The sequence below is a fragment of the Pongo pygmaeus genome, chromosome 18 (genome assembly GCF_028885625.2).
Source record: "Pongo pygmaeus isolate AG05252 chromosome 18, NHGRI_mPonPyg2-v2.0_pri, whole genome shotgun sequence".
Taxonomy (NCBI): domain Eukaryota; kingdom Metazoa; phylum Chordata; class Mammalia; order Primates; family Hominidae; genus Pongo; species Pongo pygmaeus.
This window is the reverse complement of record NC_072391.2, coordinates 9,484,973-10,061,688: the sequence shown is the minus strand read 5'-3', so window position 1 is coordinate 10,061,688 and position 576,716 is coordinate 9,484,973. Positions and strand designations below refer to the sequence as shown.

The 576,716-nt window shown below is 40.6% G+C and overlaps 1 long non-coding RNA gene across 1 annotated transcript; it reads left to right on the top strand.

Annotated features, from left to right (window-relative positions):
• Positions 1-212,681: 212,681 nt before the first annotated feature.
• On the top strand, positions 212,682-479,180 carry LOC134738504 (uncharacterized). Its single transcript, XR_010124225.1, has 3 exons — positions 212,682-212,991; positions 316,280-316,363; positions 479,029-479,180. It is a non-coding gene; the product is annotated as an uncharacterized LOC134738504 (long non-coding RNA).
• The last annotated feature ends 97,536 nt before the right edge of the window (positions 479,181-576,716 follow it).

Here is a 576,716-nt window from a genome sequence, read left to right as displayed (position 1 = left end):
AAGCGGACCTAATAGACATCTACAGAACTCTCCACCCCAAATCAACAGAATATACATTTTTTTCAGCACCACACCACACCTATTCCAAAATTGACCATATACTTGGAAGTAAAGCTCTCCTCAATAAATGTAAAAGAACAGAAATTATAACAAACTATCTCTCAGATCACAGTGCAATCAAGCTAGAACTCAGGATTAAGAATCTCACTCAAAACCACTCAACTACATGGAAACTGAACAACCTGCTCCTGAATGACTACTGGGTACATAACGAAATGACGGCAGAAATAAAGATGTTCTTTGAAACCAACGAGAACCAAGACACAACATACCAGAATCTCTGGGATGCATTCAAAGCAGTGTGTAGAGGGAAATTTATAGCACTAAATGCCCACAAGAGAAAGCAGGAAAGGTCCAAAATTGACACCCTAACATCACAATTAAAAGAACTAGAAAAGCAAGAGCAAACACATTCAAAAGCTAGCAGAAGGCAAGAAATAACTAAAATCAGAGCAGAACTGAAGGAAATAGAGACACAAAAAACCCTTCAAAAAATTAATGAATCCAGGAGCTGGTTTTTTGAAAGGATCAACAAAATTGATAGATTGCTAGCAAGATTAATAAAGAAAAAAAGAGAGAAGAATCAAATAGATGCAATAAAAAATGATAAAGGGGGTATCACCACCGATCCCACAGAAATACAAACTACCATCAGAGAATACTACAAACACCTCTATGCAAATAAACTAGAAAATCTGGAAGAAATGGATAAATTCCTCAACACATACACCCTCCCAAGACTAAACCAGGAAGAAGCTGAATCTCTGAATAGACCAATAACAGGAGCTGAAATTGTGGCAATAATCAATAGCTTACCAACCAAAAAAAGTCCAGGACCAGATGGGTTCACAGCCGAATTCTACCAGAGGTAAAAGGAGGAACTGGTACCATTCCTTCTGAAACTATTCCAATCAATAGAAAAAGAGGGAATCCTCCCTAACTCATTTTATGAGGCCAGCATCATCCTGATACCAAAGCCTGGCAGAGGCACAACAAAAAAAGAGAATTTTAGACCAATATCCTTGATGAACATTGATGCAAAAATCCTCAATAAAATACCGGCAAACCGAATACAGCAGCACATCAAAAAGCTTATCCACCATGATCAAGTGGGCTTCATCCCTGGGATGCAAGGCTGGTTCGATATACACAAATCAATAAATGTAATCCAGCATATAAACAGAACCAAAGACAAAAACCACATGATTATCTCAATAGATGCAGAAAAGGCCTTTGACAAAATTCAACAACCCTTCATGCTAAAAACTCTCAATAAATTAGGTATTGATGGGACGTATCTCAAAATAATAAGAGCTATCTATGACAAACCCGCAGCCAATATCATACTGAATGGGCAAAAACTGGAAGCATTCCCTTTGAAAACTGGCACAAGACAGGGATGCCCTCTCTCACCACTTCTATTCAACATAGTGTTGGAAGTTCTGGCCAGGGCAATTAGGCAGGAGAAGGAAATAAAGGGTATTCAATTAGGAAAAGAGGAAGTCAAATTGTCCCTGTTTGCAGATGACATGATTGTATATCTAGAAAACCCCATTGTCTCAGCCCAAAATCTCCTTAAGCTGATAAGCAACTTCAGCAAAGTCTCAGGATACAAAATCAATGTACAAAAATCACAAGCATTCTTATACATCAATAACAGACAAACAGAGAGCCAAATCATGAGTGAACTCCCATTCACAATTGCTTCAAAGAGAATAAAATACCTAGGAATCCAACTTACAAGGGATGTGAAGGACCTCTTCAAGGAGAACTACAAACCACTGCTCAAGGAAATAAAAGAGGATACAAACAAATGGAAGAACATTTCATGCTCATGGGTAGGAAGAATCAATATCATGAAAATGGCCATCCTTCCCAAGGTAATTTACAGATTCAATGCCATCCCCATCAAGCTACCAATGACTTTCTTCACAGAATTGGAAAAAACTACTTTAAAGTTCATATGGAACCAAAAAAGAGCCCGCATCGCCAAGTCAATCCTAAGCCAAAAGAACAAAGCTGGAGGCATCACACTACCTGACTTCAAACTATACTACAAGGCTACAGTAACCAAAACAGTATGGTACTGGTACCAAAACAGAGATATAGATCAATGGAACAGAATAGAGCCGTCAGAAATAATGCCACATATCTACAAGTATCTGATCTTTGACAAACCTGAGAAAAACAAGAAATGGGGAAAGGATTCCCTATTTAATAAATGGTGCTGGGAAAACTGGCTAGCCATATGTAGAAAGCTGAAACTGGATCCCTTCCTTACACCTTATACAAAAATCAATTCAAGATGGATTAAAGACTTAAATGTTAGACCTAAAACCATAAAAACCCTAGAAGAAAACCTAGGCATTACCATTCAGGACATAGGCATGGGCAAGGACTTCATGTCTAAAACACCAAAAGCAATGGCAACAAAAGCCAAAATTGACAAATGGGATCTAATTAAACTCAAAAGCTTCTGCACAGCAAAAGAAACTACCATCAGAGTGAACAGGCAACCTACAAAATGGGAGAAAATTTTTGCAACCTACTCATCTGACAAAGGGCTAATATCCAGAATCTACAATGAACTCAAACAAATTTACAAGAAAAAAACAAATAACCCCATCAAAAAGTGGGCGAAGGACATGAACAGACACTTCTCAAAAGAAGACATTTATGCAGCCAAAAAACACATGAAAAAATGCTCACCATCACTGGCCATCAGAGAAATGCAAATCAAAACCACAATGAGATACCATCTCACACCAGTTAGAATGGCAATCATTAAAAAGTCAGGAAACAACAGGTGCTGGAGAGGATGTGGAGAAATAGGAACACTTTTACAGTGTTGGTGGGACTGTAAACTAGTTCAACCCTTGTGGAAGTCAGTGTGGCAATTCCTCAGGGATCTAGAACTAGAAATTCCATTCGACCCAGCCATCCCATTACTGGGTATATACCCAAAGGATTATAAATCATGCTGCTATAAAGACACATGCACACGTATGTTTATTGCGGCATTATTCACAATAGCAAAGACTTGGAACCAACCCAAATGTCCAACAATGATAAGACTGGATTAAGAAAATGTGGCACATATACACCATGGAATACTATGCAGCCATAAAAAATGATGAGTTCACGTCCTTTGTAGGGACATGGATGAAATTGGAAATCATCATTCTCAGTAAACTATCGCAAGAACAAAAAACCAAACACTGCATATTCTCACTCATAGGTGGGAATTGAACAATGAGAACACATGGACACAGGAAGGGGAATATCACACTTCGGGGACTGTTGTGGGGAGGGGGGAGGGGGGAGGGATAGCAATGGGAGATATACCTAATGCTAGATGACGAGTTGGTGGGTGCAGTGCACCAGCATGGCACATGTATACATATGTAACTTACCTGCACATTGCGCACATGTACCATAAAACCTAAAGTATAATAATAATAATAATAATAATAAAATACTTGAATGATGAAATAATCTGTACAACACATCCTGTGACACAAGTTCACCTATGTAACAAACCTTCACATGTACCCCTAAACCTAAAATAAAAGTTTTTTAAAAAAAACTAACAATGACGCCAGGCACTGTGGCTCACACCTGTAATCCCAGCACTTTGGGAGGCCAAGGTGGGCAGTTCACTTGAGGTCAGGAGTTCAAGACCAGCTTGGCCAGTATAGTGAAACCCCCTCTGTACTAAAAATATAAAAAATTAGCTGGGCCTGGTGGCGGTTGCCTGTAATCCCAGCTACCTGAGAGGCTGAGGCAGGAGAATCGCCTAAACCCGGGAGGCAGAGGTTGCAGTGAGCTGACATCATGCCATGCACTGCAGTCTAGGCAACAAGAGTCAAACTCTGTCTCAAAAACAAACAAACGAACAAAAATGAACAATGACTCAAAACTTGCATCGGTTTTCTGTCTAATTCCTTCACATGGGATGATCTGAGATGGTTTTATCTTCCTCTCCTTTATATTGCGGTGGACATGAAGGAGGTTCTCAGAAATGTCTACGTAACTGACAGAAATCTCTTTGTTCAATGTGGCTGGCAAATAAGAAACAAAGAGCCCCAGAGACTCTAGAAGACAAAGGAGGAGGGGAGGATGGCCGGGGTGGGTTTTCTACCTTCATGCTTTGGGGCTTTTATTTCTGGGCAAAGAATGAGTTAAGACCTAATGATGCCCTTCTGTCTTTCAGACCGGTAAAATCTGGAATGGTACCCAGAGGTAGCGCAAACTCCAACTCATTCAGTTTTTGGATAAGAAAACATGGGCCAGGTGCGGTGGCTCACGCCTGTAGTCCCAGAACTTTGGGAGGCTGAGGCGGGCGGATCACGAGGTCAGGAGATCAAGACCATTCTGGCTAACACGGTGAAACACCGTCTCTACTAAAAATACAAAAAAATTAGCCGGGTGTGGTGGCACATGCCTGTAATCCCAGCTACTTGGGAGGCTGAGGCAGGAGAATCGCTTGAACCCGGGAGGTGGAGGTTGTGGTGAGCTGAGATCGTGCCATTGCGCTCTAGCCTGGGCAACAAGAGTGAAAGTCCATCTCAAAAAAAAAAAAAAGAAAAGAAAACATGGCCGGGCACGGTGGCTCACGCCTGTAATCCCAGCACTTTGGGAGGTTGAGGCAGGCAGATCATGAGGTCAGGAGATCGAGACCATCCTGGCTAACACAGTGAAACCCCATCTCTACTAAAAATACAAAAAATTAGCCAGGCGTGGTGGTGGGTGCCTGTAGTCCCAGCTACTCAGGAGGCTGAGGCAGGAGAATAGCTGGGGAAACAGAGTGAGACCCTGTCTCAAAAAAAAAAAAACAAAAAAAACAAAAAAAACATGAAAGATCAAGGGAAATGAAATATTTGAGAAACATATCAAAATTATTAAATATTTATGTTACAGGTTATTTTCTTATACATTGTACCATTTAATCCTCAGAGCGTGTCAGCAAGGCTGTTGTTATTATTCCCATTTCACAGATGCAATAACTGAGGCTCAGAGCAACTGGCTAATAACATGTAGCTAGGAAGAAGCATCACTAGGACTTGGATCCTGCTCTTGTATGCCTTTTTGTCTACCACATTTAGGGCTTTAGAATAAAGATCCACTTTCGTCAATGAGGTCTCTATCTCTCAAGCCTGAATCTCTAATAACCCACCTAGATATGGTTGTTGGTGGAGGCAATATCTTTTTAGTTTTTCCGGGCTGGGTGCTAAAATTCAGAGGAAGCACCTCAACTTCTCTCAGAGCTCTCTGGCAAAATCTGTCATTATGAGCTTAGTTAAATTAATATTCTTGTGTGATGGGCTACTGGGAGCAGGACTTTGTGAGGTTCAGGAGATCGAGACCATCCTGGCTAACACAGTGAAACCCCGTCTCTACTAAAAATACAAAATAATTAGCCAGGCGTGGTGGCTGGTGCCTGCAGTCCCGGCTACTCGGGAGGCTGAGGCAGGAGAATGGCGTGAACCCGGGAGGAGGAGCTTGCAGTGAGCCGAGATTGTGCCACTGCACTCCAGCCTGGGTGACAGAGCAAGACTCCATCTCAAGAAAAAAAAAAAGTACAAGCATTAGCTGGGCATGGTGGTGGGTGCCTGAATCCCAGCTACTCAGAAGGCTAAGGCAGGAGAATCGCTTGAACCTGGGAGGCAGAGGTTGCAGTGAGCCGAGATTACGGCACTGCACTCTGGTCTGGGTGACAGCGCAAGACTTCCCAAAATAAAAATAAATAAAATGAGATGAGCAGAGTTTTAACTCACCCCTACCTGGCTGCCAAAGCCTCCTGGAGATGATATTAAGTGCACCCCTCCCAAAAGCTGTGCCTGAGAAGCCTGGTGACTGTATTCAAGGAAGGGCAATGCCTGAGTGACAGACAGATGATCAAAGACAACAGGAGAAAGCATGGTGCAGCAGAACTGCTCTGAGAGGTGCTCTTTCTTTTTCTTCCTTTTTTCTTTTTTTTTTTGACAGTCTCACTCTGTCGCCAGGCTGTAGTGCAGTGGCGTGATCTCGGCTCACTGCAAACTCTGCCTCCCACGTTCAAGCGATTCTCCTGCCTCAGCCTCCCGAGTAGCTGGGATTACAGGCATCCAATACCACGTCCAGCTAATTTTTGTATTTTCAGTAGAGACGGGGTTTCACTGTATTAGCCAGGATGTCTCGCTCTCCTAACCCCGTGTTCTGCCCATCTTAGCCTCCCAAAGTGCTGGGATTACAGGTGTGAGCCACTGCTCCCGGCCGAGAGGTGCTCTTTCTATAAGATGGAGCTATGGCACCCCATTCCATGAGGTTATCATGAACATTCATGAAAGAAGGCATGCAAAATGACCAGTGCTGGGCTGGTACATAGTAAATGCTCAATAAATGATTTTATTTATGATACTTAGTGTTATTGATTGCTTCAAATATGCAGGACACTGTGCCGAGCCAAATGAACTAATAGAATCCTTGTATCAGCCCTCTAAGGTGTATATAATTATTGCAGTGCATTGAGTGGTGGCCCTGAAGATAAAACCACCCAGTACCGGGGAATGTGACTTTATTTGAAAAAAAGGGTCTTTGCAGATGTAAGTAAGCTAAAGATCTGCAGGCCAGGCACGTTGTCTCATGCCTGTAATCCCAGCACTTTGGGAGGCCAAGGTGGGTGGATCCCTTGAGGTCAGGAGTTTGAGACCAGCCTGGCCAACATGGTGAACCCCTGCCTCTACTAAAAATACAAAAATTAGCCAGGCATGGAGCAGGCCCCTGTAATCCCAGTTACTAGGGAGGCTGAGGCAAAAGAGTCACTTGAACCCACGAGGTAGAGGTTGCAGTGAGCCGAGATGGTGCCACTGTACTCCAGCCTGGGCAACCGAGCAAGACTCTGTCTCAAAAAAAAAAAAAAAAAAAAATGAGATCGTCCTGGATTCTGGCTGGGCCCTAAATCCAATGACAGGTGTCCTTACAGAAGAGGTGAAGACATAGATGGAAAAGACACACAGAAAAGGCCAGATGGAGTGAAGATGGAGGCAGAGGGTGCAACCATGAAGCCCCTAGAGCCAAGGGATGCCTTGAGCCACCAGAAGCTGGAAGAGGCAAGGAAGGATTCTCTCCAAGAGCTTTTGAAGGGAATACCACCCTGCCAAAATCATGCTTTCAGATTTCTGGCCTCCAGAACTGTAAAAGAATTAGTTTCTGTTGTTTTAAGCCACCCAGTTTGTGATAATTTGTTAGGGCTGTCCTTGGAAATGAATACAATTATCATCATCCCCATTTTACTGGTGGACAGATAATGAATACAATTATCATCATCCCCATTTTACTGGTGGACAGATTAAGGCAAAGAGAGGATATGTAATTTTCACAGTCACACATCTGAAAAGCAGTAAAATGGGTGATTGAAACAAGGCAGCCTGAGTCACACAGATAATAGGATTATTAGGAGCCAGGGAAACTAAAGGTGCAAACATGAGGTGACACTTTATCCAGGTCCCTTACCCACTCTGGCATCTGGTTATATCATGTATACATGGTGATTGATTGATTAACTACTGGATGTAGGACTCTAAAGCTGGGGTTGTATAAAACTATGGCCTATGGACGAAGAATGGTTTTTATATTTTTAATTGGTTGTATTTAATAGTATTTATTTTGCTTTTTGCTCCACAAAGTTTACATTGTGTACTACCTGACCCTTTGTAAAAAGTTTGCTAACCCCTGCTGTAAAGAATGAGAGATAATTGTACTTTCCATTTAAAAAATGGAGTTCAATGCACTTTCACTCACCAATTCATCAAATATCTATTGGGTGCCTACTAAAATATCAAGAACTCTTGAAGGAGATGGCAAAACCGAGATGGCAGTCCAGTAGGGGAGACCATCATGTAAACAAGTCTACCATAATGTGGCAATGCAGCATCAACATGGGTACAGAATACTGTGATGGGGAAAAAGAAGAGAAGGCTGAGAGTGGGAGCTTTCAAGGAAAGAGATTGCACTCACTTTTTTAAAAAACCATCACTGTAACCCTTGCTCCAAGATAACACAGGCTTCTATCCATGACAGGAGTGCTACAAACTTGTTGAATAAACAAAGAAGGAACTTTACCTTCAGGACTCAGAGAAGCCTTCCCCTGAAGAGTCAAGTTCTGAACTGAGTCTTAAAGGATGAGAGAGATAGTTAGAAGACAAGGGTGAGAGCATGCTCCTACCCCCAAGGAACATCGTTTTCAAAGGCTGAAATGCAAAAGAGAACATGAAGCATTTGAGGACCTTTATATAACTTGGTTTGGCTCTATGGGATACCAGTAGGACGAGATGAAAGGGTAATGGACTGAAGCCAGATCCTAAAAGACCTTCTAAGCTATGTCAAAGACTTATAACAAAATTCTAGAGGAAGTGTGGAGCCACCAGGGAATTTGGCCTCTGCATTCACCTTCACAACCCCTTGTGCCACCCCCTACCCCGTCTCCTTACTCTTTCCACACAACAGTTCTCAGGTGGGCTTTTGCTAATGACCTTGCTCCTTCCAATCCTGGGTACTTTTCATATGCTTTTCTCTACTTGAAATCTCTGCCCCATATCTATTTTTAGGTGACCTACATTTTCCTTTATTTTGCCTCTATTGTGGTTTTTTCAGGGAAGCCATTTCTGACTTCATCTCTGGACCAGAGCTGGTCTTCCTGATATACCTGTCTATATCCCCATCTTAATTTCTGTCCATATCTATATCATATATATATATAGAGAGAGAGAGAGAGAGAGAGAGAGAGAGAGACAGTCTCGCTCTGTCCCCCAGGCTGGAGTGCAGTGGTGCAATCTCAGCTCACTGCAACTTCTGCCTTCCAGGTTCAAGCGATTTTCCTGCCTCAGCCTCCCAAGTAGCTGGGACTACAGGCGCGTGCCACCATGTCCAGCTAATTTTTTGTATTTTTAGTGGAGATTGGGTTTCACCATGTTAGCCAGGATGGTCTCGATCTCCTGACCTCACAATCCACCTGCCGCGGCCTCCCAAAGCGTTGGGATTACAGGCGTGAGCCACTGCACCGGGCCTATATCCATATTTTTATATTGCTATCACTGTCTATATCTGTATCCATATCTAGATGCATATCTCAACCTGTATGCAAATTTCTAATCAATGTCACTATATCTGTATCCATATCTATATGTATATCTATAGCTCACCATTTACAGTCTTCCATAGCACTCAGCACCCTTGTATTTACTTTTACACTTAGATTTTATTTATTTATTTCTGAGACAGGGTCTTTCTCTGTCACCCAGGCTGGAGTGCAGTGGCGCTGTCTCGGCTCACTGCAACCTCCATCTCCTGGGCTCAAACGATCCACCTACCTCAGCCTCCCGCTTAGCTGGAACTATGGGTGTGTGCCACCACACTTGGCTAATTTCTGTATTTTTATTGTAGAGATAGGGTTTCACCATATTGTCCAGATTGGTCTCAAACTCCTAGGTTCAAGTGATGCACCTGCCTTGGCTTCTCAAAGTGCTGGGATTACAGGAATGAGCCACTGTCCCCAGCCTTGCATTTAGGCTTATAGTAAATTTGACTAATTCCTATCTCCCACACTAAACCTTAAGCTTTGTGAGACCGTGTACTAGTTTACTATGGCTGCCATAACAAAGTACCATGGACTTGTCAGCTTAAACAACAGAATTCTGTTTTCTAGCAGTTCTAGAGGCTGGAGGTCCAAGATCAAGGGTTGGTTTCTTCTGAGGCCTCCCTCCTTGATTTGTTGATAGCCGTCCCCTCCTGCATCTTCACACCACCTTCCATAGGGCTCACTCCTATGCCCTCATTTTACTGTAATTACCTAAGGACCCTTTCTCTAAACACGGTTATATTCTGAGGCACTGGGGGTTTGGCCCTCAACATACGAATTTGTTGCTTTGGGAGGGGCATAATGCAGCCCACAATAGATAGTGTCTGTCTTTTATTTCCATTTCTTCTTCCAATGCCAAGCACAGGGCCTGACACATAGTAGGTGCTCAATAAATATTTGAGGAAGACGAGATTCTATTGCAGTAGCTCTGGAGAAATGGCCTTGAATTGTGTCGTAGGGGAGGACAGATGCAGGGAGACAGTGGGAAAGAATTCCAGTTCTTGGGTTGAGAGGCGACAGTGGAACTTCTTGAGGCAATGGCAGTGGGGAGGATGGAACTAATGTGGGTTTCAGAGAGAATATGGGGGCAGAGTGAATTGAGTTTGGAGATTGGATTGCCGAGGGTGAGAGAAATGGGGACTCAGAATCGATTCAGCTCAATTGTCACCATATGTAATCAACTGTGAGTGCTTGCTGCACCCATACCTATAGAAAGGAGAAGCTGAGATGCATGCTCTGCCTATTAGGTTTGAATTCATAAGCAGTGCCCTGCTTTCACCTTTTACAATTCCAGCAAGGCAGGATTCTCCTGCTCAACTATTCCCCTCCTTCCCCTTCTTCCAGCCTCTCTTTCTTAAAAGGATAGACTATTACCAGCTGGTAGTTCATCTCAAGCCACTAAGGGTGAAGCTGTTGGGCTCCAGAGCATTTTATTCCAGGAGAACAGGAGGAGAAGAGATGAATGCCGGGGAACAGGAGTTCATGGGATTTCAGTAAGAATGAATTAGACCCTAAAACTTACAGCACAGAGGCAGGGAATCTGAACTTGAGGCTGTCACAGCCAATCTAAGACTTTCAGTCATATCTTGTTAGGCCTAATCTGACTTTTGCTGATCACATTGGTATCTACATACGCTGACTCAGAAATGTGGGTACTGCAAGCTGAAGATTAGGAGTAGCGCTGAATGGTATATTCACCTTTCACAAGCTTTGCTGCTCCAGACGCTTATAAAATAATTTTCCGCTTTATCTAGAGGCAGAAGGGCTTTTCTCCCCCCAGCTAGTGTTCTGCTTTTTTTTCCTTCTCTTTTCCTCCTAATAAAACCCTCCGTGTGGTGCTTGCCTGTGTAATCAGAACTGTGCAGACTGATCTCAGAGCTCGTTTCCCAGGCTGCAGTGCGGAAGCACAGAAAAGGAAGGGATAAACTTTGGGAAGTAATGATGTCTCAGACGCCAGCTGGCTCCCGGAGGTCATACCCTGACTGAGCTCCTTCTGCCCTTCATGCACCCCCAGAAAAGAAATCTGGCTTATTTACCATTTTAGAAAGTTAGACCTTTTCAAAGAGATGCCCCAGGCAAACATCCTTCCTCTCCTATCTCTCTGAAACTAATGACTCTTCTCGGAAAGTTTTGACAGTGAGAGTTGTTCCGACAGCTGAGGGAGTTTGCTGGGAGCCAGGCTGGCTCACAGCCCACAGAAATAGCTGGTCTGTGTGCAGCTGACTCGGGGATGCCTGATTCTACAATGCAACAAGTTTGACTTTTTGGAATGAAAATGGGATTGTAGGAAAAGTGCTCTGAGCTGGGAAGTCTCTGGGCTGGGGCTGTGCTCCAGGAGTCAGATGATGGTTGGGGGGTTTCATTTTTAAGCTCCTGAAATATTTGAATTATTGCAACAATAATAGCAGAGGTGATTAAAGTCTGAGATTTAAAAGAAGATGAAAGACATGACTTCCGCAGACAATATTTCATTGAATTACTAAAGTGATGACAATAAGGAAATTATTTAGTATTTATTTTTAACGTTGAGGATAAAGGAAGCCCAGAGAGAACAATGTGAACAAGACCATGTAGCGTGTGTCTCACCTGGGAGTCAAACTCTGGTCTTTATAACTCTAGCTGCATCATGATGACTATCATGACTTGTGAGGACACTGGGTGGTGGTAATATGTACCATGCTTTGTGCATATCAATGGCAGAAGCTGCACTGCCAGGGTGGGGGTGAATGGAGGAGGTCAATGAGAGGGAAGAGACACGAAGGCATATAGAATTTCTAACTCGAGTGGCTAAAGGAAGTTCAACTTTGTTCATTTTTAATGTGAGGCATGTGCCTGATAAACAAGTAGTTAGAAATATAAGTTTGGGTGTCATATTAGGGCAAGAATTTAGAAATAAAGATTGGGGAGTCCTAAGCATGGTATTGCAGCCGTGGAAGTGAATGTGAATCCTAAGGGGTGAGGGAGAGAAGGGCTATTGATGAAGCCTTGTGGAAAATGGGATGACATTAAGTGGGAAAGTGGGACAAGATAAGACTCAGAAGAACAACCAAAGAAGGAGGAGAAGAAATATGAAAGATAGCTTTATAAAGCCAGTGAAAAAAAGCTTCAAGTAGAATAAAATACTGAATAGAGGTCAAACATATGGAAGGGTAAATTAGAACTGGAGACAGCCTGAGAACCTATTACGATCTTACCTGAGTTACATTGCGATCTTACTTGAGTTTCAACAGCTCTCCCACACTTCAGACCCCTCATCTTCAAAAATGAGAATCACTGCCCGTGATAACTCGTGGAATTCTTGTGCAATCTAGGGAAATGATGAATGTGGAATAGGTTACTAGGGTTGGAATTGTAATTGTAATTTCGTTATTGTCTCTGTCCTAAGAGGACTGCGTAGGCATTGCTTTGCCCAGAGGAGAGGGTCACAGACTTTGCTGGCATCACATGCTCCACTGGGTAAAGAGGTGAGTAAGATATAGTTTTTGCCCTGGGCCATGCACCAGACAAGCAACATAGGTGAGTTTCTCAAGGGCAGAACAGTATTTAACCATGCACATCCTTAGTGCATGACTCAAAGCCTGGGCCCTGGAGGTGCTCAGGAAATATTTGTTGTATGAAAAACTAGAAATAATAGCATTTGTTGCATAGATTGAATTATTTAATTGTATAAATGTCTTACCTCCCACCACCCAAGACGGTGACCTCTTCCAAATAAAGATAGCTTTTCATTTACTTCTCTTGGTACCTACCAGGGTACCTGATACCTCAGATGTGCTTTGTCAATCTTGTTATACTTGAGTGAATAAAAAATATTCCCCCATTAGCACAGACTGTGACTATTGAAAGATAAACTCAAGCTTTCTGATTCTTGCAGGGAATGAAAGACTTTAATGATAAGGAGACCACAATTTGCAACTGTGAACATTAATATATTATTGCAGTAAGAGGATTCATCTCCTATAGAGAAATATTCTCATTGACCATCAATGTCCCTAGGCCTAGGCTGTTTCCCAGAGGGAAAGACTGTTATCAGTTTCATGAATACCATTTCAGAATTTGTCTTTTCATTTAAATATAGGATATATGTGTGTACACATGTTTTTATACATATATAAAATCAAAAGCATATACTAGTTTATAACTTGCTTTTTCCCTCAACAATATATCTGAGGCATGTTTTCATGTCAGTTCATGAAAATTGAAATATTGAAAATATTGGTGTTTATTTAACTACCCAACATTTAGGTTTTAGGTTGTTTCCATTTTTTTGCGGGGCGGGGGAGGGGTGGGGGCAATTGATTATTCTTAAAAGTGCTTCTTTTTTTTGCACTTACTTGAGTTTCTTTCTAGGTAAAATCTAGAAGCGAATTTGCTGGGTCACAGGTATCTATGTATTAAGGTATTTGTACATAACCTGAAATCTCTCCCTATGTTTGTGCTTCCCAAACACCTGAGGAGCTCAACACCAACAATAACAACAAAAACTTTCTATTTACAGGAACTGATCCAGACAAAGAGAATCAAAATCTCAGAGATGAGTCAAAGGAATCTGGGCTTTTTAAAGCTTCCCATGTGATTCTGATGCAGCTAGTTTGTGAACTGCAAATTCCAGACCTCCTGATATATGCGAAAGTGCTATGCTGGTTACAGCACATTATATGCAATGCATAAAGCAGGCAAACTTTGCAGCCAGGAATACCTGAGTTCAATTCCTTGGTTAACCTCTGCCCTTGTTGGTGACCCTGAGCAAGACTTTTTACCTCTCTGAATCTCTATTGTTTGTCTCAATAGTGGTGGGATGTCAACTGGGAAACTCTTCTTTATATCCAGTCATCCAAATTAAAATAGAGTCAAAACAGGACACACCTTGCAGCTTTCACCTGTTTCCATGGTATCTCCACTCCAAACAGAGGCTCTGGTAAGTTTCCTTCACTGTCATTGCACAATCTGAGAATCTGGACCAGAATGCAAAAGCATTCAGGTGTCCAAGTAGCAGACGTTGATTCAGGTCTGCTAAGTTGAGAGGTGAGCAGCAGTTGGAGACAGGAAAGAGCAGGTGAAGGTGGGGATGCAACCCCACGTGCAGCCTGGTGGTTAATAGACAGGACTTGGTGTCTGACAGGCCAAGGATCAAAGTCCTTATCAATGCTGACTTGACATTTCTGAGCCTTAATTTCTCCATTTTCTTAAAATTAATTTCTTAATTAAAATTAAAATTAATTTCTTAATTTTCTGTTAGATGAGGTGGTAATGAATGCCCCAGAGTGTGGTCATTAGGATTCAAGTAGATAATTCATATAAAGCACAGTATCTGGCATGCACTTATTTTTTAAATGTGTTGTAATTATTATGACAACATGGGAATTGAGTCTTGACAACTTCCTGGGAATAAATTGAAAGAGAAAAGGAAACTGGCACATTAAGGTGGGCTGGCCAAGTTTTGGGGAGAGGGTCATAACTACATTGACAGCAAATTTGGAAAAAAGGCTGTATTCGTTTCTTGTTGCTGCTGTAACAAGTTGTCACAAACTCAGGGACTTAACACAAACCTTTTATCTTACAGTTCTGGATGTCAGATGTTCAAAATGGCTTTACTAGGCTAAAATAAAGATATTGGGAAGGCTGTTTCTTCTGGAGGCTCTAGGGAAGAATCTGTTTTCCTGTCTTTTCCAGCGTCTAGGGGGCACCTGCGTTATTTGAGCAACGGTGAGAAATGACCCCTTTTTCCATGCTCAAAGCCAGCAGTGTAATAAATATCACATCCAAAAGTTTCCTCTTGCTCTATTTTTAATCCTGATTGTGGTTATGATTTCACGAGTGTATGCATTTGTCTAAATTCATCAAAATGTACACTCATCAAAATGTACACTGCATTAAATATATGCAGTTTTTTTGTGTATCATACTCAATAAAACTGTAATATCATAAAAATGTCACAAGCAGAGCATGTTCGCATCTCTTTTTGATTATGACTCTTCTACATGCCCCTCTTTCACAAATAAAGATGCTTGGAATTATATTAGGTGTACCTGGCTAATCCAGGATAATATTCCCATCTTAATAGTCTTTTTTTTTTTGAAACAGAGCCTGGCCCTGTCACTCAGGCTGGAGTGCAATGGTGCGATCTCAGCTCACTGCAACCTCCACCTCCTGGGTTCAAGTGATTCGCCTGCCTCAGCCTCCCGAGTAGCTGGGATTACAGCTGCATGCCACCATGCCCAGCTAATTTTTTATATTTAGTAGAGACGAGGTTTCACCATGTTGGCCAGACTGGTCTCGAACTCCTGACCTCGTGATCTGCCCACCTCGGCCTCTCAAAGTTCTGGGGTTACAGGCATAAACCACTGCACCCGGCCTGTCTTAGTATTCTTAACTTGGTCACATTGACAAAGTCCTCTTTGCCATATAAGGTAATATAGTCACAAGTTATAGGGGTTAGAATGTGGACACGTTTTGGGGGCCATTATTCAGCTTACCATAAGAACTAAGAATGGAAACTTGAATTCTAGGAATGCCAAAAACATGTACAAGAGTATGTGAAAAAAGATTTTTTTTTTAATTTGAACATTTATACGTTTATTGACATCCTCAAATCAAAGCATGGTTATAAAAGTTGAATAGAACTAGATATTTTCTCATTTGCTTATCTGTTTTTATTTTATTCATTTATTCAACAAATATTTATTAAGTTCCTACTATGGTCTGGACATGGAACTGTGCACCAGGAACCTCACAGGTCAGCAGGAACAATAGGTGGGACTAATGTTGGCACAATATTGGGAACTGTTATAAGGACGTTGTATACACACCGTGAGAACAGGATTGTTTATTTGGAGTGAGTAGGGGTTTGACAAAGCCTTTCCAGCAGAGATAAAATTTTTGCTAAGGCTTAACAGATCACAAGGTCAAGGAAAACAAACAAACAAAAATATAACCTTCAACCTCCCAGAAAGCCACCAAGTCTATCTATTCACCCCATTACTGCCTGCACACGTGCTCATCAGGCAGAGAAGGTGTACACAGCTCCCAAAGAGTAAAATCAAGCCTTCTGCTGTCTCAGAAACCTTTTCTCCTGCTACCGAACTTGATCCAACAAATATCTGTTGAGCCCTAGGCTTGGAGATTTGCCAGGGTTCTCCAGAAAGAACCATAGGATATAGATACAGAATGAATAGGATATAGATATCTATAGCCTATTATTAGATAGTGCATCTATGTATCTATGTATCTATGTATCTATCTATTTATCTATCTATCTATCATCTTACATAGATGATATATAGATGATATGTAGATAATACATATCTATAAAGATGATAGATGGATAGATAGACAAATAGATAGACAAATGGATGAGAACATTAGGGGAATTGGCTCACATGGCAATGAAGACTCAGAAGTCCCACAGTAGGCTGGTCTGCAAACTGGAGAACTAGGGAGGCCAGTAGTAGGGTTCAGTCCAAGTCCAGGGGCCTCAGAACTAGGGAAGCTGACGGTGTAACTCTTAGTCCCAGGCTGAATGCCTGAGAACCTAGGAGAGAGGGGTGAGGAAAGGGTGTTCTGGAAAGTCCTGGAGTCCACAGGCTGGAGTACCTGCAGCTCTGATGCCCAAGGGCAGGAAAAGAAGGGTGCCCCAGCTCCAGGAGGGTGAGAGACAGAGGGAGGGAGGGAGAGAGGGAGGGAGGGAGAGAGAGAGAATGAATTCACCTTTCTTCTGCCTTTTTCTTCTATCTGGGCCCCCAGTGGACTGGATGGTGCCTATGCATATTAAGGGTGGATCTTTCCCATTCAATCCACCAGCTCACATGCCAATCTCCTCTGGGAACACCCTCACAGATACAGCTGGAAATAATGCTTTACCTGCCATCTAGGTATCCCTTCATCCAGTAAAGTTGATGCCTAAAATTAACCAACACAGAGAACCACCTCAAAAGAATCCACTGCAATCTCCCATCAGAGATGGAAAAATAGACACAATGAGTATGGTTCGCAAGCCTTTCTGCTTCTTAGATGACAGAAGCTCAAAGGCAGAAGCTATGTAGCTGTGTTTTATTTTTCTATAACCCTAGTCAAGAGACATTTCGGCATTTATAATTACGGGCTCTGGAACCATGCAATCTATGTTTAAATCCCCAGTCTGCTGCTTCATAGTTGTGTTATTGTGGGCACCTTGCTTTATGACTGCTTCCATTTTCTTTCCTGTAAAATGAGAACTAGGGCAACATGCTCACGACTGGGTTGTTGATGGGGATTCGATGCATTCAACCATGTAAATCAGTTAGAATCATGTGCCTGAAATGTAATAAGAGAATACTTGCTGGCCATCATTGCTATCCACCATTTCTGGCAGAAAGTAGGTGTTCAGTAAATTTTTAATGATGGAAGGCTGCATGCAGTGTTTGATCATAGAGAAGCCCCTAAATGACATGGAATTATTCTTCTTCTGCATTTTACAGATATAGAAATAGACTCAAAGAGGTTAAGAGTCTCATCCAAGATCACAGAATAAATGAATCCTGTTCAACCCCACAGTTAGAATCTACATGTCTGGATTTTTGTCCAAAATGATCTGGACTAGAAGAGAATAAAGGGAAGATATTGGGGTTGTTGTTGAGGGGTTGGGGGTGGGATTCTGGGGTGCATGCAGTCCTCTCTCTGCCCATCTCCACATGCACATTATAGCGTGCACCAGGATAATCCACTGAATTTTTACTATTGAAGACACAGGAACCTAGAATCTCAACCTCCTGTGACCTCGAGAAGCCAGACAAAGTTCTTACCCAGGGCACTCATCCTTTGCCTTAAGGAAAAACACTTGAAACTGAGTAAGTCTCCTTTTTTTGTGCCCCAGATGGCTTGAAGGAAAAAAAAAAAAAAGAAAATTTATAAAAGTGACAAGCAGCCCTTGGAATTTGGCCACGTGGCAGGGTAGAGCATAAATGTCTTTTCTTCTCTTGGCAAAGGGGAGAAGGAAAGCTTGTGATTTACTGAGGATAGGACGCAGGTTAAAGTGACCTACCCGTCCTTTCCCAACTTTGAGAGTGATTTGAATCAAAACACAGTCTCCTAATATCTGGGGTTTAGAGAAGAGTGTACCCCCTCTCCCCGTTTCCTAAGTCATAGCAACAGAAAACCTCTTAGAAGCTGGATTTTCTAAGGTCAGAGAGCCAGCCTTGAATCCCCCAAGGTAAGGGCCTTCAAAAGAGTAAATGAAAAATCATAGCTCAGGCATGTTTTCGTTTTAGATTCCAGACAGGCCCTGAGCTGTGTATTGTTTTTCCTGTATTTTGTTTCTTGCCTGATTCAACCATGGTATCTTGAGCTGTCACAGACTTTAAAAGTTTTATTCTGCCACCAAATACTTACTGTACTCCTTAATGTGGTTTGGTGGCTCTGTGTGCTACTCCAATCTTACCTGCACAGCGGTGAGTGCATGACCTGGACTTGGCCAGTCAGATATCTCGTGGACTCCAGGCCACAAAAAAAGCGCTGGAATGACGAGGCTTATCACCCAAGTGGAGCCAAACAGAGTCCTGCCCTGGATAAGATATATAGACACTGAAAACATATATATTTTTCTTCTGGGATTGATAAACTGAGAGAATAAGGATTTGGAGAGCCTGGAGGACTCTCCCCTCCCACATGGACACAGGTCTTTTGAAGAATGAAGTAAGAAAAGATGGATGGGGATAAAGTGCCTTGGTAACTTTGAGTCATCATTTAGGTCTTTGGGGCCATGGTTCTGAAGCTATTTCTTCTAGTTTTGTAGCTACCTTACTATTGTTGCAAGCTAGGTAAACACATTACTTCCCTGGTTTGCCTTAGTCAGAGTTTAGTTTTTGTCATAGGAACCAAAATACTCCTGGCCAATAATAGTGGTTTATAAGGCCTACCGTAATTAGGCTTCTGCTAATCTTTGCATTCTCATATCCTCCAGTTTTTTAAAGCTCCCTAAACATGCCTCGGCTCTTCCCTTGATCTGACAAAGTCCAGCTCAACCTTCAATTGTCACTTTGCTCTTATGTTTTCTGAGGTGCTTTCTCTGAACTTCCAATGTGGAAGGAGTCTTATCTCTGTGCGTCCACAGCATGGTAGCCTGTCTCTAATGCTAACAATGACCTATCTGTCTCCTTTGTTCTGTCCTGCACTAAACTGCAAGGATCTTGAAGACAGGAAGTGTACCAGCTTCACCATTGCATCCCTAGTACTCAGTGTGACTCATGGCATAGAAGGGGGTTCAATAAATGGAGTGGAATGAATGGAGGATGGAGGATTTCCGAAGTACAGGAGGGAGTGAGTGAGCACTGGGCAAAGATAGGAAGGAATGAACCTTGACAGAGCACCTGCTGTGTGTCTGCAATAACGGTAGATACTCAGCAATGGCTCATTTCTTTTTTTTCTCTTATTATGTGTGTCTATTAAACAAAACAACATCGGATTAATGCCTCCATTTTTTTTTTTTCTTTTAACAGAGTCTTGCTCTGTCGCCCAGGCTGGAGTAAAGTGGTGTAGTCTCAGCTCACTGCAACCTCTGCCTCCAAGGTTGAAGCGATTCTCATGCTTCAGCCTCCTAAGTAGCTGGGATTATAGGTGCCTGCCATCCTGCCTGGCTAATTTTTGTATTTTTAGTAGAGACGGGGTTTCGCCACGTTGGCCAGACTGGTCTCGAACTCCTGACCTCAGGCGATCCACCCGCCTCGGCCTCACAAAGTGCTGGGACTACAGGTGTGAGCCACCGCACCCCTCCCAATGCCTCCATTTTATACACACAAAAGGAGGCGCAAAGAAATAAAGTCCTTTTTTCTGAGAGGTATAGCTACCATGTTTGAGCTCATACCTGTGAATTCATTTGTGTGAGGTTCCACAGCTCAAGGTTTTTTTTTTTTTTTTTTTTTTTTTTTAAACCACTTATAGGACAACAGATTAAGACACGGAGCTCAAAGTTTGCTAGAAGAAGCATGCATGACAACATAAACAAGGTAGCATAATATGAGATGACACAAGGCATCTAAATCAACGAGGCTTAAACCCAGTGAGAGAGACACGAAGTCGAGCGGCATTTGATCTCACTCTAAGATCTCTTCTGTTGCCTCAGTGAGAAGCAATTTTTTTTTTCTTTTGAGACAGAGTCTTGCTCTGTTACCCAGGCTGGAGTGTGGTGGCACGATCTCGGCTCACTGCAGCCTCTGCCTGGGATTATAGGTGCCCACCACCACGCCTGGCTAATTTTGTATTTTTAGTAGAGATGAGGTTTCACTATGTTGGCCATGCTGGTCTTAAACTTCTGACCTCAGATGTTTCACCCACCTTGGCCTACCAAAGTGCTGGGATTACAGGCATGAGCCACCATTCCTGGACAAGAAGCAAATTTTAGGTATTGTCAAGAATGGCCTACAGCAACATATGAAGACCTTGTCTCTACAGAAATTTTAAAAATTAGCAGGGTGTGGTGGCATGCACCTATGGTCCCAGCTACTAAGGAAGCTGAGGTGGTAGGATCACTTGAGCTCAAGAAGTAATCACTTCTTGACTGTAGCACTGCACTCTAACCTGGGCAGGAGAGCAAGACCCTGTCTCAAACAAACAAACAAACAAACCCCAAAAACCTAAACCCCCAAAACCCATTACCTAATGGATAGAAATGCCTAAAGCTGGAATGAGTACTCTGAACGTGAGGGCTTTTGTCTTCAAGAATTGACTGAACTTCACATTTGGTAGAGAAGTTGAAGAAAGAATTTAAGAGCTCTCCCAACCCGAAGATCAGTGATTGATTAACTGTGCTTGTTTGAGGCACTTCCTGGACCCTGAGCCAAAAAATCGGGGATTCAGGTTCCAGATATAGGCAAAGAGGTGCATGAACCTTTTTTTGTGGTCACTCTGGGCAACTCAGACAGCCCTGGTTTAGTATCCTGGAGGATACGGTGGGGCCAGCAGGTGAGCAGTGTGTGGCCTTGTGCTGGCTGCTAGGGGTACCTGGTGGGAGAAGGCGCTGGTACTCCAAGTAGAAGTCTTGTTAAGGAGACACATCCTGGAACGTTGTGGGAGGTGGTGGCCTGTTAATATGCACTGCAGATCTGTGCAAGGGGCATCCATTTGCTGCTGATGGCTTGGTGCTTAGGGTACACTTAAGTCTCCTGGAGCTAATCTAGCATGCCTGGCTATTAGTGTGTGTGTGTGCGTGCGTGTGTGTGTGTAAGCATGAATGGCAGAGACAGGGAGAAACAAGTTGGCCAAGAGCCCCATTTGAGTGGAGGAGAGGGTGCCCATCTATGGAAAACAAAGCCCATTTGCTGGCTAAAGAGCTGCTTTTTGAAAATCCCCCAGCCTAAGGGGGGAAGTTTAGCTCCATGCAATATGCTCTGTGTTTTATCCTATTTAATCTGCTATCAGCATTAGCCAGCATTATTTTTTATTTTACAGACGAGGAAATTGCAACTTAAAGAGACCAAGAAGTGCCCCCTAGAAGAATAGCAAGAGACAACATTGGGTGAGACCATTCAAGAATGTTTGGGCCAATTAAAGATTTTTGATTTCCTGTTAAATGCAAGGGGACACTGTTGAAGGGTTATTAGCAGTGGGTTGACAAAGTGTGGCTGTGGCTGCTGCTGCGTAGTGAATCGTAGTAGGGGAAACAGAAGCAGAGACCAGTTAAAGAGCTATTTAGCACTGCACATGAGGCAAGAGAGTGCCTAGGATTAGCACAGTGGTGATGAAGCAGTTTGGGATGTATTTCGGAGGTAGACTGCTAATGGAAGTTCCCCCCAGTTGAAGAATACTCCGTAATTATTCACTGGGCAAATAAAGTTGAGCACATGAGAAGGGCCAGCCTTCAAGTGGTGAGCGAGAGTCATGGCTATACTGTGGACACACCCTGAGTCTCCTGTGCAGATGACACATGGTCTTCCAAACTCGCTGGAATGCCTCTCTACAAGGAATCCTCCCAACTTACAAAGAGCGTAAACCTTCAAGGTTGGTAATTGGTCACATTTGAATGTCAGACCTCTTCTTGAGCACCCTACTGACCCCAAACACTTTCTAGAGCAGGAGGAATAAGCTGAGAAGAGGCCAGGAGGGCCTGGGAGACTAGGGGTGGAAAATCAACATTGACTGGCCTCCTACTGCATGCTACATACTGAGCTGGACATGTTCATACAACTTCTCATTTAATTTGCCACACTCTGGGATTGTGTGGACCAGGAAGGTGAGGCTCAGGGATTCTGAGACACTGCCATAATCATACGGCAGGTAAGTGGCAGAGCTGAGATTTAAATCTGCATCTGTGTCCAAAGTGCAGATTGTTATTATCACAGCATATAGTGATATACCTGAGGCTAAGGGCTCTAACATGCTGATGTATGTGGGTGCTGGTGGAGCGAGGCCTTGGGGATCATTAGGAACCACGCCAGCTCACATCCCCACTTCAAGTGGCCCAGGTTTAGGTGACATTTACTAAGACCCAATGGTAGACCAGAGCATCAACACGAATGTGCATTAATATGGACAGAACAACTTTGAAGTCCTACTGGGGGGTATATTAAAAAAAAGAAGAGGCCAGGCACGGTGGCTCACGCCTGTAATCCCAGCACTTTGGGAGGCCGAGGCGGGTGGATCATGAGCTCAGGAGTTCGAGACCAGCCTGGTCAATATGGTGAAACGTCGTCTCTACTAAAAATACAAAAATTGGCCAGGTGTGGTGGTGGACGCCTGTAATCCCAGCTACTCAGGAGGCTGAGGCAAGAAAATTGCTTGAACCCAGGAGGCAGAGGTTGCAGTGAGCCGAGGTCGTGCCACTGCACTCCAGCCTGGGCAAAAGAGAAAGACTCCTTCTGAAAAAAAAAAAAAAAAAAAAAAAAAGAGTTCTCTTGATCTTGATTTCAGAATTTCTTAGCGATAGCACTTGCTGATGTTTGAGGTCTTCTCTGGGCCAACGGCAGCATTGGGGTTCCACTGGGCCCCAGAAGGGGGTGAGAGAATGATGCTCAGAGCAGGTGTCACAAGAGGAGAGACCTGGGCTGGCCTGGGAGCAGAGCTCTTGCCAATCTCCAGCTAGATGTCCCCTGGGCACTGCTTGCAACCCATCTCTCAAGAATTACAGGTAATAAGGTAGGGCTGATGTTAACAGTTTATGACACGAATTCATTTTGAGAACTATATGCTTCACCCATCGCTTTTATTTTTCAATTTAGATCTGTTGGGTATTAATAGCTTTGAGGCTGTGTTTTCCATTTTAATCTGACTTTTTCTCATTTCCAAGTAGATTCCTTCTTTCAATTTACACAAACATTAAACCTCCATTTCCTGCAGCCCCGCACTCCCCTGCAAAATTCTCTCTGCTGACCTTGTGAGAAAACTTTTCTTTAAAGTATGAACTTTGCTTATACCCAGCCTAACCCCACCAGCCACAACCACCTTAGTTTTTAGCTACCCTCTGCTGGTTGTAGTTTCTCACTGACATGGCACTTTTGGCCGCAAGGAAGCGATGACTCAGACTAACAGAGGCTTCAAATACACAGGTCTTTAATATCTCACATAATGAAATGTCCAGAGGTAAACAGTTCTAGGTGTGTTAATTGGGAGGCACTATAATTTCAACAAGGATACAGATGCTTTACATCTTTCTGGTCTACCATTCTTAGGGTATATTTCCCCTTTCCCCCACCCTGCCCAGTGTGTCTCTCCATCATAAGAAGCCTGGACAGTTTCAGGCAACCTGCCGTTCATAGCCATGTCTACAGGGAGGAAGGGGACGTTTTTCCTGGCTTGTTTCTTTTTACGGGCACAAGACTTTCCCAGAATCCCCCCATTGATCAAAATGGAAATGCTTCCTTTCCCTTGATCCCAACTGGCCCACATGCCGAAATCCATCGCTGTATGGTATGACTTCGATTGGTCTGCACAAATCATAATTCGTTTCCTAGGGCTGGGACTGTCTTGTCAGATCACCTTGTTGGCTGATACTGGAATAAAATCTAAGAGGAATACAGGTATTGTAGCAGCAGAAGCTGTTGCAGGTGATAGCTGTTTTTCATCTATGTGGCTTTGCTCGTGCTGTGTGCTTTTCTGTTCCATCTTCTCCTGTTGCCCCTTGACCTCAAACACAGGGAACACCTGGATTACCTGGTCAGACTTTAAGAGGCAGCACAGCTGCTACCTTCTCCGGATTGTCCTCTTTTCATTGCTTCTCACCTACAGTCTCATAGTGTCCCAGGCATATGTCAAGCACTGCATTTGTAATGCTATCTTTATAATAATTTAGTTTTCCCACTAGATTGTGAACTCTTTGAGGGTAGAGGTTGAGTCTCACTTACCTATCTTACCTCAGAGCCTGGCATCCTAGAACAAATGCTGAGTAAAACTGCTAAAGGGATGAAGGATGAGTGCCCCTGAGGAAGGGGAGGTTGGGATATGCCCTCAGCTTGTTCCTGCCTTGAAATGTGTCCTCTAGAACATCAGGCATCAGCAACATACAGGTACTTGTAGTTCCCCAAATAAGTCATGCTGTTTTGTGCCCGTGTGTCTTAGAATATTTTGTTTCTAACACCTGCATACTCTTACCTGGGCTCCCACTCCACTGCTCAACCATTGCCTTGGGAACTCCCTTCCATTATTTAAAAAAAGCCATCTCCAACATGAAGAGGCCTTTTCTGGAAATCTCCCTAAAATCTGAACACTCTTTTCTTCATACCCCTATTGCACTTAGCATGTACTTCCATTGTCTAGGGAAAATTTAAAAGTCTTTCTATGCATTGGTTTCCTCATCTGATAAAAGAAATGATGTCTTACTCAGTTTGGGTTGCTATCACAGAATACCATAGACTGGGGCACTTAAACAGTGAACATCTATTTCTTACAGTTCTGGAGGCTGGAAAGTCTGAGATCAGGGCACCAATATGGCTGGATTCTGATAAAGTCTGTCTTTCTGGTTGCCACACAGCCGCTTTCTTGCTGTGTGCTCATATGGCGGAGGGAGAGAGAGAGAGAGTAACAGAGACAGAGAGAGAGAGAGAGAGAAACTGCATGCTCCAGTCCCTTTATACCTTTCTAAGGGCACCAATCCCAGTATGAGGTTTTCACCCTCATGACCTCATCCTACCCCAATTATGTCCCAAGGCCCCACCTTCAAATATCAACACATTGGGGATTAAGACTTCTATATATACATTTTAGGGGGACACAAATTTTCAGTCCATAGCAAATTATAAACTGCTTGTTTCTAGTCTTGAGGAGTAAATGGGGTTAATGCATTCATATCTCTTAGGAGAGAGAGTACTTGATACACATGAAACATTCAATGCATGTTGTTGTTGATGGTGGTGGTTGCAGCATGCATCCTCCTGTAGTGCACATACCTGATTGCTGTTTTTTCTTCTCCAATGTGCCATGGGAATTTTGCAAGTAAAGACCATATCTTGCCTATCACTGACTCCCCAGCTCCCAGATGAGGCACAAAAATAGTGCTCAGATAGTTTGCTGAGGACTGAGTGAGTGAAGATGACCGCTTTCTTTTTGGAAGAATGGCACCAGCCACCCTTTATATCTCTGGAAAAGGCAAAAAGGAAGAGGAAGATGCAGTGGGAAGCTTGCAGATTACAAAGTAAGAAGTGATTCCAAGACCTTCCAACCCCCTCCCCCAAACAACAGCACCAACATACACCAATAAACATCTTTGCTAAGGTCACCTCTCTGCATGTTTGGAGTGGATTGAAAATTAGGAGAAGAAAAACCTGTAAATCACTGAATCCAGGGTCTAGTCCTTCTTTTTCCATAGACTCTATAAATGGCCTTGGGTGAGTTTTCGCTTCTTAGTTCATTAAATTCAGGAAGATGAGATGAGTGATATCTCAGGTTCTCAGCATCTCAGACATTTAAAAATAAATAAAATACGGAATAAAAATGAGACACATTGTGGTTCTAAGGACTTCATAATCTTCCTTGAAACCCGTAGATGGGGTCGGACAATCATGAAAGGTTGCAATTAATCTCCAGAATGACAGGACTTACCTTGGGACTGGGGGCTTCATAGACCCAAGACAAGTGGGGAGAGTAGGGCATGGATCCACGGATCCCTGGTGTCCGGCCCCATCCTGTTACCAGAGAACGATGAGCCCTTTGGCAAGCTATTGAAACACCCTAGGCCTCAATGTTCTCATCTGTAAAATGAGGAGATAGAACCTACTTCATAGGGTAGTTATGAGTGATGTATCGACCTGGTACATGGTAGGTCCCCACTCCTCCACTATGGCTATTAATGGAGAGAAGAGTCCCTGTTGATTACAGTCATCAGGGGGTGGAATTTGAGATGGAGCTTGAAAGATGAATACTAATCAACTAGACACAGAGAGGTGAGGAACGAGATGTATCCAAGCCTAGGAAATGACGATGATGTGAGGATAGTGGTGGTTTAAATGTGCATCATGCATCATTTGATTCTCAAATCAACTGTATGAAGCCAGTGCTATGATTTGTCCCTTTTTAAACATGAGACACCATGGTTCAAAGAAGTTAAGTAACTTGCCCAACATCACACAGCTAGTATGTGGCTGAGCTGAGATTGGAATCCATGTAATCCTGCTGCAGAGCTCACATTGTTAACCGCTATGTTCTTCTATGTTTGTAAGAGTCTGGGAAGAGCTTTGACTATCAGGCTAACATCTTTGCACAGTTAGCTGGCGTGATTTGGTGGCCTTTGAGGAAGAGCAGAGGTCGGGTATGGTGCCTCACACCTGTAATCCCAGCACTTTGGGAGGCGAGGCGGCCGAATCACTTGAGGTCAGGAGTTTGAGACCAGCCTGACCAACATGTTGAAACACTGTCTCCATTGAAAATGCAATATTAGCTAGGTGTGGTGGCACACTCCTGTAATCCCAGCTGCTTGGGAGGCTGAGGCAGGAAAATCACTTGAACCCATGAGGCAGAGGTTGCAGTGAGCCAAGATCGCACCACTACGCTCCAGCCTGGGCAACAAGAGTGAAACTCCATGCAAAAAAACAAACAAACAAACAAACAAAAAAAACAGCAGAGATCGTCTAGAGCCGGGCTCCAGTCCCCTTGCTGCGGAGGAGGAAGGGCATCAGCCCTCTCTACTCTGAGAAGCCTCCACAATGCCCAGGTTGCCTGATGGCTGAGTCACAGCTCTCATGATCCTGGCTGGCAAATAGGAGACACCCTTAATTGGATACTGAAAAAACTCTGCCTGCTGCACAATGGCTCCAACAGAAGAGTTATAGCTGTTTACTGTAACACACAGACAGTCCTATTAACAAGAATGATGGGAGGCTGCTCCGTGGCATTACTCTTAGCAAAAGACTTGACAAATATGCTTTGTAAATGAAGGCACTCCAACAGAGAAAACATCTAACACTCCCTCTCCCCACCCCCACCCACCCCACCCCTTCCTGGGGAGACTTTGCATGTGGAATCCTTTATACATTATTCAAGGCTCCATATTCTGACGACGTTCATCAATAGTGGTGCCTATGGCAGGGAGAAGCTTGTATCAACTGACAAATGTAGACAAGGCAAGCTGCTTAACCCAGGAACAGTGGGTCAGAGCACAAACAGGGAAATTGATGGTGCCAGCCATATTTCTGAGGGAATGGAGGCGTAAATGAACACCATACGTCACAGCTTACCACATACAGTAGGAGGGAATTGTGAATGGCGCAGTGTGGCCTACTTAGGAATGCTGATGGATCATTCTCAGCCAGCTTTTGTTCCAGACTGGGGTTTGTCTTGTCTACAGAGTCTGGGGCATCTTCAGGGTGACAGCCATAGGGTGTGTGCCTCCCCTGCTCCAGACATTGGCAGTGGGCTCTGCTGAGTGGAGAGTGACAGAGCTGTCCAAGTCATGACCAGTGGTTACAGGGCTGCACCGGCTAGGCTCATAGAGCCTCGTAGGAATACAGATTATGCAATTCCTAAGAGGAAAGAGGATGCCACGGCTTTGGCATCAGTTATAGTAGGTACCGGTCTCTCATTTATTAGCTTGTGGGGACAAAGTAGTGACCTGAGTCTCTAATACCTCACCTGGGAAGTGGGAACGTAACAGTACCTCCCTCACAAGATCAAAATCAGGATTGATTGAGTTAATATGCAGGGAGCATTTCAAAGAAAGTATGGCAGCCAGCACACACCCAGTAAATGCTAACTGGAGTGCAGTGGCATGATATTGGCTCACTGCAACCTTTGCCTCCTGGGTTCGGGGTTCTCGTGCCTCAGCCTCCTAAGTAGCTGCAATTACAGGCATGCACCACCACGACTGGCAAATTTTTGTAGTGTGGGGTTTTGCCACGTTGGCCAGGCTGGTCTTGAACTCCTGGCCTCAAGCAATCTGCCCACCTCGGCCTCCTAAAATGCTGAGATTACAGGCATGAGCTACTGCACCCAGCTCAAGAATGGAATATTTAAAATGCTTCCTTTGGAGTCCCAGTTCTGGTAACAAGTTTGTTATTCATGGGATCTTGGCAAGTTGCGTGATCCCTGAGACTTAGGTTCCCCTTCTGTCAAATGGAGAAATTAATAGATAATATCTATAAAGAGCAGGATAGAGTATCCTCACCATAGAAAGCCATTGGAGACAGGTGGTCTTTGATATTTTCTGAATGAAGAGTGACAGCCTGGGGCAGAGACCTCCACGTTGTCTGCAGCTCTGAACGTCCATGATGCCATGGGGAGGAATAATATTAATTTTCTGGGGAATTATGTTAGCTCTCTCTGGATTGGTCAGAGATGAGTCTAACCTTCCTCTCAGAGAGAGGAAATGGAGAAGATAATGCTAAAATAAAATAAAAATAAAGTGTATTGAGTATTTCCTGTGCATTAGGCACCTTTGAGCATCTCATTTAAAACTCACAACAACCCTGTTAGTTGTATTATTATCCCCATTTTGCTGACTGCCATAGACACCAAAAGCTCTTGAGCACAAAAAGGAGAGGAGACTTGGCAGGGGATTCTGAATCCATGGCAAAGTCGCCATGGAGGGCCCACGTCGCCCATCCCCACTTCCACCCTTGTTGGAGAGGCATCAAGAAGCCTCTCTGGGAAACTTTTTCCTCTTATATCAGCTAGTTCAGAATGGCCATTCTTTTATTTATTTTGATTTTTGATTCTTGTGGATACATAGTAGGTGTATATATTTATGGGCTATGTGAGATGCTCTGATACAGGCATGCAATGTGTAATACTCGCATCATGGAAAATGTGGTACTATCCTCCCAAGCATTCGTCCCTCCTGTTAACAATACAGTTATACTCTTTTAGTTATGTTAGAATGTACAATTAAGTTATGATTTACTATAGTCCCCCTATTGTGCTATCAAGTACTAAGTCTTAATTCATTCTTTCTAACTATCTATTTTGTACCCATTAACCATCCCCACCTCCTCCCCACCCCCTCACTACCCTTCCCAGCTTCCGGTACCCATCCTTCTACCCTCTATCTCCATGACAGAAGGCCATTTTCAAGCAAGGCTGGACAAGTTCATTCTGTTCCCAGCCAGCCACCCATGCAGCAATAAAACCGACCAAGTTTCTGATGAGGAAAATTGGCCTTTGTCTTTTTCAATGAGCTCACATCTAGAAAGAGCTACAGCAGCCGAGAAAGGCTGTAACAGCATCAGGGGTGGGGCTGGGTGAATCAGCTCAGGGGTTTTCCTGGCAGGAGCCTGTGCTGGGGAAGACGGAGGGAACGGACTCACACACCTGTGGACTGAGGGAGAGATGGCGTGGCAGCCAGGGAAGACCAGCAAATGACTTCAGACAAGCCTCGGAGTCTCCAGAAGCGAGGGGTGCATCACAGCCGTGAGGGCCAGCACCACCTCCACTCTTTATTTCAGTATGACACTGTAGGTGACATGGAGTCCTTAATGCAAACACATTTTCTCATGCATTCCTTTATTTATTTTTTTAAATAGGTCAAAATTTATTAGGTCAAAATTGTCTATATTTACAGTGTAAACTGATGTTTTGGTATATGTCTACACTGGGGAGTGGCTAAATCATATTATTTAACATATGCATGATCCCACTTACCAGTTTTTTTGTGATGAGAACACTTAGGAATTTTCAAGGATACAGTATATTGTTATGAACTATAGTGTCCACGATGCACCACAGATCTCTTGAACTTATTCCACCTGTCTAACTAATTGTTTTTTTTTTTTTGCATCCTATGACCAACATCACCCCAATTCCCCCCACCCCCCAGCTTCTGGTAATCACCATTTTACTCTGTTTCTATTGGTTCAACTTTTAAAAATTCTACATATGAATGAGATCAGGAAGTACCTGTTTTTCTGTGTCTGGCTTGTTTTACTTAACATAATCTCCAGGCTCATCTGTGCTGTTGTAAATGACAGAATTTTCTTCTTTTTTAAGGCTGCATAGTATTCCATTGTGTAATATATATTACATTTTCTTTATCTATTCATCTGTTCATGGACACTTAGATTTGCTTCCATGTCTTGGTTATTGTGAATAACAGTGCAGAGAACACAGAGTGCAGATATCTCTTCGATATACTGATTTCATTTCCTTTGGATATATACCCAGTAGTGGGATTGCAGGATCATATGGTAGTTCTATTTTTAATTTTTTGAGGAACCTCCGTACTGTTTCGCATAATGGCTGTACTAAGTTACATTCCCACCAACAGTGTGCAAGGATTCCCCTTTCTGTACACCCTCGCCAACGCTTGTTATCATTTGTCTTTTTGGTAAAAGCCATTCTAACAGGTGTCTCACACATTCCTTCCCTGCTTTTCACTGCCAAAGCTTGCTCACTCTGAACCTCCCAAGTTCACACAGCCAATAAGTGGCAGAGCCAGAATGAACACTTTCTGTTTCTCTAAGACGTCAAGCTTTTGCACTTGCTTTTTTTTTTTTTTCTTCTGACTGGAGCAACACCATCTGGTGAAAGTATAACACATCCATCCCACCAATGCGTGCCACAGAGGCAATCTTAAATTTCGGAGTAGCCATATTTAAAAAAATGAATTTTCACAATATATTTTATTTAACCCAGTTATTCAAAATATTGTCATCTCAACATTGGATCAGTATTCAACATTATTCATGAGATATTTTACATTATTTCCTTCATATTAGGTTTTAAAATTCAGCATGGGTTCTACACTGTTGGCAACCCCAATTCAGATCGGCCGTATTTGAAGTGCCCAGTGGCCACATGTGGCTCGTGGTGGATGCGTTAGACAGGGCAGGTCTGGAGGGCAACCTCCCAGCTCACAAGTCACCCCCTAGAAAGCTTTCCCTGGCACCCTAACCAGAGCAGCAAACCCATTCCCCTCTATATCTTCTATATCACGTCATATATGATCATGTGCATATCGCTGCCTGTTCCTCTTGTTACTACTGTTGTTTATTTTTATTTTTATCTGTCTCTCCTAACAAAATGTAAGTTCCCAAAGGAATTTATTGCTCTTTCCTTTGCATGTAGAACAGTGGCTGGTGCACAGAAGGAGCTCAGTAAACATAACTATGTTTTAAACAGATGAATGAATGGATTTCTGCATAAAGGGATGTCTGAATGCACAGCTAATAATAAGGCTTATGTAAAGGACATAGGGGTACAGGAAATCTCTTACTGAGGATTTCTTTGGCCTCCCCAGGCATCATCTCCCCACTGCAGTAATTTGTAAGCTGGAAGATTCCCCCTCCAGCCACCTTTCTATGTATTCCAGGAGTTGGTGGTGTGCCTTCTTTTCTAAGTTCTTACAGAGCAGGTACTTAAAGAAAAAAGAAAGATCCAGGGTCTGTGTGTATCTATTGGTCATCTATGCTAATTTGCATTTAGTTCTTACGTAATTTGTAAGGTGGCAAAGCCCTGACATACTATTGCAGCCTGGGAAGCCAGGGCTGTTTATCAGCTCCTGCCCGCTGCAGCCATTGAAAAAGTCTTGGTCACCTGTAAACAACAATCTATCTGATTCATTAAATTTGTTGTTTACAGCCATTCTCCATACAGATTACTTTGGTACAGCATTCTGAGATGCAGGATCTCACACATCTGGAACTCCTGGAGCTGTTCTTTGCCCCTCGGCCCATGACAAAGGGATGGATCAACTTCCTTAGGGGAATGATAACCTTTGCTAGTCAAAGCTTGACTTAGAGAATCACTGAGCAATATCCTGTTGTTCTTCCAAGCAGACCAGCGTGTTGATGTTTATGCAATATGTACACCCCTCTGGGCTTTCCTGTAGCCTAGAGGCTTGTATTGGATTTGTCTGTCTTCTACATTGGACACTGAGCTCCTTGTGGGATGGAAACCTGTCTTGTTCATCTTTGTAACTCCAGCTCCTAGTCCAGGGCCTAACACATAATATATGTTTTTGTTGAAAAAATAAATGAACCAGGAGAGCCTACAAAGCATTCATTCAAAGTTCTTTATTGAGCGTCTACTATGTACTGAACCAAGTTCTAGCACCTGAGACAAGTCAGTGAACAAAACAGGCAAAAATCTATGCCCTCATGGTGCTTACCTACTAGCAGAGAGTTGAATTAATTTTTTGAATATTTTCTTTTTCCAAATAATGCCAAAAACTTATTATTTTTCTGTTATTATTGCAAATTCACTTGTAACAGTGTTAAGAACCTTTGGGGTTCTTTCTCTGCCAATTACCATCTTGTGTGTTTTCCTATATGTAAAGGAAGATAACGAGTCTCCAAAGAGTAGTTGGGGGAATTGAATTAGGCAGTGCTTGTAACTGTAGAGTGCAGTGCCTATCCCAGACATGATAAGCATGTGGTGAGTGTTTTTGGTACTAGGGAGTCCTGTGTTCAGTAGGGAAGGAGGCTGAAGAGTGAGTTTGGGTCTGAGCCAAAGAAATAATGGGCTGGTCCAGGTGGGATATTTCCAGAGAAGAGAATCTCTGTGTAGGTCTGCAAGGCAGTGGGAAGGGGTCAGGGAAGCCTGTGAGGTGCCATGGCAATGACCACAGGGTTTCTGGTGTTAGGCAATTAAAACTTGGATGCTGTGAAGATGCAGAATTGCCAAGAACCAGGCAGCAGGTCCCTGTGAGCAAAGAAAGCCACAGGAAGAGCCACTGTCTCCATTCTGCCCAGGACGGTTGCCAGATGCTGGTGGAAAAGGAGGAGGGTGGGACACTCTACCCCATAGCTTGGTGCCTCCCCAAAAGTGTGGATTTCTGGAACTCTGATGGGGCCTGGAGGGCTCCCTGGGATGACAGGAAGAACAAGGGTCTCTGAGTGAGGATGCAACACGGCTTGGAATGTTTCAGAGCATTCTGGATCCTTCAGAGCCTGTGTACTGGAGTCAGATGATCCAGGTTTGATTCCTGGCTCTGTCACTGATGGCTGGGTGACCTTGGCGCATCACTTAACTTCAATCAACCTCAGTTTCCCCATCTGTAAAATGGAAGTGTACTCATTTGTTCTCATCTCATGGTGTTTTTGAGAGGTTAAAATGCGATAATTTGTGTAAAGCACTTAGGACACTGTATGTTACATAAAAATTCCCAATAATTCCTCTACAGAAGTCCCTTTCCCCCAATCTCTCACCTCTTTTTCTTTCTCTCCACCCCTCCAGGGTCCCCTTACTTTAACCTGTTGCCACACCTTGAATTCATGCCAATGCTGTCAGATCTTCAGAGTTTCTTCAGTGAGGTGCAAACATAAGATGAATAACCATCTCACTAATATTGATAATTGTTCATAGCTTCACCTCACTGTGTTATTGGGCTGTAAGCTCCCTCTTCTCCACCACCCTCCTCCAGATGGAAAAGGGAGCCCAAGGAGATGAAAGAAAAATCAAGAAAAAAATTAGAAAAATGGATCCCCTATCTCAAATACACATAAGTATGTATAAGTGAAAGGTTTCCAGGAAGGAAGTTCAACTGAAGGGAGTAAACTGATGATTTATTTTAATTAAGTGAAAACAGTAAAGAAATATTTGAAAAGTTAACCTGGCATCTTAAAATAAAACAGGATGATAAGCTCTTTGCTGGCAAAGTTGCAGTTTCTCTGTTGGATTTTGGATCTGGCTTTTATTATTAAGACTGGTGCTGAAAGCTGGCATTTTGACAGGAACATGGAGCGTTTGTCACTATCTGGGAAAGAGATAGATGTTGAATGACATTTTGGAAGAAATGTACACATTTTGGGCCTAAGTGCTGTTTCTCCTTACCAGGAAAATTCCACTAGCAAATAACTGATTGGTTATCTTGAGTTCCCAATTCTCCTGGCTATTTAAATGAAAGCAGAATTAGATTTTTTTTTTTTCTTTAACCTTTGGGGAAAATGGAAAGAGGTTTTCTCCATGGGCTGCGTCTTCTCCAGATAAGGGCGACATTCTTGGCTAGAAAAACCTAATGGGGCCTTCTTTGTCCCTGGAGGAGAGGTAACTGGAGGAACACAGAATACACCCTTGCAGAGTTGCAGAAGTCCAACAGGAGGGAGAAGATCACTTCTGCCCCTGGGCCTCACTTATTAATGCAAGTAACTCAAGGGAGGAATGTGGGAAAGATGCAGAAGGAGCTCAGGAATGCCTCCCAGGAGATCTGGGAGTTTCTGTCTCCCTCTGGCTCTGCCACTCACCAACTGTGTGACCCAGAGCAAGTCACCCTGTGACTTGGTTTCTTCAATAAGAATAGGTATCAGGAGGTAGACATTCCCCCTGTTGCTATGAGAATCATGTGTAATGAAATGCTGAGAAAACCCTCGAATGTGCCTCAATTATATGCTACTGTAATCACAAAACTGAGTTTATGGCTCTAAAGGAGCAGGGGAAAGAGGCTGCAATTAGTGGGAGAGAGAAACAATAGGATAAAGAAGGCCAACCTGGAGATGCAGGTTGATTGATACCCACTTTCTGGCAAGCGAGGGGTGGCTAGTGCCTGTTGATATGGTTTGGCTGTGTCTTCACCCAAATCTCACCTTGAATTGCAATAATCCCCATGTGTTGAGGGCAGCGCCAGGTAGAGATAATTGAATCATGGGGGCAGTTTCCCCCATACTGTTCCTGTGGTAGTGAATAACTCTCACAAGATCTGATGGTTCTATAAATGGGACTTCCCCCGCACAAGCTCTCTTGCCTGCCACTGTGTAAGACATGACTTTGCTTCTCCTTCACCTTCTGCCATGATTGTGAGGCCTCCCTGGCTATGTGAAACTGTGAGTCAATTAAACCTCTTTCCTTTATAAATTACCCAGTCTTGGATATGTCTTTATTAACAGCATGAGAATGGATGAATACACCTGTTATGCCAAGTTAGGTTGGGGTTTAGTTTCTTTCCTTGGATTTTACTCTGCCAATTGCTCAGACACTGTCCTCCTTGTCTAGGTTGTTAAATAGTGATAAGGGGCTACTGACCTGCTATAAACAAGAGGTCAAGCTCTCAACTTAGTCAGAGTCCAAGCTGTTAGTTCAAACTGCACCAGCCATTTCGCAGACCCTGGTAAAAGAGCAACATTCCATGGGGGTTCAGACTGTAAGAAACCTCCTGCCCATCTGCCTGACTTTCTTATCATACCCTACCAGGCAAAGGCCCACCTGAAGGAGCATCCTTATCATATCCTGCTGGGCAAAGGTCCAAAAAACAGCCGATCATATCCCACCAAAAGCAGGGCCAAACTGCCTCATCACGGGACTGTCTTATCAATATCCAGCTGGGTAGCAAGCCAGACTGCCGAGACCCCTTTCACCCATACCTGTAAGTACCCCAGCCTGTAAGCAGCGGTAGGCATTGGCATTAAGCTGGTCCCTCACCTCTGCAGGTTTATGCTGGACATAAATGCTGCATTTGCTGTTGAGCCACCCTCTCTCTGTGTGTCTTTCCTTAACCCTCACCTTCCCTTCAAAACCCAACACACACCTGTGGCAGGCCAACTTCTGAAGGTGTTTTGCACTGTGGGCACTCTTGGCTCTTCATAGGTGGTTTGTCTTTCATGACCCTGCGTTTCTTTCCCTTGGTCTTCTACAGCTCCCAGTTAGACTTCAGAGCTATTGCAACTTGGGGAGCTTTTGTTATCCTTTCCAAGACAAGAGTTTGCAGGGGAAGAAATCAAGTGATAATCTGAACTCTTCTCAAAGGGGAGAGTTTTGGCTCAGGTCTGTCTGGATCACAGGAACCGCTTCTCCTCAATGGGCAATAGGGCTTTTGATGTTGATATGACAGTATTTTCTGGGCTGAATATACATGGCAAAATTCTCCTGAATATTCTTTGTTACCGTATCTAACTTTGTGGGGCTAATTCCTGCATCCTGTTTGTGAAGATCCTGACAGTGCTGAATTTTACCTGAGCCCTGTATTCTCTGGAAAACAGTTATTGTTTAAAAAAATACCCCCACCATTTCATTTTCCAGGGAAATGACTAACCACAAAGAAACACTTGCACTTGCATATTCCAGGATAAGACCACCTCCACTTTTCCTCAATAATTCCCATAAGACTGTCTATCCCTTTTCATGATTCCCTTAAGACTTATGAATGACTTCCTTGCCTCTGTAAAACTCCAGGCCCCCTTCCCTTCCACTAAGACACTCCCATTCACGAATGTTCTCCCTATTGCAAAAGCTGAATAAAATCATCTCCTGAATCGTCTGGTGCATTTCGTCCTTGATAATCCCAAATTGAATAATTTTTTTTCCAGACCAGAAAGAAATTCAGGTCCTCGTCAAGGCCATAAAGAACTGAAAGCAAGAAGATTACCAGGGAATCAGCAAGAATGTCCTAAATTAGCTAGAGCTAGACAAAGGAAGGAACAAAAGGAAAATTTGTATGCAAATGAATGGGCATTCAAAGCATTCTGCTTTAAGGAAAGCATCACATTTGTGGTAAAGAGGAATGGTGTGGGAGTAATACAAGATGTCCTTGTTGGCCCATAAGTTTTTTCTATTTTATTATCTTCTTGAATCTGATAATATATGTCAACATTCTGGGGACCCTGAACTCCAATATGGACACATGCAAAGGCTAGGACAAGAGCACCAGATTGGGAATTGGGGAATATCTCTAATTTTTTTTACTTTCAGAAGAATGCCCTTGAGTGCTGGAGTTTCCAGGATTCCATTCTGAAAGCTGGAAGTGTCTGGCAGTTTCACTCCTCACTTCAACTGCTGCTGCCAATGAATGACTGGTGGGAGGGTACAAAAGTCTAGTCCCTTGTTTCACGGCCTGACAAACCAGGGATAATTTCTGGTCCATGGGATCATGTTGAGTTTGGAACTTCACCTGCAACTGCCCCTTGGTTAGCTTCTTGTCCTTCCCTATTCTAATTTTTCCACCCCCTCATTGACTTCTCCTGGACCTCTTCTTTAGTGAATTACTTGCACCTGAATCCTTGGTTCGGGGTCTGCTTCTGAGAGACCAGATTTGAGACACTCTGTTGACCTTTTCTGACAAAGGAAGGAAAAAAGAGAGGGAGGATGGAATGAAGGAAAGAAGGAAGAAAAAAAGGAAGGAAGAGAGGAAGGAAGGAACGAAGGAAGGAAGGAAGGAAAGGAGGGAGGGAGGGAGGGAGGCTGAAAGGGAGGGAGGGAGGCTGAAAGGAAGGAAGGAAGGAAGGAAGGAAGGGTAAATGCTTTCCCTGTAGAAATTCAACTGAGGGACAATGGAAACATACTTGATCTGTGATCAATAGCTCTGCATTTGAATTCCAGCTCTGCCCTCTTCGAGCTCTTTAATCATGAACACTGCTACTTGCACAAATTGAGTCTCAACTTCTTCCTCAGTAAAGACTGTCACTGACTCAAGATTGTTGCAATAATTAAGTAAGGTAATGCTTTTGAGTGCACCCAGCACACTGCCAGCTCATTCAGACACATCATGATTTTTCAAGTGAAGAAAACCTTGAAAAGTGAAGAAAACCTGTTTTCTCTAGTGTGAGTTGATCCCAGCATTTCCTACCTTGTTCTGAAAAGAAGTATTTTCCTACATCCTCTTCCTTCCTCAACTATTGTCTGCAGGTTCAGGTGGTGTATAATAAAGTAGGGAGAAATAGTGTGGTCTCAGTTCAGTAGATTTCAAATCCTCAAGGGCACAACAATCACCTGGGGACTTTGTTTAAAATATAGATTTTCAGATTCTCCCAAGAGATTCTGGTTCAGTGGATGTGGAATAGCCCTAGAAATCATAGTTTAAAAAATTATTTATTTGTAACAAACTCTGTGAACCTAAGGCTGGTAATCCACAGACCTTATTTTTGGAGGCCTTGCCCTAGGTTCAGAGGCTAACCCTGGTTGCCAGTGGTGTTCTCGCTCTTTGATGCTTTGCCCTTTGTTTTTCTCTGTGCATTATAGGACGCCTAGCACCATTTTCCCTAAATGCCACTGCTTAGCTGAGCTCTCATATCTAACGGCCTCTTGGTCTAACTCGCACCATTGGATTGACATTTAGCCCCACACATCGATGAATTCATTCATGGATGTCAATGAGCACCTGCCCATTTAGTGCAAAACAAATGTGCTGATGTTGCTGTGAAATCCTAAGATGACACTGACCATCAATCACAGCACTCTGAGGGTCCACCTAGCCCTGGAAGGCAACAGATCCATTATGGCCATTTAAGACCCAGAATGACAAGGTGCCAAGGCCCTGCCTCATCTGCAGCTCCTGAAATGAGACAGTGTTCAGCCTGTGACTTTGACAGAGGGTGTTGTCACTGCTGGTCATCACTTTCATGTTTCTAGTCACTTATGCCTCAATCAATGTATTGGCTCATAAATATCATTCAATACTAACTGCAGCTTGGTCCATGATGCCTCCACAGACCTGTCCAGCAGCTCCCCCTACCCCCTGACACCTTAAGTTTCTGAAGTATCCAAAACATAGTCCTCTTTCTTCCCTATATTATCCTGGGAGACACAGGATGCAGTTTTGGTTATAAGACTTTCCTATTTTCATGTTATCTCTTTTACCTCTTGAGAAACACTGACATCTAGCCCAGGCATCAGCAAACCTTTTGTCTCAAGGGCCAGATAATAAATATTTAAGCCATTGCTGTTCAGATGTTCTTGGTAGCAATGAGTCATGTCCACCAATGTAGCAAGAAAGCAAACATAGACAATAGGTAAAAAAAAGTGGGTGTGACCATGTTCTAACAAACTTTGTTCACATAAACAGATTTGGTCCATGGGCTATAATTTGCAACACCTGGTCTACTCCATCTTTATCCATGCATTAATTTAATACATATTTATTGAGCATCTCCATGTGCCAGTACCTGCTCTCATGGAGCCTATAGGACTTATTATTAGTTTAGTTGAATAATGGGGAATAGATAGTAAAGAACTAACGATGCAATTAAATGCCTAGTTGCTACTGTTAGAAGTGCTCTGAAGGAGAAGGGCAAGGTGTGATGGAAGCAAGTAACAGGGAAATGGGAGCTTAGAGAAGTGAAGGTGGAGAGATGGAAGAAGAGTATGGGCCTTTGAGCAGAAGGGGCAACATGGGGGTGTGGTATTGAATGGAAAGGAACTTGGCAACTCAAGTCTCAGGTACTGTCTTCCAGAGAGGAAGAGTGAGAGAGATGTCAGATCCAGAGACTGATGCTTCTAGGGATGTTAAACTTCCCGTGAGAGGTAGTGGAAACTCTCTGCAGTTTTAAAGCAGGAGAGCAACACTAGTAGATTTAGGTTTCAAAACAATCTCCCTGGCTACAGTTTGGAGAAGAGACGGGAGGGCAGTAATAAATCCAAGTAGACTAGATAGAAGTTTCCTGCAGATCTTTATCAATTTTGTTGTAACACAAACTCTCACTCTATCTCTCTTTTTTGCCAGCCTCACCCATAAAGTCAGGGATTTGGTTAAATGTTCATAGCTGAGGTCACCATGTTGAGGCCAAGGCTGCTCACTTGAGTGAATCCACATCTTCGGGAATGTTTCTGTTTTCAGGAAACAGTATTCCAATGTGCTGGAGCACAGAGTTCCCATGGGGAAAGATGAGTGGGGAAGCTGGAAAGCTGGGTTGGTGTCAGATTGTGTGCAGAGCCAGTTAATGATAAAGGCATATTGCACTCCAGCCTAGGCAACAGAGCAAGACCCTGTCTCAAAAAATAAATAAATAAGGGGCATAGATGTCTGGAAACCATAGCCCTTCCCTTCTGCCACTGTGAGGCTCTGCATTTCAAGGCCACCTGGACCTTCTGAAGCTTTGCTTATAGCCGATTCAAGTAGTGATAATTTTGCTGATACATTTTGAAGATGCTATAACATTGCGGAATGTCTGCATATTCTAAGGCACTTAATATCTCCACTTGGAATGCACTGATATGTAGGTCATTAAGCAGAACAGACCTTCTCGGTGAAAGGAGTAATAATTGCGGTTTTCAAATGCCATTTGCATTGCTATTTGGCAGGAATACCATAGTCATGATCTTCCTGTTTCCATTAACCACGAGGGCTGGGACAAAGTCATCCTACCTTTCTGCAGGCAAGCCTTCATTTCAGACTGTCAGCAAAGTGGTAATTTAGGCAATAAGGAGAAATACACAACCAGTCCTTGAGATGGTCTGCAGGGATTGCACCTCAGGTATTCATACCCTTGTGAAATCCCCTCCCACATTAAGCCGGGGTTGATCTGTGTGACCAATAGCATAGGGCAGAAGGGATGGCATGTCATTTCCAAGATCAGGTTATAAAAGATACTGCAGCTTCCGTCTTGGTCACCTCTCCCTCAGGGATCACTAAAGAAGAAACTGGCTTCTGTGTTGTGAGCAACTCTACGGAGAGGCCCATATGACAAGGAACTGGAGCCTCTTGCCAACAGCCATGTGAGTGGGGCTTGGACGTGGGTTCCAACCTCAGTCAAGCCTTCAGATATTTGCAACCCCGTTCAGGAGCTTAAGGGCAAATGCATGAGAAATCGTAAACTAGAGGCAGCCAGACAAGCTACAACTGGATCCCTGACCGTCAGAAACTGTGAGATAATAAATATTTGTTGGTGACATAGTTTAGATATTGTCCCCTCTAAAGCTCATGTCGAATTGCAATTCCTAGTGTTGGAGGTGGGGTCTGGTGGGAGATGACTGAATCATGGAGACAGATTTCTCATGAATGGCTTAGCTCCATCCTCTTGGTGCTGTCCTTACAATAGTGAGTGAGTTCTTGAAAGATCTGGTTGTTTAAAAGTGTGTGGCATCTCCCTGCCACTCACTCTCTCTTGCTCTGCCTCTGGCCATGTGAGATGCCAGCTCGTTGCAGCCATACCAGACGCAGATATTGGCACCATGCTTCCTGTACAGCCTGCAGAACTGTGAGCCAATTAAACCTATTTTCTTTATAAATTACCTTGTCTCAGGTATTTCTTTATAGCATTGCAAGAATGATCTAACCCAGTTGACTTCAGTTCTAAGTATTGGGGTAACTTATTACACAGCAATAGATAACAGATACAGGAGAGGAAAAGTGTTAAGTCATTCAAATAGTTTAGCCTTGTATGAATGTCCATAACAAGTATGACAAGAAGGGCTCATTATCTGGAGGGTAGAGACTGAGGCAGGATGTGTCTAGGACTTGAAACTCCTTATTGTGGTCACCAACAAGTTTGTGGACTAGGGAAAGTCACTTTCCCTTTTGGACTTTATTTTCCCTTGCTATAAAAGCACAAGGTTGGCCTAAAGAAACTTAAGGACCCAGAATCCCTTCCTTGTTGCTTGGGTGTTCATTGGTGGATATGTGAAAGGAAAATAAATCTTGGGGCCCCCAAATCACTAAGCTAACGGGAAAAGTCAAGCTGGGAACTGCTTACGGTCAACCTGCCTCCCATTCTATTCAAGGCCATCCCTCTGCTCACTGAGATAAATGCGTATCTGATTGCCTCATTTGCAGAGGCTAATCACAAACTCAAAAGAATGCTACCGTTTGTCTCTTATCTACCTATGATCTGGAAACCCCCTCACCACTTGAAGTTGTCCTGTCTTCGCCTCAAGTTGCCCCACCTTTCCGGACTGAACCAACGTCCATCTTACACGTATTGATTGATGTCTCATGTCTCATTAAAATGTATAAAACAAAGCTATGTCCCTACCACACTGGGCACATGTCATCAGGACCTCCTGAGGCTCTGTCATGGGCATGCATCTGCAACCCTGGCAGAATAAGCTTTTTTTTTTTTTTTTTTTTTTTTTTTTTGAGACCAAGTCTCACTCTGTCACCCAGGCTGGAGTGCAGTGGCACGATCTCGCCTCACTGCAAGCTCCACCTCCTGGGTTCATGCCATTCTCCTGCCTCAGCCTCCTGAGTAGCTGGGACTACAGGCGCATGCTGCCACATCTGACTAATTTTTTGTATTTTTAGTAGAGATGGGGTTTCACCGTGTTAGCCAGGATGGTCTCGATCTCCTGACCTCGTGATCCACCCGCCTCGGCCTCCCAAAGTGCTGGGATTACAGGGGTGAGCCACCACGCCCAGCCGGCAGAATGAACTTTCTAAATTAACTGAGACCTGTCTCAGATATTCAGGGCTCACAGATGTAACAAATACCTACTATCCCACATAGGCACACATACATGTGTGTGCACACGTAGCCACCTACACTTAAAATGTGGAGTCCAGCTAGCAATGAAAGGGTGTTGAACTATAGGCCAGTCACTGAATCACACAAGAATTATCAATTAATCCTCACAGAAGCCAATATAAGTAGGTGGTTCTACTACCACTATTTACTAGACGAGAAAATGCAGGCTCAAAAAACGTTATATTGCTCAGGGATATCCTATTAGTTTTCTGTTGCTCTATAAAAAATTACCACATGTTTAGTGGCTTAAAACAACTCACATTTTTTATTTCACAGTACCTGTGGATCAGGAGTCCAGGAGAAACTTGGCCGGGTCTTTTGCAGAGGGTTTTGCAAGGTTATGATCAAAATATTGTCCCAGCTGCATTCTCCCCTGTGACTCAGGGGTGTCTTCTAAGCTCCTTCAAGTTGTTGGTAAAATCTGGTTCTTTGCAGTTGTAGGACTGAGGCCCTCAATTCTTAAAGGTAGCCCCTCCCCATCGGTAGTTTACATAATGGTTCTTGGATTCTTCATAGCCAGCAAAAGAGCCCCTCTCTCTCTTGAAAAGTCTCCATCCCTCTCTTAAGAGCTTTCATTAGATTAGGTCAAGCTGGTCCAGATAATATCTCTTTTGATTAGTTCAAAATCAACTAATTTAGGACCTGAATTGCATGTTCAAAATCCCTTCACCATTGCCATATAAGGTAACCTAATCATGGAGGTGACATCCCATCATATTCACAGGTACTGCCTCCACTTCAGGGATGGGGACAATACTCAGTAGTGCGCATGTGGAGGGGGATTTGGGGTCATTTTAGAATTCTATCTACCAGAGACACACAGTAGGAAACAGTGAAACTGGAGTTGAAATTCAGGTCTGTTTGACTCCAGTGGGCTTTAAACCACTCACCATAAATCCTCTACCAAGAGATCTTTGAGGGCAAGGATCATGCTACTTGTCTTCGCCTCCCCAATGCGTAACACTTAATAATTGCTCTAATATTTCTCATAGTATTGATCAAGTTGCCTTGATTGTTGGCTGGAGAAATCTAACTCCAACTGATTTAAGAAAGCAAGAGAACTTGACTCTTAACTGCGGCATCTGGGGCTGGATACGGGGATTTAAGTAATATTCTGTTTGTCTCATTACAGTGCCCTGGGCTTTATTCCTAGGCCTCTCCTCATATGGTGATAAGAAAGGCCACTGGAAACTGTAAGCTTACTTCCTCATGGCTCAAGACCCAAAAGGAAAGGAAAACCCTTCTCTCCCAGTATCTATATATTAAAATTTAAAAAAGACTCTGTCCTGAGCCGTGTCTTTTCTGGATCCAAACTCTCTCTGGATTTGATTGGTCAGCCTAGGTCACATGACCACATTACAGTGGGGGAGTGGGGGTGGGTAGCGAAGGTCACCATGATGAACTGCTTCTGTAGGATAACATGGAATACTCAAAATGTGGCTCCTGAAAGAATTGGGCACTGTTACCAAAAGGAGAAAGTGATGTTGAATTGAAAACAAAAATTGACTAAACACAAAGTCCAAAGATAAAGCTCTTAAAGCCTCTACATTGGGCAACATAGTTGTATAAATACCTTTGAGCATGTAAGGAGACATACCTTTCAATTGCGCAGAACTGAGAAAGTCTGTACACATTCCTCATTCTGTCTTTCCGTTCTCAAGCATCTAAGTTACTGCAGTGGGGAGGGGCTAGAGTCAACACATTGAATGAACGAATGATGTCCTTCCCAGAACTAATTATTTCTGAAACTTAGGAGGTGAGTTCATTGCTGAGATTTAGATTCGTTAACCTTATCTTAGCCCAGGGAACTTTCTCCATGGTATTTCAGATTTTAAATGAGCTTAACTTCAGGCGAGCCACATTAGCATACATTCTTCCTGCTATGGTGGCCTAACCCCAAGGAGCTAATACAACTTAATGGTATGGTTTGGAAAAGGTAGAAGATATCCTTAGGATGGGACTAACCTTTATTTTATGAGCATTTCAGTAAAGCAATGGAGAAATCCACTGAAGAGGGCTGATGGCAGGGTCAGCGTACTAAATTCTCTCCTCACTGGGGGAGACTTCCCTCTGGAAAGTATCTGCCCCTAATTTCTGGAAAACATTTAATTTCTGTCTCTTCCTTTATGTGTCTCTGTGTGTGTCTTTATTTCCACTTTGTACAGATCTCTTGGATATTTTATCACTTTACCCTACAAAGCTTTTAACCTCGTTTCAGCTGCTTTTAAGGCCTTGCATTTTGGAACATCTCTAAAGAAAGGACTCAGGCTCCTCTAAAACCTTGTTTAAAAATGATTCAACAGTTGTGATATGTTGGGGATCTTTCCATCTTTTGCTACCATAAGGAGAGGGAAGTGGAACAATGGCCAGCTTTCTATTAAATTTAATTTTCCAAGGTGGTGACTCTATCTTGCAGCTATGCATGGAGAAGGTGTGCAATGTGAAATGCCAAGGTGATGATGTAAGAGACTCACTTGCTCACTGCTCTCCCTTACTTCTTGCTATGCACATCCTCCCAATCCTATCTCACCCACCTCACCTGAAAATCATAGGAAATGAGCATAGGTGGTTAAAAAAAATCAAATACCCATTTAAAATGGGAAGATGTAGAAGAATGAACTGCCTCCTGTTAATAGATTACTTGATGGGTTTGATGAAGTAACAAACGCTTTTACGTATTTCCTGGAATAGTGGCAGGCAACCTGCCACTATTAGGTTATTCCCTGGTGATCTCCCACCTCCTGATATTCATGTCTTTATGTAATTTCCTCCCATATGTGTTGACACAGCCTAGTGTCTTGTCTCTAACGAGTAAAATACTGGTTCTACAGCGATGGAAAGTTATTTGTAAGAATAGATTACAGACAGACTGCTCCTCCCCTCTTGTGTGCCCTTTCTTGGCCTCTTACTTGTCCATGTTGATAGAGGTAACCATTGCAACCAGGTGATGAGCTGCCCTATAGAGAGACCCACATGACTAGCAACTGAAGACAGGCTCTGCTAACAGCCAGTGGGGGGCCTGACAGCCTCAGGTCCAGCAAGCTGTTAAGGCCTGAATCCTGGCAACAGTCATTTTAGAGACCCTGGAAGTGGATCCTCCCTCTGTTGAGCCTTCAGATGAGACCATAGCCCAGGCCAATACATTGAAACTTTATGAGAAGTCTGGAGGCAGAAGCACCCAGCAAAATGGCATTGAGAAACAGATTGCAAATGTTTGTTGTTTTAAGCCACTACCTTTTGGGATAACTTGCTATGTGAAAATTGATTGCATCTATCTATCTGTTTATCTAGTTTCCTATCATCTATCAAGTGATATCTTTTTCAGATAGAGATGCTTCCTATCTCACAAAAACTGAGGCTCAGAGAAGCTAAGCAACTTGCTCAATATTATATAGCAGGCAGGACTATTGTTGGCCAAGATGCTATTATTTGCCTGATACTCTATTTTGTGCCTCTATTTTGTGCCCTTGTTAAATCTTCATCTCATCCCCATGAAGTAGACATTTTTGTCCTCCATTTAAAATTGAGGAAACTGGAGATAATAGAGGTTAAGGAGCCTTCATATGGCTACACAATTAGTAAATAGAAGAGCTAAGATCTGCCATCTTTATTTATTTACTTATTTTTTTGGTGGAGGGAAAGGTGTTGTCCCAATTTTAATGCTTTGTACATAAGGACACTGACTCATTGACCATTTCTTTTCAGTGTTTTCTCCACTTCATGCTGTAGCCAGAATTGGGAAGCATATAAATCTCTCATTTCAGAAAGTGACACTTAGTGTCTCAAATCAGGAGTCCCTAATCCCTGGAACGCAGACAGGTACCGGTCCGTGGCCTGTTAGGAACCAGGCCACACAGCAGGAGGTAAGTAGGGGGTGAGTGAGCATTACCACCTGAGCTCCACCTCCTGTCATATCAGCAGTGGCGTTACAATTCTGATAGGAGTGTGAACCTTATTGTGAACTGCACATGTGAGGGATCTGGGTTGCACACTCCTTATGAGAATCTAATGCCTGATGATCTGAGGTAGAACAATTTCACCTTGAAACCATCTCCTTCCCACCTCATTCATGGAAAAATTGTCTTTCATGAAATCGGTTCTTGGTGGCAAAAAGACTGGGGACCACTGTGTTAAATTACAACTGGCATCCTCTCTGCTAAGAAATGAAACTAGAATCTGAACACTTACTGTATGCTGGGTACTATGGTTATGAGAAAACTGAGGCTCAGAAATTCACTTGTTCCATATCCTATAGTTAGTAAGTGGCAAACTCAGAATCCAAGCGAAGCTCCAGAACCACTGTGCTAGGCGGCCTCTTTTCTCCTTCTCCTCCCTTCTCCCAGCATGCTGCTCCAGGTGTCCAAAGATGAGTGTCACTCTCAAGGAAGTTGCTCAGCATTTACCTTATCCCCTTGATATAAATAAAAACTTGACCTGTGGCAGATATCTTTGTTCAGGCAAGGACTTTGAGGCATATCATTTAAAGAGTTCCTGTGAAGAATAATCCCCTGATAGAGTATGGTTTCTTATGAAGACCTTTATCTTATGAAGAGGAACTTGCAAGAGGAATTCTGGGCTGAAATGTCACAGATAGAAGCCAAATAATAACTACCAAAAGCCAAACCTTTAGCAGGCCAACCCAGAACCAATTACAGTTGACTAGACATGTGTGAACATGGCACCTCTAACTAATTGGTAAGATTTGGCTCTGTGTCCCCCCCGCCAAATCTCATCTTGAATTGTAATCCCCATGTGTCAAGGGAGGGATCTGGTGGGAGGTGGCTGGATCATGGGGGCAGTTTCCCCCAGGCTGTTCTCATGATGGTGAGTGAGTTCTCAGCAGAGTTGATCGTTTTAAAGTGTGGCACTTCCTTGCATTCTCTCTCTCTCTCTCTCCTGCCGCCTTGTGAAGAGGTTGCTTGCTTCTCCTTCACCTTCTGCCATGATCGTAAGTTTCCTGAGGTCTCTCCAGCCATGTGGAACCGTGAGTCAATTAAACCTCCTTCCTCTATAAATTAGCCAGTCTTGGATATTTATTTATAGCAGTGTGAAAACAAACTAATACACTAGTTTATTTCCAAATCTCAATATACATTGGGTGGGTGCCTGTTCTGTACATATCACTGGGGTGGATATGTGGGTATGGACTGTGAGTTGAGCTCTCCTTTCTGGTAGAGGCCAGCCGGCAGTGGCATATATTAGCAATTGAACACAACACATTTACTAAATTGATAAACCGGAGCAATAAAGTTACATATATAGAGAATAATTCTCTTTCTCAAACACATCTCCTGTCTTGATTTCTCCATATGGGTAACTGGAACAATGTCTACCTCGTTGCTGTCAATGGGAACCTAGAAGATTCTTGTTTAATGGTTGTTCACCTAGGAACTTGAGTTGCTTTCTCTTTTTCTCCTGGTTTTCATTTTTTCTGGTTTCCCTAGGTGGGGCCAAAACTTGCAGGTGGTAGCCTGCATCACAGCTACAGTGTGGCAGTAATAAGTGCTAAGTCTCTTTATAGGTTTGACCACACCGAATTATGGAAAGAGCCTCACTGCTAGTAGGGTCTCCTAACAAAAAGAGAAACCTTGGGTGGAATGAAGAAGAAATAGGAGGTGTAAAAAATTCTAAAATAAATCTGTATTTTCCAGGTTTTTAAAGTGACCAGCTCATGGCTCTTTAGCAAAGATTCTGCGTATATATCAGCTGGCTTGAAAAGAGCCATTCCTAGGGCTGAATCTGAGGAATAAATGTCGGTGTGATAAATGCTATCCTAGAAGTAAGCAGAAGGTTCAGTGGAAAGATGGACTAGGGACACGTAAGCCAGCTGAGGGGTTAGCTATGCTACTGGAGGGGCAGGTGATGCTGAGTCAGGTCTGGAAGTATAGACTTCTATAAGTCATGGAGACATGGAGGGGTGTTTGAGGAAGATGGAGCAGTGTTTATGGAAGCTCAAGAGTTGTGTCTTTAGACAGGCAAGGGGAAGCCATCTGCTGGTTTAAAGGAGTGACCTTCTATGATCAGGTCTCGCGTTGCAGAAAGATCATTGCGTTAGTTATTCAGGGACTAGTGTGGGGGAAGACTGGACAGGGTGGGGAAAGGAGTCCCAAGAGAATCTATTATAGGTGAGAGATGTATCAGCAAGAGTAAAGACCGTGGGGATAGGAAAGATGAGGGGACTTGAGACAGATTTTGCTGCTTAAAATTAACAAGACTTGGCTGGGCGCGGTGACTCACGCCTGTAATCCCAGCACTTTGGGAGGCTGAGGCAGGTGGATCACTTGAGGTCAGGAGTTCGAGACCAGCCTGGCCTATGTGGTGAAACCACATCTCTACTAAAAATACAAAAAATAGCCGGGTGTGGTGGTGCACGCCTCTCTTCCCAGCCATTCAGGAGGCGGAGGCAGGAGAATCACTTGAACCCAGGAGGCGGAGGTTGCAGTGAGCCGAGATCATGGCATTGCACTCCAGCCTGGGCAACAGTGAGACTGTCTTACAAGAAAAAAAAAATAACAAAACTTGATGGACATCATAAGGCAAGGGGCTATGGCTGTCTTGCTAATGACTATATTTATTTTCTGCATCTTGTAAGAGTGCAACACATATGTAGTAAATCCATGAATGAATAAATGTTGAGGCCACGAGTAGGCAGATTTTAGATTGGAGGTGAAAGTGTCAAGCTGTCATAGTTCAGTAACACAAAGAATTAAGATGACTTTTAAAAATCTGCCCCTCTTTAACTCAGTATTTATTAAATAGATTTCTGATTTGTAATTTTACTTATTAATAAGCATTTAGTGCTGGGGTATGGAAAGTTTTACTCCTCATTACACGCGAACATACTGACGTCTGGTTTCTACATCAAACCCCAAAGAGTCTGGTTATTTGCAGATGAGGCATCTTTGGGTCTCACAGATGAGTTTTTGGACCTAAAAATATTAGGTTGGTGCAAAAGTAGTTGTGGTTCTTGCCATTGAAAAGTAACAGATACAGGTTACAATGAAGAGACTGCCTAACTAGTCAGTTAGATACCAGGTGCTATCTAATTGACTAGTTAGGTGGTCTCTGCACTGTAACCTATATCTGTTACTACTGTAAGATTCAAATGGAACCAGCGATAATAGACACACTTTGCAGCTCTGAAGCAAAGATTACATCAACCAACCAGCCCACTGGGGACCCATGAAAGACAGAGTTAAGAAATGGCAGTAATAACATGGAGGGAAACAACACACACTGGGGCCCAATGGAGGGTGGAGGGGGAAGTGGGGAGAGGAACAGGAAAAATAAAAATAACTAATGGGCACTAGGCTTAATATTTGGGTGATGAAATAATCTGTACAACAAACTCCCATGACATAAGTTTACCTACATAAGAAGCCTGCACATGTACCCTTGAACTTAAAATAAATGTTAAAAAATTATAAGCAACCCAAATTTCCATTAACAAAGAATAAAGTAGCCTTTCAAAAGAAAGAAAGAAAGAGAAAGAGAGAGAAAGAAAGAAAAAGAAAGAAAAAAGAAAAAGAAGAAAAAAGAAAGAAAGGAAAGAAAGAAAGGGAGGGAGGGAAAGAAAGAAAAAGAAAGAAAGAAAGGAAAGAAAGAAAAGAAAGAGAAAGAGAAACAATGGTCACAGTAAAGGGATGCAGATACCCTAGGGGTGCTCTGATCTGTCCCAGTGGTTTTCAACTGGAGGCTATTTTGCCTTCCCTAAGGAACATTTGGCAAATTCTGCAGGCATTTTTGGTTGTCACAGCTGGGGTGACAGTCCTTCTGGCATCTATTGGGTAGAGATAAGGAATGCTGTTAAACATTCTACAATGCGCAGGGCAGCCCCCGACAACACAGTATTTCTGGCCCCAAATGTCAGCAGTGCTAAGTTTGAGAAACCCTGGTCTAAAGATACATCTGAGAAAGAAGGGGTGGTATATTAAAGAAGTATGTCTCAAGACAGGATTCTAGTCCAGCTCTGACATTTCCTTGCAGTGTGATTTTTGTCTAAGTCACTGAACTTCCGTGGACCTTGCGGTTCTCACCCATCACGAGACTGGAGATAGAAGATCTCCAATGCTCTTTCCATTCAAAATGTTATGAATTTGTAACTGCCCCCAAGGTCTTCTCATCATCTTCTTCTCATCATCTCTAGAAATCTGTTTTCAGTCTAGCTTGTAGATTGTTTGAGAGAGAGATTGTGACAGGTACCTCACTTACAGATGACTTGATCCTAAAAAATTATTTTGAAAAGTTTTTTACCCTGCAGAAGAACTTTGAGTGCACGGGTTATAAGTTCTTTCTTTGGAGAAAACGTTGTTTCACATTTTTTTCTTCTAAAATTCAAAAGCCTGAACTCAACCTCACTACCCAGGAGAAAATGAGGAAGAGAAAGTAGAAGCTGGAATTAAAATCTGAAAATCAAGATTCAGGAATCGAAGGACTCTTCAATTCCTGTTTTTATGTAAAATGGGGAATTTAACATCTACTCTATCTACCATCACTCCAACTTGCTATTAAGATAAAATGAGATGTCACTCACATAGTTTAATTCAAGTCATTTTAACAAATATTTATTGATTGAGTGTCATGTCTCAGGCATGAACTCACTGAGAAACATTTTGATTAGTTCAAAATATTGTATAAATATAGGAATCTTTATGAATGGCTCTTGATATAATGTGCAAGGTGAAGAGGAAATGCCAGCTTATGAGCAAATTAGTTAGAGTGCAATTTACAAAGTCTTTTCTTGTTCTCCTGGGGTCACCTCACACTGGGATGTATGATCATTAAGTATGACCCTCAGAGGCACTGCATCTAGAGCAGGGGAAATCACTCAATTTTAAGACAAGATTTTAAACAAGGGCCCAACTGTTTTATCTACTTGAAATAGGGTCACTAATTATACCCACTGATCTTCAAGTAATGAATCTAACCATGACCTCATAAATTGTACAATGACAATGAATATCCTTTCTGTCCTTTTTTGTCATAAAATGAGCTTGATACTTCTCTTAATCAGCGGTAGCAATTAGGTGTCTATCAAAGAAATGAGACAAAGAAGTAGAAAGCAATGGTGTGCTATGAGGCAGACTTGAATGAGTTTCTGTTATGCTGATGCTGTGTGTCCTTAAGCCTGTGTTTCTCCCTCTCTGATCCTGTATCCTCATTTGAAAAAAGTATGATGCATCAGAAATTTTTTTTCAAGTATTTTCCTACTTTCAAATTCCAGGATACTAAGTAAAATTCATTTGTGACACTGAAGAAAAGACTATTAAATGATCAAACCTTACATTTCTCGCAGGGCAGATTATTTTTTATATGTTCTGAAATAAGGTGATACATTTGAATTTCCTCTAATCTATAATCATAATAAATAATAAAACAGGTTTAAATAACGGCATGGGAAATTTGAGCTGGAGAAGAAAGATAGTCTTATTGGCAATTTTAAGGGGGATTAAGCCATTGAATACCTTCCCAAAATATGCTGTGTGGTTTTTATTACTTGAGGTTATTAAAGGGAAGCTAGGAAAAGGAAGCTTTTATTTTCCTTTTTTTCTTGAGACAGAGTCTCGCTCTGTCACCTGGGCAGGAGTGCAGTGTTATGATCATGGTTCACTGCTGCCTTGACCTCCAGGCTCAAGTGATCCTCCTACCTCAGCCTCTGAGTAGCTGATACTATAGGTGCACATGATCATGCCTGGCTGATTTTTTATTTTTTTAGTTTTTGTAAAGATGAGGCTTCACTATGATGCCAGGATGGTCTTGAACTCCTGGCCTCAAGTCATCCTTTTACATCGGCCTCCCAAAGTGCGGGGGTTAAAGGATCTGAGCCACCATGCATGGTTAGAAACATTTTATTATATATTTAGCTAAGTGCATTCCTTTCTAGAATGAAGCAGGTTGACCATAGACTAGAATGTGAAATGTTTTCAGTGGTGCAATTCAGCCTGAGAACTGTTAAAATGGCTCATAAGAAAGTTTATTGCACTCAACACCTACATGAAAAAGTCTGAAAGATCACAAATTGACAACCAAAGAGCATACCTCAAGGAACTAGAGAAACAAGAACAAACCAAACCCAAGGCTAGAAGAAAAAAAGAAGTAACTAAGATCAGAGCAGAACTAACCAAAACTGAAACAAACAAGCAAACAAATACAAAAGATCAATGAAACAAACAACTGGTTTTTTGAAAAGACAAACAAAATTGATAGCTCACTAGCTAGAGTAACCAAAAAAAGAAGAGAGAAGGTTTAAATAAGTTCACTTAGAAATGAAATAAAGACATTAAAACTGACACCACAGAAATACAAAAGATCATTTAAGACTTCTACAAACACCTCTATGCACACAAACTAGAAAATCTAGAGGAAATGGATAAATTCCTGGAAACATACAATGCCTCTAGCACGAATCAGGAAGAAATAGAAATCCTGAACAGACCAATAACAAGTTATGAGATTGAATCAGTAATAATAATAATAAAACCCTGCTAACAAAAAAGTTTAGGGCCAGACAGATTCACAGATGAATTTTATCAAACATTCAAAGAAGAATTAGTACCAATTCTACTGAAACTATTCCAAAAAAGATGAGAAAGAGGGAATCCTCTCTAACTCATTCTACGAAGCCAGTATCAGTCTGATAACAAAGCCAGGAAAGCACATAACAAAATAAAAGAAAACTACAGAACAGTATCCCTGATGAATATAGATGCAAAAATCCTCCACAAAATACTAGTGGACTGAATCCAACAGCACATGAAAAATAATAACAATTCACTATTATCAAGTGTGTTTCCTTTCAGGGATTCATGGATGGTTCAACATACACAAGTCAATAAATTTGACTAATCACATAAACAGAATTAAAAACAAAATCCTCTCAATAGAGGGCAGAAAAAGCATTTGATAAAATCCAGCATCCTTTTATGATTAAAAAAAAGCTAGGCAACAAGCTAGGCATAAAAAGAATATACCTAAAAATAATAAAAGCCATATATGACAAATGCACAGCCAACATCCTACTGAACAGGGAAAAGTTGAAAATATTGCCTCCGAGAACTGGAATAAAACAAGGATGCCCACTTTCACCACTTCTATTCACCATAGTGTTGGGAGTCCTAGCCAGAGTAATCAGAAAAGAGAAAGAAATAAAGGGCATCCAAATTGGTAAAGGGAAAGTCAAACTGTTTCTGTTTGCTGATGATATAATGGTGATATGGTTTGGCTGTGTCCATACCCAAATCTCATCTTGAATTGTAGCTCCCGTAATTCCCACATGTCATGGTAAGGACCCAGTGGGAGGTAATTGAATCATGAGGGTGGGTCTTTCCCATGCTGTTCTGGTGATAGTGAATAAGTCTTACAAGATCTGATAGTTTTATAAAGGAGAGTTCCCCTGCAGATGTTCTCTTGCCTGCCACCATGTAAGATGTGACTTTGCTCCTCCTTTACCTTCTTCCATGATTGTGAGGCCTCCCCAGCCATGTGGGACTGTGAGTCAGCTAAATCTCTTTCCTTTGTAAATTATCCAGTCTCGAGAATGTCTTTATTAGCAGCATGAGAACAGACTGGTATACCTAGAAAACTCTAAAGACTCCTCCCAAAGACTTCTATCTATTTATAGATTTGATAAATGAATTCAGCAAAGTCTCAGGTTACAAAATCAATATACACAAACCAGGGCCAGGCACAGTGGCTCATGTCTGTAATCCCAGCACTTTTAGATGCTGAGGCGAGCAGATTACCTGAGGTCAGGAGTTTGAGGCCAGCCTGGCCAAAATGGTGAAACTCCTTCTCTACTAAAAAATACAAAAATTAGCTGGACATGGTGGTGGACACCTGTAATCCCAGCTATTTGGGAGGCTGAGGCAGGGAGAATTGCTTGAACCCAGTTGGTGGAGGTTGCAGTGAGATGAGATCCCACACTCCAGCCTGGGGAACAGAGTGAGACTCTGTCTGAAACAAAACAAAACAAAACAAAACAAAACATCAGTAACACAGCTATCCACCAACAATGACCAAACTGAGAATCGAATCAATAACCTGATTCCTTTTACAATAGCTCCAAAAATAATAAAATACCTAGGAATATACTTAACTAAGGAAGTAAAGATCTCTGTAAAAACAACTACAGAACACTGCTAAAAGAAATCATAGATGACACAAACAAATGGAAGTACATCCCATGCTCATGGATTAGAAGAATCAATATGAAAATGACCATATTGCCTAAAGCAATCTACAGATTCAGTCCGATTCCTATCAAAATACCAATGATATTTTTCCACAGAATTAGAAAAAAACAATTCATATGGAACCAAAAGCCCGAATAGCCAAAGCAATTATAAGCAAAAAGAATAAATCTGAAGGGTTTACATTACCTGACTTCAAATTATACTACAAGGCTATAGTAATTAAAATGGCATGGTACTGGTATAAAAGTAGATACATAGACCAATGGAACAAAATAGGGAATCTGGAAATAAAGCCAAATACTTACAACAAACTGATATTTGACAAAGCATACAAAAACATAAATTAGGGAAAAGACACCATATTCAGTAAGTGGTACTGGGAAAACTAGATAATCACATGTAGAAGAATGAAATTGGATTCCTATCACCAACCATATACAAAACTTAAGGTGGATTAAAGACCTAAATCTAAGATGTGAGAAACTGTAAAAATTCTTTGAGAAAACCTGGGAAAAACTCTTCTGGGTATTGGCCTACACAAAGAATTTATGACTAAGACCTCAAAAGCAAATGCAACAAAAAATAAAAATAAATAATGTGATATCACCTTCCCCCTACAAGAATGGCCATAATTTAAAAATAAAAAAATAATAAATATTGGCATAGATGTGGTGAAAAGGGAACATTGTTACACTGCTTGTGGGAATGTAAAGTAGTACAATCACTGTGGAAAGCAGTATGGCAATTCCTTGAAGAACTAAAAGTTGATCCACCATTTGATCCAGCAATCCCACTACTGGGCATCAATGTAGAGGAAAAGAAGTCATTATATGAAAAAAGACACTTGCATATGCATGTTTACAGCAGAACAATTTGCAATTGCAAAGATGTGGAAACAGCCCAAGTGCGCATCAATCAATGAGTGGATAAAGAAAATGTGATACATATATACCATGGAATACTACTCAGCCATAAAACAGAACAAAATAATGGCATTTGCAGCAACCTGGATGGAATTGGAGTCCATTATTCTAAGTGAAGTAAGTCAGAAATGGAAAACCAAACATCGTATGTTCTCACTTGTAAGTGGGAGCTGAGCTATGAGGATGCAAAGGCATAAGATTGGACTTGGGGGACTCTGGGGGAAGAGTGGGAGGGGGTGCGGGATAAGAGACTACACATTTAGTACAGTGTACACTGTCCAGGTGATGGGGCCACCAAAATCTCAGAAATCACTACTAAATAATTCATCCATGTAACCAAACACTAGCTATTCCCCAAAAACTATTGAAATGGTAATAATTTTAAAAAGTGGTCAAAACCAGTACAGAGAACTTCACTTTCATTTTTGATAGAAAATAAAATAAATAAAACAAAACAAATACATGGGATATAATTAAACTAAAACGCTTATGCTTAACAAAAGAAATAACCATCAGAGTAAACAGACAACCTACAGAATGGTAGAAAATATTTGCGAACTATGCAGCTGACAAACGACTAATATCCAGAATCTACAAGGAACTCAAACAAATCAAATCTGTAAGAAAAAACAAATAATCCCATTAAAAAGTGGGCAAAGGCTATGAATAGACCTTTCTCCAAAGAAGATATACAAGTGGCAAACAAATATATGAAAAAAATTGTCTGTTACTGTATTAGTCCATTCTCACACTGCTATAAGGAATTAATTAAGACTGGGTAACTTATAATGAAAAGAGGTTTAATTGACTTACAATTTTGCAGGCTGTACAGGAGGCATGGCTGGGAGGCCTCAGGAAACTTACAATCATGGCAGCAGGTGAAGGGGAAGCAAGCACATCTTTACACGGTGGAGCAGGAGAGAGGGAGAGAGCAAAGGGGAAGTGCTTCCCACTTTCAAACAACCAGATCCGCTGAGAACTCACTATCATGAGAACAGCAAGGAGGAAACCCATCCGCATGATCCAATCACCTCCCACCAGGACCCTCCTCCAACACTGGGAATTACAATTCAATACGAGATTTGAGTGAGGGCACAGAGCCAAACCATATCAGTCACTAATCATCAGGGAAATGCAAATTAAAACTACAATAAGATACCACCTTACCCCAGCCAGAACGGCCATTATTAAAAAGTCAAAGAACAATCGATATTGACACGGATGTTGTGAAAAGGAAACAATTATACACAGCTGGTAGCAATGTAAATTAGTACAAGCTCTGTGGAAAACAGTATGGAGATTTCCCAAAGAACTAAAAGTAGGTTTATCATTTGATCCAGCAATCCCACTACTTGGTATCTACCTCCCCTCCAAAAGAAGTCACTATATAAAAAAGACACTTGGACGCATATGTTTACTGCAGCACAATCCACAGTTGCAAAGATACAGAATCAACCTAAGGGCCTATTAACCAATTAGTGGATAAAGAAAATGTTAAATACATATAATGGAATACTACTCAGCCATTAAAATAAAGAACAAGATAATGTCTTTTGCAGCAACTTGGATGGAACAGAAAGCCATTATTTTAAGTGAAGTAACTCAGGAATGAAAAACCAGATACTGCATGTTCTCACTCATAAATAGTAGCTAAGCTATGGGTACCCAAAGGCACACAGAGTGGTATAACGGACATTGGAGACTCAGAAGGGGGAAGGGTGGGAAGGGGGTGAGGGATGAAAATCTACCTATTTGGTGTGATGTACATGACACAGGTGACAGGTACACTAAAATCTCAGACTTCACCACTGTACAATTCATTTACATAAACAAAAGCTACTTGTATCCCTAAAGCTATGGAAACTAAAAATATTTTTTGAAAAAGAGTAAAAAAATTAAAAATAAATTGGCTGATAAGCGAAGCCAAGTTGTATTTGAGAACCAGACCCTGTTTGATCCCACCATGATTTTATTTTCTCCAAAAACTTGATCTGTAAAGTCAACATCTATTCCTAGCTTCTGAATTCTCTAGACTTGTTCTTTGTGGAATTGAGAGCTTACGTTTCCATAACTTATGAATCCTAGTTCTTTTTATGTCTTTAATCTCTGGCATAGCAAGTGGGATTTCTGAGCCCGCCACAGTTTCCGGACTCCCCTCTATGAGGCCACAGAGGAGAGAGAAGTGCCCGTACACAGCTCAGAACCATTCTGGAGTAAAGGAAGGAGCTCCGTGCCACAGAGTTGTCCATTATTAGAAACCCCTCTTTTATAAAAGTTTTCAATTTTGTCTTTTGAAGATTTCTCCATCTCCATTTAGGAATTCCTCTTCAATTTCTTAGTGGAAGTTGATGAGAGAATGGATTTACCCAAAGATAATTTTCTGGGAGCACATCATTTCTGAAGAACAAGACAAAAAAATTCCACAGTTGGATGTTTTTAGTCAGTAAAAATACTTAAAATTGTTATGGTAGGTTATACTAGTTATTTATTGAAAGGTAAGCATGAAACTGAACTTCCCCACATAGTGGTGTGTTGCTTTGTGGATAACATGGCTAAATAGGGTACATGGAGTTAAACAGGGTTAACTAATAGTTAATAAACCATATATCCTATTTAACTTAACCCTTAATAGGGTTAAGTTAACTTAAGGGTTAACTTAAGGGTTAATAGGGTTAAGTTAACTTAAGGGTTAACTTAAGGGTTAAGATAAATAGGGTTCATGAAGAAGGAACAAAAAATGCAGGTGAGAAGCTACATTTTATTTTATTTTATTTTAATTTTTTAAAAATTAAGTTATTTTTATGGATATAGGGGTACAATTCAGTTGTGTTACACGGATATACTGCACACTGGTGAAGTCTGGCTTTTGGTGTGTCCATGATCTGAATAGTGTACTTTGTACCCAATAGGTAACAGATGCATTTTAAAATTATTTTGCTAACTCCAGGGTTTCTCACCTCTCCTCCTCTCCTCTGCTCTTCCCTCCCCTCCACTCCTCTCCCACCTCTTCTTCTCTTCTCTCAGTTTATTCTGACGCCATGATGAGGAAGTAACTGGAGGGGCAAGTGGGGAAGCAGGGAGACCAATTAAGAGCCTATGAAAGACATTCAGGTGACAGATGATGGCAGCTTGGACGGGGGAGGTAGCAGTGGAGTTGAAGAGAAGTGCATGGATTTGAGCCATTTTAAGATTACATCGAGAGCACTTGGTGACGGATTAGATATGGAAGGAGGGAAGTAAGAGAGAGAAAGGGTGTCAAAGTCAAACAACTGCTGTTACCCATCCCAGAGGCCAAGGTGAGCTTTCACTGCTGGGACCGAGGACCTTTGAGGAGACTCAGGAGTCCCCTCCACTTCCACCTGTATGCTGGCCACTCTGTGGAATCCAGTCCCTGCTGAGGGATCCTCTGTAGCATGGGGCTACCTTGGGAACTACCTTCTGGTTCTCCCCGCTTTTGAGAATGGTTACCTCATTTCAAGAGGTCAGACAACTAGTTCTTTAAGGCAGAGGGGGAGAAAAGTAAGGGAAAGGCAGAAAGGAAAAGAAGGGAGGAAATAATTCAATCAATTATGAAACAAATATACACACACACACAGGAATTATCTCAGAGAACAACCTGCTTAAAACTTTTTAATGGCTTCTTATAGGGATCTTTTCTATTGCCTACGAGACTGTGCATTGGAAACTTAGAATTTGGTAGCTCTTCCAATAATTCCCTAACAGCATTTTGATTGCATATGACACCTATTATGTATCAGACATTTGGATTACATAGATAAACAAGGTGCAACACATCTTCCCTGTAAGAGTTCATGGCCCAATAGTGTGGATAGATGTGTAAGTGACTAATTTATTCTGGAGAACAAGGCTTCTACATAAAGACTTATAAGATATTAAGATAGCTAAATAGTAGTAGTAGTTAATTCTGCCAATGGCATAGCGGTGGAGAAATCAAGGGGGGCTTTGTAGAGGCGGTGACATCTGAGTGGGCATCAGAATTTAATAGAAGTTATTGTGTCAATCAATATTGATGCATAGTATGCCCTTTAAAAAATGTTATTTTAAAAAGAAGTTTCACCCCTTGACTCTGAAACGTATTTAGGGGTTTTCCTGAATGAAATAAAAACGCACAAGTATGCAAACCGTTGTGCAAAGATGTTCTTTGCGGTGTTGTTTATAATGAGAAATTAGAAAAAATGTAGAGTGTCCATAATAAGTGACAGGAATATGTATACATTACAGTACGCACATACATCAAATACCTACATTAAAATAAATATATCTCTATTGTGATGAAAAGGTACCCCTGATAAATTTTTGGCTGAAAAATAAGCAAATCAACAACAACAACAGCAACAACAAAGCCCAGCTAACCGAAGAGCATGAGTGGCATGAATGAGGCCTTTATATAATGTTTTGGGCATTTCTTGAATGTTTTCTAGTACTAAGGGTGATGTCTGAGGAGACGATGGCGTTCTCTGAAGTACTGCTGGCTTTCCAAGGGCTCCTGAATTCCTCAAGGTAGAGGATTAATGCCCACTGCACAATGCAGAAATTTAAGATAAAAGGATAACAAATAGATTGCAAAACTGCATGCAATCGAAAACAATTAACTAATTTTGCTTGATTTTCAAGCCTGGAGCTGCCCCAGAATTTCAGCTTGAGAAAATACAACCTGGGCTGTCTCAGCACTTAGGACTCAGATGAAGTCCTTCAAAGTGGAAAATTTCACTGTGATTTATTTTTTTTCCAGATGTAAATATATAGCAATAATGCAGTTATAAAACTGGCATTGTATTAAACCATAAATTATATTTGACACATAATAATGTTGAATTACTATGGAAGTCCATCAGTGTGCAGTGGCATTACCAACAAACAGGTCATTGCTGCTTGCACCAGCCCCGTGACTTGAATTGCAATGAATAAACTTGTGGGGATCTTTGCTGTCAGGGTCAAAATGAATAAACTCTATCTGAGAAGAGAGACATCAGAGTCAAGCTAAGATGGCGGGGACCCCAGAACACACTGATTCATTCCTTTGCTTAGTCATTCAGTAAATATTTACTGAAGACTTACTTTGTGCAGTGCTAGGCTACGATGGTGGATAAGAGAGACTTGGTGTCTGCCCTCAAGCAGATAACACAAGAATTTAAGAATTTCATGTAAAAATTGCTATTTAATTACAGCGAATTCATATATTGATTTCTTGAAGATTTGGTCTCTTCTCACTGTTTATCAAGGTCAATGGTAAAGTCAGATTTCAAAGGCTAGCCCATATGAAGTGGGGAAATTAATTCCCCAGAGTAGATTGACCTAGGATTCAAGCACTAGAAACTTGTCTACAGAGTCCCACATAGGGTCAGGTTAAAGAATCTGAATTGGTCAATAGGTTCAAAGGGTCAAGATGAGACTAGTTAAGAGATGCTTCTAGACCAAGGACTTTAAACCAACTCATAACAGCAGGGGAGTCCATGCATCAACACTTTTGCTTTTTGTAAAGTTGCTGCTTCCCTATCATCAATGTCAGTGTCTTGCTTGGGGTAAGCACTCCGTAAGTAATAAACAGCTATTGAAAGGATGAATGAACTAAAAGTGTAATAACATGGAAGTGTGGAGTATTACTATCATTATCATGAGAATCACTGTGGGGGCTTAATCTGCATGGTGAGATTATCTGGACAAGTCATTCAGAGTCCTGTTTATGTAGGACTCTCACAGGGCCTCCTGGAGAAAGGGGTACAGAAATTTTGGAGCCAACATCTAGATTTCCTAAATGGCTAATTAACACCAGTCTGAAAAAGAGAACCAAAGGCCCCCAAACTCCTGGGGATGAGTTAAGTGAAGGGATGGACATTCATGCTGGGGTTGAAGAAGAATGGAAGAAGTCTGACACCATTTCTGGTCAGTGCAGAGGTAGAGTTTGCATTTATTTTATTTATTTTATTTTTTGAGATGGAGTCTCACTCTGTCACTCAGGCTGGAGTATAATGGCACAATCTCAGCTCACTGCAACCTCTGCCTCCCAGGTTCAAGCTATTCTCCTGCCTCAGCCTCCTGAGTGGCTGGGATTACAGATGCGTGCCACCACGCCCAGCTAATTTTTGTATTTTTAAGAGACAGGGTTTCACCATGTTGGTCAGGCTGGTCTCGAACTCTTGACCTCGTGATCCGCCCACCTTGGCCTCCCAAAGTGTTGGGATTACAGGCGTGAGCCACTGCGCCCGGCTGAGGGTGCATTTTTAAGAGTTTTTCCTTCCTAGGGAACAAAGTCCATGTTTCTTCTGAGAAAGAAAACTGTGACACAGCAGAAACCAGGCTGCCTTTTGGAGGAGAAAGTAAATACAAGTAATTTGAGAGGAGACTTTCTTCTCCTTGGCCATCTCTTTAAAAGTTGAGGACTGTTCCTGCATTAACTTGCTAAGGATAATGTGCTCACTTTTAAGTGGGAGCTAAATGATGAGAACACATGAACACACATTGAGGGGAACAAAACACACTGCGGCCTATTGGAGGGTGGAGGGTGGGATGAAGGAGAGGATCAGAAAAAATAACTAATGGGTATTAGGCTTAGTGCCTGGGTGATGAAATAATCTGTTCAACACACCACCATGACACAAGTTTACCTATATAACAAACTTGCACATGCACCTCTGAAGTTAAAAGTTAGATAAATAAATAAATAAAAACACATAGTCAGCTAGAGCACCCTACAGAGCCATTTCACCATCCTGTGCACTGTGTTTTCACAATCTCCCAGCTAATTTCATTCCATGAGTTTGGAAATCTTGTCTCCCTCCCTACATTTCAAACAGCTCCTTGTCATGCCAACTTATTTTAAAAAGAAGAAAATTAAAGCACACCATCCATAAGAACATAGTTCTATGAAAGAAAGAAAATGGTGTTGTTTGTATTTGAAAAGAAAGTGGAAAACTGAAGTAGCAACTAAGGAACATTAGTCCCAAAGTCCTTGAGAGAAGTACTGCAGAGGCACGGGTGGACCTGAAGGCTTTGGTGGAAACTCTGCACATCAGCACTGTACAAAGTCCTGGGGAAACAGAACTGGATGAGGCACAGTGGTCCTTGCTCTCTGCCGTGGCCCTGATATTGAGAGAGGAGAGTTCCCTTGACCCCTTCATGGCACTTGTGACAGGGACGTGGCTTGCTTACTCAGCTGCCGCCACTGCCATGCTCAAACTTCTTGCAGAAACGGAGGCATGCAACTGAGCAGGTGCCAGGGCCAGGGTGAGTGCTTTTGGGCTCCAGCCCCACGGCAGCATCTAGGGGTGTGTTGCAATTAATGCTGTTTTAGCAGTTGCTGTCCCTGCACAGCTAAGTGTTAACCAGCTCAGTGGAAAGTCAGGGTGACAGCCTTCTACACCCTGCCTTCTTCTTGTTTGGCATCCAGGAAGAATCAGGTCACACAAATGTTTGAAAGGTGATGAATGCAAAGATTTTATTAAGCAGTGGAAGTGGCTCTCAGCAGAAGGGGAGCTGGAAAGGGAATGGTGTGGGAGGAAGGTGATCTTTCCCTGAAGCCCAGCCTTCTCCTCTCTGAAGTCACGCTGTCTGAACTTAAGCCGTATCTATCTGTAGTCTCCAATGTTCAGTTGCTCTTTCTTCTCTTGATGTTCAGCCGCTTGCTAGCTGAGGTCTGGGGTTTATATGGGCACAGGATAGGTGGGTGGGGTGGGCCATAAAAGGCAACATTTGGGTAGGAAAAGACGGATAACTGTTGTTATTTAGGGCTGTGGTTTCCAGGCTTGAGAGTGGGGCTTTTGCCAGGGAACCACCTTTTTCTACTTAGTATTTTCCTGCCTCCCGTCCATGTCAGTATCATCAGGTTGTGCTCACAGTGTTGTGGAATAAGAGGTCCCTAGTTCAATATGGTGGGTGGGCGGCAGGAGGAACCTTCTGAAAGAGGTGATGACCAGGAATGAAATGATAAGAAGGTGCTATCTGAAGAGGAGACACTTCAAGCAGGAAGTTTTGATTTTTTTTTAAAAGAGGGTTGTCATAGCAGCACCATTCATGATAGCTAAAATGTGGGATCAATCTAAGTGTCCACTGACAGATGCATGGATTAGCAATATGTTGTTTATCCCATCGATGGAGTGCAATTCAGCTTTAAAAAGGAAGGAAATTCTGACATGTTACAACACAGATGAACCTTGAGGTCATTACGCTAAGGGAAATAAGTGACACGTACTGTATGATTCCACCTACACGGGGCTACTTAGAATAGTCACATTCATAGAGGCAGAGAGTAGAATGAAGGTTGCCAGGAGCTGGAGGGAGTGGGGAAAGGGAAGTTACTGCTTAGTAGATATAGAGTTTCAGTGTTACAAGATGAAAAGAGTTCAGAGTTCTGGAAATTGGTTGCCCAACAATGTGAATGTATTTAATACCACTGAACCGCATCCTTGCCAATGGCTAAGACGGTGCATTTTATATTATGTGTATTTTAACACAATAAAAATTTGGAAAAAAATATGAAAAAGGAGGAGTGGGTGAGAATCAGTATGGTTTGTGGGAGGAATGGTAAGCAGGTGGTGTTGCTGAGAATAAAATGAGAAGTAGAAAGAGAGAGAGGTGAGGAGAGAACAGAGACCAGTTTTATTCAGTCTGGAGATGTTCTTTCGGGCCATGCGCTGTTCTAAGAAATGGAGATATTGTGGAGCTTAGAATCCAAAGAGGCTTGACCCCAGTGTTTAGGTGTTTGGGTCTTCTCATCCAGGCAAGAATGAGTCATTGATGGTTTAAGCAGGAAAGCAGCAAGATCCGATTTGCATTTAAAATTATTCCTCAGGCTGCTGAATGCAAATGAGTTTGGAGGGGGCGGCATGGAGGAGGGAGGCAGAGTCACTAGTAACCAAAAAACAGATGATATGGGCTTGAACCAGGAGTAAGGTCTCTGCACGCCCCAGATTTCCCAAAGTGAGCTGGATCTGGGATGCAGGGCAGTTGGGGGCACCGTGGGTGGAGGGCCGAAGTCCCATCCTTTGGTTCTGTAGGAGCAATAATCAGGTATGCTGTGGAAAAGGGAAAACATTTATCTGCCCCATCTCCTCGGTGGTGCTTTCTTGCAGCGAAAATTGTGAAGTCAATAAGTGGGAGGTGTGATTGATTTCATCTGGTACTCCCCAAACCGAGGGTGGTCAAGGCAGCTCTGCAGACCACAAGCTGGCTACAGAAGATGAGAACACCAACCCAAATTTGGGAGGCAGGCCATTCCTAATTGAACTGTTGAGAGAATTTTGATAAATGACCCCGCCAAAGCACTGAAATTAATAAATCATGCTTGAGGCTGAAAGACTGTTTCCTGAGGGACAGCAGCAGTACTCAAATCCTGGTGGTCTGGAAGGGGCTGGAGCAGGAGGCAGAAAATTCACGGTGTTTCTGGGCTTTCTGGGAGGGCTGGAGGAGCCATAACCCCAATTAGTGTGGTCACCATTCCATTCTTTTCAAAAGCAGAATAAACTTGTATTCCATGTGGGAGGATGGAGCACCAAGTTGCTTCTTAAAACTGAAGGTTAAAGACATCTTTTTCAGACTTAGCAATGGGTGAATGGGTTCTGATAGAGAAGATGGCAGCCTGCATCGTTGCTCAAATCATACGCCGGAGGGGAGATGAGAGGCAGGGCACTTTGCTGTCTGCAATGGTTTCTTTTTCTTTTAAGGGTTAGCACAATGAAGATCATTGTCTTTTCAACTATCTTCCCCCCATGTTCCTGGGCTCTGAGTTGGTGCACCCTGTCCCATTGAGTCAAAGCCATTTGCAAAGAAAAATTCAGGTTAATCTTGGCACATGGCCTTTCATAGCACTTAGGGACCATTTCCATCCTCACACTCTTACCATCTGTCTTTGTGTAGAGAATAAAATGAGGTCTCTGGGAAAAGGAAATGGAATGTAATCCTCATAAGGCTGGCATCATCATTCCCTTTTGACAAATGAGGAAACTGAGGCCAAGAGAGGTTAGTTAACTTGCCCCATGTGGATTTGAAATGTTGGGTAGGGTAGGGGATAGTAGCTTCCGGCACTTTCAAATTGATGTAGGACTTGGAAGGCCAGGAGTCTTCCACAGACCTCTTGCCAATCACTCTGGAGAGAAAACTGTCTCTTTCACAAACAAGTAGGAACATCTTTACCCATCACTTTTTGGCAAAACCATTAAAACCAGAGCAGGCCAAGCATAGTGACTCACGCCTGTAATCCTAGCACTTTTGGAGGCCGAGGCAGGCCAATTACTTGAGGTCAGGAGTTTGAGACCAGCCTGGCCAACATGTGAAACCCTATCTCTACAAAAAAGACAAAAATTAGTTGGGTGTGGTGACAGACACCTGTAATCCCAGCTACTTGGGAGGCTGAAGCATGAGAATCGCTTGAACCTGGGTGGCAAAGGTTTCAGTGAGCTGAGATCGGGCCACTGCACCCCAGCCTGGGTGACAGAGTGAGAGCAAGACTATGTCTTGAGAAAAAAAAAAAAAATCCCAGAACAAAGCAAACTCTGAAAGGAGTTTTGGGCTTTAAAAAAAATGAATATTATATGTACTTAAAAAAACTTGATGACTCCGGTTTGAAGGCAGGAATCACCTAGGAGTTGGATTAACTGCCCTTTCCATAAGAAAAGAATTTCTGTTTATGCCAAGATGAGAGGGGGGTGGATAGGGGAGGTTGGTGGGGGGACACAATGAGATAATGGAGGGTCTGCTTATTATCACAAACAGAAATGGTGATTAACAGACCTTCCTTGTGTGTCTCCCAAGCCTTCCATAACGTATACTAGTAACTAGCATGGGCTGCTGGTAGTGTATTGGCCTCTTGTGTTAGCCACAAGAGAGGCTGACATTTGTGCAGGATGAGTGCAGAGTACATTAGTTTGCGGTTCTTCAAGTTCATGCATGACAGAAACAGAGAAAAGCACCAAGAAATGAGTTCTGGGACTCTCAGAAATCCAGGAGAGAGAACTTTGGACCATCATAGGTTATGATGTTGGAAATCCATTCAAATATATTCCTTTCCTGAGGGATTGTTGAAGAGAAACTCCAACAGAGGCTGGAATGTTGAAGTTACAGAAATTATTAAGTTCATTATTATTTTAAAGCATGATAGGGAGGTGTCATCATTAGTTTTTTGTGTCAACTTGACTTGGCTAAGGGATACCCAGATATCTAGTAAAACATTATTTCTGGGCATGGCTATGAGGTATTTCCAGAAGAGATTAGCATTTGAATCAGTAGACTGAGTAAAGAAGGTCATCTTCACCAATGTGATTGAGCATCATTCAATCTGTTGAGGGTCCAAATAGAACAAAAAGGTGGAGGCAGGGTGAATTTGCTCTTTTTGTGAGCTGGGACATCCATCTTCTCCTGCCCTTGGATACTGGACTTCTGGATTCAGATTGAATTACACTATCAGCTTTCCTGGTTCTCCAGTTGGCAGACAGCATATTCTGGGACTTCTCAACCTCCATAATTGCATGAGCCAATTCCTGTAATCAATCTCCTCTTCCATATATCCTATTGCTTATGTTTTTACTGGAGAACTGTGATTAAAACAAGTGACAAATTATGTATAATGAAGGTTCTAATAGTTAGAAAGAATGAATAAGACTTACTGCTTGATAGCAGAACAGGATGACTATAGTCAATAATAACATAACTGCAATGACTTTAAAAGTGTAATCAGATTATTTGTCACACAAAGGATCAATGTTTGAGGGGGTGGATGTGGATACCCCATTCTCCATAATGTGCTTATTTCACATTGCATGCCTGTACCAAAGCATCTCATGTATCCCATAAATACAGACACCTACTATGTATCCACAAAAATTAAAAGTTAAAAAATTAAAAAAAAAAAAAATGAGGAGTCTGACCCCACCTGGGAGTAAAGGTCAGAAGGGGCTTTCTGATGACTGGGCTGTTAACCAAAATGAAGTGAATGAGTAAGAATTAGGTGAGGGGAAACAGGGCTGGGAAGAGGTGATACAAGCAAAAGAAGCCCAGATGTAGTATGCAGAGGAGAAATGGCCATTCTAGGAAATTTGAACACAAACAAAGAAACATATAGCTTGCCTTTCAGCCCACATTCAACTCCTCCCATTCTACAAATCAGATTCTATGTAAGGACAGATACACTGGTGTTCAAGATAGGGGAGTATGTCTTCCATCCATTAGCTCCTCCATGCTTAAGGGTTACAAGAGGTAAGATAATTTAGTGTAACTGTGAAGACTAAAGCCAGTGTGTGTGTGTGTGTGTGTGTGCGTGCACACATGTGTATTAAGCCTATTAATATATATTCATGACTTACACTTTCAGAAATCTCTGTAGCCTTGGAAAGGAATAAATATAGTACATGAACCATGTATTTTCATATTTAAGATCTAGTGAGTATTTTGGTTCCAATTTCTTTTGCTTGGGTAGGAATATTTAATTCTCAAATGGGCACTGGGATGAAATAATAATTTGTTGGTTATATCCACGTAACAGCTCACAAAGCACTCTCTTGTAAGATGTTCCTGACAGTTTAGTGAGATAAGTAATTCATTAATGCACACCTTCATTCACTTACTCATTTGACAAGTACTCTTTGAGTGCTTACCACATGCCAGGCATATTTTTAAGTTCTGATATTAGGGTACATATAACACAAAGGTCCTTGTCCTTGTGGAACTAACATTCTAGGTGGGGCAGACAATGAAAACAAACAAGCAAGTAAATGAGGTAACTCTCAACAGGTAATAACATGGATGGTATGAGGTGATCACTGGCCAGTGGAGAAGTAGATGATTGCGGGGAGGCAGTGAGGGCCTCTCTGAGGAGGTAAAATTTGAGCTGATACTTGAAAGTGAGGAAGACCCAGCCATGGGAGGCTAGAAAGACTTGGATTGATCCAGCTATCCTGTTCCAGGCAGAGACAACACAGATGGGAACTCTGAGAGAGATTGAGTGACTCATCCAAGGTCACACAGTGGAGCGAAGAGTCTGCCAGAGATTCTACACTGAGCCTTTGACTCTAAGTCAAGGACTCTTTCCATATCTTATCTTCCCAGTGCTTGTTTCCTAATGCTGTCTGGATAAATCCTGATATTGTAGGATTATAGGGTACTATCACATGTATTCTGTCTTTTACTATTGAAACTTCAGTGGTTGTTACTTCATGTAGAGCAATGAATAGACCACAGAGAGTTTCTTGAATGGTAAAGTTATGGGAACTCATGGAGATGAGGCGTTGAGAAGAAGATAACAATTTCTCTTCAGAGGGTGTTACGGATTCCCAAGACCCTCAAGAATTTTCTTCAGGGGACTCTGGCAGCATGAAAACCCCACTTTTCCATTCTCAGAAAGGTTACTTTTCTTCTTCTTCTTCCCCCTCCATACAAGTTTTTGGATATTCTGGATACCTTTCTGTTGTAAATATCTAATGCAACAAGGTCCCCACACATTCTGGAGCATTTGCTGGGAGATCAGGGGATGCAAAGGCAATTTTTCTCGTAGCACCTTTCATCACTGCTCAGTAAACTTTCTGCAAAGGGCTAAATCTAAAATATTTCCAGCTTCGCATGCCACTTGGTCTTTGTAGCAACTACTCAACCTTGATATTGTAGTGGGAAAGCAGCCATAGACAACTTATAAGTGGATGGGCGTGGCTGCGTTCCAATAAAATTTCATTTACGAAACAGGTGGCAGGCTGGATTTGGCCTTTGGGCTACAGCTTTTGTTTTGACCTCTGCCCTTAGTAATAATCATAGCAACCCCATGGGACAGGCATGGATGAGGACACTGAGTAGTTAGTATCCTGAAACACACATGTAAGATTTGATCATTTGTGATAATACTACAAAGAGTGTTGAATTAGGAATCAGGAGACTGGCTTCCAGACTCTTCTCTGGAAGAGAGAGTCTCTCTTATTTCATGGTCTTCACATCTCTGGTTCAGTCTGCTCCAATGGCACCAGGGGAGTTGTATTAGCTGAATTCTAGTGATTGCAGTTAACAAAACTTTATTGCATGCTTGAAATTTGCAAAAAGGGTAGATCTTAAGAGTGTGTGCATGTGTGTGTTTGCGTGTGTGTGAGACATTCACATGGAAATAATAACTATTTGAGGTGACAAACAAGTTATTTAGCTTGTATATGCATATCAAATCATCAAATTGTACACGTTAAATATATACAATTTTTAATTGCCAAATATGCCTTAATAAAGTTTAAAAAGTCTATCCCTGGCTGCAGTATCCTTTTGCCCATTTGAAGCTGAATGCTTTGGCATCATGGAAACATTTCCCTGAATTCATCTGCAGCCATTACAGTGATGATTTGGCTCCAGTAAACATGCCACATGGATAGGTGTATACAGATGTTGCTATGATTAGCAAAATGCAAAGTCATTTACACATGTTCAGAATTCATAGTAGCTTTCTGGGACTGTGCATCTTCTGAACTGACAGACACTAAAAGTGCAACTACTACTACATGACAGTCTGCTTAGTTTTTAAGGTGAAAGAGGGTGCTCCCACTCCAGGCATTGTAAGAGAGCTAGTGCACTGGAAGTCAGGCAAACCTGGATTGGAAATCCAGCACTTTCTTAGCTCTGTGACCTGTGGTCAAGTTATCCACCTTCTTTCACCATCCATTTTCCATCAGAGAAATAGGAGCAGTTCCTAATTTTATTTTGAGAACTCAACAAGAGAATATGGACAAAGCAATCAATGCAGTGCTTGACATGTAGGAAGCACATGTTAATGTTCACTATTATTTTTGAGATTACTAATATTAATAGTTATTACTATGGTAGCAGCAATAATAGTAGGAATGGTAATAAACACTGACAATAGTGACAGCTAGTCAAAGTAATGAGAGTAGCAATGTGTCATTGGTGACTTTCCTGACAATTGGTGACTTGAATGAAACACCACCAATCTACTGTAACTTTTCTAAATATCCTCTTCTCTTGAACATTTGAACACAGAACCCTAGTGTCATGAGATGTTTCTCAAAGTCCTTAACTATTATTCTGAACTCTGTGCTTTAGAGAAGAGCAGTCAAGTATAATTCCACTCCTTCTGCAGCACTGCATTACTAGAAGAACACCACAAGCACGATGAGTTTTAAATCAAATATGAATATATTGATTCATAGCACAACATGGAGATCAGGAAGGGATCCCAAAGACTGCCGGTTGACTTCCTGGGAGTACAAAGAAAACAAATCATGAACTATGGTCCTGAGTGAGTAACAGAGAGGACATGCAGTCTGCCTGTATGACATGGATGGGTCTATGTGTGGATATTCTGGGAGAGGACATGGCTCAGAGCAACTCACATGTCAACTAGAAGAGTGGACTCTGGTCTTGGAAAATTCCACTCATGAGGTTTTCTTTTTTTGGCCTGTATAAAATGAAGGCCATATAATTTTTTAAAAATTGTTTTCTTTTTTCAGCATTTACATGAGGGCACAAAAAGGTCATATGATTTTATTATATGTTTTGAATAAAATGTCTGATTGAACAAGGGTTGTAGTGGGCAGGTGCATTAATTTATTAGAATTTTAGAGTGTCTTGTATTTACTGTATCTCTGTGTGCTAAGCACCTTGTTTTACTCAGTTTTATACAATCATTTCAACAGTCCTTTGAGCCACATCCACATCCCCACGGTGCAGATAAGGAACTGAGCAGGAGTCATTGAATTACAGGGATGATGACTGTCAGAGTCAAAGTCTGACCAATCCCCAAGCTCTCAGCCTTTCCAGCATTCCTATATTTATTTTTGTTTAATTTTATTTTACTGTGGTAAGAACACTTAACAGGACATCTACCCTCTTACATTTTTAAGTATTCATTGTTAAGTATTAAGGTTTATAGGTAGAATGTTGTTCAACAGATTTCTAGAGCTTTTTCCTCTGGCTTGACTGAATCTTTGTGCCTGTTGATTAATAATCCCCCATTTATTCTTCTTGTCAGCCCTGTAACTACCATTTCACTCTTGGTTCTATGAATTTTACTATTTTAGATACCTCATATAAGTGAAATCATGACACCTTTGTCATTCTGTCACTGACTATTTCACTCAGTAATAATATTTTCTGGGTGCGTCCATGTTGTCACATATGGCAGGATTTCCTTTTCTAAGGCTGCATAATATTCTATTATAAGTATATATTACATTTTATCTATCCATTCATCCCTCAATGGGCATTTAGATTGTTCCTTCAACTTAGCTACAGTGAACAGTGCTGCAATGAATATGAGAGGTTTGATTTCACTTCCTTTGGAGAAATACTAGAAGTGGAATTGCTGGATCATATGACAGTCCTGCTTTTAATTTTTTAAGGAAGCTTTATGCTGTTTTCCATAGCTGTTGTACCATTTTGAATTCCAACCAACAGTGTGCAAGAACTCCAACTTCTCTATATTATTGCCAACACTTATCTTTTTCTTTATAATAGTCATCCTAATAGGTGTGAGGTTTCTCACTGTGGTTTTGATTTGCATTTTCCTAATGATTAGTCACATTGAACCTCCTTCCATATACCTACTGGCTATTTGTATGTCTGTCTTCTTTGGATAAATGTCTATTCAAGTCCTTAATTCTAAAATCTGGTTATTAGTTTTTGGGTTTTTTTTTTCCTATTGAGTTGTAGGAGGTTCTTATATATTCTTTAGATTAACACTTTATGAAACATATAGTTTGCAATTTTTAAAAAAATTTGTAGGTTCCCTTTTTATTCTGTTTATCTTGTGTTTCTCAACGTTTTATTTGGTGACCACTTGCGCAAATACCCTGGGTTGCTAGTAAAAATGCAGAATAACTCACACTACAGTAGATTTATTCATTAAGGATGTCTAACAGCAAACTACATTTCTAGTAAACTCCTCAGGAGATTCTTGTACACATAAATGTTTAATAATTACTGCATGACACTTTCTTATCTGTTGAGGTGTCTTCTACCCAGCATTCCAAATTTGTGCTTACATGTCTAGGAAGTGGAAGAATTCCTTAGGTTTTTCAGTTATTGTTCTTCTTCCTCTAACTCTAGAAAATGGAAAACAGGAACAGATTTTCTTTTTTTCTACACTGGAGGCTTATTAATAATATAATATTAGTGGCTCTATTACACACTGTCTGAAAAATCTCTAAATATTCATTGTGTGTGGTGCTACAGGAAATCTCCTATAAATCTCTGAAAATATTATAACTCGAAGGTAAATTTCAAAAGAATAGGGAGTTCTTTAGGACTGGTTTGAAGCAAAATTGTTTCACACTGTGAAATCTGTTGCTTAAGCAGACAAAAGAGTGGGATCCCAACTAAGAGTGACTTCAAAATTTATTCAAGGATTCTCCTTTCAGTTCTGCCTCTCCTCCTCTCTTTCCCTCTTTGAGTAGTCTTATCTCAATCCCTTAGTTTGGTCTATCTTTTCTTCTGTTTCTTGGTGTCTGTTATGGAATAAATTTTGCTCTCCAAAATTCATATGCTAACGTTCTAACCCTCAGTACCACAGAATGTGACTGTATTTGGAGACACGGTTTTTAGAGTTAATGGAAATTAAAATGAGGTCACTGGGATGGGCTCTAATCCAGTACTGAGGTAGTACTATAGGGTCTGGAGGCAGAGAACCTAAGGCCTTATGTTATTCTTTGTAATAGTCTACATTGACTTCCTAGAACTGAATAAAATATAATCATGCCCAAGTAACAAGAGGACAGAGGTTTACCCCATTGCACCACCCCCCTCCACCGTCTGCATTGCAGATGAGAAATGGAAAGTACCTCTGATTGGTCCCCTCCTGCAACCAATTGCTGGTGACAGGCCTAGTTTTCATTTGCAAAGAGGCGTAACTTTGTAACTTCACTTGTGCCTCTGATTGGTTGCCTTTTACTACTTGTTTTGTGGGCCACCTCTTCATCTACATAGGGTATAAAGCAAGTAACCAATGGGAAACTTCTAGCGGGTATTTCAACCCCAGGAAATTCTGTAACCACTGCTCGCTCAAGCCTGCTCCCACTCTGTAGACTGTACTTTCATTTCAATAAATGTGTGCTTTCATTGCTTTGTTTGTGTGTTTTGTCCAATTCTTTGCTCAAAATGCCAAGAACCTGAATGACATGAAGTCAAGACCCTCCATGGATAATATATAACTGATGTCCTGATGAGGAGAAAATTTGGACACACACATATACAGGGGGAAGAACATGTGAGACACAAGGGGAATATGGCTATTTGCAAATCAAGGAGATGGGCCTCAGAAGAAACCAACCCTGCCAACACCTTCTAGCTCCCAGAACTATGAGGAAATGAATTTCTGTTGTTTAAGCCACCAGTTTGTGAATCTTTATTATGGCAGACCTAGCAAAAGAACTCAGTATTTAACTTTTTCTCTGTGTCTCTGTGGTTCTCATTTTCTCTCTGTATCTCTCTGGGTATCTCTGTGCATTTTTCTCTGACTCTGTAACTTTGTTTTTCTCTCTCTGTCTGTCCCTTTCTTTGTGTATATCTGTTTGTCATATACTATCTTTCTTCTCCATTTTTCCTCATTTCTGTTTCTCTCTTTCTCATCCTTGGATAAAACTTGATAATCTATATAAAATGTTTAGAACAATGCCTGTAATTTCTATTGCATAAAAATTATTCAAAAAAGCTAATTCCCCTGTTCTTTTTCTCTCCTTTTTTTCTTTCCTTCTTCACTGTTTCCCTTTTTCTTTTACTCACTCCCTAAATGAACATAAAATAAAACTGGAATTTATTTTTCAGGATTTATTGTCGTTACCGAATAAAGTTTTATGGCCCCCAATCCTAATTTTAAAGCAACTCAGTTGACTGTTTTACATTCCTTAAAGGGGGAGAGAAGGAGAGACTAAATTGAATTGCCTTTTGTAAGTGACCTCTCTTAGATTTTTGTTTATTTCTTTCTTTTGGGTAAAAATGTTTTGATCAGTTGACCTTAAACTTTACAAGGTCTAGAATCACCCAGGGGGCTGGTTAAAAATGCACATTTTTGCTCTCCCACCCCAAGTTTTGAATCAGTGCATCTGTGTCAAGACTGGGAATTATATAATTTTAAAGATTTTCAGGTAATTGTGATGCAGGGAAATCTTCCAACGTGCCCTGAGAATCACAGTCTTGTAGGAAATAAAAATGGACTTCTTCTGTGAGCCCGGCCTAACATTTGTTCATTCTAAACAAAAAACAGAATAAAACCAAGCTTTGTTTCTAAAAGAAGTTTTAAAATATTTTCTCTGAGCATCACGGTTGGGGTGGTGGGGGTCATCCTCCCCCTTTTTTCCTGAAGCCTCTAATAGGCTGAGCAGGCAGCTGACATTCATTTTCAAACAATTTAGGTAAGCGGGAAGGAAGAGCAGGACTTGCAAAATTAACAGTCATAGATTTACTTCTTTGGCACCTGTTTTGATTATTGAATTAAGAAAGTTCTGGCAGCTACAACGGGCTCTGCCAGATGTTGAAGAGCACATTTCAGGGAGAATGTAAAAGGATGTCAGAAGATGTAAGGATCATTCATTTAAAGAATAAACTGTCCGGATCATGTTCTGTTTAGGCTGTCAGAACTGATGGCAAGTGTAATGAAACCTCAAGAACAAAGGGTGAGCAGACATTGATAAAGCTCAAACACATCGTGAAATATAAAAATCTGCTGATTTTTAAGTCAACACTCCTGAGTGCCAGCTTATCAGTTTGTGGAAACCACCGTATGTGAAGAGGAGCCCATTTTTCCCGCAGTTTGGTGCAGATTCGTCCATTGCTTTCACAGAGGCTGTGAAAAATGTTCTCGGAGGACTTATCTATCAGCATCAGGACAAAGAGACGGCCACAGCCCCTGAGAGAGTGATGGGAAGAAAGGCAGGCACCCTGTTAGTGATGGGACCACTCAGCATTGATCTGGAATAACTGGACATCTGCTGAGTCTGTGCACCTGTTACAAACACACACTTGTGCACCTACACAAACAGGAAAACCACATGCATACACATGAATACACATATGCATAAACCATGTTCATACATGCACCGACATAAATGCACATGCATATACACCACGTGCCACACACTCCTCCATTGTACATGGAAAACGAAATCACACATTTGCACACCCAGCCACATTCATGAACAATACCAGATACAGCATTGATCAAACACCTTTCCCAGCACTGGCCCAGCCTGCTAATGAGATGTGGAAGGCTGGCATGCCCAATGTGGGTTTCATGCTGGTGACAGTCAATGGGCACCTCTTCCTGCAGAATTCTAGAGGAACAGTCCGTTTTAAAAAATCACCTTGCTAATATAGAGTGTGGCATCAACATCCATTTATTGGATTCATCAGGACAAACAGGAGCATGACTCCACTCTGTTTGCGTGTCCTGCAGAGGTGAATTCACATGCCTGGCATCCATATTTTGCAGTGTGAAGACCAGGATGCCTGTCCAGGAAACTTAGTGAGGACTTAGCAAGGCTTGAGGGGCTGAAAGTCCCCAATGTCTTCTATACGTCATGACAATCATGCTGGGTCTTCACGTTCACGGAGGAAAATTGGTGGTTTGCTGAGGCTATGCAGGACTCCAGAATAACTTCAATACATCTTCCTAAAGCATGAGTAATTGTATAGAAATTAAATAGCTTAAAAGATCATTTTACATCTAATCAGACTGTTTAATCAGCTGTTTCTATTATGAAGCAGAATGTGAAATTTATGTGCATTTTTGAAGGGAAAAGAATAGTGACCTGAATACTGACAGGGCCTTATGTTTTTTTGTTGTTATTGCTTTGTTTGTTTGTTTGTTTGTTTTTAAGGAGTAGGTCTTTGACAGCTACTTAAATTTTGTGCTGTTAATTTTTTTTTCCTTCTAGGGCAATCTTGATCATTTATAATTTTAAAGCAAATTCTTTTATATATTTAAAATTTGTTTATGTATAGTTATTCACAGTATTCTCTTAATATTGTTTCCCTTTAAATGCATGTAGGGTTTCTTTTTTTGTTTTTCATGATTACTTTTGCAATCTCTCCCTCTATTCCTGAGTCAGGGTCCAAATACTTGCCTAGCTTGTGGCCTTTTTAGAAAACCAACATCTTTACTTTTTTGATCAAAAAATTTTTTTGTTTTCAATTTTATTAATTTTTAATTTAAAACATTTTATTCTTATATTTCCTAAAAGATTTCTCTTTTTTGCTTCTTTTTCTAGCTTCCTGAATTAGAAATTGTTCCATCTATTTTCAATCTTCTTTGTTATTCTAATAAATTCATTTAAGTTTATATATTTTCTCTTTAGTGATTTGATTCAGTTCCATGGATTTTCATGTGCCCTTCTTTAATCCAATCACCATTTTAAAAGTTTTTTTCTAAAAAATTAAGTAAGTGAGTTTCTTTTGTCTTATTTTGGATTATCATTTTTGGTTTTTCATTTAGTTTTCCCTTTTAAAATTCTTTTTTTAAAAAAATTTTTAATTTTTTAATTTTTTATTTATTCATTTTTTATTTATTTATTTATTTATTATTATTATACTTTAGGTTTTAGGGTACATGTGCGCAATGTGCAGGTTAGTTACATATGTATACATGTGACATGCTGCTGCGCTGCACCCACTAACTCGTCATCTAGCATTAGGTATATCTCCCAATGCTATCCCTCCCCGCTCCCCCCACCCCACAACAGTCCCCAGAGTGTGATGTTCCCCTTCCTGTGTCCATGTGTTCTCATTGTTCAATTCCCACCTATGAGTGAGAATATGCGGTGTTTGGATTTTTGTTCTTGCGATAGTTTACTGAGAATGACGATCTCCAATTTCATCCATGTCCCTACAAAGGACATGAACTCATCATTTTTTATGGCTGCATAGTATTCCGTGGTGTATATGTGCCACATTTTCTTAATCCAGTCTATCATTGTTGGACATTTGGGTTGGTTCCAAGTCTTTGCTATTGTGAATAATGCCGCAATAAACATACGTGTGCATGTGTCTTTATAGCAGAGCAGCGTGATTTATAGTCCTTTTAATATTGATAATTTGTGTTTTCTTTTTATGCTTGATCGATCTTCCTAGAGGATTATCCATTTTTATTATCTCTTTCAAAGCTCAATTTTGGGTTGTGTTGATTTTCTTTTTTTTTAATGTTTTCTATTTTACTGATTGCTTACTTTTTTTCTTTTTTTAAAATTTCTTCTGCTTCTTTTGTATTTAATTTCCTCTCACTTTTCTGGCTTCTTAATGTAGAAGTATAGGCCATTGATTTTCTGCCTTTCTTCTACTGTGCTGAAAGAAAGCCCGCTACAGTTGACCCAGCGCTCCCTCCAGAAGTGATCCCGTATGACTCTTGCCCTCAGCTTATTCTTTGCAGGTGGAGGTGAGAGCCAGTCTGTGCGCCTCTGGCCCTGGCTTGGTAGCCTTAATCCACTTTGCCTTCTGGTCTAGGAAGAGTATCAGAGAGTCCCCGGATGGCCCATTGTAAGCATTTGTTTTGTGTTACCACATTTTGTCTTTACAAATCCACATGATAGCATATTATTGTCATTTTCTTTTTTTAGGTTTAGAAAAGGAACTGTGATTCTAAGTTATTTGTCTTAGTCCCGCGGCATAGCTGAGATTCAGAGTCAGCCCTGCTTGGCTCCAAAGCCTAATGTAAATTATTACACGCCTTTCCTTCACCTGTTAGTAGTAACCATTCATTGAGACTACCAGGTGCTACAGTAGGCTGGGAGAATTATAGATATTACATCATGTAGTTCACATAGTAGTCTATGAGACACCTACTATTTATAGCCGTTTAAAAATGGACAAATGGAACTAAGAAGTTGAGGTGTCTTTGCCATACTGTAGTAAACCTAGGATTCAATATTAGGTATTCTTTTTAAAACTGCATATCCCATTATCTTGACCACTACTTAAGTTTTTCTGCTCTACACGCAAAGCAGACATCTTTGATGTTAAGGCCTTGTGAATTCATTGAGTGATTCATCTTCTTTAAAGAGCTTCTTTAAAGGCAGAAAGAGATGAAATTCCACGACTCATAGTGTGGAGAGCTTGCATTTTACATAAATTCAAGGAGCTTAATTTAAACTTGATGCCCTAGGTCTGGGAGTCTTAAGAAGTCCATATCTTTTTTATCATAGAACACATTCAACCTCAGAGGGCTTAAGTGACTTACCCAGTTTCATCAGCTAGTGAGTGGCAGAGCTAGAATTTGAACCCAGGTTCATCTGACTCCCACACAATAAAGACAGAAAACCAAATAATTAAAGAACACCAAGGGACGCATTTTCCCCTCACACAGGAGACTGTTGGGGCATCTTTGAGACACAGCGATTTATTTCTAATGTTCTAAAAGTACTGACCACACATTCTCAGGAGAGGGAGGAGAGATGACAAGGGTAGCTGATCATCAGAATAGTTTCCTAAAGAAATCTATGCCATCACTGTGTCAGAGCAAATCAAATGTGGAGGAAATGTGAAGTCATCTAGTTTAGCTTCTTCTTTATACATGTAGGTAAAGAAACTGAGGCTTCAGACAGAGGCCCTCCTCTCTTGCCTTGGGGGTATCCGATGTGGAGGCTAATAATGTTAAAAATCATGGGCCGGGCGCAGTGGCTCACGCCTGTAATCCCAGCACTTTAGGAGGCCGAGGCAACGGATCACGACGTCAGGAGATCGAGACCATCCTGGCTGACATGGTGAAAAACCTTCTCCACCAAAAATACAAAAAATTAGCTGGGTGTGGTGGCGGGTGCCTATAGTCCCAGCTACTCAGGAGGCTGAGGCAGGAGAATGGTGTGAACTCGGGGGGAGGAGGTTGCAGTGAGCCGAGATCACTCCAGCCTGGGAAACAGAGTGACTCCTTCTAAAAAAAAAAAAAAAAGCCTGGTGGTCCCTTACATTCAAGTGGACGCTCTTGAAACCACCTTTGCACAATTATAACTGAGACAATGAAAAGGATCTAACTTAATTGACTCCATCTTGCTTCTAACCTCGGGCTGTCTTGTTCTTTCTGGGGCGTAGGCTGAACTAACTTTGGGAGAAACTCAGCTTATGGTTTAAAACAAAGATGATAACAGCCCTTTCCCAAAGCCGACCTCCTTCTTGCCTGGGGACTAGATTGCCTTTGTAGGACTAACATTAGCCACTAGATTAGAAACCATGGCTTAGGAGTCACGCAGCTGGAGGTTACAAGATTCTGACCCTCCCTAAACTGCTCCTAAGATCAGTGCTTGAGATATTTTGCAGACGCTGCACTTGATGGATCAGCTGGCACCAACCAGATCGATAAACTGGCTCATCTGATCTTGTGGACTCCACCCAGGAAGAGACTCAGCGCAAGAAGACAGTTTTGACTTCCTATGACTTCATCCCTGACCAATCAGCACCCCTGGCTCACTGGCTTCCCCTCACCCACCGAGTTGTCCTTAAAAACTCTGATCCCTGAATGCTCAGGGAGACAGATTTGAGTAATAATAAAACTCTGGTCTCCCACACTCCCTGCTCTGCTTGAATTTGGGCTAGGAGTTTGAGACCAGCCTGTGCAACATAGTGAGAGAACTCATCTCTACTAAAAACTGTTTTAATTTGCCCAGCATGGTGGTGGTACATACCTGTATTGTCAGCTGCTGGGGAGGCTGAGGTGGGAGGATCACTTGAGCCCAGGGGTTTAAGGCTCTACTGAGCTATGATCATGCCATTTTGCTCTAACCTGGGTGACAGAACCAGACCCCATCTCCATAAAATAAATAAATAAAATTAGAAGGCCCTAGGTTATTTTTGTATACAATCAAGTTTGGGAAGCACTTCTAGCCTTTTTGTTTAGTATTAGAGATATTGATGTAATTAGACATTTCAATCTGTTTCCTTAACTACTCACCAAAATTTTATTATTTCATTAAAAATATAATGGAACAAAAAAGAATTACTGTTTCTCTATTGCAATTCCCCTGTCTTGATGAATCGGCTCTGTCTAGGCAGCAGGTAAGGTGAACGCATTAGGTGGTTACATTCTTAGTTGCATATGTGCATATTCTGTTTCTCACAAGAACCATGTGGAATGAGTATGGCTGACATCATTACCCTTAGTTTATGATGCGGGCACTAAGACCCTGAGAAAAGAAATGACAAGCTCATGTCCTCATAAATGGTGGTGTCTGGGCTCGAACTCAGGACTTCTAAATCCACATTCATAGAGACTTCAGAACAGAACCCAATTTGTTAAATGGAGGCAGGGGAAGGAGATAATTTCATTACAAAGATCTCCAAAACCTTGACAAGGAGCAAACTAGACAAGTTCAACCCTAACCCACCCTGTTCCTGGATTATTTTCCACTTGAGAAAAGCAGGCAAGACCATAGAACATCCTCACAGCTGTTTATGTCTTCCAGTAACTTTTTCTAACCTTTTCCCCATCTGCTTTTGCAGTGGGAAAAATCATTTTCTCCATGTGATGGGTCCTCAGTATTCCCGTTCCTACCTCCTTGATACTGTACTTCAAGATACTATACTAAATTACAGTGATTCATTATTCCTATTAAAACAAACAATATCCTCAAATTACCAGGCAAACTAAACAATTGTGAACAGTAAATTCCAACAGTGAAACATGGGCACATATTGGGTAAATGTTATTTTCCTGAACAAGAAAAGCTTTCGGCAAAGTGCTTAACTTGAATACAACAAAAGGCAATTTAATTTAGTCATACAGCTGGGTGAAAAATGGAGACCTCGGGTTTAATAAGAAGGGGGAAAAGACACACATATATCATCCAAAAGGATAATTATGAGAAACTATTTTGTACGATCCAGTGAAATCAAAGCTTCTAATGCTTTCTTACTCCTGTCAAAATAGGGAGATTTAAGGCCCTAAAAATGGGAATTTTGCAGACTTCACTGCCAAGAAAAAATGATTTGTTTCTTGATAAATTACTATTGGGCTTTATTCGTGGGGAAAAAAGTACACTTACATTGAAATAAATGCCAAGGAATGGGTGGAGAATTTATACTGTTCGTTCATATCTGTCTCTGGATTGGGGGAAAGACAGCAGCCCCATTTAAAACACATCCTGACGTGCTGAACACATGTCACAGAGGCAGGATGAAAATCCCTAGTGAACAGGGGCAGGTGTGGGTCCCCGTGAGGCTGCACAAATCTGACAACGTATTGCTCTGATATTTCTTTCCTGGGACACAAATTTTCTATCCTCTCTGGATCCCACAATTCGAGAAACATCCCCAAATATGGACACGAGTCTTTTGCCGATTCTGAATATTTCCATGAGGCTTTGTAAATATCCTAGGCAAATTTGCCTTTCCACACAGAAGGGGAGTTGCCACAGGAAAGAAAAACTTTGGCAACCACAAAGCCACCAGTTTGTTTGTTAGTTGTATTGGACCAGGCAGTGACCGTGAAAACATGACTCTTTGTCGTCTCCATCAGGAGTTTGCAGAGCAGGAAAATGATAACGGCTTTGGGGAGAAGACTGGACAAGAGTTAAGGATCCAGACTCCAGCTTCACATCTTTAAAACCTGTGTAATCTTTGGCAAAACAGGTAAGAACCCTGAGCTTCACTTCCCTCATCTGTAAAATGGTTTCTTTGGACCAGCAACATTTTCCTTCCAATTATTTCTGCCAAATAGTTCATTTCAGGCAAATTTTGTACACAATTGCATTATACAGGAAAAGTCAAAGAGGAACTTGTCTAGTGAAAACAGAGTGCTTCTTCTACTTTAGTTTTCCCCCACCTTCTGGGGACCCTCAGTTCACTCGATAGAACTGTCGGGCCTCAGGGAACATACTTTGGAAATTACTAGACTGAGTTCTTTGTAAGGTTCCTTCCAGTTTGAATACCCATGGTGCTATGGCTGACCTGCTCCTAAAACAATTAACTGAGGCTATGAGAATACTCTGCCAGCCTTGCCTGGTGCTCTTTGCCTCTGTGATAGTGGTGTGTGGCTCCTTCTGATAAATGCCAGGTTCCAAAGGCATAATGGCTGAATCTCAACAGGTACATGCCCCTGCTTGGCTAAGACAGAAAAATGAAAAGGACAATAGAGTGCTGGGAGCAGCTTCAAAAATTCAGATGAGAGTTATCATCCAAATATTTATCTCCAGAAATTTGGAATGAGAAGAAGCATGCACCACTTGCTAAGGGACTATTGATTAGTGTTTATCAATCCCACATTCTAGAAAGGCCTATAGGGTCGGTCCTTTTCCAGATGAAACAATGCAAAAACATAATATCTGAATCGTCCAATAACTGCGTATGACTGATATGACTCATCTACTACAAAAATAAAAGAACTAAGTAAATGTTTTGTGGAAAGAACTTTCTGGCTAATTAAATTTTGTTTTTTGCTGTTTCTTGGTGCTATAAAAAAGAAGGGTGCCTTTATTTCTAAGTTGAAAATCATTCTAAAATGCCTGCATTCATTTTCCATCTGAGTGACACCAATTTGAAGTGCTCCATCTTAGTCTTTTTTGTAATTTACAAAGTACTTTCCATTTCACAAAGCACTTTATAGTTTATAAGCAGAGTTTACAATATACCTTATTATATTAGTTTAGAAGATGCTGTCCTCTTTCCAAGGTACTTAACAGTTTACACAGCCTTTTATGGCTTACCCATTTCTTTGAATAAGCCACTTTATCATCTTAAAAGTATTTGACATTTTATAACACCCTCTTATTATTACAAAGAGCTTTGTAGCTTACCAAATGCCTTGCAATGTGTAAAATAATTCCAAGCCCATAACCATATTTAGTTAGGTTCGAGTGACATAATGCATCTTTCTTTGATGATTATAAGGATCATAATACAAGTAAAATTTGTGACTGGCCTTTACTAAGCACAGGTTGAGTGTCCTACAGATGCTTGTTGGTGCCTGGTTGATTAAAAACATTATCTCTTTAAAATTATCTAACTAATGAAGGACTGAAAGTTTGGTTTTCATCAGTGGCTCTTCTTGGGGGACAATTTTATCCTTCAGGGACACTTAGCAACATATGGAGACATATTTGGTTATCACAACTAGGGCAGAGGGTGTCACCGGCATCTAGGGGATACAAGTCAGGGATGCAATTGAACATCTTACAATGCATATCACAGCACCGCCCCCCCCCCAACAAAGATCTATCTAGCCCATAATGCCAATAGTGCGAAGATTGAGAAGCTCTGGTTTTGATAAAGGTGAAACTATCCTGTTAATTTCACACCTTTTATCTATTGCATTAGAAGAATGCTTTCAGCTGCAAGTAACAGAAAATGACCTCAAACTGGCTTACATGTTACATACATTTATCATCTCACTTAACTGGAAATCAAAAGAAAGGCCAGGATAGAGGGCTGGTTGATTAAGACACTGACCCGTGGCATGGAGACCCCTGATTCTCTTCCTCTCCACTTTGCTCAGCCTTCACTCATCCCAAAGCTGGTTCATAGCCACAGAAGGCTGTCAGCAGCAACCGGCACAACCCGCCCTTGTTCCTGTCCAAAGCAGGGAAGCTGGCTTGTCTTTCTCAGAATCCCAGAAACAGACTTTGTTTGTGAATAAACACCCACATCATGAGGTGATTTACTTAATTAAAGGATGTATGCAAAATACCAAGGACAGAGCCTTTTATAGAGCTGATGCTCATTATATGTTCTCTCTTTACCTCCATCCTTTACTGGACACTAACTTTTGGCTGATGACTAGGGCTTCTGAAAGAACAAAAGCATAATAAAATCACCTGTTGATCCCCCAGGAAACAACTCCTGTGAAACAGCTGGTAGATTTATGCATAGAAATTCACACTGTTTCCCAGCCTGGAATTCTGAACTGTAAGTCCTTCCCCCAACATATTACATATGCACACATACACAGACTTTACCTCTTGCAAATGAAAGGTCATATATATCTTACCAAAGCATTTCTGACAAGCAGCTCTAGCATTCAGAGCCTTAGGCAAGGTTTGTGTCTCCCATAGTGATGTATAACTGGCCAGGGACGTTGCAGAGCCCAGTATTCATGACTAATCAACACCTCTTCAGATATTCTGTGCAAAGCTCCCTTTCCCTTGCCTGCAAAACCTCACCAGCAGGAGGTACTTTATTTAGGAACGAATGGCTGAGTTCTGTACCCCGTTTGAAAGGCGAAAAATAATTTTTATTTTATTTTAGAATGCCCATAATCCAACCATATGCTCTCAGTTTCTTATTTAATTGGTTCCATGTTTACTATGGGGATAAAGCTAAGTTCTAGGGGTTAGTCATCAGGGTATCTCTGCAATACTTTTGTGACGTGGAATGGGGGTTATCGGATACTCATCTTCAAAAACCTTTAATGATTCCCACCCAGTTACATGTAGAAAAACTTAAACCCCTTAGCCTGGCTTTCACAGTATGACGCCAAGCATTGCATTCCCCATTATTGTTACTATTTCCTATAAATATCATCTACTCCATTCAGACTGATCTCCTAGTTATTTTTCAGGTAAGTTTTATTGTGTTTCTGAACTGCAGAAAGTGGAATACAGCAGGCATTAAAAAAACAACAGACTTGGATCCAAATTGTGATTCTACCACATACAGGACTTATGACTATAGAAAAAAAATGCTTATTGGGTGAGCCTCAGTTTACTCATCTGGAAGATGATGATAATATCACCCTATGGGATAGAGGTGAGGGTTAAATAAGATACTTTTTCAATATGCTTAGCTCAGAGCCTGCCTTGTAGAAGGCGTCTAATAAAGTTCTTATTTTCCCTTCACTTTCCTACCTGCCCATATTGATGTCTCTTACATGTATGTACTTCTGCAGTATCTTAGGGACGGTGCACTTTATTTCTCCTGTCAATCTCTCCAAGTCCATCATATATCCAACTCTACATTCTCCTAGCTGATTGTATTTTTCTTTTGTCACCTAGCAGAATTTTAATTTATACTATTTTGTGCAGTTAATTATGTGGTATTTTTTCCCTTCAGTAGATTATAAGTTGCTGAGTAGAGTTATGACTGTCTTGCTCACCTCTGTTTTCCTCATATCTAGAACAGTTTTTGATACACAGTAAGTGGTAGATAAATATTGAATGAATGAGTGATTGGACAATAAAGATGAATTGAGTAGTTCATAGCACCCTACACTGTGCTAAGTTCTTTATTCCTGTCATCTCACAGCAACCTCATACCCTACAACTATTGTCATCATCCCTATTTCCTAATTAAGAAATTGGTGCATAGGGAGGTAAAGTAACCCAAGGAAGTTACATCTCTAGGAAGAATATAGTCAGGATTGGGACTCAGTCATTTGACTCCAAGCCCCACCTCTTCACCATTAGGGTGACGCCTTCACTCCAAAGATGGCAGACAGTGGAAGTGACCATGCCTTCAGGGCTTGGATAATTTGTGTATTTTTTATTTATTTTATTTTTTTGAGACAGAGTCTTGCTCTGTCACCCAGGCTCGAGTGCAGTGGCACAATCTTGGTTCATTACAACCTTTGCCTCCCAGGTTCAAGTGATTCTCTTGCCTCAGCCTCCTGAGTAGGTGGGATTACAGGCACCTGCCACCATGCCCAGCTAATTTTTGTATTTTTAGTAGAGACAGGGTTTCACCATGTTGACCAGGCTGGTCCTGAACTCCTGACTTCAGGTGATCTGCTCCCCTCCGCCTCACAAAGTGCTGGGATTACAGGCAAGAGCCACTGCGCCCAGCTTAATTTGCCTATTGTATAACCTTGTTTAAATCAGTGGGAGCTGCCCAGGTGGATTCAGAAAGCATGAATCCCTTTCACTCTTTTCAGTAGATTTTCCAGTCATGACATCCTTTGATCTTCACATGAGACTTTGCTCTGTTGATGAAACAACAGGGCACAGCAGGGGTAAGTGATTTGCTCAAGGTCACTCATGGAGTCACTGATGTGGAAACACACAGTGGGAGATGTTTAGAACAATCAGAGGAGTAATCACATAAGGTCACTGCAGCCAGCGAGGCCTCCCTGAACCTCCCACCACTGTTTTGGAGGGAGCAGAGTGTTGGTCTGGTCCTTGGTGATAAGGATGAGCCTTGCGTTACGGAGAAACCTATGGATTTGTTCAGGTGGCCTGGATTCTGGAGGCAGCCACAGCACATACATCTGAGCTTCCTATTTGCTGAGCTTCTGATTTTCCTTCTGGACAATGAGGTTACACTGGACATTTTCTAAAAAAGAAAAAAATAAAGTGGGACCCAACAAGTAATTATTGAGGGTCTACTAAGTCTGTGTCTATCTTACTTCTATATTCCTTAGACCTAGAATGGGGTTCTGGCATAGTAAGTGCTAAATAATTATTGTGCAAATACATGATCGTGAATGAATGCAGTAAGACAAAACGCTGAGCGACACCTGGTTCCTGCCCTTTAGTTGGCGGAGACATGAGTCAACTACTAATGATGTTGCACTTTGCTGAATAGTTTAACTGAAATAAATGCAGAGTGCCTTGGGAGCTCCCAGGAGGTGCAATTCATCCAGGTTTAGGGCTGGATGGGAATTTAGGGAGTCCTCTTCGAAGGAGGTGACATTTAATTGCTGATACCATAAGGGTGAGTAGGAGTCAGCAGGGAAATGAGATTTGTAAGTGTGTGGGCTAAGTTTGGGGGCGGAGAGGGAATCAGAGGGTTTGGTTGATTGTTCCAAAAAGACGGAAAAGTTAGGGGAACTAAACAAGGTTAGGTTGGACCTAGGGTTTAAATTTCAGGAGGGAAAGAGGGAAGAGATGAGTCTGGAGAGGTAGGTAGAGGATTATGAAGGATAAGGCTGTGGTAAAGGGCCAGGGGTTACCCAGAGGTCCATGGGGAGCCAGGAAGGATTCTAAATAGGGAAGGTGTATAGTCTGGGTCTGTGACCCCACCCAGATCTCATCTTGAATTGTAGCTCCCAAAATTCCCACCTGTCATGAGAGGGACCCAGTGGACGATAATTGAATCACGGGGGCGGGAGTTCTCCTGCACAAGCTCTGTCTTCCCTGTCACTGTGTAAGATGTGACTTGGTCCTCCTTGTCTTCTATCATCATTATGAAGCCTCCTCAGCCACGTGGAACTGTGAATCCATTAAAATAAATTACCCAATCTCGGGTATGTCTTTATTAACAGTATGAAAATGGACTAGTATAGTCTGGTTCTGCGTCCCCTCTCACATCTCATCTTGAATTGTAATCCCTACATGTTGTGGGAGGGATCTGTTGGAAAGTAATTGGATCATGAAGTCAGTTTCCCCCATGCTGTTCTCATGATGGTGAGTGAGTCTAATGAGATCTGGTTGTTTGATAAGCGTCTGGCGCTTCCTCCTTCACTCTCTTGCTTGCCTGCCTGTCGCCATATAAGAAGATGCCTGCTTCCCCTTCACCTTCTGCCATGTTTGTAAGTTTCCTGAGGCCGCCTAGCCATGCTTCCTGTTAAGCCTGCAGAACTGTGAGTCAATTAAACCTCTTTCCTTTATAATTACACAGTCTCAGGTAGTATTATTTACAGCAGTGTGAAAACAGACTAATACAGAGGGTTTTAAAAAGATGATTCTGGAAAAAGTTTCTCCATGTGAAGTTCTTTGTGGAAGTGTAGATGTAGGAGCAGGAAGACCAGTTTGGATGCTGTTGATGTGGTCCCAGAGAATGATATCTGTGTTTATGGATACTATGAGGAGTGGTGGGTATCCAGTAGGGGACTGAATGGAATAAAGAAAAAGAGTGGGCCTTTGGCCTTTTGGGGTCACTTGCTCTATTCAGTACTTACAAGACACCAGGGAGAGGGGCAGAGAGGATGGGTTTGAGGCTGAGAGGAGAGTCAATACTCTGAATTCCTGGCCACTCTATTCCTACCTGCAGCAGCAGGAAAAAGTGCCTGGGAGAGGCAGGTGGATTCTGCACAGCTGCGAGTCCCTCTTCTCTTCCACCTTGCATGCCTTAGGCTTTGGCTGGCCTGGTGTTCCCCACTGCTGCTAGAAAGGCCTCCTCCTGTGCTGTTATCTGCAGATTTCAAGGCCCCTCTTGCTCTCACAGTGCTCAACTGACACCACTCATCATATCACTGCTGCTCTGATCAGCCTGGCTGATCTCACCATTTTCTTAAGTGGTGTCTTTGCTTTTTAATTTATTTTCTTGACTCCTCTGGTTATAAGGCGAACTCTCTGTCAATAGAAATTGTTCCCTGGGATTAGCGTGGGCTCTTCTTTATCATCAATTTGGAAGCAAAAGGCCCTAAAGCTTTTTCAAGACTGGGAAGACAGAGTGATAAACACAGGAAAGAGCCCCAGGGTGGTGGGAGAGGCACTCACTACACCTGTGACCTTGTGCAAGTCATTCAAGCCTTATTCATTCAATGGGGAGGCGGGAGGGAGAAAAGAGAACAGCATTTACTGATCCCGGCTATATGGTCAGTGCTATACTCCTTTCTCTTTGCTCTCAGTGCACCTCCAACACACTCCTATCATAGAATTTACTCATCCATTCCTTCTTTATTCAGTAGACTTTATTTATTTATTTATTTACTTATTGAGACAGAGTTTTACTCTTGTTGCCCAGGCCTGAGTGCAATGGCGCCATCACAGCTCATTACAAGCTCCGCCTCTGGGGTTCAAGCGATTCTCCTGCCTCAGCCTCCCGAGTAGCTGAGATTACTGGCATGCACCACCACGCCCCGCTAAATTTGTATTTTTTAGTAGAGATGGGGTTTCACCATGTTGGTGAGGCTGGTCTCGAACCCCTGACCTCAGGTGATCCACCCACCTCAGCCTCCCAAAGTTCTGGGATTACAGGGATGAGCCACTGCGCCCTGCCCATTCAATAGACTTTTAAGATCAATTGTTCTGTGGTTACTCTAGCCTTCTATTCATCTGCAGGCACTTTGAGAATTAGGACCATTTAAAAACTGTCCATTGGGCCGGGCGCAGTAACTTATGCCTGTAATCTCACCACTTTGGGAGGCCGAGGCAGGCAGATCACAAGGTCAAGAGATCGAGACCATCTGGCCAACGTGGTGAAACCCCACGTCTACTAAAAATACAAAAATTAGCTGGGCGTGGTGGCGCGTGCCTGTAGTCCCAGCTACTCAGGAGGCTGAGGCAGGAGAATTGCTAGAACCAGGGAGATGGAGGTTGCAGTGAGTTGAGATTGCGCCATTGCACTCCAGCGGCAACAGAGCGAGACTCTGTCTAAAAAAAACAGAAAACAAACACAAACTATCCATTGTATCCCAGACACAAAGGACAGTAGATAGTAGGTACTTACTGTGTGCGAAATAAATGAATACGTTGCTAGGTGCTGTACTTTGGAGTCTAATAGCCTGGGGGACAACTCCTCTAACCTCTCTGAGCTGCAGTTTCCTCCTCTGCAAAAAAGGGGGATACAAATCGCACCTATTCATATATAAACACAAAATTGCTGTATTTCTGACAAATTGGTGGGGAGGAGGAAAGATCTTTTAGCATTATAATGCATGAAGCCAAGTTATGAGAGGTGGTCAGCTCTAAAAAGATGAAACTTTGTTTGCTAATAGCATCTCCCCTGTGAAGAATCTGAAAGACCCAACCATACTCCCACGGATGACTTTGAGAAGCTCCATTTTTAACAAGAACCACCTCCTTGGAATAAAGCCCTCCCCAGCTTTGATCTCTTGGGATATGGTAGTGAAGTATTCAGTATCGTGGCCTGGAGATAGAAGAAGAGGGAAAAAGAAAGGGGCAAATGGGATACCCCTTGTAGGTTGATTTCCTAAGGACTCAAAGGAGCTGTGAGAGAAAAGTAGAGACACGGCATTTATCAGCCACTAGATTGAATGTCCATTCATGATTGGCTTATTGGCTTCAGTGTTTCTTCCAGGACAGAGATGATTCCCACACCCTGGTGAAGAGGTTCTAATTGAGAAGCTATAGATGTAAAACATCCAGGACTGTGTCCGGCCCATAGAGTTATTATTGTTGTTATTTGTTGAGTATTAAGCTACAGGGAGTATCTCAATGCATTCCCTTTGTGCAAGCAAATGCAAACACCCTTAAAGACATCCTCCACCCTGGCATAACTTCAGATACCTAAACCCTTCCTAAGGAATACCATTAGGAATGTTTGTAGAAAAATAGATAAGGCCAAGTATTTTCAGAAACACACATTCTGTAAAGTGAATCCCATTGGCAAATTTGGATAGGGTTCAGGGCAGGGCAGGAGAGTGATCAAGCAGTGAAAAAATAGGAAACAGTTCTTCCTCACTTTGCATTAGTCCCTTGGAAGAACACCCAACCTCCGCCTCCTGGAGCCTTTTTCATTGTTATCTTAAATGACATACATAAAGCAACGTCAAAGCAGAGAGATAATTCTCTGTGGCTGACACATTTCACAGGGAGAAATGGATTTTCAAACTGTTTTCAACTAACACATTGACAGTCTTAGCCTTCCCTCACCCAGGACGCACTACCTGGAGTGAAGCATGGGGAGGGGCAGATGAGGGCTGATAGGATCTAATCCACTGCTTACAGAATTTGAGGGAGAGTTTTTCTAATCACTCACTAGAGGGCTCCCCCCTCCTGACTCAATTTTCTCCTAAATCACATACCAAGAGGTCAGAAAAAGGGGTGATAAGCTGTCCACCACCAGGTGGGTTGAAAAGGCCTCTTTCCATTCCATCAGAGCTCCGTCAGAGTTTATAAATTGTCGTGTCTGTCTTCACAAAAAGGGATAAAGTCTACAGTCTCACAAAAAAATGCATGTTTTCAACTTAGATTTATCATCTTTAATATTCTTGAAGAGTGGGAGAGAGACAGAGGCAGAGGAAGGTGGGTGGCAGAGGGTAGAGGGGTGCATCGGGTGAGGCAACTGACAGGTATAAAATAAGGACTAAGGACTACCTTTTCTTCTGCACAGCAGAGACCAGGGAGAAGGGCAAATGGCAGGTAGGGAGAAGTACGGGGTTTAAGGCACAGGCTTTGGTGCCTCTCTCCTTGGGTTCAAATTTAGGCTTTGCCACACTATCACTTTAGGTGAGTTACTTTATCTATCTGAACTTCCTCATCTTGGAAATGGGGACAATGACAATATACACCTTTGTAGGGTTCCTGGGGGTTACATGAACTAATGCCATCAAGTACAGTGCCATCAAGCACAGTGCCTGGTACATAGCAAGAACTTAGGCTTGATTTGATTGTACAAAACCCACTGAGTGAGCTCCAGTAAACAAACACTGTCACAAATAATGAGGATTAAGGGTCTTCTGTGCACAGAATTAAAGGACAGGAAGTGCTGCCATGTTTTAGTAAGAACTTGCTGACTCTGGGAAAAGCTATGCTGGAACCAAGGTGCTGAATCGCAATCTCTTTCTACTATCATCATTTTTTATTGATTTCATCTACTTTATTCTCCCTTCCTGGATGATTAACCATCTCTATTTCTGCTCCATTAACATGACCCATTGTGATTGTCTCAAAGTGGCACCCACTGCAAACTACCTAGGGGAAGGTGTCCTACTTCAAATCCCCAGAAGAAATAATCTGATTTCCAGGTTGATCTGTCTCCCTGTAACTCAATCTCAAATCCCAGAAAAAAAAAATCAATGATCGAGGTTCATGGTTAAATGATGAGCTCTGCTGAGAGCTCAGAACCCTAACACCTTAATAATCCAGATGGAAGAGCAACATGGTGGTTAAGATCACAAGCTCTAGAGTCAGACTGTCTGGGTTCCGGTCCCAGTTTTACCATTTCCTAAATCTGTGTGCTTGAGAAAGTAACTTAATTTCTCTGTTCCTCAGTTTCCTCATGTAGAAGAGGTGTATGATAGAAATTGCCACCTCAGAATGTAAATTAGTTCAACCATTGTGGAAGACAGCATGGTGATTCCTCAAGGATCTAGAACCAGAAATACCATTTGACCCAGCAATCCCATTACTGGGTATATACCCAAAGGACTATAAATCATTCCACTATAAAGACACATGCATATGTATGTTTATTGCAGCACTATTTACCATAGCAAAGACATGGAACCAACCCAAATGCCCATCAATGATAGGCTGGATAAAGAAAATGTGGTACATATACAGCAGGGAATACCATGCAGCCATAACAAGCAATGAGATCATGTTCTTTGCAGGAACATGGATGAAGCCAGAAGCCATCATCCTCAGCAAAGTAACACAGGAACAGAAAACCAAACACCACTTGTTCTCACTCATAAGTGGGAGTTGAACAATAAGAACATATGGTCAAAGGGAGGGGAACAACACACACTGGGGCCAGTCAGGGGATGGGGGAGTGAGGAGAAGGACAGCATAAGACAAATAGCTAATGTATGTGGGTCTCAAAACCTAGATGACGGGTTAATAGGTGCAGCAAACCACCATGGCACACGTATACCTATGTAACAAACCTACGCGTCCTGCCCTTGTATCCTGGAACTTAGTGTAAAATAAAATAAAGAAATTCCCATCGCATTGGGGTTATTCTTCTGGTTGAATGGGATACATGTGGCACACAAGCAATCAGCAATTGCTTATGTGCCACATGTACCCCAATCGGTAAGCATTTACCGATTACACTTATTTTTCTTGTTATGATTAAAATGATGTAGGTGGGAAAGGCAATTCCATAGCATAAGCTAGGACACATTTTGGACTTGTACTGCAAATAGATTCTACATCAGCCTCAGAAACCATCTTGTCCATTCTCCTGGGCAAGGTTTAGATTTATGTCTGCACTAAATCTGAATTTCCCATTGAGGTACACCCAGAGAGCCTTTCCCCTCTGGGGACACGTGCAGAGCTAGAATGCATCCTTAATCTGTCCTAACCACATGCAGCCTGGTGCCATCCCCTCCTCCTTTCCCCTGCTGTGGCGTGTATGACAGTGGTGGGTGGTGATGGAAAATCAGGAGAGACAGAGCCCATTAGACAGAACTGCAGGCGGATAAGGTTTGCCAATTATGTTTTTGTTTCTTTCTGCTTTCCCCGTGACTTTTAGGAGATGCAGAGTCTTCCTGGTGCTCCCCCTGGTTCTGTGCCTATAAAATAAGTTTAATGGCTGAATTTACTTTAAGATAATCAGAGGCGGTATAATTTATGCATATGAATAGTATTGTAGCCAGATGTAATTTTGCTCGAAGTTGTGGCATTACAGTTAGAAATGGCTCTGCTGGCTGTGTTTTGTAGAATTTGCAATTTATTTAACAGTTGACTGAGCACTGACCCCAGATAAAATAACCATACTCAAAGAGTATTTTTTTTAAAGAGGTATATATAAAAAACAAAGGTGGGGAGCGGGCTTTGGAGAAAGACTTGGATCCGGTGCCCGATTGGAGAGAAAAGCAGGTGGTGAGCATCCAAGGCAGGTGGATCCTGTTTAGTTGGTGTAAATGACAGAAGAATCTTCAGTGGAGGGAGGGAGGGGGATGTATATATATTTGAAAATTCCTCCCCAACCCCAGGGCTTTTTTGTTTGTTTGTTTGGAGGTTCATTCTCCCTTGACTGAAAAGCAGGTTAATTTTGTATTGCTTGTGGAAGCTGTGATGTCTCTCTTTTCAGGTGCTTCCTGGATTGTACAGGAAAAGTCTGGAAGACATTTGGCGGGGAAAGATGGGATGGTGCATACCAAGGCGAATCTGGCTTCTGTAAGGAGCAATGCTAACCTTTCCAAAAGCCCATTACTTCTATAGTCAGCTTCATTCCATAGGAGGAGAAACAGACTCCCTTCTCCACACTCCAAGCCTGTCTCTGCCTACCACTCCATCTCTGCTCCCACCTCCAAGCCCTTTAAACATGGAAGAATGTTTTGTTTGTCAATGTGTTGCCTTTATGCAAGCAAATGCAAACACACTTAAAGACATCCTCCGCCCTGGCATAACTTTAGATACCTAAATACTTCCTAAGGAATACCATCAGGATTCTTTGTAGAAAAATAGATAAGGCCAAGTATTTTCAGAAACACACATTCTGCAAAGTGATTTCCCTTGGCAAATTGGGATGGGGTTCAGGGCAGGGCAGGAGAGTGATCACACAGTAAAAAGATAAGAAACAATTAGATCTCCCTCACTTTGCATTAGCCCCTTGGAAGGACACCCAACCTCCGCATCCAAGATAGACAATGGGCCTCACTCCACTAGGGGATGGGGTTGGCGTCTCTGTATCCAGGCTGCGTCCTCTTTTATTTGCATCCTGCCAAAGTTCAGCCCATGGGAATGGGTTGGACAATGTATGACACTTCCTTCTTCTTGAACCTACAGAGCCAGGGAGAGTCATAGGACTCACTAACACCTGGAGTGGTGGACTCATGCTCTAAACCTGTCTTTATCATGGGGATTTGGGCCCCTGTGCTGCTACTGATAAAGTATTGATAACCTGAGATCCATTGTCCCACTGTTCCTCACGTGTTCTGCCTCCTCAGGAGACTCGTGGGAGTGGTGGAGTGAAAGGGTATGAAGTAAAGAAAAATGTTCCACTCTTTTGTTTCTGGCTGTGAGTCTATCAGTATAACCACCAATCTTCCAATTCACAGCCTTAATATATTCCACGCTCTTTTCCCCAGTCTGGTCAAGTCACTTCTTCACTTGAATCCTTCAGAGCTTCCCCATGCCCTCAGGATTAAGTTTAAAAATATTGCAGCCTGGCATTCAGGATCTTTTGTGATCTAGCTCTGGCTTATAATCCACTTTTATTTCCTGATCCCTGTACTCCTGTCCCCCCATGCTCTCCAACTGTGTTCTACATTTCAGGGATCCCAAAGATTGTGGTCTTTGGTTTGCACTAAAAAATCTCACTTTTTTTCACTTAGATAATTTCTACTCCTTGCTCAAGACTTGGCTCAGCTATTTCTGCACTAGGAAAGCATGCCTTTCTCCTCAAGGTTGAGTGGAATTACCCCACTCTGTGATTCAATTACCCTCCGCATTCCCTCATTCCTGATAGGCATATTTCTATTATTTGCAAATTTGGTCTGTTATCTGTGTATCATCCAAACCCAGGATGTTGCCTTGCAAACAGAAGAAGCTCACATATTTGTTAAAGAAATATATATATTATAAAATATAATATAATTTATATATAATGAAATATATATATAAAATGAAAAATACACACACACATAAAATGAAGGCATAAATAAATATCCCCTAAAAACAGCAATTGAGACTAATATGGTAGGGAGAGACAAGTCAGGGCATAACATTAGGAAAAGTAAGAGATAAAATCTAGTTCCCAGAGTCAAAATACTTCAAGATTTAAGGGCACCAAAAATAAGTATGCCAGCTAGTATGTACTGTGTGTGCTGACTGTGCAAGTCATTATGCTAAGAACTTTTCTTATATCATCTCATTGAATCCACATAGCGATAGCAATATGGCAACTGTTATCACCCATTCAATGGATGAGGACACTGAGCCTTAGAAAGGTTATATAGCAACTACATAACAGGCTCACGATTCACACCAGTCCATCTGATTCTGGAGTTTCCCTTTTCCTCCCCCTTTTGGCTTTATAAATATTTATTTATAAATTATGGGAAGCTTTATGTATTCAGGAAAGTATAGAGAATAGTAAATACTCATAAACTTATCAAACCCATTTTGACAGCTCTTAGCATATTTTTAAAAATTGGCAGTTTTACACCCCAGTCAAATGCCCTCCTTTTCTCCAGAGATGACCAGTCTCCTGAAGCTAGTTTGTATTACCCCTTTTATGCTTTTATTTCATTTTTCTGTTTTTATATTTTCACTATTTGACTATATACCCCTTAACAAAAAATAGTATTTTTGAGTGTTTTAGATATTTACAAAAAAAATGGAATAATACTGTGTGCCTTTGTTTTTAGCTTATTCAGTTTATTTTAAACATCAAAAACTTTGTGATTTGGCAATTACATTTACAGAAAAGTCGAGCAGACAGTACAAAGAGTTGCCATCAACGCTTCACTCAGTTTTCTCATTCATAACATTGTATATTAACACAGTTTATGGTCAAAACGAAGACACAACAAAACCAACTTTGGTAAATTATTATTAATTAAACTCCAGACTTCATTGGAATTTTTCTAGTTTTTCTGTCAGTGTCTTCTTTCTGTTCCAGGGTCCAATGAGAGCACCTTGTTGCATTTACTTCCCTACCAGTCTCTTCTTGGTTGTTTCTCGGTCTTTTTCCTTTGCTTTTCATGACCTGGGACAGGGTTGAGGAAGTATTGTCCAGGTATCTGCCAGAATGTTCCCTAATCTGGATGTGTCTAATATTTGCTCCTGATGACACTGGGGTGATGGGTTTTTGGAAAGAATACCGTAGAGATTAATTGTCCTTCTCATCTCATCCTATCAGGGCAGACACGATGCCCACAAGACTTCCCTGATGATGTTAACCTTCATCACTTGGTTAAGGTGAATCTGCCAGATTTCTCCATTGTAAAGTTATTCTTTTCCACCTTTCCATTCTCTATTGCTTGGAAGCAAGTAATTAAATCTAGCCCATACTTAAGGGGTGGGACTTTTAAACTTCACCTCCTGGAGGGGGGAGTATCAATGTGTATTAAATAAAATTCTTCTATAAGGCAGATTTGTCTATTTTCCCCCACTTATTTATTTACTCAATCATTTATTTATATCAGCGTAGTCTCATGGATATTTATTTATACTTTGAGTTATAATCCAGTACTATGATGTTTGTCTCATTGCCTGAATTATTTCAGCTTTTGCAACCAGGAACTGTTTCAAGTTAACTCCTGTCTCTTTGACAGTACCTCATCTTTTTACTTTTTTTAGTGCTTCCTTACTTTCTGGTACTACAAGATACTCCACCTCATCTTGTATTTTCCTTGCCTCAGATCTCGAATCAGCCATTTATTCAAGGATCATTTAAAAATTTTTTTTATTGTTGTAAAGTATGTATAACATAAAATTTATAATTTAAACTTTTTTTATTATTATACTTTAAGTTTTAGGGTACATGTGCACAATGTGCAGGTTAGTTACTTATGTATACATGTGCCATGCTGGTGTGAATTTTAACTATTTTTAAGTGTACAGATCAGTGACATTTTAAGGACATTCATATTATTGTGCAACCTTCAGCACTGTATACATTTACCCATTCCTTTTGACAGTTATGTAGTATTCCATTGTTAGAATGTACTATAATATATTTATTCATTCTTCAGTTGACAGTTGATTCCAAAATTTTCAGTTTCAAACAATGCCAAAATTAGACATCTTTTTATCTCAATCCAAATGTGCATGGTCAAGAGCTTCTCTAGAGTATATTTCTCGAAGCACTGGATGTTGGGATGTAGGATGAACATCTTCAAATATTTCAAGCATTATCAAATTCATCTCCAAAGTGGTCATGTAGTTTCTACTCCCATAAGCTTTAGAGCTTGTGTTTGTACACATTCTTGCCAACACTTGATATTATTTTGCTCCCCTGGTGGGTCTATATCTTATTGTTTTAATCTGCATTTTTCTGCTTACAGAGCAGGATGTGCTCTTTTTCACACATTTACTGGCCATGCAGGATTCCTCCTCTGTGAATTGCCCCTTCTCATGTTAGCTTGTTTGTCTTTTCTTATTGATCTGTAGATCTCCTTTATATTCTGGGAATGAATCCACTTTTCATTTTATGTGTTGCAAATATCTTCTCCCAGCTGTGGCTTCTCTTTTAACTTTCCTTTTGGTATTTTTTTAATTTTTTTTTTGTCATGCAAAATATTTTAAAGATTTTTTTTCACAGATAGGACCTTAATCCATTCAGAATATAATTTTTATATGGTGGGAGTGAGGGATCTAATTTTATTTGTTTTCCACACTGTGTGTACTATATATCATTGATTCTAAGATGTACTTTTACTCCCCCACACTTTGCCATGTCTGAAATTGTGATGCATCTTACTATCAATGCAACTCACGACACTGTTTTTCTCTTGTTACTGTGAGTAAGATACTATGTGTCTTAATTTATTGAGAATGTTTGGCATGATGGGCTGATGGATTTTGTCAAAGGTCTTTTCTGCATTTATTGAGATAATCATGTGGTTCTTGTCTTTGGTTCTCTTCATACACTGGATTACATTTATTGATTTGCATATGTTGAACCAGCCTTGCATCCCAGGGATGAAGCCCACTTGATCATGGTGGATAAGCTTTTTGATGTGCTGCTGGATTCTGTTTGCCAGTATTTTATTGAGTGTTTTTGCATCGATGTTCATCCGGGATATTGCTCTAAAATTCTCTTTTTTTGTTGTTTTTCTGCCAGACTTTGGTATCAGGATGATGCTGGCCTCATAAAATGAGTTAGGGAGGATTCCCTCTTCTTCTATTGATTGGAATAGTTTCAGAAGGAATGGTACCAGCTCCTCCTTTGGACGTACCTCAAAATAATAAGAGGTATTTATGACAAACCCACAGCCAATATCATACTGAATGAGCAAAATCTGGAAGCATTCCCTTTGAAAACTGGCACAAGACAGGGATGCCCTCTCTCACCACTCCTATTCAACATAGCGTTGGAAGTTCTGGCCAGGGCAATCAGAAAGGAGAAAGAAATAAAGGGTATTCAATTAGGAAAAGAGGAAGTCAAATTGTCCCTGTTTGCAGATGACATGATTGTATATTTAGAAAACCCCATCGTCTCAGCTCCAAATCTCCTTAAGCTAATAAGCAACTTCAGCAAAGTCTCAGGATACAAAACAAGTGTGCAAAAATCACGAGCATTTTTATATTACCAATAACAGACAAACAGAGAGCCAAATCATGAGTGAACTCCCATTCACAATTGCTTCAAAGAGAATAAAATACCTAGGAATCCAACTTACAAGGGATGTGAAGGACCTCTTCAAGGATAACTACAAAGCACTGCTCAACGAAATAAAAGAGGACACAAACAAATGGAAGAACATTCCATGCTCATGGGTAGGAAGAATCAATATCATGAAAATGGCCATACCGCCCAAGGTAATTTATAGATTTGATGCCATTCCCATCAAGCTACCAATGACTTTCTTCACAGAATTGGAAAAAACTACTTTAAAGTTCATATGGAACCAAAAAAGAGCCCACATTGCCAAGTCAATCCTAAGCCAAAAGAACAAAGCTGGAGGCATCACGCTACCTGACTTCAAACTATGCGACAAGACTACAGTAACCAAAACAGCATGGCACTGGTGCCAAAACAGAGATATAGACCAATGGAACAGAATAGAGCCCTCAGAAATAATACCACATATCTACAACCATCTGATCTTTGACAAACCTGACAAAAACAAGAAATGGGGAAACAATTCCCTATTTAATAAATGGTGCTGGGAAAACTGGCTAGCCATATGGAGAAAGCTGGAACTGGATCCCTTCCTTACACCTTATACAAAAGTTAATTCAAGATGGATTAAAGACTTAAATGTTAGACCTAAAACTGTAAAAACTCTAGAAGAAAACCTAGGCAATACCATTCAGGACATGGGCATGGGCAAGGACTTCATGTCTAAAACACCAAAAGCAATGGCAACAAAAGCCAAAATTGACAAACGGAATCTAATTAAACTAAAGAGCTTCTGCACAGCAAAAAAAACTACCATCAGAGTGAATAGGCAACCTACAGAATGGGAGAAAATTTTTCCAATCTACTCATCTGACAAAGGGCTAATATCCAGAATCTACAAAGAACTCAAACAAATTTACAAGAAACAAACAAACAACACCATCAAAAAGTGGGTGAAGGATATGAACAGAGACTTCTCAAAAGAAGACATTTATGCAGCCAAAAGACAAATGAAAAAATGCTCATCATCACTGGCCATCAGAGAAATGCAAATCAAAACCACAATGGGATACCATCTTACACCAGTTAGAATGGCAATCTTTAAAAAGTAGGGAAACAACAGGTGCTGGGGAGGATGTGGAGAAATAGGAACACTTTTACACTGTTGGTGGGACTGTAAACTAGTTTAACCATTGTGGAAAACAGTGTGGCAATTCCTCAAGGATCTAACCAGAAATACCGTTTGACCCAGCCATCCCATTACTGGGTATGTACCCAAAGGATTATAAATCATGCTGCTATAAAGACACATGCACACATATGTTTATTGTGGCACTATTCACAATAGCAAAGACTTGGAACCAACCCAAATGTCCATCAATGATAGACTGGATTAAGAAAAATGTGGCACATATACACCACGGAATGCTATGCAGCCATAAAAAAGGATGAGTTCATGTCCTTTGTAGTGACATGGATGAAGCTGGAAACCATCATTCTCAGCAAACTATATCAAGGACAAAAAACCAAACTCCGCATGTTCTCACTCATAGGTGGGAATTGAACAATGAGAACACCTGGACACAGGAAGGGGTTGGGGGAGGGGGGAGGGATAGCATTAGGAGATATACCTAATGTAAATGATGAGTTAATGGGTGCAGCACACCAACATGGCACATGTATACATATGCAACAAACCTGCCTGTCGTGCACATGTACCCTAGAACTTAAAGTATAATAATAAAAAAAAATGAAAAACAAAGATAGTATGTGTCTTACAATCAGTGGCATCTTAAGATTTGATGAAAGGTAGACATGTTCTAGGTTTATCCTAATTCTTGATACCCTAGTAGGATGAACCTCCTTCCTCCCTTATCCTGATAATTATTCGTCATAAAAGTTTTAGAATCATATTGTCAAGCTCCAAGCTCTGAGAATAACTCATACTTTTTTTTTCCCTGTTGGTGTTTTTTAAAATTGGAACTCCATCTAGTCCATACAGACTAAATATTTGGGGAGAATAACCATGGTTAAGACATTTTGTCAGGGCTTCATTGATACAAAGTTTAAGGTCCCAGGTTAAAGGCGTGGGTCAGGTGACAAGGTGGACAGTTATAGACTCAGAATTCTGGGTTTTTTGTTTGTTTCGTTGGTTGGTTTTTTTCTTCAAAGATCCATTTTTTTTTTCCTACCACATCATATTTCACCTGCTGGAATCAGCCAGCTTCTGGAGAAATGAGATCCCCATGACTTGAGATGTTCATGCTGTGGCTCAGTGGCCACCTGTTCAGAATGACCAAAGGAGGGTTCTTCACATCAAGGGTGGAAATGAGCTCTTAGGCACCTCCTGACTGTAAGGCTCCATGAACACGAGGGTGCATAGTGTGATGTGGAAGGCTGAAAGCACGGGCAGAACTGAGGTGCTCCAGTTTCATCATTTTGCTTGGGGCCAGCCCTGAGCTAGGAGGAAAAGAATGAAAATTTCCCAAATTTTTAGTCACTTATTTGGCTCCTGGGGAGGCCAACAAATGTTCCAGTTCCTTTTCAGCCTGGGTCTCCTCCTCTCTCCCACTCTGTGTTCATTTTTGCTTTCTTCTCTTTTCACCCTAAGTGTTGCAAAAGTTTAAAGCAGGAGTTGGCGAACCATAACGTGCAGGCCAAATTCGTATGCTGCCTGTTTTTCGTAAACAGTTTTATTGGAACACAGCCATGCCCATTCATGTACATGTTGTCTACAGCTGCTTTTAGACTACAAAGGCAGCGTTGAGTAGCTGTGATAGAGACCATATGATCCACAGAGTCTAAAGGATTAGACTGACTCTCAGGCATTCTAAAAGATTATTTGATTCTTTATGGAAAAAAAAATTGGTAAACCCTGGTTGAAATGAATAACCCACTGACATAGAGGCCATTTTTTCCCTGGGTTCCAAAACTGAAGGTTGCCTTTATGGTTTAATTCTATTCATGTTTTAGCGTTTTTTTCTTTGTAAAAGGGTTCGATGGTCCACGTGCAGCTCTGAACAGAAGTATGAAAATACGGGTGAGAGTACAAATCCACTCAGAAAAACATGGACCCCAGCAAAAATGCAATTATTTCTTTCGGGTTTGAGCCTGCCCTCGGGAAATTATCTTTGGAGGAGGCAACTGGTGCAAGGGCTCAAAACAGAATAAGGAGAGAGGATTTCAGGGACACTTTCTGGCAGAGCTAATTTTCTCTTCCCCAAGTTTACTGTGGAGAGGATGGCAGAGAGGTGTTATTATAATCCTTCACTAAAAACTTCTTTGTGCCAACTAAGCAGTCAGGTGAAATGTGGCATTTCAATTTTTTTGTGACCGAATTACTGGTTTTTGACAAAACCTCTCCCTTGGATCTGAGCTTCCTGGCTTCCTTTCTCCGCAGCTTTTTCTGCCTCCATCTTCTTCTTCTTCTTCTTCTTCTTCTTCTTCTTTTTTTTTTTTTTTTTTTTTTTTGAGATGGAGTCTTGCTCTATTGTCCATGCTGGAGTGCAGTGGCAGGATCTCAGTTCACTGCAACCTCCGCCTCCTAGGTTCAAGCAATTCTCCTGCCTCAGCCTCCTGAATAGCTGGGATTACAGGCATACACCACCACGCCCGGCTAATTTTTGTATTTTTAATAGAGAGGAGGTTTTGCCATGTTGGCCTGGCTGATTTCAAACTCCTGGCCTCAAGTGATCTACCCACCTCCACCTCCCAAAGTGCTGGGATTACAGGAGCGAGCCACCATGCTTAGACATGCCTCCGTCTTCTTTACTTCCATCTCTTTACAACTACTGCTTTATATATCACCGACCCCTCTTTCCTAATTTGAAGTGACTGAGAACCAAAAACTATGGACTTTGAATATTTTCCTCCATTATGAAGAACAACAGCTGGTATCGCTAGTCTCCCAAAATGTTGCATGGGGACCACTTGTGGAACAGAGGTCTATTTTAGGTGACACATCAATAGACTGAAAGAAAAATGAAAAACTAAACGTCAACATTTAAAAACAACATAAATTTGAAAAAATAATCTCAGCACATTGAATCCAGATTTTTTGAGTGGTATTGCTTGAAAAGTTACCAACCCAATTGTATTAGTTTGTTTTCATCCTGCTGTGAAGAAATACCTGAGACTGGGTAATTTATAAAGGAAGGAAGTTTAATTGACTCACAGTTCCACTTTTCTGGGGAGGCCTCAGGAGACTTACAATCATGGTGGAAAGCAAAGGAGAAGCAGGCACCTTCTTCACAGGGCGGCACGATGGAGCGAGCGCAAGCAGGGGAACTGTCAGACGCTTATAAAACCATCAGATCTTGTGAGACTCACTCACTATCACAATCACAGCATGGGGGAAACCACACCTGTGATCCACTTACCTCCACGTGGTCCTGCCCTTTACACGTGGGGATTATGGGGATAACAATTCAAGGTGAGATTTGGTTGAAGACACAGAGTCAAGCCATATCACCAATAAAAGCAATAACAGTTGTGAGAGGCTGAATAATGTCCCCCTCAGATACATTCATGTCTTCATCCCCGGAACCTGTGAATATATTATTGTTTCATGGGGGAAAGGGAACTTAGCAGGTGTGATTAAGTTAAAGATCTTGAGATGGGGACATTATCGTGGATTAACTGGGATCCAATGTGATCACAGGGTCTTTATCAGAAGGAGGGATGGGGTGGATCATAATTAGAGGAAAGGAGATGTGATAATGGAAAGAACGTGTGTGTGTGTGTATGTGTAAGCATGACTAAAAGAGATTTGGGGGAGAGAGAGAGAGAGAGAGAAATTTGAGGATGCCACATTGATGCTTTGAAGACAGAGGAAGAGGCCATGAGCCAAGGAGTACAGGAACCTCCAGAAACTGGAAGGAAAAAAGCGAAGAAATGAATTTTTTCTTAGTGCTTCCAGAAGGAACACAGCCCTGCCAACACTGAGTTTAGCCACTGCATACTTCTGACCACCAGAAATGTCAGATGATAAATTTCTGCAGTTTTAAGCCACTAAACTGGTCATAATTTTTCACAGCAACCATAGGAAACTCATACCGCTGATGGCAAATCCAAGTATCTCCTGTTTCTGGCTCTGTGCTAAGTGCTCTGCCCATGTTATCTGATTTACATGCATAATCACCTGGCAAGTAAGGAATTATCATTTCCATTTTACGAATGAGACGCAGAGAGAAAAGTTACAGAGATTCAGTCCGAGTCTGTCTGACTCCAGAGTTTATGTTCTTACCATACGGCTCCACCATAGTAAGAAATCTCCATCCTGAGTGGTTTGCTCAAGAACTGACATTTACCAAGGGGTGATCTCTCAATATTTCCTTTGCTGTTGACTCATGGCATGGTGGAACGATTACAGAAATGGATGATGGATAATCAGGTATTGTCCCCAGTGGAGTGACCTTTCACGAGTCCCTTTTTTCTTGGCCTGTCTCTTTATCTATGTGGGCAGAAGGTGTGGGCAAAGTGACATTTACTCATTGGTTCATCTCTGTGAGACCTTGGTATGATATTTCCAGTTCATCCAGATCTGCGGACACAACAGAGACCGAATTGCCACCTGTGTTCTGTCCCTTGGATTTTGAACGTAGAACACAGACCTTTCCATTGGAGAAAAATACCTTTAAATTTTCAGTCACAAGGTGTTCAATTTAGAAGCAAAAAGAGTGGATAGAAATCTTCCCAAATAAACCTGTGACTGAGAAAACTTGGTATCTTGCAGAAATATATTTATCTTGTTAGTGTTTCTGGAGAGTATTTGCATAGCAGGAAAAAGAGCTTTTAACTCATTTCCTTATCTGGCCTTCTTACTGTAGAGGATTTTTCCCCCTGAAGGTATATCTCGCTATTGAATCTGGCGTTTAAAGGAAATGTCATCAGGACCTGTGATGAAAATTGAATTTTCCCAATGCCTAAGGATGACTTTCTTTAACTAACTTTGCAGACTCCCAAACTTAAATGGATGCAGACATTCTGGTCTGCTTTGAATCTTGTAGTCTCTTCTGGCTTTCAACCTTTTTTGACAAGCCTCGCCTTCTTCCGCTGTCTCCTCCTCTGCTCCCAGTACTGTTTGGAAGTCCTGCCTTTATTCTGTGTTCATCTCGCTGTTTCTTGAATTGAAAAGTCCCTAATCTCTTTCCTCTTGTGGCCGCTTAGGTGCAGAGGTTTCAGAGTCTAGGAAATTGGCAATTCCTTTTCTCTTATTGATAGTGTGGGTCTCAATTTCATTCCAATACCTGAATTTCCCTGAACCTTTAGGGAGAATGGCGCCTGCCTTCTGCATAGGGTAAGAGAATACAGTTAGCTGTAAAAATGGAAGGGGTGGCATTTCTTAACCTTCAAGTGAACTAAGCATTGGCTGAAACCCATTGTTATTCCTGTTTCAATAGTTGCCTGGGATATCGATCTTGGAGATGTGAGGTCATTCCATATATGACTAGTAGGTGACATTTTAGATATATTCAGTCCAGATACAGGACCCTGGCAGTGATCTACTCTCAGATGCTGAGCCCTGCACGCCCTTGGAACCTTGCAGTAGTCAAGGAAATATTAGGAGAACAAGACCATGAGATAGGAGGTGACATCACCGACACTTTGCCCTAAAGAAGAGAACTAAAAACCCTTTCTGCAAGTTTTTGGTCAAGCCGTAGGTCCCACACACAAAACCTGAACGCAAAATCAGGGAATGCCCCAGCGATAAGTAAGCCTGAAGTCGCTGTATGTAAGTCCTGGAAGCACTGTACAGCCCATTTTATAGGAAAAACTCCACCCTCTGAGCTAAAGAAACAGCTGGCAAGCATAAAAACCCACTCAAGTTTTCGGCTGAAAGGAGACTCTGTTAAATAAAGTGGCCATATAATTTATTGTCTAAACCAGGACACTTTTTATTCAGGTGAAATTTCTACAAAGTAACTGTATAAATCTTATCTGTATATCTTGATACATTTTTGCATATATATTAACCCATGTAACCACCACCCAGAGCAATATAGAAAACAATTCTCATCAGCCCAGAAAGCTCCAACAAGACCCTTCGTAGTCACTGGACATCTTCCCTACTTACCTAAAGGTCACCATTTTTCTCATTTCTGTCATCATAAATTAACATTGCCTGCTCATGGTCTTCATCTAAATGAAATCAAGCAGTATGTATTTTTTTTATATGTACTCAGCAATAGCAAAGAAAGAACTACTTTCAACAAAAAGGTTGAATCTCAGAAACATCATATTGAGCGAAACAAACTGGAATCCATTTGAGACTGAATGGCTCACTATTGACATGAGTGGGACAGCAGGCATAAAAGGGGGGCTGTTCTGGGGAATCAAGATGAATGTTCACCTTATCTTTAGAACATAAAAACCTCAAGCCTGTACCACACAAAGGTGCAGTGTCTGGAAAACCCTCTCATGCAATAAGGCTTTGTTCTTTAATAGACAACTTGAGCTCTATTCCTGCTGAGGGTCACCTGCCTTTTCAGTGATTCTGTTTTCTCTTTGGAGATTCACCTATTTGGCCAGGGAGCAACAGAGATGAGAGCAGGTATGAATACAAGGCCCTTCCCATGCCTTTGAAATATCTCAGGGGGCCCACCCCTCACATTCAAGCTCCCTTCTCTCCTTGCAACGCCTGCAGAATTAATCTTGTGCAAGAAGTGTCTCAGCTCCTGCACACCCTTCTGATAGCCACTGTTTCTCTCCTGCTTCCACGCCCCTAGCAGAATTCAGGAATCATTAGCTTTTGATGATCTTGTGTTTCGAAACTTCAATCTCTTGTACTTTGAAATTGAAATTCCTGAGCCTGCAAGGGAACCTACGCTGACAGCTGACTTATTGAACTTTCTCCAGCTTCAACAGACCAGAGAGTCAATCTGTCCAGTTCGCTTCTTGCAGTGTACGATCTGTCAGGAAGCTCAAATCCAGGCTTGTGAAACTGAGAGCCACGTCCATTTCCCCTGTCTTTTCCCTGTGTCAGGAAATAAGTTGAAATTAACTTGCAGAGTAATTAACAAATGTCAGGCTAGTGAAATGCCATGCAGGACTACGCATTCTAGACTTTGCTCCTGAGAGTGGCGGCAGCAGTACAATTGTCCTTCCTGATAGCCAGTTTATTTTATTTTATTTAGACTGATTCTCGCTCTATCACCCAGGCTGGAGTGCAGTGGCGTGATCTCGGCTCATTGCAACCTCTGCCTCCCAGGTTCAAGTGATTCTCCAGCCTCAGCCTCCCGAGTAGCCTCCCTGGGACTACAGGCACGCGCCACCATGCCCAGCTAATTTTTGTATTTTTAGTAGAGATGGGGTTTCACCATGTTGGCAAGGCTGGTCTCGAACTCCTGACCTCAAGTGATCTGCCCACCTCGGCCTCCCAAAGTGCTGGGATTACAGGTGTGAGCCACAGCACCCAGCCTCAAAATCCAGTTTTAAATTCCAAATATTTCCTGCTCTCGTCAAATAACCCATCTTGCATTTAGGAATTACTCTGGCTTTCTTACCTCTTACAGAATACATATTTGTCTCTGCATGGCAGTTTCTCAGTCTATAAAGTGGATTTAGGCAAATAACTCAGGAACGAATATTAAATAAAATAAGTGCTTAGCCTAATACCTGCCCTGCAGTGTGATTGGAATAAACTTTAGCAGTTACCTTTATGAAATGCGAACATTGAGATCCTTTGCAGTCTGTCTACAGCCTGATTTTCATCTCTTTTCCTGTCTCTCCTGTTTTATGATCGTGTGTATTCAAATTTGCACTCCCATCCGCCACAGATATACCATGTCAGCTCCTCCCACCTGGCCGATTCCTACTTTTCCCATGAGACCCCTTCGGTAGAAAGATTCTAGTTCTTCAGGGAGGGTGGATGGACCACGCTTCCAGACAACGATTTTATATGCTGCTACTTCTGTCCTTGTCAAACCATGGCCTCGCATTTCTGTTTATGGGTCCACCCATGACATTTGAGCTGTTTGTGGACAGGGAATTTTGGTATTCAGGGGAAAATTGTTAGCTTTCACCATATAAATGAATCCCTGCTGTTATTCACCCAGGGACAGGTAGATTTGCCCTTGTGGGAAGTAGCACAGTCATACATCAATTCCTGTAATTGAATCATCTTTCCTGCTCCTTTTTATTTGGGATCCATGTTAGAGGTTCGTTTATTTTCTTTCTTTTCTTCCATGGCTTATGTCTCTTGTCAGGCAGTTACATCTCTCATTGTGGATCAGTTGCAGCTGATACCTTCCTCTTGGTCTTCAAAGCAATATTTATGCTAATCTTAGAGTTTGTATTTTTATTCAAAATCTTTAAAATTGGGTGGAAACCCATTTAGATGTTTTCCTCTGGTGAGGGAACAATAACTTAATAATAACATAAATAATAGCAATTTTGTAATAGTAAACATACAATAATTATATTCCATATAATATGATAATTAAAGTATGTCATTTCAGTGATTAGCATAATGTCTGACACATACTGCAACTGATAGGTGAAGCATAAACACTTCTACCCAATGCTTATACCCAGACACACAAAAACAGTCCATTAACAGCCTTCTTCCTCTGTTTGATCTCTAGCCTGGGCACAGCTACCTTCTCTTATCTGTTTTCTTCTTTAGTCCTGTGTTGGGTCTTTTGTGTACTGGATCTTGTATATTTATCTTTCTTGATTTACTACTCCACCGTGTTAAAGCTCATCTTCTGGGAGTTTCCTGAATAAGGGTGCATGAACAGAAGGTTTTTTTGTACTTACATATTGGAAAATTTTCTATTTTACCTTTTCACTGGATTGATAATTTGGCTAGGTATAGAAATTTAAGTTGAAAATCATTTTTTATTTAAAATTTTGATGACATTGATCCACTGTCTTCTAGCCTGTGATGTTTCCATTGAGATTTCTAATGCCATTCTGATTCTCATTCTCTTTCTCCCCACTTCTATCCCATTCCTAAAATATTTTAATGACCATCCTGTGTCTTGAATGTTCTGAAATTCCATAATAATACATCGTAGTGTGGGGTGTGGAATTCTTCTTCTCTCTCTCCCTTACTCCTTTTGTCTCTGTTTTTTTCCTTCCTTCCTTAGCTGAAGATGGACACACTTGACATGAAAACACACATCTTTCAGTTCTAGAAAGTATGTTTTGTTGTTTTTTGATAATCCACTCCCATTTTTATTTTCTGTTCTTTATTTCTGAAACATCTATTATTTGAATATAAGACTTCCTTCTGATTATTTAAACATACACTTAACTCAAATTGTCTATTTTCTGTCTTTTTATTTTATATTCTGGAAATTTATTTGAATTTGTTCTCTAAACACTCTTGACTTCTAAACATTTTTCTACAATATTAAAAAAATTTTCACCTTATTTGTGTTCTTTGATTCTGCTCCCTGCACTCACCTATTTTTTTTTCTTGCTTTACAAATGTGATGTCTTGCTCTTATCTTTTGGAGATAACTTATTTGTAAATTTCTTTTTCTCTCTGGATTATTTGGTCCTTTTTCTCTCTGGATCTTTTTATTAGGGCCTCACTCTTTCATCCCAAAGGCTTCCTTCTAATGTCTGTTGGTCCTTGGAAGACTGTTTATATATTTAGGAATGCATTAAAAAACCTCTGGCCACACTCAGTGGCTCACGCCTGTAATCCCAGCACTTTGGGAGGCTGAGGTGGGTGGATCACCTGAGGTCAGGAGTTCGAGACCAGCGTGACAAACATGAAGAAATCCATCTCTACTAAAAATTTAAAAATTAGCCAAGCGTGGTGGTGGGTGCCTGTAATCCCAGCTACGCAGGAGGCTGAGGCAGGAGAATTGCTTGAACCCAGGAGACAGAGGTTGCAGTGAGCTGACACGGTGCCCCTGCACTCCAGCTTGGGTGACAGAGTAAGAGTCCATCTCAAACAAACAAACAAACAAACAAAAACCTCTGCATGAACAATGGCGAGAGGATGGTGGCTATCTGGTATGTCTCACTTTAACCATTCAGCGTTGCATACTTTTTATTAAAGCACCCAAAATGTCAATAATAGAGATAAGGGATTTGCTTCCCTGGGATTCTCCTGAAATAAGGCTTCCATTTTTCTGCCCTGGAAGGTGAGTGCCTGATGGCTGGTATTCTGGAGGTAGAGAAACTCAGCTCTCAACTGTGCCCTATGTCCCTGCATCTAGAGGCTCTCTGTAAAATTTCTTCAGTAAATCAATCTTCAAGCTGTAATAGCGGCTATGAAGGTCTATAGCATAAACAGACTGTCTCATCATGGTCTATAAAAGCTATCTCCTTTCAGCCTCAGTCCTCAGGTTGGTTTGTTTGTTTGTTTGTTTGTTTGTCAGAGTTTCACCCTTGTTGCCAAGGCTGGAATGCGATGGTGCGATCTCGGCTCATTGCAACCTCCACCTCCTGGGTTCAAGCGATTCCCCTGCCTCAGCCTCCCAAGTAGCTGGGACTACAGGCATGTGCCGCCATGCCTGGCTAATTTTTGTATTTTTAAGTAGAGATGGGGTTTCACCATGTTGGTCAGGCTAGTCTCGAGCTCCTGACCTAAGGTGGTACACGCGCCTCAGCCTCCCAAAGTGCTGGGATTACAAGTGCGAGCCACTGCGCCTGGCTCTCAGGGGTTTTGTAGGAGGAATTAGCTGCTCAGATATCCCGTCTTCAAACAGTTAGGTTGTAACTTCCTTCATTTTTATTTCCCATCTTCTACTTTCTTCTAGCCCACATTCTCTGTCCTTTTTGTTAACACCTTGTCAGTCTTTACTGTCACTTTATTATGTCTTCTGAGTAGAAAGGAGAGGTGTGCATGGTCAATGGCATTTCCCCCACAAATAACATTTAAATACTCAGCTTTCATCTGAGAAACCCTAATTGGTGTCTCCATGTGACTGGCAGGAGTTGATGTTGCAAATACCAGGCTTAGACCAGTGTGGGGTCATCTCTGGGTGTGGGATCACTTTTATGGGGACACAGAATCTTCTTCTACAATGTATTTTTTTCTCTTCAAAAGAACATAAACCCAGAAGCTCAAGTGTAGGAGCAAGGCAGGAGATTTCATTGTGCTGTCTTTATTGTTCTTTTCTTGTTGTTCCTGAATAGCATGATAAATGTCTGTTGGATGGATGAATGAATCCTTGAATAAAGGTGTTGCCTGCTTGAAACGGTAGAAAAAGCATGTAAAGAAATAAGAATCTTGCTCTGTAAAAGTGACATTGAGAGTTGATCTGTTAAAAATAATGGAGCTGCTGTCTCTTTGACTCAGCAATAATAGACATTTTCTGGGTAATCTGCTAAGTTCCAGCACTATATTACATGCTCCAGTTATCAATAAATCATCAATGAATAATAATCTTATCAATTAATAAATACGTAAGCTGATAATTTCAATATGACTAATTATAATATGATAATTATACTAATATAATAATAATATTTCCAATGAATAAGATAAATAAACTGGTAAGTTCAATATAGTTTTGTATGTAATGTAATAGTATATATAGGCAGATATTTTATTTGGTATATGTACATAATAATATATTCATTATTAAAATACACAGAGACATATTATATATAAGGTTAAAAACAAAACTCTATAAACTTTCCACTTAAGTAATGCCCATTACCATTTTTTTTTAACAAGTTACTACTACACATAAAAAATTTAAAAAGTAAACACCACCTTCAGCTCCTTCTCACAGTTCCTCTTAAGAAAGAAATTACTGTCCATAGGTTTTGTGCATGTGTGTGTGTGTGAGAGAGATCTTCTTACTACAAATAGAAACATCCTATACATAGTGTTTTGAATATTTTTTCTTTATCTTTTTTTTAAAAAATTATTTATCTTTTTTTGAGACACAATCTTGCTCTGTCTTGCAAGCTGGAGTGCAGTGGCACAATCGTAGTTCTCTGCAGCCTCAAACTCCTGGGCTCAAGTAATCCTCCAACCTCGGCCTGGGACTGCAGGCACACACCACCACATCTTTGAACTCCTGACCTCAAGTGATCCTCCCACCCCAGCCTCCCAAAGTGCTGGGATTACAGGTGTGAGCCACCACACCCAGCCAATCTTTTTTTTTTTTTCAGTTAGTAAACCTTAGAGATCTCATTATTTTTAAACAGTTGCGTGCATTTATTTCACTCTCTATATGTAGCAGATATTAATAAATCTGCTTTAGATAGCTTCCTCCCAAATTTTTACTGTTACAAAGTCATTGCAGTAAGCACCCTTGTACTTGACGCTTGGCCTCAGGTGGAAACCCAACATGGGTTAAAAAAATGACTTCTTAGCCGGGCGTGGTGGTGCATGCCTGTAATCCTAGCTACTCAGGAGGTTGAGGCAGGAGAATCGCTTGAACCCAGGAGGCAGAGGTTGCAGTAAGTTGAGATTGTGTCACTGCACTCCAGCCTGGGTGACAGAGCAAGACTCTGTCTCAAAAAATAAATAAATAAATAAATAAATAAATAAACAAATAAATAAATAAATAAATAAAAAAGACTTCAGTGACCTCTCCAGTTTGGTTCCTGCCTTGATATCTGGACAGCACCCCCACCACTCCTCCTCCCTGGGCTCAGCTCCTACATGGCATCTAAGCACCGGGCAACAATTTTTAAAAGTTGCAAAGAGCCTTATTTTTGAGAATGTTGAATGCCTAGACAGAAATCCACTTGGTTCCAAAGAAAAATGTCAACCTCATCTCCCAAATTATCCTACAGCTTGGATAAAACAAAGCCTCTTTTTAGTTAACAAAATGGACCATCATCACTGTTCCCTCTCTATTTCCTGGGTATGATTGTTTTCATGTCCATAATCCTCTTAGTGTTGAGTGAGGGATAGTGGCTTTCTCTACATCTGGGTAAGAGGGAATGAGCCAACGCCTTTCGTGTGCTTCCATGCCATTTATTCCTACCTGTTTTAGGGCTCAAGTGTATCTTGGGGTTTCCTCTCTGCACAGAAGTGGAATGGGAAGCACGGTGGTAGAACACTCCTCTGTATTGATTGGGACTGACCAGAATGTCTGTCCCAGTCAGCCGGAGTGAGATTGTAGAGTGAGAATTTCCAAATTACCATTGGAGTGAGAAGCCATGGTCAGAACCGTGGAATCAGGTGTGAAGGATAAGGCAAAGCAGTGAAGAGGAAAGTATTTAATGAAAATGAAAGGTGAGTTGGGGAGTGTGTGGGAGAAACAGACCACCAATGGGCTCTTTTTGTGCAGCTGGGGTGTCTTGTTGGTGTAATAAACCTAGGTAAGCTCCGATGATGCCTTTTCACTATATACCCATGTATTGGTCTTGCCAACTGATCTATGAGATCCTTGAGGTCAGAGGCTGTGTTTAATTCATCTCTGTCTAAGCATTCAACAGGAGGGTCTGACTCACAACAGATTTTCAGGCCGTGTTTGTTAAATGAAAACTGGATTTTATTAGTGGTCTCCAAACCTGGCTCTGCATCAGAACATCAGAATCACTGGGTGAAAATAAAACCCCACATTTCTGGGCTTGACTCCAGATCTCCTAAATGAGAATGTCTAGGGACAAATCCGGAGAATCAGTTTTACAGACAAGATCACTGGTTGTTTTTTATGCAACCAGCCCTCTGCTGCTCTGTGGTCCAGGAGATGGAAGCCATCGCTTTATTTTATGACAATTTTTTTATCCTGCCAGTGTCCTGGAGTGGCAAATATGACATATTCCTTAAGGAAAGACCCTATCTTCAGATGGTTCCAACCACTTCCCCCTTGTCAGAGACTGCAGGGGGATTTTGTAACATTTTGCCATGTAAAGCCCGAAAGGGCTTATATATTTTTTTTCTTTCCCGGACATCCATGCTATGGACAGGCTGCAGCCTGGGTGTGCTTGGGTATTCTTCCCCGAAAGTCACATTCTTTCCGAGATATTTACAATGGCAGAGATAATGGGTTATTGATGAACCAATCAGCTGGGATGGCCCCTGGTGAATTAGATCTTGGCCACTGGCCTGCCTGGGATAAGAAACTATTGCTGAGCTCAGCAGCATCTGGCAAAGGTCTAAATCACACCCATCGCTTCCTGCAAAGCCAGTAATCTCTGTTAAAGGCACTACTGCGGCCAATTCCTCATACAGGGAAGCAACTTATTTAATTTATAGTTAATTGAAGACTTGGAGCTGTGGAATCAGATGGATGAGTGTTTCACCCTGGCTCCTCCTCTTTTTCCTCACTGTGGAACGAAATACAGGTTATTTAACAACCCCAAGTTTCAGCTTCCTCATCTATGAAATGTTAACCTCATTTTGCAGAATTGCTATAAACAGTATATGAAATGATAAGCACAGAGCATTTCACAGTTTACATAGCACTTTCACTTTCATAATCTTATTTAAATCTCACAATAATCATATATATTTTATATATATGATTAGTTCTTTTTTTATACATAAATATTACAAGGTTCAAAGAATTTGAGTATCTTACTTGAGAATCAACCCCTCCCTCATCCCCAATACACACACATCTTATAGATGAGGAGACAAATATTCAAGAGCACCGAGGATTTGTCCAAGGTCACAAGGTCAATGGATGACCAGCTTTATATCCTCCCACAGTACTTAGAATAAAATCCAACTTCATACATTGGCCTTCAAAGACTTGATTGGAATAGTTTCTATCTTCCTGTTTCTCTAATTGTGGAAGGTGCAACAATGGCCCCAGTTCTCCACCCTTCCTGGTGTTCAGATCCCTTGCCATGTAAATATACCACATCTGCCTATGCTGGCTCAGAGATCAGGCTTGTGATGTGCATTACTAATAAAATATAATGGTATGCTGGTTCCAAGCCTAAGCCTGCAAGTGGCATTGCATGCTTTTTTTGCATGCTTGTGCCTCTGCCATTTCTGGAGAACATGTCTGGACTACACCGCCAGAAGATAAGAGACCTGTGAAACAGAACTTAGAGCTGATCCCAAGCTGACCCCAGATACATGAACAATAAAGATATTGTTAAAAAACACTGGAAATTGTAGTTGTTTGTTATGCGGCATTGTTCTATCAACAATAGCTGAAACACAAAGTTCATCTTCTGGCACTCTCTCTCTCACTAAGTTTATTACATCCATACTGGGTTTCTTTCACTCCCTCAGACAAGCCAATCTCTTTCTCTCCTTATTTCATTTGCAAATGTGCTGCTTCACCTTGAATGCACTCCTCCCCACTCTTTCTGCACAGCTGCATAGCTCTTCCTTTGTCATCCTTGAAGTTTCAGCTTCAGTGCCACCTCCTCAGAGAGAACTTCCTTGACCATTCTGTCTGCATTAGGATATTCTACATACTCCCTATCACTAAATCCTATTATTTACCATCATAGCTTTATTACAAGTTTATGGTCATACAATAATTATTTAGCTTGGTAAAGCCTACCATGACAGGGTTGGTGGCAGGATGTTTTGTTCACCACTCTAAGCACCCAACATAGAACCCAACCAGGGTACAGAGCTTGTTTTCAGTACGTATTTAGTGAATAAATGCACACAGAAGAAATAAATTGGCAGAACCAGGATTTAACTTATCACTGTTTTCCTCTCTTTCTTCTGTGCCACAATTATGGCTTTATGGGATGTTTAGGGCTTATCTGTCTTGGAGTACCCTATCTAATATGATTCTCTGATAATGTTGAGCCTGTTTAGCTAGCATCTTTTCTTTTAAATCAGTTTACACTAAAGCAAACAGCTTAATATTTTTAGGGATTAGTTGACAGTCAGCTGAGAGGAGATACAGGAAAACAACTCAGGGTGGATCAGAATATAGGGAGATGAAAGCCTCAGGAGAAAAAAGGGAATCTGAGGCTAGGGCAGGAATATTTATTGGGTTCAGCCATGGACCCGTTCTACAACGGGCAATTCTGGTTTCTGCTGTCGGCTATTGTTGAAGCAACTGGCTGACATTTTGGAGTCTCCAGGTTTATTCTGGAGGAAAGACACTTAGCTGGAGGAATAATCTCCTTCTTCATGAAGAAATGCATGCATTTCATTCCGGGCCACTAGTCCCTGCTCTATAAGGACCAGAACTTGACATACCTGGAATCTTGCTGCTGAAGGTGTTCAATCAGAGTGACACTCTGGATCAATGTCTAGGAGGACCAAAGTTTTGGGGACTCAACTGTTTCAAGTTTTATTGTACCACACAAGGACAGAGACCAGGAAAGTGGATGCCTTCTATCCTCAAGTCAGAACCCTGAGCAAACTGCCCACTTAGCACTGACAGCCCTGTTAAGGGAGAGGGGAGAGGGTGGCAGGGAGATTTGATGCAGTAAATGCAAAAATCAAAGTGGAAATTCAGACTTTCTGCTGCAGGGCCAGGAGAACAGTTAACAAAAACAGGCTATCTGGTGGTCCAAAAATTTAGATGGCTTTTACAGGACTGAAAGTATAGAAAGAGAATAAAGCAAATCACAGAATAGATTCTATTTACTGCTCTGGAGGAACATTGCTACAAATGACCAGAAATTTCTAATGGAGAATGTATGATCAGGCTGTGATAATCCCACAGCAATGGCTTCTAAAGTATGTACCCTAAAACAGGTTTCTGTAATATGTTAATATGAATTCTAGGGAGAAAAAAAGAGTTTCTGTGTTGAAATAAATTATAAAAACATCACACACTTTATTGTTCTCTTGAAGAGTCACAGGCAAATTTGCAAAGTTTCTGAAAAATCCTGCAATAAATAAAACCTTTCCTAAAAATTTTTTCTTCTGAATGTTCATGTTTTTCTAAACTTATTTTACTATGAAACCATAGTAAATAAGAATAAAAAAATAAAATAGAAACAACTTCCTTCCTCTTTCATTTCTTCTTTTCTTCCTCCTTCCTCCTTTTCTTCTATCATTTCTAATTTTGCTCAATGCCAGTTAACATTATTCTGCAAATCACAGACTGCAAACACACTGACCTTGAGAATTTTTTAATGTGTTGCATTTTGTTTTCATGCTTACAATAAAACAAACAAAATGAAGCAGAACCCTTATTCATTGGCCTCCCTCCCATATGCCAATTATTGCATTAAGTAGCTTTTGCACACCAAAACTCATTTTATTATCAAAACCACAGTGAAGTTAGGGAATGTTAGCACTTTTTTGTCAGATGAGATAACTGAGATTCAGAGAGGTAGAGTTGCTTTTCCAGGGATACACTGGTGGTAAAATTATGTGGCCATGTTTAAACCCAGACAGTCTACTCTTAAGTTTGCTTTCTTAGCCACCAAGATATTATAATCTGGGAACTAAGATCCCATCCCTATCTAATCAGAAAAAATATAATTTCTGTTTTGTAAAAAAAGTTATTTCTGACTATTATTTTAACCGAGATCTGCTGATCAAGGGCTCTCAATATTTTTCATAGATGCGTAAGTTAAACTGTCAGCCAGTGGCATTAAAAGAGATGCACTAAGTTCACACGCAAGCTTGGTGGGCTGAGAAGGTTGTGCCAAAACAAGTTCCATTTTCTCTGTGATGTGTGGATGAGTGCAGTCCATAATTATATCCTGTGGTTACACGGTATGTATAATGATATCTTTTTACCAGTTAGTTTTATTTTTCTAAGGAAAAGTACACAGCCTGCTGAGATTTTTATGGAGAATAAATGGTGCAGTCCTTACCTGCATTGTAGACATTATCTATCCCAACATCTCCCAATGTCTTGACACATTGTAGGATCTTTTCAAGGGCCTATGCCTTAAGTACAAACACAACTCACTCATTTCTGTCATGCTCATGAAAATAAGAAATCCCTCCTAGTTCCTCTCACCTCATATCTGCCTTACCTCTTATTTTCCATTCTGTTTATACACTACTTCAAGGATTTGAGGCCAGAAATTGGTTTCCAGTCATATTTTAGATGCTTTTGATTTGTATACTAAGAACTTTCTTTGTATTACCTCATTCCATTTCCCAACAACCCTTTACCTGTATAGCAGGTTCTGTTGTGACACCCCCTACCCCCAATTTTAAAGAAGAAAATAAGAGTTTTAGTGTAGCTAAGTAACTTTGTCACCCAAGTTATCCTATTTGAATGTTTAACTCTAGATAGACTATTTTTATATTAGTTATCTATTGCTAACAAATTACCTCAATATATAGCAGCTTAAATAACAGCACTGATTATTTCAGTTTTAGTGGGTCAGGAATCCTGGCACAAATTAGATGGTACCTTTGTCTTGGGGGTTTCTTGAAAGGCTGTAATCCAGGCATTGGGTGATGTTGCAGCCTCATCTGAAGGTTTGACTGGTTGAGAATCTACTTCCAAGCTCATAAATGTGGTTGTTGGCAGTTAAGAACCTTACAGGCTATTGGACTAAGCTCCCAGTTCCCCAAGAGCTATTGGCCAGATGTCTTTCTCAGTTCCTTGCCAAGTGGGCCACTACATAGAATATCTTACAACATGGTGGTTAGCTTCATCAGAGTAAGCAATAGAGAAGACAGAAGAGAGAATAAAGGTGGCCCTATGTATCTGTGGGCACTGCATCTATAGATTCAATCAACTGTGAATCAAAAATACTAAAAAAAAGTAATACAAATAAAAACAATACAGTATAACAACATTTACATAACATTTACCTTCTATTCAGTATTACACATAAGTACTCTAGAGATGATTAAAGTGTGTGAGAGAATGTGCATAAGTTATGTGCACATACCAGGTCATTTTATATGAGAGACTTGAGCACCTGCGGATTTTGGTGTCCATGGAGGTCCTAAAAGGAATCCCCTGTGGATGCTAAGGAATGACTGTACCAGCAAGATGGAAGTCACAGTCTTTTGTAGCTAATCATAGAAATAACATCTCATTGCCTTTGCTGTATTCTGCCTATTAGAAGCAGGTCACTCGATCCAGTCTACCCTCAAAAGAAGGGAATTGCGCAAGACCACAAATACCAGGTGGTGGAAATTATTGGAGTCATGTCAGAAGCCGCCTAAGGCAAGTAGTTAAGAGCCTGCATCTTGAAGTATGATTTTTATAGCTCCACCACTTGGTCACCCTCCGACCTCAGGAAAGCTATGTGACTTCCCTAAGCCTTTGTTTTCTTATCTGTCAAATAGGTATAACGATAGTACCTATGTCATAGAGTCGTTAGGCTTAAATAAATAAAGAGATATTAAGATATCTGGCAACTGTGCTAGATCCTTCTCTGAACCACTGTTGGCCACGTGGTTGTAGAATCTTCCTACCTCCCCATGCAGCCTCTGGAAAGGTGTCACACAGAGAAAAGAAACTGCATGCTGGAAACTGGAGTTTTAGCTCCCTGATTTGCTGTGTGATTTTTGAACATTTTCTTTATCTTCTCTGGAACTTTATTTATCTGTAAAATTAGATAATTAAAAGACATAGCAAAATGTTTTCAGTTTTCTGTGGCAATTCTGAATGGTTGGATGTGGAGCTCTGGAACTTTGTATTGAAAAAGACTTCAATGACGTGGAGAAGTCAGTTCACACAGGCTCATGAGAGGTGATTGAGCATGTCACTTACCAACTGCATTTGGCAATGCTACATTGGTAGCTTGATGTCAGCCATGATGGGAAAATTTACACCGTGGGTGTCTGCCAGCTATGAACCAGGCTTCACCCCAGCCTCACCAAAAGTGGGTTGTTAAACACTCTTCATCGCACCACTCATTTCAAAACTCCATGGGAAAAAGAACAATTATTTTCTGTAATACTTGCCAGAGCCTCAGGAAGAGGACATAAAGCAATGAGTGATGAATGTACATTTGCCATCTCTGGTTAGTTGATTTCTGTCATGTTCCCTTCACTGATAATCTTGGCATTTCTGCATTTTTAGAAGAAAAATTGCTTCGTCAGGGAAAGGGTTGTTAGCACAGGCTTCCACTCTGAAATAAAAGACGTCCTGAGGTCCAGTTTGTCATCTGCTGACCATAGTCTCTTGTCTCTGTTTTTTGTAATTATCCAAGAAACTAATAGCTGAGTAATGTCCAGGTAGGCACATTATAAACATTGGGCTATCTTTCTCTCTCTATGAACAGGTAGAATGCAAGCATTGTAAATACTATGAATTCTATGATGTTACTAATGTGCACAGTGGCATACCTGGATTTTCTCAATCACCATATGTAGTAGGGAGGGAATGGACTATTGTCATCTCTCCCAATCCCCAACCTTGAGAGTTGAAGATCAGAGATCTCAGAGTTGAAAATTTTTACCAGGAACCACATGGTAATAAATGGTCAAGCTGGAACTGGTACCCAGGTCTTCTTACTATAGCCCTTACTTTTTAAACATTTCACTAGTATGATAAAACTTGCGGTTTAATGGGGAAGAGTGGTGAAGGCAGTTTTCCACCATACTGGTCATCCCTTCATGCAATTTTCATGGTTTCCAAAGCAGAGAAATATGGCCACAATCATAATACATTAACCAGAGAGGAGCTAATGACATAATCATGGACTCTCTACAGTCAATTATTACAATTACTGGAAGCCACTCTCTTGTCATATTTCATTTAGCAAAAAACAGCACAAGGAAGGTGAGGGGCACTGAGGGTCCTGGGCCCATTGTTGCTGCCCTCGCTGGAGCACGCTTCTACAAAGGAGAATGCCAACCCCAATAAACTGTTCCTGCAGAAGCCATTAAGCTGGGTGACATGTTCACTTAGGGTGACATATATTGATCATGTAAAACACGCACACTGTGTAATATGATTAAACAAACTCAACCAGTTCCAGAGAGAGACAGCTGAACCTTGTGTGAAGGCTGGCTCTGCAGCCAGAGCTTCTGAGGCCTTTGTTGGAACGTCCTAGCTCAGGATTGGAACTGCAGCATATTTATGTTAGTAATTACTCATGTATCTATTTATTAATTCAGTCATTCATTTATTCAACAGTTATTTATTGTGTCCCACTATGTGAAAGGCACAGTAGTGAGTATTAGGGATAAAATAATGAGTAGAGCGAGATCCACAATTGTCCCACTCTCATAAAGCTTGTGAATTAAAAGAAAGGATCGTGGTTCAATGAAAGTGTATAATGAAGGAATCTGTCTAGACGAGGGGATCATAGAAAAATCATAGCAGTTACTACTTATTGTGTATTTGTCTAGTGCCCTCAGAATTCATGTCCACCTGGAACCTCATAATGTAACCTTATCTGGAAACAGGTTCTTAAATATCTCAAGATGATATTGTACTGGATTTAGGGTTGGCCCTTAATTCAATAACTGCAATGGCTGCTGTCCTTGTAAGAAGAGGAGAGATTACAGAGACACACACACAGAGGAAAAAAAAACCATGTGAAGACAAAGACGGAGACTGGAGTGATGCAGCTACAAGACAAGGAATGCCAGGAGCCACCAGGAGTGGGGAGAGACAAGGAAGCATTCTTCCCAATAGCACTTGGAGGAAGCAGGGCCTTGATAACATCTTGACTTCTGATAACTGGGGTCCAGAACCATGGGAAAATAAATTTCTGTGGTCTTGAACCTCCCAGTGTGTGGTCACTTCTTATGGCAGACACAAGAAAGTAATACACTCACTAAATGACTAAGTGTTGCCAACTGTACCAGGACTTATTGATGTGAGAGACATTAGACACAACTCTTGCATTCAAGTTGCTCAAGTTTAGATAAGGAGACAGACAAGTAAATGGATACCTAAAATCCTCTCTATTGAGGCTCTGATCAGGGTAAGCCCACTGGGTGTGGTAGCACAAGGAGAGAGCCCAAGTTCAAGTTACACCATTGTCAATGCCTAGAGAAGAGGATGACAGCCACAGTATTCACTATACCTGCTATGTCACCTGAGCTGTGGCTTACAACCCCAGTGATACAATGGAACACTGGAGTTAATCTCTGTCATTGTTAATTAGTGCCCAGCATGTAACAACTGCAAACGAGTTCTCAGCTTTTTGGTGTTTGAAATATTTGTTTCTGTTGCTCCATTTCTAACTAAGCTTTTTATTTAGCATCCTAGAACTTCCATGTCCATAGCAAAGAAATGCTGCTGGACTCTTAACCCATACGCTCCAGGACACATCACTCTGGGTCTTAACAATTAGGAAGATGAAATTGATCAGGCTCATATTTGGGATGTTAAAACAGGGGAGAAGACTAGGATGCTTTCCAGGCTTCTGCTGTGCAGGACAGGGTGGATAGTACTGACTGTTGATGGAGGAGGCAATGCAGGAGGCTGGTTAGATGTACTTGGGGAGATGGGGAAATCAGACTAGGGCTTGCTAAATTTGAATTATCTGTGGAATATCCAGCTGGTGATACACAATAAGCTGTTAATAATATGAGTCTGGAGTTAAGGGAGAGTTCTTCCGATTTTGAGATCTCCTGTGGTCCTCTTAGATAAGTCACCTCTGTTTCAAACCCAAATTAGCTATTAAAATCCAATTGTACTTTGGATAGTGTAATGGTGGGACTCAAACTCAAATAGTATGTCACATATTCCATAGTCTCTACAAGAAGTAGAAAAAAAAGTGGTTGGCCGGGCACAGTGGTTCACACCTCTAATCCCAGTAGTTTGGGAGGCCAAGGCAGGAGATCACCTGAGGTCGGGAGTTTGAAACCAGCCTGGCCAACATGGTGAAACACCATCTCTACTAATAATACAAAAATTAGCTGGGTGTGGTAGCAGGCACCTGTAATCCTAGCTACTCAGGAGGCTGAGGCAGGAGAATCACTTGAACCTTGGAGGTGGAGATTGCAGGGAGCCAAGATCATGCCACTGCACTCCAGCCTGGGTGACAGAATGAGAGTCTGACTCAAAAAAATAAAAATAAAAATTACAAAAAAGAAGTGGTCTTGACAAACAATTGTATTCATCCACCCCACTCCTGGTAGATATTCCATTACAGTGAATGTCACCAGGGACCTATAGTACTTGGAAATTTGCAATAGAATAACCACTACAGGAAGCAGGAAAGTTTAATCCTTTAGAGATTTAATGTACCTTCTTCAGGTGGTAATAGTTCAAAATTATTAGCTGGAATATAGATACTCTGTATTTTGCAGTAGAGGATTGCTATTCTTCCAAAGATAGAAATGCTTCCTTCAAGAAAATGCTCAAAATTTTGACCTTCCCTTTTCCTGGGGGAGAACCATCCCTAAGAAATGTAATGTGAACATATAATTAGCAAGGAATTTCTAGAATTTTACCATTTAACATTATGATGATTTCACATTTTTGGTTCACAGGGAAAAAAAGGAAGTAGATATTGTACATATTCATAGATAACACAGAGATGTATTTGGAAGGGAAGGGGGGACTGTACCTCTTAAATACAAAAGATTACTTAAAATTCATAGTAGGAGGGGAGAAAACACAAACGTTTGAAGCAATTGAACTGTCAGTGGTGGATCTTTCCACCCCTTAGCACAAAGAAAAATGTACAGCCTCAAGCTACTAGTTTAACCACTTTTTTCTCAGTTTCCTTATCAGTAAAATGAGGACAATACTAAAATTCTACCTCACTCTGTTGCTTTGAGGGTTAAACAAAACACCACTCCTAATCCCCTCTCACACAGACTGGCAGATAGTAGTTGCTCCATAAATGGCAGCTTTTCCTTAAATTTTAAATTATGGAGAGCCTGCGCCCCCCAAAAAGAGAGTACTATTGGTTAGAGTTTCATATGTTCTCATCATGGGCATTTTCCTGTAACGTCAGGTTTAGATCCTGAGCTCCATGTGGGCTGGGGGCACAGCTTAATAATAACAATTATCAGGACAATGGTAAACATGTATTGAACACCTACTCTTTGTCAGGGAACACTCAGCTGCATGCTATGCTTGCACTGCCTCATCTAATCCTGATAGCAACCCACTGGGGTTGGCTATATATATATATACACACATATATATACATATATACATATATACACATGCGTATATATACATATATATACATATATACACATATATATACATATATACATATATACACACATATATACACACACACATATATATACACATATATATATATTCATTTTCAGGTGTGAAAAGAGAGGGAGGGAGGAAGGAGGGAGAAAGAGATAAACCAATAAAATCCAACTAGACAGTGTCAGAGCCAGGATTTGAATCTGAGTCTAACTCCAGAAACTTCATATTTAATGAAGACTCCTTAGTGAGACAGGGAGAGATATATCAACACTGTCTCATTTATCTTGGTATCTCCAAAGCCTAGAAAAATCACCAGTTAAGTGGAAGTCCATGAAGCTTGTTGAATTACTGACTGAATTCATAAATGGAAAGATTGAGTGGATGAAGATAAAGAAATAACTCATCAGCACCTAAAACCGTGTTAGGCTGGACTCCTCACTTACTGTGGACCTCCAGTTTTAGCCAGTAGGGACCTGGGCATTTCTAGGACATTCTGTGGTTTTTCTCTCCTTCAAGAGCTGAGCCAGGAAGTCACTGCACCATCTTCTTTCTTTGTGTCTCCAATTACCTGCTCATTGGCATGCAAAGACCTCCCCAGCCCTGCTTCTGAGAGGGAGTAGAAATTCCGGGAGAATCATACCCATTAAGGTCTTTTATGATCACCATTATGTAATAAAGAGCATCTGGAGCCTGAGAAATTATTGCAAGCTTTTATTTTGTTTTAAGTATAACTATCTCCTCACACCCTTCTTCCCTTCGGTGACGGCAATAATAGTTATCACTGTGCACTCTCTCTCAGGACAGAGCTTGGGGCAGACAGCATTCACCCCATTCCCCTTTCTTAACAGGAACCAATCTTGTTCCAGTCTCGACCCTTCTCTGCCTTGCAGCATGTGCTGCCCAAGAAGCAGACGCGCTCCCAGCTCAGATGGGCCCGAGAGGTCTAAGGGCCTCCTCCCTGACTCTTTATGAATGGTTGGCTTAGAGACAACCAGGTAGTTGAATTCTAGCTGATCAATGCCTGCGAAATATGTTGGGGGTCCTTTGGGTATATCTTCATGTCTCCTAAGATAGAACCAAAGGAAGAATAGGCTGTTCCTTCCCCTGGGCACTGTCCTGTGTGGACGTGATGCCTGGACATGTCCAGCCATCTTCTTATACCTCCCGCTGGGGCTGAAGTAAATGCTGAGAATGGTAAAGTGGAGATGTGAACAGATCCTGGGTCTCCGATGACGTTGGTGAGCTGCTGATTCATGGCCCATTCCACCTCTGATGTGAGATAACATACTTCTGTGTTGTCTAAGTTAGTTGCATCTGAGATTCCAATATCTGCAGCTGAAAGCACCTTAACTGTTAAAGAGCTCCAAGAACGCATAAATTCCAGACAGAGAGGAGCAGCCCCCAACGATAAACTCATTTTCCTGATTGTTAACAGAGTGGAGGTGGCCTTCCTCGAACAGGTAGGTTCTTTCAAAATGTCTGTTGGCCTTTTATCTTATGGAAATTTTGAATCCTAGAGTCTCTGGCTGAGAAAGGACTTCAGAGATAACTTAGTAGAGTGCCTCCCAAACTCAAATTGTTGAGTGGCATCAGTATCCCCGGGAGGAGGTTTGAAAAATAAAGATTCCCTGGACAGTGCTCTAGAGATTCTAATTTCAGAGATTTGGGTGCAGGCTGGGCGTTGATATTTTTAAAAGGTTACCTGGGTGATTCTGATGATAACTCAAGAATCATTGATCTACATCTATATTTTCCACCTCCACCCCCCTCCCCAACCACAGAACCCTTATTTTCCTATAGAAAATTTAAAATAGAATATCCGTATATAAAGCAGGCAAAATAGGACTGCCTTGGTTAAAGGGGACTCAGATAACTTCTGCTTTGCTTCACATTGCCAATGACAAATGGGGTCTCAGTAGACTGCATGGCCAAGGAAGGCCTCTATGAGCAGGTGACATTGCAGCTGGGATTTGGAGGATGTGGAGCTAGGAGGGAAAGAACATTCCAGGAATTGTGGATGCAAAAGCATTTTGACCAGAAAGAGCTACTGGGTTTGAAAAAAGAAAGAAGAGCAATGGTATGGACTTAATTGTGTTTGGATTCATGTTTTGAAGCCCTAACCCCCAATGTGACTATATTTGGAGATAGGGTGTTTAGGAGGTAATTAAGGTTAAATTAGGTTATAAAGGTGGGGCCCTAATCCAATAGGATTGGTGGCCTTAGAAGAAGAGAAAGGAAGAGAGAAATCTCAACCTCTCTCTCTCCATGCACACACTGAGGAAAGGCCACGTGAGAACACAGTGAGAAGGCACCATCTGCAAGCCAGGAAGACAGGTGATAAGGGTTGGCTGTGTCCCCACCCAAATCTCATCTTGAATTGTAGCTCCCATAATTCCCACATGTTGTGGGAGGGACCCTTTTATAAAGGGCAGTTCCCCTGCACATGCTCTCTTGTCTGCTGCCATGTAAGGCATGACTTTGTTCCTCTTTGCCTGCTGCCATGTAAGACATGACTTTGTTCCTCTTTGCCTTCTGTCATGATTGAGAGGCCTCCCCAGCTATGTGGAACTGTGAGTCAATTAAACCTCTTTCCTTTATAAATTACCCAGTCTTGGGTATGTCTTTATGGGAGATAATTGAATCATGGGGGCAGTATCCCCCATACTGTTCTTGTGGTGGTGAATAAGTCTCACAAGATCTGATGGTTTTATAAGGGGAAATCCCTTTCACTTGGCTTTCATTCCCTCTCTTGTCTGCCACCATGTAAGATGTGCCTTTCACCTTCTGCCATGATTGTGAGGTCTCCTCAGCCACGTGGAACTATGAGTCCATTAAACCTCTTTTTCTTTATAAATTACCCAATCTCAGGTATGTCTTTACCAGCAGTGTGAAAAGGGACTACTACAACAGCCCTCGCCAGAACCAACCATGCTGCCACCCTGATCTTGAATGTCCAGCCTCCAAAACTGGGGGAAAATAAATTCTTGTTGTTGAACAATGCCCAATCTGTGGTATTTTGTTATGGCCAACTGAACTGACTGAGGCAAGCAATTGACTGAAATGTCGTGAAAGAGGCAGCGAGTGGTGTGAGATGAATTTAGACAGGTGTGAAGGGACCATGTTGGGTTTAAACATCATGGTAAGGGGCTCATAGTTTATTTGAATCCCATGGACAGACACTAAAGAGTTTTAGGCAGAAGAGGGATCTGTTTTAAATGTTAAGATAATCCTTCTGGCTCTTTAAAATGTCTTCCCTCCTTCTCCACTACTTAATCCTTCAGGTATGCCATCCTTTAAAGGATAAATCCTCCAAGGCTTGACCCCCTCAGTCTGCAGAAGTCTCTCCCTTCTCTCTGCCCTTTTATAATATACATGGAATTGCGATCTGCTGGTTCTCAATTTCAACGCTCTCCAGTGATTTTCTTTGTGAGTTTTTGTTCCCTGTATTAGACTGTTCTCATGCTGCTAATAAAGACATAGCTAAGACTGGGTAATTTATAAAGGAAAGAGGTTTGATTGACTTACAGTTCCACATGGCTGAGGAGGCCTCGCAAAAAGGAACAAAGTCATGTCTTACATGGCAGCAGGCAAGAGTGCATTTTCAGGGGAACAGCCCTTTATAAAACCATCAGATCTTTTGAGACTTATTCACTACCACGAGAACAGTATGGTGGAATCCATCCCCATGATTTAATTATCTCCACCCGGCCCCACCCTTGATATGTGGGGATTATTACAAATCACGGTGAGATTTGGGTAGGGACACAGAAAAACCATATCATTTCCCAAGGAGATTGTAAACTCCGTGAGGACAGAGACATTTGCTACCACCATACACAACATAGTAAATACTCATATGAGCATCCTGACCCTGTAGATGATAGAGGAGTTGACCTTATCTTCAGGCGGTGAGAGATCAACTGGAACTCACTGTCAGGAGTTACCTCTGATAAGGAAGCTCAATACTACAGTATAAAATCAAGAAAGAGCCAAGGTGGCAGGATGTGGCTATTGTGCACCCATCATTTCTTGTTTCCTCCTGGGCACACAGCTGGAGTACATTTCCTAGTCTCCTTGCAGTTAGATGGAACCAGGCTACTGAGTTCTGGCCAGTAAAATATGGGCAGAAGTGATGTTATTTATTTCAATGGCAGGTCTATAAACCCCTCTATCGGTACTTCCATTTTATTTCTCCATTTGAAAGCTGAATGGAGAGAACTCCAATGACCTAGAGGACAGTGGAACAAAAAGATAGAAGAGGTCTGGGTGCCTGAGTCGCCAACTGGAGGAGAGCCACCCAATTAGAAGCACTGTTGGCGGATCAGAAACACAGTTCCACAGTTGTGTGAAGAGGCATTAGACTTTTATTATGCCAAGCCAATGACATTTTGGGAAGGATTTATAACAGCAGTTGGCCTACCCTGCGTAATTTAGCTACCAATTATTGATGGAGCATAATTCTAGACATTTTATAACATCTAGGTCTTCCTGTTCACAACACTGAAGTTTATTCCAGTTTTAGAGATAAATTGAAAATTGTTCAACTTGCCCAAGGAATCATAGCTTGTAAGACACAGCTGAATTTTGAATTTGATCTTCTAACAAAATAAAGAAATGAACAAAATCCAAGCCATTTCTACAGTATCAAGCTATCTTTTTTCTCATGATTGAAGGAGTCAAAACGTTTTTAGAGTGGGAAAAAAAAAGGCTAACAAATGGGGCATGATTGATATCTTCCCTCTATTTGAAAGAGAATTGTGTCAAAGATAGAGTAAATGCTTTTTTTATTTGTTTTTTTGTTTGTTTGTTTGTTTGTTTGTTTCCAGTGGCCCCATAGGATACACATGGAAACAAGAATTAAACACTCTGGAGTGATTTCTCCTTCTTTTTTTTTCTTCTTCTCCTCCTCTTCCTTTGCCTTCTCCTTTGTTCCCACACTCAGTATAGCAGGAGATGGAACAATGTTTAAAGGTTTCGAGCATATCTAGTTCAAGGAAATGGAATGATTGGCCTAGGTAGGAAGTCCCCAACCTTTTTGTGTGGGCCTTGTAGGGAATAATCAAGCAAATAAATATCTGCTTCTCCTGACAGAGACAGGCTTGAATGCAACTTAAGCAGTCCAGAGATAGGCTATTTCTAAGAATATCTTTCTATAAACAAACAAAATGAGCCAACAATCAAATATATACCTAACAGTCCTTTCAGGCCAGGTGACATGCCTTTTGACAACGTTTTTTGAAGTGTTTTGACTTTGAATCCCTATGCCGTCTTTCATGGCTGAAAACCTGGTACCACATTTGAAAGCAACTGAAGACAGGACTAACAGGCCCTGTGATTTTCTCTTTAATTTTCTTTTTTTTTCCTGTTTGTTTTTTTTGTTGTTGTTGTTGTTTTTTGTTTTTTTGTTTTTTGGTTTTTTTTTTTGAGACGGAGTCTCATTCTGTCGCCTGTCACCCAGCCTGAAGTGCAGTGGTGCGATCTCGGCTCACTGCAACCTCTGCCTCCGGGGTTCAAGTGATTCTTCTGCCTCAGCATTCCAAGAATCTGGGAGTACAGGTGGGCATCACCACGCCTGGCTAATTTTTGTATTTTTAGCAGAGATAGGGTTTCACCATGTTAGCCAGGCTGGTCTCAAACTCCTGAAATCAGGTGATCGGTCTCGACCTCCTAAAGTGCTGGGATTACAGATATAAGACACCGTGCCCAGCCTCTCTTTAATTTTCTAGGTGGTTTCTATATTAGAATGTTCACAGCTGGGTGCATTGGCTCACACCTGTAATTGCAGGATTTTGAGAGGCTGATGTGGGAGGATCCCTTGAGGCCGGGAGATTGAGACCAGCCTGTGCAACATAGCAAGATCCTGTCTCTACAAAAATAAAATAAAATAATTTTTAACAAAGTCTACAATGAGAAAAATGTCCCAAATGAAGAATATACTGGAACATGCATGGAAGGAGACCATGCTGGTGAGTCTACAGATCATCCAACAGGGCAGCCTATAAAAAGCTACAGTATCTTAAGATCCTGCAAGAACATCCAAAACACCTCTGGTGCACAAACCAGGCGCACTAAATCAGCTATTCATCGTTGCTCACATCTCCTATTATAATATCGAGACAGGAAATGTCAAAGCAACATTTCTGAATATTAAAGGCTGGAGCTGGACACGCTAACACTGGAACCAAAAATTGGCTGACCTCTGGAGTGCCCTGAGGTGCCCAATAGCGATGCCCCCAATTGCTCTTCGCTCAACAAGTATTGGCCAAGTCTCTGTCCCAAGGATGTTCTTTTGGCAAATGCTGAAGATAGGATTCAAACTCATTTTTTCTGATTCTGAGTTTTGCATATTTTCCCATTTCATTTCCCTTATCCTTTCCAACACCAACTCCTTGACACTTGGCAGAAATTGGTCAAAGGATCCATGCCCATAGAACACACCACTTTTTAACTACTTTGAATGCAAATATTGCTTTTAATGTAGTAAGTATAGTTGTTTTAGGATCTGCCGTAGTTAGAGATGCTTCCCAATTTGGGGAGTTACTTGTATTTTTTTAAAATTATAATGATAATAATTGTAGAAAACCAAGAGAGAGGCTCCAATCTTTCCTTATTCTCAACCAGAGACAAGGCTGAGCATTAACGACCAGCCCCACATTTGGCTGTCCGAGGACAGGAGTAGTCTTTAATAGTCCAAGACACCTGAAATACCAGCACTTTAGGAGGCCTAGGCAGGTGGATCGCTTGAGTCCAGGAGTTCAAGACCAGCCTGGACAACATGGCAAAACCTCATTTCTGGCTGGACATGGTGGGTCACGCCTGTAATCCCAGCACTTTGGGAGGCCTAGTCGGGCAGATCACCTGAGGTTGAGAGTTCGAGACCAGCCTGGCCGACATGGTGAAACCCTATCTCTACTAAAAATACACACACACATACACAAAATACTCCAAAAAATTGCAATCCCTGGATCTGGTGTAGCTTACTTGGCACTGGGAATATATCAAGAGTGAAACCCTTATTTAAATACCTAGCAACTGTTCGGTAAATGTGTGAGTGTTTTTATTCTGTTTACTCCCTTTCCTGGGATAGACATTGTGAGCTCATGCAGACCCGCAATCACGACTTCTCTTGACATTATTTGGGAAGCAAAGGGTGAGTCCCTTCCTCCTCTGAAACAAAGAGACAGACGTTTAAACATAAAAGGGCAAGCAGGCATGATTTCTAAACACAACGTTCTTAATCAGAGGATTTACGGGTTTTTCCCTTAACTTTATTTTTTTGTGTGATATCTTCTTTATGTGCAAATGTGAAGCTTAACTTTCTGGAAGGAATAGAGTGTTTTAGGCTGCTCTGTGTTAGAACAATAGACCTTTTACAGTTGGTAATCCTATTTCCAATAAAAGGAAAAAAGGTTATTATGCTTCTGGAGCCACAAGATTTCAGATCCTGTTTAAATTAGTCCCCAGGTCTTCTGTAACTATGGGTTAAGAGACTAAGTTTTGGTATAAAAGAGCTAGTTTGAATCTGAGCACTGCAAGGTTTTAAAAGCATGAAATTGGATAACTTGTTTATCTCCTTTAGACTACCATGTTTTTGTCTATAAAATGGAACAATCATTGTACCTTACGGGCTTGTTGGGAGGCCTATGTGAGGTCAGGTATGTGTCATTTTTATCACTTTTATAAAAAGACCAATAAATGTTAGCTTTTATTGATTTTATTCATCACCTTTGCCCAGGATCCAGGGCATAGAGGCCAGGCCTATCTACCTGCCATGGTCCTCTACCATTCCCCAAGTCCTCATCTTGAATTCATTACCACTGACACCAGGTTCACTTGGGAGCTCTTTTCTCCCCAGGGTAAGATGTTAAAACTTAAAGGGTTAAAACAAGAGCTGTGTTTTGGAGGAAGCCTGTAGTACCAGCTAGTGCCAGAGAGGGGCAGCATCCAGCCACCAGCTCAGGGCTGCCATTGCTGACCAGAGCACTTTTAAGTAGGGCTCTGGAGTCCAGACAGCAGGCTGGAACCTCAAGAAGGTTGATTAAGGAATCATGGTAAAATGGAAAGCTAAGCTGGAAGTAACAAAAGAACTAGGACAGAAGCAAACATGCCAGGAAATGAAGCTGAAATGTTAGTGGAGTTTTGAACCTGGTGTGTCTGCGCCACTGCTTATTGACTCCTGTGCACGGACTCACGCTCTCCTACCTAAGCTCTCCCTCCATCACTCCTACTCATACTGACATTCATTCTTTAAGCCATTCATTCATTCCCTGACAAGGGCAGAGTAACTGCCCATTAGGGACTTTGAATCTGACAAGAGGTCAAGGCTGTCAGGAGAAACACCACAGGCTAACTGGGTTTGAAGTCAACATCTTGCACTGGAAGGCGAATCAGATCGCAGAGAGTGGGTTATCTGATGGATTACAGCACACGCTGGTTGTCTTATGGAGTAATGGGGAATACAGTTTCCTTTTGATAGTGCAACCAGAGACCACCATTTCTGTCCCACCAGAAGGAGATTCAGGTGGACCTCAGGATTCTGTGCTTCTGGTTGGGCAGACTAAGCATAGCTCAACTCCAGGAGTCCCATCTACCCCATGGTGGTTATAGGTTTGTATAGTTATAACAACCATTTTCCAGGACATGGCAGTAAAGAGTGTTATTGATGAGGCGCCATTTTGGAATTTGCAGCATGGCAAGGACAGTCCCTAAGGACTCTGCCAAGACTTAGTGTGAAATCCTATAGAAAGCGGCTAGGCTCTGACAGGAAGCAGTGTCTGCCTTGAGGTCCGCAATGAGGTGTTTTACTAGTAACATCACTCTGTGGTTTCTGACAGTAATGGGACCTGATGGGGAGAAGTGAGGACCCTTACAGGACACTTTAACTAACAGAAGGAAAACTTGACATGTGTCCATTTCCAATGCACCTCTTAGCTGCTTGCCACCAATGGCCTGCACAGAGGTATTGCAATGTTGTTTAGGATTTGGAATGTTATTTCTAAATTTAATTTCAGTATTTAAATATTATATAATTATAAAGGTTAGGGCAAATTGGTTTTATTTGCTATTAAAACTTGTTAGGTAGTTGGAGATAATAATCTTCAAAGTGAATTTTCCATTCCCCATTTGGACTGCATTTGATTGGATAAAAAGGGACAGACACTGCTTGAATTTCAATAGTTTTGCAGTGAAAGGAGAGCAGGAATTTTCCAAAACAAGTCATATGTCAAATAATTTTTGCTTTTCTTTTCTCTTTTTCTTTTTTCAAATTGTGGTAAGTAGTTTTGGTTTTTAAGGGAAGAGAAATAGGCTGCTGTTGTTGTTGCTATTATTATTATCATTTTAGAGAGGAAATTTTTTTCTACTTAATTGCTTCTTCATAATGAAGCATCTTGTATCTCTGAAATAAAGGATGTCAGAAAGTTCTAATAATTTCTATGGTGTCAATAAATTCATACTGTCAGCATGAATACAACTGAAATAAAAGACAGAATTATCTCAATGAGGAATGGTTCCAATCACATGATCTTGAATATGTGGGCTTATCATAATGTCTGTCTCTCTCTCCCACACACACACACATAAACATACGTGCAGACACACCATAATTATTTTCAGAAATATGATGCTTGTATTGATATATCGCTTTACCAGTTGTCTTCTTGCAATGGACATATGCTGTTGTTATTTGCCTGTTAGTTTTGGTGCTGTCCATCAAAATATTTTCAGTGTTCTTTCATTCCAGACGCATAATAGGATAAACTTTCCTACCCCATGAAGTTAAGTGTAGCTGTGTGACTTGCTTTGGAAAGAAAATTAAAATGGGAGTGATGTGTGTGACTCTCAAGTAGGAGCTTTACCATACTCATTTTTCCTACCTCAGCAATCTTGGAACTTTGGGAATGCATTCTCTTTCAGCTTGAGTGAAGATGAGTAAAGCAGACTGCCTCACCTCTAACAACCATCAATATATAGTGTGATGAGAAGTAAACCTGTATTGTTTCAAGCCATGTAGATTTTGGGATTATTTGTTACAACAGTATACCCCATCTCATCTGACGGATACATTTTCATTTGATTTCATAGGTTTTGGGAGTATTTGTTACAGCAGCATAACCCATCTTATCTGACAAATACCCTTTCATTTGTTTCTCTTTTATAGAAGCAAGCTGCTCCCTCCACACCTTTTCTATGTGGTTGGGTGAACAATGAATGGCTGGCTACCTCTTCCTCTCCATTTCAGAGGTGATTATCTGGTTCCATATTGGCCAAACAAAATGTTTCATCCTCTTGCCCTTTGTTACATGTTCAAAAATAGGTAAATGACTCAAGCCCAGGAATGAAAATCAATACCTGATTAAGAAAGAAACTCGCTCTTTACACAGGGAAATTAACTAACCAGGTAGCATGTAACCCTACAAGTGCTGGTGGTCATTTTTACCACCACTTGGGAAGAACCTTTAGGAGAATAAAGCCTACCCAATGAAACAAGAGCTGAACTATGGACAGGGACAAGCTCATAATGATATTATTTAAGAATTCAGAATGCTCTTGCTTTCCACTTCCCAGTGATAGTAGTCAATAACTTTTTTCTTTTTCTGCTAAATCTCTTATCATTTGCAGTAGCAACATCTTGACTAATAGACTCCCTAAACACAGTGCATGAAACATCTCACTTTTCAACCGCATTCATCTACAGAATAAAGTTATGACCTTTCAGCATGACCTTCAATGCCTTTTAGGTTTTAGGCTCAACGTGTATTTTGAACTTGACATCTGAGTCACATTCTCCACCACAGTCCCCTCGTCTGTCCTCCAGTGTTACCTTGGATTGCATGCTCACCATTCATGAAGAACAACTGGGGCTCTTTCTCTGCCATGGCCATGCTGCCTTCTGCTGTGATGACTCACACATGTGTCCGTCCTCTGCCCTTGAATGTGAGCTCAATTAAATGGGGAAGGGGCAATATCTCATTTCACATTTGTTTTTCTCATTGTGCCAAACATCAATTCTTGCATAATGGTAGGTACTAAGCTAATAAGTTGCAGAACTAAGCCAAATTCTCCGTTTCAAGAAGTCTTCTCATTACACATTGAACATGCTCAGATGCCTGGTAAATAATCCCCATAAGTGATTGAACTGAGAAAGCTACTTTTGCCTGTTTTCATTCACTCAGACGTCATATTGCAGGGCTCTGTTGGAAACTCATTTTTGTTGTTCTTTAGGCTGGACCCTCAAATGCTAGTCCCTTTCCAGAAGTCAAAAGACTTGATTTTGCTTGTTTGTTGTTGAGACGGAGTCTTGCTCAGGCTGCAGTGCCCTGAGTGAAACTTGCTCAGGCTCACTCGCCCAGGCTGGAGTGCAAAGCCCAGCTAAGGCTGCAGTGCCCTGGAGTCTCACTCAGACTCACTTGCCCAGGCTGAAGTGCAGTGATGCGATCTTGCCTCACTGCAACCTCCACCTCCCGGGTTCAAGCGATTCTCCTGCATCAGCCTTCCGAGTAGCTGGGACTACTGGCACCTGCAACCGTGCCTGGCTAATTTTTGTATTTTTAGTAGATGCAGGGTTTCGCCATGTTGGCCAGGCTGATCTCAAAGTCCTGACCCCAAGAAGTGATCTACCTGCCTCGGCCTCCCATAGTGTTGGAATTACAGGCATAAGCCACCACACCTGGCCAAAAGACGTAATTATGATTTGTAGCTTTTTAGAGAAAAAATAACTTACTACAATATTTTAATACACGGTTCTATGTCAAAAATGTGCATTTAACACACACAACAGTCCTCATTGGATACCTTTGTTAACTCCACTTGACAAACAGGAAATAAAATTCAGAGAAGTTAAGTAACTTGCCTCATGTCACACAACAGGACTCAAATTGGAATCCAGACCATTCGATGCCAGAACCTTTGCTATCTTTTCTTCATGTGTCTTTAACATTGAAGAATTTATAGCAACTGATTTTAGCTCTTCCCATAAAGAGATATTGTTTTTACAGTGTTTTGACACTTTAAGATCCATTCGAATCAAAACTGAAACTTCACATGCCAAGAGAAGACAATGATGTAATGTGGTGCAGGAGGGAGATCCCCGCTGGGATGTTGAGCCTCGTACTGAGCCTCGTATTGAGCCCTTTCTTGCTCTGTGACCTTGCTCAAGCCACCTAAGTGACCTGAGTCCTAGTTTCGTCATTTGCAAAAGGAAGATAAGAACCACCGCACGGAGTTGTGAGGATTGAGAGTGAAAATGGATCAAAAGTTCCCAATATAGTACCAGGCACAAAGTAGTGCTGTGTAAATAGTAACTATAAATAACAGTGCATGTATATCTAATTTTAGTGACGCTTACCTCTTGGATCATCATAATCATTGTGCTTCAGGGAGCCTGTCTCCTCTGTATCTGCAGCCTTATTGCCTCATGCACCACCTGGCACAAAGTAGATGCTCAGCAATCTGTAGTTACTAAGGCTTTTAACGTCTTAACCTTTATTTTCCTGGTTTTTAAAGTGGAGTAGTCCTGGCCAGGTTCGGTGGCTCATGCCTGTAATCCCAACAATTTGGGAGGCCGAGGCAGGCAGATTATCTGAGGTCAAGAGCTCAAGACCAGCCTGGCCAACATGGTGAAACCCCGTCTCTTCTAAAAATACAAAAATTAGCCGGGTATGGTGGTGCGCACCTGTAATCCCAGCTACTCAGGAGGTTGAGTCAGAGGAATCGCTTGAACCAAGGAGGCGGAGGTTGCAATGAGCTGAGATGGTCCCAGTGCACTCGAGCCTGGGTGAGAGGGTGAGACTGTGTCTCAAACAAATAAATAAATAATGAATAATAGATAAAATAAAGTTGGGCAGTCCTATTACCATATGGGGTGCTTGGGATAAAATGAGGTCTTACATACACAATGAAAAGTGTAGGGATTGGCACTCGGCAAGTCAATTCTAACAAGTTGAATTTAGGATTCTAACTGTCAATAGACACTTAGAACATCCTCAAATGCTTTCCAAAAGCCTCACTCCTCACCACCCCTTCTTGTGTCCTCCTCAAGCCTGAATCTACCAAGGAGATTTCTAGGACGAGCTTGGAACTGTGCCTGCCCCGCTCTGTGGACATGGACAGCTGGACAGTGCCAGACACAGGCACGTGCTCATCAATAAGGCACAAGCAGAACTCAGGGAGGAGGATGTGGAGAGGGATGGAGGGTGGGAGGAAGCCTTTCTTATTAAATGCCAACTCCCATTCTGCAAAGCGGTGGTGAGATGTTTAATTTCCTACACCCTTACCAAAGGCGAGATCCAGGTTGTCACTGTTTGTAGCATATGCACAGAAACTCTGGTCATAAAGAGGACGTTTTATGAGGACATATGCTGCTCGCCTAGAAGCACTGCCAGGCCTGAATGCTATTCCTTGGCGATACCATGATTATATCTCCATTGAGTCCGGGGAAGCCTCTCAGGCCTGCAAGGCTACAATTTTGAAATGGATTTCACAGCTGCAAACTATAAGATGACCCAATTTGTCTTTTCCATTTCTGCCTCCTCTCCTATAACTATGGAAATCTGCATCCACATCTCCGTGATGGGTTGCATAAAATATGCAACAGGACGTAGTGCTCAGATTTGAGAGCTGCAAAATTTAAGGACAGCTGCCGAAGTGATCTTGGGATAGGTGAGGGATGTGAGCAAGCTCATGGAGGGGCGTCTGGAGATTGCTGCTCCCTCAGACACAAAGGCCTTCTTTTTCTAAAATGCTTGTCCCAAAGGTAAGAGAGGGAGAGGATACATATTCCCCCTTATCTTTTCCAAGGAACCCGGGGCTACTCATCCTCCAAAGAATATCCCAGATGGTAAACGGAACTGAAGTTTGCACATAAATTCTCCCCGGGGAATTGGTGGTTGGTGATAGCAGGCCTAATGAAATTTTTTATTGTGGTTATTACATACAATTTGTACAGTATATCATGCACGGAAATTTCTTCTATTCCTATAAATCTGGAATTGCCAGCGTAAATGCCCAGACTTACGAACTGCTGCAGAACACAATTACCTCTAGATACAAACTCTCTTTAGGACATAAAAATCGTTGCTACCGAGAAGGCTGAATTGCACCGGCAATTTTGTAAATATTTGAGTGATATATTTCCTTTTGGATAAGTTTTCATAGCCCTGGAAAGCTGTCTCGTTTCTTAATGCTTTTGTTGTTGTATTTTTTTTTCCCCTGAATATCACTTGTGGCCTGATTGTGGTTTTCAATCATGCTTAGTAAATCAGACTATTGGACAAATGTCATTTATAAAAGGCTCAGAACTGTACGGCCTTCTGCTGGCATTAAGAAGACTGTCTTTATAGCATGTTTCTTAAAGACGCGAGAGGAAAGAAAAACAAAATTCAGGCACATCCTGTGCTTTCCCCCCAACAGGGTCAGTTTTTCAAGTTAGAAGTTGTAGACAAGTCTTCCATTTTTAATGAGGGCTGATACAAAGCACCTTCCTCTTTATATGCTTCAATCAATGAAGGGAATCACTCCGGATATACTGGGCTGCTTTCCACAACCAGCAAAACGTACCAGATGCAGAAAGTTTCTGCACATTTTCTAATTAGGCTTTATTACCAAGTATGATGGTGAAGGATGTTATACCCTGTATCGATTTTCTACAAGTTCTAATATTGGAGATAAGGAGAGTTCTTCCATCAGCTTCCAGCAAACAGAACGGAGACTGTTTAAATTCCTCATAACAGCTTCCAAAGGAAGACAACAGTGATGGATTATAGACTGCCCTGGAAGTGAGGAAACACCCTCATGGAGCAAACAGAAAGTGTTCAAATACAAGCCACACTTATGAAATGCGAAATAGGCTTTTTTCCCTGTCTTGTTCTTCCTCCCTCCTCCTTTCCTTTTCCTTTTTCTTCCCCCTTCCTTTACTTCCCCCATCCTTCTTTCTTCCTTCCTTCCCTCCTTTCTTTTCTTCCTTCCTTCCTTTCCCTCCCTTCCTTTCTTCTTTTTTTCCTTCCCTTCCTTCTTTCCTTTTCTTCGTTCCTTCTTCCTTTCTTCCTCCTTCATTCATTTTCTTCCTTCCTTCCTTCCCTCCCTCCTTCCCTCCCTCCCTCTCTCCCTCCCTCCCTCTCTTCCTTCCTTCTGTCCTTCCTCTTTCTTTCTCTTCTTTATTTCTTTCTCAGTTTCTATCTTACCTCAGTTAATTCTCATAATAACCTATGCATTGCCTATTACCAGTCTGCATTCTACAAATGAAAAAAAAATGAAGTCTAGGGACGCTAGGTTTCTTGCTTCAGTCATGTACCTTGTGAGTGGAGTAGTTGAGATTTAAGCCCAGGTCAAATTGGAGTCTGATACACAACAACCAAATACTGTCAATTAGCCTGCTTCTCCCAGCCATCTTTCCCCATGTTCACCCTAAGAATCCGACACTCACAGGATTGTACAACACTGCCTGAATGTGTTCCTTGAGGTGCTCCAGCACCATGACATAGATATTTGAGAAATGAAAAGAAGATGGATATACTTTCACCATGTCAACAGCATGAGGAATTATGTTTGCACCCTATGCATGTGCACCTAAAGAAATAATCTTATTAAAGGCACAAAAATGTGCCAGGGAGAGCTTGGGGCCCAGTAGAGAAATATTCAATAAATGTGGACCAAGTAAACCGGGCAAGAAACAAAATAAGTTAGGCAAAGAACATGAATTAGTATATGAATTAGTATTTAACAAAGGAGAAGTAACTAATCAGTGCAAATATTAAACAGAAGAGAATTTCTTTTTTTTTGAGACAGAGTCTTGCTCTGTTGCCCAGGCTGGAGTGCAGGGGCACCATCTCAGCTCACTGTAAACTTCGCCTCCCAGATTCAAGTAATTCTCGTGGCTCAGCCTCCCAGGTAGCTGTAGCTGGTACTACAGGTGTGCACCACCACACCCGGTTAATTTTTTCTATTTTAGTAGAGACATGGTTTCACCATGTTGGCCAGACTGGTCTGGAACTCCTGAGCTCAGGTAATCCATACGCCTTGGCCTCCCAAACTGCTGGGATTATAGGTGTGAGCCACTGTGCCCAGCCAAGAAGAGAAAAAATTTTAATGTTTCTAGTAATCAATGTAATGCAAAATAAAATAACAGGATCCCAATTTTCATTGATCAGAATGACAAGTTTATTTTTCTAATCATAATACCTGCAACATTGAAAATCCTGGCGGAGATGAGGTGAGTGAAGGGTTGGTAAACACGCATCTTCATGCACCACTAGTGGAAGTGAAAATTGATCAAAACTCAGTGGAGAGATTTACCCATTCATGCCTCTAGCGTTGTCTGGGCACTGACTGTGTACCAACCCTACTGAGTGCTGGATCCATAGAAATAAATGGGTCCAGTGCCGACCCTTTAGGAGCTTACATTCCAGTGCGGGAAAAGAGACATTGATCCAATAATTTCACTGTGAATGTATTAGGTTGGCCCAAAAGTAATTGCATTTTTTTGCCATTATTTTTAAATGCTGTTATTCTGAAATATCAAAAACCGTAATTACTTTTGCGCCAACCTAACAGAATGGCAAACTAAGAAAATGTTGTGAGAAAAAAATATGTACTAAATGTAAGCATAGCAAAGCCTGGTTTCGGCTGGGTAAAATAAAGTAAAAGCATTTAGATAAATTAAAAAAAAAAAAAAACACAGCAAAACGCCCAAAAAGCAGGAAAATAACTTCCCTGAGGAACTAGTTCTATGTAAAATAGTGTTAAAAAGACAAACCTTTGATTAAGCAATTTCGTGTAAATCAAATTTGTGGAAATAATCATTAATGCATGTAAATACTCATGTACGAGGCTTTTAGTTATTGTGTTGTTAATAATAACAGAAATTTGGAGACAATAACCAGCAATGGGAGAATATTTAAGGTATGGTATAAACACACAATGAAACCCCACGCGGTATTTAAAAATCAGGATTTCACAGACTCTTTAGGGACATGGCTACATGTTAATATAGTGTTAAGTGAAAAATACAGCTACAAAACTGCACACATCATAAGACTTTTTTTTTAATTTTTGTTTTTTTTTTTTGAGACCGAGTCTCACTGTCGCTCAGGCTGGAGTGCAATGGTGCCATCTCGGCTCACCGCAACCTCTGCCTCCCAGGCTCAAGAGATTCTTCTGCCTCAGCCTCCTGAGTAGCTGGGATTACAGGCGAGTGCCACCATGCCCAGCTAATTTTTGTATTTTTAGTAGAGACAGGGTTTCACCATGTTGGCCAGGCTGGTCTCGAACTACTGACCTCAAGTGATACACTTGCCTTGGCCTCCCAAAGTGCTGGGATTACAGGTGTGAGCCACTGTACCTGGCCACACATCATATGAGTTTAATTGCTTTAAACAAAGAAAGGAAATGCAATACAAAAGCAACACTTCAAGATTACAAGTGAGTCACAATATTTTTGTTATGCTTGTCTGTGATTCCCCAAATTTCCGCAATGAATCTGTATGAGTTCATTATAAAGAAAGTAATTGTAAAACACACAATAAATTCAGTTCTTGAGTATACATTGAGTGGGTGGCACCAGGTGGATATGGGTAAACGTAAAAACAAATGAAGCATCCCCCTCTGGTTGAATGTAGTTTTTGCTCTGAAACACTTACCATTTTCTGTTTTGAATTAGACTTACTAGTGCACCCACACTTTCTGACTGTGAGGTACTCTCTCCTGTAAGTGGGAAAGAATTGAGATTGGCAGCGAACACTGGCAGTGTTACCTATTTAATTAATTTAATTAACATTAAGTAACTATTTGCCAGGTCCTGTTGTAATTTCCCACAAATACTAACTTCTTTATCTGTCATAAAAATTCCGTGAGGTTGTAAAATGGTGCAACTGCTGTGGTGAACAGTTGGGCTGTTCTTTAGAAAGTTAGACATTGAATTACCACCTGACTCAGCAATTGCACACCTAGGTGCCATTGATCCTCCTCATGCACAGATTCTGTATTTGTAAATTTGCCTTTTTGCTGAAATGTATGTGTAACCTTCAAATCAGTTCTTGTGGCTCTGTTAGGGTCATTTGTGCAGAAGTGCATATAGTAACCCCAAATTTGAGTTGCCTGATGCACACATTCCCAGGGAAGGTTGCTCTACCTTCTAATTTCAGCTCTCATGCGGAGATGCCCACTGGGTGGAGCTGGTAATGGGTAGTGCAGAACAGTGCAAGAAGCTCTGGCTTTGGGGCCAATTATACATGGAGTTTGAAGCACAACTAAAGCATCTGTCGGTGCAGTGTCCTCAAGCAAGTCACTCAAACACTTCGTTTTTATTTTATTTTTATTTTTGGAGATGGAGTCTTGCTCTGTTGCCCAGGCTGGAGTGCAGTGGCCCGATCTCAGCTCACTGAAACCTCTGCCTCCTGGGTTCAAGCAATTCCCCTGCCTTAGTTTCCCAAGTAGCTGAGACTGTAGGTGCGTGCCACCACGCTGGCTAATTTTTTTTTTTTTTGTATTGTATTTGTAGTAGAGACAGGGTTTTGCTATATTGGTCTTGAACTTCTGACCTCAGGGATCCACCTGCCTGGGACTTCCAAAGTGCTGGGTTTACTGGCGTAAGCCACTGCACCCGGCCACTCAAGCACTTCTGAATTTTATTTTCTCTTTTGTAAAATAAAATAGAATCTACCAGGATCAGTTACCACACACAGACACACAGACACACACACATACACGCTAAATAGATGATACCTAGCTAGCTAGATAGATAATAGATAGGGAAACAGATATATTTCTCTTAGCTAGGATTTAGTATTTGATAATTCAGTGTTTGCTATGTCTTAAAAGAACATAACTACTGGGAATAATGAGAGTAACTGTATATACTCAAAAGAATTTAAAAGAAGTATTCAAATACCTGTGCATGAATGTTCATGGAAACATTATTTACAATAGCTGAAAGGTGAAATAACTCAAATATCCATCAATGGTTGAATAGAAAGATAAAATGTACAATCCACATAATGGAATATTACTCAGCCATAAAAAAGGGATGAAGTACTGATATACATTACAATGTAAATGAATCCCAAAAGCATTATGCTAAGTGAAAGAAGCTAGATACAAAAGGTCACATATAGCATCATTCTACTTATAGGAAACATCCAGAAGAAACAAATCCATATAGATAGAAAGTAGATGAGTGGCTGGCAGGGGCTGGGATGGAGGAAATGGGGAGTGACTGTTTAATGGGTACGAGATTTATTTTAGGGGTGATTAAAATGCTTTGGAACAAGATAGAGGTGACAACATTCTGAATGCACTAAATGCCGCTTATTTATACTTTTAAACATGCTTAATTTTGTGTTGTGTTTAACTTAATCTAAATTTTAAAATGTCCGGTGAGGTAGGGATTAGTATTATGCCCATTTTACAGGTGAAGACATCAAGTCATTTGCTCAAGGCACCCAGCTGCAAGAGGAGGAGCTGGGATTTGAACCCAGGGACCTTGACTTGCAGTATAGATGCGTTTGACCACAATGACATGCTCTCTCTGCAGACTAGTGTAGATTTTGATAAATAGCATGGTCTTAAAAGATGTAAGTTTCTTTCCCTTTTGTTCCCTTTGCAAGCGGGAACTATATCTGACTCCACCAGACTTTCACATTGCCATTCGCAAGAGAACAAAGAGAGCAAACACGTGTATTTGTCTCTTTCTCTTGTCTCCTGCTTAAGGTTTCTGTTCTCTCGTCTTCTGTTGAGCCAGGTTTTAAAAATACACTCCATTGTGAAAATTGAACATGCAGAAGGAAATGTGGCATGGAGCTGAAGAAAACATTCATGATCAAAAAAAAAAATAAAAAATAAAAAAAATAAAAGGTCCAGACCTGCACTTTTCTAAATGATGTAGGAGAAAAATAATGGGCCAGAGGAGAGAAGCCTGATGTGTTCCCTACGGTCCCTAAGATTTATCACCTACACATGCAGGATGCTACAGCAAGGAGATCTTGTGACCACAGCAATAACTCACAAGCCAGCCATGCAGCCTGCTACTTGCTGATAGCACCTGCATCGAGTGGCCCCCAGATCATCTGGAAGTGTCGCGCTGGGTGGGGCCTTATTTCTAACGACCCCCTCCCGCTTCACTTCAGACTCACTGTTTGTCTGCAGCAGTGGTGCAGTGCATTGGGAATTGGAGAAGACAGTGTTTCCGTTGTCAATTTTACCATGGGTAGAAAAAATGTGCATTCTCTCTCACAATAGTGATGGGGCAGGGTCAGGGGGAGACAAAGCAAAACTGACAAAAACAACCCCAACTGTTAACTTTCTATTTGGGGAAATATTTCACTCTCCTCTGAGGGGGAAACAACAAGGCACAAATAATTAGAGAGTTTTAGGGATAGAATATTCCTTAAAGAACTGGCACTGTATTTGCAGGCATTTTAATGCATTTTTTAAAACGCCTAGAATAGGCCAGGCGTGGTGGCCCACACCTGTAATCCCAGCACTTTGGGAGGCCGAATTGGGTGGATCACTGGAGGTCAGGAGTTCGAGACCAGCCTGGCCAACATGGTGAAACCCTGTCTCTACTAAAAATACAAAAACTTAGCTGGACGTGGTGGCTCACACATGTAGTCCCAGCTACTAGGGAGTCTGAGGCAGCAGAGTGGCTTGAACTCAGGAGGTAGAGGCTGCAGTGAGCCAAGATCATGCCAGTGCACTCCAGCCTGGATGATGGAGTGAGACTCTGTCAAAAAAAAAAAAAAAAAACCAAAACCCTAAAGTACTCTTCATCTAAGATGCCCAAATAATAAATGGATTACAGAGAATCAAACAGATATAAAATAATAATTTGGTTTTCAGTGGTGCAAAAGAATTTGTATCATTTCAGTATAAACATACTTGTATGAGCATAAACAAAAACTGTCATTATAAACGCAATTGAAAATAATTCTGAACACATGGATGATGAAATCTATTCTGGTTCTCCTTACTTCCTTCCCAAAATGTCCTTGTAAAATGAGAGTAATTTCTTGTATACCTCTGATTCCTGCATATCAGAAAATACAGTAGTTTGATATCTGAGCTGTTTCTTGTCTCCTCTTTATGACGTTTTCTGCAATCATTCATTCATTCAGTATTTACCATGTATTAAAGAGGTTGTGGGAGCTTGAGCTTATGACTTAATGAGGGAGACACATAACCATGGGGAACAAGTTTTAATATCTGCTGGGCTCACCTGCGTGGGTTTTTCTCTTCCTCTCATTAGCAGCTTCTGCTCCCTGGGCACAGAGGAGCTCATGAGTTGAGAGTGGGCTGTGCCTGTATCCTAGAATCTCAGCCTTCTGGGAGCAGTGACTATTATATGCTCTGGTGGGCTCTCTGGAGTTTTCAGGAAGAAGATGAGATATTTTACCAAGAAAGTCTGTTGAAAATACTCTTTGCCTTCCAACAGCCTTCACCTGAAGCAACTTTGAAGATTCTAAATAACTTCTACAGCCTAAAGCAGATAATTTTTAACCTAAGGGGCAGGCGAAGTCTCACTGCCATCACCTCTGTGGTGTGATTTCAGGAACCCAGTCAGGCTGCTTCCCCGAATACGATGACCAGTGTCTGAGATGACACCAATAGAGATGGATTTCTTCGGGATATGGATTGCTTTTGTTTTTGATTTTCTCCACGCTTCAAGGGAAAACAAAGATGTGAGAAATACTCATTCCAGCTTTTTCATTTGTTATTGGCTGGCCTAGGGCCTCTGCTGTGAGCTCAGACAGGCCAGGCCTGAATCTGGTCCCATCACAGGTGTGTGATGCTGGGCAGCTCTTTTGTTTAACTCCTGAAAGTCAGAGGTCTCTTGTAATGCCTGCTACATGGATTTGTTAGGTGGATTAAATAGCTGATGGGTTTATAGACTTAGAGCAGTATACCAAGTTCTTGAGCAGATATCTCAGTTCTGTCCCTTAATGGTTGGGTGATCTTGGACAAACCTTCTGTACCTGAGTTTCAGTGATGTGCTAGAACCAGCTTGCGCTGGTTCACAAAGGCTGATTGTTGGATACTCACAAATTTTGTGAGCAGGTTGTTACATTGTTGGCAGCTTAAAATTGGACATCGTGGGAGCATTTACACCAGAGAAATCAGCAAACACTACACAGGAGGGCTCCGCCCCCACCTCCCCACCAGAGAACTGGTTCACCAGCACACCATTCTTCAGTTCCTTTGTGAATTTCTTGCAATAATTATAATCAGATAATTTGTGTAAACGTCTCAGCACAGTGCCTGGCCTTTAAGAAGGCTCTCATTAAGAGATAGTTGCTACAATTACTACTATACTACTACCAACAATAATTAAACAATAATTATGTCATTATAAGATCTTAAACCCAGTAGGTCCTTGAAAAAATCTCAAACCCTTCCCTATTTATTCATTATTACCCCTTCTCTATGTATTAATTATTACCCCTTCCCTAAATATTCATTATTACCCCTTCTCTAAATATTCATTATTACCCCTTCCCTACATATTCATTATTACCCCTTCTCTACATATTCATTATCACCCCTTTCCTATATATTCATTATTACCCCTTCCCTATATGTTCATTATTACCCCTTCTCTATATATTCATTATTACCCTTTCTCTATATATTCTTTATTACCCCTTCCCTATATATTCATTATTACCCCTTTCCTATATATTCATTATTACCCCTTCCCTATATATTCATTATTACCCCATTCTCTATATATTCATTATTACCCCTTTCCTATATATTCATTATTACCCCTTCCCTATATATTCATTATTACCCCGTTCTCTATATATTCATTATTACCCCTTCTCTATATATTCATTATTACCCCTTCCCTATATATTCATTATTACAATTTCTACAAAAGGTCTAAGGGAATCTGTGCAAACGTCAAGACTCCGAGGGAACAAGTTGTCTCCAATCTCACTTTTGACTCTGAAACACAGTGGAACTTTACTCCTTCTCATTAAGCATAATTCGGGGTAGACATTTGGACATATGTATAGCACGTGAACAGAAGCCAAATATCGTCTCCAGCCTCACTTTCTCGACCCATTAAGTGTTTCTCTTTGGCTGCCACTCCAGCTGGATGACTGGGGGTTCTCTTCTTACCATCATGAAGCTGTCAACACCCATGGTGGGCCCTGCAAAGTATAAAGGACAGTTTATCCACAGAGCAGTGGCAGCATCATTGTTTATGAAATGATAACTGCTTCAGGTAGCAGCAAGTTCCAACATTAGCACAACAAAAGCTTGGAGCTGGACCATCTGTTGCCACGTGGACAATCTGGTGGGCTTGCCAGAGCCATTTATCCGTGTCGAGTACATATCCACACTGGCCAGTCCTCATGCAGAGCAGAAAGGAAATTTAAAGAAAGGCCCATCATTTATCACTGTAGACAGCTGGGCTGGAGTGTGGGAAGAGAATGCTTTTTTTTTTTCTATCCTTGAGAAAAACAAAGACCCTGAAGATGGGCAATGCTTGCTCAGCTCCCAGCTTCTTTCTAACCACAGTCCCTCCAGCTTCCTCCTTTCTTCTTGTTTTTCCAGATTGTAGAAGAAGGGTGTAACCATGGATGCCTGCTTCCCTACCCCAAAATATCATGACCAGGTGGCACCTGGGGTTCTTTGGCTTCGAGCTGGAGTGAGCATGTTTATTCGTGCCTCCTGAAAGGGAACTCTAAAATAGAACCTTTCTGCCATTGTCCATGAAAGCATCTGCTGCAAAGATTGCTGACTTTGGAGCTCACAGACCACAGCGTGTGTGCAGGTCCTGTCTGCTGGGTCCTGAGTTAACTGGGACATGTGAACTCGCTTCTCGGAACCTCAGCTTCGTGTTCTGCAACATGGGGATAATAGTGCCATTTGTACAAGCAAGGTCATATTCCAATGCCATAGTCTCCCTCTCCAAAGGAAATATTGAACAGCATATTTCATTCGGTATAAAGGCAAGGATGTTGAGATTATATATCAGGACATTTTCTTTAACCTAAAGTTGGTTCTTTTTTTTCTGTTTTTAAAAGAAATGAAAACATTTTAATAGACTCTGAAAATTATTGTGAGCTGTAGGCACTGTGCCTATTGTACCTAATGGATAAGTTGGCTCCGTGTGTGTGTGTGTGTGGTGTGTGTGTGTGTGTTTGAAATGAAATACCGTGGATGAAAGCATCCAGCATAACTGTTAGCAATAGCACAGCAAGGTGGTTAAACTCACAGTCTAGAAACTGGGATTTCTTTCTTTTTTTTTTTTGAAATAGAGTCTCTCTCTATTGCCCAGGCTGGAGTGCAGTGGCACAATCTTGGCTCACTACAACCTCTACCTCCTGGGGTCAAGTGATTCTCCTGCCTCAGCCTCCCAAGTAGCTGAGATCACAGGCATGTGCCACCACGCCTGGCTAATTTTTGTATTTTTAGTAGAGACAGGGTTTCACCACATTGGCCAGGCTGGTTTCGAACTCCTGACCTCAGGGGATCTGCCCACCTTGGCCTCCTAACGTACTGGGATTATAGGCGTGAGCCACTGCACCCCGCCAAAACTGGGATTTCTGACTTCAAATTCTGTCTTTTTTGCTTATAAGCTATGTGAGACAAGCTACCTTATATGAATATATAATATAGAGATAATTAAATAATTAGACATGAGATATATGTATATACACACACATATATATTTATACGCACACACACACATACACACAAATGTTCCTTGACTTAACGATGGCATTACATCCCAATAAACCCATCATAAGTTGAAAATATCGAAGTCAAAAATACATTTTATATATCTAACCTTATAACCAAACATCATAGCTTAGCCTAACCTACTTTAAACATGCACAGAACACTTAGATTAGCCTATCATTAGGCACAATTATGTAGCATAAAGCCTATTTTATAATGAAGGGTTGAATGTCTCATGTAATTTGTTGAATATTGTAGTGATGGTAAAAAACAGAAGTGTTGTATGGATATTTGAAGTATGGGTTTCTACTGAATGTGTATTACTTTTGCACCATCATAAAGTTGAAAAACCATAGCTGAACCATCATAAGTTGCATCATGGTAAGTTGGGGACCATCTGTATAATATGAATATATATACAGACGGTCCCCGATTTATAATCTATATAATTTATATGTATCTCTCTATATATGAATACAGATATATTTCTCATAGCTATTTATATATATGAATATATATATATTTCTGAAATATGAATATATATGAAATGGTTAAAATACTACTACTATGAGTACTACCACCTACCTACCTCAAAGGGTGATTGGGAGCATTTTATGAATTAATTAATATAAATATTTTAAGGCAGTTGCCTGGAATCTAATAATTCTTTGCTAAATGTTAGCTCCTCTTCAGCTCACTTTGCTAACTATGTCATTTATAGGACAGTGAGCACATTGAGAAGAAGCAGACATCGTGCTCAAGAGCAGAACCTCTGGAGTCAGAAGAACTTCATGAATAAGGAATAAATTACCTGAGACAACATTACTGCTGCATGCAGTTCTCAACTCAAGCCATTCTGTGCTTCGGCATTTTTTGTAACCAAATCCCATTTAAATGACCCGTGTTGCACATATACAAAATTGGATAGGTGGCTAATGATGCATGAGCACATTTTATAGGAATCCACTTGACCTGCAAGGGATCAATTCCATGATTTGATTAAAGGCTTAACCTTTCAGAGTCCAACTTTGACTCTATGTTCACAGATAAATCTCCAAAGCTGATAGATTCTGACATTTAAGACTTAGATTTAAGGAAAGGTGATATCCCGTTTTCCATTTTTCTAGTAGAAATTAGATAGACCCAGCTGCGCCATTAATTAGCTGCATCATTTTGTATAACTCTCATATGGTCTCTTGGCCTCAGTCTCTCCCTTGGTAAAATACTAGAGTTAGGCTTAGGAAGCATGTTTACAACTTGGCTTCTCAGATTCTTGGGGTTTTATAAAGGACTTTCAGTGGCTTCTGGGGAAGTCCAGTGGGCAACACCCTGTCCCCACTTCTCTCAGAAATCTCCATTGTCATTGCTGTAACTTCTTGGATTTCACACAAGATATGAGTTGAACAAAGAGTTTTATGGAAAAAAATAGGGTGCACCAAACCCTAGACTAGATGACATCTCTATTTAATACTAATGATGATATTTGGAAGCAGTGGGCCAAGTGTGCGATAAAACTGAACAGGAATACACGTAAGATTCTGCATCCAATTCCCCAAAGGAAGTCCAAGTAGAGGATAAAGGATGTGCTTAGAGAGACAGAAATGAGAGCTACTTAGGTGTTTTGGCTGGGGAAAAGGTCAGTATGAACTAAGATTATGATGTTATCACAAGAAAACAAGCCAAAGTGGCTAACAGCAAAAGCAATGACCAGCACTGCCATAGTAAACTGATGTGTTTGAGGGCTAAATTAACAGGAAGAACACCTTCAGAACCAGAAAGGTAAATTTCCCTTCCTACTTCCTGGTGGTTAGACTGTACTCTATGTATTCTGACTTCATGTCATTGCAATGGTATTTCATGGTCTTTGATTAGAAGTTCCAGGAATATTCACACGCCTTCCAATCAAACCCCTCTTCTCAAAGTTCCCTGGGAAGTTAAAAGACAATAGTCATGTGTTAAAAATCAAAATCATCCTAAGCATTTGCTTCCAAGGTTTGGTGATTTGTTCTAAGTGTGTTGCATGGATTATTTGGTTAAATGTCATTTAACCTTCATAGCCACCATATGAAGTAAATTCTATTATATCCACTTTTTTTCACAGGAGGAAATTAAGGCACAAGAATGTTTAGTAATTGGATCAACATTTTACATCAAAAGGCAGAGCAAGTGAAAACACAAGTATGAATTTGCAACTACCTAGGTCCAGGCCAAAGAACCTCTTTGAAGGAGCCATCTTGAAGCTTTTGGCTTTACCTTGAAGCCTAGGCAAGTTCTTTACCTGCTCCTTGAAACATTAATATGAATTGATGTATCTTTCCATGTATAGCCAGCCACATGATACAGGAACTTAAAGCAATGGCCTTTTAGATTATGCAAGAAAAAAGAGTAACCATCCTGAATGCTCCTATGAAATCAGGCAGCCATGAACATTTTACTTTCTGTCAAATGATGGCAGAAATGCAAAGGAGACAATGACTCCTGGGTGCATGATCTTGAACTCCACACAGTGACCTAGCCTACCGTGAACAGGGTCAAATAGTATCTGTATCCTGAACCATAAGATCACTCTTCTCTCCTCTTTTGAATAAGTCAGAAATTAGGTGACAGAGAACCAAGACAATGGGGTGGAAGCTTCCGTTATTGCCTCCAGCTGCATTTATTCCTGAAAGCCACTTTAAGTGGGCTATTGCAAACTCAAGTACGTAGAAGGAGGATAGAAGTCAGAACTTGATCCTGAGGCAGTTATCCTGTATCTGAAAAGCTGTGACTGGGGAATGAGAGATAAGTCTTGTTGAGGATGGATGAGAGGTAAAGTCACAGCCAACGAATACAGAAGAGCAGATTTAGGTTGCGGTCATCAAACGAGTCCAGCAATGGAATGGGCTGCCTTGTGAGGTAGTAGTCTTGGGCATGGAAGTTATTCCGTGACTAGATGATGCCAGGCAAGGATCCTATAGATCAGCTCTACTCAAAATGTGGTCTGAATATTGACTCCAGTCTACACATTGTTACTGGTCTGCAGCGAAGTAAATTCAGAAATTGAGAGCAAGAATTTGTAAGGTTTTCCAGCAATTTGATACAATAATTTTCTATTTGTTGAATCAAATAATAAAAATTGAAATAACTTAGGCTTGTATATTGCACATTTAATTTCATTCTTCAAATAACTTATTTTTTTTTTTAAATAATGAGCCAGGTGAGGTGGCTCACACCTGTAATCCCAGAACTTTGGGAGGCCGAGGCAGGCAGATCACTTGAGGTCAGGAGTTTGAGACCAGCCTGGCCAACACAGTGAAACCCCATCTCTACTAAAAATATAAAAATTAGCCAGATGTGGTGGCAGGTGCCTGCAATCTCAGCTACTTGGGAGGCTGAAGCAGGAGAATCACTTGAACCAGGGAGGCAGAGGTTGCAGCGAGCCAAGGTTAAGCCACTGCACTCCAGCCTGGGCAACAGAGCAAGACTCAGTCTCAAAAAAATAAAAAATAAATAAATAAATAAAAGCATTGGCCTGTGCTTCCTCATACATATTTGAGAGGCACCAATGTGGAGGGTTTTCTGTTATTGGGTAGAAAGTCTGGGATGCACCCACATTAAGGCCCCTTCCTAGTAAGATTGAATTATATACATTTTAATGAATAACATATGAAAATTGCCTAGCACAGTTCCAGGCACATAACTGGTACTCAGTACAATCTTTCTTATCTTAATTGCATAATTGTTATACCTTGAAAGTCAGCCATTTGTGCACAAAATGAAAATATTATATTTACATGGGAGGAAAGTTGGAAACTTTCAATTGCAAAATCTTTGCATCTGCAACTTCTGATACACGCCTGCAAAAATACACATGTATACGTATGCCTGCTTATGCTTTCTTTACATTGTGGGCCTCCGAAAATAGCCTTTTCTTTTTTCTTTCCTTTTCTGCCGTGGGGTTTTGCTTTTTGTCTGTATAGCACGCATCAAATGGGATGAGGTCAAGAGATCGCCACTTAGAGATATCCTAGGGTTGTTTTTTTTTTTTTAACATTTCTATTTGAACTGAACTTTAGAGGCAAACATTGATATTTGAGTCCCATTATGACAATGACTCATGAATGATCTGCAAACTGACCCCCGGTTCCGGGACAAAATGGGAGCGTGATTAGCAGTCTTGCTGACCACTAGGTGGCGACCTCAAACTCTCCCAGCTTTTACTGCAAGCGCTGTTCAAAGGCACTGGCTGGAACGAGCACGGCACACACAAAAGATCATCAACGGGAAGTGAAGGACGGACTGGAGCAAGTTGGAGTGAATTATCCTGACCACACCTGGCCAAGGACTTTATCATACACTCAGTGCAGAAGGCTAGAAACGATGCTTACGCTAACTCCATAGTCAATTATTTCCGCTTTCCCTTGCAGTGTGGGTTTCATTATGCTCAGCTAAGCCTGTTTTTCACAATGTTATACAAAATCCCAAATTAAAGAGCCCTGTCAGATATTCCTACCTACCTATGTATCTCACTAATGAGTTTCGCTATTATTCAGGTGACCACTGTCAGGCCACCTTATAGAATTGCTGCTTTAATTGACAAGGTTTTTTTTTTTTTTTCTGCTCAGGTGTATGCGATATTGCATATGCAGGCAGCGAATTGGACACAGCTGAAATCAAAATGAATGTGTGTGCTACATTTGGACAGATGAGACCCCAACCTGCCACGCTTTGCAGAGTGATGGTTTTTACATTTGAAGGGAGCCGTCCTCCACCATAATGTTGGAAGGCGGCCGTGAGCCTATCCACTTTTGGCAGGTTTGAGGAGTCCAGATGTCCATCATGAAATGGGTTATTTAATGTATCTGTGGGCTGTTTGCAAAATGGGAATGCCTCCATCTTTGTAAACATCAAGTGGGCAAATGCCAAATGTGTTTGCCCTCAACAGCAACGTGTACATGAGTATTAAGTGCACATAAAGCATTCTTTCTATTCAATTCAATGCAAATCAAATATTTGCATTTCAATTAATATCTACTTAATTCTATTTCCTACACAGAAGGAGAGCTATTAGGTCACTCTGCCAGACTGTGGTGTCTCGTGTACTTTTTCCCTATGGGGCAATTATCAGACTTATCTGTCTGTGTATCCCTCGAATGTGGCGCAATTCTGACCTTCCCTTCATCCTAACTCATCATCAAATCCAACTTAACCAAGAGTAACTGAAAAAAAAAAAAAACAACAATGCCTGGCTTACATAAGGTGCCTTCAGTATGTGATTCTGGAGAAAATAATTCATTTTGGACAGAAATCAAAATATAAACCTTGTCAGGCTTCCAACATTCAATGCTTTACTCAAGCTCATCGCCCTAAATCCACGGTTTTTAACCTTTTGTGTGAGTGTGAATGTATGTGCATGGGTGTGTGAGCCTTACCTCTTTGAAAATGTTAAAACAAAGGATTTATTCCCCAGAAAAAAAATGTATGTATGTACATGTACTCAAAAGACTATAAAGAATTTTAGGGGGTTCAGAGATCTTTTTGGTGTGTATGGATTAAGACCTGTGCTTTATGGATTAAGAACCTGTGTTTTATCTTCTGCGTATGGCTCAAATTGCGTTGAGAACTCCATTTTTTTTCTTTTCTAAAAAATTATTTGTAGAGACAAGGTCTTGCTATGTTGCGTAGGGCCGTTCTCTAACTCATGGGCTCAATCCTCCTGCCTCCGCCTCCCAAAGTGCTGAGATTACAGGTATGAGCCACCACACGTGGTGAGAACTCTGTTAAAATGAAAACAATGGCTGGGTGTGGTGGCTCACTCTTGTAAGCCCAGCACTTTGGGAGGCCAAGGTGGGAGGATCACGAGGTCAGCAGATCGAGACCATCCTGGCTAACATGGTGAAACCCCATCTCTACTAAAAATACAAAAAAATTAGCCGGGCATGGTGGCCGGCACCTGTAGTCCCAGCTACTCGGGAGGCTGAGGCAGGGGAATGGCTTGAACCTGGGAGGTGGAGCTTGCAATGAGCTGAGATCGCGCCACTGCACACCAGCCTGGGAGACAGAGTGAGACTCTGTCTCAAAAAAATAATAATAAAATTTAAAAAATAAAAATAACGGCAGACATCTGACTACCCATCTTCTGTTCTCATTCAACATGGTAAACTGGATTTCATCAATCTCACTCGTAGAATTTAGACCAAATACTGTCAATGAACGACACCTTCCCTAAAGGTTCCGATGGAATAGACAAATAAATTGAATGTGTTCAACAGTTACATTGGAACAGAAAGGTTATTTTGATTAAATGCCACAAGTCAGCATGCAATCCTTCTGTAGTGTCCCCTGCACTCAAACAAACCCTCAGCACATAGGAAACCACTCCTCGGGGGACTCAGAAGGATTATTTGAGATGTGCTATTTCTCTATGCGTAATAAATACTAACCCATCCTCAAAACAACCCCATCCAGAGAGCCCAAGTCTGAGGAGACAGTGGGAACAGCATACCCAGGACTACACTGACTACTACAATCTAACTATTTAACACGTTCAATTTACCTGTCTATTCCAACCTCACCAATATAAAACCAGCCCCTCACACAAGTTCCACCTGATTCATATTTGCTCACCATTATGGCCTGCCACTACCCTCTTCTGAACCCACAGAAGGTGCCATTCATACCACTTAGGGGCCGTTATGATTGCAGTGTTTGAATTACTGCTTTCCCAATTTCTTCTCACCACATGGGTCCAGGAAGAGTCATTCCTCTTCTTGCCCTCTATACCCCCAATTCCTGGTGGGAGTAACACCAGGAATACCAAATTCTTGGTCTCAGTTTCATCTCAGTAACTAAGCCAATTTTGGATGAGGATAGAAATTTATAAAAGTCTCAGCCAAACGCGGTGGCTCGTGCCTGTAATCCCAGTACTTCGGGAGGCCAAGGAGGGCAGATCACTTGAGGTCAGGCCCAACATGGTGAAACCCCTTCTCTACTCAAAATACAGAAAAATTACCCAGGTGTGGTGGCCGGCGCCTGTAATCCCAGCTACTCATGAGGCTGAGGCATGAGAATCACTTGATCCCAGTAGGCAGAGGTTGCTGTGAGCCGAGATTGCACCACTGCACTCCAGTCTGGGTAATAGAGGAAGACTCTGTCTCAAAAATAAATAAAAAATAAAAATTATAAAAGCCTAGTTTGTACCCATCTTGTGGGAGCTTTGAATCTGTCCCCCTTTTTTCCTCCCAGCCTAATTCTAATCTACCCAGAGTCTGCTGAGACATCATCACCTCCAGGCAGCCTTGCTTGATTTACCTTCCCTAACTTAGCACAGCCCTCCCTGTATGTTCTCATGGTCCTCTTGCCTCTGTTTGTAGTGCAGTACTATTACACCATGTTATGGTTGTCTGTTTATAATTCTGTCCCTCCACCAGGCTGTGACAGTTGAATCATACTGTATCTGGACAGAGGTTGTGTTTTCTTTTCTCTGAGACCCTAGCACATAGCACAGTGCCTGGTACGTAGTAGTTGCTTTTGTAGTGATTGTGAAAGTCATAGACGAAAGCTTCTCGTTGGGTTTTCTGCACTGCAGTGTCAATCATTGCCAGCTCCTTCCTCGTATCTCCATCTTTCAGGGACACATCTTCTCCCTGTTTTTCTGCCTCCCAGATGGAAGCCTGAAATGAATCAGCCTCTGCTAGCTACTCCCCTGCCTAGGTTGACTGGAAGAACTGCTTTCTCCTGAACCATTTCCATAACTGCGATATTTTCTCAAGTCCCTCCCTCTCCCCAAATAAGCAAGTTTTCTTCTAATTCCGTCATCCCCCCTTTCTCCACTCTATGAGTTCAAAATCTAACATGCTGCTATTTTAACTCAAGAGACTTTTCCTTGTGAGTCTGACAAATTCATATCTTCTTGTGCCACTTATCTTTGTTTTCATAATTCAGCACTGGGCACCTTTTGGAACAGACTAATTCATCTGCTCACGGACTGGGGAGTTTCTCTCCCTTCACCGTGATGTTGACTTTTCTAGGAGGAGGTGTTGAGAAGGGAGCCTTCCATTTTTTGCAGAGGATCTGCAGGGCTTATCCACAGCCAAGCCCTAAAGAATCTCTGCAAACCAGCTTAGACATAGGATAGTGGTCAACAAGCATCACTGTGGACAAGCACCACCAGGAGATGCTCAATGATGCGAGGTGTCCGTGGCCCCCTTCAGAGATTCAAATTCAATACTTCTTAGGAGGGTTCAGGAATCTGTATATTCGATAAACACTCTCAGATAATTCTGATGACAGTGTTGTGTGGCTCACAAGTTTAGAAATGTCACTGTAGAATAGCGATTGGCTTTATCTCTGGTGAAGGGTAGGCAATAGAAGAAGTCCCCATGGCAGCTCCATCTAAGTAGGTTAGAGAATGGTCCATGTTGGAAATTTGCATTTCATCTAGGAGATGGCATGCATACTGGCATGAACACCGATTTTGGAGACAGATAGGTGAGAATCCTGCCCAGGCTACTTACTGGCTGTGTTAGTTTGAGGCTACCGCTTAACCCTTTCTTAACATCAATTTGCTGATATGTAAGCTGAGATTTACTTTTCAGTGTTTTTTATTTTTTTTTAATTTTATTTATTTATTTTTTTTTTTGAGATGGAGTCTCGCTCTTTCCCAGGCTGGAGTGCAATGGCACGATCTTGGCTCACTGCAAGCTCCGCCTCCCGGGTTCACGCCATTCTTCTGCCTTAGCCTCCCGAGTAGCTGAGACTACAGGCACCCACCACCATGCCCGGCTAATGTTTTTGTATTTCGTTTAGTAGAGACAGAGTTTCACCGCTTTAGCCAGGATGGTCTCGATCTCCCGACCTCGCGATCTGCCCACCTCAGCCTCCCAAAGTGCTGGGACCACAGGCGTGAGCCACGGCGCCCGGCCACTTTTCAGTGTTTTTGAGAGACTGAGATAAGAAAATTGAGTAGTTACCAGAGTTCCTAGCATGTAGCAGGCATTTGATAAGTGATGACTTATTTTCGTAATATTATCGTTAATATCCCTTTAAATTCCAATGATCAGATTCTAGTAAAAAGTGAATTGGAACAAGGAAGATCTTCCAGAATCCTACCCCCTCCTCCCCACTCCACTTTCTGCTTCTCCCTCCTGGTTTTGGTTTCTCTTTAAGTGGTAATGCCGGTTTCAGATGAGATGTTCCCTGTCTTGTATTTTAAATACCGTAGGAAGTCAGATTTTGACAGCTCTCGTCTGCACAAATGTGATGCCGGGAGAAGGGATGTGGAGGAAAGCAGAGGTTCTTTCTCTGCCCGCGTGGAAGTGTGCAAAGTGGCTGATTAGCCAGATATTTTTAAAGTTTCATAGGTGTGAGGCAGCCTCCACTAATGAGAGTTTTAGGGGATTTCTCAAATCTAAAGTGAAGGGTGCCAAGAGTGGAACATGACCTTGGGGCTTTCCTGTACATGTTAACTAATATTACAAAGAAGACTCGGAAAATGCTCTGAAGTCAATTTCTGCAGGAGAGGGGGGAACAGGTGAGGCTCTGTGGACCAGGAAGGGAGAGTTAATGATGGCTGCTATTAATAGGTTCCTTCCGAAGACTGGGGCAGAATATCATGGGTAGTTTGCTAAGAGCAGAAAATGGAGGACTCTGAGCCAGAAATCAGCTCAAGGGTCCTTATGACACTGTTTTATTTGGGGACAAAAGCTAAGGACAATTATGCATAGTCACCAAGGCACAAGGCTGATGGAGCTCCAGCCCCACTGCCCCCTCCCTGCAGTAGCCCCCACTGACAACTCTTTCAAGGAACCAAATCTGTCATAAATGAAGAGCTGCTGGGACATCAACTCACACCTAGTGGGTGCCAACCCTCGCACTTGACAGTTCATTTTGACTAATTCCATCCTCCCTTTGAGACTTTGGTGGAGGCATCCTGTTTCTATTTTATAGACTGTGTAACTTTTGCCTTACAGAGCCCAAGAAATGTTCCAAAGCTCACACCAATATGATTATGTTGGTGCAAGAGTAATTCCAGTTTTGTCGTTACTTTTAGAGGCAAAAAATGCATTACTTTTGCACCAACCTAATAAGTGGCAGGTAGGATTTGGACTCAGGACTCCCTGTACTCCTAGCAGCTGACTTATTACGACATAGATATAAACTCTGAGACCTACTGTGTCTGCGGAATGTGCCATCCACACCACTTAGGTACAATGATAATTGCAGTGTTTGAATTACTGTTTCCCCAATTTCTTCTCACATGGATTTAGGGAAAGGCATTCCCCTTCCTGCTTTCTTTTCCCCAAATACCCGGTGTTAGTCTCAACTCAGTAACCAGGCCAATTCTGGATGAGGCTAGAAATTTATAAAAGCCTCATTTCTAACATCTTATGGGGGTTTTGAATGTGCAGGTGAGTAACCAACTCTATCATCAGGCAACAGGCAATGATTGACATTGTAGTGCAGAAAAACCAACAAGAAGTCTTCATCCATGGATTCTGTGATCACTACAAAGCGGCCTCCATGTGCCAGGCGTTGTGCTATGTGCTAAGGTTTCAGAGGAAATAAGGCACAATCTCTGTCTTGACACAGTATGTGTCAACTGCACAGTCTGGTGGAGTTACGGTAGCAGAAACACGGGTGGATGAGACTGGCTCTTTGGAAAAATAAAAAGAGGGATGCCACAGAATCCAAGGTGATTAAAAAGGCAAAACTAGGATTCTGACAGGGCTCAGATTCCTCTCAATGGGGTGGGGAGAAACGAAGATACAGGCTGGACATGGTGGCTCATGCCTATAATCCCAGCAGTTTGGGAGGCCAAGGCGGGTGTATAGCCCGAGGTCAGAAGTTCAATACCAGCCTGGCCAACATGGTGAGACTCCGTCTCTACTAAAAGTACAAAAATTAGCCAGGTATGGTGGTGCACACCTATAATCCCAGCTACTCGGGAGGCTGAGGCAGGAGAATGGCTCGAACCATGGAGGCAGAGGTTGCAGTGAGCCGAGATGGTACCACTGCCTTCCAGCTTGGGTGACAGAGCAAGACTCTGTCTCAAAAAAAAAGAAAAGTAAGGAAAAGAGAAGAAATGCAGATACAGACACACTGTGCATTGCAGTTGAAGATCCAGGTAGCAGGTGATACAAGGGAGGATTCATGGAATATATGGCCATCGCAGTAGGATCTTTCCTGGTAGGAAAAGAGTCATGCCTGAGCAAGCAAGCATTAACGGCAGAGCTCAAAGTTGAGTGGAAAGTTTTGTTGCCGTGTCAGGAAACTGAGGCCAAAACTAAGGTGAATGGACTGAATCCTGATGGAATTGGGGAAAAGAGTGTTGATAAAAGGTGTGATTCAATGTTCCTTGGGGATGCAGCAGGCTGAATGCCAGGTGCTTTTTCAGGCCAATCAGCTGTTGAACTTGAGGGTTTCTATATCTTTTTGGACCCAGTCTTTTTTTTTTTTTTTTTTTTTTTTGAGACTGAGTATCTCTCTATTACCCAGACTGGAGTGCAGTGGCATGATCTCAGCTCACTGCAACCTCTCCCTCTCAGGTTCAAGCGATTCTCTTGCCTCATCCTCCTGAGTAACTGGGACTACAGGGTGCACCACCACGCAGGGATAATTTTTGTATTTTTTTAGTAGGGATTGACTTTCACCATGTTGGCTAGGCTGGTCTTGAACTCCTGACCTCAAGTGATCTGCCCTTCTCAGACTCTCAAAGTGCCAGGATTACATACGTGAGCCACCGTCCCTGGCCTCTGGACCCAGTCTTAATCCCCGTTGTATACCCTCAGTACTTAGCACAGTGGCTGAAACGTAGTGTTACTCAGGCTCCTGCCTCACTGTGAATCTCCTTCACCAGTGTGCATAGGGAGGAAATAGGAGCCAGGAATCCTAGGTTTAAGAGCTCATTCTAAATAATGGCATTTGCAGCAACCTAGATGGAACTGAAGACCATTATTTCTAACTGAAGTGACTCAGGAATGGAAAACAAAACACCATATGTTCTCCACTCACAAGTGGTGGCTAAGCTATGAGGATGCAAAAGCAAAGAATGATACAACGGAAAGGGTGGGAGGGGGGTGAGGGACAAAAGACTACCCATTAGGTACAGTGTACACTGCTCAGGAGATGGGTGCACCAAAATCTTAGAAGTCACCACCAAATAACTTATCCATGCAACAAAACACCACCTGTTTCCCAAAAACCTATTGAAATAATAATAATAATAAAATAGGCTGGGTGTGGTGGCTCACGCCTGTACTCCCAGCACTTCGGGAGGCTGAGGCTGGTTGGATCACTTGAGGTCAGCAGTTCAAGACCACCCTGGCCAACATGATGAAACCACACCTCTTCTAAAAATACAAAAAATAGTTGGGTGTGGTGGTGCGTGCCTGTAATCCCAGTTACTCGGGAGGCTGAGGCACGAGAATCACTGGAACCCAGGAGGCAGAGGTTGAAGTGAGCTGAGATTGTGCCACTGCACTCCAGCCTGGGCAACAGAGGGAGACTCCAACTCAAAAACAAAAACAAAAACCAAACAAACAAACAAATAAATAAATAATAAAAATGGAAATGAAAAAAGAAACAATAAAGGGGAAAAATCTCACTTTCTAAGAAGTCAGGGGAAGTAAGAGAGCACTCTAGATGGACTGGAAGATCATAAAGAAATTAGTCTTTGAGTCAGGTTACCTTTGTGTATATTGCGTGTCTATCAAGATTTCTCCCACACATGTCACAATAGCTTTGTGCCTTAATTGCTTGGCTGAGTATTATATGATAGGGAAGTAAACAAGTATGGACCAAGGATGATGAAGCAAAGACTGACAATACTGACTCAAAAAAGAAAAAAAAAAGAGTGACAATAGTGACCACCAACAATAAAAAAGAGCGTTGAGGAGCCCTACGCAGCCTTCATGTAACGGATACCCTGATCCAGTTTCATCAAACATCCATGGATCCAATTGACTAGTACCTTTCCCTTCCTCACTTTGTGTTATCCAGGCCTGAATTACATATCATATAAAAACCCCTAGAACCAGGCAAATCTCTAAAATCCAGCAGACATTATTCAAACACATCAGATAAAATAAATACTATTTGGACATGGAAAAAAAAAAAAACTCTTTCTGCCACTGAGTTCTGAGTAGACCTTGAGCAAGCCCACCAACTTCTCTGCAGAGTTTCTTCATCTGCAGAATTTGTAAAAATTCCTTCTGGGGCTGTGCAGAAAAGACATAAGAACGTTCCTTATCTCTCAGCCGTCTGGGGCACAGCCCAAAGTGGTGAATCTTAAAACTTGAAATATCTTTGAAGTCTCATACTTTATCTTAAAAAAAATCACATACATTCTGTATTCTGCACCATAATATATTCCTATTCTGCACCATAATATATTCCAGTTTGCTTTAACATAAAATAATGTTGTTTCCCCCCAAATTGAGTACGGTTGATAATCTAGAAACATTCCTTTCTTCCCCTATTTTCCTATGCCTCCCGGTACACTGTGTGCCCCAGTTTAAAAGCCTTTTGAAAAGAATAAAGCAAAAATAAAAGAAAACTATAAAGCACTGAACAAGTGCAGGGCATTCTTAGGTTCTTATTTATTAATAAATAATTGTTTTAAATAATTAATGCCAATCACATCCACTTAAATGGCCCAAGTCCTGCAAGAATTAGAGACTGCCTCAGCCACAGCTAAAGAAAAACACAACTGGAAAGAGAATATTTTCCCTTTGGACATAGCTCTGGTGATCGTTTTTCTCTCCAGTACTGCTGGCTTCTAGGTTGGGCTCCATTTTCAATCACACCTGATAGGACCAGGACAATCAACAGCAGCAGCAATAGAAAAACAAAATCTCGACTCACTCCATGGCACACCACCGTGTGAAGCATTGTGCTAAATATCTTACAAGGATTATTGCATTTCTTCCTCATCACAGAACTACATCATAGGTATTATGTGCAATTTGCAGAAAAGGACACTGAAGCTCAGGGAGTTAAGGAGTTCTTCCAAGGGCACACAGGTAGGTAGAGGTGGAAACAGCACCATTTCCAAAGCAGAAGTCTGCAAACTAACAACTACATCCTATCCCGTGGGTCAAATCTAGCTGCCACCCCTGAAGTTTTATTAGAACACAACCACACCTCTCTATGTATGCATTGTTCTATGTCTACTTTTGTGCTGTAATCGCATACATGAGTTGTTGCAAAAGAGACCCTTTGGCCCTCAGAATATAAAATATTTAGTAAGTGGCCCCTTACAGAAAAAGATGGCGAACCCTCATCTAGAGCTCTCACTATTCGTCACAGTTATTATTTGTCTCAGAGGTTCTGTCTTCCGGGAGCCTGATGCCGACGTCTTACAGAACACAGAACCATCCAAGATCCAAGAGCACCATTTGGTTCAGAAGAGGAAAGGCCCGGATGGGAGGGCATCATCCCTGTCTGCTTTGCTTCCAAACTGTGCATCCGCAAGGCTCTGCCATTACATCACCTGCCGGTTCTCAGGACTAGTGCTCCAGTGGCCTATTGATGACTCACCTCTGATTCCTACCATTTGCTGAAACTCCTTCCACGGCTTGGGTGGCTGTAGCCTGGTGATCACATCCCAATTCCTTGCCATGGCATCGGAAGGTTTTTCATGACCAAGTGAGTTTACGGTTTTCTACTTTCTTTTTTTTTGAGATGGAGTCTTTCTCTGTCACCCAGGCTGGAGTGCAGTGGCGTGATCTCAGCTCACTGCAACCTCCACCTCCCAGGTTCCAGAGATTCTCCTGCCTCAGCCTCCCGAGTAGCTGGGACTACAACCACGCGCCACCACGCCCGGCTAATTTTTGTATTTTTTTAGTAGAGACGGGGTTTCATCATATTGGCCAGGGTGATCTCGAACTCCTGACCTCGTGATCTGCCCACCTCGGCCTCCCAAAGTGCTGGGATTACAGGTGTGAGCCACTACGCCTGGCTGGTTTTTCTACTTTCAGTCTTTGACTTTTTTATTTATTTATTTATTTTGGCGAGGCGGGGGAAATTTTTGTCTTCCTCTAACATTGCCATATCTCTCAGCACCCTCCTAAAATATTTCTCTTTCGCATAAGAGGTGGGTTGCTGATAGGTTCAGTCAGAGCTCAGGTTCATGCGCACTGGTCAGTGGAGCTCCTGAGCCTTTGGAGACCCTGTGTGGTCCACCTCTGCAATGACTGCTTCCAGGCGATAGAAACACATACTTGCTTCCTCTTCCCTCTGCCCCCCTTTCCCTGCTTTTCACCAGTAGGTAAGTTAGGGCAGGTTCTCTTCTGTACTTCCACATTCCATAGATTCAAAGGAGAATGAAGTTTGTTGTCCCGTCAACTCAGCTCTCACTGGAGGTATGCAAAGGTCGAATTTGGCATGCTGGCTAAGCCATGGAAAAACGAATGAGGCTGCTGTGTGTAGAGATTGCTGTTGGGAAATGAAGACATGAGAAGGATGGGTGGCAGGATTTGACCATTACTCTGTCCCTGGATGAAAAGCACCATAATGGCCCCCACACTTACTTGGAAGTTCAATAGCCTTCATCTTCGTGCCAGACACATAGAGGCTCATTCCATTCCCTAAGACTTTGTGGCTCTCTTCTCATTGCTCCCCTTTTAAATGAAATGTGCCCTCCTCTTTCCTCTAATTGCTAACTCCTACTCATCTTAAAACCTCAATGCCAAGGCTGGGTGCGGTGGCTCATGCCTGCAATCCCAGAACTTTGGGAGGCCGAAGAGGGCGGATCATTTGAAGTCAGGAGTTCCAGACCAGCCTAGCCAAAATGGCGAAACCCCGTCTCTGCTAAAAATACAAAAATTAGCTGGGCATGGTGGCAGGTGCCTGTAATCCCAGCTACTCAGGAGGCTGGGGCAGGAGAATCACTTGAACTCGGGAAGCGGAGGTTGCAATGAGCCAATGTTGTGCCACTGCACTCCAGCCTGGGTGACAGAGCAGGACTCTGTCTCAAGAAAAATAACAACAACAATAAAAAACTCAAGGCCAGATTTGTGTTTTTTTGGGGGATGTCTTCTATGACGCCCCAGTAAAATTTGTATGTTTCTCCCCCAGTTTCCAAAAACTTCCTGTACCTGCTCCAGTTCTGGCCTTGACCCCATCTTTTTGCAGCTGTGAATTTACTTCTCGGTACTCCCATTAGCCAGGGAACTGTTGGAGGGTGGCTATTCTGTTTTATTCATCTCCCACTCCCCCAGATTAGCACAACGGCTGGCACACAGTGTGCATAACACTTAGAATACACGTGGCTACAAATAACAGACTTCTTAACTAATGGTGGCTTAGAACAAAAGAACATCTCCTGTGTACTTAAAGGGAAGTGCAGCCGTAGGTCGTCCCAGGGTTGGGTTGGACTCTCCAAAATGTCATTTCAGATGCAGATTTCTCCACTTTTTCCATGTTAGACCGTCTGTACTGGAGAGGTTTCCCTTCACAGTCACAAGGTGGATGTCTCAGTCTAGGCATCACATCCTCCCATGACAGCGTTCCAAAGAGGTAGCAAGGGGGCTTCAGGGGTGCCACAGAACTTCTGATTTTTTTTATTGTAAGTTCAAGGGCACCTGTGCAGGATGTGAAGGTTTGTTACATAGGTAAATGTGTATGATGGTGGTTTGCCACACAGATCATCCCATCTCCCAGGTATGAAGCCCAGCATCTATTAGCTATTCTTCCTGATGCTCTCCCTCCTCCCCCTCCCAACCTCCAACAGGCCCCAGTGTGTGTTGCAGAATATTTTTCACATGTGTGGTTTTTCTTATTTTTCTGGGAGGTAGTTACTGGATGCCATCACCCCCTTAAGCTGATTTTTCTGCATAGTTATTTTTGTTTTACTTTTTATTTTTTGAGATGAAGTTTTGCTCTTGTTGCCCAAGCCGGAGTGCAATGGTGTGATCTTGGCTCGCTGCAAACTCCACCTCCCTGGTTCAAGTGATTCTCCTGCCTCAGCCTCCCAAGTATCTGGGATTACAGGTCCCTGCCACCATGCTGGACCAATTTTTTTGTATTTTTAGTAGAGATGGTCTTTCACCATGTTGGCCAGGCTGGTCTGGAACTCCTGACCTTAAGTGATCCACCTGCCTCGGCCTCCCAAAGTGCTGAGGTTTCAGGCGTGAGCCACTGCACCCAGCCTTCTGCATGTCTTATTGACCACAGTTGGGTTACATGCTCTCTGTTAAACCAGGATCTGGCTAAGGGGAACCTCTCAATGGTGATTGGTTTATAATAGTTTATAAATGTTTATCGGGGAGGCAAGGGGAGTGGATGCTCTTATTGGACATTTTCAAATAATAACAACCTTAACCCCAACTATCTGTTCACTCCCTAAATTCTGTATGCAGGGGGCAACTTATATTCCAAGAGTCATTGTCATTAATAAAGGATGGGGGCTTCCCTGGCCCAGTTTTACAAAGGGGTAATTTTCTAGTCAGAGGAAGCGGGGGAAAGCCTCACTCTTCAAAACTCCATTCTCTCCCAGATGGAGTATAAAAGAAATACAATGGCAAAAACACTGCTAGAGCCACCCCGGACCACACAGATCCCCTGATACTTCTGGAACAGATTTTATTTCTCTTCAGTTTAATCATGCTTATTGAGGACCTACTAAGTGCCATTCCCAGTTTCAGCCATAAACAGGCAGAGCCCTGCCCTTCATGAAATTTACATCAAGGAGAGATTCACAGTGGACAAAGAAGATGAAGGAGCCTGTTGGTCATTGATGGCTGTGTTGTGGGATTTTTCTGATTCATTCACCTATCCATAGATTAAATATTTATTGCAAACCTGCTGCATGCCGACTACTGTTGTCTATGTATTGGAGATCCAGTGATGAAAAAATTGGATAGGATTTTTGCTCCCATGAAGTTTATGGTCTAGAGCAGCAGTCCCCAACCTTTTTGGCGCCAGGGACTGGTTTCATGGAAGACAATTTTTCCATGAACGGGGGATAGGGGGTTGGTTTCAGGATAATTCAAGCATATTACGTTGACTATCAGATTCTCATAAGGAGGCCAGGTGTAGTGGCTCACGCCTGTAATCCCAGCACTTTGGGAGGCTGAGGTGGGCAGATCACTTGAGGTCAGGAGTTCTAGATCAGCTTGGCCAACATGGTGAAACCCCATCTCTACTAAAAATACAAAAAAAAAAAAAAATACCCAGGCACCGTGGCAGGCACCTTTAATCCCAGCTACTTGGGAAGCTGAGACAGAAGAATCGCTTGAAACCGGGAGGCAGAGGTTGCAGTCAGCCAAGACCCACCATTGAACTCCAGCCTCGGCAACAAGAGCAAAACTCCATCTCAAAAATAATAATAATAATAATAAAAAAGATTCTCGTAAGGAGCATGCAACCTAGATCCCTCTCATGCACGGTTCACAATAGGATTTGTGCTGCTGTGAGAATCTAGAGAATCTAACACCGCTGCTGATCTGACAGGAGGTGGAGCTCAGGTGGTGATGCTCACTGCCTTCCTGCTGTGCAGCGGTTTCCTAACAGGTCACGGACCAGTACTGGTTTGCGGCCCTGGGGTTGGGGACCCCTGTTCTAGAGGGAGACACAGATAATAAACATATGAAAAGATAGATTAGAAAATGACATCCAAAAATAAATGCTTCTAGTAAACAGGGTAAATGATGGAAATGAACAGGAGTTTCTGCTTTTGACTGGGTAACGAAAGAAAGGCTCTCAGAAGAGATTGGACTTGACCTGAGACCAGAAGGCTGTGAGAGATCCAGTGACATAGGAAGGTGTGTGAACACCTGTGTGTGCGTGTGTGTGTGTGTGTATGCGTGTGAGAGAGAACACTCACTCTGGGCAGAGAAAACTGCCAGGGTAAAGGACTGGAGATAGGAAATAATTTTCACTGTTCAAGGGATGTGCAGTTTGTCTGATGCAGAGTGAGTGAAGGGAGAGCCGGGTGCAAGGTGAGGTTGCCGAGGAAGGCAGGGCCCTTTATGTAGGACTCAGTAGGCTGTACTAAGATACTTCTTTAAAATACATTTTCCCTGCCTACTTTTGTGCTAGCATGAACAACATGGATAAGAAATGCATAAAATACTTTAAATAGCAGCTGTGGGGCTTGCTTGAGCACATTATTTGTTATTATGTTATTTGAATTGTAGGATGCAGCTCCCATGAATACTGCTGTTTGCACAGCCTTATTTGCTTGGTCTATCGTGGTCCTGGTTAATGCCGGCGTCTGTGAAATCTTCCTATGTTCTGTCGCTTCCCGAGAGAAGCCCCATCGTGGATTCAATAAAGCTAGCAATAAAGCCCATATTAATAATGTATGCAGAGCTATATATGTCTATTTATAAGGTGCAGAATTGCAGTCCAAATGCATCCCTTCTCTCTCTTCAGATGAATGTAAGTGGCCTGAACTATGTTAGATGAGGTTTCTCTCCCAACCTGACACCCCTTTTCACTACACTGCATATTAAAAGCTGAGCTAAGTGCCGTGCCAGCCCTGGGACCATTGCATATACATTGCCCCTTGGATCTGGGATGATTATTTATGCAGGAAATAGGAGATAAAGCATGCCTGGAAACATGCTATGATTCACAACTGAAAAAAGGAAGAAGTAACTGGGAAACCACATGAATACAGAGATAGATGAGCTTTCTTGGAAGACATTCTTTATATGAGAAGAGTTCAGTGAGGCAGCAGCACATAAGAAAAGAAGGCACCAGGCCAGGCACAGTGGCTCACGCCTGTAACCCCAGCGCTTTGGGAAGCCGAGGCGGGTGGATCACACGAGGTCAGGAGTTTAAGATCAGCCTGGCCAATACGGTGAAACCCCGTTTCTACTAAAAATACTAAAAAATTAGGTGGGCGTGGTGATGTGCACCTGTAATCCCAGCTTCTCAGGAGGCTGAGGCAGGAGAGTCTCTTGAACCTGGGAGGTGGAGGTTACAGTGAGCTGAGATTGTGCCATGCACTCCAGCCTGGTGACAGAGTGAGACTCCGCTTAAAAAAAAAAAAAAAAGAAAGAAAAGAAAAGAAGTCATCTACTACTGTATGATGTGTACCTACTATGCATCAGAGAATATTCTAGGAGACATAAATATGTGTGTATATATATATGTGTGTGTGTGTATATATATGTATGTGTATATATGTGTGTGTGTGTGTATATATATACATATATATATATATACACACATACACATATACAGGCACACCTTGAAGATATTACAGTTTCAATTCCAGACCACTGCAATAAATAAAATATCATAATAAAGTGAGTCACACAGATTTTTTTTTTTTGGTTTCCCAGTGCATATAAAAGTTACAGTGAAACTATCCTGTGGACTATGAAGTATGCAACAGCATCATGTCTAAAAAAATGCACATACCTTAATTTAAAATACTTTTGCTAAACATGCTAATGATCATCTGAGCCTTCAGCAAATTGTCGTTTCTTTGCTGGTGGAGGGTCTTGCTTCGATGGGGATGGCAACGGGAGTTGACTGATCAGGGGAGCACTGGGCTAAACATTGGGGTGGCTGTGACAATTTCTTACAATAAGACAGCAATGAAGTTTGCCACACCGATGGACACTTTCTTTCATTGAAGATTTCTCTGTAGCATGTGATGCTGTTTGATAGCATTTCACCCAAGGTAGAACTTCTTTCTTTTTTGTTGTTTGTTTGTTTGTTTGGTGGGTTTTTTGTTCTTGAAATCCAGTCTTGCTTGGTTGCGCAGGTTGGAGAGTAGTAGCACGATCTTGGCTCACTGCAACCTTTCTGTCCTGGGTTCAAGAGATTCTCATGCCTCAGCCTCCCAAGTAGCTGGGATTACAGGAGTGCATCACAATGGCTGGATAATTTTTGTATTTTTAGTAGAGACAGGGTTTCGCCAGGTTGGCCAGGCTGGTCTCAAACTCCTGGCCTCAAGTGATCCACCAGCCTAGGCCTCCCAAAGTGCCGGGGTTACAGGCATGAGCCATGGTGCCCAGCCAGTAGAACTTCTTTCAAAATTTGTCAATCCTCTCAAACCCTACCACTGCTTTATCAATTAAGTTATGTAATATTCTAGATCCTTTGTTGTCATTTCAACAATGTCCACAGCATCTTTCCCAGGAGTAGATTCTAGCTTAAGAAACCACTTTACTTGCTCACCCATAAAAAACAAGTCCTCCTTCATTAAAGTTTGATCATGAGATTGCAGCATTTCAGTCACATCTTCAGACTCCACTTCTAATTCTAGTTCTCTTGCTGTTTCCACCACATCTGCAGTTACATCCTCCAGTGAACTCTTGGTCCCTCAAACTTATCCATGACAGTTGGCCTCAACTTCTTCCAAACTCCTGCTACATGTTGAAATCTTGACCTTCTCCCATGAATCATAAACATTCTTAATGGCATCTAGAAAGGTGAATTTTTTCCAAAAGATTTTCAATTTTACTTTGCTCATATCCATCAGAGGACAATATCTATGGCAACCATGGCCTTACAAAACGTATTTCTTAAATAATAAGACTTGGAAGTCAAAATTACTCCTTGAGCCATGGACTGGAGAATGAATATTGCATTAGCAGGCATGAAAACAGTGTTAATTGCCTTGTACATATCCACCAGAACTCTTGGGTGATTGGGTGCATTTTTAATGAGCAGTAATATTTTGAAAGGAATCTTTTTTTCTGAGCAGTAGATCTCTACAGTGGTCTTTAAAAATTCAGCAGACCATGCTATAAACAGATGTGCTGTCATGCAGGCTTTCTTGTTTCATTTATAGAGCACAAGCAGAGTAGATTCAGCTTATTTCTTAAGAGCCCTAGGATTTTCAGAATGGTAAATAAACATTTACTTTAACATAAAGTCATCAGCTGCATTAGTCCCTAACAAGAGAGTCAGCCTCTTTTTTGAAGCTTGAAGCTGGACTCTGACTTCTCTCTAGCTATGAAAGTCCTAGGTGGAAAGTCCTAGATGTATCAGTCAGGAGAGTCTAAATGATGCCACAGTAACAAACAAGCCCAAAAATCTTATTAGGCTGAAACAACAAAGTGAGTTATTTCTCAGTCACATTAAATGTTCACATTTGATGGAGATGGGTGTGAGGAGGGCTCAACTAATTGTGGTCAATGAGGAGCAAAGGCTGAGTTGAAGAAAACTCCAACTCTCTGCTCCTCACTGTCAGCGGCGGGAGGAAGGGGCACACCACAAGCCACACATTTGCCTTTACGGCTTCTGTCTAGAAGGGACCCATGCCATTAACCAAATGGACTCACATAACCATTCACAATTTCAAATCCATGAAGTACAAGCCTACCATGTGTGCAAAGTGAGAAGAGAGCAAGAATACTTGTACAGAGCCTCTAAAGCCTACCAGTGAGGTACTAAGTGTTACCCTATGTTCTGATTGTATCAAAGGAAGTAGCTTGGAGCTTGGAGGGAGTCCTTGGGTTTTAGGTAAAACCCAAGTACTTATGAAAGGAGGAAAAACAACAATAGTGAGAAATCTTGGGCCCTTGGGCATTCAGAGTATGCCTGGCAGCAGCAGCTCTGAGAGAGGGGAATTAAATTCTCCCTGTGTGAATGACTACTGAGGATCCAGAGATGTCCCTGAGGAGAGGCAGTTCTGAGAAGGCTGTTGGTTAAAACTGAGGAGCTCCAGCACCAAAAGAACTGAACCTTCCTTGTGTGCATGTCTGTGTGCCAGAATGACCAGACCTTGCGGACCACACCAGCCATATAGGAGTAGTGAGGCATCCTAGACACATTTTCCCTCTTCTTGACCCAGTTTTCTACATGGATTCTCTTCCCAGTGAACGGCACCAAGGTTCACACAAGCTGGAAACCTGGGAGTCCTTATTATACCTCCGGTCTCTCTCTCACCTCTTACATCTTCTCTATGGCCATGTCTGGGAATGTCGTTTGAATTCTTTGCCTCCTCTCCACATTTTGTTCTGGGGGTGTCTCCTCACTATGTCCCATCCCAATAATCCCAACAGTCTCCTTACAGGTACCCTGCCTTAGGCCAGAGTAATGACCTTTCCAAAGTCTAAATCTAGCTGTGCTTTTTCCCAGATTAAAATCCTTCTTTTCTTCTCCCATTCAATGATCCCATTCAAACACTACTTACAGAACACATAGTATGTACAAACACTTAGTTGGCTTTGGGATTATGGTAGTGTCAAAGTTAGCACCCTCACTATCTTTGTAGAATTTAAAGTCTAGGCCGGGCGCGGTGGCTCACGCCTGTAATCCCAGCACTTTGGGAGGCCGAGGCGGGTGGATCACGAGGTCAGGAGATCGAGACCATCCTGGCTAACACGGTGAAACCCCGTCTCTACTAAAAATACAAAAAATTAGCCGGGCATAGTGGCGGGCGCCTGTAGTCCCAGCTACTTGGGAGGCTGAGGCAGGAGAATGGCGCGAACCTGGGAGGCGGAGCTTGCAGTGAGCCCAGATCGCGCCACTGCACTCCAGCCCGGGCGACAGAGAAAGACTCCGTCGCAAAAAAAAAAAAAAAAAAAAAAAGAATTTTAAGTCTAGATAAGAAGACTAAACTAGTTAATCACACAAGCATGTGTAAAGGGGTAATTGTGACAAATTCTACAAATTATTTGAAGAAAATAAGGTGTAGGTAATTAATTATTTTTAAAAAGGCATCCAGATTGGAAAGAAAGAAGAAAAACTATCCCTATATACAGATGACATGATTTTCTACAAAGAAAATATTAAGGAATCCACGCCTAAAAAAACCAAAACCTATTAGAGGTAATAAATAAGCTCAGCAAGTTTGTGGGATACAATATGAATAATCAATTGTATTTTGATATGCCAGCAATGCAAAATCTGAAATTTAAGATAAACATCTCATTGCCCATAGCATCAAAAAGAATATAATACTTAGGAATGTATGAACAAAAAAATCGTAAGATTTTTACCCTCTGAAACTACAAATGATGGTTAAAGAAAATTAAACATGTCTTGAATGGAAAGACATCCTGTGTTCATGGACTGGAAGACTTAGTGATGTTGGAATGATAATACTCCTTAAAGTTACTTATATCATCAATTCAAGTCTTATTAAGATTCTGGACTTTTTTTTTAGTAGAAATTGGTAAGCTGATTCTAAAACTCACATAGAAATGTAAGCACCTTGGGCCAGCAAAAACAATCTTGAAAAAGAACAAAGTTGGTGGACTCACATTTCTCATTCCAAAACTTACTACAATGCTATAGTAATCAAGATTGGGTGGTACTAGCATAAGAATAGACATATAGATCAATGAATATAACAGAGCACCTAGAAATAAACTCTCACATTTATGGCCAATTGATTTTCAACAACAATGACAAAAACTTTTTTTTCTGAGACAGAGTCTTGTTCTGTCGCCCGGGCTGGATTGCACTGGAGCTGCTATCCTGGTTCACTGCAACTTCCATCTCCTAGGTTCAAGTGATCCTCCTGCCTCAGCTTCCTGAGTAGCTGGAATTATAGGCGCATGCCACCATGCCCTGCTAACTTTTGCATTTTTAGTAGAGACAGGGTTTTGCCATGTTGCCCAGGCTGGTCTCAAACTCCCCAGTTCACATAATCCATCCACCTCGGCCTCCCAAAGTGCTGAGATTACAAGCGTGAGCCACTGCGCCTGGCTGACAAAACCATTTAATGGGGAAAAATAGTATTTTCAACAACTGAATATCCATAAGCAAAAGAATGAAGTCAAACCCTTACTTCACATCATATATAAAAATTAACTCAAAATTGGTCAAAGACCTAAATTGAGAGTTAAAACTACAAACTCTTAGAAGAAACATTGGTATAAATATTTGTGACCTTGAATTAGGCAATGGTTTCTAAGATAAGACACTTAAACCACAAGCTACAGAAGAAAAAAATAGATAAATATAACCTCATCAAAACTAAAAACTTGTCCTTCACAAAGGACACAAGAAAGTGAAAAAAATGACCCACAAAATGGAAGAAAATATTTGCAAAGCATGTGTCTGATAAGATTCTAGTAGCCAAAATATATAAATGATTCTTATAATTCAACAATTAAAAGAGAAATACACCATCAAAAATTGTGTATTTTTAATCTTAATCTGTGGGGAAATTTTCAATAGACATTTTTTTCAAATAAAATGTACAAACAGTCAATAAGTACATGAAAAAAATGTTCAATGTTAGTGAAATGCAATTCAAAACCACAATATTACTTCACACTCAGAAGGATAGCTATTACATAATACATAATTTATATGTAAATAATATATAAAATATATAATATATAAATAATATTAAAATAATATAATATATTTATAATGATAATAATAAGTTTTGGCAGAGATGTGGGGAAATTAGGACCCTTGTATACTGCTCGCCTCGTGGAAATAGTAAAATAGTGCAGTTGCTTTGGAAAGCAGAGTGGCAGTTTCTCAAAATGTTAGACATGAAATTGTCATATGTCCCAGCAATTTCAATTTTAAGGATTTATACCCAAGAGAACTGACAACCCAGGTCCACACAAAAACATGCGTAGGAGTGTTTGTAAAAGCATATTCAGGGTAGCTTCAAAATGGAAGCTGCCCAAATATCTATCAACTGATGAGCGAATAAAGCAATTGGAGCATATACATGAGATGGAATATTATTCAGCCACCAAAAGGAATGGAGCACTGATACTTGCTACAACAGAGATGACCCTTGAAAACATGTGGGTGCTCTTCACAATGGCAAACACACGGGATCAACCTAAGTGCCCATCAGTGATAGACTGGATAAAGAAAATGTGGTACACCATGGAATACCATGCAGCCATTAAAAGGAATGAGTTCATGTCCTTGCAGGGACAGGGATAGAGCTGGAAGCCATTATCCTCAGCAAACTAACATGAGAACATAAAACCAAATATTGCATGTTCTCACTTATAAGTGAGAGCTGAATGATGAGAACTTGTGGCCTCATGGAGGGGGACAACACATACTGGGGCCTGTTGGATGGTGGGGGGTGGGAGGAGGGAGAGCATATGAAGAATAGCTAATGGATGCTGGGCTTAATACTTGGGTGATGGGATGATCTGTGCAGTAAACCACCATGGCACACATTTACCTATGCAACAAACCTGCACATCCTGCACATGTACCCCCGAACTTAAAGTTGGAAAAAGAAAACAAAAAAACCTTTATTTGACATATATTAAGCATTCAATAAATATTTGTTGAATGAATGAATGAAAAAAAAGAGAATGTGCTAGGTAAAAGAAGCCAGATACAAAGGTATACAGGTCATGTGATTCCACTCATATGAAACATCTGAAACAGACAAATTAATACAGGCAATAAGTAGATAAGTGGCTGCTAGATGCTGTGAGCAGTGAGAAATGGGAAGTTTCTTTTGGGGATACTGAAACTATTCTGGCATTATATAGCGGTGATTATTGTTTATAACTTTTTGACTATGCTAAAAAAACCACTGAATTCTGTGGTATGTGGATTATATGTGAATTAAAAAACTATATAGCTAGTCATGACCCAAAATGTCTAAAGTGGATTGCCTCTGTGTTTGTTGTTTGTTTATTTAAGTTAGGGTCTTGCTCTGTTGTCCAGGCTGGAGTGCAGTAGCACCATCATGGTTCACTGCAGCCTTGAACTCCTGGGCTCAAGTGATCCTTCCACCTCAGCCTCTTGAGTAGCTGGGACCACAGGTACACATCATTGCGCCTGGCTTTAAAAAAAGAATTTGTTTTTTGTAGAGACCCAGGGAGTGGGGTCTCACCATGTTGCCAAGGCTGGTCTTGAACTCCTGTTGGACTCAAACAATCCTCTAACCATGGTCTCCCAAAACGCAGGGATATTGATGAGCCATTGCTTCCAGCCATGCTTTTGTGTTTAGATCTCAGCTCTGACATCGGCCATGAGATCTTGTACCCCATACCCATCTTTTTTTTTTTTTTGAAATGGAAGCTCGCTCTGTCACCAAGCTGGAGTGCAGTGGCATAATCTCGGCTCACTGCAACCTCCACCTCCCAGGTTCAAGTGATTCTCCTGCCTCAGCCTCCTGAGTAGCTGGGACTACAGGCACCCGCCACCACGCCCAGCTAATTTTTGTATTTTTAGTAGAAACGGGGTTTCACCATGTTGGCCAGGATAGTCTCGACCTCTTGACCTTGTCATCCACCCACCTCGGCTTCCCAAAGTGCTGGATTACAGGCGTGAGCTACCATGCCTGGCCCTATACCTATCTTTTAAATGCATCAGTGCCCTAATCTCTGTAAGAGATAACAAAACAACATGTCAGCTTCCTGGAAGGACTGTATGAGTTTCTGCATATGAAGAGCCTAGAACAGTCCCTGATATGCATTAGAGCTCAATACATTGCTGTTCCTGGCCTGTAAGAGTTATAGTCTAGAGAAAGGGTTGACACGCAAACAGAAAATGACAATTCAGCATATCAAGTGCTGTGTTGGGGAGACACACCAAATATTTCTGGAACAGTTGGGCTGTTCGATCCAGCCTGGGGCAGCAGAGGAACCTTCCTGAAGGAGGTGATATCTTGGATGGGCTTAAGGACAAGAAGGAACCAAACAGGCAAAGAAGATACAAGTAATTCAGATAAAAGAAGCAGTATATTCAAACACTCTAATTCGAGAGAAAGCGCATGGTGCCTTCCCGGAAGATAGAACGGGAGACAGGAAAGAAGTGAGATTTGGGGGCTGGGGCATCAGGCAGGGATCAGACCACAAAAGCATTATACAATTTTGTTTTAAAGAAGTGGACTTTATCTTGGGGACCACAGGGAGCCACTCAGGAATTTTAAATAGAAATGATAGAATTAGACTTGCACTTTATAAAGCTCCCTGTGCCCATGGGGTGGTAAATATTTTAGGGATATGGAAAAATAAAAAAGGAAAGATATAGAAAGATCACTTGAGAGGCTGACCTGCTTTTACAGGCTGTGAAGATATACAGCCAGCAAGTAGAAAGAAGTCAACAACAGGGGAAAAAGGTGGGAAGTGAGGCATTGTGCTGACCTGGGAGACTTCTAGATCCCTGGCTTGGCTGAGAGCGGGTGGTGGTGCCACCTCTGAGATGAAGATCTAAGAGAAACAGGCAAGGAAGAGGAAAGAAAATGGTTTCCAACTTGGGTAGAATGAGAATCAGCTGTCCATGGGATTCCAGGTGCTGCGGCCAAGTCTGCAAAGCCATGGTCAACCACCCCATCTCTAAATTCAGGCATTTATTTTGTCTAAAAAGCCAGAGTCTCATGAGTTCTAATATTTAAGCCATTATCACTCACAGACACCTTTGTGTGAGCTTGTACAAGACACTCAGTTCTCAGAACTTCAGTTGTATCGCCAGTAAATTTGGGTAAATGGCGATTCCTCCCCCCATCCTGATCACAGGGAGAGTCATGGGGACGAAGTGAGATCCGTGTATAAAAATGATTTATGGGTTGTAAAGTGTGGTATACGTGAAAGGTGCTATCAGTATAACAAATAATATAAATTATAGTTGTATGAATAATGAAGCATTTTTGAATCAGTTTTTTTTAAAGAATACAGTACCTGGATAAGTCATAATAATGTTAATTAATCTCCAGCATCTATTTGACACTTTATTGTTTGGCACACTGCTTCCATGTTCCTTATCTGAGCAGATACTTACCTGTGTACTGAATAGGCTGAGATAATCATTTTGCAGGTGAGGAAACAGAGATATAGAGAAGTTAAATATATCTCCTAAGGTCACCCAGTGAGTAAGCATCAGAGATGGTCTCACTCCTAATCCAAGCACTTCCGTCTATACCACACGGTCTGTTAAAAAGTAATTTGGGCTGGATGCGGTGGCTCACACCTGTAATCCCAGCACTTTGGGAGGCTGAGGCGGGTGGATCACTTGAGGCCAGGAGTTCAAGACCAGCCTGGGCAACATGGCAAAACCCCAATTATACTAAAAATAACAATATTACCTAGGCGTGGTGGCCCACGCCTGTAATCCCAGCTACTGGGGAGGCTGAGGCATGAGAATCACTTGAACCTGGAAGGCGGATGTTGCAGTGAGCTGAGCTCACGCTACTGCACTCCAGCCTGGGCAACAGAGTGAAACTCTGTCTAAAAAAAAAAAAAAAGCAATTTGAAGATCTGGTTCTCTAGATTCTAGATAACAGGTGTTAGGTTTATGGCAATGCAGAGACTGCTATTGCCTACCTAACATCTATTCTTTGCTTGTTACTTAGAAAAAACACTCTCATTATATTTGGTGCAGCAAAGTGCTCTGCTACAATACTGTGTTACTACAATAACACATTACTACAACACCACATTGCTACAACACTACATTAGTACAATCACTACAACACTACAACCTTCCTAGTGGCAAGGAGTGGCTATGCAACTCAGTTCTCTTCAATTATATGTAAATGAAAATGTACAGGATTTATGACAAAATGTTTTAGAAGAAGCTCACTTTGCTGGGAAGTGGATCCTTTTTGCTCTTCCTACTTCCTGCTGCCTGGGATGGGACCATGATGGCTGGAGTTCCAGCAGCCGTTTTGGGACCACGAAGTGACCCTGAGGATGAAAGCCTGAGTTCCTAAGCCATTCTGTGAGCCCCGAGCTGCCTGTCTCTAAACTTTATATATATATATATATATTTATTTATTTATTTTGAGATGGAGTCTCGCTCTGTCGCCCAGGCTGGAGTCCGGTAGCACAATCTCTGCTTACTGCAAGCTCCGCCTCCAGGTTCACACCATTCTCCTGCCTCAGCCTCCCGAGTAGCTGGGACTACAGGCATCTGCCACCATGCCTGGCTAATTTTTTTTTGTATTTTTAGTAGAGACGGGGTTTCACCATGTTAGCCAGGATGGTTTTGATCTCCTGACCTCGTGATCCACCTGCCTTGGCCTCCCAAAGTGCTGAGATTACAGGCATGAACCACTGCGCCTAGCCTCTAAATTTTATTTTTAATGTGAGGGTGGAACAAAGCTCTCCCTCATTTAAGCCCCCATCCTTTCCGTTTTTCTGTTAAATGCAGCCAAGCACAATCATAATTGATCTAAGAGTATCACATAGCATCTCTTTATGCAGGGTCTATAGTCAAGACCCCCAACTTCTGGATATAGGAGAGAAGAGATACTTTTCCACCAATCTCTTATATTGTTGTCTCACTCTGTCACCCAGGCTGGAGTGCAGTGGCGCAGTCTTGGCTCACTGTAACCTCTGCCTCCTGGGTTCAAGTGATTCTCTTGCCTCAGCCTCCCTGAGTAGCTGGGACTACAGGCATGAGCCACCATGCCCGGCTAACTTTTTTTGTATTTTTAGGAGAGACAGGGTTTCACCATGTTGGTCAGGCTGGTCTCCAACTCCTGATCTCAAATGATCTGCCCGCCTCAGCCTCCCAAAATGCTGGGATTACACGCGCCTGGCCCCAATTACTTATATTCAGATCTCAACTTGAAGTCAATTTTGCTGCTAGAGATGGTTTCACAGGGTGCTAAGGGTTGGACGGTAAGCATCTCTCAATCCCCTCAATCCAAGGTCTTCCCTTGCAATATCCCCAGGCCATAGAATCACTATGCACATTTTGTCTGTGCTGTTGGCGCCCTTGCCTGGAGGAATAGCATTTCTTTCTTATCTTGCTCTTTCTAATGCCAGCCCAGCAGATTGCTGGCTGCATCTAAATACACTCAATTATCATGAAGGCAAAAGTCTGGCTAGAATCCCCTGGCCAGGCAAGTCAACTGGAGCAAATCACTGTTGCATCAGAGCAAACCGAGGACCTAACGAGTGATCCGGGAAAGTTTAGGGGCAGCGGATGCTGCTCCACAGCTCGCATTTCCAGAGGCAGTTTAATGTCAACGTCAGTGGGATCCACACTGGCAGTCTCCTACCTCAACTTCAACTCCACGCTTGCTGACATTTTCCTTTCTTTCAAATTGGCAGCGGGAGCCAGGGAAAACCTAAATTTAACCTTCAGAGAATATACCACATGACATTTGTGGGCCTTACATGTTCAGTTTAAGACTTTGAAAGCTAATTTAGCCATGTGATGCCTCCACAAGTGATGAGGGTTGATACACCTGAACTTCTGTCATTGTTAGCCACTGTGGTATCATTCTGTCTCTTGAGACTTCATTCTTTAATAACTGCTATCTTAAGCCCCCAGAGAATAGCACTAATGAGTATTTGAAAATGCCAGGTTCTTGGCACCATGTACTGATTTAAAAAAAAAAAAAAAAACCTAAATAACAGCCATCAGTGTAATGGTCACTCAGCGAGGGGTGTGGGGGATGCATTATGCATGACTTGCCTTGTCATTTCCATCTCTCCCCTGAATCCCCATATTCTAAGTACAAGCAATTAAGCAGCTCTTGGACCAAATCTTAATTAATTCGAGGCTCTGTGAAAAAGGCCCTCAAATAAAATGCCATATAAGCAATACACACAAAAAAATCACTAAACCATAAGAGGAACAATAATACAAGGATTAGCTTTGAAGAGATCAATGATGGCTGCTTAGTCACAAATTTCTCTTCTTAGTCTGTGCTTCCCTGCATATAACATTGCTGTTTGAGTTTGAAATCTTAGGTGTGAGTTCCCAGAATCTACCATAACATATCTGAGACTAAGCAAATCCATCAGATAGCAGTTCCTTGGGGGAAAGGAAACTATCTTATCGTTCTTTGTATTTTCATCTAGGACATCATAGGTATTCACAAAGTACTGATGAAACTAAATACCATTTAATCAACTCTCCACATTCTTTTTTTATTTTTAAAAATTTTATTGTATATATTTAAGGTGTACGATGTGTTTTGATATACATATAGATAGTGAAGTGTTTACAGTAGTAAAGCAAAAGAACATATCCATCATCTCACATACCCTTTTTTTTTTATGTGGCAAGAGCACCTAAAATCTATTCTTATCACAAAAATCTCAAGTACAATACAGTATTATTAAGTACAGTGCTCATGTCGCACATGACATCTTTAGACTTCTTCATCCTACTTATCTGTTACTTTGTATTCTTTGGCCTATATTTCCCCATTTCCTTCTGTCCCCTTTCCCCCATCCCTGGTAACCACTGTTTAACTCTCTGTGTATGTGACTTTTTTTTTTTTAGATTCCACATATAAGTGAGATCATGCAGTATTTTACTTTCTGTGTCTGGATCATTTCACTCATCTTAATGGTCACCAGATTCATCCATATTATGGAAAATGGCAGGGTATCCTTTTTCTTTTTTTTTTTTTCTTTTTTTTTTTTTTTAGAGACAGGGTCTCACCGTGTTGCCCAGGCTTGATCTTGAACTCCTGTGCTCAAGCAATCCTGCCTTGGCCCCCTAAAGTGCTGTGATCACAGAGGATATCCTTTTCTAAAGCAGAATAATATTTCATTGCGTGTCTGTATCACAGTTTTTAAATCCATTTATCCATCAATGGGCACTTTTGTTATTTCCATATCTTGGTTATTCTGAATAAACATAAGAGTGCAGATATTTTTATGAGGTAGTGATTTCATTTTCTGTGAGAGGGATTGATAAACCCAGAAGAGGGATTGATAACTCTCCATACTCTTGAAATTTGCATCACTGATCCACATTGCCAGGTCAATCTTGACTTTGGCCTGCCAATTATATATGATGTACAATCCAACTGACATGTATGAAACGGAAGGCAATTGGTTGGTTTGGGGATTTTTACACCTAGAAAATTCTACCTTTTTTGAACTCTTAAACTAAAACTTTTTCTAAATTTGACTTAATCTTCATACATTGCTCTGAAAAAAACACATTTACATTACTCTTTTATCCACAGTATTGAAAATCTTTGAAGTGATAAAATAATCTCAGGCACAAATAGTAGGATTTCCACCTGGTGTGCATCTGATCATGGCCAACTATGTACACCTTTGCTAGTCATGTAGATTTTTATTTTTCAAAATTGCCTAGTTGGTGTCAATATTAGCCAGTGTCAGAAACTAACCAGAAGAAACCCACAGAACAAGCCTAACCAGCTCACTCACAGGTTACAGGGCAAAGCTTGAGTCATTATACATTCTGTTAGTAAAGCAAGGTACCTCTTTACTCTGTGTTGATTTATTTTTGTTATAAGTATGGTTGCCTTGTGCCGACCTAAGATTTTGGAAGCCTTACCAAGTCTCCTCTTCCATTTTTATAGATGCAAATCTCCATAGTTACAAAGAGAGAGTTGCAAGAAAAAAGGTGGAAAAAAAAAATCTCTCAACACGATAACCTGTAAAAGGGCATTAAAAACAATGAATAACAGTTTATTTCCAGTATATACAGTGCTGAATCCAGGCAGGGGTCCTCCAATCCAATAAGGGGGAGCAGAAATGCAGGATCCATTTGACAAAGCATCCTTACTTCAGAGAAATGCCTGTTCATGGGGAAGGACACTAGCTTTGGCTTTAGCATTTCAAACAGCCTGTGCTTCATAAATAAAACAGGGTGGGGTCTACAGAAGTTGTTGCAAAAGTGCAATCGAGGTAAAATAAAATAAATGCAGGTCAGGCACGGTGGCTCATGCCTGTAATCGCAGCACTTCGGGAGGCCGAGGCAGGTGGATCACTGGAGGTCAGGGGTTTGAGACCAGCCTGGCCAACATGGTGAAACACCATCTCTACTAAAAATACAAAAATTAGCCAGGCCTGGTGGTGTGCGCCTGTAATCCCACCTACTTGGGAGGCTGAGGCAAGAGAATCGCTTGAATCCGGGAAGCAGAAGTTGCTGAGGTCAAGCCTAGGTCAAGCCACTGCACTCCAGCCTGGGCAACAGAGCAACACTCTGTCTCAAAAAAAAAAAAAAAAAAAAAAAAAGAAAGAAAGAAAAGAAAATGAAAGAAAACAAATGCAGAGGAAGAACAGTTCTGAAACTTAAATCCTGCTTTGAGGAAATTGGTTCCCTGAACTGCTAGGACACCTAATATGAATTTGAGCTGATAGGCTGAATATGTAGGCAGTTTTCAAAGCAGCAATCCCTAAGAAGTAGCCACCTCAAGAACAGAGATGTCTTTAATCCACTCCTCATTAATGTGTGTTTGTTCTGGATGGCTAAGTGATTCCTGAAACTCACAGCCACTATCCACAAATAAACCTTCTGAGGGCGGCCGGGTGCAGTGGCTCATGCCTGTAATCCCAGCACTTTGGGAGACCAAGGCGGGCTGATCACTTGAGGTCAGGAGTTCGAGAACAGTCTGGCCAACATAGTGAAACCCTATCTCTACTAAAAATACAAAAAATTAGCCAGGCATGGCAGGCACATGCCTGTAATCCCAGCTACTTGGGAGGCTGAGGCAGGAGAATTGCTTGAACCCAGGAGGCGGAGGTTACAGTGAGCCAAGAACGTGCTACTGCACTCCAGCCTGGGCAACAGAGTGAGGCTCTGTCTCAAAAAAATAAAACTTTCTGTGGGAACAATATTGTGTCTCTGAAAGTTTCAGATGCAGTAGACTTCTTTCTTTTTTTTCCCCTACTTTATTGGCAAGGACCCAGTTCGCATAGCTTTATTTTGAGCTCAATCCATCAACAATTCAAGAGAATTAATAATGTATTTATATCACATGCTAGTAGTAGCATAAAATTATCTATAAATGTTTAATAAATATTCTGTAATGCTTTTGGAACACATGTTATAAGTGATAAATAAATAATAATGGATTCTTTATGAAACATTTATCCCTAGCATGGTTATTGTTATGGTATAACTGCTTGGGAAACCATTACTAACAAAGTGAATTGAGTTATCAAAGTTATAGATACGTTTAGCCCGCCATTCATAATGAAACGGCAAGACTTAAAATGAAGTAAAGACACTGGAAGCAGCTGTTGACAAATTGTAACTGTCAGAGTCACCAGTCATATTTAGCCGTTCAAGAACATAAACGACTGGCAACCATTTAATAAACTATGCCTCATGAAATATTGAGTCCTGGTATCTTGTAATTGTTGTAGACTCTGCGGATTCTTTTCTGTGGATAGTAACACTGAATCATGGAGTCTTCCCCAAATTTCCACAGGTTCAGAAGGGCTTGGAGCAAAAGTTCAACCAAGGACTATGCATTTGATACAAAAAGGACACTGCCTAGCTGGAAACAATATACACAGGCTAGCCAGGGGTGAGCATCTGAGTTCCATATTTTGAACACTTACTATTTAAAAGTCGACAAGATTTTGACTGGGCATGATGGCTCATGCCTATATAATCACAGCACTTTGGGAGGCCAAGGCAGGCAGATCACTTGAGGTCAGGAGTTCGAGACCAGCCTGGCCGACATGGTGAAACCCCGACTCTACCAAAAATACAAAAAAAAAAAAAAAAAAAACTGCTGGGTGTGGTGGCACGCACCTGTAATCCTGGCTACTTGGGAGGCTGAGGCAGGAGAATCACTTGAGCCCAGGAGGCAGAGGTTGCAGTGAGCTGAGATTGCACCACCACACTGCAGCCTGGGTGACAGAAATAAATGATAGATAAATAAATACGAAAGTCAACAAGATTTTTTTTCATTTTTTTAAAATCGAGGCATCATTTATATACAGTAAAATTCATCTTTTGTGTACAGTTCTGTGAATTATGAAAAATGCCCACCATTATGTAGCCACCAACAAAATTAAGTACCCCTTTGTTTTTTTCTACAACCCTTGTAGTCTGCCCCTCCCCCATCGTCAGCTCTTGGAAACCAGTGATTTGTTCTCTGTTCCTACATATCCGCCTTTTCCAGAATAGCATTATAAATGAAACCCTAAGTTTGTAGCTTTTTAAGGCTGGCTGCTTTCCCTCAGAATAATGCATTTGAAATGTTTCCATGCTGTTGCATATATCAGTAGTTTATTTTTTTTTATTGTTGAGTACCATTCCATCGTATGGATATAATATACCGTAGCTTATTTATTCACCAGTTGAAGGACATTTTAGTTGTTTTAAGCTTTTGGTAATTATGGCCGGGTGCGGTGGCTCATGCCTGTAATCCCAGCACTTTGAGAGACTGAAGCAGGTAGGTCGCTTGAGGTCAGGAGTTTGAGACCAGCCTGGGCAACATGGTTAAACCCTGTCTCTACTAAAAATACAAAAATTAGCCGGCGTGGTGGCTTGTACCTGTACTCCCAGCTATTCAGGAGGTGAGGCAAGAGAATCATTTGAACCCAGGAGGTGAAGGTTGCAATGAGCTGAGATCACACCACTACACTCCAGCCTGGGCAATGGAGCAAGACTCTTTCTCAAAAAAAAAAAAAAAAAGTTTTTGGTAATTGTGAATAAATCTGCCATTAACAGTAGATACATGGTTTTTGTACGAATATAAGTTTTCTCTAGGATAGATACCAGGAATAGGGCTGGTGGTCACAAGAGATATATGTATTTAATTTTATGAAAATGTCATACTAATTTCCAAAGTGGCAGCACCATTTTGATTTCTGTCAGTAACGTATGAGAGAGCCATGCATTATTGCTAGGACACGGTATTGCCACTTGTTTTTATTTCATTTTTATTTTTTGAGACAGGGTCTCACTGTCACTCAGGTTGGAGTGCAGTGGTGCAATCTCAGTTCACTGCAACCTCTGCCTCCCAGACTCAAGCGAGCTTGACACCTCAGTCTCTTGAGTAGCTGCGACTACAGGAGCATGCGACTACACCTGGGTAATTGTTTGCATGTTTGGTAGAGATGAGGTTTCGCCATGTTGCCCAAGCTGGTCTCAAACTCCTGAGCTCAGGCAATCCACCTGCCTTGGCCCCCCAAAGTGCTGGGATTACAGGCATGAGCCACTGTGCCTAGTCATCTATTTGTTTTCTTAATTAACAAAAGATTTTGGTTACGCCAGTCAATGCAAACACTTGTTAGATAGACATATCAAAATTGGAAAAAAAAAATTTGTTACATGTAGTATGGACAAAGCCACCTCTGAATTTTAATTTTTTCAGTTGGATATGGAAAAAGTCAGGTGGGAAAAGTGTTAGAGTAAATCTCAGGGATGAAATGCAGTTGTCAGCTATGTGTGATGTTTATCAATAAAAGAGCAGATAATCTTAAAAGTTGTTATTAAGCTATGTAAAAAGATTCACATTTAAATTAGCCATATCAAAAGTTCAAATATTATTCCATTTGGCATTTTCCAGATGTTTTTATTTTCCCTCTTTTCTCATCTTCACTAACCCATGCACTATGTTTTACGTAGGAATTGTTAATTTTCTTATTATGCAGACAGAAAACGAAAGCTTAGAGAGGTTTTAAATTGAGCAATCATTTAATGAACATTTACCATGTGCTCAATATTTTATTCATATAATCTTTACAGTAGCTCCAAGAGGCAGGTGTTACCCTACCCATTTGACAGATAAGAAAATTAATCTCAGGGAGATTAAATACTTTAACCAAAATTATACAACAATTGACTCAAAATGAATTAAATACTTAAATGTAAGAGCTAAAACTATAAACGTCTTAGAAGACAAGATAGAGGAAAATCTTTATGACACTGGATTTAGCAATAGTTTCTTGGATATGACACTAAAAGTCCAGGTAAGAAAAGAAAAAATATAGATAAACTAGACTTCATCAAAATTCAACTTTCATGCTTTAAAGGACACTATCAACAGTCAAAACAAGACCCACAGAACGGAAAAAAATAGATGTATATCACCTATCTGATAAAAGATTACTATCCAGAATATATAAAGAACTCTTACAACTCAACAACAACAACAAAACTCAATTTAAAAGTGAACAGGTGGCCAGGCATGGTGGTTCACACCTGTAACCCCAGCACTTTGGGAGGCCAATGCAGGCGAATTGCAGAGCTTAGGAATTTGAGACTAGCCTGGGCAACAGGGTGAAACCTCTTCTCTACAAAAAATACAATAATGAGCTGGGTGTGCTGGCATGCTCCTGTAGTCTCAGCTACTCGGGGGTACTGAGGGGGGAGGATTGCTTGAGCATAGGAGGTTGAGGCTGCACTGAGCCATGTTTTTGCACCCCTGCACTCCAGCCTGGGTGACAGAGCAATACCCCATCTCTTAAAAAAAAAAATGAAAGGACAGAGAATTTGAATAGATATTTCTCCAAAACAGATATACAACTGGCCAATAAGCACATGAGTAGATATTTATATCATGAATCATGGCTGAAATGCAAATTGAAGCTGCAATAAAATGCCACATTACACCTAGTAGGATGGCTACTATTAAAAACAGAAAACAAATTTTGGTGAGGATTTGGAGAAACTGAGGCCCATGTGCATTGCTGGAGGGAAGGTAAAATGGTGCAACAGCTATGGAAAACAGTATGACGGTTCCCAAAAAAATTAAACATAGAATTGCCAAATAATCCAACCATTCCACTTCCAGGTATATATACACACAAACGCTGAGGACTGCATCTCAAAGAGGTATCTGTACACCAAATCCATAGCAGTATTTGTAGACCAAATCCATAGCAGTAGGATTCACATTAGCCAAAGTGTGGAATTATCACAAATGTCCACTGAGAGATGAATGGATAGACAAAATGTGGTACACACATACAGACACAGATAAATAGTGGAATATTATTTAACCTTAAAAAGGAGTGAAACTTGGATACGTGCTACAACCTGAATGGACCTGGAAGACATTATTATGTTAAGTGAAATAAGCCAGACACAAAAGGACAAATATCGTATATTCCCTTCCTATGAGGTACCTATGATAGTCAAATTCCTAGAGACAAAAAGTGGAATGTGGTTATCAAGGATTCGGGTTAGGAGAAAATGGAGAGTTATTTTTTAATGGGTTTGAGTCTCATTTTTGGATGATGAAAAAGTTCTAGCGATAGATAGTGGTGGCTGGATGTGGTGGCTCATGCCTGCAATCCCAGCACTTTGGGGGGCTGAGGTGGGTGGATCGCCTGAGGTCAAGAGTTTGAGACCAGCCTGGCCAACATGGTGAAAACTTGTCTCTACTAAAAATAGAAAAAAAAAAATTATCTGGGCATGGTGGCAGGCACCTGTAATCCCAGCTACTCAGGAAGCTGAGGCAGCAGAATCGCTTGAACCCAGGAGGCGGAGGTTACAGTGAGCCGAATTCATGCCATTGCACTGTAGCCTGGGCAACAGAGCAAAACTCCGTCTCAAAAAAAAAAGATAGTGGTGATGGTTGCACAACAACATGAAGACACGTAATGAGCTAAACTGTACACACTTAAAAATGGTTACAATGGCAGCCTTTATGTTATGTATATTTTACTACAATTTTGAAAGCCTTGAAAATGAAAGAGATTAGCATAGAAGGCTCAAAAATGGTTCAAATTGGATCCCATGAAAAAGCAACAAAAATATGAGTCCTGAAGTTGCTAAATAGAAAGTCTCTAAGAAGCCAGAGATCAGAGCAGCAGAGTAGACGCAGCAGATATCCCATGGGGCTCACAGCACTTGCAAACAACTTGTTGGATTCTTACGATTTTCTTTCCTTTTTTTTTTCTTTTTAAGATGGAGTCTTGCTCTGTTGCCCAGGCTGGAGGGCAGTGGTGTGATCTTGGCTCACTGCAACCTCCGTGTCCCAGATTCAAGCAGTTCTCAGTCTCAGCCTCCCGAGTAGCTGGGATTACAGGCGCCCACCACCATGCCCGACTAATTTTTTGTATTTTTAGTAGAGATGGGGTTTCACCATCTTGGCCAGGCTGGTCTTGAACTCTTGACCTCGTGATCCACCCACCTCGGTCTCCCAAAGTGCTAGGATTACAGGCAAGAACCACCACCCCCGGCCAAGGATTCTTACAATTTTCTAAGGGGAAAATAATTCTCACCCTGAAACGTGCCCAGAGTTAGTATTTTCCTTCTACTCTTTGAACCATCAGCTACCCCTTAGCTCTAATATTCACCAGCTTTTATGATTAAATGGGGACAGGTTGAAAAGACGGCACGTTAATTAATGATGAATTACCCTGGATTACTACAGAGTTCTTTCTATAAGAGTCACATTAATAGCAGAAATCAGTTCTTCATTATTAAGGAGGAAAAGGAGAAGTAAGAATGAGGCCCTCATTTTCTGCTAGATATTATTGCCGAACCGATTTAACATCTCGGATCTTAAGCTCCACTCAAGTTCACTGAAGCTTCACAACTATTAAAACGCTCAGGATTCAACAGAAACACAGAAAATAAAATGGAAACTCATCTACATAACAAAGGCCGAGAGAAAGCAGGCATCTCATCAGCCATCACCAGATCTTTGCTTTTGAAGAAGCACTGAAGTCTCACAGGGTGAACACAATACAATAGGCTGCGTCATTAGAAGGTAAGTGCCTGCTTTGGGCAATCAGGACAAAGTGGTGTACATAAAAATGTAAACATTCTAGGAGTGAGTATGTGTGTGTGTGTTAGTGGGGCACATGGAAAGCAGTGGACTAGATGGTTTCTTTTAAAACCTTAGTGTGTCTCTGTATCATAGTGTCAGCTCTCTATTCCACACATGTTCCTTTAAGCCTAAAAAGATGCATTCTCCAGAATCCTTCCTGCCCGTGTAACCAAATATCAAATGTAATCTGACCTCTAGGCCAGGAGCTTAAAATTCCAATACTTTTAGGAGCCAGGGATGTCGCATAAATAGGAGAAGTGAGTCAGTTATTATAAAATAGAGAGTGGTGGTATGTCTGGTACATATTAAGAATCCAATAAATTTTTACAGTTTTTTTAGGGTTGTGATTTGGGCATCATAATTTGATAGAAAGAGAACTCCTTTGGTAATAATGTAGTTCGTATTTAATCTAAATTTAATCTATCTCTAGTTTTTTTTTTTTTTTTTAATACAGGGTCTACCTCTATGGCCCAGGCTGGAGTTCAGTGACATGATCTCAGCTCACTGCACCCTCCACCTCCTGGACTCAAGTCATCCTTCCACCTGAACCTCCCTAATAGCTGACACTACAGGCACATGCCATCACACCTGACGAATTTTTTGTATTTTTAGTAGAGACGGGGTTTTGCCATGTTGCCCAGGCTGGTCTTGAACCCCTGGACTCAAGCAATCCACCCACCTGGACCACCCAACGTGCTGGGTATACCCACTTTTTAAACTTTTTTAAAAAGCACTGAGTTTATTGTGAAACCACACAGGCCCATAGAATAAAGGAACCTAAGAAAAGAGCAATGAAAGGGGTGAACTAATGATTGAATTGGACAACGCACCTAGCTCTGAGCTTCCTGGTAGACAATAAAAAGTAGAAAAGTGATGCATTAAAGGCTTTCATTGTCTGATTACCTACTTATTTTATCAGGTCTTCAGGAACATCATACCTCTTAACTGAGGTTTGGATATTAAGAAGGGACTAGCTGTGTCCCAGAAAAGAGTACCATGGAGAGGGAACAGCAGAATAGAGGTCCATAGGAAGTTACAGTCTTTGAGTACTGATGATAATGTAGATGTTGATATGTACTTCATAGACAAATTAGTATTTATTCACTCAGCAAAGATTTATTGAGTGCCTATTGTGTGCTAGGAATTATTCTAGATATTAGGGATTAATGAGTGAAGTAAGTAAAAATTTCTGCTCTCATTCTAGCAGAAGTGAGAAAATATGCAGCCTATATAATGAACAAGCACTTTAAGTGTTATGTGAGAAGTGATGTATGCATTAGAAAAAAATAAAATGTAAAGTGGAGTAAGGGAATCATGGATGATATGGAAATAGTAATGGATGGTCTTCCCTTGATCTCAGGATATCTCTGAGAATCAAATGAAATCAGGCAGTGAAAGAGTTCCAGAAACTATTTTGTAAAAGTAAATTAGTTATAATAATTGAGAAGGCTGTTTTCAAAAGCTTCAACCACCCATGCATGCACACACATACACATTAATGTTTATCTCTTGGAATACCCTGAAAGGACACATCTATCTCACTCTTTCTCCTGGTAAAAGATTATCTATTAGTGGTGAAATATCCTTGGTTCTTGGCCAACAGCAATTAGGAGATGGCATTTCAGAAGACAAGGAACAGAAGTGTGACCTCTGTACCTTGGTTGGTACCTCTCCAGTCCCCATGCTACTGGTAATATCACCACAGGCACAACACCAGTAAGCCAATCAAAGCCTCTCTGCAGTTCACTGGGGAATTTCACATCTTCTTCCTTTTCCACTTGTTGATGATTGAGAGAGAAACAATCACACCATTTCTTTCCTCCACTGAAACAGACACACAATAGTTAAACCCTCAAACTGGCTAATGTAGTGTTCATTACAACTGAAACCAGTGAGCAAAAACAAGTTTTAGGATTGAGTATTGCTAACAGAGTTAACCCAACAACTAAATACATCATGTAAAGTTTCTTTTGAATTCGTTGTTTCCTTACAGAGCTACACGGTCCTCATTCCATCAAGTTCTGGGTTGGCAAGATGGCAGAACCCATAGGATGTTTTGGTGGATGGGATGTGGGATTCTTAAAATAGAAAGGAATTAGGATGCCTTTATGGTTTTTTTGTTCTGGGCAGTTAAAAGGATAGGGTTGTTCTCAATGGAGATGGGGAAGGCTGTGGATGGAGCAGGATTTGAAGGGCGGATGAAGAGTTTAATTTTAGATATTTTGAGTTTGAGATGTCAATTGGTCATCCAAATAGAGATGTTAAAAAGAGAAGTATATGTAAGAGTCTGGCATTTGGGAGAGAGTTCTGGGCTGGGAATGTAAATTTGAGTTATCAGCAAATATATCATGTTGTTTGAGAGCAGACGGCCAATGCTTACTAGGTCACATCATTGTGTGTCTACCAGTGTCAGTCAAGTGGTGGAGGACTAGAAAAGGGAGAAGAAAAACTAGAGACAACTCTTTCAAGACATTGTACTGCAAAGGGTAGTTAAGAAATGGAACAATAGCTGTAGCATTAAAACCTATAATTTGCTAAGTGCTTACAGTAAATCTGATTCTGGAGTAGACTTCACAGCTTAACCCCAATTATCCTGAGAACTTGTAAGGAGGACTTGTCATTCCAATCTTACTGAAGAAGAAAGGAGTTCAGAGAGATTGGGTGCTGCTCAATGTCACATTGCCTTAAGCGGCTGAGCTTGGGATCCAAACCCAAGGCTCTCTAACTCTATGCCCAAGTCCTTGCACTGTGAAACTATACATGGGTCTTCTCAACGTTGCCCCCCTTCGCTAACTTTTGGGAAGCGTGGGAGGAAAGGAAAACAGAGATTTGGGGATTTTTCTTATTCATTTTGTGTTTAACAAATTAATTCAGTGTGAAAAGCAAAATGAGCTCAATGCCATATTGTGTCTGAATTATTGACAACCATTCTTATTCTAACCAGGAAAAAGCATCACTTGGTAAAAACAAAGCCCCTCATTTTCACTCTACCTTTTTTATTATTTAAAAAAAGCCTCACAATTTGGTACCTATTATTTTACATTGTAAAGTGACGAAGAATTAGAAAATTGTTAGATAGCAGGTGACAAATTGCAATCTGATGGGCCAACATGAACCTATAAAAATTATCAAGATGATATTAAACAATCTATTCCTTACTTAGCATCCAGGCAGGAAATTGGAGCTATTCTTGCTGGGATATCTCATACTTGGATATTTTTCATTTAGATAATGCTGTTTAAAATTTAACTGGATTACTGGTAATTTGTCTCTCAAAGTGACGTACCTGAGCCCCTGGCTGAGAATATCCTTTACCTAGTTTTTAGTGAAAGGCCTTTGGAATTTCTGAAACTTTTGTGTGTGTTTTTGGCAAGGATGTTTTGTTTGTTTGTTTCATCTCCTTCAAGGCTCCTTTTCTTTAAAGGAAAGAAAACCATATTTTCTTTCTTATTCCAATATTTTGTTATGTATCAATTAGACAGGAGGTACGATTGGGTTCATAAGTACTGTATGGCATAAAGCGTGTCTATGCAGTTCATCATTAAATCCCAAGAGCTCAGTACAGTCCCTGCTGCGTAGTAGGGACTCAATTCACATTTACTGAATGAACACGTGTTTTATTCATCTATATTAAACCAGTACTTTACGTGGTATCCAGCACAGAATAGGTGCTAAATTAATATCCATTACATTGCACTACTCAGGAATTAGGTGGTTAACACCTCCCTGCTGCACAGAATCATCTCAACCCAGTTTCACCTCATATCTCTTTCCTCACAGTCATCTTATGGAGGCTGAGGCAGCTCTGTCTCATGAGACTAGGCTTTTTTCTGCATAAAGGAGAACACCTGTTATTGCCTAAAAGTAGAATTAGAGGTAGTGAAATTTAGGGTAGCGTTTGGTAAGTGGGAGGAGGATCATTGTAGGCATGATCACAAAGTTGTACCTGAAGGCCAAAAATAATTCTCAAAAGAAAAAAAGCTGTATCTTAAGAAAATAATAACATAGAAACCATCTGGGTTTGACTCTCAGATTGTATTTTCAGTCTGAGAAGAAAGGAAGAAGGGATGAAGAAATTCCTTCCTTTAATCAAAAAAGTTACTGAGCCTGTGTTGGGTGCCATGCTTTTTGCTTGGTGCCGGAGCTGCAGTGGGGACAAGGAAAAGTACCTAACCTCATGAGTCAGGTATACAAAAGTGTACCTATGGGGTAAGTAATCAAACAAAAGTCATACACTCTATGGGAAAGATAGATTATAAAGATATTAAAATGGCTGGGTGTGGTGACTCACGCCTGTAATCCCAGCACTTTGGGAGGCCGAGGCGGGTGGATCGCGAGGTCAGGAGTTCAAGACCTGACCAACATGGTGAAACCCTGTCTCTACTAAAAATACAAAAAAATTAGTCGGTTGTGGTGGCAGGCGCTTGTAATCCCAGCTACTCGGGAGGCTGAGGCAGAGAATTGCTTGAACCTGGGAGGCAGAGGTTGCAATGAGCCAAGATTGTGCCACTGCACTCTAGTGTGGGCACAGAACAATACTCCGTCTCAAAAAAAAAAAAAAAAAAAAAAAAAGAAGAAGAAAAAATGAGTCACACATGACCATATAGTTTAAATGATGCTGACTTGAGAAAATTAATATTAGCCAATAATAGAGTAAAGAATAAGATGTATGCTCTTTACATCATTGGAAAGGCACATGGTAACCAGAACACATTCCTAGGGAAAAAGTCAGAAGAGGAAGCCCTGGCCAGGCATGGTGGCTCGTGCCTGTAATCCCAGCACTTTGGGAGGCCGAGGGAGGTAGACTGCATGAGCTCAGGATTTCAAGACCAGCCTGGACAACATGGCAAAACCTCGTGTCTACTAAAATACAAAAATTAGTCAGGTGTGGTGGCACATGCCTGTGGCCTCAGCTACTCAGGAGGCTAAGGTGGGAGGATCACTTGAGCCCAGGAGGTCAAGGCTTCAGTGAGCTAAGGTTGCACCACTGGGTATCAGAGCAAGGCCCTGTCTCAAAACAATAAATAAATAAATAAATAAAAAAGAGAAAGAAAGGGAAGCCCCTAAAAGCAAAACAACAACAAACAGAACAGACAGAAGACAGAAGATAAAATGAGTAGATTTTCAGAATAAGTAAAAAAATAAAAATCAAATGCAACTATTTGGAAAGGGAAATGACATAGTTAAAAATCAATGAGAGAAGCAAAGTTTTATCTGAAGAAAACAAGCAAAAAGAAGAGCTGGAAATTCTACTTTTTGCTAAGGTAAGATACAAAGCAAAGCTCATGAAGCGCAACAAGGATCACTTTACACTGGTAAAACATGCAATCTGCAACAAAAATATAGGCCAGGTGCAGTGGCTCACGTCTGTAACCCCAGCACTTTGGGAGGCCAAGGTAGGTGAATCACCTGAGGTCAGGAGTTCAAGACCAGCCTGGCCAACATAGTGAAACCTCGTCTCTACTAAAAATACAAAAATTAGCTGGGCATGTTCGCGCGCCTGTAGTCCCAGCTACTCAGGAGGGTGAGGCACGAGAATCGCTTGAACCCGGGAGGTAGAGATTGAAGTGAGCCAAGATCATGCCACTGCACTCGAGCCAGGCAGACAGAGCAAGATTCCATCTCAAAATAATAATAATGGTAATAAGGGTCATGATCATTTATGTATCAATAACATAGCTTCATTATATAAATCAATCAAGGAAGTTTTAAAAATTTGTTTGTTTTGCATTTAGTGCTTTTATTTGTGTTTTTGGCACCTGGAACGATGGCATTACCATCACTTGAAACAGGGAGAGCTGTGGGTAGACAGAGTTTTGGAGGGAGAGTCAAAGGGTTCAGTTTGGTTCTGTTTCCGTTTGAGATATCTGTCCAACTCTAAGAAAAATATGTCCAATTGATTTATAGAGTTTGAAAGACTAAGTCCAGAGTGGCATTTTTAAAGACACAAATGAGAGGCTAAAGATGGCAGAAAAAGAAATGGCTATTTATGAGGTGCTGTATTAGTCCATTCTTACACTGCTATAAAGAACTACCTGAGACTGGGTAATTTATAGAGAAAAGAGGTTAGTGGGCTCACGGTTCTGCAGGCTGTATAGGCTTCTGCTTCTGGGGAGGCCTCAGGAAACTTACAATCATGGCAGAAGGCAAAAGGGAAGCAAGCATGGTTTTACACGGCTGGAGCAGGAAGAAGAGAGACAACAGAGGGGGAAGTGCTACACACTTTCATACAACCAGATTTTGTGAGAACTCTCTCACTATCATGAGAAGAGCAAGAGGGAAGTCCGCTCCCATGATCCCATCACCTCCCACCAGCTCCCTTCTCTAACATTGGGGATTACAATTCAACGTGATATTTGGCTGGGGACATAAAGCCAAAGCATACCAGGTGCCTAGTATTATCAGGAATTCAGTCAACCCTTTTACAAAATAAGTTATTTTTTAAATACTCACCAGAACCCTGATAATTTACAATCCATTAACTGAACACCCACTATATCTACTTGCTGAATTTAGCGAGATAAATGAGACATATTTGGTGCCATAAAGGGTCTCATTGTAGGAAATACGACCCCCGTTTAACAGAAGTAGTTGAGTCTAGGGGTGAAGTAATTTGTTCAATGTCACACAACTGGTAAATGTCACAATTGATTGATTGATTATCAATGCTATGTGCGTGTGATGTCAAAACTATGACTGTTTTTACTCTTCTTACTTCTATTATCCCTTCCATCTGAAAAGCAGAAGATGAAAATGCTACCCATATTACAGAAAAATATGAAAGACAACCAACATACATGTTTTAAGCACACTTGCAACTTTTCATCTATATGAGCAAATGCTGACCCTTTTATTACAAATCAATCTGATTATTTAAAGCAGGAGTTCTACAGGACTCATATTTAGTCACACATTGTGTTATTCTCTTAATAAATCTTTGTTTTTTGATACTGGTGGGCTAGAGGAGGTACCCAAATGCTGGTAGGACCTCGACCCCATCTGGTGTCCAAGCTCTTGATGCCATTACAAGAAAGAATTCAAGAATGAGTCAGAAAATAGTCAAGTACAGAGATGTATATTGCAAAGGGAAAAGCACACACTCAAGAAAGGCGAGTGTAGGTGCACTCAAGAGAGAGAGTGGCATCCAACATTGGGTCTAGGGCTTCTATCTTTATGGATTTCTTTAATCAAGGGGTAGAATATTCATGAGGATTCCTGGAAAAAGGTGAAGATTTCTGGGAACTGTGGTGTCACCCATTGTTATACCAAATATGGGTGTTCCCGGAACTGTCACGGTGCTGGTGAGTGTGTGGTTTAGTATGTGAATGAGTGTATCATGAGGTCCTAGGTGAGACCTAGGTCAAATCCAGTGCCATGTTGAGTCCAGTTGGTCTTAGCCAGCTTGGCCCACACCCTGGTTTTCAGGGTCTTTTTGGCCCCTAGCTTCTGCAGCTATTTCAACGGTTTCCTTTTTGCTGGCCATGGGCAACTCCTGCCTGGAATTTTCTATTCTCTTGTGACAACCATGTATTTTTCCTGTCTCATTTCTACTAAAAAGTTCAAACCCTAATTCCTCATGTCTTTGAATACCATGAAAGGAAAATAAATCTCAGAACCCCAAAATCACTAAGCCAACAGAAAAACTCAAGCTGGGAACTGTGTCAGGCAAACCTGCTTCCCATTTTATTCCTAAATTAGATAGCTACAAAGGTAGAAAAGCTACATACCTCCCTCATAATCTTCCCACAAAGAAATTTTTTTGTGGACAAATAATGGACAGGACTTAAAGTCATCCCTCTGCTCACCTGAGACAAATGCACATCTGATTTCTTCCTCTGCCCTATTTCACTAAGCCAGGTGAAGGTATAAGTGACTGTTCCTCTGCCCTCCTCTCACATGTAAATTGTGTATTCAGTGAAAGGCTCATCCAGAGACTCAAAAGAATGCAATCCATTGTCTCTTACGTACCTGTGGGATATGATGAAGTTTCTCTTCAAATAACCTGATCAATCTTTTATTCTTTAATTCATAGTACCCCCCCCTTTTCTCCTTTTACTTTTGTTAGATGCCCAGGCATGCCACAGTACCAGGTGTTGTCAGTACCAGCTCACATTCCTTTCCTTATTTGGAAAGAGGACTAACTTTGTAGCTAATTACAGATACCCCTTCCCCTTTCCTCTCTGCTTTCTTTTACATGCCAACCTTATCTAAAAAAATCATATGTTTAGCCAACCAGGATTAGTTTAGATTGTACGACCCGACCCCAGCCAATGGGGAAAGGTCACAGGGGCAGGACTTGTGTCAGGAATAAAGGCTCCCGGGCCCCTTTGTTCAGGTGTGCTTTCATGGCCACTGGCCAAGGAGGCACCCCTCTGTGTGCAAGTAAAATTGCTTTGCTAAGAATCCTTTGTTCAAGTGTTCAATTTCCTTAGGATTTTGAGCGTTATTCCTAACATACCTATGACCTGGAAGCCCCCTCCTCCACTTCGAGATGTTCTGCCTTTCTGGATCAAACCAATGTATGTCGTTCACAGATTGATTGATGTCTCATGTCTCCCTAAAATGTATACATCCAAGCTGTGCGCCAACCACCTTGGGCACATATTGTCAAGATCTCCTGAGCCTGTGTCTTGGGCATATCCTTAACTTTGACTAAGTGAACTGTCTATGTGGATTGAGCTCTGTTTTAGATACTTTTGGTTTCACAATGCCCTTTATTGCTTTTGAGTGGTGGGCTAAGAAGAGCAGAAAGGTTAAAGCCACACACGCATCCCAGGAACCCACCGAAGGAACCCTGTGTCCCATGGCAAGCAATGAACAAGAGGAAGCACTTTTTCTCCTTTGTCTTTGTTTCCTAGAAGACAGCCAAGAAATCCTAAGGTCCCAGGAAGCAAGTATCCGTTGCATAATTTCCTCATGGAAAAGATTATAGCACTTTTTGAGAACGGAGACCAGAGAAGCTTGGCCTTTAGAAACGAGGGCTTCCAGGTAATTTAACCTCTTAAAGTGAATGTTAATATTTACATTATCTTGTTAACATCTTTGTGCTTTTCTCTTTCTCTGAGATATGAGCCCGAAGGTTCAAATATTTTAAATGTGTGTTCCTTGGAGGGAGTCTGGTCTATTACAGCATTTTATAGAGGAAAGAGTGTAGCCCCTGTTATCCACTCATCTCGGTTTGAATCCCACCAGGGTCATCTATTTATTTATTTAGAGACAGGGTCTCACTCTGTCATGCAGGCTGCAGTGCAGAAGCACAATCTTGGCTTACTGTAACCTCCACCTCCTGGGTTCAAGTGATTCTCGTGCCTCAACTTCTCAAGTAGCTGGGACTACAGCTGTGTGCCACCAGGCCCAGCTAATTTTTGTATTTTTAGTAAAGACAGGATTTCACTATGTTGGCGAGGCTGGTCTCGAATGCCTGACCTCAAGCGATCCACCCACCTTGACCTCCCAAAATGCTGGCATGAGCCACTGCACCCATCCGTGGTCGTTTTTGCTGGATAATCTTGGGAATGTAAGATACCCTGGGCTTGAAGTCTTTCCTCTATAAAATGGGAAAAGTGTAGTCTTATTTGCTCATTTCCTGAGTGGATAAACTGGAATCTTTTATTGAAAGTACCTACTGTCTGGCACATAGTGGGAACCATTATAGTTATTTTTGCTGTTGTTTTCATAGCTTATTCAAAACTGTTGCAGTTAGAAGCAGATCTGCTGTGATTTTCTTCACACTCTCTTTTAAAGATGTCCCAACATTGATAATATGAACACATGATATATTTTACTAGCACTTTGTACTTTTCACAATGACATAGTACCCATTGTGACAGGTAAATCATGTGATGATCATGAATTCAGACGCCAGGTCAGACTGTCGGTACTCAAATCTTGGTGTCACCACATTCTAATGACCTTGAAAAGATGTTTAGCCTCTCTGTGACTCAATATCCTCATCCTCTAAGTAGTGATAATTGGGGTGTCCACTTTATCGGGGTTCTTACTTGACTAAAGTCAGTTATACATGAATAGTGCTTAGTGCCTGGCAAGTAGTAGGTGCTTAATAAATGTTAATGATTATTATTAGTTCATTGAAATGTGGTTGCCTCATGCATGTGACGCTCTCATTTGAAAGGTGGAGAAACTGAATCATGGAGCAGTTTATAGGACTGGCCAAAGTCACACAGCGTATTTGTAGCCAGCAGTCCCATCACCCAGAATAAGGCCCAGGTGCTGGAGCTCCAGGCAGGATTTGTTTCAAAGGCAGCTTTCCTGCACAACCTCCCTTCCCCCGCAACTCCCCACCACTGTTGCGGGAAATTAAGCTTCGAGCCATGTATCTTCTTTGACACGCTCTGCTCTTGAAGAAACACTCCCAATTACTGTGGCTGTGTTCTCCATGATTGCAATGTGTCATGACATTTCCAAGATGTAAGTTTCTTTGAAAAAGGCATTAGCACCAGGCGAGTGAAGCGGCTCATTTTTCAAACTTGGAAACTGTCGTTGGCCCCGCTCAGAGCCAGTGAAGCCTGAACACACTGTTTAGTGGGCCCCATCAGGCGACCAGGGTTCACCCCGTGGGCATATTTAGTTGCGTTCCCTTGGGAGGGTTGCTGAGAATGTGCAAATGTGTGTGCACATCCACCCACACCCACACCCACACCAACCCTCACACATCCACCCCTGCCTTACACTACACACACTCAGTCTATGTCAGGCTCTCCCGAATCCCAAACTCCCTCCTGGATCCTTATCCTCTCCTCCAGCCTAGAGCCACTTGACACTCCACTTACAGACTCCTTTACCCCTGTCCACCACCACAGGGAAGCATTACACTCCTTCATGGTTCTCCATTTGTATCAGCCAGGGTTATTCATTACAAGCAAAAGAAACTATCATTTGCTGATTTAAGCAGCAGTGGAATTTACCAGAAGGCTTTCAGTTGGCCCATAGAATTGCCCACCTCAGGAAACAGGCAGGAACAAAGGAAGGCAACACAGACAGAACCTTGGGCAAATTCATGCCACAGCACTGGTCCAGTGAGGGCACCACCGACCACTCACTGCCCCATTGATGCGCCTCTCCCATTGTAAAGGATGCTGGTGCTGTGCCCCTTTTCTGGTTCAAGTCCTGGTATATGCATCTGATTGGCTAACCTTGGTCACATGACACTAGTATAGCTGCAAGGGAGGCTGAGGAAGTGAGGAATGGCCATATTGGTTTCCTACGATAGTTATAACAAAGTACCCCAAAATGGGTTGCTTAGAACAATAGAAATGCATTGTCTCACAGTTTCGGCCATACTCCCTTTGAAGGCACTAGGGAAGGGTTGGCTCCAGACCTTTCTCCTAGTTTCTGGTAGCTTCGGACATTCTTTGGCTAGTAAATGGATGTCTTCTCCCTGTGTCTCTTCACATCATCTTTCCTCTATGCCTGTCTGTCTTTGTCTAAATTTCCCCTTTTGATAACGACACCATCATTCTGGATTAGAGACCACCTTAGTGACCTCATCTTAACTTGACTATATCTGCCAAGATCCTACTTCCAAATAAGGTCAGGTTCTGAGGTTACTGCTCCTAGGACTTCAATGTTTCTTTCTTGGGGGACATAACTCAACCCATGCCACTGGCCTTTCAGTTTATTTGATACAAGTCAGGCTATAGTGGCTATCAAGGCTTATGCACGGTAGTTAATCTCTTTTACGCACACAAAGAGCTTCAGATGCAGAAAGCCAAACCCTGCTAACAAAAAGTCTGAAAAGTATCCATTATACCCTCACCCTAAGAATTCAGTACTCTAGGATTAGATATTCCCTGGTGTGTTATAATGAACCACATACCATTTCATGAATATTTTGTAGCAGATGAATTACTAAGAAAAAAACTTTACCAGCTGGGCACAGTGGCTCATGCCCTAATCTCAGCACTTTGGGAGGCCAAGGTGGGCACATCACCTGAGGTCAGAGGTTCAAGACCAGCCTGGCCAACATGGTGAAACCCCATCTCTACAAAAATACAAAAATTAGCTGGGCATGGTGGCAGATGCCTATAATCCCAGCTATTTGACAGGCTGAGGTGGGAAAATCTCTTGAACCCCAGAGGTGGAGGTTGCAGTGAGCTGAGATCGCGCCATTGCATTCTAGCCTGGGCAACAGAATGAGACTCTGTCTTGAAAAAAAAAGAAAGAAAAAATCTTTACTCGCTTGAGCATTTATCCACCCATTCCTAGGACTAACATTGGCTATTTAAGGACCTGCTGTTAAGAGATAATGTATATTATTCATGACCAAAAACTGATAGAAGAAAGCAATGACTCCTAAAGAAGATGAGAATGTTTCTCAAAAGCAGGTGCAGTGATGGAGATTCAGATAGGTGCACCACAAGTGAGGGAATATGACATTATTGCCTTTGCAGCCTCAGGGGAAAGTGGACCCCAGAAGAAGTCTGCAAAGAAGGACAACTGCAAGGGAAGTTAGACTCTGGGTCTAACAGAGGAAGTGGCAGGGTAAATAAGCATATTGATGATAACCAGGATAACACGTGGATTGAGGGGCCTTTGTCAAAGATTCTGTTAATAGGTAGAAGAAAAAAGCATTACTTGAAAAGAATGTTGTATTCTTCTTGCTAAATCTAGATATTTCTCAATACAATTCTTCATCTCCCCCGGACTGGTGGGAAATGTAATTTCTGCTATTATCATACCTGCTCTTTCAGGGTTACCCAAGGTTAAACAAAGTCCTGGAGGTTCTTATGTGGCCTATTCCAGAACTTTTGATAAAGGTCCCTCAATCCATGTGTTATCCTGGTTACCATTAATATATACCCTGTAACTTTGTTAGAACCAGGGTCTAACTTCCCTTACAGTTGTCCTTCTTTGCAGAATATATGTGTTGGTTGAACATGGAAATTGGGTACAAGGCCACATCTTCTTAGGTCACCATTGTTTGCATGGGCCTAGCCTTTTTTGTTTTTTATTTTTTCTGAGGCAGGGTCTCACTCTGTCACCCAGGTTGGAGTGCAATGGTGCAATCTCAGCTCACTACAACCTCTGCCTCCCAGGTTCAAGTGAATCTCGTGCCTCAGCCACCTGAATAGCTGGAACTATAGGCGTGCACTATCACGCCTGGCTAATTTTTGTATTTTTTGTAGATATGGGGTTTTGCCATGTTGGCCAGGCTGGTCTCAAACCTCTGACCTGAAGTGATCTGTCTGTCTCACTTCCCAAAGTGCTGGGATTACAAGTGTGAGCCTCTGTGCTCAGCTGGGCCCAGCCTTTTTCGTAGAATCACTTCCTCTTTTCTTGGCTAATTATTCCCATCCTCCTTGTCCCAGTAGTCTATGCTCACTTCCCCTTCCTGGGATGAGTGACTTCTTTCCCAGAACCGGGTACTCTGTATTTATCATGGAATCCTGGGTTATGCTTGCCTCTTTTCTAGTCTGTCTTCTCCACTGTGATCTTCTGAGGCCATCACCACTGTATTTGATTTCTCAATGTCTAGCACAAGGCTAGGTGCCTAACAGATGCTCACTCACTGAAAAATGAAGGAAATGATAAAAAACAATGAGATGTTTGCCGCAGCCTCCATGACCTTGGGAATAAGTTGACAATAACTTGTACAAGGATGTGACAAGGCCCATCTGTAGCATAACAACTCTCTGAGGGTCTCAGTTCCAGGCTGGGATTAAAATAGTGTGGTATTGTCCAATACTCTAGATACTAGCCACATATGGCTATTTACTTATTTAAAGAGGAGGTCTTGCTCTGTTGTCCAAGTTGGAGTGCAGTGGCATGATCACAGCTCACTGCAGCCTTGAACTCCTGGCCTCAAGTGATACACTCTTACCTCAGTCTCCTGAGTGGCTGGGATTACAGGTACATGCCACCATGCCCAGCTAAAGCTTTTTGTTTTGTAGAAATGGGGACTTGCTATGTTGCCTAGGCTATTCTTGAATTCCTGGCCTCAAGGGATTTTGCCTTGGCCTCCCAAATTGCTGGGATTATAGGCGTGAGCCACTGCACCTGGCCCACATACAGCTATTTAAAGCTAAATTTAAATTACTTAATATTAAATAAATTAAAAAATTCAGTTCCTCTGTTGCACTAGCCAAATGCCAATTACTCCATGTGTGAGTAGCTACCATGTTGGATGGCACAGGTATAAAATATTTTTATTGTCTCGGAAAGTTCTATCGCACAGTGCTGACATAGGGTTCCTACATCTCTGTAAAGGGACTATATTGTAATCTTAGTAACTGGTCCATTCCCTCCACTCCACATTTATTTTTAACTCATATAAAATCGTGCACACACTCACACACACAACTACTCAAACCACTAATCACTTTGATTTTATAAAAAGAACATTTATTGATTTTAACTAAAAAGACACTTGTTGCAAGAGGAATTTTATATATCATAGTAAAAATGTCCTGTTTGAGGGAAACTTTAAGACAATTGGATTTTAACTGGGCCATTTATTTTGTGCCATTGCCACAAGGATGCTACACATTTAGCATCTGTTCCCTGGTACGTAACTTTAAAAGGGAGCTGGTTGGATCCTCTGACCATGAGGTGGCAGGTAGCTTGAGTCTCTGGCTCCAGAAACTATGGCAATTTTTAAGAATGGATCAGCTTTATAGTTTCTGCAGAACTGGAAGGCTGACACTCAAAATGGCCTCTTGAAATGGTATTCATTTGTTGGGCCAAGCATGAGATGTGACAGCTTCTCCAATTGTTTTTAAGCCAGGAGTGGATGATGAAGTTAACCACTAATCAGGCTTTGCACAGAAAGGGAGGCCTGAGGTAGTTGCCATTGGCTCATATCATAATAATGTGTGTGTGTGTGTGTGTGTGTGTGTGTGTGTGTGTGTGTATCGCATGAGAGAGACAAAGAGACAGACTGCATGCATAGGCAACTGCAATTTCTTTTTTTTTCTTTTGAGACAAAAAGTTTCACTCTTGTCACCCAGGCTGGAGTGCAATGGTGCAATCTTGGCTCACTGCAACCTCTGCCTCCCGGGTTCAAGCAATTCTCCTGCCTCAGCCTCCTGAGTAGCTGGGATTATGGGCATCTGCTACTACACCCAGCTAACTTTTGTGTTGTTACTTTTAGTAGAGACAGGGTTTCACCATGTTGGCCAGGGTGGTATCGAACTCCTTGACCTCAAGTGATCCACCTATCTCGGCCTCCCAAAGTGCTGGGATTACAGGCGTGAGCCACTGCGCCTGGCTGGCACCTACAATTTCTGGCTCTCCTGCAGCTACTTAAATTCCCTTGGATGTAGATTCATGAACCCAAAGCCATAGATCCTGGGCTAGGGATTGATGTCTAGGAAGTAGAGATACCATTTGTTACCTACTAGGAAACAGTGCTCTCAATGCCATTCATCCCCCTTCTCAGGGTTTCTCAGATTCCAGCCTTAGAAACTTCTTCCTTTATGTGTTCGGAGGCAGCTTTAGGAATGAGCATTTGAAGGCTTTCCTCATATTTTTCCTATTGTTATATTTTCCTCACTTGTACCAAGTTTTAGTCTTTTCTAAAATGTTCTCATGTAATTCTCAGAACTGCCTCCCATGAAGTAGATGTTTTAATCAACACTTTAGCAACAACGACATGAGGCCAAAAGAGTTAAAGTGCTTGTACAAGGTTGCAAAGCATACAAGTTGCCAAGTAGGGACTCAAACTCCATTCTGGATAATCCCACGTTGTGCCACTGCACTTTGTGACACCCAATGGCAGCAGCTACAGTTTTTTGAGCAGCAACTACTTTAAGCACATTGCATTATGTAATCCATGTATGCTACCAGGCGCAGTGGCTCACACCTATAATCCCAGCACTTTGGGAGGCCAAGGCAGGCGGACTGCATGAGCTCAGGAGTTCAAGACTAGCCTGGCCAACATGGCGAAACCCCATCTCTGCTAAAACTACAAAAATTAGCTGGGTGTGGTGGCGCATGCCTGTAATCCCAGCTACTCGAGAGGCTGATGCAGGAGAATCGCTTGAACCTGGGAACCCAGGAGGTGGAGGGAACCCAGGAGGCGAAGGTGGTGGTGAACCAAGATCACGCTACTGCACTACAGCCTGAGTAATAGAGCGAGACTCTGTCAAAAAAAAAAAAAAAAAAAAAGAACAACAACAATAAAAGAAGAACAAAAAACCGTATTTCATATACTAACTCAACAAACACCTTTGGAAGACAGATGCTAAGAAAACACTGAATAAGACAGAATAAGATGCAACAATGAGGCTTGAACAAACGGCTACAGTTATTATTTCACGTAATCTGGAACAACAAACACCAAGGAGGGAATGACTTACTTTGAACAAGACCAAAAAATGTGTTCTTTTTATGGCTAAATAATATTCCATTGTATGAATGATACCACCCTTTACTTCAGTTAATAGCCATTCAGAGTATTTCTACCTTTTGGCTATCATGAATAATACTGCTATGAACATTTTTGTTTGTTTGTTGGTTTCTGACATGGAGTCTCACTCTGTTGCCCAGGCTGAAGTACAGTGGCATGATCTCAGCAAATGGACTCCTAGAAGGATTTTAAGAAGAGTGTAATATGATCAGGTGTGAAGCAGTATTAGTGTGAGAACAATGTCCCCTTACATAGGCCCATGATGCCATTTTGGGAGTCACTCCAAATCTCCTGGTTTTGCTTCCACTTTTTGGGTTCAGCTCTTTCTCCAAGACACCTTCACCCCATCAGTCTAAGGAAACCATGCTTTGTATCTTTGTCTGTCTAGGTAGTAAGAAAAAGGGTAAGGTTTACTCAAGAACAATCTGAATTTCAAGAGAAGTTAACCCTCAAAAGTATAGAGAGTAGACACTATCGGTAGAATAGATATTAAGATGCCTTTTGATTTATAAGTTTTTTTTTATTATCAATGGCTCAAATCATAGAATGTGTATAGTTTCCTTAGCATTAAATATGGAGATGATTGGACCAGGACAAAGCACTTCAGCAATGTTAGCAAGGAACCCAGGCCACTTCAAAAATTTTGTTCTGCTATCCTCTTAGCGATATGTTGCTTCATTATTACAAAATAGCTGCCAGTCCTCCAGACATCACATCCTCTTGCCACAGTGTTCAAAGCACAAGCAAGGACTGTGGTACAAACATTGAAGGACCCAGAAGAGTTTCTCTTATGTATCCCTGGCCAGAATTGAGTCTCATGTGCTCCCCAGTATAATCCACGACACTGGCAAATGTGGTGGTTTCTATGTTTGCCTGAGACCAATCAGGATTCATCCCTTAGTGATATAAACGAGGGGTTTTAACAAACCCCCAGAATGGCGATGACCTCTGAATTCCTTTCCACTTTTGTTCTCCTTATAACACAAAAGAGTAATTGCTCACATGAAAGAATGAAGAAGCTATTGGAGAAGGCCTTGGGACCTGCCATTTGTCCTCCTTCATATTCCTAAGAGATTAGGTTCCTCCTTTCACTAACCACACACACATGCCAAGCTCCAAAAATCCTAGATTCTAGATTTCATATATCAGACAGGGAGAAATAGAGCCTTCATTTTTTTTTTTTTTTTTTTTTGCTTTATCCTTGTTTATAGCTTGCTGTAACAAGGCCAAGGCCTGGAGGCAGGGCTGTTTAATACAGTTATTCTATCTCCAATACTGATCCTGAAAAAAACCAAGGGAAATCTTTACCTAGCTCTGAGTCATTCAGAGTTAGCTTTCTTAAAAAGGTTGAGCAGACGCTGGGCGCGGTGGCTCATGCCTGTAATCCCAGCAATTTGGGAAGCCGAGGTGGGTGGATCACTTGAGGCCAGGAATTTGAAACCAGCCTGGCCAACATGGTGAAACCCCATCTATACTAAAAATACAAAAACTAGCCGGGTGTGATGGTGCACACCTATAATCCCAGCTACTTGGGAGGCCGAGGCACAAGAATTGCTTGAACCCAGGAGGTGCAGGTTGCAGTGAGCTGAGATCGCAGCACTGCACTCCTGCCTGGGTGACAGAGTGAGACTCTGTCTCCAAAAAGAAAAAATAGAGAAAAGATTGGGCAGAGATTGTTTGTAGGAAGAGCAGCAGATTGAAAACTATCTTTCTGTATTCATATTTACATTTTTAGATATCAATCTTCTACATGGATATTAATGTTATAACTTGCTACTTTTAGACTTCAAAGATCTGTACTTCTTATAGCCATTTTCACTGGTTATCAGTTGTAAAATGCAACTTGATTGGTGGAGTGGAAATGAAGAGGGATATGTCCCAATTCCAGCCCCAGTTGAAGGCCTATACCCACCTCAATCCTGGCTATCATTTACTTTCTCACAATATTACCATCTTTGGCCTTGCTTTTCTATTTTACCACAGGAAAACGGAATCCCAGGTAAAGAGGAAGGCATTTGCCCCAAATTATTTAGAGTAACTCCTTGTCAGGACTAAAGCTGAGATTTTTTTTTTTTTTTTTTGACAGAGTTTCACTCTTGTTGCTCAGGCTGGTGTGCAGTGGCACGATCTTGGCTCACTGCAACCTCTGCCTTCCAGGTTCAAGCGATTCTCCTACCTCAGCCTCCCACCTAGCTGGGATTACAAGCATGCACCACCACGCCTGGCTAATTTTATATCTGACTTCCTAAATCCACAGAGAGACCTTAACCCTGATATGGTAAAAAATCACCTTTTCCCATGATTGAATACCTGCTGTCTGCCAGAATTCATGCTAGGCCTTTATGTACATGTTTGATGACATTTAAAACTCATGATCAATATCTTGATCCACCTTGTGTTGGTAAATATTGAGTGTCAACTTGATTGGATTAAAGGATACAAAGTATTGTTTCTGGGTGTGTCTGTGAAGGTGTTGCCAAAGGAGATCAACATTTGAGTCAGAGGACTGGGAGAGGCAGACCCACCCTCAATCTGAGTGGGCACCATCAATCAGCTGTCAGCGTGGCTAGGATAAAAGCTGGCAGAAGAACGTGGAAGGACTAGACTGGCTGAGTCTTCCAGCCTCCATCTTTCTCCTGTGCTGGAGGCTTCCTGCCCTCAAACATCAGACTCCAAGTTCTTCAGCTTTTGGACTCTTGGACTTACACAGTGATTTGCCTGGGGCTCTTGGGTCTTCGGCCACAGACTGAAGGCTGCACTATCGGCTTGCATACTTCTGAGGTTTTGGGACTCCGCTTGGCTGCCTGGCTCTTCACCTTGCAGACGGCCTATCGTGGGACTTCACCCTGTGATCGCATGAGTCAATTCTCCTAACAAACTCCCCTTCATATGTTCACTTATCCGGTTACTTCTGTCCCTTTAGAAAACCCTGATTAATACATATCACTTTTTTTACATTTTAGGAAACTGAGACTCAGAGAGGATAAGTAATTTTGCCCATGGTGAGATAGCCAGTAAAAGATCTGAGCTGGGACCCTCTGGCTGTGATGTCAAATGCCATGATTAATTTACAACACAGCACCTTTCACACTCTCTAAAACTCCATTGGAGGGCCAGGAGAAATGCCTGTTGTAACTAACCCATTGGGCAGTGGGGATTGCCTTGGCTATCCTCTCAGTGTCTCTGATTCTGGCTTCACATCCCCATCTCCCACCAGCGTGATGCAGAGAAGCAGCAAACGGGGGTAGCCACCTCTTTTTTTTTTTTTTTTTTTTTTTTTTTTTTGTGATGGAGTTTTGCTCTTGTTGCCTAGGCTGGAGTGCAATGGCATGATCTCAGCTCACTGCAACCTCCGCCTCCCAGGTTGAAGCAATTCTCCTGCCTCAGCCTCCCGAGTAGCTGGGATTACAGGCACCCGCCACCAGGCCCAGCTAATTTTTGTAATTTTAGTAGAGACAGGGTTTCACTATGTTGACCAGGCTGGTCTCGAACTCCTGACTTCAGGTGATCCACCTGCCTCGGCCTCCCAAAGTGCTGGGATTACAGGAGTGACTCACCATGGCCAGCAGCCACCTCTTATTGCATTAGAGCTTATCTCCCGGAGCCCAGAGGAAGCTACCTTTGGTGTTTACACCCCAGCAATGTACTCCCTTAAATGTGATCTGATCTGCAGGCCATGCCTTTGGTTCCCCAGGTTGGGATGAAGACCTTATCTGACTCCTCTGTGATGAGCTTAGCGGATAAACCCAACACCTACATAGACATCCCAACTCTGTCCACCCCTTGAAAATCTTTCTCCTCTCTGTGAGCTAAGAACACGTTGCCTTATCTTTTCAGAAACTTACAGAGAGTGTAGGTGAATGCAAAATAATGACTCACAAATTCCAAGCTGTGGCTACAGATTCGATGGAGGAGAAGGAGAAAAAAAGAAGGGCTCTGTGAACAGAGAGGAACTTCAAATGTAGATTGATAAAGAACGGGATGAGGAAGGAAAACGGAGGGGGCACATTTGGGGTTCACAGGGGCCTCCGTCTCAGGTATGCTCACACACCGTATGTTTAACATTAATAATTGCTAAATGATATAAAGTGATATATCAATCAAATTAATAAAGCTTACAATTTTTAGGGCATTTAGTTTGCTAAAATCACTGGCATCTGTGCCTATTAAAAATGACAGATGATTAGGATATCCAAAGTTTGGTAGAATCTGCTAGCTAACAAGGTAGAATTAAAATTTACATCTTGTTCTGGCATAATGAAGATAATTAAAAAGAGTGATAAAACCCTTGGATTAACCCTCATCTCCTCTTACATAGCATTTTATTATGCAAATGAAACCTCCAGCACTGTAAACTTAATACCAGTTAAGAATATGAAGATGTTCTCATTTCCAAACTACAAAGATATATGTATACATATAAAATATTTGATTGAAATGGGGTCTGTTTTGCAATAAAATACAACGCAGGAGTGTGCAGCTCACGGAACAAAGTTATGTCTCTCTTTGCTGCAGGCTTGAGTTCTTGTCCACTGTGCCATCCATGCTGTTCCCCGATAGTTTCTGCTTTGTTATTTAATTACCTGCCCTGACACGTGATAGCACTAAGAGTGCCCAGAACGCAAACACAAGAATGTCTATGTCATCCCATGAAGGACTCATTCATAGTCCTGATTTTGCTTTCTTGAGTTAAAGGGCACATCACAGTAACTCTAAAAAGCAGAAAGTCCCTTGTCTGCCCATCTCTGAGGTTTGAGAAGATGTAACCGCCCAATGGGTTCACCTTGTCTGCTGCGTAGACACAGCCCATTTATCAAGACAGAGGAATTGCAATGGAGAAAGAGTAATTCATGCAGAGCTGGCTGTGTGGGAGAACAGGGTTTTATTATTACTCAAATCAGTCCCCCAAAGCATTTGGGGATCAGAGTTTTTAAGGATAATTCGGTGGGTGGGGGGCATCCAGTGAGTTGGGAGTGCTGATTGGTCACGTCAGAGATGAGATCATAGGAAGTCAAAGCTGTCTTCTTGCACCGAGTCAGTTCCTTTGTGGTGGCCACAAGATCAGATAAACCAGTTTATTAATGGTGCTAGCTGATGCATCAAGTGCAGGGTCTGCAAAATATCTCAAGCACTGGTCAGGTTGTACAGTAGTGATTTTTGTTTTGAGAAAACAAAACAAAAATAGTTTGTTTTGAGACAGGGCTGTTATCATCTTTGTTTTATACTATAGACTAAGTTCCTCCCAAAGCTAGTTCAGCCTTCACCCAGGAATGAGCAAGGACAGCTTGAAGGTTAGAAATAAGATGGAGTTGGTTAGGTCAGGTCTCTGTCACTGTCTCAGTCATAATTTTGTAAAGGTGGTTTCAAAAAGAGGGATTAGAAAATCAGAGGGATGAGATTTTTTTTAAAAGGATTGACTCTCTCAACAAGTAATTTCTCTTCTCCCTGAGAAATATTTCTTCTTCAGTTGTGCTAAAGAGAAGTCCAGGATGGCTAAAAGTGGTGCCGAGCTGATTTAATAAATTTTTCCTTGGCCAAGTGAGTTAATTGGCAGGGAAATAACAAAAGTCACTGTGAAAGAAGGAAATCAAATTCCTCTGCCTCTCTTTGCACTCTTCAGCCATTGTTCTCCACCCTCTCTCTTCACAGGGAATGAGCCTTGAGTTATGCTGTGAGAAGCAGCCACCGTTAGCAAGAGAAATCTGAATTTCCTTCCAAGAACCATGCCTTGAATCAGAGCCAAACAGAGACATGAGGTGGAGTGCAGGGGTGGACACATGAAATGAGATTTACAGCCTAGAGGACTTGGGACAAGACGAAGCTGAGAAGCTGGGGGGAGACTAGAAATGCAAGAAGGAATAAAGGTGGAGGGAGAGAAGTTTTGGAGGAACCCGCAGAGGAGAATGCAATCTGAAGATGTAGTAGAGATAGATGGGGCCATAAACCACAGAATGCTGACAGCTCCTAGAAACTGGAACAGACGAAAGATAAATTCTCCCTTAGAGCTTTTGGGGGAGCATAGCCCTGGTGGCACAGCGATACTGACTTCTGACCTCCAACACTTGAGAGAATAAATTTCTGTTGTTTTAAGCCATGGGGTGCGTGGTCAATTTATTACAGCAGCCAGGGAAACTAATACAGCTTTTAGTATCAGGAAGTGAGAAGTTATACAAAAAGTGTAACCACCCAAGGGGTTCACCTTGCCCGCTGCCTAGACACAGCTAATTTATCAAAACAGGGGAATTGCCATAGGGAAAGAGTTTAATTCATGCAGAGCTGGCTGTTTGGTAGATCTGGGTTTTATTGTGACTCAAATCAGTCTTCCTGAGCACTCTGGGATAGGAGTCGTTAAGGATAATCTTGTGGATGGGGGACAGCCAGTGAGTTGGGAGTGCTGATCGGTTGGGTAGAAGATGAAATCATAGGGAGTCGAAGCTGTCTTCTGCTCAGTCAGTTCCTGGTTTGGGGGCCATAAGACCAGATGAGCCAGTTTATCCACCTAGGTGGTACCAGCTGATCCATCAAGTGCAAAGTCTGCAAAATATCTCAAGCAAGGATCTTTGGTTTTACAACAGTGTTGCTCTCCCCAGGAGCAATTTGGGGAGGGTCAGAACCTTGTAGCCTCCAGCTACATGACTCCTAAACCAGAATTTGTAATCTTGTGGCTAATTTGTTAGTCCTACAAAGGAAGTCTAGTCCCCAGGCAGGAAGGGGGTTTTGTTTTGGAAAAGGGCTGTTGTCCTCTTTGTTTCAAAGTTAAATTATGAGCTAAATTCCTTCCAAAGTTAGTTTGGCCTACACCCGAGAATGAACCAGGACAGGTTAGACTCTAATCTGGAAGCAAGATGGAGTTGGTTAGGGCAGATCTCTCTTTTTTTTTTTTTTCCAGGCAGAGTTTCGCTCTGTCATCCAGGCTGGAGTGCAGCGGCGCGATCTCTGGCTCACTGCAAGCTCCGCCTCCCAGGTTCGCGCCATTTTCCTGCCTCAGCCTCCTGAGTAGCTGCGTCTACAGGCGCCCGCCATCACGCCCGGCTAATTTTTTGTGCTTTTAGTAGAGACGGGGTTTCACCGTGTTAGCCAGGATGGTCTTATCTCCTGACCTCATGATCCGCCCTCCTCGGCCTCCCAAAGTGCTGGGATTACAGGCGTGAGTCACCGCGCCCGGCCAGGGCAAATCTCTTTAACTATTATAATTTTCTCAGTTATAATCTTGCAATGGTGGTTTCAAAAGGTGACTGGAAGAAAGCGGAAGGAATGCTTACCTCATCTTGCAGACATCAGGTGCATTCCTGAGAAGCTACAGGTAAGCTTGGTCCTTTCCAATATGGTCTATGTTGTATCAGTGTTCTCATCTTGAAAATGGGAACTATAATAACACCCACCTCGCAGAGCTGTTGAGAGGATTAATTCCTAAATGTAAATGGATTAGAAGAGCATCTGGCATAGAAGCTGTACTACAGAAATGTTAGCTTGCAGTTCTGCTACTGTTGCTACTGTTATTTATTATGTTTATTATATTTGCTGCAATTTGCATGCCTTCCTGATTATTGCAGGGCCTTTTTGAATAATTTCATTTACCTATTTATTTAAAAAAAAACCACTTGAAGTTTGTTTTCCAAAATATGATAAACACTTATTTCTGGGTGAAGGGTTGGCCATATAATTTTATTTGCCTCTCTTTGCTTCTATTTCCTAAATTTTTAGCAATGAACACATTACTTTGGTAATAAAAACATTAAAGTTTTTTTCATTTTCATTTCTAAAGACTGCTTTGTTTTAATTCTTAACAAAAGTGAAGAAGCTCAAAGTCAGAAATTTTATTGTCAGTGAGTTGATAGAGAACACTATATATATATACACATATATACGTATATATGTGTATATATGTAAGTATATATATATACATATGTAACTATATATGTATACTTACATATTTATATATGTGTATATATAAGTATATATATACTTATATATGTATATACTATATACATATATACTTATATATGTGTGTATATATAGACACATATATACATATATGTAAGTATATATATACACACATATATACTTATTTATATTTTCTTAATTACTATATATATTATATATTTTCTTATTTAATTTTCTTAACTACTATATTTTGCAAGAATCGATATTATCTTTAAAGCAAAATTAGGAATGTTTTTGTTCTCCAGATACTGGGATATCTGGACACTCCTAAGTCTGGGTCTGTTTAGTAAACCTTATTAATTTGTTCCCTTAACCGTACACATCTAGAGGCTCGGAACGCGTAACTTTCTGGGAAAGCAGCCCAGCAAGTCCCCACCTCATTTTCCAGCCCTCACTCAAAATGGAGTCGCTCTGGTTCAAAGGCCTCTGACAATAACAGAAAGCGTTTCCAGACATTGTCAAGTATCTCCTGGGAGTGGGGTAGGGACAAAAATCACACCACCACTGCCTCTCCTTTCTGTTGAGAGCCACTGCATGGACCAAAGTCCAGCATTGCTTCCTTCAGATTCTGTTCAGGGAAAATCTGTTGATGGGAAGTCCTGGCTCAGATTCTGATCAAGCTTGTTCAGCCGGCAGCCTGTGGGCCACATGCAGTCCAGGACAGTTTTGAATGTGAGACAGGGTTCTTGCTTTGTCACCCAGGCTGCAGTGCAGTGGTGCAATCATAGCTCCCTGCAGCCTCAGTCTTCTGGGCTCAAGAGATCATCCCACCTCAACCTCCTGAGTAGCTTGGACCACCTGCGTGCACCACCATACCCAGCTAAGTTTTTATTTTCTGTAGAGTTGGAGTCTCACTATGTTCCCCAGGCTGGTCTTAAATTCCTGTGTTCAAGCAATCCTCTGCTTCAGGCTCCTAAAGTGCTGGGATTACAGGCCTGAGCCACTGCGCCTGGCTGCTTTATCAGTTCTTTCACTCACTAGCCTTATTACCTTGGGCAAGGCATTAAACTCCTCCAGTGTGCAGTTTCCTCACCATAAAATAGGGGTTAATAACATCAAACTTTACATCATTTTCGTGTGAATAAGAGGTAACATATAGGCCACATTGCGCTATGCCTGGCACACAGTAGGGCTTAATAAATACTTGGTCCGTTCCCTGCAAGTTGGTTGGTGTGTCTCAAAAATAAGAGAGATTAATTAACAATAGTGTATAATTGACTCCCCCCATCAAAAAGTCATCAAACAAATTAGGTACCTGCTTCTTTTATCAAATCCAATTTTCCAAGCCTGCTTTGTCTCCACCCCAAAACCTCAGTAAAAATAAAATATAGAACCCAACTTGATGCAAAATTATGATTTTTTTTTTTCTTTTTGTATTTGAGGAGGGTCTGAACAGAAAGCCCTTATCAGATTCCTTCCTTATCAGAAGGAATCCTTTAATCATGACCATCGTCCTGGAAGAATAATACAGATTTAGGGCCAGAGGTCGGTTACTGAGCAAAGAGGAAATAACTACTAGCAGCAACCCTGCCCCTTCCTGTTGGCTGGGATTGGCTTTAATCTGCTTCCATTGTCGTTTTGAAGCCTGGAGATATTTGAGTATAGCCTAATTAAGTAGTTGTAGGCCCAGAGAGGATTTATTTTTGTCAAACACATGTCATGGAGGGGAATGTGTCAAGGATGCTTGTAAAACAAGCTGGCTCTCTTGAGACCTATATTTCCCCGAGCTGTCCTGGGTCTTGATCGTGGTGATTCTCCCGTAGATTCCTTTCTGAGGTGATATATGAGTTAAGAAGAAATCACTCAAACAGTAAGGGTACGGGAGTCCTCGGTAAGGCTTTTCTCTTTAATGAAAAGCAGCCTCAAATCATTTTCTCACAAAGAGCAGCCTGTAAAGTTGAGCTGGAGACATAGACAAGCAACTTGGGGGAGTTTGCACGGGTGAATGCCGGCAGGTACTAGCTACTAGACATGTTCAAGATGGTGGCACCATCTTCCCTTCTCTTTGTCAGCCACTTGTACAGTAAAGAGCAGACAAGATGGCACCGATCATCAGGAAAGCCCTTTTGCATAATAAGATTACGGTGAGGCGAACAGCCTTCCTCACACGCTATGTAAACGTCATACCTGTTCGAACCAATCGGTGAACGGTATGCAAATCAGACACTCTTCTCCAGCCTGCCTATAAAATCAGCTGTGGTCAGAAGCCTCCCTCCTTTTTTAGACCTCTCCTCTCTCTTCTCTCTCTGTCTCAGAGCTGCTCTCCTCTCTCCTTTCTTCTGTCTATTAAACTTTCCACTCCTTAACCCACCCACATGTGTCCGTGTCCTGAATTCTTTCTTGGTACCGGACAACGAACCCCAGTGTATGTACCCCAGCCGTTTCAGAGGGATACTTGAAATGTCTGAGGGCATTTCCCTCCCTGGGCCCCCTTTCTGCGTTTGTGGCAATGTAGAATTTAGGTATTAGCTGGGTAGCCTTCCGAGGCCGGAGAATAGGGTCTGGAGGCAGGAAGCCTAAGGCCGTGTCACGCCGACTTCCTTTTCTGCGAGGTAGATGGGAAATTGAAAGTACCTCTGATTGATTTTTACAACCAAGCAGAGATATTTTGCTTCAGCCTCTGGTTGGTTGCTTTTCACAACCAATCAGACTGGTGGCTGGCCCCCTCTTAATTTACATGAGCTGAGCTCCAAGTGGCCAATGGGAAACCTCTAGCGGGTTTGGACCAGAGAAGATTCTGTATCTGGGCTCTTGAGCCTCTATGCTTGGGCCTGCTCCGACCCTGTGGAGTATACTTTCGTTTTCAATACATCTCTGCTTTTATTGCTTCATTCTTTCCTTGCTTTGTTTGTGTGTTTTTGTCCAATTCTTTGTTCAAAATGCCAAGAACCTGGACCCCCTCCACCGGTAACACTTCAGCAAGTGACAACATCTCTGAGCCTCAGTTTTCTGAGTTAAAAATGAGGATATTAAGCTAACCTAATTAATGAATTTAACATTTATGAAACATCTGTTTTGTGCAAGTCACTGTGGAGAATTGTTTGAGCACAGGAGGTTTTTTTTGTTTTTTTTTTTGTTTTTTTTTTTGAGAGGGAGTCTCGCTCTGTCGCCCAGGCTGGAGTGCAGTGGCGCGATCTCGGCTCACTGCAAGCTCCTCCTCCCGGGTTCACGCCATTCTCCTGCCTCAGCCTCCCGAGTAGCTGGGACTACAAGCGCCTGCCACTGCGCCCGGCTAATTTTTTTTTGTATTTTTAGTAGAGACGGGTTTCACCTTGGTCTCGATCTCCTGACCTCGTGATCTGCCTGCCTCGGCCTCCCAAAGTGCTGGGAGCACAGGAATTTTTTAACCCCATTTGCGAGGGTTAAAAAAAAAGAACAAAAAAACCCACAAATGGTGTCACTGTCTTCATGGAACTTACGTTTAGCGGTGTGCTGCTAAGGTTTAATACATGGATTTCAAAAAAAAAAAAAAAAAAAAGGACCTAGTTTGTAATATTTGCCAATTTCAGTGGTATAAATATTCCCACCATGGCTGACTTTCTTTTTCTGAGATGGAATCTCACTCTGTTGTCAGGCTTGAGTGCAGTGGCATGATCTCAGCTCACTGCAACCTCCACCTCCTGGCTTCAAGCGATTCTCCTGCCTCAGCCTCCTGAGGGTCTTGGATTACAGGCGCCTGCCACCATGCCCCACTAATTTTTGTATTTTTAGTAGAGGTGGGGTTTCACCATGTTGGCCAGGCTGGTCTTGAACTTTTGACTTCAGGTGGTCCACCTTCTTCAGCCTCCCAAATTGCTGGGATTACAGATATGAGTCACCGCACCCAACCATCATGGTTGACTTTAAGCTACCAGTGTAACATTGGTGAATGCAAAGGTAGGAGGCACTGTACAAGGTCAGCTCCAATGACCTGATTCACACTGGCTCCAACTCATCATTTCTATTAAAACACTAAAAACCTCAGGAAGGTATCATGAGGATTCAGTGAGGTGATAGCAAGCAGGTATTTTGCACACACTAAGGAATGAATACGTGAGAGCCATCATTATCATTTGAGCAGCAGGAGCCTTAAATGCCCCATAGCAGGGACTGCAGAGCTGACCTTCCTCTTTCTCACTCTTACAAGCAGGTCTTTGCCAAGTTCTGTGAGTTCTTCCTCTGTCAAATCATTTTGTGGCTTCCTCCTGCCGTTGGCCTCCTCCTGTTGTTGTTACTATAGGTACAACTCTGATTTTAGTTTTCTCAGAGTGTCTCAGAATCAACCAGCCTAATGGTGCATGCAGATTCTAGCATCCCATCCAGAGAAGGTAATTCAGAAGATGTGGAGCAGGTCTCAGAGACCCTGCATTTTCACATGTAACCCTGGTGATTCTCCTCTAAGGGGCCCATGGAACTCACTTTAACAAACACTACTGAGAGTTTTCTTTTCCCTTTAAAGTCTCATGACTTTCTGGCCCATATTTGTACTTTAATAAGCTTATTCTGTCAGACAAATTTAGATTGTTTCTGCCTTTCTGTTTTATGGTGGCAAGGGAGTCTAATGGGATGAGAAACCCAAGAGATAAAATTTTTACAAATCTGAGAAGGTAAAAGTATCTCATAATAGATGGATAGCAGTTACAATTTATTGAAGCTTAGTTTATATGTCAACCAGTGATCCAGCCCTTTGATGTGAAACAACTCATTTTAATTTAACACCACACTAGAAGATAGGTAACATGGTATAATAATCATCACCTGTATTTTATCTTATCTTATTTTATTTTTTTAAGACAGCATCTTGTACTGTTGGACAGGCTGGAGTGCACTGGTGCAATCTTGGCTCACTGCAACCTTCACCTCCTGGGTTCAAGTGATTCTCCTGCTCAGCCTCCTGAGTAGCTGGAATTACAGGCGTGAGTCACCATGCCCGCCTAATATTTTTGTATTTTTAGTAGAGGCGGGGTCCCCCCATGTTGGCGAGGCTGGTCTTGAACTCCTGGCCTCAAGCGATCCACCTGCCTCAGCTTCCCAAAGTGCTGAGATTACACGCATGGACCATTGTGCCCAACCTATCATCTGTATTTTATAGGTGAGGAAACTGAGGTGCAGAGAAGATAAGTACCCTGTCTAAGATCACTTAGTTAATAAGTGATAAACTCCTGACATCAATCCAGCTAGTCTGGACCTAGAACCCTTCACCCTTAACCACTGTGCTAGGTGCTATCGTGCTATCACCAGTGTACTTCGAGTTGATGGGTGAGTTTTCATAATCCACACAAACTAAACATTCAGCTTCTCATTTAACTTTTACAAGTTGGAGAAATGATTGGAGGAGAGTGCTTGTAGTAGTAACTAACAGTAACAATAGCTGACTTTCACTGAGCACTTAACTATGTCCTGGGGACTGTTCTATGCAGTATCATGTAATGATGAGAAAGAGGAGACATCACAAGCTCTAGGACTGAGAAAGAATTGAGACTGGGAAGAAGGAAGACTAGGTAAACAGAGCAATCTAGGAAACAGAGTTGATGGATCGATGAGAAGAAAACAGATATATGGCTAATAGTAGAGCGTAATTAAGGCAGTTTAAAGAACAAAGACTCATCGTTAGCACAAGGGACCCTAGCCTCTAACCCAAGGAAGAGAATGGCTGTGTTCTTTCACTCCCCTGCTCCAAGCTCAAGATTGTGTATTCTATTTAATTTAATTAACTTATTTATTGTTTTTTGAGACAGGTTCTGGCTCTGTCACCTAGACTGGAGTGCAGTGGCACGATCTCTGCTCACTGCAACTTCTGCCTACTGGGTTCAAGCAATTCTCCTGCCTTAGCCTCCCAAGTAGTTGGGATTACAGGTGTGTGCCACCACATTCGGCTAATTTTTGTATTTTTAGTAGAGATGGGGTTTCAGCATGTTGGCCAGGATGGTCTCAAACTCCTGGCCTCATGTGATCCACCTGCCTTGGCCTCCCAAAGTGCTGGGATCACAAGCGTGAGCTACTGCGCCTGGCCTCAGAATTGTGTATTCTGAGCCTTTGCTGGTCAGTCAAAACCCCAGATTTTGAGCTGGGGTGGAGAAGGCAGGACAGGAACCCAAGTAAAGTGAATCTCTTAGATTCTTAGGATTGTCCACAGTTAACACAGCCTCAGAGATGAGCCAGGCCAGCCAGCTCACTTTACAGATGGTGAAATCAAAGATATGAGAAGTGATTTTTCTTGAGGTCAACTTGTAGGGATATAGGCACTGCTATATTGGCAACTTATTAGTCTCTTCACTTCCAGAATGGTGCCCCCTCTATCTGGCTGTGTGTGTGTGTGTGTGTGTGCGTGTGTGTGTTTGTGTGTGTGATATGAACTACAAATACAGTTCATATAAGATATTAGGAAAGTCTTTGGTTTGAAACCAGAAACTTTGCCTCCTCTCAACGGTTCCTTTGTGGGGGATGGGGAAAAAGCAGAAAATATTTTGAGAACTTATGAAATATTGAACACTTTGACAATACATACATGCATACCTACACATACATATACATATATGTGCATAGGCATATATGCATTTGCACAGTGATCTGGCCACCGTTCATACGTCAAACTTTTCCTTAGCTACAGAACCAGCTTCTCCTTGTAACTGGAATGAGAAGATACTGAAGGAGATGTAAATTTTTTTAGTAGGATCAGGAGTTGGTCCTGGAGAAATAGCATATACCACCCCAACATGGGAATCAATAAACACCCTGGTCTAAGCCTTTTTCAGAATGAAAGGCTTTAATACAGAAGTTCTAAATCTAAATAAATTTTCAAGTCCCATACTACCAACTTTCAACACTTCCCAATACAACAGTGTTGCCCACCTACAGCACTCAGGGAAGATTGAGGGATGGAATCTAGGGAGAGTCATACAGAGACTGTGTAATTTTTAAGTAAAGCAGATTATCCTTCATAACTTAGGTGGAACTCATCAAATCTGTCGAAGGCCTTAAAGGCAATAACTCTCTGTTCAGTTTAGTGATGTCGTCAGGTTTATAATGTGCATCTTTAACATTACCGTCTATCTTTATTTATTTATTTATTTATTTTTGAGTTGGAGTCTTGCTTTGTTGCCCAGGTTGGAGTGCAGTGGCGCAATCTCGGCTCACTGCAGCCTCCGCCTCCCGGGTTCAAGCAATTCTCCTGCCTCAGCCTCCTGAGTAGCTGGGACTACAGATGCCCGCCTCCACGCCCGGCTAATAGTGAAACCTTATCTCTAGTAAAAATACTGTCTACCTTTAAATGCTATAATGCCAGTACACAAACACTGAAAGGACTTTCCAATCATGCTGTTAGCGGTGGTAGCAGTTATCCACAAGGGTCTGCAGCAACCTCAATTCGATTCTTGTCTTCTTGGAAGAAATAATTCGACTGAGGGTCAAAAGGCAGAAGGAGAGACCCAAGGCAAGTTTTAGAGCAGGAGTGAAAGTTTATTTAAAAGCTTTAGAGCAGGAATGAAAGGAAGGAAAGTACACTTGAAAGAGGGCCAAGCAGGCCACTTGAGCGACCAAGTGCACGGCTTGATCTCTTGCCTTGGGGTTTTCTACGTTGGCATACTTCCAGGATGTTACCCGGAAGGATGTGTTACTTGTGTTACTTCTTCCCACTCGTGAGATCTTATCAGGAAACTGCTGATCACCAGTTTCAGATATTTTCTATCAATTAGGAGCACACCTCCTGACGCCAGCTGTGACCAATTATTACTTTAGAGAGACAGTGTAACAACCGCCTGACCATCATCTGATGGTCGCCTGACAGTCCTGGTATATGTAGGAGGGAGCCCTCTCCTGCAGTGCTCCTACCTGACCAGCTACCTACTGTAGCAATACTACTCCATCTGTGCCTTGCTCTTGCATGATTGTTTTCATACCTGCTTTTTCTAAATGGGTTGTCAACCCACAAGGCCTTTGAATCATGCTTCCTTTAGGTAGTCAATAGCTATGTGTTAATTCAATATTTTAAAATAAAAATTCACTTGAGCATTAAAAAATAAAAGTATAAGAATAAAAATAAATCATTGTTTATATTTACCAACATATTTACTTGTTTGCACTCCTACCCGTGGATATATATGAGCTTCCACCATTCAGCCGTCACCCTTTTCTTCTGCTGTGGATCTGCTGAAGCCAGAATTTCTTAGCTCTTATTAATGGAAGATATTCTCAATTTTCTTTCATTTTTAAAGACATTTTCACAGTGTAGAAAATTTGAGGTTGATAGATGTGTTAATTAATTAATTAATTAAATTCTACAACTTCAAAGATGTTATTTGAATGTCTTTTGACTTGCCTTGTCTCTGATTAAGTATCTATAAGCCAACTCTCATTGGTTGTTCTCTTGCTGTAAGATGTATTTTTTTTCCTGGATTCTTTTAAGATTTTTCACTACGTCTTTTGTGTTCTGGAATCGAATGACAATGTATCTAGGTGTAATTTGCTTTGTATTTATCTTGCTTAATGTTTATTAAGCTTCTGGGTTTTGTGGATTGATACTGTATATTAAATTGGATAATTCTCCTCTTTTATCTTCCAATATTTCTTCTGTACTATTTTTCTTCCATTTTCTATGGGGATTCCATATATATATATATGTAAAATTTTGTTTTTCGAGACAGAGTCACACTGTGTCTCCCAGGCTGGAGTGGAGTGGCACAATCTTGGCTCACTGCAACCTCCACCTCTTGGGTTCAAGCAATTCTCTTGCCTCAGTCTCTCGAGTAGCTGAGACTACAGGCACACACCACCACTTCGGGTTGGTCTCAAACTCCTGACCTCAAACGATCTGCCTGCCTAGGCCTCCCAAAGTGCTGGAATTACAGGCGTGAGCCACCACACCTGCCCCAATTATACATATAGTATACTGTTTGATTCTCTCCTGCAGGTCTCTGATGCTCCTTTTTTTTTTTTCCTGATGAATCAGTATAGATAATTTTATTGACTTTCACTTTTTATTATATTTTTATGCTATGTTGAGGCTACAGTTAAGCTCATTTGATGGATTTTTTTGTTTTAAGTTCTGGAATACATGTGCAGAACGTGCAGGTTTGTTACACAGGTATACGTGTGCCATGGTGATTTGCTACACCTATCAACCCATCATCTAGGTTTTAAGCCCCACATACATTAGGTATTTGTCCTAATGCTCTCCCTCCCTTTGCCCCCCACCCCCCAACAGACCCCAGTGTGTGATGGGCCCCTCCCTGTGACTATGTGTTATCATTGTTGAACTCCCAATTATGAGTGAAAACATGTGGTGTCTGGTTTTCCATTCCTGTGTTAGTTTACTGAGGATGATGGTTTCCAGCTTCATCCATGTCCCTGCAAAGGACATGAACTCATTCTTTTTAATGGCTGCATAGTATTCCATGGTGTATATGTGCCACATTTTATTTATCCAGTCTATCATTGATGGGCATTGGGTTTGGATTCTTTCTTAGAGCTATTATATTTTTCAGTTCTAACATTTCCACTTGTTTCTTTTGTAGTGTTTTAATGTTTCTGTTTTAATTCCCCTTCTATTTATGCATGTTGTTCACTTTTCCCACTAGATGCTTTAACATATTGACAGTAGTTATCTTAAAGTGTTTTATGCTAATTCTAACATTTGGGTCATCTGTGGGTTTATCAATCAGTTTTTTTCCCTAGCTAATTTGAGCATATTTGCCTACTTTTTAAATACCTTAGAACTGTATCTGAAAAGCACTGTGGGCTGGATGTTGTGGTTCTTGCTTGTAATCCCAGCATTTTGGAAGGCCAAGGCGGGCAGATTACTTGAGGTCAGGAGTTGGAGACCATCTGGCCAATGTGGTGAAACACTGTCTCTACCTAAAATACAAAAATTAGCCAGAGGTAATGGTGGACACCTGCAATCCCAGCTACTTGAGACGCTGAGGCAGGAGGATTGCTTGAACCTGGGAGGCACAAATTGCAGTGAGCTGAGATTGTGCCACTGTACTCCAGCCTGGGTGACAGAGTGAGACTCCATCTCAAAAAAAAAAAAAAAAAGAAAAAAGAAAAATAAAGACATTGTGTATACAAGATGAACAGAGCCTGAGTCAAGAAATACCACTGGAGAAAAGGGTTTACTCTGTCCCCTCTCAGACTTCCACGTTAGAGTGGAAGGGTTCATCCCCTTTAATCTCATCCTAATTTTACTGGGTTTGGGTTGGGTTGCAGCTTCAGTGTGCTTCAGTTCACCATTGGTTTTAAATGTTTTGAAAGTAAGATCAAGATTCTCCCTTCAGCAGGGCTTGGGATCTGAGTCCCAGCATGACTTCTTCGATCTCTTGCTCTCCTTCGCTACCAAGGCTCCTGCTCTTTGGACCTTGGAGAGCTCTTTCTGCTCTACAGCCCACCTGCATATGTTCACTTTTTTCTTTTTTTCTTGAGTCAGAGTCTCACTCTGTTGTCCAGGCTGGAATGCAATGGCTAGATCTCAGCTCACTACAACCTCCACCTCCCTAGTTCAAGTGATTCTTGTGCCTCAGCCTCCTGAGTAGCTGGGATTACATGCATATGCCATCATGCCTGGCTAATTTTTGCATTTTTAGTAGACATGGGGTTTCACCATGTTGGCCAGGCTGGTCTTGAACTCCTGACCTCAGGTGATCCACCTGCCTCATCCTCCCAAAGTGCTGGGATTACAGGTGTGAGCTACCGAGCCCAGCCATTTTCACATTTTTTGAAGATGTCTCTTAGTCCTTATGCCCCCTAGCCCTCAGTGAGCTGCACCATGTACTCACGGAGGTTCAGGTGCAAAGAATTAGCAGGTGAATGTGCCTCTGGGGACTCCCTGCTCTTCCACCCTGCCCCTAGCCTTCTGTGTGCAGTTCTGCAGCTCACAAATCAATGGGAATGCTGGAAAGGAAAGTCTCTGAAAGTGAATCAAGGAGCAGTTGTTAACATAGGGGAGAAACAGTTGCTAAAAAGTCAGTGATTTTTCACTACAGTATTGCACACATGCTCACAACGTGACTTCGATTAATCTGGCCAGGTTTACTTCTCCAACTTCTTCTTTTTGGTGGATGCTCCCTGGTTCCCATCCTGTACTACAATTGCACCAAATCACATGCCATTCTCAGATTTTTTTCTTTTAAATTTGCTCTAAAAGAAACATCTTTAACATTTCCCTTTCTGCACTCCATTCATGAGTCCTATTTATCTTGCAAAATTCCATTTCAAGTTTGCCTCTCCAAGCAAACCTTCCCTCAGTCTGATTCAAACACCACCCGTAAGTTTGTATGTGCTCTCCTTTCTTCTAGCCCTTATTCTATTTTATTTTGATTACTTGTCTACTAATACCATGTCTCCCACACTAGGATTTGTGTTCCTTATGGAATGAAGCAATGCCCAATTTCAGTTAGCATCCCCAGAATCTAACAGAGCAACAGGAACTCAATGATTTGTGTCAAGGAATGTTGAGCACCCAGGTCCCCCTTTTTAACAGCTTCTTTTTAGTTCCTGCTTCTTTCATAGTAAACATAATCACAATTCTCATCTCTTCACATAGACCCCACTACTTTAAGTGATTATGCTATTGTTTATGAGTACTTACTGCTTCCCAAAGCTTTCCAATTATTATTGCATGCAATCCCCCACAACTCTGCTGTTTTGGTGTGTATTAGCCTATTCTCACACTGCCATAAAGAACTACCTGAGACTGGGTAGTTTACATAAAGAAAAAGAGGTTTAATGGACTCACAGTTCTACATGGCTGGGGAGGCCTCAGGGAACTTATAATCATGGCTGAAGGCAAAGGGGTAGCAAGGCACATCTTACTGAAGAGAGAGAGAGAGAAGGGGGAACAGCCACACACTTATCAAACAACCAGATCTCGTGAGAACTCTATCACGAGAACAGCATAGGGGAAACCACTCCCATGATCCAATCACCTCCCACCAGGCCCCTCCCCCAGCATGTGGGGATTACAGTTTGAGATGAGATTTGGGTGGGGACACAGAGCCAAACCATATCATAGTGCTATTACCATACTTTTCATTTACAGATGAGGAAACTGAGGCTTAGGGTGTTTCAGCAATTTTCCAGAAAGAGCTGGGGTTCCAACCCATGCCCATGTCAATCTAGAGCCCACGCTGCTGTGACTACAGCTAAGCCTTTTAGGTCTTCTCCGCTCCCTTTTATTTCTCTATTCTCCTCCCTTTCTGCATCTGGCTCCACACTCCATGATCGGTTGATCACCAGAGCTAATCCGTCTGGTGGTTGACACGCGATGCCTCGGAGCTCTGGTTTTCCCTTTTCTGTTTCTGTATCATCCAGCAACTTCTGTTTTCCTCTGAGGTCACCCTTAAAGGCTTATGTGTCATGTTTCTCATTTCTGCCTTGTCGAGGAAATCTTGCCAGTGCATCTATCAAAGTAATCATCACAAGCCTGATGTAAGAGTATGGTTCCTCTCACATTTTTCATTACTAGATAATTTATTAATATCCTTCCAGAGCAGCACTAGATTTATCTTGATAAAACTGCTATCAGCGGCGACATAAGAGATGCCCCTGGGATGCACAAGGAAGGGCCGTGCACTCACCTCTTTCACCCCTTAATACCTCAGGAAGCCCAACCCACAGTCAGCCCAGGGGGCTGCCAAGACCCAAAACATTTTATCATTTTGATAAAGTTGACCCGGGGTAGCCTCGAAGGGATTGCAACCTATCTTGCCTTTTTTTTCTGCTTGTGGCAAACACAGGACTGTCTGTGTATCTGGGAAGGCAGGTAGTGAGGGGTGGATAAATTACCTTCAAAGAGTTCACTATTTATCTCATTTTCACGTGAGCATCTGCAGGGAACAACTTCACCTCTCAGCTCAAGTGGGCTTTCTGTGAGGCCTTGCGTCTGTGATTGGTGACAGACCTTTGCATTATTTTTGTGGCAGCTTCTGCTCATGGAATTCTTAGAAATGTGAGTGGAATGTATTGTCCTTGCCTTCTGTCTTCCTTCATGTCCTCTTCTCTCCAGGAAGAAAGTGGAGACAGCAGACGCAGTCCCCTCCATCCCTGCTGAATATGTGCAAAAATAAAAATGCAAGAGGCCTTCTGGGTGAGGCAGCTGTCTCCATAGGCTCCTGACAGATGTCACTGCAGGGGTGCATTTGAGATGGGAGTATCCCTGCATTTGCTGCAATTCAGGGTAGCTCTTTTATAAACTGGGTTTCATGGTTCATGTTGTAGGTGTGCATTTGAGATGGGAGTATCCGTGTATTTGTTGCAATTCAGGGTGGCTCTTTTATAAATTGGGTTTCATGGTTCATTTATCTTGACATCATTTCCGCCCCCAACCCTTCAACAAAATCAAAAGACAAAACATAAATAAATAAAAATATACATAGATACTATGAGAAAATGCTCTGGAAGGGGAAAGTAAAATCTCTTGGTGCTGCTATATGTAAACAGATACCTGGATACATTGTTGCTGGAAGGGCTGATTGGTTTGTCAAACTGGGAATAAATGTGTCTGTCTCATTACTCAGCAAGGCTTTTATCCCAGCATTTACTATATGTGAGCAAAGAATGATTTTTGTAATATGTTTGTTTTGCTGCATTGTTTATAATAACAAAATACTTGTTACGGAGGAAGAAACTGGTAAAATAAATAATGGTACATTCATAAGATGGAATACTGCACAGTCAGGCAAAGGAGGAGACAGATACACATGTTAAGATAAGGAGCAAGAGATACTTAGTGATAAAAAGCAAGGTAAAAGTGTCTTTTATAGAACGCTCCTCTTGTCCACACATTGTTACTTGACCATACACAGGAAACTAGCAACAGTGGTTTCATGGGAGAGGGAGACCTGGTCAAGCCTGAGGAAGGGAGAGGGACTATTTATTTATTATTATGGCTTTATTTTTATATTTATTTATTTATTTATTTTTAGATGAAGCCTTGCTCTGTCGCCCAGGCTGGAGTGCGGTGGCGCGATCTCAGCTCACTGCAACCTCCACCTCATGGGTTCAAGCAATTCTCCTGCCTCAGCCTCCTGAGTAGCTGGGACTACAGGGGCAGGCCGCAATGCCCAGCTAATTGTTTGTATTTTAGTAGAGACGGGATTTCACTGTGTTGCCCAGGCTGGTCGCGAACTCCTGAGCTCAGGCAATCCACCCGCCTCGGACTCCCAAAGTGCTGGGATTGTAGGCGCTACTTAAATTTTCCCTGATTATGTGCCACACTTTCAATTAAAAGTAAAGGATCATTGGGAGGCCGAGGCAGGTGGATCACCTGAGGTCAGGAGTTTGAGACCAGCCTGGCCAACATGGTGAAATTTTGTCTCTACTAAAAATACAAAAATTAGCCGGGTGTGGTGGTGGGTGCCTATAATCCCAGCTACTCTGGAGGCTGAGGCATGAGAATTGCTTGAACCCAGGAGGTGGACGTTGCAGTGAGTCAAAATTACGCCACTGCATTCCAGCCTGGGTGACAGAAAGAGACTCCGTCTGAAATAAATAAATAAATAAATAAATAAATAAAAGTAAAGGATCTTTATTTGGCTCTTTTTTCATCAACATTTCTGAGGCTCATAATTTTTTTTTTTTTTTTTGCTTTTTTCCTAAAATGAGCTGGAGCCACACCATCTGGTTCTCCCCCAGTCATTTCCCTCCATAAATAATAAAATCTATGTTGTGTAGGTGGGCCATAGCTGACCACACCGAGGAAACAGTGCTAACCACAGTACATTGTTCTCTAATGGACAAAGCCAGTTTTCACGTCAGTAATTCCCACAATGGTCTGAGTAGCAGGAAAAAAAGGAGTCTATTGCTATTTTCCAGTTGAAGAAATTGTTCAACTGGAAAATAGTGTGATATGTTCAAGGTCGCACATCCTGCAGGGAGTAGAGCAAATACTCACATCCAAATTTGACTGAAGCCACGAAGCACACCCTCCGCCTTTTGCCCCACTCACTCGGGGAATCATTTCTCTTGGGCGCTTTCAGAGGTAATGGCTGTGCACTCCCATTTATTTTGCACAACCCCCTTCTTCTACCTGCTGCTGAACTGGGGAACTTCCCAGCCCCATTCAGTTGCTGGTGAGGCTGTGCCCGCAAGCTTTTGGCTCCAGGTGCCTGCTGGAGGAGAGCTGGCTCTTTCAATTGCTGGTTCAATGCTGAGGATGACTCCAGCCTCCTGGACAGATGGCCAATTGCACTTGAACTCTCAGAGAGCACATACGTCAACAGTGATAGAGAGCTTCAGCTGTGACCAGAGCTGGGACAGCCATCCAAATGCGGAGCCATTCGTCACTGTGGTTGATTCCATAAAATCAGCAATGAGGGGACAGATAAGGGGGGAGGATGCAGCCTCCGCTCTCTGTAGCTTGGCAATGCTGGGAAGACCCAGTGCGCACCTGGCTTCACCAGAGTTAAGATCGTCTATCTCTTAGAGGCTCAAAATCCTCAAGGAAGTGCCTTTCTTAACATTACCGCACCCGATGATTGTTTTAAAAATATACTACTGTGACCGCCAGATGCACAAAATAATAGTATACTTCTTTTTTTTTTTTTTTTTTTTTTGATGACTTACCCAAACAGAACTCTTGGAGAAGGAAGTTCTCTATCTTTTATTCTATCCCAATCCCTATCTCCTCTGATGGTTTATCTTTTTCTTTCTTTGGGATGCCACTTCATCTTCTAATACTGGCTTCTCTGGTGTCTAAAAGAGAAGTCCCAGCAGAGTGAAGAGAAATGCAGTATATTCAAATCCCCTATTCACTGTTTCTTAGCGGGGTAGCCTGCTGGAAGTTGCTGGCTATGCCTAAACCTCAATTTCCTTTCTCCCATACTTGGGCTGAGCTGCATTTTAAAAACCCTGATTAGCTTTGAGGAAGACCTTCAGCATCAAATGTGTAGGATTCAGAGGTTCCATAGAAAAGGCAGAAAGAAAAGAGCCAGATGACAGGAGGATCCTGGAGCAGGTGCAGAGAGGCTGGTTGGAGAACCCTAGGAACACTGGGTCCTAATGCTTTGTGTGAGTGACTACAAAGTGCAGATAAGATTTTTAAGTCCTGTGCTCCTATTACCAGAGGAAACTCTCTGGAGGAAGGCAGGAGCAACCAATATGGCCTGAGAAACACAAAGGTGGAGGAAAGATGTGTTTGTTTGTAGAGGAGGAGTTAATGGGGCCCAGCTTGCAGAAGTTCACTTATTCAGTGTGATGGTTGAGTTTATGTGTCCACTTGATTGGGCCATGGGGTGCCCAGATGTTTGGTGAAACATTATTCTGAGCATTCTTGTGAGGGTGCTTTTGGGTGAGGTTAACATTTAAGTCATAAGTCGAGAAGATGGCACTCCATAATGGGAGGGGACTTCATCCAATCTGTTGAAGGCCTGAATAGCACACAAAGGCTGACCCTCCCCCAAATTTCTCCTGCCTGACTGCCTTTGAACTGGGAAATTGGCTTTTTTTTTTTTTTGCCTGCAAACTGAAGCTTAGACATTGGCTGCTTTTTTGGGGTTTCAGGCCTGATGGCCTTTTGACTGAAATGACACCCTTGTCTCTCGTGGGTCTCCAGCTTTCTGACTCACTCTGCAGATCTCGGGACTTGTCAGCCCCCAAAATTGCATCAACCAATACCTTATAATAAATCTGTTTATATATCTCTATCTAACTATCTATCTACCTATATATCTGTCTGTCTCTCTCTCTATCTATTTATCAACATAGCTATCCGACTATCTATCTATCTATCTATCTATCTATCTATCTATCTATCTATCATCATCTGTAGATATATCCTATTGGTTTTGTTTCTGTGGTGAAACCTGAGTAATAGATTCAGTGATGAATTCCTGTTCCCACTGTTTGTAGCACTAGGCTTAGTTTTGTGCATAATGCAAGTAGAAGTTGCCAGGTTCTCTAAGATAGGGATGGATGAACATCTGTGGAAGTTCAGAGGGTGATGGGCGAGACAGTTTGCTATACTAGAAACAATGAACATTTGACACTAATCTGTGAGAAGGAGAGACCAACAATTATTGAGCATCTATTCAAAAATAGTAGTTCACTTACTTCCCAACAAATCTCCAGAAACTAAACACTAGACTTCTCATTTTCCAGACTAGAAAAGACAAGCTACAAATCCAGACTCATTGGCATCAGGGTCTATTTACTTTAGGCTCCGAATGCTTCCTGGGCTCAAGATCATTAGGCAAACTCAACAGCAGAATCATCATTCAAATTAATCTCAACAAGCTTGAACCCTAATCTCTTTTTTTTTTTTCTTTTTGAGACAAACTCTCGCTGTGTTGCCCAGGCTGGAGTGCAGTTGCCAATCTTGCCTCACTGCAACCGCCGCCTCCCGGATTCAAGCAATTCTCCTGCCTCAGCCTCCCAAGTAGCTGGGATTACAGGCATGTGCCACCATGCCCAGCTAATTTTTGTATTTTTAGTAGAGACGGGGTTTCGCCATGTTGGCCAGGCTGGTCTCAAACTCCTGACCTCAAGTGATCCACCTGTGTCAGCCTCCCAAAGTGCTGGAATTACAGGCATGAACCACCACACCCAGCCTAACTTGAATCCTAATCTCAAGTTCACCTCCTGGCACGTAGAAAGTAAAAAGTCAAGCCTCACACTCAGGATCTAAAAAAACAAAGACATATGCAACTGTATGAGATTCAGTTTCAGCATCTGTAGAATGGGTAGAAGATATTTATTCATGGAGAAATTGCAAGAAATAATTGTAGCATGATTTTTACAAGTACAAAATGCTTATTACAGTAAATATTAGAGTAAATATCCATTTACTTATGGTCACATCTCTGTTCCATGCCAGCATAATCTTGCTGAATGCAACATACTTTTGTCCTGCTTCACGGACTTCCCTGATGCCTTGCAGCTGCTTCTTGTACACCCAGCTCACTCTCAACTCTGACACTTCTGTGTGGAAATGGTGGGTTGATGGTCAAATGTCCTGTCATTCACAGGTTCCAATGTGATCCCTAGGTGAACGAAGACATAGTTTCCCCTCCAGTCTCACCTGTAGAATAACACAAAGCCTGAAAAAGTCTTTAAATCCATACTTTTATCAATCTACTTTTTTAAGGCATGGTGTTCTTAAACCATAGTGATTCACAGAGTAATCTCAAGGAGCTTAATGGATGATGAGGGATTTAACAGCTAGAGCCTGGAACCATTATCTGTTTTCCAGACTCTGAAAGAGGGCAAACGAAATGTCATCTATGTGCATGTAAAGGTGGAGGGGGCAAGCACATACTGGGTAAATTGGGAGCATGCACTCCAGACTTGAACAGATTTAAATGACAAGGACATAACAAGGTCAATCAGAAACTCCAATTTATTCTGTCATTACATGAATGCTTTATGTCAACCATAGAGTGAAACTCTCAAGTTATAGTTGATGTCAGAAACATAAAATCCCACCCCAGAGATTGGCTGGGAAGGTGGAGAGATGAGTCAGGGAGTCAGTAACGAAACTCTTTTCTCAAGGTTATTTAGCAGATGGAAAAGTTTCCATAAAGCTCCAATGGTCCCCTCTGGAACCCTCTAACAGGGCTGATACTTACAATAAGTCTTAAGCTCCAGGGGAGGCCATAAAAGAAACCAATAATGATGACAGAAGAGGCTCAACACAGTTAGCCAAAGATTGATCCCCACAAGGGAGGTGGAAGTCTTCTGCCTATGAGTGTCAACGGGACTTTACTGCCCACGCTGGGGAAAAGCAATTGGCTGAGAGAGGTAGAAGGGCTTAGAGAATTTCCAGGTTGACAGTTAAGTTTCTAACTACTCCACTGCCTTCTTGGGTAGTGAGGGAATCTTGTTAGGGGTTGGGACTGGACTAGGCATTATAGAACTTGATTTGGTGCCTCCAAATGGTGATGGGGACTTTGTTTGTCCTAGGTCCTTCTCCTATGAGGTAGAGGCTGATACCACTGGGGCAATACCTATATGAGACCAGGTATGGCCTAGATCCCTGGTTTCAAAAGGCGAGATGACCTAGTAGACTAAAAAGAGCATCTTTACAGTCAGACATACTGAAATTGAACTCACATTTTGGTTCTCAAAGACCTTCTCTGAGCTTTGGTGCCCTTTTCTGAACGGCGTGGTTAATAATACATCCTTCACAGGGTCACTTGGTGATTAAATGAAATACTGTCGTCAAATTACCTAACACTGTGCTGGGCATAGATTAAACACTCACACAATGGTAATTTTCTGAACCATCACTTTATAGAACTGGAAACAATATATCGCTGAACAGACTTGGATCTTGACTCAAACCTTAGAAACTCTACAGATGGATCTCGGCTTGTTCACCTCTCTCACCTTCAATTTAATTTCCTGTCTTTCCATCTTCCTTCCTGCCTCCTTTATTTCCACTTAAAGTGTGCCTATCTCCTGATACTGCTTTCTCTACACTCTGACATTCCCAAACCAGGCTTTGCTTTATCATAAACCCTCACCCTGCTATTCCTGTGATAGAATCCATCCTTTCCTCTCTCTGCACTCCTTAGCATACATCTCTGTAGACAACAATAAGCAGTTGCTTTTTCTCAGAATGACTTAAGACAGTGCTTATGAAAGTGTGTTTGGTGGGACGTCAAGAATGCCTGTCCTACCTTAACCCCAGCTCCATGCAGGCTAGAAACCTAAAGTCAGAATAGAAAGTTTCAACCACCGTCTTTTGATGGAGGAGAAAAAAGCGTATCTCATTTATTAGAGCTTCCTAGAGCACAAGAAACAAAGAACAGACTCACATCTCAATAGATTATTTCAGGGCATGAAAAAAGTCCTCTGAGTCATCAGGCATTACGGTGAAGGGAAATTTTTTTCTGATTTCTGAGGACGAGTTTTCCTGGTGCAAAAAGAGAGAAAGGTCATCCCATTTGGAAAGGATGGGATATGCAGACATACAGAGACAGGTTCAAAATAGTTATCTGTGGTTCAAGCACAAAATATGTTGAAGGAGATGAGCCTGGGGAAGACAGTGGTGCCAGATGTTGAACAGAATAGGTTGGAAGAATAGAGGCAAAAGTAAAATATACATATACCCAGTAGGAAACTGCAGTGAATATTCACTGTGCCCTTTTGCAGGAATTCAAAAGGGATACCAATAACATTTCCGTAATTATTCCAGGTTCAGGGACTAGAGCTCCTCCTAGGATAAACCTATTACAGATCCCATTGCTGCAGAGCAGGACTCCCTCAGGTTACTCTGAATCAGGGGGAGAAAAACATTCTTGGGACAAGTATTTTTGACTAAGGGTAAAACGAGCTGAACTACTCCCATTGTTACAGTCCTATTTAAAAGGCACAATTCACCATGAGTTCAAAGCATATCTTCATTCAAGGTGACAACTCAGTGGTGAATTCTGAGAGACGTTAACAGGAGGAGTTGTGAGGAACATAGCGAAGGAGTTAAAATTTGAAGGAAAAAAGGATTGGGGATTATATGGTCTTGAACTATGGAAAAGGTTGAAATGCATTCAAGAAAGCAATAAAGACTAGTGAACCAGAAACTCCCTGCTCATTTATGATAAAATATCTAGTTAATACCAAATAAAAGATTCAAATAGACTTGTTATGGTTCTTTAGAAAGTCTCTCTAAAATAATGCCCATATCCCCCACACTTTTTTTCTTTTTTTAAAAAAAGCACTTTCACAAATAAAGTGTTGCCTTTAGGAAGGAAGATTGGCTATGGGAAGTAAGCCGCTTAGCTAGAATGAAAAAGATATGAGAGGAACATAATTTCTGAATTTGGAATTGTTCTTAGACACTGCACCAAGCATCCTGCCTTGCAAACAACACCCGCTGTTTATTTTACATAGGAATTCATGGGCCACCCTGAACACAAAAAAATGCACATTGGTTTAGTGGAAGAGATGAAAAATCATATTTACATTTGCAGTAAAGGGTGAATAGTGCTCTAAAAAGACAGGTACTTCAAGAGCACAGAGGAGGGAGTGAGTGCTCAATGACTGGGAAAAATCAGGAAGGCATCTTAGTAGAGATGACATTTGGGCTAGTTCTTGAAGGGTCAATTGGAGCTCACCAGATTGGAGAAAGGCTTCTGCTTGGGAAGTATCTCAGTCCACTGCAGAGGGCAGGTGATGAGAAAGCATCCATGAAGTAGGTCTTAGAATAAATGAGGGTTTATAGGCTGGGAAAAATACCAGGGCTCTACCAAACTGAACACCAAAGAGCATTTATCTTCTTTCTTTGTCTATGATCTAACCACTGCTGCTTGCAAGAAATACATATCTGAAAGGGGATTCGAAGAATGTGGATAGTTTCCAAATCATAAACACAAGCATGAATCAAGTCAAGCCCAGTTCCTCTCTTATTAGAAAAGAAAAAAAGAAAGAAAGAAAGAAAGAAAGAAAGAAAGAAAACCTGCAACTGTTCATCCTCTCTGGATTTGTTTCCAGGGCTGCCATAACAGATCACCATACACTAGGCAGCTTAAGGCAACAGAAGCATCTTCTTTCACAGTTCTAGAATCTAGGAGTCTGAAATCACGGTGTCACCAGGTTGGTTCCTTCTGAAGGCTCTGTGGGAGAATCTGTCTCATGCCTCTCTCCTACTTCGTGGTGGCTGCTGCAGTTCTTAGAGTTCCTCTGCCTGTGGCTGCACAGGCCCCTTGCTCTCTGTGTCTGTCTCTGTGTTTTCTCCTTTTCTCTTTCATAAGGACACCCATCATTGGATTTAGGGCTCATCCTAAACCCAGCATTATCAGGTCCTGAGATCCTTAATTCCACCTGCAGAGTCTCTATTTCAGATATGGCCATATTCACAGGTACTGAGGATCAGCACATACCTTTCTTTAGGGCCACCATTCAACTTACTACACTCCGTTTTATTTTTTCCCAAAGTTGTCTCTTCTGGAGAGAAGTTGTCCCTACCACTTAAAAGAGTGAAAAAGGGACAGTACCAATAATTATGATGCCCAAAGTAGAAGAGTGCATTTCTAGAAAGCAGGGATTGAGGCAAGGATTACAGTAATGATACTCTGAGAGTTGAAAGCCCAGGACAATGAGGGTTGTGGGGGGAAATGGAGGGAAGGCAGGGAAAGATATGAGGTAATGCTATGCATTGCAATTCAGTGCTGAGCACTACTTTATAAGTGCTGCACAGAGGCAAATCAGGTATGCGGGGCAAGCCTGGTGGCCCAGCAGAAGGGATGTTCACAGAGAGTGTTGCAAGAAAGATCTACACTTAGGAGAAGGGTCTATAAAAGAGAAACGAGGAGGAATCCATTACTCTAGCTCCTTCTATCTCCTATTTCCCTTTGGTCAAGTTTCACTCCATGGAGGACCGATCTTCCACACTTCAAGGTTATACCATCTGCCCTTGAACTTCCCTCAGGTAGCCGGATCCCATACCTCACAGTGTTGTAGTCCATTCAAGATCAGAAGTGGAGGGCTGACTCAACATGGCTCAGCGTACTGGAAGTGAGGATCATCCAGGCCCAGGGCTTCAACCTTGACCCCAGCCAACTCAGGGAAACTAGCAAGGGCACCAGCAAAGATGGCAGCCAAGTGATCCAGAATGTGGATGGTAATTTTCCGGGGAAGGAGGCTGTAGAGAGAAATCCAAGAAGGCTCATGTTTTGTGCCAGGTACTAGTATCAAGGCTGGGAAATATACCAGGGGTCTACCAAACTGAACACCAAAGAGCATTTATCTTCTTTCTTTGTCTATAATCTAACCACTTGGCTTCAACTGTTGGTGAGTTCACACAGACAGCTTTTATGTCAAGAATTTGCTGTAAATACTCAATATTTTTTACTTTTAAAGGTTGTGTGAAAGCTGTAATGATATGGAGGAAAAAGGGAGTTAGAGACTTCATTAACTGACAGTTTCCTTTCTAGCATAGGTGCTAATCTAAAAAAAGAAAGATAAATACCATAATTGGTTTGAGGAAATGCATAATAATTTGTTTTGTAAAGCAAAAAGTAAGCAATGAAATGATATGTATATGTATATTGTTCACCTGAATTATTTATTTTTTTATTTTTTTGCTTAACAAGCAGAGAGGGAAGAAAGAAAAATAGCATCTGCCCAACCCAAGCTTTTTATTATATTTTTTAATGGTGAATCTTGCTAGAACCATAATGCAGCTCTGGAAGAAATAAAAACTTATGATCAGAACAAGCATTATAGACATTTATGTAAAACTGGAAGTGAATAGTATTTTCCCATCTGTTACTAATTCATAACCGGATTCTCTCTGGTATTGTGACTGAAGTACATTTTTATAATTCATTTCTTGGCTTCAACTGTTGGGGAGTTCTCGACTTTGTTAATTTCACAACATCAGATGTTCATGAGGAAGTTACCATTATGACTCACAGTCAACATGTTATCAATTCCAAGAGGGAAGGAAGTTAGCCAGATAAAGTGGTGAATCGGAGGTTTTAAAATAGAGCTTTATTTCTAAACACCCTATGTTCCAGGAAACTATTGGGGAAACTAGGAAATGGCTCTGGGGCTGGATTTGAGGATCCCATATGCACAATGACAGCACACCAGGCCATCCCGTGATCCAACGGCCCTCTCAATCCCTGTGCATCGCATGATGCCAAAACCCATTAGCTACTCATTAGCAAAGGTGAATGAACATTTGACAGAATAGAAGCAATCTGCCTGGGAAGTGGGGACACAGGAAAGGAGGAAAAGAGAGAGAGATACAGGAGAGAGAAAGGGAGAAGGTGGAGGGGGAAGAGAGACAGGGAGAGAGAGACTGAAAGGATGGTGGAGGGAATTCTAAGCTTAGGCAGTCCCACACTTTGGCATTCTAATCTAGAACAACTTCATAACTAAGAGTAAAGGAAAATCACTATTTCTTAATAACAACAACCACAAGCAAAGATTTCCATAAGCCCAAAAGTTTAAAAGCAGAATGTTATTTTAAGCAATCTGCTGTTTGGCTAACATTTGTGAGACATGTAAAGGAAGACAAAATTAGACTGAACCTAATCAAGATTTATTGTATTTTTGCTCAGTCCATTGAGTTTTTAGTACAGTAAATGTTCTTTTTGTTTTTTTCCCATCATAATTTCACTTTCCAGATTAATTTCTGAATCTTTGTTTATATGTTGCTAAGTAGAAGCTACAATATTTTTACCATGGAAACATTTGTTTGGTTATTTGATATACAAACATAGTCTGAAACAACAAATATAATAGAACACATATGCACGTATGACATTTCCCAGAACATGAATCTTGTCTTGTTGAAATGAACTGAATTCATTATTTTTGGATGCTCTATCCTCTTTCCTCTAGTTATTACTGAACCAAAAAGGGTTTAGCTGGTGTAAGAAAATTGGTACAACACTTCAGAAAAGCATAGTTTTTCCCAATGCAGAAACTTTAGAAAAGGATAATTTCAAAATGAGTCAAGTTTAAATTGTCTGACATACTTATTCCAAACGCAAAAACTCATCCTAAGGAAATAATCCTCCTGTGAAGGAAATATTTTTCCCTCAAAATTATTGACCACAAAGTTATTAACAATGGTGAAAACTTCAAAACCATCTCAGTGAATCACCATAATTATGAAAAATGAGGGAAACTCATTCATTAGGCCAAACTGTTGCCATTTATTTTTAAATTTATTTATTTATTTATTATTTTTTGAGATGGAGTCTCGCTCTGTCACCCAGGCTGGAGTGTAGTGGTGCGATCTCGGTTCACTGCAACCTCCACCTCCCGGGTTCAAGCGATTCTCCTGCCTCAGCCTCCCAAGTAGCTGGGACTACAGGTGCCCACCACCATGTCCAGCTAATTTTTTGTATTTTTAGTAGAGACAGGGTTTCACCATGTTAGCCAGGATGGTCTCAATCTCCTGACCACATGATCTGCCCGCGAGGCCTTGTGCTGGGATTATAGGTGTGAGCCACCAAGCCTGGCCTTAAAATTTATTTTTATGAATATTGTGTAGTATCAGGGGAAGATATCTCAGAGAAAGATTAGTATGGCTAGTCAGATGAGGATACCCTAAAATAGGTCTTTTGCCAGCAGAGTGCTCTCTGGTTATGAAAATGGAAATCGGAAAGAAAACAAGCAAACAAATAAACCAAACCAAAAAAAGAAAAAAAAAATTCTCCATTACAGTTTTCAGACCTGGTCCTATTTTTTCTGAGCTCAACTTTTCCACGCTATTCAAACAAAATACAGTAATAATAAAAATATTAAGAGTAGCAACATAAGATTTCTTAAAGTACTCTATAATAAACCTATCACGTCTGTACTATTCTCATTTTGCAGGTGAGAACACTGAAGCCTAGAAATATTCAATCACACTTCTGAGTTCTCACAGTTATTAAGTGGTTGCATAAAGCATTTGAATTCAGGTTGGTTTGACACCAGATGTGTGTGCTTGTGCCAGCAGTATTTAATATGCTCCTTAAGGTTAAAGTTAGAGAAGGGACGATTACAAAATATTAAGAAAGACGCTCCACAAGTGTGAAAACCGTGAGAAAATGAAAATAGAAATTAAGGACACTATGAGTTCTGAGATAATCAAATACTCTTTGGAAACGGAAAAATTGATGAAAAACTTTAATAAGATCTTCTATATTCAGCATCCTTTATTAGGGTTTGCAACATTATCTCCAATGACAGCAATGGCAACACAAACATAGAAATAATAAAAATGTCCATCCATAGGGGATGGATGGACTCAGTGTTGTTTCATCAACCTGATAGGAAATTATGCAGATATTAAAAATTATTATTATAAAACTGTGTGGAAATACAAAAAATGTTTTTGATCAACTATGAAATGAATAAAGCAGAACATAAAATGACGTGGGCAATATTAATGCCATCTTCCAAAAATGTGGGTCTATGCTCAGGGGCTGGGGTAAGGCATTTAGAAGTGAAAATAATTGTGTTTTGGATAGTTTTTCTGTATTACAATATAATTGGGCTATTATATCTTTCTTTCAATAATAGACATAAACACACACATCTTTTAGGTATCATGAGTTTCATATCTTTGCTCATTTTAATATGTAGAGCTCAACAGGATAAAAGAATAAATTCTACACATCCATGCAAATGGAAGGGAATAATGAACCCATTGTATCCATTATACAGCCTCAAAAATTATTAACTTTTTTTTGCATTTTTATTATTGCAAAACTAATATGAAGTTTGGGAAAAAATAATCCTGGAGATCTTCATCAGAGCTGGGGAAAAGTGTTGTGTTAGAAGTTGAAAATCTACTGACTGATTCGACTGCAAGTTGTCACTCATCTTGGCCTTCCATTTGAGCCAAGAATTGCAGCCATCTCTATTTAATAGGTAGGTGTTAAGGGTTGAGTTAAAAAAAAAACAGAAGAGTGAGAAGAGAAAAACACTAGAAATCTGTGCCTGGTTGTCAGAGGGAGGTAATTAAGTGTAACATGAATCAGGGGAAATGATGTCCACTACCAAGGCCCTCGAGGCCTCCCAGAGGCTGAACCAAGATGACAGGTTAAAACCATGAGTGAAGTTAAACATCACCAAAGGGTATAACTACCTCAACACCTGGTGAGTAAATATGATTCAGACACATGTACAGGTAGAGAATGGTTTAGACTAAGGGAAGATATTTTAAGGACTGTAACTAAATACCCCTGTGAAAGAAATTGGGAGTTCATTCATTAATTGATCTGTTTATCCATCTATCCACCTATTCATCCATCCACCCAACCATCTACCCATTCATCCATCCATCTGGCCAGTCAGCCAATAAATTATAATTTTGCGGAAAATGAAAGAACTTCAGAATGTCTGGAACATGTAGTACAGGGTTAGTGTAGAAAGAGTCTTAAGTGTTAAGAAGAGGCTTTGTCTAAAAGTTTAGACTTTACCCTGAGCCTGATGGAAAACAAACTGAAAAGTTTTGAGAAGCCAAGTGACAAGATAAGATCTGCCTTTTAGAAGCAAGTGGCTAGTAATTAGCATATGGTCACCAAAGGGCTGCAGACTTTAATTTCCCAGAGAGGCAAATAGAAAAGGGGAGTGTCTGAGTTGTCTGACCAAGCCTGGAAAGAAACATTCTGGCAGATTTTCTGTCTGTGGGGCTGCAGGGCCTCCAATTATTCCAGGAAACCACGCCTTTTTTTTTTTAATCATAAATAACCATTATCTATCAATCAGGCATTTAATCTAAAAGGTTCAGTTGAGTTGAGCCACTATTTTCCATAGTCATTTTTAACTACTATTTTAGATTCACATCAAACTTGTCATTAGAGTCGATACAACAGCATAGAAGAGATAGAAAAATGCTAAAGAATAATCAAATCCCTATTTTTACCATGATGATGACATGATCACACCCTTCCATGGTGTATCTGTTTAAAAAATAAGTAAGAAAAATGACAATGGACTGCTTTCCAAGGTGAAGCCAAGTCACCTGATTTCAACTCTGAAGACATTTTTCAGATTTTTGAGAAAAGTGTAGAAAATTCACCCTGCCACAGGTTCTTTCTTCTCCACTCACCAAACTCTCCCTAGCAGTAACCCAAAAATATGACAGCCAGATATCATCTATGTTAAATTACTTTTTCAATAGTAGATGATTTATCGTTGATTAGGTAATTAAATCAAACACAAGTGGCTGAAAGTAAATCTATTATTATCATCCCTGTAAATTAAAAGTTCCGCATCATAAAAAATCATGACCATCTTGAAAATGACTAGTCAAGTGCCTTTTAGAGGCAAGCAGGATTTATTGTCAATTAACGTATTGAACTGTATAGTCAGCATAACCCTATGTTCAAGACTTTTAAAATTATTGGCTTCTGAGCTGTTATTATCATGGTAATGAAATGTATCTAGCTATTTTCATATTGAACAATTCCATAGGTTGGGTTTATATCTCACTATAACAACATTTCATTTTATTACTATCTCCAATCCTCTGTAATTAATACAAATACATTCCTTTTTTCCATCATGAGTTTATCAATTTTCATTGATTTGCCTATAATGAATACAGTCAGAAAAAGAAAGGCAGACAGATCATATCCGTTAAAGTGTCTTTAGCTTCAAAAGTTTGTTTGTGGCATTGTTTAATTTAAAAAGAAAAAGAAAGTCATCAGGAAACTAATTAAAAAGAGACATTACTTTCAGGCCTGCTAATAAACAAGAAGTCAATAATTATTGCATAAAGGGACTGAGGAGCTATTATCCTTCTAGAAATTTTGCATTTGCATCCAGCCCACTTGAAAAAAGTAAAATTATTATTCCTATCAAATATTTAGTGCATATGGATAATCATATTATCTATTATAATGTTGTACATCTTTCAAAGTTAATAAAGGTCAATTGGAACTATAAAACCTAAGATGCACTTATAACAAGTTCAATTTTTGTAACTAGATACATTTGACAGCTTGTGTGCATACCTTTTTTTGTGGCAAATCTCTATAAACCTGCACTGGCTCTGTGTCAGTGAGAAATTCATGTGTGTTTCCCGTTGTACATATCTTTATCTGAAATATGATTTTGTCTGAGGTTCTTTCCGTAAGGAATGATCTTCTGTTCTATTAATTCTATTATAGTCTATTAGTCCATTTGGCATTGCTATCAAGGAGTACCTGAGACTGGGTAATTTATATAGAAAAGAGCTTTATTTGGCTCACAGTTCTGCAGGCTGTACAAGTATGGCTCCAATCTGCTCAGAGTATGGTGAGGCCTCAGGAAGCTTTTACTCATGGTAGAAGGTGAAGTGGGAGCAGGCGTGTCATGCTGAGAGGGAGCAAGAGAACAGTAGGTGTCAGACTCCTTTAAACAACCAGCTCTTGCATGAGCTAACAGAGAACTCACTTATTACCATGGGGAGGGCACCAAGCCTTTCATGAGGGATCCATCGCCAGGACCCAAGCACCTCCCACCAGGCTCACCTCCGACATTGGGGATCTCCTATCAACATGAGATTTGGAAGGGACAAATATCCAAACCATAACATCTAGATGCCACTGAATTGGGAGCTCAGTAAGACAAGTGGCTTTCCCAAGGTCACATTGCTCATGTGAGGCAGCCTGGAAGCTGAGTTCAAATATTGGACTTCAAGCCAAGTGCTCATCCTGCCTCCCTGCAAGGCAAGGAGCAGGATTTTGCCAGAGTGAGGGCGTGTATCCCCACTTTCCTACGGATGAGGACTTGAAGTGAAGGCTACAAGATGCCCACATTTATTTTTTTCTCAAATTGCTTTCTACTTTAGCTTAGAGAAGCACATCTTGAAGTTAAAGAAGGGTTAGTTGGGAGTGAAAAAAAAATCACCGTGTTTTCTGGGGTGTGCAAAGAAAGCAGCCATAGCAGGGCAGAGGACATTAGAGATGTGTCTGCAGTCTTTTCAAAACTGTTTAATCTAATCCTAACTGTTATAATCAAAATCCAAATGACGATGCCTTCAGTGACATTCCATGGCCCTATAACCATTGCACCTGTTTGGGCTTAGCATTTGCATCCCCAGGTGGTAGTGTTATTTGGTATAAATCAAGTAATTCGATAGCATTCTAGGAAGGAGAAAAGTTTATGAAATAGCAAAGTATTCCAGATTTCCTTCTTGCTTCCCCACTATTTGGAGTGGATAGGAGTACCTTCCTGAGAAGAACAGCCGGAGCTCCCAATTTCTTGTGCAGGGGCACAAGAGGCTGAACCTGAATCCAGTTCTGATATTAGAATTTCTTTCATGGGATAGAGAGTTTACCTTTGACAAAGCTACTGATTGTTTAAGATTTCCTAGTTAGAGCATAAGACACATAAACTGCCTCATTTAGGATGACCGTGAAGTTGGTCACTCAAACAGGGCCATGGAGAGTCGAGGCATAAACTGGGACTATCCCAGACAAAACAGGGTGTATGTTCACCCTTCTTATTCTTCCCCATATCTTTTGCTCTTAACTCATCATAAGTGCTTAGTACACTTTGTTGAGAATAAGTTTTAATTGTTGTTCGGGTAGAACTTGATAGTCATTATATGGCCTGTGGAGCACCAGCATTGGCATTATCTGGGAGCTTGTTAGAAATACAGAACCTCGCACCCCACTCCAGAGGTATTGAATCAGAACCCGCATTTTAATGATATCCCAAGGAATTTCATTTGAAAGTTGAAGCTTGACACGCAATGAAATACGATATATTGGAGTCAGTACAGTTTCCGTAGTTCTTGAACTCAGCTACCCATTACAATCATCTGAGCCGTTTTGAAAAACATACAGATTCACCATTCCATATGACCCAATATTTCCACCCCTTGGAGTATAATTTTTTTAAAAAAAATACTATCATGCATGTACACAAGGGGATATGTTCAAAAATGTCCACTGCAACATTGCAAAAGTCAAAACTTGGGAACATCTTAGATGCCCATCAGTAAAAATGTGGATAAATAAACTGCGATAAATTCAAACAAGAGAATATTATATAGCTGTGCAAACAAAGGATCTGGTACCATCTTCATCAATATGATTATATCTCAAAATATACAGTTGTGAGAGCAAAAAAATGTGGAAAACTAAAATTATATAATGCTTACAATATTAAAAATACCCAGAACGTAGCTGTATGTTACATGTGGACATACATCTTTGTAGTGATGATATGCAAGCATAGATGGAAACAACAAGCATAAAATTCAGAAGAAAAGTAACCATCTCTGGGGAGGGAAAGGTGTAATGAAATCAGAGAGGGGTAAAATGGGGACTTCCATCATCCAGGATACATTTTATTTTTAAACTTGGTAGTAAATACATAAGCATTTGTTTCATTTTCTATGAATATTGCTTGCTTGTAACAGTTTATAGTAGCAGCTAGAATACAGATTTGCAGATCTTTCTTAACACATATTAAATGAAAGCAACCAGGAGCAAGGCCCAGGAGTCAGTGTGCCCACCCAAGTTGATTTTTATGGGCAATCAGATTTGAAATTCTCTGGTGTTAATGATCCCCAAGATGATTTGAGAAGAAAAACATGCATGGTTCTATAATAAGATATACCACCTTGATTACTTTTAGAGGCAGTGTGTTGCCATAGAAAAACATGGGTTTTGGATCCAGATAAGAATGGAGTTTGAATCTTGCTCTAGTTCATTATGGCTCTAGACAAGTGATTGGATGACTCTAAGCCTCACTTAACTCATCACAGAGTGGAATTGTTTGAAAGACTAAATAAGAATAAATCCTGGCTTAGAAGGCAGTGTGCAAATGGTTATTAATTCTCTTATTACAAAATTCCAAAACTAAGCTGCTTTTGGTGGAGATTTAAACACCTATTCATCCAGCATTCATTTATAGGGTGTCTTCCATGTGCCAAAGACAAAAACCAGATCAGATCCCTGTTCTCAACAGCTACCACCTCAAAGATATCTACTCCAGGGAATTTCAGATCTATGTTCTTGTCTACTGGGGATGACAGACAGGTTCTAAACAGTGAACACGGTTTTTGAATAAACCCACGTCTTTGAGTAATGCGTCCCTTTGGGGCATACTTCATCCGCTGTTATCCATTTAACTTTATATTTGAAGTGATTCCAGAGGGGCTGCTAAACATGACATTCTGTCCCCTGACCACATGGGCTAGCACGTGACTAAGACGGCACAGTTCTCATACTCCCCCCTGCCAATTGGTACAAGGGGTGGGCGTGTGATCCTCACTGACCAATCAGAGATCTTCCCTGGGATTTTTCTGCATGGATACTGGCAGAGAAAAATAATATATTTCCTCTGGGTTTTAAATGAAAATATTCTAGGCCTTAGCTGTTTTAGCTACAGCTTCCTATTTTCCAGTAACATGGAAAAAGCATTTGCATAGGGAGCGAGAAACTTAGACCAAAGGTAATGACTGTTTGATTCCTTGGATCCAATATCATTCTTCTCAGTTACAAGTACAAATACATGGCCCCCCCCTTTTTTTTGGCTTAAATACATAAATGTTAGAATTCTCATTTGGCACCAACCAACATTGTCTTGATTGAGACATATTCTAAGATAACTTCTCTCATAACACAATCTGTTTAGTGCCTCATTTAAGGTCAATTATCATTAATTTGTAAAATCATATGACAAAGATCTAATGTTTATTGTATTTAATAGTCCCAAAGTGTTTCTCACCCTCTCACTCTACTTTTTTAAATAATCTAAGAATTAATTGTGCCCTTTCTTTCTTTCTTTTTTTTTTTTTGGAGTTTCGCTCTTCTTGCTCAGGTTGGAGTGCAATGGTGCGATCTTGGCTCACCGCAACCTCTGCCTCCCGAGTTCAAGTGATTCTCATGCCTCAGCCTCCAGAGTAGCTGGGATTACAGGCATGCACCACCACGCCTGGCTAATTTTGTATTTTTAATAGAGACAGGGTTTCTCCATGTTGGTCAGGCTGGTCTTGAGCTCCCGATCTCAGGTGATCCATTCACCTCAGCCTCCCTAAGTGCTGGGATTACAGGCGTGAGCCACTGCACCCAGCAGAATTGCGTTTTTTCACCTATTTAGGAGATACGTTTCATTGCTAGGAATAGAGATTCATCTGTAGTGGTTTGATCACACAAGAATTTATTCATTAACATAAGAGTAGTCTGGGGATAGGTAATTAGAACTCTTATGGTGGCTTCGCAGGGTCAACTTAGATATAGGGTAGCTTTTATATTTTTACTTTGTTAATCCTAACACTGATTTCCACATACAAATTCTCCTCACAGTCCAAAATGACTGCTGATGTTCCAGCCATCACATCTACATTATTAGAAGCAAAAGGAAGGTTATGAGAGGAGTGATTGCTAAGCTGAGACAGCTTTCAGTAGTTAACCTTTTTGTTTTGTTTTGTTTTTTGAGACAGACTCTCTCTCTGTCGTCCAAGCTGAAGTGCACTGGTGCAATCTTGGCTCACAGCAACTTCTGCCTCCCGCATTTAAGTGATTCCTTTGCCTCAGCCTCCCGAGTAGCTTGGATTATAGGCTCCTGCCACCACACCCAGCTAATTTTTGTATTTTTAGTAGAGATTGGGTTTCACCATGTTGGCCAGGCTGGTCTCGAACTTCTGGCCTCAAGTGACCTACCTGCCTCGGCCTCTCAAACTGCTGGAATTACAGGTGCAAGCCAACATGGCTGGGCAGCTTTTAAAAAATCCTACACAACACTTCCACTTAGATATCATTGACCAGAACTGTACATGAGGCTAAAAAATGGAGACTTTGAACGTATGCAGTGTTGTTCTCTACAAAATCACATTCCTTTGCTAAATAAAAAAGATGGACCAGAGATGAGGCAGTCAGTTAGCAGTATCCATCAACCTTTCCAAATCAGAGTGGACCATTTTAGCTTTCGAGTGTTTATCCCTGGTCAAACCACAGCAACATCCTTGCATCCTCCTCAAAGGAGGGTATATTAATATAATCTATGTGGCCCAATTGGAGGGAAGTTTCAAGATATGTCTTTTTTTCTTCCCATAATAAATGAAGGGGGGTTCGCATGGGATTGTGGGAGGACAGAGGGGTGGCCCTAGTTATAAAATGATGAGGAGGGCCCAGGGAGTGCTTTCTGGGGGAGGACACACCTGTGTTAAATCTTAAAGGAGAAATCCAGAGTGGTAGGACATTTCTAGAGACAGCAAAGTGTAAATGGGAAGTGAATGGAGCTAAGTTTTGGAGCATCTTACTTTTAAAGACGTTCCTTCAGAGGCCATCACCCTACAGTAGGGTTGGCAAACTTTTTACATAAAAGACCAGATAGTAAGTATTTTAGGCTTTAAGGGCATATCTTCCCTACTGCAAGAACTCAACTTTGTCTCATTGTAGCAAAAAAGCAGCCACAGACAATAGATAAATAAATGGACAAGACTGTATTCTAATAAAACTTTATTTACAAAAACAGCAGTTGGCCTCACACTGCAGTTTACCAACCCCTGCCCTTGAGGAAATTCTAAATGATCCTTCTATTCTCCTTGTAGAAGACGATATTACACAATTTTTGGTATATGAAGAAGCAATCGATAAATACAAACACAAAAATATGTAGGAAAATCATATTATCTGTGCCAAACAGAAAATTGCAGAAATATTTCCTTTTTGCAGATTTTTGTGAATTTTTCCAGCTTTTTAACACTTGCAACATGCCATCTTTTTAGTATTTGAAATAAGTGTCTCTTTAATATCTAAATTTTCATTAGTGCTTTACTTTTGCCTTCTTTTTTCTCGTAGAGGGCCTCCAAAACTGTATGCGCTTTCAGCCCTACAAAAACCAGATCCATTCCTGCCTGGACGCATGAGAAAACTGCACATTGGGGGAATTGCAAATAATTTGGTTATTGCTCACACACAATAGGGAGGTGATTAAAATCACAGTTGGAAGGCCTGGGTTGAAATCCAGGTATTACCACTTACTAGCTATAAGACTTGGGAAAGTTATTCCCCTTCCATATATATGTGTGTATATATATATACATATTTTTATCTGTAGAATGAAGATAAGAACATTTTTGGTCTCAAAGGGTTACTAGGGGGATGAGATGACATGATCCAAGCACAGGGTTCAGTGTAATGTGTATAACACAGTGGGGGCTTAATAAATGCTGCTGGTAAAGTGCTGGTAAAGATGAGGACAGTGAGTGGAAAAGTGAGGACTGTGGTAGGGGCCAATGTGCAAATGAGGCCTGATTTAGAGGACCCTTTAGACCACAGCAAGAATTTGGACTCTGTCCTGCAGATGATGGGGATATAGGAGTTTCAGTCCAAGACTGGCTTGCCCAGATTTTCATGAGCTCCTGAAACTGTGAATCACAGCTCTAAGAAAAGGAGGCCCAGGGAGCCCAGTTCAGTCAATAACTGCAACATCAACTGATTTGGAGGTTTAGATTTCAAGATCCCTCCCAGGAATGTCTTCCGCTGAGTTATATCACCAGGCATCAGGGGCCCATAGCAGAAGGAAATGAAATGCATCAGAGAAGGCCTGGAAGAGTTCTAAAGCTAGCGTAATTAAAGCTATCTATCACGTCACTGAGCATGGGAAGGCGGGTGTGGAGATTTGGATCCAAGAGCGGTATCCAGACCAAATCCCCAGGTGTTCCCCAGAACCCCAGGTAGAGCTATCCATCTCTGCAGCAACAGGACAGGGGACTCCAAGCATACACTGCCCATCTCTTCGTTCTTTTACTAAAAGCTCAGTTGGTTTGTGAGCATACACTGCCCATCTCTTCATTCTTTTACTAAAAGCTCAGTTGGTTTGTGAGAAGGTGAGGCCAGGCAATATTCCTAGAAAATGCCCAGACACATGGATGTATTAGGCATGAAAATTACCAGACCTTGGGGGCCTTGTCTGGATGAGACAAGCAATATCCTTACACTCTCTTGGTGCTTCCGATTTTATTGTAATGTTTAATACTATTGAAATAATAATAATAATAAACCTCTTTGTGTAATGCTTTGTTAGATATTAGACTATCACCTTGAGCAATTAGCTATATGATAAAGAAGAATATTCCTGTTTTATTCACTTTTCTATCCCCAGTGCCTAGCACGGTGAAGGCACACAACAGACTTGTTGATATATGTTTTATAAATAAGTCAATAATTTTGGAAGCATTGTTTTGGGAGGTATAGGCAGTTAAGTGAGGGAGAATTTTTACCTTGTATTGGTCCATTCTTACATTACTATAACGAACTACCCGAGAACGGGTAATTTATTAAGAAAAAAAAAAAAGAGGTTAACTGGCTCATGGTTCTGCTGGCTGTACAGGAACCATGACTAGGGAGGCCTCAGGAAACTTACAGTCATTGGCGGAAGGCAAAAGGAAAGCAGGCACATCTTGCATGTCTGGAGCAGGAGGAAGAGAGAAGGGGGAGGTACTCTACACTTTTAAACAACAAGATATTGTGAGAAGTCACTCACTATCACAAGAACAGCAAAGGGAAAGTCTACCCCCCATGATCTAATCACCTCTCACCATGACCGTCCTCCAACATTGGGGATTATCATTTGACATGAGATTTGGGTGGGGACACAAATTCAAATAATACTGTACTTCTACCTTAAGGGATGTCCCATTAGCCTATATTATTCATGATTCACTCCTTCACTCATTTATTCTCACTATTTTCAAATCTTAAACAATTTCATTAAGATATAATTTACATGCCAGGCAAATTCACCCATCTAAAATGTACAATTCAGTGGCATTTAGTATATTTACAGAGTTGTGCATTCATCACCATATCGATTTGAATGTTTCCATTTCCTGAAAAGAAAGTAGGCACTCCTCAGCCTCTAATCCCCTCATCCTTTCAGCCCTAGGAACTCAATGATCTATTTTCTGTCTTTATTAATTTCCCTATTCTGGACATTTCATGTAAATACAATTATATTATATGTGGTCCTTCTTGACTGGCTTTTTAAACTTAATGTTTTCAAGATTCATCTGCATTGCAGCATGTATCAGTACTTAATTTCTTTTATTTATTTATTTATTTTTTTTTTTGAGATGGAGTCTGGAATTCGGTGGCAAGATCTCGACTCTCTGCAACCTCTGCCTCCTGGGTTCAAGCAATTCTCATGCCTCAGTAGTTGGGATTACAGTGAGTGCCACCCCACCAGGCTAGCTTTTGTATTTTTACTGGAGACAAGGTTTCTCCATGCTGGCCAGGCTGGCCTCGAACTCCTGACCTCAAGTAATCCAACCGACTTGGCCTCCCAAACTGCTGGGATAACAGCCATGAGCCACCATGCTTGGCCAGCACTTAATTTCTTTTTATCACTACATAACATTTCTTTGACCGTATATATACCGCATTTTATTTATCCAACCAGCAGTTAATGAACATTGAGCTGTCTCCACTTATTTAGTATAATGAATCTTTTTAATTCTTAAACATTGATTGGCATCCACTGTTTTCTGGGCACTCTTCTGGTCTCCTTATGTGAAGATGAGTAATAGTTGGTCTCTGTCCAGGTAAAAAATTGCAATCTTGAGTCATGGTTAAGAAGTAGATGCTTTGAGAGGCTAAAGAAATCTAGAGAAAGGAGCAAGTATGTTTGCAACTAAAATAATGGAGTCAGATATTAAAGCTAGGGAGTGGGAGTTGAGTGGGAGTTTAGTGGGAGGGCTGGGAAGGTGACCAGAGGTAGAGGAGACAGAGTGAGTGGATGTTTCCCCCTGTGTTTTCAGTACAGAGCACGTAGGTCAGTGTGGCAGGAGGTCAGGTCGCATGGTGGGAAGGGGATTGAGCCTGAATGGAACTTCCCTACTCTAGAATTTGTAGGGAAATCAGTAAAAAGCAAGTTTCTCACCCACCCCAGAGCTTTTATCATCCAGGTTCTATTCTCTGATACATTAAGCAACTATTTATTGAACACTTATTATGCCTATATACTGAAGATAGAGTGGGGAATAAGAGGATGAAGACAATGCCCTTGCACTCATGGAGATCACATTTTAGTGTGAAAAGGAAAACACATAAAACACGCATGAAAAAGTGTATAACATACTTTCCTGTCACATTTTTTGGACATATAAGTGATTAGATTCTCCTGTGCACATTCTTCTAGAACTTGCTTTTTCCTTTTTTCTTTTCTTTTCAGAGATAAAACATGCATGAAAAAGTGTATAACATACTTTCCTGTCACATTTTTTGGACATACAAATGACTGGATTATGCTATGCACGTTCTTCTAGAACTTGCTTTTTCCTTTTCTCTTTTTCTTTTCTTTTGTTTTCTTTTCTTTTTCTTTTTTTGAGATAGAGTCTCGCTCTATCGCCCAGGATGGAGTGCAGTGGTGCGATCTTGGCTCACTGAAACCTCTGCCTCCTGGGTTCAAGTGATTCTCCTGCCTCAGCCTCCTGAGTAGCTGAGATTAAAGCCATGTGCCACCATGCCTGGCTAATTTTTGTAGTTTTAGGTGGGGTTTCACCATGTTGGCCAGGTTGGTCTCAAATTCCTGACCTCAAGTGATCTACCTGCCTTGGTCTCCCAAATTGTTGGGATTACAGGCATGAGCCACTGCACCCAGCATAGAATTTGCTTTTTAATTTGATTTTTTGCTAAAAGAATATCTTGGCAATTGCACCATAAGAGCATTTAAGCATCCATCTCTTGGTTTTTTGTTTTTGTTTTTGCTAAGCTGCATGGCATTCTGCTAGAGTAAGCATAATTTATTTAAACAGCATTAAGTACCAGTCATTTAGTTTTTTTTTTTTTTTACCAGGGTTTGTGGTCAACAATGTTGTAACAAATATACTTGACTAGTATCTCTGAAGGTAAGTCAGGAAAATTGGAATCTCAGGATAAAGAATATGTGCATTTTTAATATTTTACATTGCCAAATTGTCTTTTAGGGAAACTGCAGTGAGCTTATACTCACACCAATAAAGTAAAATAGCACTGCATATAATACTGAAACATTTTAGATAGACAGACAAACATGACTTAAGTGTGTATTTTAGGAATCTTACATAGAAGTTGCTTCAATTTTAAGGAATGGGTTTGAGGTGGTATCTAAATCCATGTGTGTTGCCATAACAAAATACTATAAACATGGTAATTTATAAAGAACAGAAATCCATTTGCTCGCAACTCTGGAGGCTGGGAAGTCCAAGAGCAAGGAGCTGGCAGGTTTGGTGTCTGTGGAGGGCTGCTCTCTGCTTCCAAGATGGTGTGTTGTTGCTGCATCCTCTTGAGAGAAGAAATGCTAGATCCTCACATGGCTGATGGTAGAAGGGCAAGAAAATTGAACCCTGCATAAAGACTTTTTTACAAGGGACCCAATCTCTTCATAAAGGAGGAGCCCTCATGGACTGATCACCTCTTCAAGGTCCCATCTCTTAATCCTATTACATTGGCCATTAAGCTTCAACACCTGAATTTTGGAGGGGACACATTCAAACCATAGCATGTGGAAAGATGGAATGAAGGAGAAACCAGTTTGCAGTTACCTAGAGTGAGAAATGATGTGGCAGAAGCAGAGGTTGTGGGGAGTGCAGAATCTAGGCATGAGAACTCAGACAGGTTGACTGTTGAAAGGAGGGAATGGAATTTCCAAATGTTATCTTAGGGGTGAAAGGGTTTAGACAAGGGCCCACATTGGAAAGATGGGGAAACCAAGGCCTTGAGAGAGGAATCCACTCTTGACTCCCAGCATCCAGTGTTGATTCAAGCTTTGCATTCAAAAGACACAGACTTCAAAACTGCTTGGAGAACTTACCTTAAATGACTTACGTGAAAGCTTGAGGAAACAACAATAAAAAAAAAAAATCCCAAACTCTCAGTGTGGGAAATTATACTTGCTTTTGGAAAGAGGCCCTGGACAGAGCTTCCTGTCTGGGGGAACATATGGAACTAGGCGTTCTTTCTGAAGAGGGAATGTAGGTGTGACGCTGCCAAGGGACCAGACGGCGTTCTTGAAAATCACAGGCTTCCTCCGGGTTCCCATCCCTGCAGCAAAATGGGGGTTCATTTGAGGGGTACCCAAGTGAAACCACAAGACCTAGAAGAAAATTGCCTTCAGGTTTCTGAGGCTCAGTTTGAAGACACAGACAACCGTGGCTTCTCTAGAAATTAGATTCTAACAAATTCCACGGCTTGAAGTGTGGAACCAAATATCCAATTCTGAAAAGCACATTTATATTAGATCAACACTTTCACCAGGAACATCAAAAAACACCTTATTATAATAAAAGGCATTTGAGAGTTATCAAATCAGCTATATGTTGGAGTGGGGGGAGGTTCTGGAGAGAAAGAAAACCTACTGCGTTAGCCCAGAAAACTGGAGAATCTGAGCAAAAAGCATCTCCTAAGAGCCAGAGAAATTGAGTTGAATGCTTTTCAGTCTTAAAGCATTGTGGAGGCCAAAGAGAAAAACAAATATGGAGCTTGGAATTATCCAGACATTCTGAGACCCATGTGGCCAAGATTTCAGAAAGGAAAAGTTCAAGAACAAAGCCTGATAATCTATGTTAATTTTTCTCTTTAATTATTGGCTAATTTATGAGAGGAGAACAGGATGACAGGCAGAATCACTGCAGAAACTTGCTGCTGGGAGGCTATGAATCTAGCCAAGGGTAAAGAGGAGGTGAGGATTAAGCTTAGGATTCATCAGAGTGCAGAGCTCTATATGCATGGCAGGCATTTAGTTAGGACAACTGAAGGACCACATCCTAGGGGGAGAGCTGAAATAAAAATAGAAATGTTCTTAAAATATTACAACATACTTTGGATAATCTTGATTCTTAGTTGCATGAAGGTGAGCCATTCTTAATTAACCATTCTTAATTAAACTTTCTGCTAGAAGCTAAATAAATACCTCCAAGAGAAAGATAATGCAAACCCTTTATGCTTTTCAAAAATTTATGTTGTATGGTATTCATCCAGAAATGATCAGGCATACCAGGAGATGAAGCTGATAGAAAAAAATGGACAACAGAAACAAACCAGAGTGATTCAGATATTGGATAGTGTCAAATATGGACTGGAAAACAACCCTGATTAAGATGTTCAGAAAATGAGATGAGATAGAGAATTTAGAAAATTAATGAGAATATGGAAAAATTAACTGCAGTCAAACTCTAGTATTGTAAAAAACATTATAATAATTAAATCACAAATTGAGCATATATGAAGAGAGTATTAATGAAATAGAGGGTGTTAGTAGAAGGCATTCAGACAAAAGTTCCGAGGGAAAAGGTATTTATTACAAAAAAAAAAAAAATAAAAAACCCCAGAAAAGTGGCAAATGGGGCACAGTGTTTGCTCTAACAACATGTATGTATGTGAGGTATCAGAATTGGATGAAAGAAGAAATATTTGAAGAAACAATTACTGAGAAGTTCCCCAAATTGATGAAAGGCATAAACCGACAGGTTGAGGAAGCACTACAAACTAAAGTAAGATAAATACAAATACAACCACTCTATGTTATATTATAGTCATACTGTTGAAAAAGACAGAAAATTGTAAAAACAGAGAAAAAAAATCCACATCATATTCCGAGAAATAGTAATAAATATGATAGCTGATTCTTAGGGAAAAAATGCAAACCCGAATGAAACACAAGGAAAAAGTAAATTTCAACCTTGAATTCTATATATACTATATATTACTATATATATATATATATACACACACATATATATACGTAAAGAAATAAAGAAGGATTTTAAAAATTTGAATATATTTGAACATGTATGTATGTAAAATATGTATCTATTCACTGTATGGAAAAATAATACTGTCTTATGTGATTTAAAATATATATAGACTGAAAATATATGACAATATAAAAAAAGGCAGGAGAGACAGTAAATGGAGATAAAGTATACTAAGGTTCTAACATCAGCAAAGGAATTAAAACAGTAACTTATATTTGACTATAGTCAAGGATGCATGCTATAATCTCTAGAGCAACTATTAAAAGAGCAGTAAATGGCCAGGTGTGGTGTCTTATGCTTATATTCCCAGCACTTTGGGAGGCCGAGGCAGGTGGATCACATGAGGTCAGGAGTTCAGACCACATTGGGCAACATGGTGAAACCCCATCTCTACTAAAAATACAAAAATTAGCCAGGCGTGGTGGCAGGCACCTGTAATCCCAGCTACTCAGGAGGTTGAGGTAGGAGAATTGCTTGAACCTGGGGGGTGGAGGTTGCAGTGAGCCAAGATTGTGCCACTGCACTCCAGCCTAGGCAACAGAGCAAGACTCCATCTCAAAAAAAAAAAAAAAAAAAAAAAAGCAAGACCCTGTCTTAAGAAAAAAAAAAGAGTAGTAAAATACTCCAACAGAAGTCAAGAGAAATGAGAAGAAGGGACATAGAATAAATGGGACAAATAGAAAAATTGGTAAGGTGGTGCTAAACCTAAATATATCACAAATTATGTTAAATGTAAATAGATGAATTAATGTAATTTAAAGACAAAGATTGTCAGAGTTGAATAGATAGAAAGATAGAGATGGGGAGACATTTCCTGCTTACAAAAATGTTCCTTAGATATGAGGATAAATTGATGTTGAAAATAAAGGCATGGAAAAGATACACCACGCAAACAGTATCCAAAAGAAAGCAAATATAGCTATGTTAATATAATTGTGGACCCAAGGGGGATTGTAGCTGGACACAATGGATGGCATCAGCCTAAGGAGAATCTGGGATTTACTTATTTAGTCAACACATGGTCGCTGCATGTCTACTATTTGCCAACAAAGAAGGAAAGCTGTCAGAAACAGGAATTTCAGTCAACAGGAAAGCGAGTTGGGAAACACATGTTGAAATAAGGTGGGAGTTAAAAGCAATGGCAACAAAAGCCAAAATTCAGCATTATTCACAATAGCAAAGACTTGGAACCAACCCAAATGTCCAACAATGATAGACTGGATTAAGAAAATGTGGCACATATACACCATGGAATACTATGCAGCCATAAAAAATGATGAGTTGACGTCCTTTGTAGGGACATGGATGAAATTGGAAATCATCATTCTCAGTAAACTATCGCAAGAACAAAAAACCAAACACCGCATATTCTCACTCAGGTGGGAATTGAACAATGAGAGCACATGGACACAGGAAGGGGAACATCACACTACGGGGACTGTTGTGGGGTGGGGGGAGGGGGGAGGGATAGCATTGGGAGATATACCTAATGCTAGATGACGAGTTGGTGGGTGCAGTGCACCAGCATGGCACATGTATACATATGTAACTTACCTGCACGTTGCGCACATGTACCATAGAGCCTAAAGTATAATAATAATAATAATAATAAAAAGAAAAAAAAAATAAATTGTAAATTGAAAAAAAAAAGAAATAAGGTGGGAGTTATAACTTTTTCTTCTTTTTAACTTTTTGAGAAAAGTTCTTTTAAGCTTTTTATCACTAATTCAGATTAATGACGTGGGAACGGGTGAATTTAAAACCTCGTAAATGTCTTTGCTTGTACTTGCATTTTTTATAGGATGATATTAAAAGGGGGAAGGTGTATTTGTGCTCTTTCAAGACACTTATCTACATTGTCATGAAAAAAGCATAGACCAGTTCACTGAAACCTTTCTCTGCTGCCACTGAATTGCTATTTCTCTCTGGACAAGACGTTTCTTCTTTCTGGGCTAACTGAGGTGACGTAGGATGATCAGACTATAAGTTCTCAGAAGTTTCTGGGATTCTATTCTTTTAAGATATTAGAGGGCTACCTCAGACATCCAATATGAGCCGCTCGAGAATGGTTGAGTTCTTCTCTGTAAGTTGTAAACTTTAAAAATAATAATTCTTATAATGAAAAAATAATTTATTATTGTTAGTACTATTTTATATCATCTAACACTTGTCAAGTGCTTACCATCAGGCATCCTTATCAGAACCTTATAGTTGTCCCATTTTATAACTGAAGAAGCAACTCGCCAGGTGACCTAGCTTGTAAATGTTGAAAGTCTGTGCGGAAGGCACATCTTTATGGTTGTTATGGACTGAATGTTTGCAACCCATCAAAATTCATATGTTGAAGCTTTAAATCCCTGATATAGTTTGCCTGTATCCCCACCCAAATCTAATCTTGAGCTGTAGTTTCCATAATCCCCACGTGTCATGGGAGGGACCCAGTGGGAGATAATTGAATCATGGGGGCAGTTACCTCCATGCTGTTCTCGTGATAGTGAGTGAGTTCTCACAAGATCTGGTAGTTTTATAAGGGATTTTCCTCCCCTTCGCTCTGCAATTCTCCTTGTTGCCACCACGTAAAGAAGAAAGTGTTTGCTTCTCCTTCTGCTATGACTGTATGTTTCCAGAGGCTTCCCAAGCCCTGTGGAACTGTGAGTCAATTAAACCTTTTTCCTGTATAAATTACCCAGTCTCAGGTATATCCTTATAGCAGCTTGAGAATGGACTAATATGCCCCCAATACAATGGTATTTAGAGGTGATGCCTTGGGAAAGCAATTAGATTTAGGAGAGGTTATAAAGGTATAGCCCCTATAATGAGATTAGTGTCATGAGAAGAGGAAGAGACACCATGGCTCTCTCTCTCTTTCTCTCTCTCTCTCCCTCTCTCCCTTTCTTTGTCTTTCTCTCTCTCTCTTTCTGCCATGTGAGGACACAGCAAGAAGGCAGCCTTTGGCAAGTCAGGAAAAGAGCCCTCACCAGGAACCAAATCAGCCGGCACTTTTATCTTGGACTTCCCAGCCTCCAGAACCGTGAATAATAAATGTCTGCCGTTTAAGTCATTCAGCCTACAATATTTATTTTGTTATAGCAGCCCAAGCTGATTAGGATAATTGTCCTCTTCTCTCCTCATCTATGCCAATTTCTTCTTCAAAGACCACTAGTAAATTAGGAACTCACCCTTATTCCCAGTCCCAATCATCCTGCACATAAGCAAGGCTGAGTTTCAGGGGGCTGAGTCCCTGCCTTAATGTGAGATTACAGTTTATTCTCTAATTAATTATGCAGAAACATCTTTGGCTAATAAAGTCTAAACAAAGAACATTTAATCCAACTCATCGTTTTTTTCTCCATTATGAGCAGCCTGTCAAACACAATCAGATTCCGAAAGCAAAGCAGAGAGGAGGCAGGCATCAGCCACACCTGCTTAGCAGGGTTGCCAGCAGGAATCTCACAGTCAGAGAACAGTTGGCTGTGCAGAAGGCAGAGATGGGAAGATTTGAAGGGAAATCCACTCCCTGACTGGAGCTCAGTGCAGGAAAAGGGTCATTTGAGAGTTGCAGGCAGAGAAACACCTCCTCATTCTTCTGACTTAGCCCAGCCAATGGAAGAGAACTCAGAAAAAACAGAAGCACAAGTATTTACAAAGAGCTTCCTATGTGTTCGAAATTTAACATACATAATCTCTATCAATCATCAGCCTAGATACTAGCTTTCCTACTTTCCAGATGAGAAAAATGAAGACACAGCAGGTAAAATTACTTACTTAAGGTCATACAGCCAGTAAGTAGAGTTGCAGGGATTTGAATCCGTGTCTTCCAGATTCTCTTCTCTGTTCTGGGCTTATTGAAGAATGTTCAATGAGCATCCACTGAACAATTGTTCTATGCCCACCTCTGGAAGAAATGCTGGGTAGAGATGCCAGAAATGTGGACAGCATCGTCCTTACTTTGAAGGTATTCCTGATACAAATAGAGAGAGAAGAATTAATACATCAGGACTAATTTTAAAACAGTGATATGTTGAACTGTGTGGCTATGACTCTGGGTAAGTTACAAAGGAACAGATAATCACAGTTTGGTCTAGCTAGAGTAGTGCCTAGCTCCTAACGTCTCAGAATTGCAAAGGGCCGTCATAACTATGTGCAAATATACCCTTGGTAACCCTTAAAGGTGAAGACCATGTCTGATTCATTGGTCTGCCCAGTGTTTTGATCACTGTCAGGAAATAATTGTTGAAGATGTAAATAAAAATTAACCTTAATGTATAAAGAAATTCAGACATCAACTTCTCTCTATATATTTTTATTTTTACTTTTTTAACACTTTCTTATTATTTTATTTTATTTTTGTTTTTATTTATTTTTATTTTTTGAGACAGAGTCTTGCTCTGTTACTCAGGCTGCAGTGCAGTGGCATGATCTCGGCTCACTGCAACCTCCTCCTCCTGGGTTCAAGCGATTCTTGTGTCTCAGCCTCCGAAGTAGCTGGGACTACAGGCATGCCACAACCCACGGCTAATTTTTTCTATTTTTAGTAGAGATGGGGTTTCAAGATGTTGGCCAGGCTGGTCTCAAACTCCTGACCTCAAGGGATCCACCAGCCTCAGCCTCCCAGAGTGCTGGGATTACAGGTGTGAACTCCCAGAGTGCTGGGATTACAGGTGTGGCCATCTTCTATATATTTTAGATGAGGAGTGTTGTGAACTCCTTTCAGAAATTTATAAGAGCTATGGGAAAAGATGCACATACAATTTTTGATGGTCCAAGTCTCCATAGAAGCTCTTTCACTATTATAACATTCAACATAAGAGGCTGATTCAGGAAACTGTGACATATTTGTTCAATTCAAAGGATATCGTTTTTGTTTGTTTTTGTTTTTTGTTTTTTTTAGACAGAGTCTTGCTCTGCACTCAGGCTGAGGTGCAGTGGCGCGATCTCGACTCACTGCAACCTCAACCTCCCGGGTTCAAGTGCTTCTTCTGCCTCAGCCTCTCAAGTAGCTAGGACTACAGCGGCCTACCACCATGCCCAGCTAATTTTTGTATTTTTAGTAGAGGTGGGGTTTCACCACATTGGCTGGGTGCAGTGGCTCACGCCTGTGATCCCAACACTTTGGGAGGCCAAGGTGGATGGATCATTTGAGGTCAGGAGTTTCAGGAAATAGTTTTTAAATATAATGTTTATGATAATGTCAAAGAGAACCACTTGGTTATAAAGTTAAAGGACATGAAACCATGATGCAAATTTTTTACATGCCTTATGGTCTCTACTAACTATAAAATTTTGATTAAGAGTTTGGCTATAGCAAGACTACCTGGGTCCATTCCTAGATTTTCTACTTGTCAACAGTGTGGCCTTTGGTAAGCTACTTGCCCCCTTGCTCCCTCAGTATCTTTATATCTAAAAATGGTACTTTTAAAAGGGAACCCTTTTGCACTATTGGTAGGAATGTAAATTAGTACAACTGCTATGAAGAACAGTTTGGATGGTCCTCAAAAAAAAACTAAAAATCGAGCTGCCATATGATCCAACATTCCCACTGCTGGGTATGTACTCGAAAGAAAGAAAATCGGTATATTGAAGAGATATCTGCACTCCTGGGTTTGTTGCAGCACTGTTTACAGTAGCCAAGATTTGGAAGTGACCTAAGTGTCCATCAACAGATGAATGGATAAAGAGAATGTGGTACATATACATAATGGAATATTATTCAGCCCTGAAAAAGAATGAGATCCTGTCATTTGCAACAACGTGGCTGCAACTGGAGATCATTATGTTAAGTGAAATAAGCGAGGCACAGAAAGACAAACATTGCATGTTCTTGCTTACTTGTGGGATCTAAAAATCCAATGAATTGAACTCATGGACATAGTAGAAGTATGGTTACCAGAGGCTGGGAAGGGTAATGGATGGTTGGGAGGAAGGTGGGGATGGTTAATGGGTATCAAAAAAAAAAAATAGAAAGAGTGAGTAAGACCTGCTCTTTGGTAGCACAATAGGGTGACCATAGTCGATAATAACTTAATTATATATGTTAAAATAAAGAAAGTAATTGGATGGTTTATAACTCAAAGGATAAATACTCCATTCTCCATAATGTGCTTATTTCACATTGCATGCTTGTATCAAAGCATCTCATGTACCCCACAAACATACACATCTATGTACCCACAAACAATTTTTGAAAATTAAAAATTAAAAAATGATAACTTTCTGCATACTGTAATTGTACGAATTAAGTGATAAAATATACTATAGATAAAGCATTTTGCACAGTGCCTGTCATTGAGAAAAATTTTCATAAACACTGTTACTATTATTATATTTTATTTACTTCAAAAATGACTCTGGGAGGCTGAGGCTGCCGTGAGCCATGTTTGTGTCACTGTACTCTAGCCTGAGTGACAGAACATGACCATATTTCAATAAAATTTACTCTGTAATTTTGTCTTATTTTACATATCACACACCCTCACATGCACACATACACACACACACACACACACACACACACACACATGCACACGCTATATTATCTATAGAATTTACCTCTGAGAGGAGAATAGGATTGTTTATGGAAAGTGATGGAACCCTTCAAATATACCCTTCACACATTTTTCCAATAAGAATGTATATGCATGCATTACTGCAAATCGAAAGAAGAGACTGCACTGCAAATTTGTAGTATGAGGGCAAATGTAAGCCATTCTTTCCTCTGTACTTTATTCATAGAATAGAATATCTTCTGCATACTGAAATTTTAGCCTTTTTAAGATAGAAGGTCTCAGATGAGACTCACTGTTTAACTTCTCCAAGGAAAGAGAAGAAACATGCAAAGGTCCATTGAATATTGCAAAAGCCTCACTGGAAAACAGATGCCTGAAGGACTAGTTCACTACCTTGCATATTTTCATCTATGCCATTGGTATCCTGAAATGAATAGCCCCATCCATTCCCAGAGGGTCAAATCACCCAAATAGAAGTTCTCTGCTGCCATCTAATTAAGCAATGGAACAGAAAACAGAGGCTATTAAATATCTCCTTGAAATGTTAAGTTTTCAATTCTAGAAGTGTGCTTCACCATTCAAACAATAATATTTAGGCATGAAATACTTCTGTCTACTTTCCTCCATAGAGACTTGGCCAAGGGCAATTAGCAAGCCCTGGCAGGCTGCCGTTCAAAAGAGAATGAGATGAAGCTGGATATTCTAGGAACCAAGTAGAAGTTATTCTGAGGAGTACATGTTAGGTAATTCACTTAAACAAAATTTCAAAGACATTCACAGTGTTTAAATTATCCAAACAACAGAACTCCTATGAGAGTTTTGTGGCCAATGAACTGAAGAGAATATCAGCAGAGAGGAAAGCATACATTTCCTGATGAACAGGAAATTTCAGAACCATCAGGAGAAAAGTGGGGGAAAGGTATCTATGGTCAGTGAACAGCCACTGTTGCTGTCTTAGGTGATGAGAAGAAGTAATTTGGGTGTTAAAGTAAAAAAAAAAAGAATCTTACCAATTACTTGATATTTTTTGTAGAATATTCCCAGAGTCCTGTGTCAAAGCTGGGGCAAATAATGACCCACCCTTTGGCAATAATAGGAAAGAAAATATGTTTTGTATTCTTATCTTTATTTATTAAATAAATATGTATTGAGTGTCTTCTTTCTGCCACCTCTGCTCTAGACATCTTTTTTCTAGCAGTGAACAAAATAGGCAAAGAGATGTTTAGAAGGAAATGAAGATAATTATCAAACAAACATATATACGACTAATACAAATCCAGTTATTACTAAGTGCTATGAAAGGCAAAAACAAAGTAAAATAATGCATGGTGCCTGCGTTGACCAGAGAGGCCTTGATCTGGGCTGATCTGAGGAGATGGCATGGGAATGGAGGTTGAATAATGACCAGTAGTCACCTATGTGAATATTTGAAGATAACGTGCTTCTGCCAAAGGGACAGGGCCAGAGGAGGGGCTGGGATATCAGAATGTTATAGGACTAGCAGGTGTGTATGCCGTTGCACAGTAACAGACCAATACACTGGTACAGCTGGCTTTGCAGCAGAGAAAGAGTTTAATGATGGTGGGGCACCAAGGGAGGAAACGGGAGGGCACCTTCAGTCTATCACCCTGAGGAGTTCTGGGCTGGTTTTTTGTTTGTTTGTTTGTTTGAGACAGAGTCTCACTCTGTCTCGTAGGCTGGAGTGCAGTGGCGCGATCTCAACTTACTGCAACCCCTGCCTCCCAGATTCAAGCGTTTCTCCTGCCTCGGGCTCCTAAGTAGCTGGGACTACAGGCTCCCGCCACCACAGCAGGCTAATTATTTTTATTTTTAGTAGAAGCAGGGTTTCACCATGTTAGCCAGGATGGTCTCAATCTCCTAACTTCGTGAACTGCCCGCCTCGGCCTCCCCAAGTGCAGGGATTACAGGCATGAGCCACCGCACCTGGCCTGGGCTGTAGTTTTTAATAGAATCATGGAGGATAAGGGGTTGGAAAATTGGGGTCATTGATTGGTAGGGTAAGGGGGTTGAAATTATCTAAATGCGGAGACTGCATTCCTTAATGAGTTAGCTTCTCATGGGGTCCTTCAGACCAGCTGACATTAATAGTTTCCCTGGTATGCAGGACCTGAAAGAATATTTCAGATGGGAAACATAGCATTTCATCATGTTCAAGTTGTTAGCTGTAGAGGAGTGAAGGGGAACTATGATCTGGGGTTTACATGATTCTGGGACAATAGGCACCAAATAGCTATGTAGAAGTAGGTCAGAGACCAAGCTGGCCTCATGATGAATGCTGCATGTGCTACAAACTTGGCTCATTTTTGTGTCTCCCCCTCCCTTCTTCCCTGATTACATTCATGCAGTGGGTAGGCACTTTCAAGAAGAACGGCAAGAAGCCCAGAGTGATGGCAATGTTTAAGAAGAAGAATAGCAGGCATTTTATTCAACCAGTCTGTGATAGGCAGACATCAGGCAGGGACCTGACTTTACTTTTTTCCCACTAATAAGAGATAATGTGGCCGAGTGCGGTGGCTCACACCCGAGGGTGAGATAGATGGATAACTTGAGGTTAGGAGTTCCAAACCAGCCTGGGCAACATGGTGAAACCTCATCTCCACTAAAAATACAAAAATTAGCTGGGCATGGTGGTGTGTGCCTGTAATCCCAACTACTCGGGAGGCTGAGGCAGGAGAATCTCTTGAGCCCAGGAGGCAGAGTTTGCAGTGAGCTGAGAGTGCACCACCACTGCACTCCCGCCTGGGCAACAGAGTGAGACTCTGTCTCAAAAATAAAAAAAAATACGAGCTGACTGGGCACAGTGGCTCACGCCTGTAATCTCAGCTCTTCGGCCGAGGTGGGAGGACTACTTGAGGTCGGGAGTTCGAGACCAGCCTGGCCAACATAGTGAAACCCCGTCTCTACTATAAATACAAAAAAAAAAAAAAAAAAAAAAAAAAAATTAGCAGGGCATGGTGGTGAGCACCTGTAATCCCAGCTACTCAGGAGGCTGAGGCAGGAGAATCTCTTAACCCAGGAGGTGGAGGTTGCAGTGAGCCAAGATTCTGCCACTGCACTCCAGCCTGGGTGACAGAGTGAGAGTCCATCTCAAAATAATAATAATAATAATTAGAGTGAACGTTATTATTATCCTTACTCACAGATTCAAAATGTGTGATTTCTTTATTTATAGACAACCTCACAGGAACATGCTGTGTCATCATCTCTCTTTTCCTGAAATGCAGGGTGTAGGAATGAGTGCCTGGCTTAGCAAGAAGGCTCAGCCTCCCCTACATAGCATATCACTGTTGTTCACAGCCTGTCATCCCATCCTGAGAACCATCAGAAAGTGACCACGACTTGTTACTTTGTGAAATAAATGTTCCCTACAGGAAACCCCACTGCTTGTCCTGAAAATGGAAATGATAAGAAGTAGCAGGGATTTAAGGAAGTGGTGATTCTGAGACAGAAACATATTTCATATGGGAATTTAGTTTTATACTTACAGATTCATTGTTTTTCTGCAGGAGTAATTGGCTTTTCTTCCGTCATGCTTTATGGCATTCACGAGGAATATTGAATGTTGCTCTGGTGGTATTTAGAAATTTGAGGATTAGTGAAGGTCTTGGGTCTTCTCCCTCATAGATAGAAACAGCTTCGCTGAAGTCAGTACACTGTATTTCAGGAAGCGTGAACCTTCGGGTTGAACAGACTTAGGTTAGAGTCCTGGTTCTAACGTTTTTGTTTTTGCTTTTAAACCGTGTGATCCTGTGAACATCATTTAACTTCTCTTATCCTAATTTTGTGCAATTGTGAAAAACATGGACTTAGAGAATTGTTGAAGTAAAATAAATAAAAGCAGGCAGACAAAGTACTTAGCATAGGTAGTTATGTTAGGTACTTGCTTCTCACCATCAAGGATACATGTGATGCCCTGGATCCCATCATCATCATTGTCATTGTCATCATCATCAACGTGAGGAAATATTGAATAGCCTATAGAGTCTAGGCTTGGGAACCTGCTCATTTTGGGTTGAACTCCGTCTGTATTTTTCTAGATATATGACTTCATGCAAGGCTTTATATTCCCTGCCTCAGTTTCCCCATGACTGAGGGATGAAAATAGCACCTTCCTGATAGGATTGTTGTGAGGATTAACTACACACATACATGGAAAGTGCCTGGAATGAGGGACAGTCATTGTGATTATTTCCATATGGGAAAGAAGGTGTATCTGTTTGTGATATATACAAAGGTGGATTTCATGTGTTTTAATTACCCAACCCTGCTTCTGAGACATGAATTCAGATGTATGTGGATAATAATCTATTAATGTCTTGCTTCTCACCATCGAGGATAAATGTGATGCCCTGGATTTTCAGCTGCCCCCGGCCTGATGCCATTCTGCCTTTCCTGTCTAGACCCAGGAGTCAGCTCCCAGAGGAGATACTGAATCCACAGCCCAGCTGGTGTCTGAAACAGGGAAGACAACAGGATTCCAGCTGCAGCCTCTAGCCCCACCCTCCCGGTGACACATTCCTCTTGGCGAACCCTCCAGAATCTCAATAATTCACCGCAGTCACCATGCTCAGACAGGTTGCTTGGAAAAGTGAGTTCTGAGCGAAGAGTTTTGGCAGGTCTTAAAATATTTCCTTCTGTGAAACTGCAATCACATCTCCATCATGGGCACCTGGGAGTGCAGCAAGGCATAAAGGGGAGAGGAATGAGGAACAAATGCAGCTCTTGGTTTATAATTTACCCTTGTCACAGAGATCCAGGCACAACCAATCTGGCTTGTAGTGTGAAATCTGGGACAATTGGAGTGACGCCTTTTTCGTTACATGTATTTTCATTTTCCCAGATAAAGAAAATGCAGGTCTAATCCCAGAGTAGCTACCAATCGCTTCTGCAATTCCAATGACCGAAACTTAGGTAAAAAAAATGCATGCATCAGTCTTCGCACTCTACTAGCTCCCACAAGGTTTATTACCTCCTTTTTTCCCCCAGAAATTGCTGGAAAAGGAGGGGAAAACATTGATGACACAGACAAGCACTTGACAAGAGCTCAGTCTGAATTCTCCGTAGAGAGATACGTGTGGTGGTTGCAGGGAAAATCATCATAAAGACCACGTTAAATATTAAGGTGCAAGAGGGAAAGGTTTACATGCACGATGTTGCTATTTTATACCTCATTCTTAGCAAAAGGCTTGGCGCATTGTATATGTTAATACATTATTGAAGCACAGGAGAAAAAAAAGAAGAAAAGTAAGAAAGATCTTATCAATCAAAATGATCCCCCAATGAGATGTGATTCAATCTGAGCATTCAGAATCCACTGCATATGGCTCTCTCTCTCTGTCTCTCTCTCTCTCACACACACACACATTGCATTGATGGCTGGGCTTATGCATGTCACATCTGTTAATTATTTATGGATTCCCAAAGACCTAGTAAGGTAATAAAATTAGCCTATGTGTATTGAGATTCACTATATACTAGACAACATGCCAAATACTTTAATTGCTATTTTCATCTCTGATTTATAGATGAAGAATCTGAAAGATGGAATTTTCTTTTCCTTCAATCCAAGGTCATTAAAATCCTACAGGGAAGAGCCAAGTTTTGGTATTGTACTGCCTGACCACAATCCCCACTATGAGACCCCACTTCTCTATTTACAAGTAAAGGATGAAATGAAGTAAAACAGAGGCTCACAGAGGTGCAGCGACATCCACAGTAACACATGGCAAGTCAGGTGCAGAGCAGGAGTTAGAACTCAGCTTTCCCAGCCCCTACACCAGTGACCTTCTCTCTGCGGTTCCAAACCTTCACTGGCAGTCATTGATAACTTGAGAATATAGGCAACTTAAACATATCTCTGCCCTTGCCATGAAATTTTGGGGAGCCCTCTGACAATACACTAACAAAAATATTTTGTAAAATCTCCTGGGGATGAAGAATTTTATAAAAGATGATATTAAATCAGTTCAGATTCTTAGTTACAGGTGAAAGATGACCAACTAAGACTAAATTAAGCAACAACAGACAGAGGAATGGTGTGAGAATGTGGCTATTTTGTTAGGTCGTAGGACCAAAAATTCCTTGCATGAAACTGGATTTTGGATTCAGGTGTCACTTATTGCAGGGGCTTAAATAATATCACCAGTTCTCTATTACTGCTCTCTCTCTCTCTCTTTTTTTTTTTTTTTTTTGAGATGGAGCCTCGATCGGTTGCCCAGGCTGGAGTGCTGTGGTGCGATCTCCACTCACTGCAACCTCTGCCTTCCAGGTTCACTCCATTCTTCTGCCTCAGCCTTCCGAGTAGCTGGGACTACAGGTGCGCGCCACAATGCCTGGCTAATTTTTTGTATTTTTGGTAGAGACGGGTTTTCACCATGTTAGCCAGGATGGTCTTGATCTCCTGACCTCGTGATCCACCTGCCTCAGCCTCCCAAAGTGCTGCGATTACAGGCGTGAGCCACGGCGCCCAGCCCTCTCTCTCTCTCTTGTTCTATCTCTTTTATCTCTCTCTCTCCACTCTTAGATCTGTTTTCTTCTTTGTTGGTTTATTTCTCAACCAGACCCACTTTAAGTGAATGCAATGTTCCAGACTTACACAGACCTCACAGTCTTTGAGGAAGAGGGATCTCTTTCTTAGTAGCCTTATCAATACCTGATTAGCTCTTCTTGAGTCATGTCCACCCGTGGGCCTCCTGGACCCATGACTGTATCTAGGAGGAGAGCTTGCTTTCATTGGTTAGCTTCAGTTACATGGCCATCTTATTGGTTAAGACAGAAAGGACAGAATGAGGAATTTTGAAAAGAGAGAGAGAGAGAGAGATATTATAACCAGAAAAATGAGGAGATACTGGGCAAGATATCAGACGAGATGTCCATTGCTGACCTATATTCAAGCCATGCCATGTCTACAAAAGTCTCATTCAAATCCTCAAGTTCTGCTCAAAATGGCTTATCAAGAACTATGAATCTGACCCACTCAGTGTGACAGGGGTGTTTGCTGAAGCAAAGTCCACATTGTCCGCCAAGTGTCTCTCCTGGAATCCTCTTATTATAGAAAGATTTAATCATTTATCATTTAAAAAAAATACTTCCCAACATCTGAAATCCTAGAGGTAAAGAAAGGCAGAAACACGTCTCTTTGAGTTGGCAAAACTTCGTTTAAGGCAGAGCATTGTTCTTGGCTGACCACAGCATCAAACAAGGTGATTTTTATTGACAGTCTCCTTGAGGAGGATGGATGTCTTCATAAGCCCAAGAAGGAAAGAAAGCAGCAAAAATGAAGACAGAAAGAAGCCGAGGAGACAATGTGACACATATTGAAAAGGGTAGGAAATTGTTCTAAAAAATCAGAGATCCATGGAGAATACTGAACAACATTTGCCCACAGATGAACAGACAAGCGCAATTGCACACTGCAGGTTCTGAAGGCTCAAATGTGAGCTTGGATTTACTTTCACCACCATTAGAAGAGTAATGGGCCTCTTTGGAAAAGGAGGATGCCATTAGGATCCCAAACTAAGTTTTCTTCATGCTGCAATACGACACTCTGTGATCAATCCTTCTCAGCCACTACGTGAAAAGAACCAGCATTTCCTATTATCCTTTTATTTGTATTCTTGTTTCTTTGCTCCTCCTTTTATTTTTTATTTTTATTTTTGCATCTGAACATGTGACGATGAAGATCCTTAGCTGATATTTAAATTATCATCCTAGAATCTGCACATTGACATTTTATTTTAGATCACTTCTATAGACTATCAGAAATGTGATGAATGAAACGTGATACATCAGCCGGAAAGCCAGAACTTTCTGAAGGGCTTAACAATTGAAGACATGATTCCTCATTGTTGACAGAGCTAGGACACCATGTTCTTGTTCACCGACTCTGGTCTTTTCAAGTATGATGATAAGAAGTCATTTAGCCAACTTTATTTGGCTACAGTAGGTGCTTCTATTGACAAAATCTAGAAGTGTGGGGCACACTTCCACATAAGCAGATTGTTTTGCCTGAAATAGTAGGTGATGTATTGGAATCTCTCTTTTCAAAATTTCTCATCCTGTTCTTTCTGTCTTTTTTTTTTTGAGACGGAGTCTCACTCTGTTGCCCAGGCTAGAGTGCAGTGGTGCGATCTTGGCTTACTGCAACTTCTGCCTCCCGGGTTCAAGAGATTCTCCTGCCTTGGCCTCCCAAGTAGCTGGGATTATAGGTGCCTGCCACCACGACCAGCTAATTTTTTTATTTTTAATGGAGATAGGATTTTGCCATGTTGGCCAGGCTGATCTTAAACTCCTGACCTCAGGTGATCTGCCCCGCTCATCCTTCCAAAGTGCTGGGATTACAGGCATGAGCCACTGTGCCCAGCCCTTTCTTCTTAACCAATAAGGTTGCCATGTGACTGCAGCTAAGCCTTGAGAGCATGCTCTCCTTTCAGACACAGTCATTGGTCAAGGAGGCCAGGGGGGTAGACATGACCCAAACTTAAATCGAAGAGATCTGGAAGAATTAAAACAATACAATTACAACAACAATAATAACAGGAAAAACATAGGTGGTACAGTATGTCGGCCCTGTGTTAGGCATCCTAGATACATTGTCTCAATTGATTCTTGTAACAGCCCTATAAGTTAGATAAAATGTCATGCCCATTTTATAAATGGGGAAATGGAGGCAGAAGGCAAATGAGTAACATGTGCCAGCCTGCAGAACTAACAAGGGGCTGAGCTGGGATTTAAATCTATCGGTCCCTGTCTCAAAGCTTGGACTCATCAGCGTTTCTCTATGCTAATCCTGCTTCGGTTATGACCTTGCTTTGTGATCTTGAGAAAGTCGCTTCCTTTCTAAGTTTGCTTATCTCTAAAATGAGATTGATTTAAATTTGTGGAAACCACAGTTAGTTAAAGCATGTGAGCCTTTTTTTAAAAAGGCCAAAACATTTTTTCAAGCATCCAAATATGTTTGTTTTTTTAATGGTCATTGAGAAAATAAAGAAAATACAACTTCTGTATATTCAATATTTTAATTATTTATAGATAAGAGAAAACACTTAATAGTGGTTAAAAGCATAGCCTCCAGAGTCATACCATTTTTGTGCAAATTTCACATCTGCCACTTACTGGCCATGTGAATTTGGACAAATTGTATACCTTTCTCTGTCTCAGTTCTCTCTTCTAAAAAGTAGGCTAATAATAGCATCCTCCCTCATGGGGTAATTTCAAAGATCAAGTGAGTTTCTATTTGGAATGCACTTAGAAAGAGCACTAAAGAATAGTAAATGCTATGTAAATCTCAGCTATTCTTATTAATTTATATTTCACAAATCATAGTGACTTTTTTTTTATATTCTCACAGAAGTACTAATTTTTCAGAAAAGACTAGATATATGTGTAGAAACTGGGGGAAGACCACAGGGTTCTGAAGCAGAAAGATAGAAAACGAAATATAAAATTATTTCTGAGTTTTCTTCCTATCTGAGCATTGTATGAAAAGAAAAAATAAGGAAGAAAAACTCTTCTTTCTGCCCTCAAACTTCTGACATCACACAACCTACTTCTCAAGACTTCTCGGATAGAAAAAAAATAGTTTACAGCAAATAGTTTTTTTGCACTGGACTGCAAGCTCTTGGAGTCAGGAATTCACAGGTGTTTCACATTTATAACTATCCTTACCAACTCCCCATCTTCATGCCTACTCTAGCATCGCAAAACACGTGGTCTTGTAAATAGTACATTCTCATCCAACTTGTGAAGTAAAAAGGGAGGAGAGAAAGGAAGAAGAGAGGAACTTGACATTTATACAATTCCTGTTCTAAAACAGGATTGCCTTGGAATTTGCTGGTTGGAGAAAGTTCAGAAAACAGTTGGCTATGTGGACCAGGAATTGGGAGAAATGATCAAGACCGAAAGTCACCTGTGTAAGGAATCTGCGAAACCCCACACACAGCTCCGCCCTGGTGCATCAGCCTTTGGTTACATTTGAATGTCATTTCCAGTTACTTCCAGCCTTTCTTACTTCCTACCAAACCTCGGTTTTTAGGGGGGTTCCATGGTACACCCGCTACATCCTTCCTCACTTCGATATTTCTTACCACCTACCCCTAGGCCCCATTTTCTCATTCTCTGACTTTTCCTTCCTGACACTGTTAAACAGAAAATCCTACTAAATCCTGAGTTGGAATACGGGCCACTGGCTGCATCTGTGCTAAACGGCTTGTAATGACAGCAAGTGTTGATTTAGCACAGTGACTGAAAGGAGAGTCCCTGAGCCTCACTGTTAGGGCTTAATTCCTGGCTGTGTTGCTTACTAGTTATGTGACCTTGAGCAGGTACTTTAAATTCTCTATGCCTCACTTGAATCCTCCAGAAAACTGAGGTAATAGTAATAATACTACCCGTCATATGGGGTTATTGTAAAAATGAGATAAACTTACAACTGTGCCTAGCACATGGTAATCATCACATGATTCAAACACTTTCTGTGTCCTGGCCATATTGTCCTGCAAATTGTTTGTTTTACCTAAAATGTGATTAAATCTATTCTTTTTTCTTTTTCTGGCTACCTGCTACTTCTCCATAAGTCTCAGCGGAAATGACAGTATGTCTTGAAAACATCTTTTTTACTTTCATCGTCTAGATTAGTTCTTCATTCTTTGTGCCTGTTTAATGCTGGAATTGGATACATCAGCAGAGAATGTGGTTTTGCTTTATGTTGTAAAGTCAGTTTGGTTATCTCTCCCACTGGACTAAGGACTTCTTAAGAGCAGATGCTGTGAACTACATACTATTTTATACCAAACATCTGGTGTCCCCACAAAATGACCCTTTGTCTGTCCTGACAGCATGTGATTTGGTTGGTGGGCAAGCAGAGGCTTTGGGGAAAGACAGATGTGAACTCATCTCCTACTCTGCCATCTCAGTCTCACTCATGTTGGTACCACATTCATATTTTCTTCACGTATTCACTACCACTGCTTTAATTTTGCATGATCTGACTTGAATTCTGCAGATCATTAGAGACCACTCCTATTTGGTTCCCTTGTCTCCAACTGCTCCTTCTTCCCATATGTCCTACATACTGCTGGATTAATCTTCTCAAAATGCAAATGTGATTATTGTTTACTTCCCTGTCTCTCCCATTAGACTCTAAATGCATTATATCTTTCTCTGTGTCTATAGTCCCCGAATAATATCTGAGGCAAAACAGGTGCTCAAATTATCTACCTCTACTTTTTTCCTTTCTTCTATGTTTGTATTCTTGGCCTCTAATACAGAACAATTTATATGTCCATAAGGAGGATAACAAATTAATTAAGTATATAGTAGCTTATTCATAGAGTGGAACCCTATACAGAAGATGAAATCCAAGAACTATATCTGTTAGCATTTACATGGATATTGAAAAAACAGAATCCTTGAATGAACAAATTCAATTTCAGCATGATATACATAGTAGGATACAATTTATTTAGATTACTAACATACTGTGTATATTTTTATGATTAGTCAATTTATACAAAAGATGGGCCATAGGAAAAAAAATCTATTATTTCCTCTGGGGAAGAGGTAACAAAATGTCTTTGAGGAGGGCAGGATGTGAAATTTAGCTTTATTTACAGAGAGGGAGAGAGTAAGAGAGAGAAAAATATCTAAGAATAGAAAAATAAAACCCTAAATAAACTAAACTGCACAAAGGGCTGAGATATTTATGAAAGAAAAGAAACCCAGAAACCCATGACTTCTCTCATCCCTGGGAAAGGCAGAGAGGCAGCAAACTCACCATAGATTGAAAGGAGAAATCAGCCAAACCTTTAATAGGCCTTGTGGTCTGGCATGGTAGATTCAAATCTATGAAGCCCCAGTCAAAGACGCAGTATGCATTAACCTGACAGCTCTTCAACTTGGGTGGGATGGCTTCACTGAGTGCACAGTGGGAGATTGCTGAGGCTGGGAGTAGCAAAGAAAGGCTTAAAGGAGTCACAAGGAGTACGGATTTTTGTCTGAGTGCATGGTAATGGCTTGCTGATGGTCAGATCGGTTGAGAGAAAACCTTGAGGCACAGACTATTTGGCTATGGTTGGACAAAGGTTGGGGCAGGACAGCAGAACTGAGACACATCCCCCAAGAAACATGGGATCTCCACCAGGTACAAGACAGTCGCCTGATGAAGCTGGGAGCAGAATAGTGTGGTGACCAGAAATCACTTGAGGCAGAGAAAGATGGGGTGGGCTGAGGAGTAAAAAGAGCTTTTAAATGACCCCAAAGCTGGCGGCTGATCAGTTAAGTATAGAGAGATCTTAAGAGTGTAGCCAGTGCTCAGATCCCAAACTGTTGAAGGGAAGTCCTGATCCTGCTCCCAAAATATTTTAAGCCAGTTGTGAAATGAATCTAACTAGAACTGTAACAAAACCTAGACAGGTTTAACTTAGATTATATTGACTTACCCCAATTCTATCAATCTGACTAAGGAAGAGACATGTATTTTCCCAGGGAAAATGTTATCCTCGTGTTTCTACTGTTTGTTTATACACAAGACATGTATACTTATACTTCAAACACATTTGCAAAATAACGTGATTCATCATCAAGAGTAAAAATAGCCAACACAAGAAGATCTGCAGGTGCCATAGATGTAAGAATTGGCAGAAACAAGTAAAATAACTACAATAAATACATTACAGCATCTGGTAGAAAACGTTCCAAGCCCATTAACAGTTAGGAAATTTTAGTAGAGAAGTAGAAGATATTTTTTAAAAAAGCAAATAGATCTGAAAAGCAATATCAGAAAAAATTACTCCATGGGCTTATAAGAACATTGAGCACAGCAGAAAAATCTGTGAATTTGAAAACATGTCAATAAAAATTGGCCATACTGAAGCACAGGGATAAATAAAGGATGAAAAGAAGAAAGAGGAGGAGGAGAAGGAGGAGGAGGAAGGAATATTGAATCTAGGATTTGTATGTGGGACAACATGAAACCATTCAACATACACATACTTGGAGTTCTAAAAGAAGAAGAGAAAGAGAATGGAGCAGAAAAAATAAATATTTGAAGAGAAAATAGCAAGAAAAAAATAATTAGTGAAAAAACAACAGTCTATAGTTAGAAAAACACCATCAAACCACAAGCAAAATAAATGCAAAGAAAACCATATTGGGGCAAACTACTAAAAACTCTTATATTCTGCATGAAATTATATTTGCTGTCATTTTGTTTAGAAAATGAAAATTTTAAAGTACCTCATGTATAACGGATAATAAATACTTGATGGTTGATTAACCGAATTAATTAATCATGTTACTTATAAGCTTAAAGTCCTTCGGGAACTCCACATTGCCAAAGTAATAATGTACACTTTCTCAACTCAGAAGAAGAATGTTTTCCAACTCTGGACCTTGTCTACCTCTCAGCTTTACGTGAGTCAATGATTTTTAAAATGCCAGTTTCAAAATTGCAGGAAGTTTGTGACAAAAGACATATTTGTTAGATAATTAGTAAGTGAAATAATATATAAATGGATTGATTAATTAATACATTACTTGTTCATGACATACTCCAACTTGTTTTAGGGTCCCTCTTCTTACCCATCTTCATCTCCATAAATATACTTAAACCTTATTCCATTCCACTAGGAAAAGAAGATCTGATAATGTTGGAAAAATGAATTTTCCAGTGAGATGAGATAAGTAGTTAAATTACATACTTTTACTTTCACATGAAATATTCCTTCTTGGGTTTTGAATTCATTCCTGATTTAGTTTCTGGAAGTCTTCCCTCCTAACTTACGATCACCACTTATGGGGCATGGAGAGAACTTACCTTCCCTTCTGAAAATGGCTTCCTTAGAAGATAAAGTGGGACCAGGAAGGGGCCAGTAGAAGAAAGCAGGAACAGGTGGTCAAAGCTTTCTTTGATCTAGGCAAGAGAAGTTTCTTCCTCTGGAATCCTTTCTTTTATCTTTCAGATGCCATCAAATCCCCTAATAAATAGCCTCATTGAATTCCCATTCATGGCACTTATGATGTTATAATTTTATATTTAATGAACACTTGACTTCCACGTCTGCCTTTCTCAATGTTGGGTTCCATGAGAGCTGGGACTGTGGCTATTTTGTGCTCACCATTGTTTTGCAGGATGTCTGGCACATAGTAGGAGCTCAATGAATATTGTCGAATGAGTGAATAGGTGAATGCATGCAGCTCATTCCTGCTCCTCCATCCGCTGGGTTGCCTCCCTGATAGAAAATAAGTTATTGACTTGGGGCCAAAAACTCTATTTAGTAAGAATGATTTTGCTCACTCTTCACCTCTCTCAGGAACCTACAGTGGCCACAGACATATTTTTAAGTAAAAGGAAGCAAAATGAAGTGAATTCTTTATAACATAAAATTTATTCAATTTAAAGGGCTGACATTAATCTAATGGTATCTCCTGATTTTCTTGGCATTAAAATGTCTTTTGTTTCATAAAATGATAATATTAAATAGTTGCTTTAATGGATTACTTAATTAGCAAAATGAACATTTGGCCACTCTTTGAGGGCTGCTAGACAGGCTGGACTTACTGTTATTACTCTGATTACATAGCCTTGTCCTCTTCCAGGCCTTCTGACTTTGCTGACTCAATTCATTCAACAAGGATTGGATTAAAAACTGCCTGCTCCTAAAAATATGTTCTGACTCTGGAGACTTTAATCTCTCTGTAACAGACACCTGTTATATTTGTCACTTTTCTTCGTAACACTTATTGTATGTGGTTTTTTTTGTTGTTGTTGTTATTTTGAGACAGAGTCTCACTCTGTCACCCAGGCTGGAGTACAGACAGTGGCGCAATCTCGGCTCAGTGCAACCTCTACCTCCCAGGTTCAAGCAATTCTCCTGCCTCAGCCTCCCGAGTAGATGGGATTACAGGCATACGCCACCACGGCTGGCTAATTTTTGTATTTTTAGTAAAAACAGGGTTTCATCATGTTGGCCAGGTTGATCTCGAACTTCTGACATCAGGTGATCTGCCCACCTCAGCCTCCCAAAGTGCTAGGATTACAGGTGTAAGCCACCGTGCCCGGCCTCTCTGTATGTGTTTCTGCTAAATCAGGGCGAGTCTTTTCCATTTCAATAGACTCTAAACTCTACCAGCACAAGGATGGTGCCTATCTTTTCTGCCAATGAATCCTAAGGCGATTCCTGGCACATAGTAGCTGCTCAGTAAAAATATTTGCTAAGTAAACAAATGAATGCATGCCACAGCAATTAGCGAAAAGGGCTAGTTTCTTTTTTTGCCTCAGTTATCTTGAATTCTACACGAAGCACCCTCCTCTAATTCCCAGGCTCATCTTCCTTGGGAATGACAATACACAGGCGAGTCAATGATGGGGAAAGCTCATGGTTCCTTCCTGCCTGTCCTTCTGTCTCATCACACCAGTATATTAAGAAGGAAAGGGAGGACTAGACAGAAGTTTTATGTGCACTGGTTTCACATTATCTCAGCCATTTCTCATGAAGACTTTTATGACTTGTTATTTTATTAACCTCATTTTATTTATGAATAAATTGAGGCTTAAAGTTAAATCACCTCATCACTCAAGGTTACATAGCTGTATAGGACAAGGCTGGTATCAGAGCTCAGCTACCTCTGCTTGAAAACTCGTGCTAATTTTCACTCTGTTGTATGTGGTCTTTATTGTCCTCATGAGAGAGGCACCTCATCCTCATCTGCTCTTATTTTATGCAGAAGAAGTGGGAAAGCTAATTAACCTTTCCTGGGAGCCACCCTGGAAACTGGCAGGCAGGGTTCCTCACCGCTGGCGCAGGCACACATTGGCACCAGTTCTCACTCCCTCAGTAGGAAATCATGACTACATTGCTTGGAAAATGAAACAATGCAAGTTATACAAGATCCATAGTGACGCTGAGAAATGAGGGCCTGCCACAGCTGCTGCACAGCCAGATTTGTATGCCTGCCAGCCACAGCACAAATGGCCCCTCTCCCATTTGTCTCTGAAAACAGGGAGCTTTAATTGTGGTGCATAATGAACACACAGACATCAAAGAGCAGTGTGTGGAGCACACCAGGAGCTTCAGCCATGGGACTGGACGGAGGCAAGGTCCAGGGACTTGACAGCAAGCCCAGCTGCCCTGAGCCAGAAGGGCCCTAGAGGCTACCTGGCAGCCAGGTGACATTCTCGCCAACATCCCTGCTGACTCTGGTCTCTTTGGAAAACTTTGACTTGAAGCTTCCTGTTTCCTAAATGGCCCATCATTGCATATTCTGGTCAGCATTACCCAAAATGTGAGATCCACCTCTAAAAAGATCTTACCTTGAGCATACGAAATATTAAATGGTGTTAATTCTCATAGAGTGAAAGTTACGTCCTCAGTTTACTCTCATTTCTTCAGATGTCAAGGAGGAAACCGCAGTATTCTCTGTCTTGAACACCTAATGGTTTCTTTTTTTCTTTTTTTGAGACGGAGTCTCGCACTGTCACCTAGGCTGTAGGGCAGTGGCACGATCTCGGCTCACTGCAACCTCTGCCTCCCAGGTTCAAGCGATTCTCATGACTCAGCCTCCCGAGTAGATGGGATTGCAGGCACCTGCCACCATGCCCAGCTAATTTTTTGTGTTTTTAGTAGAGACGGGGTTTCACCATGTTGGCCAGGATGGTCTTGAACTCCTAACCTCAAGTGATCTACCTGCCTCGGCCTCCCAAAGTGCAGGGATTACAGGCATGAGCCACCGCGCCTGGCCCTAATGCTTTCTAATATTCTTTTTTTAACAAAGAGGTAGTAGCCTTCAGACCCGAAGCCTTAGGCACATGATAGTATGCAGCTGGAACGCATAGCATTGTTTTCTTTTCATCTTACTTATTTTATTTTCCCTCTTATCTATGAAGGATGATACTTATTTTCGATTTGCGGTAATGATGTAAGATATCCTTTTATAATACATTTATTTGTATTTAACGAGAAAGTCAATTGAGAAGAAAGATGGACAAAAACACAGCACAGGTTTTCTGCACAGACAGTGAAGCTGGCACTGAAATGCCTGAGATTTGGGAGTCTCAGCTTCTGATTGTTTGAGCATCATTCTGATATTGCTCCTAACTTTGCCTCCCTTAAGCTTCTTCCACATATCCTAGAAGCAATCACAGAGTTTCACTGTTTATCACTCCTTCCAGTAAACTAAGGTTCTGATATTAAAGAAGATAATTATATTCCTAAGAGCTTCGCCTCTAAACACAAAAATAGCTCACTCTCCTCAAACTATTTTTTTTACAATGAGCTTCTAGTGTTCATCCCACTCTGCTTACCTTCTACTGAAAAATTGTAGTTTTTTAGTTTTCCTCTTAAAGAATACTGTGTAGAACTGAATATAAAATACCAGGTTTTGCAGAGCACTGCAGTCAAATGCCTTCTCTCTTATCCTAGTCATTTTCTCATTTAATACAGCTTGCTGTTACATTAAGGGTCTTTTATTTTTCTTTGCTTGTGGTCATAACATGTTCTATTGATACCACAACCCAATGCCTAGAAAATTCCTAGATTCCCCCAACTTTGCGCTTCCATAGATATCTAAGAGTTCCTTGTCCAAAAGATTTAACCCAGAGTGCACACTACCCAAGCTTCCATGTCAGATGACAAAAAGCAGTGGGTCCTGCCTCTGGTACTGGACAGCTTGAGTCATGTAACTATGGACCCTTGGGGCTCAATTGCTGGCAAATTATTTCCACAAAAGGAGTTACACCACCTACTATTTCGGTGCAGTGACACTGAAGTATTTGACCTTGTATCTATATAGGATTTACACGGAGAACTCTATATAAAAACATCTATCTATATTATTAAATAGAAGAAAGATACCAATCAAGGTTGTTTCATATACATAAGACGATGGAAGCCCACCCCGAGGGTGGCATAAAGTCACGTGAAAAGAGTGACATAAGATGATTAGGCACCCAACATTTGTCTACTACAGCAGGATACAAAGAAATACAGATGATGTTGGTCGAGGTCTTCCTTTTCATAGGTATTTTCAGGAGAGGAAGTGGAAATATGGTCCTAGAGAAATGTTTTGTTACCAGAAAGGGGTCCTGATCCAGGCCCCAAGAGAGGGTTCGCGGGCCTTGCACAAGAAAGAATCCAGGGAGAGTCCATAGAGTAAAATGAAAGCAAGTTTATTAAGAAAGTAAAGGAATAAAAGAATGGCTATTCCACAAGCAGAGCAGAGGCATGGGCTGCTCAACTGAGTGTACTTACAGTTATTTCTTTTTTTTGTTGTTGTTCAGTTTCTCTCTGTCGCCCAGGCTGGAGTGCAGTGGCGCAATCTCGGCTCACTGCAAGCTCCGCCTCCCGGATTCACGCCATTCTCCTGCCTCAGCCTCCCCAGTAGCTGGGACTACAGGCGCCCGCCACCACGCGCGGTTAATTTTTTTTTTTGTATTTTTAGTAGAGACGGGGTTTCACCGTGTTAGCCAAGATGGTCTCGATTTCCTGACCTTGTCATCCGCCCGCCTCGGCCTCCCAGAGTGCTGGGATTACAGGCGTGAGCCACGGCGCCGGGCCAGTTATTTCTTGATTATATGCTAACGAAGAGGTAGATTATGGGTTTTCCAGGAAAGGGGTGGGTAATTCCCAGAGCTGAGGGTTCCTCCCGTTTTTGGACCAAGTAGGATAACTTCCAGACATTGCCATGGCATTTGTAAACTGTCATGGCCCTGTGGGGAGTGGCGTTTAGCATGCTAATGCATTATAATTAGGAAATAATGAGCAGTGAGGATGACCAGAGGTCACTTTCATTACCATCTTGGTTTTGGTGGGTTTTGGCCGGCTTCTTCACGGCATCCTGTTTTATCAGCAAGATGTTTGTGACCTGTATCCTGTGCCAACCTTCCATCTCATCCTGTGACTAAGAATGAGTCCTGGGAATGCAGCCCAATAGGTCTCAGCGTTATTTTATCCAGCCCCTATTCAAGACGGGGTTGCTGTGGTTCAAATGGCTCTGACAGTTTGGCCACACCTGAATATCTCGTTTCTACATAGTCATGACCCAGTTTGGCTACACCTGAATATTTCGTTTCTACATAGTCATAACCCAGTTTGGCTACACCTGAATATCTCGTTTCTACATAGTCATGACCCAGCGTTAGGAATTTTGTTTCCTGAGATAGTGATTTTTTTTTCATTTTTTTCTTTTCTTTTTTTTTTTTTTTTGAGATGGAGTCTTGCCCTGTTGCCCAGGCTGCAGTGCAATGGTGCAATCTTGGCTCACTGCAACCTCTGCCTCCCAGGTTCAAGCGATTCTCCTGCCTCAGCATCCCAAGTACCTGGGATTATGCGGCACCTGTCACTACGCCTGGCTTTTTTTTTTTTTTTTTTTTGTATTTTTGGTAGAGATGGAGTTTCACCATATTGGTCAGGCTGGTCTCAATGGTCTCAAACTCCCGACCTCAGGCGATCCAGAGATGGTGATTTTTATATCCTAACTATAGCCAGTCGTACAACTTCCCCTGCACTGAAAACCTCAACCAATACTGAGATATTATTTTACCAATCCAAGTATGTCAAGGATTTTATTGCATTTGCATTTCAAACCTGATAAAATCATTTTCTGGGTGACATTTTTTCCTTGAAGGCAACTTCAAATTGAATATTTTTTCCCTTGTTATCTCTCTCCCTTTCCAAGCCAACTTCACTTCCAGCTTGCAAATCGCTCAATACCAAGAGAGAAACGATGATCCGCTGTTGCCATCTTTCCCTCCCTGGTGTGCAGAGAGGTTCAGCTTTGCATTTCCAACTCAGGTTTATCCTCACAGAAAATCTTTTTCAAGCATCTTAAAATATCTTTATTGCCCACATCTCACAAGCTGATCGTTGCTTTTGCCAGGTGCTACCCGTGAATGCCTCGAATCATGCCCCTGAGGAAGGTGAGGCTGAGAGATACTTGTGTTGGCATTTTGGGCTGCACCTTTCATCTCTGACCATCATTCTTGATTTCCTTTAAACACTTATAGCAAAAAATACAGGCTTCAATTCAGAAGCTTCTGGATGTGAAACCTTTTTTTGTGTGACAATAGCTGAGTCTTAGTTTCATCATTTACAAATGGGAAGAACAAAAACTAAATTGTACGGTGGTTGGGAAGGTTAAAGTAACTCCTGGTGTAGTGCCTGGTGTGAATGTAAGCTATTGTGAATTATTTCTGATTTGTTTCACATCATTTTTCACCGAAATTGTTCTTAGGAAGATCTCTAATACAAAATGTGTAAATTGGTAAACTCCATAGCTCAGTAAGAGAAAACATGAAACTTGGAATCAGAAGGACTGGCTCCAGTGTGAAGACACTTGAAGCCAAGTGAGACGAAGCTCATTTCTTTTTTTCTTTTCTTCTTTTCTTTTCTTTTTCTTTCTTTCCTTTTTCTTTTTTCTTTTTTTTTTTTTTGGTAAGATGGAGCCTCATTCTGTTGCCCAGGCTGGAGTATAGTGGCGCAATCTCGGCTCACTGCAACCGCAACCTCCTGGGTTCAAGCAGTTCTCCCTGCCTCAGTCTCCCGTGTAGCTGGGATTACAGGTGCCCACCACCATGCCCCTCTAATTTTTGTATTTTTTAGTAGAGACAGGGTTTTGCCATGTTGTCCAGCCTGCCTCGGCTCCCCAAAGTGCTGGGATTACAGGTGTGAACTACCGCGCCTGGCCCGGAGCTCATTTCTTAACCTGTTGGAGCTTCGGTTTCCAAGTCTGTAAATAGGGCTAATAATCTGCAGCTTGTAGGGTTGGTGTGAGGATACAATCATATGGTGCCTAAAATAGCTTTGCACTCTTCAAAATGATGTTCTTGCCATTGGTAATAAGAGGTAGATTGCATAGAACTTCTATGTGTCAGGCACCATGCCAATAATTTCATGTGACTTGTCATACTGAATCCTTACTGCAATCCTGTTTAATAGGTATCCTTTCGAGTTTGACACATGAAGAAACTGAGGCACCAAGAAGTCAAACTCCTATCTACCTGAGTAGCAGAGCCAAAGTTCATCCCCAAATTGTTGCCTTTACTGTCATTGCCACTGTGTTCACTCTGCCAGAGGTACAGATCTTTTAAAACCTAAAATTAAAAGGGAAAACAAAGGGAAATTATTATGAAAGAAGGGGAAGAAATTTAACGCTTAGAGAACAATTTTCTTGGCACTTCCTCGAAATACTAATTGAAAGCTTATTTAAACACCCAGGGCTGTCATCCAGATGGTGAAACATGCAATTAAAATAATTACCCTAAATCTGGCAATCTAGAATTATCACTTATTATTATTAATATAGTACCTATTCAGACAGAATTAACTTTTTTTTTAATTTCAAATTTCTTCTGTAATGTTTAGTGCAGCCCCATTGGCATGAGGATTATCTGCCTTTTGGATAAAGTCTTTATGTAACACCATTCATTTGTATTCACATTTGCTTGGGAAGAGTGCTTTAATGATTAAGCCATCATCCTGCAACAGTGGGTAGTTGCATTCCCATTTCAGAAATGGGCACATTCATGCCTCATATAGCTAATGCCACCTAGCTGCTAAATGAGAGGGCAGGAATTAGGTTTCATAGACCAGTGTCTATGCTTCTGATCAGACAAAAACTTCTTGAATGATGAAGATCATAGAAATAAAAATGGAATGAAAACCTTAACGTAAAATTAAGTTTTTCAGTTAAGAACCCACACGCATATATTCCCCAGCTCTGGTATTTTTAATTGAACCAGGATAATAAGTGATATTAATATAAATTCTAATCAAGGAAATCAGAAATGGTTGCATTTTACATGATTATTAAAGGCAGAGCTGCTATGGATTTGACTCTTTTGAGCAAGAGATCTTTCCTGACTCTATGCAAATCCAGAAATTAGATTTGGTGAGATTTTATTATTGAAAAACCTGTATTGAACAGTTACTTTTTGTCAGATATTAAACTAAACCTTTTACACACATCAACTTGACTAACATCCCAGGGACTTTGTAGAGCAGGGTGAATGCTACTTCTGTGGTGAAGATCCCAGCTGCCTAAGTGAAGGTCTGATTCTAAAACTGTATCCGCCGCTTAACCTCTGAGTGCTGCAACTTTGTCCTCTATAAAATGGAGATAATAAAAGTATCTCTCTGTGATGCTTAATTTTTTTTTTCTTGAGACGGAGTCCCATTCTTTTACCAGGCTTGAGTGCAGTGATGCAATCTCGGCTCACTGCAACCTCCGCCTCCCAGATTCAAGCAATTCATCTGCCTCAACCTCCCTAGTAGCTGAGACTACAGGCGCTCACCACCACACCTAGCTAATTTTTGTGTTTTTAGTAGAGATGGGCTTTCACCATGTTGGCAGGATGGTCTTGAACTCCTGACCTTGTGACCCGCTCGCCTCGGCCTCCCAGAGAGCTAGGATTACAGGCGTGAGTCACCGCGCCCAGCCTTGTGATGCTTAATTTTCTGTATCAACTTGGCTGGACCACAATGCTCAGATATTTGTTCAAACATTGTTCTGGATGTTTCTGTGAGGGCGTTTTTGGATGAGATTAGCATTTAAATCAGTGGATTTGAGTCAAACAGATTGTCCTCTATCATGTAGGCAGGCCCTCATCCAGTCAGATGAAGGCCAGACTAGAACAAAAGATTGACTTTCTCTGAGCAAGAGAAAATTCTGCAGCAGATGGCCTTTGGATTTCAACTGTGGCCTTGGTTCTTCCTGGGTCTCCAGTCAGACCTCCCACCCTGCAAATCTTGGACTCTGCAGCCTCCATCATTGCATGAGCCTATTCCTTAAAATAAATGTGCTTTTATATATTTATATATACATCCTATTGGTTCAGTTTTTCCGGAGAACCCTAACTAATACACTTTTCATAAGGTTGTTTGAGGGTTACCTAAGCTAATATGTTTAAAACGGTGCTCTAGTGGAATAAGACATGGCAAGTGTAGGCTTCTTTAATTAAGAGACCTAGCATGAATGTGAGATGTCTAGAGACAGGGTCAGTGAGCCCAAATACATATTCTGAATTGACCAGACTTTCTCTAAGCTCCCCTTTCCACAAAAGCTGAAGTGAGCCACACATCCACTGTGTCAGGACTTGATATATATGACCTAGTTGGGTCCTATGTCTGGTAGGATGTTCCCTGCTTCCAAAACTGGCTTGACACTAATGCAATATCATAACCACATTCAATCTCTTCATAATTATCATTTTATTTACTTTGCTGGAGAGAAAAAATAACCTCAGATACTGACTTATTTAATACATGCAAGGAAATAAAATCAACTAACAAATGACTATTTGTTAAAATGCTAATAATTAAAGTGCATGAACAAAACCAGAGGCAAAAAATAAATGGAAAGAAGTGTTACAATATGGGAAAGGATTGTTGTGTTTACTATATAAAAAGTTCCTCCAAATTAATCAAGGCATACAAAACAGATAAACCAGAAAAGGATAGACATTAATGTATCACGAAAGTAGAATTACAGCTACTCAATAAACTTACAGAAAAACATCAACCTGACTCATAACCCAAGAAAAAAATGTTAATTACAAAAGCAGTGGAATTACATTTTACTTATTCAATCAATAATGCTTGTTTGAAAGATGATGCTCTAATATGGTGAGAAGGGTGTTGTAAAATAGGCATACATATGTTCCTTTTGGGATGGGAAATTGGTACAGATTTCTGGGAAGACAATATTTCTTTTCTTTTCTTTCTTTCTTTTTTTTTTTTTTTTTCAGATGGAGTTTTGCTCTTGTGGCCCAGGCTGGAGTGCAATGGCGCAATCTCGGCTTACCACAACCTCTGACTCCCGGGTTCAAGTGATTCTCCTGCCTCAGCCTCCCCAGTAGCTGGGATTACAGGCATGCGCCACCACACCCAGCTAATTTTGTAATTTTTTTGTGTGCATTTTTAGTAGAGATGGGGTTTCTCTATGTTGGTCGGGCTGGACTTGAACTCCCGACCTCAAGTGATCCACTCTCCTCAGCCTCCCAAAACTCTGGGATTATAGGCATGAGCCACCACACCTGGCCACCTTTGCATTTTAAAAATTTTCATCTGCAGATATAGGAGAGAAAACTAGGATGTCTACCTGATCCCATTATAGCTTATGTAATAATGACTAAAAATTCAAATCATGAGCTTTTGTGCCCTCTCATTTGTTTCCTAAAATGCTTCACAGCCTTCCAAGCAACAAAATTAGGCGGATTTCATTCGTTGGTTTATCAATATGTTAATTTTGTTGCTGTCTGCCTGAAACACCAACTGTCGAGGGATTGGATAGAGATATTTACCAACCAGTTCTGATTAGAGAGGAGAGCATCATTTATGCCATTTCAAATAATTAGGGTGAACTTATTGGGGAAGGTAAGCAAGTTGGACATGATGGGAATAATTTTAGGCATGAGAAACCATTTGGTAGCAAAGCATATAAAGATGAATGATTCCTGCCCACCATTGCCAGGTCAATTTTGCTTAAAAACAAAACGTCAAACAAACAAAAGAACAAATCTAAAAACCTTCCATCAGGTACCTTGTTGGCTCAATAACTATCAAATATCTCCCTGCTCAGGTCCAAATTCTTCAGCCTGGGGGACAGGGTGGTGCAAATAGACAGAATGGGAATAGGCTTTGGAAACAGGATGAATACATTCAAACTTCAGGTTGATCAATTGCTAGCTGTTGGAACTCACACCTGATGCTAAGCATTTCTGAACGTCAAGCACCCTGTTTGTGAAATGAGAATAGTACTGACTGGAGAGGAAACTTGAGGATAATGGGTCTCAGTTTATTTATTATTTATTTGAGATGGAGTTTCACTCTTGTCACCCACACTAGAGTGCAGTGGTGCAGTCTCTGCTCACTGCAACCTCCACATCCTGAGTTCAAGCGATTCTCCTGCCTCAGCCTACCAAGTAGCTGGGATAACAGGCGCCTGCCACCATGCCTGGCTAATTTTTGTATTTTTAGTAGAGATCATTTTTCACCTCGTTGGCCAGGCTGGTCTCGAACTCCTAACCTAAGGTGATCTGCCTGCCTCGGCCTCCCAAAGTGCTGGGATTACTGGCGTGGGCCACCGTACCCGGCCCAGATCTAAGTTTAGACGTAGGATTGTCGCATCCTTCCTGTGTGGTCCTTTCCTCCTTCCATATATGTGCCACCCATGGGGCTTTCTTTTTGTTTTCCGAATACTCCATGCTTTTCTTTTCTCATATAGGATTTTGGAATGTTGTTTGTTTGGTTGGAATTGGCCCCAATTTTTTTTCCACTATTTCAAATTTTGTACACTCCTTGTCCCCTTCACTTAGGTAAGACCTTCCTCTTTCATATTAATCTAACTTGTTTCTGAGTCCCATACCAAGTGAGATTCCCAACCGCAGTCATTTACTCCCATAACTCTGGTACCATTCCATCAGAGAGCCTCATCACAGTGTAATGTTTCATTTATGTGATTAGTGTCTCTTCTTCCACCAGAACGCAAGTTAGAAGAAGACTTGGGCTGTTTGCTCCTAATTTATTTTCTAGCATCTAGCACAGCGCCTGACCCAATAGGTTCTAAAAATATATTTGTAAAATTAATGAATGAACAAATGAAGCAAAAGCTACAGCACTTTTTTGTCTTCATAACTCACTTGATCCTAGAAGCAAAGAAAAGATGGTGATCAAAGAAAATGGTAAATATGTCAACAATATTGTTGCTATAAAACAATATAAATAATATCCTTTTGTAAGGTTAAAAATGAACATGAACAAAATTGACCAAAACTATTTGATAAAGATATACTGTAAATTAGGAGGAAGGTTATTCAAGTTCAAGCATTCTATGTTTTATATAATATTTAGTAGAAAATTAAAAATAGAGATAATATTTAGATTTTATTAAGCATGCCTGCAATAAATTCTGGAGTAAATACTGATGCAGTTGAAATAGAGGACATAACTTACAAACTAGAAAAGGAGGAAAAAAATGGGGGTAGGGTGGATAAGAAGTTCAATGAGTCACAGAGAAGAAAATAAAAGAAATTTAAAAAATAGAATAAATAGTCAAAGCTCCAAAGGGTAAGTCTCACTAAATATGGGCAAGACCATTTTGAGAAAATTCGAGCTTCATTGAAAAAACTTAAAGAAGAATTAAGTAAATGGATAGATATTCCATGTTCCAGGAAGATTTAATAATGTCAGAAAAATGCCAGTTTTTCCCCAAACTGATCAAGAAATCCAATTCAATTGCCAGTAAAGCTGAACAGCATCTTTTTGTGGAACTTATAAAATGATTTTAAGTTTTATATTGAGGAACAAAGGACCAAAAATAGCCAAAGATACTCCTAGACAACATAAAAAGTGGAATACTTGCCAAACTCAATTAGACCGAATGTAAAAGTATAATAAGACAGTGTAAGTGTGGTACAGAGATGTACAAACAGAGCAATGGATCAGAATAAATTAGAGAAAAACAAATGTCTAGATAGAAACACCTACATGGTTATAAAAACTATCTGTGAAAGAGATTAGCAACTGTGTATCAGTGAAGAAAGGAGAGCATCTTTAATAACCAATGTCAGCTCAACAGCACAACAGAGTATAGGGGAGAGAGAGAGAGAAAGAGAGAAAGAGAGAGAATGACTGCATCTTTCAATATTTTCAAGGGAATTAGATGTTTAAATATAAAAAACTTAATTTTTAAAAATTTAAGAGTGAAAAATACAGAAGAATGTCTTTTTTATGACATCTAGGTAAAACAGAATTTCTTAATCCAGGCATTAAAATCATAGCCATAGAGACAAAGATTGATAAATTTGACTATGCCGAAATTTGAAGTTTTGTTTATGAGACACAAATCTAACAGACAAAACCGAAAGCATATTGCAAACTGTTGAAGTTATTAACAACACATGATTGATAAAATGTTGGTGACAGTTTACATTAAAAATTCCCCTAAACTTCGTAAGGAATACCAAACAACCAACAATAAAATAGGCAAAATCCATAAAACAGCCTCCACAGAAGATAAAGGACAAATGGCCAATAAAATGGAAAAAGACACTCATTTTCATTGGTAATCAGAAAAATTTAAATTAAAACCACTATCAAAAATATTCATATATACCAGTTTTGCCAAATCACAAAGTCCGAAAATATGGATGTGGAGAATGGCTACGTGCATATGCCTGCTTGCTGGGAGCATTGCAACGGTTTTAGAATGCATTCGTGATTATGTAATACTGTTAAAGTAATTTATGTCCTAGAGACCAGCAATTCCATTTCTAGGAATATGCCCTAGGGAATCTCTTCAACATTGGTAGCACCATTGCTTCCAGCAGGACCTCTAAAAAGAAAAAAACTACAAAACTGGTAACATCTAACAAATCCAACAATAGCCAAATGGGTAAATAAATTGGGGCATAGTCATACCAGGCAATAAAAATAAACAATATCTGCACACATCATAAGTACATCTCGCAAAATACTTTGAGCAAGAAATAAAACAAAAACAAATATTAAAATACTATGTACAGTATGATTTTTTAAATATATTATTCCTAAACTTGAAAAGTAAATGACATATTGAAAAAGTATTTCAATGATAGACTGGATAAAGAAAATGTGGTACATATATACCCTGGAATACTATGCAGCCATAAAAAAGAATAAGTTCATGTCCTTTGTAGGGACATGGATGAAGCTGGAAGCCATCATTCTCAGTAAACTAACACAGGAACAGAAAACCAAACACTGCATGGTCTTACTCATAAGTGGGACTTGAACAATGAGAACACATGGATACAGAGAGGGGACCACCAAACACCGGGGCCTGTTGGGGGGTAGGGGACAAGGAGAGGAAGAGTGTTAGGACACATACCTAATGCCTGCAGGGCTTAAAACCTAGATGGCAGGTTGATAGGTGCAGCAAACCACCATGGCACATGTACACCTATGTAACAAACCTGCACGTTCTGCACATGTATCTCAGAATTTAAAGTAAAATAAAATAGAAAAAAAAAACAAAAAAGAAAAAGCAACATCTGGTAAGATTTTAAAGAAAAGTAAAGATGTGATCATCACAAAATTCAAAATCTTGAGGCTGAATGTAAGAGGATGCATTAAAGGTAGGCTACACAAGAAAGGTTTCAAAATTGAAACCTTCAATGGTATTCTTTCTCCTTAGTGATTGACTGGTATACTGTTATATATTACTTTATAATTTATAAATCAATAATACCTTTTCATTCATGAAATAGTACATATATTTTTAATTGTGGAAGGACTCGTTAGGTAATTCTGCTGCTTTCTCCAAGTATTCATTTTCCTACCAACTACATACTGGTAAATATTAGAACTTTGAGACCAAGACAATTTTTCTATTCTGACTTTCTGAGTCCAGGCGAAGGCCAGTGAATCAATTTCCCTAGATGTTTAGCTATATTTTATTTATATTTAAATCTGCTTTAATAAAGACATGGTCTCCATGAATGGAAACCCTTTGAAAGCCATGCTGCTTATAAATTAGGCAATGAATACTTTCTCTTTCTCAACTGCCTTTAGTAAGGACCTTTCCCATTCGACTGATTAAAGATGGGTGATAGAATAATCTTGTAGTCAGTGTCTGTTGCCCTACAAAAATGGATGCTTTTTCTATCAGAATGGTTAATACGAAAACTGCTCTATTCTGCTGATGAGTCCTGTTAAAATGTGGGAGTAGTTATTTTAGAGAATGAATGGTTAGGTTTCTGGTGGTCTCTGCTTGCTCCAGTGGTAAAGATGCACTCAGGCTTGATGTGGGGCTGGTGTGTTATATTTTATCAGTGACAGAAAATCTCCCTCTTGGTCACTCAGATTGCTCTTTCTGAATGTTGCCTCGAGGACAGTTGGATGGGCCTGAAATATTACAGAGCCACCAAGATGAAATATTAACACTTCCTGCATAAGTTGATGTCTAAAAGTCAACCTTATATCTTGGCTGCTAGAAACAATTCAGCAAGTCTTCATCTATAGAGGGATTTGGACCTTTTCTTTTAAGAGTGTAACGTGATGTACTGAGTATTATGAAGATAAACACCATTATTTGGCTCACACCTGTAATCCTAGCACTTTTGAGAGGCTGAGGCAGGTTGATCAGCTGAGGTCAGGTGTTCAAGACCAGTCTGGCCAACATGGTGAAACCCCATCTCTACTAAAAATACAAAAATTAGTCAGGCGTGGTGGTAGGCACCTGTAATCCCAGCTACTTGGGAGGCTGAGACATGAGAATTACTTGAACTTGGGAAGCAGAGGCTGCAGTCAACCAAAATCGCACAACTGCACTGCAGCCTGGGCGACAGAGCGAGACTCCATCTCAAAACAAAAATGAAAACAAAAACAAAAACCCCACCAATATTAAGCGACTTCATTGTTTCAGTGAGCTTGCTTGCTGATATCATGTATCCTCATGCCTCAGCCTCCTGAGTAGCTGGGGTTACAGGGGCACTCCACCATGCCCAGCTAATTTTTGCATTGTTAGTAGAGATGGGGTTTCTTCACATTGGCCAGGCTGGTTTCGAACTCCTGATATCAAGAGATCCATCCGCATCGGCCTCCTAAAGTGCTGGGATTACAGGTGTGAGCCACTGCTCCTGGTCCCTAATTTCTCTTGATAAAAGCAAAGCTCCCTCTTTCTGGGTTACTTTATTTCTCCTGTGCTGAGTTCTTGTGCTGTAGTTTCTCAACTACACATCAGAGTCACTTGGGGAGTTATGAAAAATGTTGCACAGTGCTTATTCCAGACCACTTGTATTGGGTTTGTGAGTAGGGGTTTTAGGTACCGGCAGATTTAACATTTTCTACAAGTAATTCGAAGATGGGTTGAAAACGACTTTTGAGGTCAAACCAGAACTAAATTAAAATATAAATTTTAACACTGAACTGCTTGGTTTCATGATTAAAGTTCTAAATTTTAGAAATTTAGTCATGATTTCGTGATGAATATTTAATGTTAAATTACATTAAAAAAATTTTTTTTCTTTTTGAGACAGTCTTGCTCTGTCGCTCAGGCTGGAGTGCATTGGCAGGATCTTGGCTCACTGCAACCTCTGCCTCCCAGGTTCAAGTGATCTTTCTACCTCAGCCTTCTGAGTAGCTGGGATTACAGGCAACTGCCACCCTGCCTGGCTAATTTTTGTATTTTTAGTAGAGATGGGGTTTCATCATGATGGACAGGCTGGTCTCGAACTCCTGACCTCAGGTGATCCTCCCACCTCAGCCTCCCAAAGTGCTGGGATTACAGGCATGAGTCACTCCACCCAGCCACAAATTTTTAAATTTAAGTTTAAATTTAAAAATTTAAATTGTAATTTTAATATTGGTTTCATGATTAATTTTCTAAATTTCTAGTTTTCGTATCTGGAAAAAGTGGTTGATGATTGTACCAATCTCATCAGTTGGTTGCAAGGATTGAATGCGATAAGCCATGTAAGGCAGTTGGGATAGTACTTGGCACATAAAAAAAGCCCTAGTGAATGTTGGGTATTCTTGCCATGTTTTTTTTTCATTTATGAATATTTATTGCAGTGATGCAGATGAAAGAGAAGATACTGGAGTCAGCCAGTTTAAAAGGCTCCAAGATGAGGTTTGAATCCCTAATTTCTCTCTCTCTATCTATTTTTATTTTTATTTTGAGACAGAGTCTCACTCTGTCATCCAGGCTTGAGTGCAGTGGTGTGATCTTGGCTCACTGCAACTTCTGCCCCCCGGGTTCAAACGATTCTCATGCTTCAGCCTCCCGAGTAGCAGGGGTTGCAGGTGCATGCCATGCCCAGCTAATTTTTGTATTGTTAGTAGAGACAGGGTTTCATCATGTTGGCCAGGCTGGTTTCGAACTCCTGATATCAGGTGATCCATCTGCATCGGCCTTCCAAAGTGCTGGAATTACAGGCGTGAGCCATGGCTCCTGGCCCCTAATTTCTCTTGATAGAAGCAAAGCTCCCTCTTTCTGGGTTGCTTTATTTCTTCTGTGCTGGGCCTCTTTGATAAGAAATGTGAAGAACACACATTCTTTAATTCCAAAGATGAATTCTAACAGGAGCAGAGATGTCTACATTCTTTCCACACCAACAGGCTTCCCTAAGAAGACTCTGAAACTAGAAAGCTTGGACTAACCCAAAAGACTTGAAGGAAAAGTTCAACTGTCCCTGGCATCCTGCCAATGCAGACAGCACTCCTGGAAATATTTTATCTCTGAAAATAAAAATCAATTTAGTGGACCTGAAGATAATGTAGTATTCACAGACATGCCATTTTTCTTCCAACGTAATTCCCCTTGATGCTGCTAAAGGGTTCAGTTGTCAGGGGCACAATACAGGAAGCATTTTTTTACAGAGATAAATTATGAATTGGCTCCCACTCCATCAGCCTGGTGCTAATACATCACCAGCCACCAAGGTCAGGCATGGCTTCAGTTCACTTACCCCCAAGGTGATTGAATGGTTAACAGCATAGGGCTTCAATTACAGAGGTTCAGCTTCTGGTTATACTCTCATCTTAATAATAGGACATATGGCAAGTTACTTGATCTCTTGGCGCTCCAATTTTCTCATCTGTAAAATGGGAATGATGTTACCCATGTTGTGTGGTCTTCGAAATAATTCAATGAATTAATGTCTTTTTTTTTTTTTGAGACGGAGTTTCACTCTTGTTGTCCAGGCTGGAGTACAATGGTGTGATCTCGGCTCACTGCAACCTCCGCCTCCAGGGTTCAAGCAATTCTCCTGCTTCAGCCTCCTGAGTAGCTGGAATTACAGGTGCCCACCACCACACCTGGCTCCTTGTTTGTATTTTTAGTAGAGACAGGGTTTAACCATGTTTGCCAGGCTGGTCTCAAACTCCTGACCTCAGGTGATCCACACACCTCGGCATCCGAGAGTGCTGGGATTACTTTTTTAAAGGTGTTTTTCAGTGTGTGGTATTTTAAAAACACTCATTGCATTGTTGCTCTTAGGAACACGTTAATGATTTTGAGAAACCAACCGGGATTTAACATTGTGCGTGTGTTCTATGCTTGGGAAGCAGACACTTGTTGCAGATCCAATTGGAGCCGGAGGAAACATACTAGATATGGTAAAATGCTCTAAAACCAGGCTGCAAGAGACTTCGCTGGGAACCAAAATAAGATGCCTGCATTTTATGTTTAAACTTTTATGTTTAAAGTTGTAATGGAAGAAATACTGGTGAGATTAAATTCAGAAAATTTGGTTCCAATCCTGGTCCTCACAATAACTAACCATGTAACCCTAGGCAAATTATGTTTATATTTCTCAGCCTGTTTCTTTGGTGATGAAGCATCCCTAGGTTGGAGATGTTAAGGTCAAACCCTGCTTGATTGTGCATTTGAAAATGCACATAATTAGGGAATCCATGTTGGTTTTATAGAATAGTTCAAGCAAGATCACTTCATGGGGGTGATTTGAGGGGTTGGTGATAAAAACCAAGCCTATGGTTGTCCTGTTATTTAACAACTCGACTACAAATATTGAAACACAGGGGCTTTGTCTGGTCTGTTCTCGTTCTCCCCCATTTGTTGAAAGTATCTGCCTTCTAACCATCCCCACATTGCTTTGTTCACTAAAGCCCTAAGAGGCTACACCAATTGGGCTTCCTTGCCTTCTAGCCCCTAGTGTAGTTAAGCCCATGGGAGGAACTGGTAGGAGATCAGATGAAGTAGGAGAGGAGAGAGATGCTACAATGTTTATTCCCCAGTTTTCTTCCTCCTAGACTATGGTTTAGTATGTTTACTATGGCTTTATGCTCATTAGTATAGCTGGGTTCCTCTTACCAAGACCACAGCTTCCACCAGACAGGCTCATTGCACAACTACAGCTCTCATCAGGCTTTAGCAGTGACTTTCCTGACTTTCCCCTGGTGGAGTAATCTAGGGGTGATAATGGCATTCCCCTTGTTGCTTGCTTCAGGATACTCCTGCATCCGCTGTTGACTGATTTCCAATACAATATAAGGAATACATTCATTAAACTGCTTTTATCACCCTTTTTTGAATGTGCCATCTGTTTTTAAGCCAGGGTCCTGCTCAATACCGCTATACACTGAACATCTGCAAAGTTCCCTGAATTTAGTCGACATTCAAGACAGGCTTTTAAAATGACCCTTTGGTTTATTACGAAATCACCATGTCTGAGTTCTACAAATACACCAGTCATCAGAATCAAAGTAGTCAGCATCACTCATTTTTCTCTTTGATGCAACTTTCTCTTTACTGTCCCTATTTTTTTCATTCATCTCCAAATTACTAAGCATCTATTATCTAAAGACCTAAAAACAGATACTATTTGACCCAGCAGTCCCATTAATGGGTATGTAACCCATGGAGTATAAACTATTCTATTATAAAGACACATGCACGAGTATGTTCATTGCAGCACTACTAATGATAGCAAAGACGTGGAATCAACCCAGATGCCCATCAGTGATAGACTGGATAAAGAAAATGTGGTACATATACACCATGGAATACTATGCAGCCATAAAAAAGAATGAGATCTTGTCCTTTGCGGGGACATGGATGGAGCTGGAGGCCATAATCCTAAGTGAATTAACAGAGGCACAGAAAACCAAATACTGCAGGTTCTCACTTATAAGTGGGAGCTAAATGATAAGAACACGTGGACACATAGAGGGGAAGAACACACACTGAGGCCTTTTGGAGGGTGGAGGGTGAGAGGGGGAAAGATCAGGCAAAATAACTAATGGTTACTAGGCTTAATACCTGGGTACAACAAACCTCCGTGACACAAGTTTACCTGTGTAACAAACATGGCACATGTACTCCTGAACCTAAAAGTTTTTTTTTTTTTTTTTTTTTCCAGAAACCGGTATTTTTAAGAAATTAAGTTGAAAATAGTGATTTATGTTTACCTAAATATTTATCATTTCAAGTGTTTTTCTCCCTTTTTCTAAAAACTGAGTTACCAACAGGAATTATTTGTTTTCACCCTGAGAAACTTCCTTTAGGGTTTTTTATGCTGGACTTCTGCTGTCAATGGGTTATCTTAGTTTTTTTTTATCTGGAAATACATATATTTTGTCTTAATTTTTGAAGTATATATTAAAATAATTTTGGATTGATTATTTTTAGTTTTCTTTCAACATTTAAAAATGTTACTACATCATCTTCTGGTCTCCATTGTTTCTAATGAGAAGTCAATAATAATTTCCCTGTATGTCATATTTTTCCTCTGGCTGGTTTTAAGCTTCTTTATTTTTGCTTTTAACAATTTATGATATTTCTGGACATGAAATTTTTATATTTATTCTGAATGGGCTTCACTATATGTATTTAATCTGTAAATTCATTTCTTCCTCCAAATGTGCAAAACCTGTAGAAGTTAGATCTTAAAAAAATTATCATGCCCTATTCCTTCTCGTCTTTTCAGTGGGCCTCCAATTACACATATGTTAGATCTTTCGATATTGTCCTACAGACCCTTGAGACTCAATTTCTTTTTACTTTCTTCTAGGTTTTACAGATAGGATACTTTTTCACTGATCTATATTTAAGTTTACCAACTCTTTATGATCTTTAATGTAACTTAATTTCATCCAGTAAATTTTAATTTCAAATTTTTTTTACTTCTAAAATATCAATTTTCTTCATTTTAATAGTTTACATATCTCTGATGATACTTCTTATCTTTTTATTTATTATAAACATAGGCTTACTTACATCACTGAGCATAAATATAATAGCTGTTTTAAAATAATTTTTAAAAAAATGTCCAATTATTTAGCATCTCCAGGTTTGTCTCCACTGATTGTCTTTCTTCGGTGAAAATCAATCATATTAGCTTTTTTTAATATGGTAAATAATTTTGGATTGTACGGAGGCTATTTTGATATTATGTTGCCAAGGCTTTAAATTTTGTTAAATTCCTCCAAAGCCTATTGATAACTCTTCTGTTGTGGCAGAAAATTAAGTTGGTTGTTGAACTCAAACTGTAACCTTTACCTTTTGGGAAACAACTCCAAACTCAGTTTACTTATCTTCTCTGTAGCTTGGGTGCTAGTAGCCTTTCCTGTGCATGGGTGTTTCAACAGTCAGTCAGAGATTCAGGTAAAGTTTATATTCAAAACCTAGAGTCCTCCTCTTTGTTCTCTCTTTGGAACCCTTTTCACTTTTTGTAGCTGTGATTGTCCCAATCTCTATCCTCTGGTTTGTTAGGTAAAACATACTGCGGTTTTTCCATTGGACTTTTAATCACCCAACATAGCATGTTGGGGTGCTCGCCATCAACTAGAAGCTGTGAAAATGGGAAACTCACCCAGTGTCATTCCCTTCTTTCAAATAATGATTCTTTTCATGTATCCATGCATGTTTTGTTTGTTTGTTTCCAAGTGCTTTCAAGTGGCTATGTTTTTATTTTGTTTGGAATTTATAGTTATTATTTATGGGAGGGTCAGTATAGTAAAAGGGTTCTCAGTCATATTGGAAGACAAACTGAAGTATATATTCTTTTTTTTTTTTTTTTTAATGGAGTCTCACTCTGTTACCCAGGCTGAAGTGCAGTGGTGTGATCTTGGCTCACCACAACCTCTGCTTCCTGAGTTCAAGCGATTCTCCTGCCTCACCTTTCCGAGTAGTTGGGATTACAGGCATGCACCATGATGCCTGGCTAATTTTTTTTTCTGTATTTTTAGTAGAGATGGAGTTTCACCATGGTGGCCAGGCTGGTCTTTAACTCCCGACCTCAAGTGATCTGCCCACCTCAGCCTCCCAAAGTGGTGGGATTATGGGTGTAAGCCACCACGCCTGGGGCTGGAAGTATATATTCTTTAACAAATTAATATGATTCATGTATTTATAAGTGTTTACCAGGTAATGAACTCAACAAAAATGCAAACCAAAAATTAGGGCTTCATCTAATAAAAGCATAGGGCTTATCTCAGGAAGTGTGTGTAAATTATAACTATAGCAATTAATTTAACCACATATACAATTTGGAAAACTTATAGTAATGTTTCTCAATCTCTATCAATAAAAATGCCTCTAAAAGTTAAAGGAGATAAACTCGTATCTCAACATCTCCACTTCTTGGGTGAAAGGCTGAAATATTAATCCAAAGCAGTTTCTTCATTGAAAAATGGTTTCTAAGTTTTATATTTCATTTAAAAAACTCCACAACTATAAAAATAATACCAAGCATGACATTGATACTTCTGTACTACTGCTAATAGTAGTATGCCAGGGACTCTGCCATATTACATATTGCTGTAATTCCCACCTTCTAGATAAGGAAATTAAACCACATGGAAATAAGTAATAACCAAATTCACATTGCTTGTCAGTGGTGAATCTAGGATTCAAATGTAGGTTTCCATATGGATAATGGGGTCTTACTTTTACTTATAGCCTAGACTGATACCAATTTTCATTAAAGTAATACTTGTCTGAATTTTTAATGCGGAAAAAAACTAATGAACTTCCATCAAAGCAAGATCAATTGGCATTTGAACCTAGGAGAATTACTGAATGCACCACTACTTTTCAGATCTTTTGACATAGACCAAACTATAGACCTGTATGTCCAGATAGCAGTAAACAGAATTTGATTGGCAGAAGTAAATTTGGTTCCCAGGAAGGAGAAGGAAGTTGCTGTTGAAAGTCTGTAAGACCTTTTCATGGACCTCATAAGAAATTCCATTATTCCAGAATTCTAACATGATTGAAAACCCAGGGCATCAGTCACTCTCAGAAGCTAATCATATTCTTAACAGCCAGAACAGTGTGACTTTGGCTCAAGATAGGTCAAGCTTGTTTCTTTCCCTTTTGGTGGGGGTCAGGGTGGGGTGGGGGGCGATTTAACTAGATTGCAAACAGGTATGAATCTGAAAGGCACTTGAATAAAACTTTGCTAGCAGTTCAACCTATGTCTTCATTAAGAAGGTCATTTTCAAAGCCACTGCACATTTTGCTTCACCCTGTAGGAAAAGACTTTGGGTTGTGGTTTTTCGGTCACACTGTCTCATGTTTAAATTATCTTAGCGTGTACAAAGGTTATTTGTTGAATCTAATTGAACTTGTGGCTTAGAAAGGCCAAACTTGCCTAGCCATAGGGAGCTGTCCAAACCCAAGGTGCTGAAACCAGAAGAGACAGTGTTAAAAAGCTTGCACATAATTTAGCATATATGTGGTTGTGGCATCACACACTGGGCTAATGGCACACATAACAACTTATATTGTTCATTTGTATTTTGAGAAATAAATTACCCTGTGAAATATGCAAGCCATTTATTGAGTCTTGTCACTTCTCGTAACAACCATCACATCAGATGTTTTATTTGTATTGAAAGACAGAGAGAACAAGAGACATTATACAGAAACCCGATCACATCTTTTCTACTTTTGGGTCTAAATGCAGAAACAAAAACAATCAACTATCTACCAGTTTAAGTATAAAAAAAGTGCGTGAAAATAACGGTGTGTTTGTCACATAGTACCCCTCCCCTTTCTCTCATGATAGTAGTTTAAGATCTTTCCTGTCTTTATCTCTCCACCAACTTGCTTATTTCTTGCTTTCAATTCAACCTTGCTTTTTCCTGGCTCCGATTTCTGTACCATGGGACACCATCCTAAAACATTGTTTATTGCAGTGTGCCAGGTGCCAGGAATACAACAGTAAACTCCCTTCATGGAGTTTATTCTCTAGTGGTAGAGATGGAATATTAAACAAATATTTACGCAAGTAAATGTGCAATTATAGACTTGCCTTAGAGAATTATATCTTAGTTATTGACTTAAAGTTATAAATTAGAACTAATACAATTATACACACATGTATTATATATATAATTTAAAAGTATGAAGTTATAAGCTGTTTTGAAAATGTATACTACTTTTAGCTTAATAAAACCCTTTCTTTCAATAAAATTTCTCATACAAAAAGCACATTTTAAGCAGTTATATTTGGACATTACAATCCATTTTCTCTTCATAAGAATTTCTAGTAAGAGAATGTCATGTGTAACAAATTTGAATTATGTGCAATGTTTAGATGAACCTCAAATATCTTGCATATGCCAAGTGAGAGGGATGATGATATAGCATCTTACTCATATGTTCTTTTTACTTAGAGCAAAAACTAGAGACTTCTGTGTTTAGTCTTAATTTTGCTTTAAAGATATTTTTCTGTGCTATAACTTTGCTTTTAAGTGCAGTTTGAGTGAAAGGTAGCATGAGTTCCCCCAAAATGTTGGGACATTTATACAGGAGAAAGAATTCTTCCAAATAATTTCCTTTTCCTCTCATTGCTTTTCTAGCTGCTATCCACAGTCAGCTATTCTGTCTCCCCTGACTGGTAAAATCTTCATTAGATTACATTCCACATGCAGACTGTTTATTTACTTTCAAGCTATTGCTTAGTCCTTACTTTCTTATCATTCAATTCCTATATGCTATTCCTAGCTGTATGAATTATTTAGATATACTGATTTGATACAGAGCTGCCAATAATTTTCCCATTAAAATCAACGTAAATATTTCATTTTTGTATTTCTCTTTTAGTGGCTGGGTTTCAGTAACTAATTAAAGTTATTAAGCAAGGAATAGGTATGTAGGAAATGCAGTTTTGGAGACCAAATAACAGGATAGCTGCCTGTGTCTGAGTGATAAGGGGAGGGTCCCTGGGAGACATACCATTTAAACTGAGACTTAATAATAATTGAGATGTACACAGAAGACAAGAGAGATAGTGAGGGGTACATGTCCCATGTTCTTCAGTGGGGGAGGCCTTCAATAAGGAATTGAGAATATATATGGAGTGAGTATGGTAGGCAAGTGGCAAAGTGGCACCTGACAAACCTGGAAGGGCAGTAAAACTGATTTACCCAGACCCTGTTGGCCACATCAGGAGAGCCGTGGGAAGACAACGAAGGGCTTTACACAACCAAGTTTCATGATTACGTTTACTTTTCCAAAAGCCACTTAGCTACTCTGTTCATAAGGGATTGGAAGAGAGAAGAAGTGGATGATGCAACATGACTAATAAAAGAAGCTATGGGGGCCAGGCACTCTTGCTCATGTCTGTAATCCCAGCACTTTGGGAGGCTGAGGTGGGTGGATCACCTGAGGTCAGGAGTTTGAGACCAGCCTAGCCAACAGGGGGAAATCCTCTCTCTACTAAAAATACAAATAACAAATTGCTGGGCCTGGTGGCGCATGCCTGTAATCCCAGCTGAGGTAGGAGAATCGCTTATCACTTGAACCCGGCAGGCGGAGGTTGCAGTGAACTGAGATCGTGCCATTGCACTCCAGCCTGGGCAATAGGAGCAAAACTTCATCTAAAAAAAAAAAAAAAAAAAAAAGAAGCTATGGGGTAGAGATACTGGTGGCTACAACTAGGCTGGTGAAAGAGAAGATAACAAAAAGTGAAGGAGATTGAAAGATGCATTTCAATGTTTCATTGACATGAATTTCTGCATAATTAGATATAAAGGTAAAAATAGATATTTATACTCACTTTCCCCAGGGTTTGACCCTCATCTCTAGAATCCAGATGTGTATTGCACTGCCTCCATCTCTCTTTAAGTTAACAATGATAAGATCAAATTTTTGCTATAGGCTAGGGAACTATCCCAACTGCTTTGCATATGTTCTATCATATAATTTTCAGTAGCGTCTCCGTGTCTTGTTAAAATTTCTATTTCATAAATAAGTTAAATACGTTGAAGAGGGCCACATGATTGGTTAGTGGGATAATCTAAATTCAAACCCAGGCAGTTTGCCTACAGAGACCACCTCCGAGTAATACTATGTCCTCCCATCTCTAATCTTACATCCAATTGAACGCCTAACTATTATTTTCTACTGCATCTCTTAAGAGTAAAATATGGCTGGGGAGTTTTCTATATGTTTTAATTATCCATGTGCTGCCTGAATTTCAGAAGCAAAGATAACAATGTGTTGGCTGCACCTGTAAACGCTGCAGTGCTGAGAAATCTCCAGCTCTTTAAATGTCATCTCTCAAAACTCAAGAAAGCTGATTGCAAAGTGGCAATCCTTTGCTTGTGATCAGAGTGTTAGATTAATTCTTAAAGGAATTGCTCACAACTTCAAAATGATTTTCAGCTTAAGAAAAGTCACAAACACCCTATTTTCTCCTTAACATATTCAGCTGCAGAAAAATAGAGGAACATGCAAACATCTATAGTGACACTTCATGACAGACATCAAGAAACACGTTGATGACAATGATGACAACTGAGTGGAAACATTAGCCCATAAGACATTAATTCGTGGTGCAAACCATGACTTTCATGTACATGGATGTCTTCCTGATGTTTCCTATAGAAAGGAAAACTGGGACACCTTTGAGAGTTAACAGAGCCACTAACTGGATGGAACAACAGAAATAAACCAGGATTAATCTAGGCAAATGAAGATGTAAGAACTCCCACCTGAGTACAGTTACCCTATGCCAATGCGCCATTTGTAGCTGGTGCACAGGTCTTATTATAGCATTTGTCTTGAATTACTGGTGTCAGAATGTTTCTTGCATACGTGAATTCTATTGTGTCATTGCAAAGGTGACTCAGGGAATAAGTGAGTGGTACAAGTGGATGAAAAAGTCTTAGGAGAAAGAGTGTGGGTTTTGGAGCTTCATAAACCTGTCTCGAACACATGTTCTACCACTAACTTATTAGATGATCTTGGTATGACAGAAGTCAGCTGAACATCAAGTTACTTGTCTAGGCTACATGCATGTCCCCAGTTGCCTGATTGTTTATAAAGATGACAGAAATAAGGAATATGACCCTTACAAGTCTCCCAATAGGCTGGGCGTGGTGGCTAATGCCTGTAATCCCAGAATTTTGAGAGGCCGAGGCAGGTGGATCACCTGAGGTCAGGAGTTCGAGACCAGCCTGATCAACATGATGAAACCCTGTCTCTACCAAAAAATGCAAAAATTAGCCAGGGATGCTGGTGGACACCTGTAATCCCAGCTACTCAGGAGGCTGAGGCAGGAGAATCACTTGAACTGGGGAGGCGGAGGTGGCAGTGAGCCGAGATAACGCCATTGCACTCCAACCTGGGGTACAGAGCAAGATTCCATCAAAAAAGAAAAAAAAGAAGTCTCTCAATAATGATGGATATTATTATTACCATTATCTTTTCTTCTTACATATCACTTCTTGATGATAGTGGTTGGAGTTGCACTTTTTTCTCTATTTATTGACATTATTAAGATGTCTAGTGCTAAGACAATAGCAGGTGTTCAACAAATACTGAGCTTTATATCAATTAGCAACGTTAGACTGTATGCAACAAAGGCCCAGCTAACAATAGCTTTGAGAAATATAGAATCATTTGTCTTGTGAAACCGAATTATAGGGTTGGGAAACCGCATGCTGTTACACTTGCTCAATGATGCTGAGAGCCCAATGATGCTGAGGGCCCAAGACTTTGGTAACTGCAAGTTACACAATTTTTAGCAGAAAATACATCAAGGAGAAGTCTCCTTAGAAAGAATTTCTATCTCCCTTGTTCCCATCAACATCTGAACTGTCTGTGTGTGTATGAAAGTTGTCAGTCTCATGTGGGTAATTAATTGGCTCTGTAGACAGTTCTCCAGTTCTCCTAGGCACCATTATCCGTTTTATTCTTTATCCAGACCTCCCCAACTTATTTGGTATATTAGTAGAATGAGATATTAATCCCTTCAGCCCTCAGTATATCCACATGGGATCTGAAATGTCCAAATCTGCTGGGTAAGTCACTTCTAGATGGGAGCAGCCTTACTGTTACTTATGAAAGAACGAGGAACTATGGGGTAATTTTAATGTATTCCATAATATGAAAAAATTAGAAAACAAATAAATGTAAAAGAAGCCCCAATGAGAATAACATTTGTGCCCAATAGGTTGGCAAAACTTAAGGGTAGAAAAGGGTATTGATGAAGAGGATTACTTTATAAACTTTTGATATGAGTATAATTTTGTCCAAGCACTTGGCAAACAAGTTTATATTATATTGTGAAATTTGATATTTGCATATACTTCACAACTTAGCAATTCTATGCCTAGCAATTTTACTCCAGGGAAATGTTATCACATGACTGCCTGGAAACACATATAAGATTGGTCCTAGCAGCATTATCTACTGTGAAAACAAATATACAAGCAAACAAACTTGGAAACAACCTAAATTCCAGAAGAAGAAAATAGGTAAATAAATTTAGGTATATTCATACCATAAAATACCATACAGCCATGAAAATGAATGCTGAACAAATCACTATGGGTTTGATTTAGGAGCACTGTTTGGAAAAGAAAGTCCCACAAGCAAGATATAGTTTGATACTATTTTTAAAAAGTATTTTAACAAATTAAGCTAAACTATGTGTATGTGTGCAAGAACTATTTCTTTTAAATCAAGTAAAATAATGAACATCATTTGGAATAGTGGTTACTTCTGAGGTGGATGGACTTTCCACCTGAATTTAAGCTAAGTTAAAATTTTTTTTATTATTTTTAAAAATGTTTGTGCTTACACAGTAGGTGGATATATTTGAGGGGTACATGAGATGTTTTGATACAGACATGCAATGCATAATAATCACATCATATAACATGGGGTTCCCCATCCACTCAAGCATTTATCCCTTGTGTTACAAACAATCAAATTACATTTTTTTTTTTTTTTTTGAGACAGTGTCTGTCTCTGTCGCCCAGGCTGGGGTGCAGTGGCACGATCTTGGCTCACTGCAGGCTCCGCCTCTTGGGTTCACACCATTCTCCTGCCTCGGCCTCCCGAGTAGCTGAGACTACAGGCGCCCACCACCACACCCGGCTAATTTTTTGTATTTTTTAGTAGAGACGGGGTTTCACCATGTTAGCCAGGATGGTCTCAATCTCCTGACCTCGTGATCCACCTGCCTTACCGTCCAATTACATTCTTTAAGCTGTTTTAAAATATATAATTATTATTGACTATAGTCACCCTGTTAATGTTATTGACAGCCCATTTTTGAAACTTGTCCCTTCATAAGACATAAATTGTTTTGCTCTAGACTTGCAAATTTTAGAAAACGTAACCAAATCCTCATACTCCATTACTCAAGTTAATTGATGCTCCTATTTCCAGTCCATAGGACCATGTCTGCAACTTTAGACCATTTCTTTTTATCTTACTGCTGGGTGTCTGTTGTGTGGGCCAGGGTGGTTTAAAGAGCTCAGAATTGAGGAGATACAGTCTTGTGATCTAACTGATCCTAGGACTATTTTTTCCAGTGTCACTATTTAATTTCTTAAATTTACATACAGTGAAATTTAATGTACATCATGTATATTTCATTTTTTGATGTACAATTCTGCGAATGTTGACAAATGCAGAGACATGTGACCTCATTCACAGTAGGACACAAAACTGTTCTCTCAACTCCGTCGTTTCCTGGCGCTGCCCCTTAGCAGTCAAACTTTTCATCAGCCCATAACCCCTGTCAACCACTGATCTGTTCTCTCTCTCTCTCTCTCTCTCTCTGGAGTTTTTCCCTTTCCAGAATGTCATATGCATGGTATTTTACAGTGAATAATCTTTTGATACTGACTTCTTTCACTAAACATAATGCATTCACCCATGTTGTTGTGTATACCAACAATAAAATGCTGAGTATGATTCCATTGCATGGATGAATCATTGTGTTTTTAATCCATTCTCTACTGCTGCAGGAGGCTAGAGCTGTTTCCAGTTTTAGAATTGTATGAATAACATTGTTATAAACGTTCATGAAAAAGTTTCCATGTGAACCTCTGTTTTCATTTCTGTATGTTAAATACTTAGTAGTAGTATTGCTTGGTAATAATGTAAGGTTATATTTAACCTCATGAGAAACTATGAAAATACTTTTCAGAGTAGCTATATCATTTTGCAGTCCCACCAGCAATGTGTGAGTGTTCCAGTTGCTCTGCTTCCTTGTTAACACTTGGAATCGTTATTTTATTCAAAGACACTCTAAAAGGTGTGCTGTGATAAATTACTACGTTTGTTCAGTTTTCATATCGATTTTTATCGGGTTGTCTATCTCATTGTTGATTTGACTATACACATACAACATATAAATATACATATACACATAAATCTGTGTGTGTATAGTCTAAATATAAGTTTTCGGGTATACCATTAGCAAATATTTTCTCCCATCCTTAATTTAATTATTTATTTATTTTGACGTGGAATCTTGCTGTCACCCAGGCTGGAGAGCAGTGGCGCGATCTCAGCTCATTGCAAACTCTGCCTTCTGGGTTCAAGCAATTATCTTGTCTCAGCCTCCCGAGTAGGTGGGACTACAGGCTCGTGCCATCATGCCCAGCTAATTTTTGTACTTTTTAGTAGAGATGGGGTTTCACCATATTGGTCAGGCTGATCTCAAACTCCTGATTTCAGGTGATCCACCCGCTTCAGCCTCCCAAAGTGCTGGGATTACAGGCATGGACCACTGAGCCCAGCCTATTCTATAATTTATGTTCTTATTATCTTACTGACATCTCTCTCAAACCAAAGTTTTTCATTTTTATTAAGGCTAATTTTTATTTATTTGTTCATTTATTTGGGATGGAATCTCACTCTGTCGCCCAGGCTGAAATGTAGTGGCATGATTTCCGCTCACTGCAACCTCCACCTCCTGGGTTCAAGAGATTCTTGTGCCTCAGCCTCCCGAGTAGCTGCGATTACAGGTGTGTGCCACCACACCTAGCTAATTTTTATATTTTTAGTAGAGATGGGGATTCCCCATGTTGGCCAGGCTGGTCTTGAACTCCTGACCTCAAGTGAACCACCTACCTCAGCCTCCCAAAGTGCTGGGATTACAGGTGTGAGCCACTGTGCCCAGCCTAATTTATCAGTTTTATTCTATGTATTTTTTCATGCTATATTAAGAAATTTTTGCATTACACATCATCATGATGATTTTGATTTTTTTTTTCTAAAAGTGTTATAGTTTTACATTTTAAATTTAGGACTGTAATCCACTTTGAGTACTTTTTCATAAAGGTGCTTGGTATAAAACAACATTCTTTTTTTTTTTTTGGTGTATAGGTGTCCAGTTTTTCCAGACTGGTTGTTGAAAAGTCTATTCTTTCTCCACTAAATTGCCTTTGTACCTTTGTGAAACAACAGTGGACCCCATGTGCTGTATCTATTTCTGGACTTTCTGTTCTGTTCCATTGATCCTACTACGTATCTACATTTTTTTCCAACACCACACTGTCTTCATTATTGTAGTTTTATAGAAAGTTCTAAAATCATACACTGTGAGTCCTCTAATGTTGTTCTTTTTCAAAATTGTTTAGTTTTTTTTAGTTCCTTACCTCTTCATATACATTTTATAATAATTTTGTCAATATCTACCCCCAAAATTGCTAGGACTTCCACTATGACTGTTAAATCTATAGATTCTTTGTAAAGAACTGAAAACATTGAGTATTCAAATCCATAAACACGATATATCCCTCTGTTTATTTAGGTCTTTGATTTCTTTCATCCATGTTTTGGACTTTTACACACACTTTGCTAGATATATACTTAGTTATTTTATTTTCTATACTATTGTAAATGATATTATTTTTAAATTTTAGTTTCTAATTGTTCATTATTAGGGTAAAGAAATAAGGTTGATGTTTGCATATTGATCTTGTATACCGAAGCTAACTTCACTTCTTATGTGTAGGAGCTTTGGTGTGGAGTCATTGCAATTTTCTATACAGACAATTACATCTTCTGAGAACAGAAACAATTTAACTTTCTTCTTTTCAGTCTGTATGAGTTTTATTTATTTTTCTTATCTCATTGCATTTAACTTATTCTAGTACAACGTTGAATAGAAATGGTGAGTGAACATCCTTGCCTATTCCCAATGTAAGAGGGAAAACATTCAGTCTTTCACCACTGATTTAGTGCTAGCCATTTGTTTTTGTTTTGTTTTAACTTTTTATTTGAAAATGATGATAGATTCACAGAAAGTTGCAAAAAATGCACAGGGGTCCCATGTATTCTCCCAGTTTTCCCCAAGTTAGCACCTTGCATAACTACAGTGCAATCTTTTTGGTTTTGTTGTTGTTGTTGTGGTGGTTGAGATGAAATCTTGCTCTGTTGCCCAGGCTGGGGTGCAATGGCACAATCTTGGCTCACTGCAACCTCGGCCTCCCGGGTTCAAGTGATTCTCCTGCCTCAGCCTCTTGAGTAGCTGGGATTACAGGCATGTGCCACTGTGCTAGGCTAATTTTTGTATTTTTGGTAGAGACGGGGTTTCACCATATTGGCCAGGCTGGTCTCAAACTCCTGACCTCAGGCAATCCACCCACCTCGGCCTCCCAAAGCGCTGGGATTACAGGCATGAGCCACCGCGCTGGGTCTTATGATGCAATCTTGAACCCAGGAAATTGACATTTGTATAATTTACAAAATTTATTCAGATTTCCCCAGTTTTTTGTACATTTGTGTGTGTGCACATGTGCATATGTATGTCATTTCATGCAATTTTATCTCATGTGTAGGTTTGCGTTACCACTATCACAATTATAATATAGCACTGTTTTAAGAATTTATATAAGTGGTCTTTATTAGATTAAGAAAGTTTTCTTTTATTTCTAGTTTGCTGAAAGATTTGTTCTTCTGTCATGAATGTATGGTTTTGTGACCCAGAATGTGTTCTATCTTGGTGAACGTTCCATGTAAATTTGAAAATAATATATATTCCACTACTGTTGGATAAAATGTTCTATAATTGTAGCTTAGGTCAAGTTGAGTGGTAGTGTTTTATGTATGTCCTGTTTTTTTCTCTGTTTGTTCTAATGTTTGCTAAGATAGGAGTGTTAATGTCTTCAAACATAATTTAGAATTAGTCTGTTTCTTTATTCAGTTCTATAATATTTTGCTTTATGTATTTTCAATTGCTGTTGTTAGGTGCATATACATATACGTTTGTTTTGTTACTTTATATGAGAATATACCTAAGAAATTTTTTGCTGGATATAACATTTGTGGTTGACAGTTTTCTTTTTCTCCTCCCAGCGTGGTAAAAATGCTGTTACACTATCTTCTGTTCTTTATGGTTTGCGATGATAATCTGTAAGTCATTTGAATATAATGCATCACTTTTGTTTCTGCTTTGGGAATTTTTCTTTATTTGTAGTTTTCAGGACTTTGATTATAATTTTTCTGAGCATGGTTTATTTTGAGTTTATTCTGTTTTAAGGGTCACTTGGATTTTTGAAGTTCTAGATGTATGTCTTTCACTTTTTGGGAAAGTTTTCAACCATTATATTCTCAATCTTTTTCTTCTGAACCAATTTCTTTCTCCTCTCCTCCTGGAACTCCAGTGATAAAAATTTTAGATCTTGTATATTGTTCTACTGGTCTTTAAGACTGTTCAACTTATGTTTTTACATTTTTTCTTTCTGTTTTTCAGATTGGATAAGATTTCTTGATCTGTGTTGAAGTTCAAAGCCTTTTTCCTTTCTCACCTATATGATCCAATGATTTTTTTGTTTCATTTTGTTATTATAATTTTTATTTTTGAAATTTCTACTGAATTATCTTTAGAGTTTTTATTCCCCATTGGATCTTTCTATCTTACCATTTATTTAATAATTGGTGACTGCTCTTTCATAGGTCATGTCTATAATGACTGCTTTAAAGTCTGTCTGATCACTTCAAAATGTGGAGCATTTCAGAATTAGTGTCTGTAGATTTTTTCCTTCCTTGAGTCATTGATATTGTACTGGTTCCTTTAATGTCTAGCAAACTTGAATGATTTCCTGGTGACTTTGAAGATTAGGCTATGAGAATCTGGATCCTGTTAAAATTATCTGGACAGGATTGGTATTTTTTATTTAGCTGGTCCTAACTTTCTTAGGTTCAGATCACAAGTCCTGACCTGACTTCCATGTCTGTGGTTCTATGTCAGTTAAGTTTTCAAAGGCTTTGATCAGCTGGAGGTGCCTTTTGGTCCTCCCTATAAGGGTACTACCCAGAGACCGATATAGACCCTGGATAGTGTTTCTACTCTCTAGTTCACTTTTCAAAGCATTTTCTGTGTTGTGTCAGGTCAATTCCAGACATATGCTTAGCAGTGAGGCCAGAATGTCATGTACAGATTTACAGTACATATTTTTTCTAATTCTTACCTCTCTGTGAATCCATCTATATTCACTGGCATCTGTGGGCTCTTTTTCCTGGTCTTTTGACTAGAAAATTTGGGTTTTAGTCTCCTTTACTGCCACACATTTCTTGTAGCTAGGTTCCAGTAAGGCTGAAAGCAGTGATTTTGAGAGAGAGAGAGACAGAGAGATAACAAAAATCCCCTCACTATCTTCAGAACACAGAGCTTTTTATTGTTTTCAGTTTCTCTTGTCAGAGAGAAATATTTTATCTCGGATAATCTTTAAAGGTCTGCAGGTCTGCTGTTGCCACTGCTGCCGCAGGACAGCAGGTTCCTGACTGGTGCTTGCATTGGGCGCAGGACCTGGGGAGTAGAAAGAGGGAAAAGGCCACACAAGGATTCTTTCCATATTTCCCATCTGCAGATGTCCCCCTTTCCAACCTCTGACAAGACAGAGGGTTTCTCCTAGAGTTTTTTCTGTCCACATACACTGTGTAGTTCTAGGATTTAGATTGCTCTCCAGTTTAAACCTTGAATACAGGTGAAAAAAAAAATCTAGAATACTCTCCAACTTATGAATTATACTTTGAGTTTTAATTTTCCTGCCCAATTTACTTGAAATCATTTGCTTTCCAGAATGAGCACATAGTTTCTTTATATATTCTATTTTGAGTCTTGAGTTGCAATCAGTGGGGAAGATGGAAAGGAATGTCCTTATTTCATCTTAGCTAGAACCAGAAGCTCTCATTTCTTTTAAAAACATGGACAGAGAGCCTGTAGTGTCTCTAATGGAGATTAAATGAACAGAGATTAGGAGTTGATAGTTAAGCATATTTTTCCCACTGGACAAGTATCACTTGCTGATTGCATGCTATTCCAACAGATGAGTTACTTCCGAGTAATATTACCAAAGGACTATTCTCTGAAAAGTACTGGGGGTTTACCAAGCACCTTCTCAGGTTTAATATTACTAAATTGGTCTATAGGGAGAGTCACACAGAGCAACTTGAACAGATATTGGCCTTTTGTCCTTGGATAAGGAGACAGAGACTGACCTTACTCACCTGGCTCCACATACACTGTGGCATCTCTGTGTTTCTTAGTGTTTTCGCTGTGCTGTGGGCTTTGTATGCTGACTGTATTTCACCCATAAGCAGGGTGAACATGTAATTCATTGTCTAAACCAGAACACTAGTGAAAAAGAATACTAACTAAGTGAAATGTTGGGAAAACAGTTGTCAACTGGAGCTCATTTTGGGAAAAGCAGAGTATGTGGTCATCCTACAATAAATGTCTTTGTCTCACATCATCTGTGCTTAGTTCACACTTTTACCCACCATAAGTTATTTCCACTTGATGGAAAAAGCTGAATTCACCCAGGAAGTTCACCTAACATCACGGCACCTTTAGAGGTGATCAGCTGGAGGTCAGATTAAAAAACACAGGATAGTAACGTTAAAGCAGAGCCTGCAACACGCTTATTTCTTTCTCAGCATGTGAGTCTAGAAATGTGTGGCTCCTTCCCTCCTACATTTTGGAGAAGAGGGAAATATTTCCTTTGATCTTTTATGCAGAAATGTTACAAAGAGCTCTCTCTCGCTCTCTCTCTCTCTGGCTCTCTCTCTCTCTCTCCCTCCCTCTTCCCTTCCCTCCCTGCCTCTCTCCTTTAATTGCAACTCTCAATACATTCTATTCTTCCAATTCCTACTGGTTTTATATTTTTCACACCAAATCATTGAGAGGTGACAGAATTCTATCAATGTTTGAATTTGAAACCAGAAACATATTATGCTCCTATTTTCTTTCTTTCCTTCTTTTTTTTTTTTTTTTTTAAAAAAAGCCTTTGGCTTATTGTGAGTGGAGCAAAGATTTCTCTTCTCCCTGTCTCACTATTAATATTGAGATACAATCACAGGGGTGGGCTGGGGGGAGGTCAGGCTTTAGAATATATCTCTTTGCTGAATAAGTGACAAAAGTTAAAAAGCAGTAATTTAGGAAACTTAAATGTGACAGTCGATGATAGATGGAGGCTGGCACGGCTGCAAAATGAGAAACATTAAAATCGTATATTAGAACAGATCATGCTGCATACTCCAGTTTGTGTCAGCAAGTTTCTTTTGATATGTCAAGTACCCATAAGCCTGAAACTCTAGTCTACTTTGAAGATGGATTTTAAAAGAAATATGTTTATGTTTAGGAACTTAATAATGCCACATGCACCAAGAAGTCAGGTACAAAATCAAACTGAATGTACTATTGTTTGTGGGATCTTTCCATGCCCAGTGCCCCAGGGTGTTATGTATGCTCAGAAGCTTCAGAACCAGACCCAATACCACCTTTTCCAGAAAGGCCTTCTGATAACCCAACTGAGTGCATTTCTGCCTTCCCAGAATCCTCAACTCCCTGTTTGAATCTGTTTCACGACATTCGTTATTTCCTTGCAATAAGTTTTTCTCTATGGTGTCTTATCTTCCCTGCTAACCTGTGAGCCCCACAAGGACAGGGACCACAACAGTTTCATTTCTGCATAGGGCCAGGAAGAGAGCACTCTGGTTATAAGTGTGTCTGAAGGTTTCTTTTCTTCCTATAAGTGCCACCACTTCATGAGGTTAGGACACTGTGTTTACACTTCCATTGGAATCTATTCATCTTGAGCCAGTTTTTATTTTTGCACTTTTTCCTGTCTTCCATACAGTGAGTTCCTTGAAGGTAGGGTATATTCATTTTGGGAATCTCAATTACCAGCATAGGGTCTGAGCCACAGTTGGTATTCATTAGATGCATGGATTAGCAGATCAATGAATCAATAAATCAATCGATTAATTCTGAGCACTTCACTTTCTTATGGCTGAGCTTCCATGGACTAGAATTTTTGTCTTTAATTAGCTATGTGTCCAAGAACAAGTCCATTTCCTCTATGTAGGCTGAATCATGAGATCACCAAGATTCTTTCTACCACCAATGTTAAATAACTCTGTTTGCTAAATTCTTTGTCTTTGTCAATGAAAATAACAGTGCTGTTTTATTAGTACAGTTTTGCCCTTTTGTATTTTATTTATGTAAATAAATTCATCATTATTAAGTTACATGGAGACTTAGGCTTGGAAAGGAGAAAAGAGACCATGTTATAACTGGAATCTCTTAGATGTCCGTTCTTGACTCATGGTCTCATAGGCAGATTGAGAAGCTGAACTTTCAGGCCATCCAAGAGTAGAACATCTCTGTCTCATCCCTTAGGCCTCCCAAAGACACCTGTGAAACTGAAGAAACAAGGTGTGAAGGAAGTAGGGGTGGGGTCACAGTTTCACTCTTCTTTCTCCATCTGTCTAATTTACTCCATCTCAGGAATGAGTTTGTAAGAAGGCTGCTTTTGTTATAACATCTCAACATGTCACATTGTTCTCCAATCAAGCCTAGAATCTATATCTGGAAAATTTTTACCCAAATTTTAAACATATCGCTGTTATTTTCAGAGTGCTGTTTCAGTGCTGGTCAGAGTCTTTGCAGCCAGGTTAATAGTTAACATATTAGATGTTTAATGACTTTTCTTTGAGACGGAGTCTTGCTTTGTCGCCCAGGCTGGAGTGCAGTGGCACAATCTCTGCTCACTCTTACCTTCACTTCCAGGGTTCAAGTTATTCTCCTGCCTCAGCCTCCCAAGTAGCTAAGATTACAGGCACATGCCACCATGCCATGCTCATTTTGGTATTTTTAGTAGAGATGGAGTTTCACCATATTGGCCAGGCTGGTCTTGAACTCCTGACCTCAAGTGATCTGCCCGCCTCGGCTACCCAAAATGTTGGGATTACAGGCATGAGGCACCATGCCCGGCCATTTAATGACTTCTTTAAACGTCATTTCATTATGGTTTGTGTTTTTAGAAATGTAAAACACTTCTATGTGGGTACTGTACTAGAGTATTAGCAATACAAGTAATGAGAGTACTGACATTTTCAGAGCATTTTACGCATTAACATTTTTTTTTGGCTTGTTCATTGGAGGTGATATGCCCATGTTTCAGAGTTCAGGATCTGGAATGCATTAATCCGATTTGAATTCACACCCAAGCTGAAAAATTTACTCAACTTCTCAGGCCTCGGCTTCCCTATCTTGTTTTTTGTTATTGTTTTTGTTTTTGTTTTGAGACAGTTTCACTCTTGTTACCCAGGCTGGAGTGCAATGGCACAATCTTGGCTCACCGCAACCTCCACCTCCCGGGTTCAAGCGATTCTCCTGCCTCAGCCTCCTGAGTAGCTGGGATTATAGGCACCCGCCACCACACTCAGCTAATTTTGTATTTTTAGTAGAGATGGGGTTGCTCCATGTTGGTCAGGCTGGTCTCGAACTCTTGACCTCAGGCGGTCCGCCTGCCTTGACCTCCCAAAGTGCTAGGATTACAGACGTGAGCCACCCGCTTCCAGCCACTTTCCCTATCTCTTAAATGGAAATAATAGTAACAGATATCACCTAGGGTTGCTTAAGGATTAAATAAAATAAAACAGGTGAAGTTTTCAAATGGTCCCTGGCATATCAGAAGCACCAGGTTCAATTCAATTGTTAGTATTACATATTCAATTCCCCCAAAGCAACCATGCTTAGCAAATAGATATTAATCTCTGCATGTAATAGTTCAGGAAACTAAGATTAAAAGAAATTAAAAGGGTAGTCTGTTGTGGCACAGAAAGTAACTAATTCAAGGTACAGCACTAGATTTGCTTTTTCCACACCTAGAGCTCTTTCATGGCACCCACAACAATCTTTCTTTCAAGCTATTACATTCACACTGAACCAACAGTGTGGGATAAATGAGTTGGAGGAAGAAAACCTAGTGGCCTACTGGGGAGAGGGACTAATCACCGGATGAGATCACTGTCTGCATATATCCTGTATCAGATCAGCATTAGATCTCAGCCCAAAGAATGCTCAAATATGACCCCCTCTTAGAAGATAGCCAAAGGTCCTAAATTCCAAGGTGTTAGCCAAATATTCAGAGGAATGTGGTTTTTGGTCAGGCACCAGGGATCCTTAACACTAGTGAACAGAAGGTCGCTCAGCTATAAATAAATAGATTTTGTATTCATTGAAACTCTATCACTGCTTCATTTTAAGCAGTGCTAGGTGGCCAATCCAATGGTAGAGGAGGGAGGCATTTGTTTGTCTGCAACTCTATAGTTAACATGGGAACAAAGCCTGCTTTGTCCAAGTGAGATCCTATAACTACATCACACCCATCATCATCTCAGGACAGGAAGGAGATTCAGGAAGAGTTTGTTCTTGAAAAGCATCAGTGATATCTTTCTGCTTCATTGGCAGTTGACTTTCCTTTTATGTTGGTGAGCAGAGAGGAGGGAGCTTACATTGTCCTCCGAGGGGATGTGGATTGGCATATACTAGGGTAAAGAGAGATGGCTAGCTTCAGGTTCTTTCCATTGTTTCATTCCAGAATTCCCTCAATATTAATGCTACCTTGTTAATTTCAACCTTGGACCAGTGAAATCTGGCTAATAGCAAGACAGGAAAGTTAAACACATTTTATAAAAGTTTCAATCATTACATGAGGATAATTTAACGATAACAATGATTAGCTCTTTTCGTGTATCAACCATGCAGTAAACAAATCATCTCCATAGTCTACAAAGTATAATACTAAACCTGAACTGACATAGATTGTATTTTTTTGTGTGTGTTTAAGTACTCATTGATTGATTGATGCATAAATATAATATGTGGCCCTATTCTATGCACCTCACAAAAATATTAACAGATATAAATAATAATGCTTTTATTATTGTCATTTTACATATGAGAAACGTAGGATCAGAGGGTCTGACTCTAAAATTTGTGCTCTTTGATGCCACAGGACGCTTCCTCTTGGTTTCATACAGTCTAAAGCTGACGTTAATCTGTGGATGGCTCCTGCTTTTCTCTTAGCAGCAGTTGGTCTCTACTTGTGTTCTAGACGTGACGGTACTTTCTGTTACTCTGCTGCTGCTTAAGGACTTTTCTTTGTAGGAGCTTAAGGTGGGGAGCGGGGTCTGTTCCATTCTACAGTGGCATTCAGGTACCTCTTGCACACTTGCATTAATGAGAGAGGGGTCTTTTTCTGATCACCTGCCCTGTCAGCGGTCATAGGTGAGTACTCGTGGAGGTCTGTGGGAAATATCCTATGAGTGAGACCCTCCCATCCTCTGTGTCTGGGGCCCCAGCTGTTCCAGACAAATGCACCTTCCCAAATGCCAGGGTTTTTTATGTCAACACATCATAATGTATATGAACTGCTATGCAAAACTGAGCTGGCAAGTTGACTGTTTTTTATTTTGTTGTTTTGTTTTATTAATTTTTTGAGTATTAAAAAGTTCTCCTTCACTCTAAAAATTTCCCCAACCTCTTTACATAGTGTTTGCAATGAGATCACATGAAATAGAATCGTTTCAGAGTTTTCCAGATTTCAACATCAATATTTCTGTAATGGTTAACCGTTCATACTTAAACAGAGAGAATCCATCCAGAAGAGAGATAAGAGGGCAGGGTGCGGTGGCTCACACCTATAATCCCGGCACTTTGGGAGGCCGAGGAGGGTGAATCACCTGAGGTCAGGAGTTTGAGACCAGCCTGGCCAACATGGTGAAACCCTGTCTCTACTAAAAATACAAAAATAAGCCAGGCACAGTGGCGTGTGCCTATAGTCCTAGCTACTCGGGAGGCTGAGAGAAAAGAGAATTGCTTAAATCCAGGAGGCGAAGGTTGCAGTGAGCCAAGATTGTGTCACTGTACTCCAGCATGGATGACAGAATGAGACTCCATTTAAAAAAAATCCATGCACCCATTCATTCATTTATTCATTTGCTCAAAAAATATTTACTGAATTTTTTGTTTTTTTTGTTGTTTTTTTTTTTAGATGGACAACCTTAGTCAGGCTCTGGGGATACAGAGGTAACAAGAAGACCAGACTGTTGTTCCAATGGAGGAGACATCCTGATGGGTGAGACAGAAGGAAAAAAAAATAAAGCAAATAAATCAACAAAATAACAGCTGTTGGGATAAGTGCTCTGTAGCAAAAAAACAAGGCAAGGATAGAAGATCTTCCTGGAGGCAGTGAGGTAGGGGTCCTTAATTAAGTGCTCAGAAACAAAATTTAAGGTCATATTTTGGATGAGACCTAATGGAAGACAGAGCGCTAGGCATGTGAAGATCTGGGGAAAAAATTCATTCTATGCAGAGGAAGCAGCCCGTGGGGAAAACCTAGGATCTGATAAGAGCCTGCCTTTATAGATTAGTTTAAGGCAGATGTGGCTGAAACTTAGGGAGTAGGGAAACAGGTAAGTGGGGTGCAGTTGGAGGTGCAAGTCAGGGTCAGAACATTCAGGGTCTTACAAAGCAAGGAAAGACAGGGGCTTCATCTAAGCACAAGAGGTGAGGGTATTCAAGCGTGGAATGGTATCACCTGATTCACATTTCACCAAGGAAGCTCTTGCTGGGGGAGATAAGAATCCCGAAAAGAATGGTAGCAGGAAGGCAAGTCAGGATGCAACTGCAAATCATCCAAATGAGAGATCGTTTGTTGCTTGGAGTGGGATGTCGAGAGTGTGGTTCTGACAAGTTGCTAGATTTGAGATATTTTATACATAGAACGTCCAGAGCTTGCTAACGTATTTGGTGCCAAACACTTAAAAACTGGGAAAGAATCAAAGGTGAATTCTAGAATTTTGCCTTGAGAACTAGGTTGATGATGGTGCATGAAAAACAGCGTTGCCGCCTTCTGAGCAGGGAAAAACAGGGAGTGAGAGGAAGTGGGAGCAGATGCCGAGTTGCTGTGGGGACCTGTTAGCATGGGGTTCCTAGTTCTTTCTCCCTGACCATATTAAAGTAATGGAGTGGGGATAGGTAACTTCACCTTTAGATTTGAGATCCTTCTCTTTAAAATATTTCCTAATTAGAACCAAAGTTGCAGATAAAAACATCTCATGCATATACTTCTGAAACCCTATTTTTTGCTGTTGTTTGGTTTATTTTGCCTTTATTTTTGTTTGTTCTCCTTAAAGATTTCACATTTTTAACTAGGGTAATTTTAAGAGCAATACTCTTCATAAATACTCAAGAGAAAACACATGTCACCGCTGGCATAACATTTCTTTCAGATCAACATATCGTTTTCCCCTGACATAGAAGGCATTAAAGTCCTGCTTAGCACACCAGAGGCTCTAAAATATATTACGCACAGGCATAGGAGAGGCACATGGAGAATTCATTTGTCTCATCCCTTTCTTAAAAGGCTGGTCAGAGACACATAAAGTCTTCATGAAAAATGAATGCAGGAAAAAGCTTCCAAATGGGGAGAAAACCTTGCAATGACTAGGTCAAAGGGGAGCCAAAGAAAATGGCTCTAGAGAGAGGAAGCAACTCGCAGCTTGTCATTATCCAGAGAAACCAGCTGCGTTTCTGCACACATGCATGCGAGGGTCAGCCAGAAAGCCAGATGCTGCTTTGGGGAAACAGAGGTCGAGTGCTTGTCGTCCAGTGATGGTCTTGGCTGGCCAGGTAACAGATGAGCAAGAAGAAATAATTTTTTTCACTCAATGATATTTCCACTTACCCATATTATTTGCCACTTTCAACTTGCACACACACACATACACACACAGGGCACATCTAAGGCCTTGTGAGGAAGATAAGCCATGGAGAAAAATGAGGGAGAGTAACAGAAGAGGCCCTGTTACATTTGCTTTGCCACAGAACCTCTTTGTTTGCAGCATGTCCACAAATCACAACATGCATTGACGATGGAGTCCCTTTTAGAGAAGCTAATTATAAAAACACGGTCTGGCACGAAAATGGGGAGATGTTTCCAAACCATTCCAAAGTAGGATGCCAGGTTCCTTGTAGCTTTCAATGTGTATATGAAAATTGCCAAAGCCCTTCCGCTCACTGTTTCTGTACTCCGGATGTTCCTTGCTGCAGAGAAGAGTGATTTTTGGAGAGCAGAAATAAAAGATGGAGTGGGGAGAGGGGAGAAAGAAAATTTAAAACTCTTCTGAATTAGAATTTGCTTTAAACTGAGTCGAAGGTTTCTTTCTTTCTTTATCTTATTTTATTTTAATATCCAATAAAATAGCACCTATGTATGTAGACAGAAAGGATTCTGGGTGACCAACAGCAATCTCTCTCTTTTATTGATTCTCTCAAAAAAATTTATTTGGTTGCCATAATCTGCAGGGCTTTTTTAAAAAATGTGTTCTCACCCTTTTCATGCTGTTATTTACAACTACACCTGGCCTACCAAAATGTGGGTGCCATTTGTGATTTTATTTATTTATAATTTTAAATGGACACGTAAGATTATATATATTTGCAGCATCCAGAAGGATGGTTTGATCTATGTATACACTGTGGAATGGCTGACTCAAGCTACTTAACTCAGTGCATGGCTTCACATACTTCTCCATTTTTTTGTGATGAGACCACTTAAAATCTACTTTCTCAGCAATTTTTAAGTATACAATATATTATTAACTATAGTCCCCATGATACAATAGCTCTCCTGAACTTGTTCAACTGAAATTTTGTGTTCTCTGACCAACGACTCTGTAAACACACCCCCATCTCTGCTCCCAGCTTCTAGCAGCCACCATTCTATTCTCTGCTTCTAGGAGTTTAACTTTTTAAGATTCTACATGTAAGTGAGATCACGTAGCGTTTATCTTTCTGTGCCTGGCTTATTTCCCTTAACATAATTTCTTCTACGTTTATCTGTGTTGTCACAAATAACACGATTGCTTTCTGTTTTAAGGCTGAATAATATTCTTTGAGTATATATGACACGTTTTATTTATCCATTCATCCATTGATGGACACTTAGGTGGATTCCATACCTTGGTTATTGTGAATAGTGCTGCAATAAACATGGGAGGGCAGATATCCCTTCAACAGGCTGATTCCATGTCCTTTAGATATATACTGAATCGTAGGATTGCTGGCTTATGTGGTAGTTGTTTTTTTAATTTTTTGAAGAACCTCCATATTGTTCTCCACTGTGGCAGTACTAATTTAGATTCTCATTAACAGGGTGCAGGGGTTCTTTTTTCTCTGTGCCCTCACCAACCACTTGTTGTCTTTTGTCTTTTTGATAATAGCCATTCTAACAGGTGTGAGGTGATATCTCATTGTGGTTTTCATTTGCAGTTCCCTGATAATTAGTGATGTTCAGCATTTTAAAATATATATGTCGGCTATTTGTATGTCTTTTTTTGAGAAATATCTATTTAGGTCCTTTGCCCATTTTTAAATCAGACTGTTTGTCTTACTATTCATTTGTTTGAATTATTTGTTTATTTCGGGTATTTACCCTCTATTAGATGTATGTTTTGCACATATAGTCTCCCATTCTGGAGGTTATCTCTTCTGTCAGTTTTAATAAATCTGTTGTTGTTTTTTTCTTTTTGAGACAGAATCTTGCTTTGTCACCCAAGCTGTAGTGCAGTGGTGTGATCTCAGCTCACTGCAACCTCCACCTCCCAGGTTCAAGCAATTCTCCTGCTTCAGCCTCCCGAGTAGCTGGGATTACAAGCATGCACCACCATGCCCAGTTAATTTTTTAATTTTTAGTAGACATGGGTTTAGTAGACATGGCCTTGAACTCCTGGCTTCAAGTGGTCTGCCCACCTCAGCCTCTCAAAGTGCTGGGATTACAGGTGTGAGCCACGTGCCCAGTCAGTTTTATTTTTTTACTCTAAGTTCCTGGATACATGTGCAGAAGGTGCAGGTTTGTTACATAGATAAACGTGTGCCATGGTGGTTTGCTGCACCTATTAACCCATTATCTAGGTTCCCTCCCCTCACCCCCCAGCCCACAACAGGCCCTGGTGTGTGTTGTTCCCCTCCCTGTGTCTATGTGTTCTCATTGTTCAATTCCCACCTATGAGTGAGAACATGCCGTATTTGGTTTTTCTGTGCCTGTGTTAGTTTGCTGAGGATGATGGCTTCCAGCTTCATCCGTGTCCCTGCAAAGGACATGATTTCATTCCTTTTTATGGCTACATAGTACTCCATAGTGCATATGTACCACATTTTCTTTATCTAGTCTATCATTGATGGGCATTTTGCTTGGTTCCATGTCTCTGCTACTGTAAATAGTGCTGCAATAAACATACGTGTGCATGTGTCTTTATAGTACAATGATTTGTATTCCTTTGGGTATCTACCCAGTAATGGGATTGCTGGGTCAAATAGTATTTCTGGTTCTAGATTTTTGAGGAATCCACAGTGGTTGAACTAATTTACATTCCCACCAACAGTGTAAAAGCATTCCTATTTCTCCACAGCCTCTCCAGCATCTACTGTTTCTTGACTTTTTAATAATCGCCATTCTGACGGGCATGAGATGGTATCTCATTGTGGTTTTGACTTGCATTTCTCTAACAATCCATGATGTTGAGCTTTTTTCATATGTTGGTTGGAAGCATAAATGTCTTCTTTTGAGAAGTGTCTGTTCTTATCCTTTGCCCACTTTTGATGGGGTTGTTTGTTTCTTTCTTGTAAATTTGTTTAAGTTCTTTGTAGATTGTGGATATTAGACCATTGTCAGATGGGTAGACTGCAAAAATTTTCTTTCATTCTGTAGATTGCCTGTTCACTCTGATGATTGTTTCTTTTGCTGTGCAGAAGCTCTTTAGTTTAACTAGATCCCATTTATCAATTTTTGCTTTTGTTGGAATTACCTTTGACATTTTTGTCATAAAATCTTTGCCCATGCCTATGTCCTGAATGGTATTGTCTAGGTTTTCTTCTATGGTTTTTATTGTTTTGGGTTTTACATTTAAGTTTTTAATGCATCTTGAGTTAATTTTTGTATAATGTGTAAGGAAGGGGTCTAGTTTCAGTTTTCTGCATATGGCTCGCCAGTTTTCCCAGCATCACTTATTAAATAGGGAACCATTTCCCCATTGCTTGTTTTTGTCAGGTTTGTCAAAGATCAGATGGTCGTAGATGTGTGGTGTTATTTCTGAGGTCTCTGTTCTGTTCCATTGGTTTATATATTTATATGTCTGTTTTGGTACCAGTACCATGCTGTTTTGGTTACTGTAGCCTTGTAATATAGTTTGAAGTCAGGTAGTGTGATACCTCCATGATTATCTCAATAGATGCAGAAAAGGCCTTCAATAAAATTCAAGATCCCTTCTGTTTAAAACTATCAAGAAACTAGGTATTGATGGAACATAGATCAAAATAGTAAGAGCTATTTATGACACACCCATAGCCAATATCATACTGAATGGGCAAAAGCTGGAAGCATTTCCTTTGAAAACCGGCACAAGACAAGGATGCACTCTCTCACCACTCCTCTTCAACATAGTATTGGAAGTTCTGGCCAGGGCAATCAGGCAAGAGAAATAAAGGCTATTCAAACGGGAAGAGACGAAGCCAAATTGCCTCTGTGTGCAGACAACATGATTCTATATTTAGAAAACCCATTGCCTCAGCCCCAAAACTCCTTAAGCTGATAAGCAACTTCAGCAAAGTCTCAGGATATAAAATCAGTGTGCAAAAATCACAAGCATTCCTATACACCAGCAATAGACAAGCAGAGAGCCAAATCATGAGTGAACTCCCATTCACGATTGGTACAAAGAGAATAAAATACCTAGGAATACAGATAACAAGGGATGTGAAGGGCCTTTTCAAGGAGAACTACGAACCACTGCTTAAGGACACAAACAAATAGAAAAACATTCCACCCTCATGGATGGGAAGAATCAGTATCATGAAAATGGCCATACTGCCCAAAGTAATTTGTAGATTCAATGCTATTTTCATCAAACCACCACTGACATTCTTCACAGAATTAGAAAAAACTACTTTAAATTTCATATGGAACCAAAAAAGAGCCCGTATAGCCAAGAAAATCCTAACCAGTCAGTTTTAATAAATCTTACCACTATTTTAATCTACCTGCATTGTAATCTAACCAGGACAACGAAGGAATGTTGGCCAAGTATTTTAACTCCATCACTTCCTGTCTCAGCTCTGTGAAAAAGTAACATAATATTAGGCATTTAGTGTGTTTGTTGGTTTAGACCAGTACTACTCAATAAAAGTTTCAGTGATGGTGGAAATGTTTTTATATCTGCTTTGACCGAGATGGTATTCTCTAACCGCATGTGGCTTTTGAGCCCTTGAAATGTGGCTAGTATGATTGAGACACTGAAGTTTTCATTTTACATTTTAATTAATGTAAATTTAGACAGTCTCCTGTGGCTTGTGTACACTCTATAGGACAGTGCAGATTTAGAACCTTGAAAAATAAGTCAAGGACTCCAATGCCCACTTTTCATATTGAAAAGGGCTCTGAACCCTGAAGAACAATTTTGTCAATTGATCTGTATATTCAACTCAGACAAGTCATTGAAGGCCTCTGGGCCTTTGTCTCCTCTTGTGTAAGGTGGGTACAAGAGCCCCTTCTCTCCCTGCCTCATGTCGTTATTGTATGGCTGAAAGCAGTGGAGGAAAATGGAAGAGTTTAACTAAATGTGGTACTTCATACAACTGTAAAGTTTAGAGAGAATGGTCACCCTCAATGAAATGAATCTTCCTCATCTTAGTCTTTATTTTAGCTTTTGGAAGGTCTTTAAATGCCACACACAGAATTTACACTTTTAAAATTAGTTTACTAGCTTGTTTTTATATGAATCCCATTTTACAAATGTGGAGAATGAAGCACGGAGACATTAAGTAATTGAGTGATTCCCAAAATCACTCAGGGAGGGATGGGGTTAATATTTAAATGGAGACAATTGAAACCTAAACCTTTATCTCCATAATGAACCCCTAAAGCCTATTCTGACTCATTGGTAGCTGTTTCAGCACCCATTCCTGCATTCTTACCGTGCTTCCTTGCTGTTGTTTTTGTTCCCCACCCCCCGCCGAGAGAGTTTTGCTCTTGTTGGCCAGGCTGGAGTGCGATGGCGGGAACTCGGCTCACTGTAACGTCGCCTCCTGGGTTCAAGCAATTCTCCTGCCTCAGCCTCCCGAGTAGCTGGGGTTACAGGCGCCTGCTACCGTGCTTGGCTAATTTTGTATTTTTAGTAGAGATGGAGTTTCACCATGTTGGTGAGGCTGGTCTTGAACTCCTGACTGCAAGTGTTCCACTTGCCTTGGCCTTCCAAATTGCTGGGATTACAGGCGTGAGCCACTGCGCCCAGCCCCCTACCATGCTTCCTAAAGCTCTGGACCTGAGGTTTAGTTTGGTTGGCCTTAAGCCAATCAGCACATCTCCTATCCCTGGTCACATGACAGGTGGGCACATGGTGCATTTCAGGCCAATGAGACTAAGGCATTTACTGGAGACTTCAGATGGAGATGTTTCCTCTCTTGCTTATTATAAACTGGGAAACTTATAACCTGGTTATTGCTGTCAATCATTTTGGAATCAACAATGTACCCTAGGTAAGAAGGGAATCACGACCAAGGAAGGTAAAGTGAAGAGATGTAAAAAATTCCTTGATCCTTGGTGATACTGGTGATCTGCTTGATATAGCCTTACTTGTATTCCCCTCCATGGTTGGACTTTTCAGTTCTGTGGAATTATGCTTTTAAAACAGTATAATTTTTTTTTTTTTTTTTTTGCTATTGCAGTTGCAGTTGCTGTTATAACAACTGCAGCAGTGGAAAGCAATCTAAAGTAATATAGTCATGTCTTGTGCAAACTCAAAATTTCATAACCCAGAATATAATGTCCATCATTTGAAAGTCAAAGTTTAATACTAACACACAAAGTGTTCCTTCTAGTTCAGAGACACGATTCTGTGCTCTGGCATTTGGAATGAGGTCTCTATAACAAGGGATAACAGATTAGCTCTGCAGCAAGCAATGGCAGTACATTAAAAGAATATTAAGGTTGTGACAAGAAACGATATCAGTAAAAGCAATTCCTCGGGAAGGGAGAGGCACCATATGTGCAGCCAACATTGTGATGCAAGAACGGGGAGGGCGTAGAATTAGGAAGGTCATTAAAGAGACTCCCCGTGGTGCCCAGGAGTTAGAAGACTTATGGCAACTTTGCCCCGAGTTGGGAGGTTTCGTTTCTCTTTGCTTCCATCTTCTTGTTCATTTTTGGAAGGAAACAGGAAGAAGAGATGAACAAGAGTCAGTGATGTGGGTCCTTATCTTAAGGTGACTCAGTGGGGAAGCAGGAGGTGAGGTTTAGTGGAAGAGTACTAGGTTGTCAGTTCTAAGGCTTGGGTTCTATGCATTATTAACTCTGTGACTTTGGGTAAATCACTTGAATTTCTGAGCTGCAGTTGCTTCATTTGAAAAATAGAAGGACAACATTTCAGCCCTAGCGAAACACTACCCCACCTTCAAAAAGTCATGCATTCTCTTGCCTCTGGGATTTCAATCCTGTACTCTATCTGTTTGTGTACTCTTCCCCACTACCCCTCTTTAACTGTTATTTTCAGCTCAAGTGTCACCTGCTGTATGAAGCCTTCTGACCTGGATTGAATATCTCCCCTTCTACTCCCATATGCCCCAGGACTTATCACACAATAGTGATTGCCTATTTCTCCTCAACAGAAGTTAAAAGTATACACAAATATCTGCTTTCCACCCTGCATACATCTTAAACATTAAGCTTTTTTGAGGTCAGGGACCGTGTTTATACATCATTGTGTTTCCAGGGCTAATTAAATGCAGGTGTGGCATCAGATGGGGGCTCAAATGAAGGCATCAACATAAACTAGGCCTCCTAAGTTGTACAGGGCTCTCTTGGTGCCTTTGCCAACTCTCTATCCCATTCTCTGTATGTAATTTAAAAGATCCTCCCCTTCCCAGGATACTTGCACTTTGACATTGCCCTTGACCTTCAAAAGAGGGCTTTGGATCCTTTGGTGCATTTGAAGGTGAAAATTTATTACTTGTCTTCTCTTTTCTTTTTTTTTCATGGAGGTGGGGGCAAGATCCCACTCTGTCACCCAAGTTGGAGTGCAGTGTTGCGATCATGGCTCACTAGAGCATCAACCTCCGGGCTCAAACAATCCTTCCATCTCAACCTCCCGAATACCTGGGACTACACGCATGCACCACTACACTCAGCCACATTTTCAACTGAGAAAGAGAAAAGTAAAACAGATTTGGAACAAGATATTGGGTATATTGCGAGGAAAACTGTAGTGGAAAATGGAAGAGGGGAGTAGAGAGAAGAAGACCACCTATGTGGCAGTGTTAAATGTATTTGCTTCATCCAATCAAGAAACAGGTTCCAGTGGTCACAGGAATTTCACTCATCAGTTAGATGTCTTCTTCCATGCAGTAGAATGAGGACATTATAGAAGTTTCCCCATAGAAAGTTTGAGGAAAGGAGTTTACTTTCCAGTCCTGTTTCACAGAGGAAATAGAATGTCTGGACTTACATGAGTCTTTTCTCTCCCTTTCCTTCTTTTCTCTTGTAGAAATGGAAAAGAAAAAACTCTTCTGCCTGGGGCTGCTTCCTTCTTACAGTCTCCTGGAAATTCTATTTTTTCCACCTTCCACTCTGTACTAGTTTCCATGCATCAGCTTTTTAAAGGCTGCACACAAAAGCTTTCATTTGCCACTCCTAATAACTAGGACAGCCCTTTCACCCTACCTTCATAATCAAAGACATACACCTGGTTCTCAGTTGAAGAGGCACTGAAGCATAAATTAGAAAGAGAAAGGAATGCATGTTTCCCCAAACATGTACTCTCTGAGGTCATATTAGTCTCTTGCTTCCCTGCTCTTTTGTGACAAGCAATGTTAAGATAGCAGTGGATGATCCCAAACTTCCTTTGCTCCCTAACATCCAACCAACCACCTCTGCTTCTTTCTTTCAATAATTCTATCATGTTCTTGGACTGGCCAATTACAAATGGCCATTTTAAGTGATAGCTTTCCAGGTAAGAAAAGGTTACAAATTGCCCAATCCAAATGAATATTTGCATTGCCAGGATTATGGTTATAGTTATGTATGTCAACTCATTGTCAGAACATCAGCCTCTAGACTCCCTCTCTCAGCCGCATGAAAGGGCTTAGGTGATACTCAACCACAGCCATGTGGCAAATAACAAAAGAGTTCAATTCAGCATATAAAGTCTCAATCCCAAATGAGCTAAAATCCATCTGTATTGGTCAATATATTATGACTGCCATAACAGATATCCTTTGGGTTAAGAGTAGTAAAATAGTAATAAATCCTTCTTTTGAGGACAAGGCACTTTTGTTTTTAGCCTCTTTTTTTTTTTTTTTGGCAAACATGTAAGAGAAAAAGAGGACCCAAGGATAGGTAGTTTGTAAAGTAACAAGATTTGAACCTAGTCTAATAACAGGTAGGCTATGGATGCAAGCAAGATCCTTCTTAATTGGTGCAGATGGTAGGTGGGACACTCACAAGATACAATGAAACTGGGTCACCCAATGCTCCTAGCATTTTTGAAGATTCATTTGCCATGCACTGCTGAGAGTATCTTGAGTGCAAACAGCTCTGTCAGTTTGTGATACACTTACTCTGATTTTCAACTTTGTTGTCTCCACATTTATAGATGAGTTACAAGGCAAATAACTATGCCAGCAAATGGCAAAACTCTGATAATGAAGTACAGCACGGCCAAAGGCTGATAATATATTTCCATTTTGAGTTTATCTTTCCCCAAATTTCTTAAAGTGCATTAACCACCAAAAGTTCTCCCTTCACAAATGCGAATATGATTAAAGTGGTGATTGCATCTAAAAAAAAGTCATGCTACGTGGCAAAATAGTTTGATGTTCATCTTGCTGCTTTCAGCGGCAATTTCACAAGGGTGCAGAATGCATCAGAAGCTTTAATCCAGGGAGAGATATCAATGAGTCTCTGGAGGCCAATCAAGAATTTGAAAAAGGGTCTCCAAAGTTATCCATTAGTTGAAGATAGAGTTACTGAGGAAGTGGCTGTATGAGGCACAGACAAACACAAGTTTAGAGAAACGGGACAGTACATGTGTATGGACCAAAGATCTCATGGGATTTCCCTCCAATACCTCTTCCCCCCAGCACCTTCAGTCTCATTTAAGATGAGAAAACTGATATCTCAAGAGATGAAGTGATATGCTTAAGGTTTAACAGCAAGGTAAGTTCTCTCTCAGGGGAAAGACAAATATTTGTCTTTTGAGCAGAAGTTGTAGATGTTCTGCCCATATTCCCTCATCTTTAATGCCTCTGCAAAAGCTGGTCAGACTTCCACCCACCAGCACCTGCACTTCATTACCCAAGGGAACTTTCTTTAGCTACCAGGGTCCACATTGACCACTCTGTAGCAGGCTGGAAGACCTGTGAATTAACATCATTCACAAGCATCCCTCAAACAATGGTAGAGTGGAGTTGGTGTATAAATACCCCATTGTCCTCATCCCTCGGATGGGGTAAAATGGAGGTGCATGTTCTACATTGGCTACCAGAGAGTCTCCAGGGAGGTTAATTAAACTGCAGTCATTTGCCAGGGTAACTGACATGAGAACACAGCCTTTATTGTGTCACTTATTTTGCCTGTCTTAGTTCCCCTCCTACTGTCTCATATTTTCTTTAACTCTTAATTAAACTCTACTTGTACTTGAATTGTTTTTCCTGGGTCTGCTTCTGGTAGATGTGAAATGCAGACAGTCCTATCTACTTCACACTCTGTGGAGTCATCTATTATCTGTGCTTACTTAAAAAAAAAAAAAAAAAAAAAAGGCGGCCAGGCACGATGGCTCATGCCTGTAATTCCAGAACTTTGAGAGGCCGAGGCAGGTGGATTGCCTGAGGTCGGGAGTTCAAGACCATCCTGACCAACATGAGGAAATCCCATCTCTACTAAAAATACAAAATTAGCCAGACATGGTGGTGCATGCCTGTAATCCCAGCTACTTGGGAGGCTGAGGCAGGAGAATCGTTTGAACCCAGGAGGCGGAGGTTGCAGCGAGCTGAGATGGCACCATTGCACTCCAGCCTGGGCAGCAAGAGCAAAACTCTATCAAAAAAAAGTCACAATTGCTACTTCATGTCTCTTTTCCCCAAAACACAGACCTAGAATTGGATCCCCAGATGTACGGGAAATGGGGAACATCTGGATGGTTCTGCTAAGGTTTCTTCTGAATAGAAGGACAAGAGTCTGGTAGGATAAAATCCTACATTTCACCACTGATTAGGGGTCTGAACAATACATGGGGAACAGGAAGAACACTGAGTTTGGGGCTCTGTCTCCCTACTTCCTTTAGGTGAGTCTCTTTAAACAGGGATTGATTCTATGATAATGCCAAATATGTACTAGAGGAAGACTAGTGGAGACATATGTTACATAATTTTTAAGAATTCTACTTGGGGATAGTTTTTTCTTGCATGAGAAGAGGATTTTGAAGGTTCTCAGAGAATAAAGTCCTTCCATGAGTTTTTTTTTGTTGTTGTTGTTGTTGAGATGGAGTCTCACTATGTCGCCCAGGCTGGAGTGCAGTGGCATGATCTCTGCTCACTGCAACCTCCACCTCCCGGGTTCAAGCCATTCTCCTGCCTCAACCTCCCGAGTAGCTAGGACAATAGGCATGCGCCACCATGCCCAGCTAATTTTTTGTATTTTTAATAGAGACGGGATTTCACTGTGTAAGCCAGGATGATCTCGATCTCCTGACCTCGTGATCCACCTGCCTTGGCCTCCTAAAGTGCTGGGATTACAGGCATGAGCTACCACGCCTGGCCCATGATATTCTTTAGAAGTCATATGGGCCATAGACAATCCGTAAAAGTGTGTTTTTATTTTGTCTGTTTTAACTTTTATTTTAGGTTAAGGGGTACACGTGCAGGTTTATTATATAGGTAAATCTGTGAATTGGGGGTTTGTTTATAGATTATTTCATCACCCAGGTACTAAGCTGAGTACTCATTAGTTATTTTTCCTGCTCATCTCCCTCTTTCTACCCTCCACCCTCCGATAGGCCCCAGAGTGTGTTGTTCTCTTCTATGTGTCCATGTGTTCTGATCATTTAGCTCCCACTTTTAAGTGTGATCAAGTGGTATTTCTTTTTCTGTTTCTGTGTTAGTTTGCGAAGGATAATGGCCTCCAGCTCTGTACATGTCCCGGCAAAGGACAGAATGTTGTTTGTTCTTTTTTGATGGCTGCATAGTGTTTCATGGTGTATATGTACCAATTTTCTTTATTCAGTCTACTGCAAAGGGCATGAACACTTTTCAAAAGAAGGTATATATGCAGCCAAGAAGCCTGTGAAAAAAAAAGCTCATGATAGGTGGATCGTGAGGAAAATGTAAATCAAAACCACAATGAGGTCAGGCACGGTGGCTCACGCCTGTAATCCCAGCACTTTGGGAGGCCAAGGTGGGTGGACCACCTGAGGTCAGGAGTTTGAGACCAGCCTGGCCAACATGGTGAAACCCCGTCTCTACTAAAAATACGAAAAGTATCAGGGCTTGGTGGCACATGCCTGTAATCCCAGCTACTTGGGAGGCTGAGGCAGGAGAATTGCTTGAACCCGGGAGGCAGAGGTTGCAGTAAGCCGAGGTCAAGCCACTGCACTCAAGCCTGGGCAACAGAAGAAGACTCCTTCTCAGAACAGAAACACACACACACACACACACAGTGAGATACCATCTCACACCAGTCAGAATGGCTATTACTAAAAAGTCAAGAAATAACAGATGGCTGGCAAGAGTGCAGAGAAAAAGGAACGCTTAGACACTGTTGGTGGGGGTGTAAATTAGTTCAATAATTGTGGAAAGAAGTGTGGCAATTCCTCAAAGAGCTGTAAAAGTATTTTTAATCTACTTTGTCTTAAAACAGAATCCAGGGGTTAACCCCTGAATGGGACATATTTATCTTTCTGAAACCATTCTGTAATCAAGCTAACTGAGTAGTCTTCTATGTTTGGTTGTTTTTCTTCAGAAGGAATATGGGCAATCATTATTAGTTTCATAGAATTTAGAGTTCAAGGAATTATCCTAGATTTCTTGTTAGATTTGCAGACTCTTAAGTGATACTCCTGACGGATCACATAGACTTGGGCCTTCTATGAAGTGAGATTAAAGTTTGGGGATGCAAGCACTGGAAATTGAGATTACAGAATAAAAACATTCTATTTTGTGTGAAGATACAATTTAATGCAATGCCTAATTCATCTTACCTGTTCAAGACTTGTTCACTATTTTTCTTATTTTCACTCAAGCACTGAAAAGAAACAGCATTAACCTCAAATTCAGTGACATTGTCAATAAACATTGGAATCCACACTCCCTTCAGGAAGTGCTAACAGGAAGGGTGATACATTCTGAAAACCAGGGAGGGCTGTTTGTGCACAGAGGCTGCACATCTGCAGCTTTCTTGCTCATTTTCTGAGTAGTGTTCCGGAAAGTCACCCTTGAGAGGGCTTTAATTCAAGGCTATCACACTATCCTTGTTTGGTTTTGTATCTTGGGATTCAACAATGGCACTCAGCTAACATGAAAAAAACCTGATACTGATTTTATGTAAATATTTTTAGAGGCTAAAGAAATCCACCCCTGAAAAAAGGAGGACAGGGGATGTTTAAACAAAAATACTAAATTCAACGTCATACAAATCATATCCAGTGACTCAGGCCAATATATGAGTTAATGAAGGGTTTCTTCCCTTTCTGTCTCCGTCTGTTTCTTTCTCTTTATCTCTGTCTTCCCCTCTCTGCTCCTTCTGCCTTCTCTCCCTTCCTCCCTCCTCTTTCTCTCCGTGTTTCTTTCCCTCTTTCCCTTTCCATTCTCTCTGTATCTGACTCTGCCTTTCTGTGTTGTTTATTTCTCTCTCTCATCTCCTAAATTAAATGATCTTGATTATCACTGAAATTACAGTAAACTTTTATATGAAAGAGTTTGATTCTTACAATTTTGTTAGTTTGAAAACCAGGCAAAGGCCGGGCACGGTGGCTCACGCCTGTAATCCCAGGACTTTGGGAGGCCGAGGCGGGCAGATCACTTGAGGTCAGGAGTTCGAGACCAGCCTGGCCAACATGGTGAAAGTCCGTCTCTACTAAAAATACAAAAATTAGCCAGGCGTAGTGACACACACCTGTAATCCCAGCTACTCGGGAGGCTGAGGCAGGAGAATTGCTTGAGCCCAGGAGGTGGATGTTGTGGTGAGCCGAGCTAACGCCACTGCGCTCAAGCTTGAGTGACAGAGTGAGACTTGGAAAAGAAAAAAAAAAAAAGAAAGAAAAAAAAGAAAACCAGGCAAGATTTCAACCAGCTAGTATAAAAAGCTATCTTTGCAGGATACAAGTTGTTCTATAATTTTCAGAGTTTTGAGGAATTGGATACCTGTTTTTCAAACAGCCATCTTTCCTTAACAGGAAGATCTCAAGATACCAAGAAATTTTAAAACTCCCTGGTTTATTTTCACATTTAGTTTGGAATCTCTCCAGTGACAGCTTCTCCAAAGCATTAAAACTTTTTCTTGAATACTTGTTCTTGCAGAGAACTCATTTCTCTAAAAACCTCAACGATATCTACAAAGGGCCCTGGCCCGTCTTAGCATATCCTTCTACAGCTTGACCATGTTGGTTTTATTTTCTAAGTGGAGTATTGAGAATCAAAATAACACCCAAACTGGTAAGTCTAAGAATAAAATTCTAGAAGGGGGAAAATGGGCAAATAAAAAGAAGAAATCCAAATGGCTAATAAGCATATATCAAAGAGGTCAGTCTCATTAAGGAAGGAATATACACTAAACAAATATGATTAAAAATGAGCAAAAGATCTGAATAGACATTTCTCAAAAGAAGACATACAAAGGTCCAATAGGTATAGGAAAAAACTCTCAACACCACGAATCATCAGAGAAATGCAAATCAAAACCACAACGAGATATGCTCACCCCAGTCAAAATGCTGTTTATGAAGTACATAGGCAATAACAGATGCTGACAAGGATGCAGAGAAAGAGGAACACTTGTACACTATTGGTGGGAATGCAAATCTTTAGAGCCTCTATAAAAACCAGCACAGAGTTTCTCAAAAAACTAAAAATAGAACTGCCGCATGAATCAGCAATCCCAGCACTGGGCATACACTCAAAAGAAAGGAAATCAGTATATCGAAGAGATATCTGCATGCCCATGTGTTTTGCAGCACTGTTCACAATAGCCAAGATTTGGAAGCCACCTAAGTGTCCATCAACAGATGAATGGATAAAGAAAACCTGGTACAGACACAGTAGACTATTAATCAGCCATATAAGAGAATTAAATCCTGTCGTTTACAACAACATAGATGGAACTGGAATATGGGAAATGAAAGTGAAATAAGCCAGACACAGAAAGACAAATATTGCATGTTCTCACTCGTATGTGGGAGCTAAAAAAAAAAAAAATTGAACTCAGAGATAGGAGAGTAGAAAGATGGTTACCAGAGTTGGGAACGGTAGTAAGGAGGGGGAAATAAACAGAGGATGGTTAATGGATACAAAAATACAGCCAGACAGAAGGAATACGATCTAGTATTTGGTAGCACAATAGGGTGACTATAGTTAACAATGATTTATTGTATATTTCAAAGTAACGAAAAGAGTGGAATTGGAATGTTGCTAATACAAAGAAATGGTAAGTGCTTGAGGTGACAAATATCCCAATTACCCTGATTTGATCATTACACATTGTATGCTTGTGTCAAAATTTCACATGTGCCCATAAATATTTACAACTATCATATGTCCATAATATTTAAAAATTACTTTTTTTAAAAGAAAAATGAGATGTAGTTTCCTATGATTCATGTAGATATAAAAAAAACTGATAAACCGATAGTAGTGCTAGCTAGGTCTGAGAAAAAGGCACTTACATATACAGCAACTCTAGGAGAAAATGTATTTTAAAAATTTTAGGAGAGAAAAATACTCCTTGTGTATCATTTACACTTGAAAAAATAGGACTTAATGTAAATATGCAAAGATATTTACCTACTGAACAGCTTAGTTGGGTTACCTTTGAAGTAACAAAAATGGCAAATATTGACATCACTTACAGTTTATCCGTATGCTAAATGCTATTCCTTCATTAGGATGGTGATTACTGAATAATTATTATCATAGAAATGCATTAATGATATTAAAAGTTAATGATTATTAAACCTGAAAAGCAGATTAAAACAGCTATGCTAGAAAAAGTGTGTTAAAACATATTCATGGGACAATTGAGTAAGTTTCAACACCAACTCGATACTGGATGATATTAAGAAATTATTGTTACTTTTTAGGTGCAATTATAATATTGTAGTGATTTTATTTAAAACGGTATGCTAAGGGCTGCTGATTAAACAGGTGTATGGGCCACCTGTGTAAGAGGTTAAATAGTATAGGAGTAGTCTGATCCTTTATCTTTTGGTAAAACTCCCCTTCAAAATCATCTGAGTCCAGTACTTTTCTGAAGAGGTTTTTTTCAATTATTATTGAACAACATTCATTAGTAGTTAATATACTTAGATTTTCTTTCACTCCCAGAATGAGTTTTGGTAATTTATTATTATTTTTTAAGGCCAGACAACCAAGATCAGCACCTAAAGTATTACTTCTGCTTCAGAGCTCTCTTCACCTTGCCTTGTTGAAAAATAGCTTCCTAGAAATATGGCATGCATGTGTGTGCATAGGTGTGTGTGGGTTTATGCATGTGTGTTTTATTTGGTCTCCACTGACCACTAACCTATTGGGCTAAGCAGAAAGAAGAGGCACTAGTTATTCTCCATACACCATTTCTGATACTGAAAAAGATGAATAGGTGATTCTTTTCTTCAGGTTGTAACTCTGATTTTGGAAAACTTTCTGCATATAGTAACACTTGTTCTCTTCCTTTTTCTGATGAACTTCACCACATTTGGAAGCCGTGTGTGTGTGTGTGTGTGTGTGTGTATGTGTGTATTTTGAACTACAAGTTGTTGTTAGTGTCTTCAAAAACTAAGTGGGCATTTAAATTTCTCTTTTTGTTGTTTTGAAATGATATCTAAAGGAAGAATGAAGTAAAATATGTTTACTACTGTAAAACTGAAAGTCTGGAGTTTTTTAAAAAAACATGTCTTCCTTGCTAATTTCTCCGTGAGCTCAATGGTAATATCTGTTTTGTTCAAGCCTGTATCCTAGGCATATGACTCACCATAGGGGTTGAATAAATACTTATTGATTGAATGCAAGGATCAGTTAATAAAACATAATCTAATTTTGAGGAAGAAATAATCTAGAATGGATTGAGGAGGCTATGCATACATACGTTGACTCTGGTGAGCTCTGGATGGGATGGTCTGTGTTTTTCTCATTAGTTTCTGCTTTAGGCTACAATAAACATGTTTCCTTTGTAATAAGAGGAAAATACTTGAATAAAACATAATTTGAAAAGACATTTTAACAAATGTTCATTTTAAAATACAAGGACCGTTTGTACTGGATGTGCCCAGAGGGTCTATATTCCAGTACCCTGTTGCTTCAGTGAGTAAGCTTGCACTTGCTGAATCAAGCCTGCTAGTTTGGACTCACAAAATGATGTTCATGATCATTTCAGAGGAAGGGTAGCACCCCTCTCAGACCTCCCCTGCAGTATTACCCGTCTCATGTCTGTTTCATAAGGGTGAATCAAATGACATCTCATAGTTGGAGAAAATGTTTGGGACAAGGCCACCTAAAGAAAATAGCCAGTGCCTTAATTATTTTCTTCTTTTCAAAGATGATTTGTTGGTTTCAGAGAATTTCAGGGAGGGCCATCGCTGTGTTCAGCTTCAATACTTTGCTTAAACATCATTTTCAAAACATGAGAGCACGAATGTCCTTGGTATGCCAACATCCTTCCTCACTTCCCTTTCTCCAGATAGTCTGGCCTTTTTTCTGTTTTGTAAATGCATCATGTTCACCCCAACCATCGTTTCTGTGCCAGCCATTGCTTAAATGTGGTTCTTGCTGGGTTATCTTTTTTTAAGGTCCCAACTCAAGGGATAGTTTCTTGGAGAGGCTCTCCTTTGCCTCTCAGACTCATGTGGACAGTTGGCCATGCTCTGCCATATGGTTCTATTTAAATTTCTCCTTTCTGTCAGACAGTCTCTTGCCTTTTTAGCTTATGAATTTACTTTTCTTCACCCATTAGGAATGTAGACTTTCTAGGTTCCTAGTCTGCCTGGTTTCCTGTGTTATTCCCAACATATCTAAAAACTTTTTATTTTTTTGACAGAGTCTTGCTCTGTTGTCCAGGCCGGAGTGCTGTGGTGCTATCTCAGCTCAACTGCAACCTCCTCCTTCCAGGTTCAAGCAATTATGGTGCCTCAGCCTTCCAAGTAGCTGGGACTACAGGCAAGTGCCACCACGCCCAGCTCATTTTTGTATTTTTATTAGAGACAGGGTTTCGTCATTTTGGCCAGGCTAGTCTCAAACTCCTGACCTCAGGTGAATCTCCTGCCTCTGCCTCCCCAAGTGCTGAGATTGCAGGTGTGAGCCACCGTGCCTGGCAAGAACTCATATTTTAAAATGCTTAAAGCTCCATATGTATTTATGCATAAAAGAGAAGGAAGAAGGAAAGGAAAAGAAAATAAAGAGAGAGGCAGGGAGGGAGGGAGGAGGAATGGAGAAATGACAGAAGGAGGAGATAAATTCAACATATCATCTCTTAGCTTCAAACCTTAATTCCAAAATGAATCACAATACCCTGAAAAATACAGAGCCATTTTCCAACATCTTCTCTCTTTAGAAGACAGTTGAAACTCTAAATAACAATTTTCTTCTTATATACATATTGTCAATTAACATAAATATGTAGTATTAAACTAAATGTGAATATGATGACTCACACTTAGCATTTCTTTGTTCACACATCACTGATAGAAAACTCTATTAGAAGATCAAAGAAGAAATGCACAGAACTACTAAGATCTTGACGTTTGTTGAATCCTTGGCTTGTGAAAGTTACAGATTTTTTCCTTTGAACTTGAAACATGAGAGAAAGAGAAGGTACTACCAATATTTTTAGTCTTTAAGAATCACATGGATAGACGTACGGCTATGTGAATATACTTAACACCACTGAACTGTACACTTAAAAATGGCTAAGATAGCAAAAAAAAAAAAAAAAGAGGAGCTAGCTACCCTCATACCTCCTTATCCCTGCCTCACCACAGTAATTCCTGAAGAATTTGTCAAGATAGAGCCTCCATTAGCTTAGGGCTCTTCCCAGCTGGGAAGAGCAATGTATTACTCTGTTTTCACGCTGCTGATAAAGACATACCTGAGACTGGGTAATTTATAAAGAAAAAAAGGTTTAATAAACTCACAGTTCCACATGGCTGGGGAGGCCTCACAATCATGGCAGAAGGCAAAAGGCACATCTTACATAGTGGCAGGCAAGAAAGAATGAGGGCCAAGAGAAAGGAGACACCCCTTATAAAATCAGCAGCTCTTGTGAGACTTATTCACTATCATGAGAACAGTATGGAGGAAACTGTGATTCAGTTATCTCCTACTGAGTCTGTCCCACAACATGTGGAAATTATGGGACCTACAATTCAAATTGAAATTTGGGTGGGGACATGGCCAAACCAGATCAAGCAGAGTCCCAGGTGACCCTAATGGGCGTTTGACGTGGGCAAGAAATAACCTTTGTTATTTTAAGCCACAAAGATTGCTTTATTGTTTCTGCAGCAAAGCCTAACCCATCCTTACCAACATAAGGCTGTCACTTGGAGATGAGGGAGTGGGGAAAAAAAGGGAGAGAAAGTAATCAGACAAACTTGAGCATGTTTCTAGGATTAAAGGAAAAAGCCAGGAAAAGAGAGGAACTGGGGAGGTGAGGGAGGGTGTAGTTAGTTAGTTGTTCTTGGCCCTGGGAGAAGCCAAGGGCTGTGTTACCCTGAACACACTGGTGTGACACACGCCAGACACACTGGGTATGTGGCCTGCATGCCTAATAATGAGACATTCATGACAGTCATCATCATTTCTGCCCTGTGGAATCAGTTCTGGGGAAAACTAAATAGCTGGCAGTCAAATATTCGTCTTAGATGATTTAGCATAGGCCTTCCTCAGCAAATACAGGGTTGGAAGAAACATCTTAGACCCTCAGTTTCCTCACATACAAAATGGTGATAAGAATAGAATTTACCTTATAAAGTTGTTGCAGAAATTAAATGAGTTACCATATGTAAAGCACTGAGAACAGTGCCTGGCATAGAGTGAGTTCTACTTAAGTGTGATCTCACAACCCCTTCAGGTTTTAGGAAGGAGCTTTAAATATGGTGATGGAGTTTGCCAATGCCTTCTTTATGCAATCATTTAAACAACAAGGAAGAGTTGCAAGGAACTGCAAAGTCCTGCCGTACGGAGAAGCAAATAGGCAGGATGAGCAATGGATATATTTAACATCTCTAGCAGCTCCGAAGCTAGTGTTCTTCAATACAAATCAACCTCAATTTATTTTTTAAAAAAGAACTTTGTGGATAAATTATCATGAATCTGATATTAGCTAAGTTTAAATTAATGAGAAGTTATTGTACCTGCTTGCTGACACTGTAAAGAAAGCAGGAAAGAAATAAAAGGAAAAGGGGAAAAGAAAGAGAGAGAAATTGAAAGAGAAACAAGGATAAGAGAAAGAAGATAGGTGAGAGGCAGGGAGCTAGAAAAAATATCCTGGAAAAAGCAAGGTTTATTGACTAGTTGACAAAACAGACTAAAAAATCAACAGTGTTTTCTCTGACACTTTAGATAACTTCCCAATAATGCTGGGCAGCTTGCTAAAGGAGAGGGGTCCCTATGGCTGACAGCTTTGCTCCAGAACAAGTTGAGTTTTCTTTACTTCTACATCTCCCCAGGTGGGAAGCAGTGCAGCCTGTCACTTTCCAAAAGGATGAAAGTGAACCTTCGTCACCATAAAGGGGACTTTGGAGCTGAGAGCAGGAGGTGGTGGAGCCACGGGTACTTTTTTTTTCTTTTCTGTTTCTAGGGTCTCTGATAGTGACTGATCCTGTCTTCCCAGCAGCAGGAACCTGATAACACAGTAATACTTTTGAAGATCATTGCCAAAACCAGTCCCAAAGAGAAAGAATTATCTGACAGCAGTTTCTCAAACTTCACTGTTGCTCAGATAACTTTTGGTGAAGAAGAGGAATGAACACGTTCGGTGTTGACTCATTAGTTTTCTAATATCTTCAGTGAAAGACGTATGACCAATGAGGTAGACATAAACTCTCATGCTTGTAGCTCTTATGCAACTATGAAAATCAAAATGATTTTACAAATTGAATGCACACAAGCTCTGATATACCAACAAAATCCAAATTAACTGCCTTAAAGTGAAAGATTAAAAAAAAATGGACACTATTGTGTTCAATAGTAGAAAACTAGACTCAGGTATAGGCTTACACTTAATCCCTTTTAGTGTTTTGTCTCAGGGATGGTAATATAGAAATGTCCACTCCCCAATAATTATATTGCATTGAGTGGCATTAATGTATCCTGAGTTTTTACTTGCTATTTTAGAATAATCAGATCATAAGGCCCCCATACATAACCAAAATTCTTCTATTGAGTGAGGTCAGCTTATGAGGGGGCCACTTGATTTTCCATGAAGCTAACTTGTTCACTGAAAGATGAGGTTAGCCTTGTCACTTTTTGGAATCTGAATTAAATGGACGTATAATTCTAGTTTGACTGGAATCAGAAAAAATACTTATTCTAAACATATTGCTCGTGAACCATTACAAAGTTAACACATGCAAACAAAGATGATATCCATGAAACTCATCCATTCACAAGAGATTGTGATCTTAAAAATTCTGGTGCAACACCAGCATGGCACATGTATACTTATGTAACTAACCTGCACATTGTGCACATGTACCCTAAAACTTAAAAGTATAATAAAAAAAAAAATTCTGGTGCAAGACATTTGCAGGTTGGCCTTCCTATACTATTTTTTGCTTTGAGAACACATACTTCTTTCTATTCACCACAAAACTTCATCTCTACAATATACGGTAATGCAATTTTGGGCCAAACAGAAGTAGAAACACACACAAAAAAGAACAGGCTCAGGAATTGTGTGGCAGTATTTGGTAATAAGGTGAATCCCAAAATGTTTTAATTTTATTAGGTTATCACCTAGATAGAAATAAAACACTTGTTGGAGAATCCTGAGATCTCAACAATATATCTGCAGACCCTAGAGGCATGGTGAACTTCAGTTTGAGAGCAAATAATAAAAAAGACAGCCCTTCTCATGAGCCCAAGCTTCAGTCTCCAGTATGACGTGAGCTTGGTAATGGTTCATCTCATGGGAGGCACCAGCTGACCTAGAGGGAAGGAAGAAAATGCAGGGGGAGCTCCTGATCTCCTAGGTTCCTCCCTTCAGGTCACCAAGGCTGGAGGCAATTACTTGGCCATAAATCTTTGCAGGCATCCTCTTCCTTTCCACTATTACTAGTCCCCTACCTTAGGGATACTGCACTATCCTTTGTAATTTTCCATAACCCTACCTTGAATTTTTAAACTAGCCCCTTTTATAAACTCGCCTCAAATCATTCAATCTGAGTATGCATCCCTCCCCTACCAGGACTTTGATTAATAGAGGTGCTTACCTGGGCAACAAGACTAGAAGCACCTGCAGCCTGCAAGATAATAAGGTAATGGAATCCGCACGTGTGCATGCCTGCACACACACACACTATACATATGTTTATTGGGGGAGTGGATGAGAAGAGAACTCACCTTTGCAATTAACTTGTGATGTGCTGCTCACTGAACCAGAGGCTGGGTGTGCATTTTTGTTTGGAAGCTTCTTCATCACATTTTTATTTAATTTCATTTTACTTTTTTTAAAAATATGGAGATGAGGTCTCACTATGTTGCCCTGGCTGCTCTCAAACTCCTGGGTTCAAGTGATCCTCCCTCCTCAGCCTCCCAAACTGCTGGGATCACAGGCGTGAGCCACCACGCCCTGCCTCTTCATCACATTTGGAGGGAAAATGTGTTCTTCCCATTTCACAGATAAAGAAATGAAGGCTTAGAGAATGGAAGCATCTTGCCCAATGCAACAAAGCAGGCATTTTCTTCACTGTACCACTCAGTCAGGCAAGCTGCTATTAAAGTTTAAAGAGGACCCAGTGCTGTACTTTAACCTGATTTCAGTTTTAGACCAATACTCAAGAAGAGAAGACTAGAGCCCTAGGGACCCTCCTGTCTTCAGTGAATTGCGTCAACCAATTAGATGTTTCAGAATGTATGTGCAAGGCTACAGGACTCTAAAAAGTAAGATACAAATTATATAATTTGGTGAAGTTTCTAATGGTGTGGTTGTTGACTGCTATATGGATGACCCAAAGATAGAAATGAACATGGGGAATCTTTGCTGAGGAAGAGAGAGTGGATGCTCACAAAGATTTATCTATAGAAGAGAAGGAAGTAAGCAAATAATTTAAAAATAGAGAGTTCTTTAAATGAACTATAGTACAGCCACTTAAGGGACATAGATGACCTACCTCCTGAGTATTTTTTTTCATACATTTGTGATCTACAGAAAACAAAATAGCCTGTAAGAATGATTTTCTTTTTCCTCTTACTATACTGAGCTGGTATTTGCTCCCATGGGGATAAACACTTAGAAAAATTCCTAAAATAAGGACTCTTATCTACCAGCAATGCTCATACACAAAACAGACACATTCTCTATTCCAAACTCTAGCTTATAGAAAAAACATGTGCTTTGAGTAAGCAAAATTAATTTCCATCATAAAAAAAGAGAGGTAACCAACAACCAGAGCTAAGTAGCCAAGCTAGTGTAGTAAAAGTGCTTTTCAATGGGGAATTCTAGTATAGTAAAAGTGCTTTGCAATGGCAAATTCATGCGATAGATTAATAAGTCTCACCTGAAAGTCCATTGACTTCTAAGTACTGCCAAGCCTCAGTCATTTAAATATCATGTAAATGGCAACCTTAATAGGGAAATAATCGGAAGATAAGTGGTGGAAGAAAAAAGTGACTTCTCATTTTATTATGAGAAGTCAAAATAAAACACATAATTCTATGCATTGAAATCCAGGAACTTTTCTTCCAGAAGAGCTTGATGACCCGCCGTGCAATGTTCTCAACCTAATTTCGACAACTGATGTGGGAACCAGTCTCCAAAGACGGTTCCCCAATGAGGCACACCTCCTGGTATTTCATCCTTGGGTTGTCTTCTTCCATATTTTGACCAAGAGAATGGGATGAAAGTGATGCAGTGTAGTCCACACGGAGGCTTACTCCTACCAGCTGGATCTTTTGAAATGCATGCTATTGAACTACTCTTTCTCAGAACCCAGTCGTGAGAAGCTTAATACACAAGAAATCCATGCATAGGTGTCTTCATCATAACCCCAGCTAAGCCTGCTGCTGACAACCAGCATCACTGTTAGCCATGTGATGAGCAGCCGTGGATGTCTAGTCCAGCTGAGCCTTCTGGTAACTGCAGCCCCAGCTGCCATCTGATTGGAACCATGGGAGGCAGTTTAAGGGAATGCCTTCTAACCTAGACAACATACAGAACCATGAGCTACATTAAAAAACTGTTTCAAACCAATGCATTTGAATTTTGTTATGCAGTAATAGATACCTGAAAAACTTGGCTACCAAATTTCCAGCTCTGCAAAAGCAATTAGGAAGACTAATTGAGGTAAGACCTGAAAGCAGTAGGAACTGGAAGTTAAATTTGAGGGAAGGAACGGAGACCATTAAAATCAAAAGAAGAAATCAAAACACAGCAGTTGGAGACCATTTAGCAGGAAGAGAGGGGAGAAAACTGCCAAACCCAGCACTAGGCTCCTCACATTAAACATTACTAAATTATATCACTTAAGAATCATGTATTCATGACAGTTTGAAGTTAGGAAGAAAGATTACATTCTCATCAGCATATTATTGGAGAACCCACGGAGGTAAGGAATAGTTATTTTAAAAAAGGTTTTGATTGTCAAAAATCAAACTGTGACATTGTCCCAGAGTTTAAGGAAGCAAGCTTTGATTTTCTATAAATTTATTAATGAAGACCACTTCAGTTCCCCAACAGTCTTATGTTTGCAACATATTCTTGCCTCATAACTCTTTCTGATGTCTGGATTTCCCAGCGCTGTTAGAGCCATGGAAACACATTCATTGATTCATTGATTCATTCAGGGAAGATGCACTGATATTTGCTCACCCTGAATTCCTTTTCTAGATGTCATCCACAGAAAGATGAATAAGACATGGTTCATGCCTCCGACACCATACCTTCCACTGGGGGAGGGATAAAGGAGAGACCAGGACTAACATTTATTGAGCTCCAACTACATGTGCCAGGCACTATACTAGTTGCCTTGTTATCCTTTAGTTAATCCTAGCAGTGCTATCTACCGGACTGAATTCGTCCTATTTTCAGATGGCAAAGCAGAGTTTCAGACTGGTATACAACTTCTGTGTGGACTCAAAAGTAAGTGAACTGGCTTGCAGCTCTCATCAGTAGCATCTCCACAACCTCCAAAAACCTTATATACACTTTATGGGAAACTGTAAGGTAGAATGCCATCAGCAACTGACTTTATGGGTTTTGATCATTTGTAACCTCTTTTTAATAATTTGAGGTCACAGCAGAGTCAGAAAAAAGCCTCCCCAGGATCATTTCTTCCATATTCGAACTGGTTCTCTTTTTCTCTTCCATGCTTCTCTTTAATTTGATGACTCCTGAGGTTTCTCCAGAGTGTCATTTTTACAGCAGCCATTTTTCTTTGACTTGAGAAAAAAAAATATATTAAATCAATGTTTGCATTTGTGCACGTTTCTTAAAGTGCTCCCAAATACGTTGATTCCCAATGAACTTAAGATTTTAATTCATTTTATCCCATCGCTGCTGCAGAAGGAGTCACATTTTTAAATGTGTGATGACATATGGCTGTTCATTATTTATACATTCTGTAGCAGACTATAAATTTTCCTTTGGACATATATCGAGGCACTGAAACCATTTTGGTTGCAAACACATAAATCATGGTTACAGTTATTAGTCTAAATGTAACACCACCCGGGTTCTAGATCAAAACCTTTAAAATCCATTGTAATTGATGTTTGCTGTATAACTTATGTCTGATTTTATTAAAGGTTCTCATTATTATTTATATATTTGGAGATTATACTCCTAGCTGTGCTACTCCATCCAGAGTAAATTATTTTGAGGTGTAGGATTGAGAGAGGATATAGAAGTGTGTCAGGGTGCCAGAGTGGGGAGGGAAAGGCTCCTTGTGAAATGTTAAAAAAAAAAAAGTGGGAGAAGGAATGGGTGTTGTATTTCAATGCGGTCTAACTAATTCATGTAATGATTTCGTTAATTTACCTCCCAAACGCCTTGTCCTCTGTACCAATTGACATTCATTTGAGACAAATAAAACAGCCATGAAGTTGTGTCAGCTAAATTATAAATTAGCGAAAGGGTAACCGAGTGAGCCGGATTCCCAGGGCTGCCACTGGACTAGGCTTTTCAAAGACCAGAAACGCTTAGATTGATCCATACATCACAGCGCCGAGATGCCTCAGTGAAATGGGGACCGAGGATTGATGGCACTTCACACGCTCATTAGGAAGCCTCAGTTTGATGAGCCACTCGCCCAGCGTGACTGCAGAGTGCTGGCAGGCCGACACAAGGGGACGGGCCATGTCAAAGCAGCACGGAGGGTGAAGAGCAAAGGCAACTTGCCTTGGAGGGGAGAGAGAGCACCGCACCAGGAGGCAGGAGACCAGTGAAGAAGGAAGTGAGGAGACTGAATGGCAGGGACCTGAGCTTCAGAGCCTCATAAACCAGGGTCCCCATCTCTGCTGGGCTGTTGCCAGACTCGTGGCCCCCACAAGAACTTCTCTAGCCAGTCAGAGCCTCATCTGTAGCAAGGATACAATTATAAGGATTTGCTATAAAGTTTTTTTTTCTTAATGGACTTTATTTTTAGAGCAAGTTAAGTTTATAAAAAAATGGAGCAGAAAGTACCAAGTTCCCCTATATTCCTCTCCCCTCAACACTGTTTTTCCTAACGTCTTGTGTTTGTGTGGTGTATTTGATACAATTGATGAAACAATATTGATATCTTATTATTAACCAAAGTCCCCAGTTTGCATTAGGGTTTACTTTTGTGTTGTACAGTTCTATGGATTTTTACAAATCTATATTATCATGGATTGGCCATTACCGTATTATACAGAATAGGTGCACTGCCCTAAAAATCCCCTATGCTCCATCTATTCATCCTTTCCTACTTCCAGAGTACTGGCAACCACTGATCTTTTTACTGTCTCTGTAGTTTGCCTTTGTTATAAACTTTTGAGATAATACAGGCGAAGAGAGTGAGTGTTTGGTAAACGGCTGAAATATGTAGCATCAGTGCATTACAGTTACATATGAATTTCTAATGCCACATATTTAAAATGCAAATTTCAGGTAGTTGACCAACAACCTGAGACGTTCTAAGAGGAGGAATGGCTATATTATAAGATATCCAATTGTGATTCCCCTAGATGCAAGCAAACAAAATATCTAGAAAGTCCAGCCAGCTCTCCTCCTGAGTGCTTGGCTACTGGGGAGGTACATCCAGGCTCCTGTCATTCTCTAAGGCCCTCCTTGAAGCATTCCATAGGGGAGAAATCAGAAGGTCCAGTTGCAAACCCCAATCGTGGAACAGGATAAGTCTCTGGAGCAGGGATGGAGAGGAATCTTCCTTGCCTCACCACTAAGGCAAGAACTGACTTCCCTACTCTGTTGCATCTGCTGGTCCTGGCATGGCTGCTATGCTCATACTCTTTAGGCTTTCTGCCTCTATGAAAGGTGTGGGAACACAGAGAGTACGTTCGGCAGTGGTGTGAAAAAGAGATTGGACAGGATACTCATTTATCTACTTTCAGTGGTGGGTATAGGCAATAATTTTGTGTTCCTGTCATATCTGTTAGGCCTGTCTTCAGGGATCCAATGCATCTATTGTTATGAACAGCTTCCAAACATACCAACAGCAGTCCTCTCCAAGCACCTAACTTTGTCTCAAGGTTCATTTCTATGCCACCAGAGTTTGCTCAGCCCTCAATCTGCGTAGCCAGGAATTGAGGAAGAATTGATGTCCCTGGATAATATCTTCTGCCAATGAGCGGTGGATGTTGACAGCTAATGTCTGGGCCTCCTGTCTTTAGAAGAGACAGTTCTGAGGCAAATCCTACAGTTTTTTGGAGAGTCTCCAGCAAGACTGAGCCCCAACTCCTACAGTGGTACCCATGTGGAGGAAAAAAACATCCTTTTCCTCTTTTCTTCCCTCTAGTTCTCACTTTTGCTGCTTCTTCATTCTTGCCTCCAGGGACATTGTCTAAAAACCAACCTGCTCCAAATCTTATCTCAGGCTCTGCTTTTAAAACAACCCAACCCAGATCAGTGGGGTTGCATACAGGCAACTGGCAGAAGGTAAGATGATGTGGATGCTGAAAATCTCATTCGGTTAATGAATGAGAATTCAATTTCCAATGACAATTACAGCCATAGTTAACATTGCCAGGTTGTTTACTGAATGTTAGATAATTGTGCATGGATTATGTTCTTTAATCCTCATACCACCATATGAGGTAGGAATTACTCCGATAACCATGTTACAGAGGAGAAAATTGAGGTTCGGAGATGTTAAGTGATTTGCTCGACTTCAAACACCTAATTAATAGTGTGGTCAGGAGATAAATGAAAGTCCTCTAACTCAAGGGATTCCCTTTTAACCCTAACTCTGTGCTTCCTGTTCAGCACAGGGCTTTAGGTGTGCATATGTATAACATAGAAGTTATTAAAAGACGCATTTTTTATATTGGTAAAATCATGATTCACATACAAATAGAAAATGAATATCTGCCAAAGATTTATTTTTTTGTCAATTCACAAGGGAGCCAGTAAGATGTTACAATAAGTTCAAAGGAAAGCTTAAAAATCCCATATTTTTATAGGCAATCAAGGATATTGAAATGAATTTGAAATAGACCCAAATATCGCAGGGAAACTGGTCAATATCCAAAGGGTATAAATCAATTGCATTTCACAGGACACAATTCATTTGCTTTTCTTTGGATAAGGATCATCTGCATTCGTCTCAGTTTTCTACCACTTATAGAATTGTAAAAGAGGTCAAAGAGAGGGAAAGGCACACATAACCAAGGAGGGTACACGACACAGGATACCCAGTAATCTTCTTTGTTCAAATCAGAGTCTTCCACAATTTTTCTTGACAAAATATATGGTTGAATGAATCCAGGACTTTTACAATAACAATGGTAATGAAATATGACACGGGTTGGCAAGCTTTTTTTCTAAACGGTCAAATAGTAAATATTTTGGGCACAGTGGGGGGCACAGTCTGCCCTGCCACTATTCAGCTCTGCCCTTGAAGCACTGAAGTGGCCATAGACAACCTATAAGCCAACAGGCATGGCTGAGTTCCAATATAACTGTATTTACAAAAACAGGTGGCTAGCCTGCAGGCTGTTGTCTGCCACCCCTGGAATGGAAGATCATGAGATATAAGGAAACATTTGCCAAGAATTTTTCCCAGGCAGGACACTTTGAATTAATTCATTTCATAGTTGCTGACTGGCTGCTGAATGGTCCATGTGTGTAATAATTTATAAAACCAAAATCCAGTTATAAACTATGCCAGTAAGTTTCTTTACTATTTTAAAAAATGTATTGGTTAGCTAATTAATTAATTGACAGATAATAATTTATATTATTATAATTCGTAGCATATACTATAGGTACTATATTATTATAACTATTACTATAATTATATGTAATTATATTATAATTATATTATTTGTGAGGTATCATGTGATGTTTTGACGTAGAAAGATTAAATTAAGCTATGTAACGTATCCATGACATCACCTCCCTATGGGTTTTTTTGTGTGTGCTGAGAATGTTTAAAATCTATTTTTAAAGCAATTTTGAAATATACAATGCACTATTTTAAACTATGCTGTGCACTAGATCACTAAAACTCATTCCTCCTGTCTAAGTGAAACTTTGTACACTTTGACCAACATATCCTCTTTCCCCATCCCTCCTCGCACCACCCCTGGTAACCACCATACTACTCTGTATTTCTATGAGATGGGTTTTTTTCAATTCCACATATAAATGAGATCATGAAGCATTTGTCTTTCTATGCCTGGCTTCTTTTACTAAGCACACTGTCCTTCAGGTTCATCTATGTTGTCATAAATAGAGAGAATTTTCTTCTTTGTAACGCGTGTATACTATTCCATTATGTATGTACCACATTTTCTTATCCATTAACCCACTGATAGACACAGGTTGCTTCCATATATTGGCTATTGTGAATAATGCTGCAATGAACATGGGAGTGCAGATATTCCTTCAACAGAATGATTTTATTTCCTTTGGATATATAATCAGAAGTGGGATTGCTGGATCATAGGATAGTTCTATTTTTAGTTTTCTGAGGACCCTCCATACTGTTTTTCATAGTGGCCGTACCAATTTACATTGACACTAACCATGTATCAGTGTTCATTGAGTTTCTTTACTATCGAAAAACTGCAAGAAGCTTAGATCTCGTCCCATCCACATATAGATGAAGGCTCTGAGACCTAAGATGGGGGAAGATACTTGTTAAAGATTACAGAGAACATGTCACTGGTTACCTTAGAAACCAAACAATGTCCTACAAACTAGCATCATAAATTATATAGATGGTTCTAATTCATATATATGTTATCTCTATATATAAATATATAGAGATATATGTAATTTATATAACTATATATGAAAATTAAAATCATCTATAATTTCATTCAAGAAGACCCATTAGAATTTTTCAGCAACTTAATCCTTTTTATCTTTATTTTTTATTTTTATTTTATTTTATTTTATTATTATTATTTTTTAATTTATTATTATTATACTTTAGGTTTTAGGGTACATGTGCACAATGTGCAGGTTAGTTACATATGTATACATGTGCCATGCTGGTGCACTGCACCCACTAACTCGTCATCTAGCATTAGGTATATCTCCCAATGCCATCCCTCCCCGCTCCCCCCACCCCACAACAGTCCCCAGAGTGTGATGATCCCCTTCCTGTGTCCATGTGTTCTCATTGTTCAATTCCCACCTATGAGTGAGAATATGCGGTGTTTGGTTTTTTGTTCTTGCGAGACAGGATCTTGCTCTGTCACCCAGGCTGAAGTGCAGTGGTACAATCTCAGCTCACTGCAACCTCCGCTTCCTGGGTTCAAGCAATTCTTGTGCCTCAGCCTCCTGAGTAGCTGGGATTACAGGCATGTGCCACAACGCCTGGCTAATTTGTTGTATGTTTAGTAGAGATGGAGTTTCACCATGTTATCCAGGCTGGTCTCAAACTTCTGAATTCAGGCAATCTGTCTGCCTCAGCCTACCAAAGTGCTAGGATTATAGGCGTGAGGCACTGTTCCTGGCTAGCAACTAATCCTTTGCCAGGAAGACGTGACACGTATACACACATCAATTTATCAGTTCAGTGCCATGAACATCTGTTGACCTAGACACTGCACCAGAGGGGACACCACAGAGATACTCAGGACGGACACACCCTTAGGGAGCCCGGTCTCCTGTGGGAAGGGGAGACTCCCAAATATACAGTAGAGCACAGCATCTTCAGTGCCAGACATAGGTAAACGGGAGTACTACAGGAACATGGAGAAGAGGAATTTTAAAAGAGGCCAAAAAGGATGTTAAGGGTGTTTTTCTGGAGGAAGTAGCATACGAGTTGATGTTAAAAACCTGAATAAGGAAATGGATATGAAAATACATGATGGTCTCCCTTTGATTAAACACACTGTTCTCCTAAAACAAGTTTTACCACAAAACAAATATCACGGTGTCCTTAACTGTTGATTATCATTGCTGGAGATGACACTGAACAATGTATCTTTAAGAACAAAATTTATAAACAAGCCAGACATGGTAGCTCATGCCTGTAATCGCAGCACTTTGGGAGGCCGAGGCGGGTGGATCACTTGAGGTCAGGTGTTCAAGACCAGCCTGACCAACATGGTGAAACCCCGTCTCTACTAAAAATACAAAAATTAGCCAGGTGTGGTGGTGGACACCTGTGATTCCAGCTACTCGGGAGGCTGAGGCAGGAGAATTGCCTGAACCAGGGAGGCGGAAGTTGCAGTCAGCTGAGATGGCACCACTGCACTCAAGCCTGGGTGACAGAGTGAGGCTCAGTCGCAAATATATATATATATATAAACAGGAGTCATTGGTGGTAATTTAGGGTATGCATTTTGCATTTCAGTACCCCCTGCATTGCTCCAGAGTATTATCAGAAAGTTGGGATTCATCCTCTGGGCTTCTAGAAAGACAGAAGCGTGGAGGAATCTGAGTGCCCCAGATTGGGAGACCAGGATGCTTTGACAAAAAGTTCCTATCTGGCCTTTGGTGAGAGAGGGAAGCCTCCTTATTGCCCAGATTCAGCAGATACTCTAGGCACACCCAGAAATAACTCTTTGCTTCAGGGACAATAGGCCTCAGCCATGTGTGCAGATCTTATTAAGTGAACCTGGTGTTCTGACTGAGGATAACATGACCATGAGTCTAATGGCGTTCGGGACTTCAAATTATAAACCAAAATATTTTTTCTCATGACACAATGGCCACTTGTAGACAATCACTTCTCCTGCACTAACCTCGTCTGCTAAGTTTTTGCCCGTGTTTTTTCTTGTTCTCCTTTTAGTAGAATTCTACGTCTTCAAGGACCAGTTCATGTGATTTCCACTGCTGAAATCTTTCAGCCCTCTTCCTGCAAGCATCAGAGGGTCTCTGGGGCCATAGAGCAGTTTATTTTATTTACTTTATTATTTTTTGAGATGGAGTCTCACTCTGTTGCCCAGGCTGGAGTGTAGCGGCAAAATCTTGGCTCACTGCAACCTCCGCCTCCTGGATTCAAGGGATTCTTGTGCCTCAACCTCCTAAGTAGCTGGGATTACAGGCGTGCACCACCACACCCGGCTAAATTTTGTATTTTTAGTAGAGATGGGGTTTCACTATGTTGGCCAGGCTGGTCTCAAACTCCTGACCTCAAGTGATCTGCCCGCCTCAGCCTCACAGAGCAGTTTAAACTGTGGATATCCACTTTCGTTATCAGTCTCACCTTCTTTGTCCCTTATGCCATTATACACTCATCATGGCACAGCTCAACTTTCCATTAGGACCATCCGTCCTTGCCTGCCTCTGGTTTTTTCCTGACCTGTCTTTTACAACCCAACTCATTGAATACTTGAGTGAATCATGCTTTGGCTAACTTGGTGAGGATCTCACTCCTTTCCTGAAAATAATACCTATGAAGTCTTGCATAACAACATAGACACACACTACTTGAAATAAGTAAGGTTTTTATCACAAGTGCAGGGAAGGCTCTGCAGCTGTGTGGGATAAACATGTTGAGGAAAATTTTTAAAAAGGGAAGAATGCACCTTTGTAGCACATGTGGTTCTCAGGAAATTGAGCCTCTGGGTTGCTCACTGCTCTTTATTTTTCCTAAAATTAATTTATATTATGATATGATACCAATTTTATAATCAAAGAACTAAAGTTGTTTCATCATTTTTTTTCCTGGCTTCACTATCAACCTTGTGCATGATATTTATATTTATTTACTTTTACATTTTTAAAAAGTTAAAAATGTTGTGGGTACATAGTAGGTTTATTAGTCAATTTTCATATTGCTATGAAGAAATTCTCGAGACTGCGTAATTTATAAAGAAAAAGAGGTTTAAGAGACTCACAGTCCCACATGGCAGAAGGTGAAGGAGGAGCAAAGTCATGTCTTACGTGGCAGCTGCCAAGAGGGCCTGTGCAGGGGAACTGCCCTTTATAAAACCATCAGATCTCATGAGACTTACTATCACCAGAACAGCACGGGAACGACTTGCCCCCATGATTCAGTTACCTCCCATCAGGTTTCTCCCACAACACGTGGAGATTATGGGAGCTACAATTCAAGGTGACATTTGGGTGGGGACACAGCCAAACCATATCAGTAGTTGTATACATTTTTGGGGTACATGAGATGTTTTGACAACGGGATGCAATGTAAATATTGCATGTTCTGACTTATTTGTGGGATCTAAAAATCACAACAATTGAACTTATGAACATAGAGTAGGCGGATGGTTACCAGAGGCTGGGAAGGATATCGTGTCTTATTTAAATCCATGCTCAAACACCATTTCTTCTAGAGCAAACCTATTGGAACAGTTCTGATTCTCTGGAACCTCTGTGTGGCTTTTATACCTACTTTTCTAATTCCTTGATTTTGTAATTATTTATTGGGTGCTTACTATTTTCTAGTGAATGGAACAAAATAGTTAACAAACTAAACCCTTCTCTCCCAAATCCCTGCCCTCAAGGAATTTCCATTCTGATAGGAGAGATAACCAAATACAATACATAAGTAAAATACAAAGTTTGACCTTTACTTATAAAGTACTTGTGTGTATATCTGCCTCTCCCTCTACATCACTAATTTACATAAGGGCACGAACAGGCTTATTTAATTTTACTCCCAGAGCACCTGGAACAATGATTAACATACATCAAGTGCTCAATCTATTTTTGCTGCATTAGAAAGAAGCCTCAAAAATTTTATCTGCATACTTCTGCTTCAAGATACTACTCTGATTGGAAAAAACTGAAACAGAAATTACAACAGCAGTCATCATTTTGGCTACAAGAGCTCCTAGCGGGAGAGTTGACTGACCCTGTCCTATTTACCTATTTGAATCATGGTGGGTACTAGGCTTGGCAACATGAAAGGAAATTCAGGCCAGGTGTGGTGGCTCATGCCTGTAATCTCAGCACTTTGGGAGGCTGAGGTGGGTGGATCACCTGAGGTCAGAAGTTCGAGACCAGCCTGACCAACATGGTGAAACCCTGTTTCTACTAAAAATACAAAAATTAGCTGGGCGTGGTGGTGCATGCCTGTAAACCCAGCTACTTGGAAGGCTGAGGCAGGAGAATCACTTGAACCCAGGAGGTGGAGGTGGCAGTGAGCCCAGATTGCGCCACTGCACTCCACCCTGGGTAATAGACCAAGACTCTGTCTCGCAAAGAAAAAAAAAAGAAAGAAAGGAAATTCAGTGGTCCTCTCCCCAGTTCTCAGCTTCCAAACACACCCAGGGCAAAAGGAAAATGCAAAGCCTCTGTTTCCAGATGTTTTTATTTATTTTTTTCGTTTCTTTAGACCCTGCTAATCTCTTTGCAAACTCCACGGATACAGAGCAAAGCTCTTTGGCCTTTATGTCACAGAGCTGAGGATTCATTACCAAACACCACAAGGGAGACAATTGTAGTTTTGGAGGCAGAGGGAAAACATGTCCACATGGAGGCAGGACTGGAATAAGTTCTTCTTTGCCTTCTCAAGAATACCCTTAAAAGTATGCTTGCAATCATAATGCCCAATTGGATTCTCTTCCTGGGTGCAAGCACCCCTCCATTTGTGGAGTAGGAGTCAACCACTATCCTGCTTGCTTTCTCATTTATTCGTCATTTGTTTTACTCTTTGCAATGTGGGCTGATCTGTCAGCCAGAGAGTGTTATACCAAACAGGCTTTTGCCTCCTTTCCTGCTGGAACTACATTTATTTGCTGAGGTTATCATGGTGCACTATACATACCTTGAGAAAAGGAGATAGCAGTTTTGCAAGAACAATTTTAAATCAGGAAAAAAATAATTTTATTCTCCAAGGTAAACTCCTTTGTAAAAATACAGTATCTTGTATAATTGGGGGCACAGTGATCACTTCATCTTTATCTCGGAAGCCCATCTGACAAGGATGATTTTTGTATGGAGAAAGTGAGGATTTCCTTTTAAAAATTGCCTTTAAAAAGGTGAGCTTTTTGAAAATCACCTCCCCATTGAGGAATGTGAGCTTGCATTCATTTTAGACTGTGGTTTTACTGCTTCAGAAAGCCCTTTTTCTAAGAAAGAAGGGAGATGAAGAAAGAGTCAATTAAAAAAAGGAGAAGAAAAAGGAGAAAGGAAAGGAGAAAAGAAAATGGAGTAGGAGAAGGATGTACAGAAGGAAGGAAGGAAGGAGGGAGGGAAGGAAATCTTGTGGAGGCAAGTGTCTTTAATTCTATAACATCACTTTTTCTACAGAAATAATAGTGACCAAACCATTTGCTTTTGCACTTCATAATCAAGAAAACAGAAGTTTTTCCTATGCCATTGGTTCTAAGTCTGAATTAATAACATTAAAAGAAGTCTCTAGTTATTGCCATAATTTTTACTAAACCCCCAGAAAGTTCCCAGTTGAAAATTATTAGGGATTAAATTTATCGGTATTTGAAAATCAAAATTTACCAATGTTGCCGCTATGTGGTGGAGTTGAGAGTTGTAGTATCAACCAAGACTGGGCTGTCAGCTCCTGAAAAGTTGAAGATGATTGAGGAGTCCAAAAGCTAGCTCTAACAAGGTAAACCCCTTAATATAATAATAGACAAAATATCAATATGTGTATAGGCATCACTATAGATATATAGGTATTTGAATTTATGGAAATACAGCAAAAAGCGGCACTACCATTGAAACTGTAGATATCAGGCTCAAGGTGGATCCTGATTTCAAGAAAAAAAGAATCACAAGCAAATAAAGGTGCATCTCATGTATCAATTCATTGAGCATATATTACTTGAGCATTTCCTATTTGAAAGGCATTGTCAGAGGTACCAGGGATAGAGTGATGAAAAAAGTACTCGCTGAGATTGCCCTCCGGAGCAAGAGGAACAAAAGTGAAAATCAATTAAACACACACGTCAAAAGATGATTTCAGAGGTTGATATTAAGAGAACAAGAAAGTGAAGTAATGTGATGAAGAGGGTGGACAATTTTGAATATCGCCCCACAGCAATGCCTCTCAGAGAAAGTGACTTCTGAGCCCTGGTCTGAAGAATGGGAAGGAAAAATCTGCAAATGCATCAAAGGGAGAGAACTGCAGACCAAGAACGGTCAGGAAAAGGCTCTGAGGCTGATATATTGTGTTCAATAAACAAAACGAGGCTACTATGGCTCAAGGAAGTGAACAAAGAGAAGGAGATTAGAAGATGTAGGGAATGAGGCTCAGGGACACAGAATGGAGCTTCTTCAAAGCTGTGAAAACTAGAAAAGAAGTTGGAATTGTATTCCCAGTATCCAGACATAGACTCATAAACATTGAGGTGACAGGTGCACACTTGGCCTAGGAGAAAAGAATTACAGGTGACCAGAAGACAGGAGAAACACCTTCTCTTTCCTCCCTCTATGACTTTATTTTGTTGAATTTTTTTGTTTGTTTTCCTGAGACAGAGTCTCACTGTGTTGCCCAGGCTGGAGTGCAGTGGCGCGACCTCAGCTCACTGCAACCTCCACCTGCCAGGTTCAAGCAATCCTCCTGCCTCAGCCTTCTGAGTAGCTGGGATTACAGGTGCGTGCCACCATGCCCAGCTTATTTTTATATTTTCAGTAGACACAGGGTTTCATCATGTTGGTCGGGGGTGTCTTGAACTTCTGACCTCTGGTGATCCACCCACCTCTGCCTCCCAAAGTGCTGAGATTACAGGTGTGAGCCACTGTACCTGGCCTCTCTCTGTATGATTTTAGAAAGTCACAGTCCCTTTCAGGTTTCAACTACTCATATTTACCAAGTGGAAAAGTCGAAGATGGTCATGAGATGCATTTCATATGGATGCTTCACTCTTGCTTCCCTGAGATAATGCAACCAGCACATCCTCAGCTTGGACCTAGGCTCCAGACATCTAAGTTTTGCTTTATTTAACTAACTATGGAACCAGCATAGCCTGACCTATTCACTGGAGAGCAGAGGACTTTGGGCTTGTCATGAAATATGAGAAGAAGCTGCTTAAACTCAAATCCTAACCCATAGAGTTGGCCCCCTGAGCATGAACCTTGCCCTAAGGTCTATAGCACAGGTTCTGTAAGGCAAAGTCAGAGAGTTATCTGTGTAACCTGTTAGCTTGCTGTTTGCTGTAGAATACTCCACCTGCTCATCTGACAACTTTCCTTTGAGGGGGCACGGGAAAATCACCACCATAGCATACATCCTTCTCATTGCACTATGGCTTAGGCAGAATTTCCTAATGACTCCTTCACAAGCCAACCCTCAGTCACATCAGAGTTTGCTGTCACCGAGGTTGGGATGAAAGGGAAGGGACAGAGCCATATCCTTTGGATCCTTGACACTGCAGTCAAACAGCATAATTGAAAGTGTTCTCCTTCCTTGAACAGTGAGTCAGCTAGCATTCAAAAAAGGAAAAGGGCTTCTGGTTCTCAATCTTTTCTGTAGATAGATTTGAAACACAAATACCGCGGGGGCAGTTCTCACTGTTGCTCATGATAGGCATTTCCTGGAGCCCTGTGGTCAGGGCTGAATTTCTGCACAGAAGCATCATTTTAGATGAATTTTAGAAACGTTAAAAAGGACGCACTTGCCAGATATATGTGAGCATCTGATATGCTTTAAGAAAGTGGCAGTGAGAGGTAAAGTAGAAAGAGGACCAAAATATGAGGCCTCAGACCAGCATCCTCTCCTTGACTGTGCCATCCCATCATCCTGTGATTTTGCATTTAATATACCTGAGCTTCAATGTCCTTATCTATTAAATGGTTCCACTATTGACTTTCTTCAGCCACACAAGGAATGTTTCAAGGGCCAGAAGAGACAATGTGTGTGCAAATATTTTCTGAATAGTAAAATATCCATGAAAAAATGAACACTATGGACATCAAGCTTCATTGTGGTTCAAGTCCGCACAAAACACAGCCACATTTACAAAGGCATGAGATTATGAAGCATGTCTAAGTGAGGATGTGTTATGAAAGTCAAGGCTCTACTATTGATTACAACAATAAGCAGCAAGGTTTAAGTGTTTAATTTTCTTACTAGAGAATTGTGGTTAGATTGAGGAATCACTCAAAGGTGGTGCAAACAGTTGAAGAATGAAGATTTCACAATACAGTCAAGTTGAAATTGGGAAAATTAGCTTTTGAAGAGCTAAGGAGATGTCTCCACCCAAATCCCACCTGTAATTGTAATCCCTGTAAGCCCCACCTGGGACCAGGTGGAGGTAAGTGGATCATGGGGGTGGTTTCCCCCGTGCTGTTCTTGTGATAGTGAGGGAATCTCACATGATCGGATGGGTTTAGAAGCATCTGACATTTTCCCCTTCTTGCACTCACGCTGTCCTGCTGCCCTGTGAAGAAGGTGCCTGCTTCTCCTTTGCCTTCTGCCAAGATTGTAAGTTTCCTGAGGCTTCCCCAGCCATGCAGAACTGTGAGTCAATTAAACCTCTTTCCTTCATAAATTACCCAGTCCCAGGTATTTCTTCATAGTAGTGTGAGAACAGACAACTTCCACATGTCATCTTCAGTGGCTCCTGTAGGTACCATTTGCTATGGAACCCCAGTCACAGGCCATCATCTTCTCTTGAAAGGTCTGTTTTGTATTCTACAAACGTCCTTGGAACAGGGACCTGGTTTCTTGATTTTACAAGTACCTAAGGATAGTAAACGGGGCTGAGAACAAGTAAGGAACATGGGAAGGAAACACTTGGGGTAAAATCTGGATAATCCAACATATCTGCATATTTTCTACACTATAAGTAAAGCCACACAGCGCAGGGAAGGTGGAATAATTGTGTGTTGTGGGGGAGGGTGGGGGGCGGGGAGGGGAGGAGGGAATAGAATACTGCAATCAGAGTGCAGTTAAGAAGTCACTCTCATTTTGCAGTTTCTCACCTCTTTACCCCCAAACATGAAAGATTGTGAGGCAAACGTTATTGTATTAGGGTTCTCTAGAGGAACAGGATTAATAGGATAGATGTATATCTGAAAGAGAGTGTATTAAGGAGTACTGACTCACACAATCACCAGGTAAAGTCCCACACAGGCTGTCTGCAAGCTGACAAGCAAGGAAGCCAGTCCAAGTCCCAAAATCTCAAAAGTAGGGGAGCCGACAGTGCAGCCTTCAGTCTGTGGCCGAAGGCCTGAGAGCTCCTGGCAAACCACTGGTGCAACCCCAAGAGTCCAAAAGCTGGAGAACTTGGAGTCCGATGTTTGATGGCAGGAAGCATCCAGCACAAGAGAGAAATGAAGGCTGGAAGACTCAGCCCAGTCTAATCCTTTCCTGTTCCTTTATCTGCTTTTATCCTAGCCGTGCTGGCAGGTGATTAAATGGTGCCCACCCAGATTCAAGGTGAGCCTGCCTCTCCCAGTCCACTGACTCCAATGTTAATCTCCTTTGGCAACATCCTCACAGATATACCTAGGAACAATACTTTGCATCCTTCAATCCAATCAAGTTGACACTCAATATTAACCATCACAGCAATACATGGTGGGGGTTACAGACTAGGGTGATGGGGTTGTGGGTTTCCTCTCAAAGCTCAATGGGCTGCTTCTATAATGAATTCTTTTTAATTGAAAAGGTGACTTGTTAGACAGGTATCCCCAAACTGATTCAGAATCTCTCGTAAAGCCTGGGAATCTGCATTTTCAAAAGCATTATCGTAATTCCTATGCACAGACATGTCCTGGGAACTCCAATTTGCCCTTCTCCCTTTCTCCTACAGAGTGCTTCCGATGGCCGAATGGAGAGTGGAGGAAAAAGACTTGGGTGGTCTCCCTTTGTCCCAAGTTCAAACTTTCCAGTGTAGAGGATCTCATTGGTGCAGTCCCCATTGTGACCTCGAACACAGCTATTGTGGTGTGAAGTTTTCAAGGTTGACCCCATCACAGGCCTCTTTATTTATGGTTTTGCAGATCTTAGGTCATAGATGTCTAATCTATTTTACTAGGCTGGCAGCAGCCACACAGAACTTTCTGTACAGCATAGCACATCTTTCTTAGATGAAAGTTTACAGGTAGAAATGACCTGGAATGGAACTGGGGACACAGTCTACTCCTGTGCTGTCCAATATGAAAACCAGCAGCCCCAAGTGAACTTGAAATGTGGCTAGTTCCAAGTTGGAATAAGCAGGAGTTGTAAAATGCAGACTGGATTTCAGGCAGTGCAAAAAAAAAAAAAAAAAAAAAGAATGTAAAATATCTCAATAATTTTTATATTAGAATAATATTGCGAATATATTGGGTTCCATAAAATATATTACTGGAATTAATTTTAGCTATATCTTTTTTTTAATGTGGCTACTGGCAAACTTAAAATTACACACGTTTCACATTGTATGTCCACTGTGAGTGCTGGGTTATCTTCTCCTACAGATACAGAATATTTAAAACCATAATGCTAAGTGATAAAAATGGGATCTAAATTCATATATTCTGTAAAATCTCAATTTCTCTTACCACACACACACACACACACACACACACATGCACACCAGAGTGATACATACAGTATTGAAAATCAGCATTCAAAATTAATACCTTTCGAGTTCTTCAAGGCTTCCATTTAACCAGGACCACGTGTTAAGTTTAGGGTGCTGTGGCTTCCATGCACTAATGAAGGACACCTCAGTTGTATGCCTCAGGGAAATGACATGTGACTAGCATGACACTTGATGCCTGTGAATTACAGAACAGAGAATATCAATTCCAAAGGCGCTAAAAGACTACTCTGAATTCAAGTGTTATCGGTGGTCAACACTGGAGGGTTTCTTTGCATCATAAATATGTTTCTTTGCATCATAAAAATATCAGTCATTCTAATTCAAACCTTGTGTGCAAAATTTGGCCTGGTACCACAGCCTTCATATACTCCAGAAGAAGAAACAGAGGGTCTGAGAAACTGGGCTGCTTATATAAACCAAATTCCCCAGCCCAACGCAGAAGTCAGAAGGAGAGATTCAGTTTTAAGTAAATACAAGCGTTGAAACAGTAGCTGTGCTACTGCCCCGAAACCCAGGCATTGGTGATATTCCGAATATTCCTTCCTTCTCTGCCCCCTGGTTGTGCTTGTTCCCTTTGAAGAATAATTAAGATTTAATGGCATATTCTCACAGTTTTTTGTCTGCCTGCCTTCTGACTGCCTACTGTGCAGAATGCTCGCGTTTGATCCTGGTCATTGCAAGAACTGTACAGTAATTGCCTATCTGGTGACTTGTTAATGGAGGTCCCCAGAGAGCCAGAACGCTGCTCTTTTGAAGTTCATCTTGTTTACTGTTGGCCCTTCTGGTTTAATCTGTATCATCAGAGAGCCTTGCTCAATTATTGGCAGCTCAATCTCTTCTCATTGCGACACAGGCACTGGGTAAACACTTCTTTTTTTTTGCTGCTTTTTCTTCTCTTTCATTTGTTTCTTTTTAAAAATATTTCTTCTTGTCTTACCCAGATGCGTCCACCTTGGTAAAGCATGATGTTATCTTGTGCCAGGGGATCTGTAGACCACTTGTGAAGCAGCTCTTCAGGCCTTCCCAAAAGACAGCAGGTTGGAGGGCAACCAATCATATGGAATGGTTCTGCTCTCCATTTCAGGACAAAATGACTTCTGCCCATCCTGTAGGATCAAAATGAGGGAGTGCCTTCTCCAGGAGACCTATTAGACACTGAAAAATCAGCTCTGCCTGGTTTATTGGCCTGTTCACTCAATGTTATTATGATTATTATAACACTTCTCAATATTAACTTTGGTCATTTGTGAAATTTTTGTCCCTCTAAACATGGGACCTCAGACAACCCAATGTTACATCTTCATTTCTCAAACCCTGGTGTTAAGGAGCCTTCCAAGAGTGTGGTTAAGGTGTGTTTGCAGAATAAGTGGATGTTCTCTAGGTCATGCTAACATTGCTCTGTCCTTTCTAAGAAAGGAAAAATTCCTCACTAGCTACCAGAGTTCCATGCCATTCCCTGCTTAACTATTATTGTCAGGAAATGTGGAATTAGAGAAATTTCTAAAATAGGAATTTGGATGTCATTACAGCAGGGGACCCTGTTGCTGCTAAGATTAGCACAGACAGAGGTTAGGGGTCAGAAGCTATGTAAGGACTTTGAGATCTCCGGCCAGGATGCCTCTGAAGGCTTTCAGCAGCTGAGATGGGGATGGCAACTCCAGTTGAACCAATAGCACTTTTTAAAATTAGACCTAAACAGAGTGTCTCAGAGCTTTTCCCATGATTAATATCTGAGCATTGGAAGAGAGAACCACACTTCCCACGTGGAGGGCTAAGATCCACATGGAGATACGTGATTAAAGATGAAGAGACGCAAAAGATGAACAAAAAGACACACTGTTGTTAATGAGGTTCAAGATCTTGAATCCAACTTAAACTCTAGACTTAATTAACCATTATATGAAAAAGTATTTTTTTCTTTAGTTGATTTGATCTAATTATTTCCAAAATCATCTTAATGCATAGAATTACACATAACATGAATAGCACCACAATCCTGATGTAAATATGTTTTGTACATTTGGACAAACTTGAATTGGAAAACTTGTACCAGCAATACATGTCAAGTTCAACTGAAAATAATTATCTCAATCACACTTCCGTTCAGTCAGTAATGGGAAATTCCTTTCCAAAGTCAGGCAGTGTGGTAAAGGCACTTTTCATGTATTCGTTGATTTAACCGCATAACAATGTCACATGACCTAACGACTTTTGTTACTATTTTTATTCTTTATTTAAGGAGAGAGAAACCAAGGTTAAGAGTAGCAAAACAGTATTTGTCAGTGTTGTGGATGAGATTCAAATGTAGGTTTCCCTGTCTGCAAAACTCTTCAAGATTATGTGACATTTGTGACAATAATAATATGATTACCTGTATTTTATTGTTTACTATGTAGAAAGATTAAGTAACCATGCTTAAAGATAAGCTTTATAAGATAATTCATATAAAATATCACATGTTGTGCGTTTTTTTAGCTCATTATCCTCTTAATCTTTTCAGTGTGTGGGAATTAATTTTGCCATTTTACTGATAGGGCAGGAGACTGATTCTCCATGTGTAAATTGAAATGCTTGCCTGAGGTCCCATAGCGGATGAGTGGCAGAATTCGATTGTGAACCCACTTCTCACTCCACTTCATCCAAGGTGAACATTTATCCTTAGGTAAACTCATTTTCAATACTTGAGCAACTTCTCTCAGGAATACTCACATCACCAAGAACCCCAAGTCCAATTTAAAAAACCTTATTAGTCTAATAAGACTTCAGTTCCATCAGCATAATTGGCAGGCACCTCAATCGCAGTCCAATTATTCTATACTGGATTCCTCATTACTGGGCTTGGAGGGGAGGCAAAATGTGGAGAGAGAAGGAAATACTTGTCAGAAACTGCAATTGTAGCCTGAGACCTCCCTGTAAGGCCAAAAGTTGTTGCCCAAGGTCTTCGGGGTATTGGAAATCTGGAAGAGGACATCGGTGTACCGTTAGCCTCCTACGTTCATGTTGGTTTGGGGGCAAAACAGCCAAAAGTTAATATCCAAACTGCATTACAGGAATTAAGACTTTTAAAGAACCGCTGCAGCAAGGAAAACCTCAGAACTCAGTTGCATGCTTAGCCTTAAATTACTTTGTTTCTTCTAGAAATGAAGAATGTAATACTAGCTTTTCTTTAGAACTAAAATCAACTATAACAAATGCACGGTTGACACCCCGTGCTTTTTAGACATCAAATAGTCTTCTTTTGGGGGAGGTAAAATATCACCCTTGCTTCTTTTCTTTTTTTTTTTTTGAGGCAGAGTCTTGCTCTGTCTCCCAGGCTGGAGTGCAGTGGCATGATCTCGGCTCACTGCAACTTTCGCCTCCCTGGTTCAAGCGATTCTCCTGCCTCAACCTTCCGAGTAGCTGGGACTACAGGCATCCACCACCATGCCCAGCTAATTTTTGTATTTTTAGTAGAGACAGGGTTTCACCATGTTGGCCAGGCTGGTCTTGAACACCTGACCTCAGGTAACCCACCTGCCTCGGCCTCCCAAAGGGCTGGGATTACAGGCACGAGCCACTGCACCCGGCCTCTTGCTTTCTTTTCTACCTTCAAAACTAATATGGCATTTTCAATGGCATCTGTAGAATAAATTCCTAGAAATAAAAAGGATAACTCACAGGTTATGCACATCTTTGAAGCATTTGACACACGTTGCTAAATTATCTACTGTGTGGCAATCTTCAGTCCTCTGAATTTTCTCTTATTCCCATAATCGTACATTGTTATTAGTTGGGTAGAAAATAAAAAAAAAAACAAACTAGGTTTGACTTCTGCCTTTTATATTTACTCGCTGTTTGACCCTGAACAAGTCATTGAAAGACTAAACTTTTGCAAAATGACGATAATAAGAAACAGTAGTAACAATACTAATCTTACCTAAGATGGTCTTGGTGAAGATTAGATAGATGATGTTAAGGGCTGGATAAGTATTGCTATAGGTGTACATATAGCAAGTTCCAGTAACACATTGCAATATGTGCTCTAACAGTTAAACCCCCAGGGTGCTTGAGAGCCAGTGGGAGGATCTGATAAACGACTTGAATATCAAGGTAGGCTTTCTGGAGGAGGTGACATCTTCACAGAATGAGTTTCAATTTACTTTTACCACTTTCAACATTTCATGGATTTTTAAACACTCAAATTGTGGTTTTCCAGCCCACATTCCAAGTCAGTCAGACTCCTGCCTTCTCAGAAGGACTGTTCAAACAGTGCCCTGGCTCTAAAAAAGCACCAGCTGGCTGGGCATGGTGGCTCATGCCTGTAATCCCAGCACTTTGGGAGGCCGAGGTGGGCTGATCATGATGTCAGGAGATCGAGACCATCCTGGCCAACATGAGGAAACCCCGTCTCTACTAAAAATACAAAAAATTAGCCAGGTGTGGTGGTGGGCGCCTGTAATCCCAACTACTCAGGAGGCTGAGGCAGGGGAATTGCTTGAACCCAGGAGGTGGAGATTGCAGTGAGCTGAGATTGTGCCACTGAACTCCAGCCTGGTGACAGAGCAAGACTCTGTCAAAAACAAACAAACAAACAAAACCAAAAAAACAGCACTAGCTATCAGAAGACAATAAATTTTATGGTTTCACATTACCCTAATAAACACTAAGTCAAATATTTTCATGTATTGATCTTTACTATATCGCACTGTTCCCATTTTACAAGCTGTTTCATGATTTTTAAAATTAGTTCACTTTTAATTGACAAATAATAATTGTGTATATTTATGGGATACAATGTGATGTCTTGATCTGTGTGTACACTGCAGAAAGAGTCAATCAAGCTAAATAACATACCTGTCACCTCACCACCTTATCATTTTTTGGTGGTAAGAATTTTAAAAATCTGTTAGCAACTTTGAATTGCACAATACATTGTTATTAACTATGGTCACTATGCAGTACAATAGTTTTCTAAAACATCCCACTTATCTAATTGAAACTTTGTGCCCCTTGAGAAATATCTTTCTTTTCCCAATCCCTCCTCCTCTCCACCCAGCCTCTGATAACTACCTTTCTCGTCTCTGTGTCTGTGGAATCTACTTTTTTAGATTCCACATATAAACCATTTCATACTTCAAAAACAAAACCTTTAAACAAGAAGAAGATGCCACCACAGCAGGAAAAGAAGCCCGATTCAGCAGTAAAAGCCACTTAATTATGTGTACACATCCGAGAGGGCTATTATGTCCCTGCTTTCTCTAAACAAAGCTTCTAAAGGAATTTTCTCTAAAAGCACCATTATGAACTCAACTCAACTTTACAAACACATGTACCCCCCCCGGGACTCTACCAAGACCAAGTTATTCCACTTCATTTCAACTCACAACTTGTTATATCAACTAGTCAGTAGGTGTAATTGTTCCACGCCAACCATTTTCAAGGAAATCAATATTGGCTGATGGACTAATCTCTCAATTTGTCTTACTTTATTCTTTAAAAAAAAAAAAGGAGAAAGCAATCTATGCATTTTTGGACATCCACATGTTCCAGAAAATCCATGATATACTAGAAGCATGCCTTTGGTGTTCCTTCATCTCATTCGCTGGTGATCTTCTAACAATTTTAATGATATATATCTGACTTGTCCAGTATTTCCTGTTTTTACACCTGACCCAAAATTAACAAGAGGCAGTTTGAGATTATTGGAAGAGATTTGTACTTCAAGTGAAGAAAGCTGGATTCTAATCACAGTCTTGCCACTGGAATCCAAGGTAAGTCATATACCCTCTCTGGGTTGTTTCTTCTTGTTTAAAATAAAAGTGTATTGAGGGGTTCAGCTGTCTATAACAAAAGAGAAGGAAGGAAAGAGGAAGGAAGGAACGAAGGAACGAAGGAAAATAAGTTTGTTTCTTTCTCATATAAAAATAGCCCAGTGTAGATAAGTCAAGACGGGTACAGCAGCTCTATGGTTTCAGAGACCTAGGCTTTTTAATCTTATTGTTCCACTAACCTCAGCATGTTGACTTCATGGTACCAGAGAGCTTACCTAGCTCCTGCCATCATAACCAAGTTCCAGCTAACAAGAAGGAGAAAGGACACACTCTTCTTTTTTAAGGAGACTCTCCAGAAGACTCTTGTGACACTTCTAACTACAGCCCTTTGGCCAGAATTTAGTTACACGTCACATCTAGCTTTGAAAGAGGTTAAAAAAAGAGTAAACTTCTGGTTGGGAAGTCATGTATCTAGCTGAGAATCAGAATTTTGTGACTAAGAAAGAAGAACGAAGGGAAGAATGAATATCAGGCAGCATCCAGCATCCTGTCTCAAAGCATTAGACCATGAGTGGCCCAGAGGCTGAAATGGAAAAGTCCAAGCTATGTGAGACTAATATACAATATTTTAGTATTTTTATTTCATGAAAGAATTACAAGCAGGACAGTTAATGCAGCTCCTCTTGTCTGTTTCACCATATATATTTTTGACCAAGACTGACACAGGTCACAAGAATGACTCTGCAGAGCTTTCAAAACTTTTCGTAATTCTGTGCCTCTCCTAACTCTACAGAAACACCCAAATTCTATGAAAAGGGAGCCAGATGGGAACGGTATCAGGAGAAAGAAAATACAATAATTTGCCTCAGAAATGTTTCTCTTTTCCCTCTGATGTCTCCTACTTTCTTTTAGGAAAATTTATAGCACCTTATGACCAATTTTCTATGCATAAAAACCTAAAAAAACGGAGAATTTTCTAGCCTCCTTGGAGCATGAATCTACAAGGTCCAGTTGACTGCCCATATAGCACAGAGCTCATGCATCAACCAAGAGCAAAAGTGAGAAGCAATTTAAAAGCCTCAGAAAATGCTGGCCAGGCACGGTGACTCGTGCCTGTAGTTCTAGCACTTTAGGAGGCTGAGGTGAGAGAATAGTTTTGAGCCCAGGCGTTTAAGACAAGCCTGGGCAACACATTGACATCTCATCTCTACAAAAAGAAAAAAAAAATCAGCTGGGAGTGGTGGCACATGTCTGTAGTCCCAGCTACTTGGGAGGGCTGAGATGGGAGGATTGCTAGAGCCCAGGAAGTTGAGGCTGCAGTGGGCTATGATTGCACCACTGCACTCCAGCCTGTACAACAGATCAAGACCCTGTCTCAAAAAAAAGTAATAATCTGAAAAAAAAAAAGCTTTAAATAGAAAATGGTGACCACCTTGACCCATACTGCTTAAGCAAGAAACTCTTCCTATGCCCCCAATTATGTTTGACATCACCCTAATAGGGTTGACAGAGCTGCATAGATCAAAAAGTAGGGTCAAGGAAGTTAAATAATGACCAAAATGAAAACCCTCACCATGTAGTAAAAGCAGCTCTAGCAAACTCTTTGAATTCAGATCCTGTCACTCTTGTCAGGTATTGTATCCCCAGCATCTAGTTGAGTGTCCAGCATCTGTGATCAATAAGTATTGTTTGATTGAATGAATGAGCGAGTGAATGGCTAACTCCAAAGTTCATGTTCTTTTCCTGTATCCATCTCCCACCATGATTAGCTCTGTGCTCTCCCTGCTAGAAATACTTGGCAAATCGGGAGGTGATAAAACCTACAGTGGAGCAGATTCCCACAGTGCTGTAGAATTGGAAACCACATCTTATCTCTGCCTAATAGCCCTGGTTCTATTTCCCACATCACAGAGAATGCAGCCTACAAGAGATTGAGTTATTCCACACAAAGACTTCACAGGAGGAAGAAAAAAAGTTTTGATTCACTCTTTCTTTTATCGTTTCAAATACAATAATGCACATTTTCATCAGAAGCTAAATGATAGTGCTTACAGTATTTAATATCTGAATTCAATTATGTTTCTGAAGGCTTATTACCATAGTAAAAGGAAAAGTAGTTTAGAGAATTTCCAAAAGCATCAGGGTACAGTTGTTAGAGGAAAAGTACACACTGTTAAGGAAACTATGTATTCACATAAAAGAGAGACAGTGAGACCAGCACAAACAGAAACACACACACACACACGCATGCACGCACACACAGGGCAGAAACACATAGATAGGAAGCATAAAGAGACAGCTTCCAGTATGTTCCTCCCATGTTCTTCACAGCTCTTGCACCATCCTTTTTTTGTATCCATATGCAAAAGAATGAATTTGGACCCATAGCTTATGCACACACACACACAGACACACACACATGCATGCACGCACACACATGGCAGAAACACACACATAGGAAGCATAAAGAGACAGAGAGCTTCCAGTATGTTCCTCCCATGTTCTTCACAGCTCTTGCACCATCCTCTCTTTGTATCCATATGCAAAAGAATGAATTTGGACCCATAGCTTATGCACACACACACAGACACACAGACACACACACATGCATGCACGCACACACATGGCAGAAACACACACATAGGAAGCATAAAGAGACAGACAGCTTCCAGTATGTTCCTCCCATGTTCTTCACAGCTCTTGCACCTTCCTCTCTTTGTAGCCATACGCAAAAGAATGAATTTGGACCCATAGCTTATGCCATATGCAGCACTCAACTCAAAATGCATTAAAGGCTTAAACAGAAGAACTGAAACTGTAAAACTCCTAGGAGAAAACATGAGGAAAACTTCATGACATTGTGACACTGGTCTTGGCAATTAATTCATGGATAATATATCAAAGCACAGGTAATGAAGGCAAAATCAGCAAGTAGGACAACTTCCAAACTAAAAAGCTTCTGCACAGCAAAAGAAACAATCAAAAGAGTGATAGGAAACCTATGCAATGGAAGAAGATATTTGCTAAGCCACATACCAGATAAGAGATTAATTACTGGCCGGGTGCGGTGGCTCACGCCTGTAATCCCAGCACTTTGGGAAGCCAAGGTGGATGGATCATGAGGTCAGGAGATTGAGACCATTCTGGCTAACGCGGTGAAACCCCATCTCTACTAAAAATACAAAAAAAAAAAAAAAATTAGCTGGGTGTGGTGGTGGCGCATGCCTGTGGTCCCGGCTACTCGGGAGGCTGAGGCAGGAGAATGGCGTGAACCCAGGAGGCGGAGATTGCAGTGAGTCGAGATTGCGCCACTGCACTCCAGCCTGGGCATCAGAGGAAGACTCCGTCTCAGAAAGACAAAAACAAAACAAAACAAAAGATTAGTTACTAAAATATTTAAGAAACTCCTACAACTCAATAGCAAAAAACAAAAAACCTAACAACCCAATTTAAAAATGGGTAAAGGACTTGAATAGACATTTCTGCACATGGCCAACATGTATAAGAGGAGATATTCAGCACCACTCATCAGGGAAATGCAAGTCAAATCCACAGGGAGATATCACTTCACACCTATTACCTTAGAATTATTATTTTTTTTTAAAAAGAAAACGTGTTGGTGAGGACATGAAAAAAATGGAACCCTTATACATTGTTGGTGGGAATGAAAATGGTGCATCTGCTGTAGGAAACAGTATGAGGATTCCTCAAAAAATTAGAAATAGTGCTGTCATCTTATCCAGACATCAAACTTTTGGATACTTAGCCAAGAGACTTCAAAGCAGAATCTTGAAGAGATATTTGTATACCCCTGTTTATAACAGCATTCTTTATAATAGCTAAAATATGAAAGCAATTCAAGTGTCCATCAATGGCTGAATGGATAAGCAAAATGTGGTGTATACATACAATTGAATATTTTCCAGCTTTCATTTAATTTATTCTTGTTTTGGAGATGGAGTCGCCCAGGCTGGAGTGCAGTGGCACAATCTTGGCTCACTGCAACCTCCACCTCCAGGGTTCAAGGGATTCTTTTGCCTCAGCCTCCGAAGTAGCTGAGATTACAGGTGAGCGTCACCAAGCCAAGCTAATTTTTGTATTTTTAGTAGAGACAGGGTTTCACCATGTTGTCCAGGCTGGTCTCAAACTTCTAAACCTCAAGTGAGTCACCCGCCTCGGCCTCCCAAAGTGCTGAGATTACAGGCCTGAGCCACTGCGCCTGGCCAATATTTTCCAGCTTTTAAAAGGAAATTCTGAAATATGCTACAACATAGATGAACCTTGAGGAAACAACAGTCAGTGAAATAAGACAGGACAAATACTACATAATTCCTCTTGTATGAGGTATCTAAAATAGTCAAATTCAGAGAAGCACAAAGTAGAATGGTGGTTGCCAGGGGTAGAGCTGAGGGAGAAACAGGGAGTTGTTATTCAACGGGCATAAAGTTCCATTTATGCAAGATAACGAAGCTCTAGAGATCTGCTGTACAACATTATGCCTATAGGTAACGATACTGTATTGCATATTTAAAAATATGCTGGCTGGGCAACTGTGGCTCATGCCTGTAATCCCAGCACTTTGGGAGGCCAAGGCAGGCAGGTCGCCTGAGGTCAGGAGTTTGAGACCAGTCTGGCCAACATGGTGAAACCCTGTGTCTACTAAAAATACAAAAATTACCTGGCATGGTGGTGCATGCCTCTAATCCCAGCTATTTGGGAGGCTGAGGCAGGTGAATCACTTGAACCCGGGAGGCGGAGGTTCCAGTGCATTGAGATTGTGCCACTGCACTCCAGCCTGGGTGACAGAGCAAGATGCTTTCTCAAAAAAAAAAAAAAATTATATATATCTACATATATATATATATATATGCTAAGTGGATAGATCTGTTAAGTGTTCTTACCACAATAAAATAATAACAATAAATAATCTCCTCCAATCATTTTTTATGATTTAGCTGGAGTAATTTGTCAAAGAGCAAATCTGATATTTTCACCCATCTGCCTAAAATCTTGCAATATGTTTCCCATTGCTTATGGGATAAAGGCCAAAACTCTTTAAACTGGCTCCCACTGGCCAAATCTGGGACAATGTAGCATCGAAATAAACAATGACAGAAATGCATTATTACCTATTAAATAAAATAAGAGTCTATGAATTCTTATATTTATAGATTAATTAATAGGAGGGGAAGTTTTTTCTTATTTTCTATTGCAAAATAACAAATATTGAGTAAACAACAGACTTATAAAACCCCCGGTGGATGCTAAAATTGGAGAGTGAAAGATTGATGGACAACAGGATACTCATATAGTCAAATAATTTTTCCTCTAATCACTTATTATTTACAAAAGGTACAATGTAACTTTACAAAGAAGTAACCTGGCAGATGCCAACTTAACAAAGTGGCCACACTTAGTTATTTATTTATTTTTACATTTTTTTAATTTTCAATTTTTAAAAATTTTTGTGTGTACATAGTAAGTGTGCATACGGGGTACATGAGATATTTTGGTACAGACATGCAATGGGAAATAAGTGTATAATGGAGAATGGGGTATCCATCCCCTCAAGCATTTATCCTTCAAGTTACAAATAATCCATTTACATTATTTATTTAAAAATGTACGATTAAGTTATTAGTGACTAGGATCACCCTGTTGTGCTACCAAATAGTAGGTCTTATTCATTCTTTCTATTATCTTGTACCCATTAACCATCCCCACCTTCCCCTCAGCCCCCTCTACCCATCCCAGTCTCTGGGAACCATCCTTCTACTCTCTGTGTCCATGAGTTTAACTGATTTGATTTTTACATCCCACAAATAAGTGAGAACATGTGATGTTTGTCTTTCTGTGCCTGGCTTATTTCACTTAACAGTGTTCCCCGTTCCATCCATTTTGTTGCAAATGACAAGATCTTAGACTTTTTCATGGCTGAATAGTACTTCATAGTGTACATGTACCACATTTTATTTATCCAGTCATCTGTTGATGAACACGGGTTGCTTCCAAATCTTGGCTATTGTGAATAGTGCTGCAACAAACACAGGAGTGCAGATATCTCTTGGATACACTGATTTCCTTTCTTTTTGTGTATATACCCAGCAGTTGGATTCCTAAGTGGCCAAATTTAATATCACTACTATCAGGACAAACTGCTACTACCTGAGATGGTCCTGATATGCTGCACTAAGTAGGATCCAGCATCACTTCTGTGTTATTCCTTAAAAAAAAAAAAAAAAGCCTCATGACCACTGTTATGGGGAAACATCACACCAACTAAATTGAGGAGCATTCTATAAACCAACTGGCCAGTATTTTTCAAAAATATCAAGCTCAAGAACAACAAAAAAAGTCTGAGAAAATGTTCCCATTTATGCCTGAGGTTACAATTTTTTGAATTTTTGTATGAGTGAAAAAACCAAACACCGCATATTCTCACTCATAGGTGGGAACTGAACAATGAGAACACATGGACACAGGAAGGGGAACATCACACTCTGGGGACTGTTGTGGGGTGGGGGGAGGGGGGAGGGATAGCATTGGGAGATATACCTAATGCTAGATGACGAGTTGGTGGGTGCAGCGCACCAGCATGGCACATGTATACATATGTAACTTACCTGCACATTGCGCACATGTACCATAAAACCTAAAGTATAATAATAATAATAATAATAATAATAATAATAATAATAATAAAAGAAAAAAAATAAAAAATAAATAAAAAAAAAAAGAAAAAAAAAAAAAAGAAAAAATCAGACCTTGGCGACAACCTTGAGGAGTAGGATATAACTCCCACATGCTTACTGTTCCAATAATGGCATAAGTGGGCTAAAGGAATCTAAAGCATGATTCTGAATTGCACACAGACGAAAACAGTAGCTATAGTGGGCAGTATCTGGATAATTGTCACATTTGAGTATGGGCTCTGGATTAAATTATAGCATTGTGTCAAAGTGGAAGTTTCTGTTTTTGATTATTGCATTGTGTTTATGTAAGAGACTATCCTTGCTTTTCAAAAATAGACATTGAAGAATTTAGGAATAAAGGGATATGACAATTCAATTTACCCCAAATGAGGGAAATTAGATCTATATTTAAATCTCTCTCTCTCTCTCTAATATCTACTATCTATAATATATCTATGTCTATCTATAATCTTTGTAAGTGTACATTATATATTTGTATATATGTATATGTGTGTTACCCAAAAAGGCACTGGCACATACTTACAGATATAAGGTATATAGAAGGAAATGTCAGTGATTCACAAAGGAGATACTTTTGTAAACAATTGAGTAAAGGGTATTCTTGTACTTCCTTACAACTCATCCTTAAGTTTGACAAATATTAAACTACCAAGTTGCGTCCTATCCTGAATACCCCACTTGAGGTCTTATAAAACTTGGTGCACACCTCCCTCCTCACCTCCACCTTATGCTATCCCTTGCTTTAAAATCCAGATGTTATGCCTTTTTTTTTTTTTTTGATGGAATCTTGCTCTGTTGCCCAGGCTGGAGTGCAGTGGTGTGATCTCTGCTCACTGCAATCCATGCCTCCTGGGTTCAAGCAATTCTTTTGCCTCAGCCCCCTGCCCAGTAGCTTGGATTACAGGCGCGTGCTGCCACGCCAGGCTAATTTTTGTATTTTTAGTAGAGACAGGGTTTCGCTACGTTGGCCAGGCTGGTCTCAAACTCCTGACCTCAGATGATCCACCCACCTTGGCCTCTCAAAGTGCTGGGATTACAGGTGTGAGCCACCATACCCAGCTAAGATGTTCTGCCTTTAATCTCTGGAGTTCACTATGCTGAGTTTTACCACCAGCCCCTTCACAGATCACTCTCTTCCTGCAACTCCCTTCTGCTCACCTTCACCTCTGCTAGGTAAGATCTCATGGAATTAGAGAGCTTGGCTTAATGTTTTTCCAACAGAGATGGAGAGTGTCATTTGCATAAAACCATTTTTGTTATCTAATATAATCTTGTTTCTTGATATATTTATGCCAATGAAAATTCACTGCTTAAAAGAGTATCAAAGCCTTAAAAAATATGTTTTGCTATAATGTTTTTTGCAGGAAAAATTGAAAATTATGGAAAAAAATAAACCCCAATTTCATCATTTTAATACTGAATACTGTTAACACATTCTCTTTTGTCTTTCTGCTGAGAGAGAAAGAGAGAGATTGGAGAAAAGGAGGACTGTGGGCTCCAGCGGCATGCTTCTGAGTTATAGAATTTTGCATCCTTCTTTGTTGGTTATATAACTATATAACATTCACAGTCTACCCACTGACCAACTGCATTGGATCAAAACATTATCTTTTACTTTTTGTTTAAATGTTGCTGGGGAATACTTGGTTCTGCGTTTTCTTCTCTGCACATCGGGCAGACCATGGCCTGTTCACTTTAAACCAAGGAAGAGCCTTATATCCTGGAAGCCTTCGCCTCAATACATTCCAGCATCAGCACAATCTAACGGGCCACATCAGTCGCTTTGCAGTCATAGACAGAGGCCAATTTCTCTCGAGAAGTGAGCTGAAGCTCAATGATTAAGAAATTTGGGGACTCAAGGCTCCTCTCTCTCTCTTTCTTTGGCTCTCTAGATGTGGTACATTATTCAAAGTCCACATCTCTTTGCTTCACCGTGTTTAAAATGGAAAGGAGAAATCTAATTTTATGCTCACTTGTATTCTTACATTTATTCAATCAAAGCAACACTCAATGGGCACCATTTCTAAGCGAGGCACTCTGTTACTGGGTAGGGATACTGAGCAGAAGCGATTATCTTTCCGCCGGATGCTCTCCCGCCAGCGGGAGAGACAGGTATTGAACAAAAAATTATAATGCAATGCAATCAGTTTTGCAGTAAGAGGATAGTCTCTGTGCTAGAGGAGTTTAGAAGATAATTTTTCTAAAATAATCTTTATCCTGGCTTCAACAATGACGGTGAGGAGCCAAGAGAGGAATTGCATGTTATTGCAGAATACTGAGGGTGTGCACCAGTCCAGTGCTGGTAAAGGCAGCAGAGTGGCTGCCGATCTGCCTGCGTGCTTGGCAGACATTATTAATCAACCCTTATTACCCTTTGAATCCGATTTCGAAAGCTCTTCTTAAAAGGGTGCCTCAAAATCTGAATCCCAATGTTTTGGATTCAGTCAAACCTTCGCTAGAACTCAGCCTCTGTAAATGCGGGATATATAATCTTGGGCAAGACAATCAACCTTTCTTATTTCCTCAAATTCTCCTCATTACAGAGCTCATGTGATAATTAAGTGAAATAATAGAGGTAAAGCTCTATCTTAGCCACTACTGATGGAATTGTGAAGTGATGCGGCCACGTTGGAAGACAGTTTCCTTAAAGTTAGGCATAAGTTTACTACGTGTGATAGCAATTCTTTTTTTTTTTTTTTTTTTTTTGGTCAGACTCATGGTGACAGTTTATTATAGTGAAAGGATACCAATTAAAATCATTCAAGGAGAGAAGTGCACAAGGCGGGACCCAAGAGGTCTTCGAGCATGAACTTCTGGTGGTCTTCTCAGTGGAGGACAACTTCTAGTTTCTCCCAGTGAAGTTATGCAAAACAGTGATTTTTCTTTCCTCATTGGTGTGTGATGGCACCCATGGAATACTACCAGCTAATGAAGATCATCCAGGCCTTGGTGTCCAGAGCTTCTATTGATGATCAGTCACAAATTTTGGTAGACTTCCTGCATGACCAGCCTTTGTCCCCATCCCCTCCACAGGTCAAGATATTACCAGATAGTCCAAAGCCTGCACTGTAAGTCACACGGTTAGCATAGATTATTTAGGATTCCCCAAGTCTTGAAGGTAAACAAAGGCATTCTTATCAGGCACTCCTATCTAAGCATATTCCATGTGCTTAGAGATTACCTCCCAGGAAATGAGGGAAAATGCCAGACCTCTCTTCAGCAATATTAATTTTGTACTTCACAGGACCTTAAACTTAATTTATTGAATTATACATTGTATGTGTATGTTTAAATGAAACAAGAAAAACTTTTACGAAGTTTGCATTGAATCCAGAGCTTCATTATTTTTCCGAAAGAGTGTTAAATAGGAAAATTTAAAGAGCATTTCATTATTTCACTGTTTCAGATTTAATTGTACTTCCTCATCAGTTTATAAAGTAGATAACAATGATCAAAAAATCTTGAAAATGTATACATCTAATTTTAATATACTGTCACATGAAATTTTACTCTGATCTCCTAGAATGTAGAGAAAATGGCATAAAGAAGGACAAAATAAAATAATAAGCTTAAATTTAAAAATTTTGCTCTAAGAATTAGGAGACTAAGAGTCTTGTTCTGGTAGTGTGACTAATTTGTTACATGGTTTGGGCTAATAGCTTAACCTTTCTAGAACTCAATTTGCCCATCTGTAATTAGTGAGCAGATTGAACTACATTGATTTTAAATTCCTTCATTACCTTCAAAATTCTACATATTTATACTTCTCAAAAAAAGAGGTCTGTCTGTGTAAGAATTAACCCATCATAATGATAAAGTCAGATAATAAAAGCAGCATTCTTCCAATATTAAAAGGACCTAGAGAAATATTAAGAATTTGAGTTACTTCTATTTCTAGATCATAATTTTTAAACTTACTTTTATTAAATATCTCTCCCTAATATCTCAGCAAAGTTTTGACAGTCTCGCTCTGTTGCCCTCGCTGGAGTGCAATGGTGTGATCTCAGCTCGCTGCAACTTCCGCCTCCCGAGTTCAAGTGATTCTTCTGCCTCAGCCTCCCAAGTAGCTGGGATTACAGGCATGTGCCACCATGCTCGGCTAATTTTTGTATTTTTAGTAGAAATGCTGTTTCACCACGTTGGCCAGGCTGGTCTCAAATTCCTGACCTCAGATGATCCGCCCACCTCAGCCTCCCAAAGTGCTGGGATTACAGGCATGAGCCACCACGCCCGGGCAACAATTCTATTCCTAAGTATTTAAGGAAATGAAAACCTATATCCACCCCAAAATTTGCTATGTGCATATTAATAGTGGCGTTATTTATAACAGTCAGAAAATGGAAGCAACCCAGATGCCTGTCAACTGATAACTGGATAAATAAGATGTGAGCTATCCATATAATGAAATACTATTTAGAAATAAAAAAAACAGTACTCATACATACTACAACATAGATGAACCTTAAAATCATTACACGAAGTGAAAAAAGCTAGACAGAAAACAGTACATATTATGTGATCCTGATTATGCATTAAGTCGAGAAAAGGCAAAGTACAGCAAGTTACTGGCTCCCTGGGACTGAAGATACGAATAATCATTGACTGAAAATGGGCTTGAGAGAGTTTTTTAGGGTGATGGAAATGTTATAAAATTGTATCGTGGTGGTGGTTACACAACTCTGTAAATTCACTTAAAAATCATTGTCCTGTACACTTAAAATAATTGAATTTTAAGTTACATAAATAACACCTCACTGAAGCTGTTAAAAAGATATATAAAGTTTCAGGATGGAATCTAGACATATTCGACACTGTTATTCCAACTGTCTTTTTTCAAAAAGTCTTCTCAGACTAGTCCTGTCACCCAACATGGACTACTTTCTCTACATAACTGTATTTGTAGTTATTTCTTGGCATCGAAACTCACCTTGCCTTATGACATGGTTTGTTGTTTGATGTTGCATAATTTAACTTTTGGTATACATATTTTAATACCTACCCAAAAGAATGTAAACTCCCCAAGGATAGGGATAATCTCTTATTTATTTTTATATCCTCATCCTTGGCATGTAGCCTTTAGCTTGGCCGCTGGCACAAAATTCAAATTCCAATATTTATTAATGTATTATTAGCTTCAACACTAAAAAAAAAAAGAACTTTTTTGCCAACTGTGATTTCTGAGTGAGAAAAAGAAGTAATCACAATAATGGCTACTTTCAAGGGTGAACACATTTTAGAAAACAGAGCAGCATAAAAGCAAGATCAATTCGGAGATGCTGCTGATTCAGGCTCAGCGTGGCTAATTAATTTACACTGCCATGATCACTGCAGACACATCTAAATTTTAGATTATTTTTATCTTGGTCAAAGAAGCCCTAACCCAAGCCAGCCTTTTGTTGCTAAGCATTTAGCAAAACAGACATTAAAGGAATTGGAGGAAAAAAATAAAGTTTCTGTTAGGCATTTTTTTTTTAAATGACAAATTGATGTCTTTTAAAACAATTCAAAGAGTAGCATTTTATGTAAGAACAACCCTTAAGTCAATTAAATTAATTGATCTGTGTGTTCAGATCAGCCAATGAGTTCACTGTCTTTCATCTAAACAGGAAAAAGAAGTTGGAAGGGCTTTGTAGAATCTCAGATGTGAAGGTTGCTTTGAGCTCATTAAGTGCTGCTCAAACTTTTAATGGTAGTTTAAGGCAAACATTGAAGATAATGCTTCAGAATTTTGCAGTTTTGTCTTACAGTGAAAGGGAGATAAGGGTGAACTAGACAATTGTTTTATCTATCAGCATCCACTTCCCCTTATTTGGGGATAGGACCTCAATTCTCCTTTAGGAGCTCCCCCTACCCCCGTTCTTTGTTTAGGTGGCACTTAACCAACACCCATATGAACTGGGCTCCCCTATCCATGAGGACCCACAACCGTTGTCCAGCTATAGCTTGTGATATTAATATAGCCAACCAAAATCGTTGACTTCTCATACTTTCTGTGAACACCATGAAAGAGAAACTTTTTTGCTTTTGTTTCTTTCTATTTAAAAACATCTTTAAAACTTTTCTAAGAAGTTGAAAGTCACAAAGATGCAGCGATTATCTTGATATCCTTCAAATAGATTTACAGTTTTTAAATATGTTAACACTTCAATATGTTCTGATTCTTTCTCATTCTCACTCTCTCAGTGTGTGTGGGGGGGTGCATATATATATGAATCTGTGAGTATAAAGTCTATATTTTTTTTCTGCATCACTGGAGAACAAGTCACAGCTATAATGATACTTTATTACAAAATACTTCAGCAGGTAAATTCTAAGAACAAGAACATTCTCCTATGTAACCATAATAGAATTATCAAATTCAAGGCCGGGGCATGGTGGCTCATGCTTGTAATCCAAGCACTTTGGGTGGCCAAGGCAGGTGGATTGCTTGAGCTCGGGAGTTCAAGACCAGCCTGGCCAACACAGTGAAACCTTGTCTGTAATAAAAATACAAAAATTAAATGGGTGTGGTGGAACACACCTGTAGTCCCAGCTATTTGGGGGCTGAGGTGGGATGATCGCTTGAGCCTGGCGGTTGAGGCTGCAGTCAAGATCGCACCACTGCACTCCAGCCTGGGTGACAGAGTAACACCCTGTCTCAAAAAAAAAAAAAAAAAAAAAAAAAAAATCAAGAACTTTAATGTGGATACAATATCATTATCTAATATTTTTACGTTTAGTAAATTGTGTTAACAATGTCCTTTACAGCATTTTAAATTCCAGGGTCCAAGCCAAGGTCACACATTGTCCACCTGCCATGTTTCATGATTGGAAACAGTTTCCCAGCCTTTCTTTGTCTTTCATGGCAGTGAAATTGTGTGAAAACTGGAGGCAAGTTGTTCTCTGGAATGTCCCTTAATGTTGGTTTGCCTGATTTCCCCTCATTTTTTAAATTATTTTATTTCCATGGGTTTTTGGGGAACAGGTGGTATTTGGTTACATGAGTAAGTTCTTTAGTGGTGATTTGTGAGATTTTGGTGCACCCATCACACAAGCGGTATACGCTGAATCCAATTTGCAGTCTTTTATTCCTCAACGCTTTCCCACCCTTTCCCCTTGAGTCGTCAAAGTCCATTTTATCATTCTTATGCCTTTGCATCCTCATAGCTTAGTTCCCACTTATAAATGAGAACATACAATGTTTGCTTTTCCATTCCTGAGTTACTTCACTTAGAATAATAGTCTCCATTTCCCCTGTTTTTAAATTTAGGCTTTGTATCTTTTAGCAAGAATACCAAAAACCATCTTTTTCCTGATTGCATCACTAGGAAAAATGCACTCTCTTTGCAATGGGAGAATATAAATTTGTAGCTGCTGGTCATCATCTTTGCTCTTACTGGAGAAGTCCTGCCTTATGATCAGGCAGCAGAGAGGAAAGCAGGCAACCACATGGAGAGGAATGGAGCCCTGATGATATCATTGCAAGGAATGGCAGCTCTCACTGCCTCAATAGAGCCCTCCAGACATCAGTTTTGTTAGCCAATCAAATGTTGGGTTAAACCGGATTTTTTTTTCGCAAGCCAATACATTATTAGGTTATTAGATGTTTTCGTTTGCAATGGAAAGAGGACTAATATGTTCAGGTCATAAAAGGAAAGGAAGAAATGTTGAAAGAAGGTAGACAGAAAACAAGGAAGGAAAGGAAAATGGAAGGAAAGAGAACTCTAACCCCAAAACAGAAGAAAAAATGGAAGGAAAGAAAAAGAAAGAAATAAGGGGAAGGAGAAAGACAGAAGGGAAGAAATGAAGTGAGAGATAATGAGATGAAGAAAAGAAGGAAAAGCAATCCACACGGGCTGCTGGGATTTGGCCCTGATGCATGCTCCACTGCTGGCTAAGGGTTTTGCAGAATGCAAGCTCAAGTGTGCTGAGGAACAGGTGCTTTCATTTCCTCTGTTCTGGCCTCCTTGCTCTGCAGCCACACTGCTGCCAACGCTGCTGCTGACCTCCTGAGATTGTCACTGCACGTGACTCTGCTCTCAGAGTTCATTGTTGCTACCACACCAGGCCACCTCCCAAGTGAGGACAGGGCACTCGCCTAATTCCTCAAGCACTCCTGAGTCTGGGCTGCAGCTTTGAAAATATATGGAAGTCTGGGGATTGAGACAGCAAATATATTGCAAATAAATCTTACAACGATGGAAACCCTCCTTTGGTGCTGTACAAAGCTGTGCCTCTGAGATTCCTTTATTCAGCAGCTTACCACTCTCTACACTGAAACATACTGGGTGCCTCTTTACCACTGATTCTGTCCCAAATAGAAGTGAAGGATTTTACTTATGCCAAACTGTCATCTACACTTAATCCTTCTCATTCCCTGTCCCAGGATTAATTGCTTTCCAAGATAATCAGTGGTAAGAGTATTCCTTCACTTTAGTGGAAACCATAGCCCCAAGACTACTTGAAAATAGCGCCATATTAGTGGAATTCTCAATTTCTAACCCAAAACAACTCATGACCCCTTGTATCCTTTCCCAACTGAGATCACATCAACTTCCATACAACTTTATTTTCAAACCTTTAGCATTGAGATTTTCAAAAGTCTTTGGCCTACTCTTACATATGATCCAATATAATGGGTGCACCAAAATCTTACATATCACCACTAAAGAACTTACTTATGTAACCAAAAACCACCTGTCCCCCAAAAACCTATGAAATTAAAAAAAGAAAGAAAGAAAAGAAATGGAGAAACAAATAAAACAAAAAATGAAAAAAAAAAGGCAAAGATGATCTGTTGGGAACCCTGAGGTTGGGCAGAAGTTGGATATAATAAAAATTTCATGAAGACAAGATCTGCAGACTCGAAAGTCAGGTGAATCAGGAGTTTTGGACAACAATTTCAGAAAACAGCAGGAGATCTTTAGCAAAGTATTCAAAAAACAATGAAGACCAGGTTTCTTTCCTGGAGGAGGTTTGGGGGAATAGATCTACAAGGATAAGTGATAGGGTAATACCACTTATTAACTAGGAAAAGATAGTGATTATGGGAGGCAGTAGCTTTTTCTACATTAATTTCTAGAGTTTCATTCAAGAGGCAACTTAGACAAGCCATGGGTAAATCTTTTTTTTTGATTTACACAGGATTTGACACAGTAACTTTCCCTCTGTGGGATCCTAAATCTGGCCAGTATTCTAGGAAATGGCAAAGAAGATGTCTGTAAAACCACGTTCGTGGGTCTACTTTTGTCCAAAATTGCAAAACATAGCACAATTGTTTTTTATTCTCTCTAGCTTATTTTTTCTAGACCTTTCCCACTTCTTCTGATATTAGCCTAACCATGTAACTATTGCTTCTTGCTGTTAAAAAGTAATGAGCACCATTGACTCCTCCATGTGAATTAATAGTACTCACTTCAATAAAGATTGAAGGAAGGTCTGACGATGATTCTGATGACTCTGGATCCTTACAAAATAGAAGAAAAGGTAAAGCAAGAGTCCCAATGTGAGTTTGAAGAACTTACCCTCCTGGTAAGGGCCCTTGGGAGAAGATGTATCTTTAATGGGATTTCGGATCCATTTTTACCTGGGTAACAGGGAGATTATTGGCAGGAAGGCCATTCCAATGCCTTTCAAAACAGTGTGAAGATGGCTTTTGCACTATCTACAAAATTCTACCTTAACTAATTTATTCTTCCAGTAGATAACACAGTCTCTGTATCATATGCCTTCATGTATATTTCTCCACTGAGATAGAGTTTCCTCTCCTACCTCTCTACCCTTTATGAGTCAGAGTCTTGCTATCAGAATAAATATAAATAAATGAAACATGGCAAACAAATGCTACACATATCAAAATGCTGGTGATGCTTTTTTATCTGCCCATTTTTGTCCACTCTCAACAATGAATCACCAGTTATCAGTCTTCACAAGTGGCCTGTTCTGTGTGTGCTGTCATAACAAAATATCTTAGACTGGGTAATTTATAAAGAGCAAAAATTAACTTCTTACAGTGCTGGGAACTGGGAAGTCCAAGATCAAGGCAGTGGCATTGGTGTCTGTGGAGAGCTGCTCTCTGCTTCCAAGATGGTGCCTTGCTTCTGTGTTCTCACATGGCGAAAGGCGGAAGGGCAAGATTCTGCTCTTCTCAGTCTTGAGCCCTTTTATAAGAGTACTCATCTTATTCATGAGGGCAGAACCCGCATGACTTAATCACCTCCCACAGGCAACATCTCATAATACTACTGCATCACTGAATATGTTTCAACATTAATTTGAAAGAGGACACCATCACTGAAACCAGAGCAATAATGAACAAGATGCAGTCAGGTTTCTGAGTGGCCAGAGAATATTTCACAAAATAGAGCCTCTAGAATTCTAGCACTTTGACCTACGGGATTGCCCCCAGTACTTTTTCTCCAAGCCTGTTTTATTTTGCCTGGGTAAACATTATAATAAGCTTTCATAATCTAGCTTCACACAGGGAAGCAGATTAAAAGCCACAAATTGGGAGAAGAAAAGGAGTTTTCTGGAAGTTGATGATAATTAGAAGTAAAATCGGATGCCAGACTTACAGTGAGGAAAAAGAGCAAGTCTTAAAAATCACACAAAAAGCAGACAGGGTAGTTTCAAAAGCTGAGGGTATCTGGGGGCATTTAGTGCTAGGACAAACCTGCCTTCCCACCTGAGTCAACCCCAGAGTATCCTCTTTTTCTATTACCCTCCCACAAGGAATGTGCTTGACATTTGACCTTGAATCCTTAGAGAAAAGGTATATTGTGTTGGATGAATTTTTCTTTAGAGAGCAGAAGGGAAAGTGAGATATTTATTTAAAATGCTTCCATGAAAAATAAAAGGTAAAGTAAGAACAAATTGCTTGAGTATATAAAGAGCTCAAACTTAAGTTATTTGGAAGTTAAATTGTCATAGAGTGATTCACATCCTTACGTTGCCTGATAAGTGAGTTATCAGAACAGAAGAGATGACATATGGCTAGGTGCTATCATGGAGGGAAAGGAGAGAAAGCTATCCCAAGAGAAACCAAAGATTTTAAGACAGTGTTGCAAGCCCCTTCCTGCTATTGAGACCTCTTCACCTTTAAATCTAAAGCTTCTGAAATCGAAATTGAAAAAAAAAAAATTACCAACATTGGCACCAACTGCCCACTACAGCACATTTGCCAGAGCTAGTGTGACGGTTGAAATTCTTCTGGTCCAGAATGGTGAACAACATCAGAGGGAAAAGGAGTTAGTCTTGCCAATCCTAGAGAAATGGGTGCAAAGAGTCAGCACCCATGGACTGATCCTGAGAAACACATTGCAGCTCTGAGGCTAGAAGGGTTTGTCAAGCCTCTTGTTAGCCATCCCTGGCTAATAAGATTTTAAGGCAGGCTGCTTTGAAGGCTGGTTTAAACTTGATAATTGCCATTTGGAATTCTCTAGATTCCTCTCAGATTTACTGGTCAAAGTCTTAAGGTCACACAAGCCATAGAAATACTAGGGAAAAAAAAGGCAGAAAAAAGATAAATCTACATCTTTCAACTCCCCCCTCCATAGAAAACATATGAGGATAACACCAGCGTGAAACAAATGCTATGAGGTAGATAATACTATCCTGATTTTGACAGACGAGACAAACAAGAAGAAACCAGAAAGCTTCTTCTGGTTTCTTCTTACCCACTTTCCAAATTAAAGAGTAAGCCAAAAAAAAAAAAAAAAAATTTTTTTAAATGAGGTGAGGAATGACTTAATGAGTACAATGTACACTATTTGGGTGATGGTTACACTAAAAGCCCAGAGTTGGCCGGGTGCGGTGGCTCACGCCTGTAATCCCAGCACTTTGGGAAGCCGAGGTGGGAGGATCACCTGAGGTCAGGAGTTCAAAACCAGCCTGGGCACCACGGTAAAACCCCAACTCTACTAAAAATACAAAAATTACCCAAGCATGGTGGTGCATGCCTGTACTCCCAGCTACTCGGGAGGCTGAGGCAGACGAATCACTTGAACCCAGAAGATGGAGGTTGCAGTGAGCTGAGATTGTACCACTGCATTCCAGCCTGGGCAATAGAGTAAGACTGTCTAAATAATAATAATAATAATGAAATAAATAAATACCCAGGGTTTACCACTACACAACACATCTATGTAACAAAACTGCATTGTACCCCTTAAATTTCTACCAATTAAAAAAAGAAGTACTAGAAACAATATGCAAGTCCACTGCTGCTTAACCTCTAGCCAGAGTTCCTTTCACTATACTGTGTACATGAAGGATAAGTCCAAGTAAAGACAAAATCAACAACCTGGAAAGAAAGCACACCAGGGGCAAACAGATGATCAGTTTCATAATCAGAGATTTTTCATGAATGGACGCCAGCATCTCTATCAGGTGGGGGAGCCCTGGGAAGCACCCAATAGCCCTTGTTGCTAGTAGTATCTCACCCCAGAGACAAGAGGCTGTCTCTGAGGGTTTTCTAGTATCTCATTCTTTTCTTTTGTGCTAAGGTCTATCAAGGCTTCTCTCTGGGCTGGACCTCTTCAAATGGATAAAATCCACTTTTCTTAGCAAAAGAACATTGTCAGCAATGAGGATCTTGATTATGGACAAAAATAACCTCAGCTATGACTGTCACTTACTAACTACTCAGTAGGATACACAGCCAGGACTAAGCACATCATACACATCCTCAATTTTAATCTTCGATGTATCCATTGGGTTATTGGGAAGGTTGAAGGAGATCAACACTTTGTAAACTGAAAAGCATGATAAATGTGTTAATCAATATTATCATCATTGTTGTTTTTATTGACCTAAATCTAGCTTTTGAGTATAAAAGTCTCAACTTCTCTTTCTGCAAAATCTCTGTCAATTTTTCCTCTTACCTGCCTCTCAAATAAACACCTTCCCCATCACCATGGCTGCTGACCTTATTAAATGTCTTGTCCTCTTGCACCAGACCTCCTTCTAATTGATCTCTCTGCCTTCGGTCTCTTTCTACCTTAATTCATTCCCCCACAGCAGCCGGATTTATTTTTTGATATGAAAATTTGATCTCAGTTCCTCCCATAAATCTATATGATGGATCAGTGAAATCTACAAGACGCTTCCAAACATCCACTGTGGTTGCGAGACACCAGGACCCTGGCTTTACGCAACCCTACAGACTCATTACTTGTGGTTCCCCAATTCGCCAAACTAACCTGACTCCCTCAAATCACGGTGCTTTAGCCAAGCACATGCTCTGCCTGAATCACCTCTCTCGCCTTGTTGAGTAATTGACACTAGTAGACAATGAAGCTCAAATATCATCCCTTCTATGAATTAGGTTTCAATATTTCCTTCTATGTCTGCCTCAATTACAGCAGAGTTAATCTCTCAATGACCCTTGTAGCAACCTGTGTGCATCCTTTGATTACAAAATAGTGATGATAATGACAACACTATTAATAATAATAACTGCTAGTATTTTCTCCACCCCGTTTTAAGCTCTATTAAGACACTTGTATAGAATAGCTCATACTCACAACAATCTTGAAATAATTTTATAATTGTCCCCATTTTACAGATGTATGGTCTAGGCTCAGATAAAATAACTTTCCAGAGGTTACACCACTGGCAGTAGGGGATGCTGCAGACTCCAGCACCTCTTGTGAGTCCTAAAGTTATAGCCTTCTTCACAGTCACTGGTTTACCTCATCCCACATGTCATCCTCTAGATCTGCACTGCCCAACATGGTAGCTACTATCCATATGTCTAGTTAAATTTATAATTTAAGGAATTAAGTGAAATCAAACATTCAGTGCATCAGTTACAGTAGCCACATGTCAGAAGCTCAATAGCTGTTATGTTTAACACAAATATAAAACATGTTCATCATCACAGAAAGTTCTATTGCACAGTGCTACCCCAGAGGGCAGGAATCTCATCTCCATACTGGTATCCCTAGCACTTAGGACAGTGCAGTTCAATGAAGCTATTGATGGAGGATCAGACTGTTGCTATATTGGCTTGATTTTCTTACGTCAACAATGTAAATCTACAATGTAAATGGGATTGTTATAAAACAATCTTCATCTATAATGTAAATGGAATTTCTTTTGAACAGATAATCAACTCTGGCACTAGTTCTGTCACCAATCTCTCTTTGGAGCAGAGAGCTCATGCATGGATGGCTCTTCTTAATCTGCCCCAGTGCCAGGGAGAAGAGAGAGTTTCAGCTCCTGAATCCCAGAAAGCCCATTCCCAATCCCACCATGGGTACACCGAGACAAAGTTAGATCTGTTGGTTCTCACCATTGCCAATCTCACTTTGGAGCAGAGAGCTCATGCATGGATGGCTCTTCTTAACCTTTGCCCCAATGCCAGGGAAAGAGATAGTTTTAGCTCCTGAATCCCAGAAAGCCTATCCCAATCCCACTATTGGTACGCCATGATAAGAGCTAGCCACAGCAATGTATTTAACCGTTTGATGTGTTTAGTTCTAAATTCTAATATAAAATTTCCAAACTGGAAATCTACTTTTTTTCACTGTTTGGATTGTAAATGGAATCATTTCCCTGGTAAACATTCCATCAGTATGGAATCTCCTGGGAGTTCAATTGTTTTTAATGCTCCAATCACATCCTTCCTCCCCCCTCAAAAATTGCAGGAGTAAATTTTCCAATTGTTTCCATTTTTCTTATTATTAACAACAGTGCTTTGCATTTATTTACTTGTGTAGAAAATGCCCATAATTTAGTCAGCCCTAGGTTTGAACCCTGCATCAACTGGCTTTGTAAACTTTAGATTATGTGTTTACTTCTCTAAGCCTCCAGTCTTCTTTCAGCTGTAAAACAAAAATATTACTATTATTATTATTATCGTGACTCAATTTAAAGCATTATAGTGAGGCTACAAAAATAAAATACATATTCATTGCTCAATACAGCACAAAGTCATCAACTGAACTGTTAATTGTTACTATTAGTATTTTTTAAAATTTTCTTATTGGCTATGTTTTGGAAACTTTATATAGCTTCATACCCTTTAATGTTTTTAAAGTTCTAGTGGAGAAGGGCTTAGTCCCTCAGCTTTTGAGATGAGGAAAAGGCTCAAAACAATGAAGAGAATTACTCAAGGTCGTCATGAATGAATGGCAGAGCCAGTATTCCACCCCAACTCTGAAGAACTATAGTACCAAAGATCTCCCAGCTCCACCGGGCATCGGTTTCAATTTACAAGAACAGCTCAAACTCAGACCAGACAGTGTGGCCTAGGGCATCTGTAGCTAGTGGCTGCGCTTGCATAGAAAGTGCCAGGCTATCTGGAGTTTCTGCAATGCACGTCCTTCCTCTAACTCTGTAGAATCCACCAGGGAGTGTTAAACCACAGGCCTTCCTGAAACAGGCAGAAAACCATTAACAGAGGAGAGCATTCCATTCTCTGCTACTGAAGACAGTTAGATTAACATTTTGGAAAAGAACCAAGAAAGTAAATATCAAGGGGAGTCATTCGGTCCTGGCAACACAGAGCAGATAATGAAAAAAAAAAAAAAATTAGAGTCATCTCTTTACTTTTAGATCCTTTATGTGAATGTTACTCAAATGGCACCAAAACAACACAGCATTTACAACTGGATAAAGGTTTTCCCGTCCAGGACTCCTGGAATTCATGATGCCAGTGATGCTGAAAATCAGCCATTATCTAAAATCTGCACTTTAAGAGAAAACACACTGCAAACCCCAGGCTTCATGCTCCCTTCAATGTATCTCTGCCTCTGAGCTTGGACTCGAGAAATACATGTTTGTCTATCATCTAGAAATTTCAGTCGATTCCTCAGCATAAAGAAAAACAGAGATAAAATTTCTGGGGGAAAAAATAAAAGAAAGTTAAACTATAACACAACACTTTGAGGAAGATAAAATCATATACATATATATACATACACACACATTCTGTCTTACCTGAAAGCATGCTGTTTCATTTCAATAAGAAACAAACTTGAGATTGATGCTGATGAAGGCAGCTGTACATTTTATCACTAATAAATGACACAAGGGGCCTTATTACAAAATATTTCTAAACATACAAAATTCTGTAATGGGACCCCCAGGGGCCAGCCCACAAATTGTGTACTCTGTGTCTGTATATGCACAGCCAAGTGTTTCCACGGTAACTAAGACGGTGTATGTAAGCAGTTCAGAATTGCTGGCATGCAGAAATCCTAAAGCCTGCCGACTTTATTTTTAGTCTGAACGGTTAGATTTCACATTTCATCAGCATTTAACTTGCTTCTGTTTTCTAACAAACACCACGCGCACATGCACACTCCACCAGATGTCTATAGTTTATCATGCAAATATTACATAGAAGCGATAATCATTATTAACGAACATAATCACCCAAAGTCGGGAGGGATATCATTCACTGCCAGTTTGTGCTCAATCCCTTCTGTCCCAGAGTCAAAAGGGAAAAGAAGGAAAAAAAAAAAAAAAAAAAAAAGGCTGTCAGCGATCAGATGTGCTTTAACAAAAAAATAGAGCTCATGTCCAACCAAGGGCTGCTGGTATAAAATTTCTTTCTGTTTTGACAACACTTTTTCTCCCCCAAGAGCAGAGGGTATGAAGTCAACAGTTGCCAGAGTGGGCCACTGGTTATTCTTCACCCACAAGCTTCCAAAGATTTCCCAGCCTCACCCAAGTCCATCTTCTGGTGGTGATACCAGCAAGCTTTTGGGTTGTAAATTACAAGATGGGAGGAAAATCAAGCAACAATCTTCTTGATTTCTCCTTCTCTTTGTTCTTCTCTCTCGTAGCAGTTGGTCCTTCTCAGTCTGGCCACCTCCTGCCCTTTTGTTTCTCTACAGCAGAGACCACAGTATTACAGCCTGTGGGTCACTACAAGCTTGCAGACTTATTTTGCTTGGCCCACCTAGTGTTTTAAAAAATAAAATAAAAACAATTAGCTGTTGACTCTTAAAGAAAGGGAGGTTTCACATAGAAATCCAGATTTTCAGTAAGGAAGGAAGGAAGTGGGGAGGAAGGGAGGGAAGAAGAAAGGAACGAAGGAAGGAAAGAAGGAAGGAAGAGAGGGAGGGAGGGAAGGAGGAAGGAAGGAAAGAAGGAAGGAAGGAAGGAAAGAAGGAACTATCTGCAACATTGAGCTAGCATATCTGTTGTCTAATGGGCTAAGTGGAGAAGATCGGCCTTCTTTAAACTGGACAAGTGTGTTTCATACTGCTAATTCACCACTTCCTTCTAATGCATTTCCAGGCCCATGTCACATGTTTACCTACTGAGATCCTGTTTTAAATGCTGATCTATAATTCTCCTCCATCCCTGAAGAGATCCTGGAGCAACCAGATCTTTGCATTGCCCCCTCACTCCAGGTTTGGACTTGAGGGGAATCTTATGATTCTCTTTAACTTTTCCTTTCTCCCTTTGTCCTTCCTGACCTCGCTTCTCTTCCTCCCTTCCTTCCCTTAAGTAATTCCTAAACAATTCCTATGTGTCTAGCCTGTTTCCAGTCACTGTGAATGATATACAGAAAGGTAACATGGCTTACCTTCTCAAGGATGTGGCAAATTTTATTGCATGATGCTTTTCCCCCAAACAATAAGTAGGAATATGCAACTTGAAGGCTGGATGCAGTGACTCATGTCTGTAATCCCAGCACTTTTGGAGACAGAGGTGGGTGGATCACCTGAGGTCAGATGTTGGAGACCAGCCTGGCCAACATGGTGAAACCCCATCTCTATGAAAAATATAAAACTTAGCTGGGTGTGTTGTTGGGTTTTAGTCCCAGCTACTTGGGAAGCTGAGGCACCAGAATCGCTTGGACCTGCGAGGCAGAGGCTGCAGTGAGCCGAGATCATGCCACTGCACTCCAGCCTGGGTGACAGAGCGAGATTCTGTCTCAAAAAACAGCAACAATAAAAACAAAACAATAACAGACAAACAAAAAAACTGGACGCTGAATTGCAATGCCATGGTTTTCTCATCTTTAAAATGACTTCACAGTGGTGAAGTTCAAATTGGATAATGTATGCTACATGTTAGAGACTTACCCCAGAACTTGGTAATTAATCGTTAACAATTTAGCAGTAAGACAATCTGGCACCATGGTTAGGAACATGAGCCATGGATTTCACCAGAACCAGATCCAAATTCTGGCTCTCCCTACTTACTGGTTGTACGGTCTTCGGCAATATATTCTCTCTGAGCCTCAGTTTTCTTATCTGCAAAGTGATTTAATAGTAGATAACTTCATAGTAATGCACTGATGATTAATGAGAGTGCCTAAAAGTGTGTAACACAGAGGCACTTAGTAAGTAAACTAATGACACTTTTAAAGACTTTTTAAAAAATTGGCTGGGCATAGTAGTGCACACCTGTAGTCCCAGTTACTCAGGAGACTGAGGCAGGAGGATCATTTGACCCAAAAGGTCGAGGTTACAGTGAGCTATGATGGCGCCACTGCAGTCCAACCTAGGTGACATAGTAAGACCCTGTCTCTAAAACAAATATGTAAATAATTTTTTTTCAGCACTATTAAGAACACATGATTTGAGAGTTTGGCAGAAAATGAGAAATTGAAGCTCTGCCTTCAAAAATCAGAACACATTGTACCAGTGATCTATTGCTGAATAATAAAATATTTCCAACACTTAGTGATTCGAAACCAACAAAAGTTTATCTCTCACATGTTCTGTGGTTCAGGATTTTTGGAGCAGATTCTCACTTGAGGTCCCTCCTGAGGTTTCAGCCAAGGTGTCAGCAGGGGCTGCAGTCATCTGAAGGCTTGACTGGGGGTGGAGGAGCCACTCCCAAGATGCTTTGCTCATATTACTGGCAGCTGGTGCTGACTGTTGGTGAAAGTCCTCAGTGTGTGGTCCTCTCCAGAGGGCAGCTTCAGTGTCCTCAAGATAGCAGGTGGCTTCACCCAGAGCCAACTATACAAGAAACAAAGAGGATGGGTGTGGTGGCTCATGCCTGTAATCCCAACACTTTGGGAGGCTGTGGTGGGTGGATCACTTGAGGCCAGGAGTTCGAGACCAGCCTGGAGAATATGGTGAAACCCCATCTGTATTTAAAATACAAAAATTAGCCAGGCATGGTGGTGCATGCTTGTAATCCCAGCTACTTAGGAGGCTGAGGCAGGAGAACTGCTTGAACCCGGGAGGCAGAGGTGGTGGTAAGTCAAGATCATGCCACTGTACTCCAGCCTGGGCAACACAGCAAGACTCAGTTTCCAAAAACAAACAAACAAACAAACAAATGAGAGAAAAGAAACAAGGAAACCATAATGCTTTTTATAACTTTGCCTTAAATATTACATGCCACCCCCTACTCTATACTCTAGGAGTCACACTACTCAGACCTGACTAAGCATGGAAGGGGACTATACAAATGCACAAATCTGTAAACAAGCATCACTGGGGCTGCCTTGAAGGCTGGGGTCCACACTGTGACCTTCATACACATATGTGTAAACAGTCCAGTGCTGTGAAAGAGGATGCACTATCTACTTAATTATTTGATGATTGGTAGAAATTAGAAGTAGTAGGCACACATACTTGAATCCCTGAGGAAAAGTTGAAAGCAGGGGTCAGACCATTTCAGAGAGTCTCTGACGCTTCTTGTGAGTTTCAAAAGGGAGGAAGGGTAAACAATCTACACCTATTATTAGCATATGTGCAGGCTTTTACTTATGTATTATCTCATTTGATCTCAAAAATCTCATTCATGCATTCATGCATTCATTTTAATCAAATACCGACCGTATTTCAGATACCATACTAGGTGCTGATAATACAACAAAACAGGTCAGACGTAAATGTTGCCTTCATAGCCCTTACCAGCCATCCAGGGGGAAAGAAAGGCTTTGATGAAGTCTGAAGTGTGCACCTCATGCAGGCTTGATGTGGAGATTGCATAAAAGCAAATTATCGAGTGCTTTCCGTAGGCTAGGTATGGCGATGAATGCTTGAGAGGCCTTATTTCATTTAATTCTACCACCTCCCTTTAAGATAGGTACTCTAAGTGTCTCTAATTTTTATATATGAGGAAAGTGAGCCTTAGAGAATTAAGTCAATGGCTCAAGGCTGTGCCGTTACACAGCTAATAAGCAGGACCAGGCTCCTGAGTTCAGTTGTGCAGTGAGGAGTAAATTCCCACTGCAGTTATGGCTCCTAAGTTCTGCACCCTACCATGGGGCTGTGTCTTCCTGGAGGAAACAGTGCATCCTTCTAAGTCACACAAAGGGGCTACCCAGGCCATCAAAGATCCTTGTAGAAAGGGTGAGCACCCCCTAGTCCTATTTTATTCATTGCCGCATTACCCCCTTAGCTGTTGTGCAGTGAAAGACAAGGTGACAATAGAAAGAATCTGGGAGAAAGTAAAGAGGAGCAAAAGCTATTGCGGTGCCCAGGCTGACCTGGACTGAACTCATCTTTATTGGCAAGAAGGTAGGGCCAGCTTAGTTTGATGTTGAATGTTGGGCAGACACACACCTGCATATTTTTAGAGGAGTTTTTCAGACAGAAATAGGAAGACAAAAGCAAAGAACAGTATTCCTTCTTCCTCGTCCCTTGCCTTCAGTCCAAAAATCATTAGATAGGTCTGAACACGGTGCCTTATGACTAATCCTAGCACTTTGGGAGGCCAAGGTGGGTGGATCACTTGAGATTAGGAGTTTGAGATCAGCCTGGCCAATATGGTGAAACCCTGTCTCTACTAAAAAAATAAAAAATTAGCTGGGCATGACGGTGCATGCCTATAGTCCCAGCTACTTGGAGGCTGAGGCAAGAGAATTTCTTGAGCCTGGTAAGCGGAGATTGCAGTGAGCCAAGATTGCACCATTGCACTCCAGCCTGGGCGTCTCAGGAAGACGCAAAAAAAAAAAAAAAAAAAAAAAAACTTTAGATGGAATTGAGTAATATAGACATCCTGGTTGGAGGTTGGGGGCAGATGGCTTGGGACAGGGTAAGGAAGACAGCAGAGTAAGGTTTTGTAGCCTGAGTGGGTAAGTGCGGTGTCCCCGAGGAAGGGCGGCCACAGCTCTACTGGGAAGAAGTGGACATTCCTATTGAGGGGTGGCTTTATAAGGGGTGATGGAGCCCTAGTGGAAATAAGTGCCATTTCTATTTAGCGGTAGCCTGATACAGGATACTGGACTCTAATGGAAACAGCAGGCATCCCCATTTGGGTAAAAGGTAAGAGGTGGTGAAGGTTAGCAGGAAAACGAAGCCACCTATTCCTGAGGTTGGCCAGCACTGAGTCCATGCACGGAGGGGAGGGCTTCACTGTGGACTGGCTCATCGTGCTTAGGTTGCAGGAGGATGAGTGGGATGAGCAGAGCATCCTTTTAGTGGGGGAGCAACTAAGGTGACAGGAGGTTGGTTACAAGGAGAGTAATGGTTAGTAGATGTGATGGTTAATATTGAGTGTCAACATGATTGGATTCAGGGATGCAAAGCACTGTTCCTGGGTGTATCTGTGAAGGTGTTCCCAAATGAGATTAAAAATTGAGTCAATGGACTGCGAGAGGTAGACCCACCCCCAATCTGGGTGGGCACCATCTGATCAGCTGCCAGTGTGGCCAGAATAAAAGCGGGCAGAAGAACGTGGAAAGACTAGACTGGTCTCGTCCTCTGGCCTCCGTCTTTCTCCCATGCTGTATACTTCCTGCCCTCGAACATCAGACTCAAAAGTTCTTCAGCTTTGGGACTCAGACTAGCTTCGTTGCTCCTCAGCTTACAGTCGGCCTATTGTGGGACCTCACCTGGTGACTGTGTGTGTCAATACTCTTTAATAACCTCAATATATATATCATATATATGATAGATATATATCTCCTATTAGTTCTGTCCCTCTAGAGAACCCTAAGAACAAATAACAAATTTCTCTTGGTTGATTTCATAGTTTGCTGGTTACCAACCAGTAGGGCTCTGTGTCCACAAGAACTTCTGAAAATAATCAGAACTTTTTTTTTATAGCTGATTATTGGGTGCTTGGTGTACCTATTTGCTTCTCCTTCTGCACAAGGCAGTTTTGTATCACTGATGATGATATCAGGCTGAGAATGCCCTCCTGGGTTCACTCAGCCTCCATTTCTTTATTCTCCAAGCTGCTGGTTCTTCTCTGCATTTTCTCCTCTAGAAATGACAAGATAATTTATAGTGCTTTCTGGCAGAATCTGGCAAGTGTTTTAGTGATTTTTAAAAAGTGCTTGTGTGAGAGAGAGAGAGAGAAGAAGGGAGAAGAGGAGAAAAAGAGCAGGAAGAGGAGAAAGAGAAAATACATCAGTTTACAAAATAACTCATCAGTACTCTTCAAAAGTGTCTGAGTCATGAAAAACAAACAAAGATTCAGAAATTTTTAGGTTAAAAAGTAATCTGGACCTAAATATCTTTTTTATTTTTATTTATTATTTTTCATTTTAGAGACACAGTCTTGCTCCATCACTCAGGCTGGAGTGCAGTGGTGCCATCATAGCTCACTGTAACCTCTATCTCCTGGGCTCAAGTGATGCTCCCACCTTGGCCCCTCAAAGTACTGGGATTACAGGTGATCCACTGCACCAGAAAAGTTTAAAAAAAAAATGACAAGAGAGAAAGTTCAGGAGAAAAGGACAAGAAATGCTTGTGGAGACATTCAGCGCTTGAGAAAAAACATATTAAAATCAATTTTACTTATACATTTGATAAATCTGCTGGATAGCATCTTTAAAACATATTTTTTAACATTGAAATAATTTTAGACTCACTGAAAAATTGCAAAACAGTACAAAGATTTTCCACGCATGCTTCAACCACCTTCCTCTAATGTTAACATCTTACATAATCATAGCACAATTGACACGATGAAATTATTATGGATATGATATTATTAACTAATCTGCAGATCTTGCTACAACTTCAATAGGTTTTTTTTCAACTGATTTCTCTTTTCTGTTCCAGGAACCCATCCAGGCTCTCAAACTTCATTCGTTATTTTTCCTTAGACCTCTCCAATCTGTGACAACTCCTGAGTCTTTCTTTGTTTTTCATGACTTGGACACTTTTGAAGAGTACTGTTGAGTTATTTTGTAAAATGCCCCCCTCGATTGGGTTTATCTGATGTTTCCTCATTAGATGCTTCCAATTAGAAGGAAGATTTGCATTTCAGGCAAGAATACCACAGAAATGATGTGCACTCCCCAGTGCATTATGTCTGGGTATCAGGATGTTGATATGTCTTATTACTGGTGATGTTAGCCCTCGTCTCTTGGCTAAGGCAATAGCTGTCAGACCTCTCCACTGCAAAGTGAACATTTTTCCCTCTTTAATTAATAAGTGTATTGTGGGGAGATACTTTGAGACTGCAAACATATCCTGTTGTCTTTTCACTTTTCTCCCCTAATTCTGGCATCTATTGATGGTTCCTACATGCAACGATTATTATCATGGTGTTTGTAGAATGTCTACAATCTTCTGAATGCAGCAACAACCACATCCAGTTTATTAACTTCCCATAAGAAAGCCCTCTGTCACCTAAAACAACCCAATCTATGTCTAATAGATTTGTTCAAGAAGTCTTTACGTTTGGGAGAATAATTTTCCTGAAGCTTCTGCTCAGTCACACTTAGGTCAACAGAAAACATCCATCATTCAATCTTGTATATTCTCTGCCTCTTCTTGGTCCTTCTTGACTACAGTGAAACACCACACTCTAGGAGTAGCCCAACAAGCAGAAAGCAGATAATCTTATCACTTCTCTTATAGCAGATATTCCTGTGATATCTATAAGGCCCCAGCAAAGAAAGTGCATGAGTAAAAAGCACATTGGCTGAAGAAAAGGAAGGAAGTGCCAAGGCCCTTTGCCAACCAAAGATCACGGACACTCCATAAAATGCAGCTGCTACTCAGCTCCATATTTTTTCAATACCTTCAGTGAAGTATTTTCCAAAGAGTTTTTTAAAGTCGGTTTTCTGAATCTGCCATTTTATCAACAAGATATAAATGATTCCAAATTTTAAGTGATTTCAAATAATACAATTAGAACAAAACCTGTGCTGGTCAAACCAAAAAGTCTCAGTGAGTTCCAGTCTTCCGGCCATGTATTTGTGTCTGTAATAGAACTCTCTGGGCAATCTAAGAACCTAGACACTTTTGGGGATGTCTGATGTTCCATGGGGGATATTTTGTGCTCAAAGTGTATTCAGTTTTTATTTTTCTTTCATATTCTCCAAGTGACTTTTGGCTTCTGCATTCCATACACATTATAAGTGGACTTTTGGATGTGAGTGTTAGAGCTTGTTTATGCAAAGAAAATTTCATCATAAGAGATGCAGCCCCTTAATATTTTCTCAGCCCCAAACTTTAGCTGGAGCTGTAGAAAGTGATTTAAATTAGCCAAGTTCCCTTCTCTTATGACAGTGTTTCTTGTAGCTACGGTTTGAATATGGTTGGTCTCCACCAAAACTCATGTTGAGGCTTGGTGCTTGATGCGGTCATGTTGAGAAGTGGTGCCTTTAAGAGATGATTACGTTGTTAAGAAGGATTCATATCTTTCGAGTGAGGCTGAGTTAGTGCTTGAGGGAATGGATTAGTTCCTATGAAAGTGGGTTGTTACAAAGTGAGTGTGTTAGGCTATTCTTGCATTGCTGTGAAGAAATACCTGAAACTGAGTAATTTATAAAGAAAAGGGGTTTAATTGGCTCACACCTCTCTTGGCTATACAGGAAGCATGGCACTGGCATCTGCTTGGTTTCTGGTAAGGCCTCAGGAAGCTTTTAATCATGGGGAAGGTGAAGGGGAAGCAGGTGTCTGACATGGCAAGAACAGGAATAGGAGAGAACAGGAGTAAGACAGAGAGAGTGGGGAGGTACTCAACACATATAAACAACACGATGTCATGAGAACTCATTCACTATGGTGAGCAAAGCACCAAGCTATGGGGGATGTGCCGCCATGACCCAAACACTTCCCACTGGACCCCACCTCCAACATCAGGGATTAAAATTCCACATGAGATTTGGTGAGAACATATATTCAAACTGCATAGTGAAGCTGCCTCCCATGGTTAGCCCTTTGCTTAATCGCTTCTGCTTCTGTTTCTCCAACATATTATGATGCACATGAGGCCTTCACCAGGAGCCAACCAGTTGCGGCCATCGGATCTTTCATTTCTCAGCCTTCATCACCATGAGCCAAAATAAATCTCCTTTCTTTATAAATTCTCCAGTCTCAGGCATTTTTTGTTATAGCAACAAAAAATGGACTAAGACACGATCCTATGGTATTCATTCCTTACCCTGTTTCTATCCTCCTATTGGCTGAAGTATAGAAGGTTGAAGAATCTTGCATATTTTCTTTGTCCATTTTGTAGATTAAAATATTAAACTAGGCACACCTAGGAGACCTCCCACAAAGTTGATATCAGTCCTTGAGTTTACATATTTTCATTTCATTTAACCCATCATTCTTTGTCCATGCATCCAGGTGATTAAAAAAATGCTTCAGGTCGGGAGCAGTGGCTCACGCCTGTAATCCCAGCACTTTGGGAGGCCAAGGTGGGTGGATCACCTGATGTCGGGAGTTCGAGAACAGCCTGGTCAACATGGTAAAACCCCATCTCTACTAAAAATACAAAAAAATTAGCCAGGCGCAGTGGCAGTCGCCTATAATCCCAGCTACTTGGGAGGCTGAGGCAGGAGAATTGCTGGAATCCAGGAGGCAGAGGTGGCAGTGAGCTGAGATCATGCCATTGCAGTGCAGCCTAGGAAACAAGAGTGAAACTCCGTCTCAAAAAAAAAAAAAAAGTTTCAGTGATGAAGCAGTAGATTAGTAGATTTCCTTGCTGTAAGTCAACATACAGTGTATCACCCCAAAAGTGAAACGTCAGGGACACAGCATAGCATGTTGGAAAAAAGCAGGGACTCTGGAGAGCCAGATTGCCTGATATTAAATCTCAGCTTCATCACTTAACAGCTGCATTACCAGGGATGGATTACTTAAGCACTTCCTGACTCAGTTTCCACATCTGTAAAATGGGGTTAATAATGGTACCCACTTCATCAGATAGTGGTTAAGATTAAATAAGTTATATAAGTAGAATGCCTAGAATATACATAAAATGATCAGAGGAACCTCAGTAAAGATTGGATGGCTTTCATTACTTCTGAAATAAGTAAAAATTCCCTTGGGAAATGGAACAAGATGGTTAGAAAAGGAAACAAGGCACTGAATGAACAGAGAGAGAAACCTTTTATTTTTTTCTGAGTTGAAGGAAGAACAGAAAGATCTAGCACAAACTTCCATCTTAAAGCAAGCTGGCATCTCTTGTTTTTATCTTTCATGTCAGGAGCCTGAGTCTCCAAAGACAATTGTGAAGGGGATTGTGTTTGACTGATCAATCAAAAGCAGCCCCCTTGCTTGTCTTCTGAGACTCTGAATTAAAACCTCCAGGCAGGATTCTAGGGAGGACAGGACCGGCGAGGGGACGGGCAGCTACTCAAAGTTGAGTGGGCTTTGATGGTAGAGAAGCAGCTGAGATAAAAGAGCTCCTCCCAACAGAGCTGAAATTAAAACGGGAAACATTTCATTAGGCCCAGTCCCAGGAAGGGAGCCCTGGGTGGTGATGAAAAGCAGAGGGGACGGACACCCCAAGCCAGCTCTGTCAGCAGTGGGCAAGTGAGCAGGCCACCAGCAAGGACAATTCTTCCAAGGACACTCTGTTAAGGCTGCTTCAAGCAGCGTGAGTCCCCACAGCTACAGGAACACCAGGAAGCCAGCAACCTCCAGAGTTCAGCATTGAGAATATGTGGAGAACTGATTTCCACTTACCTGACTTCAGTCTGTTCCATGGCCTCTCCTGGTCCCTACTTCAGGCCCAAAGTCTCTAAATGCTCCCACTAGTCTGGGCATTCACTGTCATCAAACAGACCTTCCTTTCGTCAGCCGCTAGCAGTGTGTTATTTCTTCTGCCTGGACTGCCTTTCCCTCATCTCTGCCTGCCAAGCTCCTACACATTCTTCAAAATCCAGCTGAAATCTCACTTCTTACAAGATATCCTACAGCCTCTATCAGCAATGTATTTCTCTGATCTATCCAGAGGGTTCACATTCCCTTGTACTTGGATTTTAGAACATGCCATGGACCCGGTAGGTTATGCTTGGTCAATGACCCACCCTGTTCTCCCACCACATTGTATTTGTAGGTAGGAGGAGGAGCATATCATTATCTAATTTTCCACAGCAATCACAGATATTAGAGTTGAAAATGACCTCAGGCTTCCCTAATTCAGACATGGCAAATTTACAGCACATGGGATACCACTTCTACCATCTGTGGTCAAGGCAGACCCTATGCACCACTCAGAGAATTCTTCATTTCTGTTGAATCTGGACTCAGATTCTTTGTCAACACACTGTTCCAGGCAGTCACACTCAACATATTTGAGTTGGAATTTTTTTTTTTGTCTTTTTGTCACGGTCACAAACAGGTAGCCTGTAACACAAGGCGAGTACAGTTACCAGAATAACCCACAGAAATGAAGTAGTAATCAGAGTGCAGGACCTCTAGGGATATGTGACAATGCATAATTGGTCACTAGACCTTAGGATTTAAGTACGAGGGCAGCCCCAACCACAGGGCTTCCTGACATATTCAGGCAATGACTCCAAGCTGGTGGGCAGGAACCCAACCTAAGTCACTGGGGTGGGGATTCACAGCCTCTTATCCAGTTGCTAGAGCTAAACCTGCTCACATCCTTGGGGCCCCAAAGGACCCAATGTAAACAGATGTGTTTTGTGAATCTTCAGTAAAACTTTCCCCAGACGCAAGTAGGGCCATTTACTAGTGTGACTGTAAATTGATGAAAGGTAAAACACTTTTGGGGATGAACTGATATTGGTTCTGAACTGAAGCTAATCCCCAGAGACACTAAATAAACAAAACCAGATAAAGCAAAACAAAACAAAATCATATTTTATTTGGAATAGAAGACCTACATGCCACCCCTTAACTAATTCAGCACCACCCCCCGTCATATATGATGAACCCCAAATCTAGGAAAGTAAATATCTTAACCAAATAAAGTATAAAATCTAGGGAAAAAACCATTGTGCTAATTAATAATAATAAAATTAAAAATAATAGGAACCAGACCTCTATTTTCGAATTGCCCAGCTACTACCATTATAGGTACACCACACTGCTCTCTAAAAACAGTGGTTTAGATATAATAGTACCTATTATATGCATTGGTGTGGGCATAAAATTAAATTCCAAATTGCAAATAGAACTGCTGCAAGAAAATATTTCCGAAGACTTATTTTACTTAATTGCATGGAATATTAATATGTATAAAGAAAATAAAGGAATCTTTCATCTAAATGGTCTAATTGGTCTCTTTAAAATAAGCCGTATATGCTTTACATAGCCTAATAGGCATTGTGATGTTACAAGAAAAATAAAACAAAACAGTATTCAGAGTTTTTCAAATGCCTTAGCTCCTGAGACTATTTTGGCAAGGATCATGTCATAGGAATAGTGCGTGACAAAGGCTGGTTGGAAAGATGCTGATGAAAAGAAAAGAACAGGGATTTTGGAATCTGTCTTTGATTTGCATACTGACACTGTAACTTATTTGCTGTGTGCACTCACGCTGGAATCTTGAACTCTCTGATTTTCAATTACCTAATCTATGAAACAGGTGTGATAGCTATATCACAGAGGTATTTAATGAACTAACACACTCCAAGTGCGTGACAGTAGTGGGTACTTAATAAATATTAAGTCTGTTGCCTAAATCTTGATGCATGGGTCTAAGAACGATTTTCTCAGCAACAATGCTAGTCTCTTAAATTAAAATTATGTTTTGCCACTGTTTAATTGCTGTATAAACATTTTGGCTCTTGTGCCTTATTTATTCAGCATTTATTCAAAACGAACTTTCTGTGCATGCCAGAGACGATATGATGTGTTTATCAAAACATTTCATTTTCCATCTGAAAATGCAGGAAGGCTATTTCCCAGCACTGCCCCCCCACCCCTTGAGTCTTAATATGCCTACATTACTGTTCTGGCCATAAGAACGTAGGTGGAAAGGATGTACCTCATTTCTGGGCTTGAGCCCTAAAAGATCTGCACAATCATCCAAGTATTCTTTTTTTTTTTTTTGAAACATTGTCATGCTCTGTCGCCAGGCTGGAGTGCAGTGTCGCGATCTCGGCTCACTGCAACCTCTGCCTCCCAGGTTCAACTGATTCCCCTGCCTCAGCCTCCTGAGTAGCTGGAACTACAGACACGCGCCACCATGCCTGGCTAATTTTTTGTATTTTGGTAGAGACGGGGTTTCACCATGTTGGCCAGGATGGTCTCGATCTCCTGACCTGGTGATCTGCCTGCCACAGCCTCCCAAAGTGCTGGGATTACCCACACCCAGACATCCATGTGTTCTTTCACCTGTATTTCTAGTTGGAAATTATGGCTTCTAAGTCAGCAGTTCACATGATGGAAGAAGCTTGGAAGTCTGTATCCTTCAGATACTACATGGAGAACCATCTCTCAGAAGAGTGACAAGCTGCAAACATTCCCATTAGATCTTGCATACGTGAGAAAACAAAAACAAAAACATAGCATGTTAAGCCCCTGAAATGCAGAGTTTATCAGTTATCTCCACATATTCTAGCCCAGTAGTTCTGAGTCAACCTCAGCACTGCTGACATTTTGGTCTGAACATTTGTTTGTTGCAGGAGACTGTTTTGTGCACTGTAAAATATTTAGCTTTACCCACTAGATGCCAGTACTGCCCCCTTTCAGTTGTGACAACCACCACTATCTCCAGATATGGCCCAATGCCCCCTGGCAGTGGGAGGAGCTTAAAAATTACTCCCATTGAGTTGAACAATGAGAACACATGGACACAAGGAAGGGAACATCACACACCTGGGCTGGGGTCGGGGGTGGCCGGCTAGGGGAGGTATAGCATTAGGAGAAATACCTAATGTAGATGACTGGTTGATGGGTGCAGCAAACCACCATGGCACGTGTATACTTATGTAACAAACCTGAATGTTCTGCACATGTATCCCAGAACTTAAAGTATAATAATAACAAAAAAAGAAAGTACTGCCAATTTTTCTCCACCTTGTAGTGACATTTTCCTGGTGCGTTTTCTCCTTCCATTGAGATATTTTGATTTTTCTTTATCTTCCTTATATTATGGATACAATAATTATATTTTTTTCTTAAAATTGAACTTTTCTATATCAACTGTTAACAGGACAAATCCCTGGAAGGGGAAAATGGTTAGGGTAGCTTAAAAAAAAAAAATCACTCCCATTGAGAATCACTGGTCCAGGCTGACTGGAAAAAGCAAATTAGCGTGATATAACAACTACAAAAACGAAACAAATAAAAGAGAATTGTATGTGGAGCCTGCAAAATCAATTCAGAACCCCTTCATGTTTTTTTTTAATCCATTGTCTTTAATACTGGAAATCTCACCTGCATTTTGTAGAGTAGATGAGGAGACTGAAACACAAAGGAGTTATGTATCCAAACGTACCGTACCTGCTATTACGTGCCTGCATGTAAACCCAGAAAGTTGGCCTCCTAATGCACTCTTAAATACACAAGCTTTCTGCAGAGAGCATCTATGCACCATTTTCTTGTGTATTTCCTGAAGTTTCAGAGGTAGGTTAGGCAAAAGTTGGGTGAAGCAGGGGAGAAAATTCCTGGGGACATATTTGTTTCATTCTACATCCGCTGGACCCAGTGTATCAAGAATCCTAATGACTTGCAAACTCACCGAAATACTGAAAAGTAGAGCTACAGACTTTATAAAATTGTTCCAAAACCAGATGAAGATGAACTACTTGTCAGTCCTCTCTAGATTCTAGTAAAATCACCAGTAAGAATATATGCCACCTATCCCTTAGGATGATATTTCCATGGAGAGAAGAAAAATGAGCCAGTCAATCTAATGATTGTCATTTACTTAGCAAAGAAACTTAAAACCTGCCATCACATGTGGGGTTCCTTACGTCTACATTGAGCCCACCCTCTCAACGTAGTGTTGCCTGAGGAGTGTTAAGAGATGACACTGAAGGCGTGATTGTTTTTTTAATATACTCAAGTAAGTAAGCTGTTGTTATAAGGAGGAAACCAACAAACACAACCAACAAACCCAAAAGTTCCAGAACCTGATACTTCCAAACACATTTGTAAAATAAACTTAAAACAGGATTCTTCTCCATAGATTGTCTCAGAACCTTTCACTGAGGCATATGTTTGTGAATCCTAAAGAGAGGACAGAGAATAAACAATGCTTCCCTGTTGTATTTGAACCTGAAACTTGTTTTTCATGGCAACATTAACCTAAAGGTATACACACTGAGAATCAGGGTGTTCAGGTAACAGAGAAGTATAACTGTCTCCTGCACTAGCTAGGGATCTCAGCTATTGGGGATCAAACTAGTGTCTACCAGTACTATATGCATGTCTGAATATTTCTTACCCCCTTGGTACAATGGGTTGATAAAAAGACCACCCACCTCATGATAGCATTATGCGGACTAAATGAATGTGAAAAGAGCATGTATTAAAAACACTGGCTTTGAAGTTCAACAAACCCTGACCTTGACTCATGAACTCCCTAAACCTCAGCTCTTCATCTGTAAAATGGAGATAATATCTTCTTCAAATGGGGTAAAAAGTAAATGACAGCAGTGTGTGTGAACTGCTTAGTGTCGTTGTTGACATAAGAAGCGTTATGCTATCATTATCACCACCACGGCTATGGATGCTGCATGGGAATCTCTTACAGAAAGAGTTTTCTTATCTAATTTGCCTAGTAATCAATCAAAAATCCAAAGGGACTGTCGAGTAAAATGTTAAATAAATCCTGAGGAATAACGATGAAACATTCATAATATATGCTCTGCACTAAAACATCTTTACAACTCTCTAAGGAATTAGTCTTTTTAATGTAATATGTGAGGAAATGCTACAGGGGGATAATATTGATCTGAAAGTCCTTTGGCGGTGACTTTTAAATATGGGCATTCTATGCCAGAGATCATGTTAGAGCTCCTGGCTGCAGAGTTTAAGGCTGAGGGACTTGTGACTGAGCCCCAGGCAACACTCCCAGGTTGGTATTGCTTGTCGCAATTTCATTACCCTAAAAGCATCCTGGAAAAAAAGCATTCTAAAAACCTTCCTGGACATACAAGCCTTAATCCCCACAGAGTTGCAGAGCTATAAAGTGTTTGAGAAGCACAAATGTCCTCCATGCGAGTACAAGAGGCTCATTTTCCCCAAAGACTTTAACTGTGTCAACTCGGTAGCCTTGACAAATGGAAATTCATCATTTCATGTCCTGAGACCTGGCTCCTTGCATTCATGCAATTAAACTCCAATACAATACATGATTATTGATGTCTCCTGTGCCAGACGCCGGGAACAGAAATCAAAGAACAATCATCACGATTAGTTCTTCAAACATTTATTGTGGTTTTACTGTTGGTACCTTTGTGGTGAGGGCTCCCTGTGCGCTAGGTGGCAATGTAATTCAGCTACCCTGTGTTGCAAGAGACAGAAACCCAGCTCCAACTGCCCTAAGCAAGAAGGGGAATGCACTGGGGAATGCAAGGCTAGTACTTGCTTAAGATACCGCTGGATCCAGGGCTTTAAATGCAGATATCAAAACTGTATTTTACTCTCTTCTCTCTGCTGCACTTTTCTCTTTATCCCCCCATTCTCAACTGATCCTTCCTCACAATAGCAGGAAGGTTGCCAGAAGCACCATGCTTGTATTTACAACCCCCAGAAACTGAACTGGAAGCAGTAAACCCTTCTTGCTACTTGCTTCAGCCAGCATTCAAAAACTGACTGATTAGACAAGTTTGAGTCACGATTTCACCTGAAACTAATCACTGTGGTTTAGGATATAGAAAATGCTGATTGGTAGGCTTCAGTCAATTTCCTACACATAGATGATTCACCTAAGGAAAAAGAAAATTGGCATGATGTAACAACAACAACAACAACAAAACCCAAAAACAAACAAACAAACAAACAACAAGGATAAATGTATGCAGAGCAGGCAAAATCAATTGAGGACCCCTTCATGGTTTTTGTTGGTTTTTTGTTGTTGTTGTTTTGTTTCTTTTTTGAGACAAAGTCTCACTCTGTCACCCAGGCTGGACTGCACTGGTGCGATCTCGGCTCATTGCAGCCTCATCTTCGCAGGTTCAACTGATTCTCCTGCCTCAGCCTCCTGAGTAGCTGGGACTACAGGAGCACACCATCATGCCCGGCTAATACTCTTTGTATTTTTAGTAGAGATGGGGTTTCACCATGTTGGCCAGGCTGGTCTTGATCTCCTGGCCTCAAGTGATCTGCCCACCTTGGCCTCCGAAAATTCTGGGATTACAGGCATGAGCCATGGCACCCAGCCAACCTTCATGGTTTTTTTTTAATCCATTGTCTTTAATACTGGAAATTTCACTTGCATTTTGTAGAGTAGATGAGGAGACTGAATCACAAGGCAGTTAAGTATCCAAACTTACCCACTATTACATGCCTGTATGTCAACCCAGAGAGTTGGCCTCCTAATGCATTCTTAAATACATAAGCTTTCTGCAGAGAGTATCTATGCACGATTCTCTTGTGTATTTCCTGAAGTTTCAGAGGTAGGTTAGGCAGAAGTTGAGTGGAGCAGGGGAGAAAATTCCTGGGGGCATACATATTTCATTCTACATCCATTGGACTTTAGATCTGAATACAGCTAGGTGTACCTTGTTTCATGACCTCTGAATTGAGTTACCTTGCTATCCTAGGATCTGGCTATATTTCCAGTTAAATATAAGGGATGGTCTATTTGTTATGGCTCTTAGTTTAAGCAACCAAAATGGACCATAGCTCATTTAAGCAGATAAGGGATTTACTCAAACACTATTTTGGTTGTTCACCAGAAAAGTTGGAGAGCTAGGTTCTCTTTTATTTCTTTTCTTTTTCTTCTTTCTTTCTTTTTTCTTTCTTTCTCTTTCTTTCTTCTTTCTTTTCCTTCCTTCCTTCCTGCCTTCCTGCCTTCCTTCCTGACTTCCTTTCTCTCTTTTCTTTTTTTCTTTCTTTCTCTCTCTTTCTTTCCTTTCTCTCCTTCCTTCCTTACCTCCTTCCTTCTTCTTTCTTTCTTTCCTTCCTTCCTCCTTTCCTTCCTTCCTTCCTTCTTTCTTTCATTCCTTCCTTCATTCCTTCCTTCCTTCCCTCCTTCCTTCTTTCTTCTTTCTTTCCTTCCTTCCTTCTTTCTTCTTTCTTTCTTTCCTTCCTTCCTTCCTTCCCTCCTTCCTTCTTCTTTCTTTCTTTCCTTCCTTCCTTCCCTCCTTTCTTCTTTCTTCTTTCTTTCTTTCCTTCTTTCCTTCCTTCCTTCCTTCCTTCTGCCAGGATATAGTCAGAATGTGCCTCAGCCAATATCATGGTCCAGAACTAGTTTGGTGACATCACTGACATTAAATGCTTGCTAATTTGGCTGGCCCTGGACACTGCTGGATCTCCTATCAAAGACACCTGCAGTTTGCTATAATTTCAGAACTGTCTACCACTGGTGCTGCTGGTGGTGCAGCCCTCATTGCTGATGAAGGTGATAAACTTCCTGGAGGCTTCTTCATGGACTCTCAAGCTCCCAGTTCTGGAGAAAAACGCATTTGATTGGCTGAATCTAGATCATGAGCCACCCTCTAGACCAGTGGTTCTCAACTGGACTGTTTGTCTTCCAGGGGACATTTGACAATGTCTGGAGACAGTTTTAGCTGTTACAACTAGGGGTAGGGGTTCTCCTGGGATCTCACCCATAGAAGACGGGGATGCTGCTAAAAATCCTACAATGCACAGGACAGCTTCCCACAACATAAGATTATCTTGTTTAAAATGTCAACAGTGCTGAGATTGAGAAACCCCGCCCTAGCTTCAGGGATTTTTGGAAAAATTAGTATGCTAAAACTTTATGTTCTATTGTGAGAAGCGAGCTCTGCTTCTCCAAAAACTTCTGCAATGGAAAATTCCTTACACAGAGGAAGGGAGTTCTGATGTTAAAAAAAATAATAAAAGTTCCACTATAAATAGATACCACAAAGGCATCTTTGTTGGTATCCTAGAATCCTCCTCGTTTATTTCTGGCATCTGCTTGCTTCAATACTATCTCAACCCTTTTCCAAATTCTTTCCCCTGAGATTACCTCCTGTATATCTGGCTTTGGATCTAGGGCAGCTTGGTTTCTTAATGCTTCCTAGGTACCTTTGCTTGACCATGTGAATTCCCCATTCTACTGCTCCACCATAGCCCTGTGGCTCTTGGAATCCTACCCTGGGACACCTTCAAGAAAAACAAAGCTCCAATATTCCTTTACCTTTCTTCATAGTTTTCTCAACAAGGCTGCCAATTCCACATGGAGAGAACGCAGCCGGATCATGCCATGCCAGGATGTCTGATGCATTATTTCCAGTTATCAAAACTCCTGAGTGTATTCCAACAAAGGCACCAATATTCAGAAATCAGTAGCCATTCTTAGGCACAAGACTTCAAGTTTCAAGGGATTGAATCGTCTGAGCAAGGAACCTGATGGCCTCATGTGAAAAGAAATACTTAAGATACTGGCGTTTTGGCCTCTGGGAATCCCATGAAGAAGGAATGACCAGTTGGCCATAATAAACAGTGCAGTTGGAGGCTTTAGGATGGAATTGCAATTCCAACTAGAATGAGTGACATCACTCTCCTGGGCACCTAACAGTACACTTCCAGAAGAGGCTAGGAGGTCAGAGAGGAATTAGAAGAAACAAAAATCATCAAATGTGTGGTGTTCTTGCCTCTTAACCTGTAAGAGACCATACAACTCAGACACCTGTAACCAGAAAATCATCCTTACACAAAATTGTAGTTCAGACAGCATAGAAACCCAACAAATGAAGCACTTTTTCAGCTCAGCAAGCTTCTTTGTGTCATTTCAAAATTGCAGCTGACACTTTAATATTTAAACAGAACAGAAGAGATATGGATTATTTATTTTCTTTTACTTTAATTTTACTATTGTACCAGTTCCCAACTTTATTTTTAACTTTAAAACAACAAAGCCCTACATTTTAACAGCAGCTTCTGCTTGATTCATCAGGTTGTGAATGTTAACCTGACACTTACAATCCATAAAAGCCTTTTTCAATGCCATTGTTCCATTATCTACTTCTATATTGCTATGAAATTACATGGAAAATATTTTTTGCTCTGGGCAAAACTAGTCATATAGAATTTGACAATGATCTATATATTTATGGAGGAAAATTAATCTTCAATGCTTCTAAGTTTTTATGCCTCATAATTTTATCAAAAATGCCCAAATGCATCATAATGGAGCTTCCAGAGACATGAAAAATGTCCCACTTTTTCTCTAAGATTGAAAAAAAGAAAAACACTACACTCTCAGGATGCCTTTTGAACACACTGTCTGGTTATACTGTTTAATGGACCACTCAACAACTGTAGCAGAATCTCATGGAAACCTAAAACATGGCAGGAACTATGTAATAGCCCGTTTGAGACCATTCATGGCTAGGCCTACAAAATGGTTGTATTAACCTAACGAATTGTAGAACACCACTGATCCAATCCAAGAAATGTTTATATTCACATTAACATAAATTAAACTACAGCTGTTTTAATAGTCACAAGTCACAGAACCGCAACTCAAGCAAAACAAAAAACTCATTGACTGGCTCAAATAACTAACAAGTCCCACCAGGCTCATCTACTTCAGCCAAGGTCCCAGAGGATGCAATCAGGCATCCTTGTCATTTCATTCCTCAGGTGGGTCCACCCATGCAGCAGGTGTAATGCTCACAGCCTCCCCAAACCCATATATTAGAGCTCACCCCACCCATCACAATGAGAGTAACTTCCTTCTTATCTTCGGCAGAAAAGTCCCAGAGAAGACTCTGAGTGGCTCAGCTCAGATCACATGTTCATCTCAGTACCAATGACAGTGACCCATGAGATGAAGCCCTCTGACTTGGCTCATATATCCTGGTAGATGGGAAGGCTGAGCTAGTACCAACTTTATGAAACGGGTTCTTCAAAAGAGCCATTGCTTCTTCAGCAGAAGACATGCTGGGCGGGCAAATATGGGAATACTCACCACCATTGGCATTGGGTTTTGGTGGCAGTATTTCCATCTGTGGTTTCATAACCTATTTGATCTGGTCTCCACTAAAAGGGCCAGCAAGAGTTATTTCTTGGGAGGATTTTATATTGATCTGACTTAAGATTTCTGTTTCTGCATGTGGCAAAACCTAAATTTTTATTCTTCTAAATTAGACAATAGTATTGAAGTTCTCTGTCAATCAAGCCTTTTTTTTGTTTTGTTTTTTGAGACGGAGTGTCACTCTGTCACCCAGACTGGAGTACAGTAGTGTGATCTCGGCTCACTGCAACCTCTGCCTCCTGGGTTCAAGCAATTTTCCTGCCTCAGCCTCCTGAGTAGCTGGGACTACAGACACACACCACCACGACCAGCTAATTTTTATATTTTTAGTAGACACGAGGTTTCACCAGATTGCCAGGCTGGTCTTGAACTTCTGACCTTGTGATCTGCCTGCCTCAGCCTCCCAAAGTGCTGGGATTCCAAGCATGAGCCCCCACACCCAGCCAATCAAGCCTATTTGAACTGTCTTTTCCCACTCTCTCCTAAAGTCCTCTCCCTTCATCTCTGATGGTTTACCATGCTTTCTTCTGAATGCCTTTATAAGACCAACAAAAATTTCCTATGAACTGGAAAGATGTAGTTACATAGTAAAATCTTTTAGCATCTGTGTCCCAGTGATCACAAGAAATTGGGCACTTTGTCTTCCAAATTTTATGTATTGTAAGAAGAAAATTGGATTTGATTCTGTGATTACCCTTTGGTGTTTATGCACTTATGGACTCATACATCTATTTAGCAAATATTTGGTGAGCATCTATTATGTCCCAAACATTGAACTAGGGTCCCAGGGATACAGCCGGGCTCAACCCTGCTCTCCTGGAATTTGGAATCTAGTAAAAAAGACAGAGTGTTCAAATGGTCACATAGACAACTATGATATATGTTAGTGCACCTATTGAGGGCAGGGGTTGATGGTGGTACATAGAATCATAAGAGATACAACAAAGGGAAATAGGCCTAGTTAGAGAACTCAGAAGGAGGCTTTCTCAAAGAAGTAATGTTTGTATTGTGATCTGAAGGATATGTAGTGATTAACCAGACAAAAGGAGAACGAAGGGGCATAAACACAGTTGGGATTTTCTTTGAGATTCATTTCCCTAGTCTCAGGGCAACTAAATTTTGGGTAATAATTCAAAATTTTCATCTACATTGTAAAACTTTCATTGAAAAAAATCTAATGGAGTGAAAGGCCCCAATTGGTAGTAAAACATTACATACTTAAATGCTTTGTAGGTATTTCATGAGAAGCTTTTTAGAAGAAATATATATTATAGTATGCTACAGGTAGTAGCTACATATTTGGTAGCCATTGATTGAGAAAATTCATAAAGACAATATATTGCTGTAAGTTTGATGTTTTAAATGACTTTGCATTGTTTTCTTTATGCTTATTGGAAAAGTAAACATATTAACAGATATTAATCATATCTCTGTTCTAAAGACAGTGCCTGGTTCACCCAGGGATTGAAGAACTTGCTGGGACAAATTCGTGCAGCTCATGCTCACCCCTTGGGAGACTGTAGCTCACAGGTTGTGAACAAGAGGCGACATCTGTTACTTGTTTGTTCTGCTCCACATCCGTTCATTTTGCGAAGTACACCCACCCCCTGTGATAATGATGTAGCCGTCAATCAAGGTGTCTGCCTCTACCATCTCAGTTGTGGGCACATAAAGCAGGCTAGCCAGAGTTCCTTTGGGGAACTGACATGGATGCTGGAAGCAAAGCATTGCTCTATTGAATTTCCTGGGACCAGATAGATACTCTAAGTGTCCCAGAAGCCCGAGTTGCTAGGGTCATCTCCTACTGCTCAGAGGATGGACCCATCTGGGAATAAAGCCAAGAGCCCAGAGAGGGAAAGGGGTGCACAATCCCAAAGACCTCATGTGAACACTTGGATTCATGTGGGCTTATGGCCAATTCGCCTCTGGGTGTCCCAGGTGGGTGAGCTAATGATTTCCTCCTCCTGTCACTATCCTAAGTTGATTTGAACTAGTTTTCTCCCACTTGCAACCAGAAGTGCCCTATTACTGTAATCTCCACTAGTCCAAGCATTTGCATGTTTGTGCTGATGAGCAGAGTCCAGTATTACACAGAAAGTCAATTATTGTTCAGAGAGTTAATTATTATACAGAGTCAATTATTTCACAGGATCAACTATCACACATGGAGTCAATTATCACACAGGGAATCAGTTATCACATAGTCAATTATTACAGAGTCCATGATTACACTGATAGCAATTGCACAGAATTAATTATTATGCTGATAAAAATATAAAGCATCTAGGAAAAAAGATCTTTGAAAGGATATACCAGACCCTATTGAAAAATTAGAACATTTTATTTAAAGATATTAAAGAAGCTGTAAACGAAAGAGATAAAAAATATATTCCTGGATTAGAAGATTTAATATTGGAAAGAGTTGTAAATTCATCACTCATTGATCTATGGTTTCAATGCAATTCTAATAAAAATCTCAAAAGGGGTTCTTCATGAATTTGGCAAATTGATTCTTAAATTTATTTGGGAGAAGAAAGGGTACAGAATAGCCAAGAATCCTCAAGATGATGATCAAGTTAGGGGACTTTGTTTACCAAGTATCAAGACTTATAGTGGTTGTAATTAAGACAGTACAATATTGTTATAAGGAGAGACTCATTTACCAATGGATTAAATAAAAGCTCAGAAAAAAAAATTATTATGCTGAAATTCAATTATTATAGAATGTCATTTATTACACAGAATCATTTATTATACAAAGTCAGTTATTACTCGGGGAATCAATTACACAGCAAGTCAATTATTACACAGAGAATCATGATGAATTATTATCATACATGTTCACAATATGTTTGAAAACTCTATTTCTTTGTCAGATTGACTACCATGTCATGTTCCCCTAATTTGGGATTCTAGCCTTTCTGATAGCCAGCTACTGTTACCTCTAAGAAAGAAATATCTCAGCGTCTGGAAAGGGGTACAGTTCCAGGGACAAGTTGGGGAGACTGTTTCAAAGAATTGAAATGTCCACCAGAAGGTCTTACAATATATTATTTATTGTGGGGAAAACAGAAAATGGAATTCCATGTATGCACAGTATGTTATTAACCACATAAAACATAGATTTGTGAATATAGTTATCCCATCTCCCATAAACACACGTGCATAGGAGAGTATAGACACTCAGATACATACACACACAACACAAATCTAGAAAGATGTAATAACTATGGTATACACAGATCTTATAATGTAGAAAGATACAATGATGATATATACAGATTAACTTATGACAGTCACTGAGTGAAACACTTCATAAATATTGCTGAGGTATTATAGGGGTTAGTTTTCACAGACTAAATTGAAGCATTGTTCAGAAGGACTTTCAGCAATGGTGGAAATATTCTATAATCATCACCGACCAAGACGGTAACCAAGAGTCGCAGGTGGACTGCGGGACCTTGAAATGTTGCTATTGGGACTGAGGAGTTGAACTTTTCATTGTATTTAATCTTGGCTAATTTAAATAATTTAAATAGCTACATGTGACTAGTGACTACTAGTTGAAAAACACAGCCCTAGAACTTGCCTGCCTGGGTTCAAATGTCAGTGTGATCATTTATTACCTATTTCACTCTGACAAATTGCTTAATTTCTCTGTCCCTTAGTTTTCTTCTCCATTAAGTAGGGCTCTTGATAGCACCTATCTCATATATCACATCTCTCTCACATGCAGAGGGCAAGGATGATTTTCTCTCTTTGACAGAAATATTGATTGTATCAGCTTCCTAAGACTCCCATAACAAATAACCACAAACTGTGTGGCTTAAAACAAGAGAAATTTATCTCACAAATCTGGAGGCCAGAAGAAAGAAATTAGGGTTGATCCTTTTTGGAGGTTCTGGGGGAGAATGTGTTTTGTTCCTAGTTTCTGGTGGCTGCTGGCAATGCGTGGTGTCCTTTGGCTTGTCAATACATTTGCAATCTCTCCCTCAGTCTTGATATCACCTTCTTCCCTTTGTGTCTGTCCAAAATCTGTATCCTGTAAGATAGTGCTTCTGCAGGATCTATGAGCCTAAGCATTAGTCTATACTCTGTGTCTCAAACTGTCAAACTTTCTTTTTCTTCTCTTTTTATTTATTTTTGTTTTTTTGTTTGTTTGTTTTTTGTGGATTTTTCTTGAGACAAGGTCTGGCTCTGTCTCACAGGCTGGAGTGCAGTGATGCAATCATAGCTCACTGCAGCCTTGACTTGACTTTCTAGGCTAAAGTGATCCTCCCACCTCAGCTTCCCAAGTAGCTGGGACTACAGGCACGAGGCGCCGCACTCGGCTATTGTTTTTTTTTAAGGCGGGTTTCTCACTATATGGACTAAGCTAGTCTCAAATTCCTGGGCTCAAGAGATCCTCCCACCTTGGCCTCCCAAAATGCTGGGATTATAGGTGTGAGCCCCCACGCCTGGCTTCAAACCTTTCTTTATAAGAATATATGTCATTGAATGTAGGGCCCAATCCTTGAGATCCTTAACTTAATCATATCTTCGAAGAGCCCATCTCCAAAAAAAGTCAAATTCAAACGTCCAGAAATAAGGACTTGGATATTTTGTGTGTGTGTCACTATTCAACTCGCTACATGGTTTTTATGGTTGTAAGTTTATCTTTACCTATTTTACAATCATTTCAATAAGAAAAAAGTACTATTTTAAAAAGGAACATATACATGTGTGTGTATATATATACATATATGTATATATGTATGTGTGTATATATACACATGTATGTATGTATGTGTGTATAAATACATATATATGTATGTATGTGTGTATAGATATACACATATATGTATGTATGTGTTGATAGATATACACATATGTATGTATGTGTTGATAGATATACACATATATGTATGTATGTGTTGATAGATATACACATATATGTATGTATGTGTTGATAGATATACACATATATGTATGTATGTGTGTATAGATATACACATGTATGTATGTGTGTATAAATACACATGTATGTATGTGTATAGATATACACATGTATGTATGTATGTGTGTATAGATATACACATGTATGTATGTGTGTATAAATACACATGTATGTATGTGTGTATAGATATACACATGTATGTATGTATGTGTGTATAGATATACACATGTATGTATGTGTGTGTATAGATATACACATGTATGTATGTGTGTATAGATATACACATGTATGTATGTATGTGTGTATAGATATACACATGTATGTATGTGTGTATAGATATACACATGTATGTATGTATGTGTGTATAGATATACACATGTATGTATGTATGTGTGTATAGATATACACATGTATGTATGTATGTGTGTATAGATATACACATGTATGTATGTATGTGTGTATAGATATACACATGTATGTATGTATGTGTGTATAGATATACACATGTATGTATGTATGTGTGTATAGATATACACATGTATGTATGTATGTGTGTATAGATATACGCATATATATGTATATATGTATGTGTGTATATATGTATGTATGTATATATGTATATATGTATATACATATATATATATACACACTTCTCTCATATAACTGCTTCCTATTCTGTACAGCCCTGAAGGACCCATGTTTCTGCTTGTGGTGGGATATGTAAATCCATAGTAATTATTACCTTGATGAAAAGAGTACATGATAAGTCTTAATGCAATTGCAAGCTCTGAAACAAAGGACTAATTTAAAGCAGTAGATGACATTAACCTGTGTTCCCATGAGTACATTAGGATTTTCAAAATACAGCACTTTCTCCTTGTACTGCATGCATACAAATGGGACTCAATTTATTGCAAATGGTGTTTCTGAGCTCAACACTCGTGACATAATTAAGAAATGTATTCAGCCTATTACTAATTTAACACTGTTCAAGGTTCTTATCAAAAAGCTGTGTGTCACCCCACAATGTCACCATCAGATTTATGCATTGTAAATACAAATATATTTTATTCATAGTGGATTCTTGCAACTTCAATTATGCAATAAGTATTTGTTTGGAATTCATTCTCCTCCCCCAACTCCCCAATTTGATAGCCATCATTAATTCATGTGAAACTGATTAAGCCTCTTGTAAAGCTCTAGCAAACACCTTAGAAGACAAACTCAATTTGTAAGGATGAAGCTGTTGTCACAATTATTTCAAATGAAGAAAAAGTAGCCTCTGGACTGAATAACTTCAAGGCTGGTACTTAACAAAATGCTAAGGTAGAATACTTTGATTTTTGTGGCACCAAATTATTTTCTTTAGTATCCTTCCCTTCTCCTAGGGGAGCTTCCAAAGATGGGGTCCAATCAACTCCTTTAACTTCCTGCTAATGTGCTTTTAATTCAGTCTCCTTCAGTTTTTTAAATGGAATTACCATTCATTCAATTTCTGGCCAAAATCGAGGTGTCAATTAGATCTCCCACCTCTTACCACAAACAAATCAGCAAGTTCTGTTGGCTCTGTCTCCTATAGATATACACTTGACCCTTTGAACTATGCAGATCCACTTATACTGGGATTTTCATCCACCTCTACCACTCCTGAGAACACAAGAACAATCCCTCCATTTCCTGCTCCTTCTCTTCCTCCTCAGAATACTCAACATGAAGACAAGAGGGATGAAGCCTTTCTGATGATCCACATTCACTTCATGAATAGTAAATACTTTTTTTCTTGTGATTTTATTAATAACATTTTCTTTTCTCTATGTTACTTTACTGTAAGAAGACAGTATATAATACATACACCATACAAAATGTGTTTTAACCAATTGTTTATTACTAAGGTTTCAGGTCAATGGCAGGCTATTAGCAGTTCAGTTTTTGTGGAGTCAAAAGTCATACATAGATTTTCAACTACATGGAGTGAGGGGGTTACCCCTAACCTCCACATTGTTTAAGGGTAAACTGTAACTCAAAGTCACTTCTCACTAGGATGATCAGCTTGTCCAGGGTTGTCTGAGACTTTCTCGATATTATTAGGTTGGTGCAAAGGTAATTGAGGTTTTTGCCATTACTTTTAATACCTTTGCACTAACCTAATAGCAATGAAAGTCCCACATCTCAAGACTCTCCTCAGTCCCAGATAAGCCAGGGTGGTTTTCAAGGTCTACCTCCATTCTAAAATAGAAACTCCTTCCTTTGATCCTCAGTAAATGGAAATGGTTAGCCATCCTATTTGGTGGATATCGGATATTGGATATTGAAAGGTTTGGTAACTATCCAATGGGTAGATATGGATATTGGATGGTTTGGTAACCATCCAATGGTTAGTCACACTTTCCCTTTTGCCTTCACATCCACAATCCCCTCTCTTCTTGACAACTGCAATCATGTCTGGTTATACTCTTCCTCTGCTGCAGTTATATCTCCATACCTGTTATATTACCCCCTTGCATAAAACCCTTCATTCGATTACACTTCTTACCATGGCGTGCAACGCTCATTGTATTAGTTTCCTGTGGCTGCTGTTGCCATCTACAAACTTAGCAACTTAAAACAACACAAATGTACTACCCTGATGTTCTGAAGACTGGAAGTCTAAAATCAGTTTTACTGACCTAAGGTTATTGTATTGACAGGACTCATTCCTTTTGGAAGCTATAGAGGACAACTTATTTCTTAGCCTTTTCCAAACAGCTTCATTCCTTGGTTCCCAGCCCCACATTAGTCTTTTTTCCCTCAGCTTTATCCCATTGCCTTCTTTCTCCCTATCTGGCTCTCCCACCTCTTACAAGGGCCTTTACAGCAGGGATCCCCAAGCCCCAGCTGTGGCCTGTTAGGAACTGAGCTGCACAGCAGGAGGAGAGCAGTGGGTGAGGGAGTGAAGCTTCATCTGTGTGTACAGCTGCTCCCCATCGCTCATATTACCGCCTGAGCTCTGTCTCCTATCAGATCAGCAGCGGCATTCAATTATCATAGGAGTGCGAATCCTATTGTGAACTCTGCATGCAAGCGAACTAGGTTGTATGCTCCTTATGAGAATCCAGTGCCTGATGATCTATTATTGGGGCCATCTAGTAAAACAAGCTCAGTGTCACCCTGATTCTACATGATGGTGAGTTGTATAATTATTTCATTATATATTACAATGTAATAATAGAAATAAACTGCACAATAAATGTAATGAACTTGAATCATCCAAAACCACCCTCCACTCTGGGTTCATGGAAAAATTGTCTTCCACGAAACTGGTCCCTGGTGCCAAAAAGGTTGAGGACTGCTGCTGTAGAGGACAACTTGTTTCTTTGCCTTTTTTCAACATCCTCATTCCTTGGCTCCTGGCCTCGCATCACATAGTCTTTTCTCCCTCTGCTGTCTCATCACTTTGCCTTCTCTCTTCGTATTTGACCCTCTCATCTCTTACAAGGAACTTTACAGAGACCCTCATGACTTTATTGGGTTCATGGGATAATCCAAGATCATCTCATCACCTCCGGTTTCTGAAGGTAATCAGATAGGCAAAACCCTTTTTACCAGGTAAGGTAACATATTCATGAGGTTCTTGGAATTAGGATGTGGCCATCTTTGGAAGGGAGATGCTAATGAGCCTACCACGTCTGCTTCATCTGGTCTCTGCCTTTATCTTTGGGGTCTTAAATGGTGCCACCGTTGGATCCACACAGCCTGGTCCACTCCTCACCTAAGCTGGCCTTCTTTCAAGTCCTTGAACACATCATGTTTATTACCAATATGGGATGTTTGCGCTTGGTGTCCTGTTTGCCTGAGTTCATTGCTCCCAGGTATTCAGAGAGGATTGAGTCTTTACTTTTTCTTTTTTTTTTTTTTTTGAGACAGAGTTTCACTCTTGTTGCCCAGGCTGGAGTGCAATGGCGCAATCTCGGCTCACTGCAGCCTCCGCCTCCTGGGTTCAAGTGATTATCCTGCCTCAGCCTCCTGAGTAGCTGACAGGCATGTGCCACCACACCCAGCTAATTTTTTTGTATCTTTAGTAGAGACGGGGTTTCTCCATGTTGATCAGGCTGGTCTCGAACTCCTCACCTCAGGTGATCTGCCCGCCTCGGCCTCCCAAAGTACTGGGATTACAGGCATGAGTCACCGCACCCAGCTGTGTCTTTCCCATTTTTAAGTATGCAACTCAAATATCAACACATCAGAGAGTTCCTCTTTGGACACCTCCATTCACTGCCAACCCAACTTCCTCTATTTCATTGGATTATTTAGGGTGCTTTTGATACAAGCAGAGACAACTCAACTCAAACCAGTTTCGAAAATAAAGAAGATGCACCATGTCATGTAATGTAGGTGGATGGATCCACAGTTGGTAAATTCAGCTTTTCAGTGATGTTATCAGGAACCTAGTTATGTGACATTATCTTGCCATCCCAGTTAATGGCCACAAATGATGTGAGACTCTGGGTATCATATGCAAGCACAATAAAGTCCACGAGAAGAAAAGGCCATTGCATCTATGTGTATTGTATGCAAAGAGCAAAGGAACTTTTTGCAGATAGGCCCAGCTTTAGCAACACACTTTGCCCCACCTTTCAATGGCCAGAGCTGGATTACCTGCCCACCTCTAAACCAACCACTGCCAAGGAGTAAGGGATTACCACAATTGGTTCCTAATTAGAGTTTATGCACCTGGTGGTTGGATATCTAAACACCAAAATATGAAAGTAGATGTTAGAGAAGTGACCCATCTGCCTTTTACACTAATTCTCTATTTTGTTTTCTTTATTATGCCTATTACTTTTAGGAATAAACTTCTTTTATTGCCTATATTTTTCCAATAAAACATAGATTTAATAAGAGTAGGTACTTGCCTGTCTTGCTCACAACAGTATCCTCATTCCCGAACAGTGTCTGGCACATAGTAAATGCAAAATAAATCTTATTTGTTGAAATAATCTTGTTTGCTAAAATAACTCTTATGCCAATTCAACTTGCATTCTTTCATATTTTTTTCTTTGTGTCTATTCAGCAAATGTCTACTGAGCACTATGATATACTGATCACTATGCTAGTAAGTAGGAATAGAGTCCTGAACAATATAAACATGATCTTTAGAAGCTCTCAGTTTAAAGGGGGATAACATAAACAGAGGTGACATTGAAATAAGCCTTGATATTTTCTATCTCTACATACTTGAGAATTAAGGCCAAAAGTTCCATACCAAAGTGATTTTCTTTGCCATAGATTCTCAAACTTCCTCGTTCCTTACAGTTGTCTGGGTTACTAGTTCCACTCTATTTCTTTATTATTTTGTTTTTATTTTTAATTTGTGAGGGTACATAGCAGGCACATATATTTATGGGGTACATTAGATGTTTGATACAGGCATGCAATGCATCATAATCACATCTTGGAGCATGGGGGTCTCCATCCCCTCAAGCATTTATCTTTTGTGTTACAAACAATCCAATTACATTCTTTTCATTATTTTAAAGTGTAGAATTGAGTTATTATTGACTATAGCCACCCTGTTGTGCTATCAAATATTAGGTCATATTTATTCTTTCTAACTACTTTTTTTTTTAATACCCATTAACCTTCCACACCTCTTCCCCAATACCCCACACCCCGCCCTTCCCAGCCTCTGGTAACCATCCTTCTACTCTCTATGTCAATGAGTTCAATCATTTTGATTTTTAGATTCCACAATTAAGTGAGAACATGCGACGCTGGTCTTTCTGTGCCTGGCGTATTTCACTTAACATCATGACCTCCCGTTCCACCCATCTTGTTGCATGGGTTGCTAGTTCTAAATGCAGATGACTGTCTGTATTAGACAGGGTTATCTAGAGAAGCATAATCAATGGACATATAGAGAAAGATATAAAAGGAGGCTTATTATAGGAATTGGCAAAGAAGTGTCATAATCTGTCATCTGCAAGCTAGCAAACCAGGAAAGCAGGTAGTGTGACTTAATCTCAGTCTGAAGGCCTGGGAATGGAAGGTAGGGCCAATGGTGTTAGTCCCGGCCTGAGTCCAAAATTCCGAGAGCCAGAAGTGCCAATGTCTGAGGACAGGAGAAGATGGATGTCCCAGCTCAAGTGGAGAGAGTAAATTTGCCCTTCCTCCACCTTTTTGTTCTATTCTACCCCTCAGCAGATTGGATGGTGCCCGCTCACATTGGTAAGAATATCTTCTTTTTCCAGTCTACTGATTCAAATGCCAATGTCTTCCAGTCACTCAAACAGACACACCTAGAAATAATGTTTTATCAGCTATCTGGGGTTGTCCCTTAGCCCAGTCGAGTCAACACATAAAATTAACCAATACACTGTCTGACTCTCCTGCCTGAGATTCTGAGGATCTGGTTGATTAAGCCTAAATGGATTACAAGAATCTTTGCTTTCATGGTTTTCTGAATAGTTACGATCGGGTGGCTCATGGCCCACCCTTTGAGTAGCAGGGTTCTATGGTGTCTTATCCTTTCAGGATAAGCTTACTGCAGTCTTAAGTTTGGGAGAACATAAAGAGCTTTCAAAAGAACTTTCTCCCACATTCTGAAAGCCTCCCTTATAGGGTTTCCAGGAAAAATACTGTTAAATTTGAATTTTGTATAGATAGCAAAAAAATTTAAAGGCTAAGTATGTCCCATGCAATACTTGGAACAAACTTTTACTAAAAGAAGATTGTTGTTTACCTGCAATTCAAAGTTAACTGGGTATCCTCTATTTTTATTTGCTGAACCTGGCAGTCCTACTTCTTAGAGAGGTATAAACAAATGTAGGATACCTTTGAGAATCACTGAAGTCTAGTATAATGAGCACTATGATAGCAAGAAGTGTAGGAAGTTGCACAAGCTTAAGGTTAGGCAGGGTGGGGACAGGGGGCAAATTCAAGTTGGAAAATCAAGGGAGCCTTCCTATAAGAACTGACGTTTAAGTTAAAACTTAATGGATGAGCAGGAGCCAACTGTCAAATGACAGAAGAATGTATTTTACAAACCGTGGGTGGGCTATCAGCCTGGAGACCAGAAGGATGATGTCCTCTTGGCAGTTACTACAAGTACATCCCTATGAATAGGGTGCTGAGGGCCAAGGGGACTATGGTGTCAGGTGACAATTCCCAGGCCATGCTATCAAGAGATATGTGCTAAGTATCTGAAACTACCATAGGGCAACCCACCAAACTTCATCGGTACTTTGAAACCCTCTCTTCTGGATGGTGCCCAAGGATTTTGACTAAAGAATTTTGAGTCAAAAATCTCATGTTTGTTCTCCAAGCTTAGTCCAGTGGTTCTCAACTCTGACTACATGGGACTACTTGACTACTTGAAATATATATATATGTATGTGTATATATATAATTTATATATACTATATATTATATATTATATATACTATATATTATATAATATATATACTATATATTGTATATTATATATACTATATATTGTATATTTATATATACTATATATTGTATATTATATCTATACTATATATTGTATATTATATCTATACTATATATTGTATATTATATATATACTATATATTGTATATTATATATACTATATATTGTATATTATGTATAATATATTATATATACTGTATATTATATATAGTATATTATATATACTGTATATTATATATAGTATATTATATATACTGTATATTATATATAGTATATATACTATATATTATATATTATATACTATATATTATATATTATATATACTATATATTATTTATTATATATACTATATTTTATATATAGTATATATATACTATATTTTTACTATTTATATATAGTATATATAATTATATACTATAATTAAATATATTATATAATTTATATATATTATATATAAATTATATATAGTATATATAAAGATATATTTATATATACATATTTATATATAAATATATATTTATATATAAATAATATAATATATTATATATCATATATCATATATATTATATATGATATATATGATATATATAAATTATATATATCATATATATATATATATCAGTGACTGAGCTCTACCTAGAGCAAGTAAATCAGAATCTCTTAGTGAAGGATAGGCCTAGGCATGGATTTGCTTTAATGCTCTGGATAATTCTACTGTGCAGATGGGTCTGAAACCACAGCCTTAGGTAAATCACTTCACTCGTTGGGCATCAGCTTTTATAGTTTACAAAAACTATATATGAGAGATGTCATCCTTTGCAGCATTGATTGTATGAGTTAACTGAGAGGATAAATAGGAAAAGCACAGTATGTGTTCTAAGATAGGGGACACTGGAGCCAGATTGTCTTAGTTTGAATCCTGGCTCCCAATCTTGGTGTGACTGGGCACAAGCCATTCACTTCTCTGGGTTCACTTCCTCCTATAAATGGGGACAATAAAACCTATTTTACAGGGTGTTTGGGTGGAATAAATGAGCTAATCCATGTGTTTGATGTAGTAATTGGCATATGTTACTCATAAACATAGGGTATTCTTATTGCAACGACAAACTGTGTAACCAAGTACTCTCTGATTGACGAGGGTCTTTCAAGTTGTAAATAATCTGATGATCTCATTCACATCTAGGTGTTAATATCTGGTAAAACCAAACAATGAATTTACAAGAGGCAGATGTTGAGTTATGCAAACTAACATTTGAATACGTATATGCCCATGCTTTCCAGAGCAATTCCATTTGACAAAGGGCCAATGAAACCTAAAAGTAGGACTTGTGGCTTCATTAATGATCTGTAAGGGAGATTCTTTGGGGCTGGAAGACCCCTTCCCTGACCTATAAAGACAACGTCTTACAAATATATATGCAATCCTGAGAGTTATCAAAATCCTTTCAATTGAATTTCCTCCTTGGAGTGCTGTTCCTTTTGAGTAAGTCCCATCAACGAATGCGCGGGTTCCTCGGATAAGAAGTGCTTTACAACAGGCCGGGCGTGGTGGCTCACGCCTGTAATCCCAGCACTTTGGGAGGCCGAGGCTGGCGGATCACAAGTTCAGGAGATCGAGACCATCATGGCTAACATGGTGAAACCCCGTCTCTACTAAAAATACAAAAAATTAGCCGGGCGTGGTGGCGGGTGCCCGTAGTCCCAGCTACCTGGGAAGCTGAGGCAGGAGAATGGCGTGAACCCAGAAGGTGGAGCTTGCAGTGAGCCAAGATTGTGCCGCTGCACTCTAGCCTGGGCGACAGAGCAAGCCTCCGTCTGAAAAAAAAAAAAAGGGCTTTACACCAAAGCACCAAAGATAGACAGAAGTCCATTGAAAATTGTTTCTCTTTTTCTTTTTCTGTTTTTAAATGGGACATAAAGAGGCATTTTAATTGGTGTTTCACTTTCCCCCATCATCCCCTTGGTCTAAGCTAAAATTTGCTGTAGAAGAGGGGAGAATGGCTACTGGAGGAGAGCCACCAGCTTATTATCAAAAGACAAAATTACAGGCAATTTAATTATAGATTTAACTGACTGTATTAGTCTGTTCTCAAGCCGCTAATAAAGACATACCCAAGACTGCATAATTTATAAAGGAAAGAGGTTTAATGGACTCACAGTTCCACATGGCTGAGGAGGCCTCACAATCATGGCAGAAGGCAAGGAGGAGCAAAGCCACGCCCTACATGGTGGCAGGCAAGAGGAAATTTCTGCAGGAGAACTCCCCATTATAAAATCACCTGATCTTGTGAGACTTATTCACTATCACGAGAACAGCACAGGAAAAATTTGCCCCCATGATTCAATTACATCCCACCGGGTCCCTCCCAGGACACCTGGAGATTATTACCATTCAAGGTGAGATTTGGGTGGGGCCAGAGAGCCAAACCATATCACTGACCTTTATTAATTATTTATGAATCAGGCAGCCTCCATTCTACAAAACAGAATGGATGGCCCTGCTTGGCAATAGCAGAAGAGTGTTTTTTGTTTTGTTTTGTTTTGTTTTGTTTTGTTTTTACATGGAAGCAAGGAAACAGAGCAATAGGGGGAAAAAACCTGATTGTTTAACATCGAGTTACTTCAAGTTACCTTTCCTGGAAGAGTGAAAGCAGGGCGGACTTTCTTATTATGCTGACTCAAGTAGACTGGAACCTCCTGTTTTCAGGAAAAACTGGCCTGTTTGGGGATCTATCTGCTTCCTTTAAGTTTTAGTTTGACAATATAGCATTTAGCATGCGCGACTCCACTTGGTTTGGTCCTGTATACTGGGGCCTAGTGCAGGAGCTCCGTCCAAAAGATCTCCCATGATTTTTGTTTCACACTATGCTGCAGCAGGATATAATGGTAGAGATTGAGGGAAACAGGCATTTTAGATGGGGGAATCTGGAAAGGCCATTCGGAGGAAATGACCCTGGGGTAGAAAAGTAAATGAAGTACAGGGAAGAGAGATGCTCTGAGAAAGAGCATCCCAGGTAGAGAGGTCTGCTCACAAAAAAATCACCTGTAGCCAGCTTCCAGCATAAAAGTGGTCAGAAAACTGTGACATGATCCTTATTAAATAACAATGAAATTTGGTGGAAATAGGTGTCATGGCCTACGCTGGTCACAAAGCCAGGATCCTTCTTTCTTAATGATGCCACCACTTTTTGAAATGCAGTGTTGTCGTCAAAGCCTAGAGTGAATATGTTTCAAAAAGAAGACTGTTTGATCATCAAAGCAAGTGCTTGGAGCACTCATCCCAGGAAAGGGAGGTGAAAGACAGCCAGCCCCCAGGTTCTCGGCTCTTATCTCCCCAAACCCCTGGCCTCAGCCCATCTGAAGATCACTCACTGGCAGACTCTCTTATCACAAAGCACAGACAATGGCAGCTGCCAAATCTTCCAGCTTCTCTGAAGTATTGTCCAAAGCCCACCCTTTGCAGGACCACAAAGCTCCTCCTGGAAGGAATGATTTCAGGCAGCTTCTGTGACAAGCTGGCTTGCTCCTAAATTCGTCTCTCCTCCTACACATGCTACATACCTTATAAACCCCATACTTGGTCAACTCAGATGTCACTTTCACAGGGGAGTCCGCAGTGATCAAATAGACAATATCAGTTCCCCCTGGTATAGATTCTCAGGACTCCCAAAGAGCCTGCCCATGTGTAGTTGCATGAGATAATGTGGTTAATGTGTGTATTCAAGCTGTAACCTCCATGAAGCCCATTTTGTTCGTGTTGCTGAGTTTTGAGGTTGCAATGTTTAAAAATAGTAAAATTTTGAGTTTTGAGGTTGCAATGTTTAAAAACGGTAAAATCATGATTCTCTTACAAATATAACATGAATGTTTGTCAAAAGATTCCATTTAACACTTTAGTTAATGCAGAAACCCATAAGATGTTACAAATAATTCAAAGAACAATCCAGAAAGCAGATACACATATAGACATCAGCAATATTGAAAATAATTTACAAGTAGAAGCAAAACTGGTCGATGTCCACAGGGCAAGAATCAATTGCATTCCATGGGACAGAATTTGCATTTCTATGCACAAGAATCATTTGCATTGCTATTTGTTTTCTACAATTTGCAGAGCTGAGAAATAGCTCAAAGGTGGACAGGCACTGAGATGACGAAGAGACTTTTACACAGAACACCCACAATCTTTTTGCTTCTCGTCAAAGTGTTTCCCAGTTTTGCTCATTGTTTTCTTCAACTACTCTGCAGAGTGCTCACGGCATAGTAGATATTCAATGAATATTTATTATTAAATGAAGGGCAGTGTTGTGGGTATATTTATTAAAAGATGATATGTTTTGAAGCTAGTGGGGTGATTCTCAGTTTTAACCTATCTTAGGATCCATATCTGCTCCTGTCTAGTAGACAGATAGAGAAGTTCAACCAGGATCTTTGGAGAACACTCATCCCAAAAGACATGTGTGGCTCAATAATAAATTCTCTTTGGTCAGAAGAAGGCACACATGTGCACATACAAAAACACAGACCATTGACATTACACGAGGACCTTAAAATAGGCTAGATGCTATGGGAAAACTCAAGAAAATAGCATTCTAATGATATTATGAATGTAAAAAGGTTTTGAAAATGGTAAAATACCAAATGGGTGGAGGTTAAGAGAGTAAAATATCCATTTCAAATCAGTGTCATGTCGTATGGATTTAGAGGCAGGAATACTTCGACTCAGCAAATAAAATAAATAGCAACCTCCAAAACTTTCAGTTTATCCCATAATTTATACAATAGAAACCTCACCTCCTTCCCTCTCTTTTATCACATCTATGAACATTCTACAATTTCTCAATCTCACCTCATTCTTCAAGGATGTTTACTTACACTGGTTTTCTTCAAGACCCTGGGAGGAAGCCTAGCAATGCATATATATATGGTCATAGGCTTTCCAAAATGTCAAAGACAAAGTATTTTACCTGCTATCAGCTAAGACTATTAATGACATCCCATCAGCCTTCTTAATTACACTTCCTCTTGTGTTATGGTTGTCCAAATGGCACAGGCAGTTTGGTGATCCATCCAAGAGATTTGAGTGGGAGATACATTTAGTGTGATTGAGCATGACATATTAATGTACTTTTCAGTCACTTTTATGGAGAATTAAACTATTGCTACATCCCAGTGTAGGAATGCCTTCAAGAAATATGTGTTCCACTCACTATGTATACCCATCAGGAGTCATGATACGAAAATGCTGGGAAAAGGTTATTTCATGATGTGCCTGGGTTCTGTAGCCTCAAGCCCTGGAAATATGTGAGCAGTGAGGGAGGAATAACACTTGAAATGAAAGATGGTAGAAACAAGTCTGTAAAAAATTCTTCCAATCATAAGATATATCAAATGTGTGTAACTGACTTGGCTCTCACTGATAAATAAAATGTATTACCAAAAGGAGTATACTAGAAAAATACAGCAAACACAATTTTAAATATCACATAGTTTATATATGTATATACAAATCATATTAAATAAAATTCATTAGATCTTTTGAATATTTAGGGTGAAATCCTTCAGTTCTACTACAGACAGTTCTCACTGTATAGACACATGTTTTATAAAACACAATCATCAATAATAACAGAAATACATCCCAATCAACAAAACCATAATCTTTCTTTTCTATGAAAAGTATTACAAAATTGTTGTCATATGAAAAAGCAATAAAAGAATTTGCAGTTAAAAGGAATAAGAAAAATGTATCCTGGAAGTATATTAAGGAGATAATAAATACAGAATATTACATTATTTCTTTGAATTTTGTGATGTTTGTGCTTTTTGGTAAGGTTGTAGAAATTTGGGCAATTTGTTGTGATTTATATTCTAATTCTAAATAAATATTTAGTTTTGTAACATGTTTTTGCTTGTACTTTTGCAATCTTTTTCTTACAGAGGGCCTTGAAATTCTATAACCATCAGGTTCCATATGGCCTGGCCCTGATCCTACTCATGGTGGATCATTTTATGGTCCATCCCATTACTCACCCTCACCCTATTACTGGTTTTTTTACCTTCTCCCTAAAAGAACCCTGAAGGCTCCTCCAAAAGAGTCCTAGATTTGATAAATGACTTCAGTAGTTTCAGAATACAAAATTAATGTACAAAACTAAGCAGCACTTCTATACAACAATAATGATCATGCTGATAATCAAATCAAGAAGTCATCCCGTTTACTATACCTACAAAACAAACAAACGAACAAACAAACAAAAGATTACCTGGGAATACATTTAACCAAGGAGGTGAAAGGTCTCTACGAGAAAAGCTACAAAACACAAATAAAATAAGTTCTAGATGACACAAACACATGGAAAAACATCCCATGCTCATGGATCAGAAGAGTCAATATCATTAAAATGACCATATTGTCCAAAGGAATCTATTTGGTTCATGCAAAAGTAATTGCGGTTTTTGCCATTACCTTCAAGGGCAAAAACCTCAATTACTTTTGCAACAACCTAATACAAGTGTAATGAAATTCCTATCAAAATACCAATATAATTTTTCACAGAATTAGAAAAAAAATCCTAAAGTTCACATGGAACCAAAAAAGAGCCCAAATAGCAAAAACTGTCCTAAGCAAAATCCAGAAGCAACACCTTATCTAACTTTAAATTATACTACAAGGCTATAGTAACCAAAACAGCATGGTACTGGTATAAAAATAGACATATGATAAATTGGAGAGAATAGAGAACTCAGAAAGTCAGCTGATGTTTGACAAAGTAGACAAAAACATATATTGGGGAAAGGACCTCCTTATTCAATAAATGGTGCTAGGAGAATTAGATTGCCATAAGTGAAAATCAAAAGAGTGAATGACAACCTGCAGGATGGGAGAAAATATCTGCAAACCCTGCATTTGACAAAGGACCAATATCCAGAATCTACAAGGAACTTAAACAACTGAACAAAAACAACAAAAACCATGAACAGACATTTTTCAATAGAAGACATACCAATGGCCAACAAACATATTTAAACATATTTAAAAATTTAAACATCACTAATCATCAGAAAAATGCAAATTAAGACCACAGTGAGATACCAGAGTGGCTATTATTAAAAAGTCAAAAAATAACAGATGTTGACCAGGATGCAGAAAAAAGACAATACTCATCCACCGTTGGTGGGAATGTAAACTAGTACAACTTCTATGAAAAACAGTATGGAGATTTCTCAAAGAACTAAAAATGGAACTGCCATTTAATCCAGCAATTCCACAGCTGGGTATCTACTCAAAGGAAAGTACCTCATTATATCAAAAAGATACCTACCCTTGTATGTTGATTACAGCACTATTCACAACAGCAAAGATAGGAAATCAATCTAACTGTCCATCAATGGATGATTGGATAAAGAAAATATACAATATTTCAATACTGTGCATATATACACAGTATTTATATATACCATATTAATATATACTGTATATATAGATATATATATACAGTATATATAGCATATAAAGGTATATATGCTATATATATATATAAAATAGAATACTACTCAGCCATAAAAAAGAATGAAATCATGTATTTTGTAGCAACATGGATGGAACTGGAGGCTATTATTAACAACTCAGAAACAGAAAGTCAAATACCACATGTTCTTGCTTATAAGTGGGATCTAAATAATGTGTACACACAGATAGAGAGTGTGGAATAATAGACATCAAAGACTCAGAAAAGTGAGAGGGTTGGAGAGAAATGAGGAATGAGAAATTACTGAATCAGTTCAATGTACACTATTTGGGTGATAGTTACTCTAAAAGCCCAGAGTTCACCACTGCACAATATGTCTTTGTAACAAATTGCACTTGTACCCTCTAAATCTATACAAAAAAACCTTATTTTTAAAATAATGTTTACATAGGCACTTCAATATAGACATGTGACAGTGGCAATGTCAAAATAACAGACTTCATAATTACCAGATCTAACATCAACTCCATTTGACTCCAGATCTCCACTTCAGTAAACATGGAAAAGTTTCATGAAAGAAATTCCCGAATAATTAAACATAGTAAACAGAATGGTGTCCCGAAATTGCCTGTGTCCATTCCTTGGAACTATGGATGTGTTGCCTTATAAAGAGAAATGGAATTAAGGTTGTAGATAGCATTAAGGTTGCTAATCAGCTGGCCTCCTCAGCTGATTAGGCAATTCCTCAAAGACCTAAAGGCAGAAATGCCATTCGACCCAGCAATTCCATTACTAGGTATATACCCAAAGGGAAAAGAAATCATTCCATTATAAAGAAACATGCATGTGTATGTTCATTGCAGGACTATTCATAACAGCAAAGACATAAAATCAACCTAAATGCTCATCAACGGTAGACTGGATACAAAAAATGTGGTACATATTTACTGTGGAATACTTTGTAACCATAAAAAAGAATGAGATCATGTCCTTTGCAGGGACATGGATAGAGCTTGAGGCTCTTATACTTAGCAAACTAGCACAGGAATAGAAAACCAAATACCACACGTCCTCACTTATACGTGGGAGCTAAATGATGAGAACACATGGACACATAGAGGGAAACAACACACACTGGGGCCTTTCAGAGGGTGGAGGGTGGGAGGAGGGAGAGGATCAGGAAAAACAACTAATGGGTACTAGGCTCAATACCTGGGTGATGAAATAATCTGTACAACAAACCCTCATGACACAACTTTACCTATGTAACAAACCTGCACTTGTACCCCTGAATTTAAAAGAATAGTGTTTTTAAAAGACAAAAAAATAGAAAACTCATTTGAACTGACTTAATTATGAGGAGAATATGTTGGCTGGTATAACAAAGAAGACCAGATTAGATCCCATGCAATGGATGAAACAATCATGGTGGCCTGACGGACCGTAATGACTTAGTGGATTTAACATAAGCTATGAGCTGCAGCCCACACCCTTCCAAAGAAGGGGTACATCAGCATCACCTGGGTCCCCAAATGCAAATCAGGTATGGTCAGAAAGGGAGAAGGCAAAGAAACTCTGAAAAGGCTGCCACAAATGTCCACGACAAAGAACATTGCTTTTTCGTTTTCCTTTTAACTGGTCTGTGAAAGGCGGACCCAGAATCTGACCACCTCAGAGACCTGAAAATAAGGCAAGGAAAAAAAAGTTTAATTGTTGATGTTGGAACACACATCTCCTGCTTGGTCAATCAACAATTTTTTTAATACTTGATTTCATCTTCATTCCAGTTAAAATAGTCTGGTAGTCTGGCCAAGAGGTTGATTAATAAACCTTCAAAAGCTAGTCGTCTTTAAAGGATTCATTCGAGTCCATTTCAATGCTCCTGTGATTGTTTTTGTAGCTTAAAGGCCACCAAGTCAGAGCTCCTCTTGGTTGATTCTCTCTTCCACCAAATGTTCCGTCACTATTGTTTTATTGCAATCTATTTACAAGAAATGGGCGATTATTTTTTCCACGATGCCTGGAGCCCTGAGCTGTGTTTGTTTATTGCTCTTCTGCGCACCAGAACACATCCTTGGGATTCAGCAGCCAATGTAAGGGATTAAGGGGCTAAGTGACTCTGACTACAGTAGGAATCTTTCAAATGTGCACCTCTCCCCAACTCTTTTGCAGGCAATTTTTATTTAATACACACACACACACACACACACACACCCTCCACACACAATCCTTGCTACAGGCTGACAACAAATCAATCCCCTAAGATCTATTCAATCTCTTTTTATTCCACCTTGGAAAATAGAAAAATGTGCAGGTATAACACATGCAATGGTTCAAATATGTGTATCCATTATATATATATTCAAATATGTATCCATTAGTTATATATATATGACTGTATAATATCTATTCTATATATATTGAATATTTATATTCAATATATATCCATTAGTAATATATATGACTGTATATACATATAACTAATGGATATATATTGAATATATGTATTCCATACATATGGAATTGTATGAAATTCCATACATATGTATTCCATCCATACATAACAGATCCATTAGTTATATATAATATATAGTCAATATATCAACCCATTATTTATATATAATGTATAAATATAATATATATCATATATTTATATTTATATTAATATAAATTATAAATATAATATACTAAATGTGTTTCTATATATATAAAACTAATGACTATATATAATTCTGAATCTTCATATATATAAAACATTTCTCTCTTCAACCCACTGTTCAGGGTAAGTACTATCTTGTCTATTTCCATATACATATATATATATATAACAGATATATTATATCCATATACATACACACATAGACACACACACACACATACACACACACATATATATATATTCATTAGTTAATCTGCTTTTCTCCTTAAGTTGGAAGTACCCCAAAGGAATATCTATCTATCCATCTGTCCTGCCACAAAACAGATCATTCTCAACCGCAGTGGAAATAGAATCAGCTCCATTGCCTGGGAATCATTCTTGTCAGGAGTGCTTTTGTTCTAACCTACGTAAAGGTAAACAGCCCTTCTCCTTGCTTGATTATAGTTTCAGCTTGAAATTAGAATGATTTAAATAATGAAATGGGCAAAAACATTTTTTAAGTTAGCAATGAAGTTGATGGCATAATGAAAATAGCAAACATTTAACAATTGACATGAACTCTTGGATTTGAATATTTATGCTCATTGTTTCAAACTTTTTACATAGATTTAAATCTTTTGTATGTCAGAGAAGACTTTTACTTGCAAAATTATCTTTCTTATCTGTAAAGAGAACAAGGTACTCTTTACAAATACATTTATACACTTTTCCAGGTCTGAGATCAAGACTTGATTATTCTTACCGAGAGTAAACAAAATGATCAAACAAACAAACAAAAGACCCCACTGCAGGAAGCATTTCTGTATCTGAAAACAGGACACCCAGGGGTTTTCCAGAGTTGAAGGAAAAAATAAACCTATTTCTAAAGGTCATCTCCTTTCTCTTCAGTCCCACCTTCTCCCCACAAAGGAGAAGTAGGAAATCAAAGACCCTGACACGTAACCCCTAAAGCCATCCTCTTTCTCATTGGAATTAAGCCCTACCCTTGAATGCTACTTCAGTCAATATCTTGGTCCATCACACACAATGATAAAAACAACAATGATGATGGTGTGTCTGAGGATTTACTAGCACCATGCACTCGCACCTATTAGCTCATTAAATCCCCAAATGCCTAAGAAGCAGGTATTGTTGTTGTTACTCTGCAGTTAAGGGAACCTAGTTCTAAAAGAGCTTAAGAAATGTTGTTGTTGTGACATCTTTGAGCTGAATCTTAATCTCAGCACTCTTATTTTTGGGCTGAATCATTGCCTCGTAGAATGTTTAGCATCTTACCAGTCTTCTACCAAGTAGATGGCAGTAGTAACCCCTTCTGCCAGTTGCGATCAAAAATGTCTCCAGACACTGACAGATGTTCCTTAGTGGACACAATAGTCCTGGCTGAGACCCTCTGCTCTGTGGCATAGATAAATAACCCACTTATTTAACTCTAGAACCCACATCCCATATCACCATGGTATCGATTACTAATTCTGGATAGTATATATAAAACATTTCTCTCTTCAGCCCACTGTCCAAGAGGAAGTACTGTCTTCTCTATTTTTATAGAGCCACTTTCATAAGCTTCCTTTTCTATTCCTTTGCTGTCAGTTTTGATCCTTTATAATCTGACTTCACTTGTTAAATAGCTTCCCTCATCCACATCACACAACCTGGTATTTTTCTCCTCTTTCTCCTTCTCTCTTTCTCTCCAATCATGCTATTCCATAGCTCTGCTGATCAGCATTGCACCCCATTGCTTAGACCTAATAGTAGTCATCCTTGGGTAACCCCCCATCCCTGTTTGTAATTTTAATCGCTGTGTTCTCTCGCTCTGTCCTCACCACTCTATGCTTCCTCCCATCCTCATCATGCAAATATACTCACACCATACAAATGCCATGATTTTTTATTTTAATAGACATTGTATTGGTCTATAAAGTTTATTTATTTGGGCCAGGCATGGTGGCTCACGCCTATAATCCCAGCACTTTGGGAGGATCACCTGAGGTCAGGAGTTCAAGGCCAGCCTGACCAACATGGCAAAACCCCGTCTGTACTTAAAATACAAAAATTAGCTGGGCGTTGTGGTGCACACCTCCACTCCAGAGACTGAGGCAAGAGAATCACTTAAACCTGGGAGGCAGAGGTTGCAGTGAGCGAAGGTCACACAACATCACTCCAGCTTGGGCAACAGAGTGAGACTCTTTCTCAAAAAAAAAAAAAAAATTTATTTATTTGGATAAAATTAATTTTCACTTGGGGTTTCTTGTTTACATTTAGGACCTCAGGGCGTATTTGACCATCTACAGACCACATTTAAAGATCTCTAAGCTAATATGGAATTGTGCCTATACTCAAGATAAATGCCAATCACTCGAGACCACCTATTTTAGAATTTTGAGTAGTCCTCAGCTTGTCCTCAATATGGGTGGATGAGAGATGGGAGAAAAGGCTGACAAGACAGCTGATTGTCTTATCAGAATGGCAAATTCTGATTCTAACTTCTATTTCAGGATTTAATCCTCCCACATATCAGCGGCAAAATTTGATGGTGTTAGCGTGGTTATAATTACCAGAGACTCTGTGTTTGAATTTGAAATTTTAAAGTAGATGGCATACTCCCAGGCCGCATTATTTCAAGATCATTTATATGACATTTACTGAAATATTGGAAAAGTCCAAGTTCTCTTTCATTTTTCTTTTACTCTCTAATTGTTTAAAAAAAATATGAAAAAAAATTACTCTGCTCCAAAATTCTTCATTACTCACTAAAAAACACAATTTCACCTGTCAGAGGCAGATATTTAGATTTAATTAATGGAAAAACAGCTATCAAATCTTGAGCCCTGTACTTCTGTGTGACAGTATATCCATACAGGCTTTTGGTTGCAAATGGCAGAAACCCAACTCAAGCCAAGTAAAGGAGTAAATTGATTAACTCCTATACTAGGAATTCCTAAATTCCCAGGGGAATGGATTGGGAGATTTGGGCACAGCTAGACATAGGGATTTGAACTATACCTTCAGGACTTTCTTTGTTCCCATTTTGACCTCTTCTTGGCTTCTTGCATAATAACCAAGAAGACAAACTGCAAGATAATCAGTGGAAACTCCAAGTCTATGGTATTTTTAGCTTTCTGTTTCAGAGAAAAATCTACCAGCTAGGAAGGGTCTCAGGGAAGCTTCTAATTGGCTCATTTGGTTTATCCCTGAGCCAGTTATTGAGTTCAGGCTGGTAAAGCATTTTTATTGACCAATCCTGGGCCATCAAGCTCAGGGTTTGAGATTTAAAGCTCTATTAGGACCACACAGGATGCAAAAATGGAAAGTCCCCAAAGTAAAAGCGTGGTGCTATCAGAAAAGTGGGAAATGGATTCCAGTAAGTAAAAACAAGATACCTTTATCTCAGGCACAAGTTTTTATTCCTTAAATACCCTGAGCTGTGTAATCCTTCCATAAGATCATTCTGTTAAAGATGAAGACACTTGTATTGAGGCAGGAGAATAGGGTCTGGAGCAGGAAACCTAAGGACTTCCTACAACTAAATCAAATGGAAACACTTCAGCTATGACAGGAAATATGCTCTCCATTTATCTAGGGTGTACGCTGAGTAAAGGACTTTGTAACTTTACCTCATCCTCTTCATTTACATATGGTGTACACCAAGCAACCAGTGGAAAGCTCTAGAGGATATTTAAACCCCAGAAAATTCTGTAACTGGGCTCTTGAGCCCCTCTGCTCAGACTTGCTTCTGCCTCATGGAGTGTACTTTCATTTTCAATAAATCTCTGCTTTTGTTGCTTCATTCTTTCCTTGCTTTGTGGGTTTTGACCAATTCTTTGTTCAAGATGCCAAGAAACTAGGCATGCTTTACTGGTAATATTATTAAGGCTGGGGGTTAAACTTTGTCTTAAAATTTGTTGTTTCATTTCTACTATTTTCAAAACCTTTCTCTGTTCAATCTGTCTCTTTCAACAATTCTAACTAGGAGCTAATTCTAGGGAGAGATAACTCCCAGGCTCTCTTTTTCTCTCTTTTCATCTACTTGATTTCAGAACTTCCAGAAAGAAAGAGTGAATGGCATTCCTACCTGACAATAATTCCTTCCAATAAGTTGTCTTACTTGTTTATTCTTGCAATGGTGCTCTAAGTAATATATTTCTATCAAATTTTATATTTCAGGTTTTATATACTTTCTTCATTTAGATCTGTACTATCCAATATGATAAACACTAGGCACATCTAGATATTTAATTTTAAAATTAAATTAAGTAACCTTAAGTCCAAGAAAACATTCAGTTCTTCAGTTGTATTACCATGTTTCAAGTTCGCCATAACCACAGGCACCTGGAGGCTGCCATGCTGTGTAGCACAGTATAGAACATTTATATCATCAAAGTAAGTTGTGTTCAACAGTACCGATCTAGATCAAAAGGTTTTCTGCATTAAAGATAAAATTCCATTTTTCTAAATATACCTTCCATCCATACAGCCACTCAATACAAGTAGAAACTTAAAATGACAAGTAGTAGTATATGTACAGTGATGATTGTACACTACAAATCATGAACCATTTATAATGGGTACTTTATTTATTTATTTTATTTTTGAGATGGAGTCTCACTCTGTTGCCCAGGCTGTAATGCAGTGTTGCGATTTCGGCCCACTGCAACTTCTACCTCCTGGGCTCAAGCAAAATTCCCTGCCTCATCCTCCCAAGTAGCTGGGATTACAGGTCCCCACAACATGCCCAGATAACTTTTGTATTTTTTAGTAGAGACGAGGTTTCGCCATGTTGGCCAGGCTGGTCTTGAACTCCTAACCTCAGATGATCCACCCACCTCGGCCTCCCAAAGTGCTGGGATTACAGGCCTGAGCCACTGCTCCTGGCCTATAATGGGCACTTTAAATTAGTATTGTAAAATACTCAGTTGCATTTTTAAAATTTACAATTCAGTTTCTAGTAAGTTAAGCATTTCTTATTTTCCTCATTCATTCAGACTAAGCCACAAGCTTATCGGCCTTAACTTCCATCAATTGTTCCCCATTTAGTCTACATTTTGGCCATGCTAAATGTATCCCAATTTTCCAAAAGTTTTAAAATCTATCATAATTTAAGTCTTATTTGCTAGACCCAGTGCCTGGAATAATCTTTCTCCCTGTCTCCCATTTATTCATCAATGCTTTTTCTCTACTCCTCATAAGATATTAGCTTTTTGCTACAATACCGCTTTATATACCTTCTTTAGGGAATTTATCACACATTGAGTTGTGATTAGCACGTTGTATATGCACCTCCTTTATTCCTGTGTCTTAGGAGCAGGGACTCTGTGTGGCATCCTCCCAGCTCAGCCTAGAGCACTATGCCTATTATATATTGGGCTTCAATATCTGTTTTATACGTTGAAGTAGGTTACAATGCTATTTAAAGCCCTCAAAATTGTGACTCTGATGTAAACCTCCACCTCATCCCTGCTGCTGTTACACAGAGACTGCATCCCAGCCACTTCAAACCATTCATTCATTGTTCTCTGGACACACCATGCACTCCCTATCCTCATATTTTTGCATAAGTTTCTTGTTTTTACTGGAAAACATTCATCTTTCCCCCCTAGTATTCCTCCTTCACTGCCAAGCTCAAATAGCCTCTCTGGAAATGTACCCAATGCCTACTCACTCAGAATATGTTTTTCTCTGTTTCCTTCTCCCATAGTGTTCTGTCTTTGAACAAAGTATTAGTATTTATCACAGCCTGATTTTCATTACCATTAGTTGTGTCCAGCTCTGTCTCCCTCACTAACCTGTGACCCCTTCTAGGACACAGACTATGTCTTATTCATCTTCATTTTTCTCTTGCACTTAGCACAAAAAGTTACCCACAATTGACACTAGAAAGTGTTTGTTGAATTGAATTGCTGTGCAAAGAAGTACTTCCTTTAAAAGACGTAAAAGAAAAAGAACAGTGACAGCTTTGCTGAAGAGAACACAATGAACTGAAAAGCCACCAGCTTTGATCAAAACCCTGCCCCAGGAACTCTCCAGCTGCTCAGACATGGTTTTCTAGCATCTGTGGGAGCTGTGGAACCTCAGAAAGGGACAACGTGATCAGGGCTGAAGGAGGAAGAAAAACACAAGCAGACCAGAGGCAGTGACTCTACACACTGTAGTTTATTAATGTTTGGCAGAGTTCACTTAGCAGAACACACAGTGGAGGGAAGCTGAAACCCTTGGCAAATGGAATGCTTAGAGGCTCCAGGTTTTATATCTGTGTTTAGTTCTCATACCAATAAAGAGAGAAGATTTTTGTGGATAACATTTAAAACGATTGTGAGAGGTGAAAAATAATTATCTAGTCTCAAGCATCAAGGAAAATATTCAAGTGTTTAGAATAATGGAAATTTCCATCCAGCAGGGATTATAAATATCATCTTCTCCAGGGATAGCATACAAAAGAGATGGGCTACTAATCGCCCTTTCCAATGGCTACGACAAGTGATTGTAAAACAGCCGCATAATTATTTCTTGAAGAGTGAGGATACGACCTCGGATTCTTTCTCAACACAATGCTAACACCACAAGAGTTCATCTGTGAGATGAGATTATTTCCTAACCCATCTCACTTGTGAGATGAAGAAAGTAAAGCCTCAGGGGAAGGCAATCCTCCCAGGTGACTTAGTGAATTGGTGTAAATTCTATCTACATCCCAGTTCGGTTACCTTTCCATACACCGTGCTGCTCACCTATTTGTTCCTTTCCTGGTCATAGCTCTTATAATGATGTGTGCATTCCAAACAAAGCATGCCTGCCTAAAGCTCGGAACACTTGATGGTGGCATATATAACTTCTCATCCACCAAGGAGTCTTACGAGAATGCATATTCCCCCAAGTCAAATGTTTTCTGACCAGCCAATCTTTATCCTAAAATAAACCACAATCTTTTTCTTGGATATCAGCTTTATTCTCAATTCCCTGATACGGCTGCACGGGGCACTCCCTGGCAGGCATTCTCAGAAATGAGCTTTGCTGAAAATCTTCAGGCCTCCAACCTCCCCCAAATGCTGCTGCTCTACATCAAGGTTGCCCGGATAAAGCCTGGGGCTGCCAGAGGGTGCACAGCCTGGGTTCCAAAAGCTTTAGTGCTTCCTCCCTCTCCCTTTTAGTGCAGCTGTTTGTAGAGCTTCCCAGAGGGACGACTTAAAAGGGACTGTTAATAACCCTGCTCAGAGCTCCGGAGGAGAAATTAAGTCTTTCTGCAAATTCAGCATGGAGCTGTTTTTGGCAAGACGAAGATCTCAGATGGCCTCTCTGGCAATGGGGCTATTTAGGGCTTAACCCTCTAAGTCTTTGTGCTTTGGATGAGTGTAACTTTAATGACCCTATTTCAGTTCCAGAGGTGGACATCTGACCTAAGGTGGGCATTTAGCATTACTACATCATTCTGGTCACAGTGATAGTGTCCAATCTGGGCTACTGAGAGGCTACCCTGACACTTCTCCTAAAATTGATTTTTATGAAACAAAAACAGCAACAACAGAAACTTTGTCTCCTCCCTTCTGGCCATTTATATTGTCACAGAAAGTTTAGAACTGGTATTGTCAATGTTTTAAACATTTAAGGAGAGTATTCCTGAGAATAAAGTGGATACAGAGAAAACAGTTTAGAGGTTGACAAATGACATTACTTGGTTCCTTGATTCAACCAGGCCTGAGCTTCATCCTTGTTCAATGCAATTCCTTGGTGCAATAAATCTGTTTATTTGCTTAGTGTGGTAGAGTTAGGTTTCTGTTGCTTGCAATTTCAAGTGTCCTGATTAATAAATCTGCACATGAAAAATAAGGGTTATGGGGCCAAAAGAAATTGGGTAATCTAGGTTCAACAAAATTAAACACTGGAATATTCTTCTGACTGAAATTTCTCAGATAATTTATTATGCAAATGCATTCTTCAGTTCTCCGAGAGAGAGTGTAAGCTGGTATATAACAATGTTTTGGGAGATTATGTAATTTATGATTCAGTGGACATAATTGTAAATGGGAAATAAAAATCATTGGTAATGTTGAATCTTACGTATGACATTAGAAATATGTATATTTTACTATTGTTTCATTTAGGTATATCTTAGGCACAAATTTTAAATAATATACAGTATTATACATGTGTTTGGTAGAAAGAAAAATCTGATATTAATTTCAAACCACTCCTCACTAAGAAGTTGCAGAAAACTCACAGTCTAGTCAGAACACTGAGCTAAAATGTATTGAGTGAATATTATACGCTAAACACAACGCCCTTTAGATGCATTAATTCATTTAATCACCACGACAGTGTTATGCAGTGATTGCAATTCAATTCCCATTTGACAAATCAGGAAACCAGAGCTTAGGGAAGTTAAGTGACTTAATAGTCATGTGTTAGTTGCAGAATCAGGACTTGATCCCAAATCACTATGATGTCATTGCCCAAGTTTTTAAACACTGCAATTAGAAAGCTTTTTCTGTTTGATCTAAATCCTTCCATTACTCTCCATTGTACCCTACATTTCTTGTCTTATGCTGATCTGTTTGGGAATGTTATTTTTTCATATAAATGTCCTTATTACAATGAATAGAAATTTATTAGGAGTTACATATGAAATTTTCCAAATTTAGCTTATAGCATCCTCTCTGTTTCTCCCAGATTCCTATCACATATTTGCCACTGGTTGATTACAACCCTGGGAAAGTTTCTTGCATTTTCTGTCCCTTCACCTACTCTCACTAATCTGAGTATCCTATTGGGGTGAACAAGGGATATATCTCCCAGATCCGTCTTCATGGCAGGGTGTGCTGCCCAGCTATGAGAAGTGTGGCATTGGGGAGCTCCAGCTGTCATTTCTTGCAGGATCTGTTTCGGCTTCAGAGAGCACCCTCGAGAGAGACCACAGTCTTCCTGGGGCAGCCTGAAGCCAGTTTTTAAGCAAGGGCAAGGTATAAATGCCTAGTCATTTTGGCCCAAACTGAGTCAACAGATGGGCAACATCCTCTTAGAGCTCCCTGCCTCATTGGCCAAAACCCTACAGCGGCCTGCACTGCATTTGACTTCTCTCTCTTCAGTGCAGGTTTCTCCTCTTTTTTCACAAATGTTGATCTCTAATAAATTGCTTCTCATTCTGCATCTCAGAGTACCTGCTCTGAAGAACACAACCAGCAAGACTCATGGGCTTGCCTCTGTGTTCAGAGCCCAGATCCTTTGCACCATTTCTATATACCCATTCTTTGTGATGTATAAAGTCATTTCACGTTGGGTCCCTAGATTTATTCACCCAGTCAACAAAAATGTATTAAGTGTCTCTAATTTAATTAATTGAGTATGTACTATATATTAGGTGCTATGCTAAGAAATTGAAACACACTGGTTAATTCAATCTCCTTAATGATAAGGAAGCAGGCTTGAAGAGGGTATGTTATTTGGCAAAGGCACCTAGTAAGTAAAGGCAGAGTGGGCATTCAATATTCATTTGCTCCATCTCCAAAGTTTACGCTCTTTCTACCTCCACTTTTTATGTGGCCAAGACTGTGGTTAGATATATCAGAGTTCGAGTGGCTTATGCTCTGTGTATAATCTCTGTACACATGCTAGCTTACAGCTGTGCTAAGCGGATACCTTAGAAGTATAAAGAAATAACTTCTAAGACTCTTGACTTAGAACTTAGTTCATACCCTGCCAGGGTGGAGGGAATCTTTCCTACAAAATTGTATGCCTCCACCTCAGGGAAGCACTTCAGGAAATTCAGTGGGAATCTTTGGTTTCTGAATTTTATGATTTCCTGTGATTCCCTATCCAGAGAAGAGCTTGTCATTGATTTAGGTTTTCCTCCTCCGAGAACACCCAGTCTGCTGTTCTCATTCCATGCCTTTTCTCTGTGATCCAGCCCACTTCCTCCTTTATGAACACATGAAAACATTGTCTAATTGGCAGGAAATCATTAATGCAAAGGGTACAAATAAAAATAATGATACTTATTATTAGTAGTAAATATTAATCATCTTAAATAGCAATAAGAGGTAAAATAATAATAGCAGTGATCACAATGGTAGTAATAAATATAACTTCCATGAGCAGTTACCATAAACCAGGTGCCATGCTAAGTACTTTACATAAATTATCTCATTTAATCCTGAAAACAACCCTTAACAAGGGATATTATTAATTCCAAATTTTGCAACTTGTCATTTATTTAGAAATGCCTAGGGTTGTTCTGTATAATGTGGCAGCCACTAGTCACATGTGGCTATTTAAATTTGAAATCAGATTCATTAAAACTAAATAAAATTGACAATTTAGTTTCTCTAACTGCTCCTGTTTTAAGACCTCAAGAGCCACATGTGGCCAGTAGTTACAGATGGGACAGCACAGATGTAGACATGCCCATCATCACAGAAAGTTCTATTGGATAGTGCAGGTCCAGAGAGTGTCAATTCCTTGTCCACGTTCAAGCAATTGAACGTTGCTAGTTGCAAGGAGGCAGGCTGAGCTCTGAATCTGTGGCTGTCCTTAAGATAGACACGAAAGTGTTTTTATTTCTGGTTCAAGAAAAGATAAAAAGAAAACATGACCTCTCTTTTTCTTTTCAAAGCCAAGTAACTGTCCCAAGGAATCCAACCCAGTGAATTTCATCCATAGGAATAAAATTTTTTTTCCCATGTGCACTGAGTACCTGTGGTCAATAAAATAATGCTCCTTCAAAGATGTCTGTGTCCTAATCCCTAGAACTTGGCAAAGAGGAATTAAAATTGCAAACGTAATTAAGGTTGCTAATCAGTCGATCTTGAGAGAAGGAGATTCTCTTGCATTATCTCTTGGATTCTCTTGGTTCATCGTGATCAAAAGGATTTTTACAGGTGAAAAAAAGAGCTGGGGTGGAGGGTCAGAGTGAGGCAATGTGAGACAGACTTGACTGGCCAGGACACTGCTGGCTTTGAAGATAGAAGGGTTATAAGCTAGGGAATGTGAGTAGCCTCTAGAAGATAGAAAAGGCAAGAAAACAATTCCTCCATGAGAGCCTCTAGAAAGGAAGACAGCCTTAGTGACACCTTGATGTTAGTCCAGTGAGACCCATTTTGGATTCTGACCTCCAGTGTTGTGAGATAATCAATTCATGTTGTTTTAAGTTGCTAAGGTTTTTCTTCTTTATTAAAAAGTATTAAAAATAGAGCCGGGGTCTCCCTATGTTGCCCAGGCCATTCTTAAACTCCTGAGCTCAAACCATCCTCCCACTTTGACCTCCAAAAATGTTTGGATTAGAGGTATGAGCCACTGTGCCCAGCCTAAGTTACTAAGTTTATGGTAAATTGTTACAGTCACAACAGAAAACTAATGCAACACCACTCATAGCCCAACACTATTAGAGGTGTTAGGAACAGAAAGACCTTTTGGCATCATTTCTGTATATTTTAGCAGTTAGTCTAGTAGAAATTCTTTTCTTGTGCCCAAAGTTGGAGCATGGAGGCTAGAAAAAAATGTCCATGGTACGCAGAAGGTTTGCAGAGAAAATAAAATGTAAAGGTAGAGAATAGGTCATCACCAACAGCCTTCAGAGAGAACCAGATGGCCCTTAACTTTGCCCCTAGTTCCTGAGCACTTTTAGGTCAGTCTTTGGACATGAGCATTTCAAATATTCTTACAGGCTGCCAAGGGTGAAATAGACAGGGACCCAATGGTGGCACTTTTCTTCCCAGGGCTATGGAGTGAATAATAGAAGAAAGGGAGAATAGATATGTGTAAATGCGATTCTTGGTGATTAAAGTTCATATTACTAGTCTGGTTGACTGATCAGTTAGTAACTGTGTATCATGAAGCCTCACCTCTGTAGATTCTAAATTTATGTTTGGAACCTAAACAGTGATTAGAAATAAAAAGAAAGAGGGAAAGAAAAATGGAACAACCAAGAACTTTCTCAATGCCCATTTTCTCAGGGTTGTTGCTGACCTAGAGTTGCATAAATAAATAAACCACAAATAAATAAACTGGGTTATTGCCCAAACTAGAGAGTGTAAAAACAAAGCTCTTTGAAATGTACATAACTGTGGAGTACTCCAAGAAATTAGACCCTTCCCACTTCACTTTCTACCCTCTGGCCCCTAAAAGAAGAAAAAACAAGAAAATGACTATTACAGGTGCTATCTGCTTTGTTCTTTAGCCTCACTCTGACACTATCTAATTTCACTTTAACACAAGTTATAAAAGTTTGGCATTGGGTTTTCTTGCTTAGCCCAACCAGGAATTAATGAGATTGGTGGGAGATGGGTGCAGACAGAATTGAATGACACAGGTACACCACTTTTTATTAAAAAAGGTGGCAAGCTATTGAATGTACATATAATGAAATATCTCAGTTTGAGGGTACTTGGAGAAGGCATGCAAAATGCTACATATGGACAATATCTGACAGCATCTTAGAAATTTGTGTCCAAAATGAGGGGCTGCAGTCACTCAGATGGGTCATTTAAGGATCCTCCATTTCATAATAAATGGATGGAGGTACATAATGATTAAAATATGTATATGCAGATTTGACATGTAAATCGGTGAGCTTTTCCAAGAAGACTTTCCTTAACCATCAGGTTGTGCTGAGCTCCCCTCTCTCTGCTGACGGAGCTCCAGCCCTATACTTCTCCCAAGGCCATTAGCAATACCTGCTTCATTCCTTGAGGCCAGGAATCATGGCTTATTAATATGTGTGCTCAGGGGTGCCTCCTGAAGCTTGCAAATGATGTATTTAAGGGTACCTGTCTTAAAGGAAGAATTGCTTGGGGGGAATTACCTTAAAACTGTGTTTTCACAGCAAGTACTTTATTCTCTTTTTAAATTTTAGAGTGTGCAGTAAATCCTCACTTAATATTGTTGATAGGTTCTTGGAAACTGCAACCTTAAGTGCAGTGAACTAGAATAAAACCATTTTTTTTCGTCAATGTTTTTTTTTTTTTTTTTTTTTTTTTTATTTCTGAAGTATTTATTGATCATTCTTGGGTGTTTCTCGGAGAGGGGGATATGGCAGGGTCATAGGATAATAGTGGAGAGAAGGTCAGGAGATAAACACATGAACAAAGGTCTCTGGTTTTCCTAGGCAGAGGACCCTGCGGCCTTCTGCAGTGTTTGTGCCCCTGAGTACTTGAGATTAGGGAGTGGTGATGACTCTTAAAGAGCATGCTGCCTTCAAGCATCTGTTTAACAAAGCACATCTTGCACCACCCTTAATCCATTTAACCCTGAGTTGACACAGCACATGTTTCAGAGAGCAGGGGGCTGGGGGAAAGGCCATAGATCAACAGCATCCCAAGGCAGAAGAATTTCTCCTAGTCAGAACAAAATGGAGTCTCCTATGCCCACCCCTTTCTACACAGACACAGCAACAATCTGATCTCTCCTTCCTTTCCCCACACTTCCTCCCCTTCTCTTCAACAAAACCGCCATCGTCCTCATGGCCCGCTCCCGATGGTCGCTGTCTCTTCGGAGCTGTTGGGTACACCTCCCAGACAGGGCAGCCGGGCAGAGGCGCTCCTCACCTCCCAGACAGGGCGGCTGGGCAGAGGCGCCCCTCGCTTCCCAGACGGGGCCGCCCGGGCAGAGGCGCTCCTCAGTTCCTCCCAGACCGGGTGGCAGCCGGGCAGAGGCGCTCCTCACCTCCCAGACGGGGCGGCCGGGCAGAGGCGCTCCTCACTTCCCCGACGGGGCGGCCGAGCAGAGGCGCTCCTCACTTCCCAGAGGGGGCGGCCGAGCAGAGGCGCTCCTCACTTCCCAGAGGGGGCGGCCGGGCAGAGGCGCTCCTCACTTCCCAGACGGGGCGGCCGGGCAGAGACGCTCCTCACTTCCTCCCAGATGGGGTGGCGGCCAGGCAGAGGCGCTCCTCACCTCCCAGACAGGGCGGCCGGGCAGAGGCGCTCCTCACTTCCCAGACTGGGCGGCCAGGCAGAGGCGCTCCTCACCTCCTAGACGGGGCGACCAGGCAGAGGCGCTCCTCACTTCCCAGACGGTGTGGCGGCCGGGCAGAGGTGCTCCTCCCTTCCCAGATGGGGCAGCCAGGCAGAGGCGCTCCTCACTTCCCAGACGGTGTGGCGGCCGGGCAGAGGTGCTCCTCCCTTCCCAGATGGGGCAGCCAGGCAGAGGCGCTCCTCACTTCCCAGACGGTGTGGCGGCCGGGCAGAGGTGCTCCTCCCTTCCCAGATGGGGCAGCCAGGCAGAGGCGCTCCTCACTTCCTCCCAGACGGGGTGGCGGCCAGGCAGAGGCGCTCCTCACTTCCCAGAGGGGGCGGCCGGGCAGAGGTGCTCCTCACTTCCTCCCAGACGGGGTGGCAGCCGGGCAGAGGCACTCCTCACCTCCCAGACGGGGCGGCCGGGCAGAGGTGCTCCTCATCTCCCAGACGGGGCAGCCAGGCAGAGGTGCTCCTCACTTCCTCCCAGACGGGGTGACGGCCGGGCAGAGGCACTCCTCACCTCCCAGACGGGGCGGCCGGGCAGAGGCGCTCCTCACCTCCCAGACGGAGTGGTCAGGCAGAGGCGCTCCTCACTTCCCATATGGGGTGGCGGCCGGGCAGAGGCGCTCCTCACTTCCCATATGGGGTGGCGGCCGGGCAGAGGCGCTCCTCACTTCCCAGATGGGGCAGCCGGAGAGAGGTGCTCCTCACTTCCTCCCAGACGGGGTGGCAGCCGGGCAGAGGCGCTCCTCACCTCCCAGACGGGGTGGCCGGGCAGAGGCGCTCCTCCCTTCCCAGACGGAGTGGCCAGGCAGAGGCGCTCCTCACCTCCCAGAGTGGGCGGCCGGGCAGAGGTGCTCCTCACTTCCTCCCAGACGGGGTGGCGGCCAGGCAGAGGCGCTCCTCACTTCCTCCCAGACGGGGTGGCGGCCAGGCAGAGGCGCTCCTCACCTCCCAGACGGGGCGGCCGGGCAGAGGCACTCCTCACCTCCCAGAGTGGGCGGCCGGGCAGAGGCGCTCCTCACTTCCCAGAGTGGGCGGCCGGGCAGAGGCGCTCCTCACTTCCCAGAGTGGGCGGCCGGGCAGAGGCGCTCCTCACTTCCCATAGGGGGTGGCAGCCGGGCAGAGGCGCTCCTCACTTCCCAGATGGGGCAGCTGGGCAGAGGTGCTCCTCACTTCCTCCCAGACGGGGTGGCGGCCAGGCAGAGGCGCTCCTCACCTCCCAGACGGGGCGGCCGGGCAGAGGCACTCCTCACCTCCCAGACGGGGCGGCTGGGCAGAGGCGCTCCTCACCTCCCAGAAGGGGCGGCTGGGCAGAGGCGCTCCTCACTTCCCATATGGGGTGGCAGCCGGGCAGAGGCGCTCCTCACTTCCCAGACGGGGTGGCGGCCAGGCAGAGGCGCTCCTCACTTCCCAGATAGGGCAACAGGGCAGAGGCGCTCCTCACTTCCTCCCAGACGGGGCGGCCGGGCAGAGGTGCTCCTCATCTCCCAGACGGGGCAGCCGGGCAGAGGCGCTCCTCACTTCCTCCCAGACGGGGTGGCAGCCGGGCAGAGGCGCTCCTCACATCCCAGATGATGGGCGGCCGGGCAGAGGCGCTCCTCACTTCCCAGATAGGGCGGCCGGGCAGAGGGGCTCCTCACATCCCAGACGATGGGCGGCCAGGCAGAGACGCTCCTCACTTCCTAGACGGGGTGGCGGTGGGGCAGAGGCTGTAATCTTAGCACTTTAAGAGGCCAAGGCAGGAGGCTGGTAGGTGGAGGTTGCAGAGAGCCGAGATCACACCACTGCACTCCAGCCTGAGCACCATTGAGCATTGAGTTAGCGAGACTCCGTCTGCAATCCCAGCACCTCGGGAGGCCGCGGCAGGCAGATCACTCGAGGCCAGGAGCTGGAGACCAGCCCGGTCAACACGGCGAAACCCCGTCTCCACCAAAAATACAAAAACCATTCAGGCGTGGCGGCGCGCGCCTGCAATCCCAGGCACTGGGCAGGCCAAGGCAGGAGAGTCACAGGAGCCCGAGGCAGGGAGGTTGCAGCAAGCCGAGATCCCGGCAGTACAGTCCAGCTTCGGCAACAGAGGGAGACCGAAAAAAGAAGGAGAGGGAGACCGAAAAAAGAGGGGAGAGGGAGAGGGAGAGGGAGAGGGAGAGGGAGAGGGAGAGGGAGAGGGAGAGGGAGAGGGAGAGGGAGAGGGAGAGGGAGAGGGAGAGGGAGAGGGAGAGGGAGAGGGAGAGGGAGAGGCTCGTCAATGTTATACAAAAGGACATTGAAGCAATCAATGGTATTCGAGGACCTGCTGTATGTCATTTCACTTGAAGCTGGAATTTCTGAGAACCTGTCAATGATGTTAAGGGCATACTTACTGTATGTTCATGTGGAATGATTTTGCATACGGAGCTAATCCAGTTTTGGAGAAGGTGAGGTCAGTTAAACCCATGCCCCTACAGATTCATTCTTCTGCATTTTAAGCCTGTGGATCTTGCCTAGCCCAGTGACTCGTAGGCGGCAAAATTTCAGCAAATGTTGGCTAAACTGAATGAAAAGACTTAAAAATATATCAAAATCACTTATGTGGACTACTGTTTTCCTGGATGGTGCCAAATTGGATTGTTTGTAATGCAAAGGATAAATGCTTGAGGAGATGGATACCCATTTTCCATGATGTAACTATTGCACATTGCATGACTGCATCAAAGTATCTCATATACCCCATAAACATACATACTTACTATGTACCCACAAAAATTAAAATTAAAAAATGCTATTTGATACCACCTATGTGTCTGATTCTGAAGCTATAGAAATGCAGACTCATGGCCGGGCACAGTGGCTCACGCCTGTAATCCCCGCACTTTGGGAGGCTGAGGCAGGTGGATCATGAGGTCAAGAGATCGAGGCCATCCTGGCCAACATGGTGAAACCCCGTCTCTATTAAAAATACAAAAATTAGCTTGGCATGGTGGCACACGCCTGTAGTCCTACCTACTCAGGAGGCTGAGGAAAGAGAATCGCTTGAACCCACCAGGAGGTGGAGGTTGCAGTGAGCCGAGATCGAGCCGCTGCACTCCAGCCTGGTGACAAGAGCAAGACTCCGTCAAAAAACAAAAAAACAAACAAAAAAAAACAAAAAAAAGAAAGAAAGAAGGAAATGCAGACTCATCCCAAAATAAATAGAGTCCATGGATGTTGATGGCGATCAGAGGAGATATTACAATGCATTTGAATATACCCCACTCAAGTAAATTCAAGGAACAGTGGAAATACTCTCTGAAGAATTTTACTTCAACATTACTTTTCTTCAAGCACATACAAATAAATACAATCCTATGTGGAGTTCCAAACTGGGTCCTCCAAAATATGTGATACTTCAGAAAATCTGATGAAGAACAAACACATTGGTGATGTTTAAAAACTCAGAGCGTAGAGTAGGGGGAAGAGGGGAAGAGAGAGACAGAGAGAGACTGAGGTACTCAGAGTTAAATTTAAGGAATTGTTACATTTAAGTTGTTTTAACAGAATGAAACGACTATATTCAAAAGCAAAACAGAATTGTATGAGAAGAGGGCCGGGCGCAGTGGCTCATGCCTGTAATCCCAGCACTTTGGGAGGCCAAGACAGGCGGATCACTTGAGATCAGGAGTTCGAGACCAGCCTGGCCAACATGATGAAACTGCGTCTCTACTAAAAACACAAAAATTAGCTGGGCATGATGGCGGACACTTGTAATCCCAGCTACTCAGGAGGCTGAGACAGGAGAATTGTTTGAACCAGGGCAGCAGAGGTTGCAGTCAGCTGAGATTGTGCCACTGCACTCCAGCCTGAGCCACAAAGCAAGACTCTGTCTCAAAAATAAATAAATAAATAAATAAAAATTTTTAAAAAAATAATTGTGTGAGAAGGGGGAAATACTAAGTAAATCTACACATTAATAGACAAATTAATCTGTTTCTAGGATTTGTCATTCTGCCATGCGATGTCAGCTTGCCATGTGATGTGTAATGATTTTTGTTTCCTGTCCTTAAGATTCTTTTCCCCTTTAAAGTTTCTCTTTGAGTCCTTTCCCATTATATTAAAAATGGTGTTCAGTGAGATTTTTCATGGGATGCAATTTTCTCTTTCTTTTCCTCTTTCCTCTCTTATTACTTGCCTACTTGCCTCTTGGAGGCTTTTCTTTTTCACTCTCTCAGGATCCAAACAAGCAGACGACACACAGAAAGATGACTTCATTTCTTCACCGAGTGTTTCGTGAGTGTCTGCTGCATGCTGGACACTAGCAAAGGCAGAAGGAATTCAACCATAACTGAAATGAACACCGGGTATCCAAGGGCAGGAGGAAAATCCTGGAGAAAGGAGCTCAAGTCAAGTGATGGATGGCTTCAAGGAAGGCACAGCAGAGAGCTGTTGGGGTCCAGGAGAAGAAGTGTGAGATTCTGTCTGGGTGGAGTGGGCAGAAGCAAACAAACAAACAAAAATGTTTCTTTTCGGGCATGGTAGCTCACATCTGTAATCCCAGCCCTTTGGGAGGCTGAGAGAGGAGGGTCACTTGACCTCAGGAGCTCAAGATCAGCCTGTTCAATGTAGCGAGACCTCATCTCTATGAAAAATATAAAAATTAGCCAGGTATGATGGCATGTACCTGTAGTTCCGGTTATTCTGGAGACTGCAGTAAGAGGATCACCTGAGCCCGGGAGGTCAAGGCTGCAGAGAGCTATAATTGTGCCTCTACTCCAACCCAGGCAACAGATCAAGGCCCTGTCTCACAACAACAACAACAAAAACAAAAAAATGGTTCCATAGTGGAAGTAATGCCCAAGGTGAGCTTTGCAATGCAAGTCAAGAATACCTGGGATGATGTTGGGAAAAGGAAATTCAAATTCTATATCAGACTTCTTCATAATTCCTGTCATTAAAGAACTCTCAGCCCACTTGCCTCAAAGCCTACCATCAGCCCAGACTTTTAGTGGAGTTCATAATTATTGTTCAGCTCCAGTAGTAATTTTCTTTTTGGAAACACTTGATTGGAAGATGATTTTGAGAGGGTTAATGAAAAAAAGAGCCCCCAAAAATGCTAAACTCCAGGACGTCAGATGATGGAGAGAGACGATTCCTTGACTCTAATTTAAATTAAAAAGATGTTTTTGAAACCAAAAATAAATCTTGCTCCAGAGTGATTACCAGATAAAATATTTTAGTTAGTGGATGGTGGACTGGCCCATATTTCATGTTTCCAGTCAATGTTCACTTTCTGTGCTACCTGAAGGGTCTGAGTGTTAAGCTGATGAGTGTTTTGTGACTTTAAAAGACCATTTATCACCACCACAGCTAATGCCATTTTCCGAAGCATAATCCAAAGGCATTTTGTGAAAAGAATTTCCTGCCTGAAAGTGTCCCCATCGTCACCTTTCTAGACTGTGGGTGGGGGCCACCCAACTTCTTGAGGCCTGACGATTATGTGATAGGATATGGTTTCCTGCTCCTTCACCTCTTTTTTTTTAATGTTTATTTTAGATTCAGGGAGTACATGTGCAGGTTTGTTACATGGTACATTGTGTGTTGCTGAGATTTGGTGTACAAATGATCCCATCACCCAGGTAGTGAGCATAGTACCGGATAGGTAGTTTTTCAATCCCAGCTCTCTTCACATCCTCCTCCCTCAAGTAGACCCTGGTATCTGTTGTTTCCATCTTTGTGTCTTTATGTACTCAATGTTTAGCTCCTGCTTATAAGTGGGAGCATGCAATATTTGGTTTTCTGTTTCTGTGTTAGTTTGCTTAGAATAATGGCCTCCAACTGCATCCATGTTGCTGCAAAGAACATGCTTTTTCCCTTTTTTATGGCTGTGTAGTATTTCACGGTGTATATGCACATTTTCATTATCCGATCCACTGTCAATGAGCATCTAGGTTGATTCCATATCTTTACTGTTGTCCTCCACCTTTTTGTTCTGGCTTAGCCCCAACAGGCTTCCCATTTCCTCCCTCTTTTCTTGTAATCCTCCTCCCCTGCCCTGGTAGAAATGGTGATCTGGGATATTGTTATGTGTATATTCACATGAGAGTTTGATGCTTTGGAAATTCTCCTCTCAGTGACTAAAAAGCTCTTTTTAGAAGACCAAGTATAAAGGAAGAGCAACAACTGGGTGAAGATGGCACCTGGGTAAAGTGGAGGCAGAAGGGAGATAGATAATGAAAGCGGAAAGAAGGTGGACCAGTAAGAGACTCATGGGCATCTATGTAAAGTGACTCCAGTAGTACCTAGAAGGTGGAACCACACAGAGAGATTCGCATCATCCCAAGGGGCTGCCTTGTCAGCTACAGATAAGATTAATCCATTTCTACTCACAGAATCATTAAAAGGTTTCAGTGATATGTCTGAGAATTATTCTATTGATAGGTAGAAAAGAATTTTATTACAGTTAAAGGGCCATGTGTATGCCTTGACAAAATCAACAGTTCCTATTTCATCTGGATTGTTTGGTTGACTTACATTGCACAGGTTGTCAGGTTTGTTTTTAATAATTTTTTTTTCTTGAGATGGAGTCTTGCTCTGTCACCCAGGCTGGAGTGCAGTGGCACGATCTCGGCTCACTGCAACCTCCGCCTCCCGAGTTCAAGCAATTCTCCTGCCTCAGCTCCTGAGTAGCTGGGACTACAGGGAAGTGCCACTACGCCCAGCTAATTTTTTGTATTTTTAGTAGAGATGGGGTTTCACTGTGTTAGCCAGGATGGTCTTGATCTCCTGACCTCATGATCCGCTGCCTTGGCCTCTCGAAGTGCTGGGATTACAGGCATGAGCCACTGTGCCCGGCTAATAAAATGTTTTAAGCATATGAAAAATATGCAGAATAATATGAAGAGCACCTGTGCTCACTCAATCCGTATTGTCAAACCTACATTTTATTACATCTGCCTCAGATAATTCTTCTACTTTTTTAAAAAATAAAGTTCTTCAGATAGGCCCAGAAATTCTACTCTTGGACATTTCTTCCAAGTAAAATGAAAAGTTATACTCTCACAACAATCTGTACATGAATGCTCAGGGTGGCTTTATTTATAATCACCCAAATCTGACAGCAATCCACATAGCTTCTGATGGGTGAAAGGATAACAAATCATGGTATATCAATTCAATAGAATACTACACAGCAATTAAAATCAGGATACTACCAATACACACAACATGGATGAATTTCAAGTGCATTTTTAGTGATGAAACCCATACTCAAAGGCTGCGTGACTGCATTTTTATATTTCAGAAAAAGCTAACTTTATAGATAAAAAACAGATTAGTACATGCCAAAGGCTGGAGGTGGAGAGGACTGACTACAAAAGGGAATGAGGAAATTTAGGGGGTGATAAGCCTGTTCTATATCTTGATTTTGATGGTGGCTACATTATAGTGTTTGGCAAAACTCACAGAACTGTACCCCATGATGAATGACTTTTATTGCATTTATTTTTTATTTTAATAAAGAAGAGAAAAAATAGTAATGAACATTTGTATAAAGGCAGGGTGGTGTGTGTGTGTGTGTGTGCATGATTGTAAACTACTGAGAAATCATAGGAAGAAAGGTGCTTGGTTTTCTGAGTGCATGGGATGTAGAATCCACAAATATAGAATAGAGGCTCATGTGTATGTGGGGTTGAGAAACAGTGTTTTGTAAGATTTTTTTTTTGAGGAGTGATGTCCTAGCCAATATCTGTAAGCTGAGTAGACATTCTTAAGCAAAAGGTCTTGTAGAAATTAAGTAACAAGTGTAATAATAACAGCAAATTTGCATGGGTTGCTTCTTCTGTGTCAGGTATTAAATTAGGTGCTAAACATATTTTATTCTATAGATCTGCAGTACAAGTATTGTCATGTCATTTCACTAATGGACAAGTACAAGTTTGGGTAAGTAAAGTCACTTGCCCAAGATCAAAGAGAAAAATAAAATGATGAAAATGAGGTTCAAAGTTTGTGCAACTCCAACTTCCACCTGTGATATGGTTTGGCTGTGTCCCTACCCAAATCTCATCTTGTATTATAACTCCCATAATCCCCACATATTGTGAAAGGGACCCAGTGGGAGGTAATTGAATCATGAGGGCAGGTCTTTCCTGTGCTGTTCTCATGATAGTGACTAAGTTTCATGAGATCTCATGGTTTTATAAAGGGGAGTTCCCGCACACAAACTCTTGCCTGCTGCCACGTAAGACGTGCCTTGCTTTCCCTTTGCCTTCCACCATAACTGTAAGGCTACCCCAGCCATGTGGAACTGGGAGTCCGTTCAGCTTCTCTCCTTTATAAATTATGCAGTCTCCAGTATGTCTTTATTAGCAGCGTGAGAACAGACTAATACAACTTGCTTTCCATTCAGCTATACTGCCCTATCTTCCTTCTCAGAGCCCCAATCCCTCAGATGAATAATCCTGGAGAAGAGATCATCTTAAGGTTTTTCCAGTTCTGATATACTAAAATAAAAATAAGCCTTATCTGCTGGCCCAAACAGACCCAGAGAGATCAAGGCTTCCCTTCTCCATGCCTTCCTGCAGCCTGTTTTAAAATGGTTTATCTTTCCATTGCTACAGTTAATATTTTCACTGAGCCAAATGATGCTTTTCTTCAACAAGTTTTTATAATAATAGGGAAAGATTGCCATAAAAGGGAAGGTATGAGAGAGTTCCATTAGAAGATGAGCGGTTGTAGTACAGAATTGATTTAATAACTACCATATGGAATGTACTACAGTCATAACAGTTTGCCCATCTTTAGCCCTATCTCCAAATCTCAACTACCTAGAGTTACAAAGGTGGAGCTTCATCTTTTATGAAGGTAGAAAACAAAAAGATTATGGTCTTTTAAAGATCATATGAAAATTATATTTATATACATATACACACATATACATATATGTGAGTGTATACACACATATATATGTGTACCTGCTTGCTTGTGTTCATATAAAAAACATATCTGCTCTGTATACTTCTTGTACTAAATAGGGGAGTTGGAAAGAATCTATAAAGCAAATTCAGAGAATGCTTGACAAGAATGCCTAGACCATTCATTAGGGAATTAATAGTCTTTGTAACAATGGTGCTGGGGCAATTGAATATGTACATGCAAAAGAATGAATTTAGGGTCCTATCTTACATGATATACAAAACATATTTCAAAATACGTCAAAGATCTTAATGTAAAAGCAGAAACTATAAAACTCTTAGAAGAAAACACAGGTGTATATCCTAATAAAAAATAGATACATTGGGTTTCATCAAAATTAATAACTTTCGTGCATCAAAAGACACTAATAAGAATGTGGAAAGAAAAGCCAAAGAATGGGAGAAAACATTTGCTAGTCATACAGATGATATTCATATATAAAGAATTCTTAAAACTCACCACTAAAAAGTTAAATACCCCAATTTAAAAATTGGCAAAGAACTTGAATAGGCATTTGTCCAAAGAAGATATTCAAATGACTAATAAGCATATGCAAAGATGTTCAACATCATTAGTCATTAGGGAAATACAAATCAAAATCACAATAATATACCAGTTCACACCCACCAAGATCACTATAATCAAAAAGACACACAATTACAAATCTTGGCAGGAATGCAGAGAAATTGGAATTTTCATGCATTGCTGGTGGCAGTGTAAAACAGTGTAACTGCTATGAAAGTCAGTCTGCCAGTTTCTCAAAAAGTTGGACATGTAGTTACCACTTGACCAGCAATCCCATTGCTACATAAATACCCACAAGAATTGGAAATATCTATGTACAGAAAAGCTTGTGCATGAATGCTCACTGCAGCATGATTCATAATAGCAAAATAGCAGTTACAATGCTAATGCCCAACAATATATTCCTTCCAAGGAATATTATTCGCCAATGAAAAAGAATGAAGTGGTGATACATGGTACAACACGAACACCACTGAAAATATTGTGCTAACCATATACACCATGGAATACTTTGCAGCCATAAAAAAGGGTGAGTTCATGTCCTTTGCAGGGACATGGATGAAGCTGGAAACCATCATTCTCAGCAAACTAACACAAGAAGAGAAAACCAAAAACCACATGTTCTCACTCATAAGTGGGAGCTGAACAATGAGAACACATGGACACAGGGAGGGGAACATTACACACTGGGGCCTATCGGGGGGTGGAGGGCTGGGAGAGAAATAGCATTGAGAGAAATAGCATTAGGAGAAATACCTAATGTAGACGACAGGTTGACGGGTGCAGCAAACCATCATTGCACGTGTATACCTATGTAACAAACCTGGACATTCTTCACATGTATCCCAGGACTTAATGTATAATAATTTTAAAAATGCAAAAAAAGAAAAAGAAAAAGAAAACATTGTGCTAACAAAAAAAAAAGCCAGACACAAACGGCCACATATTATATAATGCAATTTTTATGGAATGCTCAGAATAGGCAAATCTATAGAGACAGGAAGTAGATTAATAGATGCCAGGTGCTCAGTGGAGGCAGGAATACAGAGTGATTATTGATATGTTTAGGGTTTCTTCTGGGGGTGATGAAAATATTTTAGAATTAGATAGTGTTGATGGTTGTGAAATCTCGTAAATCTCTTAAAAACACAAATATTACACTTTAAAATGGCTAATTTTATGATATGTGCATTATCTGTTAATTTTTTAAAGTAAATATAAAGAAAACAGGTCCTCATTGTAAAAATGAGCTAAAGAGAAATATCTAATATAGAGAGAAAGAACAGTAGATGTTATGAAAGAACTGGCTTTACATTATACAAGGTAGGTAAGCAAAGATTGGCTGATCACCTATCCAAGTGTTTATACCATCTCCTTCCTAACAACTTGCAGGTACCTAAACAGCCCACACTTTGATCCTAAACTATAGACCTCTCCATGCAGATGTCTAATGGATGTCTCAAAATCAAAAAGTCCAAAGCTAAACATTTTCCAGACTATATCCATTCTATCTCCAAATGAGCTACGATAGCTTCCCCATCTCAGGTGATGGCATTGCATTCTTCCTAATGCATAGGCCCCATCCCCAGAGCTGAGCTCCACTGCTCAGTTATTCTCACACTCCACTTGCCATACACTGGGAAGTTATTTTGTCCCTACCTTCGGAACATAACCTGAATCTGGCACTTCTCCTTGCCTTAACTGCCTCCATCCTAACATGAGTGACAAACATCTCTCTTGTCTGGATTTCCTCACTGGCTTTCTAACTGGTCTTTTTGGTTCTGCCATTGCCCTAAAACACAACAGCCAGAGTGTCCCTTTGAAAATGGAAGTCAGTCTTGTCATTGTGTCTCAAATCCCTTGCAATGGATTTTTCTCATAGCAAAATCCCTACAAGAGCTTGCCACCAGTAACCTCTTTAGCCTCTCCTCCTCCTATCTCCCCTTTGCTCCCTCTGTGCTAGGCCCAATGGTCTCCTTGCTGTTATTCAAACATGCCAGGGACCCAGTAGCTGCAGCCACAGGGCCTTTGCACCAGTTTCTATCTAGACCCCCTATTTAAACATGCAGCTCCACACCCCAAACATTCCTGACTGTGCTTAATCTGATGTTTTTCACTTATGAGCACCAAGGATGGGAGCTGCATGAGAGCAAGGACTTTTATTTCATTTATTCATGGATGTATCTTTGAAGTCTATAATACTACAACAGCATCTTACAGGCTAAAAGGAAGGGAGAAAGAAGAGAGAGAGGGAAAAAAGGAGACGGGAGGAAGGAAAGAAGGAAAGAGAGTAGGAAAGGAGGGAGGGAGGGAGAAAGGAAGGAAGGGAGGGAAGAAATGAGGGAGGAGAGGAAGGAAGAAAGGAAGATAATGGAAGGGAAAGAGGGAAGGAGGGAGGCAGGAAGAAAGGAAGGCAGGGAAGGAAGGGAGGGAAGGAAGGAGGAAGGAAAAGAAAGGAAGAAAAGAAAAGGAAGGAAGGCAGGCAGGCAAAGATTAGACTATATGATCTCTAAGGTTCCTATTTATGACAAAGAGCTCAGGCTCTGGGATTTAAATGACTAATGTGAAGAACGAACTGTGTGTCATGGCTGTGTATCATTGCTAAGTAAATTATTTAAATCTCTGAGCCTCAGTTGCTGTACCTTCAACTTGGGGATAATTCCATTAACCTCATGGCATTGTTATCAGGATTACTGAATCAGCAAGAAATTTATCGGAACTTCCTCTGGCCAAGGTCTTCCTCCATGATAAGACCTCACTAACTCTATTGGACCCAATGCCATCGACATCAACCTCAAAAAGGTTTCCTCAGAGCTGCTCAGCTAAGAAGCTCTTCTGAGGAGGAAGTTGTTAACACTGTGATCGACTCCATTCTGTTTCTCTCAGCAGGATCACCGTCCTCCTGCCTATTCAAGTGTGTCCTCTGAGCAGAGTCAACAACAAGGTGCCTTTCTGGTCGACTGATTCTGAAGAATCTTGACTCACACAATGTGATGTTTCCCATGCAGTGTCATTTCTTTAAACATCTTCCAACAGTCCTTTTGATTTCTTTCTTTCTTTCTTTTTTTTTTTTTTTACAAAAAAAAACCTCAGTAATCAGGTTTTCTCAAATTTTCCGCTTCATGACCCTCATCGGGTCAAACACTTGAAAATTATGTTAAGAGTCTCGGATCAAAGTGAGTCAAATTGAGTTGGATCTAATTCCCTGTAACTTCCAGGACACCGTCACTAAATACAAAGTCATCTTGTGGCAGCCTAGCAGGGGGAAAGTTATAGACGTTCTCATCCTAATAAGAAATGGAGCATTGGCTGGACTTAATCTCAGAAGCTAGAGGTGGTTTTGATTTATTAAATAAGACATCAGTAAAAAGAGACAGCCCAAGCAAGCCTTCTCTGGTTAAATGTTAAATTACATTAAAAGCAGAAAGCAAGCCCACGTCCTAAGGAGAAGAGAGTTGTACAAAATCTTTATAAGGGAATGAAAGAATAAAATACACAACATTACTGGTGGTAAAAGGAGGCCTTAGTGAAAAGCTTCCATATATTTAAATGGTTAGAGTCAATATCATAGAAGAAAAGAATGGAAGAACACAAATTCATGTTTGGACATATAAAATAGAATTAAGGCCAGGCGTGGTGTCTCACGCCTGTAATCCCAGCACTTTGGGAGGCTAAGGCGGGCGGATCACCTGAGGTCAAGCATTCAAGATCAGCCTGGCCAACATGGTGAAACCCTGTCTCTACTAAAAAATACAAAAATTAGCCAGGCATGGTGGTGGGCACCTGTAATCCTAGCTACTAGGGAGGACGAGGCAGGGAGAATTGCTTGAACCCGGGATGCAGGGGTTGCAGTGAGCTGAGATCTCACCACTGCACTCCAGCCTGGGTGACAGAGCAAGAACCCCTCTCAAAATAATAGTAAAATAGAATTAAAGCACAGGTAGAATTTCTTTCCAACATTTTATTACGAATATTTTCAAACATAGACAAATGTTGAAAGACCAGTACAATGAACATTCATATACATGCCACAGAGCCAACAATTGCTCAAATTTGGCCAAATTTGCTTTATATATACCTATCTTTCTATATATATATACATAATATAATATATATTTTATTATATATCATATATTTTAAATATATTATGTATTTTATATTATATATTATATATTTTATATATTGTATATAATATAATATATTATATATAATATAATATATTATATATTATATTTATAATATATAAAATATAGTATATATTATATATAATATATAGTATATATTATATATAATATATAGTATATAGTATATAGTATATATTATATATAAAGTATAGTATATATTATATATAATATATATAAAATATAGTATATATTATATATAATATATAGTATAAGTATATATTATATATACTTATATATAATATATAGTATAAGTATATATTATATATACTTATATATAAGATACATAATATATATTATGTATAATAATATAAATATATATAATATATAATAAATATATATATAATATATAAATATATGTGTGTGTGTGTGTGTGTATGTGTGTGTCTGTGTGTTTATTTGCTGACCTAGTTGAAAGTAAGTTGCAGACATCATGGCACTTGATATCTAAAAACTTCAGCACACATCTAAAAATCAGGACATTCTTCCACAAAGCTCAAATAGGCTTTTAAGATCATGGTCCATAAATCTTTCAGATCATAAAACTCAAGGAAAAATATTCATTTTACTGTCTGTAAATTGTCTTTGGTTTAGAACGACTTTGGGAGAAACGCATTTTGGTTTTGACTTTGTCATCTCACCAGGTCTATTCGGTTTGTGTGGTTTATTCAATAGAAAGGAATGAATGGCAAATCTGGGTTGCCCCTTCCCTCAAAAGGCTGGACATAACATCACTCTCTGGGGTTTCAAATATGACATTGACACCTGGAAAATTAGTGAATGGATATATAATGTCAGCCTGATGAAACAGGATGGTGGTGAAGCCTGTAAGGCTGGACTTGGATCAATATGTTGGAAAAAAGTCTAAGTTCTTCGAAAGGGGTTGGTAATGGTTAAGAAAGGGAGAATAGAGACTCCCATGTTAGTGTCCAGCCAGGCACCATACCAAGGAGATAGGACACTAGCAAACCCACACTCCACCCTTGCAGTGTTGGTTTAGATTTTGTTGGGCACATTTAACCTGAGTGTGATTATAGGTGTATCTGGAGATCACCGATTGGTACCATAAAACAGGCAATTCCTCCATTTAAAAAAACGAAAATCTCTCCTTGCCTTTGCTTAGAATCTCATGCTTATCAAGCAACCTTTGGAAATGACCTGGCATCTCCTCTAGCTTCCTTGGTCAGCCAAAATAATTATCCAAAGTACTTGGCTGGTCCGATTTTTATGTTTATTTCATGAACTGGCCTCCATCACCAAGCTTCCTTGTTCATTCATTCATTCATTCACTCACTCAGTGTCAAACCCCTATTATGTGTGCATTATGTTGATGACTCCTCCTTCTCCTCCTCCTAACTGATCTACAAGGAATCACCTCATTGAATCATCTCATTTCTTTTTTTTTTTTTTGGAATGCTCAATGTTCATCTTTAAACTGGAACATATTCTCTTTTCTTCATTAGGATCTTTTCTTTATTTTTATTTTTTAATTATATTTTTCCATAAGTTACTGGGGTACAGGTGGTAATCATCCCATTTCAAAAGTGTTCTAAGGTAGACACATTTTCAGCACTTTAAAAATGAACATTGAAGTTTAGAGAGTTAGAATCAGAATCTGAATTCAACCTAAATTGAATTCAGGTTAACCCTGCACAGATCAGACCTACCTGCAACACTAACAAGGAGTTTCTCAACTTTCAGAACAAAGACTACTTTTTTGGACCACGGCCACAGCAAATTTTAGGAAAGCAAATTTCACATGTTTGGAACCCAGAGAGCTGGTCAATCAGCTTATTCCAGTCAATACCTCCTCTTCTGTATCAAGGCATAGCTTTATCTGAGACTTAGATGTGGAGTAAAATCTTACTGGATTTCAATGAGACATAATTCTGAATAGAGTCTTGTTCAACCAGGCTTAATAATTACTGTAATATCTGAAATAATATACTGGAGGGTCATTGGAGGAGGGCAGGTGGAAAAGAGAAGGAGAAGATTAACAATCTAAACATCAATATAAACACTTGACTAGCACTATGGAACAAAGATATTGTATAAAAAGGTAATAAACGTATTATATATATGTTCAATAAAGTAAGCTCAAAAGACCCTTAGCTTGGAAACACTTGGTCAACCATCCATTCACTTGATTCACCATATATATTTGAAATATAATTGCATTTTTAAAGTAAGATTTTATAATTTTAGATTGAGTCTTTTAGGCTGATTATCTCCTAGTGGGTAGGAACTGGCATGAGTTTTTTATTGCTGCCTTACAAATCACCACAAGCTTACCAGGTAAAAACAACACTCATTTATTATCTCACAGGTCAGGAGGACGAAAGTCCAGGCATGACAGGGCTGGGTTCTCTGCTCAAGGTCTTGTAAAGCTGAAGTCAAGGTTGAAATCAGCCTGGGTTGAAAACTCATCAGAATCTGGGTTCCTCTTCCAAGCTGATTGGTTGTTGGGAGAATTCAGTTCCTTGTGGTTGTAAGACTGAGGTGCTCAGCTCCTAGAGGCCACCCCTCTCTATTGGCAGTTTAGGACAGAGCGGCTTGCTTTCTTCCTTGAGGCCTACAGTGGGAATCTCAATGATGTCACACTTTTTGAAGGTTTGCCTGATTAGGTCAGGCTTGCCTGGTGTAATCTCCTTTGCTGTCACCTCAAAGCCAGCTAAGTGACCTAGCTATGGGATTGACATCCTATTATATTCACAGGTCTTGCCAACACTCAAGGAAAGGGGATTATTCAAGAGTATGAGTCACTGAGGGTGGGGATTTGAGGTCATTTTGGAATTCTGCCTACCACAATTTAATACTGCTTATACCTGCTCCTTTCTCTTCATTTTAGCCCATATTTCTCCAGCTGAAACCTTTAGCACATCACCCTTACATCTCCAGAAGTGCTTCCTGATGGGTGTTCCAAGACTTCCCTCTCCACACGAGCTAGCACACGGCTACTAGGTTCATTTTCCCTGCTCAGACATCTCCAGTAAGTCTCCAATCACTCAACGAATAAAGTCAAAACCTTTCTCAGGACAGGTTCATCACCTCACTCCACCCTCCCTGCCAAATTTATTTTCTCTACTTCCCAATTAAAAATCTTTACGGGACATATATGTTTTAAATTAATTTTGGACAATGAGATCTTTAACAGGTGTAAACCCACACTCCACCTCTCAGTGTTGGCTTAGATTTTGTACTTAATTCATGGTGTAGCTGATGTTCAGGAGGGAGGGGTTGCCAGAATCAATTCAAATAACACTTAGGTGATGGCGCCGGTTACCTGCTTGCATGAATATCCAAGCTCCCTTGGATATTCTAAATAACCTCACAACAGGAAAAACAAACACACATTTTAAGTCATATAAAAGGAGCCAAGCTCATTAGCAATTTTGAGAATCTGGCTTCATTAGCAGGTGCTCAGAGAGCTCAGGTAGCTATTAGTGATATTCCGGCCACGAAAGGGTGTGCCCAGGACTCCCAGAGGCGGTTTAACTTCCCCAGCCTACTTCAAAATGAGATTTACTCAGTTACAAATTGTACATGCTAAATGAGCAAAACTATTAAATAAGGAGGGCTGCTGGGCTAAATAGCTGAGCATTTAACGGTGCACCATGGCATTACCATTTTTATGGTCTATTAAGGCAATTGGAAGAATACCAGCTGAATGAAGAATCAGGTAATTTGCATATGTGTTTTATAAATTACCACATGCTTGCGTAAAAAGTAGAGTCCCCTTCTCATCTAATAAAATGTGAGACAGAGACACTTGAAAGAAGTCAGTCTGTATCAGACAGAGTACTTTCGCTGATGACCACGAGCACAGAATTTCCTTCTCTTCCCTTTCCAAATTGATGCTTTAGAGAATTAAAATATACTGGGTCCTGGCCTTCCGTGAGTTTCCCCCTCCGATCTATTTTCAGTCATGGTAAGGAAGGCAGAGAGCTATTATTAAGAATCAGAAGAACAATTTTCTAAGTTGCTGCCTTTACTTTTGCAATTTAAAATTGAAGCAAGGCAGCTCCTCAGTCACTCCATCTCCTGCTAGCCCTAATGAAGCTTGCAGCATCAGCTTCACCTTCGGCTGATGCTCCCCCTGGATTGAAAAATTCAGGGAAAGAAAAGACATGTAACTCTGTTTAGCCAGAAGCTGTGCATTTCTGGGAGTTTAAAAGAAAAGTAAAGGGAGAGGTTAATTAAACAACTCCTCCCACTAACATTAAAGTCGTTTAGAAACACCTGACTTTGTTAGCTGTACTAGAAGTGAAATCACGCTCCAGGTAGAACAGCTTTTTACGAATGGATGCTTCATCACAACAGGGGATATGTAGAAGATATCACATGCCGAGTCACAGTGCTGGATCCCAGAGTCCCCAGGAAACCATATTTTGCATGGTGGCTTCAGGGAGTTAGCATGGAGGGGGTAAATGGAATTGGCGGCATCCAAAATTCAATGCTGTATTTCCACTTGGAGAGTACTCTGAGAATGGAGCCATCAGGATTTGTATGAAAATAATGAAGTGAGAGGAGCACCAAGATCCCCAAACAGAAAGAAAGGCAGCCCTACAGAAAAAGAAAAACCACGGTTTCTACAGATTTGCAAATCTGGCAAAAAATTTTTGTGATGCATTTGGTTTAAACAGATGCTAAAAACACAAAAATAATAGATGTCAGCTACAAAAAGACTTTTTTCTTTTTTTTGTTTAAGTTCTAGGATACATGTGCAGAATGTGCAGGTTTGTTACATAGGCGTACATGTGCCATGGTGGTTTGCGGCACCCATCAGCCCATCATCTAGGTTTTAAGCCTCTCATGCATTATGAATTTGTCCTAATTATTCCCTCCTCCCCTAGCCGCCCACCCCCTGACAGACCCGGTGTGTGATGTTTCCCTCCCTGTGTCCATGTGTTCTCGTTGTTCAACTCCCACTTATGGGTGAGAACATGTGGTGTTTGTTTTTCTGTTCCTGTGTTAGTTTGCTGAGAATGATAGTTTCCAGCTTCACCCATGTCCCTGCAAAGGACATGAACTCAACCTTTTTTATGGCTGCATAGTATTTCATAGTGTGTTTGTGCCACATTTTCTTTTTCCAGTCATCATTGATGTGTATTTGGGTGAGTTCCAAGAAAAAGACTCGTTCTTAAAGGTTGAACTCAACTATCTGCTTCTTTTGTTAAAAAAAATTATTTTTAAAAATTTTTGTGGGTACATAGAAGGTGTATATATTTATGGGGTACATAGATGGTTTGATATAGGCATGCCATGTGAAATAAGCACATCATGGAGAATGGCATATCCATCCCCTCAAGCATTTATCTTTTGAGTTACAAATAATCAAATTACATGCTTTAAGTTATTTTAAAATATACAATTAAATTATTGACTATCTGCTTCTTCGTGAAGACTTGCTATATAGAAATATATGGCAAGTCTTCACAAAGAAGCAGATAGTCAATAATAAGTTTATTATTTACTAATAAAGCCAATAGCTTTATCTCTATTTTTGTGCCACCATGGAAGGTGCCAATAAGTCACCAGCTATGTCTTGCACATTTTATTACAGTTATTAGTTTACATACCTGTTTGTCCTGGAGAACAGGGTTGTGTCCTGCGGTTTACATGAGATCTAACACAATCAGTCCCCTAGTTCTTAGTAGATGTGAATGCTCAGGTTAGGTGACGGTTAAATAAATGAATCATCCCAATATTTAGAGTTATATACTAGCTAATATTTACTAAGCTCATCAAATGCATTAACCAGTATGCTAAAGGATCTACAAAGTCTAACTTAATGTCATCTCCATTTATTGGAGAGCTTTGCATATTTACCAGGCTTTACATATCTTATCTCATGTAACTTTTTTCTTCTGAGAACCTTTTGAGATAGCTATTATTACCTTCAGCCTGCAGATATGGAAACTGAAGCTTACTGAGACCATGGTGGGTGCTTGAGAAAGGTAGTTAGAAATTGTAAAGTCAGACTTCAGACCTACTTATGTGGGACTGTAAGTTTCATGTGATGGACCAGCTGAACTAATCAATCAATTAGTAAGGGACTACATCCTTGGCATAAGACCACCTGCGTGCAAATTCCAGTTCTTTCCTATGTAGCTGTGTGTTCTCACTTAACCTCTCAAGCCTCAGTCTACCTGTCTGCAAAAAGACGACAGTATGTATGTCAAGGGGTAGTAATGAGAAATAATAACAATGCGCATAATAAAAACATGGCTCAACAAAGAACTAAGAGGTAAACTACCATTAGAAACCAGCAATCCCATTACTGGTTATCAATTCGAAGAAAAATGGGTCTACCAAATGGAACATGCACTCGTATGTTCATCACAGTGCTATTCATAATAGCAATGACATGGAATCAACCCAGGTGTCCATCAACGGTGGACTAGATTTAAAAAAATGTGATATATATATATACACCATGGAATATTACGAAGACATAGAAAGAATGAAATCATGCCCTTTGCAGCAACATGGATGCAGCTGGACGCCATCATTCTAAGTGAATTAACTCAGAAACACAAAACCAAATACTGCATGTTCTCACTTATAAGTGGGACCTAAACACTGGGTACACATAAATATAAATATGGGAACAATAGACGCTGGGGATTACTAGACAGGGGAGAGAAGGAGGGAGGCAAGAGCTGAAAAGCTATCTATTAATACTATGCTCACTACCTGGGTGACAGGATCATTCATACCCCAAACCTCAGTGTCATACAATATACCCATGTAACAAATCTGCACATGTACCTCCTGAATCTAAAGTAAAAGTTGGAAAAAAAGAAAAAGAAAAAGAAAAAAACTCAGCTTAACATTTGGCCCATAGGCATGGCTCCGCAACTGTTTGCTCTCATCCTTATACGTTCTACCATGATTGACAGCATTCATTATTTTTCTGTATTGTTTTCTCATTACATCATTACATGATTAGTTATTACTTCAGAGTTGTGTGTGTGTGTCTGTGTCTTTTTAACAACTTTATTAGAGTTTAATTTACATGCCATAAAATTCACCTGTTCTAAGTACACAGTTTGGTGAACTTTAGCTTGCATATACCATTCTGCAACCATAACCAAAATCAAGTGTTAGGACATTCCCATCACTCCAAATAGTTCCCTGATGCCTATTTGCAGTCAACCCCTGCAGCTATCCCCAGCCCCAATCATTGACCTGCTTTCTGTCTTTATAGTTCTTGCCTTTTCTAGAAATTTCTACATTGATGGTATATATATACACCATGGAATACTACTCAGCCATAAAAAAGAACAAAATAATGTCTTCTGCAGCAACTTGGATGAAGCTGGAGGCCATTATTTTAAGTGAAGTAACTCAAAAATGGAAAACCAAATACCATATGTTATCACTTATAAGTGGGATTTAAGCTATGAGGATGCAAAGTCATAACAATGATATAATGGACTTTGGGAGTACCCCAGGGGGAAGGTTGGAAGGGGGTGAGGGATAAAAAAGTACATATTGGGTATAGTATAAAGTGTTTGGGTGACAGGTGCACAAAAATCTCAGAAATCACCACTAAAGAACCGATTCATGGAACCAAAAACCACCTGTACCCTAAAAATTATTAAAATAAAATTAAAACAAACATTTTTTCCAGAAAAAAATTCTACATTGGTTTTTTTCAATGTGGAAAAATTCTACGTTGGTTTTTTCCTCAAACTCTGCTTGATCTATATTAAATATCTGAGTTGTTCATTAAACATGCAAATTCCCAGGCTCTACCATAGACTTAATTGCCACAAGTTAAGGCCAGGAAATTTTCATGATTAACAAGAGTCACGAGAGACTTATTCGGATAGTAAACTGTGAGCGTCCTCACCTACAAATTTCAGGGTTGTAAGATTGCCCCTGGCTATATTGAATGAAATCATAGCTAACACAGCCCATGTGGCTGAGTAGGAGGATGGAAGGGGAGAAATGTTCTCCCTGGAGTGATAATCTGGGTGATCATTCTGTCCATTGCTCTTCAAAAACAATTCCCTCAGAGGGTCCTTTAAATTTGATGGGAGGCAGCATGGCAGCCCCTTCCCTAGAAGAAGCCCCCACGGGACCCCAAGGACAGAACTTCCTTGGCTCTTATTAATTCTTTATCCCTGGGGAAGAAACAACCATGCCACACACAAAGCTGATTGTTCCTTTGGCTGTCCCTAGAGACTAGAGCCTCAACTTGCAGCTGCTCCTGAAAGATTTGCAAATCATCCTCTTAGATCACTGTCTGTGGAGCGTGCTGAGGCTGCAGGATGTCTTCAGTGAGTAAAGTGACACTCCCAGACTCTGAGGTAGAGCCCAGGGTATCCTTACGGACAGTGTTCTGTGTCAGGGAGGCCTTCTGTCATCATGCTCAAATCATGACTGGGACTCCCTGAGGACATGGTGATTTCTCCAGCCATGAACTACCCACATTTTAAGGAGTCTGAGAGTGCAGAGGGCCTGGATCAAGTTTCTTTTAGGTTGAGGTTGCAAACTCAAATGCCTACAGAGGCCAGGCATGTAAAGAAGTGCAGCCAGAAGGAAGGGGGCTACAGCAATTTGCAGAGTGCCTGTGTTATCTAAAAAGGACTACCACTATCTATTCATTGTCAATGGTAGACATGAAGATAGCAAGACCCATGTTGCCAGATCTCTGATATCTTAAGACATGCTGAATCCAGATTTGCATGGGAAAGCTCTTTATTTTATAATCGACAATTAATCTTTTACAAAGAAAAACCAGTATAGGACATGCAAAACATCTGTGGGCCATTCAGCGTATCACACACGAGCTAAGCGGTCTTCCTGGCTGTTTCCACATTTCCCATGTGGCTAAGACGATGTTCCAATGGGAAGGCATAGGGGGTGGCATCATACTGACCTACCTTTGAGTCCCAGCTTACCTTTACCTTTCTAATCACAAACTCATTTTTGCCATTAACAGCATCGAGGCATAATTGATATGCAAAAAAAAAAAAAATTAAAAAAACCCTGCACAACTTTAAAGTACAAAATTTGATTAACTTGCACATAGGCCCATGAAATCATCATTGCCATAAAAATAACACACATATCCATCACCTCCAAAAGTTGCCTTGTACTCCCTCACCATCTTTTTTTGTTATAAGAACACTTAACAAGAGGTCTATATTTTCAAACGTTGTGAAGGCACAATAGAGTAGTGTTAACTATAGGCACTGTGCAGTATAACAGATGTCAAGAACTTATTCCTCGTGCATAACTAAAAATTTATACTCATTGAACAGCAACTTGCTGTTTCTGCCTTCCCCAGACCATGACAACTAACGTTCTATTGTACTCTCTGTTTCTATAAATTTGACTTTTTTTTTCTTTTTTTTTTTGAGACAGAGTTTCACTCTTGTTGCCTAGGTTGGAGGGCAATGGCACAATCTTGGCTCACTGCAACCTCCACCTCCCGGGTTCAAGCGATTCTTGTGCCTCAGCCTCCCAAGTAGCTGGGATTACAGGCATGTGCCACCACTCTCAGTTGATGTTTTTGTGTTTTTATTAGAGAGGGGGTTTCACCATGTTGGTCAGGCTGGTCTCAAACTCCTGACCTCAGGTGATCCACCTGCCTTGGCCTCCCAAAGTGCTGGAATTACAGGCGTGAGCCAACGCATCCAGCAGAATTTGACTATTTTAGATGCCTCAAATAAGTGGAATCTTGCAGTATTTGTCTTTCTGTGACTGGTTTACTACACTTAGCAATAATGCCTCTCAGATTCATCCATGTTGTTGCATATGGTAGGATCTCCTTTTTTAAGGCTAAATAAATTTCATTGTATGTATATAGCATATTTTATTTATTCATCTATTCATGGACATTTACATTGTTTCTATATCTTGGCTATTGTGGCTAATGTTGCAATAAACATGGGAGTGCAGTTAATGCTTCAAGATGCTGATTTCAATTCTTTTGGATATATTTTCAGGAATGGAATTGCTCAATTATATGGTAGTCCCATTTTTAAGTCATTTCGAGGAACCTCTATACTATATTCCATAATGGCTGTACCATTCTGCATTCCCACCAACCATGTACAAGGGTTCTACTTTTTCTATATGCATCAGTACACTCATCTGAAAGACAGGAAAGTAACATGTACTTATCACTGGTTCTTGTGAAAATTAAATCAAGCAAGGCATGCCTGATGCATAATAGCTGCTCAGTAGATCTAGCTCTCTCTCCCTACTGATTTCATTTATTCAACAAACATTCTTGAGTATCTATGGTCAGCCGGGAATGGCGCTAAGTGATGAAAAAGATGTTTAACCTGTTGTATGTTTTGTACACATCCAGAGGGGAAAAGATAGAATGTCAAGCAAATAATACCATTATTATGTATCACCTGATGGGAACTTTTATTTTAAAACAGTGGATTACAACTTCTGGATAGAAACTTCCTCTTCTAAAATACCATGAAAATGTAAAATGTCATCAAGTGTTCACTTCAAGCATTCACACAAGGTAAAATCACAACCCAGTGCTATCAATGCTATAAAAAGAGGTTTCCTGGACTAGAGCATCCTGGTGTGGCCAGACTCTTACACTCACCAAGACCTCCTTGAAGCTGTCTGGTGGACAGTTCCCACTAAATATTCTCAACATTTGAGAAGGAGAGAACTAAGTGGGCATCCTTAACTGGTCCCTATTTTAATGAAGAAAAGGTAGTAAGAGTTTCTGGGAATAAATGAGTGAAACAAAAGAATTAAAAAAAGAATATGGCTAATATGCCTATTTATGAGGGAAAGAACTGAAAGATGAGCATATATCTCAGTGGAAAGCATTCATCTCAAAGCTAAACCATGAAGGATAGAGCCCAGGACATTTAACAAAATCTGAGAGTCTGTACAGAGCATCTAACAAAGAAAGCACTTTCCTTCAGAGAAACTATTTCCCTTAGTCCACAACTTGAGGCGGCAAGAAAAAGAAGACATAATACTGAATACACAGCTCTCAAACTGTGGTTTAGTGTGCAGCCTCCTTTGTGATTAGAATGGAGTCAATAAATTACGTGTGCTTTGAGAGCAAAAAGAAGACCTGTGTAGACAGATCTGTCTAAGCATAAGGGAGATGATGGTAAAATTGCAAAGTAAAGCTAGAAGGAGAGGAATAAGAGAACACACCAATCAATCAATCAATCAATCAATCAATCAATCAATGCAAAACCTTGGAAAAAATGAGCCCAACCTGGAAGGATACCTAACAGCACAACAAACAAAGAATTACAGAAATGGTTAAGCAATAGTACTAGAACCATTTTTAAATGTATAATAATAACTCAAAGGTAAGATAAAATGACAAATACAAATATAAATGAGAAAGCACATAGGCAAGGGGAAAAAATGAGGAAGAGTGAGAAACTGAAGTGATACTGCTGAAAGATAAGTATCTTATCTAAACCAAAGGTTTGTTATAATCTTGGTGAATACAGATAAAACTTCCAAATATTCAAGCAGTCAGAGAGAAGATATTATTTTGAAAATCACAATAGACAAATAACAATGGTTTAAAATAAAGAAAGTGAATCTATTCTAGGAAAAAAATAGTCAACAGTGGAACAGGAAAAATAAAAGTCTTTGAAGATATAACACAAGAAAAATTTTCTGAAATGGAAAAAAAGCAAAATACCACTGAATCTGTATAATTAAGAAACACACCATTTTCCAAGAAAACATGATACCCAGTGATCTATATGAGGCATATTTTTTCTCCAAGTCTATTAGGAGACAAATAAAATCATTTGTAAAGAGTAAAATTCTGTTTGGTCTTACATTTCTCCAAAATTATATTTAATGCTAGAATAAAATGGAGCAATATGCATACAAATGTGATTCAGAAATATTTCCAGCCAAAGGAATTAGCTTGTTCTAAAGGCAACACATAGAAAGCCTCCATACAGAATTGAGGGAATAGATATTAAAAAAAAAAAACTCTCATTGCTTAAATCATTGTTCATGGGCATCACTGGGAATTAAGGAAGATTACCAGGCCCTATTGCAAACCTAGGGAATCAGAATTTGCATTTTAACAAGATCTCTGGATGGATCACTTGCATGTGTTTGATAGTACTTAGAAGAGGAGTTAAAAAAAGGAATTCAGAATGGAAGAAACTGTGGTCAAAAGACTATGAATATTTTCTGTATTTACACATAGTACTGATATTTGGCAATTGTGAAAATCACAGTTATAAAATAGAATGTAAAGGTCATAATACTTGGTAATATAAAAATTAATAATAACATAACTGAAAAATGTGAAAGTTGTAGTGGTTGTAGTGAAGTGAGGCTGGGATATGTTAGTGTTTAAGAACTTCATTTTTTATAGCTGAGTCAAATAATATCATAATAAAAACAAAAGTAGTTTAAAACAATGATGATTCTGATTTCTTAATGTTTTTGTAACATCGCTTCTTAACATTAGAGAAGTCTTTTAGGAAATTATATCTTCTGCAATGAAAAAGTATTTATTTGAATCTCAACTATACTGTCAAATTCACTTGAGATTTTCTATTTTTGAGTATTATGAAATGTGATTCTTTTAATGAAACAATGGCATGCTAGATTAAAGAATTTATTCTTAAATCTGTGTTTATGCACAGAATGATATTAACCATGATATTCACCTAATATTAATGATGGTTCTTTAGGATGACAACATATGGGATGATTTGCAAATGTCTTTCTTTGTATATTTTTGCTTAGTACTTGTGTAATGTACTTCTTTTGTGCATGTATTTCTTTTATAAAAACAATAGGCTGTAAGTAATCCTAAGAGACAGCAAAGGCACAGGTCCTATTTCCACTATAGTAGAAAAGAGGGCAGACTTCTTGGTTCAAAGTTCTCACCTCTGCAACTTCCAGATAATCAAGTTTAGTTCCATCCATTGGTATTGTCAGACACATGTGAACCAGAGCAACTCCATCTTGGGGAGCTGGGTAAAATAAGGCTGACACCTACTGGGCTGCGTTCCCACATGGTTAAGGCACTCTAAGTCACAGGATGAGATAGGATGTCAGCACAAGATACAGGTCATAAAGATCTTGTGAACAAAACAGATTGCTGTGAAGAAATTGGCCAAAACCCACCAAAACCAAGATGGAAATAAGAGTGAACTGTGGTCATCCTCGCTGCTACACTCCCACCAGTGCCATGACGGTTTACAAATGCCATAGCAACATCAGGAAGTTACCTCATATGGTCTAAAAAGAGGAAGCATGAATAATCCACCCATTGTTTAGCATATCAAGAAATAACCACAAAAAGGGGCAATCAGGAGCTCTCGGGGCTGCTCTGTCTGTAGAATAGCCATTCTTTTGTTCCTTTACTTTCTTAATAAACTTGTTTTTCTTTGCACTGTGGACTCACCCTGAATTGTGTCTTGCTTGAGATCCAAGAACCCTCTCTTGGGGTCTGAATCTGGACCCCTTTCCTGTAAAAGTATCCAGTTTTCCAACACCTCACTAAACTGCAACATCCAAGAGAGTAAGAAGCACACAGGTCTTCACTATCAGTGCATCTTCCTCATGTTTAATATACCGGGTGGCACAGAGTACTCAATACATATTTGTTAGATGAGTGAATGAAGCCTACTTTCTCCATGGAGGCTTCAAGATAAACCAAGACTCCTTTTACACATTTGACTACAGTTGGGATGGCTGACTTGAATTTTAAGTAACTAAAAGACTGAAAAATCTGGTGACCTTTTCTCAGTGAGAATCAGGATGTGGCTAATTGAGACTCTAGGTGCTCAGCAGTTGTAAATCTGATCCTTAAGTTTGTATGAACATGAGTTTTTCATGTTTCAATGTGGCTTAATTAAGCAAAATGTCTTATGTGAGGATTCAAATCCCTGTGTAGATTAAATGAGTCTATTTAGGATCCACTAAGACTTTGAAAGTTTTTCTCCTACTGTAGCACATGCATTACATCTCCGTACAACAGGAGAATAAAAGAAAAGTTCAGAGAGAGAGAGAGAGAGAATCACCGCATGTTGGAGCTGTGTGGGACCTTGGGGACCATCAAGAACAACCTCTCATGCTACCCAAGATATTGACTCACTGCCAGAGAAAAAGAGACCATGCCAATGAAAGCGGCTATCTCCTCCTTGTTGTGAAGTAGACTCCATGGGTTGTATTGTGGCGTAGTGGAAGATTGTGGATGGAAGCTGCAGAATGGCTCAGTCCAGGTTCTAACTTTGCCTAGCAACACATTGAGTGAACCTGGCCAAGTCAATTTCAGTCTCTTGGGCCATCAGTTTCCACTCCTTTGAAAATTAAAGAATCACGGTAGTTGGGTACTCATCAAACTTCATTATTTGAGCCATAGAATACTGATGTAACAATAACAACATCATTTATTTACTTGAAAACTGAACAAATACAAAGAGCTGAGATGTTTAGGTTGGATCCAAGGCAGGGACACTAATCCCTGAAAACTTGTCCCAACCATTTTCAGTCGCAATTTCATACAGCATTAAGATTGACTTCCAGAAAAAATAAAATAAAATTTAAATACTTGTTATAACAAAAGGAACAAAAACCAGAGAGTCATGACTAAGGGTGTTATTTCTATTTGTCATTAATAAATAATGAAATTTTGATCCACTACAAAATTTGTTTGTTATAGGTAGGGAAAGGCCATCACCAATCAGACGATTCTCCAGCCACTGGAGGGAAAATGAGGTCTCTTTATTTTTAGTAAAATTGATCATGTTGGTCAGAGAAGAATAATACTAGGTATGAGGTGCCTGTACACTCCAAGGGGAGGAAGTTGAGATGCCACCAGTTATGAGGCAGAGATAGTGAGATTCTCATAAGAAGGATAACATAGGGCCTACGGCCTTGAGTCTGGACTTGGACAACACTGGGTTTTATATGGAGGATCCTGGAAAATTTTGTTTAAATTCTTTATTCCTAATTTTACATAACTCTAACAATTAGGACCCCCACTACTGAGCCTGTCCTCCTAGTTCCCCCAAATAAGCACTTTAACTTTATTTTGCTTTTCTTACAATAGCTGTAGAAAAACAATAGGGAGAAAAAAAAATGAACATGTGGAAACCATAAAGGTAACTAGACATTTTAGAAAGTTCTTATAGTTCTTGTTCTAAAATTCCTGACTCTCTTTGAGTAGGCAAATGAAAAAAACGTGTTGAAGAACATGAGTTTGAGTTTTGGAGACACACGGTCCAACTAGGTCACATGACCTTCGTTAAAACAGACCATTAATTTAACACACCTTGCTAATGAAAATGAGATGAAATTTCATTAAGATTAAATGAATAAAGAAATAAGCACAAGTTTGGGTGATGCATGAATAGGGCATAAGAGGTCCCTGTGGTGTGCAAATAACTCTGATTTGGCAAACACTGGCTTTGCAGCTTTGGATGAATAAACCTAGGTTTGAATATCAGTGAGTTAACTTAGCTGTGGTATCTCAGTCGAATGATATAACCCCGTCTGTCTCTTTCATTCTAGATACAAGGTGAATAATGAAATCTACTTGGTTTCAATGAGGTAATAACACATGTAAATCACCTGGCAGAGAGAGATGGTAATAATAATACTCAGTAAATGGGAACAAGTGTTTTGTTTTGTTTTTACTGGGTTAATGCATATCTTTCCCCACTTGACTTTAAGCAGTTTGAAAGCATGGATATTGCCTGTTTCTTTTTTTAAAATGACTCCATCAGTAGGTACTCAATATGTATTTGTTGGATTAATTAATTATTATAGAAGGATATGAATGTCCTCCCTAGAATGCACCAGACAATAAATGCTCCTGCTATGAAATCGTAGTATTACTTTTCCCCTAATGGTTGTTGTGATGCCATTGTTAAACTCTCAAGGAAAAGCCACCTGAGAGCTATTTTAATGTTTTGAGTTATACTTCCTAGATCGTGACAAAATATTCTAGCTGGTAACTACAGATGGTGCCTCTTTCACCGTAAAGGTGTCTCATCTGTTTTTCTTGCCACTTCTCAGGCTATTTGCCACAATTAAGTACAGCAGCAGAAAGTCCCACAGGCTGGTTTATGTTGTGTTTAAAAAGTTAATTAAATTGCCAAGTTGTTAAGTTGTTAAATTTAAAGTTAAAAAAATCTATTAGCAAGTTTGCTCCTGATTAAAGTCATGAGACCCATGTGTTTGATTTTTAACTTGGTCCTCTCCAGCAATAAACATTAAAAATAAAACAATTTCATTTTATGCCCAAGCCTTCTACAATGCCTTGTGTGTGATGCATTAGGGAGAAAAAAAGGCAGTTAAATTACAATTCATCTGCACACAAAACTTCCAAAGAGCATATTTCTCTTGGCAGGGCAAAATGGATAAGTAGTGAGTTAAAAACCAAGCATCTGTCCAAAGTTAATATATGTCATTTTATATTTTATACTCTGTTCTTATGAGATAATGGCAAAGAAGATGTCCTTTGTCTTCTTCAGATGCTAGATTATTTATCTAATAGGGCATTGGAGTTGGGGGATATTTTGGCCAGTAACGACTAGGAGACAGACAGGTCTGGCTTTGATTTTTGGCTAGCAAACAGGCTGGTAAACTATCCTGGGTTTCCAATCCCCCATTGGTTTAGTGAAGGTATGATAATAAATACCTCCAAAATTGTGGAGAGAATTAATAAGACAATGGTACATAGCAACTATTATTTTTAAAAATTGCTCTATTCATGGAAACTGTATAGGGTATAGAATCAAGTCTAGCCTCTGGGGTCAAACAGCCTAAGTTTAAATGGCAACTCAATCACCGTGTGATGTTGGACAAGTTACTCAGCTTTTCTGCCATGAGTTTTGAGTCTGTGAGGTGAGTGTAATGATGGTATGAAATGCATAACGTTAATATAAAGATTAAGTGAATAAAATAAAACATTTCTAAAATAGTTCTTGGCACAAAGTAGGTTGATTAATAAATATTAGCTGTTATGTTATCATAAGTTGATTAATGAAAATTAGCTGTTATCATCATAGCTGTTATCAATATATTCTGATCTGTGTGTATATATTTCATTTATCTATCATTTATCTACATAAGAGATAATTTAAAGGAAAAAATGTGCTAATAAATTTGGATCTTAAGAGATGCTTTAATAGAACCAGTGTTAGAATAATCAAAACCACAAGTTGGAAGAGGTCTTAGAAAACATCAATTCTATATTAACTGCTGAATGAATCTTCCCTGCCATCCTCTGACATGTTGTCATTGAAAATGTGACGTGGAACTCTCTACCTTCTGACAGCCTGTACTAGTGCTGGACAGCTCTAATTTTTGGCAATCTCATTCTTCTATTGATCTGAAGTCTGTTTCCCTTCTATATCGGGGTTACACAGAAGACATGTGCTCAGTCTTCTACATAATAGCTCTTCAGAGACTTGAAGGGAACAGTCATGAGTCCTGAGACATCTCTTCTCCAAGATAAAAAGCCCTTATCTTCAATGAACACACGCTCAAGATTCATTTCGAATGCCACCACCTCTTGAAAGCCTCCCTTGCTCTCTCTGGAAAGAGCTAAGCATACCTTCTTCAGAGCTCTCCTGCTGTCTCAGCCAGCCCTTCCTTGCATCTTTTATCCCAATACACTGTCATTACATGTTTATATTCATTTGCTTCCCCAACTAGCCTGTTATCTTGAGGGGTCCTGGCAGATTTATCTTTGTTTTCTGTTGGTGCATACTTATGGCTGAAAAAGCAGCTTGGGGTCCCTCAAAAATATAAAAATAGAATTGCCATATAATCTAATAATTCTACCTCTGGGTATACTCACAAAAGAATTCAAAGCAGGGTCTTGAAGATATATTTGTACACCTGTGTTTATAGCAATATTACTCATGATAGCCAAAAAGTGGAAGGAAACCAACCTCTGTCCTTTGGAAGATGAACAGATAAACAATATGGCATATGCATATGACAGAATATTGTTTGGCTGTGTGTGGTGGCTCACTCCTGTGATCCCAGCACTTTAGGAGGCTGAGGTGGGTGGATCACTGGAGGTCAGGAGTTTGAGACCAGCCTGGCCAACATGGTGAAGCCCTATCACTACTAAAAATACAAAAGTTAGCCAGGCATGGTGGCACGTGATTATATATATATATATATACACACACACATATATATATGTGTGTGTATATATATATATATAAAATACTTGGCCATGGAAATTAGTTCCTCTAAGCCTCAGTTTTTACTTTTTTAAAATGGGCATAGTCTATGTGACCATAGATTTGATTTAAAAATCCTTGAGATAGTCAAAAGCTCTTACCAGGATGTACAGTAAATCAGTTTGCTTACACATGCTACAAGATGTATGAACCTTGAAGACATTATGCTAAGTGAACTATGCCAGTCACAAAAAGACAAATACTGTATAATCTCACTTATATAAAGTATCCAGTATAGTCAAATTCACAAAGACAGAAAGTAGCATGGTGGTTACCAAGGGCTGGGAGAAAAGAGGAATGGGGAGTTAGTGTTTAATGGGTACAGAGTTTCCATTCTGCAAGATGTAAAGAGTTCTGGAGATGGATGGTGGTGATGGCTGTACAACAATACAAATGTGCTTAATATCACTAAACTGTACATTGAAAATGATTAAGGTAGTAACTTTTATGTTATATGTATTTTACCACAATAAACATAATAAAAAATAAAATAATTGCTGCTGAATAATTGAATGAATGAGTTTATGTCTTAACTGAAAAAAGTAGTACCTGTTCATCTTTGAAGATGCTTTGATCACTGGAAGAAGATAATTTGATGAAGGGAAGGCCATTTCTGGTACTCCTAAATCACACCATTTTAAAAGCTACTTATGTGGCATCCACCCAGAACCTGTTTTAGTGAGAACAAAGGTGCCTTCAGCAGTTCTAAGAGGTCTGTCTAAACCCTAGTTTCTTTTGTTCATATTTTCTTTTTGAAAACTAAGCTCTATCAATTGGCCCAACAATACCGCAGGCTTGGAGGGAGATGTAGTGGGAGACACTTGCAGTGGAATACAACTTCCCAGTGAGACGATGACCCCATCTGTGTACTGTTACATTTATAGGGGATAATCTTCTACAAGAGATCCAGATTTCATTCTCAGTTGCCAATAAGTCTGTATGTCCTTAGGTAATCCCTGTCCCTTCTCATTGAATATCAGTTTCACCATCCGAAAACAAAGGAGCAGATTTTGATCATCACAAAGAAAGCAGTAAAACAGGAGTTCTAAGAGCTTAAAATTTTGGAGTCAGGTAGTGCTGGCTCTAGGACAAACTGCCAACACTTAATGAGATTGTTAAACTTGGCTATGGCAGCTGGGCATGGTGGCTCACGCCTGTAATCCCAGCACTTTGGGAGGCTGAGATGGAGAGATCACTTAAGGTCAGGAATTTGAGACTAGCCTGGCTAACATGGTGAAACCCCATCTCTATTAAACATACAAAAATTAGATGGGCATGGTGGCAAGCGCCTGTAATCCCAGCTACTCAGGAGGCCGAGGAAGGAGAATCGCTTGATCTGGGGAGGCAGAGATTGCAGGGAGCTGAGATCACGCCACTGCGCTCCAGCCTGGGCAATAGAGGGAGAGTCTGTCTCTAAATAAATAAATAAAATACTTGGCTATGGAAATTAGTTCCTCTAACCTCAGTTTTTACTTCTTTAAAATGGGGATAGTAATAGAAATGACCATAGACTTGACTTAAAAATCCATGAGATAGTCAAAAGCTCTTACCAGGATGTACAGTAAAACAATTTATTTGGGCATCTATTGTAATTATTCCTTTCTACTCTGATGTTTTTGCTCAGAAGAAGAACAGTTGTTCTACTTGTACTTTCTAGAGATTCAGTAGTAATCACCCAAGCCATGCGTAATTGTCTTGCTGGGTCAGGTGAATGAGATTCAGAGGACTCCTTCATTTATGCAGCCAATGAGGTGCCGTTGTGGGTCTTAGGACAGTCAGGCTTCAGGGACCAGGCTGCACAAACAAAAAGTATGCAGTAGTCCTTTCTAAAGACATCACAAAACACTCAGCAAACTCCTACAAATTAAAAGTAGCATGTGCAGCTAAATTCAAATTACTGCAAATTACTTTCAAATTTTCAAGTCTGCATCATATTATGTATAACTTGGGAATTACAGATTTTAAAAATGTCAGGGAACATTTTGTTTTCCACCTTGTAACAAAACAACATTCGCTGATAGAGCCCAGGCTCCCTTCAGGTGAGTTTTTCTCTGTACCTTTATGCTGTTATAGCAGGATTTGAGGACACCATGTGTCCATTTAAAACAATAACTTCTTTAATATATCCTGAAGTATGGCTGTCAAGTATCAAGATCATTCATTCTTCTGCACTGCACCTTTCCATAATACTATCTCATGAAACCTTTAGCCTCAGTGTTCTTTGTAATGTTAATTTCCTAGGGAAAAGAATTCTCCCTGGGTCTTATTTTGTGAAAACCACCCTCTATTCTCCATTCCACAGAACCCAGGCATGGAACACATTGCCCAAATGTCGCTGAGTTTCGCTGCATCAGAAGTTACATAACATAATCCAGTGCAAAGCAGAACGAGGAAATACCAGGTGGCTGTCAGGGGTGGCTATCTCACATTCTGCTGTGCTGGGCTACCTTCCAGGAAGGAAGCACTCACTCCTCATTTTGTGAACAGTCAACTGCGGCAACACGGATCCCTGTAACTGGATTTCATTATGGAAATGTTACTAAAGAGGGCCACAGGCTCCAAAATCCATTAAACTGTTTTTATTGCTTTACATATTCTTCTGCGATAAAAATAGCCTGATATTTGAATTTAAGAAGCCACTGCCTAAAGGGGAACAGATGGATATTAAGAAGATTATAATAAAGAGGGGGATTATCAAAAAAATAAAATGGGAGTTGGGGAAGGGATCATTCTTACAGTTTAGGCAAATCAGTTTTGGGGGTGACGTGTTTTCCAGAATGTGACACTACCCTCGTTGGAAGTAAAACCCCTCAGCATCTTGGTCACACTGAGGGGATCTGCAGCTGTGTGTTGTTGGGTTTTATTTCACAGCAGTATTTCCCTGACTGCCCAGGGGGTATGTTTGCAACTTCCCTCTCTGAAAATGCTATTTGTGTTCCAAGGTCCACTTACCACAGCTCTCAACAAAAAGAACTTCTTCTTCCTCCTTCTGTCTGCTTTTCTACTTTGCCTCCTCTCCACAAAAAGCAAAGGGTCTATCACCACATACTGCAATGCACCTGCTATACACGCTTGCATTTCTGCAAACTCAATACTCTAAGGTTTGGGTAACAATCAACCTTGAAATCATGCAATCAAATTTTGTCTTTTTATCCTTCTTAGTAGTTTGGGATAGCTGCTTGGAAGCTGCATCCCACGAGCGGCTCTCTCCTAAACAGCCATCTTTAAAGCGATTTTTTACAACACCATACTAAATGCTAATAATTAATTTAACTATGTCTCTCACCATGCTGCCACTCATTCTACTTGTTCCTTAACTGTTCCCATCCAAAGCCTTTAAAATCTTTTATTCTGAACTCCCTGGACACTCTCAACTCGTACATTGTGTTTAGAACATTTAGAAATTCAATTCCATAGTGATATGGTTTGGCTGTGTCTCTGCCCAAATCTTATGTTGAATTACAGTTCCCATAATCTCCACTTGTCATAGGAGGGACTTGGTGGGAGGTAATTGAATCATGGAGTTGGTTTCCCCCATGCTATTCTCATGACTGTAAGTTCTCATGAGATCTGATGGCTTTATAGGCAGCTTCCCCCTTCACTCTGTTCTCATTCTTCTGTCTCCTGCTGCCATGTGAAGAAGGATGTGTTTGCTTCCCCTTCCGCCATGATCATGAGTTTCCTGAGGCCTCCCCAGCCATGCTGAACTGTGAGTCAGTTAAACCTTTTTCTTTTATAAATTACCCAGTCTTGGATATGTCTTTATCAGCAGTGTGAGAACAGACCAGTACACATAGTATCATTAACATTTTCCACATTATCAAAACAGAGGTATGTGCTCCTGTTTTGAGAATTCTTATGTAGGGACTAATTATCATTCCCTGTCATTGTATCATCAATAAATTAGTCAGAATTATGATATCACAAAATCCACTGCCCACCTCTGTTTGTTGTATAGTTTATCTTTCTGTCTGTAGATATTTATTTTTATTTAATTTTCTTCTGATTCAAGTACCTCCTCAATCAACTTCTTCAAACACCTTTGCCTCTGCACTTGAACAAGAGTTGTATTTTAGTTGGATGTGAAATACTTCATCACCATCCTTTTTACCAAACAGGCTACAAAGTGTGGTAGGTGAAATATCAGAAATCTGCCTAATTCTCTGTCTTGTATTTGTAGTCTCTTATTTTCATCAAAATAGCACAATTTTTTATCTTTGAGACTTGGATATCTCACGAGGATTTACTAGAAATCTGTAAGTCTGTAAGTGTTATCCACAAACATGTGAGTTCTTTTGGTTTAACAATTCATATTCATCTTTAGTGTGGTTAGTTTTTTCTTTTATTTCTGTGATTAATATTTCTCCTCAGTCTCTTACATTTTATACTTTAAGAATTCCACCTGTTAGCACATTAAGACTTTCCCATCTGTCTCCAAATCTCTTAGTTTTATATTGGAGTTTTATAGGTAGCCAGCTAGATAAATATAATAATTATGAGTATAAAGTTGAATGGGTTTCAAATCATGAAGCAGAATATTCCCAACACCCAAAAGCCATCCTCATTTTCCCTCCCAGTCACTCTCATCCCTCTCCCACCACCAGCACAATGGTAACCAATATTTGCATTTTTAACTACATAGATTAATTTTATCTGATTTTATGCTTTAGGTAAATAAAACAATAAGGTATGTACGATTTTGTCTCTGGCTTCTTTCACTTAGCATTAAGTTTGTGAGATCCATCCACAGTGTTGTGGAATACAGTTGGTCCTTTTCTCATTACTGTGTATTATTCCATTGCATGAATATGCCACAATTTATTTATCCGTTCTACTGTTGAAGGTCATTTGGGTCATTTCTAATTTTTTCCCAGAACTTTGAAGATAGGAGTCCGTTTCTTCTCGGACTCATTGAAGTAGCTTCAGACTATTATCGTTTGTATATAACTGTATTTTCTCTGTGGGGATTTAACATTTTTTTTCTCTGAATATCAGCCATTTTGATTTTTCACTACAGTGTGTCTTGGGAGGGACTTATCTCATCTCTGTTGATTCTACTCACTGCTCAGCCCTTTCCAACATGAACAACAAATGCTGTTGGCATTGTCTGTTCTTCCTTAAGGGCAGGCACATTACATAATCACCTCATTTACTCCTCACATTATTCGTGCAAGGAAGGAGCCATTTTGCGCATCTCACAGGTGAGCAAACTCTGGGTCAAATGGGAAACATGTCTAACCAGTTTGAAAAGAATCCAAGCCAGGCACAGTGGCTCACGCCTGTAATTCCAGCACTTTGGGAGGCTGAGGGGGCGTGGATTACCTGAGGTCAGGAGTTCAAGACCAGCCTGACCAACATGGAGAAACCCCGTCTCTACTAAAAATACAAAAAATTAGCCAGGCGTGGTGGCATGAGCCTAGGAGGCTGAGGCAGGAGAATCACTTGAACTCAGGAGGCAGAGGTTGCGGTGAGCCGAGATCGCGCCACTGTACTCCAGCCTGGGTGACAGAGCGAGACTTCATCTCAAAAAAAATAAAAGAAAAGAATCCAAATTCTGACAACTACCATATCCTAAACTTGACTTGACACATCCTAAAGACGTACATTCTCATGAAATACCAGATTCTAGGTGTAAATGTATTCTGACAGTGTAGTATAAACTTCACAGTGCAGAAAAAAAATGAAACAACTAAAGATGCTTCAGTAATACAAACAAAACATATAAATAATACCAAGAGTTTTATAACCAAATATTTTTAGGAAATGTGAGGCTAAATATCATTTACTTATTTTGATTTAACTATAAGACTTAAAGCCTTTAATATGCTTCCGAGCTGTAAATATCCCCAAGGGGAAGATGGGAGGGATACAGATAAATCGCATGTGGAATTGACTAAATTTTGAAGCTTTTAAAAGATTATAATCTGTTTATTTTTCCCCAACATTTTATTATAAAAATTTGCAAGGAAATAGAAAAATTAAAAGACTTGTTCAGCGAATACCCATGCATGTTTTCGCCACCTAAATTCTACAATTAACACTTTGCTGCCTTTGTTTTATTTATCTATCCATCTCTCCTTCTATTTTTCCTATTATTCTTCAATTCTTTTTATTTTTGGAGCCATTTTAAAGTAAATCACAGCATATCAGGCTCTTCAAACATGAACACTTCAGCATGCATATTATGAACTAGACTTACACATATTTCATGGTCACATTTTTAATTGAGGTAAAAATAACATAATGCAAAATGTACAAATTGAAGGGTATCAAACAATGATTTTTGACAAATGTACAGATCTGTGTGACCCGAATTCATCAGCCCAGATGGTTTCACCACGCTCCTTTCCAGTTAATCCCCACTCCCACCCACTCACCCAGAGGAAATCACTTTTCTGGCTTTTTAAAATCACTACCCAGCAAAAATTACCGTTTTTATTTTTTGTCACCAAAGATTACTTTTGCCTGTTTAAACCATTATTTAAATGGTATCAACTTTCAATCATTATGATGTTTTGGGATTCATCCATGTTGTTTTATATATATGTAATCGTGATAGAACTTTTTTTTTCTGTAGCATTTCACTGAGGTAGTACGCCGTGGAATACACTTTAGTGAATGCTGGGCTATCGATTTGGGAAAGTGGAGAACTAACCTGAAGAAAAGAAAGACTTTTCTCTTTAGTGCAAAGAAGTAATAGTCACTTTTCACTTTTCAATTTTTTAATATATATCTTGTATTTTATTATTTATATTATTAAATTTATATTTAACTTATTGTATTTTATACTTTACTGTGTATATTTTATTTACTGTATTTATTTAAAATGTACAGGATATTAAATGCTTGATCACTAGAATGGGCAAAGAGGCAATGTCTATGGTTTTAACTTGGCACCTTGATTTATTTTTAATGCAGTTTGCTCTAATGACTATTTCTATAAGAACTCCCAATTAATGAGTGTCCCTTTTCCTGATATAAAACCTAACAGTTTGTCTATATCTCCAGATTGTATGAGAATCCTATTGGACGGTGCTAAGGAAAGTGCTATACAAACTGTGAAGTACTGTACCAATGCCGGTTGCCAGCAAGTAAAGTACTATACAAACTGTGAAGTACTGTACCAATGCAAGTTATTGTCATTAATGACAATGACTGTAAACCCATTTTTACCCCCTTTGGATTCACAGGAATTTAAAGTTGCAAGAAAATGTGGGTATTGCTCACTTCATCGAGCATTTCAATTTTTAGATGGGAAATTGAGACCCAGAGGTGGAAATGACGAACCAGCTGGTAGAGGCAGAACTACCACATCCCTGCTACTTCCTAATCATAGCCCTCTGAAACACAAGTTGTATTTAAATTTAAATGTTTAGGTGACATTAAAAATGTCACCTAAACATAACTTGGGTTTTTAATTAAGGAGACCTGGAAAAAAAATTGTCTATATCTGCCAGGGTGACCAACATCCCAGTTGGCCCAGGACTGTCTTAGTTTTGGGACTGAAAGTCCTGTCTGCCCAGAGGAAATCCCTCAACCATGGAAAAACAGATGGCTGGTCACCCCAAGTCTTCCCTGGGGTCAGACAACTTCAAAAAAGTTGCATTCGAATCATTCTGGAAAGTCAGGCCATCATCTTATCCAGGGACAACCAGAAACCCACTTAAATCTATTTCCTACTTTTCTGCTAGAAGAAGGGATCATGCAAGAAATGCTTCCCATATCACTTGAACATTAAGTTGCTCTTATTTGGAGGGCTACATAGTGCAATGGTTAAGAACTAAGACCTTAGAATAGACAACCTGCACTTAAATCTCAGTCCTGCTCCTGTGTGACGTTGAGCAAGTCACACATTGAGCCCACACATTGAGTAACTTCTGTCTGAAGGAAAAAAGACAAAGAAAAATTTGAAACTATCATTGCTTCTTGTCTTTTCTACTTTAACTTCCTATTTTCTCTCTGATTGGTCAAGTTATATTTCTTTTGTTTCCCCCTTCTTTTTCCCACTTAGACTTGCTCACACATTGACATTTTTAATGTCACCTAAACATTTAAATTTAAATACAACTTGTGTTTCAGAGGGCTATGATTAGGAAGTAGCAGGGATGTGGTGGTTCTGCCTCTACCAGCTGGTTCGTCATTTCCACCTCTGGGTCTCAATTTCCCATCTAAAAATTGAAATGCTCGATGAAATGAGCAATACCCACATTTTCTTGCAACTTTAAATTCCTGTGAGTCCAAAGGGGGTAAAAATGGGTTTACAGTCATTGTCATTAATGACTTGCTCACACATTGAGCAAGTCTAATCCTCAAATGTTTTGTCTTTGGAATGGGGAGAGTACCTACATATCTTGCATGTTATTTTGTGGAAGAAATGGGATTACTTATATTAAGGGTTTAGCAGTGTGTCTGGCACATTGTTAGTGTCCTATAAAGGGTAACTGTTTTTATGATTTAATACACAAGCCTTAGAAGAGAAGCTTAAAGACCAATCTGGGAACAGCTTCTGCAGGGACCCTACCTATGAACATTCCTCACGATTTGATTCAGTGGAGAAGTTCGCTTTCACTAGATGAAAAGCAGAGGCAGTAGCTAAACAGCAGGCATTCACCCTAGCTCTAAGGGTTAAACAAAGAGACAACTGCTTTTACAAGAACATGTTTTTGTCACCCCCTTTTAATCTGAAACCTTTTCATCTGCGTTGAAGCTTCAGAAGTCAGATTTCAGTGAAGTCACTTTGAGACACGTGCTAGCAATGGGACTTTAATTACCTTTCTCAGACACAGAGATGACTCTTGTCTTAAAAAAGAATGTGGAGGAGACAAGGAAAGGAAAGGAAAGGAAAGGAAAGGAAAGGAAAGGAAAGGACAGGACAGGAAAAGACAGGACAAGACAGGAAAGGAAAGGAGAAAGAAAGAGAGAGAGGAAAGAAAGAACCTCTCTCTCTTTCTTTTTTTAACTTCGTGCATTCTTTTTTCCCCCCAGATTGAAATCTTTTGTTCCTGACACTTTCCATATGTCACTCTTTAATATTTAATCAGCCCCCACCTCATCAGAACACTGCTGGCCTCATTAGATAATTAATGGTTGCCGGGTTCGCATTTGTTTCAGTTAATACAGCCAGCAATTAGCGCCGAGTTTATTAGTTGTACTGGCTTCATTTATTGGGGAAGCAATTCCGCTTTTGATTGAAGCTACTGGGATTGGCGTATGTGGACAGCTTGCCCCCTGTTCCGGGATTCTTTTGTTTACATTTTTTGCTACAGTTTTGCAACACTGCACATCCTGGCCCTGCCACGAACAGTTGGTGGAGAAGATTTCCCTTTTATAATTTAGAAGCTAATTGGGTAATTCTGCGCAGGAGAGAGCGGCTGCAAAGTGATTCTCCGACTTTGGGTGGGGCGAGGAGCAGGGAGGGAAGCTGCTAGCTAATTTGTTCTTTTGGAAATGTCTTTTTTCTTTCTTTCAAAGCCATAGATCCAAAGCTGCAGAATATTCACTGAGGAAGAAAGCATGCTAAGCAATGTGGTCTAATGTGTTAGGCAGCTGCCTCAAGGGAGACCTTGCTGCTTGGAGGTGGGACGTTGCCAATAGACTGGGTCTTCTGCTATCTTTCATCTCTAAACTCAACTCCACACTTTGTCCCTGTCTCCACCACACTTTTTATAACTACAAGGAATCATGTCATTTTCACTGGCTTTTCAGGCTTGCATTTCTGCTGCCTCCAATGGCAGCCGGTTCATTCCCGGTGATTAAAATCTTGGCTTATCAGCAACGTGATTTCCCTAGTCAAATTTGGCTTGGCTCCTGATGCCAGAAATTGGAGGATGATCATTAAGAACACAATAATGATGTAATATCACAATAAAGTGAGGATGATGTTTTGTAGATTTGTTAGAAAAAAATGGGAAACAAAGAACATGTAACTTGACCAATCAGAGAGAAAATGGGAAGTAAAAGCAGAAAAAACAACAAGCAATGATGGTTTCAAATTTTTCTTTGTCTTTTTTACTTCAGGCAGAAGTTACTAAATCAAGATCAATCTAAATACACATGCAATCAATAGAAGGAAGTAATGATGATGGTAGTGAACACAACAAATTATTGAACATTATCCAAATGCCAGACATCCCGCTAGATACATGCACGGTGTTTTCTCGTTTAATCTTGAGGCATCTCCACCTGTTCTCCCCCTTTTATGGATAAGAAAAACAGAGGCCCACAGATTTAAACATGTTTCCCCAAGATCTTACAACTTGTAAGCATCTGAGCTTATTCGTGGAATCATGTCATGCATTAGTCAATTTGCATGCATCGTTTTTATTTCATTCTCCTAAGAACATAGTAAAGTTTTATGAGGTTAAGTCACTTGCCCAAGATCACACTACACATAGGGAAGCTATTTGATTCCCAAACCTCTTTCTTCCACTACCAAGACTAAGGCCAGGCGGGGTGGCTCACGGCTGTAATCCCAGCACTTTGGGAGGCCGAGACGGACGGATCACAAGGTCAGGAGATCGAGACCATCCTGGCTAACACGGTGAAACCCCATCTCTACTAAAAATTAAAAAAAAAAAACAACAAAAAAACAGCCAGGCGTGGTGGCAGGCACCTGTAGTCCCAGCTACTCAGGGGGCTGAAGCAGGAGAATGGCGTGAACCTGGGAGGCGGAGCTTGCAGTGAGCCAAGATCGCGCCACTGCACTCCAGCCTGGGCAACAGAGTGGGACTCTGTATCAAAAAAATAAAAAAATAAAAAATAAAAAAAGACTAATAACATTTGGGGGCCCAACTAAGGTTCAGGTGGAAGAAGTCTACAATGATTCCAGCCTGCTCAAAATCATGTACTAAAGTTTGGAATTCTCTATCATGTTATCAAAATCCTTTGGATGAGTAAATACTTATATATACTTCTTCAGGCCTGAATGGTAAGACAGATGTATTGTTTCACTTATTCAATATTTATTTTCAGGGTCAGTTGAGTTCTTGACCCTGGGCACAGTGTGTTCACAGAGGTGAACCAAAGCACCAGTAAAAACATACAAGGTAGACAAGTGCCCTTCCATAGCAGTCCCTCTCAAACTTTAATTCACACACAAATAACATGAAAACCTTATTAAAATACAGATTGTGAAGGATGGGAGGAACCTGGAATTCTGAATTTTTAAAAAAGATTCTGAATAATGTCAATGCTGGTTAAACAGTGGTTCTCAACCCAAAATGTGCACCTTGGTGACACTTGGGGTGTTTGTGTTTCTAAACACCAATTTCTAGGCACCACCTCTATCAATTAAATCAATATTTCCAACTTTTCAATGTTTTTTATTCTTGTAAATTTAAGTTGTTTATAGATGCTGGATATTAGACCTTTTCAGATACATAGTTTGCAAATATTTTCTTCCAGTCTGTAGGTTGTCTGTTTATTCTATTGATAGTATCATTGTAGCACTATTCACAATAGCAAGGACATGGAATCAACCTAAATGTCTATCAATGACAGATTGGTTAAGGAAAATGAGATACATATACACTATGGAATATTATGCAGCCATAAAAAAGAATGAGATTATGTCTTTTGTGGGAACATGGATGGAGCCAGAGATCATTATCTTTAGCAAACTAAAGCAAGAACAGAAAACCAAATACCACATGTTCTCACTTATAAGTGGAAGCTAAATGATGAGAACTCATGAACACAAAGAAAGGAATGACAGACACTGGAGTCTACATAGGGGTGGAGGATGGGAGCAGGGAGAGGAAGGAGAAGAGCAGAAAAAATAACTATGAGATACTATGCTTAGTACCTGGTTGATGAAATAATCTGTACAACAAACCCCCATAATACGAGTTTATCTACATAACGAACCTGCATATGTACCTCCAAACCTAAAATAAAAGTAAAAAAAAAAAATGCAACATCCCCAGGACTGTGCTCAGGATTTAGTGAATTTTAAAAGTACCCCACCATTAATTCTAACATATTCAGGGGCACTGGCTTAAAAAGAGAAATCTTAGCAGGACAACCTCAGCTGAGTATCACATGAGTGAAAGAAACCAAGAGAAGAAAAAGTGACAGATAAGGAATATTCCCATTTATAAGACAAGAATTAAGACATTCCTGGAATATAAACCATCCAGTTCTCCCACTTCTCTCTAGTAAGGTACACAATACTATTGTAGAGAAACATGACTTGACATCTTAGTGCAAGTTTTCTGGGCAAACATAAATAAGCTGTTAAACTTATATTGTCTTAAAATTCTCGTCTGTAAAACCCAGCCAGCACATGACCTGCCTGACTGACAGTGAGGCAGTGAGAGTGAAAGAAATTAACAAATGGGTGGGTTCTTTGCAAAGGCTAATAAGAGCCATGGCAAAGCAAGGCACAGTTACTAATAACACTTTACCCTTGGGCAGGACATGCTCTGCCAAGCTGGAGAAGACTCCAAGGCAATTGCTGTAATTACAGTTCAATTCTAAACACCTGTAATATGCAGCTTAGTTAAAAACAAAACATGTTCATCAGATTTTATTTTTCTTATAAAGTAGGAGAATTAAAAGAGACCTCAGAATATATTTGAGTATAGTGTTTTCCAGAATGTGACATTTACTATTGATAAACAGAAATGATTAGGGGTGATCTATTGATAAACTTAAAATTAATCATGTTTTAATATATGTGAGACAAACATTGGTTTTTGGTGATTATACAAAATTGTGTTGTGGGATGCATTCATTTGAGTGAAAACAGTGAAACAACTTAAAGACCTTTATTATGCACTTTTGTACTGTAACTTAATTAACAAATATAATTTAAGAAATAAGTAATAAGTTGAGGAAGATGGAATGTAAATTGTTGCTTGTAGCCTATGGAACACTGTTCCAATCCAGCATCTACAGTGGCCCAAGCATGACCTCTCTACTTGGCTCCCTCCTCCAAATGTAAGACACAAATGACCATACTTGCCTTCACGAGATCTGCATTTTTGTCAAGAAGATGTGATGCTTTTATGATTTTAGGACTAGTACCGCAGAGGCTGGAAATATGCACATCTGTTTTAAGAGGGGACTTTGGAAGGAGCTGTCCGTGGTGCTGCTTGTGAGTCCCAGCTCTGAACAAATTATCCAGCTTTAGGGACAGCTTCTTTTCTACAGTGAGCACTGGCTAAACTTGCAGTTGCCTTCCAGTGCTAAAATTTGATGGTCCTTCCTCAGGACTGGGATTTATCCTTAGAGTTAGCAAGTCCACTTCAGGAACTTGCCCTAAGGAAAGAACCAATGAAACATGGAAACCCTAGCTACAAGAATGCACATTGACATTATTCTTGTAGTAAGAATTTTCTTAGGTTCAGGTAGGAGCAAGTGTGTTATTAAGTTGAACTGTATAAAACAGCCATGTTTGTAAATAAAAAATAGGTGAATATTAGCAGTCAGATATGTAACAAAAGGAGACCTGTTATGCAAATTGGGGCATATTCTATGTACTAATACATTCTGCAACCATCTGCAATAACGCTATATTTAATGCATTTAATAACAGTGATTTTGCTCAAAATGTAGTCTTTTGGATAGAAAAGACAAACAAAAGAAATACGTTGGCAAACAGTATAAAGAAGGTTATTTGTTTAGAATGTACCCCTGCATAGAGAAAGGGTGTAACAGTCTATGTCTTAGTCTTGTGTGCTTTCTCATTTGTAATCACTGGCTGTGATGGCTTCTTCTTTATTGAGTAAGATTTTTAAAGTTAATTTTAAGTAAAGTTTTGTTTTGTTTTGGAGATGACAACTTGCTCTGTCACCCAGGCTGGAGTGCTGTGGCGTGACCTCGGCTCACTGCAACCTCTGTCTGATGAGTTCAAGTGATTCTCCTGCCTCAGCCTCCCAAGTAGCTAGGACTACAAGCATGTGCCACCATGCCCAGCTAATTTTTAGTAGAGTCTGGGTTTCTCCATGTTGGCCAGGCTGGTCTCGAACTCCTGACAACTACATCCAGTTCTTAGTCAATTTTCCTTCTGTTTCTGTCTTAACCATGTCAGGATACTAAGTAGTGCACTTGCTGCTATCATTTTCTTTCATTCCATGAAGTTTATTATTCATGTTTTTTTGTTAAGTAGACTCAGAATACTTCTCAACAGATTGTTCCAGACAGTCATTTCCAGTCAATCAGAATTGTCATAAAAGGTATGTGAATTTTCTTACATTGCTCTACATCCAGTCAGTTAGATATTTACCCCCTGCCACAGCCTTACCTCTATACAAATGGCTGTCTATCTTTCTCATCCATTAATTTTCCCCTCTGAGCCTTGCCTAGACTTATACAGCTGCCATCTGAATTTCTCTCTTAGCCACTCCTAGTAATTGAGGATCACCAGTGTGACCAGTGAATCTTGGTTTGTTGGGAATTCACTAGATTTAAAAACTTAAAATCTCATGGCCCAGGAAGTCTATCAGTCTCAGGCAAGCGAGGAGGTCTGGTTTTTCCAGTACTGATATGATTTATGTAGGGTCATTGCAGGCAAGAGGATGATTGACCTGCCAAGCTGCTTGTCACATAACTGAGCTAAGGCCAGGGGGATGATCTCCAGCTTACAGTCTATAGAAGGCCTTTGAGAAAAGAACTTAACTACTACTTAACTAGAGGAACTCAGGCCACCCAGCTCAGAGCAAGTCCTTCAGCCTCCTGTCAGGTTACTTGGGACCTTTTGGTGATTATATAAAATTGTGTTTGGGGATGCATTTATTTAAATGAAAACAGTGAAACAACTTAGAGACCTTGGGACCTCTTAGCGTGTCAACTCCAAGGAATCTCAGGCTTGCAAGTGTGATGTGAAACTGAACTCCTACATTCTGGAATGGTTTCTCTTGGCTCTCATTGTTTGCAGTTTGGTTTTAGCCTTAAGCCACTATCAAGCCATTCCTTTCCTCTATGAATTCAAGGCACTTTCTTTTGCAGAGCAGTAAGTAAGCACCAAAGTGAATGATGGTTATGTTGTAAGTTAATGATACTTTCCTCTATTCCATATGCAAAAAATGAGAACTCTATGATCTCTTCTTCTGAGAGGCCATTAATAGAAATCTTTTAAAAGACAGTTTCTTCGCACTGGAAATATTAAGCTGTTATTATAGCAAATGAGCTTATTTTTACTTTCAAATGAAAATATAAATAAGTAATAAGTAAATATTAGCAATTTTGGTTCCATAATTAATAAGGACAAAATTGAGAGCTGAAAGAGTGTGTACCCATTAGAGAGGCTGGGAAATTAACATTTGTTGACATTTTCCTGCTCTTAGCTTTAATGTAAACTAGAAGCAATTAAGTTATAGTCAACATACTTCTCGTGTAAATATTTTCTGTTTCTCAATATAGTAACCAAGATGTCTTACAACAGTGCCATATCTGCAGGCCGCAAACTAGGGGGAAGCCTCACCTGTCATCTGCCAGTGTAAAAATAGAAAGCCCAAATGCTTGAATAATTCAGTGTTCCTCCTCTTCCATTTCTTACCCACATCACAACTATGCCATTCACCATTCGGTGATGCTTTCTCTCATTTATTTTTTTACACAATTGATAGCTAGGTAAATCTATATATCCCCACACCGAAGAACATGAATTATCCAATGCTTGAGTGAAATGAAGACAAAAGCAAGCTTGAATATTTAAACTTGCAGCAAGTATCTTCGATGATAGATCCTTTCTGACTCCAACTAATTTTTTTCTTTGATATCTACTACTGCTATAAAGTCCCAGTTTATCATATAACATTACAATTTATGGTGTAACCAGCTTGTGTACTGACTATAAACCCTTCATCAATGCCACTGTAAAGGGTTTATAGTCCATAAATAGAAGAGCAAGACTGTCTTTCCTCCTTGTTTTGCCCACGACACAGCACTTCAGACATGTCAGCCTAGTTATTTGTTTTACATGCTGGGTGAGTTACGGGAACATAAGTGGATGCACTGTTGTGCCTCTCCAAAATCCAGAGACAATTCAGGGTCACGGGGGAGATTAACCATGTAAGCCTGGCTGAAAGATGGAAGAGAACAAGTCTGTTCTTATTATACCATTAATCTGTAGGTAGGAAAGAAAAGAAAAGAAATCTCCAAATTTCAGAATTAGGAACGTGCTCTTAATTTTGAAACCAAGCACCCATGTAGTAATGTCACATCTGGAATTAATAACACATAATTCTACTGTATTCACCATTTTTCAGTCACCTGTTTCATATGCTCTTCACTCTGTTTCAACTCTTTTTATGGGAAGAGCACACGATAAAAGGTTGTTTCAAATTTAACTCTGGTTCTGATTGACTGTGTGTTACTGAGACAAGCCTCTGTGTCTGATCAAGGCTTTTCTCACCTATAATTAATTAATTCATGCCAATGTAATTTTAATTTTCTCAGTCTTCATTATTCTATGGTACTAATACTGATGTTGATGGTGATAATCAGGGTGATCATGGTAATGATGATTGTGATGATAATGCTGATAACTAATGATTGTGATAACTAATGATAACTAATGGTTACATTGACTTTATAACCAGGCAGTTTTAAGTGCATTTTGCACATTGTCTCATTTAATCACAACCTCATTTTACATATGAGTATGCTGAGACTTAGAATGGCTAAATGTCTTGCCCATAGCCACATAACTTGTGTTTTAAACTGGGATTTGAACGCAGCACTCTGCCTCATTTGTGCTGTTCTAAACATGTCATTATATCACCTTTTATAAAGGCAGGGTTCAAATTAATGGTAATGATTCAAATTTTGTTTGCCTTTCTCCTACCAGGATAATGAAATTCTCAATCCCTCCAAAATCTTCCTAAAAACAATTTCAGGAGTTCAGAACACAGAATTTCTTCTCATTTGTATCTGTTTAGCCTTGCTGCCTGCAAAGCCACTGATCATGGTGCCTCATGCCTAGAGCTGGAGCCCAGGATGAACAATTGATGTTTCCCTGCTAACAGGTAAGAAATGCAGCACTCTTGAGACTGTATATCCCTAAGGTTACAAAGCAAGGCTGTTCCCCGCAGTCCTCACAATACCAAAGTCACAATACAGCCTTAGCAAAAGTTAAGGAGAATGCCTTTCTTTCCTACCCCAGACCTAACTTAGTCTCCTAGACCCCAAATCAATACTGCTTGTGTCTTCCAGTCTCACAGTTCCTTGTATCAATTGTTTTACTGGCTTCTGGCTAGAGTTCCTCCCTTCCGAGACCACAGACACATTCATAGGGCCACAACCAGGATAAAGCTAGGCCCTCCTCCATCATGCAATCACTGTTCCAACTTTGCCATGATGAGTGGCAAATGGGGCTTGAGATAGCCAACTGTGTTACCAGCAGGAATTTAGAGTTTGGAAGGTCTTTGCGTAACATTCCAGAATATTTCAGAATTAACAGGATTCAGAGGAAAACCCTTCTGGTCAATGGAAAAGCTCAGTGGAAAGCATCCTTGCATCATGAGATGCCAAAGCAGGGAGAAAGGACCAAATTTAATTATCAACACATTTGAATATCTTCCTTCTGAACAAGACACAAGGAGGCTCAGGTGAACCCTGAGGGATTTCCAGCCAAAAGCTGGCTAATCTCCAGTTAAACAGGGCCATTATCTCTCACTCCCCGAGAGAAAGTCAAGCAGAACTGATTTGATTAACAGCAGATTAACCTCTCTAACACAGCCATCCTGGGTTTTACACCTGTCACTGTAGTATGACAATTTATATTTATTCAAAAAGCCATGAGACAGTAAATTAAACATTGCCCTAATTAGAAAAGTGTCATATGTTACAGTGGGGAAGCCACCTGATCTAATTTTCCAACAGGCCCTGTGCAAAGAACACGTCATAGTGGCATTAGTGAAAGCCCTATAAACACCAACACTCTTGGGAGGAGAAAGATCTGGGCCACTGATGTTACATTTTCGTTTGTGAGAGGAGAGATTCAGCATTCAATCCAACAGCATTGATTGCACCCCTGCAAAGCATCTGGCAATGTACTGTAAGTTGGGGCTCAGCTGGAAACCAGAAGGGGCCCCAGCCCTGGAGAACCTCAGAATCTAGTAGGAGAGATAGACTAGAACACAGGCAATTTTTATTCAACTTGGGTGAGAAATAAATATTCAGTGATGGGAGGGCACAAAAGAGGTACACCTGATGAATGCTGTCTTGGGGAAAGGGTGACAGAGATTGTCTTACAAGGTAATTTTGTCTTAAGTGGCACCTGAAGAGGATGGCATATTTTTCCAGGCCGTAAGGAGCAGTGAGAAGGAAATAGGATGTGCAAAATCCTGTTAGTGAGATAATACCTGATACATTCAGGCACTTATTGGTTAGTTTAGCAACATGTGAGCATTGAGGGAAGTAGAGTTAGCTCATGAAAAGCAATGATGACCTACAAAAAGCACACTTAAAAATTAAGATGTAGCTTACAAACAGGAAAGGTTATAAACATAAATGCACGGTTTGGTGCATTTATATATATGGATGCCTCCATAGAAATAACCCCTATATCATTGTATGGAATAATTCTATATATTTATTCTTGCTCTGGGTTATTCAGTATTTCCTCTACTGTCCCACCAAGGTGACTCTTCTAATTTCTATCACCAAGTATCATATTTGCCTATTTTTGAAATTTATATATGAAATAATGCAACATACATATTTTTATGTTTGACTTCTTTTATTCAATATTTTCTGTGTAATAATATGTTCTTGTTGTGTTTAGTTTTATGCTTTGTATTGCTGAGTAGCATCCCATTGTTAAATGCATCACAATTTATCCACCACATGCTAATGTTGATGAATATTATGGGTAAAAATGAGTTCAGACATTATGAATAAAGCTACGATTAACTTCCTTGTACACGTCTTTTGGAGGATATTGGTGTTCAATTCTGTTGAGTATATATTCAGGAGTGGAACTGTTGTATCAGAGGGTATGCTCAGCTTTAGTAAATACTTCCAAACAATTTTCCAAAGTGGTTATATCACCAGCAGAGTAAGAGGATTCCAGTTGTTCCATATTCTTGCCAGTATTTAGTATTCCCAGTCTTTTAAATTTTAGCTATTCTGATGAGTATGTATAAATATCTCCTTATGGTATTTTTTTTTTTGAGACAGGGTCTTAGTTTTTCACCCAGGCTGGAGCGCAGTGTCATGATCTCAGCTCATTGCAGCCTCAGCCTCCTGGGCTCAAGTGATCCTCCCACCTCAGCCCCCAAGTATCTGGGAATACAGGCATGTGTCACCATGCCCAGCTAATTTTTTTTTTGTATTTTTTTTTTTTTGTAGAGACAGGGTTTCAGCATGTTGCCAAGGCTGCTCTCAAACTCCCGAGCTCAAGCGCTTTGCCCACCTCAGCCTCCCAAAGGGCTAGGATTTCAGGTGTGAGCCATCATGCCCAGCCCCTCATGGTATTATCTTGTGTTTATCTGATGACTAATGGTGTTGAGCATCTTTCCATATGTTTACTGGCCATTTTGATGTGCTATTTGGCGACATGTCTATTCAAATAGTTTGACCAGTTTTAATTGGATCTCCCTTTTGTTTGTCATTGTACTTTTTTCTTATAGATTTGTAGGAGTTCTTTATAGATTGTGCATGCAAGTCTTTTGTCAGATAAGCATTTTGCCAAATATCTCCTTCCAGTCTGTGGCTTGTCCGTTTTTCTCTTCATGTGTCTTTTTATAAACTAAGAAGAAAGTTTCCAGTGGAACTGCAATGGATAAATCTGGGTTCAGAAAAGCCACTTTGCTGCAGTGTGGACTGGGAGGTGTTTAGCTCACATTTACCACTTGCTCACCATGTTCCACACCCTCGTGTAAGCATCATACATTCAATTTGTAATTTAACCCATAAAACAACCATATCAGCAGAATAATACTGTTTTCCCCACCATGCAATAAGAAAATGGAACCATAGACCAGGCACGGTGGCTCACGCCTGTAATCCCAGCACTTTGGGAGGCCAAGGCGGGTGGATCATGAGGTCAGGAGATCGAGACCATCCTGGCTAACACAGTGAAACTCCATCTCTACTTTAAAAAAAAAATTAGCCAGGCATGATGGTGGGCACCTGTAATCCCAGCTACTCAGGAGGCTGAGGCAGGAGAATCGCTTGAACCCGGGAGGCGGAGTTTGCAATGAGCTGAGATGGCACCACTGCACTCCAGCCTGGGTGACAGAGTGAGAATCTGTCTCAAAAAAAAAAAAAAAAAAAAAAAAAAAAAAAAAAAAAAGGAACCATAGAGAAGGTAACTGAGGGGGCTGAAGTCACACAGACAGTCACTATAGAAGCCAAAACTGGAACCCAGAGCTGACTCTGATGTCCATGCTGTTAGTGATTGCATCTTGTGGCCCCTCAGCAAATGAGAGCTCCACGGGGTTTCTGCTGCAACTCAAGATTCTTTCTTTCTTTTAGCAATCACTCTTGCTTTCAAGTTGTGCAAATTATTCCACAAAGTATCAGAATCCAGGCATTTCTTCTTCTCAGTCAATACATTGTAAATGGCTTAGAAAAATGATATGGGGATGTTTCACACTCCAAGAATGAAAAGTTATCTTCAGATGCACAAAAACCATTTGCAGCTAATAGACCAGCAAACTTGTTTATTCCATGAAACACTTTGCATTAAAAAGAACAGTGCTGATGTGACCCCATAAAAGAACAAATTGATAAATTGGACTTCATCAAAATTAAGATAGCTTTGCTCTTTGAAAGACACCATTAAGGCATGAAAACACAAGCTACAGAACTAGGAGAAAATATTTGCGTATGACATGTCTGATGACAGCTTGTATCTAAACTGTGTCAACAGTTTTTAAAACTCAACAATTAGAAAATAAACAATCTAACAGAGAATAGGCAGCTGATGACCCAACCGCAGAATTGCCTAACTCTTGATTTCTTGCTACAAAGATTGTAAATTGCTAGTATTTAAACCCTTTTCAGGCAGTTTTTCTTTTTTATTCAAAAGCATCTCAACTTATGCCTTTCTCTGTGTGGTAAATAACCAATAAGCAGAAGCTGCCTCACTGTTGACCAAACTGTTATTATACTAAATCCCAACCACCTTGTTGTATTTGGAGAGAGACAGAGATTGAGAACCTATAACAGACCAGCTCTTCCTATAGAGAAGATATTGAGGACATGTGTGTGAGTAAAACAGCCCCTGTTTTCAAAAGCTTACTTTCTAGTGATAGACATGGACAAATACATAATAATAGCAAAGAGGTAGATACTCCAGTAGAGTCTACTGGTCTACTAGAGTAATGGAGGGTCTAAGTAATGGAGTACTGGAGGGTCTAAAGGAAAAGAAATATTTTAACTCTGCCTGGAAGATCCAGGGAAAGTTTATTGGAGCAAGAACCCACTATGTTTTGAAGGCTGAAGAGCAGGTCAGCAGAGACATTAGTGTATCAGGTCAAAGGACATGGTGTGGGTAGCATTGCTGCTACAAACAGATCCTAAGCTTTTCCAGGAAACTACAGATGCGTCTTGGGTTTAGAGGTCCATGTGAGGTTGCGCTTACATACAGAAGTGAGGAGGGGAACACCAGAAGTCCTCCTGGCATGAGGCAATGAGGTAGAAATGTAGACAAAGGCCATGTCAAGAATGGCAGTGATTTTGAATTTAGGGAGCCATCGACAATTGGTAAGTAATGGAAGTAATATTGTGTTTTTCCCTTTAAATGGAAGAAATAAGAAGATTCCTCCCCACCCTCAATAAAATAACCCAGCCCCTCTCAACCTCTCATAATAGATTACCTGGGTTCAACAAAATAAATAGCTTGAAATGAAGCAAAACACCTGGAGAAGTTATTTCGTAGCTAATCAAAATGGAAATTCACTAAATACTGGTGAAGAGACTGGTATTCACTTGAAGCAAGATTAAGATTAAGCTCCATTGCTAGTAAGAGGCCTAAGGTGGTCACACCTAGGGCTGTGAGCTTCAGGTGGAGTTGTATAGTTGTTTGGGGGGATGGTATTTCTATGGAAAGTAGCAGCTGAGGATTTGCTTGACCCCATGAGCTACAGAAATGAGGTGTTGCTTGCCCCAGTATTTCTGCAGAAAACAACATAAGGAGCTTTTTTCCTCTCCCACTTCCAGTGGGCTCCTCTCACTGGAAGAGTAGACATCAGTGACATGTCTTCAAAGATCAGTGTTTTCATGCAATGTGTTCAATAACTCCAGAGTTAAGGGATACTGAAGACCAGGACAGTAGGCTTGACTTTTTTTTATATTGCAAGTGTGTGTGTGTGTGTGTGTGTAGTTTGCTGGCTTAATTTTTTTTAAATTTATTTTTATTGACATATAATTTACATATAATAAAATCCACTACTTTAAGTGTATAAGTCAGCGTCTTTTAGTATAATCATAGAGTTATGCAAGCATCACCTTTATCTAATTCTAGAATACTTACTGGTTTACTTTTTTTCTATGAGCCTTTAGTATTTTCATGTTGTCCAATTAATTTGGTATTAAGAGGTGGAGGAGAATTATAAGGAAAATGGAGTGGAGGAAAGGCGTGGTGTTAGGTATTCATGAATTCAAGGTACTTTGCACATCTATCTCACTTGATCTTGTCTTCCAGCAAGGGTGATAGCTGTTACTGTCCCACTTGATATATGACAAGAATCCATGTGTCAGAGGTGTTTTGTGATGTACCCAAGGACACTAGCTTGTAAAGGCCAGAATCCAATCCAGGGTTTGTCTGACTGCAGAGTCAGAGCTTTGTTCACCATGAGGATCTTTCTTATTTTTCCCTTTCAAAAATATGATGACCCCTTAGGACGTAGCATGGACGTTGTAGTCTTGTTTATATCCTGGAATGTGCCAGCCAAAAGTGGCTCTGGAGGTAATCTTGCCCACAGGTCTTCCTTTCCACCTCCATGATCTTGGAACTCATTAGGAATGGGTGAGTGGGTGGAAGGTGGACAGAAGAGAGGAAGTGGAAATAAAAAGGAAGGGCTTTGGGCCCCTGATCGAGTTTCAACCACAACAAAATAATGACTCTCCAAATATGCCATGTCCTAATCCCATGAATCTGTGAATGTTGTGTGATAGGGCGAAAGGAACTCTGCAGAAATGAGTAGGTTGAGTCTTGAGATAGAAGAGTTATCTTGGATTATCCAGGTTAGCCCGATGTAATCACAAGGATCTTTAAAAGGGGAAGGTGGGTGGCAGGTCGGTCAAATACACAGGTGATGTGATTACAGAAGGAGAGAGAGAAACACAAAGAGAAATTGGATGATGGAGGAAGGTGCTATCAGCCAAGGAATCAGGTGGCCCTTGAAAACTGGAAAATAGATTTTCTCCTAGAACAGGGGTCCCCAGATCCCATGCCATGGACTGGTACTTGTCCATGGCCTGTTAGAAACCGAGCCACACAGCAGGAGGTGAGTGGTGGGGGGGGGGGTGGTGAGTGAAGCTTCATCTGCATTTACAGCCGCTCCCCATTGCTCACATTACTATTGCCTGAGCTCCGCCTTCTGTCAGACCAGCTGCAGCATTAGTTTCTCATGGTGGGGGGCAAACTCTATTGTGAACTGCAGGTGGAAAGGATCTAGGGTGTGTGCTCTTTATGAGAATCTAATGCCTGAAGATCTGTCACTGTTTTCCATCACCCCCAGATAGGACCATCTAGTTGCAGGAAAACAAGCTCAGAGGTCCCACTGATTCTGCATTATGGCAAGTTGTATAATTATTTCATTATGTATTACAATGTAATAATAATAGAAGCAAAGTGCACAATAAAGGTAATGCACTTGAATCAACCCAAAACCACCCACCACTCCCTGTCCATGGAAGAATTGTCTCCAAAAAACCAGTCCCTGGTGCAAAAAATGTTGAGGACAACTGCCCTAGAGCCTCCAGATGGGGCACAGCTCTGTATTCCATTTTGGACTTCTGACTTCCAGAACTATTCAAGAATAAGTGTGTATTGTTTTAAGCCACGGGTTTGTGGTAATTTGTTACCATAGCAATAAGAAACAAATACAATGGAGCCTATATGTAATATTTCTATTAAGGAAAAAATGTGCTTCAAAATATGACTTTATGTCCAATATTCTTTTCAGTAGTAATGATAGTTATAGACAACTGTAGTGACTAGTGCTGTGTTAAGGCCACTAAGAAACTTCACATGCTTTGTCTGATTCACTTGACATTTCTGGAATGCCCACCACATGCTGGGGGCACAGCAGTCGCCAGCGGAGGATGCTACCTACCCTCTTGACACTTTCTTTCTGTGCTTTCTGTTATAACCTTACTGGACTACATAAGCCCTAAATCAGAGCTGAGGTAAATGTGCATCAGGGTGACTTGAAGAGTGGGAGAATAACAAAGAAAATTCTTGCAACTGACATAATGTCACCATCTGCCTGCCTGAACTTTTTTTTTTTTTTGGAGAAGGCATCTGGCTCTGTCGCCCAGGCTGGAGTGCAGTGGCACGATCTCCGCTCACTGTAATCTCTGCCTCCCAGGTTTAAGTGATTCTCCTGCCTCAGCCTCCTGAGTAGCTGGGACTACAGTCATGAGTCACCACAACCAGCAAATTTTGCATTTTTAGTAGAGATGGGGTTTCACCACGTTGGCCAGGCTGGTCTCGAACTCCTGACCTCAGGTGATTCACCTGCCTCAGCCTCCCAAAGTGCTGGGATTATAGGCATGAGCCATAGCGCCCAGCCGTCTGAACTCTGTAAGAAAAGTAAAGGCGTGGAGAGATGAAGATTTATTACTAAACAATAGGAGGGAAAGACTTCAGTGGAAACATACTGCCCACCACCCTGCCCCTGGATCTGATGTGCAAATGGGCCAGCATGCAGGAAGGGTGATATCTGGCCCCTCCTGATGGCTCAGCCACCTCAATTCGGTGCAGCAGCTTCTCTTCATATTTTCTCTCTTTTGCCCCCAGGCTGAAATCATCTTAGGGAGGCAGGACACTGGGCCAAGCTAGGTCCTTATCTCCAAAGAAGGAGCTGGTTCTTCCAATGTGCTTAGTGCCCTGCCTGCATCCTCCTAAAAGGGCGCTCAACAAATCCTGATACTGAAGCTATCTTATCAGTTTTTGAAGGCTATTTCTATGGCTAGGAAATTAGCAAACAACAATGAGGGAAAGGAGAAATAATATCCCTGCCATTTAAAACAGAAAAACCAAAACAAGTTTATTTACATAATAAGCCAAATAAGAACTTCCAAGGAGGTCTCATAAATGTTAAGGGCTATGTAGAAACTTAAGAAAATGCTAAGCTTTTTGGCATTTTAGGAAAAGTCTAAGTTATCACCACTCTAGACCTCCATCCATCAGAAAAATGGAGCAAAAACTAAAGTTATTCACCACAAACAGTTTAATGATGCACTGAGAAACTCAAACATCTTTTACACTTTGATCTAATAATTCTACTTCTAGGATGTGTAAATATATAAAGATATTCACTGTAGCATTATTTATAATAGAAATAAATCTGGGGAGAATTATGTGTACACAAGAGGTGAATGGTTAAATAAATTATAATGTGTTAATATGATGGTATCTTACAGACCATTAAAATTATTTCATGAAGACTGTTTAATACATATTTATAATATAATTTTAATTGATGAAAAAGTAATATGCAGAACTTTACACACCAAGCATGGCAAATCAATTTCATTCTTCATGCCATTACCAATTGGTTGGTAACAGCTGCTCAGAATTCTGTGCTGAAAAGCATTTCTCAGGTCTTGTGTGCACCCAGCAGAAATGATTAGCAAGGTCTTTGTGGGCATAAAAAGGAGAACCATCACACCTGTGCTAGTAACTTGTCGTGCCAGGTGTATTCAGAATAATTTCTACTATGACACATACAATATGTATTTATGCACTTGAATATTATAATGAAGAGGAGAAGGGAAAAAAAAAAGAACTGAGCAAAACACAAAACTCTGTTGCCGGCCAGGTGCAGTGGCTCATGCCTGTAATTCTAGCATTTTGGGAGGCTGAGGCGGGCGGATCGCCTGAGGTCAGGGGTTCAAGACCAACCTGGCCAACACGGAGAAACTCCGTCTCTATTAAAAATACAAAAATTAGCCAGGTGTGGTGGCACATGCCTGAAATCCCAGCTACTCAGGAGGCTGAGGCAGGAAAATCGCTTGAACACAGGAGGCAGAGGTTGCAGTGAGCCAAGATCGCACCACTGCACTCCAGGCTGGGCGACAGAGTGAGACCCATCACAAAAAACAAACAAACAAAAAACAACTCTGTTGCTATTATAAGCAAAAAAGCATGACTGTTTACTTATGACTAAGGATTTCCGAGGCTTCCATCTAAATGGATTCCTTGGATTAAAGGAGGTCACTTAAAGACACATATAGATTTCACACCCACTAGAATAGCTATAATCCACAAGGCAGACAATAAAAAGTATTGGAGAGAAGGTGGAGAAACAGGAACAATCATACATTGCTGGTGGGGATGTAAAATAATTTAGCCACTTCGCAAAACAGTTTGATAATTTCCTGACAAGGTAAACATAAATTTATCCGATGATTCAGCAATTCCTAGGTATTTACTCCTGTGTATTTTATTCTAGAGAAATGAAAACACATATCTGCACAAAGACTAACACACGAATAATCTCAGCAGCATAATTCATAACTCAAAATGGGAAACAACCTTGATGTCCATCAGTGGGTCAACTAATAAGCAAAATATGGTACTGCCATACAATGGATTATTATTCAGCCATGAAAGGGAAGTTCTGGTACACGAACCCTAGTAACATTGTGCAAAGTAACCCAGACACAAAAGACCACTACCATATTATACCATTTATATAAAATTCCTCATAAAAGACAATCAGAAATAGAAAATAGATGAGTGCTTACCTGAAGCTGGAATGGAAGTGGGGATTGTTAATGGACAGAAGGATCTTATTGGGGTGATGAAAATGCTCTGAAACGGAATTGTGGTGATGATTGCAAAATTCACTAAATTTTCTAAAAACTATTGAGCTGTAAAGCTCAAAAATGTTATTTAATGGTATATAAGTATACCTTGATAAAGTTGTTAAAATATCTAAATGGGCCAGCCGCGGTGGCTCACACCTGTAACCCCATCACCTTGGGAGACCGAGGCTAGGAGTTCAAGACCAGCCAGGTCAACATGGTGAAACCCCCTCTCTACTAAAAATACAAAAATTAGCCAAGTGTGATGTTGCATGCCTGTAATCCCAGCTACTCGGGAGGCTGAGGTGGGAGCATCCCTTGAACCCAGGAGGTGGAAGTTACAGTGAGCTGAGATTGTGAGTAAAATCATGCCACTGTACTCCAGCCTGGGCAGCAGAATGAGACTACATCTCAAAAAACAAACAAACAACAAATATATTTATATATATATGAAGGAAGGGACAGAGAGATAACACAACAGAATGTTGTCAATGCCTGTCAATGACTGTTTCTTGGTGGGAGACTAGTGAAATGGGATTATAGAAGATCATTTCTTCTTTATGTTTTCCTTGTTACTATTTGAACATACTTTTTTTTAACTCTTATTTTAAGTCCAGGGACACATGTGTAGGTTTGTTATATAGGTAAACTTGTGTCACAAGGATTTGTTGTACAGATTTATTTCAGCGCCCAGGTATTAAGCCTAGTACCCATTAGTTATTGTTCCTGATTCTCTTCCTCCTCCCACCTCTCTTCCTCCAAAAGACCCCAGGGTGTGTTGTTCCGCCTCTATGTATCTGTGTGTTCTCATCATTTAACTCCCATTTATAAGTGAGAACATGTAGCATGTGGTTTTCTTGAATGCACTTTTTTTAAAAATAATCAGAGGTAAAACTACCACCATCATCTATACCCCATCAAACCTCTGTTAGAATCAGCAAACCTCTGTGATAGAGAATAATAACTTCCTACCCTCCTCTTCATTCCCAAAGGGTGATACAATTAGACCAACCAGCCAAGGACACTTTGGTGGATGCCCTCAGTACATGCAAGTGAAGTTGAAGGTCCTATTCCTGGCAAGCATCTCTCTCGACTCCCCTAATAATCAGATGAAGCATTTCATCTTTTGAATGCTTATTTTCCAAGCTTCGAATTTTCTAAGGCCATGGCCTCCAGGTCTTATACAAAGCATGTAGTCATGCTTCGTGCTTGAGAAAAATCGTGCTGTTGCTATGTAAGGTCAAGACTGTGCACCTGTTCGAATCCTCTAGAGCCCTCAGAGAAATAGCCTTGCCAAGGTTTTCTCGACATCTCAGACTTCATGCGTTAGAATTGCTCGTAGTGTCTGGCACAATATTTTAAAGCTGTTCTGCAGGTGAAGGCCCTTCCTTAGAAAGAGGCCACTTTTCTACTTGCATTGGAAAAATGTCACACAATACACTAGTTTCTCACCCTATTACATTTTCTGGAAACTGTAGAGAGGAGTTACATATCGATGAGGTGGGTAAAACTTAGGCCATTGAATAATAAGGCAAATAATAAGTGTTATCACTGAGTGCTTACTGCAAGTCAGGCACTGTGTTAAATGTTTTACATACTGTATCTTACTTCATCTAACCCTCATTATAATTCAATATTGAGGAAATGGGCTCAGTCAGGAGAAATGACTCCATGAGTAAAGTGCAGAGATGTCAAGTTTAGCATCTAGATCTCTTATCCTAAAGTCGGTGCTTTTGTTTTTATTTTAACCCCGCAGTGCCATTATTATTTGTACTTAGACACATAGTCAGGGACTCACTTAAGTTAGAAATCAGATAAAAGCAAGAGAAGTAATAATCAACACAAAAATGTTAATTTAAATTCCTTTTGAGAAAATGACTCAAGGGATTATCTGCAAATGTGTGGCTAGCAGGAATTGGGAACGTTCTCATCCTAAGTGATCAGGTTTGAAAACTTCCCTAGTGGAAAGCTTTTCATCAGAGTAAAACATCAGTACTACATCCTAGCATGAAGGGTGGTCAAGGCCAGCAAGAGAAGGTTTTTAAGGGTATTGATGCTCTGGTATGAAAAAACCTAGAAGATTCTGGAATTCATGTGTATGTGTGATTGGTCAGTGGTCACGTAGTGAAATCATTCTTCAACGTTTGAACTTCTGGACTTTTGTTTCCTGAAATTAATGTCTGTTCCATTGTTTCGATACCTTTTGTTTACAGTAGACCAGCTCTCCACTCCTGAGGAGAGAAAGGTCACCAAGAAAAAAATATTTGGGGATTTCATTCTACACTTTGCAAAAGGAAAAGAAATCTTGGGCCCCAAAAATCACTAAGGAAAAGGGAAGTCAAGCAGGGAACTGAGTCAAGCAAACCTGCCTCCATTTTATTGCTAAATAAGATAGCTACAATGATAAGAAAGCTATAATTTGCCCAAAAGGAAATTCCGTTTGGACAAAAGACAGACAGAACTCAAAGTCATCCCTCTGCTCACCCGAGACAAATGCACATCTGATTGCTTCCTCTGCCCTATTTTCTCACTAACTCACACGAAGGCATAAGTGACTATTCCTCTACCCTCTTCTCACATGTAAATTGTATATTCAGTAAAAGATTCATCAGAGATTCAAAGGAACCCCCCAAGTGAGGGTTCTTGGATATTGCACAAGAAAGAACTCAGGGTGAGTCCATAAAGTGAAAGCAAGCTTATTAGGAAAGTAAAGGAATAAGATAATGGCAACCCCATAGACAGAGCAGCCCTGAGGGCTGCTGGTTGCCCATTTTTATGATTATTTCTTGATGATATGCTAAACAAGGGGTGGATTATTCATGCCACCCCCTTCTAGACCATATAGGGTAACTTCCTAATGTTGCCATGGCATCTGTAAAGTGTCATGGCGCTGGTGGGAGTGTAGCAGTGAGGACGACCAGAGGTCACTCTTGCGGCCATCTTGTTTTTGGTGGGTTCAGGCCGGGTTCTTTACTGCAAACTGTTTTATCAGCAAGGCCTTTATGACCTGTATCTTGTGCTGACCTCCTATCTCATCCTGTGACTTAAAATGCTTTAACTGTCTGGGAATGCAGCCCAGTAGGTCTCAGCCTCATTTTACTCAGCCTCATTCAGGAAGAAGTTGTTCTGGTTCACATGCCTCTGACAGATTCAAGGGCAGAGACCACCTGGGGATTATTTCCTGGGTTAAACTGGGGAAGGCAGCCGGCCTCACACAGAGGTTCATATCATGGCCACATTTGACATCAGTAGAGGAGGAGATACACCAGAAAGGCTAAGAGAAGCCTACTGAGCTTGCTGTGGTCCCAAGGGAAGAGCAGAAAGAGCTGGGAGACAGATGCTGTAAGAGGCAGTAACTTTGGGACAGTCAAGGCACAAAGTAACCTGAAGCCTGTGGACCAGATGGAAAATATCTACAGCGCAATTTCCAATTAAGGTCAATGCATACAGGCAGCACTGGTAGGAGACACATACAGTTGGCCAGTAGTAGTAACGATCATCCCAGCAAATTCTAGTGTGGATAGACAATGATAAATGCACAAGAAAAGTTATCTTTCCTAAGCAGTGTTAAAAATACCCTTTGCAATGTATATGAAACTCTATCAAGAATACATAGGAGCAATCCCTGAGTTAGTCTGAAAAAAATAGATTTAACTGAGGTTGTTTTAAAGTGATTTATTTACTTGTTTATTTATTTATTTTTCGAGACAGGGTCTCGCTCTGTCATCCAGGCTGGAGTGCAGAGGGAGCAATCCTAGCTCACAGCAGCCTCAACCTCCTGGTCTCAAGCGATCCTACCATCTCAGCCTCCTGAGTAGCTGGGACTATGAGTGCCCACCACCATGCCCAGCTAATTAAAAAAATTTTTTTTTGTATAGACCAAGCCTCTTTACATTGCCCAGGCTGGTCTCAAACTCCTGGGCTCAAGCAATCCTCCTGGCTTGGCTTCCCAAAGTGTTGGGCTTATGGGGGTGACCCACCATGCCCAGCTATCTTAAAGTGATTTAGATTAAGATTCTATTCTGCTGCAAGGTAATTTGGAGACTTTTAACAAAAATTAATTTCCATTATTAAAAAATTGAGACGTATATATTTCCTGCAAATGACTATGCACTGACAGTATTTAATTGTTAAACCTGTGAGATGATTTTCTTTTGGGTAAAAGACTCTCCTTGGATGAACTTACAGATAAGTGACCACAATGAATGGGGCTTCTAGGAGGAAGGCAGCTCTTGCAGGGATCCTGGGGAAATGCAGTTTCAAAATTGGGGTGGGAATGAAGGCCCAATTTTGAGTTGTGGCCATTTTTCTGAGACTTTATCTCCACCCCCCTAAAAATCCCGGGAAGGAAGGGGGCGAGAAACCAGCTCTCTCCCACATTTGCTGTCATGTCTCTACCTTTGCAACACCAGACGAACGGACCAAGGCTGCATTTGAGACATGAGAAGGATTTCTCTCTTTGGATTTCTGCTTTGCTCTCTTGTATACAAGAGGATAAATAATGTTGGAACATAATAAAAATGCTTTCAGTCCCCTGAAGCTAAGAAAGCATTTTAATGTAGTGAGTGATGTTGCAAAACCTTCTTTATCAAGAAACATGAAGAAAAAGCTTTTCAGATCTGGCTGCATACCAGATATCTGTGTTAGAGACACCTCCCCAGAGATGGCCAGGGAGAGGCTTGATTGGAAGGTACTGCTCTCATGCCGTCTAGCAGCTGAGAGCTCAGGACACAGAGGCACCTGGCTTTTCAGGAGCTGCTCCCATTCCCTCTTAAGCCTCATCTCTTGCCAAAAATTTACCAGGCCCTCCTACCCCTGCCCAAGCAGGCTAATAAAATTTCTGGTCCCCAAACACACTGTGCTTCTAATTGTCTCTGTACGTTGTCCATTTGTCTTCCTCTGCCTGATATTCCTTTCTCTTTCTTTTCCATTTCTGATTTATATGTATGCTTCAAGACTCCTTTTGGATGTTGTCTTCTAGAGAAGTCATTCTCTGAACCCACAGTCTCAGAGTGTGCCCCCTTTGCGTGTGTGTGTGTGTGTGTGTGTGTGAGTGAGAGACAGAGCTTTGCTCTTGTTGCCCAGGCTGGAGTGCAATGGTGAAATCTCGGCTCACTGCAACCTCCACCTCCTGGGTTCAAGCAATTCTCCTGCCTCAGCTTCCTGAGTAGCTGGGATTACAGGCAACCGCCACCACCCCTGGCTAATTTTTGTATTTTTAGTAGAGACGGGGTTTCACCATGTTGGCCAAGATGGACTCGAACTCCTGACTTTCATGAGCATCCGTGTGAAGAGACCACCAAACAGGCTTTGTGTGAGCAATAAAGCTTTTAATCACCTGGGTGCAGGTGGGCTGAGTCCGAAAAGAGAGTCAGCCAAGGGAGATGGGGTGGGGCCGCTTTATAGGATTTGGGTAGGTAAAGGAAAATTACAGTCAAAGGGGGGTTGTTCTCTGGCGCGCAGAGTGGGGGTCACAATGTGCTCAGTGGGGGAGCTTTTAAGCCAGGATGAGCCAGGAGAAGGAATTTCACAAGACAATGTCATCAGTTAAGGCAGGAACAGGCCATTTTCACTTCTTTTGTGGTGGAATTTCATCAGTTAAGGCAGGAACCGACCAGCTGGATGTGTATGTGCAGGTCAGTGCAGGTCACAGGGGATATGATGGCTTAGCTTGGGCTCAGAGGCCTGACATTCCTGTCTTCTTATATTAATAAGAAAAATAAAATGAAATAGTGGGAAACTGTTGGGACGGTGAAAATTTTGGGGGATGGTATGGAGAAATAATTGGCGATGTTTTTCAGGACTGCTTCGAGTGAGATTAGGGGCGGCGTGGGAACCTAAAGTGGGAGCGATTAAGCTGAAGGAAGATTTTGTGGTAAGGGGTGATATTGTGGGGATGTTAGAAGAAACATTTGTTATTTAGAATTATTGGTGATGGTCTGGATACAGTTTTGTATGAATTGAAAAACTAAATGGAATAAGAGAAGGAGAAAAACAGGTATTAAAGGACTAAGAATTGGGAGGATCTAGGACATCTAATTACAGAGTGCCTAAGAAGGTTCAGCATAGCCTTGCCAGCAAAGATTATTTATTTACTTTAAGAGTTAAGTGTGGTGGTTTGGGGATAGTAACAGGAGATATCAGCTGTGATGGCTTGGAGAAACAGTGTAAACCAGCAGTGTAAACAAGAGCAGGGCATGTATGAGTAGTTGAGAACGGTGAATAGGAGTATGACTAGACAGAAGATAGTAGGGATGACAAGTTTTTGGGGGCACAGTCTAAGTTGGTCTGGTGTCTGGAATGAGACTGGGGCCTAATAAAAAGGAGTGTCTATACAGAAGCTTAAATGGGCTCTATCTTGTAGCATTTCGAGGACAGGCCTGAATTCTGAGAAGCGAAAGTGGTAAAAGTATTGTCCAGTCCTTTTTAAGTTGGTGGCTGAGTTTGGTGAGGTGTGTTTTTAATAGACCATTAGTCTGTCACTGAATACTAAGAGCCTGAAAAAATGCTTGGCTGATTTGACTAATAAAGGCTGGTCTGTTATCAGACTGTTTAGAGGTGGGAAGGCTAAACTGAGGAATTATGTCTGACAGAAGGGAATGACAAGGCTAAACTGAAGAATTATGTCTGACAGAAGGGAAGAAATGACTGCGGTGGCCTTCTCAGACCCTGTAGGAAAGGACTCTACTTATCCAGTGAAAGCGTCTACCTAGACTAAGAGGTATTTTAGTTATCTTACTTGGGGCATGTTGAATAAAGCTAATTTGCCAGTCCTGGGTGGGGGCAAATCCTTGAGCTTGATGTGTAGGGAAGGGAGGGGGCCTAAATAATCCATGAGGAGTAGTAGAATAGCAGATGGAACACTGAGAAGTTATTTATTTGAGGATAGATTTCCACAACGGAAAGGAAATGAGAGGTTCTAAGAGGCGGGCTGGTGGCTTGTACTATAGCATAGCCTGCCTTTGCTGGTATGTGGCGATTAGGCCTGGTGGAACTGCCATCAATAAACTAAGTGTGATCAGGGTGAGAAACAGGGAAGAAGGAAATGTGGGGAAATTGGGTGAAAGTCAGGTGGATCAGAGAGATGCAATCATGAGGGTCAGGTGTGGTATCAGGAATAATGTGGGAGGCCGGACTGAAGTCCGGGTCAGGAACAATGGTAATTGTGGAGACTTAACAAAGAGTGAATACAGCTGAAGGAGCCAGGGAGCAGAAAGTATATGCAACAGGTGTGAGGAAGAAAATAGATTTTGGAAGTTATGAGAACTATAGAGAGTGAGTTGAGCATAGTTTGTGATTTTTAGGGCCTCTAAAAGTATTAAAGCAGTGGCAGCCGCTGCACGCAGACATGAGGGCTAGGCTAAAACAGTAAGGTCAAGTTGTTTGGACAGAAAGGCTACAGGGTGCGGCCCTGGCTCTTGTGTTAGAATTCTGACCGCACTAACCATGCCTAGGAAGGAAAGGAGTTGTTGTTTTGTAAGTGATTGAGGTTTGGGAGATTAATCGGACATGATCAGCAGGGAAAGCACGCGTGTTTTTATGAGAATTATGCCGAGATAGGTAACAGATGAGGATGAAATTTGGGCTTGACTGAAGTAATGGGGGCTGTCTGTGAAGCCTTGCGGCAGTGCAGCCCAGGTAATTTGCTGAGTCTAATGGGTGTCAGGGTCGGTCTAAGTGAAAGCAAAGAGATGCTGGGATGAGGGGTGCAGGGGAATAGCGAAAAAAGCATCTTTAAGATCGAGCATGGAGTAGTGAGTTGTGGAGGAAGGTATTGAGGACAAAAGAGTGTACGGGTTGGGCACCACAGGGTGGATAGGCAAAACAATTTGATTAATAAGGCGCAGATCCTGAACTAATCTGTAAGACTTGTCCGGTTTTTGGACAGGTAAAATGGGGGAATTGTAAGGAGAGTTTATAGGTTTTAGAAGCCCATGCTATAGCAGGCAAGTGATAACAGGCTTTAGTCCTTTTAAAGCATGCTGTGGGATGGGATCTTGGCATTGAGCGGGTAAGGGTGATTAGGTTTTAATGGGATGGTAACGGGCACGTGATCAGTTGCCAGAGAAGGAGTAGAGATGTCCCATACTTGTGGGTTAAGGTGGGGGAATATGAGAGGAAGACGCAAAGGAGGCTTCGGGTTGGGGAGAAGGGTGGCAATGAGATGCGGCTGTAGTCCAGGAATAGTCAGGGAAGCAGATAATTTGGTTAAAATATCTCGACCTAATAAGGGAACTGGGCAGGTGGGGATAACTAAAAAAGAGTGCATAAAAGAGTGTTGTCCAAGTTGGCACCAGAGTGGGGGAGTTTTCAAGGGTTTAGAAGCCTGGCCGTCAATACCCACAACAGTTATGGAGGCAAGGGAAACAGGCCCTTGAAAAGAAGGTAATGTGGAGTGGGTAGCCTCCGTATTGACTGAGGGGACAGACTTACCTTCCATTGTGAAGTTACCTGAAGCTCGGCGTCTGTGATGGTCTACGGAGTTTCCGAGGCAATCGGGCAGCATCAGTCTTCAGCTGCTAAGCCGAGGAGGCGTCAGTCAGAAAGCCTTGGGCCAGAGTTCCAGGGGCTCTGGGAGTGGCTGCCAGGTGAGTTGAACAGTCCGATTTCCAGTGGGGTCCTGCACAGATGGGACACGGCTTAGGAGGAATCCTGGGCTGCAGGCATTCCTTGGCCTGGTGGTCAGATTTCTGGCACTTGTAGCAAGCTCCTGGGGGAGGAGGTTCTGGAGGAACGCCTGGCCACTGCGGTTCAGGCGTTTGGAAGTTCTTGTGTGCTGGAGATGTGGCTGGGGTTTGTCTCACATTGGAGGCAAGAAATTGCAACTTTTTTCTATTATTGTACACCTTGAAGGCAAGGTTAATTACATCCTGTTGTGGGGTTTGAGGGCCGGAATTTAATTTTTGGAGTTTTATTTAATGTCGGGAGCAGATTGGGTAATAAAATGTATTTTGAGTATAAGATAGCCTTTTGACCTTTTAGGGTCTAGGGCTGTAAAGTGTCTCAGGGTTGCTGCCAAACAAGTCATGAACTGGGCTGGATTTTTATATTTGATGAAAAATAGCCTAAACGCTATCTGATTTGGGATAAAGAAAAAGGAGCATTAACCTTGACTATGCCTTTAGCTCCAGCCACTTTTTTAGGAGTAAATTGCTGGGCAGGACAGGGAGGGCTAGTCCCAGAACGAAACTGTAAGCCGGACCAGGTGTGAGGAGGGGGGGTGATAAATGGATTATAGGGTGGAAGAGCAGAGGCTGAGGAAGAATTGGGACCTAGCTGGGCCTGGCGAGGAGGGGAGAGGTCAGATGGGTCTGTAGAAAAGGAAGATTAGAAAGACTCAGCGATGCTTGGGGTTGGTACTGAGGGGACAGGCGGGAGGGAAAGAAGGAAGATTTGGGATGAGTTGCACTGGGCACAGAGACTAGGGAGGGACCGATGTGTAAAAGAATGCCTGGACATCGGCACCTCAGACCATTTGCCCATTTTGTGACAAGAATTATTTAGATCTTGTAGGATGGAAAAATTCAAAGTGCCGTTTTCTGGCTATTTGGAACTACTGTTGAGTTTGTATTGGGGTCAAGTGGTATTGCAGAAGAAAATAAGGCATTTAGGTTTTAGGTCAGGTGTGAGTTGAAGAGGTTTTAAGTTTTTGAGAACACAGGCTAAGGGAGAAGAAGGAGGAATGGAGGGTGGAAGGTGGCCCATAATGAAGGAAGCAAGCCTAGAGGAAATAGAGAGTAGAGACACGGAGGAAAGGGGTTTGGGGGTTCTTACCTTCCAGAAAAGCGGGAAAGCAGTTGGGGCATGGACATAAGGGGTTGGGGCACAGAGATAAGAGGTCGGGGTGTGGAAATAAGGGATGGGGTACAGAGATAAGAGGTCAGGGTGTGGAAATAAGGGGTTGGGGCGCAGAGATAAGAGGTTGGGGCACGGAAATAAGGGATTGGGGTGCAGAGATATAAGAGGTTGGGGTGCAGAAATAAGGGATTGGGGCACAGATATACGAGGTTGGGGTACTTCCCGCTAAGAGTGAAGGAGAAGAGGTTGGAGGTTTCTTGCCCCCCAGAAAGGTGGAGAAGGGGTAGAGACACGGAGAGAAGGGGTTGGGGTACTTGCCCCTTCCCCAGAAAAGCGGGACTTGCCGCTAAGGGTGAAGGACCAAGGCAGGCATCCCTGCGTGGTCTGACACCTCTGAAACGTGGGTGAATGATCAGAGAGGCATCCCTGCAATGATTAAACACCAAGGGAAGGCTGCCTTCCCTAGTCCGTGACCGGCACCGGAGTTTTGGGTCCACAGATAAAACGTGTCTCCTTTGTCTCTACCAGAAAATGAAAGGAATTGAAATTAAGAGAAGGGAGAGATTGAAGTGTGGAAAGGAGAAAGTGGTTGAGGGACAGTGAGAGAGGTTGGAGAAGAGACTAAGAAGAGGCCGCTTACCCGATTTAAAATTGGTGCCACGTTCCTTCGGCTGGTGGGTCTGAGGACCTGAGGTCATAGGTGGATCTTTTTCATGGAGCAAAGAGCAGGAGGATAGGGGATTGATCTCCCAGGGGAGGTCCCCGATCCGAGTCATGGCACCAAATTTCAAGCACGTCGGTGTGAAGAGACCACCAAACAGGCTTTGCATGAGCAATAAAGCTTTTAATCACCTGGGTGCAGATGGGCTGAGTCCGAAAAGAGAGTCAGCTAAGGGAGATAGGGGTGGGGCCATTTTATAGGATTTGGGTAGATAAAGGAAAATTACAGTCAAAGGGGGGTTGTTCTCTGGTGGGCAGAGTGGGGGTCACAAGGTGCTCAGTAGGGGAGCTTTTGAGCCAGGATGAGCCAAGAGAAGGAATTTCACAAGATAGTGTCATCAGTTAAGGCAGGAACTGGCCAGCGGGATGTGTACATGCAGGCCACAGGGGATATGATGGCTTAGCTTGGGCTCAGACGCCTGACACTGACCTCAGGTGATCTGCCTGCCTCAGCCTCCCAAAGTGCTGGGATTACAGGCATGAGCCACCACGCCTGGTGCCCTCTTCTTATATGTGCCCATAAGCACCTTGCTGAAAAAAATATTGTATATTCTTTTTTAAACTTCTCTTTTTACACTTCTTGCCTTTTCCCTGGGTAGGACCAGGAGCAATCCATACAAACTAAGATAAGGTGGAGAAGTTTTACCTAAAATTATACCTTAATGAGAAAAGATACAGATATAAGCTGGGTCACCCAAGCCAAGAAGTTTTCAGAAAATTCAATGTGATCCTGATACGGCTCCGATGAATAGAGGAACACCAGGGTCCTTAGTCTCCCGTGGAATTGGATAAGATGACACATATGACACATGGACCCACGTGGAGTGGTTTTAAGGAGCTGAGAGTTTGAAGTTTAACAGGCAAGAAAGAAGGAAGAAGCTCCCCTGTACGGAGAGAGAGGGAGGGGTGCTCCAAAACCAGAGAAGAAACCCTCCCATGTGCGCAGAAAAGTGGCTGCTTGTATGAGGAGGCTGGAGGAGGTAGTGTCTGATTTGCATAAGGCTCTGGGGATTGGTTTGACCCTATGCCATTCACGTAGCCTGCAAAAAAACTGGCCCTCCCACTCTAGCCTTTTAATATGCAAATGCACAGTGCCATGATGTTCTACACACGTGGGGATATGTGAGGGTGGCCATGATGCCAGACACATGTGGGGGCAAGGGCAAGAAGATGAGGGTGGGAATCGCCATGTTTGGGTGGACCCACTTTCTAATGGCCAGTATTTGCATATCAAAGCTTGCTGCTAGGCTCTAAGAGCAGGGCTTTCCTGCTATACAAGAAACATTTCTGGGGCTACTTTAAAAGAAACAAAAACTTCCCAAGGATCCCTTTTCCTCTCTATCTGCCTAAAATAATTTCTTAATAACCCCTATAACAATTCCAGCCCAAGCTTCTGATTTCAGAAACCACGTCTAGCATTCCAGAAGTCAGGTGATAACAGTAGAGGTCTAGGTGCTGGATGCCTTTACCTCTACTGGTGATAGCAATGACATGTCCCCTAAGCCGCAGTTATATGGAGATGTCATTTTGCTCTTCTTTCATGTTTAAAGAAAATAACGTCCAACTTCCCATTCGGTGTAAGTTAGAAAAAAGCACCCAATATTTCTCGGAATTCAGAGAATGGGTGTTGCACTTTTTGAAATTAGTCTTAAAAGTTTCTCATGTAAGCCCCATTTTTCCAATTAAATATCAAGCTTAACTACTGTCAATTCTCTAACCATGGCTGTTGTCAGGAAGTCAAATAGTAACATGAAAAGAGAATGGGTTTTTGAAGTCAAAATACTGAATCCAACGCCAGGCAATTAGGTAGTATGTTGGCTCTCCAAACTGAATGAGAAGTCAAGAAACAAAATGAAAAAGGAGCAAAATGATCATAGAATTGTACCTGTCCTCTAATGTGGTTATGAAGATTAAACGAATTAATATACGTGAAGTGTTTAGAGCTGTGTTTGGGCATAGCATGCATTTAAGATATATTATCTATGGGCACTATAACTCAGTGCCAAGAGTGGGGCTGGGCACAGGAGAACTCATGGAAAAAACATTATTAGAATACTGGGGATAATGGAGTTATATTTACTATTCCAGTATTTAAAGCTCAGCCCAAAGTACTATTGATGAAGTGACTCCCATGTAATGAGAATAATAAATACTAAAAAGAAAATGAGTTCAGAACATTCCTCCAAAAGAAAGCCAGTTGCTTATTCAATTACTTTTAATTGCTTCTTCAGTTTCTATAGATTATGAATGAAGTCTACTTTTCCAAGCACAGTGCTATTCTTGTGTTTGCACACATACATAAGTATGTGCGTTTGTATTATTTTTCTTTTAACTGAAGGTAATGGTAGGGATAGTAATGTTCCTTGAATTAAGACTCTATTTCTTGACTAAGTGAAGAAAACTTCATGACTTGAAATACAGCAGAACTAGACACCTACCACCACAAACAACAGAAACAAGGGTGACTTTTAATAGTTAGGGTGACCTACCATCACAAACAACAGTAACAGGGTAAGTAAAGTCAGTGACTAGAGTTATTGTATTAGTCGACTTTCACACTGCTATAAAGATACTACCAGAGACCGAGTAATTTACAAAGAAAAGAGGTTTAATTGACTCACAGTTCTGCATGGCTTGGGAGGCCTCAGGAAACTTACAGTCATGGAGGAAGGCAAAGAGGAAGCAAGGCACATCTTGCATGGCAGGAGGAGAGAGAGAGAGAGAGAGAGAGAACAGAGGAAACTGCTGAACACTTTTAAAGCATCAGGTCTCAGTGAGAACTCACTCACTATCATGAGAACATCATGGGGGAAACCACCCTCATTATCCAATCACCTCCCACCAGGTTCCCTCAACACATGGGGATCACAATTCAGATTACAATTCAAGATGAGATTTGGGTGGGGACATGGAGCCAAACCGTATCAGTCATCCAAGTCCTAAACTGAGTATAACCTGGCAGTTAAAGTTATCTGTTAATATGAAAAGTAATGACAATGACATAATTACATTTAGTGAAAGTTGAGAAATTCTATTATTATTTCAAATTATGAAAATAACACCATTTTTAATCAAATGCATAAAATAAAAATAAGAAAGATTTTAAAAGAAAGAAATTTTTCCAAATCCTGTCACCCATGCCAAATAAGTTTTAATATTTTGTTCTGGATTATTTCTTTTCAGTTCTAACTTTGTGTGTTTATGTGTGTGTGTGTGTTTGTGCGTGTGTGTAGTTATAGGTGTGTTTCCTATGCATGATGAGATCAAATTTTGTATTATTTCAAATTCTGCTTCACTATGGGCTGCTGAGCCATCATTCTACATATCATTTTTATTCTTTGAGATGGAATTTACATGCATAAAATGCACCCATCTTAAGCTTACATTTCATGAGTTTTGCCAAATATATACAAGCATGTAACCACTACCATCTGTATCAAGACATTTTCACAAGCACAAAAATTCCATTGTGAGTTTGCTCAGTAAACTCACCCATTCCCACTCTCTATCTCAGGCAACCACTGATCTGCTTTCCGTCAGAAAAGATTGTTTGTTTTGGAGTTTCCTATAAATGGATTCATATATTTGTAGTCTTTTGTGTCTTGATTGTTTCATTCGGCATAATATTTCTCTGTGTGCCAACAGTTCATTTCATTTTTATAGATGTGTAGTATTCCATTGCATGATATATCACTATTTATGTATCCATATACTTGTTGCTAGATCATTGGGTTGTTTCTAGTTTTAGGGTGTTATGATGAAGGTGTTACAAACATTCACATGCACAAGTCTTTTCATTTTTTCCTTTAGCTCTCATTTCTTTTGAATGATTTTCCAGGAGTGGAGTTGTTGAGTCATATGGCAAGTTTATGTTTAATTTTAGAAGAAACCTCAAAAATGTTTTCCAAATGTTGTACCATTTTACATTCTATGGCAGTTCCAGTTGCTCCATATCCTTGCCAACAGTTGGTGTTATCCATCTTTTTAATTTTAGCCATTCTAACTGGCATGTAATTGTATTTTATTGTGGTTTGATTTTTTATTTCCCTAATAGCTAATGATGTTGAACATTTTTCATGTGCTTATTGGTAATTCTTACATCTTCTTCAGTGAAGTGTCAAATCTTACTAATATCTATATTAGTATTCTTTCTCTCTCTCTTTCTACACACATACACACACACGCACACACACATACCTGTATAGCTTATGGCTATATACTATATGTGTTAGATGTATATATTTCAAATATTTTTCTCAGTTTGTAACTTGCCTTTTTATTCCGTTAAGATTGTCTATTAAAGAGCAGAATATTTTAATTTTTATTGTCTGATTTATCATTGTTTTGCATTTATAGTTCATGCTTTTTGTGTCCTAAGAAATTCTGTCTACCCTAAAACTTTAAAATATTGTACCATTGAGTATAATGCTAGCTGTGTTTGTTGATGTTCTTTATATGGTTATAGAAATCTCCTATTCCTAGTGTGTTAATAGTTCTTTTATTATGAATAAATGTAAAACTTTACCAGATGCCTTTATGAATCTACTGAGATGATTGTATAGGTTGATTACACTGATTAAATTTTGAATGCTCATTCTACCCTGTGTTCTTAGGATGAGACACACTTGGTCATGATGAATTATACTTTTATATAGTGCTGCATTTGATTTTCTGAAAATTTCTTAAGGTTTTTGCACTTATGTTCATGATGGATATTGATAATCTATGGTTTTCTTTCCTTGTTTTATATAAGAGTAATGTTCAGCTTCTAGAATGAGTTGGAAAGTGTTCCCTTCACCTCCATCTTCAGAGGAAAAAAAGTGTGTAAGGTTAGCATTATTTCTTTCCTTAAATATTTTGTATTATTCACCAATAAAAAGTTTTAAATTACGAATCCAACATTTTTAGTAGAGATAGTACTGTTAATATTATCTATTTATTCTTGAATTTGTTTTGATGATTTGTGTCTTTCAAACACAGTCCATTTCATCTGAGTGGTGAAATTTATAAATTGTTCATAATATATTCCCTTATTATAGTACTACTATAGTAATATAGTAGGATATTTAGTATATCCCTTTTTTCCCATCTTGATGTTAGCAATTTGTTCCTTATCTATTTTTTCTTGGTTAGTCTAGCTAAATGTTTAATCAGTTTTAGTGCTTTTTTTCCCAAAGAACTAGATTTTGGTTTTACTATTTCTCTTTATTATTTGCCCTGTTTGCAGTTTCATTAATTTCTGCTCTTATTTTTGATATCCTCCTCAAGTCTTTCACTTACTGTGGGATTAATTTGTTCTTCTTTCCCTTTTTAAGATGAAAGCTAAGACATTTTTTCTTTCATAATATAAGCACATAAAACCAAATATTTTCCTCTAAACACTAATTTAACTGCATCGTACAATATATGATAAGCTGTGTTTTTATGACTCATAGATTATTTCAAACTATGTTGTTTAATTTCCAAGTATTTGGGCATTTTCCAAATGTCTTTCTGCTATTGATTTATAACCTAATTCCATTGTGGTTAGGAAACATTTTCTATATAATTGAAATCCCTTTAAATGTGTTGAGACTTCTTTTATCGTTTAGCTCTTCTTGGGCAAATCTTGGAAAATCTTAATGTCAGAGATACTTCAGCTTTATTACTAAGTCATGATCATTTCAGAATCTCCACTGAATGCCCCCAGATCATCCCCAAAGACTCTCAGTATTCTCCGACCACAGCTCAAGCACCTTCCCACCCTATATTATATCTGAAAATTGTTTTGCTTACAATTAGCCTGGTATTCTTCAGCTTATCTTGAGGGTTTTCTCCTATGCATAGGTGAGGGATCTCCCAAAGGGATCCCTATGAAGATTTGTGACTTTCTTTTCCAGCATAGCTCCTTTCTTTCCAAACATGTTCTTTACAACCTCTAGGCTCATCAACCTCCCCAGATATTTGATAATCTCCATCTGCTCTACTGGGGTATTTCTGGTTTTTCTCTCTCATGCACATGATCTAGATATTTCTTCCCTGGAGAAAGCTAGAACTCAATCATATTTTCCACTTCTGTCAAAAATCCCAGATCTTTATAACCTGTTGTTTGACATCTGAACATGCTTGTGATATGTTCACACACATACACACACACACATGCACACACAAACACATACAATCATATTATAGTTTTCTTGTTGCTCCCAGTACAGAGGGAGGTTAAAGCTAGTCCTTGTTATATTTTCCTGTTCATAAAAGTAGAAGACAGTTTATTTTTACCATGTGACAAGATATTTAGGTTTATGCAGTCTTGGACTAATATAACATATCCCTAGTGTCATCAGGAGTAAGGCTACCTCTGCATTTCTCTTGTGCTTCCTTAGACTGTGGCTTTCCTCCTCATGGCCATGATACAACTGCTCTACCTTGAAGCATTCCAGTAGCATTGCAGAAAGAAAGAAATATGGTCCATATCACAAATATTGTTAAAAGCTCTAGAAGAGCTATGGAGTACAATATGGAATACGTGTACCTTATTTTCATACATTTAGATAGGTCCCAGTATTTCATTATTTGTGAATTTCTTAAAAACTTGGATCCTTAAAATATCTTTTTCTAAATAGAATTCTTGTTATATCCCTCCTCCAAATAGATTATTTTTCCTTTGAAGGGATAAGGGCATCCTCAAGAGGTCATCAAGAAATTTAAATTACAACTTCTGAAAGGAGAGTTTGACCTAATTAACAAATATTGTTTTGTTTGCATATTATTTTATTTTTTTATTTTGTTGCAGTAGTTTTGGGGGAACAGGTGGTTTTTTGTTTCATGGATAAGTTTTTTAGTGGGGATTTCTGAGATTTTGGTGCTCCCATCACCTGAGCAGTGTACACTGTACCCAATGTGTAGTCTTTTATCCTTCACCTGCCTCCCACCTTTCCCCCATAAAAAGGAACAAATAAATATTATCTTAATGCAAGTAAATGTTCCTTAGAATTTTGTTTAAAAAGAGGACCCAAGGGATTCTTTCTCTTTCCCCCTCTGTTTCTGCTCAATTTGTTTTCTCTTTCAATTTTTTACTCCTTTATTTTCCTTTAAAATGTTTATTTTCTTTCCCCCTTCTACCTCTCCCTGAGTTTTTCTTTCTCTTTCTTCTTCTTCCCTTTACTGTCTTCCTTTCCTCTTTTCCATCTTTCTCTTTTACCCCATATCCATTTTTTCTTTACTGTATAACAGCATTATATGACATTTCTAGATGGTCATAGTCCTTAAACTAAAAACAACATTTAAAAATTTTTAAATTTCATTTACCCTTTAATTTTGACTTTAGTTAAATGAAAATATTAAGGCCCTTAAACATATAATGTCTAAAAAAACTAAAATATTTTTTCGTAAATGTTTCTTCTGATTTTCAAAATATGTACTATGTTCATAAGAATGTAGCTATTAAGACTACCATGTGATTTTAATTTGGTATTGATCTGTATAATGTCAAAACTCAAAATAGATGACAGCATTATTGATATACCATTTCAAAATGAAGGTGTATGTATATTACAGCACACCCAGGTGTTCTGTGAAAGGTCCCCCGGGGGATTAATAATTTCATAAAACAGGTTCTCTTTTGGAGCTTGGCTTTCTTAAATAAAATTTTACCATTATTCTCATGTCATGAGAAGAAGATAGATTTTCTTTGTGATAGCATTATTCATAACAAAGGGATTGGGGGGGGATTCCAGGAGACATAAATTAGTGGAAGGTGACCAATCAACCAGGTTTGCCTAGGACTATCCCAATTTGAGTATGAACATCCCAAACCTGGAGATACTCCCTAGTCTTGGGCAAACTGGGATGGTTTGCCCAAGGTTGTTTGTTATCACTACATGTCCATGCCCCTTGGAACGTCTCCATCTTAGACCAGCTAGGACAGTTGGTCACTCTAACACAGTGGTCCCCAACCTTTTTGGCACCAGAGACCAGTTTCATGGAAGACAGTTTTTCCACCCATGGGGGCTGGGGGATGGTTTGGGGATGATTTAAATGCATTACATTTAGTATGTATTTTATTTCTATTATTATTACATTGTAATATGTAATGAAATTATTATACAACTCACCATCATATAGAATCAGTGGGAGCCCTGAACTTGTTTTCCTGCAGCTAGACTGTCCCATCTGGGGGTGATGGGAGATAGTGACAGATCATCAGGCATTAGATTCTCATAAGGAGCATGCAACCTAGATCTTTTGAATGCACAGTTCACAATAGGGTTCATGCTCCTATGAGAATCTACCACTGCCACTGGTCTGACAGGAGGCGGAGCTCAGTAGGTAATATAAGTGATGGGGAGCAGCTGTAAATACAGATGAAACTTCAATCACTCACCCGCCACTCACCTCCTGCTGTGCAGCTGGGTTTCTAACAGGCCACAGACCAGTACCAGTCCATGGCCCAGGGGTTGGGGACCCCTATTTAATGAGTGGGAAAAAGAGGTCTAGTAGGCCCAAAATGTATGTAATGTGTATGAGACCTGGCTTGTTTCTGCACAAGTAAAATTTTGTGTTGAGTGTTTCACAGCTTATTATCTCATTTAATCATCACAGTTATATTCTTCTTCTTCTCTTTTATAGTATTCATTCTTAGCCCCACAATAAATGCTCAAAAGAGAGCACATTTACCCAAGCAGGGTTCACCCTCACCAAACCTCCCTGGGGACATATCTGATGCTTTTAGGAGAAAGAAGCTTTTTCTCTTCTTGGCGCCCCAAAGCTCTGATACTGTAAGCCTGGACCTCTCTTCAGCTCTTTGTAGAAGCCCTTTTAAAGCACAAGGAAGGAAAGACAGGACAGAGTGAGACACTCACCTGGGTAGAGGACAGGCAAGGACTAGAGAAGATGGGAAAAGAAGGATGGAAACAGGAGAAAAGAAACTGATAAAACTGAATCCCTGAATTCCCTGAAGTCAGCGACATGTCTGGAATTCCAGTCTCCCAGTTGATGTTGTCATTATTGCTTCCAGCTAGATTGAGTTGGTTTTTTTTATTTTTTTTTCCTGTTTTATCTTAGAGATAAATATTTCCCAAACAATTCACTCTCTTTTTTGGGGGGAGATACGAGGTCTGCATCCCAAATCTCTCGTGTCTCATAAGAAGAATTTAAAGGTATTGGAAACACTCTGGCGCATACGTGTGCATGCGCTTAACATTTCAGTTCTGTTTAAGGTATAATGATAGTAATAATTCATTATGGACATTATAGGGGGCTGCTGTTAAAAGGTCTGTGATAAGCTTAGCAAGAGACTTGGCTTTCAAAACTTCACCCCAGTCCTCCTTCAGGTTCGAGCCAAGCAGGCATGGTCTTTCTCTTGGATCTTTCTGTCTGAGTGGAGTTTTGGCAGAAGTGCCTTCAATTTGTTTGTTTTTGAGATTTGTTGTCTTGCCTGAGTAAGCGTTAAACAGAAGGAAACCTCTCTCTCAAGGTGAAAAATTACTTTTAAATTTTCCACTTAGGAAACCGCCTCTCTGCGCTTCCGCTGGAGAATAGCATGAAGGCTAACCTCGGGGGCTCTGTACAAAGCCGAGACAGCTTTGGGTTGGGCCTGTCTGCAGACAGACATCTCCCTTGTGTTTCTGCTACCTCTCCAACTTACCTCGTTTTTATCTTCTAGCCACCACACCCCCCGCCCCCCTGAAGGTCTAAATGACTTTGAAAGCCTTGGGATAAACAGATATCCACTGTGATGCCAATTTGCACGGTTCTTTCCTATTGATTTAGCTTGTAATTTATTTCTTTATTTCTGACACATTTCACTTACATTCGCAGGTAAGGGCGAAGTGCTGGAGCTAGAAAACCGTAATTAAATAATCGGGTGTCTGGCAGGCCCAGGGAGGCTGCGAAGCTGCTATTTGTTTCCCTCTTCCTGCGCGGGTCATTCCTAAGAAGACAAGAGATGGGAGTGGCAAGCGATAGGGAGGTAAAGTACTTCTCTTAGAGGCATGGGCAGGCCTTATTTCTGTAAATAATAATCAAAGCAGCTTTTCTTGCCGAATTATGGCAGTTCCCTCAAAGTGCCATGAAATGGTCTATTATTATGCCTTGCATGAGCGCTTCCCTCAGCTGGGAGCTGGGGAGAAACAGGCCCACTGTGTCATCCATGGCAAAGTCTTTAATGAGATGATGGGACATGCAAACTGCACACTGCGCAATATTTTTCTTCCCGACTCAATCTACATTAAGTCGATAGCCCGCTGAAACCCGAGGTTTGGTGCATTTTTTCAATTTAGTTGCTGTCGATGTCTCTGAAAGTGCTGATTCCATCAAACCACCCCTCTCCCACACAGATTTCAATAACTGGAGAAAGAGAAATTCCATTAGCAGGCAATGGCGCTTTAAACAAACAGCATGGCTTCCCTTTTTCATCCACTTTACCTCTGATCAGCCTGTCTGCTCGTCAGGAATTATAACAATATGTGAAGCCACCTTCCCAAGGAAAGCTGTGAGAGGGCCTTTATGTACTCATGAAACAGTGGGTGGAATAATTGATGGCAGTGGTTATTTATGAAGCAGATAAGCTGTGTTATAAAAACAAAATACACAAAAATCCCCTAATAGACAAATAACAACGACAAACAAAAACAACGACAGAAGAGTGGGTTGCTTCGGGTGACACCAAGTCAGGGGTCCGAAATCTTTTCCTGTAAAGGGCCAGATAGCAAAGATTGTTTGCGTGCAGGACCAATTACATGTTTGTTACATATTATTTTCTGTGGTTTTTGTTGTTATTCTTGCTGTTATTTTACAACCCCTTAAACACATAAAAAAACAAAGCATTCTTAGCTCAAGGGCCATAAAAAAAAAACAAAAACAAAAACCCAGCTGTGGCTCTGTTTGTCCTTCCCCAAATGATGTTTGGCTGGACTTGAGTCTTGCCATTAAGTTTCAGGGCAGTGTAAAAAGTGGTTGTGTATCATTGAGAAATCTCCAGGTTTAGAGGTAGTCTGTTCTGAGCTCTAACTCAACTCTAAGTGCTGCTGGTAGGATCATCTTGGATTAGTTTTTGACTTCTCTGAACTACATTTTTCTCATCTAAAATATGCAAATAACACCTACGTTAGTGGATGGCAATTAGTCTTAAAGGCAGTAACCATGTGTGTGTGTGTGTGTGTGTGTGTTTTAGTTCAAAGCTACAATCTTAATGCTTACACCAGTAGACATTCAATAAATGCTTAAGGAATAAAACGGATGTTAATAAAACATTACCTATGAGAGAAACTTGGGAAAAAATTATTGCATACCAGTTTAGGAAATATGGACAATTAAAACAATAGAAGAAACAAAGGCATTGCTTAGGCCAGGGCCAAAAGAGTGCATTTGTTTCAAGAAGTAACAGAAATAATTTCATAAGAATATAACCATAGCTGAATCCCCAGTGAGATTAAATGATAGCCACAAAGGGCATTTAAATGTTGCCAGTCTTTCTGGTTTGATTCAACCTGGGTCTTCAGAATGCTATGAGCAGAGGGAATTTTCCTAATTCCCGAAAAAAAGAGATGTAGAATAAATGAGAGTAAATAAATGGGAGTAAGAGGAAAGGATGAAGCTGGCTGGACATGTGATGGGTAGACCAAGAGCCTACCCTTGGTCTAATATAACCACATGCACCTACATACATACCAGAGTGCAGTTATTTTACACACACACACACACACACACACACACACACAGATTTAGAAGTTTGTTTTGTTTTGTTTTGTTTTGTTTTGACTTGGAGTTTTGCTCTCGTTATGCAGGCTGGTGTGCAATGGTGCGATCTTGGCTCACCACAACCTCCACCTCCCGGGTTCAAGCGGTTCTCCTGCCTCAGCCTCCCGAGGAACTGGGATTACAGGCACACGCCACCACGCCTGGCTAATTTTGTATTTTTAGTAGAAATGGGGTTTCTCCGTGTTGGTCAGGCTGGTCTCAAACTCCCGACCTCAGGTGATCTGCCCACCTCGGCCTCCCAAAGTGCTGGGATTACAGACATGAGCCTAGAAGTAATTTTTGAATTCCTTTTTGGTCTTCTCTATAGGAAGGTGACTGCTTTGAGGCCGGATGTATCTGTATCACTGTATCATCTTACACACATAACGAGTACTCAGTTAATGCTTAAGGAATTAAAAGATGGTGACACTTTGATTTCTTCCCTTTAAGAAAAAAATTGATTTATGAAAAAATAGTGACTGAAGCTTCAGTTGACCTTATAGGTTATATTAGAGAGGAAGGAGCAATGGAAGTATCATGTATAATGACCAACGTGGAAAACAGAAACAGTGGAAAGACTGTGGTCACGTTTATATTAGTCACATTATTTTAAAGATGCTGACAGGCCGGGTGTGGTGGCTCATGCTTGTAATCCCACCACTTAGGGAGGCCGAGGCAGGTGGATCACCTGAGGTTGGGAGTTTAAGACCAGCCTGGCCAACATGGTAAAACCCCATTTCTACTAAAAATACAAAAATAGCTGGGTGTTGGGAGGCCGAGGTGGGTGGATCATGAAGTCAGGAGTTTGAGATCAGCCTGGCCAAGAGACCAGCCTGGCCAATGTGGTGAAACCCCATCTCTACAAAAAATACAAAAATTAGCCAGGTGTGGTGGTGGATGCCTCTAATCCCAGCTACTTGGAAGGCTGAGGCAGGAGAATTGCTCGAACCCGGGAGGCAGAGGTTGTGGTGAGCTGAGATTGCACCACTGCAGTCCAGCCTGATGACAGAGCGAGACTCCATATCAAAAAATAAAAAATAAATAAAAAGTACAGATGCTGACAAAGCTCTGTATATTTCCGAAAGCACCAGAAATACACAAACAGCTATCTGATTTGATGACATGCACAAAAGCCTTACTAATAGTAAATCTTTTTGTTTGGGTGTGGTAGAAAGAATATGGAATTTATAGCTCCTAATATGTGTTTCATCCTCTAGTGCTAGGATAAAGCAATTGTGAGAAAATATTTATTACAGAATCTAGGTGATACACACATAAAATTCACTGTGCAATTCTTTTTAACTTTATCATGCACTTTAAATTTTTCTCATTAAATGTATAAAAAATACTTCATCCTCTACTTTTAACCGTGTGTATTGTTTTCTCTAAAACTTAATTTCATCACTTATAAAATGGAATAAGGAGACCTATCTGGCAGGGTTATCTTGAGGATCAATCTAAACATTCCACCTTCACGTTCTTGTAAAGGGAAAATCACTGCACAAATGTTGTTCACAAAATCTGCACTTAGGCAAATCTTTTGTTTTAACTCTAATTTGTAATAGAGAATGTACACACTTAACAGTACAGAAAGGATATTCTTTTTTATTAACTATTTTTAATATAAAATGTACATATTTGACAGTACAAAAAGGTTTACAGTAAAGAGAAATTCTCCCTCTGCCTCCAGACTTCTACCATTTCCCCTCCTAGGAGTGATCACAATCTCTTCAAATAGTAGTATAGTAAACACCTCTTGCATCTGTAGTGATGTCTCTTTTCTTTTTATTTCTAGTATTATGTACTTGTAATGTGCTTTTTTCTTCCTTCTTAACCAGTTTTGCATGAGTTTTGTCAATTTTATTAGTCTTTCTTTAAAAAAATCAGTTTTTCCCTTTGTGATCCTCTCTACTGTAATTTTAATTTCCATTTCTTTAATTTCTGCTTTTATCTTTATCTCTTCTTTGTATATCTTCTTCGGGCTTCTTCTGTGGATGCAGAGTACATTTATTTATTTATATATACATATACACACACATGCATACATATACAGGTTTAGAAGTAATTTTTGAAATTTCTTAATCTGTATTTATTTTAACCAAGTTTAGCAACAGATTTGCAATTTAATTACATTGTAGTTTGAAAAATGTGGTCTGTACAACACCCATTATTTGAAAGTTAGTAATGCTTGCTTCATAGCCGGTGCCTAATTACTTATATTGTACCTGTTTCCTGTGTGCCAGGATAGAATACATATTCTCCAGTTGCTCTATATATCACTAGGTCAAAAGCCTCAACTAGGAATATGGGCATGATGGCACCTATTGTCTCAGATCTTCACCTAAGAATAAGACAAGGCTGTATTTAACATCTCGTTATGTATGCAATGGCTCTTAACACAGAGATGAGTGAAAAACAGGTATGCAATAAACGTTTGCTGTGATCTTTTTTTGGGTGCGATGTTGACGGGTTGATTACTTTTTGGTCTTCTCTGTTGGAAGGTGCCTGCTTTGAAGTCAGGAGTGTCAGTATCACTGTGTCATCATATACACATGACAAGTACTCAGTCAATGCTTGAGGAATTAAAGGAGGGTGACACTTTTATTTCTTCCTGATAAGAAAACAATTGATTTATGAAAAAAGAGAGATTGAAGCTTCAGTTGACTTTATAGGTTGTAAAATAGGTTATATTAGAATGATCCTAAAATTCTATTTTACTGAATTTCTTTACATATAGAAATCAATGACTCACTCTCAGGTTTGATATATGTGAGAACTCCCTGCAATTTTTGTGAGTGGAAAAGAAGCTGGTAGGAAGACCAGATAACCTCTGGATGTGTCTCTAAGTTGTGCCAGTACTTTTTGTAGAGATGGGAGCACTGAGATACTTTAGGTCTTCAGCAGAATAGAATAAAGCATTTTACTATCCATTGGTTGTGAAATGTCTTAGCCTACTGATTAATAAATCAGATTATCAGATTAAATAAGAGTAGGGGGTCTCTGAGATCTGGAAACCTTATGGCACTCATGGATCTCCCTGCCCACTCAGCTGTTGTCACATCGGAGGGTAAATCCAGCCATAAAACCTCATCCTTCTGCAACTCAGAGCTACTGCGATAGGGAATAGTGGGGGATGGAAAAAGACACCATGTTTCTGCATGTATCTTCCCTTTGGTGGAGGAAAAAGAGTACAGGATTTGGAGTGAGATTGCTCTTAGTTTTCCATGTTTCTGATGTGAAATGTTTGAACATAATACGGATAATTGCAGTGAGTATTGTCATTTGCCCTAGTTGGTATGTGAAATAAATGAACACAGAGATGTTGAGTGATTTGCCAATGGATATTGCAGATGTTGAATAAACTTTAGCTATTGTCACTGCAATTGTAACAACTCTGATACAACATGTCTGCTGAAGAGGGGTCTCTTTGATATTTAGTGGGTCGGGGGAGCAGGGGAGACTCTGTCCATGGTGTGCAAATAGTCCTGTAGCTGAAGATGCTGTCTTCCATAGAGAGTTAACCCAAGGTGGAACCCATCACATTTTGTGACTGAGTTACTCCTCTTCATTTTGTTGGTTGTCTTGGGTAGAATGCTGGGATCTTGCATGGCTCCTCTCTCCTTACAAAACAATGTGCTCACAGATTTGTCAACTGGAAGGGAACTTTGAGATTGGCAAGTACGGGGTTCTGAAATTGTGGCTGACCAGTGCCCTATTCACTATAAATGCAGATTCTCTCCGATGTTGGAGAACACAAGGGTCTCTGCGGGGAGAAGCAGACAAAAATCATGGCTCTATTACAACCCAAATCCCATTTAAAACATGCACCACTTGAGGCCCAAGTGGGAGAAATTGTTTTCTCAAGGTCGTTTAGTTTACACTGGCTGATACCAGACTTGGGGCTGACACCTGATGAAAGCTGAATTTATGCTTGAAGTACAAATACTCAATTCACCCTTCCATTTCAGTGGTGCATCCCAATAAATTATGAATTTAAAACTTCTAAAGATAAAAGCCACAGTAAAAGTAGTTGCTACTAACTTTGCTTGCTAACTAACCTCTGTTATATGCAGGTTTGTTTTTAAATATTTAGAAGTACAAAAAAAAAAAAGAGAGAGAAAAAGTTTGTTCTATGTAAGATATCTTCAAAAGGAACCGTGAGAAGACTATCGGGTGAGGAAAAAGAATTAGGGAAAGCCAAACTCAAGGAAAAATAGCAGGTGATGAAGACCCATATAGGAACTGAAATTATTTTCACGCTTGTTTATAACCATGATGTGGATAAGTGCCACGTACCAAGTAAACAACAACAAAAAAGTCATGTGGAATAAAATTATGTGGCAGAGAAGACTTTTCTGTGTTGATTTTGTGTTGTGCAAGATGAGATTTAAAAGTGAGAAAAAAGCCGGGCACAGTGGCTCACACCTATAATCCCAGAACTTTGGGAGGCTGAGGTAGGTAGATCACCTGAGGTCAGGAGTTCAAGAGCAGCCTGGCCAACATGGTGAGACCCCGTCTCTACTAAAAATACAAAAATTAGCCGGATGTGGTGGCATGTGCCTGTAATCCCAGCTCCTCAGGAGGCTGAGGCAGGAGAATCGCTTGAACCCCGGGGGCGGAAGTTGCAGTGAGACAAGATCATGCCGCTGCCCTCCAGCCTGGGCAACAGAGCGAGACTCCATCTCAAAAATAAATAAATAAATAAATAAGTGTGGTAAATAGAACAGGGTCATATTTGGTTGAAAGAAAGATATATACACACACAAAACTAAAACTAAAAAAAAATAAAAAAAGAAAGATATATAGAAATGAGTTAGAACCTACAGTTGCTAAGCATCATTAAGAAAGATAGGAAAAGTGTGGGTGTGGGTCAGGGAACCCACTTCCTTGTTGCTCCCTGACTCAAGGTGAAAACATGTTTATTTAAAGCCAAGTACTTTGACAACAATGAAGTTTAGTTGCCAAAATATTTAACAGGTTCTGAGATGTCATATTGATTTGAACCTTGCTCTAAATGGCACATTATGTTATTAGAAGAGAAAATTAAAAATCAAAACATGGGCAAAGTATCTAATTAAGAGCAATCCTTTTGCGTAAAAATGCTGGGAGGAGTGTATTCCAGGACATTTTATTGCTTTTTTTGGTTATCCACTACAGCCTACTGAGGAGATACAGCCATGTTTAATGGAAGTCTCTCACCTAGTATAGGGTTACACACCTAATTGCTTAAATATCAGTGTGTAGGGATTTGGGGCGGCTGTGTACAATTCAACTCCATAGTACAAGCTGCTATGCGGTCATACAATGGTGGAAAGAAGGGATTTTGAAGTCAGAGAGAACTCAGCTTAATTTCTGAGTCTAAATTCCAGCAAGTTTTTAAAATCTCTCTCATCCGTAAAATGGAACAAATATAAAAATCCTTGCAGAATTGTTTGAATAGATGTCATTTTAAACAACTATCACTCTTGTCAAACGTGGAGTCCATAATTGGCAGCTACTAGTATTGTCAGTAGTGTTAAACAGTATCATGAAATAGCATATGCTCATAGAGATGTTTGTTGTCAAGAGTCTTCTTGTACTGTTGATTAATTCTATTTTGTAACATGCTTTAACAGATGTAAACTCACACATATCAGATTCCTTCACCAATGCTGCGTCCTCTTGAACCTTTGACTCAGCCTCCTGTTGGGAGAGTCACCTAAGCTGGCAGAGACATGCTTCTCATTGTCCTTCTTGGCTACCAGCCTAGGGCTGATACAGCAGAGCTTGATGTGCATGACAGTGTTGGTGACTATGTTGGGTGCCCCTCTCGATAAACTCATATTGACTATTAAGTAGCTGGGCCTTTAAAGACTGTGATAAACCTTGAAGACAAGATTGCTATTGGTGTAGGCAGAAACACATCAAGGGATAGCCTTGGGCACAGGGACCCAATCTTCAGTGAAGAGCAGGACCTTTATTTTGATTTCTCATAGGAAATGCACTTCACACTAGATATTTATACAGTAGATCCATGTGTTTGAGAATAAATAAGGGGTCAACTGAACTGCTACATCTCCATTTCCTCTAATCCTAAGGTTCCATGGTTTTCTGACCACTGAAAAATCCTGCAGAGGAGGTCCAAGGCATTCGTGAATGATTTGTCATAAAACTTTCATAAATCTCTGCATATGTGCCTATCCCTATTCGATGGAATGACCCTCAACGATCCAAGACATGCTTTGACTTCCTCATCTGCTACATGCTTTTAATAACGGCCTTGGAAATTTACTTGGTTTTGTGGGCTCTGCTAAATGGAGAAGCGAAGCCTGTATCCTGTGTTGAACAGAGATGCACAGACCCAGAGAGAGAGGAGACGGAGTTATAGTGGATTCACTGAATTGCTACACAACTCACTTTTTCTTCCCACAATCTGTGTTCTTTCAGTCTCAGCAAAGGGGCAAATGGATGAATAGATATGTCAGTGGAGTTTAGAGATCTTGGAAGAGTTGAAGGTGAAACTATAAAGTCAACGTATGTCAGAATACTCTTTACCATTAAGACACACATAACTGAATTTATCCCCTACACTCTTCTCTAGTCTTCAACAAGGCTCTGAAAGCCACAGGCTATAAAAATTGACTATGACAAACAAACAAAAGCAAAAAAACAGCTATGTCCAAAGCCATCCATGACAGCATTATTTGCAGTATTAAAAGACTGGAGGCAAACAACCCAAATTTCCATCGGTGAGAACTGATTGAATTATCCGTATAAATCCACACAATGAGTCCTATGCTGCTATAAAAAAGCAATGAGAAATATCTGTATATGGTCCCACGTAATTATCTCTAGAATATATTGTTAACTAAAAAGAGGTAAGGTGGAGGTAAGTAGGTGTAGGGTACTGAGCTTTATCTCAGGGTAAGCAAATAGTTGTGAAGGGAATTTTCATTTAGAAGTATTCCACTGAATGGAGAAGGAATCATTGAATAAAACTATTGTAATTTTAAAATTCTGATTAATTAGTGAATTTAGTTAATGATCATAAAAGGCTGATTATCACAATAGAGAATCAGACCCCATATGCCTTTGATATAAGTACATAATGCCATCTAAGAAGTGTGACTGAGTGGATCAATCAATGTGATTTTGGTGGTTCCAAAATCATTGAACCTGGTATCAACAAACCTCTAAACCTACATATAAATTTATAAGAAATGCAGGAGACAGGAGCAGGTTAAAACATCCTAATTGGATGTAATCAGCAAAATCCAGACTATAAAAAATTCTACATGACAAATGATCTAGTTTATTAAAAAATAAAAATAGAAGGGATGGAGGAGGATTTTTTTTTTTGGTCAAAGAGGATATTTGATATTATGAAATTTTGTCAATTTTTATGTGTAAAAATGGGATGTGGTTATTTTTCAGGGAGATTATATTTTAGTGATACATGATGAAATATTTGCAGATTAAGTGATGTTCCAACATTTGCAACAAAATCTAGAGATTGGAGAGTGGGTGGTCGTAGAGAAAAACAAGATTGGCTGTGTATTGATGATTGTTGTTTCAGTAATAGGTAAATCAGGTTCATTATGCTATTTTCCTTGTGTATATATTTGAAATTTTCCATAACAATTGTTACAGAAAAATGCTTATTTTCTTGATTCCAAAGAGCAAATCGGATCCATAAATATTATGAGTAGAAATGTGTCTACTTTGATATATAGAAATATCTATAAGCCATATATCTCTTCATTATTAATAATTAATGTTTTTGAGACAGGGTCTTGCTCTGTCCCAGGCTGAGGTGCAGTGGTGCAATCATAGCTCACTACAGCCTCTACCTGCTGGGCTTAAGTGATCTTCTCACCTCAGCCCCCCAAGTAGCTAGGACTACAGGTGCACACCACCATACCCAGCTAATTTTTATTCTATTTTTTTTGTGTAGAGACAGGGTCTCGTTACATTGCCCAGGCTGATCTAGAACTACTGAGCTCAAGCAGTCCTCCTGCCTCGGCCTCCCAGAGTGCTAGGATAACAGGTGTGAGCCACTGTGCCCAGCCTAATTATTTTTTATTCTAGTGACTACTCTATACCATTCAAGGTCCTAAGCACTTTATCTATTTTTACTGATTTAATTAGCCCAATAACCCTGGGGTAGGTATTATGATAATCCCATGTTAAAGATGAGGCCACTGAGACATAGAAGCTGAGTAAGCCGCTTAAGGTCACACAGCTCGTAAGGGATGTGCCAGGAAGGCAATGGTGGCAGCCTAGCTCCATAACCCATGTTCTCAATCACTAATTGAAATGTTTGGATGTATATCATGAAAATGAGCAGCAAAAACATGAAAATCAACATCAATGACTGCTAATATTTATACTGAGCACTATTCCGTGAAATGCACTGTACTAGTTCCTATCTATTGTCTTTAATTCAAGACAATCCTATAAGGCAGTCTTATTATTTTTATTTTACAGAACAAAACGAGAAAACTCAAAGAAAGTAGTAGATCATCCATCATCACTCATACTCTGGCAGAGAGAGAATATTGTATCAGTTATCTATTGCTGAGCAATAAACCACCCAACACTTATTAATTTAAAATAACAGCCATTAATTTAGCTCATTACTGTGAGTCAAGTTAGGCTGAGTTCAGTGGGGTGGTTCTTCAAACCTTTGCTGGGCTTCCGCATGAGTCTGTTATGAGCTGCCTTTAGCTTTGGTGGCTCTGCATGTGAAGGATGTCTGGCTGTTGGGTGGAGCACTTTGGTTCTCTTCCATAAGGTGTCATTCTCCAATAGGCTAGCTTGGACTTGTTCTCATGGTGGAGGCACAGGTCCAAGACCAAGAGTGGACCCATGTAAAGCATCTCTTTTACCACATTCTATTAGCCAAAAGCCAATCACAAGGCCAGCCCAGATTCAAGGAATGAAGACTCAGACTCCATCTCTTGATGAGAGGATCTGAAAAGTAACATGGTAAATAGAGTGGCTTTAGCAAAAGGAAGAAAAATAGGGCCATTTTTGCAACGAAGCTACCAAAAGCACAAACCCAGCTTTGAGTAATTTGAGAGAGATTGCATACCTTTCCATCATTTTCATTTCTAATGCAGATTTAGCTTACTTTTTTTTACCAGCTTGGTCTGAACTTATCTAAATCAGAATTCTCCATCCAGCTAAATTTTAAGTGCTGAGCCACTAAGTACTAGAGCAAGATACCAAAGGTTTGCTGCTGTGACTTGCCAGAGGATAGGATTACACCCTAGGACAGCAGAAGACTGGATGTCACAGGAAGGAAGAGCATTAGCCAAAAGCCTCAGTTACCAGGTAATGAGAGATTCCGACAAGTAACAACAGCCATGCAGCCATAATAGAATTTCAATGAGATAAATTCCACTTTCTGCCCAAGTTTAGCCACTCAGGGAAGAAACAATTACCTTGTGAAAATGGAGCACTCTCCTTATATTATCCCTTCATTAAAATATTCAAATGAAGGTAACAACACCGTTATAAGCTCATTTATAAAGAAAAATAACATTAATGCATTTAACGCTAATGCTTTTACCTCAGAGCGCTTTCCAGAGATGTTAAAATGTGAAGTTTATAAAATGTTCAGTGATGTTGAACTTGAATTGCAACCTAATGCTTGAATTGCTACATTTAACATTAAAAACATGTTATTAATCTTCAATTTAGGGTAGAATAATTTTCGCTCACTGTGTAGGAAAAAAAGTCCAGTTATGATGGGATTTCATTCAGATCAAATTTGCTTTAATTGCAATTCTATTAAATTAGAAATAAACATTTTATCCTGATATGATTCTTTGATGTCTTTAGTCTTAATGCTAATAGAAAGCATTATCACCACAGGTGTAGCTGCATTCTGTACAATAATTAGTGCTTAAATTAAAGATGTGTCAAGCTACCCAAAAGTAATTTGAAAAACTAATGCAAAAGAAGTGAAACAGGTGAAATTCTGGGGATATTTTAGTTTCCCACACCTTTGCCAACATCAGTGTTTCATTATTTCATTTTATTTTAATGATAACAATAATACCATTAAGAATAATACCTCTAAGCCATGGTTAAATAAAGTAGTGTAAAGCAACTGAGTGAAGCAATTTATAGACAAAAAAGGCATTGTAGAGGAATATCTAATAAAATGAAAAAATATAAACATGCATATTAAGTAAACAAAAAACTGTAAATTGGTATGTTTAGTTTATCATATTTGCAAAATATATATAGAAAAATCTGGGAGGAAATGCAACCAAATGTTAACCAGTCATTATTAATCTTTAGTGGGGAATTCTAGTGGATTTTTCTTTTAATGTTTTGACTCTGTATTTTATAATCATCTTTACAATTAGCAATATTATTTTCTTTTAGGAGAAAGTCATATGAAAGAACAAAATGTATTCAGCATGACTGAGCTTGTCATAATCAAAGACTGTGCTGCGTTTCTTTGTTAAACCTAAGTAGTGAGATGAGTTCAGGCAGAAAACCATCTAGAAGATGAATGAATGAATGAATGAATGAATGAATTCATGAATGGATATATGAATAAATGATTGAATGAATTCTAGGAGTTGGTATTTAATATATAGCAAATGACAAGGTAGCCAGGAATTATGGCTTTGCTTTTTGTTTTTCCTGTGAAGATCTCTCTTCAGGATCTAAATCTCTTTATTTTACATAGTAGAGGAAAGACAACCATTATGACCCAATAATGCTCTTCTCTGAAGAAAGCCAAATTTGGGGACAGAGCTAAAAAAAATGTAAAATCAGCCTCAATACCTTGGGTTAGAGATAGAAATATCCCTCTGTTCACACAAAAATGAATTGACCTAGATATGGCAATGCAACATTAGACTTTTGAATTTCTTTCTTTGCTAACCTTTGTTAAATATTTTATCAGTGTTCACACCCACTGTGTGTCAGGAAAGAGACCATATGCTGTTGGAAAGCAAAGATAAATGAAGACATGTTTTCTGCCCTCTGGGTAGCTGGAGTAGAGGAACGGGAATCGGCTTTTTAATCCAACATTCCTCGGGTCTAGTCCAAGTGCCACCAGTGACTGGCTAAGTGGTGAGTGCCTTGTCCTCCTTAAACTCCAAGATCTCATCTCTAAAATGAAAAAAATAGTAACAGTCCATTAGGTTTTATAAAAATTAAACCAGATAATCTCTAAATGAGCTGGCAAATAGTAAGCTCTCAAAAAAAGGTAACTATCCTCATTAAAAAAACATATATAATAAAACATGACAAAAATGCAAACTAAATATTTGTAACATACAATGCACTTGATGTAGGTTCGATGTAACTGATTTTCACATCTATCTGGTCATGTCTTCCCTGATTTCTGGAGAAAAAAAAGACCTTCTGTGCTTATAGTATTTTGATTATATCAAGAGTAGTTAAAATTGCTGGAGGTGAGATGTTGGTGCAATTGTGATCATATTATGCCAGAGACTCAGAAATTTCTTACTGCTGCCATGACAATAACCCTTATTCTGTCTACATCTTTAAAAGAATTCTCTAATAGAGAAGGGTATATTAGTTATCTATTGCTGTATAACAAGTTATTCAATACTTAGAGGTTCAAAACAACCCACACTTATTGGCTGACAGTTTCTGTGGGTCAGGAATCAGGGGCTAGCTAACCTGGATCCTCTTACTCAGTTCTTTTTTTTATTTCTTATTTCTAAAGGTTTTGGGGGAACAGGTGGTATTTAGTTACATGAGTAAGTCCGTTAGTGGTGATTTGTGAGATTTTGGTGCACCCATCTCCTAAGCAGTATACACTGAAACCAATTTGTAGTCTTTTATCCCTCACCCCCTTGCCACCTTTTCCCCCTGAGTCTCCAAAGTCCACTGTGTCATTCTTATGCCTTTGCATCTTCATAGCTATTACTCTAAGTGAACTAACTCAGGAATGGAAAACCAAACATCGTATGTTGTCACTCTTACTCCGTTCTTGGAGACTGCAGTGAAAGCATTAGCTAGGGGCTGGGGTCTCCTTTCAAGGTTCAACTGGTGAAACAGCCACTTTCAAGCTTGCTCAGTCACTCAAAGTTCTTGGCAGGATTCAGCTCCTTGTGGGTTTTGGGTGGCAGGCCATCTTCAATTTCTTATCATGTGGGCTCTCCATAAGGCAGCTCACAACATGGCAATTGGCCTTATCAGAGTGAGAGAGAGAGATAAAATGAGAGAGAGATGTCACACTCTCTTTGCAAGCTAATCTTAGAAGTGACATCCATCATGTTGTTGTATTTTGTGCAATAGAAGCAGGCTGGGCGTGGTAGCTCACGCCTGTAATCTCAGCACTTTGGGAGGCTGAGGCGGGTGGATCACTGGAGGTCAGGAGTTTGTGACCAGCCTAGCTAACATGGTGAAACCCCATCTCTACTAAAAATACGAAAATTAGTCAGGCATGGTGGCGCATGCCTGTAATTCCAGCTGCTTGAGAGGCTGAGGCATGAGAATTGCTTGAACCCGGGAGGCGGAGGTTGCAGTGAGCCGAAATTGTGCCACTGCACTCCAGCCTGGGTGACAGAGCGAGACCCCATCTAAAATAAATAAATAAATAAAAAGCTGATATTTAAGTCCAGCCCACCCTTGGGAGTGAGATTGGGCAGGGAGTGAAAGAGCAGATTGCACAAGGACATAAATAATTGTAAGCAAATATCACACTGGGGGGTAGCTTAGACTGCTGCCTTCCACAAAGGGGGCCCAAAGAATCACTCAGCTTATATTTGAGCTCATGCCTTAAAGCCTTAGTGTTGTAACCTTAAGAAAAGTATAGGTTGGATCCTGAGGTATAAACGGTGACTCTATATTCATCCCTGTGATCCCTCAGGCATACTGAAGGGAAAAGAAGAGAGAAACAAGTCTAGATCATCCAGGATGACCTTGACAGGTCAACCCACAAACTACATGCTCAGAAAAGGGTGGAAAAGTGTGAAGAGCTAATCCTGACTCAGTATTCTCAGTGTTCACAGAATGCAGGAACACACACACACGTATACACACACACACACACACTTACACACACACACACACACACATTTACTGTGGCCATTTCTATGTGCTTTACAGCAATTCTATGAAGCCATTGCTATTATTATCATCACCCCATCTTACAGATGAAGAAACTGATACAGTGGCAGATTGAGTTGTATGATCCAAGCTCACATTGCTAATAAATTATAGAATTGGGATATAAACTGAGAGCCTTTATTGATTGATATAGCATAAAAATTCCTTAAAACCCAGTAATTCTACCCAGCATTCAGTAAATGTGCTGAACTGTGACTCATAAAATTCGTAGCTTTCAGAGAACTAAAAAGTGGCCAGGCAGGGACACAGCCACCTGGGGAAGAGGAAGATACTATCTATGCCTCCAACCTGCCACCACTTTTATTGCCCTTAAAATATTTGAGGACCATACAATGGGATTCTTTTGTTTTTTTTCTTGCCTCATAATATCTCGCACAGTACATAGGACACAGAAAGCTCAATATGTGACAATTCATTGATTACACTTTCTTTTTTTAAACCTACATTGGCTAGAAGTTTAGATCCCGTAACCTTGCATGTCTCAGCTGGGCAGTCATGATGAGTATCAGCTTTGGAATCAGATATACCTGAGTTCAAATTCTGGCATTCCTACTTAATTTGTATGACCTTGACCTTTCCTATCAGGTTCTGAGCTTCCCCATCACAAGAATGAGATAAGAATATCTTCTTGTGCAGTTGTCATGAGGATTGCATAAAATTGTATGCCAAGTGTCTACAAAGGCAGCATGCATCCCACAAATGGTAGCTGGTTTTATTATGATTGGCTATTATCCACTTTCTAAAGAGAACTTTGCTTTCACTTCAAATCCAACTTTTGAGGTATGATCTTCAAAATGTCACTATCTCCCATTTTAAAAGGAACAACGCGCTGGCCATGGTGACTTATGCCTATCATCCCAGCACTTTTGGAGGCTGAGGTGGGGTACTGCTTGAGGCTAACAGTTCGAGGCTGCAATGAGCTATGATCACATCACTGTATTCCAGTCTGGGCAACAGAGCACGACCTTGTCTCCAAAAATAATAAAAAAGAAAAAGAAAAGGAACAACAATATATTAGTCAAAGTAAGTGTACTAGTCCATTTTCACACTGCTGGTAGTATTTTGACTATATCAAGAGTAGTTACGATTGCTGGAAGTGAGATGTTAGTGCAATTGTGATGATATTATGCCAGAGACTCAGAAATGTCTCACTGTGCCATGCCAATAACCCTTACTGGCATATACACATACCCGAGACTGGACAATTTACAAAAGAAAGAGGTTTATTAGACTTACAGCTCCATATGGCTGGGGAGGCCTCACAATCATGGTGGAAGGCAAGGAGGAGCAAGTCACGTCTTACGTGGATGGCAGCAAGCAAAGAGAAAACTTGTGCAGAGAAACTCCCGTTTTTAAAAGCATCAGATCTCGTGAGACCCATTCACTATCACAAGAACAGCACAGGAACAACACCGTCCCCAAGAGAGGACTCAGCAGATCACATCAGATGTTTTAGCAGCCAGGCCTCAAAGTAATTTACAGTCATTCTGCTCATATTCTTTCCAAAAAAACTAGTCACATGGTCTTACTTAGATGCAAGGGGGCTAAGAAACACAGTTTTTATGGATGTCTAGTGTATTAGTCAGGGTTCTCTAGAGAGACAGAACTAATGGAATCGATGTATATATAAAGGGGAGTTTATTAACTCACACAATCACAAGGTCCCACAGTAGGCTATCTGCTGGCTGAGGAGTAAGGAGAGCCGGTCTGAGTTCTAAAACTGAAGAACTTGGTGTCCGATGTTCAAAGGCAGGAAGCATCCAGCACGGGTGAAAGATGTAGGCAGGGAGGCTAGGCCTGTCTCTCCTTTCACATTTTTCTGCCTGCTTATATTTTAGCCATGCTGGCAGCTGTTTAGATGGTGCCCACCCAGAGTAAGGGTGGGTCTGCCTTTCCCAGCCCACTGACTCAAATGTCAATATCCTTTGGCAACACCCTCACAGACACACCCAGGATCAATACTGTGTATCCTTCAATCCAATCAAGTTGACACTTAGTATTAACCATCACACCTAGGAACCAAATAAAAATGGCATTGTCTCCTAGCATCCTACACTGGGTCCCAGCTGGGTGGATAAAAGGTATGAAAAAGTACAAAGGAATGTTACGTTAATACTTAGACTGTGTGCAAACAGCCACATTTAGCATTTCTTTTTTCATTCTTAGTACGTGGTCTATGACCATCATTTTAAATGCTACATAAATAATCTAGGCTGTGTTATGATTTTCTTAATCATGCCCCTCTCATTGCACAAATATTTAGGATTATTCTAATCCTCTTCCCCAGTATGTTACAACTTCATACGACAAACACTGATCATGTTGAAGTGCTTCCCATTAACTTAGGTCCATTGCCGGGAAGTTGCAAGGGGAATGCCACAATCAGCCAATGTAACTCTCATGCTTCCTTAAGCAAAGGAATATTCACAGTCCCAGAGACCAGTCTGACAGCTCTTACCCTAGGTTCATTGCCTATAAATTAGAAGGGGAGAGTTTAGATATGTGCCTGAGTCAAAATAGACTTGACTTGGATTATATTTTCTCCCAAAGAAGCAAACCATCTGTATTATAATGTTCAGCGGCCAGTGTCAGGGAAGAACAGCCACAGTTTCAAATGATTGCATGGCTAAAAATCAAAGTATGATCATGCTTCCCAGCAAAACTCACCCTTTTCGGCAGTGTTGCTTTGCAGGGAGTGTAACTGCAGTCTGGATGGCATGGAATTGCAGAGAGAGTGCAAATAAAATGCAGATTTGTTTCCATTTCATTCCATCCCAACAGCAGTTATTCATAACACCTTAATATGCAGCCACTGCATTTCCCAAATGCAATGTGCTGAGGGTTTTGTGCAGTTAAAATTGGTTTTATAGGCAAGGGAAATGCCACCAACACCGCAAAATTGTTTCTATACTTTTGCTCTCATGGATTTAGCCCTGTAGAATGAGTATTCAGATGCTAGAATAGTAGTTGCCTCCATAATGCAAAATTCAAACTACCAGAGTCAGAATTATGCTGGAATACACGCACACACACACAGACACACACACACAGAGCAGCAGCAGCAGCTTATATAACACTATAAATTAAATATGAAGCCTCTTTGTGCTTTCAAAAAAATCAGAGAATCAAAGGCTTGTACAAATTCCTTCTTACTCTGCTTGGAGACATCGTTGCCCTTATAAGCTTCTGCACCCGGAATCCTGATGCAATTCACATTCTCTTAAATTCTTTACAGTTTTCCACATGCAAATGGTTAACGACAATTTACCCAGATAGCTTTCAGCTGTGATTTATGGCACTTTAAGACAAACCTGTCCCACCAAAATCTAACAACATGGGTAGTTGTTCATCAGGAAAGGAAGGGGTGGAGGGCAAAACCACTTTTTTTTTTTTTTAACTCAGTGTGGCTTTTCAAAAGCAGTTCATGTTTGTCATTGCTGCAATTTATAGTGTTGGAAAAATGGGGGGACAGAGAGGGAGACAAGTGGAGTCATTGCCAAGCAGCATTGAAGACTCACAGGCATGCAAAGAAAAAAAAAATACACACACACACACACACACACACACACACACACGTATATACATATACCGTTCTTCATGTATAAAGATTATGTTCCGATCCGTAGAGCTTGGCATTGGTTTTCTAGGATTGTGACCAGATTTGGTCTGATCCATTCTTACTAATCTGTATTCCCTTCAGAGCAATGGCCCCTGTTTGCCTTTGGTTTATTTTGTAGTTTAATTTTCAGAGTTTGGGTTATGGCTGTGTTTCACTGACATAGCCTCTGTCATACAGAAACCACTTTAGAATTCAACACTACTTTAAACTAAAATTTGCCAATAAAACCTCCACCCTGTGATGAGTTGATAGGTGTAGCAAACCACCATGGTATACGTTTACCTATGTAACAAACCTGCACAACATGCACATGTATTCCAGAACTTATTAAAAAGAAAAAAGCTCCACCCTAAATTGACTGATGGACAGAGGGCCTTTCACAAACAGTGTTCAATGCACCCCAACGCAGCAGTACCACGTGGACTCAGGAGACTGGGACGGAGACAGACAAGACCTGCCATCCCCTCAGTTCCATAAAGTCAGCCTTGCTCACAGCAGCTCTGTCCCCCAGTGGCAGCTTCCCTGTTGTTCTCTGAGCAGGACATTAAAGGGAGACGTGCATAATCAAGTAATTTTGATTCATTTTTGGGGAAGTGATGGCATTTAGTGAAATCCAGTAAATTGTCCCTTTCAACAGTAATAACATGTTCTGAGCTTTCCCCAACAGACATTGTGTAATGGTAATATAATAGGATTGCTATGGCAATTAAGTGATTGCATATTTTCGGGCAATGGAGGGCATCCACAGGGGCGCAAACCATTAGTAAAGTGGAAACGTTGTTGCGGGATTGGTTAGGATCTGGCTGAGGAGTTGAGGACATGTGCCACCATCTATTTTATTTTATTTTATTTCAGGAAATCGGGGGGTGGGATTATAATATCATTGGGCTCCACTACTCACACTGGGATTATACTGGGAAGAGTCCAATAGGTCTCTACATAACAAATGATCATCATCTCCATTAATGCATTTAACAAATACTAATCAGCACAGTGATGCTAGACAAAATGGATTATGAAATTTGCTTTCTGATGGCAGAACGGCTGCATGGAGGAGGATATTCAGTACCTTGCAGCCATCAGTGAGCCTTTCTCATTTGCAGTGTTTATGGTTTCCATGCAGGACAGTGACTTGGAATCTCGCTGCACCCCACCTCTCTCACATGTACCAACTACTTATGTGAGATTAAAGGAAGAGAAAATGTTATTCCCATTTCATAGCTGAGGATACTGACTTCTGATGGCCAGTTACAGTCCAGTTTAGGTCTATGGAACTTTGCAGGACTTGGAGAGGTGGCGTTTTGATTTCGAAAATCTGGACAATCAGATCTTCTCCCCCAACCCCAGGCCTCCTGGAATCGATGAATCTCTGTTCATTTGGAGCTTTTGTTGTTGTTGTTCTTTTGGGGTTTTGTTGTTGTTGTTGTTTGAGACGGTGTCTCCCTCTGTCGCCCAGGCTGGAGTGCAGTGGTGCAATCTCAAGCTCACTGCAACCCCCGCCTCCCAGGTTCAAGCGATTTTCCCGCCTCACTCTCTCAAGTAGCTGGGATTACAGGCATCCACCACCATGCCTGGCTACTTTTTGTATTTTTAGTAGAGGCGAGGTTTCACCATGTTGGCCAGGCTGGTCTCAAACTCCCAACCTCAAATGATCCTCCCACCTCGGCCTCCCAAAGTGCTGGGATTACAGGCATGAGCCACCACGCCCAGCCTGTTCTTTCTGTTTCATTTCTAAACTGGCTTTGCAAGCATTAATTAAAGCTGGATGTAAGTACATGGGTCATTACTATACATTGTTCTGTATTCTTTGCTATGTTTGAAATATTTCAGGATGACAAATAACAAACAAATTAATTGCTTGACTGAAGTGGGGGATAGTAACCTCAAAGTATCTTCTGGTGGTATTAACTTGAGAATATGGCATTATATTATAACAGTAAGAGTTCATTTCTGTGTCTCCACTTTTGTTCTTATTGCTCGTATTATAATTATTGGAGAAGTGGTAGTAAGGGCAGTGGTCATGGGTTCTCTGCAACTTGACTTGTACCACTAAGGTGTAGTGCCATCAGGATAATTAGAGCCTTATAAGGAGGATTAAAGAAGGGCACTTGCAATTGTAGTGCAAGGTAGGGCAGGGAAGAGGTCTTTGCATATGGCATTCCTTCCACACAGAACCCTCCTTTTCCATCATCAGCCACCTCCCCAAGGTACCAGTGCTTTTTCTCCAACACAGTTCAGCAAGTTCACAACTAGCTAGTAATGGCCCCAGCATTACTACTCAATGATTACACCATGCACCAGACTAAGTTGAGTCTTCTTTTATGTTCTTCACATGTCTTATACCTTTCTATTTAATTGTGATAAAGCATACATCATGTAAAATGTACCACTTTAATCATTTTAAAGTGAAAAAATTCAGTGGCATTTAGTGCAACCATCACCACTATCTAGTGCTAGAATTTAACAGCCCCAAAAGGAAACCTCATGCCTGTTAAGCATTCACTCTAGTCCCTGGCGACCACTAATCTGCTTTTTCTCTCTATGAATTTGCCTATGCTAGATATTTCCATTTCAATGAAATCATACAACATGTGGCCTTTTCTGTCTTGCTTCTTTCACTTAGGATACTGTTTTCAAGAGTTATCCACGTTGTAGTATGTGTTAGTACATCATTCCTTCCAAAGGACACTAAAAAAAAAGGGAGAAGATAGGGCAAGGCATGGTGGCTCACACCTGTAATCCCAGCACTTTGGGAGGCTGAGGCAGGAAGATCACTTGAGGTCAGGAGTTCGAGACCAGCCTGGCCAACATGGGGAAACCCCATCTGCACTAAAAATACAAAAATTAGCCAGGTGTAGTGGCGCGTGCCATCTACTTGGGAGGCTGAGGCGGGAGAATTGCTTGGACCCAGGAGGTGGAGGTTGCAGTGAGCCAAGATGGTGCCACGGCACTCCAGCCTGGGTGACAGAGCAAGACTCCATCTTGTATAAAAATAAAAATGAATTTAAAAAAAAGAAAGGGAGAAGATAATTTGCAGAATTGGAAAAACATTTGCAATGATATAACTGATAAGAATCTAGCATCCACAATAGATAAAGAACTTTTACAACTCAACAACAAAAAAGAAAAACAACCCAGTTAAAAAGTGTGCAAAGGATATGGATAGAGATTTCCCCAAAGAAGGCATACAATGGCCAAGAAACACATGAAAAGATGCTAACATCATTAGTCACTGAGGAAATGCAGACCAAATTCTTTTTTAGAACGCTCATCACATCCTTTATTGATAGATTGATTTATTATTATTCTTTGATTAAGATCTGTACCCTCCACTGGACTGAAATTTCCAAGAGATCAGGACTGTGCCTTTTTTTTCATTTATGGTTATAATCCCAGTACTTGGCATGGCGTTTGACACATGATAAGTCTTCAATAAATATTTGTTGAATAAACAAAGAATGGGCAAGGAGAAACAAAATGCATTAGAGAGTTAAAAAAGGGAAGAATGTCAATTCTTTCAAATTATGGACATTTTGCATATAGTTGATGTATCTCATGATCACATACAAAGAAAACAACTGTTTTTCTCTGACCTCCTCTCTTAGATCGCGTCTCTAGACTGCAAGACATTGTGGTGATATTGCTTTTGCTGTTTTTAGTGGTAGCGTTTCTCCCCTTTGTTTATTGACTGCTGTGAGTCGGTATTGTTCTGGGTGCTGAAGACATAACTGACAATTAATAAAAGCATGGCTAAAGCCTCACACAAACCCTTTAACACAGATTTCTCTCTTCCAGTTTGCATATGAAGGAACTAAGGCCCGGAGAATCCTTAAAATAAGTGATTCAAGGATACTCAGATAGGAACCAAGCAGTGATACAGTGAATCCCCCTTAGCTCACTACCTTGCACTCCTGGACTAGTTCTCCATTGCCTCTAGATTCTCCACATCAAAGAGCCCTAGAAATGGGAGACGTCAAAAGATATTTAATAATGAACGGTTGAGGCCGAGCACAGTGGCTCACACCTGTAATTCCAACACTTTGGGAGGCCAAGGTGGGTGAATCACCTAAAGTCACGAGTTCAAGACCAGCCTGGCCAACATGGCGAAACCCCATTTCTACTAAAACATACGGAAATTAGCCGGCATGGTGGCACATGGCTGTAATCCCAGCTACTAGGGAGGCTGAGGCAGGAGAATCGCTTAGAACCCGGGAGGCGGAGGTTGCAGTGAGCTGAGATCACACCACTGCACTCCAGCCTGGGCAACAGAGCAAGACTCTATCTCAAAATAAATAAACAACAAACAAACAAACAAACAGAGAGAGAAAGAAAGAAAGAAAGAATGAACAGTTGACACTTATGAAGGAAGGAGAGAAGGAAGAAATGAAGGAAAAGGATTAAAGTTTGGACTTGCATTTCTTCTCACGACAAATAAAATAATAAGAGCAGCTGAATTTATTGAATTCTTACGGTGTTCCAAGCACTGTGCTAAGCCATCTGTCTCCTTGAATGGAAAGAGCTATCCCTATTTTGAGTAGGAGGAAACTGAGGCACAGAGAGGCTGATTAACGGGCTTAGGGCCACCTGGATGTCAATTAATAGAAGCGGGATTTGAACTCCGGAGTTCCGAATTCAGTGACTGTGTCCCTAGCCACTAGGCCATAAGTGCTTCCAAAATTGAGTACACTCCCAAGGCTCAGATAAAAATATCGTGGATTCCTGCTCCTTAATTCACATACCTTAGAGAGTAATGTTTTTGTAGAAACAAGTATTTACTGTTCCCAGTGTCCTTGGTACAAATTGCCAGCAGCACACGGGGAGGTAGAGGCTGCCCTTGTCCCAGAGAGCTGGTAGGGAGAAAACCCAGCTCATTGAGAATTCCCTACCATCCCAATGAGAAAGAAACAAAATATCGTGCGCATCCTCCACAGAATGCTCAGACAGAGCTGTGAACCCAAGAGAATGCTGTCACTGGAGAGTGGACAACTGCAGGCACTGCGGAGAGCTTTAAATGAGATGCTGCCTAGGAGAGCAGAAAGAACACAGAGCAAGAGAGATGGATGCGAAGACAATTCTGTACCTAGATCAGAGACTGCCCCCACTGAGTGTTACAAGCTGACACCCACCTCCAGGCCCTTGTTTTTGCCCTTGCCGTGGGGGGATGCTCTTCTCTCTTCCCCCAGGTCATTGAGTGCGTGGCTGGTCCTTCTCATCCCCCAGACCTGCACTGAAATATCCCACCCTCCTAGAGGCCTTCCCATGCCATTAGATCAACAGTTCCTCTCGCCCCCATCACCCAACATCCCATTAACTTACTTCATGTTTTTCATAGCACTCAACATTATCTAAAATTATCAGTTTTATTCTCTTGTTAATTTGTTCACTGGCTTATTCCTGTCCATGTAACCTCTGTGGTTGCAAGTAATTTTTTTATGGCCATTGCTGTAGCCCTGGTACCTAAAACAATATTTGGTATGTCCTGAAAAAAGGAAGAGGGAAGGGAGGGAGAGAGGAAGGAAGGAAGGGAGGGAGGGAGGGAAGGAAGGAAGGGAAGGAGGGAGGGAGGGAAGGAAGGAAGGAAGGAAGGAAGGAGGAAACCTTAGTGATCACCAGCTCTTCATTGTTTGGAGGAGGAAATTGAGGCACAGAGAGGTTAACTGGCATTCCGAAAGGCACACAGCAAGTGAGTAGGAGAGCCAGGATTTAAATTCATATGTGGCTCAACAAACCTGTACCTTTTCTTGTGACGTCTGTCTGCCTTGATGGTTATCATGCTCACATGTGTGAAGGTTCCCTGAAATAACATTCATACTTCCTGCATTGAAAGTGATCTAAACATTCCTTCGACTTCCACCCTCCTTTGTTTTGTCAACTTGAGCCTCGTTTGTGTCCGTAGGTAGCTTATTCTACAAGTGTTTGAAACTAACAGAAGAGAGACATATCTTGCTCTAACCTATCCCATACCCACACCCAGAGCAATCTTTGCGGAAAAAAATAATGAATAACTTGGGTTCTCACTCTACACACCACAAGTGCTCTCTGAAATTTGTTTCACAAATGTATGCTGTTATTTTTAAGATATAAAGTAAAAGCAGAAAAGTGATGTCATTTTAGGATACATCTAGACGTGTCTTTCTTAAGATGAATTTTTGCTTTATTCCAGACACCCAAAACATTCAAGTAAAAAAAGCTTTCCACTTTGATAATTTTTAAGTACTCGGTAAAAACAAAACAGAAATACAAACAAACAAGAAAACTTAATTGAAGAAGAAACATGAAACCCTCTTGATCTCTGTGAAAATATAGCTAATTATCAAGACAATTTCCAAATAACTCAAAAGCTTGTATAAATGTCTTTTAGCACTGGGAGAGTAAAACTAAATATTTATTCCATGTTAAACAAAATTAAGATATATTTGGCACCAAAGGAAAAAAGAGGAAGCTACTTCTGTGTGCTGAAATCCCACTGCTACAAAGAGAAGCAGAGGCTTTTGAAAGGAAAACGTTTTAACCATGTTTACAAGGGTCATTTCAATGTTTTTGAAACTCTGCTGCTAAATAATGCATGTTACTCAAGTGTAAAAATAAAGCAGCAAAGTACCCTCTTATTGACAAAAGCCTGGATGTCCGGGTGGAAAGAAGGTGCAGCAAACTGGGGCGGTGTGATTCATTCCTTCCCAAGAGAGGCTGGAGAGGTGCAGAGCGCAGAGCCTTGGGGTCATGTACAAGACCCATAGCTACTTTCTGTCTCATCAGAAAATTGAACTGGAGGAAGGAGGGCTGGGGATGTAGGGCAGGAAGAGTGTGGGCTTAAAAGTGGGACAGCGTAGGATCAAATCCCAGCTCAGTCTTTTCCTTCTGGGGCACATTTAAAAAATTTAGTTACCAGTTAAATAGGAACAGTTGCTTAGCTCTCAGAGACTTTAGGGAAGATTGAATTTAACAGCGTGTGTAAAGCACAGTGCCTGGCACATAGCAACCACTCAATAAATATGAACTATTATTATTATTAGTGGTAGTAGCAATAATAGCAGCAGTATTCGCAAAAACAGCAATGCCCCCCGCCAAAAAAAAAAACTTATGTGCCCCTCTGTATTTCCCAGCTACCCTTGCAGTTAGGTCAAGGTCATGTGACCCATTCTAGCCAATGGGCTGCTGGTGGAAGTGATGTGGGTCACTTTCAGGCAGAGGCATTAGGAGTGAATGTGAGTTCCTATATCTTCTCTCCTGCTGTGACCCCCTGGGAGCCATGCTGGTATGGTGGCTTCATAAGATGGAATCCCAGTCTCCATGAGTTTGGGTTCTGAGGAATTGTATAGAGAGATGCCCACCTCCCTCCCCACTGACCATGTGGGTTGTAGGGTGTGAGTGGGAAATACATATTTGTCGTCAGGCTACTGTAACTCTGGTTTAGTCTGTCACTGTAGCATGTGTAGTCTACCCGGTCTACTCTGACCCACTGTGGTTTTTCTAACCATTGCTTTATCAAAGTAGATTCACAGAGACCAGAAGGCCTCATGGGGGCATCCTAAATCTGGTTTTCATAGAAAGACATATTTTTATCAATTGATACCTCATCTATCTATCTATCTACCTATTACCTATTTGTCTGTCTATTCATATCTAATCTATCAACCTATCTATCAATCATCTATCACCTATCTGTCATCTATCACTGATCTACCATCTATCATTTATTACCTATCATTTATCTTTCATCAATCATCTATTATCATTCAGCTATCATTTATCTATTATCTGTCCTCTAACTATCCATCCATCCTCTGTGTATCTATCTAGCATCTATCTTATTTATTTGTCATCTATTATCTATTCTCTATCCATTTATCATCTATCTTATCCAATCTATCTATGTATCTATGTATCTGTGTATCTATGTATGTATGTATGTATGTATCTATCTATCTGTCTATCTATCTATCTATCTATCTATCTTCCATGCCTCTGCCCTTGTTGACGATACTGACAATACATTGTAATAATGACCCTTTTCTCATCTCCATTCCTCTCTGACTCCAGAACACCCTTGGCCTTCTCCCCTTTCCCCCAGAGCATTTAGCACATGATAGTACAGATACCTGATTATTTTCTCGGAACACCCCATGCAGGCTGTGGTCATTCTTTTTTCCCCACCAGTGTCCAACAAAGTGCCCAAATACTCAATAGATTGTCGTAGCATGTATCCTTTCCCACCTCCTTTGTTTTGCCACCTTCTCTCACCGAATTTTTTTGTTTTTGAGACGGAGTCTTGCTCTGTTGCCCAGGCTGGCATGCTATCGGCTAACTGCAACCTCTGCCTCCCGGGTTCAAGCGATTCTCCTACCTCAGCCTCTCAAGTAGCTGGGATTACAGGCATCCGCCACCATGCCCAGCTAATTGTGTATTCTTAATAGAGATGGGGTTTTGCCATGTTGGCCAGGCTGGTCTTGAACTCCTGACCTCAGGTGATTCACCCACCTTAGCCTCCCAAAGGATTGAGGTTACGGGCGTGAGCCACCACTCCTGGACTCTTAATTCCTGTTGGCTTATGGGCTGTATCAATCCTTGCAAGCAACCTTAAACAATTTCTGAAACCAGGAGGGAATGTGTACATTTCCTTCCAATTCATTTTTCCTACCACTGCTTTTTTTTTTTTTGTATTTATAAAACACCACTCTGCACCCCACTAAACTTCCAAAGCTTCCATTTCTGTGAGTCTTCTCACCTGCCAATCAAGGCCCCTTCCTTCTTAGTTCTTTATAAACACTCTGCCATAATCAGACTGCTGTTCACATAACTTCCTCATCTCCAAATGACTACAGAAACCCTAAGTGTCTACATCATTGCTTTTATCCTGTCTCCCTCCTGGAATGTTTCTCTGGCCTACTTTTCAACTTTAAAAAAAAAGCAGGCCAGGTGTGGTGGCTCATGCCTGTAATCCCAGCACTTTGGGAGGCCGAGGCGGGTGGATCACGAGGTCGGGAGATCGAGACCATCCTGGCTAACATAGTGAAACCCTGTCTCTACTAAAAAAAATACAAAAAAAAAAAATAGCCGGGCGTGGTGGCAGGTGCCTGTAGTCTCAGCTACTCGGGAGGCTGAGGCAGGAGAATGGCGTGAACCTGGGAGGCGGAACTTGCAGTGAGCCGAGATTGCGCCACCGCACTCCAGCCTGGGAGACAGAGCAAGACTCCGTCTCAAAAAAAAAAAAGTGACAAAATATATTGGCTGGGCACGGTGGCTCATGCCTGTACTCCCAGCACTTTGGGAGGCCGAGGTGGGAGGATTGCTTGGGCCTAGGACTTCAAGGCCAGCCTGGGCAACATAGTGAGACCCTGCCTTTAAAAAAAAAAAAAAAAGAATGCTGTATTAGTCTGTTTTTACGCTGCGATAAAGACATACCCAAGACTGGGTAAATTTTAAAGAAAAAGAGGTTTAATGGACTCGCAGTTCCATATGGCTGGGGAGACCTCACAATCACAATGGAAGGCAAAAGGCATTATCTCCCACCAGGTTCCTCCCACAACACATGGGAATTATGGGAGCTACAATTCAAGATGAGATTTGGGTGGGAACACAAACCACACCAAATGACAAAATATGTATTAAATACTTACCTAGTGTCTCTTTTCCTTGAAGGAAGAGACCCAAATATAGGCAGCAGAGGCTTAACTTTTTTTTGCAATTGTTCCCAAGATTCCAGGGACTTTGCCTCTGGCTTTTTTAAAAACAAAAACCAAAACAGCTTTACTGAGATAGAATTCACATACCACACAATTAACCTATTTAAAGTGTACATTTGAATGGTTTTTAGTATATTCATAGAGTTGCACAACTATCATCACAATAAGTTTCAGAGCATTTTCATTCCCCCTCCCCTCAAATCCATACCAATTAGCACTCACTCCCTCTTCCCCCTGCTCTCCCCTCTCCCTAGAAACCACGAATCTACTTTTAGTCTCTATGGATTTGCCAATCCTGGGTATTTAATAGAAATGAAATCACATGATATGTGGTCCTTTGCATCTTTTTTTATTGGGCATGATGCTTTCAAGGTTCATCCACATTGTAGCATGTGTCAACACTGCATTCCTTTTTATGGCTGAATAGTATTCCATTGTATGGATAAACTACATCTTGTGTATCCATTCATCAGTTGATGGATATTCAGGTTCATTTTTACTTTTTGGTGATTTTGAATAATGCTGGTATGAACATTTGTGTACAAATTTTTGCATATATGCATATTTTAATTTCTGTTGGGTATAACCTGGGAGTCAAATTGCTGGGTCATATGGTGACTTACTTTCTTTCTTTCCTTTCTCTTTTTCATTCTTCCATCCTTCCTTCCTTCACTTCCTTCCTTTCTTCCTTCCTTCACTTTCTTTCTTCCTTCTTTCCTTCCTTCCCCTCCTTCCTTCCTTCCCTCCCTCCTTCCTTTCCTCCTTTCCTTTCCTTCCTTCCCTCCCTCCTTCCTTCCTTCTTTCCTTCATTCCTTCCTTCCCTCCCTCCCTCCTTCCTTTCTTCCTTTTTCTTTCCTTCCTTCCCTCCCTCCTTACTTTCTTCCTTCCTTTCTTCTTTCCTTCCTTCCCTCCCTCCCTTCCTCCTTCCTTCTTTCCTTCCTTCCTTCGTTCATTCCTTCCTCCTTTTCTTCATTCATTCCTTCCTTCCTTCCCTCTCTCATTCCCTCCTTTCTTTCCTTTTTTCTTTTCTTTTCTTCTTCAGTTAAACCACCCTTTAATCTCACTTTCCATGATCCATGTGGGTAGAAAAGGGAAGCATCCTGGCACAGTACTCATCAAAGCAATGCTTGTCAATGGCAGAAGAGACAGGAAATTCTGTGACCCCAGCAGCCAGAGAGTCCTCAGAAATTCCAGGATGGAAGTGGCCACCTCACTGGAGGTGTGTTCTGTTGCTTGAGGCTGCAGAAGGGAGTCAGCCATGGGGCCCCTCTTTTATGGGGTTAACTGCCTGTGGTCATAGCTCCTGCAAGAAGAGAAGTTATGTAGGGCCCATGCATGATTCACCCATCAGTCCTTTTAAAGTATATCATCACAAGGCCACCGCACTCTTAACATCCAAATACATCACTTGGGCTTAAATTAAAATGTGTGCATTTTAAAAGGTTTGCATTAACATACTTAGAATTATTGGCGTACCCTCTTCAACTCATTCCGGGCACTATCTGGAGCAGCACTGTCCAGTAGAAACTTCTGTGATGATGGATAAGTTTTACACCTGCACTCTCTAATTTAACAGTCACTGGCCACTTGATATTGAGCCTTTGAAATGTGGCTTGTTTAACTGTGGAACTGAATTTTTACATTTTATTTTATTTTAATTAATTTAAAAATAGCCACGTTTGGCTAGTAGCTACCATATCTGACAGTACAGGTCTAAGGAATACAGACAGAACATCTCATGACAGTATATTATTTATGTGGAGGAGAGAGAGCAGTGTTCTAAGGGGAATTGTTCCAGAGGTCCCAACTAAAAAGGCTGTAACTGTTTTGTAAGCTCTGTTATTCAGATGGAGACAATGAATCGTATTTATTTATTTATTTATTTTTAGACAGAGTCTCACTCTGTCACCCAGGCTGGAGTGCAGTGGGGCGATCTCAGCTCACTACAACCTCCACCTCCCAGATTCAAGTGATTCTCCTGCCTCAGCCTCCCGAGTAGCTGGGATTACAGGTGCCCACCACCATGCCCAGCTAATTTTTGTATTTTAGTAGAGGGGGGTTTCGCGATGTTGGCCAGTCTGGTCTCGAACTCCTGACCTCAAGTCATCTGCCTGCCTTGGCCTCCCAAAGTGCTGGGATTACAGGCATGAGCCACTGAGCCCGGCCAACAATGAATCTTAGAGACATAAATTGTGTAAGGGGATGGGGATGCCATGGGTTGAAAAACAATGCTAACCCTAGCAATTGAAAAGACCTGCTGATATTGTCAGTATAGGTCATTACCATCTGATACGGTTTGGATCTGTGTCCCCACAAATCTCATGTCGAATTGTAATCCCCAGTGTTGAAGGTGGGGCCTGGTGGAAGGTGATTGGATCATGGGGAGCAGAGTTCTTATGAATGGTTTAGCACCATCCCCTCAGTCCTGTTCTCGTGACAGTGAGTGAGTAAGTGACAGTAAGATCTGGTTGTTTAAAAGTGTGTAGCACAGGCCGGGCACAGTGGCTCACTCCTGTAATCCCATCACTTTGGGAGGCCGAGGTGGGTGGATCACTTGAGGTCAGGAGTTCGAGACCAGCCTGGCCAACATGGTGAAACTCTGTCTCTACTAAAAATCCAAAAATTATCTGGGTGTGGTGTTGCGCATCTGTAGTCCCAGGTACCTGGGAGGCTGAGGCAGGTGCATTGCTTGAACCTGGGAGGTGGAGGTTGCAGCGAGCCGAGATTACGCCACTGCACTCCAGCCTGGGAGAAAGAGTGAGACTCCATCTCAAAAAACAAACAAACAAACAAAACGGTGTGGGACCTCCCCACTCTCTCTCTTGCTCCTGCCCCAGCCATGTGAATATGCCTCTTCCAGCTTTGTCTTCTGCTATGAGTCAAAGCTCCCTGGGGCCTCCCCAGAAGCAGATACTGCCATGCTTCCTGTACAGCCTGTGGTATTTCTCTATTGCAATGCAAGAAGGGACTAATAATGCATCTTCCTTCAGAACTCACAGCTCTTATAAAGCCTCCTTCTGGGCACCCAGGCCTCAGAGGTCCCTTCTGCCTCTAATTCTGTCTGTGCCACCACTCACCCTGGGTTCCTACTATGCTTGTGTGTCTTGCTTAGTCGTGAAGGAGGGGATTGGGTGTTCTAAATCCACGGTGCTCTAGGCTGACACTCTGAGCTCTTACACCATAATGCAGCGGGACAGACAGAATCATCTTCTGAGAGAGACACCCATCAACTAAATAATTATTGCCAGACTGATGGTGGTTTATGGAGACCCCCTTCCTTCTAAAGCATTGAGATCATTAAGCATGTGGAGACAAAACAAGAGATGTTTATTTGGTGAGCTTATTTGTCTGTACATCCATCGAAACCAGCATTTCTCAACTTTTTTTTCCACTATCACCCCACTTATGAGTCTTTAAAATTATTTTGCTTTTGGGGTAAAATACACATAAGATTTCACCATTTTAACCATTTTAAAGTACACTATTCAATGGCATTAAGTTCATGCATGATGTTGTGGAAATGTCACTACTGTGTAATTCCAGAACATTTGTATCACCCCAAATGGAAATTCTTTACACATTAGCAGTCGCTTCCTATCCCCCTCATCCCCTCTAATGTCTGGAAACCACTAATTTGCTTTCTCTGTCTATGGAATTGCCTATTCTGAACATTTCACAAAAATGGAATCATACAATATGTGGTCTTTTGTGTCTAGCGTCTTCACTTAACATGTTTTCAAGGTTTCATCCATGTTGTAACCTGGATGAGGGCTTCATGGAAAGGCTGAATAATATTCATTGTGTGGCTAGACCACATTTTGCTTATACTTTTATCTGTTAATAGACATTTGGGGTGTTTCCACCTTTTGGCTATCATGAATAGTGAATAGTGTTTTATTAACTTTAATATCATGGATGCATTGTATATCTGTTTATGTACTGTGGCCCTTCGGAAGGTCACACACACCTTGTCATATTTGAGATTGTTTGTCTTCTCCCTCCCCCCAAGAACCAATTTTTACTTCCTTGGGAGAAATATTGTCACCATTGAGAATGCATGATATAAACCCATTAAATGAATTCCAGCTTGAGAGTAATGACTCTATCTGACCTATCAGCATATCTTCAGAACCTTGTACAATTCCAGGTACATGAAGTTCAATATGCTGTGGGGGAATAAATAAGTGGATGCGTGAATGATCTGTTTAAAAGCTGTTTTGATTGAGTACCTATTAAGAAGGGAAAAGTAAGTGCCCTTTTATTATGAATCAACCTGCGACAGACATTGCGCTTGGCACTTTAACTCTCAATACTGCCTGTATAGAAGGAACAATGCTTTGTTTGTGCAGAATAGTTCAGAGTGTAATAATAACAACAGTAATGAAGATATCTCTTATTTATTGGGTGCAATCTCAACACCATATGAAACAAGCATGGGCATTCTTTTATTTCATGCCCACAGTGACTCTTGATTATAGATACTGTTATGAATTCCCATATGAGGGACTGAGGTTCAGGGAGGTTAAGGCACATGGCTAAAGGCTGGAAAAATAGTTCGGAAGTAACCGGGATATGAGTTCTGTTAGTACAGAGAGAACCTGTGCTCTGTTTCACACACTTTCCTGCTCCAATGTGCAGGGTGCACTGCATGAATTGTTCTCATTTATAGATGAGAAAACCAAGATCTAGGAAGATCCGTGGATTTGCCTAAGTGCAATGCATTTGTGGCAGAACTCCAGTCTGAACTCTTCCCTCTCTTATAACTAAGAGCGGCTCTTCCCTGGCAGCAGACATAAAAGTGAATTTGTGATTGAGGGAGCTGTGTATCCCCAGTGGCCACCAGGATGGTCTTCGTCCCATGATCGTTGTGTCATTCCTAAGTTGAAACCCACTGGGGCTCCCCTTTTTGTAAATGAGCATGTCTAAGCCTTGCATTTTAGGCTTGGTCTGCACTCCCTCTGGCCTTTGCTGTTCTCTCTAGGTCTACCTCTTATTCTTGCCCAACCCACCTTTGGCTCAAGCCATTATCTGCCAGGTCATTAGTTACCCAGACCAGGTGTTGCTGGTAACCAACACCTCTGAGCCTCCATACTTGCTGTTCCATCGCCTCGAATCATCTCTCTTTTTCTGTCTGGAGAATCGTAGTCATGCTTCAAGTGTTATCAGCTTGGATGTCACCCCTCTGGGAAACCTTCTTGGATGTCACTTTCTTCTGCTCTGGGTTGGGAATCTTCCTATTCCACATGGTTGTCTTCTCAACTCTCAATTCCATCTTCGTATGATGCCTCTTATGCCTCTGCAGAGCCTGGCATGAAGCAAGTGTGCAGCTCATTCTTGATGGAAAAAGAAAGGATGACTGCTTGCTGCGCATGAGGCCAGCATTCAGATTTGGAGCCAAGATAGGAGCAACCCCCTTCATTCTAATTCTGATGATAAAAATGGGAATGATGGGCCGGACATGTGGCTCACGCCTGTAATGCCAGCACTTAGGGAGGCCGAGGTGGCAGATCACCTGAGGTCAGGGGTTTGAGACCAGCTTGACCAACATGGTGAAACCCTGTCTCTACTAAAATTACAAAAATTAGCCGGGCATGGTGGCCCATGCCTGTAATCCTAGGTACTCGGGAGGCTGAGGCAGGAGAATTGCTTGAACCCAGGAGGCGAAGGTTGTAGTGAGCTGAGATCGTGCCACTGCACTCCATCCTGGGCAACAGAGTGACACCCCATCTCAAACAAACAAACAAATGAGGCAATGATGATTCATCACTTACATACCACTTTTGATGCCACCAGTCTGTACAGTATGAACCCACTTAACCTCCAAAATGCTCTTATTAGGTGGATATTAATTTCCCTTTTTACATATGAGCAAAAGGCTCAATTTTTTTTCAAATATGTTCACAGTCACCCAACTGGTGCCTGAACATAGGTACTTAGTTCTCGAGTTTACAAATTAGCCACTGTCAGGGCTCAGAGCATGATACCCCAAAGTATGGCGCCTTGGTATGCTGTGTACTTTGAGCTGAAGGAGATTGCAAGGATCTCATAAACAAGGTCTTTCTGACCTTCTCTCATCCTCCTGTCTCTTGCCTCTCTTTCTCCCCAGAAGGTAGTCACAGAAACCAGAATTCCCCTTCTCCAAGGTGAGTCACGGCAACTAGAGCTCCTCTTCCCCAAAGCAAGCCAATAAAACCTAGAAAGGTCACTCTCTGACCTTCTCCCTTTTCCCTTGAAAACCCTCCTGTGACAGGCATCCTGTCCTATACCCAGAGGAAAGGAATGCCACATCCGGGCCAGGAAGAATCAGAATAGATAGACCTTGCTGGGTCCCCTCTGCCTCAGTCTACTGCCAGTAGATCAAACACGTTTTATCCAATCACATTTCTACACTGCGGCCTATTCCTTAGCAAATCTAAGCATAAAGTTAGACAGTTTCCCCCTGGGTCTTCATTTCTGACCGTTCCCATGTCACATAAAACTGTGTTTTTTTTTAAAAAAACTTTTCTTTTCTTTTTTTTTTTTTTTTTTTGTGATGGAGTCTCGCTCTGTCCCCCAGGTGCGATCTCGGCCCACTGCAACCTCCGCCTTCCAGGTTCAAGTGATTCTCTTGCCTCAGCCTCCCCAAGTAGCTAGCTGGGATTACAGGTGCCCACCACCATGCCAGGCTAATTTTTGTATTTTTAGTAGAGACAGGGTTTCACCATGTTGGCCAGGCTGGTCTCAAACTCCTGACGTCATGATCCACCCACCTCAGCTTCCCAAAGTGTTGGGATTACAGGTGTGAGCCACCGCTCCCGGCCTTGTTACATCACTTTTTTATTGTTAACCTGTCCTTTGTTACAGGAGTGTCTTTTGTTATAGCTGTGATGATTGTGACAGGTGATTGAAAGGGTGTTACACCTTTCTCCCCACACATCACCTTGCTGTACTTCCTTTGAGTACCGTAGGTTAAAACGCCAGACACCACTGTAAACTGGATTTGTGGGTTCTGTGTACCCCAGAGGTAGGTGAGTCCCCAAATCTGCCCTTTCTATGATGATAATAGTTATAGCTAGGAGAATCATTTATACATTTTATATATAAACAATCTCTAAGTATATATGTATAGATTTATATTTTATATATGTATAAAGTGTATTTTATAAATGGACTATATAAAACATTTTATCAATACATAAACATATAAACATGTTTATATACATTTTAGGGACAGGGTCTCACTGTCACCCAGGCTGAAGTACAGTGTTGGGGTCATAGCTCACTGCAGCCTCAAATTCATGGGCTCAAGTAATCTATCCACTTTTGCCTCCTGAGAAGCTGGGACTACAGGCATGCACCACCACGCCCAGATAATTTTTAAATTTTTTATAGAGATGAGGTCTTGTGGTGTCTTAAACTCCTGTACTCAAGTGATCATCCTGCCTTAGCATCCCAAAGTGCTGGATTACAGGCATGAGCCACCATGCCCACCCCGTTTACACATATTTTAAAGCACATTAATTGTTTTTCAATCTGACAAATTGATGTGGCTAAAATTACAAATTGTTTACATGCAATCAAGGATTGAAAATACGAAATAACAGAAATGAAACTTTTTTTTTTTTTTTTGAGTCAGAGTCTCCCTCTGTCACCCAGGCTGGAGTGCAGTGATGCGATCTTGGCTCACTGCAACCTCCACCTCCCGGATTCAAGCAATTCTCCTGCCTCAGCCTCTGGAGTAGCTGGGATTACAGGCTAATTTTTGTATTTTTAGTAGATACGGGGTTTCACCATGTTGGCCAGGCTGGTTTCAAACTTCTGACCTCAGGTGATCCGCCCACCTTGGCCCCCCAAAGTGCTGGGATTACAGGTGTGAGCCACCGCTCCCAGCCTAGAAATGAAACATTTTAAACTAAGTTTATTTTTTTCTGATTCTGTTTCAGAATATAAGAGGCTTGTACTGTAGAATATGTACATAGAAAAGAATGCAGGAAATTTGGAAAACCGAGGACAAATCAAAACAAAACAATCATCTTTACTCCTACCACCCAGGAGAAAAAAAAACCAACAACTACACTGTTTTCATCATTTCCCATTTGTTTTAATTTCATTGAAAGTGAAATTAGAACAATAGCATAGGGAATGAAGACTCAGATTCTGGAATTGAACAAGCCTGAATTTGCTACTCAGCTCTACCACACACTGGGTGTTTGATCTCGGGCCGGTTATTTAACTTTCTGAAATTTTGGGGAAATGACACCTACCTCCCAGGGCTGTTGTAAATTATATGCTGGGGCACAGATACAGTGCTTAACAGAGTTTCTGGCATGTCATAAGGATTCAATCACTGGCGGCTATTATTTTTAATGAGAGCGCTATTATTTTTATTTTACTGTGATCATTTTCCCCATGTTATTCAATATTCTTTAAAAACCTAATGTTTTGGCTGCCTAGTCTCTCTTATTGATATGCCATAATTTATTTAGCCAGTTCCCTAATTAGGTCATAGATCCTTTTGGTCTCCAACAAATAAAATAATATTGCAATTTCCATATTACTCTTAAGACAGCTTGATGTTAATATCCTTTGAATTTCTCCATTATTATCTGAGTCTGGAATATCCCCACCGAACGTCGTGCCGTATGTACTGGTGGGAAAAGACAAGCTACTCAAACCACCTCGTTTCTCCAAACACAAACTCTCCAATGTTAACAAACACCAACGATCTCTTTCTAAGCAGAAGCCTTGGTGTTTGCCCACTCGGCAGCCCTTCGCGAGCATGGGGGTAATTTGTAGCTTGAACGATTGAGACAAATGCTTGGCATGAGACAGAAAGAAGTAGGATGCATCTGTAATTGGAATATTTTCTCATTTATTCTTGATAATGTGCCATATTCCACTCCATCAGCCAGAGGTGATTGTTGACAGAATGTCTTACACCTGGTATTCGTGCTTATGAAAACCAGATGTGGTTCACTGTTAGAAGCTGTTTCAAAGAAAGGGGGAGGACATCTCCCTTTAACGCTTCCCACTCCCTTTCTCACTCTATTTTTTCCTACAGTTTTTTTTCCCCTCGCTGGGGATCTAGTTACACTTTTGGAGTCCAGGGATGCTGGCCCATTTTTTGCCAAGTCTCAGAGTAATATATTCGAAAATCCCTGCAGGTAGTGTTGAGGAGGGGGTAAGACGGGGAGAAGGCAGGGAAGCCCAGAATGACAGCAGGCACTAATCTGTCTGTGGTCAAGGGGTTGCAAATCAAGGAAGCTGCTCTGTTCTTTCTAATTTACAAAACTACAGTTTTTGTCTGAGCACCTTTGCTTGTTTGGGCCCATGCAGGTTTAAAAGGAAGCAAAGGAGAGCATGGGGTGGCTTCCCTAGAGAGCGCTGTCAAAATAAAATACTACAATTTAGACATTTATTTGAACCAACTGAAAAACCTGTTAAAAACACACATTCCTAGTCCCCAACCAGATACCCTCACGTCAGAATTTCCAGGGGAAGGGTTTGGGTATCTGCATTTTTAACAAGGCTCCTTGATGTTCCTGATATGGTTAAATTAAAGAACGTTCCCAGGGAGGAGTGCAGCTCAATCTTTTTTTTTTTTTTTGGCAAGAGAAACTTTATTTTTTTATTTTTTTAATTTATTTTATTATTATTATTATACTTTAGGTTTTATGGTACATGTGCACAATGTGCAGGTAAGTTACATATGTATAACATGTGCCATGCTGGTGCGCTGCACCCACTAACTCGTCATCTAGCATTAGGTATATCTCCCAATGCTATCCCTCCCCCCTCCCCCCACCCCACAACAGTCCCCGAAGTGTGATGTTCCCCTTCCTCTGTCCATGTGTTCTCATTGTTCAATTCCCACCTATGAGTGAGAATATGCGGTGTTTGGTTTTTTGTTCTTGCGATAGTTTACTGAGAATGATGATTTCCAATTTCATCCATGTCCCTACAAAGGACATGAACTCATCGTTTTTTATGGCTGCATAGTATTCCGTGGTGTATATGTGCCACATTTTCTTAATCCAGTCCATCATTGTTGGACATTTGGGTTGGTTCCAAGTCTTTGCTATTGTGAATAATGTCACAATAAACATACGTGTGCATGTGTCTTTATAGCAGCATGATTTATAGTCCTTTGGGTATATACCCAGTAATGGGATGGCTGGGTCGAATGGAATTTCTAGTTCTAGATCCCGCAGCTCAATCTTTAATGTGCATCACCTGGGGACCTTTAAAGGCAAATTCTGATCCTATAGGTCTGGGTCTGACCTGAAACGCTGCTTTTGTGAAAATGTCGCAGATGATGGTGGTGCAGCTGTCCATGCACCACACTTACAGTAGCATGGGTGAAAAGCAGGGGTCAATAAACTTCACCCACTGCTTGTTTTTGTACTGACTTAAGAATGGTTAAAAAAATAAAAAAATAAAAATCAGGCTGGACGCAGTGGCTCAACGCCTGTAATCCCAGCACTTTGGGAGGCCGGGGTGGGTGGATCACCTAAGGTCAGGGGTTCAAGACCAACCTGGCCAACATGGCAAAACCCTGACTCTACTGAAAACACAAAAATTAGCTGGGAGTGGTGGCAGGTGCCTGTAATTCCAGCTACTTGGGAGGTTGAGGCAGGAGAATCGCTTGAACCTGGGAGGCAGAGGTGGCAGTAAGCCAAGATAGCGCCACTGCACTCCAGCCTGGGGGACAGAGCGAGACTCCATCTAAAAACAAACAAACAAACAAACAAAAAAAACAAAAGAAAAATATTTCATTATGCATAAACATTTTATTAAATTTAAGTGCCAGCGTCTATATAGGAAGTTTAATTGGCATCCATTTGTCTGCATATTGCCTGTGGCACTATGTGGTAGGGTTTTGTCATTGTGATAGAGAATCATGACCCCAAAAGCCTAATATATTTACTTCCTGGCTCTTGACAGAAAATGTTTGCGAATCCCTGGTCTAGATCTGGAAGTAAAAAAAAAACAGAGGTGTTTTTTTAAGAAAATGTATTAGTCAGTACAGCTGGAATGTGAGAGATAAGACCGACCATTCCATATGCTGACTTTGAATATCAATAATCATTTAGAAAATTAATATTACAATAAAACAGGAATGAACTGTGACAAGAAAAAAAAATTCTCCCAGTCTTTATTCTTCCCATCCTCTCCCAACTGACCCCAATTTCTGACTTTGAATGGCCATATATTTGTATAATGGCTTTCCTTTGTTCATTTTTATTGCCAACTAATTGAATTAGAATGGCTAAAAAAAAAAAAAATACCTTCAGGCTCAGAACCTGTTACAAACTCCTATAAATAAGGGTATAGGTGAAAAAGGTGAAGAGTGTGTTTTTCATTATTAGGCAGATGTAATGTAGAATCGTGGCTTTTGTATTTGTTTTGGACTTGTTTTGTTCTTTAGATTTAGCTTATGGACATTAAGGTAGTCAGTTGATAGAATTTAGATAAATGAGTCTTTTCAGAGAAAAGAGTTAAAATTCAGCCTGGGCCAGCTCTGCTGTGGCTCACACCTGTGATTCCAGTACTTTGGGAGGCTAAGGCAGGGGGTTTGTTTGAGGCCAAGAGTTACTAACACAGCATGTTAGTAACATAGCATGTCTCTATTACCCCATTCTACGTCTCTTTAGCCTATGACCATATGCTTTGTGAGTTGGGTGGAGGTGCCTCAGAAAGTTTCATGAGTTCGAACATTACAGAATCTTTTAGAAGACTTCTCATTGAGAAAACCTGGAGAAGGGTTTTCTGCCAGTAAATTGATTTCTACTTAATTGGTTGCCGCAGGATCTTAGTGAGGAAGTTTAAAGACACATGCAGGTGGAGGAGCTTAAGCTTTACCTAAATGCAGTAAGTAAATGGCATATGTTTACAATGCAGAGAATACAGTGATCCAACTTTCCCTGGCAAGTTTTGACTCTTGCCTCCTGGACCAATGAAAGGATGCTTGGAATTGGAAGGAAATTGGGGCATCTTTAATTTATCTGACTTGTCATAGGTAAAGGGCATATTTTCTTGTGTAAGAGATTTAATTTCCTCAGCACAAGGGATTATATCTTATATTGGTTTAACTCTACTCATGTTCAATGTTATGCCAGAGCTCACAACTCGTAAGAGCCTAGTGTCAAACACTGGCACAGCCAACATCCTTGCCTACAATTCTGCTCCGCTCTCTCTGGGTCTTCCTTGCTCTGGAAACTGCCATTGCAAAATTTTAACTGACACCATGTTGATGAGTCAAACTGTAAGATATTTGAAGAGATTTATTCTGAGCCAAATATGAGTGACCATGGTCTGTGACACAGCCCTCAGGAGGTCCTGAGAACATGTGCCCAAGGTGGTTGGGGTGCAGCTTGGTTTTATGTATTTTAGGATGCATGAAACATCAAATACATTTAAGAAATACATTGGTTTGCTTTAGAAAGGTGGAACAATTCAAGGCGGGGGTTCCAGGCTATAGGTAATCTTAAACATTTTCTGGTTGACAATTGGTTATCTGAACACCTGGGATTGATAGGAATGTTCAGGTTAAAGATAAAGGATTGTGGAAACCAAGTTTTATTGTGCAGAGGAAGCTCTTAGATAGCTGACTTTAGAGAGAGCAGGTTGTAAAATGTTTCTTATGGGACCTGGGACCTAAAAAGGTACCTGGCTCTTAGTTGATTATCTCCTGGATCTGGGAAGGAAGGAAGGAAAACAAAGGGGGAAGGGGATTCTCTATAGAATGTGAATTTTTCCCACAAGAGACTTTGCAGGGCAATTTCAAGGTATGGCAAGGAAATACATTTTGGGGTTAAATATTTTTTTCCTTGTCTTATAATGTTTTGCCAGAGTCAGACTGAAAAGTAAGTCACGATATATAGGGTCAAATAAAACCCATCTGATGAGAATTTATGGTTTGTAGGGCATGACTCCCTAGACCCCCCACCTTAGGTAGGAATGTGAGTAAGATAAAAAAATCAGAGCTTAGCCCTCAACAGTGACAAAGATCTGAACTAACTAACTCCATCTTGCTTCTAACCTCCAAGCTGTCCTTGTTCATTCCTGAACTCCTGTAGTCTGAATTAGCTTTGGGAGAAACTTAGCTTACAGATTACAGCCTGAAACAATGATGATAACAGCCCTTTTCCCTTCTTGCCTGGGGAAGAGATTGCCTTTGTAGAACTAACAAATTAGTCGAAAAATTAGAAATTATGGTTTAGGAGTCATGCTCAAGGCTACAAGATTCTGACCCTCCTCCAATTGCTCCTGGGGACAACATCGCTATTGTAAAGCTGAAGATCAGTGCTGGCGATATTTTGCAGACCCTGCACTTGATGGATCAGCTGGCAGCAATCAGATCAATAAACTGGCTCAGCTGATCTTGTGGCCGCCCCACCCAAGAGCTGACTCAGCACAAGACATCCTTGATTCCCCATGATTTCATCTCTGTCCCAATCAGCACCCCCGATGCACTGGCCTGCCCCACCCACCCAGTTATCTTTAAAAGCTGTTTTCCCGCCTGCGTTGGGAGACTGATTTGAGCAATAACGAAACTCCAGTCTCTCTTGTAGCCGTCTCTGCATCATATAACTTTCTGTTTTACAATTTATTTTTCTTGATAAATCACCCTGTCTAGGCAGTGGGCAAGGTGAATCCACTGGGCGGTTACGCTCTTTTGCCGTGCTCCATTAGAAGACAAAAAGTAAGGATAACCAACAGAAAACCAAAACCAAATTCTTTCTTTTTGAAATTTAGAACAATGACTCTGTTAAGTCTCCAAAGTTAGATGAGATACAAACCTAAAGCCTCGTTTTTTCTCCAACAAATCTCTCTTCCTCTCTTTCACCTTGCTAGATTTGAGCTGTATTTCTTCCTGCAAACTGCCTGCTATCCATGCTTCTTACTTGGGGCCTAGGTGAGAGGCTCAGTCACGAAAGAAAGGTGCAGCCACTTACCTTGAAGCACAGCCTCTCAAAGCAGAGGTGACACATTTTAGCGAAGACTAAATCTTTACACTTCCCGGTAATGCTCCCTGACACCTTGTACTGAAAGATACTGCAGAAAAATCTATTCTTTGTCTCGCCTCTCTCTTGCCTCTGTTACAGGAACAAAGAAAACTTCTTTAAAAAAAGGGTTCTTACTTTGTTTATTGAGCCCAGAACTCTGATAAAGTGAGGGTGGGGTTAAGGGCTGCTAGAATGGGATACAGTGCCTAGAAGAAGCTGCCATCAGATAAGAGTAATTCTTCTAGAAAAAACCTGTCACCTCTAATTACATTCTTGGCTCTTGCTGAATGCTACCCAAGAAATGTAATACTTTGATGTGAAGAAATAACCTCACCTTTCTCATTTACACCAATGCAATAACTGGAAAAAGTCAAATTGCGCTTTGAAATGGAATTACTTCAGTTCCCCAAGAAATTATGTAAACGGCATATACGTCCATTAGCCATGTTTTCCATAACCTTCATAATAAAGGGAAAAATGTGATTAATTTGAAGAGGACTCTTTCCCGTTGCTGCTTTCACAAATCACAAACCTAGTGACTTGAAACTGTTAGTGACTTCTCTGAATTAGGAAAAATGACTTATTTTTGCTATCTTATGTCTTTCACGTAAAAAGCAAACATTCTTTTAGTCAGGAAAAATAACAAAGGGGCATGGTAAAGTCGTTTTAAATAAATGCAACTTAGGTGTGTCTGATACCTTCATTTGCTATCCCCAGCAGATTCATCTGCAGGCTAGATAGCATTGTACTCGCTTTACAATTGGATTGGACCATGGGGGCGGTTTCCCTCGTGCTATTCTCGTGATAGTGAACTCTCCCAAGATCTGGCTGCTTAAAAGCGTGTGGCAGGTTCGCCCCATAGCCATCGTAGTAAGATGTGCCTGCTTCCCCTTTGCCATGGTTGTGAGTTTCCTGAGCCCTCTTGGTCGTGCTTCCTGCTAATCCTGCAGAACTGTGAGTCAATTCAACCTCTTTTCTTGATAAATTAGGCAGTCTCAGGTAGTTCTTTTATAGCAGTGTGAGAACGAACCAAATATGCTTTACATGTCAGGCCTACAATAGGCTTTGGGAAACATAGTGGGACTATATTGTGATCAAAACAAGTATACTGCCCTCAAACTTTTAAGAAGTAAATAATTACAAACATGTGGTGGTAATACTGCAGTAAGTGTTATAAAAAGTGCAGGCGCAAAGGAACAGACTGGAAGCTTTTCCAAAGACATTAAAATGACCAACCGGTATATGAAAAGCTGCTCAGCATCACTCCTCGCCAGAGAAATGCAAATCAAAACCACAGTGAGATAGCACCTCACACCTGTTACATATAGCTATCATTAAAAAAAGTGTTGCTGGTTGGGCACGGTGGGTGGCTCATGCCTCTGTAATCCCAGGACTTTGAGAGGCTGAGGTGGGCGGCTCACGAGGTCAAAAGAGTGAGACCATCCTGGCCAACCTTGATATAACTCTGGGGATCTAATGTACAGCATGGTGACTACAGTTGATAATGTATTTGAAATTTGATAAGAGCAGATTTTAAGTGACCTCACCCCACATACACTCACAAATGGTAACTCTAGGTGGTGATGAATGTCAATCTGATTGTAATAATCAGTACGCAACATATATCAAATCATATTGTATACCTCGACTCTTATTTATACATTAAATACTTAAAAATTTTTAAATTAGTCAAAGAACTATCGAAATAGTAGCATTAGGCCTCGGACTTGTCCTAAATGAGTAAGAACTAGAGAAGAAATTTACTGGCAAAGATCTAAGAACTTGCTAATCTTGGGCTGGGCGTGGTGACTCATACTTGTAATCCTAAACCTTTGGGAGGCCGAGGTTGAGAGGGCTGCTTAAGCCCAAGAGTTTTTGAGACCTTCATTGGCAACATAGTGAGATTCCACCCGTACCAGGTCTTTTAAAAAGCCAGGTATCATGTTGGTGTGTCCCTGTAGTTCCAGCTACTTGGAAGGCTGATGTGGGAGGATGGCTTGAGCCTGGGAGAGGGAGGCTGCAGTGAGCTGTGGTCGTGCCACTGCACTCCAGCCTGGGGAGGAGAGCAAGACCCAGTCTCAACAACAAAATTTGGTTGTGCTCTTTCCATTCGTCAATGGAACTTTCTCACCTCTCATGGTTAGCTAATTTCCAAATAACAAAGGAACCCTAGCCAATACCATCTCTAAGATTTTTGATCTCCTTTGTTCTCTAAAGAGCATATAAATTTTCCTGCAAGTGGTTCCTGAAAATAAGAACAGGGAAAATCCAATTTTTTTTTTTTTTTTTTTGCTGTATCAAAAAGAGCAAAAAAATGAACAAAATGCTAATATGTTCGCAATATGGCCTAAGGAATCTCTGTTATTCATTTTCTTGGAACCAATTTCCCCATTTGTAAGAGCCTTCAGAACCCCTGAGTAGATGGGCCCACAGCCCTGCTCACTCCTAAATTCCTACAATTGATTACACCTGATTCCAATAGCATGCCCTTGCATGCTAGTTATTTGCTGCTTTATTTTCTCTTTTGAAAATGAATATCAGCCAAGGTGGCCCTGGAGCCAAGGCAGTTCTATCTGAAAACACAGACCCACGGGCCTGCACCACTATTAAAATGCATTCTCATTGGGAAGGAGGCAGCTGAGGTCTGAGACCTTCAGCTGAAAGGGCTTCTGTGGAAATGTGTCAGGAATGGATAGGCTGAAAAGTTCACCCAGCCACGTGATTTGCAACATTCTGTTCCGAAGTCACAGTTAAAATCCAGTTGTCTAAAGTTGATCCAATTCAATAGAGTGAGACTTCTCAAGCAGTCGCAGCGATTCGACCCCATTATTCTCTCCCAGCAAAGTGGGCACACCAGGTTTGGAAACTTTTGAACTGTGTCCTTGACACTGAAAATCCAATTTCATCGTCTTCTCTGAAAAATATAAAACTAGGACCAAAGTGCGCTTCCTATGGTAAGGCTAGGAGGATGTTCTTCTCTTCCATATATATATACATATATGTGTGTGTGTATGTGTATATGTATGTATGTATATGTGTATATATATATGTATGAGTTTTAAAATGCTAAACGTTACTTAAGCTACTGAATTGTAAGAAACATGGTTACTTGTTTCACAGGAGTAACCAGACGCGAAATCGTGTTTCCCTCCTGAACAGTTTCACAGCTTTCCCTGCTTCTCATCTTGATGTGCCATTCATGCAATTCTGACTTTTTTCCCCTCCTAATCTTTGTTTCCACAACTTTAATGATAAATGTGATGTAATGCGATAAGCAAGGGTCAGGAGGCTGCAGACATTCTAGGAGTGCTCAATCTTGACGCCTTTCCTCTTGATTTGCATGGCACAGGTGTGCTTGGTTACCCTTGATGCACCCAGCTAGATCCCTTTAACTACTTTCACTGATTCCCTTTTACTTGTCTTATCTAGATTCTGCCCTGGATTGTCTCCTACACTCACATACTTGAGTCCGCGTGAGTCAACTAAGCGTATACCTAGTCCGGACAGACCTGCTTGCATATGCCAGGAATACCACAAATTCAGCCCATCCCAAACCGAAACTTACGTTCACCTCTCTAAAATGCATACAGACAACCAAAAGCCATCCATATCATCTAAACTATTCCGGTATTTTACCACCCATACTGCAAAGGACTTAACTGTCTCTTTAAGGGAGAGGGGCTTGAATCCCCAAACACTTGTGTGAGAACTTGACATTGTTCCTCCTCTCCAGGCAGTTTAAATGACTTATCACTGAATTTCCTCCTTGCCTGCAGGCTCTGAATCTGTTGTAGATTTATTTACCCTGTGGTGGACAAACATTAGACACCTTGACATCTTTGAGAATAAAATGCTGAGTGACACATAGCAGAAATTTCTGGAGGTTCGTTTCTTAATGCCAGACAATTAGATGTCAGTGATGTGGGTCATTTTTGAGACCCTGAGTCAAAATGTGCTCCTTTGTTACATATCACTAATCTGTCCTATAAAGTCCTGACTTTTTCTAGGGTATCTGGGAATCCACCAAAGATACATACATAACTACCTCAATTGTCTTTTCACGTTAGGAATAGAGGCATAGGTCTATAGAGCTAATAAGCAGTAGAGATGGAATTCAAATACACATTGACCTGAATCCCAAATTTTAGTAATTATACTACAACTACAAATTCTTTTATTCCTATTCTTACTGGCTTAACTTCATTCTGAGACATCTATTTCTTACCTAGATTATAAGTCTCTGTTCTCATCCCCCCAAAATCTCTATTCACTAGGAACTCTCCTTTTCCTCCTACCCCCACCAGATGTTGGCACCACTAATCTGCCTTTTGTCTCTATGGATTTACCTATTCTGGATATGTGAACTTTGCATCTTTCATTTAGCATAATGTTATTGAGGCTCATTCATGTTTCAGAGCATGCACCAGTACTTTTTATGGCTAAGGTCCATACAATATCCATTGCGTGGATAAGCCACATTTCATTCATCCATTCAGCAATGTATGGACACGGGGTTTGTTTCCACACTTTGTGAATAGTGCTGGTATGAACATTCATGAATGGGCTTGTTTGAATACCTGTCCTAGATTATTTTGGGTATATACCTATTTGGGTCAGGTTGGAATTGCTGATGGAGTTGCTATATCATGTGGTAATCCTATGTCTAACCTACTGAGGAACTGCCAATTTTTCATAGCACTTATCACTTGAGATTCCCACTGGCAATGAACAGCAAATATATCCTCAGCATTTTTTTTGTCGTTCAATTATAACTTCTTAGGGTTGCCATAACCAAATACTGTACCGCTACCTGGGTGGCTCATGGCTTTGGGTAAGTCCCTTTCTTCCTCATGAGCCAACCATGGATAGAAGCAACTTCCTCATTAGGCCAGTGTGCTATGGAAATATTATTTTTCACGTTATACATGAGAAGACTGGAAAGCCTACGCTATTGGAAGGCAGTATAGTCCAATTGGAATAAAGGTCTTCTGGACCCAAACAGAAGTCTTAGTTGTACATACTACTCTCTCCTTCAAGTGTCAGCTTGAACTATTCTTGTTGGGGTTTCTACTTATCCTTTAGGACCCTGAATCATTGAGTCTAGTTGGGAGAGAGAATACACATCAGTTACCTTAACAGGGGGGAATTTAATATAAAGAATTACTAACTAGGTATTGAACTAAAGAGGCAACAACCACTGAAACATCACAGGTAGAAAGCAGCTACCACCCCTAGGGCTGCGGGAACAAAAGAGTTGGAATTAAAATTTAAAGGCTTGGAGGAGAAGGGGTCCTGCTGAGCTGGGACTCAGATCTGTGTAAGGGCTTTCCCCCCACCGCCCTGCATGAAGTCTCTGAGGTTAAAAGAGGGGGCCCCTTATCCAAGGAGAAGGCACTGGACAGCTGAGGTTTGTATCTCTGAGGGGTCATAATGAGGTTGGTCTTGTGAGTCTTAAAGAAATTTAACCAGAATCAATTGCTGCTACTGGAACAAACAGGTACAGCCAGAGCAAAAAGGAAAAGGCTAGGGTGCTGCATACAGAAACCCAAAGCAAAGAAGCAGCCAATAGTAAACAGATGACAGTAGACACCTTCTTCCTCCTCCAGCTCTGTAGACTCCTGCTGGGACCACCGTTAGCAGAACCTAACAGGATGCCACTTGGAAAAGCAGAAATGTGTCTTGCCCAGCCTCAGCATCGCAACACTGAGTATAAAAGAGTAGCTTTGAAATGAAGAGGCGGTAGCTTATTAGCTGGTACAACAGCTCCACACCCTTAATGCCTTTTTGTTGCTGAAATCACTGAGTCTTTCTGCTCCTGTAGCCCCTCACATCATGCTGTTAATTTGTGTTTGTCTTTCCCTTTAGATAAAGTACAACCCTTGCTCTCAGAGGGTTCATTTTCTGTGTCCTCAAATATTGCAGCATCCATATAAGAGATGCTCGCTAAATGTTTGTTGAATGACTGCATGGATGAATGAAGGAACAGCAAGCAAACAAGGAAGCCCAAGAGAATGGCCCTTATCAGAGATTGAAAAGGAAGCATTGGAGTGAAGCCAAGATGAAAGATGGCAAATGAGACTCATGACAACACTATTTGGTATCTTGGATCCGCTCTTGTTCTTCCCAGTTGGATTTTTGTAACTTGTGCCAAAAGGAATTGTGCTTCCACAGCAAGCAGTCGGCTAGGCAGGGAAGGCAGAGCTGCACCCACACAAATCCATTGTGGGTGGGAGGATAATTAGACACCTGCCAGGAGCAAGGTGCTGAGAAAATTAGCAACAGTGAGGTGCATTACCAGACCTGCTAACAAAGGTATTAGGGTCAAGGGCAGAAGTAGCACCCATTAGCCTAGAAGGTGAAACATGTCATAGCCACGGCTCTGCCTATTTCTCCACCTCCATTGCTTAACAGTCAAATGATGCAGCTCTGCCCGTAAGTCACTCCCTACAGCTTTCCTCTGTACCTCAGTCTCTACCCACTTGACTCTTAGCCAGAAAAACTGAAACGATTTGTCTCCTTTTCCAGTTACCTTGCTTCCCAAGCTTCCCTTTGTTGCATGCATCTGTGAATCCCTGGTCCCACCCCCAACCCCACCCCAAAGACAGTACACTGCAATTACTAATCCTGGTCCTGGATCCTGAAAGCAAGGGCTGACATCATTCACCAGCTGGGCATATTTAACTCTACCTCGTTTCTGTATTTTGTAAAGTTATAATGATGCTCACTACTCAACAGGGTATTTGTAACCTCAACTACAGCTGAGACGGTTTGAATGTTTTATCTGCAAATCCCACATGGAAATGTGACCTCCAGTGTTAGAGGAGGGGCCTGGTGGGGAGGTGTCTGAGCCATGGAGACAGATGCCTCATGGATGTCTTTGTGCCATCCTTGTACTAATGAGCAAGTTCTTGCTTTGCTAATTAATATGGGAGCTGGTTGTTGAAAGGAGACTGGCACCCTGCCTCTTGTTCCCTCTCACCATGTGACATGTTTCCCCCTCTGCCTTCTGCCATGAGCAAAAGCTTTCTGAGGGCTCAGTAAAAGCCAGGCAGATGCTAGTGTCATGCTTATACCGCCTGCAGAACCATGAGCCAAATCTCCTTTCTCTTATAAATTGCCCAGCCTCAGGGATTTCTTTATACCAACACGAGAAAAGGCTAACACAGAAAACTGGTACCAAGGAGTGGGGCATTGCTATAAAAATACTAATGACTAAAGGGAGCCAAGTGCTACTAGTCAAGACAATGGGAACAAGTCCTCATATATTCGAGGTATTTAGGACAGTCCCTCCCATCACAGGCCTGAGGTGTAGGAGCTCTGAACGATTTCAGGGCCAGGACTGGGGTGCCCTGTGCCACCTCAAAGCTGCTCTCTACCCCATCTCTCCTGCTCCAGCTCTATCTGTGGCTTAGAGGGCACCAGGTAGGGGTTGGGCTGCCACTTTGGAGAGTGTAAGCTACCATAATCCTTGCTGGTTTGCATATGGTGGTAAGCCTGTTGGGTACACAGAATGCAGGAGAAGGGTTGGAAGCTTCCACTTCAGGATGTATAGGAAAGCTTGGGTGCCCAGGCAAACCTGCTACAGGTGGTGTGGATCTCCTACAGAGAAACTCTACTAGGGTAGTGCCAGGGAAATGTGGGGTGGAGCCACCACACAGAGTCCCTTCCTAGGCACTGTGTAGTGGAGCTTGTAGCAGTGGGGCTTCCCTCCACACCCCAGAATGGTGGAGCCCATAAGCAACATGCAACGTCAGCCTGGAAGAACCACAGAGGCAGGGATACCCAAGACCTTGGGCACCCAACCCCTGTACCGGGGTGTGTGTAGGAGGTGAGACATGGAGTCTTAAGGATTGGGAGCTTTAAGGCTTAAGTTCTGCCCTGCTGGGTTTCAGACTTGTATGGGTCCTGTTACCCCTTTCTTTGTAAATTTTCCTGTTAGAATGGGAATGTTTACCCGGTGCCTGTACCACCATTGTATGTTGGAAGTAAATAACTCATTTTGATGTCATAGGCTCAATGTAGAAACAACTTGCTTCGAGTCTAAAGTGAGTGTTTGGACTTTTGAGTTACTTGAAATGAGTTGAGACTTCTGGGGACCATTGGGAAACGGTGACTGTATTTTGCAATGTGAGGAGAACATGAGATTTGGGGGACTAAGGGTGAAATTATTTAGATGTTTGACCCCTCCAAATCTCATGTTGAAATGTAACCTCCCATGTTGGAGATGGGCCTAGTGGGAGGTGTTTGGGTCACGGTGGGTGGATATCTCCTAAATGACTTGGTGCTCTTCCTATAATAATGAGTGAGTTCTTACTCTGCTAGCTCACATAAGACCTGCTTATTTTAAGGAGCCTGGCATCTCCCACTACGTGACACGCTGGCTCTGCTTCCCTTCCACCACGACTAAAAGCTTCCTAAGTTCTCACCAGAAGCTGAACAAATGATGGTACCATGCTTGTACAGCTTGCAGAACAAACCACGAGCCAAATAAACTTTGCTTTATAGGTTACCCAGCCTATGGTATTTCTTCAGAGCAACACAAAACAGATGAATACAACACAAAGCATTTGAACAGCTTAGATCATTGGCTAGCACGTAGAATGTGATAAGCGTTAATTATCAGTGCTGCTTTTACAGTTTGTAGTAGTTCAAGAAATTTTCTTTACTAAGTCTTGGAAGAGATTTTGAGTTATCTTCCCAGGACCTAGCATGTAGTAGGTGTTCAATGGAGGTGTTCATTTCACCAGAAATGGAGAAAGAATGAATACATTAGAATTTAGATTAGCTAGTTTGCCCAGGGCATTGAAGGGTTTACTTAGTGGAACTGTCTAACAAGCATTACACAGAACATTGTTGCTGAAAATACTTGCATGTTGATGACATAACATTTTCCAGTAAGAGCAGTCTACTATGGTAAACATATTGAGACTTTCTCGAGAAACTCCCTTGGGGTCATCACAACAGTATCAGAGCTCAAATAAGAGCATTAATGTAGATTCCATTAGGACTTTGAGAGGGATAGAAAGTCAACTGGAAAACTGAGAAAAAGATTCATTAAGGATACTGAGAGACAGAATGGCTACAGGTAAAGATCTGGGCCTGGGAATCAACTGGACCTAGGGGTTCTTTCTCTTTGATTTCTGCTTACCGTTCTCTGAATTGTGTTCTACTTGTTTACAAATGTAATAGGTTGTCTCACCAACTAGAAGGTTTGTGATTCTAAGGCAGGGGATTTGTATCAGTTTTCCATTGCTGCTCTAACACAAACTAAGACTTGACACAACACGTTTCTTACAGTTTGGGAGATCAAAAGCTGAAACAAGCTTTACAGAAGAAAAGGTGTTGGCGGGGCTAAGTTTATTCTAGAAGCTTTAATGGATAATCTGTTTTCTGATTTTTAGCTTCTAGAGGCTGTCTACATTCTTTGGCTTTTGTAACTCCTTAACCATCTTCAAAGCCCTCTGAGTAGCATCCTCAAATCTTAGCCTTCTCTCTTACAAGAACTCCTGTAATACATTGGGTTCATTTGTATAATCTGAGATAATCTCATCTCAACTTAGTCACATCTGCAAAGCATATATATATATATTTTTTGTCATACATGGTTGTAAGATATTCAGATGGATCTTTAGAAGGAAGTGGGGGAAGGAATAGAGAGGTAGCAGAATTTAACCTAGTACAGGCATTATTTATCTCCGGAGTCAGCACAATGTCTAGCATATACTAATAGGAAAAATATCGATTGAATAACTTAATAGAAGAACTATCTCTGCATTTCACTTTTGATCTTTGCCTTCAAACTGGTTTCTCCATGCAGGAAAACATGGTTCTTGATAGTTTAACCTTAAAGACCCTCTGCTACTATTCCTGGAAAGATGCTTAATTCCTTCGTCAGTTTTCTTGTTTATTCCATTAAGTCTCCAAGTCTTGATGCCACGAAGTCTCCAAGTCTGTTGTAACAACCCAAACTGACAGACACCTGAGAGAACAATCATCTGAAGTTTTGTATTTGTGCTCAATATCTCTACAGGATGTTTTCTGATCATCACTTTTGCCTAAAAATAGATCATTGTGCAAGAATGCCAGATATATAATTGTTCTAGTTACAAAGGTTCTAGGTCAATGTTTTTATTTATGTATTTACTTATTTTGAGAAGGAGTCTTGCTCTGTGCCACTGCACTCCAGCCTGGGTGACAATCTCGGCTCACAGCAACCTGCGCCTCCTGGGTTCAAGCGATTCTCCTGCCTCAACCTCACAACTAGCTGGGATTACAGGCGCTTGCCACCATGCCCGGCTAAGTTTTGTATTTTTAGTAGAGATGGGGTTTCACCATGTGGGCCAGGCTGATCTCAAGCTCCTGACCTCAGGTGACCACCCACCTTGGCCTTCCAAAGTGCTGGGATTACAGGTGTGAGCCACCA